Source organism: Lepidochelys olivacea, assembly GCF_965140295.1.
Source record: "Lepidochelys olivacea isolate rLepOli2 genome assembly, chromosome: 10".
Classification (NCBI taxonomy): Eukaryota; Metazoa; Chordata; order Testudines; family Cheloniidae; genus Lepidochelys; species Lepidochelys olivacea.
Genome location: NC_140420.1, coordinates 3,892,125 through 4,441,936, shown reverse-complemented (window position 1 = coordinate 4,441,936; position 549,812 = coordinate 3,892,125). Strand labels below are relative to the sequence as shown.

General features: G+C 47.3%; 14 protein-coding genes and 1 long non-coding RNA gene across 32 annotated transcripts; 9 read left to right on the top strand and 6 right to left on the bottom strand.

Annotated features, from left to right (window-relative positions):
* Positions 1–997: 997 nt before the first annotated feature.
* Positions 998–15,929, bottom strand: RPL3L (ribosomal protein L3 like). Of its 4 annotated transcripts, none has more exons than XM_084641073.1 (10): positions 15,032–15,929; positions 10,423–10,786; positions 9,627–9,795; positions 8,566–8,701; positions 6,369–6,555; positions 4,928–5,088; positions 4,408–4,509; positions 3,670–3,765; positions 2,910–3,029; positions 998–1,116 (listed from the first exon to the last, which is right to left on the bottom strand). In XM_084641073.1, the coding sequence occupies exons 1-10, from the start codon at positions 15,050–15,052 to the stop codon at positions 1,060–1,062; spliced, it is 1,413 nt and encodes a 470-aa protein (XP_084497199.1). In that variant the 5' UTR covers positions 15,053–15,929; the 3' UTR covers positions 998–1,059. The 4 variants fall into 4 exon arrangements, with proteins under 4 accessions (XP_084497199.1, XP_084497202.1, XP_084497200.1 ...); XM_084641076.1 differs by having other exon boundaries at positions 10,654–10,786; XM_084641074.1 differs by having other exon boundaries at positions 10,423–10,783.
* Positions 14,373–17,898, top strand: NDUFB10 (NADH:ubiquinone oxidoreductase subunit B10). Its single transcript, XM_084641078.1, has 4 exons — positions 14,373–14,612; positions 15,936–16,074; positions 16,615–16,754; positions 17,627–17,898. Exons 1-4 carry the CDS (start codon positions 14,465–14,467, stop codon positions 17,713–17,715), a joined length of 516 nt encoding a protein of 171 aa, XP_084497204.1. The 5' UTR covers positions 14,373–14,464; the 3' UTR covers positions 17,716–17,898.
* A 1,649-nt stretch (positions 17,899–19,547) lies between these two features.
* On the bottom strand, positions 19,548–23,938 carry RPS2 (ribosomal protein S2). The gene is made up of 7 exons (XM_084641077.1): positions 23,741–23,938; positions 23,222–23,311; positions 22,521–22,628; positions 21,366–21,539; positions 21,091–21,250; positions 20,388–20,479; positions 19,548–19,665 (listed from the first exon to the last, which is right to left on the bottom strand). The coding sequence occupies exons 1-7, from the start codon at positions 23,909–23,911 to the stop codon at positions 19,585–19,587; spliced, it is 876 nt and encodes a 291-aa protein (XP_084497203.1). The 5' UTR covers positions 23,912–23,938; the 3' UTR covers positions 19,548–19,584.
* Positions 23,939–25,079: 1,141 nt separating this feature from the next.
* Positions 25,080–29,995, top strand: LOC311527000. Of its 4 annotated transcripts, none has more exons than XR_014713217.1 (5): positions 25,080–25,181; positions 26,240–26,377; positions 26,651–26,757; positions 27,477–27,889; positions 28,833–29,995. It is a non-coding gene; the product is annotated as an uncharacterized lncRNA (long non-coding RNA). The 4 variants fall into 4 exon arrangements; XR_014713218.1 differs by having other exon boundaries at positions 27,432–27,889; XR_014713219.1 differs by having other exon boundaries at positions 27,418–27,889.
* A 2,764-nt stretch (positions 29,996–32,759) lies between these two features.
* On the top strand, positions 32,760–54,721 carry TBL3 (transducin beta like 3). Its single transcript, XM_084642054.1, has 22 exons — positions 32,760–32,906; positions 34,764–34,815; positions 34,928–35,023; positions 38,014–38,061; positions 40,215–40,356; positions 40,939–41,023; positions 41,673–41,843; positions 42,222–42,297; positions 42,425–42,521; positions 43,187–43,398; positions 44,768–44,909; positions 45,770–45,828; positions 46,684–46,787; positions 47,504–47,654; positions 48,488–48,718; positions 49,588–49,658; positions 50,824–50,980; positions 51,400–51,458; positions 51,987–52,090; positions 53,140–53,211; positions 53,869–54,027; positions 54,447–54,721. The coding sequence occupies exons 1-22, from the start codon at positions 32,860–32,862 to the stop codon at positions 54,533–54,535; spliced, it is 2,424 nt and encodes an 807-aa protein (XP_084498180.1). The 5' UTR covers positions 32,760–32,859; the 3' UTR covers positions 54,536–54,721.
* A 7,753-nt stretch (positions 54,722–62,474) lies between these two features.
* NOXO1 (NADPH oxidase organizer 1) lies at positions 62,475–73,961 on the bottom strand. Of its 2 annotated transcripts, none has more exons than XM_084640370.1 (8): positions 73,793–73,961; positions 69,665–69,745; positions 69,464–69,539; positions 68,795–68,975; positions 67,518–67,711; positions 66,900–67,013; positions 65,997–66,114; positions 62,475–65,009 (listed from the first exon to the last, which is right to left on the bottom strand). In XM_084640370.1, the coding sequence occupies exons 1-8, from the start codon at positions 73,871–73,873 to the stop codon at positions 64,256–64,258; spliced, it is 1,599 nt and encodes a 532-aa protein (XP_084496496.1). In that variant the 5' UTR covers positions 73,874–73,961; the 3' UTR covers positions 62,475–64,255. The 2 variants fall into 2 exon arrangements, with proteins under 2 accessions (XP_084496496.1, XP_084496497.1); XM_084640371.1 differs by lacking the exon at positions 73,793–73,961 and adding an exon at positions 70,199–70,313.
* A 23,033-nt stretch (positions 73,962–96,994) lies between these two features.
* LOC311526861 (FAD-linked sulfhydryl oxidase ALR-like) lies at positions 96,995–99,453 on the top strand (the record flags this gene model as incomplete). The annotated part of the gene is made up of 3 exons (XM_084640333.1): positions 96,995–97,003; positions 97,668–97,867; positions 99,274–99,453. The coding sequence occupies 3 exons, from the start codon at positions 96,995–96,997 to the stop codon at positions 99,434–99,436; spliced, it is 372 nt and encodes a 123-aa protein (XP_084496459.1). The 3' UTR covers positions 99,437–99,453.
* A 2,120-nt stretch (positions 99,454–101,573) lies between these two features.
* On the top strand, positions 101,574–106,059 carry GFER (growth factor, augmenter of liver regeneration; the record flags this gene model as incomplete). Its single annotated transcript, XM_084640759.1, has 3 exons — positions 101,574–101,786; positions 102,605–102,816; positions 105,025–106,059. The coding sequence occupies 3 exons, from the start codon at positions 101,574–101,576 to the stop codon at positions 105,185–105,187; spliced, it is 588 nt and encodes a 195-aa protein (XP_084496885.1). The 3' UTR covers positions 105,188–106,059.
* Positions 106,060–125,371: 19,312 nt separating this feature from the next.
* Positions 125,372–165,598, top strand: SYNGR3 (synaptogyrin 3). The gene is made up of 4 exons (XM_084641369.1): positions 125,372–125,711; positions 147,069–147,306; positions 157,515–157,657; positions 163,718–165,598. Exons 1-4 carry the CDS (start codon positions 125,613–125,615, stop codon positions 163,925–163,927), a joined length of 690 nt encoding a protein of 229 aa, XP_084497495.1. The 5' UTR covers positions 125,372–125,612; the 3' UTR covers positions 163,928–165,598.
* Positions 165,599–168,506: 2,908 nt separating this feature from the next.
* Positions 168,507–193,298, bottom strand: ZNF598 (zinc finger protein 598, E3 ubiquitin ligase). Its single transcript, XM_084641398.1, has 12 exons — positions 192,770–193,298; positions 186,601–186,713; positions 184,468–184,597; positions 182,041–182,252; positions 180,513–180,730; positions 179,830–179,947; positions 177,490–177,668; positions 176,555–176,636; positions 175,039–175,793; positions 173,587–173,722; positions 172,180–172,324; positions 168,507–171,998 (listed from the first exon to the last, which is right to left on the bottom strand). Exons 1-12 carry the CDS (start codon positions 192,953–192,955, stop codon positions 171,651–171,653), a joined length of 2,622 nt encoding a protein of 873 aa, XP_084497524.1. The 5' UTR covers positions 192,956–193,298; the 3' UTR covers positions 168,507–171,650.
* Positions 193,299–214,240: 20,942 nt separating this feature from the next.
* On the top strand, positions 214,241–217,906 carry NPW (neuropeptide W). 2 transcript variants are annotated; one of them, XM_084640505.1, is made up of 2 exons: positions 214,241–215,047; positions 217,605–217,906. In XM_084640505.1, the coding sequence occupies exon 1, from the start codon at positions 214,420–214,422 to the stop codon at positions 215,035–215,037; it is 618 nt and encodes a 205-aa protein (XP_084496631.1). In that variant the 5' UTR covers positions 214,241–214,419; the 3' UTR covers positions 215,038–215,047; positions 217,605–217,906. The 2 variants fall into 2 exon arrangements, with proteins under 2 accessions (XP_084496631.1, XP_084496630.1); XM_084640504.1 differs by having other exon boundaries at positions 214,241–215,033; positions 217,605–217,904.
* A 29,538-nt stretch (positions 217,907–247,444) lies between these two features.
* Positions 247,445–341,873, top strand: NHERF2 (NHERF family PDZ scaffold protein 2; the record flags this gene model as incomplete). Of its 2 annotated transcripts, none has more annotated exons than XM_084641395.1 (7): positions 247,445–248,173; positions 255,423–255,683; positions 328,026–328,205; positions 334,344–334,497; positions 337,123–337,166; positions 337,954–338,016; positions 341,715–341,873. In XM_084641395.1, exons 1-7 carry the CDS (start codon positions 247,964–247,966, stop codon positions 341,871–341,873), a joined length of 1,071 nt encoding a protein of 356 aa, XP_084497521.1. In that variant the 5' UTR covers positions 247,445–247,963. The 2 variants fall into 2 exon arrangements, with proteins under 2 accessions (XP_084497521.1, XP_084497520.1); XM_084641394.1 differs by having other exon boundaries at positions 247,448–248,173; positions 337,951–338,016.
* Positions 341,874–347,012: 5,139 nt separating this feature from the next.
* NTHL1 (nth like DNA glycosylase 1) lies at positions 347,013–360,637 on the bottom strand. Of its 2 annotated transcripts, none has more exons than XM_084641396.1 (6): positions 360,491–360,637; positions 358,642–358,892; positions 353,352–353,522; positions 352,436–352,595; positions 348,036–348,141; positions 347,013–347,149 (listed from the first exon to the last, which is right to left on the bottom strand). In XM_084641396.1, exons 1-6 carry the CDS (start codon positions 360,597–360,599, stop codon positions 347,026–347,028), a joined length of 921 nt encoding a protein of 306 aa, XP_084497522.1. In that variant the 5' UTR covers positions 360,600–360,637; the 3' UTR covers positions 347,013–347,025. The 2 variants fall into 2 exon arrangements, with proteins under 2 accessions (XP_084497522.1, XP_084497523.1); XM_084641397.1 differs by having other exon boundaries at positions 360,481–360,600.
* An 87-nt stretch (positions 360,638–360,724) lies between these two features.
* TSC2 (TSC complex subunit 2) lies at positions 360,725–404,749 on the top strand. Of its 8 annotated transcripts, none has more exons than XM_084640635.1 (41): positions 360,725–360,748; positions 362,269–362,433; positions 363,028–363,114; positions 364,222–364,332; positions 365,111–365,255; positions 365,954–366,071; positions 367,281–367,329; positions 367,942–368,067; positions 368,368–368,441; positions 368,821–368,947; positions 370,431–370,574; positions 370,938–371,075; positions 371,604–371,707; positions 372,519–372,600; positions 373,608–373,763; positions 374,114–374,230; positions 375,316–375,438; positions 375,802–375,908; positions 376,521–376,674; positions 378,167–378,289; positions 378,903–379,037; positions 379,716–379,905; positions 380,378–380,471; positions 380,817–380,919; positions 381,150–381,244; positions 383,427–383,555; positions 385,104–385,265; positions 387,021–387,173; positions 387,962–388,074; positions 388,817–389,014; positions 389,871–390,086; positions 393,996–394,153; positions 394,600–395,102; positions 395,990–396,065; positions 397,119–397,205; positions 397,740–397,926; positions 399,033–399,172; positions 400,560–400,638; positions 401,774–401,865; positions 402,122–402,220; positions 402,889–404,749. In XM_084640635.1, exons 2-41 carry the CDS (start codon positions 362,296–362,298, stop codon positions 403,057–403,059), a joined length of 5,403 nt encoding a protein of 1,800 aa, XP_084496761.1. In that variant the 5' UTR covers positions 360,725–360,748; positions 362,269–362,295; the 3' UTR covers positions 403,060–404,749. The 8 variants fall into 8 exon arrangements, with proteins under 8 accessions (XP_084496761.1, XP_084496759.1, XP_084496760.1 ...); XM_084640633.1 differs by having other exon boundaries at positions 385,101–385,265; XM_084640634.1 differs by having other exon boundaries at positions 383,424–383,555.
* A 931-nt stretch (positions 404,750–405,680) lies between these two features.
* On the bottom strand, positions 405,681–549,432 carry PKD1 (polycystin 1, transient receptor potential channel interacting). Its single transcript, XM_084641518.1, has 46 exons — positions 544,120–549,432; positions 488,915–488,986; positions 486,861–486,932; positions 484,828–484,997; positions 481,880–482,548; positions 480,886–481,069; positions 475,426–475,640; positions 472,836–472,951; positions 472,625–472,751; positions 470,075–470,349; positions 468,757–469,506; positions 466,445–466,576; positions 464,382–464,557; positions 463,392–463,525; positions 458,920–462,545; positions 457,731–457,877; positions 455,053–455,196; positions 453,514–453,793; positions 450,647–450,863; positions 448,734–448,893; positions 447,046–447,198; positions 444,642–444,786; positions 443,068–443,667; positions 441,685–441,841; positions 439,423–439,675; positions 438,411–438,606; positions 436,908–437,078; positions 435,985–436,128; positions 435,339–435,549; positions 434,062–434,188; positions 432,622–432,738; positions 431,932–431,981; positions 431,294–431,496; positions 429,322–429,427; positions 427,745–427,863; positions 426,145–426,347; positions 425,334–425,528; positions 422,866–423,005; positions 420,922–421,049; positions 419,525–419,699; positions 418,596–418,721; positions 417,989–418,163; positions 415,765–416,052; positions 413,905–414,039; positions 413,120–413,434; positions 405,681–412,419 (listed from the first exon to the last, which is right to left on the bottom strand). The coding sequence occupies exons 1-46, from the start codon at positions 544,386–544,388 to the stop codon at positions 411,778–411,780; spliced, it is 13,209 nt and encodes a 4,402-aa protein (XP_084497644.1). The 5' UTR covers positions 544,389–549,432; the 3' UTR covers positions 405,681–411,777.
* Positions 549,433–549,812: the final 380 nt, after the last annotated feature.

Sequence of the window (549,812 nt, the reverse complement as noted above, 5' to 3'; positions counted from 1 at the left end):
TTCACAGATCAGTGTAGCCAGAAGCAGACTGTGACTGATACTAGTGAATCAGTCACAGTAAAAATCCTCTCCAATACCTTGTCTGACCCTTCCATCCTTCTGCCCTAGGAATCTATGAAAGATGCAATCATCCTGCCCAAATGAGGCAGGGCAGAACCAGCCTTGCTGACATGCCCAGCTTTTCCAGGCCTTGTAGGATTCATCTGTGCCAGCTCTTCTTTTCCTCTCCTGAAACAGATGCCAGCCAACAGGCACTGAGGAGGAAGGGGAAGCCTGGTCAGCTGGGGTCTCACCTGGGAGTGAAAAAGCAAAGGCAGCATCTCAGTTGCAGATAAAATCCCCCAGCTGGTGCTCCCGGTAGAGCAGGAGTGCCTCTGACATGCTTCTTCTGCAGCTTGCAGGAGGATTCCTCCCACTCCTGGCTGTGCCCAGTATAGCAGGAAAGACGGGAGAACTTGGTGACCTGAGGGCAGGCTTTGGGCCCAAGCCTCCCTCCATGGAAGTCGATAGCAAAACTTTGATTGACTTTAAAAAGGGGCAGTTAGCTAATGAATCCCAGAGCAGGCTTATTATGCCCACTGTAAAGAGCCCTGCGTGGAGCTGCGCGGTCATCTCATTTCTGGGAACAGCCAGGGGAAAACGGCTTCTCCTTGCACTGCCAGCAAGGGTAGTGCACAACTGATGCCTTGTATCTCAGAGTGCCAATGGCCATTCCCTAGACAGCACGAAAGAATTAGAGGGCAGGATCTAGGGGTTGTCCCTGAGTCCCCAACAGACCCCTATACAGCTCAGCTAAGAAAAGGCATCTCCAGGGATCAGAGTCTCACTGGACCAGTTTCCCCCATGACTGTCTTCTCAGCAGCCCTGTGGATCTCAATACATGGGGAGAAGACTCTGGGATTGACTGATACCAAACTCCTCTTACACCAGACACTGAAAACAGGGACTAGTTTAAGCTCATTAATAACGGCACCAGAAGAAGACAGAACAGCTTAGGCCTGGTTTGAAGTCCCTTTATTGGAGGTGCCAGGTTACAGTGGCCATGTGTAATTCAATCCCCTACAATTCTTCCTGGGTTTCTGGCTTCTCCTTCACCAGCTGTTTCTTCTGAGGGCCCTAAAACACAAATGAACAGGTGAGAAGAAGAGATCCCATCACCACTAGCTGATGAGTTCAAGATCCACATTACAAGCCTTCCCCAAGTGTTACCTAGAAAGGCAGTAGGTGAGCTGGATGCTGTGGAATTTCTATTCAGATGTGACCACTTTTCACTGCACAAGGCTTGCAACACAAGCTTCATTTCTATTCTCTCGCTGCGAACTCTCAGCTCTCCTCCTGAACGGCAGCAGCTGTCTAGCTGTGGTCTCTAGAAACCCTCCTAACCCTGGAGGAATGGGGGTAATGAATTGCCTGTCCCTGGACTGGCAGTTTGCTTAGCTGGGCAGCATGGAAAACTTCAATGACTGGTTTGCTACTGAGCCCAGCAAGCTGGCCTGGGGTGATTGGGAAGATTGAGTGGTAAAGTAATCATATTGATTACATTATAGCATCATGACTGTGACCAGATAGATGAGGTTGTGTCAGGAGAATTTCCTATACAATTCTGTTTCAGGAGGTTGCATATGACAACTCCTTCTGAGCAGAATTTTGGAGTAGGGGTTTCTGGTTTGGGTTACCATCAAGAGGATAGATTCTCAGCTGAGACAATGGAGCTACACAGATTTACACCTGCTGAGGACGGGGTCCCAGCTCTTCTAGTTAACAAGAGAGGGAGAAAATGGTGGTCCGTGCTTTGTGGGGCTATTGTTTTGCTTCTGCCCAGCTAAATGTTACTGAATTAAATTAAAATGTGGGGAAGGTTCTGGGTGCTCAGCCCTCGACAGGTGAAGTTCAGCTGCTTCAAGATAATGGGTTTAATAGAGCAGTATTTCTGTGGCCACTTAGGACTTAATCAATGTCACCATGCTGCCACCCTGGCCACTCAGAGGTGACAGCAGGGACAGAACTCATATCTTCCTGCTCCATAAGCTCAGCCCCCTAGCACATGAGCAAAAGGAGAATCTCCAGGAGTGGTCAGTGTGGAAGCTGCAGCCCTGTCCATTAACCTCCAGCTATCCCGAGAGTGGTGTGAAGGGGTTTTATAGCCAGTCCTTCTTACCTGGAGAGAAGTTAAACATATGTGAAACTGACTAGTCTAATACTCAATCGGTCAGATCCAAACCTGGTGTAAATCAGCATCGCACTATTGAAGTCATGGAGCCATGCTAATGCACACTGGCTGAGGATCTGGTCCACTTAGTATCTAGTCAATTTCACTTTCAGATTTATCCCACAGCACAAGGCGGTGGCGGGGTAGGCTGCAAACACTATAAAGGAATGTTGGTCTGGTTTTTTGTTTATAAACCCGTTTCTGCTGAGATTTTTAAAATGTATATGATTTGGGTATTGAAAAGCTTATTTACACAAAATCCCAAATATGAGGCCAAATCCGACCTGACCTTTTTCCTTTAAAAACATTAAAAGTTTAAGGCAGTCCAATCAAATCAAAGAAATGTACAATTAGGAGTGAAAGACACCATATGTCCAACAAGATGCTACCAACTTAACGGCTTGTTGAATGCACTGTGAGTGCAAACTGGTTGACCATATGGTACATTATTTGCTGGCTTTGGCTAGCTTGTATGACTCTCTCAACCGTCATGTTCCCTCTTTAGCATTGTTTCTGGCAGCTGAACTGCCCTTTATGCAAGACAGTCCTGTTCATTGATTTGGTGGTCTTTATTTTCTGGGTCAGGTCCTCAGCTGGTGTTAATCGGTGTAGCCGCCTTTGAAATCGATTGAGCAAGGTTAATTCACACCAGCTGAGAACCTGGCCCTCTGATTGCAAAGCCAGCAGAGAATTAACTCACCATGAAAGCTCTCTTCTCTTGAGAAGTCTGGAAGCAGCCATGGCCAAACTTGGAAGTGGTATCAATGAACTTCAGTTCGATGGGTTCCAGAGCCCGACGGCTGCTGTGCACTAGAAGGGACTGGAGAGCAAAAGTCACAACACATTAGGCTTATATTTAACCAGAAAGATGAAAGCATGCTTTGATGTGGGTGGAGTTAAGACATTTCATGCATGTCCATTAGCCAATCACTCCAGCAACAGTGGTTTCCTCCGAGACACACCCCAAGTAGCTTTCAGAGTAGCAGCCGTGTTAGTCTGTATTCATGAAAAGAAAAGGAGTACTTGTGGCACCTTAGAGACTAACCAATTTATTTGAGCATAAGCTTTCATGAGCTACAGCTCACTTCATCGGATGCACCCGATGAAGTGAGCTGTAGCTCACGAAAGCTTATGCTCAAATAAATTGGTTAGTCTCTAAGGTGCCACAAGTACCCAGTGACTTTAAGTGCCCTTGCCTCTCAGTTCCCACTTGGAACTGAAATGAAGTAGCAGAGTGTGTCAGATTATTCAAGGACCGCTTCCAACAAATGGCAAAACAGTTCTTAAGGGAGACGAGACTGGCTGATCTGAAACTGGAAACACCATATCAGTGAGAATGGCCTGGCAACACACCTCTCTGGGAAATGGCCCCCTGGAAAATCACTACATGACTCACAAAATGAGGTCCTTCCTTACGCACAGCCTCTGCACTTACTTTCGAGGGGGGAAGAGGGGGTTACCTTTCTGAGAGTGAGCACCCGTTTCTTAGTGCCCATGACGCAGCCCTTCAGCATGATGAAATCATTGTTGACTGCACCGTAGTGAGGAAATCCACCCTGCAGGAAAAGACAGAGGACAAGATTGCAGCGGTGAGATGTGTGGCTAACAGATCTGCATCAGGAAGTGACATCTGCTATAGCAAAGCAGGGTATTTATTATTTAATTATTAATCATCCTTCTTATTAACTAACCATTAACATGCTTTGCGCTTATCGTACGCAGTGCAGCCCGTCGGTGAGGTCTACAAATACTATTACCCCCATTTTACACGGGGGCAAGCTGTCACAGAGGATAGAGCTGGGGCTGCAATCTTTTGTTCAAAACCATTTTTTTTAAATGGGAAATAGACTTTTTGTCCAAACTGACATTTCCAACTTGGATGAGATTTTTCTGGGTTTCTGCTGACAAACCAAAAGCCTGTAAGGCAAAAAATGCCAGCTGAAAACAATTGTTTGTTGTTGTTTTTTGGATGTGGAAAAGCAAAAATGTTGCAACTTTTGGTTACTAAAAAAAACAAAACAAAACAAGGAATTAAAATCAAAATTCGTGTGGCCAGAAAAAATATTTCCCAACCAGCTTTTCCCCAACAGAAACCTTAAGTGACTTGCCCCAGGCCATGTCTCTGGTCAGTGGCAGAGTCGGGAATGCAGAAGTCCCAGCTCCAGCCCCAACACTTCCTATTTCTTTAGCCCTTTTACCAGCGGTGTGATCGTCTTCTCGGTGACATCGTAGTTCGTCGCGGCGCTGTTCTTCACTATTTTGCCATCTTGTATGTGGACCCCACGGCCAATACGGTAAATCTGGGTGAGAGCCCAGGTTGAAATGGAGTTAATGGCTTTAGGACACAGTTACAAACAAAGTGTCACCAACCAAGCACAAAAAACAGAGATGCCAGGTGGGGATAAAACACATAGGCTCATCTCAGATGTCGTCAGCAGGCAATGGATAGAGTACATCCCTGCCCATGGGCATGGACCACTGTGTCTGGACAGCGCCTAGCACAATGGGGTCATGGTCAGTGACTCAGGCTCCCACGCGCTATGGTAATAAAAATAATCAACAATAATAACATCACCAAACAAAGCCTTAAATTCCCTCCTGCCCTGAAATTACATGCATGACAGAGAGATGGCTCAGTACAGGAGAGGAGAGGGAAGGGGGCTCGAAAGGAGGAGAAACTGCACTAGGCCCAAGGGAGGTGTCACATCGGTGTCATACCTTCTTGTTGAGCTCCGTGCGATGGTGGTAGCCCTTCTGGCCAGCCCGGGCAATGGAGTAGCCCACCCGGGCTGGATGCCAGGCTCCAATGCAGGCCACTTTGCGTAAGCCTTTGTGAGTTTTCCTTGGGAGCTTCTTGGCATGCCAGCGGCTGGTTACCCCTAGGGAAGCAGGACGGGATGATACTATAGGAGGAGCCAAGGGGGACAGGTGGTGGTGCTTCAGAGCCAGAAATCAGAGCGAGTGCCTGGGGGGTTTGTCTTACGTTGCATCTCAAGTTATGAGAAGACGGCGGGTCAGATTGAAGCAAACAGCCATTTTCAGAATCGGGGGCCCATGGACAGAACTGTACTCACTTCGCATTGAACTGACTGCACTACGGTGTGTCCCCCGCACATGTGAGCACACACACACTCTGGTTTGGTCAGCACTGAAATGACCTTTTGTCCTTATTTTGTTTACCTCAGATTTCGGCAGGCCAAGTGCCCTTAGGGCTCCCATGAGAACTAAGCCCATAACTAATGACAGGGCATTTTGAACCTGATAAACAGAACCAAATCTGCTAAAAAGAGAACAGACGTATGGGAACAAACCCAGCGGCTCTTTGGTGTCCCTCGTGAACTGAGGTGTGGGGCCTCTCTGTCTGGCTGCTGCTCAGCCGACATCTCGAGGACGACCACCTCTACTGGCACTAATTGTCCACCTCCCCCGTCGATCATCTCGGAGGATGAAATAAGGGAGTGAGAAATGAACCCCCATCTTGTCCTCCAGAAGAGGACCCCCAGGACATGGGGGGTTGCCGTGTACTGTCTGTGGGATGCTCGCACTACCACTGCCTCTGTTGTACCCACTCTGGGACTAGGCATTTCACCAACACTAAAAACAATGTTTTAAAGAAATGTACAGGCAAAATAAAGTGGAGTCTGTTCTCCTGTGGATGTCACACAAGGTGAAGCTTTATGCATCAATGTTAATTATTCACAATGATGCATAGATTCTTCACTGTGTTTAATTGTGAATTACTATTAATTCGATGAGGTCAAGAAGCCATGCCTTGACAATCACAGATTAGTAAATAATGACTATTAATAATAATATTAAGTCCTCAGCACTCCTATGGCTTTTTCATCCACAGATCTTGAAGCACTTGACATAGCTGTCAGTGTCACTATCTCCATTTTACAGATGGAGGAACTGAGGTGCAGAGAGGGCATGCAACTGGCTCAGGGCCACAGAGTGAGTTGGTCTGAAAACTGGGATTATAATTTAGGTCTCCCGACTCCCTGTCCCGTGCTTACTCCACTAGAAAATGGCCTCCCCCAAGAGCATCAAGGAGGCCTCACAGCACAATACCCACGCAATGTGTAAGCACCCCTCTGCCCATCCTCCTCAGAGGATCCATGCCAAGCCCCATGGCAAAGGACCCTCCCTCCCCCTGTACCTTTCATCCCGCGCCCCTTGGTCACCCCGATGACGTCGATCATTTCGTTCTGGCTGAAGACTGCGTGCACAGAGACCTGCTTCTCCAGCTTCTCGTGAGCCCAGTCCACCTTGTCGGCCACCGTCCCGCCATTCAGCTGAATCTCCATCACGTGGGCCTTCTTCTGACGCAGCGGGAGCAGCTTCATCTGCATTGGGCAGCAAAGGCCAAGAAATGACACCAGGCCTGTGGGTGTGAACTTGTTCCCAGGGGCAATATGTTCCCAGGGAGGAGACAGGGCCAGCTTGGACCCAAGCGGGCTGTTTGCAGTTCAGTCTGCCTGAGTCTAGCTAATCTGTCTACCCAGGTGTACGTAAAGCACCCACTCACTGTGCTGTCTCCCCAGCAGCGAAGCCCTAGATGTGGCATTTCAGGGTCTCTTATGCTTTTATTATATCTCAACAGGGCTGCAGACTCCTGGCTGGGGAGGGGGAGAAGAGCACTCACCGGGGGGGGTCCATTCGCCCTGGGAAAGAAAGAGGCAAGCAGGTGGCACCTGGCTTTACTCTCCTACCACCCCATCCAGCCAGCAGCATGAACAGGACTCCGAGGGAGCTGCCTCCAGCCCCTGCAGCGTGGGGACAAGTCAGCCTGAGAGAGAGGGATGGAACCGAGAGGGGGAGAATCCTAGAGGGTCCCCCACAAACTAAACCCTGATGGGGTAAAATAACCCGTCAAGCCATGAAGTGTCTGTTGTGTGAGTGAGACACACCCAGTGCGCACGCTCACTGAGCACACGCACGCGCACACACTCACTAAGCACGCGGTGTGGCTAGGAACAGAGCGAAGCCCACCCTTCCTGGGGCAGCCAGGCACAGACAAATGGAAACTGGGCTCTGCTAACTAGCATTCACTGTGGAGTGCTGCAGAGAATCCTCTGAGCCCAGGGGCTGGATGGATTTTAACGGGAGCCTATCTGTGGGAACTGTGGGCGTCGCTGAAGCTCACCAGCTGTGCAGCAGCAGCATGGATACAACCACAGGGCCAAACCCTCCAGCCCTTACTTATAGGGGCAGTCCTAGCAGCTCCAACGGGACTATTCAGAGGCAGACTGGGGACTAGCCCAGCGGCGTTTTGTGCTATTAGCCTGCATTTCCAGCTGATTACTCTGCACCATGGGCGGCCTCCCTCTCCCCAGCCTCAGCAGCACTTGCCAGCCCCGCCAATGCAGCTCAGACCGATGCAATCCCACAAACAGCCGTGCGACCAGCCCCAGGCTCCCCAAGACTATCCCCTCCTCACGGTGCTAGAAGGCAGCGCTGCAGCATCATCTTCCCTCCCAGCGACCTCACGCGGTGTCACATCCCACTTTTCAAAATCAGCTGGTAGTGATGGCTGCAGCCCAGCCTGTCCATGTCACATGGCCAGACACAACTTTAGAACTGCTGTGGCAAGCTGACAAGCCCAAACTAGCCCAAAGGGAGGCCTCTGTGCCCTCGGGCCGGCCCAGATCCTCCTGGGCTCTGCGGAGTTGAAAGCTCCCTAAGGATCCAAATTCAAATAGCCCCTGAATATCCAGTCGCTCTGGCACCTGGCAAGCCCTTCCCTGCAGCCAGGCTCACAGGTTATTTTTACCCCATCACCTGACACCAGTTGCTAATTTGAGATGAACTCATCAGTGGGCCTCTGACCCTTGCCGGGTGCCAGCGTTACACCGTTCACTGAGGGGCTTGGGAGCGATGCCTGCTCCCTCCCAACGAGCTTGCGAGTGCCTCTGGCACTTCCCACTGCGAGTCCTGTGGCTTCTCTGGGGTCCCATGCAGCAGCAAGAAGATGGAAAACCCCAGGCCCAAGCCTTCCACAGGAGTCGGGGTGTCAGTGCCAGGCTCCTGGGAGAATCCAAGTGTAGAGACTTCCATTGTGCCCATTGGATTCCCCCTTGCACTTTCAAATGGACAAGGTTGCTCTCTGGTAAGTGGCGGCAACGGTCAGCATGCACATCCCACATCTCCAGCACCCACTAACCTGCCTGCTACTCCAATCCCCGGACCAGTGACAAGAGGCCCCATCCCCCTCCCAGCCAACAAGACCCTCCATTCCCCTCCAGTGATGAGAAGTGCCCTGATTCCCACTTGCTAGTTGCTCTCAGCTTCCAAGCCCTCACCCCACTCAAACAGGCTACTGGGGTCAAGCCACACACTCTGTGTGAAGTGCTGACCTGAGTGTGGACGATGACTCGAATGATCTTGCAGTACTTCTTCATGGCCGCAAAATCCTTCTCTAGCTGTTTCTTCCCGTCCTTGTCCTGCCATTTTTTGCAGTACTTGGTGAAGGCCTTCTTCTTACTCTTGTGCCTAAGGACAGGAGCCTTTTAATTATGCTGGAGACTGGAATAATGAAGCACAGAATCTCAGAAACACAGTGCAACATGTGTGACAAGGTTGCTTAAGTGCTTAAGGCATGCTATTGGAAGCATCATGCATCCATGGCTCATTGCACCAAGCTGACGTGAACACATGAGACCATTAGAGGGAGCTCAGAGTAGGAAATGGTGAAAGGACATTAATGAACTGACAGCGCTTGTAATTCTGGCAGCTTTTTTTATAGAGACTCCAGTTGATGCCCACTGATTTGCTCACTTAGTGAAGTTAAAATACACCAGCAAAAATAGAGCTAAATAGAAATGAGACAAACCAGTCTCTCTAGTGAGGATCACGGACATTTTATGGGCCAGATTTGAAGGCATGTCTACACAACTATTAAAGCCATAAGTTTGCTCAATTACAAAGACTCAAGCGATCACTTTCCCCACTGCCGCTCCAAGATTTGGGGAGTCAAGCTCTACAATGGTGCGGAAGGGCCACAGGCTAGATTTTGCTTTAATTTACACCCCCGGAAACCTGGAATTACTCTATTGACTTCAATGGAGTTACTTTGGTGAACCAATTACAACGGTGAGCAGAATCTGGCCTCAGCTACGCGATGGATAATTAAATTGTGGAACTCCCTGCCACATCACCGAGACTAATAACTCAGTACTATTATTACACTAATCAGAAATTTGTGTGCACACATTTTTATTCACAGAAGCCAAAACGGTCATGTCGCACAACTGTGCACAATTAAACAGCTGCTGGATTTCACCCCAGAGGCGGCTGCAGATGGGTGAAGGATTCTAGTGTGGATACATTACGGGGAGCCTTTTGTGGCTAACATGGGGGTAGGGAAAGAGGACGCTGTTACAATTGCCAGGAAATCCATGCGCTGAGAGAGTCTTACCAGTTCTTGTAGAAGCGGCGTCTGCACTCATCGCTGAGGTGCTCAGCAAAAATGGTCCTGAAATTTCTCAGGCCCCTGGGGGTGTCTATGTATCCCACAAGCCCAACCACTACCAGAGGCGGGGTCTCCACTATTGTGACTGCTTCCACCTCTTCCCTCTTGGAAAGCTCTGAAATCAAAGGGTGTAACAGTGAATTCAATGTGAGTTGACTGCTCAGCGTCTCACAGGACAAGGTTCTTTCAGGGGAGCCAGGGGTGGCCAGTAATTCTCTTAATTAGATACCCAAGTTCATGGTGCTCAATGCACCTTCAACTACACTGTGTCCCAGCAGAGGGCAGCTGTCAATTGGTGTCTCCGTCTTTTATAAAAGCAAATTAGCTTAGAGCAGATGGGGATGCCAATTGCACAGAACTGGAGACCTACCTTTGTCTACTGCCCAGAAAGCAACACAACTTCCCCACCTAAACGCTGAGACCCCATGCAGAGTATAAGGGAAGTTATCCCTCCATGGGCCATTCACTGCTTGGCTTCTTTGCCAACAGGGAGCTAACTAATACCAGCTGTGCTGATGACCTTTGATATAACGTAGGAATTGCACTGAGAACGTCTAAACAGCTGCCAGATTATTTTTGGTCATTGGTGAACTGCCATTTCAAATCTAGGCTAGGTTAGAGAGGAAGGGCTCCATCACCCATTTCCAAACCCCAAGAGCTATCCATCCCAGCCGGCCATAAGTGACTTTTCCCTCTATTCTTTCCTGGACTCGAACTAGCTGATTCAATCAAAGCCTCTTACTCAGTCCTGGCCTGTGAACTTCTCGTAGGATGTGCGTCATGCCAGCTTTGTAGCCCAGAAAGGCTGTCAGGTGGACTGGCTTGCTGGGATCATCCTTGGGCCAGGTCTTCACCTTCCCTCGGTGACGCCGGCTTCTCTTATGAGGGAGGAAGCCCAAGTGGCCATGCCTGGGAGCTGAAAACTTGCGATGGGACTGGGGGAAGGCAAGAAACAAAAAGGATTCAGTTTTACCTTCAAACCCAGAAGGGTATGGGCCTGAGCCAATGCTGACTGAAGACAATGGGAATCCTTGGACTTCAGTTAGATCATCTCTATGTATATTACAGATTTCAGGACAGCAGCTTGTTACATCAGGGCCCATCTGCTATATGGTGTTTAGAAATAAAAAAGAATTATATGAATTACAAAGACCATTATGTATCTCGCCGATGGATGGATAATCTCAAAGTCTTCGCAGACCTGAGAGAGGAAATTCACAAATAATTTTTTCCTCCATTTCCAGTAACAGAGGAAAAGATCTCCCTAAAGGGACAGATTTTTAAGTTTATAAATGTAGTCCCCAGCCTTTGCGTCAAAGCATTCAAGTCTCCGTGAAAACTGCTGACGAGGATTTGCTAAATAAAACACCCAGACTATAACTGTCCTTCTTTCAGCTAAGAGATACACAATGTTTTCCAGTTTTGCCCCACTTTGGCGTTCATTATTATTCTTAATATGTGTCATAGCCACACATAGAGGGCCCGGTCAGGGTTTGTACAGCATTGTGTGCGGTGCTGCACAAACCCAGAGTGAAAGCGAGGCCCTGCCTTGATGTCCATACATTCTCATCCAGACAAGCAACAACCAATGGCAGGAACTAACAATTGGACAACATGGGGGAGGGTGGACGAAGGAAACCATAAGAAGAACATGCACATACACAGGCCAAATATGTACTTTGTAAAGCAAACTATGAGAATTAACTAGAAAAGTCACAATCATGAACTCAAGCTGTGCATAGCAACCACTACCCCTTTGGAGGAAGTTGGACAAATTCTTACAATAGCCGCATAAAGTTGAGGTTAAGGGAATCAGCCCAGCAGCAAAGGGGTAAATTTACATTCACTACACTACAACTCCCTCTTGTTTATTCAGTAATTCCAGTACCAGGTTTCCCTTTCCCCTAAGCTTATTCTCCAACCCAAAGTGGAACTGACTGTTGATTTCAAGCCAGTTTCAAATGTGCTGGTTTAATCTGCCGAATGAATATCTCAAGCCATTAAATGTTCTACCCTACAAGCTACAAGACATTAACATGGAACGTTACAGACCATGGGAAGTCTTCAGCACAGATCAGCAGCCCAACGAGGCAGTCACCAAATACCTCTACAGTCTAATACCTAAGATGTTTATCAGTCTGAAGACACAAATTTAGCTGCTGGCTTCATTCAACGCTATATTCATTTCATACTCAGCAAATCGGCCAGGGTCTGACTCTAACAACAGTTGATGTGGTAAAGGTCAATTGCCAGTGTCTTAATTTACCACAGAAACAAACCGAACATGAATGGAGGGAATTACAATTGCTACCTACAGCACAATATATGAAGACAAAATTCTGCCCTCATTTACACCTAGGCAACCCCATCACTCCCAACTAGATAACTACATTCCTAATTAACTACCTCCAGAGTTTTTTTTTTCTCATGCACGCCTGCCCTGCTGGCAACTCCCCAAGAGCAGGGGCCTAGGACTGGTATTCCCAAAGGGGATGTTATGATTGCTTTGTTACCCCAGGGCAGGGAAGATTCCCCTCCTCTCAGCAGTGTGATTTCCTGTACTTAGCAGCACTATATTTAGAACTATCACTAAAGGGCAGCCAACATATTCCGTGTATATACTGCTACATAAATTGGCCAAATCCTGAGCTCAGACCCCGATCCTGCAACAAGTTCCAGGCAGGTGGATCCCTGACCCCACGCAGAGCTCATCACAGGACTGGGGCTTTCAATTCATACTCAGTCCAAACTCATCCATTTCTCTAGGTACGGACAGAGTAAGAATCTCAGGGTCCCCTCCCCACCCACCAGTCCTGTATTGTCGTCTCCTGTGCTCTGTTCAGCCCAAACAATGAGGGCTTTCACACAGTCAAACAGATCGCCTGGGGAGAAGCATTTCCTGATATCTCTTTAGCCCTTTCACTGTGCAACGCTGACACAGTGTCTATTCAACAGCAGTAACATTTCTTTAAGTGATGATATTTCATTAGACCTATTCAGAGAGGACATAACAGGTGCGTAGGCCAGCATCTGGTGGTGTGCTTTAGCTCAAGTAACTAGCTGTGCAGTAAGAAAGAGGTTAAAATCTATCAGTAAAGTATAATTTAATAGCCCTTGTTTGTTTTTACTCATTTTAGTTACTTGGGATCTGCTTAATCCTTTACTTTAGGTCTTCCATAGTCTGCCTATCCGGAGGCTAATGGGATCTGACAGGATATGTAAGAGTTAATATTGTCACCCATCTCTATGAAAATCAAGACTGTTCTGATTTTCAAATATTTTTCCTGGACCCACAAACAGCAGCTCACAGAGGTCTCCAAAATATCCCATCTTTGAGCAGAAGTGGGGTGGGGAAGGGAGATGCAAATACAATCCCTTCTTTCTTGTAGGTCCATGTTGCACCATACAGTATCATGTTGTGCTGGTACTTGCACTAAATGAAGATTTTAAAAAGAGAGGCAAATTGGCTGTCTGATAGGATGCCACCCGGCCTATGTTGTTTTCTCTTTTTTTACTAGCTTGGCTGAGGTTTGCATTTGCACGAAAACCAGTTAAACCTCGACAGATGCCAGATCTTTTCATATCTCTACATTTAGTAATAAAAATAAAGCCCCTGTCTGTGGAGAAAAAGTGACGGGCGTCATCAGCGGATCGTTTTAATCCTTCCAAAAACAGCCCCATGTCTCACAAGTGAATGTTGCCACAATATCCAGCTAAAGCATCACTACAGGTAGCAGTGGGATTGCCCACTGTTAGTCTTCAAGGGCCTGATCCTGCCCCCTTTGAAATCTAAAGGAATTTTGTCCTCGACTTAAATGAGAGCACAAATCCTTCCCCCTCCCAAAAGCTCCAGAACCACTTAACCAGGGGCCTTTCATTTTTCTCTTTTCAAAAGCTGGCCGCGTCACAACACGCAGGGCTGCGTGTTCCCGTGTTTCTGAGGGCAGCAGGGCCCTCTGCCCGAGGGGATCCAGCAGTGCCCGGCGGGGGTTCCCACAAGAGGCGAGTCAGGGCTGCGGACTGGGAGTCAGGACGCCGGGGTCCCACTCCCGGCGCTCACCGCAAGCAAAGGCGGAAACAAGAGCCCAAGACCCCCAGCAGGCAGCGTCGGGGTTCCTGAGCTTTTCCCGGCCCCCGGCAGGGAGTCAGGGGGCTTGCGGAGTTTGTGCCAGGGGGACTCATCGGTGGTAGGGGTCCCAGAGGGCTCGTGCCGGGGGCAGGAGCCCTGGGGCCGATCCCCCGGGGTGGCACAGCTCTTTGCGAAGGGCGGTTCGAGGCTCCCCGGGGGCAGTCGCTTCGAGGCTGGGAAGGGGGTCCCAGGGGTACTGAGCCACTGTGGCCCGTTCCGGATCCCGCTCTCCTTGGGACTGAGGCGGCCCTTAGGAAGGAGCGAGGGGTGCATGGGGCGGGGACAGCATTGCTGGGGGAGGCTCTAATATAATCACATATCACGGTGCTACATGTTGACCCCCCCCCCCCGCCGGCGCGTGCTGCCCTGGCAGAGGCTCCCTCCCCGAGGCAACGACCGGAGGAACTACATATCTCAAGGGGCATCGGGGGGATGCGTAGCGCTGCGCATGCGCATTGGGCGCCCCCCCCCCCGCGTTTTCTGCCCTGGAAACGAGACTCTCTCTCCCGAAGCGCCGCGCGGCAGGACGCTACCCTGGTTACGCAGGCGTCTCCGTCACCTTTGACCTTTGCCCCCCCCTTCCAGCTTGTGTAGGGGGGTCGCCATCTTGTCCGGGCCGGCGGTGAAGGAGATTCCGGGCCGCTGCTGTGTCGCGATGCCGGATGACTGGGACCCGGAGGTGTACAAGGGGCCGCCGAGCCGCACCCCCGTCCCCGAGAAGCGGACGTCGCTGCCTAACCCGGTCACCATCATCCAGACCCTCTTCTACTACAGCGTCGACGCGCCGGTCACCTTCTTCCGAGGTAGCGGGCCGGGCCCCTGCCCTGCCCTGCCCCGCCGGGTGGATCGGGCCCCCCTGCAGCCAAGCGGGGGTGGGTGCAGGGGGGCCCTTCCCCCGCCCCTAGCCGTGCCCGGACGGCGCCCGCCTCTCCCGGCCCATCCCCGTGGAGCTAGGCCTAGCCCCGGGGCACGGCACGAACCTGCTTCGGGCTGCACGCTCGGGTCAGGGTTCACCCCGACCCCGAGCTGGGTCCCAGCCGCCTAGTAGGGGAGCCCCGGGCACCTCTCCCTGCCTGACAGCTGCTCGGCTTCATGGATAGGGTGACCAGACAGCAGCTGAAAAGGCGGGACAGAGGCTGGGGGTTATAGGCGCCTATATAAGAAAAAGTCCCCAAAAAACCAGGGCATCTGGTCACCCTATTCATGGACATCCCCAGCTGACCTGTTGCTGCCAGAGGGTCATGGGAGACCGTCCCCTCCGAGCTCCATCCCAGCCACGTGCAATCGCTTCATGATTCCCGCTTCATGAATCCCTGTTCCATGAATCCCTGTTCGGTTTGTTCCCCCTGGGGCACCCGGCACTGGCCGCTGTCAGAAGACAGGAGACTGGGCTAGATGGACCTTTGGTCTGGCTCTTAGGATCTGCCCCGGACAGGGCGTGGCACTCTGGGGATGTGTCCCACTCCCATCTGGCGGTACTGCCCAGTGCCAGGTTGCTTTCAGTGCCATGTGCTCTCTGGAGTCGTCCCCCCGCCACACTCCCCTTCAGGTTATGGCACTGATCCCTTATTGCTTTTTGATGGAGTCATTCATCAGTTCTGATAAAAGTGAAGAACGCTGGTTTCCCTTCCCTGGTTTGTTTTGAACTCCCTGGTAGAAAATATCAGGCTGATAACCCAGAGGGCAAGTGACCTGCCTGATTTTGTGACACTTAAGACATCGTAGTTAAGCGTTTACTGTATTTCCTTAGTGTTCCAGCTTAGCAGTCTCTCAGCAGAGTTAGTTCTGGAAAGTGATGGCAGATGGACATGCACCTGATATTATCAATCATTCCTGCCTAGTCAGTGGTACATAGGCTGTATAGAAAGTAACTCGAGATTTTGTTGCAGAACAGAATACATACTGCAAAATTCCTTTCATTTTTATTTTACAAGTCACCCAATACCTGTTAGGTTACTGAGACAATTTTTGTTGTGTGTCCTGTATGATTTCCATCCTAAACAAGAATTGTACCGTGTCCAGTAGTTGTTTTAGTTGGTTCTGTCCATCTCTTGTTTAGCAGGGTTTGAAGGAAATATTTGATTAGTACCTTGAAGGTGCATGAATGTGGTGGTTGACTCTTGCAGAATGGATTGAGCGCCAACATGCGAAGAAAAAATTTTATTACTATCATCGGAATTACCCCCGGGTGCCGGATCTAACGGAGTGCTTGGAGGATGACTACATATGCTTCTTTGAAGCTGAGGCACAGTGGCGGAGGGACATGTATGTATATCTACCGCATAGCTGTCGTGGCTTTGGAGCCTTATTCCATTGACGAAACCTACTGACGGGTCTCTTCGAGCACAAGATTTCTGTGCCTGATTCAGTCATAGCTTGTCATAGTAGATATTCCACACTGAGGTTTCCCCCAGCTCCTGCTCCACTTTAGGAAGCTTCTCTGTGGCTAGCAAAGCCAATAAGCTTCCTTAGAAGCTTATTTCAAATATTGGGCAGCTGCTGGTTTTCATCCATCCCTGATAGAGTTACAAGTATCTTTGCTGCAGCATGCCTGAGCTGGGCTCTGAGAGTAGAACCCAAAGATCACTACTGATTCTCCTTCTCTGATGCCACTACATACGGCATTGCTGCCAGGCTCCTGGGGCTTGATTTCGCTTAGTTCTGCTTCAAAAAAATTGTATCCCCTATTAAAGCAGCTAATAAAATAGCCTCTTGTTCTATCCAGAATGTAACTAATTACAGTATTCTCCAGCTGCAGGAAGTTATTGCCACTACCGCAGTTGCCCTGATCTCTCTCTCACACAGGAAAGTTGATCAGGAAATTGTGAAGATAATTCAGGAAAGGGTGGGAGCTTGCCAGCAGAGGGAAGGACAGAGCTTCGTTCAGAACTGTGCAAAGGAGATGGAGCAGTTTGCTCAGGTTGCTAAAGCCTATCAAGATAGATGTGAGTAAGGCCATTTAAGGCCTCAATTTATTTGAAAAATGTTCAGGTTTGACTGCGCCATGACTGGGGGGGGGGGGGGGCAGGAGAGGATGTCTACTATCCTAAACCTAACCTAAAGATTTGGAGACTGGTGCCCTCAGCTCGTGAAAGAGGGGCCCTAGAGCAACCCTCTTTGGTAAGTGCTCAGAAAGGAACTGTGGCTATGCTTTATTCAGAGCATGGGTGGGCAAACTATGGTGGCCTGCAGGATTGCCACCCCTGTGGCACCATGGGCCCTGTGCTGCTCCGGGAAGCGGCCAGTACCACATCTCTGCAGCCCCTGATGGGGGGCAGAGGGCTCCTCATGCTGCTGTTGCCTGTGGGTACCTCCCCCAAAGCTCCCATTGGCTGCCATTCCCTGTTCCTGGCCAGTACCTACAGGCAAGAGCAGTGCGTGGAGCCCTCTTCCCCCAGGGGATGCAGGGACGTGGTGCTGGCTGCTTCCCAGAGCAGTGCAGGGCCAGGGTCAGAGCAGGCAGGGAGCCTGCCCTGGCGCATACCACTGCCATCCTGGAGCTGCTCCAGGTAAGTGGGGCCAGATCCTGAACCCCTCCTCCCTGCCTGCACCCCAACCTCCTTCCCTGAGCCCCCTTGTACACCCTACACCCCTCCCTGCACACCACAGCCCAGCCCTACATTCATAGCCCTGCATGCAGTCTCCCCACCCAGATGTCGCCCTCAGGCCAAAAAGTTTGCCAACCCTTGGTTCAGAGGATGGAACTGTAACGAAGGGGGATGGATGGTATTTAAAACATTGTTAAAGTCTTCAGTGGGGCATCAAGCTAAAACACCTGCTTGAACACATCACAGCATTTCTTCTAATCTTGTTTTAGATGCTGATCTTGGTGGCCCTGGAACTGCCAGAAAATGTTTAATGAAGCAGAAACATAGAATGATTGCAGAAAGAAAAGCAAAAGATTAAGCTCAAATCTTCAATGTGTAGTATTTGAAGTTTAAGGTTTGAATACTGTATTATGTGACAGGTTTTGAGTGGTAGCTGTGTTACTCATTATATTATGTAAATCTTCTAATGTACCTGGATGCTGAGGCTTGTATGACTCAACTGTACAATAAAGAATTTGCAGAAAATATCTCTGCCAAATAACTAGGTTCAAGAGCCTATCATGCTGTCAGCCTTGCTAAGAGGTGAATGTATTAGCAGAACTATCAATGCCATTGTTGTAAAGAAATATGAGCAAAAACATTGGTAGGACTCAGCCTTGTACTGCAGAACACAGCAGCATTTCCTTCCCAATCAGTTATGCACACTACTAGGAAAAAGTGCTCTGGCCAGGAGCAGACTGCAAGCAAAATTGTTCATCTTTATAAACTAACCAGGAAGACTTCCCTGAGTTTGGCATGAAAGCTTGAACTGTTGAGATTATAACTCAGGGGGCCCCTTCATCATCAAATGTGTCAATAGATCAAGTTTTTCACATTAAGAGGTCATTTTAAACATTTAAGTCCATAAACCTGTCCTTTATTTTCCCCTTGGACTCTTTTAGAAAGACAACTCCTGATGCTTGAAAGCTGAGCACCTTTAGCCATGTTAACTGGTTTTGAGGGTTTTAACTTCTCCCAAGCAGATGACTTGGGAGTTTATTTTCCCCCTTGAACATATTAACTGGATAATGCATTGTTTGTCTTTCAGTAATAATGCTCTGTATAAAACTCAGCAATTGATGTATCAAAGTACATTTCTTTCTACCTTGAGATTTCCAGTTTGCTCTGAGAAAACACTGATTGGGGATGTATTTTCATTTCAAGTCTCTGAGGGTAATTACTGCAGTTGTCTCTTCAGATAAAGTTGCTTTTGACAGCTTTAGTGACCTAGCCCTATGAACCACTACTACTGTATTGAAGAATTATCCCATCCTTGAATGGTAGAAAATTCTTAGTTTGTCTTCCAAGTTCCAAGGGTGGTCCTGTGGTCTTGATAGTCTCTACAAATAATTCAAGTACTTACATGCTACTTTTGTCTAGAAGGGTACACACATTGCCACTTATCACCTCAAAGGGTGTTTTGTTTTTTTTTTGTAGTTTTACTAGTTCCTATGTATGGTCTACATTAGTCAGTCAGATTGACTTCATGAAAACTACCATCAGATCCCACAGAACAAATAAGTTTTATCTGATCTCATTTCTAGAGCAGAAGACCCCCATTAGTAGTAAGGAAGTTTCAGTCTGGGCCCACATCAGTGAGTAGTGGGTATCTTTACACTAACTCCCAACAACAGTATTGTTTTAGCCATAACCTCAAAGATCTTCTGGTTTCTTTCAGCATCACTTAAGTGGGAGTCTTCAGTGCTTTACTTGCATTTGATCTCTGCTTCCATTTCTTAAAAACAGTCTTCCTAAAAATTAACCATGGCTGTTTTCATTTCAGTAATCTTATTACATGCTGATCATTCAAACCACTTCATATTTTCTCTGAGGAAAAAAAAGTGTTTTCTCTGTCCCACCAGTTATTGTAAGTTGTTGAACAAGTAATGCTGTCTCTGAATTCATTTGTTTGGGCAAGTCAATCACGAAAACTTACTTTTTCAAGTAGCAAGTTTAAGAAGTCATTCAGATGTTTAGCAAATAAAGGATTAGTCAAAAGTAACTTTGGCTATTGCATCACATTTAGCATATGTTCAGCTGAACCTTTTACTGTACCCATACCTTTCACGGGCAGAGATTTCACTTAAACACAAATCCACACTGTCAGCTGACACTGCATCCCCCGGTCAATGGATTAAAAATCCACCAAACTCTTGTTCACTTTTCACTTTATTTTATACAAAAACCTTTAAGTAGTTGCCACAGCAGCTGCCTGGGTTCTCTGCACTGAGACTCTGGTGTGGGTCTTAGCCAGATGATCAGTGAATTCCTGCAAAAGAATAAGACATTTCACTGCCTTGAACCAAATGATGTTGCAGGCCTCACTGTAGAGCAGATTCATTTTAAACTAGAGACAGTTTTTACAAATTTAATTTTATCTTTCCCTGAACACTCCAAGCTCCTCCCCCCCCCAAATTATTCTCTAGCTAGCTTGGCATCCAGGAGATACCAATGACCAACTTGGAGAGCCCAGAGGAGAGCAACAAAAATTATAAAAAGGTTAAAAACTAAGGATATTTAACCTTGAAAATAAGACTGGGTGGGGCCTGATAAGTCTTCAGATGTATTATAGGCTTTTATAAAGAGGTCAGTGATGGCTATTTAGTCCTCTGAAGATAGGACAAGTAGTAATGGGCTTAATATGCATCAAGGAAAATTTAGTTTAGATACTAGGAAAAATGACTAATAAGGGTAGTTATGGACTGGAATCCCAATCACTGAAGGTTTAAGAACAGGTTAGACAAAACCTGTCAGGAATTGTTTAGGTGTACTTGGTTTAGATGTACCTGCCTCAGGACAGGGGCTGAACTCGATAACTTCTCAAAGTCTCTTCCAGGACTACATTTCTATGATTCTATATGAAACTACATCCTCACTTTATTAACTGCAATAGAAATCTTAAGGAATTCCATGCCTAATGAAGTCAGCCTTCAGGAGTTTGGCATGATGAACTCTTGAGATGAAGAACAAATGCACTGATTTAATTCTTACCTGATAAGGAGACTTGGTGAATACAGTCTCCTTCCAGAGGTCAGGGGTCAGATAACTGTAAGTCTTGGAGATCGCATCAAAGGTGGCTTTAGCTATTGAGAAAAGTCAGACATTGCACTTTGTGTTACACGGTACTAATGAGAGGCCCCAACAAGGCTGGGACTCCCTTGTGCAAGGCAAAATACAGACAGCAAAAGCCAGTGCCTGCCTCAGAGTTTAATGGTCCTCAATCTAAAAAACAATGTAGAGTTGGAAAAGGAACAGGGAGACCATATCACACGGTCCCTCTGCCGTGCATACTGAACTCATTTTATCTCTCTCTCCAATGACGACAATCACACTACTTCAGACAAGTGTAACTGAGCAGAGCTGAGAGAATTTTGAACAGAACACATAGGAGGATGACATCTTACCATTCAATGCCTCAAAGCCTTTATTACAAGACAGATCTAACTTCAGAATAAATTTTGCAAGGATCAATCCGCACTGTACAGTCTGGAAGTATACGGGGCTCAATTCCTAGTTTGATAAGGGCTTTTAATTGAACATTCGCTAAAATAAGTATTAAATAAAACAGGTAATTTAGTCATCCACTGGGAGTATATTATAAAGGCACCTAAAATGGCCAGAGGTACAGTATGATTTTAAGCCAGGCAGTTTAAACTATTAACAGATTGGACATCTGGCCCAAAACTTAACTTACCAAAGTTGCCCAGTGTAGCAGTACAACCCCTAGCTGAAGTATAGCAGTCATCAATTCCAGCCATCATCAGCAGTTTCTTTGGAACAGGGGCAGATACAATTCCTGTACCACGGGGTGCTGGGATCAGACGCACCAAAACAGAGCCACAACGACCAGTAACCTAAACAGAACAGTAGGTTACATTCAACTAACCCTATGAGAATATTTAAGCTTTGATAACTCCTTCATGCTTTGAAGTTCAGCACAGAGCTCTAGTGAAGCAAATTAGTCTTTACCTTGCAAGGTACAGTATGAGGCTTGCCAATCTTGTTACCCCAGTAGCCTCGTCGTACTGGTACAATGGATAGTTTAGCCAAGATGATTGCCCCACGAATAGCAGTGGCGACTTCTTTGGAGCATTTTACACCAAGGCCGACATGACCATTGTAGTCACCAATAGCTACAAAAGCCTAAAATTAAAAGAAAAGCTTTTTAGCTGTGTATACATGTTGCACTTACAAACCTCCTTTCAATAAGAACATACCCTATCACCCTTTTACCACCACAGACTACATCCCACACAGTTTTTGCCCCTTGGTTAAGGTAGAGTCCTTTATCTCCATCAGAATCTTGTGAATCTCCAGTCTTTCAAACTTGCTGTACACCTTTTGTGGCGGATTCTGCACTGCAACTCCAGAAGTGTAAAGAAGCTATTAAAGGCAGCAGATTTTTTCCATGGGGCAATACCCACAACTATGCCACCATCCTTGCAACTCCCCATACAGCAGGGGTGGCTGGAGCACTGCTACCTTCCATTTACTCAGTTACACACCACTCCAGCCACGTATAAATTACAGCAACTCCAATTACTCAAATTTGTACCAGGGGGCTTGTAGGCTGTTAAACCCACTTTTACCCCCAAACCCTGTTCCTAAGCCAAGAACAGGTCAGGATGAAGAGCGAATTGGGGATCTTGATTCATGAATACCCTCTGCAGCCACCTCCTGGCCAGGCTGCCTTTGAACCACTCAATGAAAAACTGGCCACACGGCATTCCCTCTTTTGGACCAAATACACTGTCTCCACAACACTCAGTTCCTGGTGAACCATACCACTATCATGCAATAAAAATGAACTGTGAATTTTCCAAAGAGCAATTTATAAGGCTACATTCAGAAGGATACAACTGGTATTCAATAAATAATGAACACAACAGTGCTTATGAGCTGACTTCTGTACATTTGGTAGGTGGGCTCAAACATTTATGATTTATCATCTTATAATTCCAATACCACCTAATGTTGTGAACACCAGTGAAAGTAACTGTAGATTCTTTACTATCCAACAACAACATATACCAGGAGAACGAGTATCAAATCAGCCAAAAGATGGAACAGTTTCCAATTCAATGAAACAATCTGCTTCCATTTTAATCAAGAGTAAAAAGGTACCTTGAACCTGGTACGTTGACCAGCACGAGTCTGTTTCTGGACAGGCATGATCTTCAGAACCTCATCCTTCAGGGAAGATACCAGAAAGAAGTCGATGATTTCTGATTCCTGCAGGAAGCAAAGTAACTTAGTCAATCACAGTTCAAAAGCTACCCATTACCTCATGACAGGCTTAAGACAGTATTGATAATTTCTGTGCTGTGTTGCAGGAAGCTTAACAGTTCTATGTACCAATATGGAGCGATAGTATTAACAAAATTTAGGTAAGATTTGAATAATCTGCTATAGAAAACAGGTTTTTAAACATTCAAACTACATCATATAATGCACAGTACAATCCAATGTACTTAAGTCAAAATAAATTTGACTTGCGATTTGAAACCTGTATTTTCCACTTTGATCACAACACAGCTGCTGCATTATATCAGACATCATACTACCTTTACAAAGCCTATTCCCAATAACTCAAAGGAAGGCAGGAGACTCAGTCCACTTGAGACAACTGCAGTCTTCTATCACAAGGGAGCAGATGAATCCCATCTACTGTCAACCACTTAAACCCTAAAGTGGGACAGATCTTTATAATCAGAACTTCCCAAATGGCTAATGCAATACCTGTTACATTTGCAAATCAAGTTATTTTATCATCTATAAGTGAGCACTCTAATTCTGAGATACCTACACAACTGATATAGGCTTACCTTGATTGGAAGGGAGAAAAGATAAATCTCTTCAAGAGACTTGATTTTCATATCCTTGACTAGGCGACCAAGTTTGGTGACAGGAATCCACTGTAAAAAAAAACACCCAATAAATGTCAGTGACAAGCCAGTGTGTTCTAAGCATACAAGAATTATGCTATGCCTCTTAGAGCTTTTAAGTTTTTATTTTTCCTCTAGCTTTATCAGTAACATGCATTTTTATCATTAAAGTGCAACATCAGTGGAAAAAATTGCTTTATTTAGAGCTTGAAAAAACCTTTTTAGAAAGCCAATCTATCATGCAGTAGCTATTTTCTATTAGCAATCACACAAGACTATCAAAGTATAACAGAGCTCCCAGTTATAACAATGCATTTGTCATTGATGTCCACATGTGAATATTAAAACATGTAAACATCACAAAACATTAAACATAGATACGTCTTAGAACTACAGACAGAAAGAGGGCCCAGTCTTTAAAGACTAAATAAAGATGGCAGAGTTGACAAAAAGACTTACTTCTTTGTCTTCAGCTTTGCCACGGGCCCCACGCCCTCTTCCACGACCCCTGCCACGACCCCGACCACGGCCTCGGAGACCACTGCCAAAGCCACCTCGGAAACCCCCTCTTGCAGCTCCTCCTGCAGGTCCCGCACCTCCTGCGGGAGCAGCACCGGCGTCGTCCGCCATTTGCTATACAAAAGAGATAAACACATATTTACTTGTACAACTGCTTAACTTACACGGATTCCCAAAGGCAGCATAGGCACCAGGCCCGTGCAATTCCCCAAACTAAAGTGATCTGGTCTAAGGTACAACATAGGGAGCATGCCCCCTTTTAGCATTTGCTCCAGTTACCGCACTATCCCTTATCCACTTCAAACTAGCTTTTCTAAATAGATTCTTATTCTTTTTCCACAGTCCCAAGGGAATTTGGCTCCCATTTCCATCACTCCACCAGCCATGCCATCCCCAAACAGGGCACAGCCTAGAAAGGTTTCACTAACCCAAGGTATGGTGGAAAGATACCCTCAGCGCTTTTTAGAGTAGAGCTTTCTCTACACTCTCCTCATATTGCACCAGCTGCTATCCCCGCTCTTCTCCTCAGGCCAGCCCTGGAGGCTGCACCCTGGGCTCCTGCAGTGGGGAAGCGGGGTGGGCTCTCCCTTTCACTGCAATACCGTCCCAACCCACCAGTTCCTCCGGGGCAGGGAGCAGGCCCCAAGCACCCCTGGCCCCTTCCCCGCGGGCCTCTCCCCGGCCGCCATCGAGGCCCGGCCTCTGACGGAGCGTAAACGGGTCAAACAGCCCCAGCCGGGGCAGGAAATAGGCCTGTGCCCGGGAGGCGGACCCCCGGCAGAGCCTCCGCAGCGGGGCCCCGTCCCGCCCGCCCAGCGCCCAGGCCCGATGGCAGCGGATCCCCGCCCCGGCGGCGCAGCCTTACGTGTTCTCTCAGACTAGAAGGCCGGCGCCTCGCGCAGCTGGCTATTTATAGCAAACGAGGTCCCGCGAGAACTTCCCTCGCCCAGACACTGGAGCGCCCCGCCCTCTAACTACAGAACGCCTGCGCCGCTTGCCGTGATTCGGGGCCGCGCCCCGCCCCAGAGTCCCGGCTCCACGCATGCGTGGGTGGCAGCGGTGGAGCCCCGGATCGAGCGTGACGTAGCCTCGCTGGGACAGTGTCCCCTGATTGGTGAACCGCTCTGGAGGCGAGCATGTGCAAAGCTGCCTGCCCCAGGCAGCTCCCAGCGAGCACGTGTTCCCCGTGCGGTGAGTGCCTGGTGCTTGGGGGGGGAGGGGCGCTTTTTAAATTTCCCGCCCGAGACCGTGATTGGCTGGCGGTTGCACACGCTGCTAAGAAAAGCTTTAAAAGGCAGCGGGCTGCTTCTGTCCCCTCCCGCTGGTGGGGGCCGCCGACGCCCGCGCTCTCCCAAACCCCCGGCAGCCGCCGGCTCGCTAGGTGAGGGGGGGGGGGGTCGGTTTGGGTGGTACTGGGGTGGGGGAGGATACAGCAGCCTGCGATTTGCCTGGCAGTTGCACCCGCGCTGGGGGGGGGGGCGGGATACGTGGGCTGGGGGGGTTTGTGTGGGGAGGGGTTACCAGAGGGGGACCCCCAGTGTGTGTGTGCGGGGGGGATATGGAGGCAGCATGAGGAGGAGGAGGAGGGGTCCTCCTGCCCCCCCTGGGGAATGTGACGAGGGAAAATTGGGGGAGGGTCTGAAATGGGGTGGGGGGGGCAAGAATCTTAGCCTAATGAAGGGTGGGGGGTGTCTGGTTAGACCGTGCAGAGCACTGGGGGGTTACATAGGGGCCCTGGCAGTGGGTGTGGGGGGGGGGGCTCTGGCAGGGGCCGTTGGGGGGTAGGGGTGCATCTGTGGCTACTAGCTGCTCCGTCATCTCCACCAAAGCTCTGAACTTCAGGCAGGCACACAAAGTAGCTCGTGTGGCTAGGCTCGGTCAGCCTGTGACTGAAGCGGGAGGGGGGACAGCGAACCTAGCCTCCTTCCTCCCCCCAGTGGGATACTGCAGTGCTGGCAGGGAAAGCCCCCTGAAATCCTTGTTGAGGGAGAGGGAGCAGATGTTGCATTCAAGTCACACTCCCCTATCCCGTGCCCCTTGCAGTGGGGGGGTGGGAGAGGCCGGATGCAAGCCCTATTGCCCTACCCAGAGTTCCTCGCAGGGTGGGTGGCAAGTTTGCGAACTGTCTGGCCCACCCACTTGACACAGCCTATCATGTTTCAGTTAAGCCATGCTTAGACGCCATTTTGAGGCTAAGCCAACAAAAGAGCAGTATGCGAACAACAAAATGGGCAAAATATGGAAACAAATACCAAAAGGTGTGGATAAAAGAAAAGGAGTTGGAAGATTAGATCAAGTCTGTGGTTGGTGATGACAGTAAAGCTGCATGCAAATTTTGTAAAATCCAGATTTGTGCACATCATGCAGACTTTCTGCAACATGCAGGGACTGACAAACCTAAAACAAATGCAACCCCATTTTCTTCTATGCACCTGTCAGAGACTGGATTTACAGAATCAAAGCCTTCAACCATGATGCACCAAGCGGATTTAAATCTGGCCTGCTACATTACCTGCCACTCAGAGATTAGTTCTGTGGATCACCTCTGGGAAGTTGTTGGATCAGCTTTCGAAAAAGGTAAATTTGCATCGCACAATATGCATGGGGTTAATAAACAGTGTTATTGCTTCCTGTATGTTCGCTGACCTCATCGGACATTGGTGAGTCTCAGTATTCGCTGGTTATAGATGAGAACACCACTATTGCCGTGGTAAAATAGCTTTGCATTGTAGTGCACTACTTCAGTTCCTCCTTCCACAAAATTGTCTACGTTTTTGGGATTAGTCAGCTTGGAAAGTGAAACGGCAGAAGCACTGATTCAGTTTCTTGACCGTGTTGGTCTGGTTTCAGCAGGTGGATTGGGATTGGAACTGATGGCTGTAGCATCATGATCGGGAAGAAAAAGTCTGTCTAGACACATCTTCTCCAAAGGAATGAGACTCTCCGTTTGATCAAAGGTATGTCACTCTATCCAGCTGTGTTCCAGTAAAGCTGTAGAAATGCTGCCAGCCAATCTAGAGTTTTTAATCTCTCATGCCTACAGCTGGTTTTATCACAGCTCTCTGATGTGGTGAATATGTGAAGATGTACCAACTGATTAGTCACGGTAACATGCCCTGAAGCTTGGTCAGCTATCTGACACTAGATGGCTCTCCATTCATGATTGATGTGAGCGTGAGTTAAAGTTGCATTTTGAACTGAGCAAAAATAAACAATAATGCTATGGTGCAGAACTTCTGCATCAGATGTATTGTGATCCTGTCAATAAACTGTATTTAGTTTCTAAAGCCAGTTCTGCAGGAATTTGCTAGAATCAATAAACTGTTCCAATTCAACGCTGGTTGTAATGCCTTCAGAATGCTGGACTGCCTCCATTCTTTCTTTTGTGCTCCTATAGCAAGAGTGTTTCTAGAAAGTGTCCCTTTATCTGATAGTGAACTCCTTGAAGTCAATTTGAGTAACCCAGCCAGCCACTTGCCACTGTGTGCTGTTAATTTTGGAGAACTGTTTACTGTTTTAGGAGATGCAAAACTTGACAAAGCTCTTGAAGCTGCTAAACAAGTACATTTGAGACTTCCAGAAAATATTAATCAGTGGGAATCTATGTCCATGTTTAGTTAATCTCTTTCAGGGAAAATGGCAACTAATGACATCTCCATGCTGAAAATTTTCAAAGGTGACTTGGGGGCCTTTGCACAGTATCAAGCCATCAACTTCCAGCAATGGAAGAGCACAGATGAGGACAATGCAGAGCAGTTCTGGGTGGAAGTATACAATTTTCAAGACCGTAGTGGTGAACAGTGCTTTAAAGAGCTAGCCCTGTTCGCACTTTCCCTACTCACCGTGCCTCTGAGTAATGCTGATGTGGAACAAGCGTTCACGTTGTTCACCTGAGAGAAGTCCAAGCACCGGATCAGGATGGGTTGCTGGACTCTGAGCAGTATACTGCACCTCCACTATCTGCTAAGAAGACTAGGGATTTGTTGAATGGATTTTGTCCCACACTGGGATATGATTCAATGTAGGAATGTACTACATTGAGGCAACAGACTGTGGAGGATGCAGAGAGCAAGGATGACTTTTTTTTAAGTACGTACACATGTATTCTTTTAATGTGTAACAACGTTGTATGCAGCAAAACTGAACTAAAAAATTGTGGCATTTGTACGAACACCCCCACTCTCCTCTCTCTGAAAGGAGCTGAGCTTGTTTTGAAAGGGGGTGGGCTTGTGGGGTGTAGTTTTTTTTCCCTTCCTTGTGAGACTTGGCAACACACTCCTGCAGGCGAGCTCAAGGGAGCAGATCTCAGTAAGAGCGAGGAATGGTGTGGAGCCTGGCAGCAGGCCAGATTAGCCCCACTGTCACCCCAGGTGCTGTGTTGTGTTGGGTGATGGAGCATTATCATGAGGGGTAGAGGGGTCCAGATAGTCCAGGCCTTCTATTGCATGTGGTGGGTACATGTCACAAGGACTACACCTCCCAGCATGCCATGCTCCACCCTTCCTTGGCTGTGGGCTGGTTTCCTCAGGGCATGCTGGGAGGTGTAGTTCTACTGGTGCCTTATGGGCTGAGGGCCCCCAGCATGCATAGGCTGCCAGGGACCTGCCCTTGCAGGGGATTCCACACTTCTTCCTGGGCTCTGCGTGGAGTCTTGCATTCTGGTGAGCTGGCTCAGTGCCTGCCCTCAAAGGCCTGAAAGGCTAATTCGTGCTAATGGGGGAAAGGGCCCTGGAGAGACAAACTGCCTTTGGGCTGTGGGAGGGCACAGGGTGCTCTCTGGCACTGTCTGAAAATCACCTCTGGCCTCTACAATGGCTCCTGGGGAGATAACTGTGCCTACAGCAACAGGAGCGTTAAGCTTATTGCCCACAGACCCAATGTGTGGGGAATAAAACCCATGTTCCTATAACTCAAGCCAATGGGAGACCTTGGGAGGTGGATCCTAGTAACCTGAGAGGAGAGGGATATATTGGGGTGGTAAGTCTGGTATAACTGGTATTTCTAAAAACAATACATTTGTTTTTTCTTCCAGCACACTATGGGAGTCTGAAGAGCCGTGGATTACACATGAACAATCATGAAAGGCCACTGAGCACCTCAGCAACATTCCACATCTGTATCCCTTTCTATAGGAATATACTAAATGCAGCTGCTCAGTTTATAAATGAGACTTTGAAGACCATCTCACTTAAACACTGATAGTCTTTAATGCTGAAAACATCTGAGTCTCCAGCCCTTACTCAGCAAAATAAGTTGACCAGTAATTAGTATGGCTGTTTGCATGAGTAGTCAAATGGTAGGGAGTAATGCTTACTGGGCTGCCTGGTGCTCTAAACACATGGCAAGACAGTCCCTGCCCAGAAAAGCATGCAAGCTAAATAGACAAGACAGTACAAAGGTAAAGTGACTTGCCCCAATCACACAGCAGGCTACTGACAGAGCTGATAATAGAAGCCAGGTGTCCTGGCTCCAATCCAATCCTTACCCACAGGGTCTGCCTCCTGTAGCAAAGCCTTATAAAACAAGAGCATATTGTGGTGGTATAGTACAAAGCCCAAAGGTATAAAACGCTCTTTTGGTATTGCATTGATAGGGCTATTCTATTTGTATTCCAGTAGTGCCTAGAGGCCTATAGTGAGACTGGATTGCTGTAGAAAGGTAATGGATTTCATGCTTTCAGGCAGGTCAGAGCGTCTATGCAGGGGTTCTTGTGACCTCTCGGGGTTGCAAGGCTGCTGGTCCCAAGCCCTCATTAAATTAAATTTCCTCTCCCCATTTTTCATTTATAAGCGGGGGGGGGGGGTCACACTCAGAGGCTTGGTGTGTGAAAGGGGTCACCAATGCTAAAAGTTTGGAAACTGTTGATCTACAGAATAAGAGGATGTTGTGCCCTGCTGTAATGAGTTTTATGATTTAATTTGAGGGAGCAGTTTAAAGGGCTTTTACTTCCATATGTACTACTCAGCAGTATGTGTGGCAGCAGGAATGCTTCCCTTTCCTCTATGGAGGAAAACCACTTAAATAGGATGGTTAGAGAAAGCGGTGGTCTGGTTACTGTCTGTGAGTACAATATGTCAGACTTACTAGAATGTCTTTCAGTGCTAAAAATACTGCTTCTAGGGGATGGTATAAATGGATGCAGCTGTCTGGTTTGCCTGTGTATTTCAATGTGTAATAAAATATTTGCGTACTAAAGTTTGGTTTCATTCACTATTCCAGAAAACAACTTGCTATTTGCAGTAAGAGCAGACCTATTGGACCCAGGCTGTTCCTTCCCCAAATTGTCACTTTTCAAAGCAGTCTTAAGAGTAGCCACTGTTTTCCTCTAACTTTTCCAAATGGTGTTTTAATCCTGGCTAGAGTATCTTTGTAATTGGTTTATCAAATGCTTCTTTACAACTAGGAAGCAAATGATCACTAGTCACAATTGTTTGACACTTAATCTGTGCTCTTGTAGAGCAATCATATTTTCAGATACCCAGTTGTACAAGTTTATTAATCTCATAATGAGATATAATCTGAACACAGTACAGAATGAACAGGTTTACACTAATTTGTCATTGAGCTACTTATTGTCCCAGAAGTTCTACGTATGCCCATGTGTGTAAGGATAAGGCCCTTGTCTGCAGCCATATTAAGAGCAGCAGTCATTATCTAAGAAACAGGAAGTTGCATCCTCACATTCCATCTAAATTACATTAAAACAATGTAATATCAGGTTGTTAAGAAGGAGATCCTGTCCTAATAGCACCCACTATCACCAGAAAAAGAAACCGATTTTAAGATAGCATTCTGTCTGGCAAGAAATCCTTTATCAAGAGTTGTGGTTGTGAAATCCTCATTTCTTTGTTTTATCTTTATGGTCCTCATTTCCCTCTTGTCTGTATGATCTCTGGTTCTTTGTTTGTTACATAATTTTGCTATGATTGGTTAGAGAATTTTATTACAGTATGTTAAGATTGGTTAGTAAAGTCATTGGTTAAGGTATAGCTAAGCAGGACTCAAGTTTCACTATATAAAGTGGGTCTAAAAGGAAGTTCTTTGGGAACCAACTCCAGGATACAGCCCCAAGAACAGAGCTGCCAGACTCCAACACTGCCACTGATACCGTGCAGAAACTGGAGTCCCCCAGATGGACCTGATCCTGACTGGCTATCAAGAAAAGTTCATCTGTCTTATTGGGTGTGGTGAGCACTGTATGTGCAGCATTTGCATTCTGTTTTTTGGTAATTGGTAAATAGGATATTACTGTGTGAGGCTCTTTCCACTGGGAAAAGACCCTGCAATCGCACAGTATGTAAGGTACTCCGAGTCCTAGGAACAGGGTAGGGGTGGGTGCCTAAATTAAGAGGGGTACACCTTGAGCCCCAGCAGCCGGATAAAGGTGGGGGCCCCTAGAGTGTGAGAGTAACAGAATTTTGGGCGGGTAACGTGTCTGCACCTTTTCCATGCTTGCCCAGTCTTGAGTGTATAAAATGCATTTTGCATGTGGCATACAGTGGCACATGAGTTACTCTCATTTGAAAACGTCTGCCTTTCTCCACCTCACTTGCTTATAACCAGAAGGGCTGTTGTGAACATTAAGGCCAAATGCAGGGTATGGTCTGCTACTAGGCCAGACAATCTGCAGGATAAAGGATGTAAGAGTGATTGCTGTCAGTGCCAGCTCCCCACCCCCCTTGTCTGAAAGTCTGGGCTGGGTGAAAAAGCTGGTTAAAACTTGCTTTTTTTGTAGGCTACAAGAGGCAGTGATACTTTACACTTTTTTTTTAATTGTTTTTAAAGTATAGCCAAGACGGTTAGCTTAGCCCCAGCATATCTTTCTAGTGGAGGGGGGATAAAACCTGGTGTACTGGCCACATCCCAGTTTAGGTAACTATAGTTTTTCCAGACACACATACTAAGTAAAGGAGGACTTGTGGCACCTTAGAGACTAACAAATTTATTTGAGCATAAGCTTTCGTGAGCTACAGCTCACTTCATCGGATGCATACTGTGGAAAATACAGGGGGGAGATTTGTATACATAAAGAACATGAAACAATGGGTGTTACCATACACGCTGTAACGAGAGTGATCACTTAAGGTGAGCTATATTACCTGGGGGCGGAACCTTTTGTAGTGACAATCAAGGTGGGCCATTTCCAGCAGTTGACAAGAATGTGTGGGGAACAGCGGTGGGTGGGGGAATAAACATGGGGAAATAGTTTTACTTTGTGTAATGACCCATCCGCTCCCAGTCTCTATTCAAGCCTAAGTTAATTGTATCCAGTAGTGGCACTAGCTGTAAGCAGCCAAAGTAATAGCTTAGGGCCCCAGTCAGTTCAAGGGGGCCCTGATTTCATGTTACCTTCACACATCTGTTTGGGGGGCAGGGATAGCTCAGTGGTTTGAGCACTGGCCTGCTAAACCCAGGGTTGTGAGTTCAATCCTTGAGGGGGCCATTTAGGGATCTGGGGCAAAAATTGGGGATTGGCCCTGCTTTGAGCAGGGGGTTGGACTAGATGACCTCCTGAGGTCCCTTCCGACCCTGATAGTCGATGAATGTGGACTCTTGAACCCGTGTGTGGGCATGGGGGGCGTCTAGGGGGTGGGAACAATGCAGTCGGGTTTTTTGGGAGCGGGGAACGCTCCCGCAGGGGCCCCGGTGGGGTAGCGCTGGCATCTGCGGCCCGCTGGGAGCCCGTGCTGAACTGGAGCCTGATTTCCCCCTTCTCCCTCCTGCCCTACGCTGGGCTGGGGCGCTGCTGCGGGCGGCCTCGCTCCCCCCCAGAGGTGGCTGCACGGCCCAGCCGGGTGAAGACACCCCCCCCGAACACGCCGGTCCCCCTGTCTCAGCCCCCGGGGCGATCTGCCCGCACTCAACAGGGGCGGGGGGGGGGCGAGCGCCCAGCCCCTAGTTCCGCGGGCTCCCCGGGCGGGGGGGTTGAATGGGTGACGTCACGAGGGAGCGCCGGAAGTGATGCTTTCGCCCTTGGCAACCTGAGAGCGCCGGAACCACGCGTGCTCCCTGGGGGCGGGGCGGCGAGAGTCCGAGCCGCTGAGGGGCCCGGCGGGAGCATGGCGGCCACCCGCCCCGGCAGCGCGCCCGTGCGCTTCAAATCCAAGTGAGCGGAGGGGACGGCGGGAGCCCCAGGGAGCAAAGGGGCCGCCAGAGGGGAGGGGGGAGCCCCAGGGAGCAAAGGGGCCGGCGGGGGAGGGGAGCTGAGAGCCCCAGAGAGGAAGGGGGAGGGGGGGCTGAGATCCCTAGGGAGGAAGGGGGGGGCTGAGAGCCCCAGGGAGAAAAGGGGCCGGCGGGGGAGGGGGTGGCTGAGATCCCCAGGGAGGAAGGGGGAGGGGGTGGCTGAGATCCCCAGGGAGGAAGGGGGAGGCGGTGGCTGAGAGCCCCAGAGAGGAAGGGGGAGGGGGGGGCTGAGATCCCTAGGGAGGAAGGGAGGGGGCTGAGATCCCCAGGGAGAAAAGGGGCCGGCGGGGGAGGGGGTGGCTGAGATCCCCAAGGAGGAAGGGGGAGGGGGTGGCTGAGATCCCCAGGGAGGAAGGGGGAGGGGGTGTCTGAGAGCCCCAGGGAGAAAAGGGGCCGGCGGGGGAGGGGAGCTGAGATCCCCAGGGAGGAAGGGGGAGGGGGTGGCTGAGATCCCTAGGGAGAAAAGGGGCTGGCGGGGGAGGGGGAGCTGAGATCCCCAGGGAGCAAAGGAGCCTGGACGGGAGCTGAGAGCCCCAGGGAGGAAGACAGGGGTCCCAGGGAGCAAAAAGGGCCTGTGGGGTCCCTTGTGTCTCAGAGATCCGAAAGCCTTTTGGGGGTGGTGTGGGGGAGCCATTCTCCGTCTGTGCTGCCGCCAATGGGGAGGGGCACGTTCGTGCCATCACCGTGGGGGTGCCATGGTGGGAGCCCTGGTGTAGCTGTGGCGGGAAGGGGTGCTGTGGCACAGGGGTGTCCGCCAGGAAGGCGGCTGGGAGGGTGCCAGGCCAGTGGCTGTCTCTGTGCTGTTGTGCAGATGGGGCAAGCCTGGGATTCTGTCACACAGACGTAATATCGAGTTTGTCAGATACCATTTGTTTTCCCCTCACCAGGCTATGACCCACAATTGTCTCATGGCTCTTCTCCCTTCCTTCCAAAGTGCCGCCACTTAGTAATTGTTATTTAATAACACCCACAGAACACGTTGGGAGTGAGGGTTCTACCTCTGGCATATTGGTCTCATCTCCTTAAGAGAAAGCTGGTAGATTTAATATAGAATGATTCTGTACTGTAGAGAACTGTCAGATTTGTCAAACCCACTTTAGTCAGGATCTTATCCTCTGTTACATTCTATAGGTTTTTAACAGTGCTTATTATCTTCACTGCTAGGGAGCAGATTTTGTGCACAGGCTACTGTTTTACAGCAGTACAACATTCTGATTCTGCTACATTAGAATCAGAGTTTTTGTTCCAGATCACCTAAACGTAACATGATGCACATTGAATCACTGGTGGTTACAGTGCTGTCTCGGTGGCGCATGTTTGCTGTGTCAGCCTCTGATGCTTTTAGTGCAATAACGCAGCTCTATTAGAAACTGTGAACTTTCACTAGTCCCTGTACAAAACAATAAAATTCTGGGAAATCCAGCATAGTTTGTTGTTGGACTCGCTTGTCTTCACAAACTTGAAGCAGGAATTCATAAAGGAAAAGATGTTACAGGAATAGACTTGAGCAGTTACACAGAAGTATTTTACTGTAATTTATGTTGCTGGTACATGACTCAGATAATCCATTTCTTTCTATACATAGCACATGTTGGTCTTTTTTTATTTTCTGATATTTATTTAGCTACAATTTTTCTAGCAGGTTTAATTCTGGTAAGACGTATACATATAGTGTTCCTGCATATGAATAATCACTTCAAAGTGCTTTTAATGAAAATGGTGTAAACAAATCAGTCTATTTTAACTGTTCCTCTATTTCTGTTTCTTTTTATCCTTTCAGCTATGCTGTGTCTAGGAAAATTGAGCCTTTCTACAAAGGAGGGAAAGTTCAGGTAATGCCAAACCCCAAATTCTTTTACTGAAATCTTGGGGGAGGAAAGTAAACAATGATACATATATTAACTCTCTTTTTGGTGCCATAAACTTTTTTGTTTTTTTTTCTAGATCAGCCGAGATGGAAAACATGTGTTTTGCCCCTGTGGGACAAAACTAAATATAATGGACATTGCAACAGGAGCACTTGTTCATAGCATCGAACAGGTGAGATGATGCAAAATCAAACTAACTTAAGTTTTCTAGATTAACTTTTATCTACTAACGTGATGTATTTAATTCAGTATTTTCAAATGACTTTCAAAGGGTGTTTTACCTTTATTACTGGGGCATTCATCTAAAGGCATTGAGAAGAAAGTTTGAGTATTGAAGAATGAGAAATGTATCTAAATCCAGACAGATACATTATTTATTTGCTATGTTCCTGACTACAATGAGATTTGAAAACATTTTCAAAGTTTAGTTCTTGCTAGGAAGTGGCTAATACAGTTTCATGTCTCAGTATAAAAGAGGGCCTTTTTCAGTGGTGCAAAGAAGCAGTTCTGAGTTTCCATGAACAAGCACTGTCTGAAGATGGAATGAAAGGAAATGTTTTTTTTTCCCAGTACTTTTGTACACACAGGTTTTTCTTCTTGAATGGACCACTTTCCTACCCATCCAAGTGGGGTCTGTGCAGTCATGGTCCACTATATAAATCCCCGGTACACCTTGAAAACTGCGTGCAGTTCCGATCACTCCATCTCAAAAAAGATATATTGGAATTGGAAAAGGTGCAGAGAAGGACAACAAAAATGATCATGGGGATGGAACAGCTTCCGTATGAGGAGAGATGAAAAAGACTGGGACTTTTCAGCTTAGAAAAGAGATGACTAAGGGTGGGATATGATAGAGGTCCATAAAATCACGACTGTATGAAGTGAATAAGGAAGTGTTATTTACTCCTGCACATAACACAAGAACCAGGGGTTACTGGGTAAAATTAATAGGCCAGCAGGTTTAAAACAAACAAAAGAGAGTACTTCTTCATGGAACTCACAGTCAACCTGTGGAACTCGTTGTCAGGGGATGCAGTGAAGGCCAAAAGTATAACTGAGTTAAAAAAGAATTAGATCAGCTCATGGAGGATAGTTCCCTCAATGGCTGTTAGCCAAGATGGTCAAGGATGCAACCACATGCTCCAGGTGTCCTTAAACCTCCCACTGGCAGAAGCTGGGACTGGACGACAGGATAGATCACTCAAAACTGTCCTGTTCTGTTCATTCCCTCTGATGCGCTGGCACTGGCCGCTCTGAGGCCAGGACACTGGGCTAGACGCACCATTGGTCTGACCCAGCATGGTGGTTCTTATGTACTTGTTATTTATCATGGGAAATTAGATTTAGTCTCAAATTCCAGACCCCGGTAGTGAGATGTGCTTGCGGACATGCATCCTGGTGGGCTGAAGCAATATAGTTAGCATGGGAGCCTTCTGGTCAGAGTAGGAAACTTGCCTGTGAACAGTCTCTCTGGAAATGACAGGTTTCAGAGTAGCAGCCGTGTTAGTCTGTATTCGCAAAAAGAATACAATACCCACCTGCAGAAGTAAAGAAACAGATTGATAGAGCCAGAAGAGTTCCCAGAAGTTACCTACTACAGGACAGGCCTAACAAAGAAAATAACAGAACGCCACTAGCCGTCACCTTCAGCCCCCAACTAAAACCCCTCCAACGCATTATTAAGGATCTACAACCTATCCTAAAGGATGACCCAACACTCTCACAAATCTTGGGAGACAGGCCAGTCCTTGCCTACAGACAGCCCCGCAACCTGAAGCAAATACTCACCAACAACCACATACCACACAACAGAACCACTAACCCAGGAACTTATCCTTGCAACAAAGCCCGTTGCCAACTGTGCCCACATATCTATTCAGGGGACACCATCACAGGGCCTAATAACATCAGCCACACTATCAGAGGCTCGTTCACCTGCACATCCACCAATGTGATATATGCCATCATGTGCCAGCAATGCCCCTCTGCCATGTACATTGGTCAAACTGGACAGTCTCTACGTAAAAGAATAAATGGACACAAATCAGATGTCAAGAATTGTAACATTCATAAACCAGTCGGAGAACACTTCAATCTCTCTGGTCACGCGATCACAGACATGAAGGTCGCTATCTTAAAACAAAAAAACTTCAAATCCAGACTCCAGCGAGAAACTGCTGAATTGGAATTCATTTGCAAATTGGATACTATTAATTTAGGCTTAAATAGAGACTTGGAGTGGCTAAGTCATTATGCAAGGTAGCCTGTTTCCTCTTGTTTTTTCCTACCCCCCCCCCCCCAGATGTTCTGGTTTAACTTGGATTTTAACTTGAAGAGTGGTCAGTTTGGATGAGCTATTACCAGCAGGAGAGTGAGTTTGTGTGTGTATGGGGGTGGGGGGGATGTGAGAACCTGGATTTATGCAGGAAATAGCCCAGCTTGATTGTCATGCACATTGTGTAAAGAGTTGTCACTTTGGATGGGCTATCACCAGCAGGAGAGTGAATTTGTGTGGGGGGGTGGAGGGTGAGAAAACCTGGATTTGTGCTGGAAATCACTTTAGATAAGCTATTACCAGCAGGACAGTGGGGTGGGAATAGGTATTGTTTCATATTCTCTGTGTATATATAAAGCCTGCTGCAGTTTCCACGATATGCATCTGAGGAAGTGAGCTGTAGCTCACGAAAGCTTATGCTCTAATAAATTGGTTAGTCTCTAAGGTGCCACAAGTCCTCCTTTTCTCTCTGGAAATGATTCACCTTTGGATTGCCACTGAAATGAAGAGTCTGCACTTGACAGTGACATGAGCTAAATGAAAGCTAGAAGCAGCTTCCTGGGAATCTCACTCACACACTTCACCCTGTTTCTGTCCCTGTGCCCCACCTCAGCAGGTTGGAACTCTCAGTCCGGGAAAGAAGTGTAGCATTGTGGGAACCAGGATTTCTTAGCCCGGTACAATGTACCCAGTCCTGTTAGTCTTACTTGTTCATGGGTATTCTGCAGTTTCCTCGGCAGGAGATTCTGTGATGAAGCGCACACTCAGTGAGCGCAAGAAGCAATGTAGCATGAGTAGGCAATGTAAAACCTGTAAAGAGAATAGGGCAACATGGCATTTAAAAATATTGCACAGATGATTTAACTGCCTCTTTCTTCCATTTATAGGATGATCAGGAGGACATTACATCATTTGTTCTTAGCCCTGATGATGAGGTATATGACAAGTTACACTTGGTTCCTTATTTTCCATTCCACTTTAATAGGTCCCGTAAATAATCATGTCAGCAACGCTCGCAAAGGGCGATGGTCCAAATGGGGTCTGTTTGGACTCTCCCATCTTTAATTTCTGACAGGATTTTCTAATACATTTTGTGCAGTCTGAATTGCTACTTCCAACAAACTTGCATCCTGTATAAATTAAAGGGAATTATTATTTAATAATTATGTTACAATAGTGCCCAGAGGTCACAATCTGGATTGAAACTTTATTGTGACAAGCTCCGAGCAAACACATATAGGGAAATGGTCCCTGTCTCAAAAATCTTATAATCTAAGAAGACAAAAAACATAGAGGGAAAGGGATACAATCAAATATATTCAATTTGTGCATGTGCATAGATTGTACTGGCTGCTATTTTAATTTACTCTATGAGCTAACTCTAGACCCATTCTTGCAAATATGCGTGTGCTTAAGCGTTTGCAGGATTGGAGCCTATGGTATTAATTTTGATGGAATATTATGACCCAAAGAGCCAAAGATGTTAATGTGACCCAGTCACTGTCCAACACTGAACAGTTTTAAACAAAGTTTGGGGTTTCGTAAACAGAGACATCAGTCTGCTTAGTACACTGGCAAACACTGCTTGTTTGTTTGTTTGTTTTTTAACCTTTTACTAAAGATGCAGAAAAGAAAGAAAAACCGCAAAAGCATGTAAAATGTTAAGGCTTTCTTTCTAACAACTTCCACATTTTAAAGGTGGTAACAACTGTCCTTTTTGGGGAAAAGAGAAGGTAGTTGAAATGGACTGGAGCTATTGTAGTTGCTGTTTGTTCCCTAGAAGACAAAACAAGGCAAACACAAGAGGGAAGAGAAAAGAATAGTAGAGAGAGAAAATGCAGCCTCTGTCTCTGGTGTTGACTTTCACTTGCAGCCTCACTGCTGGAGAAACATAGGCATGGCACATGGTCTCATCGGCCACTCCCAAGACCTGGCAAACTTGTACCAGCATCAGGCTGTTTAGGGCATTGCTTTTAACTTACAGCAATGTTGCAAAATGTATAGTCTTGCCTGGCTAATCCAGATGCTTGTCAGACAGAAGACAAAAAGAAAGAAGTAAGAAAAAGGAGAAGGAAGGTGGGAAAGAAAAAGAACACACAGTGGGGAGGAAGGTGACAGCAAGAACCAAAACTCTGGGATCCCAACAAGATTTAGCCAGAGCCAGCAGAGATGATGTCATCTGGGTCCTTCTCTCTGGCCTGGCCTGGCCTGGTCTGGTCAGGTCAGGACATCTCTCAGGATCAGGATGACAAAGGCCCAACGGTGTCATGGTGGATCCCAGGGTCCCAGAAGATGGTGGGAGCAGCAGCCATGCTGGTGTAGCTAGCTTCTTCTGTTTCGCCTCTCTCCCAGCCAGCAACTGTTGTTAGCTTGACTTTTATTTTCCCCAAAAGTCTTTTCTTTTGAGGACCCCAAAGGGAGCGATTGGTGGAATAGTCCATTCCCTCATTCTTTTATTTGGCCTAATTTCTGACACACCAATTTTGATCTGTCAATTTCTGGTTCCTTCTCTAGTTTATCAGGCATAATTTTAACACAGTCATTGAGTTATATGAATAGGCCTTTTTGTTTGTCCTAATTGGTTCTGTATCCCTTTTGCATCTTTTCCCCATCACCATTTATTGTTCTAGGTTATTGTGATATTTTATGAACTTATTCACATCTCACAATTACAGTAAATTTGTAGGCCCAATTATTACAACAGGCCTTTATTAGCTGTTTGTTATTATCTGTAGTGCCTGCTTCTGAAAGACTAGCAGTTACTTCTAAACTTACAATTCCCACCCCCCTATATATATATATTAAGTATCTGTTTGTTGCACTACAGCATTGCGTTTCTGTCCGGTGCATTGTGATGTACTTACATTTTTATGTTATTTATAAGGCTTCCAGGCTTTTGCTATAAAAAAAAGAAAATGCTGGTAAATATATTAGTTTCAGAATTAGCTTCTTTTGGTAACTGAAATTTCCTACTGTTGTCTGTCTCTAGGTTTTCTAAATTGCGCTGTGAACATAACGCAGAATGTGAATGTACTGGCTAACTTAATCTCTGTATTTTTATCTTTTTCCTGCTGTGTGTTTCTGTTAGATTCTTGTGACGGGAAGCCGGGCGTTGCTGTTAAAGCAGTGGGAATGGCGAGAGAACAAGTGTAGACGTACATGGAAAGCAATGCACACAGCACCAGTGGCTGCCATGGTCTTTGACCCCACTTCCACTTTGCTGGCCACAGGTACAGTCTGACTTCAGTGTCGCATGATGTGGGAGTCTGTTTTTGTGATGAAATGGTCTTAACTTCTGTGATGTTAGACAGTGACAGTGTTTGAATGGGAGCCTCTCAAGGCTTTCCTGTTATTGCAATAAGAAGGTTGTTTTTATGTAAAAATATATTATTAATTGAAAATTCTACAAATTGTCACATGCACCGAGAGAGAAGCTTGTCTAGTGGTCTGAGCACAGATCTGGAAAGCTCTGAAACTCGCTCGTGGGACAGGGAGTGGGTGCGGCGGGGTTGGGCAAGTCCTTTTTAACTTTTCTGTGTCTCAGGGTCCTCATCTCTGAGTAAGGACAGTAACAGTACCTGTCTATTGTGAGGACCAGTGAGTAGATACTTACAAAGCCCTCTGAAAATGCAAAGTGCTATAATCTGTGCAACCTCCCTGGTAGCTGTTTTGACTAACTGTTCTCTCTCTCTCTCTCTCATTTTGCCTCTTCTGCTTTTGTAATCTGTGAAACTGATACAACTGCTAGCGTCCCAGCCCTGCTGTTTTACCCATTTCTGTTGTTAATTCCTTCATGTCCTTTCTTCTTGTAGGTGGCTGTGACAGTACCATTAAAATCTGGGATGTAGTCAAACAGTACTGCACGCATAACCTGAAAGGATCTTCGGGGGTTGTACAGTAAGGAGAAAATCTTCTTAGCCTCCCTTTTCCATTAGGGAAACTAGCAGAGACAGTTTTCCACCCAGATGTTCTGTCTGAAATAAGGAGCAGCAGCTTGGGGATCTGGGTTTGTGACCCCAATTCTGTTAGCAGATCTTGCTGTACAATTGCAATCACTGCCAATCCTTTTGGCCCCATCCCCGTCTGATCATTAGTATTATCCTGAGATGACTGAGTAAGAAGAGCATTCTGGGTAAGGGGAATGCAAATGACTTGTACTGAGCGGGTCCAAAACTTGTTTTCAGTTTCCGATTTTTGATCTGCTAACGGAGGGACCAGGGCTACAACTGGCTGTTGCTTTGGCAGGAAAAGATAGGGAGGGAGATGATATGGTTAAGGAATTCTGTGAACTCAAGTTGAGACACCCACAATTGACAATTTATGGACTCTTTAGAGCATTTCCGAGGGCAAAGACCTATGGTAAATTTTTCCAGTGGGCAGACTGGATAAACGAGATTCCACAAAGGAGGGCAGTAATTTAACTCCAGTTTAGGTAATGTGAATGGTCTGTTATAGATGCTAGACATTTATGTTATTGCCGTATCAGAGACGATGCTGGTTGATTTGTGCCTGCATTGTGTTAATCTCTCTCTCCCTCCCTCGCTAGCATCGTCGAGTTCCATCCCGATATCTCCCGCTTGCAGCTCTTCTCCTCCTCAATAGACTATAAAATCCAGATCTGGGACCTGAAATCCAGCAAGTGTATTGCCTCTCTCGACGGCCACTACAGTGCTGTCACCTCTCTGGCTTTTGCTGCAGATAAGGACACACTCATCAGGTAGACTTGTTATGAGCTTATCAGATCTCCATTTAGATTCCCCCTCCCTAAGAAACATATGGCATTCTCTTGCTGCCCGTGGGGTTTGCTATCGAGGGAAGGAAGGGGTGACAGTACAGCACATTGAGGCTCAGGTGGGGCTCCGAGAGAGAGAGGTTGAGGGTCTGGGTTTCACCTAATCATGCTCTGTGCCTCAGTGTCCCCATATGTAAATTGGAGTTAATACTGAACTGCCTCACAGGGTTGTGTGTGGCTTTGTTCATCCCGCACCTGACTTAGAGAGGGGTTGACTAGCCATAGCTCCACGTCTGACTTTGCTTTGACAGTCTTGGCTGGAAGGTGCTGATAGTGAATTTTTCTTTACAACCTTTATTGCAGCTCTGGTCGTGATAAAATCTGTATGGTATGGGACTTGAAAACAAGAGAAGCCAAGAGGACTGTCCCTATATATGAGGTGAGATTACTTCCCCAGTGGTATTTGACTTCTAGTCAGGAGAAAAGGGACCTGCTCATGATTCCAAGTGGTTACTCAGGCTGTTAAATTAGACTTACCTTTTACTGCACCTCATTGTTTGTCGCAGAGCGTGGAGGCTGCAGTTTTGTTACCCGAGGATGGAGATTTCTCACACTTGGGTGTGAAGAAACGAGGGCTTCACTTTCTCACAGCTGGCAGCAAAGGTGAGTGAGCCCTTTGGAATTTCTTGTCTTGTCGCTGCCAGACTCCGGGGTGTAAGAAGGAGTAAATTACACTCTGTGGCCAGCCATTGTCAGGGCTCGGCATTCTTCCCATTGTCTTGTATCTGTTGAAAGCCAGGTCCAGTTCAGTGAACCTGTTCTGGCCCTCTTGGGATATTTAAGGCAGCACTTTCTCTCCCTCCCCGTTTCTGCTAAGCTTTTACAGTCCCAGATACCACGGTGATGAGTGGGGGATGAACGCCTGCTCAGATTTCATAGTCTAGATTTAATTTAGAAAACACCTTCTGTTTTAGGCATCATGTTTACATGAGAAAATTGCACTGGTTTAAATGAAATCGAGTTTTAAACCAGTGCAAACCCCTCTGTGGACACTTCAGTTTGAGTGGCTTATTTTGGTTTATCTTAAACCTGTTCCTAATCAATTTTAGCTAACCTGAGATAAGTCTGGCTTAGACCAAAGTCAGAGTGTCCAGGCAGCCTTTCACGGAACTAAATCAGTTTAAAAATCACACAGTTACTTAAACCAGCACAGCTGTCTCCTGTAGACAAGGCTGGAGTTTGAACGGACACACCTCGGAGGACTTTTCTGAGTATACTGTGCAGGTATTGTAATGCCACTTACAGGCAGTGTACATCCCATGCATTAGGGGTTCTGCACATCTGGGATGCGGCCACAGCTGCCTGCATGTACACCCAGCCCGTGCCGTACCAACGTGTGGACGCCAAGGAGAAAGAAGAGGGCAGCGCACACAGTCTGACACAGTGCATGCTGGTGCCGGGGAAAAATGAGATCGCAACTGTGACTGCAGAGCATAATATCATCTTCTACGATGCCCAGACACTTCAGCTCAGGAAGCAGGTACCATGTACCAAACCTCAGTGCCTCTTCTCTTCCCCCACCATGCCTTGGGACAACTCCATGTTCAATGACAACATTTTGTCTAATGGTTCCATCTTCCCCAGCTGTTGCTACATATAAAACGATGGGGTCTAAATTAGCTGTTACCACTCAAGAAAGAGATCTTGAAGTCATTGTGGATAGTTCTCCGAAAACATCCACTCAATGTGCAGCGGCAGTCAAAAAAGCGAACAGAATGTTGGGAATAAGAAAGGGATAGATAATAAGACAGAAAATATCATATTGCCTCTATATAAATTCATGCTACGCCCACATCTTGAATACTGCGTTCAGATGCAGTCACCCCATCTCAAAAAAGATATATTGGAACTGGAAAAGGTTCAGAAAAGGGCAACAAAAATGATTAGGGGTATGGAACAGCTTCTGTATGAGGAGAGATTAATAATACTGGGACTTTTCAGCTTGGAAAAGAGATGACTAAGGGGAGATATGATAGAGGTCTGTAAAATCATGACTGGTGTAGAGAAAGTAAATAAGGAAATGTTATTTACTCCTTCTCCTAACGCAAGAACTAAGGGGCACCAAATGAAATTAATAGGCAGCAGATTTAAAACAAACAAAAGGAAGTATTTTTTCACACAACGCACAGTCAACCTGTGGAACTCCTTGCCAGAGGATGTTGTGAAGGCCAAGACTATAACAGGGTTCAAAAAAGAACTAGATACGTTCATGGAGTATAGGTCAACCAATGGCTATTAGGCAGGATGGGCAGGGATGGTGTCCCTAGCCTCTGTTTGCCAGAAGCTGAGAATGGGCGATGGGATGGATCACTTGATGATTACCTGTTCTATTCATTCCCTCTGAGACACCCAGCACTGGTCACTGTCGGAAGACAGGATACTGGGCTAGATGAACCTTTGGTCTGACCCAGTGTGGCCGTTCTTATGTTCTTACCCTTTTCTCCTTGGTACTCAGATCTATTTCCAATGCGCAGAGCACAGGTTCATTGATAAGGTTTCTTTGGGAGAGCTTTGCATTGTACTGATTTGGGGCCCATGCAGTATGAACCAAAGACCTGGCATCAGGAGTTATAGGTTGTTCTTTGCAGGGATTTCTTCTTAAACAAATGAAACAGAGATGAAAGGGCAGTGAGGGACAGACCATCGAGGAATGTGCCACATCCTTAAATGTCTATGTATTTAAATGGAGGCTGTGCTGTGTCAGATTGTTTTTAAGCATGGCATCAAATGAAAAACCCCCAGGCATGCACATGAATGCAGTGCTGCCAGCCACCATAGCTGTCATTTGGGTCTTCTCTCGCCAGCTCATTCCTTGTCTGTTAAGCTGTCTCTTGTTTCGTTGCCCTCAGTTTGCAGGTTACAACGAGGAGGTTCTGGATGTGCGGTTCCTTGGCCCTGCTGACTCTCACATTGTTGTGGCTACCAACAGCCCTCAGCTGAAAGTGTTTGAGCTGGCAACGTCGCACTGCCAGATCCTGTATGGCCACACAGGTATGCAGGGACCTAGAGACTTATCAGCTCTGCAATGGGCAGGGAGGAACTGTGTGAGTCGCCCCTGGCTCAGGCTTCTCTCCTCCCAAGACTCATCTGTGTGAAGGCTGCAGTGCCCTCTAGTTCTCCAGAGCAGGGTGGAGGCATCCGCTCTGCAGGCGGTGTGTGTGGAAGCTCCCATGCTTTCCCTGTTTTGCATAAAAAGAAGCCTTTATTCTCCAGGGCTGTTGGTTTAGCATCTTTCGCCAGCACTGAAATCTTCTTAAATTCTAGATAGCGTGTGTGGGGGCGAAGACCGACTCTGAGTGGTAGTGACTGCAAGCGTCTAATCAAATCACACCAGGTCCTCAAAATTAGCCAAGTACTTACTAGCAAACAGCAGAGCCCACAGTGTAGGTGTGTTTTTAAGTCCCACAGAGCTTCCCCTCACCCCTACTGGGTGGTGGACTCTGCATTATTTCATGCATTTCTGTTGTCTAAATACAATATTTTGTTGCTGCCCCTCATGCGTGGGAGGTGCTCCCTGTAACCATCCACAAAACTCATTATCCTTCAAAACCCTTCTTAAAACTCCCCTTTTTTTTCATAGCCATCACAGCAATGTGGCAGTGGTTAGCCCAGTGGTGCTGAGACCACTGCTGAGTATGCTGACCAGTATTCCCATTGTTTCCTTGCGCTGCCCCATCTGTCTGCCTCTATCTGTTATCTCTTGTTTTATATTTGGCCCTGCTCTGAAGAACTGCGAATTAATCTTTTTATTCTGTTTGAAATAGACCTACGACAATAGGGTTCTGGCCCACAACTAGGGCTCCTAGGCGCTACAAATAATTAACAGTAATTGCTGCCGTCTTTCCTTTCAGAAACAGTTCTTGCCCTGGATGTCTTCAGAAAGGGGTTGATGTTTTCTAGCTGTGCTAAGGTAATATAATATTTCCTTCCCTGGATGCTTAGGATGGCCCATTGCTTACAGTGATCTTTATTGTTGTGGGCAGTTTTCTGCTCATTGTCCTTGATTTTGGAAAGGGCTTTTGTCCTTTCCATGATGGAAACTTCTGTCCACCTCTCCTTTGAAATAGGATTTATAAAGAGCTTGGATATCTATCTCCTTATTCCTATCGTTTTTTTAATATTGTCCTTAGAAAAATATGGGTTGGTTTTAGTATACTGTCCCAGCAGGAAATCCCAGTTGTTTGATCTTCCTAGGATCTTCAGTATTTGTGCTGCTGTTAGTAAGCGTTTCTCTCCAGCATGTGAGCTCAGAGCTATTCATTGCTGCAAAAGTGGCTGGGAGCAGTGTGTAGCATAGATGATCAGAGGTAAGGAGGCAAGGGGCAGGCTGTCTCAACATGCTCAGAAATGAAGTAACTAACGTAAATTTTAGCTTACCATTAAAATTAACTTCAATTTGTCTCGTTTAGTTTGCAGAAACGGAGATTTAGGTTGGATTAGGATAGTTTTCTAACTCTGAGAATAGCTGAGCACTGGAAAAGGATAATAGGGAGGTTGTGGAATCCCCTTCAAAGATTTTTAAACACAGGAGAGTGAATTTAAGTAATCTCTTAAGTCCTACATTTCTATGGCTCTATGAATATTGCTTGGACTGTAAGCTGGAGTCCCTCATTATGGTTGTCTGGTTGTGCCCTGAGGTGGTGGTGATGAAATGACTGCAGACAGATCTTTTTTTATTATTTTTTTTTTAATACCAAGCACGCTGGCTATTAATACTACTCTGTTCACTTGTCAGAGTAACTGTTTTCCTCCTTTCCTGTTTCAGGACAGAAGCCTCCGGGTTTGGCGGATGGGTAAAGCCGGCGAGGTGGTCTGCATGGCCGAAGGATTAGGTCACGCCCATGGAGTGGGTGCTCTCTCTTGCTCAAGGTAACGGAGGCATCGTTCTTCCTACATGTGGTCTGTGTTCACAATGAAGAAACCACAGCCTGTGTAAACTAAGGCTGCTGCCTCTGCAGTGGCCCAGGCCAGTCAGGGTGAAGGTGTTGACTTGTAACGTGATAAGATTGGAAGAGAGGCTTTTTTGGTCCACCCTGTTGCCCCACCAACCCCAGCTCTTATGTTTGCTCTTCTCCTCTTTGTCCACCTTGCTCAAGTTTGTCTAGAAGAACAAAAAGCTGCAAGAGCCTTTGTCTGTCTAGCTCCTGGATTACGTTATGGTCAATTAGAGGGGTAAGGGTTTGGGACAGAGGAGAAATACTGAGATAAGAGAACTTGCTGGGAAATCTTGCTTGTTTATAAACTTGTTTCCTTTCTTCACATTTGTGTCTTTTTGCAGCCCAATTTCTGTATTCAAAAGGTGCAATTCAGTAAGTGAGATTTGGCCCAGAGGAGTAATGATGCCTGTGGCGAATAGCTGAACTGCGGGGGACTGTTGTAAGGGTTGAAATGAAATGAAATAAAATGAAGCTTTGGAAAACATTAAAACACTGAGCTGTTTGAAATCCCAGCTGAGTGCATAGGATGGCGCTAGAGAAAGAAAAGCCATTTTCTCTGTGCAGGTGAAGCAATTGTTTTGCTTTATTGCATTTGACATTTTTCCTTTTCCTATTTCCCCCCTTGCCCCCCCCAACTCCCGCTTCCAGAATGAAAGAGAGCTTTGTAGTCACCACCAGCCAAGACTGTACGATCAAAGTCTGGAATCTCCCAGAGTCCCTCACTGCCAAAGCAAAAGCAGGCTTGGTCTCCAGCCCTGAAATCCTTCATGCCCACGTGACGGAGAGGGGTCATGACAAGGTAAAAGCTCAGCGGACTTGAGAAGGTTCTTTTTCTGTGAAAGCTCAGCGAGGCAGTTCTTGTGTTCTGTGCTTTGAGTGCCTTTGGCCGCAAGGTTCAGTACTTCGTAAAACATATGTTTATGGATTCCAGGCAGTAACGTGACTGATGAAATAACTTCCACTGACATCAGACAAGGAAAATCAGTGATTTATTTGTAAAGTGGAGGCTAGGGAAATCCCCCCGAAGCCATTTGTTCCTTTCACTAAAAAAAAAATTTCCCAAAGTGGTTTGAGCATTGGCCTGCTAAACCCAGGGTTGTGAGTTCAATCCTTGAGGGGGCCATTTAGGGATCTGGGGCAAAAATTGGGGATTGTGCCTGCTTTGAGCAGGGTGTTGGACTAGATGACCTCCTAAGGTCCCTTCCAAACCTGATAGTCTATGTATTTTTCTCCCCTCTTTGTCTGTGGCTTTCATTCAGATGTTTTAGTTCTCCTCTAGGAATCTCAGATCAGGACAAGAAACATGTGTGTCTGAGACTGATGGAGTTAGTGGGACTTGGCTTGGGGGCACCAACATATAAGCATAGAACAGCTGCACAAAAGGAAAGATTTCGTGTGCTGGGGAGATCACATCATGGAAAAATGTTGTATTTAGTTTCTAGTTGAGCTGTAACAGATCTTCTCAGGTGTGTTAGCTGTAAAACAGGTAAAGTCCCAGGAACAATGAATCTTGAGGTCTCAGAATTTGTATCTCTCTCACTCCTCTGTTCTCAGCCCTGGGCTAACCAGGTGTTTGGTTAGTGCTGGCAAAAGAATTTCACTGCTTTGTTCCTTCTGTGTGACTTTGTCTAGGATATAAATAGTGTGGCGGTTTCTCCAAATGACAAACTGATTGCCACTGGCTCACAGGACAGGACGGCCAAGCTGTGGTCCTGTCCTGATTGCTCTCTGATGGGCATCTTCTCAGGACACACGCGTGGGATCTGGTGCGTGCAGTTTTCTCCTGTGGATCAAGTCTTGGCCACCTCCTCAGCAGATGGCACTGTGAAGCTGTGGGGTATTCATGACTTCAGCTGTCTGAAGGTAATGAAAATTCATACTCCTGGGTCGTCTAGACAAACACTGAATGTGGCAGAGATTCATCAGGGCTGCTCCAGACAGACATGGCTTGGCCAGACTAGCAGAAGTGTAATATCACTCCCATGATGAGGGAAAAGCTGTTCAGGCCTGGGTTTGTTCTCCAGGCCATCAAGATCTGAGGCCTGCACAGGCAGCAAGCCCCTTAGCAGTACTCTTGAGTAACCTGCTTCCTTCCCTGGCCAACCCAGGAGCAGTGCAGGCTGGATTGATGTGACGCAGCCAGGACCTTGGAGGAAATGGGCATAGAACAGAGTAACTTGACTCTTGGTCTTCAATGGAGAAACATCTCTCGAGTCCGTCAGTCTGTCTCATTATTAGAAGGAGGGGGATGACGCTACATTGCACTCATCTTATTGCATGCTCCTACTTTTAGATAACTTAGCAGTCCGAGTGCTGTGATCCCATGTGGCTCTTCCCCAGTGGTGTGATCTCCCATCTTAATGTTTGCTTGACACAATAAGAAGGTGAATCAACTTTTCAGCAGCTGCCTGATCCAGTTAATGTAAATGTCTCACTGATGACACCATGTGGGATTTATCCTTGGATTGCATGTTCAAGCAGTTACACTAAGCGTCTATAAAGTAGTACTGGGATGCGTCTTTTCTTCCGTCATATCTCTCCCACCCTGCAGCAAAACACAGGTTCCGGGGATATGGTCTGCCTGCTTGGAACTTCTTTATCTAGAATCTGGGTACAGATTTTGTTCTTGTGAAAGAAGAGCGCCATTCCAAACTGCCTCCTAGCCCCAAACAGTGAGGCAAGGTTTGCCCTGTGACCTGGCTGTCTAATCTTCTGTTTGTTTTCCACCCCAGACTTTTGAAGGTCATGACGCCTCTGTGCTGAAGATAGTTTTCGTGAGCCATGGGACACAGCTGCTTAGTAGGTATGACCTTTCTCTGGGAGCCTAAGGGAAGCTAGGCCAGTGCAGCGAACTGGCAAACAGAGGCTTGAGCAGGAGGTTGAGTTGTTGATTTGATGATCCCCTTTCCCGAGGAGAGAGGTGTGCTTGGCAGGTGGGATTCTGACGAGAGAGGGAACCACATTCAGCTCTGGAGGAAGCAGGTGAAGCTCCCATTGAGGTCAGTGGGAGTTGGGCCTGCTTACACTGACACTGGGATTTGGTTCTTAAACCAGCAGCCAGAAGAGTCAGCACCAGCCACCTTGACTGTAGCCCTTTCCCAGAAGTGAACTGTAAGTTCACCTTGCTGACGAGAAAATGCTGGATTTCTGCTCAGCTTTCCTGAAGTGCTAGTTCTTCCCCTATTTGTCCTCCAGTCTAGCACCCGTGCTGCTGTGTTCCCATAATCTCCGCTGAACTATCTGGGACATGAGATATATCCAATATGAGGGCAGCTCTGGAGGGGCATTTCATCTATTGTAGCTGGCATGAGCAGCAGAGGAAGGGTTAATCAGCCAAAGGGAAACGAATGCAGAACCCTCAAGGAAAGGATTTTCTGCCTTTACTGGTTATAAACAGAAATAAAACCTGAATGAATGATCTTTGCACTGTCCAAGCAGAGAAATGGAAAAAAACAATGAACTACATACACAGCAAGACGTAAATTGGGGTTTAAAGCTCTTAGTTCAGAGAAGAAGAATGGTTCAGTGGCTAAAGTGCTAGCCTGGGTCTTGGGAGACACTGGTTCATTTCCCATATCTGCTACCAACTTCCTGTCCCTGGCAAGTCACTTACTCTCTCTGCTCCTCAGTTCCCTGTCTGTACAATGGGGATAACAGCACTGCCCTGCCTCCCAGGGTGCAGGGGGAGGTTACATACATTCGGATTCTGAGTGCCTCAGATACTGCCATGATCGGTCGGGGCTACGTGAATAGCCAGGATAGAAAGAATACCCTAAGGGGATGTTCATAGCATCATTTGGTTTAGTTTGAAATGATTTTTAACCTGACACGGTCCCTTGATGGTTTGAGAGTGTCATTTTTACCAAGCCCTCACTTCTGACAGGATGCAGTAGAGCAAGAATAGGACTGTCCAGTGCCGATTTAAGTCCAGGGGTTTACGTTTGGTTTCTCTTTCTCCTTTCCAAAAGCGGTTCCGATGGGCTCTTGAAACTTTGGACAATTAAAACAAATGAGTGTGTGAAAACGTTAGACGCTCACGAAGATAAAGTGTGGGGTCTCCACTGTAACAAACAGGATGACCTGGTCGTGACAGCATCCAGCGATTCCTGTGTCATCCTGTGGAAGGTATCGTACATGGTCCTCCTTCAATTTGCTTTAAGAAAAGAATTGAGGGAGTGTGGTCTAGTGGTCAGAATCCAGGACTGGGAGCCAGGCTGCCTGAGTTCTGCTTTCCTCATCCTCCCCATCTGTAAAATGGGAATAGGCAGATACTGATTTCGGCCAGGCTCCAGATCAGCACTGGCTACTTCTCTCTAAAAGCAGGGACAGGAAATGGCCCTGAGCAGCCTGCAAGCAACGAGAGGCATAATGGGAGCACAAGTGATGGCTTGGAAGGGGCCGAGTCCATGGTGCTATAAATAATTTGGGGAGCAGCTAGATTCAGCATTTGACACCCCACATAAAGATCTTGCTAAAGAGGATAAAGAGGAAATCAAACTCTGTTTAAGCAAGACTGACAGCGGCTGTGTTGTGATCTGTTAAAGGATGTCACTGAAATTGAGCTGGAAGAGGAGCAAGCTAAGCAAGAGGAGCAGATTATGAAGTGAGTAACCCTGAGCAATACTAGGGATAGTATATTGTCTCTTTTATCATGTGCCATCCCCATGAAACTGCACTTAAAGCCTTCCCATTCCTTCTTATTCATAAAGCAAAGCCATTGTTTATCTGGCTGTCTGCCCCATAATCTCTCTTAGTCTCTTCATCCGCTGCTGTAGGTTATCTTGGCTTCCCATAAAGTCTTTATATAATAACTATTAACTTGGAAGTCAGTGAACTTCAGGGTTCTGTACTGCTGAGATAAGCCAAGTCAGACCATTGAAACTTACTCATCATTCATTTTCTCCTGTGTCAGCCAGCACAGAATAGCTCAGGAAACCTTTTAACATAATGCCAGGATAATTATCGACACAATGATGACACTGAGGTTTTCACTGGGAAGCCTACTTTTATTAACTTCTTGGCATTAAATCTCTACGCATTGTTACCATTGAATTTGCTGCATTTTGTATAACATTTTGTTCTCTCAAGCAAATGAACCTCTGACAACCTCTTCTTCCTGATTGCATTACAGAGATCAAGAGCTTTCCAACCTGCTCCATGAGAAGAAATACCTGAAAGCTTTAGGGCTGGCAATCTCTTTGGATCGGCCACACACGGTGCTGACAGTGATCAAGGGTAGGTATCCACTGTCAGTCAAGGTTCTTTCTGGTGTCTTCCAAATCATCCCCTTCTGTCAAGTAAAAGAGACAGAAACCCAGAGTCCAGGAGCCTCCCACTTCTATTTTCCCCTTTTCTTGTCATCTCTGTTTTCTGATTTGAAATTACCAATGCCCCACTGCATTGTGCCCAACAGCAAGTGTTTCCTCTGATCTCACAGCACAAGCACATCTCAGGAAAGGTCAGAGCATGACCGATGTTAAACACAGCACTGAACAGACCTCAATGGCTCCTGTAAGCATCATGCACAGTGACTGATTGTCCAGGAGCAGTGGGCCTTGCATTAGCAGACAGGGCAGCTTTCATCCCTAAAGCCAACAGCCTGAAACCAGAATCTTTATTGAGCTTAATTGTTACTTTGCAGTATTCGTCTGCATTTTAAACGAGCACCTAGCTCATGGCAGTTCTCCACAAGCAGCTCTTCACAGCGCTGAGGGTCAGGTTGCTGATTTGGTTTTCCTGGAGATCAAATTCAGGTTTAGAGTTTGGCAGAGAAACTAGGCCTAGCTTTCATGTTTTTTCATTGGTGATGAGGAATTGGGCTGATCCAGGGTACTGACATAGTACAGTATCCTAAACGTTCTCTGAGCGTACGCAAAAAATGGTTAAAAGAACACAGGAGATCTGGGGCAGAGGCAGAGATAGCATCCAATTTTCTAGAGCAGCATTCAATTGCCTTAACCATGTGATCATGTAATTAAAGACTGTATCATAATGCGTCCGCACGAGGGGCCAGAATTAAGGTTTCACGGGCAATACTGGTATTTCCTAACTTTGGAGCGTTTGAATTTGCAACCTTCATAATCTTATTTTGTGTGTAGGTAAGTTCCTAGGCGCACACCTGTTTTCACAACAGCACACCTTAGGATATAGTGTTGCACACTCATTAAATATCCCAAATTGTTGGAAACTTCCTGCTTCCAAAGCTTGGCTTCTTATTTTAAATCTTTTTATTTTCTAGAAATTAATCTTATCATTATTTCCTGTCTCTTCACTTTCCCCTTTAGTTATCCTTAAGGAAACCAATGGGAAAGAGAACTTAGAAAAGAACATCCTTAGACTGCGGAAGGATCAGAAAGGTTGGTTGAGCTATTGTTCATGTGACTAAAAGAGTATTTAGATTAGAAGCCTGTTTTCTGTACTGAAACTAGGACTAGAATCTCCCTTATCTTCACTCTTCACCACTGACCTCCCACCCTCACCAAGCGCAGCTGCTGCTATCAGTAAGGGTGCCAGTGGTGACGTAGGCCTGAGCCTGCTCCAGGCTGGTCTGTGGCCACAGACCGCAGCCATGCAATGATCCTTTGCACATTGGTAGCATTTTCCATCCGGGTGTGTCAAAGCATCACAACGCCCCTAGGAGGCAGCTATGTTCTGTTAGCCCTGTTTTACAGATGGGGAAATGGCGGCACGTAGGAGAATAAGTAACTTGCCCAAGTTGGGTCAGGAGCAGAGTTAGGAATTTAGAACCCGGAGACTTGCATCCCTGTCACCGTCTCTGTTCACAAGGCCACTTCCATATGTTACTGATTAGTTGTTCTCAGTCAACCTGTGTCACGGTCAATCCAGTGAGGGACTTGATATACAGTTACTACTGGCCCCCAAGCTTGTCACTCGGTCATGCCAGGTCAGCCGGGTATGAAAAGAACAGATCCCTCCTGAACTGGCATCTCTTGTGGGGTGATGTTGCCCTTGAGCTGGTGCGTGTGAACTGCTTTTCTGGCTTTTCTCTGTAGAGTCAGTGTTGAAGTTTTTGGTGACCTGGAACACAAACTCTCGAAACTGCCACGAGGCTCAGGCTGTCCTTGAAATCCTCCTAAAGCATGAAGCGCCGGATTGTCTCCTGCAGTATGAGGGGATTAAAACTGCTGTGGAATCCCTTCTGCCTTACACCGGTGAGTGACAGAAGAGCCCGCATCTCGGCTCCATTAAAACAGTGGCACAGTTGTCTCCGTGGCTCACCCATCCAGAGGTGCTCCCGTGGCAACTCCCCCCGCACCAGCACGCGGCGCCTGATCCTGGCCATGCCTAGAGCCAGGTGTCTGAGCTGTGCCTTGGGCACAGAGCGTGTAGACAACAGCACACGCAGTATTGCCAGCTGTATTGGGCCGTGCTCTGCGGAATGCACTGTTGCTTCCTGGCATCTTATTACCAGCACTGAAGCACAATTTTTCAAAGCCTGTGAAGATGATACACACTTGGCAGCCTCTCCTTTCCCCCTTAGCCTCAGTCAGGGCAGAAAAGAGAATTCTCCCTGATTTTCCTTGTACTTAACCCTTTCTGTTTAGCAATAATTTTTCTTTCCTCTTTGCAGAGCGCCATTTCCAGAGACTAGGCCGCTTAGTACAAGCCTCCATGTTCATCGATTTCATGTGGCAAAATATGAGACTAGCAGATGTGTGAAAGTGGGAAGAGGACATGAGTCTGGGACCATTTATACGCTGCTTGCCGTATACTGAGGGGAATGACTGGCGAGCCAAGGGCACGCACACTGACTGAAGTGCCGGATGCTAACATTAGTTGGCTCTCCCAGCCCATGTTGCAGTTTGAGTATTTTTATAATAAATATTTCAAGTTCGATTTTATAAATGAGCGAGTCCAGTCTCGACTTGCTGTCTCCTCAGTACCGTAGATAAGGAGGGGAGAGGCTGCCTGCCCGAGTCGGACTCCTGCTGTGTCTGTTCTAGAGCAAAGATCCTCTTATTGTTAGCACTGCGCTCTGTTGGGAGACCATCCCAACCCCCCAATTTCTGTCTTTGCACCAGCCTGTATCTCTGCTCCTGCTCCTCCTCTGTATTGAGCTCCAGTGAAATATCCCTCGCTTGTGGTGAGCTTGCTAAGACTTCAGCTCACTTCTGGCTGTGTAGGTTGGGTGTTGGTGCACACAGCCCTTTCTTTAGGGTAACCTGGGGCATGGAGGGGGTGGGCATTACCGGCTTTCCATTCTACCTGAGAAAAAGACAGACAAATGCAAGCAATGTTTCCTGAGAAAAAGACAGACAAATGCAAGCAATGATTCAGTAGACGTGCGTTACTGATGCTGTTTGAAGGGTCATAGGAGCACACAGGAAACGGGTAAAGTCCTAAATCTCATTGTTACTGAGCTGCTTGCTAATCTACATCTGCGCAATTGCAGCCCAGCACATCTGCACCTCTGTGCACTCTGGCACCCTAAACAAAGTTTGCACATCGCTGTGTTTGTTTTATCTTTGTTGCATGGACATTAACAGCAGAATACCAGGATGAAAAGGAGTGGGATCTTACTGAATGCAGACTTCACCTGGGTTTGCTATTTCCAGCACTTCAGCAATTGCTTCAGTACCAACAACTGTTTTGTCTTCATTCTGAGCTCGATAAACTTTGGTGCCAGTATTGATTGCCATTTTAAATAGCACAGAATGTTGTAATACTGTGCACTCGGTACCTGCCATCGGAGGATAGAGAGGTGCTTTTAGTGACTGTTAATTAAGCCTTGTACCATCTGAAGTAGGGCAGTGTGACAGCTTGACAAGCTGCTAAACTGAGGGTCAGAGGTGAAGGTGACTCGCCCAAGGCTACGTAGAAAATCAGTTGGAAATTATCTGAATCTCCTGCTCTCTAACCCACTCCATGTCGTTGTGCTGATCAGTTTTACTGTGCCAAGAACTTTTTTGTGTGAATGTGTTTTCAAGCACTCATTTCAGGGTCTGAATAGGTTTGAAAATCCTCTCTACAGAAACCTGATTGTGGGGGAAGTCTGCTGATTACTGCCAAATTCCAGCAGAAAATTATCAATGATTTTTCATAGTATATTAAGGCCAACTCAAGAGGCCTGAGTTCCCTCCCCAGCTCTGACACTTAGCGTCTTTGGGCCTCTGTTTCCTCAGTCTGTAAAACGGGGATAATGACATTCAGCCAGCCTGTTTCAAGTGTTTTGAGAACTTTGGGGTCAAAGTGCTGCATGCAGTCTGGATATGCAGCGCAAATGGGATAAATACGGCAGAAATCAAATGGGAACTCTTGCGTTAAAACTCTCCCTCTTCTGTGACTGTCCTGTCTAAGGCCTTGCCTACACTACGAAATGAGGTCGAATTTATAGAAGTCGGTTTTGTAGAAAGCGTTTTTATATAGTCGATTGTGTGTGTCCCCACACAAATGCTCTAAGCGCATGTAGTCGGCGGAGTATGTCCCCAGTACCGAGGCAACCATGGACTTCCGGAGCATTGCACTGTCTGTAGCTATCCCACAGTTCCCGCAGTTTCTACTGCCCATTGGAATTCTGGGTAGAAATCCCAGTGCCTGATGGTGCTAAAACATTGTCGCGGGTGGTTCTGGGTACATATCGTCAGGCCCCCCTTCCCTCCCTCCGTGAAAGCAAGGGCCTTTTTTCTTGAGTTATCTGTGCAGACGCCATACCACGGCAAGCATGGAGCCCGCTCAGCTAACCATCACCGTATGTCTCCTGGCTGCTGGCAGACATGGTACTGCATTGCTACACAGCAACAGTTTATTGCCTTTTGGCAGCAGTCAGTGCAGTATGACTGGTAGCCGTCGTCGACGTAGTCCAGGGTGCTCTTTTAACCGACCTCAGTGAGGTCGGGGCACCTGGGCAAACATGGGAGTGACTCAGCCAGGTCATTTCCCTTTTAAGTTTAGTCTCATGGCGATTCAGTCCTACCGGCAGTGCAGCCAGCAGAAGACAATGGCCAGCAGTCATACTGCACCGTCTTCTGCCGAGCACCCAGGAGATGATGACAGCTAGAGGTCGTACTGCACAGTCTGCTGCCAGCAAGATGTATAAAGATAGATGAAGTGGATCAAAACAAGAAATAGACCAGATTTGTTTTGTATTCATTTTCTTCTCCCTCCCTCCATGAAATCAACGGCCTGCTAAACCCAGTTTTGAGTTCTATCCTTGAAAGGGCCATTCTGTTTCTCGCAAAGCCGCCCCCTTTGTTGATTTTAATTCCCTGTAAGCCAACCCTGTAAACCATGTTGTCAGTTGCCCCTCCCTCCGCCAGAGCAATGGCAAACAATCGTTTCGTGCCCTTTTCCTTGGATTGCCCGAGCAGGAGCAGATGCCGTAGCATGGCAAGCATGGAGCCCGTTCAGCTCACCGCAGCAGTTATGACCATTGTAAACACCTCGCGCGTTATCATGCGGTGTATGCAGAACCAGCACCTGAAAAACCAGGCGAGGAGGCAACGGCAGCGCGGTGATCAGGACATGAACACACTTTTCTTTAAAACCACGTTCCCCCACGATTTGGAGATCATGGTGTTAATGGGGCCGGCTAATGCCATGGAAAAATGGTGTGCTGTGTGCTCTCCCCAAGCTCGTCCTCCTCATCTGCAAAATCGTCAGCCATGACGGAGAGTATCCCATCCTCGGAGTCCATGGACAGGGGTGGGGTGGTGGTTGCGGCCCCCCCTAGAATTGCATGCAGCTCAGCGTAGAAGCGGCATGTCTGGGGCTCTGTCCCGGAGTGTCCGTTTGATTCTTTGGCTGGTACGCTTGTCTGAGCTCCTTAACTTTCACACGGCACTGTGTTGCGTCCCTGCTGTAGCCTCTGTCCCTCATGGCCTCTGAGATTTTTTTGAAATGTTTTGGCATTTCGTCTTTTGGAACGTAGTTCTGAAAGCACGGATTCCTCTCCCCATACAGCGATCAGATCCCGTTCGGTCCCTGCTGGAGCTCTTTTTCGATTCTGGGACTGTATCGTCACCTGCGCTGATGAGCTCGCCTGGCCAAACAGGAAATGAGATTGAAAAATTCCCGGGGCTTTTCCTGTATGCCTGGCCAGTGCATCCGAGTTCAGAGTGCTGTCCAGAGCAGTCACAATGGTGCACTGTGGGATAGCTCCCGGAGGCCAATACCTTCGAATTGGGTCCACACTAACCCTAATTCAAAACGGCGATGTCAATTTCAGCGCTAATCCCCTCCTTGGGGAAGAGTACAGAAATTGGTTTTAAGAGCCCTTTGTTTCGAAAAAATGGCTTCATTGTGTGGATGGGTGCAGGGTTAATTTGGATTTAATGCTGCTAAAGCCGACATAAGCTCATAGTGCAGACCAGGCCTAATTGTCCTGTCCAGAAATGGAATTGGGAACCAGGTTTAGCTAGTACTCCACCATCACCAGCTACCCCAGTGCAGCAACCAGCAGAAATGAGCATGTAACAACCAGAAGAACTGCAAGCCCATTTTTCCCTTGATCAAATACATTTCCATAAGAGCAGATCCCACAAACAGAGCTGTTGGCAGCTCACAACCACAAAACCTTTCCGTGGAGACTCTAATCTTTTACTTCACATCTTAAGCTCCAAATGACAACAGATGGAAAACATGCCTTTGGTGGCCCTGATTAATCCACTGGGGACTGGAGCCTTGTTAACTTGAAAGGGTCTGTTTGTGTCTGGTTTCAAAGGCTGCAATGCATCTGTAACTCTGGGAGATTGCTGGGTGCCTGATGGAACAGCTGCTTGGCTTAGGCTACTTGGCTTAGATTCTGCCCAGATCCTGGGGCTGGTTGCATGATCACAAAACTGAAAGAAAAGAGTCTCTGGGGTGGTAACTCCCTGAATAGGTATAATCTGTGCTGTTTACCGGGTAAAAGCATGCATGTGCCTAAAGCGGTTTGCTGAATCAGGGCCTTAAAACTTAGTTTGATACATGGCACTGGTCTTTCTCCAGTAACAAAGATGTTAGGGCTAATTACTGCAGTTCTCTTTAAGGCTACTTCTCCAATCGTTCACTCACCTTGTTGTGCCAGCATGTTGGCTATATTGCTTTTAGCTGCTCTGACAGCTGGTGACGACGGGCGTATATAGAGAGGGAGGGATAATATTACACCTGAATGATCTTGCTCTTTTCAGTTTCTTACAGCCCTGCAATGTTGTTCTACCCTAGTTTGTTTGCATTTAATAAGCCCAGGGCTGTTTGAAAATGCAAATGACATTTTGAAAAGAGATCTACAGATCAAAAATCATTGGTAAAACGAGGAGCTGTTGGAGGAAAGCTCCCTGCCTCTACAGGAGTATTTTCATCAGAACCTTGGTCTTCAGAACTGTGCTGAGTGAACCAGTACTGCTGCTCACCGCTTATTGTATAGCTTTCTACATCTTTAAAGTGTTTTGCAAGATAATTAATTGGGAGGAAAGGCATGCCTGATGGGTCCTGGCTTCTGCAGAACACAGGCTCCAGATCCTGAAACTCTGCCATGAAACGCTGGACACCAGTTTCACCCTTGGAGACTTTACTCTCCACTTCTAACAGTTCCCAGGAGCAAATCAGCAGCAGAGTCTCCCTCAGGTACTTAGAATCTGCTGTATCTCTAATACATCGATCTGCTGCTCTGGCAACAATCATAATACGAACTCGGTGCTCACCTGCAGGAGAAAACAACTGGGCTGAAAGGAGGCGAGTCCCCCGTTTAACCAGTGTCTCAGCTACTGCAAAGCGCTCATCACTAGCACTTAAATCTAAGCACCGTGTCATCTATAATGTAACCTGCCCCAAGAGGCCCTTTAGTCTGAGTTACTGTGCTTTAACCCCCATCTCTCCTTGTAAGTGCCCTCTGCTGGCCGCTGCCTGCCTCTGTTGCCCAGCTACAACTTCACGGCAGGCATGTGTTAGGCCAGAGTGTGTGGGCAAAGTATGGCCCGCGGGCCCGTCCTGCCCGGCCCTTGAGCTCCCGGCCGGGGAGCCTAGTCCCCGGCCCCTCCCTCGCTATCCCCCCTACCCCGCAGCCTCAGCGTACTGCGCCACCAACACGGGAGGGGGCTGCACTGTGGGGGCAGGGGAGAGCAGGGAGGGAGGCTCACCAGCAGCCACAGGGGAGCAGGCAGGCGGCGCGGGTGGCAGGAGCGCGGCGAACGCGGGCGGAGGACTCGGGAGGAGCAGGGGTGGCCGCGCAGCCGGCCGGAGAGAAGCGGTGCTTTGAAGGGGAAACCGCCGCGTCTCTCTGGCTGCCCCTGCTCCTCCGCCCATGTTCACAGGGCCGCATTCTGAAAGGGGCTTTAGGGGGAGGGGGGGTTCCTGGGGGGCCTGTCAGGGGGCGGGGGGTGGATAGGGAGCAGGGCAGTCAGGGAGCAGGGGGGGTTGGATGGGGGTGAGGTCCCAGGGGGGCGGTTAAGGGCAGGGGGTCCCAGGAGGGGGTGATTAGGGGACAAGGAGTGGGACAACGTCCCCACCCCGTGTTACGGCCTGCCAGCCAGGGTCCTTTGCCTGTTTTAACGTAACCATGGCACATCCCAGTTTGTGCCCCTTCCGTTCTTTGGACGCCTCTGCAGATTTTGAGCTGAAATGGATCGCTGAGCAGAGACTCTCCGCACAGGGACTGGCTTAAACGCTGTTGGAATTCTGCAGGCAGCCGTGAGCCCTCTTCTCTCTCCAGATTACTGAAGCCTTTGGCTGTCGCTTACTGCTCTTTATTCAGAGGTTGGAGTAGCCGCTTGTCACGTAACATATTCTGAAAAGCTCAATATATTGGGTTGGCAACTCGCTAGTTTTTAGTTTGTGAAACGGGGAGAACAACTGCAAAATAGATGTCTTGTAAACCCCTTCCAACCCTCCCCTTCGACCCCATTATCCAACACCCCTTGCCCCCCCCCCCAGCCTCTTAAGCATATATTCTCAGTGCCATGCAGCTACGATGGTGCATTAAAAGGGCCTGTCAGCCTCTCTTTCCTACATATACATTTGACTTGACCAGGATGCCAACATCATGTTCCCACGCACTGCCAGACGAAGGGAAAATACATATTTGGAAGATATAAATATATTTACAACTCAGAGGAAAAGCTTGGCTTCATCTGTGTCCTCATGCTGCACTGAGCCAGCAACCTGCACCCCGGCAGCATACCTTGGGCAGCTCATCTCTCCGTGACACTGATGCATCTGGCTTGAGCTGTACAGAGCCCGCACGGGGATAGTTACTCAGCACGTCCTGGGATGGGCCGACTTGCGGAGCCGGTCAGTGTTAAGGAGAGCTCTGGACTGGCTTGCCGCTCCAACCGCACAGTCACGGAATTTACAGGCTTGGGACATTCCCGCTCCTCGGACTTTTGCAATGGACAGCACCACCCATAAGATAGGTCACTCCTATTAGTATGAGGCTGCTTGTTGGGATTAGAAGATAAAGGTTTGGGGGCAGGCCTTGGAGTGCAGTAGGGCTCTTCTGAGGAGTGTTTCCCGCCCTCACCCAGCATGGGTGCCACGGGCTTATTTCATTCTTTGTATTCGAGTAGCGAGATGAGAATTTCAGCAGTGTGGACAGAGAGGGGGACTGGCTCGTGGAACCATTAGAGAAGCAGCAGTAGTGAGATCTGGAGACAGCCTAGATGTGTGGGGCTAGAGGGAGGTAGAGTCAAGGATGACACCTAGGTTTGGGGGTCTGGGAGGATGGGTGGAAATGCCAGCAGTGATGGGGAAAAGAAGGAGTGAGGGATTGAGACCAATTCTGTTTTGGCCATGCTGAGTTGCAATTGATGGCATGAGATGCAACAGGAGAGGTCAGAGAGACAGGCTGACCTGTGGGATTGGACAAGCGACAGCTCAGGCGTGCAGAGGCAGAGCTGAAAATCACTATGCAGAGAGAGCAGCTGCAGCCATGCGTAAGCAGATGCGATCCCTAGAGAGCAGAGAGGGAGGAAGTTGCTTCTTAATGGCTTTTAATTTCTCTGCACACAGACATTGGCACCGTGTCCGCATCTTTCTCCCTGTGAGATGGAAACAGGAATTCCTCAAGTGGCTGACAGGTTTCAGAGTAGCAGCCGTGTTAGTCTGTATCAGCAAAAACAACGCGGAGTCCTTGTGGCACCTTAGAGACTAACAAATTTCTTCGGGCATAAGCTTTTGTGGGCTAAAACCCACTTCACGAGAGCTTATGCCCAAATACATTTGTTAGTCTCTAAAGGGCCACAAGGACTCCTTGTTCTTTCAAGTGGCTGAGAAGCTTTAATGTGTCATTGCAGGAGGAGCAGGTTAAAGCTACTAATTCCCCTAATAAGCGATTTCAACTTTTAATCTTCAAAAGGAGAAGCTGCAGCGCGAACAGTATGCTCAAAGGGTGCACTTGTGCTGAGATGTCCCGAGTTTATAGGGACAGTCCTGATATTCAGGACCTTGTCTTATATAGATGCCTTGTACTCCCCCATCCCCTGTCCAGATTATTCACACTTGCTATCTGGTCACCCCAGCTGAGGTGCAGTAAGTGATTCAAGAGGGGCAGTGACTGCCGAGTGGATAGGAGGCTTAGAGGTTTAAAAATAAACAGAAAGTGCCTCCCATGTTAGTCAGGAAGGAAGCAAAGCCTAAGAAAACAAACTGAGAACTGCCCCAGGGCAGCCATGAGACAATTACAATGCTGCAGCCTTGTAGGGATGCCAAATGAGTAGTCACAAGACTCTTGAGGAAGGACCGTTAAAGAAATCACAGTCCATCCTAGGGCAGACATTTGGCTGTTACCCAAGGTTGTGGCCATGTGCTGAAACCTTTCTTTGCACAGGCAAACTGAATTCAGGCACTTTGCAACCTTAATGTTCTTTTCAAGTAGTTTTTGTCTGTAATTCTGTGTTCCTAGATGACTGATTTCCTGCACATCCCCAGGGAGCTCTGACAATCCACAGCAGCTGAGGATCTGGCCCAGGTTCCTAGGCTGTACCCATCACCCTCCAAACTCATTACCTGCCAAATTTTAATTCCTAAAACGAACAGATCCTTGAAATGTAAAATAAACCAAGTACTGTGTCCGAGTTCTAAGAAACAGAGAGGTTCTATCATATGTTTAATCCAAACCAAGCCATAAATACATGTAATTTAGAACAATAAATACCTTGCAAGCTGAACAAAACAGCTTGGTTCATTGTGATCTCACAGGCATGTCTCAGAAAGTCAGAATAGCAGATTTATGGAAGGGTAATTAAATTACTGCTCGGGGGTGGGATAGCTTAAAGCGCCTTTGAATTAAAAATAGGTTTTCCCATGAGCATCTTCAGGAGTGAGTTTACAGGTGGGAATGGTTGTGTAAAGGGTGAATTTAAGCTAATATTAGAGAATCTTCATTGACAGTCAACACTTAGCTCAGAAGGGGGAAAATTCACACCAAAGACCTGATCCAAATAATTACGGTCATTCACATAGATAAGTGAGATCATGGGACTTACGCGCCCAAGCCCGTACAGACCCGCCTTGGAAGGATAAAGCCAGCCATCCAAGCTGCCTAACAGCTTGACTTTTCAGTTCTGGTGGCCAATCTGCAGATCCAGTGTGATTCACCAAAACGGTTTGACAAATAGCATTGAATTCATTCATGGTTCAACAACATTCCAAACTGCTCGCAGGTCAATTTGGGGACAGAGCAGAGGACTGGACAGTTTGAATAAATGATTCCTATGAATTATTCACTTGGCTCTACCGAAATAAGCGAAAGAAAGTCTGGGTCAGAGAACTCCCTCTCCTCCCAACAAATGTGATTGTTTACAAGGGTGGGGACTGAATCGCCTAACGTTGCAGTGGACCCTAAGAGAATACATGTGCTGAAGTGTGAGAGATGTGGTTACAATGTGTAAAGCAAACTGATCCCAGCCTGCACTGATTTAACACTGCACTTAAGTACAAGTCTTTCAGAGGAAGGCTGGTCTGGTGGTTTGGGTGCTGGCCTCGCACTTACAAGATCAGGGTTCAATTTCCTACTCTGATTTTCTGTGTAACCTTGAGCAAGTCACTTAGCCTCTGGGCCTCAGTTCCCTTCATGCCCCAATAATGGGGTAAAGCAATCCTTAGGCAGATGGCTGGGATTAATTTAACTCTAAAGTTTAACCTCTTAACCAGTTAGTGGGCCAAAGCCTCAGCTGGTGTAAACAACTCTACTGAAGTCAGTGGAATGACCCCATTTATGCCAGTTGCGGATCTGGTGCAGTATCTGCAGCAGAGACAATTCTGCGGCATTCCAGCCTCCAGTTCTTCCTGTGTGAACAGCGAGTCCAGTGTATTAGAGCAAACCAGCCAGTCAAGCAACCATGCAAGAGCAGCTTCCAACCAGGAGTTAAAGGCTGAGTCCATCCTCTCAGTCAGCTGAGCCAGGATAATGTCAGGAATTTCAGCTACTGCAGTCTCCACCCTCCAGCTCAGGGCGATAACGGAGTCTCATCGGAGACACACATGGTCTAGAGCATCAGTCGGTTTTGCACACGTCTCCCCTCCAGGGTGGAGGTGAGGGGAGGGTTGCAGGCTTGGCCTGGGTGCAGCCCTTTGCACAGCTCTCTTGGTCACAGTGCTGCATTTCTGGAGGATTTCCTGGACCGCGGGTCGCACGGGCACCTTGGGGATGCTGGCAGCAGAGTCTGGGCTGTGAAGGAAAGAATCTGAGTCGCTTGGAGACTCCTCCTCAAAGCCTGAATCATTCCTATCCTTGCTGGTGAGGTGAGGAGCTTTGCTGCCTCGACTGGCCGAGGCTTGACCTAGGCTCGCTTGCAGGAGGCCAGCCCCAGCCTGCTTGACTCCAGGCAGAGACCCTGATGAGCCTGCCTTCCAATCCCGGTTGAAGCCGTGTTCGCTCCCGCTCCCAGAACTAACAGACAGGCTGTCTAGCTCACACGTGAGGTTGGAGCTGGCTGTGCTCTCTGCCGCAGGCAGCGGGCCGCTCAGAGATCTCGATCTCATTCTGCTCGGAGGATCCCTGCCCTTTATGGGCCTCTCATGCACTGAGCGAGTCGGGGGCTCGTCCCCTGCCTGTGTCTTGCGCTGGGGGAGGGAACTCCAGTTGGAGAGGCTGGCGGCCTGCAGCATGTTAGGGGTGGACACACAGAGGCCAGTGTTCACCATTGTTTGGAACTTGCTGTGCGGGTTCTTATAGGGCTGGAGGAACATGGAGGGGATGTAGCCAGTGCGCTCATTGTACCTGAGGGAAAAGCAGGGGAAGGCAATACTTAAGGATAAGGGCAACTTCACGTGTGATCCAACCATGCCGGGGAGATCAGAGTCCCTAAGGGCACTCCCATCCCAGGGAAATGCAGGCGGGGGGTGCTAGGTACCAGCCACCTATGCCAGACCTGGGAGATAGGGACAGAACTTGGGGTGGGGCTGGGCAAAGGGAAGACAAGGAGCGAGCTCAGAACTGGTGACACCAAAGCCAAGGGAGACAAGGTTGGTGTTGGTCCTGCTTTGAGCAGGGGATTGGACTAGGTGACCTCCTGAGGTCTCTTCCAACCTTCATCTTCTATGATTCGATGACAGATGAGACCCATGGGACGTGTAGAATGGTGTGCTCAAATAGAGCCTTTGGGGTTGAATCCATCCCAAGGGAGCGGGGCCCTGCAAGCTGCCCTGACGGGATCCATGCCAGCTTTCAGTGGACAAGCACAGAGGGGTCACTGGGGTGCTGCCAGGGTAACCGTATCCATGCCCGCATAGAGATTCTGCAGCTAGGATAGCGGTGTACTGGGGTCGGTGGCTGCCATCCCAGCCCATAGGCATGAATTCCATGCCAGTCTCCGACTGCTTCCCCACACACAGTCCGTTCACTCAGGGTTTTGTGGGGGAGAGATGGATTTCGCCCTGGAAGTTTCACTGAGGATTCTTAATTCCTCCCAAGCAGCACTGGACAGGCTCCCCAGCACAGGACTAGCCGTCCCCAAGTGCAGTCCTTCAGTCCCTGGACCCCCGCCCCCTTCAAGGGAGTCCAGCCCATTCCTGTGTATTAGACAGAAAGACAGGGGAAAGATCCCTGCCTGGGTGAGAGAGTTCTCTAAAACAGTCTGGGTCACTGCCAAAGGCTGAGAGGTCCCTGCACACCCTCCCCAGGGCTGGGAATGAGTGAGCCGCTGCTAACGGGCTCTCTCATGGAGCGCTGACTCAGAAGGGGGATGGGGGAAGAGAACCTCCTTACCAGATCAGCCACCAGCCATTGTCAGATTTCTCCAGCACCTCCACAACTACCCCGACATTCAGAGAGAGCTCATCAGCCTTCTGAGATTCGTAGGCCCGCACGGCGTAATACAGAGTCCCTGGAAGAAAGAGGAAGGGGTCATTTCTGCTTTGCAGGTAAGAGAGCGCCCTGGATAGAGTGTAGGAACACCACTCTGGACTGCCTGCCATCTGGGCAGCAGAACTTACAAGCCTTAGGGGATCATTCACCCCAGGTGGAGGGACCAGCCCAATGTCTAGGCGTCACTTTAGACTGGCCCTCTGGACAAGGGTGAATTTACGCATTAGAAAAATCGAGCCTCACAAAGCCCCTCTGCAGTGGGTAAGGATTACGGAGATGGAGGAACCAAGGCCTAGGGCTAAAAGACACTATGTCAACTCCAAATCTAGTCAGTCTTCAGGAAGTTAAAGTGGGTTCCAAGTGCTGCCCCTGGCCCCAAGTCCCATTACCAGCTGGGTGTCCGGAAAAATGACCAACTGACCCACAGGGTAATTGTCGTCGTCAAAAGCACAAAGGAAACAAATTGGGGAAAATTGTCATCCGCAGGGCTGTTTGTAATGACAACAGGTAAACGTGTTCAGATGAGTGTGAGCTTTAAATAGACATCCCTGTAAGGGACTTGCCTGAGGTCACACAACAAGTCAGTGGCAGGGCTGGGCACTGGAACCCAGGTCTCCCAGGTCCCAGTCCTGGGTGTTAACCACCAGTTCGTGTCTCCTCTCTGTGACGTGTTTGTTTTTCATTCTGAGCTGAAACATGTATTTTTTTGCAGGACCTACTTTTAGGGGAGAAATGTCAGTGTAGTGACATGCAGCCCCAAGTGATGGAAAGCTCAGAGCCACAGCAAGGGATAAACAGACTCACCCTCCTCATCCAGTTCTCTGGCATTTGGACTCTCCTCCCCAGTTACTCTCTCCTCCAGATACGGAGCTGGGAACCAGGCTATTTGCTGATCCTTGTTCTCCACCAGCCACCACCCTGCAGCAAACAGCAGGAGGGAGCATGTAATGCAGGAGCACGTTTAATAACACAATACATTGCACTTGGACACTGCTGTCAAAGTGCTTCTCAGCCATTCATTATTGAAGCTTGCAGCCCCTCTGTTAATTATTATAGAGGAGATGGCAACCACCCCATATTAAATGGCCTAACACTTGCCATTGTTTTTATAAATGGGGCAGCCCTGGGAGTCAGGATCTTGGAGCCCCCAACTCATGCTCTCTCCCAAGGTTAGGAATAGAACCTAGGAGTCCTGACACTTGCACTCCTTGTTCCACCAACCAGAAAATCCTACTTCACTTGTTCTTTTCTTCTTGATAAAATATTTACAGTCCTAAACAAGGTAAGTTATACCATCCAGTATACACACCCCATATTACAAAACAAAACACAAACACACATTTTTGTCAGGCCACAAGCCAGTCTAAAAATCTCTAGAATTCACATCCAAAACCAGAAAATAACCAACCATACAAGACATACCGGTCATGTCCTTGATTAACACTTCGACAATTTCCTTCTTGGCAACTTTGAAGGGTCTGTTCTTTGTGTCTTTGGTTTCATAGGCTTCAATGCAGCTGTAGCTCTGGGAGACCACCGGCTGAGTAACAGAGGGGTTCTGCTGCTTGGGCTGGTCTTTCTTTCCATCTCCCATTTCTGAGGGCATAATTATAATGCTGGAAAGTAAAGTGTGACATTGGTTTGTTCTGCAGCCAGGAGAGAGACTGCATTTAGGATCAATTTCAGGAACATCCTTTGGGTGCAATTTACCCCTATGCAGAAAGCCAGGACAACAGGTAGGCATCATTTAAATCCATAGGATCTCAAAGCACTCAGCAAACATTCCCAAACATAGCTCTCCTCTCACATGAGTTCTTATGGCCATTTCACAGGTGGGATACTGGGGCACAGAGAGTTTGAGAGAGGTGCTCAAACTCACTCAGTGAAACAGTCGTAGAGTTGGGAATAAACCTCGAAAGGGCCCTGGTTCCCATACTCCGTCCCTTACCACTGGCCCACACTCCTAGCAGTATCTGCATTTCCACTTTGCAGGGGTTTGTAATGACCCTTCTGAATTGCAAGAGTCAGAGCATGGTGCACACAGGTTGTTAGCCTGCCTGTTTGCTTTCTGTCTGTCTGCAAAAGTGTAATTAACTTGCTCCATCCATTTTGCATTAAGCAAGACATCAAAACCCTGAAATTCACTGTTTCTGAGCGTGCTTTGATCTAGAATGAAAACTGCCTCATTTTTAATATGTTCATTATTATTGTTTTGCTGTTTGCCAATTGAAAACCATGATTTCAAATGAGCTAGCTCTCTAGATTTGAAAAGCAGTTGCTAATACAGAATCTCAGGCAGGGAAGCAGATCATAGATTGCTGAGAGACATTATTACTAAGGAAAATATTGGCTGATTTTTATTTCTGCTCTGCTGCACAAATAGACCGGTGGTCTGAGTGAAACCAGCAATATCTAGAAAATGCAAAGTTTTGCATCCTGAAAAAAGTAAGAATGGAAAAAGGGATCAAGGTGCAAGGAGAACAGGGGGAAGCATTATGGAAAACTTATCAGTGTTTTTATCATTCAATGTCACTTCAGTCCTCCTGCATTACTAATTAATTCAGAGTGGATCACAAAATGGAAAACGTTCTCCAGGAAAAAAAAAATAATTTTTTCTCCACGTTTTGTATTGAAATTTCCCTTCCCCCTGTTTATGAAACAGAAATGTGAAAAGCCGGGGAAGTGTAATCCATCAGTACCTGTTTTCTGGAAAGGAAGGATCTAGGTCTTGGGTTTGAGCTTTGAAAAACTGGATCACATCTTCGCTCTGGGAGACCTTAGCATCCGCTTTCAGCAGCTCCTGGGAGTAAGTCTCCAGCAGTTTCAATCTCTCCATTGACCTGCTCAAATTCCTGCTCTTTCTCTGCATCAATTTTGCATCTTTGAAGTGATAGAAGCAAAACACTGTTAGCAAGTGACTATAACGTGCTACTGCTTTGTACACAGTACCTTCTGCCAACACATTGCTAATTCCCATCCCAGTATGAGACTTCATATATAGAACCAGGATCAATTACTGTAAATATTGTTGCGTCTCTCCTCACCATTTTCAATAGCTTTTGCCTTGGAGTTAGTGCTATTTTGTATCAAGCCTTACATTTGCCCTTGATCATGCATGAAGGTTGCACTGTATCATGTTGCAAAGGGCTTGGATCAATATTTAAACTGGAAAGTTAATTACCAAATGTGTTCCTTTTTTAAGCCAACAATAGGCCAGATTCTGCACTGGTGTAAATCAGCACCAGCTGCAGCTCTGACCCAGTGACTGACCTCTAGTCCCCTTGCCACATCAGGGTCTTCCCTCCAACCCCTCCAGTCATTTTTGTTGGTCTTCCCTTCCCTCTCACCTGTTTATCAAATCCCCTTACCTTTAAACTTTGGAATGCTCCGGTCAGATTTCTTCAGTAAACCACCTTCTATGGGGAATTTTCTCTTCAATACTTTCTGAGTGACCCCAGAGAGCAAGAAAGGAAAGAAAGAGAATGAGCAATGGCATTCCCACCTGCCAATAAAGGCAGCAACAAAATAACACCAGTATGGAAATCATTTCCAGGGATTTGTTAACTTACATGAAATTTCTTAAACTCTTCAAAAGTCCTATAGATGAGAATGTTGTTTCGGTCTGACCAGGACACAGCCATCATGTACTTCTGAAAAAGGGAATAAAACAGGCTTTGATCACCCTAGCTGCGGTTTGAGATTCCCAGACTGGGGGTGCACCAAGCTCTTGCTGGGGGTCCGCAGAGACAAGAGTGCTGGCTTCCAGCTGTTAAGGCACATTTAAAATAAAATAAAATAATAATAATTTTAAAAAGCTAAATCCTTTCCTAGAGTTACTTTTCCCTGTAAGGAATCACTGAAGGAGCTAGAGGTAATGTACAGGATCACAGATGGAAAGGCAGGGAAGCCAAGAGGCAGCCATTCTATTAAGATGTGGCTCTGAAAAAGTTAGATTCTTCCTGTCCCAGCTGATAACTTTTTGATCCCACTATTGGCAAGCAGAAGAGCTAACATGACCCTCTAGTTGTAAAATAAAAAGCTCTAAAGTTTCCTAATTTGCAGTGGTCAATATATTTCCAGGAAAGAGACTCAGATCAAAGTACCTTCTGCTTTTTGCACTGCATCAAGCCAACAGCTTTCACGTCAACAGGGTACCGGCAACAGTTCATCTCTCCTACAGGCAGATGCTGCTCTCACTGTACACTGGCTCAAGCTCTGCAGAGTCTGCTATGGCACCTGCCTTCTGCAGACTAAATATTTAGGAGCAGGAGGGAGGGGCCCTGGCTGCTCCAGCCAATCAGATTTAAGCTAAACAACCAATTTTTGTTTCCTGATCCACCCAGAAATTTACGAGGTCCAGAAATTCCAAGATCTGCCAATTTCGACATGCCTCTCAACTGACAGCACTGTAGGCTGCTCCCTTGAGAAGCAAGTACGACTGGCTGCCAGTCTTGGAGCGCGAAGTCACAAATGTTGGGGGGAAGCTTCCTTTATGTTGTCTGGCTCTTTGCTTTTGAGCAGAGCAAAGGAAAGCGAGGCATCCCTGGGCGTTGGGTAGAGTTTGTGTGCCTGGGCGACAAATACAGGGATTCTTTGGGATAGACCAAACTAATTGTAGAATTTGAACATGCCGCCAATGAAAGTTGCTGGGGGCCGGGGAGAGGCAGCAGTGTAAAATGTGCTTGCTCGCACTGTGTGGGCCACTCCCTTCCACTGCAATGGATGCATAATACCATATTCAGCTCACTAACGCAGCAGGTGCACTTAGCCGCAGAGGGCTATGGAGTGTTAATGCCACGTTTGGGTATAGTTTGCAGTGTTGTTGTAGCCATGTTGGTCCTAGGATGTGGGAGAGACAAAGTGGGTCAGGTAAGATCGGTTACTGGCCCAACGTCGGTGGGTGAAAGCGACAAACTTTCAAGGCACTCTCTGTGTAGTTGAAAGCGTGTCTCTTTCACGCACAGAAGTTGGTCCAGTAAAAGATATTCACTCACCCACCTTGTCTTTCTTGTGGTGATAGCACAGGCAAGAGGCTGGGCAACCTTCCTAAACACAAACCCCCATGCCAGGGTGTCTCAGGCTTGACCTAGGGGTGATGGGGTAGCTGAGGCTCCACGCCTGGTCAGTTATGGGAGCTCCCAGAAGCCATGCCACCTTGTGCTGCAAGGCACGCCCCCAGATTCCTTTAGCTAACCAGGGCTGAGCTAGGCTAGTATTTGGCTGGGGCGGCCTTCAAGGAAAACCCAGGCACTCCAGGAACTAGCACTGAAGATTCAGCAGGTGAGGTTCTTCCCTCAGTCACTGTTGAACCAATGCCCTAGTCAGGCATTAGGAGGCACTGTGCTGCTAAAGGTGCTGTCTTTGGGCTAAGCTGGAATACTGAGGGCCTGACTAAAGAGCCCCGGAGGTGCTTTTTACCAGGAAAGAGATCTTCACCCCAAAGCCCTGGCCAAATTCCAGTGTGGTAGAGTCTGTTTCCCCTGCATTTTCAGTTGAATCAGTTGTTCACATCCTATCCTACACTGTGTAGATTTGCTATTACATCTGCTCTGTTCCACCTTAGAGTGCGTTGCGACCTTTCCAGACCACAGATATCGTAATGGTTAAGTATTTCCCATGTGTTACTCAGCCTCTAGCTGTGACTGCATTCTGCATGAGCTCTAGCCGGGCTCTAGTCCCTGGTAAACGAGACGGACAAACCTGGAACTCAAGCTGTGCCTCTTTCTTTGAGTCTGAAGTGTAGAGTTAATTTCTTGAATAGATTCCTCCAGAAGAACTGTGTTCCATAGATCATGACAATAATAAACCCTGATAAACCTGGGTAGCATCCCCAGCTCCTGCTCTTTGGTGATTATTAATGTTGTAACTAGCCCTATTTCTAGCATGATGTGTCTGTAGCAGAAATGGAGGTGGATATGTCACCCGCAGGGTCTATCTGGCTAGCACAGCCTACCAGCTAGGGCAAGAGAGAGGAGGCTTTTCTAACAGCTTATACTTAAGGGTCATTAAGAGACAATGTCACAGCAAGTAGCCTTAATGGCTCCTTGGGGAGCACCCAAACCTGTTTGCACCAGAGGAATCAGCCGGAGTCCCACAGCGTATGTCTACGCTGCACACTAAGTGCAGGCTCGGTGCAGACTCAGGTTCGAGCCCAAGCTCCCATTCCCTCCACACAGAAATGAGTCTGACTCAGACCAATAACCCCTCTTGACTTGGGCCCGTGGACCCTTGGAGGCAGGCGAGTCAGAGCCCGATCCTCCTGTGATGCGCATCAGAGCCCAGGCATGCTGCAGCGTAGACACAGCTCAAGTCCGGGTTGCCAGACTCGGGTCTGGAGAGTCTGCCAGTGCTACCCCACAATCCCCTGGGGCTGTGATTCCCATCCCTTCAATTCGAAAACCTGCCACTTGCTTCCCAGACTCTCAGGAGGATCTGGGCTCGCTGGGCTCATGTGAGCTGGTCCCGCTCTGCTCCTGACTTACGAGGAACCCCTAGCACGAAGCTTGCAATGAGCATCAGATTAGATGAGACTGAATGTGGGCTAGTATTTGGCTGAGGCAGCCTTCAATTGTTTTAAAATTCTCTCTCTCTAATGCTTTATTCCAACTGCTAAATAAAAACACCTGCTTTCAAGGCAGCTGCTGGTTGCTATCACTGAGCTCAGGTGCCCAAAAGGAGGAAATGTAGGGGGCCTGAGCACAGTCGGATGGAGTTGCAGGGTGACGAGCAGTTGCTGTACACAGGGGAGCGTCCCCAGCTCCTGGGCTGATGCTGGAAGAATGTTGAGACCCCACCAGGGGCCAAGAATGGGCAAGAGGCCAAACACCGGAGGAGGTGCCCTCAGAGAGACCAGAATGGGGACAGAGGTGCAGTTAGCCCCGTAGTCACGACAGCCATGAGGGGCACAGTCACTTCCCAGCAGGACGGTGATGTAATCACCTGTTCAGCAAGCTGCAGCACCAGCTCCCCTCAGAGGCCACCCAACAGGAAAGGGGAAGGACTTTCAGTCTCCGCCAACCTGGGGCTGGAGCCGAGCTTGTGAGTCAGAGGTGAAAAGCCCCATAACTCACTCCCTACCCCCTCAGAAACCCATCATCCTGCAGGGAAGAGGTTTCGGGATGGACTCTGCATTGTCTGAGGCACTTGAAGGGCAGAGTGGGACAACAGGAATCAGAGCAGCAGATCTGTTCTTACAAGAGATGACCTATGTCCCAGCTGCCTCTGCAGCCCCTAGGCAATTACAGGTCTGAAGCCTGGCCTTGCAGGATTTACTTAGCCCTAAACTGCCTCAGGCTAGGAATTGGCAAACCTCTTTCTTTTACCTTTTCTGATCCGATGTCCGGCAAATACAATTTGGCTCGTTCTGCATGTCAGAGCGACGTCTGGGGGCTGAGGTGCTTCCCTGCCCTCCTTCCCCATTTCCCAGTTCCCTGGAATTTCCTAAACCCCAGTCACAGAGACGATGGATTTTCTTCTGTGGCAAGAACCCTGCTGACACAGGACTGCCTGGATTGATGTGTTTGGGCCAAGTCCTCCCTTGCCACGGGTACACCTTGACCCGGTGGAACCAGTGCTGTTCCGGTATGGAAATGGCAGGGCAGGCAGGCCGTAGCCGCATGCACCGGGGGCATTGCCTCATGGGGTGTCCCTGTGGCCCAATGCAGGGGCTGCAGGGTAGGAGGGCCGGGATGTTTTACCTCCAGCTGGCTGGATCTCCATTCTCCCTCTTGGAGGTACTGGAGTGACGTCCACTGAGGAGCTACACTACCATGCCTCATCCCCTTCCTCTGTGAAGAGCCCCAGGCTGCATCCTTTCCCCCAGGGCTGCACGCCTGGATTGGGCCTGTGGTTTCCCTGCAGGCGGACATGCAGCCTCATAGCTGAGACTGGCCATGAGCCGGCTGCCCCACCCCCTCAGGCTGTTCTGTGCGTGCAGGCAGCTGGAGGGAAGGGACAGAGTGCAGGGCTTGGCTCAGGCTGCTGTCTGCCTCCCTGCTGTACTGAGCCAGCAGCCCTCCCTTCAAAGGGGGTGGCTGCTGCAGCTGCCCCGGCTGGCTTAGCATCTGAGAGCTCTGCCTGCACCTGGGCCCCTCCTGACAGGTATGCAGGGACAGAAAGGGGATGGGGCACGGAGCCACTGTCAGGTGCTTGCCTCAGGCTGCCAGCACCTCCCTTTGCACAGAAACCCCAGCGTCAGTCTGGCGCTCACAGGCTGCCATGTCCGAGGAGTTAACAATGCGGCCATGATGTGCCTGACCCAAGGGCGCTCAGTGCGCAGGATTCCACAGAGGCCAGGGTACCCAGGGCAGGGTAGACAACTACAGGAGAATAACATGGGGAAGCGGGGGGAATCTGGCGATATGAAGAACAGAGGACATTGTATTCCACCTCCCTGTCACACTCATCCCATTCATCTTCCGTTCCCCCATTCCAGGCTCTTCCATCCTCCCCAGACACCTCGCAGTATAAGATCCCACAGACTTGAACAATGAGAGAGCCCTGGTAGGCCCACACGATGCGGGGAGGGTGGGAGGGAGGGTGGGGAGTGTTGGCCCCACCTAGTTTTAAAGGTCCCCAGCAATGAAGTTGCCACCCCTTCCGTTGAGGAGTGTAGTCCACATACCCCATAGATCTCTCTGCTAGCAGATTTCCCTTTGCTCATTTTCACACACATACCCCTCAAAGAGCCCCAAACAAAGCCAGTTTGAGAGTATGTGCCAGGAAGCCATGTGTCCCACCCCCCAGCGGTGGCGTTCTGAGCCTTGCTGATGCGAAGGACAACAGCTGTACCTCTTTGTATTACAGTCGCACCTCAAGGCCTCAACCAAAGTCAGGGCCCCTTTGTGCAAACACATGGCAATTCCCTGCCCCAAAGAGGTCACAGTCTAGAGAGACAAAACAGACAATTGGATGGAGGCAGGGCTATTATTCCCATTGTACACAAGGGAAACTGAGGCAGAGATTCAGAGATGTGCCCAAGGTCATACAGGTAGTCTGTGTCAGAGCCAGCTATAAAGCCCATATCCCCTGACTCCCAGTCTGCTGCTTTAGTTCCCACTTCATTTTACCACTAGCCTGCCTCTCCATCATTTGTGAAATGTCCCCAGCAGGTGAACTTGAAGGGCCTGATTCTCCTCTCCCAGTGGTGTAAATCAGGAATAACCCGTTGATGTCAGTGACATTACACCAATGTACAAAGCAGAGTAACTGGGAGGAGAATCTAGCTCAGATCTTTAGCACCACATAAGAGCACGAACTGGAGTCTCAGAACAAAGATGCACAAGGATATCCGGGGCCAGATTCTCAATCTAGGTAAATCAGCATAGTTCCATAGAAGTCAGTTTCTAACAGTAACCCACAATGAGCCTCTTACAGCTACACAACCACTGAAACCTAGGGGGTATTGTTTAGCATGTGTTTAGCATGTGTTTGATTCAGGTCCAAGCTGTTTAGTAATCTGTACTATTCTGGGGAGTCCTCAGGGTACACACGAGAGTGGCTTGCTCCTGGGTTACTCTGACCTGCTTCAAGCTTCCCAGAAAAAACACCCCCCCAAAAAAACCACAAATGAGAAATTCTCAAGTCAGCCTCAAGATGCCACAGAGGCACAATCCACTTCCAGGCGAGAACAGCATCAGTACCTACCCTGGGCAGAGCAGGGGTGGGGCAGCTAACACCTGGAATGCTGTCTGCCTGAAAGCTTAATTCCCTGCCCGCAACATCTTCTGAATCAAACCCTGCCCTTTGCAGCTCTTGGAAGTCATTTGTGAAAAGACACGACATATCAGCGCCCTTAATGAAAAACCCAGCTGCCTGAAGGCTGATTGCAAGAGAACAAAGGAAAAGTTTTAGACACCTGTTAACGACAAAGACAAGCCCTAACTTAAAAAGGAAAAAAAAAAGAAAGAAAAAAGGCTTGGAGCTGACTAAAAGTACATTGTTTACAAGGGCCAAGGCTAAGAAATATGACCTTTCATGTCGGCTGGGATGAGAGGTTTTGCTAGCATCTGGCAGGGAACTTTAGGAACGTGTTTGGTTTCCTCTAACTCCATCAGCTGTGGCATGGAATAGTTAATTTCTCAGTGGTTGTTTGAATCCCACTCAAATGCTTCCAGCATTCTGAGTGCACACGTATCTTGTGCAGTGCTTTTCTCACATGAGAGTCACTCTCATCCTCCAGACACAGCTGAATTTCAATGATGCTAGGCACACTTTGTAAGGTCCTTCAGGATCCTTCCAGATAAAGGACACTCAAATAGTGCTGGGATGGTTATTGTGTGTCAATTACTCACCTAACTAATCCTATGTCACTGGGTCAAATCTGACCAACACTGAACTCTTTGTGATAGCTGTTTGATAGTGTGTGTAATAAACAGGTGATCTCAGCTCAGTTCCTCATGGATGGATGTCCATAGCAAGCTCGCCCTCAAGCTGCTTCTCTACTAGGTGAAAAAGCATTGCAAGAAACCAGTTTAGAATGGGGAGGGGTGCCCCAGTTCTCATTTCAGAGTAACAGCCGTGTTAGTCTGTATTCGCAAAAAGAAAAGGAGTACTTGTGGCACCTTAGAGACTAACCAATTTATTTGCGCATAAGCTTTCGTGAGCTACAGCTCACTTCATCGGATGCATACCGTGGAAAGTGTAGAAGATCTTCTTATATACACACAAAGCAATGAAAAAATACCTCCCCCCACCCCACTCTCCTGCTGGTAATAGCTTATCTAAAGTGATCACTCTCCTTACAATGTGTATGATAATCAAGGTGGGCCATTTCCAGCACAAATCCAGGGTTTAACAAGAACATCTGGGGGGGGGGGGGTTAGGAAAAAACAAGGGCAAATAGGTTACCTTGCATAATGACTTAGCCACTCCCAGTCTCTATTCAAGCCTAAGTTAATTGTATCCAATTTGCAAATGAATTCCAATTCAACAGTTTCTCGCTGGAGTCTGGATTTGAAGGTTTTTTGTTGTAATATCGCAATTTTCATGTCTGTAATCGTGTGACCAGAGAGATTGAAGTGTTCTCCGACTGGTTTATGAATGTTATAATTCTTGACATCTGATTTGTGTCCATTTATTCTTTTACGTAGAGACTGTCCAGTTTGACCAATGTACATGGCAGAGGGGCATTGCTGGCACATGATGGCATATATCACATTGGTGGATGTGCAGGTGAACGAGCCTCTGATAGTGTCGCTGATGTTATTAGGCCCTGTGATGGTGTCCCCAGAATAGATATGTGGGCACAGTTGGCAACGGGCTCTGTTGCAAGGATAGGTTCCTGGGTTAGTGGTTCTGTTGTGTGGTATGTGGTTGCTGGTGAGTATTTGCTTCAGGTTGGGGGGCTGTCTGTAGGCAAGGACTGGCCTGTCTCCCAAGATTTGTGAGAGCGTTGGGTTATCCTTCAGGATAGCTTGTAGATCCTTAATAATGCGTTGGAGGGGTTTTAGTTGGGGGCTGAAGGTGACGACTAGTGGCGTTCTGTTATTTTCTTTGTTAGGCCAGTCCTGTAGTAGGTGACTTCTGGGAACTCTTCTGGCTCTATCAATCTGTTTCTTCACTTCCGCAGGTGGGTATTGTAGTTGTAAGAATGCTTGATAGAGATCTTGTAGGTGTTTGTCTCTGTCTGAGGGGTTGGAGAAAATGCAGTTGTATCGCAGAGCTTGGCTGTAGACGATGGATCGTGTGGTGTGGTCAGGGTGAAAGCTGGAGGCATGTAGGTAGGAATAGCGGTCAGTAGGTTTCCGGTATAGGGTGGTGTTTATGTGATCATCGTTTATTAGCACTGTAGTGTCCAGGAAGTGGATCTCTTGTGTGGACTGGACCAGGCTGAGGTTGATGGTGGGATGGAAATTGTTGAAATCATGGTGGAATTCCTCAAGGGCTTCTTTTCCATGGGTCCAGATGATGAAGATGTCATCAATATAGCGCAAGTAGACTAGGGGCGTTAGGGGACGAGAGCTGAGGAAGCGTTGTTATAAGTCAGCCATAAAAATTTTGGCATACTGTGGGGCCATGCGGGTACCCATAGCAGTGCCGCTGATCTGAAGGTATACATTGTCCCCAAATGTAAAACAGTTATGGGTAAGGACAAAGTCACAAAGTTCAGCCACCAGGTTAGCCGTGACATTATCGGGGATAGTGTTCTTGACGGCTTGTAGTCCATCTTTGTGTGGAATGTTGGTGTCGAGGGCTTCTACATCCATAGTGGCCAGGATGGTGTTATCAGGAAGATCACCGATGGACTGTAGTTTCCTTAGGAAGTCAGTGGTGTCTCAAAGGTAGCTGGGAGTGTTGGTAGTGTAGGGCCTGAGGAGCGAGTCTACGTAGCCAGACAATCCTGCTGTCAGGGTGCCAATGCCTGAGATGATGGGGTGCCTGGGATTTCCAGGTTTATGGATCTTGGGTAGTAGATAGAATATCCCAGGTCGGGGTTCCAGGGGTGTGTCTGTGCGGATTTGATCTTATGCTTTTTCAGGGAGTTTCTTGAGCAAATGCTGTAGTTTCTTTTGGTAACTCTCAGTGGGATCAGAGGGTAATGGCTTGTAGAAAGTGGTGTTGGAGAGCTGCTGAGCAGCCTCTTGTTCATATTCCGACCTATTCATGATGACAACAGCCCCCCAACCTGAAGCAAATACTCACCAGCAACCACATACCACACAACAGAACCACTAACCCAGGAACCTATCCTTGCAACAAAGCCCGTTGCCAACTGTGCCCACATATCTATTCAGGGGACACCATCACAGAGCCTAATAACATCAGCGACACTATCAGAGGCTCGTTCACCTGCACATCCACCAATGTGATATATGCCATCATGTGCCAGCAATGCCCCTCTGCCATGTACATTGGTCAAACTGGACGGTCTCTCCGTAAAAGAATAAATGGACACAAATCAAATGTCAAGAATTATAACATTCATAAACCAGTCGGAGAACACTTCAACCTCCCTGGTCACGCGATTACAGACATGAAAGTTGCGATATTACAACAACAAAAAACTTAAAATCCAGACTCCAGCGAGAAACTGTTGAATTGGAATTCATTTGCAAATTGGATACAATTAACTTAGGCTTGAATAGAGACTGGGAGTGGCTAAGTCATTATGCAAGGTAACTTATTTCCCCTTGTTTTTTCCTATCGCCCCCCCCTCCTCAGACGTTCTTGTTAAACCCTGGATTTGTGCTGGAAATGGCCCACCTTGATTATCATACACATTGTAAGGAGAGTGATCACTTTAGATAAGCTATTACCAGCAGGAGAGTGGGGTGGGGGGAGGTATTTTTTCATGCTTTGTGTGTGTATAAAAAGATCTTCTACACTTTCCACGGTATGCATCCGATGAAGGGAGCTGTAGCTCACGAAAGCTTATGCTCAAATAAATTGGTTAGTCTCTAAGGTGCCACAAGTACTCCTTTCCAGTTCTCATTGGCTATCCCCTTAGTTCCCCTCATTCTCATTCACATCTAGCTCAATGAGTTACCATGGCAATTTAAGGTTATTATAGAATCCCCAAAAATGTTACTTTTTTACTACCTTGTGGTGTTAAGTGGCACATTGCAGCATATTTTCCAATCTATTGCTGCATAGTTTCCAGAGCATCAGCACTTAACACATTTTTTACTGTAAGCTTACACTTTACTGGTACAGGGTTATCTCTTGGTCAACTCGTCATGCCAATCTGTTTTAGGCCTTAGGCGTTCTATGACCAACCTACACATCTTACCGACCTAAAGCCTGTACATCTTGCGTTAAGCCTTATCTTACTTATACATCTAACGCATTTTTACCAATACATGCTTCTCAATCCCATACCCCATAATACTATCCCACATATTCCTGCAGTTTAAATCTATTCATTAGACACTGATTACATATGGGATAACCATACCAATAGATAACACAATTACATGATTATATAAGGAGATTAGCTACAATATTTTCAGTATAACAGAGCAGGGGAAGCTCTTGGTATCCATTCACAGAGAAGACCTCTTGTGGAGTAGGGGTGCTTCATGAAAGTTTGGTTCCTGTGAAGCCAGCCAGCTCTGCAACAGACTGAACTTTGGGGGCGGGGGGACCTACTTTATTATATAGGAGAGATAGTAGTTAAGTGTAGGATCTAGTTTGCCTTTTGTGGTTTTGTTTTGTATTGTAACCATTTGTTTCCATCACTATCATTTGTAGTAGAATCTCTATCGTTTCTTACAGAAGCCTACTTTTGTTTTATGATAAGTGCCCACCAGTGCTGCATGTTACACAGAGACAGTGATTTAAGGTAAAACTAGTAAACTAGGGGCACCCTGCTCCTTTGGGGGCAGAGGATCTGGGATTTCTGTGAGCAGCCAGTGTCAGGGGCTAGATGTCACAGAGGAAACCTCCAAAGGGGATTCAGGGACTGGGGTGCCCCTATCAATAACCTGCAAGGCAAAGACAGGGCTGGCATAGTCCAGAGGCAAGTGTATGAGTGGCTGGCGGGCGGGCGGTGTGAGGGAGCTCACCCCCAGCCACCCTAGGCAAGTCTACCTCTTACTGGAGTCAGGGGATAGATAAGAAGGTGATTCTCAGTCCTGGGTACTCCAACACCCATCACAGTAACCACTAAAACATGTTGATTTGCAGCTAAATAGAGCCTTTGTTGTAAATTTGATGTTTCTTTTTGCTAATCAGGACAAATACATCTATAAATATTTAAGCAACCATATAGTTTAACTTGCATTTAGTCTGATTCTTATTTTTGATGTTAAAAATGGTGAATGATGCATTTCTTATTGGCTTTTTTCCTTGTGTTTGTGTCCAGTTCCATTTGGATGGAAATTAAAATTCCATTAAAATGCATAAAAACAGCATTTAGTATTTTTTTATTAAATAAAACTACCTGAAAAGTGTTGGAGATATAAATAAAAAAGTTTACCAAACTGTGTTTTACATTTAAAACTAGCTGATCTAATAAACAAAGGAAATGTTACATGTAGTTAATGAATTGAACTGGTTGTTTCTGGTCACCATTGTCTTTCAAGATTTTAGGACTAGTAGATCTCACCCTCTCACCGCTAATTTTTATTCTTAGACTGGAAGAAGAAAACAAGCTTTCCTGCTTTTTCAGCTTCTAATCAGTGTCTCAGCTTTGAATGAACTAGTCATGAAAACAGTTGAATAAACCGCTGTTGCAGAAGAAGGTGCTACTGCCAAAAGCTGGTTTAGCACTTCAACAAACTGACTTCCACTGGTTAGGTGGTTTGACTTTCCTTAAAACCTGGCAGCAAACATGTACTGCTAACATTATTTTATGTATATAATTGAAAATTTGAACAAATGTAGTGAGTTTAGGCCTTAACATAGGTGGTTGGTTTCAAATTTAAATAGATTTTTTTAAAATTAAACCTGTATTTATTTTAAATTTTAAAAAATGTATATTAAAAATCTGATTTTTTTTAATGATAGATATTTATCCTCCCTGTCCACACAACTCTCCCCTTAGTGAGAGGCTGTGAGAAAAAACAAACCATATGCGACTGATGTCCTTAATGTACTCTTGGAAGGTGCTCAGAGGAGGGTGGTATAAGAACCCATCTAGAACATAAGAATGGCCATACTGGGTCAGACCAAAAGGTCCATCCAGCCTAGTATCCCGTCTACCGACGGTGGCCAATGCCAGGTGCCCCTGAGGAAGTGAACCTAACAGGTAATGATCAGTGATCTCTCTCCTGCCATCCATCTCCACCCTCTGACAACAGAGGCTAGGGACACCATTCCTTACCCATCCCGGCTAATAGCCATTAATGGACTTAACCTCCATGAATTCATCCAGTTCTCTTTTAAACCCCGTTATAGTCCTACCCTTCACAACCTCCTAAGGTAAGGAATTCCACAGGTTGACTGCACGCTAAGTGAAGAAGAACTTCCTTTTATTTGTTTTAAACCTGCTGCCCATTAATTTCATTTGGTGGCCCCTAGTTCTTATATTATGGGAACAAATAAATAACTTTTCCTTGTTCACTTTGTCCACATCACTCGTGATTTTATAGACCTCTATCATATCCCCCCTTATCTCCTCTTTTCCAAGCTGAAAAGTCCTAGCCTCTTTAATCTCTCCTCTTATGGGACCCGTTCCAAACCCCTAATCGTTTTAGTTGCCCTTTTCTGAACCTTTTCTAATGCTAGTATATCTTTTTTGAGATGAGGGGACCACATCTGTACACAGTATTCAAGATGTGGGCGTACCATGGATTTATATAAGGGCAATAAGATATTCTCCATCTTAGTCTCTATCCCTTTTTAAATGATTCCTAACATCCCATTTGATATTTTGACTGCCGCTGCACACTGCGTGGACATCTTCAGAGAACTATCCACGATGACTCCAAGATCTTTCTCCTGATTAGTTGTAGCTAAATTAGTCATATTGTATGGATAGTTGGGGTTATTTTCCCAATGTGCATTACTTTACATTTATCCACATTAAATTTCATTTGCCATTTTGTTGCCCAATCACTTAGTTTTGTGAGATCTTTTTGAAGTTCTTCACAGCCTGCTTTGGTCTTAACTATCTTGAGCAGCTTAGTATCATCTGCAAACTTTGCCACCTCACTGTTTACCCCTTTCTCCAGATCATTTATGAATAAGTTGAATAGGATTGGTCCAGGACTGACCCTTGGGGAACACCACTAGTCACCCCTCTCCATTCTGAAAATTTACCATTTATTCCTACCCTTTGTTCCCTGTCTTTTAACCAGTTCTCAATCCATGAAAGGATCTTCCCTCTTATCCCACGGCAACTTAATTTACATAAGAGCATGTGGTGAGGGACCTTGTCAAAGGCTTTCTGGAAATCTAAGTATACTATGTCCACTGGATCCCCCTTGTCCACATGTTTGTTGCCCCTTCAAAGAACTCTAAGAGATCAGTAAGACATGATCTCCCTTTACAGAAACCATGTTGACTTTTGCGCAACAATTTATGTTCTTCTATGTGTCTGACAAGTTTATTCTTTACTATTGTTTCAACTAATTTTTCCGTTACTGACGTTAGACTTACCGTCTGTAATTGCCAGGATCACCTCTAGAGCCCTTCTTAAATATTGGCGTTATATTAGCTATCTTCCAGTCATTGGGTACAGTAGCTGATTTAAAGGACAGGTTACAAACCATAGTTAATAGTTCTGCAATTTCACATTGGAGTTCTTTCAGAACTCTTGGGTGAATGCCATCTGGTCCCGGTGACTTGTTCCTGTTAAGTTTCTCAATTAATTCCAAAACCTTCTCTAGTGACACTCCAATCTGTGACAATTCCTCAGATTTGTCACCTACAAAAGATGACTCAGGTTTGGGAATCTCCCTAACATCCTCAGCCGTGAAGACTGAAGCAAAGAATTCATTTAGTTTCTCCGTGATGACTTTATCATCGTTAAGTGCTCTTTTGTATCTTGATCGTCCAGGTTGTTTAGCAGGCTTCATGCTTCTGCTGTACAAACATTTTGTTTAATGACAGGTTTCAGAGTAACAGCCGTGTTAGTCTGTATTCGCAAAAAGAAAAGGAGGACTTGTGGCACCTTAGAGACTAACCAATTTATTAGAGCATAAGCTTTCGTGAGCTACAGCTCACTTCCTCAGATGCATATCGTGGAAGCCTGCTGCAGTTTCCACGATATGCATCTGAGGAAGTGAGCTGTAGCTCACGAAAGCTTATGCTCTAATAAATTGGTTAGTCTCTAAGGTGCCACAAGTCCTCCTTTTCTTTTTGCAAACATTTTGTTATTACCTTTATAAATATAAATGTAACCCTTCTGCCCATCAGAGCTGGCAGCAACAAGGGCTGGGTTCAGTATCTAGGGGTTCCATTCCAATAACACAATGCAAAACCGGCTCGAGCCCGCACCCAGTGACCTGGGACAAATATATACCACCCCCGCTGGGCGCCTCCAAGAGGCAATACTTCCCCTCTTGCAAGCACAGAGTCTGAGCGTAGCAAAATCCTTTTAATAGGAGAGAGAAACAATGTGGCATTATGTTGGGGGAAACAACACCAACAGGATTCATAACACAACCAATGAGCAAAAAAACCCACCCCAAGCAAACTGGGGCATGTCCTTTCCCTTTGGTTCTTGAGTCCAGCAACCCAAAGTCACCCAAAGTCCCAAAAGTCCAACAACCCAAAAGTCTCTGTCCCTGGTCAGTGCAGCACCAAAGTTTGAAAGTTTATCTGCAGAGTTTTACCTCCCAACCTGGGTGGAGATGGGGGGGGGGGTTAAGGGGCACCTTATGTGGTCCAAAACCGATTGCCCCAACCTCTCCATGGGGCTCCGCTCCACCAGCCATCCCACGAATCGCTCTGCTCTGCCAGCCGCCCCATGAGCTGCTCCAGCCACCCCACAAACTGCTCTGCTCCACCAGCCGTCCCATGAGTCGCTCCAGCCATCCCGTGAACTGCTCTGCTCTGCCAGCCGTCCCACAAACTGCTCCGCAATATATCTTCAGGCTCCCCCACTACTTAACACAACACTCAGTGATTTCAGCTCTTAGTAAGTTTAGCTCTTTTGTGATTTCAGCTTGTAGTAGGGGAGCTTCAGTGCTGGTGCACCATTGGCCCAAAGTGAATTCAGCTCAGCAGCCTGTAACTAAATTCCTAATGGAATCAAAATTAGCTCAGATATTCCACAGTGGAGAGAGGAGGAAGTGCAATTAGCATGTAAGGCCCTCACCAGGGGCCCCATACCACCGGGTATTAATACCTGTCCTCAGCCTCTCTCAATTCACTGAGTTTTGGAACCCATGTCCCTCGCCTAGCAAGTGCTACTTAGTTGATGACAAGTCCCTCCATCATAACAAAAGGCCAAGTACAGTTCCACTGTCCTTGATTCACATAATCAGGATAACAACAATTTATTCTTCCTGCCCCAATAACAAAGAAACTGGGGATCCCACAGCAGCCAAAGTGACCATTTGGGCAGCTATGGGCTCATGCTAGGCACGGTGGGTGTGCCTACACAAAGGAGATCAGCCCCTGAAGTTCTTTTCCACAACTTGCCACAACTCACTACCAGATGTCAGGGTGGAGCTCATTCTGACTGTTTACATAAATGTACCTATACCTTTACCTATATAAATTCTCCCTCTCTCAGTTCTCATCTATAAATGGGGAGAATATCTGGCCCCTCCCTGGAAAGGTAATGTGAGGGGTCAATAATGTTTAAGTGCTTTGAGATCTTTGGATGAAAGTCACGCTCCAGACTGAAATATTAGGGGAGGGAACTCAGAGATTCAAGAGGATCAGGGAGACATGTCTTTCCATCTGCCCCCCAGAAGCCCCAGCTGAATGGGGTGAAAGTACAGAACAATGCAAAGGTGACACAGCTAACTGGTTTGTATTTCCTTTTATGTTCCCTGGTTTCAGAAGCTAAATCCAGTGGGGAGGGAGATCCTTTGTGACTTCTTGTGAAATCAACATACCTAGGTGCTAAAACTGATTAACAAGTATCTTTTGCAACAGGCTCATCATCCCTTTGGGAGCAGCCCACAAATTTTACTTTTCTTTGTCCATTTGTCAGAGGTTATGCAAGGGGCAGGGGACACATTTAGGAACACAATTTCCAGCTAAGATGGTGAGGAAAGTTGCTCCATTGCAGGCGAAAGTTTCCTGCTTTGTTCTAAGAAAAGGAGATCAAAGATCACACTTCGAAGGATTTGACAGGATGTCCGCGCAGGACATGTTTGTGTTGGGGCTGGAGTGGAAGACAGTGTTCAGGATGGTTCTCTGGGTCTCAAGGGTGCATGGCTGTAGTTTCTAAAACAGCTTCTCAGGCAACAAAACAAACCTTCATGATGCTATATGCTGCTTGTCTCTCCACCCCAGAAGCAGCTATATTTCAGCAGTGCTGCACAGTACATACTTTCTGGAGCACCTTGAAATCCTTTAAGAGGAAAGGGAACAGGAGTGAGGTTTGAATGGTGTGAATTGAATGAGGCAAGGATCCCATAATGAATAAGACAGGGTCCCAAGTCTCAGTGCATTCCTTTGTACCAAATTCTATTTGCAGTTACCTTAGTGTAAACGTGTAGTAACTCTGAATTCCTGCCAGCGTAACTCAAGCCTTGTCTTCACAAGGTAAGAAGGTATGTTCTGACCTCATGTTAACTAACACTGGTAAAATCCTGCTATGGACAAGGCAGTTGTAGTTTTCACATATAAACCGGCCTAGCCTCCTCCCTAGTAAAAAGAAAAGGAGTACTTGTGGCACCTTAGAGACTAACCAATTCATTTGAGCATCAATTTGTAGCTCACGGAAGCTTATGCTCAAATAAATTGGTTAGTCTCTAAGGTGCCACAAGTCCTCCTTTTCTTTTTGTGAATACAGACTAACACGGCTGCTACTCTGAAACCTGTCATTATGCAAGGCTCCTCCCTAGTGTTCACCTTGACTTGTTGGCACATGTGAAAACTACAAGCTGCTTTGTCTTCACTAGGATTTTACCTGGTATTGGCTTGCTGTAGTTATACACCCCTTTACTTCCTAGTGAAGGAGAAGTCCTTTTTGTTCCATTTTCCCCCTCCATAAAATTGAGAGGACAATACTTACCCACCTCTTGGGGGAGCTGTGAGGGTTAATTCATTAGTGTTTGTCTTGCACCTTGAGATCCTTGGAGGGAAGGTTTCACAGAAGTAAACACTTTGATAGGTAATGTATGTAATCATCTGTTCTACTGTTAAATGAACAATGTTTGAACACACAAACTGCCCTTCCCCATGGGAAGTGCAAAGGCACAAAACTAAAGAAAAACTTTTATCAAAACTTTCCCAAAGCTCAAAAAGGTGCAAATTTTCAATTAAAGGATCAAGCCAGTTCTTACTGGAGCCAAACTGGTTCCCTCCAGCCCTAATCACTGAATTCAAGCTTTCCTCTTAGCCGCACTGGTTTTATCATAAAGGACAAAAAATGCTCACTAAACTCAGGGAGAAGTTGCATAAAGATGGGGAGATGCAGGAAATATTTTGACTAAAGGAACCTCTGGTTGTAACTTTCCCATCTGATTTCATAGAGCTACTTTAAGAAAAGTCACAGCATTTGTGATCAACAAGCAGCTGGCTGAGCACAAACTAATAATTACAAGCCAGGTTTAAAGCTTATATGGGAGCATCCACACACAAATTACACTGGTTTAACTAAGCCAATTTAAAGTAAAGGGGTGCAACTTGTGTGTGCAGATAAGCCCTTCATCGGGAGGCGACAAACTGGTGTTTGTGCCTTAGCTGGCCAGTGAACAAATCTGAAAGGAGACTAATGGGTGTTCTATACAACAGACAGTTCATGAGGGTCACAAGTAGAAAGGCATGTATGGGCATCGGGTCAGTGTTGTGGCAGATGTCCTCTTGTCGGGCGAGGGCTCTGTTAAGTTATGTGATAACAAAGCCTTCCTCCCCCCCACACAGAGCTAAGCTTCTTCCTTATGTTAATTTACAGAATTTTACTGTGTTAATTTTTCCACCAATGATTCATTTGTATGTCAATACACAGGGTTTTTTCCCCTGGTGCAATAACTTTTGCTCTATTTCCTTGCTGGTAATAACTCCACAAGCATCTCTATGACAAATTCATAAGGATGGTTTACTAGTGCTTTGTAGATGATTCACTAGTTTTGTGGACATTTCCTCTAGAACTGAACAGACCATGACAACTTCTATAGATGTATTATTGTGTCATTCTAAACAATGTAATAACTCCCTGCTGGAGACCTGTATCAAAAAGATTTTAGAAACCCTAGAGATCTTGGGTAACATTTTCAAAAGTGCCTAACTGACTTAGGCTGTAAGTCAACAGGACTTGCACTCCTAAGTCACCTACGTGTTTTCAAAATGTGTATTCTATTTGGATGCCACATTTTCTGCTGGGGTAAATGGGTAATGCGCCACTGAAGTCAATTCATGCCAGTAGAGTCTGGCCCAACAGATTTGCAGAGTATTACATTTCTGTAGAACCCGATTAAATGCTCCAGGACTGCTGCTTTTTTAGGAAGCATGGAAATGCCTTTCAGGACCCTTGTATCCGGTGCGTCACAGGATCTGGAGCCAGAGATGTCAGCTAACTGCCCTCAGGACTTCTGCACCAAAACACACACCACTCTTCCACTGGAGAGCCTCCATTCAGTCACTCAGCAATAGGATTAATGCCCTGTCTTGTAGCCTGAAGCCAGACTCATTTGCACTTATATACCCTGTTCCCTCTGAAAACATCCTTTGGCTTTTCATAGCACCTTCCACTCGAGGAGCTAAAAACACTCTGTGGTGAGCTATGCGGGGCAGGGACTCCCTTTGTTCTGGGTTTGTACAGCACCTAGCACAATGGGGTCCTGGGCCATGATGAGGGCTCCTAGGTGTGATGCTGGCAGAATGGGCCATGTGAGAGTGTATTCAGGTAATTTCACTTGTGCATTAGTATAGATCAAAGCGATTCGTATTTGGGGTGTTTAAACATCATAAAACTAATGGGATGTTAAATACATTTTAAAAAAAAAAAAGCATGTATCTGTGTCCTGTCGTAATGTAATTAGAAACATTTACATTGCAAACACCACTTAACTAAGGTTTCAGAGTAACAGCCGTGTTAGTCTGTATTCGCAAAAAGAAAAGGAGTACTTGTGGCACCTTAGAGACTAACCAATTTATTTGAGCATGAGCTTTCGTGAGCTGTAGCTCACTTCATCGGATGCATACCCTGGAAACTTAACTAAATCACTCATCAGATATCAAAGAAGCCTTGTGGAACCCAAATGAAGGACTTTTATCAGAAAAGTGCTAATTCCAAACCAAATGGCCATTGTGCATGATGACCTGAGGTCAGAGACTCACAGTGCATTCCTCCCTCACCGACATCAAAGAAAAAGCCCAGGGGGGAAGAGAGACTGTCAGCTTGTCTTCTGTGAGAAGAAGATACAAGAATGGATCAAAAGAAAGATCCTTCACCTCTGAACTGTTTGAACTCTTACAGGGAAGTAAGTGTACAGATGCAAAGCGGAGAACGCCAGAGACAATCTGGGTATTCAGAAAAGACTTGTGGGAAACTGGCAGTTTATTTCATCCCTGCCACTATTTGGAATTGCAAACTGTGGCTCACCTTTACATTGATTTTACCTTTCACCTCTCATTCTTTTTCTTAGCTAATGAGTCTTTAGTTAGTTACTATAGAATTGGCTGTCAGCGTTGTCCCTGGTGTAAGATCTGAGTACATGACTGGTCTCTTGGGACTGGAAGCAACCTGACGTGGTGTGATTTGGGGGTTTAAGTGATCTTTTATCACAAAGTCCTGTTTGTCTGGGTGGCAAGATAGACTGGTTTCAGAGTAACAGCCGTGTTAGTCTGTATTCGCAAAAAGAAAAGGAGTACTTGTGGCACCTTAGAGACTAACCAATTTATTTGAGCATAAGCTTTCGTAAGCTACAGCTCACTTCATCGGATGCATACTGTGGAGAGTCTAAGGGGACTGTCTGTAACTCCCTGGTAAGACTGGGATAGTGATCCATGAGTTCACACTTGTTACTGGCATGGTGAAATCTAATGATAGAACATACCACCAAGGTGTGGTGTCTGCTTTTGTTTTCTGACAGTCTGCCCTGAGGTCGGCACTCACAGTTATGAGCCAGACAGCATGACACTAGGCAATATAGTCATACAAATAGCAATTATTTAATTAAGTCTCATCACAGCCGTGAGTATTATTACCGCTGTTTCACTCAGAATTACAGGCAGTTAGGAAGAGAGGCGCCTATTCAACAGAATTCACCATGCCCCGTCTTTTAGATATAAATTAGATTTTAAAAAGATGCACTGTTGGCAAGTCCCCAGCATTTCAAAGTTACAGGCCTTCACTAAACCCAGCTGCTCTAAATTACAGGGTCAGGTAACACTCTGATGCGGGGGAAGGGGGACAAAAATGCAGAAACGAGAGCCCTCTGGTTATTGCCTCCAAGAAATATGTTTCCGAAGCAATTTTCTCCACGCTGTTTGCAGCAGTGTCGGTCATGTCCCCAGTTACTGAGAGCTCCTGAAATCAAAGCCCTGAGATTTGAGAGGGTGGTGTATGAACTCATGCTCTAGGTGCATCTATTGGACGCTCGTTAAACTGCAGCGCTGGTTGAGAAACAAAGACTAAAGCAACCAAAGTTCCGCTGGCCTCAGTGTAAAAACTAACCAATTTATTTGAGCATGAGCTTTCGTGAGCTACAGCTCACTTCATCGGATGCATACCGTGGAAACTGCAGCAGACTTTATATACACACAGAGAATATGAAACAATACCTCCTCCCACCCCACTGTCCTGCTGGTAATAGCTTATCTAAAGTGATCATCAGGTTGGGCCATTTCCAGCACAAATCCAGGTTTTTTGGATGTGAGAAAACCTGGATTTGTGCTGGAAATGGCCCACCTTGATTATCATGCACATTGTAGGGAGAATGGTCACTTTGGATGAGCTATTACCAGCAGGATAGTGAGTTTGTGTGTGTGGTTTTTGGGAGGGGGGTGAGAGAACCTGGATTTGTGCAGGAAATGGCCCAACTTGATTATCATGCACATTGTGTAAAGAGTGGTCACTTTGGATGGGCTATCACCAGCAGGAGAGTGAATTTGTGTGGGAGGGTGGAGGGTGAGAAAACCTGGATTTGTGCTGGAAATGGCCCAACCTGATGATCACTTTAGATAAGCTATTACCAGCAGGACAGTGGGGTGGGAGGAGGTATTGTTTCATATTCTCTGTGTGTATATAAAGTCTGCTGCAGTTTCCACGGTATGCATCCGATGAAGTGAGCTGTGGCTCACGAAAGCTCATGCTCAAATAAATTGGTTAGTCTCTAAGGTGCCACAAGTACTCCTTTTCTTTTTGCGAATACAGACTAACACGGCTGTTACTCTGAAACGTAAAAACTGTGATGGGCTACCGACTGCTTAACAGATTCCAAGGCCAGAAGGGACCACTGTGATCATCTAGTCTGACCTGCTGCACAGCCCCAGCCAGAGAGCTGCCCCGAAATCATTCCTAAACAGATCGTTTAGACAAACACGCAATTGTGATTTAAAATTTGTCAGTGATGAAGAATCCACCCAGACTCTTGGGAAACTGCTTAATGATTAATTACTGGACTGTTAAAAGTTTACGCATTATTTCCAGTCTGAATTTGCCTAGCTTCAACTTCAAGTCATTGGATCACATCATACTTTTCTCTGCTCACGTGAAGAGCCCATTATATTTGTTCCCCATGTAGGTACTTATAGCCTCTACTCAAGCCACCCCCAACTTTCTCTTTATTCAGCTAAATACTTACACTCAAGGAGCTCATTCACAATAAGGCAGGTTTTCTAATCTTGTCACCCTTCTCCAAACCCTCTCCAATTTATCAACACCCTTCTTGAATTGTGGGCACCAGACTTGGACACCGTATTTTAACAGTGGTCATACTAGCACCAAATACAAAAGTAAAATAATCTGTCTGCTCCCCCTTGAGATTCCCGTTTATGCATCAAAGGATGGCATAACCCCTTTTGGCTGCAGCATCCCACTGGGAGATCATGTTCAGCTGATTATCCACCACATACACACACCAAATCCTTTTCAGAGCCACTGCTTCCCAGGATAGATTCCCCCATCCTGTAAGTATGGCCTATGTTCTTTGTTCCTAGATAGATACATTTAGTCATATTAAAATACGTACTGCTTGCTTGCACCCAGTTTACCAAGTGATCCTGATCACTCTGTATCAATGACCTGTCCTCCTCCACCTCCTCATTATTACCACTCTTCCAATTTTTGTGTCATCTGCAAACTTAATCATCACTGCTTGTCCCAAAGTCCTGATCAGGATTCGACACCGTGTTCAATCCAGAAGCCTTATTTAATATTTTTTAAAAGGTGACATGGAACAATTCGCTGCCTTGGAGGGAGCTGAGAGATGCCGTGCTTGGTTGGAAGGTCAGATTGCATTCCAGTGGCAAAACCCCCAGCTGGCTGCAGTACAGAAAATCATGGCTAAAAAAGATCTGAAAAGCGACTTGTAAAGAAGTGCCTTTCTAATGGGTTACCAAGTAAAACACCAAAATCAGCAGATAGGCCCAAAAGGGAGTGAACGAAATGGAGAGAAACAAAGGGGGGAGGAATGGAGTGAAATAATGTTTTATAAGTCATTCTATGACAAGATATTAATATTCATTATTAGTTCTATTTTAATATTCAGTCATTTTATTGTTGTTAATAAATAACTAACATCATTCCTTTGCATTTCTAGAACTCATTTCATTCAGAGTCCGTGAACAGCTTTACTTAATCCTCCCATCACCCTGTGTGAGGTAGCCCAGTATTATCATCATCTCTGTTCAGTAAGTGGGAAACTGAAGGCAAAATTCTGTCCTGACCTACACCCCGGAGAACCCACTTAAGTCCATGGGACAAAAGGGGGTTGTAAATGAAGGCAGAATTTGGCTCATAAAGTTTAACTGACTTGCCCAAGGTCACACAATGAGTCAATAGCAGAGGTGGGAGTGGAACCCAGAAGTCCTGATGCCTAATCCACTGCTCTATCCACTAGACCACATTCCTTCCCTTACAGGAAAAAAATCAAAAGTTTACATTTTTATTTTTTGATTGAAGTAAAACAGCTCCTTTTCCCCTGAAGGTAAGGTGGGTCTCCTGGCTCTCTTGGAGCTGTGAAGGCCTCTTCACTTCCCCCTTTGCATTCCTGGCTACTTTCTCTGTCCCACATTGCACAGACCAGTCAGCACATACTGTTCTTTTGCCAAGCAGAAGGAGGCATTCAGGAGCAGAATGAAGCACTTGCCCCCACCCCCCAGTGGAGAGTTTTGCTACAGCCTCTTCTCCTCCATGCCCGTCTGTCTAATGCAGCCCGGTTTTGTTTTTAAAACAGTCAGTCATATTTATATGTCCCCCACTCCTGTTAAATATATATATATATATATATATATAAAATCCAAGACCAGGAAGTAGAGAGATGATCATATTGGATATTAACTATGCACTACTGAGATCACTTTGGCCTCTAGGCATCCTCTCCCCGTGTTTAACTACTGTAATAGTGTTCTGGGAAAGTCCCCTCTGGCCATCCTTCTTTCAGTAAGTGTAACACCCTACTCCTGGGACCAAAAACAAAAAACAAACAACCAAACAAATCCACCCACAGCAGCTAAATTTAACCAGGAAAGATAGTAACATGTATATTTCCTCATTGGTGTCAAATACATTTTCCCACAAAACTTCACCCACAGAAAGGGGGGGGGGGATGGGTAAAGACCCCTTTAAACAAAATCAGGCCTAGAGCATATTAAGCCTAGAGCCTCCAAAGCCTTCTGAGGGCGGCCCATTGCCTACTGCAAATGTTACTTTGCACAGTGCTAACTATCTAGTATCAGAGGAGAACACTTTACCAGGGAACTTTATTTTGTACAGCAGCTTTCAGACAAGTTGCCCTTCCCTCAATACTTTGCAGAGTTCATAATGCAGTAGAATTAACCCTACCAGCAGAAGGCCATTTAGAAGCATGGGCATGGGGGTGGGGAGAGAAAAATATTCTCAGCGGAGATAAGAAATGAGCTGGAAGAAGGACAAGATGGAGAAGTACAGGAAGGCTGTTTCCAGATGGTGGGGGTGGGGGCAGAGAAGACTCATGCCCAGGGCAATAGAGGAGGCTTGTGCCAGACAAGTAGAAGGTGGAGAGGAAAAGGGGGCAAGGACCCACCCCAGAATGCTGTTATGTAGCTTCCTACAGTGATATTCCTCTGAGGTCAGCTACAGATGCTCTTATACAAGACACAGAGGCTGCAGCAATAAGCGTTGTCGAGACGATCATCAATAACTAAAACGCCAGGGGGTTTACAAACAAGGAGGGCCCTTCTCAGAGGACGCCACAGAGAATATTCCGCTTGCGAGGCAGGTACCCCAGCTGGAGTGAAATACCATTTCTGCAGCAATCACAATAAAATGCAGCACTTCACCCCAAGTCAGATCAGAGGTTCTGTCTGGAGACGAGGGACCTGTAAGCAACCTGTGACAACCCTCATCTCAGGAGTCAGGCCTCTGTTTCCCCAGTTGGATGAGGCCCCTTTCTCAGGTCATTACACACACATCCTTGCAAGGGGTTAAAGACACTTACACTGCCCTCCAGTGGCTGACGTTGGAAGTATGGATCTCATGTTTGAAATGGTCTTCACCATTTGAAATGGGCTCATCCAACCCTGGATAAGAGAAACCTATCAGTGAGTCTTCTCATTGGCTTCAATGGGCTTTGGATCAGGCCCCCAGAGAGGGTGAATGGCTCTGTACTGCCTGACTTGTACTGAGAGACTCCGCAGACAGACTTTGTTTCTTCACCTGGTATTTATTGTTGTTTCAGCTGTCTTAAAATGGGAAGAGCGGGGATTTCGCTCGTCAGGAAGAACAGGGTTTGTAAAATTCCCTTGGGTCTTCGAACCAAACCTCCTGGAGGTGTGCAGAACTTTCCTCCACTCAGTCCAGCTAGTGTGTCTTTACCTACTCCCACACACGTTAGTGCTGGGATCACAGTTAGACTTTGGGCAGATCAACGCACACACTAATTGGTCCTGTCTTGCATTAATGGTTTTTCTGGTGTCCAGCCTACCTGTGTCCACTCTTTGCTGATGTCAGGAAGGGCGGTTAGGTGATGGGATACCTGGACTGAATAGTTCTACAGCATATTGTGCTCCATCGTCCATTAGCATTTCTGTAAGACTAGCTAAAAGTTTCCTGCGGGGAAACCAAACATATCTGCTCACCAAGAAGGGAAGAGTGTATTTAGTGGTTAGAGCAGGGGACTGCAAGTCAGGACATCTGGGTTGTAGTCCCGGCTCTACCGCTTACTCACTGTGAGGATGAGTCATTTCAGCTGTGCCTCAGTTTTCCTACTGGTAAAATGGGGAAACACTTCCCTACTTTTCTGTGGTCAAGGGTTGCATGGGCTAGCTAATTAATTATTTATACAACACACAACATGGGCTAGCTAACTATCTATACAACACACTTCCCATAATTACGCTGGTTCTACAGATGTGGCTACAGAGGGGTGAAGTGACTCCCCAGAGGTCATCGAGTGAGTTAGCGACAGAGCCAGGAATAGATTAGGAGAGACAAAGCTGTATCCACCCAAACAGCTCCTTCCATCTCCCACATGACTCACCTGCTCATAGCAAAATGTAACCACCAGTCCCAAGGAGACATTGTGATGTCACACGATGCTGTCATCATATTCTACCGTGGGCTGCCACAGCATCCATAGCTAAGGGCTAAGGACTGTGTAGGAGCCACATCAAGTCTATACAATCAACTCCCGCCCTCTCCATCAGTCCATCATTGTACTGATCCAGTAACATTGTACTGATCCAGCCCTAGGGCAGGAGCCAAGGAGATCGTTCTGGACAGGCCCAGTACAGCTTATAAACAAATTTAGTGTACTGTTTCCTTTGACTGCAGGATGTGAAGGGGGAAGACAGATACTTATTTCACCCTCTAAATAGCAGCATCAGAAAGTCTCATTTTGTGGCCTCAGTTTAAAAACCCTCTTTCATGGCACCACCACAGCAGACCAAGCCTTTAGCAAAGGCCAAGCCCAGGAAAAAGAGCCACCTAATGCTGGTGTTTTACTGGAAAAAGAACAAGCAAGAGAATAAAAGGCCCTCTCCTCCCTTGGAGCATTCCGCATCTTCACCTTCTCCTAGTCCCACTGAGCCCACTGCCTCCAGCAGCAGCACCCAGCCCAACGTGTCTGGTGGATCTAAGCTGACAGCACCCCGCAAGAAGAAAGGCAGCCCAGCTTCATCCCGCTGGCCTGCCCTGGAGAACAGAGCTCTGTCTGACCTCCTGGGGGGAGCCCCATTTGTTGTGGCTAAGAATAGGTTCAAGAGGAAAGACTGCCCAGTCTGCCAAGACTCCATGGGCAAGAGGAAGAGGGATTCGGGTTCAGCAGCCAGGGTAAGGACAATTGGACGGGGCAGGTCTGGGCAGGACTGAGTAAGGGGTTGGGGAATTTTCTTCTCATCGCATAGGGATGGTTGAAGGGGGATCAGAAATGGTCCCTGAGGAATAACTGATGGAAGGGAGATCATTTCCCCGACAGGAATGGGTGGGGGAGGTCAGCCTCCCAAGGAAGGGATAACGGGGATGCCGGGGGGAAAGTTGGGATTAGCCCAAACAAGTGGCTGGTGGGGATTACGGGTGGGTGGCAATGGAGGACAGGAATTGGAGGCTGGGCCTCACATGGGAGGAAGGTAGGCGTTGCAGATCCAGAGAGAAAATGCCATGCTTCTTTAGATGTTCCACGTCTGTAATATTCAAAAGAGGCCGCTTCCACGAGAGCCAGTGCTAATGTGGGAAGCATGAACTACCTATATAGAAATTGCATATCTAGAAGTCACACCCCGCTAACCTCAAGAATGGCTGATGACCGATGCAAATCCTTCTGAGAGTGGGTATGACCTCCAAACCCCTCCCCACCAAATGGCCACTCACCTTTTTCTTTACTTCCCACCCCCATTCTCTTCACTTTCTTCCTCCATTCCTGGGACATTTCACATTTGTCCTCAAAACCTGCCAGATTAATTTCACCTTATTTGAAGACCCTTACAGGGACTCTTAGCTTTATAGATGACCCAGCTAAGGCTGAGCTACAAACCCTGTGATTGTTAACCATCCTTGTACATACAGTTTGCAGGCTCCACATTCGCTCCTGGTCAACTTTTCCTCCTCTCCTCTGGGGAGAAAAATTCTTGTGTTTCAGTTCAAACCCTCCAAACAAACTCATCTAGCCAATGCATTTAAATGAGGCTTCTAGGTACTGGAAGTATTTTGTTTGTCTTCAGAGTCCCCATTAAGAGTTTTGGAATGTTAGGAAATGTCTACAGTACAGCAGCACAGGTCCAATGCTGCAGCTGTCCCTCTGTAGCACTGTAGTGCAGATGCTTCCTACACTGATGGAAGGGGTTTTTCCATCAATGTAGGTAATCTACCCCCGGGGAGGCAATAGGTAGGTCAATGGAAAAATTCTTCCATCATCCTAGCTGCACCTACAGCAGGGCTGAGGTCAACCTAATTATGTCACAAGGTGTGTGATTTTTTTCCACAGCCCTGAGCAACATAGCTAGGTTGACCTAAGATTTAGGTATAGACCAGGCCTGTGGCTCTCTCATAAATCCATATTGTTTGGGAGTTTAAATGTCCTTGTTTGTTCCCTTGAATATGGTGCTATATTAGGGGTTCTCAAACTTTTGTATTGGTGACCCCTTTCACACAGCAAGCCTCTGAGTGTGACCCCCCCATATAAATTTAAAACATTTTTTATATTTCACACTATTATAAATGCTGGAAGTGAAGCAGGGTTTGGGGGTGGAGGCTTACAGCTCAGGACCCCCAGTAATAACCTTGCAACCCCTTGAGGGGTCACAACCCCCAATTTGAGAACCCCTGTGCTAGACTGAACAAGCTGATTTAAATGCAAGCTGAGTGAAAAGGGCTGTTCTATCACAATCTTAATGTGCTTGCTAATCCTTTGGCTTTCCTGATCCCAGGTTAAAAAGAAAGTGCAACCATCAAACTGTCCACTCAATACAGAAGAACTGGGGCGAAACACATGGGCTTTCCTTCATACCATGGCAGCATATTACCCAGATCATCCCAGCAACACCCAGCAACATGAGATGGCTCAGTTTATTGACTTACTGAGCAAGTTTTATCCTTGTGTAAAGTGTGCAAAAAATCTAAGGAAAAGGTGAGTCCTTGTGGAATAAGGTCTAGTCTGCTCACAAACATGCACCTGTTTAACTAATGCTAGACTTTAACTGCATATTTTTATTTAAGTTTAGCTTAAACCTGTTTTTTGCACTGCTTTATATTTAAATTGGTTTAAAAAAAATTATACCTTACATGAAACTAGTGCAACCCTGCATATAGACAAGCATCAAGACAATTTACATGCAGGAAGCTAGCTTCAGGCACTGGTCTCTGTTAATGCGGGATGTAAATCAACCTGTTTCCCAGGGGTGCAGATGCCTTTTCACTATCCCCAAATGATATATTCTGTGTTTAAATGCATCATAAGACATATCACAAGAAGCACACAACTCCTGAGACAACACAGGCTCTGTGGTGGGGAATTCTGTTGCTCACAGGAGTGAACAGACCTGAGCGGATTCTTCCAGCAATGGTGTTTTCAGTGCTTTTGAATGGGTTCCAGTTTATCACAATCTGTGAGAACCTGTTACAGACACTGTGGATACAGTCAGCTTGTGTCATGCTGGGGAAAACAATGACTTTCAGCTTCCAAAAACAACCTCTACCTAGCAAGTAAAATAATCAATTCCACAAGCTTAACGAGCAGAAAGCAGGTAAACATTTGAGCAAGGCTGGTATATATTCCCTCCTCTAGAGGGCAGTGTTACACCTACTGTAAACTGGAGCCTATTCTTACACACAATGGGAATTGTATTATATTATTATTTTATTGTTGTTATGATTACGATAGCACTCAAAAATGTGCTACGTGTTCTCTAAGTATAGCTATGAAGGCCTAGTCCTTGCCAGTCAAGTGTACGAAACCAACAAGGAGAGGGCGGGGGTTTGTATTGGAGACATAGAGACTGATTTTCTAAAAACAAATTACAAGGAGCCCGTAATACACAACATCAGCTAAATGTTATTAAATCTGCCAACAGGTTTTCTCCTGTAAGGAGCTGATCAATGGGAATATTTTAAAGTATTAGTGAGCCCCGAGAATGTGATGGTTTATGTGGAGACAAAGCAGTTTGGACAGGGGCATCCAAACTTTGTCTAGCTTGGGGAGCATCAATAACTTGCCAGGAGCCTAAAGGGCTATAAAACAGAACAGACTGCAGACACCTCATCATTAATGAGAGTTATCAGTTATTAAGATATGGCCTATAGAAGATACAAGAATCTGCATGGTGTGTTTCACCCTGATGAGTTGAGGTTGCTCAGAGCAAGACAGATCATGGGACCTATATTTTCTGTAAGAACAATTTCTGTATTGAAGATGGGGGTGGCCTCTGGCCACCTCTATAAATTCTGCAAGCACTTTAGCGACTCCTTGTTTGGAAAGTAAAATCAGTGATTTTGGACTAGAGTAAGTAGTGTTTTGATTCTTTTCCACCTCTGCAGCTTAAGCATAAAAAAGCCAGACACCAGCAGCAGGAAGAAGCTATCCCAGTGGATGTGCCTGCTTCATAATGATGTGAACAAGATGTTGGGCAAACCCAAGTATGACTGCTCCCAGATGGATGAACGCTGGCGAGATGGCTGGAAGGATGGTTCTTGTGTCTAGTTTATGGAGATGCCGTTGGAAATAAGACTGATGTTATTATGATTTAAATACAATAAGAATTGAACCTGGTGCAATATAATTAAAGACAATACAAGTAAACATATGTGTACATATGTCCTAAATGTCTTTATTTTCTCAAGAAGCTTCCTATTTTCACCTGCAACTCAGAGAGCTCATTCCCCAACTGAATTCTCGGGGGACGAACCCAATTTTAAGTGATTATGTAGCTGCTAAGACTAGGACTTTAGGCCAGTCATGGGAACACATTCACAAGTCATGACAGAAATTGTGACAAGTTTTATCAGATCAAGCCTTTAAATAGTCCATAAGTCCACTAACGTCAACATGTTAATAAACATTTACAGGAGCATGACCTTAAATTGTGTTTTCCATCTTTTTGTTTCCTTTGCTCAGAGACGCCAGCATCTCAGACCAATTAACTGGGACTGAAATAATGAAATCACCTTTAGCCTCAATCAAGTTTCTGAGAACATGGGGGATTGTAACATTTTTGTTTAAAAACGGGGCTCTCCCTGCTAACTACAAACATGGATTTACATGGTTATCCTGTATTGTACATGCTCAAACAGTTTTATTTTCTAAACCAAGCAAAGGCACAAAGCTTCAGTGAACATCTCATCCAAACCAAATTTCAAACTTCAGCCATTTTGGGTAGCCCTGTCTAAACCTTGGATAACCAGAATTTTGTAAGTGGTTTTTAACCTATGGCAAGAAATGGATGCAAAGATTTTATTCAAAATCAGCCTTTACTGCTCAGATTCTCACTACAGACAAATCTGTATAGACTCTTGCAGATTCTTTTATCCTGTTAAAAATCAGGATGTCTAGGGGCTATATTCAAAGCGCATAGAACAATGGTTCTCAAACTTTTTTTTATCCATGGACCACTTGAAAATTGCTGGGGGTCTCAGCAGACCATCTAATGATCTTTCCAAATGTTGTTTGTATGTTAGCTAACTATTGTAAAGTGCTTTGGATAAGAGCACAATATAAAAAAAAGTAATAATAATTTAAAAAATTGTTCCACAAATAAAAGCACACAGCTCATATTTTAACATCAGTAGTCTTACCTTTCTAATGCAATGGATGTGCCCTCTCCCCCACACCGCAGCAGCCCGAGCCTTGCTCGGAAGGACAGCAACCACAGGGCTGAGGTTGGGAAGGAGGGCTGTTTCTCCCGGGCAGCCACAGCCCTGGAGCTAGGGAAAGTCACCTCTTTCTCTGGCCGCCACAGCCCTGCATGTCCCAGATTTGCCCCACTCCCTCTTTTCACACCACTACCCTCTCCCACCTACCCCTTATCCCCCCCACAAGGCCACCATCTCACCTTACATGTGCATCTTCTCCAGGGTCCAGGCACCTAATTAGTGGAGCCACACTTCCACTAATTAGGTGAGTGGCCCTTCATTCGCTTGTGTGCGGCCACCCAGGCCCACACCTTAGAGGGAACTGTCTGTGGACCACCTGAATGGAGCTCGCAGACCACTGGTAGTCTGCGGACCACAGTTTGAGAACCTCTGCCATAGAAGACTATGGGAATCTTTCCATTGATTTCAACAAGCTTCCAATTAGGTTTTATAGATTTAATAAATTCCACTTAAATGGTGGGAGAAGCCTACTCTGTGTACCAACTAATTCCAAAAGTGAGTGCTCACATGGCTATGCCAGCCCTTGGTGCATGTTAGTGAATGTTTCTATTTTTTCATTTTTCCTGTCTGTTAAATTGGGAGGGGCATGGAATGGGCATCTGGGCATCCAGATGCTGGTGCTTAGCTTTAAATGCATGAGCAGCCCCACAAGTTCAACAGGTCAAGTATGTGTGTGAAGGATCGGGGCTCTAGACTCCTCTGGCTTCAGTTTTCGTGGTCATTTCTAGTTTTCACTCTCTGTAGCAGCTGCTCTAGGGTGGGCCAAGCCCAGGGAAAGGGGGCACAGAGAGCTGGGGTTTTACCACAGGAGGGGAAACCCCCAAGAGAAAGTTTTCCTTTTCCGTTTCCTTCGCCTCTTCCTCCCTTTCATCCCTCACTCAAGAGGCATCTCTCCCGCAGGCCAGGCCGCCTCCCCGGCCCTAGGCTAACAGTTGCAGCGGGGCGGGAAGAAGGCCACCCGGCCCAACATGCATTGCGGTTCCAAGATGGCGGCGCCCAGTGAGCGCAGAGGAAACCCGGCTTCTGACCCGGCCGCCGGCCCCGGCTCTTTCCCTTTCCCCCTGCCCGGGCCGCCGGGCGCCGGGGCGGAGGAACAGCCCAGGAAGAAGCCGTGCCGGGCCTGCACAGATTTCAGGAGCTGGATCCGGGAGCAACGGAAGCAGACGGCCTCGCAGAGCGGGGTGAGGGGGCGGCCGGGAGCGCGGGAGGGGCTGTGAGGAGAGATGAGCCCCAGCGATCCCCAGTCCCCTGCCGCCACGAGGGGGAGAATGGTTCCCTTCACGAGTTCCCCACCCCCTGTAATGTGCCCCCTGGGAATGACCCCTCTCCAGAATCCCCCTCTCCCTACAGTGTTTGGCAGGGGAGTACGAATGAGCCCCCTTTCCCCCCCGCCCCTCACTCAGTGATGGAGGGGGGCATATGAGCGAGACATGCTTCCCCAGGACTCCCCTTACAGGATAGTGGGAATGAGAATCTCCACCCTGCCCACACAGCCTTTCACAGGCTATGGGTGGAATAAGACACCCTCTCAGCGCTCCCTTTCATAGGCAGTGGTTAATGAGGGAATATGAATGAGACACCACCACCCCCCAAACAAAAAACAAACAAAGCAAACTTTCCTTCACTGGCAATGGTTAACAGGAGAGTACAAATGACCCCCCCCCCCCCGCTCAAACTCCCCTTCACAGGCTATGGTTGACAGGGGGTAGGAATGAGGCACTCCCCACCCAGAACCTCCCCTTCACAGGGCATGGTTGATGGACAGAAGGTGTATGAGACAATAGGCAAGTTATTTAACCTCTCTGAACCTCATCAACAAAAAGGGGAGTAATCATATTTGTCCACCTCATTTAAGGAGGTTTAGTTAGCTAATACCTGTATGGTCCTTGAATTGAAGGTGCGCTAGAAACACAAAGCATATGGGGTTAGTGTAAGGTATGTTAATTTTTTATCCCGAGTACTAATGTGCACATATAACCCTCTTGTTTCTCTGACCCAGGAAGCATATGTTGAAGAGGAGAAGGAGAAGCCTCCAGATTGTCCTCTAGACAGAGAAGAACTTGGGAGAAACACATGGTCTTTCCTTCACACTATGGCAGCATATTACCCAGATCACCCAAGCAATTCCCAGCAGCAAGATATGACACAGTTCATTAACTTATTTTCCAAGTTTTTCCCTTGTGAAGAATGTGCAGAAGATCTGAGGGAAAGGTGAGTCTTTTAAAAAAAATATATCTACAGGTAAGGGATCAACCTAAAGTGTTGGACTCTAATGGTCTGGTTTGCAGATCAACTTTTCCAGTAGTTGGTGGCTTTATGGATATTCTGTATTGTATATTGTTTTGCCAAAATGTAGTTTTATGATTGAATTAATCATAAATAAGGACACAGGACATACACATTCAGAGGACAAACACTCTGCTGTCAGACAGCACAATAGCTCCAAGAACTAGTGAAAGAAGTTTTGTTTGTTTGCTGGTTTGAATCTGGCTCATAATGGTCACACTGGGTCAGACCAAAGGTCCATCTAGCCCAGTATCCTGTCTTCCAACAGTGGCCAATGCCAGGTGCCCCAGAGGGAATGAACAGAACAGGTTATCATCAAGTGATCTATTCCCTGTCACTCATTACCAGCTCACTACCCAAACTGTGCTCACTATACAAAATGTTCTTCTGAACCGCAAAGGACAGCCACATTGCCAGGTCAATATTAGGTTGGATCTTACCCAAAATACCACACTGCCAACCAATCCTTTAGTGTCTAAAACTAAAGGTTTATTATAAAGAAAAAAGAGAGAACGAGAAAAGTTGTTAAATGGTAAAGCGCTTAGGTACATACATAAGACTACAAAGTCCATCTATCAAGTTCTTAGCAGTGTTGGTGAGTTCACTGGCTTGAAAGTCCCTCTGGAACATGTCCACAGCTTGGATGGGTTATTCAGTCCTTTGTTCAAAGCTTTGTTTGTGGAAAAGTTACTCCAGACGTAAGAAGCAGGAATGAAGACAAAATAGAGAAGATGCAGCTACTCTTCATATTCTTTTGCCATGTGGCTTGTACTTTTTGTCCCAAACACAAAATTCACAGCACATGGCATGGAAAAGCCTTTGAGTTCTCTGTCCACAGGCATGCCCCTACATATCTTGCTGACTCATAAGGTGTATCCCCAGGCTCCTTTCCATGGCTTCATTGTCCTGCTGATGACAGACTAGGCAATGCTGATGCCAATCTGTCTGGGAGTGTCACCCAGAAACAGCACAAGTTTTGAAATACAGATATACCATACATATCTATAACTCACAATAAAAAGGTGATACAAACCTATAAATAAGATTATCTTACTTGGCCAATCATAACATTTTAACAGATACCTTACATGTCATATCTGGTCAGATTCCTTGCAATTTTATAATATTGGTATTAACCTTATTATAAAGTGTTCCACATATTCCATACGGTGTCACGCAAAGCTAAGAATCTCTGATATCAAATCAATATCCTAACCTAGCAGGAAAAGTGAACTGCATGAAGAAGTTTATAGAAGTGTTTGCGTACTTCTTTCAAAAGGGAACTAAAGATTCAATACAGAACTTCATATTTATTACGTTGAGATGAGAAATCCTTGTCTTTCACCAGAGCAAAGAGATCTTAAAAAGCTACTCCAGTAATGATATTTTTACTGCTTTGCAGGGGGTACCAATTTATCACGATTAGCAGCTGCATAATGCAGATCTGTGGTTGCTAGCCAGCCTGTGTCACATTGGGGAAATAGAATCAATGATTTTGAGCTTCCAAAAACAGCTTTGCCTCAGTGACTGAAAGAATCAGCTTACGCTAGCGCAGGCTGCAGAAGGAATGGCTGAATACAATCCATGAGGAGGGCTGATATATATTCTGTCTGCTAGAGGGCGGAGCTCCATCTTCTGTACACCCAAGCCAATTCGTTATCCACAAATGGAATTATCTAGTGCAAAAAAAAAAGAGCAGCTTTGTATTTGAGAGCTCGATAATGACTAAAACACCTTGATGGAGCCCAACATAGAAAAGATGTTCATTATTATTTTCTTAATTTGCCAAGAGATTCTCTCAAATCAAATTATTTATGAGCCTGAACACTTTTTGCCATGGATAAACTGTTTGGATTGCCATCTAATATTTTCCCAACCAAGGATGTGACTGTTAAGGAGCTTCAGGAGTGCACCTAACTCACATGCATCCAAGTCAATTACAGACTTTAATGTGGAGGTGCAGCCTGCAATGAATACAGATCTCAATATGCTGGCCTTTATGGTCTCTGTGAGACATCTCAAAATAGAGGATGAGGGAGGCTCTGACCATCTGTGGGCCACACAACTGCTTTGGAGTGTGAAATCAGTGCCTATAAAGTAGTAAACAGCATTTGATTCCTCTTCCCTCTGCAGATTACGCACAAATCAGCCTGATGCCAGCAGCAGGAATAATTTATCCCAGTGGCTGTGCCTGCTTCATAATGACGTCAACAGGAAGTTGGGGAAGTCTGAATTTGACTGCTCCCGAGTGGATGAACGCTGGCGAGATGGTTGGAAAGATGGTTCCTGTGATTAATCTATAGAGACTCTACAGGAAATCAGACCAATTCTAATATAATAATCATCCCTGATGTGAACTCAGTACAAGGAGATGCAGCTAAATAGTTTGTATGTTTGGGTGACATGACTTGTGGAAATAAATGTGTCTCCTGCTCTAAAAGGCAACTCAGAGATCTTATCCCAACTAATATATGGTCATGTAGCTGCTGGGACTGGCACCATACATGTGCCACAGGAACTGCCGGAACCTTGCAAAACTCTGTCATTGTGACAATTCACAGTAAGGAAAAGTCTCTCAATTTCTATAGTTCTAGGGGCACCTTGTGACTGCTGTTCCTTTCACTTTTTACATACTCCTAGGCTCCTCTTCTACATTTTTGTTTATCTGCAAACATTACCTTCAAGTTTTAGGCAGTGCCTTTCTTCCTCTATGTCACTTCAGCCTGTTCTGCTGGTCTTACAACTGGCAGCACCACTACAAATCCATAAATCTGCTCCATTCTGTGCCTACCATGTCGTCCTTGATCTCTTCTTCCAAAGTCTATGAGCTGTTGTCTGTTAATGCTATTTAACCATTAATTCACCTTGCTGAAAGGCCTCAAGGCAGAGAGATTTTATTTAAACATTAAAAATCATGGAATCCAGGTCTCTCATTCCAGCCATGATAAATATCCTCATTTTGTATGTTCCTTTGTCTAATCTTCCAAGAGGGCATTGCAGGAAGAAAAAAGAAAGAAGCACAAAAACCCCAAGTAGAACGAATGGCACGAAGTCAGTAGCTGAATTTTAAACACTGTGATTTGATTGCTAATTGTTTGGGCTCATTGGGAGCATGATGTAAGAATTCCCACGGAACCACCTGCTTTTAAAGTATATATTTATTTTTAATCTCTGCTGTGAACTTTTGTTGTTTGTAGAAGTGGTTGCAATGATGTGTGTGTGTATGTTATCTGGTTGTAATGAAGCCAATTCAGATGAGTTTTACATATAAGAGTGGTAAAATACTGCCTGTGTTCTGAAATCCTTGATAGATAATAACAGACTGGACTGGTCTGTATGCTCCTAAGGTGAAATTCTGCCTTGGGCAGGCCCTCTGCTCTAAAGTTCTATGTCTTGTTAGACAGTCTTAAATAATATCTAGGGCTCTAGGCCCTGGATTGTGGACTTAAAGTGGTGCATGGTGTGAAATTCACCCCTAGTAACTGGTCAAGTTCCATAATGTGTATTGGGCCTCTAGGTCTGCACTATTGCATCAGTATATTCTTGAGTGGGGTGTGTGAGAGAATATTTCAGATGATAGTTTAAAATACTTAAGTTGCTTTGCTGGGCTTTGCCTATGTAGACAAATATAAATTGTTAGAATTAGTGCAAGATAGTATGAAATCTTTAATATCTTTTTTCCCTAAATTTATAAGGATTTCTGGGTACCAAATGGTCACGTGACATTCTGTGACATGTGACAGTATCTTCTGGGTCTCTTTTCTGCTGATGCTTTAAAATTGTTTGAGGGTTTTTGGTGAGCACTTCAAATCCAGACTCCAGCGAGAAACTGCTGAATTGGAATTCATTTGCAAATTGGATACTATTAATTTAGGCTTAAATAGAGACTGGGAGTGGCTAAGTCATTATGCAAGGTAGCCTGTTTCCTCTTGTTTTTTCCTACCCCCCCCCCTCCCCAGATGTTCTGGTTTAACTTCGATTTAAACTTGGAGAGTGGTCAGTTTGGATGAGCTATTACCAGCAGGAGAGTGAGTTTGTGTGTGTATGGGGGTGGGGGGGATGTGAGAAAACCTGGATTTGTGCAGGAAATAGCCCAACTTGATTATCATGCACATTGTGTAAAGAGTTGTCACTTTGGATGGGCTATCACCAGCAGGAGAGTGAATTTGTGTGGGGGGGTGGAGGGTGAGAAAACCTGGATTTGTGCTGGAAATGGCCCACCTGATGATCACTTTAGATAAGCTATTACCAGCAGGACAGTGGGGTGGGAGGAGGTATTGTTTCATATTCTCTGTGTATATATAAAGTCTGCTGCAGTTTCCACGGCATGCATCCGATGAAGTGAGCTGTAGCTCACGAAAGCTCATGCTCAAATAAATTGGTTAGTCTCTAAGGTGCCACAAGTACTCCTTTTCTTTCATCCTAAGTGTGTCGTCTTATGAGCTACTTCAACATAAGCAGTGATTTATGGAAGTAGATTGGGGGTGGCATGGAAATTGTAATGGGTGGTGTCTCTGTAAGTGAAGGGCGCTAATACCTTCTATTAGCAAACATCTGATTCCAAGACTATGGTACCAAGGGCTCCTTGGAGGACAGTAAACAATCAAAGCTTTGAGTGCGTTCAGATGATTTGACCCTCTATTACCCTTTCAAGCCAGACCTGTTAAAACAATACCATACTGTGTTTTTATCCAAGTTAGTTGCATTCAGCAGGCAGTGTATTTTATCTCACTGTCTGCAATATTGATCCTATGTGTAACCTTTCACGCTAATTAAACTGAAGCTTGATTTCCTATCATTTTTATGATTTAACTGAATTGGGACTTCAGGACATGATTCAGGTTATTAAAAAAAGCTCATTAAAAGTATCTCGGTGTACGTTTAGCTTCTTGGAACTAATACATTCCAAATATCTCAACCTCCGAATCCTATATTTGCAATAGTGTGAAATTCATACCTGTGCAGAGGATCAGCACAAGGCCTATGCACCACTAACATCCCTCTGCAGACCTCAAAACAGTGCTTAAATCAATATCCTCAGTTGACATCTGCCTATTGCATATGCTCATCAGCAAATTCTGGCTACTTGTTTGTTAATAGGGCAGATCGTAACTGCGCTGAGTGGTTAGCTGGTAACGATAGCAAAAGTTAGTGTTCTCTTTTATGTTTACACTCTACAGGATTGCTTTGGTTTGTCATGTATTTTTCAGGCCTAATTTCATATCTGTGGTTTTGCTTCGTGGTGTTTTTTCCTCATTATAGGTCACATCTAACATTTTGATCTTATTTGTGCAATTTCTTTAGGATGTTTGTAGTCATGTAGGGAGGGAAAAAGCATGAGTTTTTAATTTTAATGCATATGATGCATGTAGTTCTAAGAATCAGTATTTCTATCTATTTCCTATTGATATCAAAATAGGACAAATTATTTCACCTCTGATTTCTCCACTCCATGGAGCTTTATGAAGAGAACAGATCTCCTGGCTTGCGTTTGTATCACCATCTGATAAACAGTAAGTGGAATTGAACACACTCCACAGGGTTATTGGAAGGCATCATTAATGTCAGTAAAGTGCTGTGATTCCCTTCAGTGAAAGGGGCCATAGACATGAAGTTATTCTGTAGGCAAGGTTCTTGCCTGTCAATTTTTGCCCTAATTTGGCTAACAGTGGAGTACCTGTTACTCTCATTGAGTCAGTGGGAGACAAATTGTGGATTCAACACACCCTTTCAGGATCAGACCTGTAACTGCACCACAGAACAACTGAAGTGTGGCAGAACTCAAGCAGACAGGTGTCCAGAGTTTTCATCCATAGTGGCTAGTAGCCAGTGTAAAGGGGATAGTCATGTTAACTACATTCAAGCTAGGCTTAGGAGAGGCAAGTGCTCCTTAATGATCACCTGGGACATAATTCCAACACTGCTCCTGTTATACCAATAAAATAAAAACCAGCAGGATCTTAAAGGGGAAAAGGCAAAATGCCACATTTATTTTGAATACAGAAAGAATCCTAGTAAGCAGTTAGTTATAGCTATAACATTCCATTCAATTTCATATTTATTCACACATTCATTCATACACACAGGTTCTGCAAGGTTGTTATAGTTACCAGCCTTAGAGTTGCTCATGTCAAGCCACTGGCCAGGTGGCCTGGACATGAGGAGGGAGCAGGGCCTTGTCAGATGCACATCTGATGCTCCTGGAAGTTGGTTTGCAGAATCAGACCCCAGAGTTCTCACTTTCTAGAGTCCATTTTTATAGGAATTTCTTCCTAGGTGAGTCTATGGGAATTGCTTCATCATGCTGTTGCTGAATCAATCAGCAGATGGCACATTCCTGACGGCTCCGTGCTGCCAGATGTTATCTTGTTCTTTGGTTCTCCCATTCTTAAGGGTGTTGGGTGGATTCCAGTCTGCCCTCCGGGGGTCCTCTAGTTATTTCCACTTGATGCCTTCTTCAGCCGATGGACACTGGATTCTTAGGCTGGCACCTCCCTGATCATTCAGTTATTATCCACACCAAGCATCCATCCACATACATCCTCCATCTCTATTTTAATCACAATTGTTAACAAAGCAAGATGAATACAACAAAAGGGCGGGGAGTCTCTGGGTGCTGTTTCTGTTACAGAGTATTGCTTTGAGTCTTTGTGTGAGTAGTTGTTGTTACAAAGAATTGCTTTGAGAACAGACTCTGTCTTACAATGTACTAACACAATTAGCAGCTTGCAAGTTTCACACAGAGGGACAGAAACAGTACTAAAAAACTAAGAGACCTCTTAATTAGTAATACCCTGGAATTTAAACTATAGGGAATCAAACTCATTTGTGATTTTAATACAGAACTTCTTTAATATGATCCAACACTCCTTGCAGCATTTAGCATCACAAAACATGCAGCTCTCACTAGCCAGTTTGCATTCACAATGGTGGTGGGGCTTGCAGAACAGAGATCAGGGAGCAACAAGGGAATCATCTGACTTCCGAATAAGGCAGCTCTGCCTCCCATTGCTGGTAAGTAATCTGTGGGGATGACGACTGAAGCTTTGGGAGGGACAATGTCTAAGATTTTCCCAAGGATTAACTGTTTCTGTGCAGCATATTGGGTGTAAATATTCTCCTTTACAACTAGAGCCCTGGGGATAGTTCTACCCATTACTTTTTTTTTAACCCTTTAAATCTGTGTCAGCAAATATAAGGAATCTACTCTTCCCTGCTGCAAGTTCATGATACCCATCTTGTGCTGATTGCTGCAGACAGGGACTATGCTCTATGCTTTTTTTTTTTTTTTAAGTGCTGGTTTCCTAGCCCTACAAGCCTCTTTTGCCTACAGCACAGGGGATGGCAATGCAAGCTCCCCCTCCATTGTGCATTGATGGGGAGGGTCTGCTTGTAGGAATGAAAGCACAAGCTCTGTCTCCATGGATATCCAATACCCAGCACTTCTGTGGAGACTGCCAGCAAGGTAGTTGTGATGTGGGCAGTATCCACTGGGAATGAAAACACTGACTCGTTCATGTCTATCACCAAGCAGCTAACAGGTTTAGAGCTGTTGCTTACTACTAACCTAGGTCAAATCTGAACCAATGCTCATACTCTATTACTAATCCCTTGAGCCATCAACTTCATTTATAGGACTCCTCTTAAAGTTTCCAGTAACAAAGATAACCAATAGCAGCATCAGTATTTTATCTGCCTAGCTTTGAAACTGTTCTCCCTGCCTCGGGCATGTGACAATCTGCCGAGCACACCTTGGTCTATCAGTGCTTAGTGAATCAGAAGCTTCTACAGCACCAAGAGTTGTAATGGAGTCCTCGTGGGTACGCTGCATGAAAGACTTCTCCAGTGGAAAACCCTGCAACCTGAGTAGCAGTGATCAGATCAGGGCCCAGTAGGCGGGACTCCTGGGTTCTGTTCCTGATGCCTACTGCCTCGCTGTGTGCCCTATGCTGAAAGGTGCTCTGTCAGTGCGAAGTGTTATTTCTGTGCATTGTGCTGACACAGGTGTTTGCTTTTCCTTGATGTTACAAAAAAGAAAGGAGGACTTGTGGCACCTTAGCGACTAACCAAAAGTCCTCCTTTTCTTTTTGTGGATACAGACTAACACGGCTGCTACTCTGAAACTTGATGTTACAGCAATCCATCCATGTAAAAGCTCTGCTGGGCCAAGTTTTCTTCTCATGCGTGAAACACCATCACGCTTGCCCCTAAAGCACTGCCCACCCCAACCCCCTTTAGGATCTCAGCTACACTGTGATGTTGAAGTTTGTATCAGTTCTGCAGAAGTGTTCTTTTGCATTTCAACCAAGTAGCCACTGGAGGGCAACAGAGCATATGTTTCCTTAACTTCCCCATTTCTTTCTCATGCTTTTAGATCACAGCAGAAACTGTCCAAGCCACCCCTGCTACTAGTTCCCTTTCTGTGGATGGTGGGAGGGAATTTCTCATTTGTTACTCTTCAAGCCAATGGCATGTTGATTTTAACTCTGGTTCTGTGGTTACCGGTCACATGCACTGCTCCTTTCATGGTTCCCTTTTAGGGAGAGAAGTGAGAGAGGGGGAACTCCCCTGCCTGTCGCTGAAATCTGCACTCAGCACCATAGGCAAACACCCACCAGCATCCAGAGAGTATGTCCAGCATGCCTTCTACCTGGTGTTCCTAGTAGTTAGTCCCTAAATGCTCCCAGGCATATGGCAAATAAGGGAATAGAAACGCCACTTTAAAAGCATTTGCCTTATCTGCTCGTTTTATAACCATTTTCTCAGCTAAAGGATTTTTCTGAGGCTTATGTATTTTCTGCTGCTGTGCAAATGGTGCTAGATTCTGTAAAGACAAGAATAGTATTAGTTCTTAGCATCCGTTCTCAAACCGCTTTACTCTTGGGGAAGCTGAGGTAGAGAGTGGTGAGGTGACTTGCCCAGGGTCACTCAACAGGCTATTGGCAGAGCTAGGAATGGACCTCAGGTCTCTTGAGTCCTAGTCCAGTACTTTAGCAACTATGCCACACTACCTAGACAATCCCTGCCTCAAGGAACTTAGACTAAAATGTTGGCATTAAAGGTCCCTACCTTGTGTGTTGTCAGCTCCTCCCACCCATGGGGGAAGGGCTGCCCTGCTTCTTCTTCCCTCCCTTTGGTGGCCTGCTGCAGAAGAGCAGCTTTAAGTTATGGTCTGCTTCACAGAGCCTTCACGCAGTTGCAGAGGCTGCAGAGGAGATCAATTGAATCAGCATGTTTCCTGGCCCTCTTGCTTCCTCTCCAACAGGTGCCACCTACCTTTTCCTGAAGGCAGCCTAGCCCAGGGCTGAACTGGGCCCCTGTGCTGCAACCAGGAACAATAGGAGTCATTGATCAATTCACTGTTTTGCTATCTCTGCACCAGCGAACAGTACTGAGGCCTCAACAAGAACAAGGAAGTTCATTATTTTAAATATATATTTATATTGCAGTAGCACCTAGAGACCTCAAACAAGCCAGGCCAGACTGCTGAGTGCTGTACAAACAGAAAATGATCGTCCCTGGCCTTAAGAGCTGGTGGGTGAGATGGTGGGAACAAACATAATAGGATGTGTACCATTCTTAGCCAGGAGCAGTGATCACAACTCGCTTTGTGTGGCAGAAACTCTGAGTTTGCATGGGTCCAAGAGACAGAGAGCAAATGGCAATGTTAAATTAACCCCCCCGCCTTTAAAAAACAAGTCAGACGTTCCACCCAGCTCCCTTCAGAGTGTTTCTCTCTTTTGTTAAAGCACTGAGCTGTATTTTCTAAAACTCAAGCACTGGACCGTTACAGTGAGCACTTCCCCCTTTGACTCTTAACTAGTTTTAGACAGGACCCAGCTTTTCTCTGCCTTTGTCATTTACAGCTGGTGTGAAACGCTACCAGTGGTGTAAATAAGTGGAGAATTGTGACTGGGTGTGGTTTACACTCACTTTGGACAAGTTTAAATGACAATACAGGGTGCAAAGTAGTGGAGAAGGCTGGCCTTGAGGGTAAGGAAAAGGGCTGGGACTGAGGAGATCTTGCTTCAATTCCTAGCACTGTCAGACTCCCTGTGTGACTTTGGGTAAGTCAGTCTCAAATAAATTGGTTAGTCTCTAAGGTGCCACAAGTACTCCTTTTCTTTTTGCGAATACAGACTGACACGGCTGCTACTCTGAAACCTGTCATTATGCAAGGCACTGCATTTAGCCGTATGGAGTAGAAATCTATCAACTGCATGAAAAAACTTGTACAGATACAGACAGACATCATCTTCCTTTCCAAATGCAAACAGATGGACATTGTACCAGAAGGACTGAAGGTAAAAAATCCATTACAATCTACATACCACACAGACTATGCTGACAGCTTGTGTCACACGCTCTCAAAGAAACTGCGGAATCACCTGATCAACATCCTATACAGCAAACAGGAAAAGATTAAGAATGAGCTCTCAAAAATGGATACTCTCATAAAAAACCAACCTTCCACACAAACTTCCTCTTGGCTGGATTTTACTAAAACTAGACAAGCCATTTACAACACACACTTTGCTTCTCTACAAAAGAAAAAGGACACTAAACTTTCTAAACTACTACATGCTACAAGGGGCCACAGCAATGGTTCCCTCAACCCACCCAGCAATATTGTTAACCTATCCAACTATACTCTCAGCCCAGCAGAAGCAGCTGTCTTATCTCGGGGCCGCTCCTTCTGCCCCTCCACCCCCACGAACATGATACAGTTCCGTGGTGACCTAGAATCCTATTTTCGACGTCTCTGACTCAAGGAATATTTCCAAAATACCTCTGAATAACATACTAATCCACAGAGGCCTCCCTACCAACATTACAAAAGAAGGATTCTAGATGGACTCCTCCTGAAGGTCGAAACAGCAGACTGGACTTCTACATAGACTGCTTCCGCCGACATGCACGGGCTGAAATTGTGGAAAAGCAGCATCACTTGCCCCATAACCTCAGCCGTGCAGAACACAATACCATCCACAGCCTCAGAAACAACTCTGACATCATAATCAAAAAGGCTGACAAAGGAGGTGCTGTTATCATGAATAGGTCGGAATATGAACAAGAGGCTGCTCGACAGCTCCCCAACACCACTTTCTACAAGCCATTACCCTCTGATCCCACTGAGAGTTACCAAAAGAAACTACAGCATTTGCTCAAGAAACTTCCTGAAAAAGCACAAGATCAAATCCGCACAGACACACCCCTGGAACCCCGACCTGGGATATTCTATCTACTACCCAAGATCCATAAACCTGGAAATCCTGGGCGCCCCATCATCTCAGGCATTGGCACCCTGACAGCAGGATTGTCTGGCTATGTAGACTCCCTCCTCAGGCCCTACGCTACCAGCACTCCCAGCTACCTTCGAGACACCACTGACTTCCTAAGGAAATTACAATCCATCGGTGATCTTCCTGATAACACCATCTTGGCCACTATGGATGTAGAAGCCCTCTACACCAACATTCCCCCGACGTTCTGGTTAAACTTGGATTTATGCTGGAAATGGCCCACCTTGATTATCATGCACATTGTAAGGAGATTGGTCAGTTTGGATGAGCTATTGCCAGCAGGAGAGTGAGTTTGTGGGGGGGGAGGAGGGGTGAGAAAACCTGGATTTGTGCTGGAAATGGCCCAACTTGATGATCACTTTAGATAAGCTATTACCAGCAGGAGAGTGGGGTGGGATGAGGTATTGTTTCATGGTCTCTGTGTATATAATGTCTTCTGCAGTTTCCACGGTATGCGTCCGATGAAGTGAGCTGTAGCTCACGAAAGCTCATGCTCAAATAAATTGGTTAGTCTCCAAGGTGCCACAAGTCCTCCTTTTCTTCTCTGGCCTTAGTTCTCCATCTGTAATGCAGGAAAAATTCCACACACACACGCACCCCCCTCCCCCCCCGGGCCTTTGTCTGCCTTTCCTGTTTAGATTATAAGCTTTTTGGGAGAGGGACTGTGATTCTCTCAGCGCATGTACAGCATCTAGCGCATTTGGGTCCTGAACTTAGTATGTGCTACTGTAATACAGGTAGGCCCCACAAGTTTTTGTCAAGCTGGAATTTTCCTTTGAACTCCAGGGATTCCTTTAGTATTCACAGTGCATGATCATTTAAAACACAAAAAGCCATTCCCCATTTTCAAAATGTAACTGCAGATCCCATCCTCATCACCCATTTCTAGGTTTTTGAGACCTCGCCTGACAGCTCTTGTATTCTCAGGCAACAGAGAAATACAAAACCAAACGAGCTGCAAGTGTTCCTCTTGCAAGGGTTCCTAATGGTTCACTGTAGCTCAGATGAGAGCTGTAGTAGCTACACATGTCAGATCACTGCTCAGGCTACCATGAATCTGCCCCTTGTCTTTGTAGCTGTCCATCTCTGTTCTCATTCCCCTCCCTGCTTCGCTGGAGTACTGAGCAGATAGCAGGTGACTAGTGCAAAAAGCAACTCTTTGGTCTGGCTCGCCACAGAATGTGACTTGCTGCCCTAGATCTAATGGAGTGTATGGAGTTCAGCTAGGAATCCTCTTTCCCTTTCATCCGATTCATCGTGAAGTATCGGAGCTCTTTCTTGACCTACCAACATTCAGCCCTGGCCTCATGCCAGGGTAGATTAAAGGTTTGGAAAATCCGATATTTGGAACCCCCTCAAAACCGTGTTGTGCTCTGAAACCTTTAGTGAAGGAACACTCACTGTGTTCACTGGATTGGATTGGACTGCACTGCACTCCCACAACTCCCCCCCCCCCCCCGGTCACTAGAAAATCCTCTGGCTTTTTTGTGGCCAGTCTTGGGGTTTTGTGAACCCATCTGTCTAGTGCAAATACCATCTTAGGGATGCAGAATGTAACTAACCAAGATTCCCCTGGCAGTTTCCGTTAGAGAAGTTACTCTCCACTTCCCCTCCTTTTACAAAAATATCATCTTGTGTTTTCTGCTTATTAAATGGCTGCTGAATTCCACCTCAGAGGTGGCTGCATTTCAGCAGTGGATGAGTGATTATATAAATAGCCTTAAGGTAACTTTGGGATGCTCCAGAATGGAAGACACTATATAGCTCTGGAACAACAGCATGCTCAGGTATTGTCAGTGGAAGAATCCATTAGCTCTGATACGGTGCATCATGGATTCCCACGCACTCCCTGAAAAGATTTCCATTAGCTCTTTTCTATCTTCCCAGAGGCTAATTGTATGAGGCAATTTTGTTCAGACGCTGGTGGGTGCCAAGCAAAGCATTTCAGAGCAGCGTGATCATAAACAACAACATGTTTATGTTTGCTAAAGGGCAAAGCATTGCAATTGCATGTGCCAGTCCAGTAATAAACAGAGAACATGCTCCTATCACCATTCCCATCTGCTTGAACAGACCAGGTCAAATTCAGCCTGATGTAGTTTAGCTGAAGACAATGGACTTTACACCATGGATGAAATCTGGCCCTTTGGCTTGCAGGGGCCAAGCATCTGAAAAGTGCTTACTCTTAACTTATTCTGAGTGCCGATCTGAATCGGTTTCACTGTAAATTCACTAGCAACATTGCCATCAGGGCTGAAGAGCTTAAAAACGACCTACCGATGTGAAAGTTTCAATGAACCAGATGTGGCCATAGATTGGGTTACTCTTGAGTAAGAGCAGGGACAGAGGAAAAAAAATCCTCCAGTGCAACTCTGGTGCAGGGAAGAAGTCAAGGACCTTAATGTATTTGGTTACATTGGCTTATGTTGCCTGCCGCCATACTTCATATGGGCCTGATCCTGTGCCCAGTGAAATCAGTGCTAAAGCTGGTCTTTAGAGATGATGCCCTTTACGCTACCTGTGCAAGCCACTCTACAGCTGTGTCTACACTAGCACTTTTGTTGGTGAAGCTTTTGTCAGCCAAGGGTGTGAAAAAACAGTCCCCTGACTGACACAAGTTTTCCGGACAAAAGTGCTAGTGTGAACAGAGCTATGTCGGCAGGAGAGACTCTCCTGCTGACATCGCTTACGTCACTCACTGCGGGGGGGGGGGGTGGTTAATTCTGCCGGCAGGAGAGCTCTCTCCTGCCGTCAAAGAGCGGCCACATGGGAGACTTCACAGCTGCATGGCAGCAGCAGTACAGCTGTGCCACTGTAAGGTCCGTAGTGTAGACATAGCCTAAAAAGCGGCATGAGAGGAGATCAGGGCCTGACATGAAAGTCAATGGGAGTTTGGTTATTGACTTCAATGGGAGCAAGATCCCACACTCCAGGAGCTCAGTGGATTATATTAATATACAGGAGAATTTCAGTGTGGAAGCTGTGCTAATGCCCAAGGCCCCATGACAGGGATATCTGAACATCTCCAGGTGTTGGTGTCAGCCAACAAGAGCCAGATGACTTCTGGGGTACAGCAGGAGGGATCAAGTGAGTTTAAACCAAGTCCCACAATTCCTCTTGATGGTATCTCATCATCTGCCACAAGATTTTTCCAGAATGCATAGAGCCTAAACGCAGCACTTGGTACCCTGGGATGCCTACTCAGCGTGCAGCTCACGTCTATCAAACAGTGCTGCCTAATGTGAATACTGCTTCAAAAGCAAAGTATCTTAACCCACTGACCAGCGTATGCACAGCAGTGTGAATGGACACAATCACTGTAGGATCGTTTATATCCCTATACTGCAACTTCTGCATGTAGACAAGACCCGAGTGGTGAAGGGGAAGATGCCCTTCTCAGGCTACATCTAGACTGGACGCTATGGTGGCACGCCTGCAGCGCGGCAGCTATGCCACTGTAGCCCTTCAGTGGGGACCCGTATACAGCGATGGGAGGGGTTCTCCGGTCACTGGAGTAAATCCACCTCTGAGAGGTGGTAGCGAGGTCAAGGAAAGAATTTCGGTCAATCTCGTACTGTCTACGCGGGGACTTAGGTCAGCTTAACTACGTCACCCAGGGGTGTGGCTTTTTCACAGCCCTGAGCAATGTAACAGAGTTGATTAATTTTCTAGTGTAGACCAGCCCCTCAGGTTTCAGAGAAAGAGCCGTGTTAGTCTGTCTTTGCAAAAAGAAAAGGAGTACTTGTGGCACCTCAGTGACACAAGAGTAACTACTTCACTGAAAGCTGTGTAAGAATAGCTAGGAGCAGAATTCACCCCAATGGACATGAGCACATATATGGAGCCCATCAATAAAAAAACAAACAACTGCAATTCTTTATTGATATAAGAATAAATGTTGGATAACTATGGACTGACAAGAACAAGTGTATACAAGCCCCCAGACACAGCAGTCAGTAGGGGTTTGGGAGGCCTGCAGTAATTACATAATTATATACATGCAGCCTTCTGAATTTCTTTTACTCATTTCTTAGAGGGTTTTAGATTCACAGCACCAGGCTCTTTAGAACAATTGGTCTCCTTTATACTCATATCAGGCCTAATAATAAACTTTACGATGTCTTTTCCTCTCTAAAAGAATTTTATCTCAGTGCAAGACAGTTGTTGTTGAGGGTTTTTATCCCATGCTCTACGTTTAGTTTACTGCAGCCATGAAAATCTGCATCAGGCCAACTGAAAGATTAGTTAGTCAAGTCTCTGGGTTAATGTTGACATTTCCTTCCCATATCTTGCTTTCAAAGCAGTGACTCCAGGTGCTGGGCTCATGCCCAAAAATGAATTAGGTCTTAGAGCACTATGGATGTGCAGACTGTTAATGCTCCAATCATAAAACTCAAGAGGTCATCTAGTCCAGCCTCCTGCACTCATAGCAGGACTAAGTATTATCTAGGCCATCCCTGAAATGTGATTTTAAGAGCAGGTTAGACAAACCTCCAATGATGGAGATTCCACAACCTTCCTGGGCAATTTATTCCAGTGCCTTACCACCCTGACAGTTAGGAAGCTTTTCTTAATGTCCAACCTAAACCGCCCTTGCTGCAATTTAAGTCCATTGCTTCTTGTCCTATCCTCAGAGGTTAAGGAGGAGAACAATTTTTCTCCCTCCTCCTCCTTGTAAACAACCTTTTATGTACTTGAAAACTGATATGTCCCCTCTCAGTCTTCTCTTGATTAAACAAACCCAGTTTTTTCAATCTTCCCTCATAGATCATGTTTTCTAAACTTTTAATCATTTTTGTTGCTTGCCTCTGGACTTTCTCCAGTTTGTTCACATCTTTCCTTAAATGTGACGCCCAGAACTGGACACAATGCTCCAGCTGAGGCCATATCAGCGCAGAGTAGAGGGGAAGAATTACTTCTCGTGTCTTGTTTACAACACGCCTGCTAATACATCCCAGAATGATGTTTACTTTTTTGCAACAGTGTTACACTGTTGACTCATATTTAGCTTGTGATCCACTATGACCCCCAGATCCCTTTCCACAGTAGGCAGTCTTCCTAGGCAGTCATTTCATCTCTATCGGGGGGTGGGGGGAGACCTGCCTCATCTCCCACCACAATGTATTCAGGGTTACCAACTCTCATGATTTTATCACGAGTCTTGCCATATTTGGTGTTTTTTCTTAAAGCTCCAGCTCCTGGAGTCATGTGATTAGGTAAGAGTCTCACCTGTTATCTTTTAGGAGAGGTACATTATTAGGCGCCTTGTATCTGTAGATAACTAAGTGATGAAAATGTGGTCAGTCTGCAAGGATCTACTGTTGATAACCCTACATAGAAGCGGTGCAGTGGGCTGTGGCTTCTATAGCCTCTGACTGTGCAAATGATCTGTGCCCCTTCTCTGGGGGGAGGGAATTCTATCTGCACAGTGTAAGCACGTATCACAGGGCTTTTGTGGATTATTTACCTGGTACAGTGTGGTTCAAAAGAAGCCATACTGGTCTGTCATGAAGGAACACAGGACCTGTCATGCTGGGGCAGAACAGTGATCTAGCCAGTCTGCTACCCTGTCTGCAACAGAGACTTATCCTGCGTGCGTCAGAGGCAAATAGACCCCGTCCAGTTGTGCAATATTACAACATAGGGAAGGGGCTGGATTTTTTCATGACTTTTTAGACATGCCCCCAGCTTACCTGTTGTTGGCTGGCCGTGTATACCCTGATACTGCTTTTTCAACAACGTGAAATTAAATGGGATTAGAAGTACAGTTTACAATGGGTAGCGGTTCTGCATTATGAGCATAAAACCAGCAGGGAAGGAAAGCTAAAGCTGCTTCATCGTAAACTATTGCACAGGCTGTTTGGACTCAGCAGAAGTTAGACAGATGAGACTTGAGAGAAAAGCGACAAGCCTCAGATCTGGGATCTCTCTGAGGAACTTAATTTATGTGCTTTGGTCATGCTCCAAAGACTCCAGACTTAATTTGGTCTGGACATTTATTTGTCCTGAAATTATCATCATTTGTATTACAGTAGTGCCTAGAGGATCCTGCCAAAATGATGGCCCCATTGTGTTGGGCACAGTACAAATACATAGTAAGAGACCATTCCTGACCCAAAACACTTCTAATCTAAATAGACAAGACAGAGTGTGGAGGGGAAATGCGGTACAGAGGTGAAATTACTTGCCCAAGGTTACACAGAGCCAGGAATAGTGACCATGTCTCCTGACTCACAGTCCAGTACTCTATTCACTGGACCAAGCTGCCTCTCTGCATGATGAATCCTGCCACATTTTAGTATCATCCATTGTTCTGAAACTGAGAAAGTATCTGTCCACAGCCTTGTCTTATGCAAAGAGGTTATTGGTGTGTAAGTGGAACACTGATCATACAGCAATCGTTAGAACAGGGACTGCCAAGGTGAAGATGCATTCTTAGAAAGATTAATTTATACTATACAGGTACAACGTTAACTATCAGGGCACAGTGTCATTTGGGGGAATTTCTTGGGCCATATTAAAAGCCACTCTAGTATTGATCTTACCCATTCATGACCACTTGCATCACTACACTGAGGGTAGGGGATCATAAGTGCACATTCATAAACAAAGAGCCATATTGTGTGAACATATAAGTTGATAACAAATGTAAAACAGCAAAATCATGAACAGTTACATCACCAGAAAGCAACCTCCAGGCAGAAATCTCAATCTTCCAGCACACATTCCGATATTGCAAACATAGCTCCCTAGTCTAGCTCTAAACAAAAACTGCAACCTTCCCTCTGACCTTCATCCATGAATAGGCCTCTTAAACCGTCAACCCAGCACTAAATGCAAATATAATCCTATTCACCATTCTTTAATTAATGGTGAATTAAATGCATTGATTTTCACTTCCTCAGTGGAGAGTGTGAAAACTTAGAAAGTATGTGATCTCTGGTACCGATAAAGGAATGGGTACTTTGCACAGTGTACAAAAAAGGGTAGCTTGCTGCAACATACACACACTCATAAACACGTGTACAATATATCAGATAAACACATTGTCACAGGATAGACTCACTCCTGAGTTGCCTCCTCATGGATGCATCTGGGGAAATCAGCTCTCATCTGGTCTGGCACCCGCTTCCGTCATTCGCTCAGGACTCAGCCCTCCAGCTAAGTCATTATACAGTTGTCCCCCCGCCACACACACACACCCCCCTCCAGGGTACCAAAGTCTCTCTGGACTAGCTGTCTGATTGGCGTCTCCCACAATCCTGTGCCACTTCTCAGTGACTGGTACCAGGTTCCAGCCCTGGGACCTTAAAATCAGCAGTCAATGTCTGCAAAATCTCTAACCTTGCTGCTCTTTCCCTGGGCTGCTTCCTAGTCCACCTCCCACAGATTTTCTTCTCCACCTTTCTGGGTAAACCATTCCCACAGGGCCAGGAACCAAAGGCTTCTGTCCCCACTCCTGGTTTCCTTCTTTTCCCTCTCTAAGCCCAGAGAATGACTATCAGCTTCTACACTGCAGCCCCTTTCTTCTTCAAACTTCCTGGCTTTAGACCTTAGCCAACTTCTCCCCCAGAGGGGCTTTATCAGCCATTAGTAATTTTCAATTAAGTCCGCCTCTCCACCAGGTGCAGCCAATAAAGGTAATTGGTCCTAGCTGCACCAACTTAACCCCTTCATGGTTGGTGTGGAGTGAACAGCCTGGCAAACATATACATACAACTCACCCCATAAAAACGTGTACAATACATCACAAACACAGAACACATCCCATAAACACATGTGTACAATAGACCATATAAACACACAAAACATCCCATAAACACAGAGGGTATGTCTACACTGCAGTTAGACACCTGCGGCCAGCCTGTGCCAGCTGACTCAGGCTTTTGGGGCTCAGGCTAAGGGGCTGTTTAAATTGCAGTGTAGATGTTCTGGCTTGGGCCGTAGCCTGAGTTCTGGGACCCTCCTACCTCGCAGTGTCCTGAGCCCAAACATCTACAACACAATTAAACAGCCCCTTAGTCCCAGCCCTGTGAGCCCAAGTCAGGTGGCACAGGCCAGCCACGAGATTTTGATTGCAGTGTAGACGTACCCATCCATACAACCTCAACTATTTTTAAAAAGGCAACCCGTTCTACATTTGACCCCTAAAGGTCACCATTGGGTGCAGAGGAAGGTTGTGACTTTGGTTTGCAGTTGGATTGAGCAGTGGTGTCGGGAGTGTCGGGATTGCGAGCTGGGAGGAGCATGTAGCATTATCTGAGATTTCTGCTTGGCGTTTATTTGCTGATGCCTTAACTGTTCATTCCTCTGTTCTGAGTGCTGGTGTGGATGGTATCAGCTATAGGCCAGCAACCTTCATCCGTCACGCAGCGTGTGGATTTTTGATTGTGAATTTCCTTGTTTTCTCATTGCACATCGTAAGTTCTGTGGTGACCGACAGGAGCAAAGGGAGAAAGGCGGGGTAACGATAATACTGCCACGTTTCTGCATAACTAGCAGTGTGCGCAGTGTAGCTTGCCACCTGCCTGGCTGTTATCCACCACGGTCACTACAGTGCTGCACACAGCCTTAACTATGGAACTGCTGACGCACCTCCACAATCTCACACTGTCCCACCCGGTGCTCAGGCTCGAACCCTCAGATGGTTTTTACTCTGAGTGTTTTTACTTCTAGTGCACAATTATTAGGTACACGTTCTGATTGACTGATGAGTCACCACCTCTCCGGTGTCAATTAAAAGGTATAATTAGGTCTGTCTTCATCTTTGACTCTGTGCGTGTGTTAAATGTGTTATTGGTTACGCACATCAAACAATAAAGGGTTTTATTTTACAAATAGCACCAGTGTGTGGGAGTGGTGGGGTGAGGCAGAGAGGAAAAACTTTGGCTTTTCAATGGTACATTGTAGGCAGGTATGCTACAGTAAGAATTATACTGAGACTCACCAGTTCAGCTCACACTGGGCTCAGTCCTGTAAAGTGCTGAGTGTCCTCAATTCCCACTCAAGTCAGTTGCAATTTTTGACCAGGACCAATCTGGTTGGTGTCCTAGAAACAAAAGGCTCCAGAGTACCCAACAAATCTTCCTGAGCTGTCTTCTTCCAGCCTTTGAGCCTTTGCCACTTGCTCTGGATCTTTGCTTTTACTTCTTGAGGTCTCTATGGCCCAAATCTTTTCTTCTGTGAAGTCAATGGGAGTTTGCTCATGACTCCAAATGAAGCAGGATCACACGCTACACACATTAATATCTCTGGATTTGTTGTTTGGGGATGGGGATTTTCAAAAGCACTCAAGTGATTTAGGAGCACAAATCCCATGGAAAGCCTTGTGCTCCTAAGTCAGTTGGGCCCCTTTGAACTTTGGGCCCCCCATGGTGACACTGAAAATAAATATTCTGCCAGTCTGCAGTTCTGACACCTTTAGACACCTCGTTGAATATTCTGCACCAGTACAGTGAGCCATGCAGCTGAAGCAAAGGTGCTAGGTGCTAGCCCAGCATTCCCTTAATAGCCATTTATTTTTTACACAGTAAAATGTGATTTCCACTGTGCTGGAACAAAAGGCTGAGTCCTACCCTTCACGCTGGGTGTCAGAAATAGATCTAGAGAGACGATGACTCACCTGTAATCGAGAAAAAGTGAATGGCATCAGAGTGAGATTTAAAAGGTAAATCTTTCTGACTCCATCTGCCAGAAGGAGGGTATCGACCAACCCAAAGGCCCAGGCTGGTTTGGCGGGGAGAGCATAGAGCATGGGTAACGCTTTGCACTATTATAGCATTTGTGCACAAGGATCTCAAAGGGTATCACACATACATGCATGACGTGAGGTTAGGTCAGTAATATTATCCACATTTCTCTGACGGGGAGATTGAGGTGCAGAGAGGTGATGTGGATTGCCCAGGATCAGAAGATGAGTCAGGAACAGAACCCAAGAACTCCTGATCATATGCCTATTCAGGTCAAAAGGGCAGGTGGATTCCTCTCTGTTACTTTTCCTGCTGCTTCTGGCCTGAGCCAAGGGATGATGTCAGAGTTATCATGGCATCAGTATCTATGGAACTGAAATCATCATCCTTGTGTAAGAAAAACTAAATAAGGACATGATCCTGCCGGGGGCGGGGAACTCCCTTTGGAATCAATGGGGTTTTCCCTCCACAGGACCTGTGCCTGATTTCTTTTTCTTCTTCATCCTTTAGTGCAGGGGGAGGGGAGAGAGGGGAGGAATAGCAGGGGGAAGGGGAAGAGACGTCTCCAGTCTAACAGAATCTGTGGCTGGCAAAGGCAGTTTCTCATTTCCTGCAGGAGGAAAACACAAGCTACAGCCCAACTGCCCCTCACTTCCTATTTTTAGGCTAAATAACAGGTACATAGCAGTTTAGTGACTAGAACCCAACCCTCCAGTGTGGAGGAGGGGGTTCCACTGACCCAAGAGCCAGTAAATGCACCTGCAAATGCACCCATCTTAAGCTATCAGTCACACTAGTCCATGCCTGACCCTGTGACCCTTTTCTGCTTTGCATCCGCTCCCCTTAGATATAAACCCAGGGTCCCAGCCACTTTTGTTGGAGCCTTTCACCACTTGGGATGGGTGGGAGGATGGGGAATGCCCCCTCCCAGCGTGGGCTCCGTCATTGCTCCTCACACACATCTTTCCTTCTTTCCAGCTCACCAACAACTGCACTGGGGTGTCTGTTGGTGGCTCTGGGGGAGGCGCTTATCTCTGAGCTGCTTGAGAGGGCAGAAAACTGAAGCTTGGTTTGCTGGGCTTCTGCTATAACTGCAGTTTTGCATGTGTGGGCCACTGTGGAAAGAGGGTGAGAAGGTGGGGTAGCTTTCAAGAAATCAGGAAGCACATTTGCAGAGGAATGGGGGTGGGTAGGGGGTGGTGCTGCTTTTCCCACCTGCATTGCTGCCCTATTTTGCCCTGTGCACCTCCTGGATTACCCTCTTCAAGGCAGTAGCCCCACTGCAACAAGGGGAGGCAGAAAAACAGCAGGCCATTTGCAGGGCATGCAGCCTGAAGCACCCAGTTAGCAAAACAGAAATCCATGCAAAGAGCAGAGCTGGAGATTGTGCAGTAACAAATCCGGGTGCAATGACGAAGAGAAGGATGCACCTGTATGTCCACCCAGCCTCCCCCCGTCCGCCCTCCATGGTACCTCCCACTCTCTAACCCACAGACGAAACCAGACGAGCCCATGCGGCGCGGAAGAGGGGTCGGTGGCAGAGAGGCAGGCTCTGGCTGCACCAGCCGCGGGGCAGGGTCTGTGCGCGAGACACGGGCAGCCGGGCAGGCGGTGGCGCGAGCCCCCCCCCCCCCCCACTCCCTGCTCGCACGCGCCGGCTGGGTCTCTGCTGCACAAGCCAGGAGCCGGGGCGGCAAGGCTCAAGCAAGCAGCCCAGCGCCTGGGGAAGATGGAAGGAGCCTCCTTCGGAGCCGGCCGGGCTGGGGGGGCCGTTGACCCTGTGGATTTCCTCAAGCAGCCTCAGACCATTCTCAGGATAGTGTCCTGGGTAAGGCAGAGCCTCGTCATTTTAAATGGGCGTGTATTTATTTTTCCCTGTGGAGACATTGCTCCCTTGCACCCTCCTTTTCTCTGGCACCCTTCCAGCCTGGCAAGATGGTAAGGCAAAGGGGGCTGCTGGAGTATTAGTAATACCTTGCATGCGTGGCTTTGTTTTGGCTTTTAATTTTTGGTGGCCGAGGTTGTTTGCTTTATTTTGCTAAGGAAGAGGGAGAGGAAATGGGGACTGCGATCAGGAAGGGTGCCAGGGGGAAACGGCTGACCATTTTTTCTCACCAGTTTGTGCTGTGTTTCCTCCCGAAACCCCCATCGAAATAAGAGGAGCAATAGTCACAAATGCTGGGTTTTGTATTATTATTACAGTATTTGCGGAGTGGAAAGATCACTTCTGTTTACCCACGGAAGTGGAAGTCTCTGCCTCCTCTCTGTAAAAAGGAGGGTATTTTTTAGGGCTTTATTTTGCAGCTGTAGATGGGTCATTTTTCATGGTCTCTGTCTTTTCTGATGCTTAAACAAATGGTAGGATGATGAGGAAAATCCTGTAGAAATCGTTGGTCAGAAGACATTTTTCTTCTATACTTCATGATCTAGCCCTACCTAGATCCCTTTGCTAATGCAAAATGATATAATGGTTTGCTGGCTGGCTATTTTTTGTTTTAAATTCCTATTGCCTTGCTGAAAGCACCAGACTGAATATGTTTTCAGGACACCTGCTTTAGAGTGGCTTTGATCTTTGGTGTTCCATGGGCAGCAATATGGAAAGTACGGAAAGAGCTTTGCTTAAATTGATTACGCCAGGAGGTACAAGGGTTAAGGCTGACACTCCACCCATAACTTGCCTCATTTTGCTTAGGTTTTATGTGCTGAGACCTGCAAGCCTGTGCTGATGGCCCTTTGGTGAATTCGGAGCCTCAGGCCGTCTCCTAAAAGACCTTAACCAAAAGCCCACATCACAAAAAGCACCTCTAATGTGGTCCCATTGATGGGAGCCTCAGTAGAGAGGCCAGGGGTTGAGATGGCGGTGGACCCCGTTTTCCAATTTAGAGGCAGAGAGGGTCCTTTTAGGTTCAGGATGAGGTACAGTGGTGTATGGGGGAAGCTTGCACTGCTGTTGCCCTCGCTCTACCTGTTCTGTGGATTGAGGCCTTCAGTGTCCAGAGCAGTCAGTGTGTCATCTTTCCATAAGCACATAAGTAAAACCATTCAAGTGACACGCTTAAGGGCTTTGCTGGGTCAGAGCCGTAACCCATTCTCCCGTACTTTGAGAAAGCATCTGAATGGAGAATGCTGCGTGGACGAAAATGGAGGCCGGTTGCCGGCACGAAACGTCAAGGCAGGTTGTAGATCGGTTCTTTTGTACATGATTGACATGGTGCGTGGCAGTGACATCTTCATAGATGCTTACGATGCATCACCTGGATCCAGCATGGAAGACTTGGGTACTGCAGTTGGGACACAGGAACAGAACACAGAATACGGCATTAAAAAACAGCTCAGAAAAAGTTCCCGCACATGTTCAGTGACTGATTGATCACATAGGAATCTTTGGGAAATTTTAAACCACAAGGGATCTGTCCCAAAGTGAGAAGGAAGGGCCTGAAACTGCCAGCACTTACACGTCAGATTAATTCTAAGCATGTGAGTCACCGCACTTACTTTGAATCTATTCATGTGCTTAAATTTAAGCGCAAGCATAAGTTGTTTTTAGGGTCAAGGGCCTGATCCAAAGCCCATTGAAGTCAAAGGGCATCTTTCAGCTCACTCCAGTGGGCTTTGGATGAAGCTCCAAACACCTGCATGAGTTCATTGAAAAATGCTGCAGGCCACGTTTTCCAAACATAGGCCCTGATTCTGCAAGCTGATCTTTGCAGGGAGCCCTACACAGATCAGCTTGCAGGCTTGGGGCCATTGCTGGTACACATTTGGGTCTTGCTCATAGTGGCCACCTGAAGTGTGCTTCAATCAAATCAGCTTGAATTGGCTTAAAGCCGTGTTTCAGACAACAAGACTCCTGTGTAGATGGACAAATTTCCTTGTGGCCTCGCATGTCCTGATGAGTTAGCCTGGTGCATTTGTTGGGTCTGTTTTCCTCCTGAACGCCAGTCCACTTGTGTGTGGGCAGCCATCAAATCCCATAACATTATTGCATCCTGCAGCCTCAAGAAAGCACATTCACTGTACCTTACATTTTTAAAACATTGTTTGCAGACTTTGTAAGCCCATGCGGTGTGTGAAGGGTACATTCAGAAGACAAAAAGCAGTTTTTGCCTGCAAGATCGTTTCAGCAGTTTTTGCTGCAGTCATACCCCAGATTGCTGGATTTGGGGTATGAAATGCAGCTATCTTGGCATAGAATATTATTTTGATTGTTTATTATTTCCACTGCAGTAGCACTTAGGACCCCCAATAATGGACCAGGATCCTGGGGTTTGCGAGGTGCTGTACAAACCCAGTGCAAAAAGACTGTCCTTGCCCCCAAAGGACTTGTAATCTAAGTAGGAGGAAGAGCAGAGTTTATCTGTTGTTTACTAGGAGTGATTCCTTCTCTTTATACCCCTTAAAGCACGTGTTCCTGTATATTTTTAAGCATGCAGTTAAAGTAATTGGACCACTCCTCCATGATTCAATCCCTTCCAACTGCCCAACCCAATCTCCTCCAGTGTGAAATTGCCCTGACACCAAAGGGTTGGCTACCAGATGCAGTATGGGTTGTTGGATATTTTTGGGTGGGGGCACAGAGGGGAACAGGAGAGTCATTTTACTGTTCATCCAATGTTCGAGCCCAGTTGTGCTTGCTTCTCTCATCAGAGTAGTTTAATTGAAGTCAGTGGAAGCCTTCTTGGGTGCAGCAGAGCAATACAAGACCTACGCATTATGCATCGGGGTTGAGATGGCGGTGATCCTCCACCATTGAAATCAATGGGAGTTTCATTGTTGGTGTCACTGGGAGCAGGCAGGGCCTAACTCCTTCAGTGGGATTCTGGCAGCACAGAGTTATACAAGGGCTGCAGGATTGATCCCTTTGACATTTGGGGGCCTTATTGATGACTATTGACCAGCTCAGAAATCCCCAGTGAAGTTTACGGTTCCAGATAGAATGAAAATGATTTCTTTAAATATACTATAGCATTAATTTCTGAAGAACAAAAAGGTCCTGCCATATGCAGAACTTTCTGAGGATCATATCTGGAAAGCCCCATGAAACTGTTCCTCTTTTGTCTCTTCACTCATGGCTGATACAGCTTGTGAGTCAAGATATGATAACACTTGTTTTTTATGGAGTGAAATGAACTTGGTAGTAAACAGTAGTTCATGCGGTCGCCAGCTCCTTTCTTTTACATCTGTCCTATTATTAATATATACATTTTTAAATTGTTGTATAGTGGAAAACGGGACACTTTCAATTTAATGTAGACATACATTTATGTTTGATGTTTAAACTAAGTTTTAACAAACCTACTCTGAATAGAAAGATTTTGACAAATTCTCTTGAATCTTAGGAATGGGTTTTTCCCCCCTGCTAAGGCTGGAAATACCCAAACACTAGTGCAAGTGTAGGCTTGGAAGGATTCGATTGTTGTCAGTAAACGTTGATAAACATTGATTGCACTGTGCGCACACAAACCAGTGAAAAAATATTTCCATCAGTAATAATCGAAATGTACAGACCGGCAAAGTAAGAAAAATGCTGCTTGAGAACTTCTTAGAATTAAACTCGATAAGTTTATGGAGGAGATGGTATGATGGGATAACATGATTTTGGTAATTAATCGATCTTTAAATATTCATGGTAAATAGGCCTAATGGCCTGTGATGGGATGTTAGATGGGGTGGGATCTGAGTTACTACAGAAAATTCTTTCCTGGGTATCTGGCTGGTGAATCTTGCCCATATGCTCAGGGTTTAGCTGATCGCCATATTTGGGGTCGGGAAGGAATTTTCCTCCAGGGCAGATTGGAAGAGGCCCTGGAGGTTTTTCACCTTCCTCTGTAGCATGGGGCACAGGTCACTTGCTGGAGGATTCTCTGCTCCTTGAAGTCTTTAAACCACGATTTGAGGACTTCAATAGCTCAGACATAGGTGAGAGGTTTTTTGCAGGAGTGGGTGGGTGAGATTCTGTGGCCTGCGTTGTGCAGGAGGTCGGACTAGATGATCATAATGGTCCCTTCTGACCTTAGTATCTATGAATCTATGAATTTGATTTAAGGCAGTTTACTTCATGTATTTTGACATATGATACTGGCAGTTTGTGTTTTGATGGTTATAAAGCTTTAACTCTCTAAATGTCAGTGTCTTCTGTCCTTAAATAATCACTCTGACCCCACCCCATTCTTTGATTCTGCATAATTTCCTGCAACTGTGAAAATTTAAATAGATAAAAATCTACAAAAAGGCTTGAAAATAAACATCAATATTATCCACTGAAATGATAAAAAAATCAAATTCTGCCTTATCTAAGCACGTGTGAACCAGAAAACAAAACTAATTATAAGTGGAAAATGAAGCCGATTGGCCTCTGTGAGACGGGACAACAGAAATAGTGTAAAGGGGGAAAAGAAAATATAATTTTTGAAATTCTTTAATTATTTATAACCTCAGGTCCTGATCCGGCTGCACAGGACCATAGAATGACTGGCTCCCCAGGGTGCTTTGAACGACCATGCTTGCATGGAACCACATAGGCTTCACTTGGGCTCCAGGGCCTGCCAGAGTGGATCTCAATGCAGGAGCAGGGCCTGTGTTGATTAGTAACATAGATAAGGAATTGGATATTTAAAAAAAAATATTTGGGGGCCAGATGCTCATCTGGTGTGAATCATAGAGATATCGGGCTGGAAGGGACCGCGGGAGGTCATCAAGTCCAGCCCCCTGCGTTGAGGAAGTCCCAAGTAAACCTAGACCATCCCTGACAGTGTTTGTCCAACCTGTGTTTAAAAACTGCTAATGATGGGGGTTCCACAGCAATGCACCATCCACCTCTTTGGAGCTTGTTGATTTAAACCAGGGGAGGATCTACCCTGTGACTTTCATATTGACAGCTACCCTTAAATAGTTGGTCCCATTTGTTTTTATTTTCTTAATAAAAGTTAATTTCTAGTTTATGCTGTCGGGTTCAATATAGAAAGCCTTTCCTTTGCAGTGAATTTGCTTGTTTTGGGTTTTTTTTGCAACCCTCTCTACCCTGTTGACAGTGAAACCTGTCATAAGCAACCAGACAGGGGACAGGCCAAAATCAGTTGCTTAACAGAGGTGGAGTAGCATTATAACCGTCTCTATAGTTTCTGAAAAGTGCCTTTGGGTGGCCTTTTCTGACAGTAGGTTGCCTACGCCCGATTATAGCAGACCCTCCCTACTCAGCACAGCAGTTAAGCATGTGCCTAAGTGCTTTGCTGACCTGTGGCCCTAATGAAGAGATCTCTCTACTGGTTTTGCTGTATTAAGGAAAGCAGATGATGCTTTGAATGACAGAAGTTGCTGTCTTTCCCTTCATTCTTAGCTCAAGTTTGTTTTGTTTTGCCAAGGAGAAAGAGGCCAGAGCTGGCTTCTATTTGTGCTCCTGGTACAAGATGTGTCTAGTAGGAAAAAAACCCCATGCCTGGTAGTAGAACAGATGGGCAGCAAAACAAGGAGAATACAGTGCCAGCGTTATTCTTGCCACTGTACTTAAGCGATCTGCTGGGATGTGCTGTCCACATCCTCCCTTCCTAGGGAGTATCACGCAGCCAGAAATGCGGCTTAGGGTGAGCTGCGGGAGGCCAGGAGTGGAAGGTTCGTCATTTTGACTGGGTGGTGGTTTGTTTTTTGCAACATTTGGAAACAAAATTGTTCTAAGTGATTCGGGCTGGAGCTTGCAAACCTTTACTCACCTGAGTAAATCTTGGTAATTCAAAGAGTGCTACTGAAGCTGAACAGATTGGACTGATCACTTGGGGTCATTATCATCATGGCAGATCCCACAAAGATCCTTGCAGATGGTGCGCCACCAGAGCAGCCTCTAGCTAGATCCTTAAGGTGGTCTGGCCGGGCACCTCCTATGAGAGAGCAACAACAGAGGAGAGCCTGGCCCAATTCAGCAAGCTGTTAAATTGCTCCCATTGTCTCCTAGGACACCACTGACTCACAAGGCTCCTTACTTTTTAAATCAAAGACGGTGGGGGAGGGTAAGGATGGTCTTGTGCTTATGATATTCTACTGCAACTCAGAAGTTCTGGGTTCTGTTTCCAGCAGTCCTAGTTTACAGCAGCTGAGCATTTAGCCCCATATTTATGCTAAGTGTTATTAGTGGAATATTAACCTCTGGATTTTTTCTGGTCTTCGTGACTGTTTGGGTAGGACCTCTGGTTTTTCTGTATTAATTCTGTACTTCCTTGTTATGTAGATTACGTGTGGAACTTTACATAATTTAAATATAACTTCTTGGTAATTGAATTATACAGAAGTGCCCTTGTGTCTTAGCTTAAACTGTTACTAAATTCTCTTTTTCCTGTCAGCACTAGTTGGAAATGCAGTCTGCTTGACATGTGCTCAGATTGCGTTACTAGATTAGGAACTTTGAATGGACAGTCAGTTTTTGCCAACATCGTTGCCATATAACAAAACATAAATTTAGCAAGAATTGGTCACGTGTTCATCAATGTGCACCGTTCATGAGCTGATTAGCCGGTTAGACATGCCCTTAAACATATTGCAGTCAGCATCGGCTAACAGCCTCTTCTGTGCCAGGGTCTGGAGTCAAATCTTTGCTTTGTAGTCTTAACCATAGACCCTCTTGAAAGATCTTGCAGCGCATAAAATATCTCTGAGGCTCCACATCCTGCCTGTAAATGCTCCTGAGCCATTCTGGGGTGGGAACTTCCCTAGAAATGGCAACAATAAAGAGGAATAGGAGAGTAACAGGGGGCCTGATCCTCCAAGGGTCTGGGTTCAGGGCACTCAGCACCTAACCAAGAGTGAAATCACCTCTGTGCAGCATGCCAGCACAATGCACCACTTAAGACCAGGGTTTAAGTGGAACTGAAATGGTGCATAGGCCAGGGCCAGGGCCATTGTATTGGCCCTCTGCAAGGGGTGAATTTTATTCTGAAATGCCCAGCACTTTGCAGGATCGGACCCATTAGATAACTGTGCTGTGTCATCCCTACCAAAGGCCCAGTGTTGCTGGGTATCTCCTATCAGGTGTTGTCCGAACGTGATCGAGGGTGCTCAGCACCCTACAAGAAGGGCTCAGCTCCTTCCTGGGTCAGGTCTTCTGCAAGGGAAGAGTCTGAGGATAAGACTGGAAAAAACCCCACTCCAAGCTCAAGAATCACAGACACGTTTTCTGTTATTATTGTTATGATTATAATTTATTATTTGTGTTACGGCCGCGCCTGGGCGCCCTAATCATGGACCAGCATTAGGCGCTGTACAAACAGAGAACAAAGAGAGAGTCCCTGCCCCAAAGAGCTTCCAATCTAAATGTAAGGCAAGAAGCAGCTGGTGGAGCGAGACAGACTGATAGGGAGCACAAGGAAACAATGAGCCAGCACTGGTCAGCATGATGTGCAGTGATTTAGCACATCAGTGACCCAACCATATTTCTCTGCAAGATTTACACACAAAATCAGTGGTGGGAATGTGCCCAAAATGCGCAGTCTACTCACCTTGGCCTCTGTGGTAGTGTTCACATAACTGAGCCAGCAACTGAGAGGTGGTTTTCTTAATGAAATATTCTAGGCCTTTCTAGTATAATCTGGACTAGTTCTTTTTTGAAATCTCAACAAATGCATGAAGATAGCCCCACACTCACCGCTCCTGAAGGACAGATGGTGCACATTTTGATCTTCGTACCAGAGCCTTGATACTATGGGGATGGGAACCTTAGCAATGAATATATCAGTTAATAATAGCAAACATACCAGGTCTAAACCCTGCCTTTACATGCGTGCCTAGGGCTCACAAGGACATTGGTGGGTGGAACACGTGTCTTTGTAGACAGAATTTAGCTTTACATTTAATCCCTGCAGACAAATTTTGTTTCTCTCCACTAATATAATATAATCTGGGCCTCACCCGGCAGCCCTGAGACAGGCAGAATTCTCAGGATCAGGCCCTATATATACAAACCAGGAATGTCCTAAATGCATGGTTGTCCATGCATGATCATCCCCTCCCAGGAGAGGAGGCTGCTGAGGTGGTGGAGGGAAAGAGTCTTTTGCGGCGCGTTCCCCAGACTATTCCATTGGGAGCTCCTGGGTTGGCCCCAGCCCCACAGGATGAACATGGCCCGAAACCCTGCAGCTCCTTGGGGATTCTGCTCCCTGAGGCTCCCTGCCTCCTTCTAGCTCCCAGGAGGGAAGGAAGGAACTGCACCTGCCAGCACTTTCCCACCAGCGTTTGCCCCACTGGGAGGAGTCATTGCCATCTGGGGTAGACATGCACATGCTAGCTCCGATCAAACTAACAAATAGCAGCCTGGCCGCGTCAGCTCAGGCTAGCTGCCCGAGTGCGTACGTCAGACAGCACTGCGCTCAGGTGGCGGGCTCAAGCCACCTCCTGCATGGCCATGCTGCTATTTTAGGTCACTAGCTCAATCACTGCTAGTGCAGGTATTTCTACCCAAGTTGCCTTCCAGCTGCTATGGAGACACATCCTGTGCGCAAGTCCCACTCTGCAGGGAAAGGCCACGGGGAAATTAGCTGGCATTAGCTTCTACACAGAACTGGGGAGGGCGGATGGTCCAGGTGTCCCTGTCTGCTGCCTAGTCCAGCCCCTCCCGGCACCTCTCCACGGAGCCTGGAACAGGGAGGGGATGGTGCTGCAGAGGCGGATGGCCTTCTCACGTGGGGTGGGCATAGCCAAGCATGGTGGTTGCCCTCCGTGCATGGATCTTGGAAGGATAAGTGGGCTCCAGAACAGGAGTGGGTAGCCAGCTACAGTATATGGGCCAGATTCTGGTGCCATCCCTGGCCCCTCTGGGCCACTGTAGTGGCCTGCAGGGGTTAGAACTGTGCTGGAAGCGGCTGGGGAAGGCTTCCCCGCCCCTGCCATATGCTCTATGCTCTTCCCCTCCTCCCCACAAGTCCTGGCCCAGGAGACATGCTGAGACTGGGTCTGTGTTGGGAGAGGAAGGAGGAGTCTCCACAGCACACCTCGCAGTGGATATTCTGGGCTGCGCCAGCCATGGGAAGATCTTCGGAGGCTGTTACTAACTGGAGTATTCCCAAGGCACCTCTGATTTAGCTCGGGGCCCTTCCAGTCCCCAGAGCTGCCCACAGTACTCAGGGTGCAAAACTGACTTAAAGTCACCGGGTCACCTTTGCCCCCTCTCCTCCTGGTCTCTTCCTCAACCTGCGTCATTGATGCTTGCAAGAAATGCTGATGGCAAAGCTAACTGTACTGAGCCCTTTTCCTCCGCAGATCTCAAAGGGCATTAGAAAGATGCTAGGCATCTTTATCACCCGTTTTACAGATGGGGAAACTGAGGCACAGAGCACAGCAGTGACTTGACTGAGGTCACGTAGCAGGTCAGTGACAGAGCTGGGAGTAGAACCCTGGGGTCCTTGTTCCTACTCTGGTGCCATAGCCCCCAGCTGGAATAAAAAGTTCCTGAGAACTGAATAAAAGCTAAAGTAAGGACGTCGGGCTCAGCTGCAACCTGAGTATCGATTGTTCCTGGCTCAGAGAACACAGCGATCCTTGGGCATGGTGGGGTGATGGAGGCGCTGCATCTTCCTCCCACTCCATCCTGAACTTGATTGATTGTGAGTAGAGATGGTGTTGCATGCCAGGACAGGGTACGGAGGTCAGCACAAGGCTTATGTCTCTTAAATCCACTTAGTCCCAGGCTAGAGGGCTGGAGCCTTGGACTGGCTCTCTGCACCGGGGTGAGTTTCACCCAGTGGGGTGTGAGATCAGCAATGTTGGTGTGTCCCTGTACTTAGCTGCAGTGGGGCCAGTTCGAGGTGGAATGTCTATCTTAACTCTGAATTTCCTCGCTGTTAATGTGTCACAACACTGACTTTACTGCAGTTTTTTTGAGTGTTCAAGGTCATTTATCAAAGATTTAAAAACGAGTTTGCACAATCAGCTCCCCACATAAGAGAGAGTTACAATGCAACACCCTCTGGTACCTGTCATCTTTGGTACCTGTCACCCCAGACAGCATAGGATGCCGCAGTAGTGAAAGCATCATCACCCCCTGAGATGACTGATGTTCTTAGTTTCCACCTTTGAGCATCTCTGGATTTTCCTGGTAACTGGTTGGACTCAAATTGTGAAGCTCTTAACCACAAACATTTATAATGTCTGAGACTTTACCCACCGTTGACACCTCTGGGGTGGGACGTGCAAAGTATCTAAGAATCCCTAGCAGCACTACACAACAGGAAGTGGAGAATAACCGTGCTTCACTAAAACTACAGAGAAAATTTTGGGTTGCAGAGTATTATGCAGCTTGGAACCAGGCAGGGACATGAAGGCTAACAACCCTACTCTAAAGGCTTGGCCTCCCTCGGAGAAAAGGTGCCAACGTGGTGAAATCCTAGGGTAGATGAGGCAATTGTAGATTTCCAGCTTCGTGTCTCACCCAAGGGATGGCACCTCTATCACCAAGTGCTCCTGGGCCATTGGTTTGGTTCCGACCCAGAGAGAAGAACGCCACCTGTGGAATCAGCAACCACCTTCCACAGCTCTCGGCATTTCTCCTACAATTCTGCCACCCGGCTTCTGACTCAGCCCCCTTCTGCTTCGTGTGTGAGAGCCGGCAGGATTGGGGCACGAGGTCTGGAGCCAATCTGCAGCCGGTGACCGCCTGCACAGGTGGCGAGGTGAACATGAGCTAACGGGGGCTGCCAAACAGCTTCTCAACCTCCACAGTCAGCCAAAGCGAGTGTGACTTCACTGAGTCTCCTGTCAGGGCAGTCCTTTAACAATCTGCCCTCTCAGCTGGATGCCTGCCAGGCTTGGCCAGTCACCTCTGCCTCCCCTCCAGTGCTGGGAGGGGTACAGGCAGATCTCTGGTGTTTCTTGCTAACCTGGGGCCAGCACGTACCCTGTTAGGAGCTGCACTCTGTCAAGCTCCCCTGGAGTTATTAAGGGTTGCCCAGTTACTGCACAGCACAGGATACGACCGTAGGGTCAAGCGGCGTGAGCAGCTGTCTGTGGGAAGGGGCCCTGTGTAGAACGGCTCGTGGGGCAGGAAAGGAAAACGTGAGTTTGGGCCGGGAAATGTCCGAAATGCGCAGCTGGGTTGTGAGGCATTGGCACTGTGAATGCTAATGAAACCTCTGAACGGCTGCCAGCCCCAGCCTTGCGCTCTCTGATACCCAGATTTCCCCAGGGGAGCTGTCCAGATCCAGCATCCTCTGTTACCCCAACGCTTCCATGCCCACTGCCCAGGCCCAGCATCCCCTGGTGCCGCTGCCAAGATTCCCACCACACTCCCCGTGACGTATGTGCAGTGACTTTACATCGGGGTACCGGGCAACCAGCCCTCATTACACAGCTAAGTGTCTGTGGCATTAGTGCAGCCTGAGTTGTATTAGCCACGTGCACACAGGCGGACTCTGTACAGCTTAATGGGTGCCATGGCTAGTGTGTTTGCTTTATGAATTATTACCCCTCGTCCTCTTCCCCCTGTGGGTGCGCCACTCACACTCCTCTGAAGTTTGTGTCTCATGGGACAAGAACAGGGAAGAAAAATCTCCTGGCTCCCATCCCCTGCCATTCACGTGGAGCACAGTTGAATACTGGGAAATAAACAAATGGGGTCTGCAATCAGATCTGCGCTAGGCAGGACTCCACCTCTGCCTGTTGTGACTAATACTGAATGTCAGGAGTCAAGGGTGAGCGACCTGAGCACAAGACTGGAAGCCAGGAGCTCCTGGGCTCGAATCTCACTTCTGTGACCAGTGCCACTGTAGCCTTGGGTAAGTAATTTAACCTCAGGAAAAATCTGCACAGTGGCGCTACGGGACAGAGTTCACCCCTGTGCAGAGGCCATAGGCTGCGTACTGGCTCACTGACAGCAGACTTTGTCCCCCTCTGTTTCCATTTCCCCATCTGGAAACTGGGGATAATACCGAACCAGCTAAGGGCCTGAGGGCCAAAGAATGTGTGTAAAAGCACATGGAGGATGCAAAAACCCTGTAGAAGAACGGGTGTGCTGGATACATGCTAATTCACCCAGCAGACACATCCATGGGCTAAGTATCCCAGTGTTCTTTTCACCTTGGCTATTGGCAGCTGAAGGGTGCACTGGCTGCATGGCCATTTGGGATATGGAAGCTCTCTGTGCTGTGGGCAGGGCCTCACCCAAGATGATGGGTATTATATTAATTAGGGTAGCTATGATTTGTGCCAGACACAAGCAGGGTGCTTGGCACTGCCCAATAAACCAAAGGAAAGACAGTCCGTGCCCTCAGGAGTTTACAGTCATGGACAGCAGGATGCACTCTGAAAGCCAGAAGTGGGGAGAATTTAGGCCACCATTTTTCCAAAATGACTAGTGATTTCGGGTACCCAACCAGAAAGTGCTGAGCATCCATTCTCTGGAAACCAGGGCCTTTATGGTGTCTCAAATCTCAGACTTTTTATTTTTTCTCTGCATGTTCGTGATAATTCTCTGATGATCACTGTGGGCAAAGCTGCTGTTGGATTGAGCGGCTTGGGAAAGGCCGTTGTTTTTTTGGGGATTTTCCTTTGTTTATTTATTTTTAATCATGTGATGGTGGTGGGGTTTTTTCAAAAACTTTTTCAACCAGGAGCTGGAAAATGAAAAAAATTTTGATTTTCTAAAATGATTTTTTTTGATAAAACGTTTTACCAAACCCCGAACTGTTTTACCTCGAATTTCAGTGTACATTTTCAACCCGAATGAAGTTTTTCTGTGAAGAATTTTGGTTTTGGTTGAAAAAAAAAAATGGTTTTGATGAGAACATTTCAGCCAGCTCTGCTTTTGGAGCATAGCTTTCAGACGCATACACTTGAATTTGTTTTTTTAGCCATATGAGAGGAAACTGCACGTACAAGGCACTGTCCGCATTCCCTAGCATGAAATTAGTAACACCCAGGAGCGGCTTGGATTCCTGGGCAATTGCTGACTGAGCTGGCGTGCAGGGAATGTCACTCATGATGCCTGAAACACTGATGCAGCCTCCCCATCCTTCCCTGCTGGTGCTCAGTGCACATCCCTGCACAAGGTAACCCTGAAGATACGCAGTCACTTAAGGAATCTTGACATAGATAGGAAGAAAGGAGCTGAATGGATGATGTTGGAGAGTAGCCTCATCTGTGCCTGATTGTCTCCATAAACCATCCATCCATGTGACTAGCACGGAGGGCAGCAGCGAGACCGCCGGCGATTGGCTGAGTAGGTGCTGGTCGCAGATGTTAGGGCTGGTGCTTGCTCATCTGCTTTAACACAGGCAGCCTGTTCTTCCGTACGTTGGATTTTGCAGAGGTTGCCAGCCCTGGAAGGTGAAGTCCTGCAAAATGGGTGCTGCCCGGCCAGCAAAGTGCAGACTCAGCCGTGACTTGGAGAAAGCCCTTCAAAATGGTGGTGGTGGGGGGTGTGCTTGGACTCTGTGGCCCTGTTAGTTCTCGGCCTTCTCTCGTGGCCAGTAGTGTGCAGGGACTGTGGCAGGGATGAACTCCCTGAGGAGATTACAATCTAGGCCATGAATCCTGAACCCCTCTCACCTTTGCAGGCAGAACAGGCCCTGGGGCAGCAGATGGTGTGGAGGGAAGCTTGCCTTGCCTCTGTCCTTGCTGTCCATGGTTTGTAGGAAAATGAAGGCCTCCAGTCTTCTAGGCCATCAATCCAGCCCCTTTCACCAGTGCTAAACCCAAGGGGCATGGCACAGAATGGTACCCAGTGTCTTTTTTCTCTGTTCAGCACCCTGCTCACTGATGGCACTGGATATAAATCCTAAATGATAACAACGTGCTCATCGGCCACGCCTGGCCAACATGGATGCCAATTGCTGCTACTCGGGCAGGAGGTTTCAGTGGCACTGGTATTCTGGGTACTGGCCTGAGGCCCACCAAAGCCACGCCATCCGGGCCATCTGAAGGATGGTAGCAGCTGCAAGCAGCATTCAGTCAGCTCGCTCCTTCTGGTTGCTTGCAAGTCACTCCTGAGCGTCTCTGCTCATGAAGCTGGGGCTCGTGGCAGAGCTCTGGATTCGCAGTGGGGGTGTGGGACTGAACGTCAGCTCCAAGGCGCCAAGGCCCAGAGGCCCCATGACCAGGCACCCTTGGTGGAAAGTGAGTGGGTTTGAGAGCACAGCACAACCCCTTTCCCCCAGAACTTGGCCATGCCTCCAGCCCCTCCACTCCGCGTGCCCCAGCTTTGCAGCCAGATGTGGCAAGCGTGTTGGTGGGAGGGCGCCGGTGAGGGCTCTCCCAGGGGGATTGTGCTGTCTCACAGCCCCGTCATCCTTGGGGAGCCTCAGGGAGTGAATTTAGTACTTGTAAGTGGAGAGGCAATATGGTCTAGTGAATAGGACTCCGCACTGGGGGTCAGGAGGGCTGGGTTCCATTCCTGACTCTCTCACTGGATTGCTGGGTGGTCTTGGGCATTTCCCCTCTCGCCTCTTATCTGTGAGACTGTCAGCTGTCCCGGCTAGTGATTGACTCTTACTGCCTGAATATACAACATCTACCCCAGGGAGGGCCTGAATTCATTTGGGGCCTGCCTGCTCCACCACAGATTTCCAAGTGTACAAATCACATAGGCCCAGATCCTCAAAGGTATTTAGGCACATAACTGCCACTGATTTCAGTGGGACTTTGAGGATCTGAGCCTAAGTCTCTCTCCCATCTGTACCATGGGGATAATAATACCTCCCTCCTGGGGTGGGGGCGGGGGCATGAGGATAAATATGTTAAAAGTTGTGAGGTGCTCAGATATTCCAGTAGATAGAGATGTGCCAGCATAGCACAAATAATAATAATCACAAAGGTGAGGTGCTAATCAGCTGTCCTCTGCAGGCAAGCTCATGAGGAATTCAAGCTGTAATTAGGAGGCCACGTTGGTAAGAACTCATTAACCACATGATGAAAGTAGCCCTGAATTGTTAGTATTATCTTATTTTGGGGGGACAGTGTGGTGAAAACTGTTATATTTTAAAAAAAACAAACAGATCTCCTCCCCAGCGTTATTGGCCACATCCTGAGATGACTGAAACTGGAAGGGTTTTAAAAATGGAATTTACTTCTTTTGGATCCCTTTCCCCTTGGACAGTGATACGTTCATCATCAGTCAACGTCCCTTTGGTGTACAGTGAGATATTCAGACCCATTCTCATGCGCTATCCTAATGGTGCAATGTCTGAGTCACAAAGGCTGCAGGGGAGGTTTATTTGTTTAAAAAAAACCGGACACATTGCTACTGGAATTTAAAGTAAATCGGTGAATTTTTAAAAATGATCTTGGGCAAAATTTCCAGAAGCACCTAAGTGACTTAGAAACCTACATCTTCAGAAGTGACTTAGGTACTTAGCAGCATAAGCCTTGGGCTCCCAAGTCACTTGGCACGTCTGAAAATTTTACCCGTTAGCTTCTAAGATTCCAGTCCAGTGCCCATTGGGAATCTTTCTGTTGATGCTGGATCAGCCCTATAGCTGCATGTTGGGTTGGATTTGACCAGAGGCCCTTTTAAAGTCCAGCATGCTCAGTTGCAATGCAATAGCTGCATGTTTCAAGTGCTGGAGGGAGTCCTCATTTCACTGCTCACGTACCAGGGCTGTGGCTCTAAAAGTTCATGACAGCTTGCTTACAGAGTTGTGCACTGGGCATATTATACGCTGAGCTGGCATGTCTCATTTTAAGCAGACAATTCGTAAAATACTAAAACTCCAGGAGCTATGATTAGACAGTTAATAGCACGAAGGAGAAATCCAGGTTGTTATTCCTGGAAGGACTAAGTAAGACAGTAAAGTGAAATGCTAGGCACACAGCGCTATCCGCTGATCTGCCAGCAAAATAATCCTGTGAAATCAGATGTTCTCATTTATTCATGCTGTCCAGGCTAACATTATTTTTGTCAGGGCCTGTTTTTTAAATGCTGCTGGTATTTCCGAAGGCAAACAACAACTTTACATTATTTATGAACAGATTTTTACAACTGCTGGGATTACAGCTGTTGCCAATGTGGAGCGAGAATTATGATTGCTGGGGATTTTCTTTCAACGCAGCATATTTCTGTTTTGCGTGGTGGTGTTCCCATCGCGCTGTGACAACCCAGTGCTCCACAAAGGAGATTGCTATCTGGGCAGTATGTGCAAGCAAAAGCGAATGAGGCAGGATTCAATAGTCTTTAAGGCTGATGCTCAGAGTCAAGGTAGGGCCACGGTTGGCGCGTGGAGCAGTGGAGATTGATTGAGCAGGATCTGATCATCTCACACATGACGGAGAATAGAAGAGAACAAGGAGGGGCAAGGAGGACTCGCTGGTTTATAGCCCAAGCCAAAACTGCAGGCCCAGACACCCCCGGGTTTTGAGGGGTTGAGAATCTGCATGTGAATTATGCAGCTGGCTGTTATCTATTTTTTCATACAACGCACAGTCATCCTATGAAACTCCTTGCCAGAGGATGGTATGAAGGCCAAAACTATAACAGGGTTCAAAAAAGAACTAGATAAGTTCATGGCAGATAGGTCCATCAATGGCTATTAGCCAGGATGGGCAGGGATGGTGTCCCTAGCCTCTGTTTGCCAGAAGCTGGAAATGAGCGACAGGGAATGGATCACTTGATGATTACCTGTTCTGTTCATTCCCTCTGGGGCACCTGGCATTGGCCTCTGTTGGAAGACAGGATACTTGGTTAGATGAACCATTAGTCTGACCCAGTATGGCTGTTTTTATGATCTGTGCTGTGGGTTGAACCAAACATCCCAAATGTGCTGAGGATTGAGACCCAGATCCAAAGTTCACAATCCCACCTCTGATTTTAACTCTTGCCTTCCCAGGAGGATGTGATTTGAGGAAGCTGAATCATTGTTTGGGCGCACAGGGGATCTGAATAGCAGCATGTGCTCTCAGCTTCCACTCTTGGTGATTCCTTACCCCCAGCCAGCTGGGGACCAGCCACCGGAGAACTTGGTCTCATCGGTAGATCAGGCCCAAGAAAACAGGAGCCCTGGGGCGAGTAATGGGGAGGCAGGGTTGACAGTGGTGTGAGGAGTCTTATTCACTCAGGGGGCCGGAGCAGGAGCTGGGAGGGAGATGGAGCGCATGTTGGGGTGGAGCATTGTGAGAGAAGCTAAAGAACAAGGGTTCACACCACATTTCCCTGTCGCCACAGAGTTTATGGAGGAGTGTGAGAGATGGACTTTCAGAGCTGGCAGAAGCACAAGGAGGAAGCTTTGTGCCTGGGTTGTTAGGGGGATGATAACTCAGTCACCTCTCTGCAAGGCCCCTGATGTGCTTTGGCCTGAGCCCTCAGTTATTCACCTGCCTATCGAAAGCATCAGCTCTTTGGCCTATTGTTGCTGGGGCTTATAGAGAGTTCTGACCAGCCTCACAGGGGCCACCAGGTCATCTGAAAAGCAGGCAGCCAGGAACCTGCATGTCCATCTCCTGTAGGTGTCACAAGGTATGGAAAGCATCTCATCCAGACAGATGGATAGAGGCTGTGAAGGCAGGTCCTGTAGGTTCAGGGCTGGATTGTCCAGGAATGGGACTGCTCGCATTCCTGGGTACCAAAATCTCACAAGGCTTCATTGTGTCACAGCACTGAGGCATGATGCGATGGCCTTTACCCTCAGCATCATGGCTACATTTTCAGAAAGCATCATCACGCTGCACCGCCGCTTCGTGACACAGTTGCCAGGACATAAATGACATGACGTCCCCTTGGGACACCCTGGGGAGCGGCACACGCTTGAGGCAAACAGGCCATGGCTGCTGTGTGTGTCCTGAATTTAAAGCATGGGTGGTTAAATGAACCTGCCACCATTGATTGAGCTCTGAGATTAATTAATTAAATTAAAAATCAAAACCAAGCTCCCAGCCCCGTTTCCACAGCGGGGAAGCTGGGGTTCTGATCCATTTGGAGCAAGGGGAATGGGATGGTCCAGTGCATTCTTCACATACTCTACTAGCCTGCATGTCCAGGGCTTGAGCCTTTGTTCATGGACGTCAGGGGCAAAGCGCCCATGAAAGTTCAGGGCACTGCTGTATGTGTGAATAGTGCTCTGTCTCAGGAGACGATTTTTGCTGGCACTAGCCATTGTTTATTTCAACTTGCACCTTCTTTAGGAAGAAATCCACTAACGTTATCACGTCACTCCCCTGCACAGGCTGCTGGGATGGCTCCAGACCCACCTCTCTGCTGTCACCTCCAGTTTGGGGGAGATTATGGAGACCTTCTGAGACCTGCCCGCTAACGAGACGCTCGCATTTGTGACGAGCTTCTGAAAGAACAAGCCCTGTCCCAGTTTAAAGCACATCCAGGAAAGGGTCCTCTTGTGAGGTGGGTGGGAATGGTGTCTAGAGCTGACTAAGGAAAGGTCCACTGGCCATTGCTCAGGTGAAATGACACTTACCAAGAGTTAGCTGCCCCTTTGAGTATTGTATATGTGACTTTACCGCACTGTATTTAAAACACAGACACTGGGGTTCTCTAGGCAGTTGGCTCATAAGTAAAGGCCTGATTTTGTTCACATTTTCCCCCCGTTTTGCTCTGCTGGAACTGCATTGTCTGCAGCGGAGTTAGACCTGATCTCCACTGGCACAATCCTGAGAAAGGACTGCTGGCTTCGGCCTGACTTTAGGACCCGATCCTGTAACCTTGACTCAAATCGCGAGGCTCGTCTTGTTTGCCCAGAAACTTGAAAATTGGGATTATAATTATTGGGGTGGAAAATGGTCAGAGGGGGAGGGGTTGGGGGGGTTGTCTTCTGTTGCTGGGTTTTCAAATGGCATCACATGCGCCTAGAACATATGGGTGGGTAACAATGTGAGTATTTCCCCAATAAATGGAGATAAGCTATCCTTCCTCACCTTAGTAGCCCCATTGACTCCTGAGAATATTCGCTGCAGGACTGGACCCTTATTAATTTCTTCTAGCCTGCTGCACAGACTACCAAGTGTATGTGTCCAAGGGGTTGTGGGTCAGTGGGACAGAACCGAATGTTGCCGTAGAACAATGTCATACAACAGCAAACCAACCAACCAATCACGTAACAGATGTTAGTCCTGTCACTTAGTCCACCAGCGCTGAGCACGGTGTAAGATCCTGGACAGAACAGAATAGGATTTGTGGTAGGCGGGTTGATTTGTTGGAGAAGGACAGCTATTTGAAACCTGCTCCGAGGTTTGGAGTGTCAGATCAGTCATGGGGGAGCTGGGTTAGGGGCCAGAGTGCAGGTGAATCGGTCAAGGGGACACGATATTATCATGACCATGGTTGTGGTCATTCTCTCTGTCTCAACTACTTTATAATGTGTCATTGCTACCAGAAAGGCCACGAGGCCTCCAGGCCAACAGCTTCAGCATCACTAGTTGCTTTCTTAGAAGCTAGGGAATTTGAGCCACAACATACCAGGAGCCCTGGAGTTGCCTTTGCTCTCAAGTTAAGCTCTGTCTCTGCCTCCTGCTGCATCCTTATGAGCCAGCGGGGCACTGAAACAGACAAGGATCCTGCGCATTGGCAGTGACGAGACAAGATTAGACATTAACAGCTTGAACGAAGGGCACTGGCAGGCCTTGCTTTGCTCCCCACTGGCAGCACTGAAATCGAAACCACAGTGCAGCGCTGTCTAGGCAAAGACAGGCGAGGCTTTGAAGTGCCTTGTAATGGAGTTGGCCTCATGGATACCCCTTGTCACTTTGGTTTCGTGCTGTGTAACCCTAACATGCAGCAGGTAGCAGTCACCAGGGGTGTCCACACACACTTAGGCCACGATGCTTTCCTGCCTGCCAGGACAAGGAATGTGGCCTGGAATCTGCAGGGATTCCGGGCATCTGCACAGGGACAGGGGTTTCTGCACTACTCTCCCCGGCCCCAGTTGTCTTCTGGGATGGGAGCGTGACTCCTGGAGGAGCCACTGATTATCTGGCAGTACCTGCCTCCCGCTGTTCTGGGTGGAAGGTGTGGAGCCAGAAAATGCAGAAGCGAATGCAACAATGAGCAGTACTGATGTCAGTGGGGAAGAATGCAGGAAGCCGGCAGGTTCAAAGTGAGTCATGCCTGGTAGAGTAGCCAACTCTGGCTCCATCCCCGGACCCTATCCAGCCGCGTTCTACCCCATCTTGCAGAGACCCAACCCTTGAGCCCGTTGAATTAAATTCATCCCATGCAGAAGGGCCGCACGAGGCCTGTGCACTGAGTGTGAGACTTAAGTGGTGCATAGGCCTCTTTGCTGGTTCTATTCCCCCTTATGTGCACTATCCCCATACAAGAAATCAGCTGTGTCCTTGAGAGCCCTGCAGTGACCCTAGTGTGTCTGCTGGGAAGGGGAAGGGCAGTTACTTGACCACTCCCTGTTGGACAGCAGGAGAAATGGCTTTTTTAAAGTAATTCCTCAGTGAAGGTCATTGCAAAGGAGTTTGATCCTGGTAGATCCGAGCAGAGCAGGAGGCACCATGCAAGCTCTCCCCTCCACCCAGAAGCTCTGCTGTCCCACTTCAGTCCTGATCTGCCACACCCCTAATATCCTGTTCCAGGGCCCTTCCCAAGCAGCACCTGCCAATCCCCCGGCAGCTTTGCAAACCATTAGGGACCAGAGGGAGGCCAGCAAACCGGTCTCACTTTTGTCCTTCAGCTGGTTGCAAGCCAGGTCTCCAGATACAGATTTATCCCCATGCGGTCTCCATTCCCAGCAGTGCTTAGCATCACATTGACCGGTCCTTCACTTAGGGCATGACCATGACTCTCCTTCCTGGCACCCGCTGAACTTCCCTTGGGCTTTCCCTGTCTGCTCCTCTCTCATCTTCTCCATGCGCCTTTAGGCTTTTTCGGGAGCAATGTGTTTGGCAATTCAATTATTCTCTGTAACTTCATTTCTCTCCAGTCCCTAGTGACTCAGGGCAGTTTATTGAGCGCAGTCTGACAGCTGAGAGTGATGCAGGCAAAAAGGCCGGGCTTGGACCTGGGTGATCTGTTCTCCCTCTGCCTGGTGTGGATCGAGAAGAGCGTCCCCTAAAATGCTTTGCAAACCAACTTACTGCAAAGCAAAGACGAAATCGCTATTATGGAGGAAGCCCATTGGTTTTAAACCACCAACCAGCGAAGTGTAGGGATCCCTCTAATGAGTGTCACGTTGCCATGGAATCAAATGGAAGACTGAGTCCAATTATCTTGCTGTGAGAAAACAGAGTTCAGTGTAAACAGCTGCCAGCTGTGCTTTCCCCTTCCCAGGTCTTCTCCATCGTGGTGTTCGGCTCCATCGTCAATGAGGGCTACGTCAACGAGGGCAAGGATGCAGAACTCAGGTGCGTGTTCAGAAAGAACGAGGATGCCTGCAACTACAGCATCGCCATCGGCATCATTGCCTTCTTCGCCTGCATCTTCTTCTTTGTCATCGACCTCTACTTCCAGCAGATCAGCAGCGTGAAGGACCGGAAACGGGTTGTCCTGCTGGACCTGGGGTTTTCAGGTATGCCATCAGGTGGGCTGCGTGGGCAGTGGAGGTTGCCCAGGGCTGGATTAAGGCAATCCGAGGCACTGGGCACACCAAGATATAGAGGCCCCCCTTTGCTCTGCCCCTCAATTGAAGTGGCAAGGGCAGCAGTATGGGGTCCCATTTTCTCCCTCCGGCTGTGACAACAGGACCCCCTACCCTCTGAAGCAATAAAGGTGACAGCAAGAGGGTCCCTGTAATTAGCTCAGCAGTCAAGGTCTGTCTGCTTGGGTGGATGGGCCACGCTCACTGCATTCTGCCCCTGCCATTCACAGCCCTCTGCTAGGTGGAATTGGAGCAATGGATCTAGGAGTTAATTCTCTTTCGAGACACATTGGGAAGTTCACTCCTTTCAGAGCTATTGTTTCAGGCTCTCTGCAGACTCAGGCAGATGTCTCTGGGTCAGTTACCCCGGGTCATGCTTTCAAGCTTTCCCCCCCACAACCTTGAGGGATAGAGACTTACTTTTTTTAAAATACAAACTGAGATTCTGATATAATCACCTGACTCCAGGAGCAGGGGCTGTGGTGTTTATTGAAGCTGGGTCCTTTGCTGGAAAAAACTTACGGTGCCAGACCTTTCTCCCATAATCAAAGGCAAAAGTCCCAATGACCTAAATGGGAGCAGGACCAGGCCCATGAGCTGTAGGTGGTAGCTGGATCCATTGAGCCAGCGGAAGCATCCTAAGCTCAGCCCATCTGGAAGCTGCATTTGGCCTGAGGTTCTGGATTTCCAACCCTCACGTTTTTAAAAGTCTGAGGGTGATTTTTCCAGCACCAGGGAGCTTGCAACTGTCTGATCCCAAATGAAAGCACCTGTCAGTGCATCGTCACATCACCATCAGTGTCTGTTGTTAAGAATGAAAAGTGCCAGGTAGAACACTCCAGAGAGGTGTGGGAGGAAATATTCTGTACTCATGGTAGCTGGAAATATACCATAAAGACTCTATTTCTATTACATCAGAAAGCTAGTGTACCATGTTTAGAGAGGCTGAGAGTTACAATGCCTCCTAAGAGATTTAGATGCCTAGGGTCCATTCATTTGAGTGGGAATTGAGCATCCAGATAAATACCTTAGGCTACTTTGAAAATCTCAGTGTCAAGGGCTAACCCTTCACCATCTTGTATGGTCATTTACTCTGTGCAAGGTGTGTGTAAAATGCTGTCCTGATTCAAGGCCTCATTCTTCCCTCACTTACACGGTCTCCTTAGGTGTAACTCCAGTGACTTCTTTAGTAACCTGTGTAATCGCTGAGTTTCTACCGCTGCTGGGTCCGATCCCGCAGCCCTGCATGCACAATTCCCATTGATTTCCAAGGGAGTCACTCAGATAGGCCTGGCAGAATTTGATTTTTAATGTCTTATCATTTCAACAAGTAATACTGATGTTTATTTTTATGCATTTCTTTCCCTTTGTAATCGATTGAAATGTTCAGTTTGAGAAAATTACGGGGGGGGGGGGACGACAATTATTTAATGACGATAGATGTTGAGGTTCAAAAAGCTAAAGCTTTGTCCCTGTTAAAACACACATGACACGTCAGATGATACAAAAGTAAATACTCTGAACGCCGGCTTTAATCAGTTCTCAAGCAGCATTTTTGTGACTTGGCCTGTCTGTACATTTTGATTATTATTGATGGAAATGTTGTTTTGGTGGTTTGTGTGTTTACAGTGAAACTGATGTTCACCCACGTAATTACCGATAAAAATCGTATCCTTCCAAGCCTACTTCTGGGGGAAAGCCGCAGGGTTGGTTCTAAGTCTTTACACTGGTGTTCGTTTGTTGCAATCCAATGCACAGGGATCATGTGAAAAGACATTGTGCTAGGAAGCAGCTGAAGGCTTGGGGATGTAGCTCCGTAGATGTCAGTGGGTTAAATTACCCCATTTGGCCCTTTTGTGTTTTCTGGGTATGGATTGCAAAGAGCTTAACTTTTCCTAGGGAGAGATCTCACCCCCACCCCCCATGAACTCTTACAGTGAAAAATAAGCCACTTTGTGCCTCCTAAACAAGCCCCTTAAATGCAGGTCATGCGGACATAGGGTTTGCGAGGGACACAGCGTCAAGTAACAGTGAGAGATTTGAAACCATCCAGCAGCACCAGCGTGCTTTGCCCTGGTTGGTGGCTGCTTTTATTGTGTGCAAACAGTAATAATCACCGTGGCTGGTGAGCATCAGGCCATCTGAGCGCCCAGAACGTTGACAAGAAGTGGGAGTCCAGAGGCAGAATGTGGAACAGCAGTCATCGGGCTAAGGTTGGATCTCACTTACATGGGTGTGAATCTGGAGTCACTCCCCTAAAGCCAGCGGAGAAGCTGCTCTGGGTTTAGCTGACGAAAGTGCGAGCACAGGGTCCAGTGTAGATTAAAGAATTCCATGGTGAGAGCTTGGGTCTTCAGTCCCGTCCTAGGCAAAACTTCAGCTGAACTTCCCCAAACTAGAGCTACTGTGTCAAGCCTATTAAGCAAGAGTAGTTGTGAGATCAGTGGCGCGTGGAGCTTAGTGAGATCCTAGAAATCAGAGATAGCTCAGACCTGTTACACAGTCTACACCATCCTCTTGAGGGCCAGGGCAGGAACGTCCCCTGTAGTGCTTTGTCCAAGGTATTTCTAAATGACCTAAATCAGAGGTTTCCAAAAGCTTGTTCATGGATCACTGGTGGTGCTCAGAGAATTTGCTGGTGGTCTGTGCAGAACTGTCAGTCTCTTGGTTTTCAGCTGCTAAATCACATTAAAGGAAACCCAGGAATACATTTATCTGGTATGATTTTTCCTTGTAAGGAGCTGTTGTCATCACTACAGGCATGTTTTTCAGTCAAAAATGGTAGGTGAAGTGATCCATGAGGCCACCAGTGGGAAGGGAGGTGAGGTGATCACTGGGGGGGGGGGGGGGGAGGGGTCCGCAAGATCACCATTGGGAGACTCTGTGAACCATGAAGCGACCAATAAGAGACAAGGTGACCCAACAGGTGACCGGTGGGAAGTGAGGTGATCCATGAGGTCACCAGTGTGGGGGCAAGTGATTCATGAGATCACCAAGGGGAGGGGAGTTGTCCATGAGATGATTAAAGTGGGGTCACCTCATGAAAAAAAGTTTGTGACGTTCTATCCTACGTGATGGGGATTTAACCTCCTTTCTTGGGAGACTCTTCCATGATCTTACATGGCAGATCTGCAAACCCTGTGAGGGCCCTAGAACTAGAAGTATAAGATGATGCAGGAAAGTGTATTCATTTGTACCTATCTTAGGCGTTTTTCTATTGTGCCCATCATCATCTTGGTCCCTAGGCACCGTAAACAATGGGGTCTCCTATTCATTATCAGTAAGGCTACATTTATGTCATGGAATCTGTGACTTCCACTGACCTCCATGACATTTTCTGCCCTGGGGCTAGAGCTCCCAGCCTGCCCCGCCCTTGCAGCTTCCAGCCCCTAACCTGTGGGGGAGACTCCACAGCTGCCCAGCTGCAGCAAGGACTCCCCACAGTTGCCCAGCTGCAGCCATGGCGAGTGGCTGGGGAACTCTGCAGCTACCAGCTGCCTGGGGAGATGACCCTGCAGCAGCCCAGCCCCATGCACCGCGTCCGTGGGGGACCCGGGAGCCCCAGCAGTAGTGGGTGCTGAACCTACCTACCCTTTTTGTCAGGGATATTTTTAGTGATAGTCAGGGACAGGTCACAGGCTGCTGTGAATTTTTATTTATTTCCTGTGACCTGTCCGTGACTTTCACTAAAAATATCTGTGACAAAAACTTTGCCTTAATTATCTGTTATATAGGACTAGAACCAAACTACAAAAGCCACAATGGGGCTGTGTTCTTAAAGAGGCTTGAACTCCACTTCCACTGGTGTGCCCATGTGCAAACACCTGGACATGGCCTTTGCAAGGAAAGACAGAAACCCTGTGCAGCTGACAACTTTGACACATGCAAAACAGCATTGTCAATGGGTTTGATTGCCCAGCTGCCCCCGTGCTAGGGTGGGCGTGATTATTGGTGATTCTTGAAAAATTTGGCTCCAGCTATTTACCATGTTTGTATATTCTCTGGTTCCGCTCTTCTAAAATGATTGCTGGCCAAAACATTTTTTTTAAAACATGTAGTACTGCACCCAGACACCCCACTCCCGCCCCCAGACACTCCCAGGTACACGGCAGGCAGTTGCTTTCATAACCAGCATCTGTACAAACAGGTCTCGCACAGCAGAGACTGAAAAAAGTGCTTCATTGCACTGGAGTTTGCAGCCTCTGTCGTCCCACAGATAAAGACTGTCATAGCCACTTGTGCTCTAACAAGCCTTGGGCATCAAACCTGCCAGTGGCGGCCAGTGAGCTGAGCTGAGCGACACACCGTGGCAGCTCTAATATTCAGTTACATTTTTTTAAAAATCTCCAGATTAATCTGTCACAGTCCAGGGCAGCTGCACCTGTATTTCCCCTCGGTGGCCCAGCCAGGACACCCACTTCCCAACTGTTGCTTTTCTGGGTGGAGACCTGCATCTCTCTCACCCTTCTGACCAGGGTATTCCCAGGCTTCACAGATCCCTGCCTTCACTGTGCATTTCCCAGCACAGCCAGGTAGCCCAGAGACACCTGCTGGCTTTCTTTTCAGAGAAAGGGTAAACAGGTGTAATTGCTACAGTGATAAGGTATCACACGGCCCTTCCTGTGCACGCCTGCTTTATTCTTAAGCTTTATAGAGAAACCATACTGAAAACAATAGAAGAACCTACGTGCCTGCTAATAGGCTTATCAGAGTTAGCTCTGCCCCCTAGCATGGATTCTGGCAGGCTCAATCCATCCCATCCCATCCCACCCCACCCAAAGGATTGGAGCGCTGTGTGGAGCAGGGGTCCTGTCCAGGAAGGAGGCCCTGAGGCAGGAGGCCCTGAGGCTCTCTCTCCTTCCTTTGTCTGTTGGGCCCTGGAGAATCCAGTTTGAACTAATCTGCGCACCTCTCCAGGGGTGGGGGTGGCTTCAGCAGGTTACTAGCAGAGGAAGTACATTAGCGTGGCCCCTCCTCACTTGCAAAGGTGCATACTGTGTCACAATAACACGTGCACAATTGGATTTTTTAATCCAATGAACCCCACAGATGTTAAAACTAATTCAGTAAGGATTAACATCATTCATAAAGTTCATCCAGGATGTGGAAAGAAATTGTCTGTGTGTCACGTAGTCCCCTGGAGACTTTACAGCCTGCCCCCTCTGGTACCTGGACTTTCATTTTTTCCTGCCTTATGAGGATGGGTTTCTTGTTTCCCTTTGGATGGTTGCTGCTGCTGCTTTGCCCTATTCTTTCTTTGTATAACCAAAGAACAATGCAAAGGTTAGATTCCAAACAATGAAAATGCATCTGGGAAGTAACAAGAATACAAAGACAAGGAGTAGATGTGTAGATACTTGGATGGAATGTTTTTGCGTCCAAGTATGCCATTTTGTCAACATCAAAAAGTTTCATGAAGATGTATCAATTTCAGTGAAAGTTTCTCAGGGCCAGGATGAACCTTCTGGGAGGTGAGAGAGAGAGAGAGCGCGCGCGCGCGCACCCGATCTTTGTGATCTGAAAACGGGCCTTTTGACACCGTTGCACTTACGGACAACCTTCCAAAGGTTTGGTTTCCATTCCAGTGCGGAACAAAACAGAGTTGTCGTCCTCTGGCCAGCTCTAGTTAGGAGGCACGTCCTCAGCTCCATTTTGTCAATGGAGCTACACCGATGTACACCAGATGAGACTCTAGCCGTGTGTGTGTGCGCGCATACATATATGGTTGTAGACAGACACAATATAATTGCCCCTGCGACTCAAAAGGAATGACAGTTTACCGTCTATGGTGGTTGGAAGGAAGGGTTAGTAGCCAGGAAAGAGTTAACCCAGGAGGTTTCTCACACTGGGATGAAGACTGGACATTCAGTCTATGGTAGACCTGGAATGCTTGTCCCAGCTTGGGGCTGTTTTGGTATTCACCACCCATTGTACCCTGGAAAGTCCTGGCTCTGTGGAATGAGCGTGAATACAGGCTAGTTCTCAGAGGGTACGATACACTGCAATAAAAGAGTCGCGCACAGCCGCAGCTAGCCCCGGTCAGCTGAATTGGTCTCCTGGGGCTCAAGCTGCAGGGCTCTAAAGTTGCCATGTAGCTGTTTGGGGTCAGGCAGTAGCCTGGGCTCAGGGCCCTCGCTCCTCATGGGGGGTCTCAGAGCCCAAGCTGCAATGCCTACACAGCCATTTTGAGACCTGTAGTGCAAGCCTGGGGGCCCAAGCTGGGAGGCTCGGTGCTGCGGGCAGTGCAGACTTACCGAGCGTCCCCGGTTTTTAGGCAGAAAGGTTGTTATTGGAAAGGGACAGAGAATTTTGACACCCGACTCCCTCTGCCAGGTTGATGGAATACTGTAGTGTGGCACAAGCAGAAGAGACACTGAAGCTGTATAGTTCAGCATTTGCTGCTTTCTCTTCCATCTGCTCTTACAGCTGCTCCCTTAGAAGTGAGCTTGTTTAAAACCAAGCTGTAATTATGGCGGTAACACCTCTTCCCTGGTGTTTGCACTCTGATGTCTGCAATTCCCAAAACTATAATTATCCACGGACTTTTACAGTTCATCTTAGCACCTTCCTTTTCTTCATCATGCTGTGGTCCACAGTGGCTACTTTGGCCTGCTTACAGGCCGGCGGGGGGGGGGGGGGGCAGAACCAGCCCTGTCAGACACTAGCAACAGGGGAATGCCTGGCCCCTGTCTGTGTGCCCACCCCCCCAAGTTTCAGTCCCGATCCCCTCCCAGCAGCTCCAGCAGCAGAGCTTTTTGGGGGGAAATTTCAAACTTGATTTCTGACTAATCCTGTGGCTCAGTCAAGTGTCTGTCTAATTCCTAGCTGTGTTCCAGGACTGCGTTTGCCCTTGGGGAAGATTGTCCCGTCAGCTCTGCTTTGGAGGTGCTTGCAATGGCTGGGGCTAGTGAGCTAGGCCAGGCAGGACTGGGGAAACAAAACTCATTCTAGGGACAAGAGCCCACATCCCTCAACTCCAAAGGGATGGTGATGCCAGATGGAAGATCTTCATGCCCGGGCCCCTAGAGCCTGCCCCAGCCAGCATGCTCCTTGCTGCAGAGCTCAGCTCCCTCTGGAAGGGGGAAATGGACACAGCACAGATGGAGCCTGCAGTCAGGGGCCTTTGGGCCCAGCTCTCTCCTCTAACCCAGACATCCCCAGCTGATATCCCAGGCTGGCCCTCCAGGGGAAACTGACCTATCGGACCCATGTGGCTCCCATGCAGGAGAGAGAGCTAGAGCTGCGGGGGAGTCAGTCCGTTGCTCCTTCCTTGAGAAAGCCAGAAGGGGCCAATGTCGGGGAGGAGAGACGACATGCCTGGTCTCTGATGGCAGGGAGATTGCTCTGGAAATATTTCCAGTGGCTAGCCATCTCCGAGCTCCGTTCCCCCGGCCCACCTCGGAGCCAGATCGTGGGGGCAAACTCCAAGAGGGACATAAATGAGTAAAATAAAATCAGCACTTCTTCCCCGCTCGTCTCACAGTGCGCGGCGTGGCGGATCAGCGTGGGATGGAGCAGGTCATGGACCTGTGCCAATTCCTCGGGGTGTGCGCACACACACAAAAAGGGAATTTGTCCTCCGGAGGGGAGGAGGGCCTGCTGGGGGAGCAAATCATGAATATATACTGAAAACGAACAAGGAATGCCAGAGCATAGCCTCTTCCCAGCAGAGCACTGGGAAACACTTCACACGTCCACAGCTGCCATGGACATGCTCTTGCTTGGTCTCCCTTCTCGCCCTCCCTGGGGAGACGGGAAAGTGGGATGGGGATTTCCTGCCACTCCAAAGAGAATGGGAAGGCAGGCCCCAGCAATGCCCTAATGTCCGTGTTACTGTTCCCAGCTTCTGCAGTGGCCTCCCAGGCCTTGCCACCACCTCCTCCCCACAGCAGCTATCCAGGGTTCCCAGTGGATATTTGGGGGGTGGGGAAGTGATTATTGTTGGGGTCCCTGAGAGTGATAAATGGATCCTGCTGATTGGTGCGCAGTCTCTGTTGTTCAACCAACAGCCATGTCAAACCAGTGAAACTGACTCCAGTACCTCCGGGCAGGCCTCCAGGTGATGGGGTAAGAGTGTCAACCCTTATTCCCTGCCCCCCCCCCCCCACCAGGTCAGAGCACAGGACCTTGAAACCTCATTCAGCTCCTTGCTGCGCTCTCCAGACGGAACCCCTGGGTGGGTGTCACTGTCTCTCCTCTCCACTTACGGAGTCGATCCAGTAGCTACAATCTCCAATCGGATTAGCTTTCGAAGAATCAAAAGTTCAATCCTCAGGAGTACTGACAGCCTGGCGGAGAAGGCCTGTCTCATGCATTGAGAATGGCTGGGTAGCCCCATGGCCATCAATACATAGATTCAGCAAGATATACATGTTGGTCATCCTATCTTGGCCAATGCCGTTGTTCTGGCAGAAGTCTTCTCCAAGCCTCAATGTCCAGGGGATGAGGGAGGAGATACAATAGACCTTGTTTTCATTGTCCATATTTCAAGGATGATCCTGCTTCTCCCCGTGGAGGCACTGCTGTGAAACCCCCATTGGAACAGATGTGTGGCCCTTAGCATGATGAAGAATAGGAAAAATGTGTCTGTGTTTACCTGGTAATGTCTTTTCTTTGCTAAATACGGTCCACAGACCTTCCTCACTCTGGAGACCAACAAATCATACAGAACCCGGGGGAAGTTGACGTCCAAAGAGTTGGCTTTGTTTGGTTAGGGGGTGTTTTCCATGCTCTGCAGTCGGAGAAATTGTTGTGCTGTTTCTTCAATGTATAATTAACACAATTGCAGGAACTGAAAGACTTGGATGTGTGGACACAAATCTCGGTGCCAAGAAAAACACTGTTTTGTGTTGTACTGAAGAGCCTCTAGCAAAGTAAAACAGGAACAAAACAAGCTTCGTTTCTCTCCCCGCAGTCACATAGAGACTTGGCAGCTACCTTACCCCACAGGTTTATCGTCCGTATCCTTATGGTGACTTGCTACCTTCCTTTTTAAGGGTCAAGATTTCTCAGACTCCGGCCTGACAGCACTGCAGCCCAATTCCCAGTGTTTGCGTTCCCATCATACTCCCAACACTTGGAAGTTGTCAGTTGGTGTTGGGATAGGGTGCCCAGGGGAAGGGGTGGTAACTGCCATGGACAGTCAGGGTTTCACCTGAAAGCACAAATGCCTGAACACAGATTCCCTCTGCTGAAGGGAGGGACAGTGGTGTTTGCTTTCCCCGCCAAGGCCTTACTACCAGCGACGGATGCTGTCAAGTGACTGGACGGGAGGGATCTGCAGTCTCAGCCAGCCTTGGATTCCAGTAGGAAATCTTCACCAGCTTTGTCTTCCCTGTCTGTCAGGCTAGGAAACGATAGCCCGTTTATGTGAGAGCAGTGGAGAGAGCCTGAGGCCTCTTGCATGGGCAGATTGTGGAATCGGTTCACAAGAAGAACAGTTCATTTTCCTGCTTTTGCTTGTTCCTTATGCAACACACAGAACCATGGCCCTGATCAAGGGTAAGGGCACTGACCTCACTGACCTGGCCACATTCCACCTTAAGGAATTACAGTCTGCCTTTTCCTGCTGCCATTTCCATTGGGTACAGATAGCTGTTAAAACAGCTGCCACTTTCTACCCAGCAGTGGCTGCATTAGGTAGGTGGGTGAAGCCATCTCGGAGTATGGTAGGAACATGAGCTTAACAGCCCAAGGCTGCAGTCCTTAATGGTGTGACTAGACCCACTGAGTGCAACAGGACTGCTTGCCTGGGTAGGGATTTCTGAGCTCTGGCTCTAAAAATCGGTTTAAAATTCTTTGAGGGCCTTTGGAATGAAAGTTGCTACAGATACACCTACCAGCATTGGCCAAGATTGTCAGAAGGAACTGGTGTTTCTTGGTGCCACTGTCCTTGGGGGTCCAACTGGAAATCTAACTAGTTTTCAGGTGAAGCTCAGTAAGTTTATGCAAGGGATGATAGGAGGGGGTTGTCTGCAGTAGCAGGGGATTGGCCTCCATGGAGCCAGTCCTATGTGCTGGCTTCCCGGGGACCCCTGAAAAAGGGGGCCTGGTTTTCGGAAAGTCTGTGATTCTCTCTGGTGTGCAGCAGAAATACCAGGTGGCTGTGGCCCCCACTAACAGCCTTCCTTCTCTTTCAGGTTTGTGGTCCTTCCTGTGGTTCGTAGCTTTCTGCTTCCTGGCCAACCAATGGCAGCATACACCAGACAGCAAAGGGGCGTCTCAAGCAGCAGATGCTGCCCGGGCAGCCATCGCCTTCTCATTCTTCTCCATCTTCTCCTGGGTGAGTTTAGGTTCCAGATGCTCAGCCGATCACAGATGTGTGGGTGGGAGGATATCATGGCCTACAGGAAATAGCTAGGTGGGACAAGGGACTGCAGCACAATGCCCGCTGCCTTAGATTAATCCGAGGCACATGGTTACCAGGGCCGTGCTATTCCTCATCCTTGGTGATGTGAATTCAGTGATGGGTCCTGCACCCAGTGGAATGAAGGGCAGGACTCCCATAAGCCTCAGTGGACATGGATCTGTGCCCTCAGCCACCGAGTGCTGAGATCTTAATGATTTACGGAGTTAAGAGAGTGTCTCTTATTTCATTCAGGGACGTGTCACCGTGCAGGGAGTTCATGAGCACAGAGGGAAATCCTGGCTCCGATTCTCTTTCATAGCAGAGCTTCAGTAGGGAAAAATCTTTAGAAATGTTTTTATAGCTAAAAGAACAATTTGGGGCCAACAAAACACATTGTCCAGAGAGCAGTTGGAATCACTCTCAGGGACCGATTAGATGCCCATGTATGAGTTATGGTTTGGGGACCCCAAAATCAGTCCTGCCACAGCGCAGGAGGAGAAAGTGGTAGGATCACTAGAAACCTCACCACGATGCAGTGGGATACCCCAGATATCTCACCAGGACTGCACTCACCCTGTCATCACTGTCACAGTTATCACATTGATCTTTTTCTTCATTACTGGGAATTTCAGCGCCCTGATGAATCAAGAGGCTGCAATGACTGTGGGAAAGGCCAGGCTTCTAGTTCTCCGGGGCGGGGGGGGCGTAGTTGAAGTTATAGTGGAGACTGGCAGGGTTTTTACCAGGTTCCGAGCAGGTGGGGGAAGACACCGGCACCGTGTCCGCAGTATCTCCTGCCATAGGAGCTGAGCAGATGGAGAAGTAGGTGTCTCAGTTTTCCTAGTATAGACAAGTGCTAAGTCTGTGCCTGTCCTGCCCTCTCTGTTCTGTGAGGTGGGAGCTCTGGTAGCCATCATCCCCCAAGGTCTAAGAGCTGACTGTGCCACTCACACACCAGCTTTCCAAGCGTGGTGCTGGGCCTCAGCTGTTAGACTCCAGTGAATGTAACCGGGGTACGTACAGCTCCATGATCCTACCGGGGGGTGAATGAACAAAGAGTTTGCAGCAGAAAGGGCCTAAGAGTGAGAGACAGCAAAGGTCAGGAGGTAAAAGAAACAGGGAAATGAAATCTGATCTGAGCACAACTGAGCAGCAGAAAGAGGAATTAGGAAATGTGATTTGGGGAACCGGGGTTCTGCCAGACAAAGATGGTTTGCAGTAAAGTAGTAATTGCAGTTCAGCTATAGTCAAACCGCTGAGGAGTAAGGCTGAAACTTGTGGGTACTTGGCTGGATAACTCCCTTTGGTCTGGGGAATTCCAGACTTCCCCCAGCCTCCCAAGGCCCCAGTCCTGTGGAGTGCTGAGCACCCGCACCTGCCACTGGAACTAGCAAGCAAGCCAGTAAAATCCATTATTTCAGTATCTATAGTTAGAGCTCGGTGAGTGATTTGATTTCAAGGAATAAATCCTCAAACCCTCAGAAATATTTCCCTGCTACTAGCCTGTCCTGCTGAGTGCCAGAGAGGTGCTGCCTCCCAGAAGCCTCCTCTGGCAGGAAAGTTGTCTTTGAGCTCTCCATGTTGACCTAACTCTGGTCTCATTGCAGCAGTGGGAGGCTTTGTCACTGATCATTGACTTACGGGGGAGCAGAGCAAGACCAGTGCTGAGTACTTCGGGAAATCCTTCCCTAAACTAGCATGTGCGCCCTCCCCTCCAGAAGGAGATAGTCTTCATTTTCTGCCAATTAGTGACTCAGGCTACCTCCAGGCCCCTGGTTTGATTTGTCAGCTCTTCCCTGCTAACACCAGGGGCGAGAGAAATGAAAGTAAAGCAAAGCGTGCTTCCTTTAACCAGAAAGGAAGGCAATAAGTGAAGTGAAAGGAACGAAACACACAGTATGAAAAACCAGTGCGAGCCCAGATACAGCAAGCCCTGCTCTGCATTGTGCCTCAGAGAATAACAGTCCCCTGGAAAGAACGGATATCCTCAGAGCAGCAAATTGAGACAGCCTGGCAAACGTAGGAAGGACGAGTAGAATGAATCACCCAAGATAGAATTGGTCCAGGATGCCTGGACTCTTGCAAAGAGCGCCAGGTGGTTTTTCAGTCACCACCCAAATGCACCTCAGTTTTACACCTTCCTCTGCAAGCCAGTCAGCAGCACCCACAGCAATGTGCGACCCTAACCCAAGTACTGCCCAGGCCTAACATGGCTTAGCTTGCAAGATCTGACGAGATCACAGCCCAAATAGCAAGAACGAGCTGCTTTGCTTGTCTCCTTTGTGGGGGACGGGTGGGAGTTGTCTATCCATGCGACGCTCCTCTGGTACCTGGGAGCCACGTAGACTTGCAGCAGAATTTTACCCAGAAGATGTGCGAGATATGACAGCAAAGCTGATAACTGCCTGAGTTAGATAGGCACCACATACAGAAAGCTAATCTCAGACCCAGGCCTTCAGATGCCCTCTTGGAGTTCACACCTCCAGCTGGTAACACAACCAGACCGGGCATGGCCATCCAGCTGAAGTGATCTGTCAGACAATACTCTGTGTGCTTACTAAAGAGCTTGGGGTTGTGTGCAGGAGAGAGTCTGCTCCCCCATGCTTCCTGTCATTGCCCACATAAGCCTTATGCGGCGTCGTGAGCATGTTACCCTGTAAGATCTGCAGTAATGCCATCATCCTGCACTATAGGAACTGGATCATCTCACGCAAAGGATAGTCTGGGCTTCTCCAGCATTGGGCCTGGCCCCAGTTCACTCACCAGTTTAGCTGCTCCCTGGCTCTATAATTATCCCAATAAATCTTTTTTCATCTCAGCTTCCCTGTAGCCCCACTTAATTCACGGGCTCTGATCTCTTTATTGCTACACTCTGCATTTAATGTAGCAGTCCACAAAGATGCATTGGGAGAGATGCGCTCTCCATCTTATTGGCCACCAGGCAACTTCCCTCCTTGCCCAGATCACCACCACTCAGCCTGGCTGTTGCTTTTGATGTGTCTGATGGATGGGGGCTGACCCAGATGGGCTTTTGCATGGATTAGGTTAGTTCCATTTATGCCCAAAGACAGGCAGACTTTTGGGCAGCTGCTTTGCTAAAAATGGTGCAGTCTCTTGCCCAAATACCCCCCACAATGTACAGACCCATTCATGGCAACCCACTCATTTCTGCTAGGGCCTCCCAACAATAATAGCTTTGGGGCGCTCCCTAACTGGGGCTAGAATAGCATCAGTGACTCAAAGGGGAAGGGCTGTATATCTCTGTGACAGGGTTTGACTCACCACCGCTGGCACCTCCCGCCAGTCACTCTAGGAATTAGCTCTCAACGGCTGCGGAGTGTCTTCAACACATGGTGTCGGGCCCATCATTTGCTCTACTGCCCTGGGACCCGCGTTGCTCCCTGCTCAGCAGTGTCCTCTTCAGGACAGTCCTTGTCTGCTTCAGGACACGACCCTCCAGCAATGCCCACTGCGTCAGTCTTACCCCCTTCCGGGGGCGTTGTTAACAGCAGTCCTTCTGTCTGCACCTGCCTCGGTGGTCAACCGCAAGTAGTCTAGCTTCTTCTCTCAGGGGCCAGTTGCAGTCTGTCTCGGCCTCCCTCCTCAATGGCCAGGTGCAGTGGAAAGCAGGGGGACCCAGGCCCGCCCACTACTCTGGGCCCCAACCCAGAGACCTTCTAGTGGCAGCCTCCCTCTACCCTTCTTCTCTCCCTCTTGTGTACTCAGTTTCCCTGGGCCACTTCCCCTGTGGCCCTGTGCACCTTCCTGACCCTTTGCAGCAGGGCCGCAGCCTGGCAGGTAATTGGCCGGAGCCTCTATCTGCTCCCCCAGACCTGCCCAGCACTGTTCTGGCTAAGGTCCTACTCCTTTCATCAGGAGCCAGTCCTTCTCCCTTGGAGATCAGGGAGTGACTGCCTTCTCCCTACCTGGGCAGCCTTTATATAGGACCTAGTCTGGTCCTGATTGGCTGCCCCTTTCCCTACCCTGATTGGCTCTCCCCAGGCCTTCACTGATTGGCTGCTGGTCCGCGCAGCCTCTCTGGCCTGGTTCAGCCCTTTTTCTCAGGGGGTGGGGCTCTGCCCCACCACAATCCCCATTACCAATCCACCAACCAGCCAGGCTTCCTCCAGCTGTTCAGTTTGGGACACAAACAATCCGCTCTCCAGTCCATACCCCAAGCCTTTTGGACAGTTTTGCAGTAAAGCATAGGTCCTAGGAGCACCCGTTGCGCTCAGGGCTGGGGATTCTCCATAGTTCTCAGCGGGAGCTGCTGGGTGCTGAGTGCTTCTGGGTCTCTGGTTCTGTGTGCACAGGCCCAGTGTGTCGCTGCACTGGCCCTGTGCCTCAAGAGCAATCCGGTGAGTTCATACCAAAGCCAGCTATGTGGTTCCCTGTAAACTCCTTTCCCAAGATGAATGAAGCCTTTCACAGAAGCACTGGGAAAATTTTGCTCCCAGGTGCACATGGCTGGGGTCCTTCCTGCCAGTTCCGTATTCTCGCCCTGGGCGGGTACCATCCTGATGTCAGTGGGGGGGATCAGAGTGAAGACTATGACAACAGCACAGATCTGCGACCAGGATTTTGACAGCCTGTTCATGAAACTGGCTGATAATGTTGCTGAGTTTTGTGCAATTACCTAGGGGTTGAGTCACAATTTTGAAGTGGTTGGACTTCTTTGCCACTGGCTTTTTTCCCCCCAGTCAGTGCAGAGCTGTTCTGACACTGAGCCTGCTGCTGTTGCTAATAAACCCTTGTGCTTTACATAATCAATGCACAGAAAATAAACAGATATTACATGGGCACTGGTAGTATATCAAAGTGAGACATGGCAGAGACAGATGCAGCGACTCGCAGCTTCCGCAGGCAGTTTTCCGCAGGCCTGTCATGTGTAAACTAATTGAATTGTTAATGAACCAGCCTGATCTAAAAGCAGGTGTGTCATTCCAGCAGCGCCGCTGTTCACATCTCCCACGGTCTATGACCTGAATATCTGTAACCTCAAAAAAGGGGTCAAGGAGTCTCTGCAGAATTGACCTACTTGCTGGATTTATGAGGCTACCCAGATTTGACTCAATACAATGACCTGAATTTTGCCGGTGGTTACAGCAACGCCAGTCCAAGAGCAAGCGGCCCTCTGAGTTGAGAGGACAATAAAACGAGTCTCTAAAGCCAGGCGGTTCCTGGGTAGAGGGCACGGTTCCCTCTGGCCCTTTTCTCACCTGACTGGAGTTTAAGCCCTGGGGACATGCGTGCGCGCACGCGCAATAATATAAAGGTTTGCTGACCAGAGACCACCGGAAACCCAGGTGTGCTCCGGGCGGTGGTCCTGGTGCCTGAATCGCTGGGACTCATCTCTCACCGTCAGTGCTGAGCCGGAGCCCCTGCCTGGTGCTGTGGGGCACTGTGTGGCTTTTCTCAGTCTCGGAGGGCCTTGTACTGCCCCCATACCTGACTGGCCAGCCAGGGGTGGGAACATCACCCAACACTTCCTGGCTCTGGAGAGCTGGTTCCATTGACCCCAGGCAGCGAGACCTGTCAGCCCCAAACAGACTCTGGCTTTTACCTGGCGGTGTGTGGAAACACGTCCTTTAGCCTCATGTTAGTTATTGCAGTTGAACTGTTGGTTACCACGCAAGGGGCAGGCTCCAGCAATGTAGGCTGTAGCCCTGCTCGGCAGTAGGGGCTCTGCACACACTCACCTAGGGGTGGTGGCCCCTGGCCTGTAGCAATCACAGTCGAAGGCCTGACACACACAGAGGCTCGGGAAGGGGAACAAGTCATAGAGTCCCTGGCGGCAGCAGGAAGGACGTGGCCTTTGGACGTAGGCATGGAAGGATGGGGCTGACGGTACCACACATAGGGGGCTGGATGGGAGAAGGCACGCAGGCCTCCGTGTAAGGTGATGAACAGGCAGAGAAGGGTGGAAACATCTGTCTAGGAACACCGTGTCATGAACTGCTGATGTCTTCACTAACTCTCCGATCCTCATTAAAGGTTGCCCTGACGCTGATGGCCATGCAGAGGTACCACCTGGGGACTGACATGTCTCTCTTTGCCACGGATCAGTTTGCCACTGACCCCAATACAGGATACCCAGGATACCCTACCGGCGGTGGCACCGAAAGCACGGAAACCTATCAGAGCCCACCCTTTACTGAGACCATAGACACCAGTCCAAAAGGTTACCAGGTGCCAACTTACTAAAGGACGGAGGGCTCAACACAGTCATGTCAGAATAGACAAAGTCTCCCCATGGTGCCGTACAATTAACTGGTTGATTGCAAGTGTATTTAGTACCATTTCCTTAATGTGGCCAGTCAGTGCTGGGTAACGTACTATTACCTAGTTGTGCAGCGAATTCTGTACAGTAGTGTTGGTTCTTGTCTTACACCTAAGGGTTTTTTTTATACAAGCAGTGTTCCCTCTAAGTTACTCTGAAACCCTCTAAGTTTGAAACAGAAGGAAGGTTGCTACTACACAAAATACACGAGGCAACCACAAAAACAACACCACAATTCTCTTTGACTTGTTTGAATGCCAAACATTAGCACTGAATTTTGCTGAGTGCCTGGGAAAGTAGACAATAACGCTCCTGTTAGAAAACACAGCAGCTGATGAGTTGATGGTTATCTCGTTCTTCCAGAGCTAACACAGAATTGTTCTCATTTTGATGAACCCGGGGTTTCTCAGACAGCTCCCGTTCATTCTCGCCTCATACCTTCCCACTGCAAGAAGCCACTACAGAGCTTCCTTGTGCTGCATAGAAACTAGAGTTTATGGACAGTGCCAAATTTAAAAAGAAAAAAGAATCATCTCGGTGTTGTTTCTAATTTGTATATATTTACTGTACAAAAAAAATGAACAGATGTTGCAAACTTTAGCTTAGGATTCAGGCATCAACTGCTTTTGCTTTTTTTAAAAAAAATGTTGAATAACCAAATCTCTTACCTGCTTCAACATTGTATCTGTTTAGGGAATTAAAAACGACTGTTCTCAGCTTGGTTTGGAACACAATTCTGCAACTGATTGTCTGCTAATTGGAAAGACCACTTATTGATGGGAAATACAGGATGTCACAGTGCAGCGTCAATGTAAAGTTTGTCATACTAAACAGTTTGCAAATTTACAATGGGTTGCTACCAGTGACACTGAACAGTTATTTACTCTATCATTTAAAGTTTCCGACACAAGTCGTGTGGGTGTGTTAAAACACAGTGACTCAACTTGAAATCTAATCAAATGGAAAGCCTGGCTTTATTTTGATACTGGCAAGTGCCACCATCTGCCATTAACAGAAGCAAATAAACTCAGGTGTGAATATATTGTTACATTGCAGCCACTAAAAATATAGAACCCATTCAGATGTTATAAGGCAAGACTGAAAAGCCATTCAGGTGGGTAGCGTGAGCAGTAAATGAGGAGTAAACCAGGACCCATATCTTCAATTAATGTGAGAGAATTAAAAAAGTGAGTTCATATAAAATGTAAGGGGGAAAATGCCTGAATTTTAGTTATCATTTGCAAAATGATGGGCTTATTAGAATCAAATGAATGTAAACCATACAAAATCCAGTAGATAGTCTATCCCAGTAATACTCTGTCCCAGCTCACAGTCCCCGGTTATCCAGCTGATCAATGGTGGGAGGTTTGTGGCATTTTCTTTCTGAGGACAAACTTCAAGGATAGTAGACACATCTGGATGAGTTAAATGTTGGCAATCCTACTGCCATGATGGGAGCTTTGCTCTGTATTTAAGATCATCCATTGCTAATCTGGATCAATTTTATTTGGTTAATTTTTTTTTTTAACAAGAGCCAGTTCAAAAGTATACGCAAAAAGAAAAGGAGGACTTGTGGCACCTTAGAGACTAACCAATTTATTAGAGCATAAGCTTTCGTGAGCTACAGCTCACTTCCTCAGATGCATATCGTGGAAACTGCAGCAGGCTTTATATATACACAGAGAATATGAAACAATACCTATTCCCACCCCACTGTCCTGCTGGAAAGCCTGCTGCAGTTTCCACGATATGCATCTGAGGAAGTGAGCTGTAGCTCACGAAAGCTTATGCTCTAATAAATTGGTTAGTCTCTAAGGTGCCACAAGTCCTCCTTTTCTTTTTGCGAATACAGACTAACACGGCTGCTACTTCAAAAGTATATTTCTTGTTTGCAAAATTTGTTAATGAGGCAGTTGAAAGGTCTAATGACTTCTGACCTCGTGATGAGCAAGTAGTTAAAATGACTTTCCCCCACTTTTCTTGTAGTAAAAAAACATTTTTGTCATCGTTAATTCGGCTCATTTCAACAGCTATTTAAATTGCAAATAAATACGATAATTAACAGTGAGACACAGTCATAAGCAGTTTCTGTCACTGAGAAAACGGAGTTACTTGAACTCCTGACTGTTCAGAAAGGATTAAAATATGCATTTCCAGTGAAAGTTACTTTTACTGCACCTGAAAGACACAAGCTTAGCTGCCAGTGTCTAGAATATTAAAGCGGAGCAGGATTTTCACATTACAGTGACCAAACTAAAAACTTCTCCCTGGTTAATTTCAGTCATTTTTGGCGCTGCTTTGAGATGAACTTGCACCCAAGCTGACGTTCCAAACGCCTGAGAATTTTTGCATCACTCAATCCCATGGCCAAGGGGTTCCTGTCCCAGACAGGAAAGGAGCTGGACAAGCCGCAGGCTGCTGCTCTTCTTTAGCCAGGCGCCTCCTGCTGGCCTGAAGCAGGGAGATGCAACAGGCAAATGCATTAGGGGAGATTGCAGTTGACAGGAACGCACTGAGAAACCCTCCCATTAAGAAGACAAAGAACCTCTGAATCCCAGCGCATTATACACCTACGTTAATTATATGACTATTGTGATTCTCTCCCAAATCAGTCTTGCAGGAGAAAAAAAATCAAATTATTTTCATACGGGGTATAGTAGAGCTGTAGCAGTATTTTCCTTAGAGGGAACACTGAAAATTTAGCAGCACAAAACACGTGTGTTTATATTTTAGCAAAATTATAATCCGTTTAAATGTTTCCTTAAATTGATTGTACATGTGAGATGTTTGTTCAGTACATTGTATTTTTTCTAACTATATACCTGTTCCAGAGTTTCCTTGTAACTGTAAAGAACTGAGTTCTGTCTGACTGCTGGAACTGTCCTGATCAGTGGTGTAAATGCGCTAACTATTACAATATGAATGTAAGCACCTGAGGCCTACATTGCATTTTCTCATTTTTTCCTCCCCAAACGGAGCACTCAGTGGGTTTCCGCCGAGGTCTGGACAAGAGTACAGTCAGTGCAAAAAAATATAGCCCCGCACAGACACACCAATAATGACTGGCCTTGGGGGCAGCAACCCGAAAGTATTGCTTGAGGAACACAGGAAAGACAATGTGGCTGTGATTCGACACCTGCAGGCGTTAACTTCACAATCAAAGGGCACCTTGCTCTCCTTAGGGCCGCATTTCGTTTGCCAATCTTCGCTCAAATAGTCACTATGTTTAATGACACTTGTAATGTGACCCCCCCTTAGGAAACTGGCTGCTCTTCCAGGTTTGGGGAGGTGGATTAAGCACCAGGGAAATTTTAGTGGTGGCAGGGAAGCCCTGCAGATTGCTACTGGCTTAGAATCAGAGGCGTACAAAGCTGTAACCGACTCAGTCAGTGCAAGGTGAGACTACAGCAGCACTTGCTCAGCTGAAGGAAGTCCTGCCCTGCTCTCTGCAGCTGAAACCCTTCCGTCTCCCAATTACTCCACTCCCTGCTGCATTGGTGCTTAAGAGAATAAAAGCAAGTGCCATGCTCCAGCCTCCATGGACTCAAAGCTGATCTGCCTTTAGTGTTGGGAAAGCCGTGTGGAAGCATGGGTAGTCACTGCACACTTGCTGCCCTATCTAGGCCACAGTGATGAATTACACACAGCCCCATGAGGCTGTTTTATACAGTCACGTCAGAGAAGTGTAATTAATGTTGTATTGAAATGCGCAAGTCACACCTGCCTTGGAAACAGTATTTTCAAAACTTTTAACAAAAGAAATGTTCTGGCTTGTTTGCCAGTGTGGTGAACTTCCTGTTTAAACTATTTTACTGGGTAGTAGCATAGATCATGAGCTGTTAAAGAAACTTCTGAATTAACAAATAGGCTTAAAGGTAGCATAAGACATCTGACCTCACTGCAGCCGGTAATGAGACATGCCTACCCCTTGCATTAAATTTTGTTTCTAAGCAGTTTGCAAGATTCCAAGGCGTTCCCTGTAGCCATTTTAAGTGTTAATAATGCTGTTTATTAACTGTTGTTACATGTCAGTGAATTGTGAAGTAGACTAGTGTACGCAGATACAGATGTCATTAAATAGATTCTTATGGACTATGGTTAGCAAATTACTAGATGTCAGTATAGTAATTGTAGTACGTGAATTGGGGGTTCACATATTACTTATTCAGATCACCCCTTTCTCTTCCCTGTTTTTCTGTTGTAAATTCACTGTGGTTCAGTAGATATTAGCTGCTTTTCTTGTAACGATCCAGACCAAATCTTATAAGCATGCCAGGATTTTGCTGTGAATTTGAGCGTCATGCCAGGCGCTCTCCATATGCTGTTTTTACAGGCTGTTTAAATATATACTGCATCGTGTTCCCTAGAGATCTCCAAAAGCCCAGTAGATAATTTACCATACAGAGGGCCAGTTTATGCTGCTCTCAGGCTAGTCTGCTGAAAGCTTCTTCATTAGTGTTAGCATGAAGTTTGGGTGTAAAAAGAATAGTGTGTTTTTTAAAAAAAAAAAACAAACAAACAAACAAGTCACATATGCCTTGCTGGAGAGTTGTTCTATAGAAATAGCCTTGATACAGAATGCCTTGGTGCAGTAACAGAGAGACATTTCAACACCAAGGTTAACAAGCAAACAGCGTGCTTTTGCGTAAGCGTCATTGTTGTTTTTGCATGTTCAATATTGTAGGGTCAAAAGAACAGCTGTATATTGGCAATGTCTCACTAAGGAAAAAGTATCATTTCCTACCTTTTCATTATTCCCCGTGAGTAAAGAGGACATGATAAACTGAGGTTTAGTAGAAAAGTTTGGTTTTTTTCTGTCCATAACAAAATGTCTTTAAAATAGTGTACAGCGTTTGGTCCCTGGCCTAGTACTCTCATCACCACCACAGAGTTAAGTTTTGTTTTTTGCACAGATGCTTTGAAGTAGGCCAGTTTCCTGGCCTGTAAAGTGCCCATAGTACTTACCCTACTTCACAGCTATGGTGAAGATCAGTTCATGTTAATACTTGGCACTTACTATTCTAGCGTGTACCTTTCTTCTTTTTCCTCAGGTCTGCATTCCCGTAATTCACACTCCCTCTTCTCTCCCACCACAAGTCAAAAAGTTAGGGTATGTTTCAGTTCTACAAGCTGCAGGTGTGGTCCAGGCTAACTCTAAAGACATCATTTATCACTGAGTCATTCCCATGGAATCAGTATTTCTTTTATATAGAACTACCACAAACTCACTTTTTGGCCTTTTTTCTAGTGTGTGTGTGTGTGTGTGTGTGTGTGAGTGAGTGTGTGAGTGGCCTATTAGCCCATTTCCATTATACATTTATTCACGGTACTTTAACAAACAGTGCTTCTTGGGGCCATTCATGTAAAAAAACGAACAAACAAAACCCACCTCACAACTGAGGCTTAAACGATGGCCTTTTCATGCATCAACTTGAAGCCCAAATTTAGCTGCCTGTATTTTGTTGCAATATGCATTTAAACCTCAGATTCTTTAATAGTTTTTAATATCAAACTGATACCAAATGTGGTTTGCGAATTTAATTTTTCCAGATACCTCTTTACAAGCAGACCGTTTCAAAGAGTTGCAGTTGTCAATAACCCTACGTGCATTGTAGTAGAAAGTGGACTATGTATGGAAGTAAATAAAAATGTTTACAATTTTTGTATCGATCTTTGGAAAGAACAGTCGGTGACTGTGTATTGTCAGTGTCCGTGTACCAACTGCAACTTATTTTCAATAAAGATTTAAAAATCAATAGAAGTGGCCTGAAAACTCCAGTAATACTTTCTTTAATTATGTGAGCACATGGAACAATGAACCGACATCAGGCTAGAGAAATGGGTCACTTCAAGTTCTCAATCCCCTAGGTGGGGGCTACGTAACTGTTTGATAACACAGAAGAAACTAACTGAAAATAAAGGGAAGACATAAGATGTTCTTTCAAAGAATATGCATTTCATCACCTCTGAACTTTACAAACCAAATTAAGTGACAAGGGGAAAGCAGTTTACATCATGGGTCAATTGCTTATAAAAGTGTTATGAGCAGCCAGCAGATAAGCATGTAAGTGCTTCATAGTAAAAAGTACTTTTTAATGGTGGCAGCATGACAAACGTAAAAATACCAATCTCTATTGCAATGGAGATTTAAAATTTAGGAACAATAATTTGAAAACATTAACCCTTGCTATGTATACATGCATCATATACACCATCATGCAACAAGATACACCCCTTAGAAAATCATTTTTCTTCTCCATTTCAGAGGATATAGCCTGGCCCTATGAATAATGGTACAAGATCAGGTATTCAAAAATATCCTGAGTTCTATGAAAACAAAAACCCACAGATAGTGCAGTCTGGCATCAAGCAAAATCAATAATAAAAGAGAAGGCAAAGATAATTAATTTCTGTAGCCAAGACTAATGCTTCAACAGCTCAAACTCAGTTTCATCAAAGTGCTGCTTAAATAAATGCACTATCTTGTCGCTCAAAAATTAATTTTAATTTCTATTCCTATGTGTTAAAAATTAAACATGGTCTGCCATGATTGGTGTGTATCGGACACTAAGAAGCTACAGCTATGAAAGTGCACCGCAGGAAAGCTGCTTGGAACTCCCTCAAGTTAAAGCTGCTGCTGGAGGAATTGCTTCAGATGATAATCAGCCCCTCTCCCCAGCCCCTCCGGTTGGGATTTATAAATGCCAAGTGGTCGGAGCAAAGCTCCTCCAGACTGTTGTCACCAAGGGAGTCCAAGGAAGTAAAACACTCCTACAATTCTTAACAGCTTATCCTCTTCAGTGCAGACCACTGTAAAGAGATACATGCACTTAAAGGCACTGCAGAACAACAGAACGGTCAGCGACCAGCAGCATTTCGTGTTCCAATATGCCGTTTGTTTTGCATTAACACATCCAAGAAATCAAACATGGCAGCTGTTAAATAAAATTATGGTGAAGAAAATGCCCTTTGAAGAGAATAAACCTTTGAACACTACTACATGCAGTACTACAAAATAAGTTTCTTTAAAGAACACGATTACATAGAAAGTCAGAGGCAACTTCAAATCCCAGGTTCAACTACTCACAGAGAAAGATCAGTCCAATTCAAGTAGCAGTATTTCAGCTTTCAGCCAGGAATATTCCTTGCTATATAAACAGCCAGGTGTTTACAGCAACATTTTAATGGTCTTATTCACCAGTGTAGCAGCTTCCATCTCTCTCCCGAACTCTGCACCAATTACCTCCCTCACTCTTTGTAGCCACAAAGACAGAATATTAGCTGTAACCAGAATAGCAAGGAAAACACTGCAGAGCTGTTTCCACCAATAACAATGATATAGTTCCACCCTTTAACTGTAGTGTCTTGCAAGGTGGAAGGTGGCCACTCGCCTGACGAACCTGCAGTGTTAGCCTGTTTCCAATCAGGTGTTTAGGAAGCTAACATTTTGGGTGTTAACTAGATACAGGTTTAGTCCAGTGATCCCGTTACACAGCTCTTTTAGGCAGGGCTGCACTGAACCTCCCAATGCTAACCTGTGTAAGACTACTCAACTGGCCCTCACAGTTGGCCGCACTACACTGTCAAACCTCGTTCCGAAAAAGTGCACGTTTAAGATTGAGACTGTTTTATTGGTCTTTGTGAAAGCTAACTGATGATTCTGCTGATTGCTTGTAAGGAAGGGAATTCTTCATCCTCAATATGCAAAGCTTTGTGGGAGGCTATGTCCTGCTGAGTCAGCACTTGCTGACATGTCGGGCAGATGCAGCAGTACAGGTCAGAAGCAGAGTCCATTTGCCAGACATTCTTTTTGTTCTTCTTGGGTTTGTTTGAGCCTTGTTTCTCCTTAATTCTGAAGTCATTGTGAGCAGAAAGCAGTTCTTGTTGCTTAGCTGCGTCTGGCAACAACACCAATAACTCATTAAAGATTTTCGTGAAGTTCTCTCCAAGAAGCTCTCGGCAGCTTTGGTAATACTCTGCCGCAGAAATTAGCCCCTTTAGTTAAAAGAGAATCACGACAATTAGCAATGAAAAGAAAGAGTATACTGACCAAGGGTGAAATTCATCCCTCGGTACCTCTAACCACTCAACCTCACTGTTCATTTGTTGCCTCAATGCTCAATGAGCTGACAACCAAGTAGGACTTCAAATATTTCTAAGGGTTTCCACTACTTACCTGTCTGAACTGTCCAGAATGAGTTTTAAATTTATTGAATCTAGACTCATCGCTTTGAAGAAATTCCTTTATAGACTGTATTAACTGAATGTTCCTTTGCTGAAAATTTTCAGGTATCAAGTAAGATCCTCGACAGGGTTTTGGCCTGCATTTGGAAAGAAAGTGAATTAACACCTCATGCAATGGCAAGCGACTGAAAAATGTCTTAGATTTGTTACAATGGCCCTTGCCAATCTCTCACCAAGGGGTATGCTACCGCTTCACCCAATTATACACGGAACTCCCACTGGCAACATGCACCCATGCCATGGAGATGGGTGCATGTTGCCAATGCTCCCAGTTCTTCCTAGATGGGGAGAACACGTAAAATGCAAGTTTAATCTAGTCTTGATCCAAACTCGCCTGATCTGAAACATGCTTCATACAGTGTGTTAATTAACTGGGACCAAAGGGGAGTTATTTACAACAAGAGATGTCTGCATGAGGATGACTGTTATCTCATGGTAGCAATTTTAATGGAAAACAAAAAACCCCTGCCCCTTCTCCCATCCCACTGTAGACATGGCCAAAGAGACCAACCTTGGAAAGGATCAGAACCAAGAGTGGCATTTAGAATACTTTGTAAATTTCCCCCAAAAGCAAGTTCCCACATGCAGACAAATATTTCTTTCTAGTAGGTGAGTCATAGTGATCTATTACAAGGCTGCAGTATACCGCAGCTACTAGAGTGGAGGCAAATTCAAGACTGTGCTTATTGCTCCAGCAGTAAGGATTCTGATATGCCAGTACGGAAGCAGAATGGGAAAAGGTTTCTGAGCTACTGTCAGAACCCAACCCACTGCCCAAGTTACTTAAACAGCCTGGTGGCATCAGCTGGAACCTCCACAAATCCCAGATAATTAAAAACCCACCTTCAAATTCAGCTTGGTGTTTACAACCTATGGGTGTGGGTGTCTTCTGCAAGGAACTTTCATATGTTTGTGCAACACTAGAAGTGAACAGCTTTTTCTGACAGCAAGTCATGCTTCCCTTGGTGAGATGGAGTCACTATGCAAAGGTTTTAAGGATTTCTCGCTGTAGGTTTAGGAAAATATGAGGGAGTCTGAGCTGGTCCCCCGCCCCAAAACATACATGTTGCATCTGTTTGGACTTGCTCAGATTCAGACCTATCTACCAAAATGTAACTGACACCTACGTCTCTACACATCACCAGGAATCTGACTTACAGACCCTACAACAGAGATCTGAATCAGGCCCTTACTTTTGTATACTGCTGGCCTCTTAAACCTCACCTGTTCAGGCTAATTGCCCCAAAGCAGCATGCAATATTAAGAACCCCTACATGAGAGGAACTGAAACACAGATTGTGTGTACACTAATGTGAATTCTCGAAGCGCTTTTACTTACTCGTTCAGAGATGTAGTGACAGGATCAGAGACATTGGTGGATGGAATAACAGTAAAACCTGGAGGTGGTTTACTAACAGGCACTGACAGCCCCGGAGGCGGAGGGGGACTCTTTAATAGCCCCACAGAGTTAAAGCCTAGATTAAAATAGCACAGAATGGGGAGGAAGTTAGTGCACTGTCTATGCTACGCAGCCAATCATCTCTCAGATACACTCCTTCCCTTCCCTCAAAAGTCTGCAGACATGATACATTACCATTTATAAGATCCAAACAGCTAAACAGGTACCAATGTATCTGAAGACAATTCAAACTAAGGGATTAATCTGCTGTTTTACAGGCCACTGATCCTAGTCCGACCAAGAGATGCTACGAACTGACTGTTCTTCTGACACAAAGTTAAAGCCCTAACTATTGATTTACTGCTTCCAACAGAAAGTGAAGTGCAAACACGCACTGGTGGAAAACACACGTTTACATAATGGAACAAATGGCAAGGTCACAGCTTTACTCCACCTGAACCACACAACCGACATTTTCCAGCAGGCTGCCATCTGGCGTTACACGTAACCGAGAGCTCTACTACCAAGGCTTGGGGCATTGCCACCTTCAGGAGATGCAACTGCCCTGTGCTGCATTGGGTGTAGGAGAGACACTGAACTACCGCAATCTGAAATAGTGGCTACCAGCTCTCAACCTCTCCGTGATATTTTCCTCCGAAGTGCAGATTCTTCCCTGCCATTTAGGTCATTCTTTTGCTCTGGGAGAGCTCTCAGCATGAGTTTTCCACTAGGAAGGCAGCAGGTCTGGGTTTATGAGTGAACTGCCCTATCTATTCGCTATGCACACAGACTACATTAAACTACACAATTCTAGGGGCTTGATTCACTATTGTGTTACTTCAGTTACACCCATCATAGCACCACTAAAAGCCAGGGCATTACATCCATGTAAAGCTAGAGTAACTGACGGATCAAGCCTATGTGTATTTATTATTTGTACTATGATCGTGCTGCTAGCTACTGTCCACACGTAGTAGAAAGACAAACTGTCCCTCCACAAAGGAGCTTCTAAACTAGCCCTTGGAATACCCAAGCGCACAGGTCCACCTGGTATTACTCATTAGACAAGCAGGAGTGTTCGGAGGCTGGCTGCTTATCTACAAGTTACCCTAAATGCCAGACAGAACACAGCAGCTCTGCTGTTGAATGAGGCAGGTATTTCCCAACATTTCAATGGAATTTTAACAGGACAGGGCCACAGGGGAGGAGTTCAAGCGGCTCAATGCGGTTTGCTGGGCTAAAACGTTTCTACTTTACTCTCTAGCCCTGCGAGCTACTGTTCCCATTTTAAGAGTAATTTTGGCTACCCATGGAAGCCACTCCTCTCTCTTGCACGTTTCACCTAGCCCATTTATTTGACCTAGTCAGAATGGGACTTTTTGCAGGGGTTACCTGGTGGTGGTATTCTAGATGGTCCCGAGCTCCCGAGTGCTGGGAAGTCTTCCTGAGATAAAGTCACTGGAGGCTTTTTAAGGCCAGGCGGCTCTTTGGATGCATTACAGATTGCTACTGATTTTTCCAAGTGACCGTTCATGACAGCTGCGGATCTGTCGGAGAGGTGGAGATTTGCAGGGGCACTTGGAGTCTGCTCAGCTTCTGCCAGTTTTTCCAAAGCCGATGCAGGAAGCAAAGTCTCCTCTGGCAGCTGGGGGGATGATGCTCTTTGCTTCTCAACTCCCATCTTCTTTTTCTTGCTCACTTTAGTAAAAGTCTGCGAGGTGGAAGCTGCCAGCAAGGAGGATACATCAAACATTGTCGGTGTATTTCTGATCTCCTGGGTCGTCAGGCCACTGCCACTGTCTTCGTCATCTGACAGGGAGAGTTTACTGCTCTTCCTGCTTCCTTTATTGCTGTTCGAGGGTGCTGGTTTTTTGGCCAGATGGTTTGAACTGGAGCTGAGGGAAGTGACAGCTTTAACCGCGCTTTTATTGGAATTGTTGCTCCATGCAGATGTGATGTTAGACACTGTTCTAGCATTAGGCCTCATTTTGGACACCAGAGCCGGAAAGTCCTCCTCTTGAAAGGCTGTTTTCTTGGCAGAAACTGTGTATGTTAAAGACACCCCAGAAGCGATGGTGGGTGCTGCAGAGGAGGAAAGGCTTGGGAAGTCTTCTTCCTTCAGCTTCACTGATGCTGGCTGAGCAGAGCTGCGGGAAGGAAAAACACTGTGTACAGCAGTCACAAGGTCAGCACAGAGGAGGCACAAATCCACTGGGCAGAAAGAGCTCAACATCTAACTGCAGTTTTCCCTCAAAAATACTATCATTTAGCGGAGGTGTTGAGACTCACAGGTAATTGTGGGTAAAATTAAAATGCATGTGTGCTTACAAATAGGTCATGGGTTACAAAAGCCCTCCCATGAGATGTCACACTGCAAGTCTAGTGAGACTTCAGGAGCACATTGTCTGGGTCTGGACTTGGACACTGCCTTAGAAGGCTTGCATTCCAGACCGGTACACAGCAGAAGCAACCACAGGCTTTAGAGTGGCACTCCAGTAGCCACCAACTTTGAGACGGTCATCCGGTAGCCCCTTTAAGGACCACCACTGGCTTCAGAGGAAGACACACATCCATGCTCCCACAGTACTTGCTGGCTATCTGCTGGAGATAAACTGCAGGGTTAGAAAAGAGTAGTGGTCCAAGAGGATGGGATATGGAATGATTAGAAACTTATATGAAGCAACCTTTAGATCAAGCAAGACATGGGAAGTGATAGCCTACACCTCGTCAAGCAGTCCCAGGGAGGCCACATGGGAGGTTTGCGTAGCCAGAATTTAGGGGAAGGGGGAGTAATTTCTCAGAAATAATTTAACTTCAAATTACCTGTAGAACTATTATCTGCCAAACTCGGAACCCAAGTGAGCTTATAAATCAGACTTCACTTTGCTACGATCTTGCACAAACTTACCGTTGCAGAGGCCCTGCTGCTGAGCCAATCGCTGGAAAGTCATCTTGGCTTAAAGCACCATTAGCAGCTGCTTCTTTTGGAACTTTGACAAAAAGACCAAAGAAATGCTCTTAACTAAAATTCATTCATTTCTGCCTGGAAACTATCAACGAGCATCAGGACACCATAACTAATTCCGGTTTTGGTACTTTATGCCACTCTTGACTGTGATATTCTAATTCAGAAAAATGGACGTGCATTTTAAACTAATGTAAAAATGCACTTTTCCATTCTGATAACTACATTTGCTACTGTTTCCCCATGTCCTGGGTTTAATTTGCAGCATATTAACTATAGTCAAGAAGAGTGACACTAAGCCACTGGTTTACGTATGACAGGTTTGATTCTTGACTCCAGATATAATCCGAATAAATAGAGATGTTAATGCCATATGAGTCTTCAATGTATTTTATGATACTGTAACAGGAATGTTTCGCACTTAGGTTACAGAATGACATTAAAACACCAATACTTAGTATATAATATTTAAAGCCTCACTTGAAAAAGCACAACATGGCAGGCCTTAGCTTTCCGATTCTAGCAATTTTACACCAATATTGGAAATTAATTTCTTCACACTAAGGGAGACATCCAACTTAGAAAGGAGCGCAATCTAAACCTACCAGTGTCTGTACGCCAAATCAGGATGTTGTACACACTTTGATTTGATTATTTTGGTTGTTCGAGTATTTCTGCCCAGATCCATTTTAAATATGAACACACTGCCAGAATCCCAAAGGAAGGAATGACACTCAGATATGTTTCAAGGCAGACTAGCTGGGTTGGTCTCTTTAATGGCCAAAATCAGTTCTTTGCCATGAATTCCATAACCATTCACACCTTTGCCCATGCCTGTTGGAATTCTCTACAGCCATCAGAACCCGCACACAACTAACCTGTGGCTTCATTTGAAGGCTTTGGCACTCGCTTAGTGTTGGACACTTCTGGATCCCTCAATTCTTCTTTTTTACCTCGACTGCCATCCTCTTTATCCTCTACCTGTTTCTTTTCTTCTTGCCGTTTTGCTGCTACTGATGCCCTGACTGCTGCTGCAATATCTCGGTCTTCTTCTTCTCTATAAGACAGGACAAGTTTTTTAGGTCTAACAGAAAGGACTAATGGGCTTTTAAGCACCTTTGTCTCTCACTCCAACTTCCACACCTTTAAATTTCATATTCAAACTACTTTATGTCAACTGCCTTATGCTGCCACCTGCTGGGAAAGGTTGCAAGTGAAACTCAACTTAATTCATATCATCACATCCAGGTTCAGGCTCTGGTGAAACAGGCAACATTCATTCACCAGACTTTTAAATTCCACATATGGTGATAACCAATATCTAAGTACAGCATGAACCAGGATGAGAATATCAGAGATGCATGGGAACACTAGTTTCTCCCATTCATTTTCAAGGTACGAAAACCTCATTTGTATGTCCAAGTAACTCAGTGTAATATGACAGGTTTCAGAGTAACAGCCGTGTTAGTCTGTATTCGCAAAAAGAGAAGGAGTACTTGTGGCACCTTAGAGACTAACCAATTTATTTGAGCATGAGCTTTCGTGAGCTAAAGCTACAGCTCACGAAAGCTCATGCTCAAATAAATTGATTAGTCTCTAAGGTGCCAAAAGTACTCCTTCTCTTTTTTCAGTGTAATATGGTTCATCATGAACTTCCAACACATGCAAGATCCACATGCGACACACCAACATATATGGTGCCTGGAGATGGATTTTCCCAATGAAGTTACCAGTAACAAACGCACCACTGACTGCCCAGCAAGAAAGAAAAATAGACATACAGTAGGTATAAAGCTCTTAGATACTGTGTGGATGAAAGGAGACGAAGTGAAATTTAATTTCAATACTTAACCCTCTTCTTTTTCCAAAGCACAGGCCAACCAGAGACCTGTTAGTTCAATAAAAAAAGCACGATCCTTAGAACAGGAACTTAATGACTGCCCAAACCTAAAAGGTCCGCTAAGCCTGCAAAGGCATGTCAGTTACTTCAGAAAATCCTACTCAAAAAAGTCAGGAATGAAAATAATTATCTTAAATCAGAAAATCCTCAGTTATACTAACCCACATGTTGGAGAGTTCAGGATAACAACTTTAAGATTACAATGCCCATCTACTTTGGCAAGTGCAGAGTCAAAACTTCATGTAAAATACTTTTGTTTAATTGTGTGCGTGGTGCCCAGACTTCTAATGAAAACTAGTCACATCCCTATCTAAGGAGTTGGTACTGTAGTTTCCTCATTTTCCTCACTTTCCTCCTGCCCTCCCACCAAAATACCATCATAGAGGTGGGACTGGAAAAGGGACCTCAGTAGGTCATCTTGTCCAATCCCCTGTACTCAAGGCAAGACTAAGTAATAACTAGATCATTCCTGACAGGTGTTTAATGACAGATTAGACAAAGTCCTCTCCTGATGGAGGTTGTTCCAGTGCTTATCTACCCTGACAGTTAGGACATTTTTCCTAATGTCCAAACTAAACCTCCCTTGTTGCAATTTAAGCCCCTTGCTACTTGTCCTATCCTCACAGGTTAAGGAGAAGAATTTTTCACCCTCCTCCTTGTAACAACCTTTTACGTACTTGAAAACTGAACTGTTATGTCCCCTCTCTGTCTTCTCTTCTCCAGACTAAACAAACCCAATTTTTTCCCATCTTCCCTCATATGTCATGTTTTCTAGACCTTTAATCATTTTTGTTACTCTTCTCTGGACTTTCTCCAATTTGTCCACATCTTTCCTGAAATGTGGCATCCGGAATTGGACACAATACTCCAGCTGAGGCCTTTTTAGTGCAGAGTAGAGCAGAAGAATTACTTCTCGTGTCTTGCTTACAACACTCCAGAATGATGTTCACTTTTTTTTCCAACAGCGTTACTCTGTTGACTCATATTTAGCTTGTGATCCACTATGACCCAGAGATCCCTTTCCGCTGTACTCCTTCCTAGGCAGTCATTTCCCATTTTGTATTGTGCAAATGTTTGTTCCTTCTTAAGTGGAGCACTTTGCATTTGTCCTATTGAGTTTCATCCTATTTACTTCAGACCATTTCTCCAGTTTGTCCAGCTCATTTTGAATTTTAATCCTATCCTCCAAAGGACTTGCAACCACTCCCAGCTTGGTATCGTCCACAAACTTTATCACTCTTTACAAGTTTATATCATTTAAGAAATAAGAAAATATTTCACCTCTGCAGTAAGTTCTACAGCACACGGGGTTACTCACCTCTTGTATCTCCAGCTCCCTCTTCTGTTTTGCTGCCCTCCTCGGAGTCCCGATTTACCTGGTCGTCCTTGCCTGTTATATCTGTCAACTTCTTCATAGTCCTCTCCACCCACAACACCTGACCAGGAGACATGTCCAATCATTCGCTCAGTTGTTTTTCTAATCTAGGAATGTAACACCATCGCTCCATAGATGATTGAAAGATACTAAAATATATTAGTACAAAAGGACCTTTCCTGACTCTCAATCAGCAACCACTGATTTTATAAAACCAGCTAGCCTTTACCATTATTGCATTAAAATGCATTAGCAGTATATGGATTCCATATATTATGGGACTGTGATTCAAGTTTAGGACAAATTTCATCTTGATGTGCAGAGATTTCTATGTACAGCTTCCAATAACATAAAAAATATCCATGTATTGCCCCACTCTTAGTACCAGATGCACCCCTGGGAGTACCATGGTTGTCACTCCCTTCATTCATATTACTTGTATCCCAAGCAATTCTAAGGTAGATCAGAAAGTCAGTTGTGAAAATAATACCCCTATTTTGAAATGGGATGTAATCAGTTTGCAGTCCACAAATGGCCAACTTGCACACCGAGTTTCTGAAAATGTTCAAAGCCTTAAGAAAATAAGAAGGTATTTCTGGCAACTTAGTCTTTCCAGTCTGACATACCCTCATTCCTCCGTTGGTGCCTGGGAGCATAGTTGAACTGAAGATCAATCTGTCGGTTCTGTCTGGCCTCAGCCCTGTTTTTGCTGTGGCAGGCTGTTTTGTGTGCTTTGTAATCTATTTCTGTACGGAAAGCATGAGTGAACTGTTCTGTACTGCACTGTCCCTCTTCACAAAGGAAGTGCTTTTCACGGAAGTGTTCGCGAAGGTATTCGTAATCACTGGGAAGAGGGCAGACATTGATTGGTTAGTTCAGCAATGCAGTCAACTTAAAAAAATTGTTCATTCTTTAAAAACACTTTGAGTGTTGTCACTCCATTTTGCAAACTCTAGAACAGCGACCTTCTGCACGCACTTCTCTGTGTGTCAAGACACAGAACAGTTTAATGCATGTTTCAGAGAAGTTTAACCAAATTCACTGCACGATGCCTCACTGACCATGTCACATTAGCCCTGAACAAAATCTCCTCCATAAAAGGAACTTTTATTCAGACCTACTTTTCACCAAATAAATCTTAGACCATTGGCTATTATGGGCTTATGTAGCAGAGCTGCAGAAACTTTCACAGAACTGCACTCCAGAGTCTAATTTTTGTTTTTAACCTTGAACTGTGAAGAAACCTTAAAAGCATGAACTGGATATAAATGGATGAAGGGCTGTCTGAATCTGCAGACAGTCTGAAGCAAGATCTCATACATGTGAACTGTCCCACCCATTGTAGTGCTTTAATATGGAGCCCTAAAGATGACAGTTTAAATGTCAACATTTAAATTATTTGTAGTGAAATAATCATCAGCAACATCCATCTGATGTGTTTGTCCAATAATCCTAAACCATCCATTGTGTCTTCCTAAGTCTCAAAGGCTAGTTTCCCAAATATGGCTCAATTACCTGCCAAACCCCCAGGCTTCCCCCATGAGAATTAAGTACCAGCAAATTCACTTAGAAACTGAAAGTGAGGGAGCAGTAATAAATACATTGATTTTAAACACAAAGAGAGAGACCAGCTGCTGCACTGATTAAATATTTCTTTACAAACCTCCCTTCCTTTATTAAACGTAAATGTAGCCATAGTGGCTCAGCATTCCAGTCTGCCACTGAGGACTGCTGCTGAGTTCAGAGGGATTGCCTCTTGCCACAGCATTTAAGGCCAATTCGCTGCACAGCACAGGGTCTGATCAGGATCTCTCATTCATATATACAGTTTTATACAACTTTTAAAGCTCAATGGCTCCGTTTGCACTGATATAGCGCTAAGCAATACATACATCCCATTTTCAGTAAAGCATGTCTCTGTTGGCTTCAGAAGAGTCAACCAGCCAAACAGAAGAAAAGGTGGGTCTGTGAGTCCCAGGGTTCCATCCTCAATACAAATTCTAACAAAGATCAAAAGCAATCTGCTCACTCTTGCATTGGGTGCCTTTGGACAACCTACTCTCAGAGACTGAAAGCAGATGCAATCACCTTTCCATCAAGATTTAAATCTTTTAATTAAATTAAAAGAAACTCAAGTCAGCCACTCTCACAAACCTGTAATATTCCTGAGCACCATCTGAATCACAAAAGTGGCAGAAATAGTGATCTCGTCTCAAGTGTTTCAATAACTCGTCGTTGTCTAAATAACGCTCATCACAAAATTTACAAAGGGGATGCCCACGATGAGATGTGTCGTCTGGGTCCCCATGTATTCGATGTCGAGCGAGGTCTTTGCGAGAATACCACTTACGTTCATGTGTAAAGATCTTAAAGAAAGAATTACCTCATGTCAACAGAGAACTACGCAGTTTACTGATGGAGTAAATCAGGTTCTACCAATCTTGATGTCATGGGCCAACGTTACTAGTCAAAGCAATTTCCCACTTTCAGGCTATGAACAATCTGTGATTAAATGGTTCCGTGAATGGGCGTAAGAATTCAAGTCCCTCTCCAACTTAAATCTCATTTACATTTCACTCACCTGGAACAATGAAAACAGACCAGTCCACTTTTCTCCTAGTACATTTTGTTTCATGTGCTAACAATGTAGCACAGTTTGGGTTACAAACTCTGTAGGAAAAGTCTTTAAATCTAAACCATCTTCTGAAAACACTTAATATTCTGCTTACCAAAGATTGGGCAAATGTAAATGAAATGAGTCAGCTGTTATGCATTTGGTAACAGTCCTCGTACAGCTACTGGGTGCCATGCTTATATACAAACATTGGCTCAGTCCACAACTGCTGCACAACTAGCCAATATCTTGTCACTACTGGCATGGAATTTGTTTCTCTAGGAAGAGAGCTTATAAAACTGAGGCTACCAACAAAATACACATATATACAAAAGACATTAGGCATTGATTTGATGTAACTGTTTGAAAGCGAACCAAAAAATTAACATTGCCAAATACTCTCCAAAAACTGGTGGTAGATATTCAATATATATCTTGTCTAGACCAAGGGTATTAAAGTCATCTTGGGCAGGGATTACTTTGGCTTCATTAACATCAACAGACTGAGCAGCTTTAATTCTCAATGGAACTAGGACCTTCTTTTCCATGGGCATTGTCCATATTTAGTTCTCCAGAATAAAAACGTTTATGAAGTGTTCGGAAAGCGTAAAGCACTGTGCAAGTGCTAGATACTATTACTGCTCTGGTTTCTTATCAATAACTAACTACAGACCCATTCTTTCTATCCACTGTCTACTTAAGTGCCCGCGTCCAGCCTGGTATTTCTTATTCAATATCTGTGAAAGTAAAAAACGTAATCACAAAATTGTGCGTGACGAGTAACAAATATATTTTCTTCATGCTCTGAAGGAATTCCTTCCCTCATTAACCAGTGCTGACAAGTATCATTCACGTTGGAGGTTAGAGGTTACAAGTGTTCTTTCAGCAGCAGCTGGTGATTTTAGCTGAATCACTTCGGCGAGAGCACTGCTCTCTACTCTGAAAGCTCAAATTTAATCTTTCGGATGGTATAAAGTATTAACTGTCTAGCTCTACACAGACTCAGACTTTAAGACCAGAAGGGACCATTATGATCATCTCCATTATGATAATCTAATCTGACCTCCTGCACATCGCAGGCCACATAACAATGGCCATTAAAAACAGAACCCATGTAAGAAAAAAGATGGCAATATGCAGTTTTAAGGCCCACTGTATAGTGACCTGTCAAGGTTACAGGCAACTCAGCTTTCCAGTGGAATCTAGTGTGGCAAAACAGGTGTTATAACAGTCAGCGATTGCATTGTGTGTAAGCAAGTTACGTACAGCTGTTTCATCCCATGTCACCACCACTTTATAGCAAGATACAAGATATCTGCCTCTGTACAGCCACACAGGATAATGAAATGCAATTCTATTCCTTTTAACTTGCTCAGGTGATTTCTCATCATATACATGAACTCACTGCAAGTTCTAAATACTTCTGAGTTGGTTTTGCTCTTGAGGAGGACTCTGAGGTCCTATGATGCACCTTGTTCTCTGAATTGGCTCTGAACTTTTTTAGAATTAGTTTTTGGTTGGGTTTTTTAAAAACAATATAAAAAAAAAAAGAGAGGTTCTACAGAAAGCAGATCTCCATAGTCAGACTTTCTGATGAGACTGCAAGCAGGAAATTAGACCCATGCCATTAATCCACACCTGGGGTGGAGCTAACGTCATAAGGTTTTTTGAGATGGCTGGGCTATAAAGATATATATATTTAAAATAGAATCCAGACAGAAAGCCTTAGATTTCCTTAATTAACCAATTTATGACAAGTGGTGGTTATAAAATGCTGCAAGTCACTCAAACAGACTTGGGAAGGTGGAAGAAACTTCTACTGGGTCATTGATTCCATTTCTCCACCGTGTCCTTTTTTCCGTTCTGCCTCTCCCTCTCCAGCAAGTCTCCTACAAACTTAGTTTACACAGATTCCCATGCAATGAAGTCTCTTTTTCCCTGCCGTAAAGCACATTTTTATGGCTCACCTTCAGGTGTTTAACACATAGTTTACAACAGAAGAGCTCATGCTGTTTTCTCATGTGCTGTTCCAAGTCCACAATGGTGCTGAAGGGCCGCACATCTGGACACAGAGGGCATTCATGCTGCAGTAGCTTCCTAAAGGACAAAGATATTCAAGGAAGGTTTATCAAGGTTATTTCAAATCCTATCCCAAAAAACCTACACTTCAGCAAATGTTACAGTGAAAAGAAAAGTGTTTTATCTTTTTTAAGCTGTCACAGCAATTTGTAACTCACGGAGGTTGGATTATGCTCATTCCAAAATACCCTCGATCATTCCAGGAGCAAAACTGAAGTAAACTACATGGAAGCTGGAATATCAGGAGGGGGAGCAATACAGCTACCGATTGAAAAGTGATACAATACTAGAGTGCACGGCCTATGAGCAGACTGTAATGTGTTGGAGAATTCTAACACAAGGGTGTGTTCTCAACTTCCTCCAAAGGTAATGGTAAAAAGTTTGCAGTTTAATTTGTGATTTGTTAAAATCCAACCAAGTTAAATCTTTTTGACAGGCGATAACCTCATGCAATATTGTATCTACATTATATAGCTGAAAAGTGACCTCATTTGCAGCTAATTCCATATGAGTGTAAGGGGGGGAAAAAGAAGAGCCCTGATCCTGAAAGAGGAAACAAGTAAAGCACCATTCTACAAGGTGACAGCAGAAGCAGAAACACAGTCCGCTATTAGGGAACAGTTTAATGGGTTTAGCTCCTGACTGTCATTCTGCAGCTATTCATGGCATTCAGAAACCTCAGCACAAATCACTGGGTTTGGCTTTCAAAAAATGTGACATTTCTAAACAGACACATCATTACAAAATGCAACTGCTCAGAGCAAATGTAATTTATTAATCAGAATGTATTTCCTACTTACCCTGCAGTCATTTACTAATAATAAGAGGCAACAAACAACATGTTTCTGGGAACACTTAGTACAGTAGAACCATATCTCACTTATCTGAAAACTCCTCACACAGTTAGTCTAGCAAAATCCCACAACATACTTCCATTTTCCATTTTAAGTCAGAAGGCCACCAAACCCACTATCCAATCCAGCAAACGCCAAGCCGTAAGAGAATACCAATGCACTTACAGAGTCCCATCCTTGGACCAAACAAGGCTGAATGCATTGCACTAGTCTCCAAGAAAAGGCATTGGCTGCATTTACTCCTCAGCCCTATGCCCTTCCATGTCCCGTCTCCCGTCACTTATCTTTCCATTTAGCTGATCCCCATCCTAAATGAATCCACACAAAAAACCCAAACAAACATTGAACTAACACGACATTTGCTGCCATTCCATTGTTCATTCTGCTTGTGTTACACTCCTTTCCCCCCACCAGTGTCTGTATTGTCTAATTAGCTCTTCAAGACAGGGACTTACAATCTATTTACTACTCCACGTGAGGCACTATACAAACACAATGAGGCCCCATTCTTGGTTGGTTCTTAAACACTATGAAAAAACATGATTAATAAATCAGGTGATGATATTGTTCTTACTAACAGAGACAGCACTAATATAAGGAGTAGAGGTCACTCAGCATCTTGCTCACGGCCGCAGGTGGGAAAGACGGAAAAGTGACTTTTAATGACAAATCAGATATTAAGCTGCTGAAGACCTAGGATTTCAGACTTAAGGAGGTGTCCGTTTTGCAGCCCCAGGTCTCTTGGACACTTCCAGGCACACACGTTCAATTTTCTCCATTCTTCAGCATGGTACAAAATACACACATTGCAATAAAATTTCCACAAGCTGAGTCTGCACTGTTTTACCTAAGAGCAGCATGCATTTCCTGTTGCATACTGGAGGACAAGATATTATTTTAGAGATCTCATATTAAAGTCACAGGCTACCTTCTGTACAGACTTGCCTGGGACCCTTTTTCTAATCTGTCTACCCTCATCTTTCTGAACAAACTCAATATACCCAGAAATCAACTGAAGATGCCAGGGTTGTTAGGCTAAGGCAAAACCACAGCTATAATCAAGGTCATCTCCTAGGTGTTCTTCCTGTAGCAAAGCCCACTGCTCAAGGGAAAAAGGAAGGGAAAATATGATAATGCTAGGAAGATGAACAGAATGCTATGTTTTACCTATACAGTGCAAAAACTTTTCCATCAGCAAAATAGATGTCATATTTCTTCTCATGCTGCAGCTGGTTAATTGGTATTGTTGAAAAAGATGCAAGCTTCCTTCCAAAGACCACCTACAGACAACAAACAGGAAAGATTAGAGAAAGCACATACGAAGTTGTATGTTATTTTGGTCTACAGTCGATCACCATTATAACCTAAACTTGTTACGAATACTTGTAAGTGTGTATTGAATCCCAGACATACTGAACACTTGTTTCCCACCCCACTCCGCATATGCTGCTGGGAGATAATATAGTGAACTTTTATGATATAAGCGATCAGTGACATAAGGCAGAGTCTCGTCAAGGAAACAAGCTAACAAGAGTCAATAAGAAAAAAAAATGCAAAAAAGATTTTTTTAAAGGATTAGTAAATTCAGATGCATCCTATGTAAGTATTGTTTACAAATAAACCAGCAGCCCAATAAAAAGGAAACATAATTCTCTTCCCTAATAAACAGCCAGCCAAGAAACAGAGAAACACAAAGGAATCACACCAATAACGCAACAGTCAGAATCACCTGCACCAATTCAGACAAGTTACAGTAGATCTCTAGTTGTTTTTCAGTTGACACTAGGACTGCTATTGTTCATGAAATACCTCACAATAGCAGGTCTGAGGTACTGTGTGCCCGTGTAGTATGATCATTATGAGTCTACTGGCTTCTTCCAAAGTAATTTAATTTAACCAAAACAGTCTTCCCCATGACACATCCCTAAATGTGCATGAGACTCAAACAAGTATGGCCTGTTTTCTTACACCGTTACACACACTACACTGTCGTTCATCTTTAAACCTACTTTCATCCACCCCAAACACTATGCTGATTCTGTGACCATTACTTTTGCCACTTCCGTCTGCATTAGTGTGTCACCAGAGAAGATTTAGTCATACTGACGTTCCCAGCTGCCTTTCTTGATCACACACAAACACTGTGCTACTACCAGACCTAGTCTACGAAGCAACCCAGCTGGAGTGCCCATAGCTCCACTCTTTTTAGTCAGGGACTTACTTTTCGGCACAGCTTATTTGCAACAGCCTATCCTGATTTTTCCCCCCCACACAACAGTACGACAGGGGGGCTAAAAGGGAAGTCTGTCGCCACTGAAAAACCAAGAGGATATCTGGAGCAACTATAAAAGAGAAAGGATGGCCAAATGCTTAGGACACTAGCCTATGATTTGGGAGACCCTGGTTCAATACCTTGCTCCACCAGAAACTTCCTGTGTGACCCTGGGCTAGTCACTTAGCTTCCTTATGCCTTAGTACTACCTCACAGGGGTATTGTGAGGCTAAATACACTAAAAATTGTGAAGTGCTTTGAGAGCTACTGATTAAATGTGTTATATAAGAGCCAAGTATTATTACAATAAAAGGATTGTTTGAAATAATTCAAACGGGTGAAAGATGGCATAAGGAACAAAAGCTGAACCCACAAAATATAGCAATTACTATGAATAATTACTACAAAACTGAATAGCTGCAAAAGTTAATGTCCTGTCCACACGGCTAAGATCAGCTGGTTTCAGCAAAGAGAGAAATTTTTCAGTTTGCTTCTCCCTTGGACAGCGGCCATAATAAGCAGCTGCAGCATGAAACTAGATGCTTAGGGGTAATAAGTCTACAACTCTAGGGTCTATCCCTGCGAGCATGCTTAAATTACAGCAGAGGCTCTTTCCTTGCCAAGCAATTCAACCTAAGCTACAGATGCACTATGTTTGAACACACTGGTACTCGACATCACATTCAGCCTCAGACAGCGTGAAGAGGACCAACAGAAAGCGTACCACCACATCAGACAGGTAGGCACACAAGTCTTAGCCAGCCGGAGTGGTTCCAGTCTGTATGCAACTGTAGATGGAAGGAACGCAGGCCATTGGAACAGCAAACCCCCTTTTATAACCTTGCCCTCAAAATGTTTGAGAACAGGGAGGGATGGGGCAGGAGAATGCTCCACCATCCAAGCTGCACTGCCAGCGCATCCTCGGAGTGGGAATATGTAAAGCAGTGGTTCCCAAACTAGGGGCACCGCTTGTTCAGGGAAAGCCCCTGGCGGGCTGGGCTGGTTTGTTTACCTGGCGCATCCACAGGTTCAGCCGATCGCAGATCCCAGTGGCCGCAGTTCACCATTCTCAGCTAATGGGAGCTGCGGGAAGCGGTGCGGCCCGAGGGACATGCTGGCCACCCTTCCCGCAGCCCCCATTGGCCCGGAGCAGTGAACTGTGGCCAGTGGGAGCCACGACTAGTCAAACCTGCGGATGCAGCAGGTAAACAAACCGCCCCGGACCACCAGGGGCTTTCCCTGAACAAGCGACGCCCCTAGTCTGGGAACCGCTGATGTAAAGGCTACTCACAGAACTTACTTTTATCCCAGGCCTTGAAGCAGACCCAGAGGATTATTCACATGTGCAGAAACCACCACAGACTGAGACAAAGCTTTTATCCATTTTCTAAAATACTTTCCCCAGCAACATTACCTTCAACTCCCTCTAAGCTTCTTTGTAGGAGACTCATCTTTCCACTACCACCTTCATTTAAATGTTATGTTCTGAGATCAGACAGTTTAACGTCAAATAATCATTTCTCTTGCACTGCTGTTAGTTTAACTTCACGTTCCATAGCTGTGATCATCACTAAGTGAATGTGGAATGTCTACATTTATTCACTCTCCTGCTTCATGTACTTCAGCTTTATTCTCATTCCACCATGTGGATAAGACCACATGCACTTGACTCATTACATATTTACCAAGCTGCATTTCCTCACCCAGGTTGCCCTCCATGGGGATTAAAACAAGATCTTCAACCATCAGAGTACAACAAGACAAAGACAGAGCTGCAGAAGATGTATGTAGTCTGGATAAAAATCATATCAATATCCCTAACTAGGATTTTAAATAAAGTGGCATTCTATACTACTGTTAACAAATTTATGTAGTAGTGAGGAAAAACAAACAAATAATGGACTTCTGGCTTCCACAAAGTCTGGGTCTCTTATGCACATTGATAAAAGATCTTCACATTGCTAAAATGATTAGAGGAATTGAAAAGCAGCCAATGAAGTTTATTTGGGAGGAGCTCTTCATTTGGCAAGGAAAAAACAACTGTTCATACTTCATTTCCTAGCACCTACAATTCATTTTTATAATACCATTTCAATCATTCAATTTGGGTGTTAATTCTTATTCCTTAAATAGCTCAGATCTCTCCCCATGTCAGTGCTGCACAAATAACAAAAAACATTTTGAAGGCTGACAATTTTTAAATGTGAATTTAACATTCTTGAAAAACAGCTTGCAGCTCTGGAAAGTGAAGTCTTACTTATAGAACAGGAAGCACTAGTGCAAGCTTCTCCATGCTGCCATCAAGGTGCCTCAACTCTGACCCAGAGAACCTCCCTTTCAGGATAAGAAGGCTGTTGACTTGTTTACTGAGACTGCCAATGAAAAGTGGTAATTATTGTGTTCTTAGTGACCTGAACATTTTTCTTTGGGAACTGGACTGAGATCCTTCAAACTCATTCCACATCAATCACCAGCCATCAGAGGGTCACTACCAACCACTGCATCCGATGAAGTGAGCTGTAGCTCACAAAAGCTTATGCTCAAATAAATTTGTTAGTCTCTAAGGTGCCACAAGTACTCCTTTTCTTTTTACTACCAACCCTGGCTGTATTCAAACTTCCAACCTACAGAAGAACGGCTGATTAGTTCCCCGGCACTTCCAGTCCCCCAAGATTATATTCTTAATATTATGCAAAGAGAAATGCCTGCAGATATTGACACTCTGAGAAAAGTAGATGGAAAATACACTAAATCTAACATCAAGCGAGGACAGGTAATAGAATAATGGAGTAAATAGGAGTGAAAATATGAACTGCAGACAGGAAGGGCAATCCAGTGGCTGGAAACGGATTTAAGTCTGCAAAAATGGAGAACTAGAAAAGCAGTGAGGAACCATGACAGCAAAGAATGTAGCATGCACAAGTGGCAAGTAGTTTCTACCATGGGAGAAGATCAGCCTCTTCAGAACCAACTACCTTGGAAGTTCAGTTGTTCAGTATGGTTCCAATATCTTTTATCTCCACAACTACATACTAGGATGATGTCTGGACAAGTCAAAATTTTGTTGAGAAGAGAGGCAGAAATTCAGAAGAGGTCTGTTGAGCAGCAGAAAGCTAACACACAGAGGCTGCTCCAAAGTCACCCTGCATAAATTCACGGGTCAGAAAACCCAACACATTTCATTGTCTCAGTGTGTACCTTGGAAGTAATAATAATAAAAGGATATTGCACATGCTGAAGCATTATCTATATTGCCTTTTGCACTGACCCAGAAATCATCTCATCCTCTCTGAAGAATGCAAGTGGGAGAAAACTTTCTTATGTTTCAAAAATAAGTTTGTTTGCCACCTTGCTACATTCTTGCTTCTCTTCCAAGCTCCAAAGAGACATTCCAGACAATGCAATTAGATAACTGGATCCAGCTGACTTGCTCTCGTGCACTGCAGTAGGAGTTTGCAATACTGATTTATAAAAAAGGAGTAAATTTCAACATATAAAAGCACACTAAAGTTCAGATAAGGTTTTCCCTTTTTTAAAGAAAGTACTGCAGAATCCTCCTACTTGAAAGAGCTGTAAAAGTAAATACGGTCACTATCACGATGTTTTGTAATGCAGGACTTGCGCAAGTCCAGAGAGAGCACGTAAAACACCTTCCCACAAGCTTAAAATCAGAGCAAGAATCCAGCAAGGTGACAGGCAGAGTTATTGGTGTCTCCTTAATACTAACACTAGGGAACAAGGACAGGTGTACGTCAATATTTAAAATAAAAATCAAAGAAGAGAAATAATCTCTTAATACCTTCTCTGCTTTTCAATACCCTTCTCTTTGCACCTGAACAGTAGCTGCATCATTAGGGGCAGAGCTCAACGCCAGGCAATATACCTAGCAGTGAAGCTAGAAAGCTTTTCTATGTGAAAGAAATATAAAGAATATCTCTCTAACTACAGATCTGATTTAGCCATAAACTATTTTGGATCCATCATCCCCATAGTCTGACCTTCAGCACAAATTTGTTCAGCATTTTAGTGGCCCACAGAAGTAGAACCCATTTCCAGAACAGCTGTGTGACCATATGGGAATGCATAGTGAATGCATATCTTTTCTATTAAAGTTTACTTTAACAAGCTGACAGAGTAGTAAACTTTATGGTCAGGGTTTCTACAACTCCATGAGTCCCAACACACTAATTCCCAAATTGGTATTTTTGTTAGTGAGACAGAAGGAGAAACCTCCCTTCCTCAAGCTAAACCGGCTTTTGTACTATTGGCTGTGCGTATCTTGGTCTCTAGGGTGTTACCAGACAAACAGGGTGGATCTGGGTCCCCACCCTCTCTATATAAGGCAGACTTTGCTCTTTATTACATTAATTAGCGTTTACAGTGGTGACAGCTTCACACACCAATTAGAACAGACAGATGGTCTCTGGAATGATAAATAATACTTAGCCCTTCTCCATGGGAACATGTTCCCATATTTAGCAAGGCAGGATTCTCCATCCTAGACCAGCGGCACAGAACCCATGGCAATTCAGAGGGAGGCAGGATGTCCTCGCGAGTACCCCGTTGACTGTGCAGAGCTGTGCACCGGACAGCCCAGAGGGATTTCCAAGACGGCCCCAGCGCTGAGGTGTCTCTGATCGGGGGCGCGGAATCTGAAGGCCCCCCAAAGGGGGAGTCCCATACTCCAGACCCGCCCCCGGCTGCTCACTTAAAGCAGCGGCTTGACCACGCGATGGCATGACACCGTCTACACGGCCCCAACACGTGGTTAAACCACAGCAGCGACTTGAGGTGCAGCTCCTTCAGCGTCCCTGCCCACAGCCCGACGGGCCCGGCCGGAGACGAGTGTACACGTGGGGAAAAAATCACACCCTGCCCCGCGGCTTGCACCAGGGGACCCAGCCAGGGCCGCCTTCCCCCTTCTCCTCGGGGCTACTCCACCCACCCACCGCCCCCCATCCTCTCGCCCGGCCCGGCCCGGCCGCCTCCTCCTCCTCTCCCCGGCTCCCCGCGGCCGGCCGCGCCCCGGCAGGCCCCCCTCCAGAGCGCTCCCCCCGGCCTCACCTGGCCCAGCTCCTCCCGGCACACCGCGCAGTACCGCACCCCGCACAGCGCCCGCATCCGCACCGAGCAGCGGTAGCAGATCGGGTGGTCGCAGCGGCCCAGCGCCACCACCTCCAGCTCCCCACAGCACAGCACGCAGAGCCCGTCCGGGGGACCCGCCGGGCACGGGGACGGGGAGGCGGCCATGGCGCCCCGCACACGCCGCGGCCTAGGCCCCGCTCAGCCTAGCAACCGGCCCGGAGCACAGAGATCCCGCCGGCCTAGAGCGCCGCTCCAAACCGAACGGCTGGCACTCCTCCAACCATAGAGAGCCGGGGTGCCCGCCCAGAGCGCGGTCCGCCGCCTTTCCCACCGCACTGCTGCCAGCGCGGGCCTCGCCTAACCATAGAGTCCCCGTGGAGAGTACCAGCTCCAACCCTTTCGCGGCCAAGGAGATCGGGCTAGAGCGTCGCCGCTCCTTAATCTCGCTGCCCAATACTCCTCCAGCAGTCTGACAAGAGAGACGCAGCCTAGAACGCCTCCCCCCATCCCGGCGTCTCTCTACCCATCAGTCTCTGTAACCATAGAGAATGACTATAGAGTACCTCCGCGGTCAGTGCCCCCTCTAGCCGTGGCTGACTGACCTCCACTAAACTGGAGTCCTCCCCATGGGGACATTTCAGCCCAATCCTTGTGGGCTTCAGGGCTGGAATCAAATATTTACCATCAAGAGGTGCAAACCCACCGTCACTATGACAACCACCCCGGGGAAGGGACCCCTCGTCTTGGTGATCCAGCCTGAGGGCTTGGGAGTGGCCGAACGGCACCAGGAGACCCCACAGGTGGCCTGTACCTTTTTGGTCCCTGGCCTCGGGGTTTGTGAGGCAACAGCCACACGCAGGGCCTTGTGCCGTCTGGGGTTGGGGCCTAAAAACCAGCCTCAGCCTTTCTCACTTGGGAGCCTGGGCACTCACCTTGCCCCCCACCTACAATGGGCTAGTGAAATGCTTGGGGTTTTCTCCTCAGATGAACCCCCTGCCCTCCCATACCCCACCCAGCCTTGAGGATTCTCTCTGCCTTTGTAAAAAAGAGAAAATATTGACATCAAATACATTTAATGAGAAAAGTGACCAGTCGCCTATGTAAAATGAATTCAGGCAATACTTCCAAAGGGGAGTATTCACTCTGTGCCCTTCCTGGACTCTCCATCCTTGCCCCCTTATTCTATCCAATGCAGTTTTCACGGGTTGGCATCCACCCCAGCACTACCAAAAATCCAGAGATGTTCCAAGGCAGCCCTGTAGAGCTGAGGAAACCCCAGAAATGCTGTATCTCAAGCTTTTGGTGAGGATAGATATGGCACTCAGTCTATGACACAATGATATTTTTCACAACCTGTGGTGATGGTTTTGGAAGCATCCTCACCACGTTGCAGCGTGATGACCAGTTAACATAGCATGATTATGTTTTGAAACAAGTTTTGATCCTATTGTGTTGTGAAAGATCAAGACGGCAACTTGACGGACATGTTTAGCCCACAATGGACAAGATCAGCAATCCTGCCTCTCAATCTGATAGAATACTGAATACGAATCCTGACTAGCATATATAATCTACTGCAGTGGTTCTCAACATGGGGGAACACAGAAGTCTTCCAGGGGTACATCAACTCATCTAGATATTTGCCTAGTTTTACATCAGACTACATAAAAAGCACTAGCGAAGTCAGAACAAACTAAAATTTCATGTAAACAATTACTGCTTATACTGCTCCATATACTATACAATGAAATGTAAGTACAATATTTAGTTTCCAGTTGATTTATTTTATACTTATATGGTAAAAATTATAAAGTCAGCAATTTTTCAGTAATAATGTGCTGTGACACTTTTGTATTTTTATGTCTGATTTTGGAAGCAAGTAGTTTTTAAGTGAGATGAAACTTGGAGTACGCAAATCAGACTCCTGAAAAGGGTACAGTAGTCCAGAAAAATTGAGAACCACTGATCTACAGGATGTCCATACTTTGAATTTAAAATATATATATAGAAAAGATGTTACTTACAATAGTGCCAAATGTTACAGATCCTAAGAACTATGTAGTGTGAAAAGCCACTAAGAGATTGTGTAAATACATGCTACAAAGAGTGACACAGAATCAGAACATTTGATGAAGGTCAGGTTTTGTTTTAAGGCTTCGGTAGGTAAGCTAGTGATGTGAGCCAGAATTAACCATCAGTGTGTCTGTTTCTTTAATGGGGAAATTTGTGGTTGTGTTCCTCACACTGGGGGCTGATCATATGTTTTAAAGGCCTATGTTGCACATATGGGCCTCAATGAGATGAGAACTGCCCCACCTCTAACAGAAGAGGGTCCTCTAGTAATACAGAGAATGGATTTAACGTGGATTGAGCAGCTGTGTTAATCTGAAAATAAAAAATCTTCTTGGGAGTTTGTATAAAGTGAGAGATACTAGTATATTTTTTCAGTCTTTCAGGATCCCCCCTTTTTTCTCCCCAGTCCCCTTCAGATGACCCATCTTGGGCATCATCAGATGAGACATCAAGCTCACTTGGGATAAAGGATATTACCAGAGATCTGCTTCCCCACCTCACTTGACATACAGGTGCCTAAATCCCATTAACCCAAGGATTGCCATCTCTCCTGGCATCGGCAAGATGGTCCCAATTTTCATGGGATCCCTCCTGCACCTGTAATCACCGGACAATTCAAAAATGTTTCAAGGCCCCGTGATGATGCAATGAAGCATTCAATGTTGTCCGCTGTGGCTGTGCACAGTAATGTATTGCCATGTGAAAATATGACATCACAATATTAAAAAATGAATATTGTTACATTGAGATGGGATGTCACAGCATGACTATTTGGGCAAATACAGATAAGATATTGTTCCCCACTGGGACTGGGTTATGTACTTGCAAGAACTGGAGAACAGACCTTTTCCTTGGAAGAAGATTTTCTACAGAGGTGAAAGAAGCAAGGGGGGCAGAAATGTATTAAGTTAATGTATTAAATATTTTCAGAAATTTAATGCTATGTAGGCCTTGATAGGCATCATTCTGCAGCACATAGTGCCTACTTGGAACTTCATGGCAGAAGCAGCAGCAGGGATAGAACTCAGATCCTCCTGCTCCAAAAAGCACAGGGCTCAGACACTTGAGCTAAAGGAAAATCTACACATACTGTCCTTCTTCAGTTCAACCGTGATAGCATTTAATAATATCTTTGTGGGGAAAAAGTATAAATTAGTTAAGTCTTTTGACCATCAGAAAAACTAAGTATTTTGGCAACTCAGGCCGTTAGATAGATCAGGTAACCTTTAACTTCTCTTTGAAGATGCTTAAAGAGTCCCATTTATGGCACTTCAGAATTAGGAGTAGATAATATCCGCCTTTTTGGTAATCAGCATTAAAGTGTGCAGGGGCTGGGGGAGATAATGAGGAACGGCTGAGGATATTGACTGTAATGACTCCATGAAATTTCCCCCCTAAATTAATGATACTGTTGAAAATGTTTTCATGTCAAAACTGCATCCTACCAGTTTTGGAGAGCAATTAGCATGAAATGAGATGGAGGCTGCTGACAGTAATGGGCTGCCTTAAGTGTCACTCATCTGTGAAATTACGCAAGTACCCCAGTGATACGGCCAAGTGTGGGATAATAAATATACCTTCGTAATTAGGCTTTAAAATGATGTTACTCATCATAATGATCATTGTGACAAAGCAGTTGGGCAGAACCGCTAGTCATACTTTTCAGCTCTTGTCTCAAAGGTTTCACTTTATGTCAGTAGGAACTGATGCCTGTTGCAGTCATCTAGAACTGTTGGGCCATGTCTGTGCTATGGGCACAACAGCAGCACAGGTATGACACTGCAGTTATGCTGCAGTAGACCTGTAGTGTAGATGCTTTCTGCAGCGAAGGAAGGGGTTTTTCCATCAACGTAGGTAATCCACCTTTCTGAGCGGCAGTAGATAGAACATTTCTTTCATCAACCTAGCCATGCCTACACCAGGGCTAGGTTGGCATAACTAGCGCCCTCGGGAGTGCGAATTTTTCACACCCCTGAGTGCTGTAGTTGTGTCTTTCTAACTTTTAAGTGAAACCAGGCCTTTGAATGCTGGCTCTGGAGAGTCCAGGGCCTGATCCTACAGACCTTACTCATATAAAGTATACCTTACCCCTGTGAGTAGTCTCTTTTAGGTGTTCTACAGAGCAGTCTGCTTAGGGAAATAAGCTGCCATTTACCAGTATGTTGTGTTACATAATCAGGGCACCTTGCAGGCAACATTTTCCGCCAACAGATCAATTGTGACATGTTCTGCTTCTCTGCTAATCTTTAGAATGATCAAGGCCTGAAGGGGGAGCTGTTTAAGGGCTTAATGTTCTCAGATTTAACCAAGCCATTGAATGTAGAGAACACCTACAAGATCTCTATCAAGTGTTCTTACAACTAAAATACCCACCTGCTGAAGTGAAGAAACAGATTGACAGAGCCAGAAGAGTACCCAGAAGTCACCTACTACAGGACAGGCCCAACAAAGAAAATAACAGAACGCCACCAGCCATCACCTTCAGCCCCCAACTAAAACCTCTCCAACGCATCATCAAGGATCTACAACCTATCCTGAAGGATGACCCATCACTCTCACAGATCTTGGGAGATGGGCCAGTCCTTGCTTACAGACAGCCCCCCAACCTGAAGCAAATACTCACCAGCAACCACACACCACACAACAAAAACACTAACCCAGGAACCTATCCTTGCAACAAAGCCCATTGCCAATTGTGTCCATGTATCTATTCAGGGTACACCATCATAGGGCCTAATCACTTCTGCCACACTATCATTCACCTGCACATCTACCAATGTGATATATGCCATCATGTGCCAGTAATGCCCCTCTGCCATGTACCTTGGCCAAACTGGACAGTCTCTACGTAAAAGAATAAATGGACACAAATCAGACATCAAGAATTATAACATTCAAAAACCAGTCGGAGAACACTTCAATCTCTCTGGTCCCTCGATTACAGACCTAAAAGTGGCAATTCTTCAACAAAAAAGACTTCAAAAACAGACTCCAACAAGAGACTGCTGAATTGGAATTAATTTGCAAACTGGATACAATTAACTTAGGCTTGAATAAAGACTGGGAGTGGATGTGTCATTACACAAAGTAAAAGTATTTCCCCATGTTTCTCCACCCCCACCCCCACCCCCACCCCCACCCCGTTCCTCACACGGTCTTGTCAACTGCTGGAAATGGCCCACCTTGATTATCACTACAAAAGGTCTCCCCAGCCCCCCGCTCTCCTGCTGGTAATAGCTCACCTTACCTGATCACTCTTGTTACAGTGTGTATGGTAACACCCATTGTTTCATGTTCTCTGTGTACATAAAATCTCCCCACTGTATTTTCCACTGCATGCATCCGATGAAGTGAGCTGTAGCTCACGAAATCTTATGCTCAAATAAATTTGTTAGTCTCTAAGGTACCACAAGTCCTCCTGTTCTTTTTTCTTTTTTTGCTCATCAGATCAGATTTCCCAAGCTCACCTAGCTCTGGAGTTTTATGAGTGAAGCCAAGGAGTTGATCTTGAAGGAAGGGCAAGTAAAATTAGGGCGCCTTCAATGCAGCCTGAAGGCCAAATGCAACCATCCTCTACCTATAACCATAAGGTGGACAGCAAACATGATGGACTGCAGTGGCCCAGTTCCCTTCCTGCAATATATGAATAATCCTCCTTTAAGGGAGAAGAATCAGATCCCAGGGCTTTATTGCTCATCCAACAAAGAGGCCTGATCTTCCTCTCACATACACTGATGTAAATCAGGTGTGAATCCCTTGAAGTTAATAGAGTTAATACTGGCATTTGACTTGAAGGTGAATCAGGCCCTTTGTAATCATCCATGCGTAGATGCAACAGAGAGAGAGAGAGAGAGAGAGAGAGAACAAGAGAGAGCAGGTTTGCTGCATGCTATGCTTTTTATTTTCAATTGTATGTACACATATATGCCAAATAAGTCCAGTCTCCAGACTTCTGGCAAGTTGCCAAAGGAGTCTTCAGTGAAACAAAGTTCGGACCCCGCTCAATTTCTTTGGCTAATGCAGTTATCTCCCTGTTACGCTGCTTGACAGAAGATCTGAGCAGCCCTCTATGCTTGATGTACTACAGACTATTGCTCCAAACATGCATATCGTAAGTGTGACTTCCATAGCTGTATGCCATATGTTGAAGACGTATAAACATAGATTTGTCTAGGTTCCATATTAGTCAATTACTAATAATAATCACGATGAGCTAATTATTGTTCTATTGAAGTCCCTGTGACAGGTTCGGTCACAGAGACCTCCTTAGCACTGTCACCTGAGGTGCTGAAACTAGCTCTGAGCACATTTTCTTTGCCAGCTTGGGACCCCTGAATGCTGTCTTATTGAGCCAGACACACTGGCCTGCAGCAACACAGACCCAGGGTCTGAACCACGCCCCCAAAGCTGCAGACTTAACTGAAAACAGCTCAGCAAGTACTCCTGTCTCCAGGACCCAGACACCCAGCTCCCAGTGGGGTCCAAACCCCAAATAAGTCCACTTTTCTCTGTATAAAGCTTTTACAGGGTAAACTCATAAATTGTCTGCCCTTTATAACACTGATAGAGAGATATGCACAGCTGTTTGATCCCCAGAAGTATTAGTTACTTACTCTGGGTTAATTAATAAGCAAAAGTGATTTTATTAAGTATAAAAAGTAGGATTTAAGTGGTTTCAAGTAATAACAGACAGAACAAAGTAAGTTACCAAGCAAAATAAACAAAACATGTAAGTCTAAGCCTAATACATTAAGAAACTGAATACAGGTAAACCTCACCCTTAGAGATGTTCCAATAAGCTTCTTTCACAGACGAGACTTCTTCCTAGTCTGGGCCCAATCCTTTCCCCTGGTACAGTCCTTGTTAGTTCCAGCTCAGGTGGTAACTAGGGGATTTCTCATGACTGGCAGCCCACTTTGTTCTGTTCCACCCCCTATTATATCTTTAGCACAAGACAGGAATCCTTTGTCTCTCTCTGTGTTCCCACCCCTCCTTCTAAATGGAAAAGCACCAGGTTAAAGATGGATTCCAGTATCATGTGACATGTTCACAGGTCCTGTGAGCCCCCCTCCATTCTTCCAGAACAGGCCCGCAGGTATGCAGTGGAGGCTTGCAGTTAAACAGAGCCATCTACGGTCAATTGTCCTAGTTAATGGGAGTCATCAAGATTCCAAGTCACCATTAATGGCCCACACTTTGCATAATTACAATAGGACTTTAGAGTTGTACTTCATATTTCTAGTTTTAGATCCAAGAATGATACATACATACAAAGAGGATGAACACACTCAGTAGGTTATAAGCTTTGTAATGATACCTTACAAGAGACCTTTTGCATAAAGCATGTTCCAGTTACATTATAGTCACACTCATAAGCATATTCCCATAAACATATGGAGTGCAACATCACATCCCCTATCCAGAGCAAGATGGAAAATGAAATTGCAGGTAGCCGATATTTAAAGTTCTCTCTGAAGCCTACTTCAGAGTTGTTATGATTATGAAAAAGTGTATTGCTACAATATGTGAGTCCTGGTTTAGATTTATTTCTTTCACAGTGTAAAAGCAAAGAGGTGTTTATAATGTCCTCTCAGTGGATTGACTCACTCTTCACTGATAACCTAAAGAAGTCATTCTTACTCCCCTACTAATTATAAATGGAATCTGGATGTTAGCACTCAACGTGAACCAACGCCATGAAGAAATACGTTATGCATATTTAATTATACTCAATGTGCAGTGCAAATAATTCAGCTGGTATTTAGTTTTATGCTTTGGCTAACAGGAAATATATGCCTCCAAAGATAAAGAGCTGATACTAATGCTGCTGCCGGTTAATTTCCATGTTTATTAGCTGAACACTACATAATGTCAGAGGAAAAGGACACTTCTTGAAAATGCTTTAATCAGCAATGTTCTCTGAAATAATTAATAACTGTGCAGATGAACATAACAAATCCATTGCGTTTAGAAGAGCAACGGATCAAATATTTATAATTTAGCACCAAAATATTGTCAAAGTGCAAATTTAAAGGCTACGTCTTGGGTCAAGTTCATTTCTATAGCTTGAAATAGATACAGTACGTGTGCAATGGGTATATTTCGTGAATAAGCTCTCAGGACCTTGATTTAAAGTCACATGAAATATGGTACCTCTGACAGCACACCTCCTATTAGTAGCACGATGAGGAGCTGTTCAATATGGTCCCCACTGCGGTCAAGGCTGCCACACCAGGACGGGACAGCGGAGTCTGTGGTGGGAAGACTGGGGCTTAACATCAATCACCAAACAGTTCCTCATCACACATCCTACTGCTCGCCCACCCGACTTCAACTTGCCACGTCATCAGTGGGCCCTTCGTAACCGACTCCGGACTCTGTGCAGCCAATCAGCACCGTTGGGGTCTTCAGGACAATCCAAGCTGCAGCTGCAGCGCGGCAAACAATGATACACGTTGTTGAGGAGTGTGGGTGGGGCCCGAGAGCTCCACTTGTCCACTAAGAACGCTATGCCTTGGCTCAGCGAATATGCAAATGCTTAAGTAAATAGGGAATAAGAGCCAGAGATGATTTTGTGTAAGTTTTCTGTTAACAGCGATCATTCTTTCAGTGTTTCCCTTGCCATTGTTATTGTTTAATCGGTGGGTTTAGTGGTATAGTGAACTGGCCCTTAGTGTGTTAGCGGTAAAGAGTCTGTAGTTATGCCACCTCTGGCTGTAATCTCATCAGATCTCACAGCTAAACCTTGGGCAGCAGTTGGATAGGAGTCCTGCAAAGAAAACTCAACAATATTCAAGGAACAGTTGGTGTTCAGTAAGTGTTGCTCCTCCCTTTGAGTCAATACTGAACAGCTCCTCATGGTGGTGCTATGGGTGCTGCCAGAGGTACCATATTTCAAGTGAGACTTTAAATCAAGGTCCTGGTCACATGGCACTTTTTGCAAGAGTTGAATTTGTGTTCCAGGTTGTTGGCAAGGTCCTTAGATCAAGCCACTGAGATTCTGTAGTGAGATACCAAATGTTTTTCTCAAAACATGATGGAGTTTTTATAGAAGTTGATGGCACTAACTTTTGTGAACAGACCAAAACTGAAGCGAGCCCTTCATGTGGGCGTTGGGAGTGTAAGCAAAGTCTGCAGAGTGATCCGTGCTGTGAAGGAGAGTTGCCTTATGTGGAATTTGCAAATGTATATCTTTAGCAACAGCTTGTTGGAGGATGAGAGAGCATGATAAGAGCAGGTAATGGGGGGAAAATATACATACATAGGAACACAAAGGAACAGTGGCAGAGAAAGCTTTCTAGGTGTCAAGGAGTCAATATGCGAGTTCCCAGACAGAATCCAACCTTTGGAGAGAGCTCTGCTTTCAAAGGATATTAAGTGAGCTAACTTAAGCAGGCAAAAGCAAGACAATTCAGTGTCAAGAGCTCCCTCACTGCCTTGTGTCTGAATATCCATAGGATCTACGGCATGCATCCGATGAAGTGAGCTGTAGCTCACGAAAGCTCATGCTCAAATAAATTGGTTAGTCTCTAAGGTGCCACAAGTACTCCTTTTCTTTTTGCGAATACAGACTAACACGGCTGTTACTCTGAAATAGGATCTAAGGAAAGCAGACAGATAATGGGCAGCCATTCCGGGGCACTCTGTGTTTCGTTCAGCAAAGAATGGCAGCCTTAGTAATAACAGATGTGAAACAGATCTATAACTCAACCTTAACTGTGTGTGTCATTACAACCAGGTCCAGCATAGTACTTAACATATAATACTTTTCATCTGTATATTTCTAAGTGCTTTCTTTATAAATGGAGATAAACATTTTATCCCTATTTTACACAAAGGAATACTGAGGCCCAGGGAAGTAGTGTCTGAGGTCACATAACAAGTCGCTCATAAACCTGGGAATAAAACACAGCTCTTCTGGCTCCTCATCTGGTCCACCAGACCATGCTGCCTCTGAATGGGCTTGATTTTGTCCATTTCCATTAGATTTTCCAGACTTCATTGTCTCCACAAATGACTTTTGCTAAATGTCACTAGAAATTATATGCATCAAAGGGAGGAGATGACCCTGGTTCCTGCTACTATGACACAGTTGGGTGTACTGATTTCCATTTTTAAATGGTTGTTACCATGTAGGACTGCTAGCATGCCTTCCATTTGAGGATCTCAAAGGGTTTTACAAATATAGGCCCCAATCTGTCATTCAGTTCAATGCAGCAGACCCTGTGCTATACAAAACATGATCCACCGGTGCAGATCCAGTTACACGACTGTGGCCTTAGAGCCAGGGATTCAGTCCTCAGTTATCTTTCTTGACACTACTGAAGTTAATTAAGTTGCATGCACAGAGCTCAGCATAGGATTTGACCTCAACTATTTAAGCCTTGCAGCTAAATAAGCAAGTAGTTCAATGCCATGTGGGCTTAAGGTAAGGGCTCTTAGAGCAGTCAAAGCCTAGGATTTGCTTCTCAGCTGTGTCCTTCATTACAGAAAACAAGCATCATGTCAGAGCCATATTTACTCTGCACTCCATACAGGTAGGTGTTAACTCACTTTCATTATTATTATAAATTGTTTCCAGGAGAAAGGTTGAATCATGGAACAGAGGGGGCTGAAAAGTTTGCTTGCATTAGAGATATCCACCTGACGTCATCTTCTACTTCTGCTCTTTCACCTGCATTTTTTATCTTTGTCTTTGTTGTTCTGTTTTGTTTCTCTAGGACAAAAAATCAGTACCTCAGAGTCTCATGATGTTTGCATCACGGTTCTGTGGCATTGAGTCGCCACGTCGGCATCACACTATGATGACATTGCATCAGCCCCTGAGATATTTAAGGACACCCTTAATCATATATTGGCTGCTGCTGTCGAAGACAGGATGTTGGACTAAATGGATCGCAGGTCTGATCTAGTATGACAATTTGTATGTGCCCACAAGTAGTCCCTTTGCAGTCAGGTAAGTTAAGTTGGGATTACTTATGTGAGTAAGGTTTACAAGTTCATGCCCTTAGTTTGTAAGATGCAGGACTGCCCCATTAAAGTTGGGACAGGTAGTGTGACCTGTTAGTGTGGTCTGATGGTTAGAGCCTAAGACTGAGTCTTGACCTGGGCTCAGTTTCTATCTCCAATGACTGATTCATTTTGTTGCTGCTCTGTGCCTCAGTTTTCTCATCTGCAAAATGGGGATAATTAAACTTACTCACATGGGTGTAGTGTGGCAGAATTACTGTCTGTTAAGTGCTTTGAAATCTTCAGATGAAGGGTGGTTTAAGCATGTACATTCTTAGTATTGCCACGTGCTATGGTGTGAGATCAGCTCCAGAGTTTCTGAACAAGCAAACAGGTTCATTTGGCTTTGAATAGCAGGCTATATAAAACCATGCAAAGGTCCTATGAGACTGTTTTTTTTTTTAACTTAGTGCTAATGGATCTATTGTTTCACGTAAAGGTTTCCAGTGCTTTTGCTATATTGCGTGTGACATTTATAACACTCTTTGTTCCATTAGAAGAGTAATTTGGGAGGGTTTATTATCCTTTGGAGACTCTGCAGCTTGCTACTCAACTTTCATGCTCACGGACCCTGGAGGAAAAATCTCTCAAAGCAGTGTCTGACTTTTCTGTAAAGCTAGTGATGAGTTAGACCATGTGTTAAGAGTTTAATGATTAACCTAATGTACTTTAATAAGAGGAATTAAAACATCATGAGACACCTATTATTTCTCCCTCTTTCTCTCTCGAGACAACAAAATACATAGGAGACTTTACAATGAAATCAAGGGGCTCCTTGCCTCAAAGTTTGAAATCATAATTTGTTTGTATCAGCTATAGCTCTTTTATTTCAGAGGAACAAGGAAATAGCATTTAATCAGCATGTTCTGAATCATTGATGAAAGGAACCACTGAGTAATCTGAGTTTATTACACTAGGACACATGCTAGATGCGAGAAAATGGCAAATGTTGTTATACCTAGGACTACCTATCTAAGACACCTGTCACCTTGGTACCTAAGGGATTGGGTTAGCCAGTTTGGGTTCCAATCACTAAGAAGTGGCTCATATGTATCCATTAACAAAATGCACTCATTCTGATTCACCAAGAAAACTTACATGTGGGATGTGCGTAGGAATGTACCAGAGTTGGGTGGTTAATGATCATGATTCCGAAGCACTTCGCAAACCACATATATAGGAGTAATGTTTTCTACCACTAAAAAATACAATCACTCGTGAGGTGAAAAAACGTGGCAGTTGTTTAAATCTAGGGGAGGAAGTGAAAAACACCATCTCCAAACAAAACTTTCAGGAGGGAAGTAGCGTTTAGAGAGGCAGAATGTTCCTATTTTGGCCAGCATGCTTACCAATGCTACTATTGTGAAAAGGGCCAGGGGAGCTTTTATGTCCAGTCATTCATATCCTGAGCTGCATATCTCATATGAAGACAGCTCCACCCAATACTATGCTTGAAACTGACTCAGAAACGATACCTGCTGAATCACTACCATGTCCTGCAGCATCTGGGGTTTCACATCTCTTCCATCTACATACTAATCAGGTCTGACACATCTTCTCTTGTGAGGTCTGAAGAGGTCACGCCTCCAGGGCTGTAGAGCTTCAGGATGAGTGTGCTGCCAGCACATGGGGGGCAGGGTGGGGGTGATGGCAAACAGAGAGTTAATTTAGGTTTCAGAGTAGCAGCCGTGTTAGTCTGTATTTGCAAAAAGAAAAGGAGGACTTGTGGCACCTTAGAGACTAACCAATTTATTTGAGCATAAGCTTTCATGAGCTACAGCTCACTTCATCGGATGCATTCAGTGGAACATACAGAAGATGTTTGTTTTTTGTAGTGTATTTTCCACTGAATGCATCCGATGAAGTGAGCTGTAGCTCACAAAAGCTTATGCTCAAATAAATTGGTTAGTCTCTAAGGTGCCACAAGTACTCCTTTTCTTTTTAGAGAGTTAATTTAGAAATTAAACAAGGACTGTCTTCTAGTCTGTGTTTATACAGTGCCTAGCACCATGGAGTTGGGGTTCTTAGTTGCTGCCTGAGTACAAATAATAATAATAGTTAATAATAAATAATGGGAAGTGTAGCAGCATGGTTACCCACGCCAGCCCTGACAGGGCTGAGGCCAGCCCGGGGAGAGGGCTGGGGCTTTGGGGAAAAGCCCAGCCGGATTAAGGGAGCAGCCGCAGCTGTGGCCAGCTCAATCAGGCCCAGCTGGCCCCTATAAGAGGCTGTGAGCCAGGAACCTACTCACTCTGCCTCTGCCTGTAGAGGGAGAAGGGCCTGGCTGTAAGGGGCTGAGTGGGACACCCAGATTGCAGCAGGGCTGGGGAAGGGCTAGAGGAGCTGGGAGCTCCAGCCTGGAAAGCCTCAGGCTGTGGGCCTGACTACAGGCCGAATAGGTGCAGGGTTGCAGAGGGGCAGCCCATGGTAGGTGGAGGCAGCATGTCCAAAACCCCTGCATATACACAGCAGTCTGCCCCTGATACAAGGGGCTAAGTGGGGACTGGTAGTAGCCCAGACTGAGGTGAGGTGGGGTTAGAGGGTGGGGGTTCCCCTAGGTGGGGAGACCCAGAACCTGAGGGTGTGGGGGTGCTGCCAGGGGGGCAGCACCCCAGAGAAAGGGGCACTGGGTCCTGGGAGGGACATGGAGGCTGGCAGTAAAGCAGATCACCAGTCTGCAGAGGGTGATCTGGGGCTGGATGAGCTAATTCCCAACGACTACCAGCAGAAGGTGCCGCAGGGGTGAGTCTGAACCTTTACAGGAATCCATTCTTTTTCAATCTCATTTTTTCATTACAAGCAGTCATTAGTGACTGCTATCTCTGTGGATTTTTTGTTCACCTATTCTTAAAAGCCACCATTCTGTAGTACTGTGGAAGTAACAGAACATGGGATTCAATCAATAAAAATATTTAGTAAAGGCAAGTGCAAAGTACTACACTTAGGAAGGAAAAATCAAATGTACAACTACAAAATGGGGAATAATTGGCCAGGTGGTAGTACTGCTGAAAAGGATCTGGGAGTTATAGTATATCACAACTTGAACCTAAGTCAACAATGTGATGCAGTGTCAAAAGAACCTAATATAATTTTGGGGGTGCATTAACAGGAGTGTTGTATGTATGACACCGCAGTAATTGTCCCATTCCTCTCTGTACTGATGAGGCCTCAGCTCTAGTACTGGGTCCAGTTCTGGGTGCCCCACTTTAAGAAAGTTATAGACAAATTGGAGAGAGTCCAGAGGAGAGCACCACAAATGATCAAAGGTTTAGGAAACTTGACCTATGAGGAAAGTTTAAAAAAACAGGGCATGTTAATGTTGAGAAAAGAAGACCAATGGGGACCTGATAATGGTCTTCAAATATATGGAAGGGCTGTTATCAAGAGGACAGTGATCAATTGTTTTCCATGTCCACTGAAAGCAGAACAAGGAATAATGGTCTTAATCTGCAGCAAAGGAGATTTAGGTTAGATACTAAGAACAACTTTCTAACTATAAGAATAGTGAAGCACTGGACTAGGCTTCCAAGGGAGTTTGTGGAATCCCCATTGTTGTAGGTTTTTAAGAACAGGTTGGGCAAACAGATGTCAGGGATGGTCTAGGTTTACTCAGTCCTGCCTCAACACAAGGGGCTCAACTAGATGACCTCTCGAGGTCCCTTCCAGTCTGACACCTCTATGATTCTGTTATAAAAGTGTATGCGCACACGTAAACATTTAGAGTTGTGGGAAGCAATTAACCCTTGTAACATACACGAACTAGTGTTAATTTGTTAGTTTCCTTGCCTGGAAAATGTGGATAATAGCTAACAAGTTTCAGAGTAGCAGCCATGTTAGTCTGTATCCACAAAAAGAACAGGAGTAGTTGTGGCACCTTGGAGACTCACCAATTTATTTGAGCATAAGCTTTTGTGGGCTACAGCCCACTTCATTGGATGCATAGAATGGAACATAGTAAGAAAATAGATACAGATAAGTTGGAAGTTGCCATACAAACTGTGAGAGGCTAATTAGTTAAGATGAGCTATTATCAGCAGGAGAAAATAGCTAACAAGGCTGTTGTGAGACTTGCAAAGTGCTTTGCGATCCTTGGGTGTTAAGTGCTAGATAAGGGCAAAGTATTATCATGTTAGGACTGCTTAAAAAATATGTTCCTCATAAGAATACATAAGGTCCTTCATCCAAGACATTTGCATCTCCATCACCACATTATACTCCCAGGAAGAGCTGCAGTGGAGCCCAAATGGTAGAAATCACCAGAACGCTTCATCACCAGACAGCAAAAACCAAAGTGCCAAGTATGAAATGAGCATTAATAACCAAACCATAATAGCAAGCTCATCCCTGCAGTCAGGCTGGGCTCTCTGGTTGCTTTTCTTTCATGCCTGGCTGAGTTGTGAACCTTCCCAGTAAATACCAGAGTCATTATAATAAAAATGGGAAGAAAGTTATCTTTAAACTATAGTGGTTTATTTTCCAAACGCCTCTTTCAGATTCATTTAGACCAGGAGTGGGCAAACTTTTTGTCCCAATGGCCACATGTGGGTATGGAAATTGTATGGCAGACCATGAATGCTCACGAAATTGGGGTTGGGGTCCAGAAGTGTGTGAGGGCTCTGGCTGGAGGTGTGGGCTCTAGGGTGGGGCTGGGGATGAGGGGTTTGGAGTGTAGGAGGGTGCTCCATGCTGGGACCAAGGGGTTCAGAGGGCAGGAGGGGGATCAGGGCTGGAGCAGGGGGTTAGGGCCCAGGAGGGGGTCAGGTGCAGGCTCCAGGCGGCACTTACTTCAAGCAGCTCCCAGAAGCAGTAGCATGTCTGACCTCCAGCTCCTACACGGAGGCACAGCCAGGTGGCTCTGCATGCTGCCCCGTCTGCAGGTGCAGCCCCCACAGCTCCCATTGGCCGCAGTTACCAGCTAATGGAAGTTGGGGGGGTGGTGCTTGGGGCACAGGCAGCTTGCGGAGCCCCCTGGCTGCCCCTATGTGTGGGAGCCAGAGCAGGGACATGCTGCTGCTTGGAACTATGCAGAGCTGCAGCACATGTGGAGTGCCCCTGACTCCACTCCCCAGCAGGAGCTTGCCGGCTGGATAAAATCTGCTGGCGGGCTGGATGTGGCCTGCGTGGTGTAGTTTGCCCACCCCTGATTTAGACTGTTGTCAAGAAGAGCCACAATTCCTGAAGCGTGCAGACATGGGTATGTTGAGAAGACAAAGTTAATACAACATGCACATTAAATCTGATCTCTCTGATAGAGCTGGAGTGATAGAATTTATTTCCATGCAGAATTAAAAGGAAAGCACCTCAATCTATTTCTGTATAACAGTTGTAGGGCCTAATACTGCTCATTTTCACCCATGTAAATTCAGAATAACTCCCACAAAGTCAATAGAGTTAAGCTGGATTTACACCAAAATAGTGGAGCAAAATTTGGCCTGTTTGCATTGTTGGTATCTGTGTTAATGTAGTCAGTTGTATTTGTATATTTAGGTCTTTTGAAAAGCACTCAATGTTGGATTAACTCTGCTCCCACTGAAGTCAAAAGGAGAGGGGGGGGGTTTATCAGTGGGAGCAGAATTGGGCCAACATTGAGTTATTGTGTAAATCCTACCCTACATCTTTCAAAGTTGAACAGGAAGGTGAAATCTGAGCCCCATTAAAGTCAATGGAAAAACTTCAATTGACTTTAATGGGGCTCAGATTTCACCCAATGGCTTTTTACCTGCCAAGGAGGATCTGAGTATTGTGCTTATCAGGTATTGACATGAGGAACACCCAAAAAACAGATCAGAGTGTTATTCATGGCTTTGTTTAGATATTTATGATTTTGTCAGCTATTGCAGGGGAAGTACAGAAACTCGAACTCGGGTCTTAGATTGCAAGACCAGAAGGGACCTTTGAGATTATCTGGTCTGACCTCCTGTGTATAACACAGGCTATAGAACTTCCCCAAAATAATTCTAGAGCAGGTCTTCTAGAACAATATCCAATCTTGATTTAAAAATTGCCAGTGATGGAGAATACACCATGGTTCGTGGTAAATTGTTCCGATGATTAATTACCCTTACTTAAAAATGTATGCCTTATTTCCAGTCTGAATTTGTCAACCTGCAGCTTCCAGCCTTTGGATTGTGTTATACCTTTTTCTGCTAGATTGATGAGCCCATTATCAAATATTTGTTCCCCATGTAGGTAGACTGTAAAAAGAAAAGGAGGACTTGTGACACCTTAGAGGCTAACAAGTTTATTTGAGCATACGCTTTCGTGAGCTACAGCTCACTTCAGCGGATGCACTATCTGCTGAAGTGAGCTGTAGCTCACGAAAGCGTATGCTCAAATAAACTTGTTAGCCTCTAAGGTGTCACAAGTCCTCCTTTTCTTTTTGCGAATACAGACTAACACAGCTGCTACTTTGAAACCTATATAGACTGTAATCATGTCACTCCTTAACCTCCTCTTTGTTAGACTGCAGGAGTTCAATCTATTGAGCTTATCACTAAAGGCATGTTTTCTAATGCTTTAATCATTCTCGCAACTCTTCTCTGAACCTTCGCCAGTTTATCAATATCCTTCTTGTACTGTCAACACTAGAACTGGACAGTAGCAGTCACACCAGTGCCAAATACAGAGGTAAAATAACCTCTCTACTCCTACTTGAGATTCCCCAGTTTATGCCTCCAAGGGTTGTATTAACTCTCTGGGGCACAGCAATTCACTTGGAGCTCATTTTCAGCTGATTATCCACCCCCTGATCTTTTTCAGTCTCTGCTTCCCAGGATAGAGTCCCCCATCCTGTCAGTATGACCTACATTGATTTTTCTGAGATGTATACATTTACATTAGAGAAACAAGGTTGGTGAGGAAATATCTTTTACTGGGCCAACTTCTGTTGGTGAAGGAAACAAGCTTACACAGAGCTCTTCAGGCCATTTCAGTTCTGTGATCAAAAGCTTGTCTATCACCAACAGAAGTGAAACGAGATTTTATGGGCATGACAAACTATACAAATGCTGCCAAAGTGTATGATCTATAGGAATAGGGTTATACACTGTATCATCTGGTGATTAGGCCATTAGCCCAGGACTGGGATACCCAGGTTCAAGTCCTTACTCTGGCCCGTGTGACCTTGGGCAAATAATTTAGCCTCTCTGTGCCTCAGTTACCTAGCTGTAAAATAGGGATAGCAACGCTCCTTTACCTGACAGGAGTGCTGTGAGGATAAATACATTAAAGATTGTGAAGCACTTTGAGACTTTCTGATGGTATTTCTGGTGATAGGTGGTATTAACCTGTGTCCATTTACCATTATAAAACAACATAAACTGCCAACCCCCCGCTAGACTGGAGGTTGGGGCAAAGTTAGAAATGAGCTTCCGACTTTTCCAATTGCGAATGATTTTCTAGCCTGAGGTTTTTCAGAGTCCATGCAGCTATAGCAGGGAGAAGGAAGCATAATGACTTATTTATTGGATGAAATAGAATTGATAATGCATGTCCGATTGTGAGCCAGTATTTGGTGATCAGAGCTGGATGAGGCGTGATTGTCTGTGTACAGTACTGATGTCATTCATTTAATGGCTCTGTTAAAAAATGAAAGCTGTGGAGCCATTCATAACTTTCAAAGGGCTAAAAATCCAGAAATAGCACCTTCATCAGTGACCACCGGTAAAGACTAAGGCCCAGATTCATCCTGAGTGCAATTCCACTGGCTTCCAGGAAGTTACACCAGGAATGGACTTGGCTCTCAGAATCTGATTCATTAAAAACAGATTCATCTTATGCACACGTAATTTTTGTGTGCTCTGATCAGGAAAAGATCAGCATTCCCTTCCCAGGAACACTTTGTCACTGACTCGTAACCTTTGCAGAACACAAGAGTTTTGGAATAGGAGAAGGCATGCCGGTCCTCTTACAGTTCACTAAAAAAAAAAAAGAGGAGTACTTGTGGCACCTTAGAGACTAACCAGTTCACTGTGTCTCACTCCCACTTCTTGTTTTTTCACCAAATCCCTCACCCTCCTTCTCCAGACCACAGCCTGGCTGTCTCTAATGTTGCCAAAGTAACAATCCTTTCCTGGAGCTTAGAGAAAATTCCAAAAAGAACAACCTCCAACAAGAGAAGCAGTCACTAAAGTGAAATCTGTTTCCTGCTCTGATGCAAATGCATCAGTACTCATGTAAGGACTGGTAAATCCTGTCTGAATAAACGGTGCACAACAGTGTCAGATACGTGGCTGCATAAGGAACAGGCATCCTTGGATCAAATTCACAGCAGTAATCGTGTATCTGCCTTTGCACTGTTGCTGGTAAAAAGCGACATGCCCACAGTGGAATGGACAGCACTGAATCAGAGTGCCTCAAGACAAGTGTCTGCAACTGTCTGGTCACCTTTGGGATGGAAAGTGACAAACAGGCTAAATAGCACTGGCAGATAATGGAGACTCTCCTTTAGATTAAAGGCTAGAAGCCAGTGTTTTTGGAGCAGAGGCTGCATGTTTGCAGCGTAGCTGGGTACTGTGATGTCTGTGCACATGGCTACACATTCCTTTTTATAATAAAAACATAGCAGGCAAAATATACAGGAATGAAATATTGTTTTGTATGACAAAAGATAGGTCTGAATTTTCTTCCAAGTAGCTGCTCACACAACAGAAAATATGAAGTGAGAGGCCTAGGCCAGATCCTCAGGCAGGGGATATCCGTGTAGCTCCATTGAGGAGCTACACCAATTTACATCAGCTGAGGCTCTGACCCCTGGGCCAGCCTCAAGGAAAATGGTGCCCTGGACCATCTTTGGCATCCCTTAAGTACTACTCCCGTAGCAGTGGATGGCTGCTCAGCAGGCAGAGCAGCAGCAGCAACAGGTGTCTGGCTCCTACCCTCACCCCCCAGGTGGGCACAGCCCTTCTGCAGCCTCTTGATCACAGTGGCCCATCCCTGATCACGGCTCCCTGGGCGGTCGCCCGTGTCACCCACCTATAAGGCCAGGCCTGCCTGACCCAGAGTTCTAGAGGAGCTAAATGATGACTGGGCACTGTGCCCTCCCTTCCAACTCTCCGTTCATATAGCTAAGGAGAGAGCAGCATACATGCATGTCACTGAGTGTACCATAGTGACCGTGCCCTCAGCCTTTGAAGGTGACAGTGAGGTTTTGTGTTGTCGGGCTCAGTGCACAGCAGCTGGTTAAGAAATGGCACTGGTGAGTGGAAAGGGTCAGGTCTGCCTGTCTTTTCTGGGTCAGGAGGATGGTAACAAGGGACTTAAATCGCAGAAAGCATGGTTTAGGTTGGACTTGTGGAAAAAAAACTTCCTAACTGTCAGGGTGGCTAATCCCTGGAATAAATTGCCTAGGGAGGCTGTGGAATCTCTGTCATTGGATTAGGAGACTTCTCGAGATCCCTTCCAGTCCTACGATGCTATGATGTGGAAAGAGTGCAAACTAATAGACTTTCCAAACTAAACGAATGCTAGGCTCTTCCCCCGCCCCATGAAGAAATGGGAAATCAGAAGTTATAACTTAGTCAGCTAGCTGCTCAGATAGGGAGACAGGCAGTTTTTCTCAATTGTTTTAAGATGCGATCTAAAATGATGGATGGATAGATGTGCTATGCTGTGATCATCCATCTATCTAGTCTGGGACTGTCCTGCACCAAAGCAATGCTATGCATCCAAAGTCAGTAAGTATTTTGGGCGTCCTTGAGCTAGGATATTTGCTAATGAATTGCAGGAGACATGATGGGAGTCTAGGTTTTGCATTATTAATCATTAATAATGTATTAGCCCTTTATGGACACAAGCGGGCTTTGTACTGCAAGGACAAACGAACTGCACTGATCGGGGTGTGTGTGTGTGGGGGGGTCATCCTTGTATAATTACAAGTCAACATCCTTCCTGCAAAAGAGAGATGAAATTGCTGCTTGTTATCTACGCCAGCTAGATCAAAGCCCAGTTAGCCCCGGGCTCAGGACTAATTCTGCTGAAAATCACGGCAATTTAGCCCTGCTTTGGGCTCCTATTTACTGTGAGTCACGGACTCCCTACGTTTCGTGTGTGTGCAGTGCTCCTTCGTGGGCATTTATGGGGCGGCTAGGGTTTGATTTCTCGCCCCTTCCCTCCTGCTGCCCTAAACCAGCTGGGCTGCCGTCACCTAGCCGGCAGCCCCCCGGTGGGCTCCTGGGCGTTGGGGGAGGAGGGTTGGATGGGGGGCAGGTGCGGGGAGCCAGCAGGAGGGTTGACGGGCTGAAGATGCGAGTCAATTTCAAGGCGGATACCTTGGGGGGGGGCGGGGACTCTGGCGTGGCTGCGCCGCCCCCTCGGTGGCTATATACAAGCGGGGAAGAGAGACCCCCCCAAGCTTCAGAGCCTCCCAAATCCCAGCCACTCTTCCAAGGGGAACTCGCTTCACTCCCCGGCCCCTGCCGCTCGGCAGGCATCGGCCAGCTCCCGCCTGGAGCCAGCGGACCCCTCATCCCCCATTTAGTTAGTTACGAGATTTTTCTTCGCTCCCCCTCGAGCAGCCGACGCCCGGCGAAGTTTGCTCTGCTCTCGCCATGAATTTAAGGCACGCGTCTGGGGGCGCGTGGAAAACCCTGGGCTTGCTGGGGCTGATGCTGCTGGTCGATCCGGTAGGAGCCTGGTACAAACACGTGGCCAGTCCCCGCTACCACACGGTGGGCCGAGCTTCGGGGCTGCTGATGGGGATCAGACGCTCCCCGTACCTGTGGCGCCGGGACTTGGGGGATGAGCGAGGAGAGAGCCCGGGCTCGCCCCCCACCTCGGTAAACAGGGCGCCCAGGTGGCTGCAGAGCCGCAGGCAAGACCTCAGAGCAGCCGGGCCGCTGACCCAGGCATCCGGGGCGGCCGCCCCCCGCCCCGCCAGAGGCGAGCTCCGTGGGAGGGAACCCGCGGCGCTCAGGCGGCTGGGCGTGCAGGACTTAACAGCCCGGCGAACAGTCGCTCAGCAGCGGGCCCCGCTGCAGGCAGGTGCCGGCCCCCTGCCCCAGCGAGTCCGGGCGCTGCCAGCCCGGTGTCCTCCCGGCTGCCGGCAGGGTCCCTGGAGCAGAGGAGGTGCCCGGGAGAAGAGGCCAACGCTCCTGGAGAGGGCGGTGAAGAAGCAGCAGCAGCAGCAGCCGCAGGGCAGCGAGGAGGGGATCCGGGACTTAAGGTAAATCTCGCCCAGTAAGTATGAGACTTGGAAAGGAAACCAATCTCGCTACTTAATGGGGGGAAGGGGGAGGAAAAGAACAAGCCCTCCCGTGGCTGCAGGGTCCCTGGAGCTGGGCTTCCCAGGGTGGCCATGCTTTGAACTAGGGGCTCGGTTGGGTGACCAGCACTTTACCTTTTTTACCTCCCTTTGTTAACGCCATGATGGGACGAACGGGTTCCCAGCGGGTCCCCACTGCCGGGCGTTCAGCAGAGCCCTTCTTGCCCCAGCAAACGGGGGAGTTTATTGACCCACCCGCACAACAGCCGGACCCGGGTCGGTGTCCCTAGTATGTCCCCTGATCAATTTCCGTTCCCCTGCTTGCGAGCTCAGCCGTGCTCTGAGGGCCTGATCCAAAGCCCCTGGAAGTCCTTTGCTCTGATTTCAGTGGGCTTGGGATCGGGTCCTTGAAGGGGATTGTTTTATTCCAAACGGTTTAAAGCGGTGACTTGGTGAGATTTTTCTGACCAAGCAGCTGCAGTTCCGCTGTTTGCTGTAAATGCACCTGAGAAGGAACATCAGCGCGTTTCCTGAACCCAGTATTGATCGGTAAAGGCTTTGGAGGTGCCAGGAAATTCTGAAACGAGCGAGTCAACCGGAGACTAATGTGAATATTTTTGTCTCTCAGTTCTGAGCTGAACAGTGGAATTTTCTTGGAAGCCTCTTGGTAGGTGGCTGCTTGCTTCTGGCTTGCACCTTCCTCTTGTTTGGTGGCTAGGGAGGGATATACTGGAGTATTTGGAAGGAAGCATACAAAGAATTTAGTTGTAGACACAGATTTCTACGCTGCGCGGAGAACGCAGGATTATTGAATGATCTATTATCAGGGTGTTTGGCAGCAAGAAAGGAAGGGCCAGTTCAGGTGCTTCACAGCACTTACTGTGAAGTACTCCTGCGGGATGAAAGACGTGGGACAGGCTCGGTGCAGCTGTACGGCCAGGCTCGGTGTGTATAGGAAAAGCACCAAAAAAGCCGCAGTCGAGACTTGTCCCATTCTTTCTCAAGGCTCAGGAGCTTAAATTGAACTCAAGAGGTCGTGGTTTTGGTACAACTTGATGCTTCACTTAAGTTAATGCCAAAAGCCAAAGCCCGTCTATCTGCTGTTGCTGAAATGTTTGACTTTATGCACAGAAGTTGCAGTCAAACAGTAAAGTAAAATAAGGTGGTTATACAAACAGGGGATGTGGATTCCGTGACCTAAAAAGCCTTTTCCATCTCCAGCTAATGTGTTCCTTTTGCAATTGACCTTACACTTATGATCATGGATGTTATTTAACCAAGTTCATGAGGATCTTTGTTACCCTTTGCATGACACAATATATGCTGTGGATGTAGGTTTCTGAACTTTAGCTTGGCTGCTTGACCTGGCAACATCTGGTTCATAATGTTGTTTCTCTCACCACTTACATATTTACATTTGAAAAGTTTTGTGCTTCATTTTAAAAGCCTAGAAATCAATTAAATACATTCTGCAATACAGGCTCAGCCTATTGCAAGTATGCATCTCCTCACTGATTCTCAAAGAGCAGCAGTCCCACCCCATTTGAATGACCAACCCCTCAGCTAGTGTAAAACAGAGTAGCTCCATGGACTTAAAAGGAGCCACAGCCATTTACACTAGCTGAGGATGCGGATCTAAATTTCAACTCTCCAGTCATTCCCTCCCCTTAAAGCCCAGCTTTGTTGCTTTGGTATTACTATAGTCCAAGTTAAATCAATCTATCTGCATGGGCTGGGGGGTTGCTTTCAAATATTAAATACCTTTTCCTCACATTTACGGTGGGATCTAACTCTGTCTTCCCTGAAGACTCCCTCTGAAGTCAGTGAGAGTTTGGTGGGTGCAGAATTTGTTCCTGAAGTGCTTTGCCAATTGCCTTCCACCCTTCCCTAAAAATAATTTGGGGAGCCCTATTTTATTATCCGCCAGGTTTGATTAAGAAGTTTAAAGGTACAAGCCTGAAAAGTACAAACAGAGGTCACTTCAACCTTTAACTATACCTATGCTATCCCATTAATTTCACTGTAATTGGCTTGGGTGTAACTGAGGGCAGAATTTACATGTGTGTATTAAGGTTGTAATTCTGCTGCTTCTCTGAGTGTGTGTCAGCGGGAAGGTGAGATTTGTGTGTGTATATATTACAGATCAGTCCAAGCCACAATCAAGGGGGTCAAATTTAGACCACCCTGATATTTGGGAGTGTTTTGGATCTGGGGTTTTGGTTTGTATACATGATGATTTATAACAGAAGCAAGCAAGTCTGTAATAAATGTAAGTCAAATTCTGGTCCCGTTTAAATCCATAGTTGAACTTCCATTGATGCTGATATTTTGCCTATATAAACTGCCATTCCTTAGAGGATCTCAAAGCACTTTACAAAGACTAAGTATCATTATCCCCATATTACAGTGGTGCAAACTGAGCTATGGTTAGGGGAAGTGATTTGCCCAGATCCACATATCTGAGCAACGGCACAACTGAGACATATCAGTTAAACCTAAGAAAAACACACAATTTCTTTTTCCCCCTTACAGTCTTTCTGAGTCCGAGATATAGCTCCAGATCTGCTGAGGTCACCCAACAGAGACATTGGAAGAGCAATGGTTGCCTGACTTGGAAACTGTTTCCTGCAGCGGACGGGGAAGATATTCAAAGCTGGTTCTCCTGATACTCTGATTTCTATGAAAACATATAGACAATTGCCATTTAAAAAAAATCTCTTTGGTTTTATACCAACTGTGCAAACACAGTGAGTGATAAATTCCTGTTGTTTTCAAGTTGACCTAGTGCTATAACCATGGAGAAAAAGAGAAGATATTTATTTTTCTTTATTTTTTAGATCTCTGTAATAGCTTCTTAGCAATATCACAATATGTACTGTTTGCTTTCTAGGAACCTGCACTCATTAAAATTAGAATGAACCAAAGGAAACGTTTGCTTCTTTGTGTTACACGTTTTTATCAAGACCTGAACTGGGACAGAATTGGGAGAGATAATTCAGTAGTTTGATTTCTCCCAGATTTTTCTGATGTGATGTTTCAACTCTTTGGAATATTTTCCTCCACATCTTTACTGTGAATATATTTTATTACCCATTATATATTTACTATCATGCTAAGAATAAGTATATAGAAATCTTTACTGGACTGGGTGGAGCAAAGACACTAAGTTCCTACTTCTTTAATGTTTATTTTTGGGCTTGGACCTTGATTTATTTAAACCAGAGATGAACTGAGCTGAGGTTTTGGGATCTAGATGAAGCTGGGGTTGGGGGTTTTGGGGCTCAAGACTAAATGAGGGTCATGTTCTGGGTTTGCATTCAAAGGTGTTGAAATCTCATCCGTTGTTCTTGGCAGATTTTGATCCCGAATCATAGATGTTAGCACTGAAAGGGATCTCACGGGGTCACAGAGTCCATCTCATTGTGCTGAGGCAGGATTAATACATATCTAGACCATCCCTGACAGATGTTTGTGTAGTCTGTTCTTAAAAACCTCCAGTGACGAAGATGTCATAGACTCCCTTGATAAGCTGTTTTCGGGAGACTCCCACTAGTTTGGGCTAAACGCTTGTGAGACTGACTCATGGCTGCTGGTGCTGGGGGTGCTCCCGACCCCCTGGCTTGAAGTGGTTTCCATCACATACAGGGTTCAGTTTGGTTCAATGGCTCTCAGCACCCCCTCTATACTCATTGTTCCAGCACCCCTGGACTGACTGTTCCTTCCAGGTTTCTGCATCAGAACTTATAGCTGGGAAAATAATCTCTTCCCAGTTTTGAACCTGTTCCAGGACTGTAGATTTGGGTTTGGATTGGGAATCCAGGTTCTCAAAAGATTAGTATTAAAGGTTCCAATTTTGGCCCTGGCCTAGATCAAACTCCAAGCAATCACATTCTCATCCCATGGAAAAGGAGGATGGCTCCTTTGTCTGCTAGAAGAAATAGAATGTTGTGTGCTCAGTTGCTGAGCCCAAAGCACTTTACAACAAGTGATTAACACAGGCGAGTCTCTCCATACCTCAGGAAGGTAGGTGGTATTATCTATTTCTTTGACAGATGGGGAAACTGAGGCTCAGAGGCAGAGTGACTTGCCCAAGGTCACAGTGAATTAGTAGGAGAAATGTGACCACAACCAGGAGTTCTGACTCCCCACCCCCACCCACGTTTCTCTAACCACCAGACCTCAGAGTGTCTGAGGAGAGATGGCTGTGATGGATTGCCCTCAGAGGTCCTCAATCTCGCTTTCTGTGACCATCTTGAAAATGATTTTGCCTAATATATGACTTTGTTTTGTCTTCATGAAATAGCAGCTAAACCAGGGGTTCTCAGACTAGGGGTTGGGACCCCTCGGGGTCACAAGATTATTACAAGAACTCATGAACCCCAAGTCAGTGAACATGTTCAAAGATGTGGTTGTAAGTAACTTACCCAAGAGCATACGGTAAGTCAGGAGCAGAGGCAAAAATAAAACCCAGATTTCTTGACTCCAATGCCTACGCTTTAGGAACAGGTGCTTGACCTTAAATTCTTGTTTGGAAACATTCACCTCCCAGTCTGAGCCCTGGGTGTAAATGGAAGAATGACTGCCCATGACCTGCACAGTTGCAAATGTCACATTCCCTACAGCTACAAGATGGGGCTGCCTCCCAGGTGGCCATGAGTATTAGCAATAACCTAACAGACATTTGAACAGTCACCCATTATACCCCCATGTTACTGAGAGCTCCTTAAACCAAGGCACTGAGATCCACTCCGTCGCTATGAGCCTTACTGATCACGGCTGTATTGCACGGAGTGCGTCCACATACTGTGCTCACGAATCTCCTGGAGTCATGCGCTGAGAGAAAGGTCCTTGGCTGTTCCAAAAGCCTCGAGGGACCGTCCCAAGGACTCTACAATCTCCATCTTTGGTGGGCAGGGGCAGGAAAATTCTCAGCCACCTGAGCAAAGGGCCTGAAAACACTCAACAGGAACTTGCTGCATACTTTCAAAGTAGCAGCCGTGTTAGTCTGTATCCACAAAAAGAAAAAGAGGACTTGTGGCACCTTAGAGACGAACCAGTTTATTTGAGCATAAGCTTCCGTGAGCTACAGCTCACTTCATCGGATGCATACTGGGGCAGCTCCCAGGAAGCATCCAGCAGGTCCCTCTAGGAGCCAGAGGCAATGACCTGTACTGTGTGCTAAGGTGAGGGGAGGAGAGTCCTCCTCACAGGTGCCAGTTGCACCCAGGGTCTGCAGTAGCTTTTGCACCCCTACTCCCTGGGGCCAGGCAGCAGTAGGTGGTTCGCACAATGGTAAATCCCCCAGTTCCAATACTCCTTGAACCCTCCCCGTGGGCTGGAGACCCCATAGCACGCAGCACAACCTCTCATACTCTGCCCATGCAGCAGGACCACAGTGACCCCACTGCACCCCAGGATCTGCACTCCAGCAGGGGGAGGGTACTGGATTTCCCCCTAAGTGCAGAGATCAGAATCCTGCTGTGTAAATGGTGCATGGCCGAGTGTCCCTGATCACTCCTGGTTTGCAGCGGGGGTGGTGTTGGCCAATTCCCTCCCTGCAGCCATATGGCAGCTGCTTCTGCCACCTTTCTGTGTGAAATCCACATCTTCACAGCTGAGGCCGAGCCACAATAGGCGCCTGCGGTAGTAAGTACAGCAGCTGCCACCTCCTTGACGTGGTTCCCTGAATGAAAAGGATCTTTGCTGGTCTGAAGCTTATGTAACGTGACTGTGACACGACCTCACCATGATCCCGTGAACTCCTAAATGCCAGCTGCCAAAGGGTTTGCCATCATAGAACAACTCCTCCTATCAGGCCTGACAAACTCACTGCACCTAACACATTGCTGTCATCGTATTTATTTATAAAGAATGTCAGGTGAGGTATCAAATAAAAGCTGATATTGTACTGGTTATCATAAGCATGGTGAGATGTATGTACAGGTGTTATGCAAGAAGTTGTGTGTACATACTAAAAATATGTTTAATTACTATGTAACCAGGCAGGGTTGATAAGCAATTTTTTCCCAGATAAAGGAATGTTGATTTACCTGTCAGCTTAGGTCCCTGATTGTTGTTTGCAGTGGAATATTCTTCCGGGGCTTGGGAAGTGGAGGGCACCAAAGGTTACCTGCTGGGCAAAGTAAAGGCTGGCAGAGCTTTGGAGGCCATTGTTTGAATGGTTAACTGATGGGGAGCATCAGGGAAGTGACACACAGTGGAGCCCAGATAGGTCTCTCTTTTGCTTAGGCAGAGGGGTAACAAGATGACCCATAGTTCTGGATTCCCTGAGAAAGTGTCAGATTCCTCTAAGTCACTATGGGCAATTCCTGAGCTCTAGACACGATGGTGTCTTGGGCAGAGCAGACTAGGAGCTAATCATTCCTACAAGGGGAAGCTATTTTCCAGTAGAGTCTCATTACTGATCCCTTTAAGTTTTGAACAATCAAAACAGCTTATTAAGGAAGGCTGGTCTTGTGGTTACAGCCCTAGGCTAGGATGCTGAAAATGTGGGTCCAATTCACACCCCTTCTCCAACCTCCCTGTGTGATTGGGGGCAAGTCATTCAGGTCCCAATCCTCTGCTGTCCTCAGAATCATAGATGTGGAGGCCTGGAAGAGACCTTGAGATGTCATAAAGTCCACTCCCCTGCACTGAGGCAGCACCAAGTAAACCTAGACCATCCCTGACAGGTGTTTGCTAACCTGTTCTTAGAAGCCTTCAATGATGGGGATTTCACAACCTCCCCTGGAAGCCTATTTCAGAGCTTAACTACCTTTAAAGTTAGAAAGTTTTTCCTAATGTCTAACCTAAATCTTACATGTTAAGCCCCTTACTTCTTGTCCTATCTTCAGTGGACATGGAGAACAACTGATCACTGTCCTCTATATAACAACCCTTAACTTATTTGAAGACTGTTGTCAGGTCCCCACCCCCTCTGTCCACTTTTCCTCACTGGTCAGGTTTTCTAAACCTTTGATCACTTCTGTTGCTCTCCTCTGGACTCTCTGGTTTGTCCACATCTTTCCCAATGTGTGGGGTGAGAAAGCAGAAAGAGTGAAGGAATTGCTTGCAGGAGACTTGAATCCTGGATGCAGGCTTGCTAAATGGGCTAACCAGAGATACCTGGCACAGAGAGGGACCCTCAAACAGCTGGTTCCTTGTAAGAGAGCCAAAGGAGGGCTTTGAGCAGGCTGACCGTGGGAAGTCAGCTTTGAGTAGGCTAGCTACAAGCTGAGCCACAGGGTGGACCACCCCCTAAGAACATCTAAAAGGGACTCTCTGTGGGAACTCTTTGCTTGCCCAGGCTCTCAGGTAAGAACCATGCCCTGGGGTAGATTTTTTGGGATTTGAGTTATTTGTCTGAAGAAACCCAGACTTTGGTGAGGGTGTTGATTGGATGAGTTGTGTGTGGTGTTTGTGGAAGAGGGAGCATGAAGGTACCTGGGCTACCAGAGTGCACATGGGGGTGGCCAACTCATTACATGTGGACTTTGGGAAAAGTCCTTAAGCACCTGCTTAACTTTATGCACAGGAGTAGTTGCACTGAAGTCCTTGGAATTGTGTGTGTGTGTAACCTTAACTCCATGTTTAAGTGTTTTGCTGGACCAGGCCTTTAATCTCTCCGTGCCTCAGTTTCCCATCTAGAACATGGAGATAATGCTCCCTTACCTTGCCTGGGCACTGTGAGGATACCTAGATAAATAATAATACACCAGCTCATTGCATGTCCGTGCATGGTCACAGCCAATGTATGCCCCCAAATCTTGGCCCTCTCCTTGTGCAGTGAAAGGGAGTCCTGTGAAACCAGAAGTCAAAGACTGACCTGAGCCCAAAGCCAAGCATGCCTTAGCTCTGGGGATGTTTGAAACTCAAATTCAGACCTGAATTATGTAAATAATACCTAGAACAACCCCTGTTGCAGTTGGAATTACAGACCGGGAAGGGGAGCATATGTAATCCTAGTTTATGCCACTAGGAGTGCTCTAGCCTTCTGCATGTGCAGGAGCAGAGTTTGAGTCTATGGAGTGTCTCTTGCAGCAGCTCTGAGGTGGTGGTTGGTGATGGTGGCCTCCCGCTGCCCCTTGCAAGCAGGCATTGTCAGCCATGGCCACCACAAGCTGCTGAGTCCTCAGCCTGACCCTATAACCTCCTCCCTGATGTTGTGGGAAACCGAGTCCAGGTGGCCTGGGAAAGTCTGGAAACTTCGTCAATAAATCTTCTGCTGGCCCAGGGTTGAACTTCAGGTGTATAGAGAAACACAACAGCAGTGAATTCAATGTGTTTTTTTTCTCCTGTAGTAAACTTCCTGCTTTTCAACAATGCTCAGCTGACAAGTAAAGCTGGCACCAGCAGAAAGGGATGGGGGGAAGTTGGCTTATCCTTGCGGAAGACATGCGTGAACGTGTGTAGCAGCTGCTGCAGCACAAGCCCTTGGATGCCCAGCTGTCTATGTTATGTGATAGACCTAGGCCACTTGGGTACAGCACAGTAGTCCTTATTGGGATCCAGGAAGTGCTGCTAAAGGATCCCCCCCAGCCTAAGGGGGAGATCCACAGGACCTGGAAAACCAAAAAATTACAGGGGACAACTAATGAACAACAGGGACAGGATCGGAAATAGGCCCCGCAGTCGCAGGAGACTCTGTCGGCCAACCTCCTCACCCTGGTTTTATAGATGGCCGCTTTAGCCAGGGCCAGGAGGAGGTTGACCAGGAGGTCCCGCGACTTAGTGGGGCCACGGACAGGGAGTGCGTAGATAAGGAGGTGAGGGGGAAAATGCAACCAAATACAGCAGAGTAGTCCTATTGGGAATCCAAGACGTGGGCGGGCAGAGCTCGTCCACTACAAAAGGATCCCCCCCCAGCCTAAGGGGGAGATCCACAGGGCCTGGAGAACCAACTGATTACAGGGGACAACTAATGAAAAACAGGGACGGGAGTGCGGTCAAAGGGTCAAACGAAGGGAACCGGACGGGGACACCGAGCAGAGAACCCCGGACAGCGCCCACCGCTCCGCAAAGGCGTCAAGGGAGTCGGTGGACGCCGCCCAGAGGAACTCCGCTCGGAGACGGGAAAGGACAGAGGATCGGAAATAGGCCCCGCAGTCGCAGGAGACTCCATCGGCCAACCTCCTCACCCTGGTTTTATAGATGGCCGCTTTAGCCAGGGCCAGGAGGAGGTTGACCAGGAGGTCCCGCGACTTAGTGGGGCCACGGACAGGGAGTGCGTAGATAAGGAGGTGAGGGGGAAAATGCAACCAAATACAGCAGAGTAGTCCTATTGGGGATCCAGGACGTGGGCGGGCAGAGCTCGTCCACTACAAAAGGATCCCCCCACAGCCTAAGGGGGAGATCCACAGGGCCTGGAGAACCAACTAATTACGGGGGACAACTAATGAAAAACAGGGACGGGAGTGCGGTCAAAGGGTCAAACGAAGGGAACCGGACGGGGACACCGAGCAGAGAACCCCGGACAGCGCCCACCGCTCCTCAAAGGCGTCAAGGGAGTCGGTGGACGCCGCCCAGAGGAACTCCGCTCGGAGACGTGAACGGACAGAGGATCGGAAATAGGCCCCGCAGTCGCAGGAGACTCCATCGGCCAACCTCCTCACCCTGGTTTTATAGATGGCCGCTTTAGCCAGGGCCAGGAGGAGGTTGACCAGGAGGTCCCGCGACTTAGTGGGGCCACGGACAGGGAGTGCGTAGATAAGGAGGTGAGGGGGAAAATGCAACCAAATACAGCAGAGTAGTCCTATTGGGAATCCAGGACGTGGGCGGGCAGAGCTCGTCCACTACAAAAGGATCCCCCCACAGCCTAAGGGGGAGATCCACAGGGCCTGGAGAACCAACTAATTACGGGGGACAACTAATGAAAAACAGGGACGGGAGTGCGGTCAAAGGGTCAAACGAAGGGAACCGGACGGGGACACCGAGCAGAGAACCCCGGACAGCGCCCACCGCTCCGCAAAGGCGTCAAGGGAGTCGGTGGACGCCGCCCAGAGGAACTCCGCTCGGAGACGTGAACGGACAGAGGATCGGAAATAGGCCCCGCAGTCGCAGGAGACTCCATCGGCCAACCTCCTCACCCTGGTTTTATAGATGGCCGCTTTAGCCAGGGCCAGGAGGAGGTTGACCAGGAGGTCCCGCGACTTAGTGGGGCCACGGACAGGGAGTGCGTAGATAAGGAGGTGAGGGGGAAAATGCAACCAAATACAGCAGAGTAGTCCTATTGGGAATCCAGGACGTGGGCGGGCAGAGCTCGTCCACTACAAAAGGATCCCCCCACAGCCTAAGGGGGAGATCCACAGGGCCTGGAGAACCAACTAATTACGGGGGACAACTAATGAAAAACAGGGACGGGAGTGCGGTCAAAGGGTCAAACGAAGGGAACCGGACGGGGACACCGAGCAGAGAACCCCGGACAGCGCCCACCGCTCCGCAAAGGCGTCAAGGGAGTCGGTGGACGCCGCCCAGAGGAACTCCGCTCGGAGGCGTGAACGGACAGAGGATCGGAAATAGGCCCCGCAGTCGCAGGAGACTCCATCGGCCAACCTCCTCACCCTGGTTTTATAGATGGCCGCTTTAGCCAGGGCCAGGAGGAGGTTGACCAGGAGGTCCCGCGACTTAGTGGGGCCACGGACAGGGAGTGCGTAGATAAGGAGGTGAGGGGGAAAATGCAACCAAATACAGCAGAGTAGTCCTATTGGGAATCCAGGACGTGGGCGGGCAGAGCTCGTCCACTACAAAAGGATCCCCCCACAGCCTAAGGGGGAGATCCACAGGGCCTGGAGAACCAACTGATTACAGGGGACAACTAATGAAAAACAGGGACGGGAGTGCGGTCAAAGGGTCAAACGAAGGGAACCGGACGGGGACACCGAGCAGAGAACCCCGGACAGCGCCCACCGCTCCGCAAAGGCGTCAAGGGAGTCGGTGGACGCCGCCCAGAGGAACTCCGCTCGGAGGCGTGAATGGACAGAGGATCGGAAATAGGCCCCGCAGTCGCAGGAGACTCCATCGGCCAACCTCCTCACCCTGGTTTTATAGATGGCCGCTTTAGCCAGGGCCAGGAGGAGGTTGACCAGGAGGTCCCGCGACTTAGTGGGGCCACGGACAGGGAGTGCGTAGATAAGGAGGTGAGGGGGAAAATGCAACCAAATACAGCAGAGTAGTCCTATTGGGAATCCAGGACGTGGGCGGGCAGAGCTCGTCCACTACAAAAGGATCCCCCCACAGCCTAAGGGGGAGATCCACAGGGCCTGGAGAACCAACTGATTACAGGGGACAACTAATGAAAAACAGGGACGGGAGTGCGGTCAAAGGGTCAAACGAAGGGAACCGGACGGGGACACCGAGCAGAGAACCCCGGACAGCGCCCACCGCTCCGCAAAGGCGTCAAGGGAGTCGGTGGACGCCGCCCAGAGGAACTCCGCTCGGAGGCGTGAATGGACAGAGGATCGGAAATAGGCCCCGCAGTCGCAGGAGACTCCATCGGCCAACCTCCTCACCCTGGTTTTATAGATGGCCGCTTTAGCCAGGGCCAGGAGGAGGTTGACCAGGAGGTCCCGCGACTTAGTGGGGCCACGGACAGGGAGTGCGTAGATAAGGAGGTGAGGGGGAAAATGCAACCAAATACAGCAGAGTAGTCCTATTGGGAATCCAGGACGTGGGCGGGCAGAGCTCGTCCACTACAAAAGGATCCCCCCACAGCCTAAGGGGGAGATCCACAGGGCCTGGAGAACCAACTGATTACAGGGGACAACTAATGAAAAACAGGGACGGGAGTGCGGTCAAAGGGTCAAACGAAGGGAACCGGACGGGGACACCGAGCAGAGAACCCCGGACAGCGCCCACCGCTCCGCAAAGGCGTCAAGGGAGTCGGTGGACGCCGCCCAGAGGAACTCCGCTCGGAGGCGTGAATGGACAGAGGATCGGAAATAGGCCCCGCAGTCGCAGGAGACTCCATCGGCCAACCTCCTCACCCTGGTTTTATAGATGGCCGCTTTAGCCAGGGCCAGGAGGAGGTTGACCAGGAGGTCCCGCGACTTAGTGGGGCCACGGACAGGGAGTGCGTAGATAAGGAGGTGAGGGGGAAAATGCAACCAAATACAGCAGAGTAGTCCTATTGGGAATCCAGGACGTGGGCGGGCAGAGCTCGTCCACTACAAAAGGATCCCCCCCCAGCCTAAGGGGGAGATCCACAGGGCCTGGAGAACCAACTAATTACGGGGGACAACTAATGAAAAACAGGGACGGGAGTGCGGTCAAAGGGTCAAACGAAGGGAACCGGACGGGGACACCGAGCAGAGAACCCCGGACAGCGCCCACCGCTCCTCAAAGGCGTCAAGGGAGTCGGTGGACGCCGCCCAGAGGAACTCCGCTCGGAGGCGTGAACGGACAGAGGAGCGGAAATAGGCCCCGCAGTCGCAGGAGACTCCATCGGCCAACCTCCTCACCCTGGTTTTATAGATGGCCGCTTTAGCCAGGGCCAGGAGGAGGTTGACCAGGAGGTCCCGCGACTTAGTGGGGCCACGGACAGGGAGTGCGTAGATAAGGAGGTGAGGGGGAAAATGCAACCAAATACAGCAGAGTAGTCGATGGCAGATGTACTGGCCCCTGGATTAACAATTTTCTGTTCCCTGACTGACCAGAGCAGGGGCTGCTCCAGGCTAATGAGAACACCTGATTCCAATTAACCTGCAAAGAGTCAGGTGAGGCCATTAAGCTAATGTGACCACCTGACTCTAATTAAGACCCCTCTGATAATATAAAAGGGCTCACTCCAGTCAGACAGAGAGAGAGTGTGTGTGAGCCAGTCAGTGTTGAGGAAGTGTGGCAGGTTAATGAAGACACCCTAAAGTCATTGGTAAGGGAGCCCTAGGGTAAGGAGAAGTAGGAGAGCTGTGGGGAAGTAGCCCAGGGAAATGTAGCAACTCTGGCAGTAAAAGGTTGGCTGCCAACAGCTGCTACCATTAGGGTCCCTTGAGCTGCACTGATCTGCATCAGACAAGAGCAAGATGTTTGGAACAGGCAGGTAAAACCTTCCCAGAATGAAAAGGAGTATTTGTGGCACCTTAGAGACTAACCAATTTATTTGAGCATGAGCTTTCGTGAGCTACAGCTCACTTCATCACTGTAGCTCACGAAAGCTCATGCTCAAATAAATTGGTTAGTCTCTAAGGTGCCACAAGTACTCCTTTTCTTTTTGCGAATACAGACTAACACAGCTGTTACTCTGAAACCTTCCCAGAATGTTTCCCCCATGCTTTCCCCAGGAATATTGCATAGAAAGCCAGGGTAGCAAGGGGGTGCCTAATGGCTGTTGAGGATTTTGTGATGTGAGCACTTACCTACGGGAAATTGAACAGAGGTCACCAAATTAATTTTACAAATCCAACTTCACTACTAATCTGAAGTTTTTTCTCCCCAATTTTCAAATCTGCAAAGTTTCTAGAGTCTGTGTGCATTTGATACTGTGTCACAATGACTAAAAGTAATCTGTTAGGCTGCAGGCTTTCAGAGGACTGGAGTTTGTACCTGCTAACAATGTCAATCAGTGCCTGGAGTGGCCATAGAGGCAAATTACCATCCTTGATGGAGTTAAGTGATAAAATGAGGTGCAAAATGTACAGGTCAGCTTCATATGGGAGAACACACAAAGAGGCTGCTGAAAGGCTATGTGATTAGAGGAGGAATTGGAGTGTTGTATTCCAGTGTGTGTGTGAAGGAAACACTTGTATACCCACCAATTACCAGGGCAGAAATAGCAGAAGGGCTTCTTAAGTTATAAACTTGTAAAATGATTCTTTCTACTGTTGTTCAGAGGCATAAGCTGATCACCAGCCTGGGAACACAAAGGAATTTCCCCCTCGATCTAGTCTCGCACAATTACAGGAATTTGGGGAAGGGGTTATGTATTCCTTTGTCATATCAGCATTAGCACTGTTGAAACAAACCAGATGGACCATCAGTCTTTTCGGATATAGCCAGGTTTACGAAAAAGCAGATGGGATTTTAACATATGTTAGGTGCTCTCTGGGCTTGGAGATGAAAGCAGAGCAGGGTGCACCCAGATGTGACACGGGGGGACAATGCCTGGATTCAGCCAAAAGCATCATCACAAAGCAAAGCTTCCAGAAGGGGACTTCTTCATAGTGTAGTGGCTTCTAGGTAGCATGCTGGGCGTCTTCAAGCGTGTGCTCAGAACTGAAGATGCTCTTAGTCTCTAAGGTGCCACAAGTCCTCTTCTTTTTGCGGATACAGACTAACACAGCTGCTACTCTGAAACCTGTCAGATACCATGGTAATGAACATGGCTTAAATTATATCCTTTCCTCCCACTCCTTTTGTCTGCCTTGTCTACTTAGATTGCATGCTCTTCTGGGGAGGCACTGTGTGCTTCTGTGTTTGTACAGTGCCTAGCACAATGGGACCCCAGACTTGTTTGGTCCCTGGGTATCCATAGGCTCTATGACCCAGATCCTCATGTGGAAGTTAGGAGCCTAAATACATGGAAGCCTAAGTACATTTGAGGATGTGGGGCTCGGTCATAGGCTGGATGGCCCTTTAAGGGGCGTTGGGCTCAGCCTTACCTATGACATAGCAGGTTTCAGAGTAACAGCCGTGTTAGTCTGTATTCGCAAAAAGAAAAGGAGGACTTGTGGCACCTTAGAGACTAATCCATTTATTTGAGCATGAGCTTTCGTGAGCTACAGCTCATATAAACTGGTTAGTCTCTAAGGTGCCACAAGTCCTCCTTTTCTTTCTATGACATAGCAGTTAACCTCCAGCTGGTCTGGGCTCAGTTGCAACTAGCAATCTCAGCTGTAGACCAGTCAGGGAGAACCAGGCTTAAATTCAGCCAGAGCTGTCAAAAGTGGAGCTCTGGTAAATATTTTCAAATCCACCCTGAGCCCTGGTGTGCCCCATGGGGCCCTGGGAAATACTCTGAGAAATTAAGCCCTGGGGAGAACTAAATAGAGAGGGGAGAGAATGCAGTGAGAAGACCCAGGAGAGGCATTCCTGTGCTCTGGGAAGGCCCTGGTGAAGGCAGGCTGAAGAGAGTCACAAGCATGGAGTTAGTCACTTGTGGTGGGCCCTAAAGAGGGGCAAGACCCAGTGAGGCTACCCTGTGGTTTGGTGTTTGTGGGGAGTAATGAGGAGCCAGGGAGAGGATGTACTAACTGGCTCCTGGGAACCAGCACGAGTTGCTGGGGGGGTAGCAAGTGGCCTAGGGAAGCAGCAGCATGTCTGAAGAAGCCAACAGCTGCTGAGCACAGGGTACCTGGGCTGGAACCCAGAGCAGAGGTGCGGGGGGAGGGGGGGGGATCTGCTACCAGCACTACAGAAGGGGTGTAAAAGCCCCAACATAAGCCCAGGAAGGAACTGATAACTGAGCTCAGAGGATGGGTTGAGGAGCAGGCAGGAGAATGTCTTGTTGGGATGTTCGGAGTCTTAGTTGGACTTGTTACCCCAGAAGGGGTCTGGACTTAGCTGGAGGGCTGAGTTGTGGAAGAAAACAGGCCAAAACAAGACCAGAGAGAGTTGGCCAACTGGGGGTGCTAGTGGTGAAGACCCCTGCAATGTCATGACCTGACTCTCGGGGGTGCTACAGCAGCGAGGGGCACTGCTTACATGCTACCAAAACAAACATGATTAATAATAGACAGCGGGATCGAAAGTCACTGACTTCTGTTATTTGTATTGCTGACGGCCAACAACTTTCAAGACTACCAATTACCTGTGGGAAAGCCCTACAAAATAAGGGTAGGACACTGTCCCTATCAGATGGACTGTGGAGCGTTGAGGGATTCAGGGAAACTTTTATATCTAGCACAAATCAAGTGCAAACACCTGTAAACTCAGTGAAAAGGCAACCAGAACCTCCAGGGAAAGGAAACCTGTGAAAGGTGTAGAGTGCCATCTCGTGGCCAGACTTGGGAATGCTATCAGAGAATGGAGTGTTTTCGTCAAGGCTCCTTCCTGTGAGTGGGAGCCCTCTTCACTGTTTGAGGTCATACCCCACGAGGGAGTTACCTAAGAAACATGTAAATCGGTTATACCACAGAATCGGAAACACTGGAATGATGGCCAGGTTTGGCCTTTTATTCCCTGTTTTTGGAGGGCATATTTTGGTATAAACTGGAGATAACAAGAGCACAGCCAGGTCGTCTTCAAAGCTTAGCCAAATCAGCTGTAATGGTTATTTGCAATTTGGTCTGTCCATGGGCTGTCCCCACCCTAGGTTGGTGGAATTTTACCCCAGATGTTACAAGCCCCCCAGAGAACAGTGTTCACCCGAACATCTTGCGGCGTTCTGGCTACGTGTCCGAAAAGGGTAAGACACCGTCTGCAGACAATCCCAGTAGTCTGCAGAGTGGCGTGACTGTAAACATCTGCATTACAAATGAAGTCATTCCACTTTGTGCCCAATATATGGCATTGGCATTTTGTGTGGAAAGCCTCCAGCTTTGCCCAGTCTGAGCAGCCCAGTGTCCACGTTCCACAACCGTACAGCAGCACAGAGAGGATACAGCTTGACTAGATCCTGAACTTGGTGGTCACGCCGAGATGTTGATTCCATGTCCGTTGTTAATGACCCATGGCAGATGCTGTGATGCCAATCTGGTGAAGAACCTGTGTGTGAGAGCTGGAGGAACTGGTGAGTATAGAACCCAACCAGCAAAAGCTGGAGACTGCTTCAACAGATTCATTATTCAGAGATTGGAGTCGTGGGACCTAGGACCTGATCCTAGGTTTTGCAGCCAGGTGAATGGGTTAAAAAACACGAGATGGGCATCTGGAGGTGATGCCTTTAACATGGTTATCTATTCTAGTTTGTCTGTTTATAGATGGCAGTTGGCAGAGTGGGTGGATGATTCCTGCCTTAATGGGTGTTAGACTCTTATTACACTGCCTGGATTTGGTTCTCCATTGCCTTGCACCAGAGGGGTTCACAGGAATGAAAATTTGGCTGGTTTTTGGAGGGGCACTTTCTGTGCCCCCTGGTGCGGCCAGAGGAGCTGGCTGTCCCTCCCCAACACACATACTGGGGCTGGAGGAGCTCGCTCTCCCTGCTCCGGCCCCAGAGGAGTTCTGTACTCCCACTGATTTGGGGGAGGGGCTGTTTGGCAGCTTGCTCTCCCTTGTGCATACCCCTGCCTTGTGTGGTGCTTTACCCTGGTGCAAAGTGGGAAGCAAATATCATTCTGATCAGGTACATAACGCAGGGCAGCAGTGGGTCAGGGCCCTTGTCTATTTTGTGAATGCACCCACCACTAGACCATGAAGGCTCTGCTCTTTGAGAATTGCTGTGAATTCTGTCCAAAGTAGGACCAAATGCCTCTGACTTTCCTTTGCCATAGCCCCCAGTCTGCATGCTGCCTGGCTCCTCTCTGCTATTGACAGAAGACCTCTGTGAAGAGATGAGATTTTGTCTGTCTAGCCACATAATACACCTAAAGGCTTACGATAGCACCCATCAGCAGCATCGTATTTAAGCATCATGGCCCAGATCCTTAAAGGTACTTGGGTGCCCAGCTCCCATTGATTTCAATCAGAGTTAGGTGCCTAAATACCTTTGGAGATCTGGGCCCATGTCCTGAACCTGGCAAGCCCAGACGACATCCTGATCTTTGGGGACATGGATGTGCTTGTTGCCCCTTGGTCTTTTAGCTCCACTGGCTGGCACAAAGGTAGGCAGGAATTTCATGTATTTCTGAGGCTGCAGGTGACAGACATCACAGTTTGTGGAGGGCCAGTTAGGGCCAATTAGAACCTGCCTTGGTATTTATATCTTTCTCCTGGCAAGGCAGAGCATTCACTTCATTGTGTGTGTCTGATCTGGGAGGTTTCCTGTTTGGTGCAGCTGGGTGTATCAGAAGCTAAAAAATGCTAGATTGATTCCCTTGTTCCTGTAACTTGGCAATTGGCCTCACTTTGGGCTAGAGATGGTTGCCAAACATGGATTGGAGCTCTGAGTTTGAACTGGTCTCAGAACTTCGAGACAGTTCCGTGGCAGAGCTGGGTTCTGAGGTGGGGTGGGTGTGTTCACATGCAGGGTTTTGGCTCCGCCCCTTTTTGAGGCATGAAGTTTGGATCTGGATTCAGAGCCTGGATCTGAGATTGTGGTCTGAGCCCATCCCTGACACGGCTGCTCCGTGGCAAGGTTTGATCCTGCACCTGTGTATCCTATTTTGCGGCTGTCGGCTGCAGGGGATGGAACGCGACTGAGTTTAGCGAGGGTTTCCTGGAGTTTATTGAGGTTCACACAGTTTATTTGCCCGATCCATTCGCCAGCAGATACGCTTTGTTTGTTCTGTTCCAAAGGCCACATAAAGCCCCATGAGTGCTCAGGGCTGAGCCAGGAAGCTGGCCCACCCTGATCCCAGGCTGAACCTGGGGCCGAGCAGTTTCCTTTTCCCAGTCTCCCTGCCCCCTCGCAACGGAGAGCAACCTCCACCCACAGGGCAGCCTGGTACTCAGAGCACTGGAGACCCTTTGCGTCAGCGATGGGCAGGGCCCCGGGATAAGAATCAAAAAGCTTTCAGAGAAGCCTGCCCGAGTTCCTGAAGGGGCCCTGTGTCTACACGCAAACAATGTCTGCAGGGCCCTTAAAGTACAGTTGGAGGAAGAAAACTCCCCAAGGAATTTCCTTTTCTCTGACTCTGCCCAAACATTGCCCAGACCAATTCCTTACCCAACAGCGTGTTGCATCTTGCCTGGGTGTCTCACTGGGATGCTGGGCCTTTTCCGTGTAGCCTAGGGTGGGAGTGATCTGCAGGCATTTTGGGTGAAATGCCTTGGTGAGTCCCAGTGACAACGTGACCCGCACAGAACTCCCTCTAACTGTTCTGCTAATCTGGCTCCTTATCAGCAACCTCCAACCATGGATCTTGAATCTTCCTCTCACCCTGAGTGCTGGATCTGCTAATGTAACATTAGGGCACGGTTGAGGAACATAGGCAGGCATCAGTGGGTGCAGGCAGAACTGCTGTGCTGTGTTGGTCTGATGCTAACCAGTCTCCGGGGCTGACAATGCCCTAGTCCTAAATTCACTTAGGGGAATTAAGAGACAATTGAGAGTTCTCCTGGTGCTTTGTGTCTCCTACCTGCTATCTCAGCAGTGCCACTTCGCCCTATTTCCAAATTGGCCAGGCCACTGATAAGATAACAGCAGTTTAGACTCAGCAGTGCTGTGCAAACAGGCAAATGAAGCCCTACAATACAGGATATATTCCACTAGCGGGAGTTAATCTGTGCATTTAACCAGAATGCTGCAAAAGCCACCTGTCTGCCAGGCCTTGAGAGGGTGAGGAGCCCCGGTGGGCCAGCCTCTATTCCACCTTAGTGCCGAGGCCCGCCGGGGATATCAGTTGGCGGCTCCTTCACGGGGCCGTGAGCACGGGCATGTATTTGGCGCGGTTCACCTCCATTCCGGACACCTGCCCCTTTTGCGGCGTGAGGGAAACCCTGGCGCACGTCTATCTGGAGTGCACCAGGTTGCAGCCCCTATTCCGGCTCCTCACCAATCTTTTGTTACGGTTTTGGTTGCACTTTTCTCCTCACCTTCTCATCTACGCACTCCCTGTCCGTGGCCCCACTAAGTCGCGGGACCTCCTGGTCAACCTCCTCCTGGCCCTGGCTAAAGTGGCCATCTATAAAACCAGGGTGAGGAGGTTGGCCGATGGAGTCTCCTGCGACTGCGGGGCCTATTTCCGCTCCTCTGTCCGTTCACGCCTCCGAGCGGAGTTCCTCTGGGCGGCGTCCACCAACTCCCTTGACGCCTTTGAGGAGCGGTGGGCGCTGTCCGGGGTTCTCTGCTCGGTGTCCCCATCTGGCTCCCTTCGTTTGACCCTTTGACCGCACTCCCGTCCCTGTTTTTCATTAGTTGTCCCCCGTAATTAGATGGTTCTCCAGGCCCTGTGGATCTCCCCCTTAGGCTGGGGGGGGAATCCTTTTGTAGTGGACGAGCTTTGCCCGCCCACGTCCTGGATTCCCAATAGGACCAGACTCCTGCACCCCCCTGCTCTGGGTCTGTCACAGTGCCTATATAAGAGCCCCAAATATCAGGACTGTCCCTATAAAATTGGGACATCTGGTCACCCTAGTTGAGGGTATGTTCCTGGGGAGGTGAAGAGGGATGAAAGGGTGTTCTCAGAGCCGATGCCTTGACTGACCGGGTTACATTGTCCCCTCTATATGACAGCTCAGTGTTGCTGCGGGGCTTCCGCTATGGAACTGTACGTTTAATTAATTGTTAGGCCATTTAGTGCTCTCTGAATAAGCATCTGTTATGCTTTAAATCTAAAGAAATGTAACCTAAGGGCAAGATTCTCAAAAGTGCTCAACTCCCCTTGAGAGCTATGGGGAATTCCCAAAGTGGGGAAATTCCCAGCCTCCCCCTTGAGAGCAATGGGAGTTGCTGGTGTCTAAAGGACTTCTGAGCAACTTGGGAAATCTGTCTGTCTGCCTGCATGGGAACTGTTGGACACTGAGCTGCTTTGAAACGCGGGTGCTCTGATAGGTTTCCCTAGGCTCTTATGAGGGCTGAGAACTCTGGAGTGAAGTCTTGGGGGTGACAGGAAGGATGGGGCTTGGGTTGACCATTTTAATTTGAGACAAGGAAGGTGAAGCAATCCCTCTTATTGGCCCACCTTCTGTTGGTGGAAGTGCTCTCAAAGCCCAGAGCCCTTCTTCAGGTCTCTGTTTTACACAGTGTTGGTTTTGGCATATTTTTAGATATTGCCTCCTCCCTCCCCCAAAATAACAGGAACCCAGTCTCTATTTTTGCTGCAGTTGGTGGGGATGGCTAGAAAAGCTGCAGAGAAACTGCAGCCTTGCATTCAGGAAATCTCTACCAACTCTCTAGGCAATAGTGTCCTCCTCTCACGCGCTCGTTGCGCGAGGTACACGGCTAGATTTGATTTCAGAATTGCATCTGCAGCCTATTTCCTCAATTCAGCTTTTAACGGCAAACAGAGAGTGCCTCTGACTGCTGCAGCCTTGCAGAAAACAGGCTCTTGCTCTTTTGGAAGCTTGCTCAATTGCCGCTGTGCTGCCCTCCTGCATATGGAAGAATTGCAGCTGAGCCCTAGCAGAGGCTTTGATGCCCTCGTGTAGAAAAGCACTCGCCGGAGCTGTCCGCACTGAGATGGTTTTCCACTGGAGCAGAATATTTTTTCCACAAGGACAGACCCTGTGATATTTATTTTTGCTGGTTGTTTCACAAAAGCAAATGTGCTCCCGTCCATGCCCTTGCTCAAATATTGTAAAGGCTGTTCAGAGGCACTCCTGTCTGGTTAAGAATCATGGGCCTGATTCTGATGACACAAGCACTGTGTTAGGGTCTGGAATTGGAGCCAGTCAGAAACCTGCTCTGTTAAGTTTTTTGTTGACAAATGCAATTTTGTTGAAATTGAAATGACTCACAGGACTGTGTTGACTTTGACAAAACTTGACAGGAAAAAGTCAGACCATTTTGGTTGGAATATCATTTTGATTAGTTTTGTTTTGACTTTAATATTTTAAATATTAACCTAAACATTGTATTCTATCAACACAGAAAAGTCCCAATAAAATGATAGCCAAAATGTTTTGATGGTCTCAAATGGAATTATTTGGGAATTTGTTTCCTGGGAAAGCTTGTTCAAGATTGGAACAAAAAGCCAGCATTTCAAATTCCCCCTTCTCCCCACCCCATGTTGGAATTGTCAGCAGAATTTCCAGCTCCTAACCAGTGGGATTAGTAAAGCAAACAATGCTGTTTTGGAGACTGTCTCCCTTTGTATTGACAGTACACAAGGCTGTCTTTGTATATTGCATTTACTGCTGTGTTTGAAACCAGCTCACCTGTCATTCCCACCTCCCCGGCCTTTGTGTTTGTGCCACTGTAAATAAACCGGCTCTGCTTCAGGAAGCGACCAGCTCTGCCCTCTGTTTCACCAACCCAAAATGAGCCCCTTTGAACCCATCAGCCATTGGCACTCCAAGGCTCCAGCAGGATGTTCTTTGTATTTAGGGCCACGTTGTGTTTTCCACTTATTCACCCCAAAGTGAAGGACACTACTTGTGTAGTGAGGGGATCATAATCAAATCATTTCCCTCACAATTGTCACATCAGTCTGTCCTCTACCTTCCCAGTTCATATTCTGCCCATTTGGGAATGGATCCCAGTGCTCTTTGGGGATTTTAACTGAGTATTGTCAGTTGGTGAAAGTCCCAAACTTACCCGGATGGGGAAGCTCTATAGAACTGTTCAGCAAAATGAGAACTAGGATCCCTACAGACTATTTGAACGATGTCTGGGCATACTAATCTCTCTGCCTCAATCCTATAGGTTGGTTTAAATAGCCCACAGAAAGGATAGCCTCTATAGATTTCTATAAAGTTTGAGTTGATTCTGTAGAACCCTGTTTTCACATCCATTCAGTTCTATAGGACCTTCCCAGAGGTAAAGGCAGAAAGCTTTACAGAACTTGTGTAACAGTCTGAATGAAACTGAAGGGCTGTGAAAATAATTGGTGGCGTTCTGCTCTCTGGCATATCAGCAGAAGCCCATTCAAGTCCACAAGGTTCCATCTTCTGTTACGTTTTCCGTCTGGTTTTTTTTTTTCCCTTGCCAGAGCAGAAGCTGCTGTAGTGAAATCCACAAGTAAGCGAGAGCCCGAACCTGCTCAGGAGGATCTGGCCCAGGGAGCACGCTTGTGGGAGAGCAAGGTAGACTTATTCAAAGCCGGCTTTGCACTCCCCTGCTCCTGGGTTGGCTGCTCCAATTTACTCCAGACATGAGGGGCTGAGAGGACAGCTGGAAGCCCCAGTGCTGCTCCATTACCCTGGCCATACTTCCCCCGGCTGCTGGCATAGGGAGCAACATTGGCACGGTCTCAGTGCCCCTGGAGGGTCTCTGTGCACTGGGGGATCCACCAAGGCTGGCTATGGTGGCACAAGAGCTGCCTCACTTTGGCAGGGCAGAATCTGGCCTCTGATGTTCGTGGACAGGCTTTAACCCCCTTCACCAATGTACAACTGCATCTCTGCTCCCAGTGGCTGCTTTCTGATGTCCCCAGGGCGCTATGGTCTGAATTCACCCCGACAAGCACCTGCCAGCTATGGGTTTCACAGGCAAAGAGAAAATCCAGGCCAAAGAGAGACTGAGAAGGATCCAAGATGAGTTGGGCTGATCCCTGTTATCTGCTGCTTCCACCTTCAACCCCTCCTGAGTCTCTTGTATTTATTTCTGCCATTTCTTTATTCAGACCAATACATTCCCTAGGCTTCATGCGGCTCCCGCCTGCTGGACTGGGAGCAGGGCCTCTGGGCTGTTTCTTTTCCTTACAAGAGAGGCAACCGCTCTTGTAAAGATCGACATGAATGAATGTCGACTTTCTTGTTGGGTGACAGCCGGCTGCCCTCCCTGCAGGAATTGCGCCGGAGTGTTCCGGCACTGGGACTTCCTGCAGAGGGGAGTGCGGCTGGTATTTCCACAGACGTGTTGACCTGGGTGTTTTTTTGTTTGTTTGTTTTTCATTGTTGCCCTGGGGATTAATTCTCTCAGCACTGGCTGCCCAGTTTCTGATCTGGGGCCTAGCTTCTGCTCTCAGCTATACCAATTTAGGCTCCAATTCAGCAAAACGTGTGCTGAACTTCAAGCACCTGCTGAAATGGATCCAAATTCTGCTCTCGCTTTCACTGTGTGTCTGACTTGCCAGGATCAAAGTGTAGTAATCATTTCTAGCATCCGTGGCAGACATGGGAATGGAATCCAGGAGTCCTGGCTCTAACCACTCAATACTGATACTCCCTTAGTAGCTTGCTTAGTAGTTTTCCTTGCCTCTCTTCCTTGGGCTTCTTTGGTGTTACTCTTGAGCTTTCTCTCCTTTTTCATCTCTTCCCCATTCCGGACCAGTTCCTAAGTGAGGCAAACCATCCCTGAAATCAATGGGAGTTTTGCCTAAGAACTGAGTGGAAATTATGGGCTCAGTTTTGCATCCCTTATTCACATGGAGTAGCAACGAGGCAAGAAGTCATATTATGTTTAATGGGATTACTTGCACAAGTGCTACTCTGAGTGAGTATGGGTCACTGCACTTTGAGAGGCAGTATGATCCTTGCTGAACTAGGACACAGGAGCCCTGGTCCTGCCTTGGCTGTTGGGAGACCTGATGCAAGTCACTGCACCTGTGCCTCAGTTTCTCCAACTGTAAAACAGGACCGTGATACAGGCCTCCTTTGCAAAGTGCTCTGAGATCTATGGCTGAAGAGCTGTTATAAGGAGTTCAGGATCTGGTCCCACACCAGGTTTTGGGCCCAGCAGATGGCAGTGTGTAGTAACTTTTCCCTGCTACATCTACACAATATGCAGCCCAGCAAGACACAGACCCTTTGGCCCAAGGACAACAGAAGACAAGGGGGATGAAAACATGGCCCGCTTTTATTCTAAAAATCACCCTGATGGCCGGGAATCAAGCTGTTAGAGGGTTTATCCCTGCTTAGCCTTAGGCCTCCTGCTCAAACCTTCTCAGGAGTTTAGGCCTTTTTCCAGGTCTGGGCCTTTTTGTGTGACCAGCAATAACAAACAAATGATAACAGCATTAAGCCAGCTTCAGTCCTCCCTCAAACTCCAGCCTCTCAAATCACCAGCCCCTATCAAAGGGACAGTAGTCCTACCTCCCAGGCTCCCTGCTTGGCTTCTAGACAGAGAAACTTTTCCAAAGTGCACAGCCCCATCTGCCGAGGTGAAGAAGCCAGACCTAGCTCTGCTTTAACTGCACCTGCGTCAGCTCAGAGCCATCCCAGAGGGGACTGTAGCAGGACTTCACCCTACAAGGCTGTCTGGCCCCAAATCTTCCTGCTCCAGGGACCAATGGCACATGGCTGCTGCTGGGGCCCCTCTTGTGGGCACCCTTCCCCTTGCAGCTCAGCATGCTGGAGGTTTGTGCAGACTTCAGCACACAGGGAGCCACAGCTAGGGCCTCAGTCCATGTCACGGAGTGTGATACTGGATAGAGATGACTCAGCTGGCAAGCAACCAAGTCCAAAATACTTCCCTCAGTTGCACCTGGCCACCTTGTTGACTTCAGTGGGACTGAGAGGAGAACTTGCTGCCTGGACACTGACAGAGGAGTACAATGAATAAGAGAATTCAGATATTCGGGGGAGGGGGGGGGAAAATAAATGTTGGGTACAACACTGATCCTTCCTCGCACACCCCAAACTTCCAGTGAGCTCCGTGGTTAGGGGCTGGGCCTCCTGGCTTCTCTTCCCAACTCTGCTGCTGGGACTTAACTGCCTCCCGGTCTTTTGGCTGTAGTGGTACTGAACCTTTCCTTCTGGAGTGCATGAGAGGCAGGCCGTGGGGTTGTGGCAAGGACTGAGTGAGAGGAGCTTGCCCTGAGAGCCCTCTTTGGGCTCCTTGGAGTATAAAATGGATGGGCTAGGGCAGCCATTCCTGCAGTCACTTGGGCCCAGATCCTGAAAGACATTTAGCTCCTAGCTTCCACTGAAATCCACGGGAATTAGCTGCCTGAACACCTCTTGAGGATTTGGAGTATTTTGGCCTCCTTGCCAGGCTGCTGATTCCAGCGGAGCTAATGGGATTCTGCACAACAAGTGAAAGGAAGAGCCATGTTTCCGATCATTCACCTGGGGCTGTGATTTCTCTCCATGGATCTGGGCTCGACGGGTAGGGTGGGGGACAGGAGTAGGTTGGTTGGTTGGTTGGTTGTTCCAGCGACTGTTAGAGGGAGGGGAAAAAAAGGGGGGGGACAGGAAGCTGGAAAAGTGAAATGCAGGATTCTTCCTGCTGCGCATGGCTCACTTTCACATGCGCCTTTCAAAAAGATAATGCCCAGATCCACTGACATTTGATAGGAATGATTCTCCACTTGCCTGCACATTTATGGAGCACATCTCGTGAGGGTGAGGCTGTAAAATGGGCATGGAGGTGGCAGCATCCACCAACCAATGCCCAAATGACCAACTCTTTGGGTCTCACAGGGTCTGATTTTTCACGTGTGTACAAAATGCACCACTGATTTATATGCCCACTTACCTTGATGGTACCTGGACAATAGGGAGCTTGCACAGGCCCATACCCAGGCTGTGTGCACAATCATGGCAACTGTATGTGCAAATTAGGTACAGAAACACGTTTTACATTTGCACACCTGTCCTTTAGATTAGAACACAAGGCCTGCAAAGTTTGCATCCTGTGTGTTCCACAGTTGACCCCAAACAAAACTCTCTCTGGGTCAGTAGGGAGCCACTCCATAGACTAAGAACCTGCAATCCATTGACTGTTGTGGGGAGTTTGTCATGCAGCCAGGCTGACAGGGATGGGCCCTTTTAGGAATCCCCCCTGGCTGAATTGTGCTGGAACTGTTGCAGCTGTATGAGCTACAGGTTGGAACAGGAGACGTTTACCTGTGAAATGAGGTAAGAATCTCTACCTCCCTCACCAAGATGCTACAGGCTTAATTCATTAACTTTACAAAGCATCTTGTGATGTTTGGGAGTCGCAGAGTAATTCTTCCTGAGGCTGTTTCTTGCATTCGCTCACCCTGAGCTGAAAGATTCGGCGTCTGTGCTTCCCTCCCTGACTTTGATTGTATTCGTCAGTCCCACATAATTCCCAGGGTAGGCAGACAGGCTGGCTGTAATCAATATGCCCTAACGTTTTTGGAATCTACGGAACAATGAGCAAACCCACTAGGAGTCTGGCATTGGCTCAGGGAGGAAATCGGGTCAAACAAAACTTCACATAATCTCTGACTTAGGGGGAAAAACTGAGGCATGAACTTAACTGGCCTTCAGTAAGAAGCCTGTCTCGACTATCTTTGGAAATTTCCATACCCAGGTGCCCCTCCCCTCTGTGTAAGTAGAATTGTATGGGAAAAATTATTGGAGACAGGGAGACTAAAAATTGCCTCCCAGGTAAGTTTCTCTTCACACCACAGGTCTGCAAATAGTGTGTGTTCTAGCTCAGCAGAGTGTTTCCACTCCAAAGATGTACCTGAAGATTAAGTGAGAGAGTGCATGGTGGATTACAAATACTAGAGCAAGTGCTCCCTGTGTAACTGAAGGACAAAGGATCATCTCCCATGCCTGCTCGGAGTGCTGGGTTTGTTTTGGCTGCAGTTTCTTCGCAGTGAGAGATTTCCATCCTAACTTCCAAAGCAGGTCTCCTGATGCAGCGTGGATGAATGCAATAACTGTATCAAGTGTGAAGTTACTAGGAATCCAGAGTGATGACTCTGCTTAACAAACCACCTGTAGGGTGTGCAAGGGCAGTTGAGGGGGTACTGCTTCTGTGTTTGTACAGCACCTAACACAATAAGGCCCAAACCACGATGCCACTGTAATAAAAAGATTGAGCAGGTTTGCACCTGCTTAGCTTGTGAAACAGAAGGTGCAGCCTGTCTAAATCCGCGCCACACTTTAAAAATATATAATGCACATGCCTAACCCTTCTTCTACGGGTTATTCTACCTCTATAAATCTAACCCAGAACATGTTTACAGCTTAATATTGCCTCCTATGCAGCTTGCGAAGAAAAGAGACTGTGTGCATTTTATGAGCTCTCTTCTCATTGCACAGGTTCCTCCTGCCGCAGAAATAAATCAATGGCCTGTCTCCACATGCTGAAATCCCCCTGAGGCTTTTGCATTCTCAAAGTTGTCTTAATCAGGTCAGCCACAGCCTGAGTTAGGGTAAAAAGAGAGACATGATTAAACATTGCTCCCAGGCTCCTCCTAAATCTGACAGCTGAGCTGAGTGGGGTTAAAAGCTTTAATACTCCTAGATAACAGTAGCAAGAGGGTCATCCATGTTACTCTGACCAAGGTTGTACAAGTGGGTTCAAGAACATGAAGCAGTGACTCTTCTTAGAACCCGAGGACAGTGTGCATGATTTCCTCTAGGCTGGCCCACTGCCCTAGAGGTGTACCATCCGGGACCACGACAGCCACCAGCGCTAGGGGTACCGAAGCCAAGAACACCTCTTGATCTTTCCATCAGATGTCAACCGCGACTCCAGCGCATTGTCCATCAACACCTGAAAACAGGACAGGAAAACATGGAACTAGCTGGGAAATGTAAAATGGACAAACGTTGGCCAGAGCAAAATTACAATGGAGGGCATGGTGACCTGTGCATGGGGGAACACCAGCACCCTGTTCTCAGGAATCCCCATTCAACCACTGCTGAGATGCAGTTTGGTGTTTAACGAGGGTGAGTCATGTTTACACACGCAGGGGTGGAGGTGATGCCCAGCTTTGGGGTTGGGAAGGAATTGAATTGAAGGGCATAGTGGCACTTTGGACCTTTTGATTTCTGTGAGCATCAGCCCCTCCTGCCTCTGTCTGCATTTCCTACCCCCAAGCAAAAAACTAATACTGCTTAGCATCTGTAGAATACTCTTCACCCATCGATAGTAACCCTTACCTGCTTTCCCCGTGCTCTATTTAAAGAGGGGGCTACTCAGAGATTCAGTGATTTGCCCAATATCAGAGCAAATCTCGGGAGAGCAAGATCTTAGGCCTCTTGATTCCCATTGGACCTCTTCGGGGGAAGATGGACACAAGGCGGTTGAGCAAGAACTTTTATTTCTACTAGTGTAAGTATAAAAAGAAGGCAAAGGATAGTGCATGCATTATCAGCTTTTCTTCAGGCAACCTTCTGTTTTAAGAGACCATCCTTAACTACTCTCAAATACATATTCCTACTCTACCTTTTTTAGAAAACCGCTAAGCCACTGATTTTTGCTGGTCCCTGGAGCAGTAGTTTAAGGCAGGCTATGCTGTATATTCTGTAGGAATCCCTGAGCATTACACATAGACTAGAATCATCATAGAATCATAGACTATCAGGGGTGGAAGGGACCTCAGGAGGTCATCTAGTCCAACCCCCTGCTCAAAGCAGGGCCAATCCCCAATTTTTGCCCCAGATCCCTAAATGGCCCCCTCAAAGATTGAGCTCACAACCCTGGGTTTAGCAGGCCAATACTCAAAGCACTGAGCTATCCCTCCCCTCATGAGGAAGCCTGTCCAGCAATTTGAGTATCTTCAAGTGTCAGGCTTTTCATCCTGGATGTACAGTGCATTAATTATGCAATATTCTAAAACCCAATGCAAACAGAGTTTAGCACATGAGTAAAAGTCTATGTAAGTGCTTAATGAATTGTAATAAATGAATTATAAATCAACCTATTTGCTTTGAAGCAGATGTCAAATAAAACTAGCTCCAAATTCTGCTAAGCCAAAAAGCATAAATCTACTGCAAAGTTCCCCCTTCTCCTCCCCTCAAATGAGACTTAAATATTTACCCAAATCAAAGAACATAGAAATTAAAATGCAAAACTCCAGCTGTTCAATAGCTATTGAGTTCTAATTGTGGCTCTGTTATATTCAGTTCACTGAAGGCAGCAATTTCAGTAGGTTCTTGGGGGGCGGGGGGGGTTGTGTGGAGGTGGGGCGGGGGGAATGTAAAATGGGATTGAAATCCAGCTACTATCCCGAAGCACATTGCAAGATTTTCTTGAGCCTGAGGGCATTACTTTCTCTACAGTGTTAAGATGGTCATTGATGCAAGAATGATTTCAGGCTTTTTCCAGCTCCATTATAGAAACATGAACCTTTCCCACCAATCACAGCACAGGATGCACCAACAGGCGATACACCTGTATTCCAGACAGATGTTCCTTGCAGGCTGAAGAATCCTCCCCTGCAGATTAGCGTTTAACAGGGCAGAAGAAAAGGGCCACTCAGGGAACAGGTGAGCACTGGGGACATTCCAAAATGCAAGGAGGGAGTGATAGGCCCCAATCTAGCAAGGTATTTAAGCAGATGCTTAACTTCAAGCATATGAAGTCAGTGGAACTATGCAGTTAGGTACACGAATAAATAGTTGACTGAAACGGGGGCTCTTAGCCAAGTCCTCAATTCACAAGAAATTCTTCCTCCCTATGCTACCTGCACCCAGCCTGTACCAGCAGCAGCAGCCAGTAAAATGCGATCTGCAAGAAGGTGCCTTGCATTATGGGTTATGTCGGCCCTGATCTAGAAACACTACAAAAAGGGAGTGGCACAGAAACAGGGCTGGGTCCTACAAGTGTACTCATGGGAGTATTCCCTACTCGTGCGAGTAGTGAGCAGGGATGGCTAACGTGAGCAGGGTTTGCAGGATGGGGCTCCCATATAGCTGTTAAGGTTACGTATCAGCAGCTGTTTTTCAGAACCTGTGGCTCAGGTATTGGTCAGGTTGTTCGATGACAGCACATCCTCACTTCAGAGAGAGGCTCAGGGAAGTCCTCAGGTAACACAGCAAATAAAGTAATCCTAAAGTTTCCAAGTAGCAGCCGTGTTAGTCTGATTCGCAAAAAGAAAAGGAGGACTTGTAGCACTTTAGAGATAAATTGGTTAGTCTCTAAGGTGCCACAAGTACTCCTTTTCTTTTTTCTAAAGTTTCCAGACTCTCTCTGGCCTGCTTTCACATCATCCCAAAGCTTTGTGCAAACAGGCAGAGATCGATTCTTCTGCAGAGCAGCAGCTAACTACAGAGCAGCAAGGTCTGATGACAGCTGGCATATCGCCAGAGGTCTGAGGCACTTCACAGGTTAAAATTCTCACCACAAGGACACCACAAATAGAGCGATGATGGGCTGATCACAGAGCTTGGGAACTGAAATCAGCTGCACTTGTTTCCTTTCAGGCTGATGGCATCAGGGAACCTCAATTTAAGGAAATTATGTGCCTACCATAGACTTGATCAGAACAATATTCATTGCCACATTATTTCCTCTTACAGTTACAGCAAGATCTCAAGTTAGATATGAGATCTGGACTGGCAGTCTTAATATAGAATAATAATGTAATCTATTCCTAGATAGACACTTTCCTCACATCTATGCACCTCTTTATCTTTCTACTGCTAGGCCCCTCATTACTGTAGTATCTGTTCCTGTTCCTCAAAGGCATTTGGGCTATTACTTGCACTAAAATCAATGGGAGTTAGGAGCCTAAATACCTTTGAGGAACTGGGTCTGAATGCCTATGAAGAAATCTGTCCTATCTCAGTGATAGACAAATAAATAGGTCCTGGGAAAGAGATGCTCGAGTATAAGACCAGAAAGAACCTTCAGCTGCACCTGCTTTCAAGCCTTGGACTTGTTCAGCACCATCTCATGAAACAGAACATGCCAGCCTCCCAGTCCCACAGGATCTTTTAAGTAAGCTACAGTCACTGGCCCTTTTCCATGTGTGAAGCTGAGTGCAGAGACCAGCCATTTGGGGATAAGATGCTGTTGCATCTCATGGGGGTCAAACACCAGCCTTAGCTTGGAATGGACTGGGGAGGTCTCTCCTGGGGAAGACCAGGCGGAGTTCCTTGTTGGCTGTTTTTAAGACCTGATCCAACAACTCCCACTAAAGTCCTATGGGAAATCTCCCTACAAGTCCATTATTTTAGTTACTTATTCACCACCAGTTCTGGGACTCATGCTTTCTGGCCTTGGCTACCCCTATCCTCCCATTCTTTGTACAGACAGCTCACTGGACCATTCTTGCCCTTATGTCTGATTTCATCTCTGAGCTCTGGAATCGCATTGAAACCAGCTGGCTTCCCTCTTGGATAGGTTTAACTGGCTCTGGATGGCACTTTGACACCTGGCGACAGGCACTTGGCAAAGGGCTGGAATGAAATAAAGACTAGTTTTGATCACGCCCTTCACAAAGTGGTTTTCACCAAGCCTCAGTGAGTAGCTGGGCCCCTGGCGTGACCGGCAAAGAACTCACTAGGTTTTGGAAAGAGCGTGACCCAGCTAGACCTCCCTGCACCCCTATTTTACACAGTGCCACCCAGAGGATTCAGGGTGCCTGGGCAAAGCAATACTATTGTATGCATCCGATGAAGTGAGCTGTAGCTCACGAAAGCTCATGCTCAAATAAATTGGTGAGTCTCTAAGGTGCCACAAGTCCTCCTTTTCTTTTTATTGTATTCTGTGGGGCCCTGGGGCAAATTGCCCCACTTCCCCCCCGCTCCGCCGGGCGGCCCTGATTTTACATCACCCAGGCAGGGCCCTACCAGCGGTGTTCCGGTGCCCCCCTCCCTGATGTCCCACACTATGATTTGGGGGGGGGCGGAGGGGACTAACACCAATTTACAGAGACCACAAAGAGCATGAGACAGACAGGACAGCTTTCCCCCGCCCAGAGGTCTATGCTGGGTTGTGGCTGGATTATTTTTTTGGTGGGGAGCCTACATGACCCCCCCCCCCCCACACACACACTCCCACCCCCCTCCCCACTCACTCCCACCCCAGCCAGCTCTGGAAGGTTCCGGGTTGCATCAGGGGGAGGTGCAATGATCGCATCTGGCCTCCGAGCTCTTCCCCCGGCTGTAATGTCACTCGGAGCCGTAGGCAGCGGGGAGGAGGCGCTGCAGCCCCAGTAACAGCGGCGGGGTCCGGAGCAGTCAGAGCCGCGGGCGGCGGCAGCAGCAGCTCCGGTCGGGCAGCCGAGGCGGGGCGCACGGGGGGCCGGTGCAGGGGGACCCCAGAGGCGGGCGGAGGACGCAGCATGGCCCCGCTCGGCGGCGGCAGCCCCAGCCCCAGCCCGGCCGCCGCCTCCGCTCCTCGCCGCCGGGCTCCTGCCTCCGCGCTTCTCCGCGCGTAAGGGGCCCGGACTCGCCAGGTGCCCCGGCCGGAGAGAGGCGCAGGCAGGGAGCGCGCCGGCCGCCCCGCACCGCCCCGCCCCGGGGCTGCGGCCACTCGTTGATCCCGCCGGGATCGCGCTGCCCTCGGCCCTGCGCCTCCAGCGGCCGCGCTGCGGGCGCGGCGCCCGGGCACCGACCTTGCCCCCGGGGAGCTGCCCCGGCGCGCGGCTGGAAGGGCCCCAGCCATGGCCAAGGACCAGCTGAAGCCCCGGCTCTGCCACATGATCAAGGGGGAGAGCGGCTACGGCTTCCACCTGCACGGCGAGAAGGGCAAGAGCGGCCAGTTCATCCGCAAAGTGGAGCCCGGCTCCCCGGCCGAGGCGGCGGCGCTGCGGGCTGGGGACCGGGTGGTGGAGGTGAACGGAGTCAACGTGGAGAAGGAGACGCACCACCAGGTGTGCAGGGCTGCCGGGGGGGGGCTCCCGCCATGGGTCGGTCCGCCCGTCTGTGGGTGGGTGCGTGGGCAGGGGGGTGCCCGTGGGCAGTCTGTCTGTCCATCTGTGGGTGAGTGCCGGGGCAGGGGGGTTCCCTGTGGATGCTCTGTCTGTGGGTGAGTGCCGGGGCAGGGGGGTTCCCTGTGGATGCTCTGTCTGTGGGTGGGTGCTGGGAAAGGGGGGTTCCCGTGGACGGTCTGTCTGTGGGTGGGTGCGTGGGCAGGGGGGTGCCCGTGGGCAGTCTGTCTGTCCATCTGTGGGTGAGTGCTGGGGCAGGGGGGTTCCCTGTGGATGCTCTGTCTGTGGGTGGGTGCTGGGGAAAGGGGGGTTCCCGTGGACGGTCTGTCTGTGGGTGGGTGCGTGGGCAGGGGGGTGCCCGTGGGCAGTCTGTCTGTCCATCTGTGGGTGAGTGCCGGGGCAGGGGGGTTCCCTGTGGATGCTCTGTCTGTGGGTGGGTGCTGGGAAAAGGGGGTTCCCGTGGACGGTCTGTCTGTGGGTGGGTGCGTGGGCAGGGGGGTGCCCGTGGGCAGTCTGTCTGTCCATCTGTGGGTGAGTGCCGGGGCAGGGGGGTTCCCTGTGGATGCTCTGTCTGTGGGTGGGTGCTGGGGAAAGGGGGTTCCTTTGGACGGTCTGTCTGTGGGTGGGTGCGTGGGCAGGGGGGTGCCCGTGGGCGGTCTGTCCGTCCGTCTGTGGGTGGGTGCTGGGGCAGGGGGGTTCCCTGTGGATGCTCTGTCTGTGGGTGGGTGCTGGGAAAGGGGGGTTCCCGTGGACGGTCCGTCTGTGGGTGGGTGCGTGGGCAGGGGGGTGCCCGTGGGCAGTCTGTCTGTCCATCTGTGGGTGAGTGCCGGGGCAGGGGGGTTCCCTGTGGATGCTCTGTCTGTGGGTGGGTGCTGGGGAAAGGGGGTTCCTTTGGACGGTCTGTCTGTGGGTGGGTGCGTGGGCAGGGGGGTGCCCGTGGGCAGTCTGTCTGTCCATCTGTGGGTGAGTGCCGGGGCAGGGGGGTTCCCTGTGGATGCTCTGTCTGTGGGTGGGTGCTGGGGAAAGGGGGTTCCTTTGGACGGTCTGTCCGTCTGTGGGTGGGTGCGTGGGCAGGGGGGGTTCCCTGTGGACGGTCTGTTTGTCCGTGGGAATTGGGGATGGTCTGTTTGTCCATGGGTGGGTGCTGGGGTAGTGGGCTGCACGTGGACAGATGGTCTGTCTGTGGGTGCTGGGGCAGGGTCTAACTCATATTGGATTCCTCTGACTGCCTGACTCCAGAGCTGGAATAAGTGGTACTGCCAGGTGACAGTTAATCTGGGGCTGAGCAGTCCAGATGTTTGCAGTGGGTTTCAGCTGGAGGTTGGGAGTGGGGAAGCCAGAGTGACATGGAAAGTTTTGGTTAATAATCCTTAGCACCTGCTTTTCATCTGCTGTGTCTGTGTCGCCTGCTGGTGGAATGAGGTGCCCTGATGTTGGGTCATTAACTTGTTTCCTGTAATTCCTACGGTTCACATGCCCCCTGCTGCCCCCACTCTTCATGTATTTCTATTCAGAGAGGTTAAAGTCAGGAAAGTTCTATCAAGTCACATCTAACCCACCCCCTGCCAGTGCAGGGTTGTTCCCTACAATATATTTCCTAGTGCTGTGTCCAGTCTAGCAACAAGGCTTTTTTATTTAGCTGTAAAACGCAGAGCCGTACACTAGCAGCTTTGAATTGGGCCGCCCATGTGTTGTTTTTCTTCTGGAGATCTGTCAGTGTCCGTTTTGGGCACTAAAACTTATTTATGATAAGGCTCTGAGTCGTTTTCCCATTCTCTGCTGGATTTCCCAGGCAAGTTTCCAAGTGAAGCTAGCGTGATGGAAAGAGGGTCTCTCTTTGGGTGATGGTTCCTGTACCACAGGGTGGATAGAGTAATTCACACGGAGATAAGCAGTTTATTGGGGGTAAGATCCCTGTTGGGACAGGGACCAGAACTCTAACCCTGCTGAGACTTTCCTTGACCCTTCAAATGGAGCACGGAGCCTGCTACATATGCCTGAAACCTCCTTATTTTACCCTGCTCCCTCGGCTCCTTGGAAGATGTCTGCAGGAATGTGCTAAAGTTGGGGGGAGGGGGTCGGAGAAGCTAGGAGGGTGATCGTCTCTCTGAATGTTTGTTTAAAAGCTTCCCTTTGCCAAATGACCAGCAGTAGATAGTGCAGTAAAATATGTTCTCACACAGTTCTCTACCCAGCAACGTTATCGTACCATGCTGAGGCAAGTAAGTTTCAGCAACGGCAGTGTGTTATAGCGTGGTTGATCTTGTCTGTATGGACGACATCTAACTGTGCAATAATCATGTTACGTCCCTGCCAAGACCAGGCAAGGTTGGAAAGAGCAAAGTGTGTTATGACATGGGCAGGGCATTGCTGTGACATAGTCAGCCGTTGAGTTGTAGGTGAACAGATTCCAGCAGAAAGTAGCTTCTGAGGATAGGACAAGACGCAATAGACGTAAACTGCAGCAAGGGTGGTTTAGGTTGGACATTAGGAAAAACTTCCTGTCAGGGTAGATGAGCAGTGGAATAAACTATCCAGGGATGTTGTGGAATCTCCTTCATTGGAGGTTTTTAAGAGGAGGTTAGAAAAGCCCCTGTCGGGGTGGTCTAGATAATACTGAGTCCTGCCTTGGGTGCAGGGGACTGAACTAGAAGACCTCTCAAGGTCCTTTCCCGAACTACGATTCTGTGATTTTGAGCATGGTACTGGGAATCGGGTGACCTGGGTTCTATTTTCTAACTCTGCCACTGACTCCCTTTTTGACCATGGGCAAGCCACTTCTCCTTGCTGTGCTTCCGTTCTGCCCTGTGCAGTCAGTAATGCTTACTGACCTGTGTAAAGTGCCTTGGCATCTACTGTTGCAAAGACTATGCAAATATTCACCATAATTATTATTATCACATAATTTATACTTGCACTCACTACAATGTACTTTGGAAAAATAATGGCCAGAAACAAGCAGCTTCTAGCCTGAATTGGAGATCCCTTTGCGTTTCAATAGCACGGTGCTTTCGAGTCCCATTGGGGCAGCTGTTTTGCCTATCTGCATAGTAGTTTTCAGGGCACTGCAGGGTTGAATATTTTAGTAGCTTAGAGCATATGGCAGGCGCCTCCTGTAATAATTTCTACGTGCCGCGTGGTGATCTGTCGTCTGCATGCTTCATGGAACCATCAGCACTTTGGAAGTAATGGGTCTCAGTTTTTAGTTGCCAACAGTGGGTCCTAAAGATGTGGAATGACTGACTGATTTGCTGAGAGATACAGAGCCATCCCCAGTCGTGGTACAAGTGTGGTAACGCCATTAAAGTGCTATGTAACTGAGACCCAGCCGGGATGTGGCTCTTATTGTTTGGTGTCGTTAATTAAGTCAGTGCTGTGGACCTGAGAACCCTCTGCAAAAGTTAACACTTGCCCCTCCAGTTATATCTGGAATGGAGTCAGGGTATATCTATTACTCTGTTCGAATTGCTGGGTGGATGAGGGTGTTCTTATTACATACGGAGCTGTGTTTTGCTCCAGGAAATTGTCAAGACTTCGTATACTAAAATCTGATGTGATGATGAAAGCTGATTCAACATTGCTGAGGCATCAATTTCATGTATGAAATGTGTGGGCTTTTTGCTTGCGTAGGCCAAGTGAAGCTAGAGACATTTCATCCTCTCCATATTTTCTTCTAAGCAAGACATAATGAACCTCTGGAACTCGCTGCTACAGGGTATTACTAACACAGATAGCGTAGTATGTTCCAAGAAGGATTCAACATTTGTATGAACCGAGTTAGCATCTGCAGTCACATTAGCTGGGATGGCGTTACAAAGGGCTGGGCTGCCAATCCTCATGCTTCAAAACAATATGCTGGTAATATTCTGGTGGTCAGGAGAAAACTTTCTCCATGACAAATTGCTGAAAAGCTATGTACATTGTGAGAGTGTTACACCATATGTATCGGACATTGGCTTCTGTTGATGACAGGATATTGGATTTGGTGAACGGTTGGTCTGATCCTGCTTGGCTTTTCCTGTTCTCTTAGGGATGTCAGCCTTGGAGCTAATAACAGGTTTACGCCTACATCTGAAACAGTCAGTAGCAAAGAGCCTTTTGCACGTTGTTCTTGTACTCACTTCCATTTATGCTTTTTAGGGTAGCAATTAGGAAGGGTTGGGTGAATAGGTTACCATTTTATCCATCTCTATTACTCTGACTGATGGGGCTATTAAATAAAGGCAAACTTGCCTCGTCCAGATACGAGACACTGCAGAGAGTGACATGACTTACTTAGTGCACAGTGGTTTCACTGGCAGGGACAAGCAGCTGTGTCTGCAGTCTATACATTTCTCATCGGGCTGTTTTCCATCTGTGGATGTGGGTTCTGTGACCTGGCCTGGGGTTTGCTAAGTAATTGAGCAGTGGGGCTGTTTGTCACTTGTAACCTTGGTGATTGTAATATGTCCTGTACCCTGGTCAGGACAACTGAAGCTGCAGGCCATAGCTCGGTTAAACATTAATTGGTAGCAAATCTGTAGGTAGAAGGCAATTTGGGTGAAAATGATCATGAAATGATACATGTCCTGATTCTAAGGGAAGGAAGGAGCGAGAGCAGCAGAATAAGGACAGGTTTCAGAATAGCAGCCGTGTTAGTCTGTATTCGCAAAAAGAAAAGGAGGACTTGTGGCACCTTAGAGACTAACCAATTTATTTGCGCATAAGCTTTCGTGAACTACAGCTCAATATATATATTGTGTATATAATGTCTTCTGCAGTTTCCACAGTATGCATCTGATGAAGTGAGCTGTACCTCACGAAAGCTTATGCACAAATGAATTGGTTAGTCTCTAAGGTGCTACAAGTCCTCCTTTTCTTTTTGAGAATAAGGACAGTGGAGTTCAAAACAGCAGACTTTGACAAGCTCCCGAGAACTGGTTGGTAATGTTCCGTGGGAAGAAAACCTCAGGGGAAGAAGGAGTTCAGGAGAGCCGTCAGTTTCTCAGGGAGAGTCTATTGAAGACACAACTGCAAACTATCCCAATGAGAAGGAAGTATAGGAAGAGGTCAGTATGGCTCCGTCGGGAGCTCTGGAACTCAAAAAGGAATCCTACAAAAAGTGGAAACATGGACAACTTGCTAAGGAGGAGTACACAAGAATAGCACAAGCAGGTAGGGACAAAATCAGGAACGCCTATCAAGGGACATAAAAGGCAATAAGAAGAAGTTTTTTATACACATTAGAGCAAGAGAAAGACAAAGAAAAGTGGAGGATCTCTACTTAGTTGGGAAAGAGAGCTAATAAGTAATGACATAAAGAAAGCTAAGGTGTTTAAGGCCTGTTTTGGTTCAGTCTTCACTAAAAAGGCTAATGGTGACCAGATACGCAAGGTAAGTAATGTTAACCACAAAGGGGAAGGAATGCAAGCCAAAATAGGGAAAGAACAGGTTAAAAAATGTAGATAAGTTAGATGTATTCAAGTCAGCAGAGGGCTGGATGAAATTCATCTTGGTTACTTAAAGAACTAGCTGAAGCAATCTCAGAACCATTAGCAATTATCTTTGAGAAATCATGGAACACGGATGAGGTCCCAGAGGAGTGGAGAAGGGCAAACATAGCACCTATCTTTAAAAAAGGGAACAAGGAGGACCCAGGGAATTATAAACCAATCATCTTAACTTCGAAACCTGGAAAGAAACTGGAACAAATTATTAAAAAAATCAATTTGGAAGCCCCTGGAGGATAACGGGATTATATGGAATAGCCAGCATGGGTTTGTCAAGAACAAAATGCCAGACCAGGGTTACTGGCCTGGTGGATAGGAGGGAGGCAGTATACATGATATATCTTGATTTTTAGCAATGCTTTTGACATGGTCCCACATACTGTTCTCATAAACAAACTAGGGAAATGTGGGAGGGCATAACTAGTGGGGTCCTGCAGGGGTCGGTCCTGGGTCCGGTACTAGTCAGTATTTTCATAATGACTTGGATAATGGAGTGGAGAGAGTGCTTATAAAATGTGCCAATGACACCGAGCTGTGAGGGATTGCACGCACTTGAGAGGACGGGATTAGAACTCAAAATGACCTTGACAAAGGGGAGAACTGGTCTGAATTCAACAAGATGAAACTCAATAAAGATAGGGGCAAATTGCTTTACTTAGGAAGGACAAATCAAATGCACAACCACAAAATGGGGAATAACTGGCTAGGTGTTTGTATTGTTGAAAAGGATCAGGGGGTTATAAGCATCTGGAGCCTGGACTGCTTCGCTCCAGCTGGAGGGCAAGTTTCCCAGCAATATCCTTCACCCTCCTGCCCTAAACAGAAGACCCCGTAGAAGGGCGAGTGATGTTCAGTCTGTAAGAGTCTGTCCGCTGAGATCACCCACAAAGGAACCATCTGATAGCTGTTCGGATGGCTTTGTCAGGTGGAATCTTGTCTGCTCCTATCTGTGAACTTATCTGGCCCTGTCACCATAGTACTTGAGCACTTCACAAGCATCAATGTATTTATCCTTCGCCCTGAGGAGGGCAGAGCTGTTATCCCCATTTTACAGGTGGCAGAGCTGAGGCACAGAGAGACTCACCCAAGGTCACACACGGAGGCTGTGGTAGAGCCTGGAGTAGAAACTAGGTCTCGAGCAGCCCATGCCCACCTCTAGCCTGTCCTTCCTATCACTAGCTTGGCTGGGTAGCACCAGCTCCTTTCATCATGTCCCTCAGTTTAAAGACCAAAACACAGCCAACCCCCCTTTTCCGCCCCTCCCCCCAAGCCTTCTCCTGTCAGCAATTCATTCCCTACTGACCTGAGCTGGATTCTGAGCAGGGACGAAGAGGGTGACGGACCCCAGATCCCATTCTTAACCCCTTCAGCTGGCCTTTGCTTTCCTCAGCTCTGCTGTCTGGTAGCACAAAGCCAGGATGAAGGCATGGAATCAGATCATTTCTTTCATAAATGTGTGTGTGTGTGTGTGTGGGGAGAATCAAATATTTCAGCACCATGGGGAATATGAGAGAGAGAGAGGGGTAGGGGTGTGTGTGTGTGTTATTTATCTGTTCCTAGGAAAGATCCTGGTTACAAGATTGCTGAGACCCCATCCTTGCGGAGTGGCTGCATCAGGGAGAGCGGCCTGGGGGTTGTGGATCTTGTCATTTGGTTTGCAGTTGCCTGGCTAAATCTCTCTTGCCCTTTCTGTTCCCTTCCAGGTGGTGCAGCGCATCAAAGCGGTGGAGTCTGAGACCCGCCTGCTGGTGGTGGACAAGGAGACGGACGAGTACCTGAGCAGCCTGCGGCTGACGGGCACCGAGGAGATGGTGCGCGCCGGGATCCCGGTGACCTCCAACACGTCGCCAGCCAAATCCCCCGGCAGCGACAACGGAGACTTTTGGAAACCGCAGCTAGAGCTGAGCGGCGGGAGCCTCAGGAGTCACTCGTCGCACAGCTTCCCCTCGGAGAGCGGGAAGAAGGTAAGTGGACAGCGATAAATAGCCCGGGGGGAGGCTCTAGCGGGACGGCGCCGGTCCAACCGGTGCTTCTGCAGACGGCTTCCGAGTCCCCCGCTGTTTTCTTGCAGCCTTGTGTTCTTCTGGCCTCTACCCAGCTACCTCCAGATGCACATCAAGTTGTGCTTAGCAGCCCGTGTGCCAGGGGAAGTGGCTGCCTGGGATACCCCTTGCGCCCAGGGCAGCCACATTCCTGTAGCCGGGCTTTGTGCTGTCTCCTTTCTCCGAACAGTGGAGGATCTCTGCTAAAACCTGGGGAATGCTGCTTGAAGCTACGTTACCTCCTGCTGGGTAGTCTGATCCCAGGAGTCGTGGAGGAGCACAGGCAGCTGTGTGAGGAGGGTGGAAGGGAGCTTGCAGCGAGATTTCCCCTGTAGGGTTAGCTGCGTTTGGAGGGTTGATTACCCAACGAACCATGGCCTTCTGCTGTGCTCTGCCCTCTTTTTCCCAACTTCTCTGCTACCTCCTCTGCCCTGCAGACCACAGCGGAAAATGTAGGGACCCTGGACATGTAATGAAGCCGTGAGGCCTCTGAATGAGTTTGTCCCTCTCCTTGTATTTCCACGCGGGGGGAGGGGAGGGAACCGTGGGGGCTATTGTGATCCTGTTTCTGTTTAAACAGGGAGGAAATTAGCCTCTTTACAAGCTGCACAGTTCTTGCCTCGTTCGATCTTCAGCAAAGTTTCTTTTATTAACTCTGTGAAGAGGGAAAGCATTCAAGGTGGAAAATGTGTGGTTTCCAGGGCTGCGGTCTTTCATGGAGACAGTACGGGCTTGCACTCCCTGAGAGGCGGGAGGGATTCATGTCCAGGCTGCCCTTGCTCATGGGGGATGTTGATAGGCTTGCACAGGGATGTTTGCATGTCACTGAGCTGATTGTTTTATGACCCATCCAGGGGCTGTAATTCCCCCAGGATTTCTAATTGCAAACAGCTTTGTCCTGTTCCCCTTGGCAGCAGAAAGGCCAAGATTGGAATGGATCACAGAGCGTGAATGCTCCGATTTTAGGTGTGGTCTCTCTAGGCCAGCCTGGAGGTTCACTGGGGCAGCGGGTGTGTAATGCTTGTCCTGTGGCTGAGCGGCAGGTTTCGCTTTCCAGGGCCTTTCTGATCAGCCCTCAAGTCGGCGTAAGTTTTTTTTTTTTGAAAAGTAATAAAAACAAATTAAAATGTCTCTATTTGTTGGCGCAAGAGCCTTGTGCCGTGGTTCCCTCTAGGAGAGAGGGAAGCAGCAGCTCAGATTCTCCTTTCTCCTTTGCCAGGGTAACATACTTTCCCTGCTCCTAGTATAAAGACATGGTGACCTGCCTTGCATCCTTTGATACAGAGCCCTGTAGACTCTCTTGCAGAGGCTTTGTGAGCTGCCTCGGCTCTGTTATGGGACTCACCTTTCTTTTCCTTGGGAGACCAGAGGCAACGTGGTTTTACTTTCAAATGATTGGATAGCAATAATCTCTAGCTCTTATCTAGCACTTTTCATCCATAGATCTCCAAGCGCTTTCCAAAGGAGGTCAGCAGCATTATCCCTAACATCCTGAGCTGGTCACTGAGGAGGAGCGGGTCTGTGAGACGTAGAGGGTCAGTTGTCAGGGTAGCCAGGCAGTCTAAGGTGGTGTGATAGGTCACAGCACAGGATAAGCTTCTCTAGCCCACCCTGGCATATACCCTTTTTTTTTTTTTTACTGTGTTCCTCTGGCCTCTGTTATCCAGGAGGTCAGACTAGATCAGTGGTGAAATGTTACAGGGGGTTCTTGGGGGGAAAAAATTCCCTAATGGCAGGCAGATCTGTCCCTAGGGACCGCGGGCAGCACAGGGCCAGCAGCCCAGAGCCCCTGGACTTCCAAGAGCTAAGCAGATCGAAGCAAGCATACCTATCACACTGTGGAGACTTAAACTTCAAGACTCCTTATAAGAACTGGAAAGGGAGGTGGATATTTTTTGCTGTTTATAAAATGAAATCGGCAGCTAGTGTTGTTTTTTTAAATTATGATGATGAACAAGTTTAAGCTTTGTTGTAATGTGCATTATTTGCCTGGACTGCTCAAGACTTGAACGCTTGTGTAGGATGAACTCTTTGAGTTGGCTTCTTAAATCCCTTCGTGCTGTTTCACATCTGATACTCCTTGATGAAACATAGGAGCCTTGTCTTATAACAGGCTTATTCAAAGTGATACAAGCTACGAAAGTGAGCTCTTGGAAGAGTGTTGCCGTTTTCATCATGTAATAAAAATACATTAATAATAAACAGTGTGTAATAAGCATGTCATAAAAACAAATTTTATATTTCCAAGATCACTGCTTTTATAATTTGTACTCTGGTAAAGGAGAAGATCCCTGGAAATATTCATTCTTAGGAGGGGGTTTGTGAGACTTGACATTTTAGTGAAAGGGGTTCACAGGTTGTTAAAATTTGGGAACCACTGGACTAGATGATTCCAGCCTTGGAATCTACAAATCGGTTCAAAAAGTGGGGGTTCTCCAGAGACCTGAGCAGAGAAAGGGGTGGGGGAGGAGAAACTTGTCAAATAATTTATTTTTAAAAGTTGTGAAAGAGTGTCCAAGAAATGGTTCCAAGCAGTTCTAGTTTGGCCTTCTCTAGACTTTGCTTTGGTTCTCCCGGGCCAAGCACAGTAATAGAGTGGGCCCAGAATAGAAGCAAAACTGAACAGCTCGATGGTGCGTGAAGCCAAGTGAGGTGGCTTTGCCTTCAGACCACATAGGTTGCTTTGCTGGATTAGGGCTCCTGTTTCCCAAAGTCCATGCCACGTGCCTGGTGGCGTGGTGTGTGCCTCACTGCCCACTATTGGATGGAGCATGTCAGGGCTGCTCTGGTATTTGGGGTTCCCGTTAACGGGTCAGGCAGCAGGAAGGGGTTTGTGAATCAGCCGTAGGTCACGAATTCTGTTCCCTGGGTTGCCTGCTGATGCCTGTGGCTGCGGGTATGTACTTGTGGCTTGAGGCAGATTGCTAGTCTCCAGAAGCCAAGAGAACTGACCTTGGTTAATGCTGAGGATGAATTGACGCATGTAATGGCTCCAATTAAATGTTTTCTCTCTCACCTTTGCCCCCTCTCCGGGTGGCCCTTTGAAGAATGAGCACGCGGGCCCCCCGCCCAAAGTCGTTTATCAGCACTGCGTCTATCGGGGACACTGTTGGGGGGTGGGGTCAGGGGTGAGCAGAACAGCACAAATTAGGTCCCGCTCCTTGTTTATGAAGGGGAACAGCTCGAGAGAGTGTGGAACCAAAACAACCCGGCCTAGAGAGACTGAAGGTTGGGGCCTCTTGCTGGGTGCAGCGAGGGGAGTCGATAAATACTTTGGACAAAGCAGAGTGGAGCTCTGACATGTGACCAAAGAGAATGAGCCTGGAGCAAAGCAGAGGAGTGACTTCCCAGGCTCCCTGCTCCTAGCTCGACCTCCTGGAAAGTGAAACCTCTTTCCCGTCTCCCATTGTTTGGGAAACATCAGCTCCAATTCCCCCCCCCCCCCCGCACTGAAACCCATTGTGTGCTGAAAAGACCATGGCCTGGGTGGGGCAGGGAACTGTGGGAAGGGAGCCGAGTGCTCACGGGACACTGGGGTGTGCTGTTTGCCCAGCCTGGCACAGCAAGTCCTGTTGTGAATGCCCATCAGCTGTCTTGCTGCCCCGGTGGAGGCTCCTGATCCTATTTTGAGCTCCTCTAATCACATTGATCTGCCATCCTCTCCTTGGGATCACCACGGAGGCTGCAGGTGGTTTCGGCATCACTTCTTCACACAACACTTCGCACTTGACAGCAGCTTCAAAGCACTTTTACAGCCGGTAACTAGCAGCCTGGGGACGGGGAGTGAGTGTCGTTCTCCTCACTTGATGGAGGGGGAAAATGGCGGGATGGGGAAATAGCTATTCGTGGGGAGAGGACTGTTACTGAAGGGGCCAAAGGTCATATAGCAATTGCTCAGTACTGGGATTAGAACTCGGGACCTTGAATCCCATGTTCAGGCCACTAAATTGCACTGCTTCATATGCTTGCTGGTGGTATTCTAGGGAAGATTAGATTTGGCCCATCCGGCTGGCAATCAGCTTTTCAGGAATCTGCCTTGGGACCTCAGGCACCCCCCACTGAAAACACCATGCCCCTGCAGAAAGGTCCTGGAGCTCCCAGGGGAGTTTCCGTTCATGATCAGTGTGGCTGCAGGACTCTAGGGAATACAAGCCTTGTCCCATTGTACTGGAATCGCTCTATGGGAGGCACGGTTGCCTGTCAATGCGTGATCAGGTATCGTTACTGGATCCCCCCCCTCCCCCCCGTGCCAGAGCTTTGGGAAGCTGGGTAGATACAGTGTTGATTCAGTGTCTGCCTGAAACTACCCCCCCCCACACACACTCCCTTGGGGCTGTGTGTCAGGTTACTCCATAACTGATGGTGTGCACAGTCATGCGACGCAAGCACACGGACTTGTCCTTCTCAGTGGCTCTGTTCCCCCGGCCAGTTCCCGTCATGGGAGCCAGAGAGATTAGATAAGAACCCAGCTTTCCGAAGAGCTCAGGGATCTCCTCCATCATCATCCACTTATGCAGAGCAGGCGTGGGGAGTTGTGCCATGGCGTGATGTACATGGATGCAGTGGAGATTGTAACCCCTGGGGGATTGCATGGGCAGGCTGTTCACGTTGGGAGCTATTGCTTTTTCACACAGCAGCAGCCTTATGTTGGAAGAACACACCATCCTCTCGCCTCCAAGACCCACCCCCAACGACTGTCATTTGAAAGTGTATCCCCAACAGATCAACTTCCCCAGGACTGTTCCCCTTGAAATAACCACGTCCTGGTGCTGAATAATTCAACGTTTATTACAATCACCCTGGCTGCCATGAGACAGCCGATCGGCAGGGCTGTGTGCCAGAAGGTTATGTCATTGACTAGAGTGAGCACTGCCATGCCATGCCCTGGGAAGAAACGCGGAGCCACATAAACGGGATGGCGTTGTTGCAGGATGCTATTTTCGGCAGGCCGCCCCGGTGGTTTGTTCTCTCTCACAATCCGATACGGTGCGATTCCTTTGAACTAGAGTAGCGTCCTTCATACGACATCTCCACAGACAGTTTCTGGGGAGAATCGAGCCGAGTGCATGGGGGAAAGACACATAATGGGGAGAGCATTAGGGGCTGATGGGACAGAAATTAAAGCAGAACCCCGTCCCTACTCGTTCCACGTGAAAGAACGGCCAGAGTGCAGCAGAACGATCCAAGAATAGGAGATGGACACATTCCAGTAATAACTCACCCCCTGGACACCAACACCCCCAGGTCAGCCACCTCTTTGATGGGGGGAACCTTGTGCTCTGGAGCCAGTGTCTGGGATGTCCCGGACTGGCATGTCTGTGTTTGGGAGGTCTGTCTCTTCTAACTGCTGCTGGGAATTTTTTATCCTCCAGTAAAGCTGAGTTTAAGTTTTGTTTTTTAAAGGTCCGGGTCTCCCTGTGGAGCAGTGTGGGGGGTCCAAGCCCCGATTCTCTGTGCTGCAGGGGGTAATAGATTCATTGACTGTAAGGTCAAGAGGCACCATTAGATCAGTCCTACCGTATGTATAACACAAGCCAATGAGTTTTACCCAGTTACCTCTGCGCTGAGCCTAATAACTTATGTTTGACTCACGCAAATCTTCAAGGATGCAGAACCTGTGAGGAAAATGGGGAATTTCAGTCCAGATCTACTCTGCAGATCTCAAAGGAGAACTTACCCCACTAAGTCAGGGATGGTGTCATGTGGCAACAACCAATATGGACTCCTCTCCCCATATGATGGCCCAGACAGCAGTAACAATTTAGTAACAGTGAGGATCCTTAATCCTTAGTGAGTCTCTGCCATCAAACACCCCTGCATCTCCCAGGGCTCAGCCATTATCCCGAGTTATCATTAGAGCAATTAGGATGGGATTCAGCTCTGTTCCATTTCCATTGTGGCCAGCTGCGGAAAGAAGAAAGTGTGGATGGAGACATGTCATTGAGTACCATCATTTTCAGATGTCAGCTCCTCTCCCCAGCATGGTAGTAACATCTTGTGTTTGTGGAGCACCTTGGGTCTCAAAATACTGTGTGAACTGTATACCTACATATGTATACCATAGATAAGCGATCACCTCTGGCGTACTGGAGCTCTCACCGGTAAACAGAGGGGAGATTTTGGCAGAGATGCACAAGGACAAACACGTCCTTTAAGGATCTTAAGGAGTTGACCTAAAGGAGCTGAGAATACCTTGGGTTTTCAGGTCTTCTCCAAAGGTCCTCAACTTCCTTGCCCGGGAAGGAATAGGGCTGGAGCTAAACTGGCAGTTTCAAGGAATGTAGGTGTTTAAAACCAGCTACTTAAATCACTAAGCTATCTCCTCTGGCATCACCCTTCGCCTGTACGGCTGTGAGGTGTTATGGGGACTCTGACTTTTTACTGTTGCTTGCTTTGAAGTCAGTGGTTGCTTTGCTTAGCTGGAGCGGGGTGTGTGTGCCTGTGTGCTGTTTGCCTGGTTTTCAAGAAATTTCTCCCCAGGAGGTAAAGTTAACATAAGTTTTAACTGATACATTGTGGCTCGCCCCATAAATTACAACTTGGTCTCTTGGCTGAAGGAACCATATAATTTGTGAGCGCATGTGTATATTTGGACCTTTTACTGCAATCTGTGTTTGGAGGGATACAGAAGAAAATTTGCCATTTGCAACTTGGAAGAGGAAAGGACACAGCTACTGAAAGACGCTGTTGTTTAGAACTCCGATCAATGGGACTCTGAGTTTCTCCGTTGTGTTTGGACTGTCTTGCAGTTCTACCTTGATCAAGTCATGTAACCTCTCTGCTTCCATTTCTCCCCTGGCAAAACGTGGTTATTAATGTTGGCCTGCCTCACAGGGGGGCCATGAGACTTAAGTCGATGCTTTAGTGCTTTGAGATCCCCTGCTGGAAGGGTCCTAGAAATGCAAAGTATTGATAGAAAGTGGAGCTCCTCTGGAGAAATGTTCATTCTTTCCAAGTTCAGTTAGTCCTTGCTTTTGAATAGACTGGGTGACCCATGTGCTGTCTAAGTTGAATATCTCAGCATTTAGTGGGGCTCAGATCAGCCAGGACGCTTGAGCTTACGACTCCTAGATCTGTGGGGCTGCAGGCGGATGCATTAGGGGAGGGTCCTCATCTCTGCAGTTTGGTCCTAAAACAGCATATAAGCCCAGCTTGTCGCTAGGTTTGTGCTGAGGGCCACACATGGAGCGTGTGACCTCAGCAGGAGCTGTTAGTGTGTATTTAACGTCGATCACCCTGTAGGAAAAATAGATCAGTGGGGAATAAGATGCTAACAAAATGCCCAAATCCAATGTGTGTAAAAGGCCGGATTGTTGTTTTATGTCACAGCATTTGCTCAGGGCTGTACTAAATGAGATTGCACGGCTCTGGCCCGGCTGCTGCTCAGCGGTGTGAGTGACTTTCAAAATGCGCATGTCGCTGAAGTATGAAGAAATGTTCAATAGCGTGAGAAACCTGAGCCTGTGCCCTTTGAGATCACAAATCCAGGTGTGCACAACTGCAGCTGGACACGTCGCTTTGACACCAGACTGCTCCCTGGGGGAATCTTAAGAGGCCAACCTGATCCCTGGTGTAGCGGCACTGAAGTCATTGGGGTTACACCAGAGGCTAACTACGCCCAGTAGATTCAAAACTAGCTGTTAGAACCAGCTGGATATTTGACTTTCTGCAAGAGCTCCCCTGTGTGAAGTTGCCTTTTAGTCTTTCTGTTGTGGGGGCTGGGCCAAGGCCTGACACAGAGTGACGTTCTGAGACCAAATCTCATGCGCAGGCCACGAGAGCTGCGGCAGGAGAGTGGAATGTTGAACCAGATGTGGATGGGCTCTAACGCGAAGCCGTGCTCCCGAAGGAGCAGAGCAGGGGTTCTGCTTTATTGCAGTGCAGGTTTCATGGTGCACACAGGCAGTGCCTGTGTAAAGACACACATCTGGAACATGTGACCTGCAACTTCGCTGCTTTATGTCTTGCTTTTCTTGCCACTTTCCTGCAATGAAACCCTTGGAGAGTGGGAATGGTTCGGGCCAAACCCCAGGACCCATTCACCGTTCGGGTCAGAGCCGCTGCTGGGCCACTGACCCCCAAACTATGACCTACAGCTGGAGCTGAAAGTGGCAGAGGACTGCCATACCCTAGCTCTGTTGAAAGCAAGGCAAATCTCTCATTGACTCGAGGTTTGACTCTTAGTGCACTGAACTGAAAAGTGACGTCAAGGACAAAACCTGAAAGCAAGAAAGCAGAGTGGCAGCAGGTGCTAGACTGACAGCCTGGAGACTGAAGGCATCTTGTGTCCAGAAACCAAGCTTTCCCCACGGTGCCTCCAGCCAGTGTTTCCATCCTTGCACTGAAAGGACCAATGCGAGGGGACAGGAGATATTTCGGTCTCCGTGGCCCATCCTACCCTTGCATCTCTGCAGAGACTGCCTCCAAGGAGCAGGGGCGGGTGAGCCGCGTGTCTTGTTGCCGCTGTAAACACCTGTCCGTGAACAACTGGGTCAGGAGTGGGGCATCTTGGCTGTGCCGGTGTTTGTGGAGGAAGCCTAGCGCTGCCTCTGCTAAGATAGCGCCCGCTCTGGGTACACCTACACGGCAATCAGTAGGTGGGATTGCAACACATGTAGACATCCCCGAGCTTGGATCTAGCCAAATGAAAGCTAGCTCGAGTCTCCATCGCAGGGAAGCTGCAGCAGCATGGGCCGTGGATGCTTGAGTACGTACCAAACGTCCTGCGAGGGCCTTCGCGGCCTTCAGTGCTGCTGTTACTCACCTAGCTAGATCAGAGTTAGCGCAGGTATGTCTGCACCTGCTCCAATTCCTGGTGTGCAGGTGGAGGTGTTCCGTTTAGCTGAGTGGCCAGTCCAGTCCGGACCTCCTCTAAGGAAACCATCCCAAAGGCTGTGTTTGCATAGCGCCTGCTTTCTTGGGTAAATGCATTGGCCATTTTATTACTTAGACTAAATACGCGAGTACAAAAAGGATCAATCTGCATTCAGGATTTTGTGGCTGCTAAACGTCTGTTCTTAAACGTTTGCTTTTTTGCTTTTTATCATTGCAGCCAGGTGCCCCCCTCGCCCCAATCTCTGCTCTGTATTATCGTCTTTTATCACTTTTTAAAAAACAAAGACGTGTCTTGTCTGGTAACTCACGTGGCAAGTCTTGAGTTATAACAGCCATGCGCAACCCTGCAAAATGCAATGTTTTAATGCGTAGGAATTAACATCTGATTCTTAATTTAAACCCTGCTTCCCGGGGCCTCTACAAGAATGTTATGAGGGCAGTGTTGCCTACTAGTTAGTGAAAGAAACTGGCCTCCTCATATTTCTATTCCCAGCGCTGTCAGTGGCTCACTGTGTAACCTCGAACAAGTCCTTTAGCTTCACTGTGCCTTAGTTTACCTGTTAGTATGATGGGGATAATTGTTGCTGTTTATATTGCTGTAGAGGCCCCAGATGAGATCAGAGCCCCATTGTGCTAGACATGGTAGAAACTCCTAGCAAGAGATGAGATTACAGTCTAAATAGATAAGACTGCCAAAAGGTGGTAGGGGAAACTGAGGCACAGATAGCTGAAGTGTCACAGCAGGTCAGCGGCAGAGCCAGGAACAGAACCCAGGTGTCCTGACTCCCAGATGAGCATCTTGTCCTCTACATCACATTGTCTCTTGTGCCCTTACCTGCCTCAGAAGGGTGCTGTGAGGCCAAACAAATTGATGATTGTAATGCACGTTGGGACCCTTGATTGGACGGTGTTTGAAGAGTATTTGTATTTTTGTTTTGGTGCTGCCTGAGAACTCCATTTTAAAGAAGATCTTGTGCTTGTGAGTGTCAGGGGGTGGCTCTCTGATCCTGCCAGGTGGAGACGAGCAGTTTGCTGACATGAGTGAAGAGTGTGGGGTTATTGCCATCCTAGGAACGTGACTTTACCGAGGCTCCTTTATTCTGATGAGCAAGCTGACCCTGGGCCCAGCTTACCAGGCCATTCTGGAAAATTAAGGGCAGTATGAAGAACTGGTTAATGTTCTTTGGCCACCAGGGGAAAAATCCTGCACTGAGTTCAGTGGGGCGACTTCACCCTCTGTTTGTGCTTCTTGCAGGGATGGGAAATTGATGGGAGTTGGGGGAAATTAGAGGCCAACAGGGATAAACTTGCCTCAACCTAGTTTGTAATTGGCTTGATTTTCCCCCTCCGCTCATCCAGCCTAAGCAGCACTCCAGTTTCCAAGTCTGCCTGCAAGCATGTTGTTTTGAACATCCAACACCTTCCGTGGTCTTGCTGCGTTTTCTAGGGGTTTGAACAGAAAGCAGCTGGGAGCGGCAGGCATGTCGCCTTGCTCAGATGGCAGCATTTCCACCTCCGCCAGTCAGGCCCCAAGCTGCACAGAACCATGAAAAGCGCGGGTGAGACACACGAGGCTGTCAGTAAGGAGGTTTCTCTGGTGGATTTCTTGACTGGCCCTTAGTGTGCCGGCCATGCGTGATGGGACAGTGGCTCTTAAACCTTCTATGTGCTGGAGATGTAATAAAAACCCATGAAAAGTTCAGTGCCAGGGTACCAACTTGATGCATTCTTTGCTAAAGAGGCACTGGTTTAGAATGTGCAAGCTTTTTGTGCTGCTAGCAAGAGTTTATCAGTAACTGCAGGTGTAGATACAATATTTACATCAAGTCCCTAAATATTTATTGTTGTTTGGGTCAGGAATGAGAATTTTTTTCCTGTTGCAAATAAACCTCCAAGGCTGGCAATATCTTCTCTTGTGCGAATTCTCCCCGAGTACTGAAAGAATATTGAGCAACGATGAATGTTTTAAAAGGATTTTGCCAGCTTAGTTGAGGTCCAAAGTTTAGGGTTTATAGGATAGCCAGAAAGATTTAACGACACCTCGTATGAGCAGAAATGTCTGCAGTAATTATGTTATGAAATCACATTAAAAGAAATACATGGTTTTTAAATTAAAATATGCCCTGATCTCCTAAAGCATCAGTTTTAGTGTGCAGAGTGAAACTGGCTAGCAATCAGTGTGAACATGAATCTCAATTCACGGACCAAGTGGGGTGAACTGCAAAGCTAAAGAAACGGCCTAAGCACTTAGCCTGAAAGTCTTTGGGGCAGGGATTGTCTTTTTGTTCTCTTTGCTTAGTGCCGAGCACAATGGGATCCTGCCCCACGACAGAGCTCCTTGGCGCTACAGTAATAGAAATAACAAATAGCGAAAGGTAAATTCGATTTTTTTAAAAATCACGTCCGTGTTGACTGTTTCAGGTGTTGCCACAGCCCAGGTAAAGAAGCGTTACACTGGATATTGTTTTTATGCAAAATCTCGACAGTGCCCCTTTAAGATCCGCTGTTGTTTTTTTTTGCAGTTTTGCTCGTGAACATTGCACGGTAGTCGTAGCTTTTCTTCTGTTATGGTTTCCTTGAGGCTGGAGCTTAATCATAACCTTGGCATTGAGCAGCGGAAGAGACTTGATGGGAGGATTAAATACATTTCCCTGCTTGGTGTTCTATATATTTTCTCTCCTTCTGCCAGTGTCTTTGCCGGTGGCAACGCTAATCAGCATTTTGCTGCCTCAGCACAGATCAACTGGTGGTAGCATCAGTGAACGTTGCAAGTGCATAGGACTCCCGCAGCCTCTCCTGTCTACACGAGCACTTCCTCCTCTGTTGCCTTGGTGGATCTGCACTGATGCTAAGACAGTGAGGGGAGATTTCCCAACATAGTCTATTGCAGCAGGCCCATGTGCGTTTGTAACGCATGGTGAGTGTATGTTATGGATCCCGCTCTGTGCTCCACAGACGATGAGCGGCTGTTACAGCTTGCTGCTTGGGAGTTCAGCTCTTTAGCTCAAGCTGTAGCCACTTGTGCTTTTAGCTCTGGAAATCCCCAGTCCAGGCTCTGCAGTTGGCCAAGATAGGCAGTCACGTAAATGGGGCCTCGTCTGGAATTTGAACTGCTCCAGGTCTTAGATGCTTGGGACAAACTTCCTCAGTCCAGAGGAAGTATGTAACGCACAAGTTAGCATGTCTTACGTGTTCCGTCCTAGTGCTCCATCCACGGGAGGGTCTGGTCCCGCTCTTGGCTGCAGCTGCAAAAGGCTTGTGCTTTTGTAGAAGCCTGGTTCAGTCCTTGGTGTTGGCTGAAATGGGAGCTGTTTGGGGTTTAGCTAACTTCTTGTACGTCTGAGTAAGTGCATGCCTGAAAAGAAAAGAGCTTTCTGATGACCTCCATCATGTATACCTGTGTATATATAGTCTAACCACTGGAGCACAAACACACTCCACCCTGGCTTAAAAAAAAATCCTTTACAAACCTGTTTCCGCTAATTCTTGGCTCCCTGCTCCGCTGAGCTGCATTAGAAATGTCCAGGGCAGGTCACCAGCAGGGCAGCCGTAGGAAGCTTAAATTGCAGCTGCCTGCCATACCTGGCTTAGCAGAGATGTACGGGATTTCAGGTTCCAGCACTAATTAGCCCCTTTGTAACCTTCATGGAAAAAAACAAAAAAAATTGTTGACCTCCATTGCACGGCTTGTGAGCAAAAAGAGCCAGAGGGAGGAGATTTCAGGACAAATGAGCATCTGTGCTTCTCTGAAATGACAAAGTTATAATTGAGGAGCCAACGCAGAGAGAATGAGCTGTTTCTAACTGAGTGAAGGCGGCCCCTATTCCAAGAGTGTTGCTAATGAGCATCAAAGCCTGCTCGCTGCAGTATGTGTGTCTGCAAAGCCAAATTTTCCATTTAGATTATTGCTGCTTTTTAAAATCTAGCCCAAGAAATAGATTATATGTTTTGGGTGGCTGTAACTGTACCGTGTGTAAGACCCTGTATTTACCCCACTCCAGTAACTTGCTTGGATAAGCAAGCAACCTACTTTGCTAAATCGCCCAGGGGCTGTATTACCCTGTTCCAATCCATTTCTGAAGTGGGGGGTTGTGAAACTGACCTGAGCGGGTTTGCTGTAGGGACAGACAGCCTGCAGGCTATGCGATGAAAAGGGCTGGGGGATAGAGAGAGAAACACTGCAAACCTTGCAAGTTCTTGACTTTGCTGCATTACTGATTTGAAACTTTGGTCTCCGGGATAACCTGAGAAGGGTTCTGATCTGAAGCCCAGGGAAGTCGATGCAATGACTCCAGTTGACTTCAGTGAGCTTTGGACCAAGCCTGAGATGCTGCATCCTCGGGACAGAAGGTCAACATACACACCTGCACACGCACCCTACATGGTAAAAGCAAAAGAATCCCACAGCACTGGGACATACGGGGAATGTGGGCATTGTCACCGTTCCCCATGGTACTAACAGCACCTGAGATTATAGATCTGAGAAAACCTTAAATGTCTTTTTTCCTATCAAAGCCCATTGGAAAATTCCCTGTCTTGACAAAGCTCGAGCCGATAGCCTTCAAATGACTGAACAGTTCTTTTTTCCTCTCTGCTTTTCCCTGATCTGGATCTTGCAGGCATTTTGATCGATCTGATCAATACCCGCAGCATCTATTTCTAAAGTAATTGATTTTTCAGATCATCTGTGCTTTTGACAACGCAGACACTGGATGCTCTTTTAGAAGTAGAGCAAGGTGCATAACAGACACATAATAAGAGCCAGTCCCTGCTCTAAGGAGCTTACAGTCTAAACAGACAAGTGGTGGGAGAAAGGGAGGAGCATTATTTTACTAATGCACAGAAGATTCACTGACTTGCCCAAGGTCACACAGGGAGTCTGTGGCAGAGCCAGGATTTGAACCCAGACCTCCAGAGTGCCAGCCCAGTGCTTTATCACCATAAAACAATTTGGTTTTAAAATCTCAATGTGTTAGCAGTGTTTCGGATCATGCCACTATCCTGTCCATATCCACCTTCTGGGAGTTGGGTTCTTGAATGCACCGATATTTAAAAACAGCCCGACCTTTTGTACTTCACCCTTTAAGGCCGTGGGAAACGGATGTGAACTGGCATCCCAAAGTACTTTGGTTCACCTCCTTGGGAAATCTATGCATTCATGTGAGGGTGCCCTTATCTGGCCCAGGGATTCATGCGAGACAAATGCAGTTTTGATGGCTGATGCGTGGGGCTTTGTGGCATCTTGAGGGCTGTCTGGAAGAAAGTCTTGCTGGGGAATATTGGCTGTCGGCTATTTTTGACTTGGGGTGTTGGCAGGAAGCCCCTCCTCAGGAGGAAGGTATCCACCCCGTGGCAGCGACTTCCTCTGCGGCGATATTTTTAGTGAAAGACAAAGCAAGTGGAAATGAGCTGGAGGTAGGAGCTAGATTAGCATCAGGATGGATTGTACGGCTGCCAGGGTGCCTTTTGTTCCCGGGGACACAAACTTCTCTGACCAGAGGAAGTCCTGATCCCACAGATGGGTGGATGCCGCTGCCGCATCTCAGACCCTCGAGCAGAAGACTCGAGGGCCGTCTTCATGGCAAAGAGTCTGGAAAGCTGACGCTCAAATGTCTTCTTGAACTGTCTTCGGAGTTGGCCTCCGCCTGTTGAGGCCTTGAGGACACCGGGGTAGGGGCTAGGGGTGGACAGTCATGTCTCTTATTAAGTCTGAGTATGACAGATACAAGTTCCAAGTAGTGTTTGCAGAGGGACCATCTGCCTGCTTGGCACTGCTCAGCAGAGCGCGGGATAAGGACACACGACCTGTGTGACACGTAACCGAATCTCTCCAGGCCTCAGTTCTGGGATGACGACACTCACTCTTGTCTGGCTTGTGTGTTCAGGGCTGTGAGCTCTGCAGGGCAGGGCCTGTCTTTTACTGTGTGCCTGTGAAATGCCCAGCACGATGGGGCCTGGGCTGGTTGGGTCTCCTGAGGCCTGACAGGGGCCTCCAGGGCTACGCAATCAAATATTCTGTATCTGGGCGGGGGGCATCCTAAGGTGCAGCCAGGTGAAGTGACCGGTCCCGAGTCCCACAGGAAATACGGACCGGAACCCAGGTCCCCTTGCTCCCAGCCCATGCCTCAGTCACACTAAGCCCTGACCTCCTTGTCTGGCTTTTACTCTGGTCTTCGTGGCATTATGACTCAGCACCTAAAATTTAGGCCAGCCTCAGTGATGTAGCTCAGGGCTGTGAAAATTTAAAAAAAAAAAAAAAAGAGAGAGAAATGAAAAATTGTTGCTGTGAAGGATTCTTCCCTCTTCCTAGCTCCTGCCTCTCGGGGAGGTGGATTTACTCCGTCGTCGACACTGTGATGCTACAACAGCACAGGTGCAGCCCCTGGCTGCATGCCTGCAGTGTCGCCGTTCCCAGTCGTGGCCTCCGGATTTGGTCAGCTGAAGTAGGGCAGACAATAGGGAGCAGGCGCAGGGCAGGGCTGCCTGCCTTTCGCTGGCAGACCGTTGTTTAAAGGCTCAGTGGAAGAGGTGGGAACGATTCAGTCCTGTCATGGCTGAAATGTTTCTTCAGTCGGAAAAACACACTGCAGGTTGCTCAGATGAAGCCGCAGAAATTGCTTTTTAAACAAAGGCCAATTTAATACTGCTGCTTGGAATGGATCTAGCCCCTTTCACCAGGGACACTTAAAAGGCTTTTAAAGTATGAGCTTGTGAACCAATCCCCACAGCTCCTCTCTGATGTCAAAGTTCTCCCCATTTTACAGAGGGGAAACCGAGGCACAGCGGGGGTAAGTGACTTGCCTGAGGTCACAGAATGAATCGGGATTAGCACCCAGGAGTCCTGACTCACAGACCCTTTCCCAGACTTGACAGCGCTGCCTACAGTAAGAAGCTAACAGGAAGACTCTGCAGTCTAATGTTTATCTGTAGTCGAAGGTCTTTGTTAGGGCAACGTGAACAGCAAGCCGGTTTTGTACTTCTACTGGTCGTATCAAATTCTGAGCCAGCGAAACTCCCTTTTGCAATTGCCTACGTAACAAATTCTTCATTAAGAAAAGTTTTCCCTCAATGTGACTTTTTAAAAATGTTACCATCGTGTTAAAAGGTTTGAAAATCAGTTTCTCAGCCAATCCCATGACCACCTACGGGACGCTTTTGTTGGCTGGTTGGAAGAAAAGCAGTGCTATGCTGCTTATAAAACACAACTCCCTTTAGTAAGAGACCTAGTTACAAGCTGGATCCTTTTCAACTAGTTCATGTTTCCATTGGCTAGTGAGAATATTAAATGGTTTTAAACCAATTAAAGGTATTTTGGCCAAATCTAGATTTCATGCATATTCGCTTACCATGTGGAAAGCCCTTTGAGGCGGCTTTGGTTCTAATCCTTTACACCTGACTGTTATGACGGTCTGACAAGCAGTTTTACATTATGCAAGTACTTACGTTCTATACGATGTTATATGCCAGTGAGTCTTCCAAAGAAGCCCTGTACTTTTGGGGACTTCGCCCCACGGTGGAGTGAACTTGAGAAGCAGCACAAAAGTCATTTAAGAGCTCTGATTGCCTGCCCAGAGGTTTAACGGTACAAGAGGTCCTGTTGCTGCTCTTAAAGTCCCAGATGAGCATGGAAACCTTTGAAAATCAGTTGGGTCACAATTTTGCACTGAAATTTATTTGCGACCGAAAATGGCTTTTCCAACAAAGCCAACAAATTTGTGAAAAATTCCCAGTTTTGTTGCCAGGGTTGTGTTTTCAGTGCAGAGCCCCGAGCGGAACGTTTGTTGCGGGGTTGCCAACTGAAAAACGAAATTGTTCGGTTTGGGGGTTTTTTTTGGTGGAATTTTCAGTTTTCTGTCTTGTGATGAAAACCCCACTTTTTTTTTGGTGGGAGGGAGGGAGTCTGTCATTTCCTGGGCCATGCTCACCCCTACTGTAGCCCTGTGGGGTGGGATTTTCCAACGTGCTTAGGGGAATAAGGTGTTCAATTTCATCGAAAGTCAGTGGGAGTTGAGTGCCTAACACCCTTGGGTGTTTTAATGGAGTTACACCAAGGTTGATTTTTGTCTCGTTCTTTTTAGAAACGATTCTGTCCATAACTCATGTTCGTTCTTCTGTTCCCCTTTTCCTTGTTTATTTTTAGTAGTAGCATTTACATCCAAGCAGGATCTCCGCCATTGTGGTGTTTTGTTTGTGGCATGGCATTTTCTGTCTTTAAAGTACTTTTCAGATATTATTTACTTAGCACTCCAGAGTGCTCCAAACACCCTACCGCCGGGCATTGTGCGTGCCCTGGCGGCTCCTCCCGCCACGCTCTCCTTTGCCTGGCTCTGGACTGTCAGTGACTGTAGTGACTGCTCTAGCATGCCATGCTGCTGCACCATGATGCGTGGCCGCTAAGCTTGCACATTTAGTGTGTCCTGACATAAGAGGGCAAACCCTACCGTGCGGGATCACACTCTGAGCCGGAGATCTGGAGCACATGCTGTCCGGTAGGCAGCGGCATGGGGAGCACAATCTGGGCAGTGGAAGCAGCAGGAGCCAGCGAGCAGACGGTCAGCAGCCTGGTAGCAGTCCCAGGCTAGCCCCTGGGAGAAAGGAGTGGGCAGGGCTGGGAAAGTGAGACAGAGCGTCGAGGGGAGCTGAACAGGTGGAGTGGGGAGCTGGGGGCAGGGGAGGGGATTTTGTGGTTTTTTTGTTTTTTTCTTTTGTGGTGGAATTAAAAAAACAACCCTTACAAAATAGTAACGTGTGTGTTTATGCGGGCTGTATCTGTGTCATGCTGGGTCCCCCCAAAAAGGACAAAATGCAGCTGGTGGGTCCCCTTGGTAAAACGTTTGGGAACCACTGCTCTCCAGTCCTGTAATCCAAAGCACTTACCAGCTAAACGGGCAGCGTGCCTGCAAAAGACTAGGGGAAAGGCTGCAATGTGGGATCTCAGAGTCAAGCTGGGCTGTTTCTGACTCTCCTACCATCACCAGGAATAAAGATTCTGCAGCCCAGATGCTGTCACCAGTCATCCCTGTGCATCCCCATTACCTTTATTGAGCGTGCACAGGAATAACAAGGGGCAGAATTTGCTGCTGCTATTGTTTGTAGTAGAGTAATACTTAGAGGCCCCATCTGTGAGCAAGGCTCCATTGTGCTAGATGCTGTACATTCGCTAACAGGAGACCATTCTCCTTGCCCCTAAGGACTTTCAGTCTAACTAGACAAGGATGGGAGAGAAAATGAAGGGGAAGTGATTTGCCCAAGTTGCACTGCGGCTCAGTGGCAAAGCTGGAAGTAGCATCCAAGTCTTCAGATTCACTGTCCAGTGCCCTGTACTCTAGACCACACAGTTGGTTTTGCCCTCCAGTCATCATTCTGTTAATGGGTGGGTTGGAATAGAATCCCACTCCATCTCCCAGAGCTGGGTTGGTCCTTGCATGGCTCAGAGGGACGAAAAAAGAAGTCCAAAGCAGATCTGGTGCTGAACAGACAGACACAGGGAAGATCTTTGCGTAAGAAGGTGCTATTTTTATATAGTCCTTTTCCAGAGTAGAAATGTGTGGAATGAATTTAAAAATCTATATTTTTACTTTAAAGTAAATATTCCAGAATTGCAGAGGGCACAGCGGCGTTCCAGCCACCAGAGAGGCATGCACAAGGAGATTCCAAGAGTGTTGTACATAATCCATAAGACATTGTCTACGTACTGGTTACAATGTAACGGGTATATTAGTGATGGTTGATAGCAATGTCAACATTTCAGTGAGGTAGCCAAGTACTTTTAATCCCTACCATACACAAAGGGAGAGTAAGGCAAAAGGGTGAAGTGATTTACCCAACACGGCGGAGTAAGCCAGTGTATCGAGGGTTAGAACTCAGCCGTTTTGGCTCCCGGTCCTGTGCTCGTTAGTTACTGTGATCTAACCAGCAGACTTGAGTCTCAATTGATTGCAGGTTGGGATGAAAGAGAGGAGGTGAAACTCATAAGAAGTAATGATTGTCTTTAAATCCAGATATCCCTAATAAATAAGAGGAGGAAAACAGCAAGAAAGCGTAACAGGCCAACAGGATTATTTCTAGGGAGAATATTTCTAAGGCAGGATTCAAGTCACCATCTGATTTCATGACAGCTTTCGCATGAACCTCTGTAGCATTTTATTTACACTGCTGGATCAATTTATACTAAATTGTAACTAGACTTGGCGAATTTTGTTGACCCTATGTCCGTTTTCCCTCAGAAGCCTTATAAGTGTTTGTTCAAGTTAAAACAATGTACACTGTGGCTTATTTTAAGCCAAATTCCTTTTGTTCTCCATTTCTCTTAAACTGAAACCTCTGGCAAAGTCCTTTTGCATAAGAAAAAGGTACAGAAATGAACATTTTCCCCGAGGTTCAGTGCTTCTTTAATTCTGTACCGTGGCTGTCTATCTCGGTTCTTACACAGACACCCATTCCTGTATTATCAGAATGCTTATATAGAGCGTAACAGATCCCCCTATTTCTTGTCAAGAGAAAGATGAGCCAGTTTTGTGAGGGACCGCAGATGTAGGCCCATCAAGAGAAATTTGGGGCCCCAGGGCATCTTGTTCACTGGAGCCCCACCCCATCACATTTCACCCCAGTTACTGATATTTTGGCTCCCCTCCCCCGAGTTTGAGGCTCTGCTACAATTATCCCTCCCTTCCCCCCATCTCATCAGCAGCTGCAAGTGATATTTACAGATCCCACCGCAAAGTCCTTCCAAACCTTATGCAAAAACCTTATGCCGAGTCAGGTGGATCATATGGCAAAGCATGGGATAATGTGGTGCTGGGGCTTTATTCTGTAGTTTCAAATCGTACTTTACTCTTCTAGATCTCCAAGCTCTTTGCAAATTAATATTTGTAAACCGCTTGCTTGGGAGTCAACATTAGCAACACCCATTTTGCAGCTGGGAAAAGAGGCACAAAGAGGAAATGACTCGCCGAAGATAATACAGTGAATCCAGGGCAGAACCTAGACTTGAACCCAGGACTCCTAGCTCCCAGTCCCTGCTCTCACGTCTGCATTTTGCTGCCAGCGGTAAATCCTATTAAGTGAGGGTCATTGAAATGAACAGGCCTCAAAGGAATAACCATATCTAAAGCTGTAGAGTTATATGATTAAACCTTCTGAAATACTTACTAGGAGTAAGCCCGTTGATTTCCGTAGCAGCACAAAAGGCCAGAGGCAACAGGAAGAGGCTAGGCTGGTGAAGTGTGTACCTGTGACCATCACGTTTGCTGCTCTGTCATGCAGCTTGGGGGCTGTGACTTTCCGAGCCATCCTCATCGGGGATGGCTGTTTTTGTTGCTACTGTCAGGGTGACAGGAAATGTCACTCTTTGGAGTGGTGAACGTGCTGCATTCTAGGCAGGTCGACTCTGCAGAGTCCACCAATGGACCCAGAACAGTAGCAGTGCCAAATTCATGGGAGAGGTGTTGCTTTCTGGGTGTTGCTTACAGCCTGCCAGCTGCAGTAACTCTGACGCTGTCTGCTGCGGGCCTGCGTCAGAGGCGGTTCCAGGTCACGCTGTCCGAGCTTTGGTGCCCCTCCTTACAGCATATGCTGTGAATCCCTCCTCCTCTCCCTCCCCCGGTCCAGTGCTCCTTGCAGATCCTCTCCTTTTCTCCAAGCCCAAACAGTTACTGCCTTGTTCTCTTTCCACAGACCATGTTCAGGACAGTGACTCTTTCCTGGTGTAAGCAGCTGTATTTCCAGCTGTGGCTCACACCCGGCTTGACAGCCGCAGTGTATTTAGCCCATGAGCCTGTCGGTGGACATGGTGATTGTTTTATGCAGATAATGACAAAAGTGCATCCCACAGTAAGTCAGTTCACACAGGCCCTGTATCTTGTTTGTGATCACCAGGCTTTAATTAAGCATGGAGCCCTAATTAATTGTAGTCAGGGTGGATAGTTCACTTTGCCTGGAGAACAACGAAGCTGCTGCTTATGTTATAGTCTCTAGGCCTGGTGTGAAGCCCACTGAAGACCATGGAATTCCAACTGATCTCACTGGGCCTGGGATCAGACCCAGTGTGGGTTGTGCAGCTTACCATTAGCTGCATAAACAAACCCAAACCGCAGATAAGTAATTAGCCTTCGCTTGTGGTTACTAGTAACTGCAGCATAATGACCATTAACTGGAGCACTGGTGTGTTGAGTTGTCCAAGGTCTAAATTCACCAAGACCTGATCACAATGGGACCAGCTTTCTTCTCAGGTCCCACCTGGACAGCATGTACTCCAGATCTCCAGCTCAAAGTGTGATCCCGCATGGTAGTGTTTGCCCTCTTACGTCATGACACACTAAATGTGTGAGCTTAGCGGCTGTGCATCATGGGGCCAGGCCATGCCTGGCTGTCTAGGGAGGCATAGCCTCCCCTAACCAGCCGTCCATACAATTTCCAAAACCTGATGCAGCCCTCAGGCCAAAAAGTTTGTCCACTCCTGGTGTAGCTCCTTGGAAGTGGCTGGTTTCCATTGCCACAATAGTTCTCTTTACCCAAGTGGACCATTAAGTGTAGTTCTCTTTTTAAGGCACTGGACTTAAAGCAGATGGAAATCCCCTAGTATTTAAACCAACTGGAAAGAATGGGCCAGCTTCATACCTGGGGTAGGTGGATGCAGCTCTGAGGATGTTGCACTTGACTACACCAGGTATGAATTTGCCCCAGTATTTTAGGAGTATATAACCAGCCTGGTAAATGGAGCACTTAGAAATGAGCCTACCCCTGGCCTTTTAGGGTGTTGACACTTGAAGTTATTCTTATTTGCTTATGTGCTAAAGATGTGTCTAAGCAGGCCAAGTCTGGCATGGATTGGAACTTGGGGGTGTTTGGATCTGAGTTCAGACCCACCTCCCATATTTTAAAGTTCTCCACTGTATAGAAGTCTCTCCCAAGTGCATCCACCCTATACATTTGCTTTGGGTTACAATTTTCAAATGGGTCTAAGGGATTTAGGCGTCCATATCACATTGGAAGCCAGTGAGAGTTAGATGCTGAACTTCTTTAGGCTCTTTTGAAAATTGCAGCGCTAGACGTTTTACCACATGTCTAAGTGCATTACTCAATGTAAAGGCTTTTTAAAATAAAATATCAAAAGCCCCTGGCACCAGTTGGCTCTGCTGAGGCTGTGCAGAGCCCCCCATTCTTCTCCAGAGAGCTGCACCTTCCTGCCAAGGTAAATACTGACCGGAACGTGTTTTCATCAGGTTACTGATATTTCTACCGCCTGAAAGTGATCAGCTGCATTCTGCAGATTGCTCAGCTCTGTTCATTTTGTCACTTTCCTCTGTTCTAAAGCTGTGAGTTAAAACAAGCAAACACACAAAGGCACTGGGTAAAAAAGAGAAGGAAAACACATTTAGATCACCCATCATTTTTCCCATTGCTCTGTCGATTTAGTTGTCTGTGCATCAAGCTGTCATTTGAAAGGGGATTAATGCACATTTTGTCATGCACCCTGTTTGCACATGGTCAACATCCTATTGTCTGAATGCCATGGCAGACGTAAAAAGCAAACAAGATATTAGGTTGCATTAGCAGCAGGGGAGGATATAAACAGAGCAGATCCTGTTGTTGGAAGAGGGGGATAATGGCCACAAGAGTGAGGATGAAGTTAAAGCCAGTGCAGGTGTGGAGCTTAATGGAGCGTTAGTGGGGCAACTCCGAGGGCGTGTGTGAGGGAGAATCCTGGAGGAAGAAGCAGTGCGAATGCTGGGCCACTGGGCTGTGTGGCAGTTTTGGGTACAGTTGCTGTGTAAGGCAAGGCACCTGTTAGGGCCCCTCTGGGGTGCTGTGTGCAGGGAGATCCTTGCCAGGTGGAGAGGGCAGTGCTGGGCAATGAGATACCAGCTGGTTTGGACAATCCTACAGATTAGGAAAGGTGAAGAGTGTTGGGCCTTTGTAGCTTCATTTGGAAACAGGAGGCAGGAAGGCTTCCGGGTGTCAGCATCATCATCTAAAAGCCAGGAAACTAGGACAGGTCTCAGAAATGCTGTATTTCTTGCAAAGGGTGCCGAGATCCCGGAGGAGTGTAACTGGAGCAGAGGGCGTACAGGACCTCGAGGGGAACAAGGATACAGGCAACGGAACAAACAGAGATTAAGATGAACCACAAAAGGGGCCAATGAACTGGTCTGCGAGGCCTTTCCTGTTCCGAAACATGTTCCGTTGGGCGCTTTCAGTCTGTCCGTAGACTCCATAAAAGTAGATTTGTTTTTTTTCACATGAGATGGCCCAGGCCGGGGAGTGCGGCGTTGGAAGGGTGGGTGGTCCGATGCTTGGAGATCTGGGCTCCATGCCAGGCTGCGTCACTGGCCTTTGGCGAGCCACGTAGGGCAGAATATTAGCCTTGGGCCTCTAAGGTTGGACACCTCAATAAGGGGCCTGTTTTTCCCTGAGGTATTTAAGTCAAGAGGGGAAGTGGGTGGTCAGCAATTCCTCAGACCATCCACAGGCCTAATCTGAAGGCCGTAACGTTAGGGATCCATTTTTTAAACTGTTGGCTTTTACTTTTCTGTGGCCCTCTGTAAAATAGGGACTAGAATACCTACCTCCCTAGAGCGTCGACACGCTGGGAGAAAGATGGCCTTGTGATTAAGGAGCTGCCCAAAGACTCAGGAAATCTGGCTTCAATTCCCAGCCCTGCTACAGCTTTCCTATGCGATCCTGGTCAAGTCACTTATAGTAAAATTTTCAAAAGTGCCTAAGTCACTGAGGTGCCTAAGTTTAATGAAAAGACAATGGGGTTTAGGTACCCAGCCCCAGATCGTCAAAGGTATTCAGGTGCCTAATCCCATTGCTTTCAGGGCTGAAAGCTTCCTTCAGTGTCAGTGACTGTTCTGACTGAACGGGGAGTAGAAAGCTCCAGAGGCTCATACCTAGGGAGAAGTAGTGCATCATCGCCCCGAGTGCTGCACCCAAGAGTATCCACGGCTGGATGCTGCTACCACAGACTGGACTGTCTTGTAGACAGCACCCATGTGCTGGATCCGGGGAGCTCGTATGGAAGGAACACAACCCGCTTTACTAACTTGAGACCTTGTTTGTGTTGCTGTGTTCAGCACTTCCCTTAAAGTGGCTTATAAAAAGGCTGGAAGTGTTGTCTAGTGCTTAGAGCGAGGGATATGGCACCCGGACTCCTGGGTTCTAGTCTGAACATAGGCTGCTTGCCGGCGTGGTGAGGCTCTGTCCCTGTGTGTGCGATCGTGGCAGGAAGGGCGGCGGAAACGTTTGGGGTTAATAGTTTGGTTTTGACTACAAAATAGAAAATCCTCATGTAGAGGCAGACTGCTTGGGGGGGGTGACGGTGACAGGCAAAGCAGAATAAACTCCTGGAACTGTAGCCAGCAGGTGTGACCCATTGGCCTGAATAGCCGGTGCACAGGGGGTTCGCTGGATGCTGCTGAAATCCAGAGAAAGCAATCGCAGTCGTCCCCTCTGCTGCTGTGATGGATGCCAGGGTTTCAGCCAGTCAGGAGGGTGATGCTCATGCATTAGGCCCATAGGGCAGCCTTCGGATACCCTGCACAGCTCAGGGTGGATGCCCTGGCTCCATCCCCGGTGGCTTCTATCCTCAAATGCCTGCATCCCCCCCTGACGGCCTGGCTTCCTGATGGCAAGAGGCCAGCCCCTGCGTCTCCTCCTCCTCGTGCCCAGTGGGCTGCCTGCTCCCTCTGACGCACAGGCACCGAGAGCTCATCCTGCCTACCAGCTGTTGCTGGGCAGAGCGTGGCAGCAAGGGAATCAGTCCCAGGCTCCTACAGGAAAACAGCCCCCTCAGTGACTGGTGTGCAAAGCCAGCAAGTTCTGGTGTCTACAAACACACAGCCTGTGGGACCAGAGGTAAAAACCAATGTGATCACCTGATGGCGTCTGGCCAGTGCGATTTGGCGTGAAAGTCCCAGGGTTTGGTATGTTGGTGAAACATACAAGGAGGAATTGTGCTCTGTTGGCCCTGGGTAGCCTGGCACATGGCTCCCCAGCGTTCAGCCAGGGCAGGGCTTGCTGCCGAATGCTGGACATGACTCCGTGTAGGGGCAAGTATGTATGTTGGCGCACATGTGGTTGCCTTGCAGTGCTCTGCCATCCTGTGTAAAACGGGCCTGCATTGTTACAGCAGGGAACATCCCTGCCTCATGCAGGCTGCAGCTGCCTTTATACTGCCTGCAGGGGAGCATCCTGGGACGGGTTTGTTGTCTGATTGCTGCAGATTCTTTGGAAAGACCTGTTTTATGTAACAAGACCGTCACATGGATCCAACACCTTGGCACTTCCCAGACCGCAGGCTCGATCCTGCAACCATTACTCACACACGGAGTCTCATGGGAACTCCATACCTAATGGGATTACTTGCAGGGGGAAGAGTCACCAGTGCGGATGCAGGACTGAACCCCTGCCATATTCACTGATCTCTGTAGCCCCCATTGGGATGGCATCTTGGCCATGACATGCAGCACCACTGAAACGCACCTGCCTCTGGGGTGATGGGGGATCAGGCTACACAACAGAGAGAGGCAAAATTTTTGGCGACAACTTGCACGGCAAACTCCTGCTCTTGGAGACAGCACTGTAGAATCTATATAAGTCCATGCAGTTCTTTGATGTTTAAAGTCTCATCTGAAAGATCCAGACACAGTCACCCCCACCCAGGTTCGAACCCAGGCTTTGAGGGAATCGGCACGTTTTATGCCCAACACTTCAGAGCACTGAGCTGTCCACTCTGACACAGACACACTGGGCTTCTTCCCCTTCTCAAATAGGCATCTTGGGCCCAGAGACCAGAGTGGGGCTGGTTCAGCGGGGGAGAGATGTCAGGGCAGAAATGGTTCCAAAAAGACTCCCTTCACCTGCCCGACCACTTGCCTGTCAGCTAGTCTCTGGAGAGCTGTCCTAACAAATCCAATAGGCATTAGTAAATCAGAGATACTGAGGGGAAAACACTCATGTCTGTCCATTGAGTGGCTTGAACAGTGCAACAGGCCGGGTGGCTTGATTTAAATCAAGGCCGTTGAAATCAGCTATTTAAATCACCAAGTGGAAAGCTGCGATTTAAATGATCGCTTTTAATCAACTTTTCCATTTGTGCTTCAGTTACTTTCTAGAGAAAGATGCATTCTCATTGGTTGATAAAATCACTAAAACGTGTTGATTTACAACTAAACAGATCCTTTACGTGAGATTTGGTACATCTCTTCACTACCTAGGAGTGTACACTGTAATTTTATACATTTATTCAAGCAATTATATATCTTAATATTTTCAGATTTTTCTTTATTATGTGAGAAAATGGTGAGTGAGATACTGCTTATTTACTAGCTACTTAACTTTTTGCTCGTGATTTGTATCCGGCTGCATTAGGATGCAAACTGGAATTGAATTCAACACAAAACCACATATAACATTTATTTTTATTAACCAGAACGAGCCCTTAATACAGCACATGCTTTGTTGTACCATATTTATAAAGCTTGGCCTCAGAAGTGAGATGTTTCCCCCCCAATTCTTTCTTTATATTGAAAAGCCACCTTTAACTTAAAAGTTTTTGCTAGAGGCTTATGGATTCAACATATAGATATACTTGTTATAATGTAAATAACAAAATAAATCTGATTTAAATCAACAAAACAATTTTTTTTACCCCCTCACTCCCGCGGCCAAAAAAAAAAAATTGATTTGTATCTACCCTGGAGCTGGGTGTTGTCCTTCTGCCATTAAATCCCCTCAATGCAGCTTGGCACTAGCTTTGCCCGGCTTCTCCTCGGCACAAACAGATCCTTCTCTGAATGAGCTGCCTGGCTGGCAAGATCCTTCACTGTCCAGAACAGAAATTCCTTACATTCCTCTCCAAAGTCCGAGCCCACCCATTCTTTGGCACAGAGGCTAGAACTTGGAAATGTGTTCTTGCTCATGTAGGCAGCACCCACTGGCCATCCTGTTAGAGCTTCCGTTCACATTCACTGGCACGGGGGCGTGAACGTGGTCTCTCCACGCTGTCCCGCGGCTGTCCTTTCCTCCCTTAGTTCCCCGAGGGAGGAGCAAGCAGGCAGCACCTTTATACGTTATTTTTTTTTTGGCAGATTGCACTGGAAAAGTTGTATCTTTTAAAGAAAACACCTACGTGCCTTTCTCTGTCCCTCCCGTCCTCTCCCTCCTCTGGGCCAGCTGCATGCTGGTGCTTCAGGCTAAAGAGCTGCGCTGAGAGGTACGCTGCAGAATCAAGGAATGCGTGGTGGGTTGCAGGGATGTGGTGAGCATGCGATTCGTTCAGCCTCAGATTGAATGAAGTAAAATGCCAAAAAATAATAAAATTCTTGGGGTCTGTTGAAGGAGAAATTCCCCAGTTGGGGAGTTCCCAAAAGGTTCTGTGGAAAAACCTCAGGCCTTGATATCACTGTCTGGGGTTCCTGCGTCACTTGGATCAACCTGCAGCTGATAACACAGGCCTCGTGCTGAGCTAATGCATGCTGCTCTGGAGAAGAATGTCACGGGCAGACTTGTTAATCCACAGTGCTGTGTGTTAACTCTCTCTCCTTTGTTATCCCAAGGGAGAGACTTTATCTGGATGGGATGACAAATCTATGACACCTCCCAAGCTCTCTGAGCTGCTCCATTTCTCCCCTGTGAGCAATAAACAAATACTGAAGAAATACACCTGTATGCACAAGGCATCATTAACTGGTGGAACTCATTGCTACTGTATATCAGTGAGGCTAAGAGCTTAGCAGGATTCAGAAAAATTCAGAGAATGAGAACACCCCTAGTTACTATGGATAGGACTTACATTTCTAATAGGTTATTTTATCCAGAGAGGCAGGTTATTAGATATGGTCTGCTGGGGGGGTTCTTGCACCTTCCGTAGACGTGTCTGGTGCTGGCCAGCATCAGGAGCAAGGTGCTGACTCCAGGTAGCTGGACTATGGGCCTGATCCAGTCCAGGAAATTCTGTATTTTTCAAGGTGCATCATGGTGCCAGTTAGGTTCCTGATGCCATCTTGGTTGGCACCCAGCAGAGAGATCAACAACTGAATGTGTAAGAGACTGAACTTCCCTTGGATCCTGCTGTCTGTTCCTCCAGGCTGGGGCTGAGGCACTTGGATAGGGATTGTGGCGGGGGGGAAGCTTGCACTGCTGCTGTTCATGCTTTTCCCGCTGCATGGCTAACCAGAGGACTTGAGCCTCCAGAGCTCTCTATCTAGCACCTGTGAACCAGCACTAAATTTCTGGGGAGAGAGTAACTGCTGCTCCCGACTGGAGAAGTCTGTAACTTGTTTAGTCCTGGAGAAAGATAGTCACAAGTACATGACTTTCTATTGCAGTAACCAGACCTGCAACATTGGGGATCTGAGAGGAGCCCCATCCAGGTGTCGGAGACTCAATGGCAAGTTTGTTTTTCAGATACATTCCAGCAGCTGATGGAGGGACCCTTTATTCCTCTGAGCTGGTTATGGGTTCCATGAAAGATGGCGTACAATGTGCCTTGCGCCAATTAATATGCTTTGTAGCCTGAAGAGGAGTAGGGAGGTGGAGGAGTGGCAGACCGTGTCTAAACACAAACATGGTATCACTTCAGCTGGACTGGTAGACATACAGGAGTACAGTGTCCCTAGTGGGCATGCCGTCATCCCAGTGTACAGGTGCTTATGCTGGCAAAGCTATTCCTGTACAGGAAGAGGAATATGCTGTACTGCTATAAGGCACCATAACGGGGTTCACTCATCACTGGGGCACCTCCTCCTGTCTGGGACTGGAGATCAGCTCTCACCCAGCCTGGTGCCCTTTTCTATCGGATGAGTGCATCGTGGTGTGTGTGCGTGAGAGAGAGAAAGTGTGTGTGTGTCTCTCTCTCTCTCTGGGATTTGGGGTGCTCCCTCTTCCTGACTCAGCCCTCTAGCCAGGTTGCTATTTAGTCCTCCCCTTCTGGGGTCTCAAAGTCCCACTGGACAAGCTGTCTGGATATCATAGAATCATAGAATATCAGGGTTGGAAGGGACCCCAGAAGGTCATCTAGTCCAACCCCCTGCTCGAAGCAGGACCAATTCCCAGTTAAATCATCCCAGCCAGGGCTTTGTCAAGCCTGACCTTAAAAACCTCTAAGGAAGGAGATTCTACCACCTCCCTAGGTAACGCATTCCAGTGTTTCACCACCCTCTTAGTGAAAAAGTTTTTCCTAATATCCAATCTAAACCTCCCCCACTGCAACTTGAGACCATTACTCCTCGTTCTGTCATCTGCTACCATTGAGAACAGTCTAGAGCCATCCTCTTTGGAACCCCCTTTCAGGTAGTTGAAAGCAGCTATCAAATCCCCCCTCATTCTTCTCTTCTGCAGGCTAAACAATACCAGCTCCCTCAGCCTCTCCTCGTAAGTCATGTGTTCCAGTCCCCTAATCATTTTTGTTGCCCTTCGCTGGACTCTCTCCAATTTATCCACATCCTTCTTGAAGTGTGGGGCCCAAAACTGGACACAGTACTCCAGATGAGGCCTCACCAATGTCGAATAGAGGGGAACGATCATGTCCCTCGATCTGCTCGCTATGCCCCTACTTATACATCCCAAAATGCCATTGGCCTTCTTGGCAACAAGGGCACACTGCTGACTCATATCCAGCTTCTCGTCCACTGTCACCCCTAGGTCCTTTTCCGCAGAACTGCTGCCTAGCCATTCGGTCCCTAGTCTGTAGCTGTGCATTGGGTTCTTCCATCCGAAGTGCAGGACACTGCACTTATCCTTGTTGAACCTCATCAGATTTCTTTTGGCCCAATCCTCCAATTTGTCTAGGTCCTTCTGTATCCTATCCCTCCCCTCCAGCGTATCTACCACTCCTCCCAGTTTAGTATCATCCGCAAATTTGCTGAGAGTGCAATCCACACCATCCTCCAGATCATTTATGAAGATATTGAACAAAACCGGCCCCAGGACCGACCCTTGGGGCACTCCACTTGATACCGGCTGCCAACTAGACATGGAGCCATTGATCACTACCCGTTGAGCCCGACAATCTAGCCAGCTTTCTACCCACCTTATAGTGCATTCATCCAGCCCATACTTCCTTAACTTGCTGACAAGAGTACTGTGGGAGACTGTGTCAAAAGCTTTGCTAAAGTCAAGAAACAATACATCCACTCCTTTCCCTTCATCCACAGAACCAGTAATCTCATCATAAAAGGCGATTAGATTAGTCAGGCATGACCTTCCCTTGGTGAATCCATGCTGGCTGTTCCTGATCACTTTCCTCTCATGCAAGTGCTTCAGGATTGATTCTTTGAGGACCTGCTCCATGATTTTTCCAGGGACTGAGGTGAGGCTGACTGGCCTGTAGTTCCCAGGATCCTCCTTCTTCCCTTTTTTAAAGATTGGCACTACATTAGCCTTTTTCCAGTCATCTGGGACTTCCCCCGTTCGCCACGAGTTTTCAAAGATAATGGCCAATGGCTCTGCAATCACAGCCGCCAATTCCTTCAGCACTCTCGGATGCAATTCGTCCGGCCCCATGGACTTGTGCACGTCCAGCTTTTCTAAATAGTCCCTAACCACCTCTATCTCCACAGAGGGCTGGCCATCTCTTCCCCATTTTGTGATGCCCAGCGCAGCAGTCTGGGAGCTGACCTTGTTAGTGAAAACAGAGGCAAAAAAAGCATTGAGTACATTAGCTTTTTCCACATCCTCTGTCACTAGGTTGCCTCCCTCATTCAGTAAGGGGCCCACACATTCCTTGGCTTTTTTCTTGTTGCCAACATACCTGAAGAAACCCTTCTTGTTACTCTTGACATCTCTGGCTAGCTGCAGCTCCAGGTGCGATTTGGCCCTCCTGATATCATTCCTACATGCCCGAGCAATATTTTTATACTCTTCCCTGGTCATATGTCCAACCTTCCACTTCTTGTAAGCTTCTTTTTTATGTTTAAGATCCGCTAGGATTTCACCGTTAAGCCAAGCTGGTCGCCTGCCATATTTACTATTCTTTCGACTCATTGGGATGGTTTGTCCCTGTAACCTCAACAGGGATTCCTTGAAATACAGCCAGCTCTCCTGGACTCCTTTCCCCTTCAAGTTAGTCCCCCAGGGGATCCTGGCCATCCGTTCCCTGAGGGAGTCGAAGTCTGCTTTCCTGAAGTCCAGGGTCCGTATCCTGCTGCTTACCTTTCTTCCCTGCGTCAGGATCCTGAACTCAACCAACTCATGGTCACTGCCTCCCAGATTCCCATCCACTTTTGCTTCCCCCACTAATTCTACCCGGTTTGTGTCCTATCAGACAGTCCTCTGGTCCACTTCCAGAGCCACTTTCCCAGTGACTGGTAGGGGAACCTGGGCCCACTGACGACTTGGGGCTCCTTCCTACCTCACTTCTCTAGCACCTTGTCCATCTCTGGGTTTACCAGCCTGGGCTTCTTTTGCTCCCAGAGGCTCCTTCAACCCTCTCAGATTCTCGCCGGACTCTGTAGTCCAGGACAGGCTCTCTGTAGAACCCCTCTTTATCCCTCCCCAACTCCCTTCTCTCCCAAGTGATTGCAGAGTTCCTGCCTGCCACCCCCTCTTGCTCTCAACTTCCTGGCTTTACACAAGCCAGCCCGCCCCTGCCCCTCTGGGCTTCATCTTCAGATCTCCATCCCTGGCTCTCCTCCATGGGCAGCCTGTAAGGTAAATTGGCCCTTTTTAACCATCGCACCCCATGGACACCCCATCGCAGGCACCTTTATATCTGTATAACTGTGCACGAACTAGGGGTTGTGCCGGGTTCTGCCACAGACCGACATAGTTATGCTGTGTAGCCCAGGCCTGGGTGAACAGGAAGGAGCCATTGTTTTCCCCGCCAGCGGGGCAATGTTGTTACACTTGGCCTATGTCTGCACTACAGACTTGTGTTGGCGGAGCCGGGTCAGTCTGGGGTGTGAAGAGGCGTGATCCCTGCCTGACACAGCTGCGCCGGCAAAGCCCCGAGGGCCGATGCAGTTGTACTAGCTACACTGCACTTTCACTGGCGTCGCTTGTTGTTCTCCTGGGGGGAGGCTTTGCTGGGGTAGCGGCCATCACCCCAGCCGTGCTGTGCCGGTACGGTGCCCCAGTCTTCCTCCACCGCCGCGCAAAGAGCCTCTCGTGTCGACAGAGCCGGACTCAAGCTCTCCCTCTGCAAGCTCGACACACCTCGCTTTGTAAGAGCCTGAGGTTTGAATCCCCCCTCCCCATCTGTTGAAAGCAAGAACCAGTCTTGTTGTCAGTTCAGGCAGCCTCTACACGGGTGGTGGTCGAGGTCAGGCAGCCATGAAGAAGCCCAAGAGCGTTTCTCAGTGGCAGGGGGTGCCTGGTTATTTGGTGCATTTTTTTCCCCCTTTGCACGCTTCTAAAACATCAAGCATTGGACAATGGCAGAGGCAGAACCCAGGCCCTGATTATCTGACCTGGTGCATCAAATCCTGTATTGTACGTGTCATTCTTTCCTTCCAACCTTCTGTTTTCAAGCTGCACCCCTCAAAACCAGCTGTCTGCATTCTCCTGGATACCAACCTGCATCCTTTTCACCGTATGCCTTGCTGCTGTTAACCACCTAACGTGCCCTGTTTTATGGGGTAAAACTGCTGATGCTGAGCAGACTTTTTGGTCCATTAAAAAGACCAAACCGGTTTTCTCACCCCTTTGCTAGCGAATCTGTTGCCAAGAGCTGAAACCTTAGACCATAATGACTGTTTTCAGAATCTTTGAATGTGATTGGAAAGAAGCTGGCTCTCTTACCAAGGTCCTGCCTTACCCGTCTCAAGATGGGTTAGGTCCGAAAACAGAATTTCTGCAGCAAAGGAGGGGCAAATTTTCTGTTTCTTCTGTTTTGCAGCAGTTCTAAAATGGAGAATACCACACCCCTACCCCTGCAGGGACCTTCCACAAGGGCTGGAGAGCCTGACTCTAGGATGGGATGCTTATTTTGTCAGGGATTTAGTCATGTTGTCTTTGCTACGTGCTGTTGTTGCAGCTTGATAAACTGGGTGGAGACGGCTGGCGTCAGGCCTTTGCAGAACACACGCCCTTGCAGGCAGAGGACGAATGCTGGCACAGGGGATCTCCTTGCCGCCTCTTGATAAAATGGTGCACTCAGGAGTCCGAGTTTTGTGCGCTTGGCTTTGCAGTTATTCCTGCCAGCTCTGTGCCCGAGGGTCCATCTCCGTACCCCTTAGGGTCCACTGCTGATACCCCATAGAAAGTTCAACTTGATGTTTACTTTTAGGGAGCTACTGCATCAGAATTTCTTTGAATACCACTGGTATTTAAAGGACAGTAAAAATAAAGTGTGTGCACACACATGCATGCCCTTTGTTTGCCTGGGATTACTAAAATTGACAATCTCTGGTGTGGTTTGTTTACTTGCTGCCCTTCACTCTTGGTCAGTTAATCCAGCCTGGTCAGTTCCACCTTCTGTTTATAGTAGTCAGTTTCCTTTTATGGTTGGGGCACTAACCCAGTGCTGTTTTGTTTCGACTTTCCCAATTTAAATCCTTTAAAGAAAACAAACCTATTCTCCTTGGAATAATTTTTTAATGGAAATTTTTCTTTTCTCTTTTCCTGCACCTATGCCATCTCAGAAGGAGTCCTAACTCAGAGTCACAGTTCCATGTGTGTTCCCCTGGATCCACAATGCAGGGTAAATAGTTCCCTGAACCCCTTTCTGGGGAGCTGCATTGTCCCCTGTGCATTGAGCAAGCTTTGCTGACTGGCATGTGGAGGTGCAGAGGTAGGGCTCTGCCTACCTATTTGCAAGGACAGTATCAGACATGCAGCCTCTGTTTTGCCCTTCCTCTGCCCCCCCACCCCATAGGGCCAGGGCGGAGTCCTATGCAGTCCTATCTCGCACTGTGAATGGGCAAGTTCTCCTGTTGGGATGTAAGTGACACAATCCACACAGAGGAGACACCCCAAATTCCAAATCAGAGCAGCTGATCCGGCTCAGTTTGTTCATGTAATGCTGTTCCATGGCAGAATTCCCTGGTCAGTCAGAGATCTCTCCTACAGGACTCTGCCCTCCTGCCGGGGTGAGCACTGATCCTGGCTTTGACTTACTCAATGAGAGGGGCCTTTGTGCCTGGGGATTCTTATAACTCTAAGGAAGGGGCTGGCATGCACTCCAGAGGGATTTAGGAAAGGTGGAAAATCCAGGCTTATTCCTCTGTAATCCTCCTCCTCCTAAGACGTCAGCAGCTGATAAATCTGAAGTTTGAACCCTCAGTTTTTGGCAGCATGTTGCTTAAAGACAAAATATTGGGAAACTTTTTGTAGGAAAATGAAAAGATAAAACCTCCTTTGGATTCTCCCTTCTTATCATGGTGTCTGCAGAGAGTGGCAGGCATGGGGTTTTGCAGAGTGAAGAAAAGCCCTAGGCCACATTCTGATCTCTGTGACACTCATGGAATTCCGTTGACCGCAGTGGGGTTACTCTTGGGTTAAACCAGCGTAGCTGGGATCAGCATCTGGTCCCTGCCCGAGGAGCTTGCAAGAGTCAATGCACTTGATTGTCTAGCCTCCTGCCCCTTCTGCAGCCATTTAGACCAGTGCACAGAGAGTATTTAATGCTTCTGCATCGGGGTGGGAGCATTTTATACCCACGTTGGAGGGACTGCACATGGTGCAGCGCTCTGGACATTCAGCTCCCCTGCTTCCCCTGGCAGAACGGAGGCTACTAGCGAGAGTTAAAGCCGAGCATTTCCAGCAGGAGACTGGCAGCAGCCGTTCTCAGTGCTCTGAACCCATTAGTTCTCCCAGTCTCCATATCCTTCCTGCTTTTGCTTTCCCCTACCTAGCAGTTCCCCAGGGTAACAACTTCTCCATTGTGCCCGAGGCCCTGGCTGGGGCACTGTGGAGATCTAATGTTCATGGTCTGATTTTTTTCAAGTGTGCTCAGCACCTGACACTCCCATTGACCAGCCCTGGCCGTGCAGGATGCCCAGCACTTCAGACGAGCCGGCCATTAGCACTCCTAGGTTTCTTTCAAATGACAGTGTTGATGGTAGCCTGGGACACTCCCCATTCCAACTTCTGCTGCTGGATCTATTTCTAGTTATCTCTAGAGTCCAGTACCCTCCCTATCTCCAGCTGATTGGGTCAGTACTAGCGAATCTGCTCCCAATACACAGGATTATGTGCGAAGAGCTCCTCATGCGTGAACCCATACTGCCATGTGGAGTCCTTGAGAATAAGGGCCACCAATACAGATCCCTTTTCAGGATCGGGTGCCTGGTTTATAAAATGATGGTGCTGATGTGTCGTACTTGAGTATCACGGCTTATGACATACACTCTCGGAGGGACACCTTGAAGACAGAAGACACTGTGTTACTCCTTCTTTGAGAGAACTATTCTAGAAAGAACATAAAGATTCTTGTCCCAGTTCCAAACTCTTCTTCTCTCTCTCACTTTTCCCAGCTCTGCTGTCTTGCACTTTCCCCCCCGTGGGTCAAACCACATCTCTCTTCCCTCCTGTGCCCAAGTCCTCCTCTCACCAGGGACCCTCTGTCTGGGAACCCTCCTCCCTCCCAGCCTGTTATCGGGACCTCCACGCTCTAGAAAGCAAGAAGCATTTTGAGCCTTCTTGTCCTTGGCACGTTTTCTGCTGTTGAGAGTTGGTAACAATTTGTCGGCTCTCTGTGCAGGCTGGAGAAGGCAGCGAGAAGGGAGTGTTACCCGATAGGGGCCATGTGCTGCTCTCCAGCACGTTGTTAAATATGCCTGTCAAAGTTATGGTCTTATCACCTCATAAAGCAATCACTGAGTCTCGCAGCTGTCTCAGTCTCATTGCACTGACCTTCTGTGATACTTGGGCCCCCAGGCTCTATTGCCCTGGGTTGGTAATCTCCTCGAAACAGACCTTCTGGTGAAGCTGTCTATCTGTGATTCCCAAATGCTTTGTATCCTCTTTGTAAGCCTGTTCTTGCTCTTAGCGATAACTGCGTGGAGCTGTGCGGAGAAGGTTGGCTCTCTTACACAACCACGTCAGGACTTGCTGTACGGTTAGTGCTGCAAGATAACCCGTAAAGGAGATGTGCTGCGTGTAGAGAACTTGTAAACATGGTCCTGTAAACAGGTGCCTTTCCCAACCTGTTGTACAAAGTCCACCTCCTGTGTAGTCTAAACTCTCATCCTCTTCCTGAGGCTTGTCTTTACTAGCAAAGAAATTGGCAATGACATGGAATTTAGCTCAAATTTTCTCCCCAGGTTTAGCTGCTTCTAGGGCTCCTCCCTAGGATTGCTCAGCCCACACCCTAGATCTTGTCTCCCTAGAGAACCACTCCCACCATCCCCAGTGAGTCAGCAGAACACACTTAACCCTTTGCCATTAGGATCAACATGTGCTAACAGGATAGGGGCCAGCAAATGCCGCTACCCTATTGCAAGGCTATAGGCACAGCACCTTGAATTAGATTAGCATTCTGCCACCAGAGTGTGGGAGGGGACTTTTTGAGATATAATTAATTGCGAAGTTTGGGGAAAGCATCAACCTAAGACTGTAACTCATTTGTGTGTCTATGTTTACCTACTTTAACCTTGTAAATAACTCTCATTTCTTTTTCCTAGTTAATAAATCCTTAGCTAGTTTGTTATAGGATTGGCTACATGCCTTGTCTTTGGTGAGAGAGCTAGGGTGCAATTGACATGGGGTAAGCGACTGGTCCTTTGGGACAGGGAGTAACTGTTGTGTTGAATATTGTTGTGATTTTTGGTGTAAGGGACCATCAGTCATAAAGGCAAGTGTATCGAGGTGGCAAGATAAAGCGGAGTATCCAAGGGGACTGTCTGTGACTCCATGACAAGGCAGGTGTAGTGCTTGAGGAGTTCACACCTGACACTTGGTTGGTGAAATCTAAGTATAGAACTCCTAAGAAGTTTGTGCCCTGGTTCTTAACAGTCTGCGCTGAGGCTGGTACTCCCGCTCATGAGCCACTCCAGACAGCTTGACAAAGACAAAAACACTTCCCTGCCTCACAGGGTGTTGTGAGGACAGCTGCAGTAACAATGTGCTCAGAGACGAAGTGAGCTGTAGCTCGTGAAAGCTTATGCTCAAATAAATTGGTTAGTCTCTAAGGTGCCACTAGTCCTCCTTTTCTTTTTGCGAATACAGACTAGCACGGCTGCTTCTCTGAAACATAACTATGCTAGAGAGCGCTGTGTATGTTGGCTGTGAATTAGGTGGTTGATATAGTTTCTCATGTGTTCTCGCTAAGCGTGGGCTTTATGTGCGAGGTTGATTCATCCCAGTTTGTTAACAAAGCGAATTTAGTGCTGGTGACTGGTGCCTCAGTTTATCCACAGAAGAAAGATGGATGAAAGGAGGGATGTGGGGCCCAGATGACTCAGTGCTGGGTGCCCTAGAAATACTATGGTGACGAAGCATTATTCTTTCCAAAGCCCTTGGCAGGTGTTCCTCCTGCAGGATGTCATATGAGGATCTGCAGCTATACTGGCTGCCCAGTGATTCTGGGTGGGGATTTGTGGCTGGCCTGGATTCACACACCTCTGATGCTGCTTGGAATGACATTGACATGCGGCTTAGAAACTCTCAGAGCTCAAAGGGTCCGCTTTTCTTCTATTACTTTTGGCATACACTGGAAAACGGATATCCCCAGTTACCCTTGAGTCAGTGGCCGTCAGCGAGATCTGATTCTCATCGGCTGTTAGAGCTGCTGAAAGGTGGCTGGGTTGTGTCTGGCTGGCCATCGCAGAGACGCTGTTGCTCTCCGTACAGCACATGCTGCTTCTGCGCTGCCCCACCAGCATGCCTCCACGCTGCCCTAGAGAGACTCCCTCTCAAAGTAAATAGATCGTGGGATTTCTATTGCACAGCGATACCTGGCCTCCCTGCTGAGATTACCCGTTGTGCTGGTATGTCCAAGGATAGGACTGAGACCCACCAACTTCCTGTCGTGAGCCGCTTGGGCTGGATTGGAACCAGTGACCTAGCAGCAAAAGGCTTTGTATGCTGTTACCAAGCCCCAGAGCCACCCAGTCAGTCCCCATCTGTCTCTGGCTGGGTGGCTCTGGGGCTTGGTCACTGCATACTATCACTAAGGCTGCGTGTGGTTGCAGCACCAAAGCGAAAAGTTTGTTGCGGGGCGGTACCTCCAAGACCATCTCTAGACAGTAGCGATCTCTCTCCTTCACAGCTGACGCACACGCAGCCCCAGCCGAGGTTTAAAGCTCAGTTACTGAAAATAACCGAATTACAACATCTGGTGTGAATGGCCTCTTTCTGTCTTGGCTTTAAGTCACCGTTAGTGCCTTCGCAGGGAGATTTCGATTACTCACTGGAATCAGTTTTCTAGCTCTGAACTTGTTTATAACATTCTTTTGCTCCCGTTGTGCTTCCCCTTGGCAGACAAGTGCAACAGAGAGCGTCTGAGTGGTGTCTTTTTGTTGGGGCTGGAACACTCATCTCAGTGTTTGTGTGTATCAGATCCTGCTGCTTGTTTAGTGCAGGAGACCCGTAGGTGGCAGCTCTAGGGACTGCTTCTGGGCTTTGTTCAACCCAGACACAAGGACCATTGTAGGGTTCAGCAGTGATGTTGGGTTTGTTCCAGCCTTGAACCATGGACAGTCTTAATTGAATCATTCACTTGGTGTTGGACGATGGGAGGGGTTGTAGTCTAATGACTGGGAGACAGGCCTCCTGGGTTGTGTTCCTTGCTCTGTCACTGATTCTTTGTGGGGTAAGACAATTAGCCTCTCTGTGCCTCAGTTTACCCATCTATAAAACAGAGATGTTATTTCACAAGGGGGTTCAGGCGGACTCGCTGTCAACTCATAAATCATGATGCTCCGAGTGTGAAATAGTATTACTCCCTTACATAGGGGAAATAGAATTATTTGATCAAGAGGCTTTGGATCAATGCTTTAAAATATGTAACTTATTCAGATATTTAACCACTTCTAAGCTTTGCTTCAAGCATGAAACATTTTTTCCATCATATGTTGTGGGAGGTTGGGGGAAAAGCTGAATCCTTCAAGCGCGCACCCTTCAGGAGTGTGGTGACCAAGGGCAGGAAGGTGGGATCCAGGACTCCAACCTAGAATTGAATAACATGTTCTGTTGGCACATAATATGCTCTACAAAACCGTAGTACTCTGCATCTTCCTGGGACGTTCCTGACTCTTGAGTAGACTGGCTTCCAAGTGACCTAGTAGCTTGTCAGGGCATCAATATGCCACAGTGTGAAGGTCTGAGAGTCCCATTGGGAAGTGGGACCTTCTCCTTTCCAGGCATAAAAGCCCCATTTCTAGCTCTGCAAGGACATCTACCTACGCTCAGGAAGCTTATGGAAGGGCTGTGAATTGAACCCAGCTCTTCCGAGTCCCTAACCACTGGACCATCCTCCTTCTTCGAGGATCCATCTGTCTAAATTTCCTACCAAGCCCTTGACCATGGTATGTAGCCACCTCACATCCTTCTTTATACACTGCTTGCATGTGTAAGCCACATCTGTCTTGCAAGGGAAAACCCAATCACACAGAGACTGTAAGGCTCCAGCACACTCATCCCATCCACACTCCCGTGTACAAAACCCCATGATTTATGTTGCACACTCACCTCTACTCCCTTCCACCTCTCTCAATTCAGAGTCACTCCTCTTGAAGCCAATAGAGTTTGTTCATATATATGGAGTTCAGTTTTACGTTGTTGTATCTGGGAGCAGAATCTGCCCACATGGGAGATTTTCCTGAGAGCCATATCCTAGCCTTCCTCTGTGAGGAGAAGGTGTTACTCAACCTGAGCAAGGATGGCAGAGTCAGGCCCCAGACTATTTTAAGGACTGCTTCAAAAATGACTTATCCAGTAAAAAAATAAAATAAAGAGACAAAAAAGAATTTTATCCTTTTAAAAAAAAATTTTTTTTTTAGTGCTCTTTCGCAAAGTCAGCAGGAGCAATTTAAATAATTGAAGCAATTTGAATAACGGAAGCAATTGAAATCATTTTAAAACAAACTCCACATTCCAGATTGGCAGCCTGCGTGGGCAGGTTAGGCGCAGTGCAATTTGAAATGTCTAAGAGACTAAATTTTGAAAAGCAGGGAGGTGGGTGGGTTAAGCTGTAATGGGGATGCTGACGGACCCTCAGCTTCCGCAGGGCAACTGAGTGCCACTAAGGGTCTGTCTACACCGCAGTGAAAGCCCAGGGTTAGCAGAACTTGAGTTAGCAGACCCTGGGTTTGTTAACTTAGGGCCTGAGCATCTACACTCCTTTGTAAGGTTAGGAATTGTTGAACCCTGGAGTCCCAACCTGGGACTCCAGGGTCGACACTGCATTATGCGGGTCTGAATCCAACCACCTCCATCCCAGACTTCCTAAATGTGACTGCTGTAGCCCTTTGTTCGTGGTGCAGTGTGGGAGCTGAGCCCTGGGTTAGCATAATTTGTGTGTAGTGTGACAGGGTCAGGCCAGAAGGCTACAGGAGAGTGAAAGAAGGCAGATTTATTAGCCCCGGGTTAAGTAGGTCCCTTTTCCTTGGGTAAGGTATCAGGGAAGGTTCCAGAACAATCAGAAACTTTCTGGAAACAATTAAGGCAGACAGGCTGATTAGAACACCTGCAGCCAATCAAGAAGCTGCTAGAATCAATTAAGGCAGGCTAATCAGGGCACCTGGGTTTAAAAAGGAGCTCACTTCAGTTTGTGGTGTGCGTGCGAGGAGCTGGGAGCAAGAGGCACGAGGAGCTGAGAGTGAGAATGCGGACTATTGGAGGACTGAGGTGTACAAGCATTATCAGACACCAGGAGGAAGGTCCTGTGGTGAGGATAAAGAAGGGGTTGGGAGGAGGCCATGGGGAAGTAGCCCAGGGAGTTGTCGCTGTCGCCCAGCTGTTCCAGGAGCCACTGTAGACAGCTGCAACCCACAGGGCCCTGGGCTGGAACCCGGAGTAGAGGGCGGGCCCGGGTTCCCTCCATCCCCCCAACTCCCTACTTGATACTGGAGGAGTTGAACCGGACTGTGGGTTCCACCAGAGGGGAAGGTCTCTGGCCTGTTCCCCGATCCACTAGGGGACCAGCAGAGACTGCGGGGATTGTTCTTCTTCCTTTCCCCAGGCTGGACAGTGATGAGGCTAACCGAGTAAACGGCAGATCTAAGGCCCAACTGCGGGCTGCTGTGAACCCCTGAGGCGAGAAAAGCCACAATAAGCGCAGGACCCACCGAGGCAGAGGAGGAACTTTGTCACAGTAGACAGAAGGAGGGCTAGGCTTGAGCGTGAGCGTGAACCCTGGTCTTACATTGCAGTTTAGACATTCCATTCCCAGCATGCGTCATAGGGTGAGTCCCATGGGACGCTTTGAGAAGAGAAACCATTTGGGGGGTGGCGGCGGGGGATTGTGGATTTTAAATAAACTTTTTGTTTTTAATTGAGAACATAGTTTGGAGCTTACAGTGGAAATAGGTTTACTCTTTGACACTTGGTACAGTCCAGTCAAAGCAACAAGCCGCAGATGGAATGCTGCACAGCCAAGCTTGGCAGTCTGTTCGGATGATGTTTCCGTATCCCAGGGTCTTCAGGATGGTTCAGAATAAAAAATGAGGTTGTTTCCTTCTAGAGTCCTTGGAAAACTGAAATCCGTATTTCTGTGTGGGTTGCCTGCTTTTTCCAAAAATCCGTTTCTCCTCCAATCAGCGAAGAAGGTGGTTTGCTGGAGCCCTTGTCAATTTGTTTGCCCTCGTTGTTTGATCAAATCTGACTGTGTCTAGGTCTGTAATTTCCAGGCTGCATGCTCCCTTATATTCCACAATAAACTGTGTGTGTGTGTGTGTGTTAGTGAGCTTTTGTGGTGGTCCCTAAAGCACAATGAGGTGTAAGGCTAATTAGGAACAAATGTTAATGCCCTCCCTTGTTTGATATGATAATGCCTAGCTGTCCAACGTATAACCAGACTCCAATCCGACACATCTACAGCCTCTTCAATCCTTTGCATGCCCTGGCCAGTTTGCTTCTGAAGCTGAAGTGAACAAAACACCGGAGCATATACTGCAGGGACCGATCCTGCATTGATTGTGGAGCAGACAAAAGTGTATTTATTTGTATTACAGAAGTGCTTTGAGTCCCCAACTGAGATCAGGGCCCCATTGAGCACTGTAAACACACATAGTAAGAGACACTCCCTGCCCCAAAGACCTTAAAGTCTAAATAGACCAGATGGACGTAGGGCGGGAGGGGAAACTGAGGCACAGCGAGGTGAAATGACTTGCCCAAGGTCGCAGGGCAGGGCAGTGGCAGAGCTGGGTGACCCCAGTACATCATTTTCCACTACAACGTTCTCTTATATTGTTCATCCTGCTGTACTCCAGGCAGCATAGCTGATGTCATTGGGCCAGATGTTGATTTTTGTTACAATAGTATAAATAGCTCTGTTAATTTCAGTGAAATTTCACAAAAAGAAAAGGAGGACTTGTGGCACCTCAGAGACTAACCAATTTATTTGAGCATGAGCTTTCGTGAGCTACAGCTCACTTCATCGGATGCATACCGTGGAAACTGCAGAAGACATTATATACACACAGAGACCATGAAACAATACCTCCCCCCACCCCACTGTCCTGCTGGTAATAGCTTATCTAAAGTGATCATCAAGTTGGGCCATTTCCAGCACAAATCCAGGTTTTCTCACTCTCCGCCCCCCCCCCCCCCCAACTCACTCTCCTGCTGGTAATAGCCCATCCAAAGTGACCACTCTCTTCACAATGTGTATGATAATCAAGGTGGGCCATTTCCAGCACAAATCCAGGTTTTCTCACCCCCCCACCCCCATACACACACAAACTCACTCTCCTGCTGGTAATAGCTCATCCAAAGTGACCACTCTCCCTACAATGTGCATGATAATCAAGGTGGGCCATTTCCAGCACAAATCCAGGTTTTCTCACCCCCCCACCCCCATACACACACAAACTCACTCTCCTGCTGGTAATAGCTCATCCAAAGTGACCACTCTCCAAGTTTAAATCCAAGTTTAACCAGAACGTCTGGGGTGGGGGGGGGGGGTAGGAAAAAACAAGGGGAAATAGGCTACCTTGCATAATGACTTAGCCACTCCAAGTCTCTATTTAAGCCTAAATTAATAGTATCCAATTTGCAAATGAATTCCAATTCAGCAGTTTCTCGCTGGAGTCTGGATTTGAAGTTTTTTTGTTGTAAGATAGCAACCTTCATGTCTGTGATTGCGTGACCAGAGAGATTGAAGTGTTCTCCAACTGGTTTATGAATGTTATAATTCTTGACATCTGATTTGTGTCCATTTATTCTTTTACGTAGAGACTGTCCAGTTTGACCAATGTACATGGCAGAGGGGCATTGCTGGCACATGATGGCATATATCACATTGGTGGATGTGCAGGTGAACGAGCCTCTGATAGTGTGGCTGATGTTATTAGGCCCTGTGATGGTGTCCCCTGAATAGATATGTGGGCACAGTTGGCAACGGGCTTTGTTGCAAGGATAGGTTCCTGAGTTAGTGGTTCTGTTGTGTGGTATGTGGTTGTTGGTGAGTATTTGCTTCAGGTTGCGGGGCTGTCTGTAGGCAAGGACTGGCCTGTCTCCCAAGATTTGTGAGAGTGTTGGGTCATCCTTCAGGATAGGTTGTAGATCCTTAATAATGCGTTGGAGGGGTTTTAGTTGGGGGCTGAAGGTGACGGCTAGTGGCGTTCTGTTATTTTCTTTGTTAGGCCAGTCCTGTAGTAGGTGACTTCTGGGAACTCTTCGGGCTCTATCAATCTGTTTCTTCACTTCCGCAGGTGGGTATTGTAGTTGTAAGAAAGCTTGACAGAGATCTTGTAGGTGTTTGTCTCTGTCTGAGGGGTTGGAGAAAATGCGATTGTATCGCAGAGCTTGGCTGTAGACGATGGATCGTGTGGTGTGGTCAGGTGAAAGCTGGAGGCATGTAGGTAGGAATAGCGGTCAGTAGGTTTCCGGTATAGGGTGGTGTTTATGTGACCATTGTTTATTAGCACTGTAGTGTCCAGGAAGTGGATCTCTTGTGTGGACTGGACCAGGCTGAGGTTGGTGGTGGGATGGAAATTGTTGAAATCATGGTGGAATTCCTCAAGGGCTTCTTTTCCTTGGGTCCAGATGATGAAGATGTCATCAATATAGCGCAAGTAGAGTAGGGGCATTAGGGGACGAGAGCTGAGGAAGCGTTGTTCTAAATCAGCCATAAAAATGTTGGCATACTGTGGGGCCATGCGGGTACCCATAGCAGTGCCGCTGATCTGAAGGTATACATTGTCCCCAAATGTAAAATAGTTATGGGTAAGGACAAAGTCACAAAGTTCAGCCACCAGGTTAGCCGTGACATTATCGGGGATAGTATTCTTGACGGCTTGTAGTCCATCTTTGTGTGGAATGTTGGTGTCGAGGGCTTCTACATCCATAGTGGCCAGGATGGTGTTATCAGGAAGATCACCGATGGATTGAAGTTTCCTCAGGAAGTCAGTGATGTCTCGAAGGTAGCTGGGAGTGCTGGAGTAAGTGAGAGGAGAATTTGCCTCTTGCGTGCTGAGCAAATGGAGATGGGAGGTGCATTGTCCGTTTCTATTCTGGTCAGCTTGGAGAAGCAAAGTGTGTCTTGATAACCTGCATTTTTTTTCTGCTACTTCCATGATTAAGGCTGACCAGTTGAAAAGGTGACTAACGGCATTTCCAGCCGTTCAGAGTGGCCATGCTCTCTGTTTGCAGGTCTGTCGCTGACGAGTCGTGCATATAATTATGGTGAATCAGAACACTGGTTTAGCTGCCACAGCTTCTTTCCTCAGAACTACCTTGTGGACCGATTCTCAGGTGTGTGTGCAAAATATGTGGGAATTCCTCAGGCAAACCCCATATTTGCGAATGGAATGTGGTATACAACTCTACCGCTGAGATACAGGAAGGATCAGAGCCCAGCTCACGCTCTCAGAGCTGTGTCAGCTCTTTAGACCTACCAGTAGGAAACAGAAGTAAAAACTTCCTTTGGTCACCCAGTGAGCAGAGGTGACCAAACACATACGATGGAGTAGATCTGGTGCATAAAGATGCCATTTTATGTAGTCACTTTTCTGAGTAGAATAGCACTTTAAGACCGTCCCTAATGATTCACTCATCTTTGCCATAATTTTTCCTCTAGGTCATGACGCATGTGATAAACACAGAGGGAACAAATCTAAAATGTCATCCCTCATTATTGGCAAGTGAAAAACGGAGCATAATACTCCTTCCTTCTGTTTTGTTGTATGTTTTGCTGCAACATTAAACGTAGATCGTAGCCAAGAGTGGCTCAGGGAGGTCAGTCAGCTCTCTGGCCTTTCACCTCTAGGTCACTGACTCAAATCCAGTTCAAGCTGATAGTGACTGAAGATTGTTACCCTTGGATGATTGTTTGCTGGTCTGTGTGTAGTGAAGTTTGGTGGTCTCAGGTTAACTCCCAGGGGAGAGCTGCCTACGTGGCCAAAAGCTCAAACAAAAGTGGCATTCATTGGCCCCCTTGTTGCCTGGCTTAGCAGAGAGGCTCTCAAGGGCTGAACAGGCCAAAACAAATGAAATAATTTCTCATTCCTAGAGACGATTCCCTGCACGTCAGCATTTCGGGCAGAGTGAGGAAACTCATCCCCGTGCTACCCATGCTTTGTAGATGGAGGATTTCTGCCTCCAAAGCAGTCTGTCTAGCAGCTTTCACCATCACACTGTACTGACTGAGCTACAGACGCTGGAGTAACTAGAAACGTTGGGTTTGAGTCAAAAGTAAGAACAACCCCCGCCCCGCAACTCGAGCTGAGCTGCAGGGACCTTTACGTTTGCAACACATTCTGGCTTTGTCCTCCAGAGGGCCGAGCGCTCTGGCCCCAGCCCAGCAAAACTTGTAAGCACGTGCTTAACTTTAAGCAGGACTGAATCCTATGTTCGTTTCCTTTTAGAGGGAAGGTTCTGTGATCTGGGTCAGCATAAATCGCCACCCCAAAACACACAGATCTTTATCCTCTGGCATCCAGAACAGATACTGATTTTAAATGATCTGACGTGTTTACTGTCACAGTTTAGGGCAACTTCACCTGTATTTCCCCATTGTGGTCAACAACTGCACCCACTCCCGGCTTCTGGCTTCCCAGCCATTGCCATTCTGGGTGGAGACCCTCAACTGTCTCCCTTCTGACTGGGGTATTCCCAGGCTGCACAGATCCTTGCCTTCACTGTGCATTTCCCAGCACAGCCAGGTTGCCCAAGCCCAAGCTGGCTTTCTCTTCAGAGACTCATAACTGGGTGATTGTCAACAGTTATCAGGTACCACATGGCACGTCCTATGCAAGCCTGCTTTAGCCTTAAGGTAAAAAGCACAAGAACATAAGAACGGCCATACTGGGTCAGACCAAAGGTCCGTCACAGAGAAAATCTATTAAAAACGATAGAAGAACCTACATGCCTCCTGCCAATAAGCTTATCAGTGATAACTCCACCTCCTAACACGGATTCTGGGAGGCTCAGTCCTTCCAACCCCACCATAAGAATTGGAGCGCACCGTGAACTATTTTCAGGATCAGGAAGGAGGCCCTTAGCTAGTTTAAAACCAGACTATTTATCCAAAAACCCTTTCTTTGTCTCTTGGGCCCTGGGGAAACCAGTCTGAACCAGTGTATGCACCTCTCCGGAGGGGTGGTTTCTCTGGAGATGTTACAACCTGGGTAAATTTGTCTAATCACTCCCTGCTGTTCTCCTATTTACCCTGCCCATGGAGTACGTGCAATTTCACAATAACACGTACACAACTGCATTTTTAACACAGTAGGGCCCCAAAGATCTTAACCTAATTCAATACATAGGGCCCTACCAAATTCACCCTACCAAATTCATGGTCCATTTTGGTCAACTTCACAGTCATTTTAAGTAGTACATTTTATGATTTCAGCTATTTAAATCTGAAATTTCACAGTGTGGTAATGCCAGGGGTCCTGACCCAAAAAGGAGTCGTGGGGGGGGTCACAAGGTTATTACAGGGGGCGTTACAGTACTGCTATCCTTACTTCTGTTCTGGTGCTGGCAGTGGGCGCCTGGCCAGCAGCCACCGCTCTCCGGCTACCCAGCTCTGAAGGCAGCGCAGAAAGAAGGGTGGCAATACCGCGACCCGCCTAAAATAACCTTGTGACCCCCCGTAACCCCCTTTTGAATCAGGACTCCCATTTTGAGAAACGATGGTCTCCACTGTGAAATCTGTATAGTACAGGGTAAAAGCACACAAAAGCCCACATTTCACAGGGGAAGACCAGATTTCACGGTCTGTGATGCGTTTTTCAAAGATGTGAATTTGGCAGGGCCCTATCAATGAAGTTTAACTGAATTCAATCAAGTTTATTCAGGATCTTGCAGGAAAAGGTCAGATTCTAATTAAAAATCTGAAGTGTTCTCTACTTCTTTTTTTAAACGCTGTCAGCTAGAGACATTTAGGATGACCTGAGGAGTCTGTGTGGCCTCAGGTTCTGTTGTGGTAGGATATTGGTGGTTTAGCAGCCATGTGTCTTTTTGGTTGGTTTTTTTTAAGCTCGTCCTTTTTTTTATGTGGCTGGTAATTACTGTGTGTGAGGGGACGTTTGAGCTTTGCTTCTGGAGGTTATGAAGCAGTAATAAAAATCGTTGGTACTGATTAGATGCTATGAGGAAGCCACGTATAAAAGCAGGAGTCAGTCAAACTGTCAGACTTCCATTGAAAGGATTAAACTCGGTTATTTTTTTAAAATGCTTTTGTCTGAGTTAAAATACCTTCTCGTCTAACGGGTAGGCCATGGTCACACAAGTGACTATGTAAATGTGGAAGCATATCATTTGGTATTTGGAGTCTCAGCTAAACAGTATTCTGAGCAAGGATTTACAACGGAGTCGAGACGGATCTGGGAGACTGAGCAGGATTCTTTCCTGGCTTACACATCAGCGCCGGCCTCATTAGCTAACTTGTATTTCAGAATCTCCTATTCCTGCGGCTGGCACGTGAGCCAGAAAGGACCTGCTTGACTCTGAGAGCCCGGGGCTGGCATGCAGACAGAATATTTGTAATCAGAGCAGATTAGCTCTGGAGTCAGTGGGAGAAGACAGACATGGAATCCAAAGATGTCCATTTTCGAGTCGCCTGTCAGAGTAGAGCTAGGTCTTAAACAAATGGAAGATTGTCCAAACGCCTCTGAATGTGATTCACCCAGCGCTGGGTGACTGCCATACACTCAGTGGCAGGGACTCTCCCAAGAGCAGCCCCTCTCTGTAGGCATCCAGGACTTTCAATTGATCTGCTCCTTAAAGAACTGCCAGCCTTTCTTTGTGCTACTCAGCTTGCCTGGTCCGTCCATGCAGGCTGAGCAAAGTCACACAGACATGCTTTTTGTGAGGAAAATGCCAACCAAACTTTTACCCCGCCCTAATATCTGCAAAGGTTCAAGTCAGTCGCAAGTTGCAGTCAAAGGCTCGGGTAGCACTGCTCCGAGGACTGCATCCCAAAAGCCAATACAGTGGTGGGACTTCTTCTTTTTAAATATGCTGATTGGCATGGCTCTGAAAATCCAGCAGCTCTGTGCACAGGACACCGGAAACGTGAGGCTCATCCCCGGGGCACTGCAGTAGGAAGCAGAATTTGTTGAAAAGCCTGAATGAGGTGGCACATCTGAGAAGCCCATAGAACACAGATCAAAGTCTCTCCCAGCTCGGCAGAGACAACTCACCCTTGCGGCTGTAGGATGCTATTGTAAAGGTGACTCTAGTCCCAGCGTCCCAAGTGTGGTGAGTTTGAGTGCTCCTCTCTTCTAAGGGCATGATACCCCGCAGCTGAATGTCTATGCGGCAATTGCATAGCCCTGCAGTCTGAGCTCCAGGCAGCTGCCCGCGCGTGTGTTTGATTACAGTGTAGACTTGCCCTAAATGATTGTGGGGCCTATCTTAGCTCCAGTGGTCCCTGGCCTATACAATATGATTGTGATGCTCGTGTGATGGTCCAAGAGGCAAGAGACCAAAAGGGAGAGGGTGTGGATTAGAGCAGGGGTTTTCAACCCCCCCCTTCTTTTCCCCCTCTTCATTTGCAGACCCCCTAAAATTTCGAACGGCAGTGCGGACTCCTTAGGAAATCTGAGACGGAGTCTGCGGACCCCTGTTCTATGGTAACGACAAGCTTTCACGGATCCCTTAGACAGAGTCACCAGAGGTTGAAAACCATTGCACTAGAGCATAGGGGAAAGAATAATGGAGAGAAAGGAGAGTCATGGTGACAGGGGGAAAAGGATGGTGGCTTTGCTTTACATTAGAAAGCAGTAAAATCTATTTCTCTCTTCCAAGCAGTAAATTCAGCCTGGCTCTATTAAAAACATACGGTTGAATGAAATAGTGGCAAGGAAGCTTGCAGCAGCTCTCTCCTGCCTGGGCGCCCCGCGAGGATTTCAACCCATCTGTGTATTAAAAATAAACAAAAACCCCTTCCCCAATCTCCTCCTCTTCCTCCCAGCTCCTTCGTGATTGCTTGGAAACTGACACCAGGCAGAACGAGCCAGCTCTATCCAGGCCGATGCGGGAGCGGCTCTGAATCCAGTGTTTGTGAAACCTCGGTGCAGCTCTGTGAGTGAAAGGGGAACATCTGGTTATGTTTCCATGGGACTGAGGCCCCATTAGCCAAGATTTCTGTGTTTTATTTATAGCTTTTCACCAGCACCAACATCTGGATTTTAAGTGATATTAAATTCTAGCCATGCGATTAAGTTGGATCGCAACGGTGCTGTCGCTAGGGAGCTTGCCAGCGAAGATGGTGTTCTTTAAATGGGGGAAGAACCCCTGGAGCCTTTCCCAGCTGTATCCCGGAAGGTGCCAGAGCATCTTAATCTCCGTAGAAAACAATACGCCATTGTACTAAGGTTTTGGAACCATTTTTGATATCTCCTGCATTCTTCTCCTGAAGATCTCAAAGCACTCTGCAAACAATGAACGAATCTTCCCAGCCCAGCTGGGTGTTGAGGCAGTGTCAAGATCCTGATGTTACAGAGGCATTAATCTCTCATTGCCTCTAAAGGACTAGCGCTGGGTGATCCAGTGAGTCATCGGGACAGCCAGCAGGAGAGTCCAGGAATCATGGCTGCCAGTCCTCGACTCTCATCACTAGACCATGCTGCCTTCTTAAAATAAACAGGCAAGTCTGAGATCTGGTTAGGGTTCTCGGAGGGAAAGGATCGAATAGGGTGAACAGGATAATAAGGGTCTCCAGGGAAGGATCAGTTTAACCCACCCCTTTCTGCTGTGCCTACGCTTGAGTGTAGATGGGCGTGAGTCGTTTAGCCACTCTCATGATGCAGTGGTTTCAAGGCCAGTGACAGCTGGAGTTCCATCTATGCTCGCGCTCCTGCCCTGTCTGCACTGATGCGAGTGTAACAGCAGGAGACGTCCCTAAAAAGTTCCAGTGCAGCCGAAGTCTCAGCATCCACCTGTGGGCTATAGAAGTCCTGGCTGGGTTTCGAGAGCCGTTGAGACTCACCAGCCAAGTAAGCCTCGTGATTGTGCCTAACTCAGACCAGGAGCAGCAGAAGCTTCCTTAAAAGTGTGTGTGTTTGGGGGGCGGCACCAGCTCCCGAACCGTGGCCTGGCCCTGCCCCTTCCCTCTGAGACCCTAGCCTCGCGCTGCCCCTTCTCCCCGAGCCCCTGCCCTGGCACCATCTCTTCCCCCAAGGCCCCGCCCCCACTCACTCCTCTCCGTCCCCACCCGCCCATCACTCGCCCTAATGGCCCGTAAACAGTGAGGGGGACATGGCCCCCGGCCCCCCCATTCCAGCACCCATGACTCAGACCCTACAGACTTGCCAAATAGGGGCTTCTTCCATTAGACGCAATCGTGGGTTACTGAGCCCTCTGTGTCCTGGCAGGATGACCTATTACAATGAACCCCTTCATGGTGCTATTTTAATGGGAAAATGTGAGCTGTTCTCTTACAGAGGGAGAGCAAGAGAGAATGTGACCCAGCCCTGCTGCAATAGGCGGCAGATTGCTGGCACTAATATGAATGAAGACAATAATCTCCACTCATTTCTATGGCAGGAGCCCAACTTCTCTCTGGTTCTTACAATGAATGCGGCGGCAGGCAGCAATAACAAATTTAGCAACGGGCTGCCGTCCGGATTACTGCTCTCTTCTCTTGAGTCCTGCGTTGTGTTACTTTGCACAATAGAAGATGGCAGGAGGATGCCCTGGCTGAACTGAATGGGGGTCGGTTAGTTCTAGTGGGATTGCAGCCCGGGGTCGTGTTCTTGTGACAGTTTATTTTAGCCCCGACCTTTGCCCATCGCAGCTCTTCCTGCCGGCGTTTAATCTGAATGGATCCCAGTCTTTGTAAGCACTTAATTCTTAAGGATCCACTAGCAGAATTTCGCCCTGAGTGTTTTGGCTGTTGGGTGTGTGTGACTTGTGTTGGCAGTTGGCAGGCAGAAGTCTTCTGTTTCCTGTGCGAGAGGTTGGAGCAGGGGATTGAAGCGTGTGTGTATGGAAGGGTGTCATTGATGGATTTTATTCCTGCACTACCAGGGACCTCTTCCCTTCCCTGTGTCTTCGTTCTTTGATTTGTAAAATGTGGTGGCACTGGCCGTGAGGATTGATTACAATGATCCCCAGGCGCAGAGCATGATGGGCCAACGCTTGGACCCAGGTTGATCACTGATGAGCCCTTGTAGGTCTTGCCCTCCTGCCATGTAGCTCATACCACACGGAACCATCCCTCATCGCTCCCCTGTCCACCAGGGCAAAGACCCGTCCCCCTTGGAGCATAGTTTCAGGCCATGCTGGGGGCGCAGTTTCCCTGACTGGCCTCCCCACATTCTGTCTCCCAGCTGGGCAGAACCAGAGTGGTTCTGCTGTATCTGGAGCCAGGCTTGGGGAGGATAGGGGCAGCAGGAGATCAGAGGCAGAATTTACCCCTGGAGAAGACCAGTGTGTACTTATAAATGAGAGTGAGAAAATGGGTTTGTTGTGAGAGATGAGATGCAATTTATTTATTCTCCTGGGGTGTTATCTCAGTAATGTGGGGAAGGAAAAAAGACTCTCAGGAGTTTAGACCCCACATGTCCTCTTTGTGTGGACACAAACAACATTGCCGCATGCGCAAATATTGCAATTGTGAATTTCCATGAAAGCAGCAGCGTAAACACCAACAGTGCTGGGCTAACACAGGATCACAGAAGATTGATGCACTCAGACCCTGGGGATGAGCATATTGTAAATGCGACAAATCAATTTAAAAAAAAAAAGAAAAAAAAAGGTACCATGTAGCTTACTCTAAGCAATCCTGTCCAGCTTCCCTGTGAAAGCCGAAGCAAGGAAAAGAGCAGACTGTAAGCTCTGTGGAGCAGGGCCCATGGCTACCATTCCCAACGTCAATTTAGGGGATTTTGCCACTGCTCCTATTGCAGCTTTGATAACTGCAACCTGGGTCAGTGCATGTGTTTGTACAGCACCTTGCGCTAGGACTGTGGTCCTGATTGGGGTCTCTGGAGGCTACGGTAATATAAATGTGAAATGATGATCAATTGCATAAGGTTTATTCTACGTTTTTTCCTTGTGGTCTAATCGCAGTGATTGTTAACACGGCAGAGGTTACTAAAATAGGATTGTGAGCACGTCTGTTTCCTCGCTAGAGGCTGGTGATTGGGATCACTCTGACACGCTAGGAGGTTTTGGTGCTTTCTCCTTCTTTGTCGCACGGTTTGAAGTCTGTGTGTGTCTGACTTTTGTTCACTGAGTGGAGCCTTCACGGAGCCATTTTCCGACCAGAGGCACTGGAGCTGACTTAAAAGAAAATATGTTACCCATGTAAATTAGCCAAGTATGCTCTTGACTGCATTTTCTCCAGCTCTGTCTAAGCCAAGGCGGAAAAGCTTGACATGTCGCAGGGCGCTTTGAAGCTTGGAATCCTTCCAAAAACTGCATAATTCCTAATGGGAGTGATTAGGCCCTATTTAGCTGTGCAAAGTAAATAGCAAAACCCACTTAACTGCAGCATGAAGAGAACGCTGGGCTGGATTTTGCTCTGGGAAAGAGCACGGCCCACTCCGGCTGATGCTGGAGCACCCTTGTTTGTCTTCTGGATGATGGGTCAAGGCTGAGATGATTGAAATTGAAAGAGCCAAGTTAAATATCACACAGGTCTTCTTTTTTTAAAAAAAATTCCTTAGTTCGGCAATTTACCAACCTTCCTTATCTAATTAACCTAAAACATCTTTGAGATTCAAAGTGAGAGAATATTAAAAATCTGATTCCCCCTAAGGACCATTGGTGCTGTTGATTTTGTTGATTTATTTTGCATTTTGTTCTGCTGAGAAAATGAAAACTTTGTAAAGAACTGGCTGATGGGCAGCTGTGTACGCCACTGTCCTGCACTGGATGGAATCAGAACTGTGATGCCGGACACCCTCTGCTGTTAATAGTTTGAGGAGATTCTCCCTTCGTGCAAGTGGTAGGGGCTTGTTGTTTTGGGGAGCAGGCCGATCTGGGTTCTGTCCCGGTTACTGCTGTGAATATCCAGCTGGCCACACTGTGCGGCACGGTGGCAACCAGGAAGTCTGAGACTGCCCCAGGTCTGTTGCAGTATTCGAAGCTGAAATGTGAGCGCAGCCCATGAGGAGGTGCGGTTCCCTGTGCTGTAAACGTTCTGTGCGTAGGATGTGGCTTGAGAGCCCGAAGGGTTGTGAAGCTGGCACCTTTCACCAGTGCTGAATGTGCTTTTAAAATGAGATCTTAAAGATTAAAATAAAAAAAATCCAAGCCTCCCCCGCCTCTCCTCTGTGTTCTTGTGCGACCAGTAACTTCCCAAGCTCCACTGCCCTGGGCCTTTCTGAGATTAGAACTGAGGCTAAAACAATCAAATTTCCTAGCAATGCCGTTGAAAAAGAGAGGGGAACCTCGGGGAGAGGATATAATTGGATTGCGGGAGCCCCAGAACTTGATTAGAGGGTCCCTGTCAATATAAGTTGGTCTCTACAAAGAGCTAAACTGGCCTCTCAGACAGCCATGATCTCTCCACCAGAGTAACTAATAAGAAAAGGAGGACTTGTGGCACCTTAGAGACTAACCAATTTATTTGAGCATAAGTTTTTGTGAGCTACAGCTCACTTCATCAGATGCATACTGTGGAAAGGATGCATCCGATGAAGTGAGCTGTAGCTCACGAAAGCTTATGCTCAAATAAATTGGTTAGTCTCTAAGGTGCCACAGGTACTCCTTTTCTTTTTGCGAATACAGACTAACATGGCTGTTACTCTGAAAAGAGTAACTAATGGTACCTGTGACCGGATGCCTGGAATGAGCTGTGTCTTTTGAGAAGCAGATAAAAAACTGTCCTTGTTTAAGAGGGCTTCTCTCAGCCGGTGCCATTGTTTAAATGGCCTTGTTCAATTCTTTTGGCTCACCCACTGTACCCTCTAGCCTAAGGCTGGTGCATTCTGAGCCTGACCCAAAAAGCCTGCTGAAGTCAATGGATCAGAACCTCTGTGCTGAAATGCAAAAGTTGCCTTGACAGTGCAAAAACCAAACCTTCACTGGCTCATTGTGAACTACGTATGTCACCAGGGGTGTCTTTGTATGTTACTGAGGCTGATTGTTTCAGGACCAGGTTAAATAAACTTCCATTTGGTTGTGTTATAGATGCATCTCAGTGCCTTGTGCTAAGCAGTGTGTTGAACTTAGGTGAAACTAGTAAACTGGGCTGCACTGATTCCATGGAGGCAATAGATGGCTGAAGGGTACCTTGTGGGTGTTCAAAGGACGAGGACCTGGGCACTCGAATGTAACGAAGTGGGGTGTGTAAATTGCTAACCTGCAGCGGGAAAGAGCAGGGCTTGCAGAACCTGGAGTGCTTATGTTGCTAGTATTCAGCAGTTGGGGAGTTTCTCCTGGTGGGCACAGCCAAGGCGCCCTCCTGCTGTGAGCAAGTGGTGGTGATTCATCCCAGGCACCTCGGGTAACCCTGAAAAGTGTCAGACCCAGGTATGACCTAGTAGTCCCCTGATATGCTTCAAATGCGATTCAACTATGTTTGATTCATGCAACAGCCCTGGATGGTTTGAATCGTGTTTCTGAACGAGTTCCACCCCAACTGTACTGCAAGAGCAAGCCGTGTTCCAAGTGGTGTGCCCCCAACATGGTAGATGTCATAGTGTAAATGGGACTTAAGTGAGTCAGTTCCTCTCTAGACCAGATGACCTGCATATCCCTGTTCAGTTCTCCTTCTCCTTTGGAGAGTCCTGGAGGAACTCGGTTTCCTCATTCAGACCCCAGCGTTTTACCAACTGTCCCGGCTCCCGTCACAGATCTCCTTTGTCATCTTCCAGCTCTGATCTCATCCTGCCCTCAGCCAGGTGCACAAGGCGATGGATACTAAAATAAATCTCGTACACTCACAGCTAATCTTAGTGCATGACAAATTAAACCTCCCCTAGCACCATTGTTGGCCTCAACTCTGACCTGAAGAGGTCATTTCAGAAAGGCTGAATGTAGATGACTGACCACTTACCTCTTCCCCTGCTTGCGTACAGAATGTCCTGTTTTCTATCTCTGGAAATTTTTCAGCGTGTGAAGTTTCAGAACAAAACAAGGTGGAGTCGAAATAGAAAACTATAAAACATTAGATAAAGGGATGCTGCCTGGTGGCTTAGGCCCAAAATGCAGGGTGTGGTTCTGTGTGGTTCTTTAATCTGCCTCTAGATGGTTGGGAACTCAGACACACAAGCCCTGAAGGGGAACCAGAAAGTGAAACTGACTAAACTAGTCTTGTACTCCAAGCTATGCAAAGTGCACAAAATAAAGCAAAAACTCCATGAAAAGTAATGTGTATTTAGATCTGTATATCCTTGCAGTTTAAATAATCTAAATTGTGGTGTGTAACACATGGAAGGAATATTTTTAATATATGATTTTAACTTGGGAAGTATTCCCTTTTAACTCCCTATTCAAAAAGGTCTACATTCAGCAAAGCACATAAGCAAGTGCCTAATGTTAAGCACGTGAGTAATCCCATTAACTTCACCTTCCAAAGTGAACTTAAGAATGGCTATATTGGGTCAGACCATCTAGCCTAGTATCCTGTCTTGGACATTGACCAATGCCAAGTGCCCCAGAGGGAATGAACAGAACAGGGAATCATCAAGTGATCCACCCCCTGTCGCCCATTCCCAGCTTCTGGCAAACAGAGGCTAGGGACACCATCCCTGCCCATCCAGGCTAATAGTCATTGATGGACTGATCCTCCATGAACTTATCTAGGCTTGGCTGCAGTTCAACACTGGTTCCCAGAATATAGAGGCAGAAAGTGAACTTCCACTTGGGGAAGCAGCAAAGACTAAAATCTCAGCTGAGGTTTATTTGGTGCTTTTGAGAATTGATTCTGTTTGCACAGAGCCTGACACCTGACTAGTTAGTTGTACGGAAACCGCTCGTTAATCATGGCATGTGATGTTTATGATGCTGATTCCATGGTGGAATGTGCTGTTGGGGATTTTAGTTGCAAAATGGGAATGAAGGAGCCGAAGTCGCAGCAGGGAGCCCTATAAATCTGGCAAAGGGAACAGCGTTAAGGGCCCAGAAACGAGCCAAAATATGCCTGGAGCAGGACTGACTGAAATCAGTAGCAATAGTATTGCCAACTACAAAGTCTTGTGGAGTGCGTCTCCCACAATCATGAGACTTCGTGAGAGTTGTGATTAAAATTGTGAGAGGCGCTGTACAAACCCAGAACAAACCGATGCTCCGTGCCCCAAAGAGCTTACAATCTAAGCATAAGGCAAGAGACCACCGTGTGATCCAGAGAGGCCGACCGGGGAGTACAAGGAAACAATGAGACAATACTAATCGGCATGGTAGGCAGTCATCTTTGCACACCAGCTGCCTAACCGCTGTCAGATTTTTTTTGTAGGCTTCATGATAAAAATTAACACGCAGTGAGAATCCAAAGCTCTCGTGTGACTTTGAAAATCTCAGAGCAGGAGAGTGCGAGTGTGCGTGTGTGTGTGTGCGTGAACACACATAATTAATGCTTCTATTAGTGGACTATGGAGCACCATTTATTTGTATTCCACTTTAGAGACCCTAGTGATCAACAGTTGCCTTTGGACACTTAGAGTTAGAATGTTGCTTAAATAATATATGCATTTTGGCAGAATGCCAGCAGGCTCGGCTTGCTCTGTTAGACACGTACATAAAGATAAGCGTGTGTGTGTAACTGGCTTTTATGTTTTCAAAGAATATGAAAGAGACAGTGAGTATGTATTGGGGAGAGGGAGGAGAGGTGGATACACTGGGGGCTAGGGATAGGATACAGAGGGACCTAGACAAATTGGAGGATTGGGCCAAAAGAAATCTGATGAGGTTCAATAAGGATAAGTGCAGGGTCCTGCACTTAGGACAGAAGAATCCCATGCACTGCTACAGGCTGGGGACCGAGCGGCTAAGCGGCAGTTCTGTGGAAAAGGACCTAGGGGTGACAGTGGACAAGAAGCTGGATATGAGTCAGCAGTGTGCCCTTGTTGCCAAGAAGGCCGATGGCATTTTGGGCTGTATAAGTAGGGGCATTGCCAGCAGATGGAGGGACGTGATCGTTCCCCTCTATTCGACACTGGTGAGGCCTCATCTGGAGTACTGTGTCCAGTTTTGGGCCCCACACTACAAGAAGGATGTGGAAAAATTGGAAAGAGTCCAGCGGAGGGCAACCATAATGATTAGGGGACTGGAACACATAAGTTATGAGGAGAGGCTGAGGGAACTGGGATTGTTTAGTCTACGGAAGAGAAGAATGAGGGGGGATTTGATAGCTGCTTTCAACTACCTGAAAGGGGGTTCCAAAGAGGATGGCTCTAGACTGTTCTCAGTGGTAGCAGATGACAGAACAAGGAGTAATGGTCTCAAGTTGCAGTGGGGGAGATTTAGGTTGGATATTAGGGAAAACTTTTTCACTAGGAGGGTGGTGAAACACTGGAATGCGTTACCTAGGGAGGTGGTGGAATCTCCTTCCTTAGAAGTTTTTAAGGTCAGGCTTGACAAAGCCCTGGCTCGGATGATTTAGTTGGTGTTGGTCCTGCTTTGAGCAGGGGGTTGGACTAGATGACCTTCTGAGGTCCCTTCCAACCCTGATATTCTATGATTCTATGAGAGCATAATAGAAAACCAGTAATGAAACGCTGTGCTTAGTGCAGATCACTTTTGTACCATTGTAAGTCTGTTCCTTGTGTTCCTAGGGGGACCAGATAAAATACCGTCCTCCTAGAGAGAGTCTTCGGCCCAGATTTTTAAAGGTATTTAGGTGTTGCTGCGCTTAGTGTTGCAACACCCCCGTCTCAGTTTCAGAAGTGATTTATGCACTTGGGAGCCTAAATCCCATTTACTGTCAATGGGATTTTGGATCCCAAGTGCCTAAATTCCTTTTAAAACTGAGACATAGGCTCCTAAATGGGTTAGGCGTTGCAACGCTGAGCACAGCAACTTCTGTCAAAATCTGGGCCTTAGTGCTTTTCTAAAGACGAAGCTTCTCTTGTGAGCTAGGAACTAGTATTGTTCTCAGTACACAAATGGGGAAACAGAGGCATAGGTCACAGGGGAAATAAATACCAGAGCTGACAGTAGAAACTGAGGCTTTGATTCACCAAAACACTGGTGCCCTTAAATCTAACACTGTTCAGCAAAATATGTCAACGTGTGCCTGCGTCCCATTGACAAGGGGACGTAAGCATGCGTTGGAAGTTAAGCATGTGCTTCAGTGCTTAATGAATTGGGATCAAAGTCCTGACACCCATTGTTCTAACCATTAGCGAATACATGCATTCATAGATATTTTTTTTAAGCCAGAAGGACTATTATGATCATATGGTCTGACCTCCTGTATAACACAGGGCAGACAATCTCACTTGGTAATTTGTGCATCAAGCCCATATCACATGGTTGAATTAGAGCATATTTTTTTACAAAGAGATATATGGTCTTGATTTAAAGTGACGGAGAATCTGCCACAACCTTTGACAAGTTTCAGGGGGTAGATGTGTTAGTCTGTATCCACAAAAACAACAAGGAGTCTGGTGGCACCTTAAAGACTAACAGATTTATTTGAGCATAAGCTTTCGTGGGTAAAAACCTCACTTCTTCAGATTCATGGAGTGAAAGTTACAGATGCAGACATAAATATACTGGCACATGAAGAGAAGGGAGTTACCTCACAAGTGGAGAACCAGTGTTGACAGGGCCAATTCAGTCTGGGTGGATGTGGTCCACTCCCAACAAACAGATGAGGAGGTGTCAATTCCAGGAGAGGCAAAGCTGCTTCTGTAAGGAGCCAGCCACTCCCAGTCCCTATTCAAGCCCAAATTTATGGTGTTAAATTTGCAAATGAATTTTAGTTTTGCTGTTTCTCTTTGAAGTCTGTTTCTGAGGTATTTTTGTTCAAGTATCGCTACTTTCAAATCTGTTATAGGATGTCCAGGAAGATGGAAGTGTTCTCCCTCTGGCTTTTGTGTTTTACCGTTCCTGCTGTCTGATTTGTGTCCATTTATTCTTTTACGTAGGGACTGTCTGGTTTGGCCAAGGTACATGGCAGAGGGGCATTGCTGGCGCATGATGGCGTAGATCACATTGGTAGATGTGCAGGTGAACGATTCCCTGATGACATGGCTAATGTGATTAGGTCCTATGATGGTGTCACTAGAGTAGATATGGGGACAGAGTAGGCAACGAGGTTTGCTACAGGGATTGGTTCCTGGGTTAGTGTTTCTGTTGTGTGGTGTGGTGTGTAGTTGCTGGGGAGTATTTGCTTCAGGCTGGGGGGCTGTCTGTAAGTGAGGACTGGCCTGTCCCCCAAGGTCTGTGGGAGTCAGGGTCTGAAAAAGTGAGGTTTTTACCCACAGAAGCTTATGCTCAAATAAATCTGTTAGTCTTTAAGGTGCTACCGGACTCTTTGACAAGTCGTTTCAATGATTAACTGCTCTCCCTGTTAACAGGGCTCTTCCTCCCTGTATAATAATAATCTCCTCTCCTAGATCTTATTCCTAGGATAATTCTGCATTCACTTAAAAGACCTGCGACTGTGTCCTTCGCTGAAAGCAGTGGTCTGGGGGGAAGACTGGGATCAGTAACAAAGCATATGTAATACAGTGGATCAGGTCTTTGGGAGTTTATTCTGGACTTTGTGGATAGGCAGGCAGTGGGAACACAATCAATATAGCTGATAATTATGTATCTCATTACTGAGTCTGTGTTTTGATTTTAGGCGCTCCCCTTAAGGTGGGACAACAGGTGCTAAGAGAAATCTCCCGATTTTTACTTTTTTAATTTTTACACCTTCCATGGCTATTGAAACTCCAGGTTTTTTTTTTTTTTTTTTTTTTTTTTACACTATGCTTTAAGGAGAAAGGATTTGAAATTTTTTACTCTTTCTTTTTTAAAGTCATGAAAAGAAAACCCCAGGCATGTACCTTCTACATGAAAGAGACCAGCTTTTTCCTGAGCCCAGGCCCTATGCATCCTTTAGGGTCATTTAGAAGCCTCAGAGCTCTGACATTATTCAATCCGTTGAATCATTTCCTGTTTTCTGCAGGTTTTGAAGAATGCTGCGGGGCAGGCTGGAAACATTTGCAGATATGGGTGAACTTAGTGCTCTGAGGCCATGGGAAAAATCCTGGGTTGCTAAGTTTGTGAAGAAAGATGAGCCATGTGTGGGTGTTTGTATCAGACTATGTATAATTGTTAAGGTTAGAGACATTTATTATGGTGGTTTTTTGCTGATCAGGTAATTAAATTGTTCCAGAAGTCCAATAGTTACAGCACTGTTTTGTCAATAGTATAGAGCTAGTGTCTTAGGTATCAGTGGATTTTAGAGTTATAATGTTTTCCTGTTTAAATGAACTCAGATTCATACATTGAAACAGCTGACAAAGGCAGAACCTTTTGAATCTCTCCTGGTCAACTACATGTCATAACTTTGCCTAAATTAGTTTATTGCCGGGTTCATGATCAGAGCCAAATGTTAACCACCAGAAATAATAGCTTCTGTTTGTAATAGAACAGGGGCAATAAAGGAGCCACTATCTCATAGTTGGAGATCTCAGTGAAACAATTGTCTTTGTTTCACAAGGTCATAGGGGAAGGTCATATAAGATTTAGCACTTTATGCCCTCGCTCTCAAAGTGCTTAACAAAAGGGGGTGAGTATCCTCATCTCTGTTTTACTGGTAGGGAAGTGGAAGTGCAGAGAGACAATGTGACATGCCCAGAGAGCCCATAGCAGAGCTGGGTCTACAGCCTACATCTCTTGACTCCTCGGCTGCTGATGTATCCACAGGATCCAAGCTAGATACTTAGGCTACTCCTACAGTTCGGACGTGGATTGGTTCAAGCTTCATAGCACGGTAGAGTAGCAAAAGCTGAGTGGGAGAGGGCAGTGGCGTCCTACCAGGCTCTAATGAAGAGTCTTCTCAGTAGCCGTGTCTACACTGGGTCTCAACAGCAAAAAATTCTCCACTGTGAGTACCGCTGGCGCCTCTCCTCTGGCGCTAGCAATGGGAGCCCTACTGTAACCAAGACTGCATGGACGTTGGGGTTCTTAATGCTGCCTCACTTAGCCCCATTCAGAATAGGGCCAAATCTTGGTATTCGAAATCTCAGCAGCTGCGGAAGCCTTGCCTACACTATGGCCCTACTGGTGCTCACCCCAGTGGTGCTGCAAGGGGGAGGAATTCCCAGTGCAGGCAAAGCCCCAAAAAGCCAGATTCTGCAAGCCTTCCTCATGCGAGCAAGTGCAGCCCGGTGGTAGAGCGAACTTCACACACCCCTACACAAAGTCAGAAGTGCTAATGATTGAGTCACCAACGTGAAAAACGGGAGTACTGCAGAGGGGAATTGGGCTAAGTGATCGGAGGGAGAGACTTGTCAGTTTTCTTAAACAGACCGAGGGTGAAACTGGCAGGAGCCTTAGTGAATTAGGAGCCTAAGTCTCACTGTGAGTCTCCCCAGGCCCAGCTCATCAAGGGGATATAGATGCCTAAATCCCTTTGGCAGTTTTGGACCCGAGCTACTTTTGCAAATGGAACGTAGTCTCCTAAGCCATTTCGGTGCTTGTGAAAGTGTCACCCCAAGTCTAGACAACAGTGTGTGTCTCTGTCTGGGAGGTGAATCTCCCTCCTTTACAGCCTGCCGGGAACCCGGCGCCCCCGGGAGCAGACGGGGGCTGCGATGCATGTAGCCGAGTGGTAGTTACTGAAGCTTCTGTGATCCCTGCTGCAGCCTCCTCATTTTAACCTCTCAAAGTGGTTAAAATAAAACTGTGAATATTTAGCTCCAGCTTGCAGCTGGTCTCTGCAGCCCACAAAACCAAACAGGCCCCGTCCAGCTGACCAGCCGGCCGCTCGGGTTTTTAAGCCCTTTGTGGAGTGTGTGGCGTTTCACCGCGCATTCACTCTGTGCCGAGTCTGGGATCTCTTGGCTGCTTTCTGACCGGTCCTCCAGCAATGTCAGCCTTTTATTCACTTGTTCTTCCTGGAGGCCAGGCCTCAGGTGATCCTCGTGCCTTCGGGCCTTAAAAATCTATGGGTGAAATCCTCACCTGTCGTTGAAGTCCATGGCAAAACCCCATTGACTTCAGTGGGGCTGGATTTCACCCTTGCAATCTAATGTGCCCGTGACATGTGTGCTGGAACCAGAGTTAGCTTTCCTACGCAGTGAGAGCGCACCTCCCCTGTGAACCGCGAGCAGCTGCGGGAGAGATGCTGCAGTCTGCACGGTCTGTGGCCCTGTCAGTGAGAGAGCTGTAGGTGCAGGGAGATTGTTTCCCAGCCGTGCCAGAGACAGGAGAAGGGACTGAGACATGGGAGTAGGGCTGCATTTGGGTGCAGGAGGTTAGAACCTGCCTTGTGCAAAGGGCCGTGGTGGGATTTGTGCCCCAAGGTGTCCTGGCAGCCTGGTTCTGAATTCCCCAGGGAGTTCACGTAAAATGACAGTGCCCTACTTCCGTCCCACTCGCCTTCAAAATAGGGCTTAGACAGCACATGCAGACGGTCTGCAGGCCCTCTGCTGCGGGACGGATGTCGCCTGTCAGAGTGGGAGTTCTGACACCCCCACCCGCACGCTGCAGCATGCTCCCTACCCCCTCTCCATGCTTTGTGCTGGTCCTGCTCTCCTAGCCAAGAACAGGTGGGGCCGGGCGGACCACGCAGGCCCCTTGGGAGGCATTTAGCGCCGTCCCTTACAGAACCCATAAGAGCTGAAATGCCACTGTCGGTGTTGAGTGGTTTGACGGGAGCCCAGAATCCGAGCTGGCGGTTCCAGCGAGCAAGGAGAGGGCTTCCTCTCCTGGCCCTGCACCCTTTGCCCACCCACCTAGGGTTATCCGCAGTCTAGACTTCAGAGTAGCGGGGAGTTTGTGTGCATGGTTCCTTGGACTCACTGGCCCATAGACTTTAAGCTACTGGCAGTGCTTAGTTTGTAACGAAAGAGGTGCTGGAGCTGAGCAATGTTTTACATTCATAAGTGATGCAGCAAGACCAGAGGTGCCAGGACCATGGACTGCCAAGCCCAGAGGTGCCAGGACTCAGCCCTGGCACCAATTAAGCACTGGCTCCTGGGCTGTCCTCCTTCAATGTTTGGAAAGTGCCTAGCATGTTGTGAGCACTACTACAAATCGGTGAGTAGTACCAACTCTGGGCTAGATCCTCAGCTTGCCTCAGTCGGGGCAGGGCCGGCTCCTCAGCTGGTCTGCATCCGTGTAGCCCCTGCTCAGGATCTGGCTGTGCGAGTCCAGGGCAAAGATTCTCAGCTCTTCTAGGGCTAATAGCTCAGTGAAAAGCCCAGCTGAGACGCAGCAGTGCAGCCGGCTGAGTGTTGGAGCCAGTTGCCGCTGAAGGCAGCTTCGTCTCTGTTTAAAAGAAAAACAAACCGCCCACGGATTGTCCTTTGTTTTTTGCTATTTTGTGTTTTCAGCCGCATTGTTTTCCAGCTTGCCCGGGCAGGGTAATTAAACCAGCTGCAGCACAAGGGATATCTCCGGGAAGCCAAGCTTGGTGCTGCGGAGAAGAGGGGGAGAGAGCTGACTGTCCCTGGGCTGCATTCCCTGGGCGGGTTCCAGCCCCGTCAGAACCCAGTGCGAAGCCCAGAGCCTGGGCTGGCTGTTGCTAAAAGACAACAAACGGGCATTGACTGGAGCATGTCGTTGTCCTCTCGGGGGAGACTTGAACACGTCCGCTGCAGAACCTTTCTCATGTTCCCCAGGCCGAAACTCATGGGGTGCTTTAAAGGAGGATCTGGGAGTCCTCTCTGATGGGCAGGGGGCTTGGTGGGTTTTGTTTTTAGATGTCAGACAGGCCAGGAACTTCATTTCTATGAGTTTTGCTTAGTTCAAAGCTGAAAAAGGAACTTACTGCTTAAAAAAATGAAGCCATGTCATGTCACTTCCCTGCCCACAACAGCCTCAGGCTCAGTAAAGATACAGCGTTAAAGGATAGGGCATGAAATGAATTAATCCAGTTTGTATTTCTAACTGCCCAGGCAATTGTTAGGAATGCCAGACGAGTGTGAGAGTGTGTGTGTGTGTAACAAATTGTTTTGAATGAACATCAGTTTATTGCTTTATAAAAGCCAGTAATCCAGCGTGTTTAGTCTTCAGTCCACAGTCCTTCCCCGTTTACGTGCGGGTATGTAAATGTAATGTCTGTTAAATTTTTCATGCATAACTTGTGTTCAAGCAGGGTCTGCAAACAGAGCAGAGGTTGAACACAATACCTGACTAAAGCTGTCCCACTAGTGGACAGTACTAGTGGACAGTACAAGTGACATGTTGTCTTTCCAGAGAACAAAAATAGGGCCCTGTAAGGTTATCCTGCCAGATTAGGTCCCATTCACAAATTATTCAGGAAGGCTTCCCTGGTGCTCTATAGGAGTAAAATATTTTGTATACCCGTGTGTACTTGCTCAGGGTCATGGTGACCACCAGATTCAGGGTCAGGAATACAGTTCAAACAAGATCTCACAGACACTGTCCTTTTGCATTTCTAATGAAAATGGACTCTAGGATTTCAGAGCTTTTTTAAAAAAATTCTCAAACCCGCCTTACTAATTTGGCCCCTCTAAGATATATTTATAAAGCAGAATGGGTTATAGTCACCTGCTACTTCCCATTGTCTTGCTCTGATGTATCACAGTGGAGCAGAGCAATATGAATAATGGATTTTTTGGGTCACTGGCAATTCTGAAAAATCAGAAAAAAATTCATTTTGAGTCAAACAGAAAACACAACTTTTAGATTTTTTGGGGGGACATCACAAAGTTAGATCAGTTGTGTGTGTGTGTGTTTGTTTGTTTGTTTGACCTGAAACAAAACATATTGTTTCAATTTCAAGCACTCTTAATGTTTTAAATAAAATTAAAGGAAATTTGGAAATGAAAAGCTGTTTAAAATAAAACCATTAATTGAAACGTTTCAAGTTTTTTCAGAACTGTTAAAGGTTTTTTCCAGCCAAAACAATTCCTCAAAATCAACATGAATTTGCTAAATGTTTTGGTGTTGTGGAATCTGAATTTTTTTTGCTGAAAAAAGTTTTGGTCAAAAAATGTCACCTAGCTCTAAGAAGCATTCTTTGCTTGATATTCAGGTCCAAAAACTAAAAGACAGGCAAACACAAACATCTTAAGAAGTGGTGATATGCAGCTGTTCTTTCACAAAAATGATTGTGCAAAGTTAAGTCCTGATTCAGCAAAGCACCTAAGCATGTGAGTATTAGTATTTGTTTGTATTTTGGTGGGGCCTGGAGACCCTAGATGCATTGTGATAGGCCCTATATAAACACATACAAAGCAGTTCCTATTCAGAATAGCTCACTGTCCCACTGACTTCAGAGGGCTTTGGATCAGACCCGTATTATTTTCCGGAGGAAAAATCCCTTCTTTAAAAGGATAACAGAGAAGAGGTTAGAATCCCGTTAGTAAATTCACAGCTTCCTCATTCCACTAAGGGATGTGCAGCCTTTTATCGTTATAGAATCTTCTTGAGTAATTGGATTGTTTACATGATGTTTTTCCTGTCATCGAACCCTGGGGTGTTATCAAGAGGTAATTATTGTCTTGACAAGGGAGCCAGGAAATGGGAGAACACTTGAAAATTGATTGGTCTCTTCACTGCCTTTCATATTCTCCATTCAAGATCTGTAGGAGCGCCGTATTAACTTGAGCCAGCCAAACAGGATTGGGCCAAATGTTAGATTCCCTGTGAAAATGAATTGGTTTCACGAACCCTAATGTGAACAGAAATGTGTGCTCATAAATGTGGCTGAAAACACTTTGTCAACTATGTTTCCCTGAAACATTACGAGCACTGAGTCCGGGAGTGTGGAAGAACTAGAAAACGAATTGGATTACATGATTACTAATATAAATTATAGAATTATTTTAGCTTAACAGATGGAGAAACTGAGGCAAAGGATCCGGGTGAATTGCCCCAGGGCACATTGTGAAGTGGTGGCAGAGAACTCCTGACTTTCTAGCCCCCCCCCCCCCCCCTTGTGCTGGCTGCTCCAGGTGATAGCGCTGCCCTTAAAAGGACTTTTATCTTGATAGTGACCCTTTAACATGCTCCCTCAGTTTGCAGCAATTATTTTTACTTTGTGCAGTTTGAAAGTGCCATGGAACAAAGTGACCCGCCGTAAGCATGGAATTCTCCTCCGCTCCGTTGTTGTCATTTTTTAGTCTGAAAAACAATCTACTGAGCGTACTAATCTGCGATGGCTCTGCCCTGAAGTTGCCCTTGACGCTAGCCTTGCCGCGCTCTGCAGACATCCAGCATGGAGCGCAAGGCGGGCTGCTATCGAGGCATAGGCTATAGATCATCTGGCAAATGGAATTATCACTCCCCTGTCATCGCACGCGGCTGCTTCGTTCTCGGTTCAGGGAGGGCCGCTGCGGTACTGGTCCCCTGTGCCTCTGTGGGGAGTTTTGGCAGCGTTTTGCTGCCTGTTATTCCACTGCCTATATCTGGAGATGTTTCTGATGTGATTAAGAGGTTAGGGGAAAAGGCGACTGAAGACATTTATGGTGCTTTTAATTTCACATAAGCCTGACAGGATGGGAGCAGGGAGGGATTCTGGCTTCTGATCGCTTGGGGAGCAGCCCTTATCTCTCAGATAAGGGACAGCGGTGACAATGCAAACCAGGGAGGAAAATACAGCTTCACCCTCTGGTTTACATTGGGCGCTAAGGGGCTGCTAGCAAACAGGAGTGACCAGGGGTTGACCTTCCGTTTGAGTCCATCCCTAGACACAAGCAAAGGCTTCTTGTTACAAACTCCTTTAGGTAAAGATGTTCTGTTATTTCACCTTTCCTTTCAAGCAGTCCCATGAGTAACAACTATCCACCTCCATTACAGCCATCCCTTGTCACTGATGTGGTGACCATCCGATGAAGTGAGCTGTAGCTCACGAAAGCTTATGCTCAAATAAATTGGTTAGTCTCTAAGTTGCCACAAGTCCGCCTTTTCTTTTTGCGAATACAGACTAACACGGCTGCTACTCTGAAACCTTTTATTCTTTTGTACAACATCTTAATGAGCTCCTGGGGGTCATATTCCATCTCTGACTGATTAAGTCTCAGTTCAGAGCTGATTGAAAACTTTCCCCAACACAATACTATTTTTGGACAGAAGATGCCCTTTTTGTGGAAAAATGTTAATTGTGGGGAAAAAAAAAAGGGTGTCAGCAGCTCTAATGTTCCTGTAGCTGTTGTCGTGCTTAAGTTGTGTAGCAGCTGGGTTTACCTAGGGTCATTTTCCTTACCTGCAAATGGTGATAATGCTTAGCTACCTCTGGGGGGAATTGTCAGACTGAATTAGCTAATAATAATGGGGAGCGTTCATCGAGCACTTTTCATCCCTAGGTCTCAAAGTGCTTTACAAAGGGAGGTCGTTGTCATGATACAGATTGGGGAAACTGAGGCACAGAGTGCTAAAATGGTGTGCCCAAGGTCACCCAGCAGGCCAGTGGCAGAGGCGGGAATAGAAAGCAGGTCTCCTGAATTCTGCTTTAGGACACACTGCTAGTGTTTGGAAGATGCTTAGATCTGAAGGGTGGGTTCCGGATGGTATCTGTAATGTTGCACAGGAAGCAGCCAATATTAAAAAAAAATGTTTATTTTATAATGATCCAAACACCGTAATGACGCTAGTGTAATCTGCAGGGTATCGGCTCAGTTCACTCCTGTACAGAGGGCCAGCACCAGACCTATGCACCCCTGGGGACCCATGTAAAGACCTCGACATAGAAGACTGTGTCTATGCCTAGTGCTTGCCCCCAGAATTGCACCCTACCCTGGGCAGTCTGCAGCTTTCTACCCAGCACCGGCATTGTTTTGCCGACAGTTAATCTGCTGCTTGTGCTCTGCTATCGGGCGTCAATACCAAGGACTGCAAAGTAATTCATGCAAAGGTGCTTGAGTCTCCGGCTCGCCTTCTGACTGCAGCTAAATATCATCGTTCGAAAGGAGGCTGTCCCCTTGTGTGTGCAGATCACAATCCAATACCGGCACTAAAGACAAAGCCGTCTGTTGTTGGGGAACGGGTCACTTGGGGGATTTGGAATGGCATGCCAGGCTGCTGGGTAACTTCAGACCAACATTGGTGACCTGCATGAAAAAAATTAGTGGCTTTAGTCCAGCCCCTTACAGACTGATTGTCCGCATTGTAGTTGGTACTCGCATAGGTGCTGGAACTAAGGGTGCTGGGGGGGGCTGCTGCACCCCCTGGCTTGACGTGGTTTCCATCATATCCAGGGTTTACAGTTTGATTCAATGGCTCTCAGCAGCCACACAGTACACATTGCTTGAGCACCCCGGGTACTAGTGGATCTCCGCTTCTGGGCAGCCCCGCAGGAGTGCCAAGCATTGAATGGGCCAGAGAGATGGGGATGAATTTGACTGCACCTGCTCGTCTCAACAGGGAAGCTCAGTTGGTTTCTAAATCTACAAATTAGATCTTCATTGCGTTTTTCCTCCGAAAAACAGCTTTTTGACTAAAACAAAAAATTTCCACAGAAAATTTCCATTTGGGTTGAAACTTTGATTTTTCATAAAGAAACAAAACTCACAATACTTTACCAAAGCTGGATTTAAAAAAAAAATTTTTAAGGAAAACTAGAAAATTATTAGCAAAAAAAAACTTTTGTTTTTTTTGTTTTCAATCAAAAATCAAAAATCATCCACAGGAAACTTCTGCAATTTTTGGAGCAGCTCTAATCTATATACACCACCGCTCCATTGCTAATGAATGAAAGAGAACAGTCACTGGTTTTGCAGACCCTGCGAAACCCCAATATTTCCTGCTCCCCCCCCCTGCTGGTTTTGAATAGTTTCTGAGCAGAGCCATGTGAGCCCAGTTATTGCAATAAAGCAATTTCTTTCAGGGCTCACGTGAATGAGGGAAAGTGCTAAACATACCACGTGCTCCTGACATTTTAATCTGTTGCCTACAGCAAGCTTTTATATAGTCAGCGTTTACATTCCACGGCCTTATAATCGCTTCATGGGACCCCAGGGGACAAACCGACATGTTTCTTCGAGCTGCACTGGCGAGACAGGCTCCCAAATTAATTTTACACCAAAATAAACAGAAGAAACCCTAGGATAGAGGATAGAACAGCGGGTGAGCAGCGCTCCGTGGTCAATCCAGACTAAGCGCAGTGAAAAATAGCTGGTGAAAATGTCATGGACTCGCTGATGTTGGTGGCAAGTAGAAACCATTACAGTGACCGCTAACACTGTCTGCTGTTGGTTAGAGCAGTCCTTTCCATCCAAGCCTGCCTGGCAGATGGCTTGACTGTGAGTCAATGGCAGAACTGGGAAGAGACCCCAGGAGTCCTGATGTGCCGTCCTGTGCTTGAGTTCCTCCCCTGAATAAATAAGCTCCATCGTCCCCACACGTGCGTCCCAACGCAGCAGGTGGGCTGGGATACAGCACCCAGCATTTAGACATTTCTCCAAGCTCTGCATCCCTCTTGGATCTGCCCAGCTGGCCGGAAAGTATGGGTGAGGATGGGCATTTCAAGAGCTTCCTGATCCCAGCCAGTCTAGCGATGCTGCAGGAACAGGCTTTGCAGCGAGCGAGGGGCATGGAAACAGCTGCAAAAATTAGCAAGAGATGGGAGACCCTTCAGAACCTTCCTAATGAGTTTTTTTTTGGGGGTGGGGGGATGGGATGGGGTTTGCTGTTCAACCCCAAATGCTTTGCTTCTCGCCGACTGAGGGGGCAGCAGATAGGGAGCTGCCATGATGAGCGACGTCCCCATCTATGCCCAGTTGTTCCCTAAGCCTCTGCTTAGCAGCTGGGGGAAAGGGCTGGCTGATCAGTGGTGGGAGTCACGCTGCAGGCAGAGTGGTGGGGCTGTTACCCCTTTGAACATGGCCACTGTGTGAGGAAGCTAGGGAAGGGCCCCATGCTTCGTACCGCAGCTGCGTGTGGCTCTGCACCAGGTTCATGGGCCGTTTCATGGGAGTCGCACGCTCTGATTTCCATCTCATCAGAGGAGACGAGTCAAGGGCTCCAGAGCATGCTCAGCCCTGCCAAGGACGAGCCGAGCCAGCTCCACCGATTGCTAACAAGGGCAGTGACATGTCTCAGCTGGCCCTCGGCCTAGCCCCACATTCACCCCCCGCTCCTCCACAGACCCAGGCTTCTCTCGCTTTTAGCATGGACTTCACAGGCCCAGACTCAGCAGGCGAGCCAACATACATGGGCCCCTGGCAGGTTGAGATGGGCGGGGGCCGGAATTCAGCCCTGCTGGAAGCCAAGGGGACCTGGTTTCATGGAGTGGCTCGCCGGGACCACGGGAGTGCAATGACTCTCCTCGGGCTGGCAGACGCATCACCAGCACTGAGTTAGAACCTCCCTAGTCCTTTATCGTTTGTGGAAAACCCTTTTCCTCCGTGTTCTTGTGGGAGACACGGCTAGAGTCCGGGAAAACCACAGTGTCTCCTGAAGGCTGGACAGAGGGGTTCAGAAAGCCCCTTTGTGCAGTAATTCAAGCCGCGGTACCCAGACCCCTCTCTCTCTCTTTATCTGAGCATAGGTTGCTTTACTCCTAAAAGATCACACTACAGGTGTCTGGACACATTAGTTGTACCGGACGCGAAAGTGACTGGGCAATAATAGTCTGGTGTCTCTACCCCTCTGCCAAAACCAAGGATCTCTAAGTGTTTACACGTGTTAATAAGTGAAGTTCCACAACTCCTCTGAGCTAAGGAAATATAATCTGCCTCTTATCGATGGAGAAACTGGGGCTTGGTATGGGAAGTGTTGGGTCTGAGGCTGCAAAGCCAGGAATAAAGTCCAGGCCCTCTGTGCGTTAGCCCCAAGACTTCCTTCTTCTTAGTCCTCACAGAAGCTAGTTGGCGTTCCTCCCTGTCCAGGGTTCTGCACATGCTTCTATCAGCAGACAGGTTTCCGTAGTGCCAGACGCAAAGGCAGCACGTTCAATGTCATCGCCGTCGTCCGGTTTCATTGCACGCAGACCTCGCTCTTTTGGAAGGTCTTGTTCAGTTTCTTAATCATGACTCAGTAAGAAGAGACTTGCACAAATCCCTACAAAGCAACACCAGCAAGTTCTCCATGTCTTTTTCCAAGACCATCCCAGAAATGTATGGACCATATCAGGGGCCCCATTAAGGTCCATAGCATGCCCTTTATCCACATGTCCTGACAACTTAGGGCACTTTTTGCAAGAGTGAGTGTGCTGATCGAATTGCAGTATGGACAATGCCATTCTACCTCCCTAAGTTCTGCCTGCAGTCTTCATTGTATAAAGGGCAATTATTCCATGGCCAGACGCCGAACCCATTGCACAGAATTCCTGTACAGTCTCCATGGCGCATCCCAGTGAGGGGGAGAGTGATCCTATGAGACAGCATGTGACTGGCTGTTAGGTTCTTCAGGATCCTTGCGAGTGAAAGGAGCTCGGTAAAGGGAAGATATTATTATAGCCATGTGCAGGGGCTGCTGACGTCAGCAGGATCAAGGGCACTATCCTCCCTTAAATTAATAAGTAAGGTTAATGCATTGTCTCCTAAATCCTGTGTTCTTCAAACAGGCTTTTGTTTCTCTGTTTCCTTTTCTGCTGGGACGGGAGCGTCAGACTCCTGTGTTTAGAGGGGGGAGTCCAAATTAATGGGTGTATTTTATTTGAGCAGTTTGTGATTCAGGAAATGCATTTTTCTTTCTTGTATCAGAATGGAGTCGGACAATTGGCTTTTTAAAATAGACTCAATTAGAGGAAATACATATGTTAACGTGTCCCTGTGTAGCTGGGAGAGGAGGGGGTCAGTATCTCAGATAGGCCGCTTCTTTGTTGGTTTTGTTTCTAATTGTTACATCTGCTTTTTTTTTTTTTTTTTAAAAAAAAGCAGCAAATATAACGCTGTGTCTTTCATTCTCTTTCACCAGGATGTCAATGGACCAACACAGGAGCTGCATCCGCGTCTCTGTCACCTTAAGAAAGGCCCCAGTGGCTACGGGTTCAACCTCCACAGTGAAAAGTCCAAACCTGGGCAGTTCATCCGCTCGGTAGATCCCGATTCACCGGCCTCTAAAGCAGGCCTCCGACCCCAGGACAAGCTTGTCGAGGTAGGGGCTTGACGGCTCCTGGCAGGCAGACGGGTGGTGGGCTGGAAGGAACGTTGCAGGGAGGGAATCCTTGTTCTCTCCCAAAGATGTTGGTCATCATAACCCAAGCAAACGGTGCTGAGGTCTGGATCCTCAAAGGTATTTGGGGGCTGAATTCCCATTGATCTCAATGGAAGCCAGGCGCTTGACCACCTTTGAGGTCGTGTTGGGTTGAGAGCAGTGAGCAGGGCTTCAGTGGGTTCATGGGAAAGATTCCTGGGCTCCTGCTTTGTGAATGCTGCCTGGTGCACTTTGCCAAAGAGGCAGGTTGGCAGGAAAGGAACTAATCAGCTTCCAATTTTTATGAACCGTAACCACCATTAACATGCTGCCCTTCCTAGGGCCTCCCACGTGGGGATCTCAGAGCATAGTGCCTACATCAGTGAATTAATCCTCCGAGGCAGATCAGTGGTTCCCCTATTGTACAGATGGGGACCACAGAGAAGGTAAGTGGCTTGCCCAGTGTGTCACATGGAGTCTGTAGCAGAGCTGGGAACTGACCTCGGATCTCTTGAGGCTTAGTCCAGTGACTGACCCCCCAGAAGGCCATCATTCCACTTCCTCTTCTGTGTTACAAAACCCCAGCAAACCTTCCCATGGCAGAGAAAGTGAAGGAGTCTCTCTGGGACAATGAATTTCTCCTTTCAAGCATCCAGCAGCAGCTGGCTGGCTGTTGTAGGTGCCACTGCAGAGAGTGGTTTTGCAATCCTACAATGATGCTTCACTCTTTCAGCCAGTGCAGCTGTCTGGCTGCTCCATCTCCTTGGAGGGAATCAGTCTCGCTTCCCTGGATTAAGCTCTGCAGTTGATTAAATGCAGCCAGTCTTAATCACTGGTCTGAATTCTAAAGAACAGTGCTAATTGCCCTGGTTAGCTAGAGCCGCCTTCTGCCCATTGTATCAGAGGGTAGCTGTGTTAGTCTGGATCTGTAAAACTGGGAAAGAGTCCCGTGGCACCTTATAGACTAACAGCCATATTGGAGCATAAGCTTTCGGGGGTGAATACCCACTTCATCAGATGCATCTATTGCATATTCACCCACGAAAGCTTATGCTCCAATATGTCTGTTAGTCTGTAAGGTGCCACAGGACTCTTTGCCTCTTCTGCCCATTGGTGAGGAGTGGAATGCTTTAAGTGGCCTTCAGAGAGCCAGCTGCTGCCACAGGGCTTTCTTCATCCAGCCGCTGTGCTTTTCTCAGCTGTGCCGTTTGGGCACTAACCCGCTTTGGGATCTCCAAACTTGCGTGCCCCTTTTACACAAAGATTGGGGATGAGCTGTAAAGTCCAGATCTAAACTTCCCTAGTTTGAGGGAAGTGTGTGTCTGGATCCAGGGATTTGGCTTGAGCCCAGACATCAGCAGGAAACAAGCCCAGTCTTTGGTAGCATCTCCCTGCCAGACACCGGAGTAATGTGGAGCGAAGCTCAGGACATTTGCTGCTTCTTCTGCAATGTCAGCCGCTGGGCTGCCCCATGATGCACCTGTGATCCTTTTAAATAACATCTTACACAGCCTCTTCCATCCCCAGAAGACCCAGCACATTTTGCAGATGATGGACAGAATTCTCTCTGCTTTGCACTAGGGGTCTCTTGCAAGTTCCAGGCAGTAGCTTCCACTGACCTGTGTGAAGTGGCATCAGCCAAATGTAGCTAGAGAAGCCGTGCCAGAAATATAGGAGAATTTTTGACCTATGAGTAGCAATCGCTTTACCTGTCACTAAAATGAAGCCACCTCTGGAGTGGTGTATGGCAGCTGTTTAACAGCACACAACATTGCTACCACACCACAGTTTAGGACAGGAAATGAAGCCTAATGTAACCAGTTAAAACTGTAGTAACAAACTATGCAAATAGACTTTAAAACATGAAATTGTGGATTGTGGTGGGTTAGTACAAAAATCATCCTTTAAAGGAATTTGCTCTTCACTTAATTGTGAACAATAGAAATATTTAAAATGGCAGAACCACCTTCCCTTAAATGTAATTGCTTTAATTTAATTAATGTAATTTTTACTACTCTATAAGAATGACCATTAAAAGCTCTGCATGCTCTTGACAATATTTTTAAATTACACTAATAAATAAACAGAGCTGTCCATTAATCCAAGATCAAATTCTCCAGCAGCAACTTATTTTGTCATTATTTAAAATTTATATCATGGTAGCACCTAGAGACCATCCAAGTCAGAGCCCCATAGCTTGGTGCTGTACAAACCTACAGTAAATTCCAGTCTCTGTCCCAAAGAGGTAGTTTAAACCCTTCCCCTGGGATCCCACACCACCACTACTCAGCCCTAGCAACCACCTTCCAGGCTAGGGGTCAAAGATGGGTCTTGCACATGCTCTGAAGGTTAGCAAACTCAGACTATTACTTACCAATAGTGGAAGTGTGTTCCAAAGGCCCGGCAGGGTGAGTGGGGAGGAGTGTGCACTGAGATACAGCAAAGCACTTTGCCTGGCTTTAAAACCATTAATAATCCCATCGACCTCAATGGGGACTACTTGTGCACTTCGTTAGGCACGTGCTGACCGGCTTTGCTGAATTGGGGCCTGCCTGCAGTCTGTCTCCATGAAAGGAATGTATTAATTGGTGCTGGGGTGTGTGAGTGTCTCAGATTATCTTGATTTTTGGAGAGAGACAGTCGTGCTCTAAATACCGCTTGAACACGAATGCCTGGTTGCAGTGAACCCTGCCTGCGTCTTGCCCTGACACCAGGTGTTCGTCAAGGGCTGAGCACTCACTTTCCTGGCACCTGAATGTTTAAAGCATAAAGCCGTGCATATGTCTGGGAGGGGGAGCACTAGTGGAGGGGGGGCACTTTATGGCCGAGCATTATGTCACTGCGTGGCATCTTATTATTTATTTATCCGTCCCTGGCGCAGCTCCCGACACGCACAAAGAGGCAAGAGGCGACCTGGAGCCTCCAGAAACCTGATCCATGCACTGGCTCTTTGGGCTTAAATAAATATTTGATGCTAAACAGCTCCCCTGTGCTGAGGCGAGCCAGGGATTGTGGGTAAAGAGCTGCCCCCTGCCTGGGAAGGCAGAGCCTGCAGGGAGCTGGGTTTCAAACCACACCTCCACATCAGCCTCCCCGCTCCACGGGAATCCGGGAATCTCTTAGCTGGCCCAGACGTTTGTTTAATCGGGGGTGAGCGCCAGGTAGGGTGACCAGACAGCAAGTGTGAAAAATCAGGACAGAGGGTGGGAGGCAAAAGGAGCCTGTATAAGAAAAAGACCCAAAAATTGGGACTGTCCCTATAAAAGTGGGACATCTGGTCACCCTAGCGCCAGGCAGTAACTGATGTGAACTGAAAAATCTCACCAAAGCCTCATAGGGGTGGGGTAGCCAGGGTTAATAAAGCCAGGAGCTCCCTGATCCGAGCCCTGGGCGATCCAAGATGCTCCCATTCCCAGCCTTAGCCACCCTTGGGCCCCCATGCCAGCCGTGCCCCGAGACCTGAATTCACAGACGGGCAAGCTGCTTAGCTTCTGCGGCAAGAGTTATGGAGAGAAGGTAGCCCCCCTTGCTAGGGGATGGAGAGGAGGCAGAGAGCCTAGGTGTGCATTAGGGTTAGCTGCAGCTGTGGCTGGCCCTGGTACCAGTGGGCCAGGACACTGGCCCTGGTTTAGTAGAGATGGGCCCTGAATTCACCCCTCTGAGCCAAACCCTCCCAAATGTAGGGATGAGGTTGAGCTTCCCAGCCGGCCCCCATCTCTAGATTTGTGGAACTAACTAGACCCCTGCTGTTTTCTAGGTGTTTCTCTCTCTCTCCCCAGCCCCTAAGTGGGGTCTCCACCCATTCGCTAGACAGGGTCCCCTCATGATGTGATGCTAAATGGTGATGCACCAAGAGTTCGGGTGTCCATGTGGCAATATAACGGCCTTTCGGGGAAAACAAGTTTTACCCAGACATATATATCATGACCTGTCTAGTCTGGTATCCTGATTCTTGCAGTCACCAATACCTGAATGTTTAGGGTAAGGTGAAACCCCACTCAAAGGTACTTAGCCGCCCAGGAGTGAATCTGGAGTTAGATCTTGCTCAGGTCTCCTTGGGTCCACTCCAGGCTCTGCTACTGACTTGGTGTATAATGCTGGGCAAGTCGCTTCACAACTCTTTGCTTCAGTTTCCTGTTTATAGCTGGGGGAAGGTAATACTGACCTGCATTAGGTCGGGGGTGGAAGACAAAATATGTTAATATTTGTAAAGTGCTTTGAAATCCTTGTATGAAAGGCACTGCAGGAGAGTAAACTGCAGTGCTGTGATGATGTGGGGCTGAAAAAGTGATTCAGTGGGTCAGAAAGGAAGCAGCCGATGCCCTGAAACATGACATTTAAGTTATCCTGTCCTACATGCGTAATAAAGATATAATTGATTTTAAAATTATCCAGGCCTTTTAACAGAAACACCGTCACAGGAGCTAACGACCTTTTTGCAGGGAACGATATCTCAGCGCTTTAGCTCACTCAACGCTCATTGTGATATTAGAGTAGCTAGATGTTTTTAGCGGGCTGGATAATTTCATTACCGACTGTCGTCGTAGTACACGTTTCCAGTGAGATGATCGACTATATCTGTTGTGCTACTGTTAGGACTAAATCAACACATCTGGTTTGAAATCTACTGAGCCTTCTTTTTAAGATGCAAAGCGCAAATCTGATGAGGAATTGGCGGTTTGAGGTTTTGTAACCAAATGAAAAGAATGCGATTAAAAATTAGTGCTCAAAGTGGTTCACTGAGCGGACCCAATGGAGACGGCTGTATCTAGAAACAATGAGTGGCTCGGCAGCACCCGGATCTTGTCACTCAGGACGCAGAGTGTACTCACTCAACACCAGGAATAATGTTTCGCGGTTACAATTGTTCCTCCTGTGTTGCATGGAATAATGAAGAGAATAATTATCTCCGTCCTTTACAGGCACCAATTAGCATCCAACAAAGGGCAGCAATTAATCACTGCATCCAGTATTCGGAGAGAGATGCACCGCTCTGTTTAGCCAGGGCAGACATGCGAGCAAGTAGGCAATCCTTTTCTCCAGTGTGAGGGTTTTGTCACACTTTTTAAAGATGGCCACGTGGCATTGCCTCATGAGTGGGAGACCTGCAGTAAAGTCCTGACTGCAGCCATCCCAGCTGTGGAGACCTGGTCTTGTGGAGAGAAAGGACCAACCAGTGGCTTGGACTGGGAAGGGGAAGATACTATTGGGATCAGTTGGGCTGTGATATAGTCTTCCAAGGAGAGAAGTATTGGGGGCTTAGGCCCTTTAGAAGCACACTAGGCAAACCATTGGAGAGTATGCTGGAGGGGACTGCAATGGCCAGTGGGGGTAGATTAGGTGTGGCCTAATGGACTTTGTCCCCCCTGACACCAGTGATAGAAGTAGAAGAATTTTAAAAGCCCCTTGAAAGCTGCCCAGCTGGTAGGAGACTTGAGTTCAGTATCAGACACACCTGCTCCCATGACCAGTGGAACATGCACATTCAGGACATGGGAAAAAGGCAGAGGTGACCTGGGAGTTGATGGGACCTAAAGGAAGATGCTCTTGCAGGGATCTTTCGGTGGCCATCCGAATGAAAGTTCACCAAGCTCTTCTCTGGGTACAGTTCTATCTAACTTGCCTGTGCGTTCAAGGCAAAACCTACGACGAGCTTGGTAGGACATGGTGGCTAGCATGAAAGGAAGAAGAGTCTTTAGCTCTTGTGTCCCCCTATCTTCAAACCCAGAAGTGGGGAGCATCCCCTCTTGTTGAGGGCTAGCGGAGCCAATTGTGGGTTTGAGGGCCAGGAACTGGAGAACCAGCATCATTCCTAGGGGAAAAAATTACCTTTGAGGCTGTTAATTTAGCTGGGAAAATGCACGTGTGGAGTTATTCCAGCTGGTGAGGTGAGGTTCCTGATGTGGTCGTGTGCAGCACCACGCATTTTACAAAGAGATGCTCGCCTTTTGCACTGAGGCTGGTACGTAAGCTAAATGCTGCTCCCCAACAGTGCTTAGGAGATAAACCTCTAAAGTTGCTGGTGCCCTAAGGATGGTGCTTTTTGCGTCGGTGTGTGACCTACCCAGAAGCATTCACGCCCCTGTTGTCCCTTTGCAGGTGAACGGGATAAATGTGGAAGGCATGAAACACTCCGAGGTTGTGTCAAACATCAAGTCCAAGGAGAATGAAGCCAAGCTCCTAGTGGTGGATCCCGAAACAGATGAATACTTCAAGAAACTGGGGATAATCCCCACGGAGGAGCACATAAAAGGTGAGACCATCCTTACTCCCAGGTGATTGTACCCTGCTCTCCACAGTTATGAGCTTGGGGTCGGACTTTCAAAAGTGATTTAGAACCACAGGTCCCAGTGACTTCCTCTGTCAGTCTAGGTGCTGACTAACTTCTGCTAGTTACCTGAGCCTCTATGAGGTTTTTATAAATAGAAATAACAATACTTTCCAGGCAATCCAAACATTTATATATTTTTAAACAATTCATAATTAACCCATGGAACTCCCTGCCACAAGATCTTAGGTAGGATTCAGAAGAGAATCAGACATTGATATGAATAATAAGCATGTCATGTATAACTAGTTAGGGTAAATGTTTCGAAGAGACATCAATCCTCATACTTCAGGACATAAGATGAACACTAACTGTCTGAGGTTAGGAAGAAACTTCTACTAATAGCAGATTATTATTACACAATTTCAGGCATTTCTTTCAGTTTCCTCTGAAGCATTTGGCATTGTCAGAAGCAGGCTATCAAACTAGATGACCCATTGGTCTGATCCAGTGATGACCGTTCCTAAGTCCCAAAGACAACATGTCCCATATATGAGGGAGGGGCAAGGAAGTCTGGAAAGGGACTCAGAATAGAGCCTGCAAGTTATTCCACTGTTGTCCTGGGGTGTATTTTCTCTAACTTAAAATGTCTGGATTTGGACACCAGAGGAAAAAATGTAAAGATCCTTTAACTTCTCGTAGCCTTTAGGAAGCATGTGCATGTATGCATATGTACAGACACACAGAGCAAGTGCCATGTGTACGTGAAGGAAGACATTTCACAGGACAGCAATAGCTCTGATAATTGGTGCAATAAATATTATCCTTGCTGTTGGGAACTAGCAGAGAAAGCTGCCTGTCTACTATCTGACCTGTGGAGCTGCAGACTCCTGTGCTGGGAGAGATCTCTGCATTCCACCAAACACATATTTCCCTCCTTGCTGGCTCGCTGAATGGGGAGCTCTGTTTTTCAACACAGCTGTTTCTTATCTAAACTGAATTCTAGCTCAGGCAATCACTTTGCCCTTTCAAGTATTCAGTGGAGAGAGCTGTCCAAAAAACCAGGTCAAACAATTCTAAGATCCACCCGGGGGAAAGTCGTGTCAGATGCTCAGAATTCAAAATGGGAACAAACAGGAGATGATGCGAGAAGGACTCTGCTGTTGGCACAAATGATAATAAAGCCCTTGTTTGCTGCTTGAGGAGGTGGAACCAGAGTTACTGAGATACGCATCATGTTCAGTTACCTCTTCAAGCAGCGTGTCCCAGCATCAAAACTCAGACTGCAACACTCGACTGTTTTGTCACCTTTTCTTTGCAGATCTCATGATCACTAGGAATCGGGCCGGTATAGCTGCGAATATAGGGACAGATTGAGTTTAAAAACACCCAACAATGCAATCTGGGTTTTTGTACCACCCTAGATCTCAAATTAGGATGGTTGTTTCAAATCACCCTGGCTTTCGCTGGGTCACTACTTGTGCAGACTTTGCCGGGCTATTGTTTTCGGCTGTGCCAGTGGCTGAATCCTGAAAGCTGGGCTGGTAGATCTTTAGGACAGTCCTGAAATACTTTTGGCATTGGCACGATGTCACGACAGACATGGTGATGCAGCGCCTTGCTATTAGAAGTGGCCCCTTTGGATTTTCATGGTTTGGAAATTGCCCCGAATTTACCCCTGGCACATCGGCATTGAGCACTGTTAGCTCCTGCTTTACTGGATTTTGTGTGCACCTAATTATTAATATTTATTACGATAGCCTCCAGAAGTCCCCATGGGGACCACGGTCTTGTTGTGCCGGGTGTTGCACAACCACACACAAAACGCAGTCCTTGCCCAAGAAACTGACAGCCTACACAGAAGGATTACCTATTTAATACGGGCTGTTCTGTGATGGGCACATCTGTACTGTCTGTTGATTGCATCTCATCTGTTCCAAGCTTCCTTCCTAACAGGGATGCGAAATTGTTGACTGGCAACTCATCTAAGTTGTTGCCCTTCGTTAATAGTGCACGATAATTGGAGGGCAGTGAAAGATGTTACAAAAATGCAAAATGACTCCAAAACCAGGTCCGTTCCCCCCCACCCCCCCACCTACCCACAGGTACTCATTTTATTGTGAAATTGACAAGGTGACAATTGCAGCAAAGAATATTGCTTGGGCATGTAAGTATTCTAAGTCCAGGACAGTCTGGTTTTTTTTTAGCAAAAATGGCTTTGTGTTGTGTTTGATTCAGAAAAGAAGCGACTTCATCCCCAAAGGATCCACGAAGTGACTTTTTGTTGTTTTTTGTTTTTTTGGTGGGGGGTGAAATCAAATGAAATGGGGCAGGGGGGATTAAAAAGAAGCTGGGTCACAGAAGAGAAACCCAAGGGAATGAATAGGTTTTTGTAGGGGCTCATAAACAGCCTGGGTGCAGTCTATGACTCCAGGAGGACGTACATGCCTCACTTCATATGGCCAGCAGAGAGTGCTCCACTCCATTAACCCTGGAAATGGGAAAGGCGTGTGAGTTCCCAGGGTGGGTATGCTAGAGGAAGCTCTGTCTGACACATGTCAGTCTCAGGTTAAATGTATTTACCAGGGTTTTACTTTGCTTGGTCTGTAGGTGGAATTCCTCAGCCTATTTCTAATGGGTCTGCACAAACCCAGGTGAGTGTCTGTCCTTGGCATCCTATTCTTATTAATCAGATAGACTCCAATTGCTGGAAAAAGCCTAGCAGAGATCTAGCTATTTTGAGAGCCAAATCTGTCCAAGGAGCAATGTCAACATCCCAGTTCACCTTGTTTTGGGACGACATGTGACCTTGTCATCAGAGTGGGGAGCTGGAGTCAGGACTCCTGGGCTCTCATCCCAGCTTTGCCTCTGACTCACCTTGTAATCTGGAGCAAGGTGACTGCCTCAGTTTGCCCAGCTATAAAGTTGGGATGACCACTGCCTCAGGGAGGGTTCTGAGGCTTATTTAGCTTAATTAACATATATTGAATTTGATTACTTCCCTCTGCAGCTTTTAATTCAAAGTTGGCCTCTCTGCTCTTTAATTTCCTGCTCCTGCAACATGCAGAGAACAGGAGTCGTTGCTAAATGAGAGTGGAGACACAGGGCAAACTCTGCTCTGGGGTAAGTGGATGGAGCTCCATCAACGACGATGAATTGTAACTGGACCCTGCCTCCACCAGGTCTGTGCTGGAGGAGAGCGCCTATATAATTTGCTAGTAAACACTTGCGTTTTTTTGTCACTTGAATTTACAGGTCCCTCTCTCCCCCCACCCCCCTTCAGTCTTTGTTTTGCAGCCAGCCATGTGTTTGGTGTTATTCTCCACTTGGCAGAATTGGCTCTGATCTGATCTCATGAGGCTGTAAACGCCACATAGTGTTTTTCATCTCACTTTATGCGTGTATCTGCAATGTACATATTAACATTTCCATTCCCAGCAGCTGAACGGCGGATCCATGTCTTCATCCCATAGCGATCTACAAAGTCCTGAGAAGGAATCAGAGGTAAAAATACATTTTTACAAATGTTCTTTTTTCATATTCTATAAACATGCATATTAAATTACCCTTTCAGTCTTAGGTTCAGAGTTGGGTATAATTGTATTGTACCTTTCTAAACTCACCCAGCAGTTAGACAACAAGATTTCTTCTTCATTGCCTGCCCAAAACTAACATGTAGTGTTCTTGTGAGCTGTTAAACAGCTTCCAGCCCAGAGGTGGGTGCATTTCTATGATGGGTGAGCAATCTCTATAGTTTCTGAAGTAGTTCTAGGATCCCATGGGATGAAAGATGTTGGGAAAATGCAATATGATGATGTTGCAAAAAATGTTAATGCAGGGAAAATAATCCACTGAAAACTAGCAAATGAAAAAACCCCAAACCCACGACTAAAACATGTAATTACATTTTTTTTGGGGGGGGGGGGGGGAGAAACTAAAAACCATGATGACTTGTTCTTGCTTTAAGCTGTGCAGAAGCTAAAATGTGCAGGGTTTGATTAAATGGAGTTTAAAAGGACTACTGAGAGGCTCAAATTACTTGGATTGCTTCTGTCTCTTGTGAGTGAACCACTGACTCCATGTGCTGGAGTCCAAACTGTGCATTCTTTCCACTCTTTGTCAGGGGTACAGGAAAGCTTCCTGGTTTCATGTGGCCTCTGCCAGAGGCAGCAGATGTCCCATATTAATACAGACAACAAGTTTTGCAAGGATTCTGATGCACCGTTGTGCTGCTTATTTGTTTACTTAGTTAGGCCCCCATCCTGTAAAGACTTAACCCCTTTGTGTACTGTGAAGTCAGTAAGCTAGGCATGGTGTGTAAAGTTAAGCATGAGTGGCTTGGAGGAGGAGGGCTTTACTGCACAGCATTATTTGGACTTCTCAGCCTGTTTATTCCAGTTAAGGACACACAGAAACCAGCAGTTTTAGGAAGCACAATGCAGAACCAAGACTTTCTATAACCTAAATGTCACAAGTCACGCTTTAGCCTAAATGATTTAGCACCCAAAAGGGAAATAAATGGGTTAGAGGTAAACTTGGGTCTAAAACAAGGGACAGGTGAGAAGTAGAGTAATAACTGAGGGAGACAATTGGTTACCTCATTAAAAGGGTTCACTGGTACCGTTGCATTAGCCTGGTATAAGGTTTAAGTGAAATGTATACATTCAGCTAATTTTATGCCTCAAATATAATCATATTAAATACAGTTGCATGGAAGGATTTTACAATATCTAATAGGTATAGACATGTTTCATTAATTAAAAAATTGAATACAAATTTCAGGATTATTTTTTTAAATTAAACTGTTCTCTACCTACTGAAAAGCTAGACTTTTTGTAGTATTGTGCTAAGGCCTGAGAATCAGAATTGGACACTGAAATTGATCACTCTTTCATTGTTCAAAGTTGAATGAAAGATTAAAAGCAAACACATGGCTTAAAAGAGAGAAAAGATTAGATTTATAACACTTCTAATTTTACTAATTTAGCATGTGGTTAGTAAAAGAAGTAAGTGATTTCTAAAGTTTTGAGTTGTGTCCTTTAACTTTCATTCTTGTCATGCCTTGGAATTGTTCACTAAAAATAAAGAAATGCATCAGCCAAAAGCCCCGATTTGGAAAAGTGACTTGACTCTGGATGTCTCTGATTTTTGTGCCCAACTAGAAACATCCTAAAGAGCCTAAAATTTCAGAAAATACTGAGCACCCACCCTCTGAAATCAGGTCCCTTGAAGGTGTCATATATTGCATGTCTAAAAATGTAGGCACCCAAAATAAATCACTTTTTAAAAAACCATGAACAAAGTGTTCTAAAGTTAGGCATCTGAATTCATAGTTAGGTGCTTAATAAAAGTGACCTGATTTTCAGAGATTGAAGCAGTGGAAGAATTGGTGATCTGTACCCCTGAAATCTGGCCATTTTCATTCAGGTGCCTAACTTAGACACCTCAGTTTGAAAAAAGTGGCCATGGCCGTTTTGGGGGTAAACGCTGGAAGTGTCGGTTGGAGTTTCAGCTGCATGGTGTCAGTGAGAGTGGTGCAGACAAATGGCTCTAAAAACTTCCCTTAAACTTGAAGGGCATGTCTCTCCATTTTATTGCACCTGGTGAAATCGCTTCCAGCAGTGCAAAGTGAGTATAAAATCCTACTATTCAGATTGGGTGGCATTTTATACTTTTTCCTGGTGTAAATGACCACACAAGGCAATGAAGAATCAGGCCTTTAGCCCAGTTTTCTACCTAAGAACTTCATGATTTTATGACGGGGCTGAAAATGCGAATGTCTTTCCAACTTTTGAGCTTCACTTTGTAGCTCTTTCCTGAATGCAGGTTCTCTCACAAAAACCTGCTCAATGCAAATGCAATTCCTGAAGCAGTAAGCTTTAAATTAAGCTCCATATTCAGCCTGTCTATGATACGAACATTCTAACTAAAGAAGTCATAGCAGAAAAGATACTTCCTTGTGCTCCAATGCTCTGCCAGTGCAAGTTAATGGACTGAGTCCCAATTAAATAATCTTTGTTCTTAGCATGAAGAGGGTAGTGCAGTAATGCAATTTAAGGCCTGCAGTAAAATGTCTCTTCAGAAGACTAATAGATACTTAGCTGAAAGCACTTCATCCTGCGTATTAATTGTTCCCTAGGGATCTGAAGTCCCATCTTTTGCCCATTACAGAAATAAGAGGGCTGTAACGAACTTACAGGCCATTGGGGTTTTGCTCAGAGGGTTTATTGAGGGGGGGAAGCTATGAATCAAGTTTCATACAAGACGCATTGGAACCATCTCTCCTAAATATCCCACTGAACTGGGAAAAAGAATGTTGGATTGTTCTGCTTTTTATTGGGCAGCTCCCAATGTGCTATTCTCATTACATGTGGGCAGAGCTCAGTCGCCTGTAAGCAAATATTTGCATTGTAACAGCTGGTGGCTTTGCAATGCAGTGCTAGGTGTGGCCTTTTTAAAGCCATCCAGCTGAAAAAAACCCAGCTAGGGTTCTCAGCCACTCTGAACACCACAGCTATAGCTAACCAAGACCGTAATGTAACTGAACCAGGAACTCAGTTGTGGTCCTCAGTGAAACATGGTGTGCAGTGCCCTATTGTAACGAGCAAGTTTGTGCTTCCACAGAGCTCGCTGTTATTCCATCTTGCTTCCTCTTAGGCAAGCTTTTACTGTCACTAGGGGCTTAATTTTGTGTTTCCAAATGTGGTTCCGTCTCACCTTTGGCAATGGAACCGCATGTTTGTGCTTCGGCTTTTCCAGTTCCAGTAACAGCAGCAACACGTTCTTCAGGGCATATTCTCCCCTCCAATATTGTAATTAAATCTCTGGCCACAAAGACACCCGGGTCGCCACTTAAACCACAAACCTGACAAACTCGATGGTCTGCTCCACAAAACACAGGCTTCTTATCATATGCCCTTAAGGAGAATCTGCCCTAGTTCTCTGTAAGGTTTTATGTAGATGAGGTGTTAGAAGGCAAGATAATCACAGGCATAGGCCTGATGTGCCATCCAGCGGGAGATGTAATCGGACACACATACACCCACCCCAGTCAGCCCATTGTATTCTTGCAGAGGGCACTGTTGCACCCAAGCATGCCCATTTCCACGGACACAGCTACACCACCCAGCATATTACACCACAATACACCAGAACAGTAACAGGAAAGCTTTTTATGTCTTATGTCTTCTTCCTCTTTGCAGGAGGGAGAGTCTGAGAAGAAGGACCCATTCGAGGAAAGTGGCCTGAACCTGAGCCCGACTGCGGCAGAGGCTAAAGAGAAAGCGCGCGCCAAGCGGGTGAACAAAAGGGCTCCACAGATGGACTGGAACAAGAAACGGGAGATTTTCAGCAACTTCTGAGCCCGGACAGCAGCTCTTCCCCTTCTCCCCATCCTCCAAACTGAACATCTCCAACGCGCCCCAGCCCCATTTCTGGCTGTTGACCCAAGACGCTTTGTGCTGTGCTCTTCATTGGTCGCTTTTTGCAAGGCAAATTTTTAAAAAGTGTCTTTTATGGACAAGTGATTCCAGTAGAAATGTGACCAAAGCTCCTCCCAGCATTCACCTGGCTGCCTGCAGTTCCCACATTGCTGCTGAGGGAACACTGGAAAGATTTCACTTTTGCTTCTTACCTGCTTTATTTTGGTTTTTACTATTTTGAGGCCTCCCCCGCAGAATCCCAAGAGGGATATTATGCATTCCTGTTTAAAAGGCTCACACCGAGGGCTCCCAAACTGCACACTCTCGTTTGTTTCAATTCAAAATATTCTAGTTTGTTTAAAAAAAAATGGAAAAAATCCCACTCGAGCTACAATGTTCAATATTCTCATGGTGGGAGATTGGTGAGTGGCTATACATTTCTCTCTTGTTGGCTTCTTTATTGATTTAGAAGGGTTGGTGGGGTTTTTTGTTTGTTTTTGGTGTAAAAAAGAAAATTTCCCATCTGTTTCTCGTTAATGCTGGAACCGCTCTCCCCCGGGATCCCTTTAACCAGTGCAATAAAAGCCCTTTTCTCAGCAAACCTTTTCCCTTCTGTGCTCCACCCCCGCCTGCCCTCAAAACAAACTCTGGGTGTTGAGAAAATGGTAGGACTTAAAAAGAAAAAACCCCACAATACCCAACAACCCAAGCCTCAGATGTGCATAATAAAATGCAGAAATGGCAGGAGAGGAGGGGAATAAGCTGCCCCCTGCCCCTGACAATAAAGGAATGTCTGTGTTTCCTGTTAGCACATCCACACGCAAGGATTTCTGTCCCCAATCTCTATTGGAAGCCCTGTGAGAACAAACTTAATGAGACACTGGAAACATGGCTCTTCAGGCGGACTTCAAAGAAGCACAAGTGAGTGTCTCATCAGCTGGGAACGGAAATCCTTGAAGACCCTGCTTTGGGAGGCACTCATGAAAACAGGGCTTCAAGCAGGAGCAATCCAGCGGCCGCTCTTCCATTCACATGCTGGCTTCAGAACCAAGCCACAAACCGAAACTGCTTTGCTATTTCTGACTCAGGTTTTAAACCTCTCCCATTTTCCTGCTGATCTCTCACCAGCTGCATTGCCAACCTGGAAGAATAACAAGCAAGCTCTCTCTGTTGTCTTATGTTGGGCTGGGCTGGGCCCGTTGTAGCAATGTGATCTGGCATGTGGATTGTCTTATGGGAAGATGGAATACTATCTGCTGGTCCACACCGTATTATCCTAACTTTTAAACAGGCAGCAGGGTTGGCGGGGCAGACAACTGCTTTGGCTTTAGGCCCCTCTTTGAAAACACCCTGCTCTCAATGTTAAAATGTACCATTAAAGCTATCTTACATAGCCAGGACTAAACTAGCATAAAATCTTCACTACTTACCTCGGGCTTCAAATGAGGGACACTAACGAAGAGTAAATTAAATGTGTACTAATGGCTTCCAGGCAGGAGTTGTACTGGGCTGGATCAGTGCCGTAGAGAGCGGGACGATTCCCGTTGCCTTCTTCCCAAAAGCTAACAAAACAGCCTTTTTGGCTGACGTGTATTTTGTAACAATGGCAAAAATAGTATTAAAAAAGCAGGTGGAGTGGGGACTGGGCGGGGCAGACAGTTTAGGTAAATGACCACTCCCCCCCCCCCAACTAATGACACACTAGGGCAAGAACGTAAGATTTGCAATAGTATTTACGATAAAGCACATGGTTCAGTTTTTTGGCCCCAGGTTGCCCTCAGACTCTGTATAATGGACAAGTGGCCTTTGACTTCGTGCACTATGGTCTTGTTAAGGTTCTGTGTATATTTCATAATACTGAGCTACAAAAGGTGCCTTATAACATTTACTGTTCCTGTCAGTAGATGGATGTATCGCAGCACTGTGGGGAAGGAGGGGACGGGCCGGACGCTGTAGCAACTGCCCAGGGGGTCTTTGGCTTCTTTGCAGGGACCAGTGAAGTACAAAGCTGTGACCATACTGAAGACAGGGCTTTTGGCTGGGCTTTCTTTTAGGGAGGATATACAGTGTTAGTGGGGCAAATGGATGCAAATAGGATCTTGGAAAGAAATCTCTGCTGGTGTTTGGCTGTAAACCCTGGGACTGACACCAGGTGGGAGAGAGTTAGTAAGAAGTTTAGAGCTTTTTTTCCCTACAGGAGTCTCATCTTGGCCTCTTACCTTGTGTGTTTCAAAAGACAATTTGATGGCGGAGGGAGACGGGGGGGCTGCTTGCTGTTAGCCACAACAAACAGTTGCTACTCTGAGAAGTCAGTAACACAAGAATCCTTACGCTCATGACATGCAGATTGCTTTCAATCCCTGCACTTCCAACCAAGCCAGAGACAGTATGTGCGTCTGCTAGGGGCAAAAGCTCCCCAGTTACATTGCAAGGTAGATGTTAAAATACAGCATAGCAAACAAGGAGGTCATTCTCTAAAAGCCTGTAAATACCATATTACTTGCATAAGACAGAACCAATGTAGTTGAGGGAAAAATAGCATGGTTGTGTTTTCTTTTTAATGCTGATCAAAAGAAATCAGGTATGCAAATATGTACCAAGAAGATTTTAAAATTATCGCTGCATAGGCCATGGAAACAGCTCATGGTTAAGCACTTATCGCTATTTCTGACATCTAGTAGCTCTGTAATAATAATTATTCAGTTTCTGTACATTTAACTTGAAAAACCAATACAAGTATAAAGCTGTTGTTATCTGCATTGTAAAGACAATGTATACTGTAATGTCAATAATAAACTTTGTTTTGCCATGTACAGCTTAAAAGGGTAATTAGTCTGTTCTTCATTTCAGTCTTAGTGTTGTAAAGAGCTTCAGAAAGGAAGCACAAGAGTGTGTGTTATTAAATTCCATTCCCTTCACTGGCTGGTTAGAAGAGTGGGCCAAACAACCTCTGCAGTTCTGCAATGGGTTAATAATTGTCGCTTTGAATGGTGACTTGCAACAGAGGAAAATTGTTGGTGCCCTTTTTAGCTTCTTGGAGGTATAAGGGGGCCTGAAAGGTTTGATTTTGGTTTACTACTTTCTGAAATTTAAGAATGTCTAGTACTGGCTTCATTTCATGACTCTGAAATCCATATTTCTCAACACTTAATTGGAAAAAGCTGGGTACAGGGAATCTTTAGCACAAAGAACTTTTTGCCCAAGTGTTGGGGATAAAGAGGCATAATCTAAACATTTTAAAAGTTTATAAAAAAAAATCACTTCTCTCAATCAGCTCTCTTCCTTGGTGTTTCTGATGTTATACACCCGCTACTTCTCCAGCTTTAAGTAGGCCTCACTGTAGATCAGACTTCAGTTTCTGATGTGGAATGGGGGCAGGGAAAGAGCATAACTTTGCAGGCATCCATTAAACATTAGAAAGAAGCCAAAAAAAGAAAAGGAAAAAGCACATGCTGGATGTCCCTCTCTGGATGTCCCCACCTTTAATACAGAGACAAACTCCCAACCTGCAGTTCTTACACCTGAGCCAAAGAGCCTGGCTCGGTCAGGACCGAGCACCGCAGATGTGATGTGTAGGCTGCGTGGGTGACAGCTCTGGAATAAAGATTACGCAGTATTATGCAAACAAAATGAAGCAGCCCTTCCACTCCAGCCCATTGCTGATTTAGCCCCTGTGCTAGGCAAAGTTTGCGTGATGCTTGTGCAAGAACAAGCTGTTGGAATCTTAACCATTTCAGTAGCAAAGTTTCCCCCAGCTTGGGCTCAGCTCCTCAAAGGCAACTAAATCTCTCTGACGCTCTGGACTTCAATGCAGGGCTGCTTGGAAGCACACTAGAGTCCCATGGGGGAATTCCTGCAGTATTTAGGGGGATTTTCTGTTTCCTTCCCCAACCCCCAGCTGTGATAAAGTTGGCTGAGGTGTTCTCCTGTTTCCATTTCAGTTGGCCCCCAGTTCTTTATGGGTTAAATCTGGACACAGGAAGGATCAGTCAAAACAATATTTATCATCTGATTAAGCCAAACCACCACAGCTGCTACAGGAATGGGTGGTTCTGTGACAGATTCCCCCCACACCCAAAATTCAAATAGCTGACCACTCCAAATTTCAAACCCATTTGACAAACCCCTTTGCAATCCAGCACCCTTTGAAAGGCAGACCCAGCACCAGGATCAGAAATAGAGGTATGTTTACATCCCCATTGTGGCAGGTGTCAAAGGAAAGCATTTATGCATGTGCTTAAATCCTGCAGACTTCAGTAAGGTTGAAACACATGCTTGAAGTGCTGTCCTGAATCAGGGCCCAAGCTCAAAACAGTTCCCACAGGGAGAGTGTGTTCAGAGCAGGGCAGCATTGCAGAAGCTGAACTTAAGAACGGCCCTGCTGGCCGTTCTCTGCATCACTCTCGATGCTTCCCTGGTTCTTGGCTACCAGCAAAGCCCCAATTTCCTGGTCTGGGTGGCTGGGCTCATCTTTATGAAGCCCGAATTGTACCTTTTTAATGTAATATTCCGCCCCATGGAGGGCTGCTTCCCTGCTGCCTGGTCTGCCCCATACTCCCATCCCTGCCTCCAGCTGGCCCTTGCCCTGCTCAGTCGCTATGCCTTGCAGCTGGGTTGGGGAATGAGGCCACCACGGTTTCCTCCTGCACTGTAGAGATGTCAGTAAAACCTTAATAAAAAAACCCACCTTTCTTAAACCAGTTTGTGCCCAATCAGCTTGAGGCAGGGACTCCGGCCATGGCCGGGCACCGAGCTGGCGGAGGTCTCCTTCCAGCTCCATCAGACACTGCAGCGTGTAGCATTTCCCCATTCCCACTGTCCCTGCGCAGTGTTTGTGTTAGATGCCCCACACCCAGGGACTGCCTGCAGAGCGGACTCAGCGGGACGGCTGCATTTCAGAGAGCTTTTCCTCCTCAGAGATCTGCTATTGCTGGGTAGCTGCTGATTCCCATCCCATCTCTCCGCAGCACGAGGTCTCCTCTCCCCCATCCCCTCCTTGCTCCAGGCCCAATGCAGTCTTACTGGGGCTCAGAGTCCAGCGGCTTCACAACCCCGGTGCAGATCTGTTGCTCTAGGAGGAGCAGCCATTCCCTCAGCATCTCTTTGCAGCCGGGCAGACGTCCCTGTTGAGGCACTCTTTGCAGCGAGGGTTCACAGGCAGGCAGATCTGCTGGCCGAAGCCCACGAGAAGCCAGTTTATCTCACTCCAGAGATCCCTACAGACCCAGAAGGGAGAGGAGTTTTGTAAATGCTGCTGCTGGGCAGGACTGAAGACAGGCTTCTACCTGAGCTCACAATATGGCTGCTGGCTGTGCGATACACTGGCACCGAAACCCCACTGCACCCGTGGCCGGGCCTTACACATTCCAGAGGCCACCGCACACAGAGTGGAGCGCTGGTTTGGAGCACTTGGTGGAGTTTCCTTCCTGTTCAGCGCCTGTTATAAGTCTCTGATACACAGAGAAACTAATTGATCATTTAAGATATCGGCCAGAGTTCATCCCTGGTGAACGAGATCAGCAGACAGATCACCCCGATTAGACGGTGCAGTGGCCTCCCAAGGGAAGCAATGGCCTTGGGCTGTGTTAAACTAAACTGGACAGTAGAGAATGCGCGATAGGGCACAAGTCCAGCAGCACAGACTAGGGGTGACTAAAGTCTCAGCCATCTCGGACGTCTGTGAACCGTCTAAACAACTGAACGAGTGATGCTCCCCGGGAAAACAAGAAATAACTTGCGGTTATAAGTCCCAGGCCTATGTGCTGCAATGCCAGGCTTCCTTTCCTGCTGCGGCCGTGACAAGGGGAGGGGACAGGCTCACTGAAAATGCCATGGGGCAGGGTAGGAAACAGCTCCGCAGGGTTCTGCGCACTGGATGCGGTAGCTGCTTGTTGCCATAAACCACAGCAACGAACAAAAGATGCTGCAGGCTGGTACTGGGGAAAGGAGTGCAGGTGGAGGTTTCCTGTGAAGATTACGACAAGGAGGAGGAAGGAGGGGACTGTCGGGTGGGTGTGTGTGTGTTTGTGTGTGTGAGAGGATTTCAGAGCCAAGCAGCAGCTGAAAAACAGCCCAGATCCCCCGTTGCTTGAGGCACCTCACCTGGGCAGCCAGTCCTCCAGCGCCGCTCTGGTCTCCTCAGGGGTTTTAGTTTCCTTCTTCACCCATTTCAATCTGTTAGAAATCCTGTGCACATGGGTGTCCACACCTGGGGAGCAGAGAGGTTGGAGTCAGGAGGGAACACCTGGGTCAGGAGGAAGCAGGGTCTAAGGAGTTAAAGAAGCAGTCCACTCAGGACCCATAGCAGATGCACCAGGCTGTATTGGGAGGTTCTTCCATCTGAGGGCAGATGCCAAGTGGGTTTTTGCTGTCCAAAAGTAGGGCCCTAGGAGGCAGGGTACCATAGCTGGAGGAAGTGTGTGTGTGGGTGTGTCATAAATCGACACAAAGAAGGAACAGCAAGGTCTTGCCAATGGTGAAAGTGTGAAACAATCTCCCCCTCCTCCCAGTCTGCCATTCAGAAGTGCCAAGATTTGGGGCTTGAGTTGGCTTGTAGCTTTTTCCTTAGTTTTATGTATCCCCAGCCCTAAGCTGAACCCTTTGCAAACAGGCAGGTTGTCAGTCCTGAGGTTTTAGCCTTTGAAGATACGTGGCAACCTCCAACCTCCGCACCCGAGATGGCAAGGAGTGTGTGAGCTGGTCTCACTGATGCCACCACGCTCTTGTAGAGTGCTTTTCATCCACAGAGCTCAGCATGCTTTCCATGGGAAAGGGGGCGGTGTCATGCCCACCCGGTGGCTGTGGAAACTGAGGGGAAGTGACTTGCCCACGGTCACACAGCTGGGCAGCAGCAGAGGTGAGAGCGACTCTCGGGCCACTGCCCTATTCACTGGACCGGATGCCTCTCTCAAGGACCCTGGACCGGAGTTCTCAGATTAATGCAAGGTAAGACTTTGCCTTTTCCTCTGAATTTTCTGCCAGTCCGAGAAACCCCTAACACTGCCCAGCTAGTCCATGTCCCCAGTGTCTTGCCCGTGTGTTGGGGCTACTTGCTGGCATATTTCAGAGCAATTATTTTTGGCACTTCCCTATGAGAACATGGATTAAACCAAGACTTGCTTGGAGTTATGACTAATGTCTTGGGGGTGGGGGAGGCAGAGTTATTCATTCTCCTGTTCTGGTAGCTACCAGGCTAATCTCAGATTGTTAATCAGAAATGCAGGAGCAGATGACAGAGCATGGACAAGAAGGAAAAAGAGCTCCTTCCATTCCCAGCTCATTCCATCAACGCTACACAGCCAGGAGGACGCGGGTTGTACAACAGAGGTCACAGAAATGGCCCAGGTGGGTGACGTATTTGTCAGCTTGCTAGCAGCAGGAGGGCACTTCGTTTATCGTAATTGGTCTGGCTCCATAGCAGTGTTTTCTGTGTGTATTGTACCCGTAAGGGCTGAATGAACAGAATGCTGACTCCCCAGAGGAAGAATGGGTTTGCTCATTGTGATTTCTGTTTGTTCGTTCAGTAAACCCTCACAGTCGCACTCCGGTCATCCACAGCGCTTGGAGCTTTCGGTGTGTTCAAACCCCCCGGCCCCAAAAACCCAACACCTACAAAAGCCAGTCCTCACCACGTCACCAAATGAAAATCTCCCGCTCTTCCCCCAAATTCTCCACCCCTCCCACTTCCCTCAACACAGAACAGCTTGCAAGGGGCCCTGAAGGTCAAAAGATTCAGGTGCTCTCAGACCAAAGGATGGGCAGTGAATTTCAGAGTCACACCTGGAGAATGGCCTGTGGCCTCCTCTCATCTCACAGGAGCTCTGGTGTCTACATGGATAGCAGGCATGGCAGCATCACCCAGGGACACAGCTGATCTTTCAGACAGAAAGCCCTAACCGGTCTGGAAGCTGGGTCAAAACCAGCAGCATTAGCAGCATTCTGAAACCGAGGCAGCCAGCACATGTCCTACATAGCCCCCAAAGGTCAGGATTGTTACAATATTTGTATTTCAGTGATTAAGTAGCCAATAATTACGGAGTTAATTAAACAATGCTCAGGTGTTTTAAGATGTACTTTGTCCCAGTAATTAAGTTACTGGTACTTTATTCTTTAAGTACGCAGCAAGGGAAAATGTGCCAGAGGAGGATTTCCAAATACAGGACCCTCGAGGTATGGAGCCGAAAGAAGTGCACCGATTTACCAAAGCACCAAGCTCCCACATGTTCCCACTGATCCACTGGGAGTCCCTGCAGCAATGCTGATCTACCAGGGTTAGCAGCACTCAGGGCTGAGGGTTACTGTAAGACCCAAGCCCTGCCAAGCCACAGAACAGCGTAGAAGCATTATGGCCAGACAGGGTGTCAGGAAAGGATGCGAGCCAGCTCAGAATGGCTCAGAACCAGGCTGAGCAGAAAGTCAAAGCCCTTTCCAGCTGCAACCATGACATCTGCACTGCCAATGGATTAATATGGGAAGGCTAGAAAACAGCAGCCGCCAAGCCCCAAAGGCCACTGCCGGGACTTTGGCCATTTTAGTTATATCTTGAAGGATGATAAATCGGGGGGAGGGGGCAGGGGTGTGTGCGCGCGTGCATTCACATAATCGAAAAGACTTCTCTTCACTGAGAGCCTGATCCTAGAAGTCCCTTTGACTTCAGTGAGGGAGTTCTCTGCATCAGGGGTTTGCTAGGTGGGTCTCAGCATCAAGTGGGGTTACCTCTCTGCAGGGATCACGATGATTAAGTCATGAGATGTCGCTGATCATCTCAAGAACTTTACGAGGATGCTATAGAGAGGAGGCTCCTCTCTAGACATATGGCCCAAAAGTGGTGGGACGTGGCTTTGAAGGAAGCCATGATTTTCCCAGGGCGACATCGCTCTGAGCAGACTGGGGCCACAGGCTGCCCACTGTGAGAAAGCCAACCCATTTGACTTACAGTTTGTTTCACCATAAACAGTTTTCTTTGTGGCGGTGTGATCTAGCAGGGCACAGGACTGGGGGCCAGGACTTCTGGGTTCTCTTCCTGCAGTGGCCTCAGCTGACATTAGGCAAGCTGCAAACGCTGCCCCTTCGTTTCCCCAGGAAATGCATTTAATAATGGTACACAAAGAGTTTGGAAGGCTCAGGGAATGTTTGAAAAGTGCTTTGAGAATTTCAGATGAAAGGCTCCAAGCACAAAAGTAGACTATTGTTAGATCAGCCGTGACAGACTGGTCCTTCTGTTGCTAATTGAACAAAACCCAGGAAATGGCTGTAAACAGGAAGAGTATAGCTTTGCCTCCTAAATCAAAACACTGCATACAATTCCTTGGAAAGCTATCAGAGCTCCCTCTGGACTCTCCTCCCCAACAGCGGATTAACTGTTCAGCAGGAACAACAGACTCAAAAGCTTGTCAGTCTAGTGCAAGAACCACGCTTGGTAAAGCCGAGTTTCAAGACACAGTTGTGGCCTGTGTTGAACTTGGTATTGAATTTTCACTCCGAGCAGGCGTCATTCATCAGGTGGTAGCATTACCAGGTTTCCCATGACTCTCTCTGATTAAGCACCAAACACACTTGGAATATTAATCTGTCCCCACAGACCTTGATGCATACCTGGAGCTCCGTCTTAGCCTAACAGAAAAGCTAATATGGCAGTGCCACCTGCTGGCCCTGATGAGCTAAATCAAAATCCTGCCTTACCCAAATTACGTTCCTTTAAAATGAAGGGGTACAATCGCTACCAGAACCTCACTCCAATCCAACCGAGCCGCTGAGGCCCATTCCCACTATAAATCCAAGAAGGCTTCAAATGATCAGCTGAAGACGTCGAAACAGGACCTGAATACAGTGCTATCTAGGCCTCCAACTTTATAAAGTTTCCAGTACCAGAAACAGGGCAGAGAAACAAAGACACTGATTGCCACAAACCTCTTGGCTGACAATTCCACAAGGAAACTTGTGGCTAGGAATTAAAATTAATTCCAATTCAACCTAAAACAGCCAGTTTCAAACAAAATCCTCCCAGGGACTGTCCGCAACTAAGCTCTTTCTAAGTATAGTTGCAAAATTCAGACTACCTCGGTCCTTTCTCCAGCTGGCCCTAAAAGACCATTTCTGAAGTGAGATTTGTTTAAACAAAAAATATGTTGTTATTTAACAGAGGCATCGTGGAATTACATCTCCGTTGCTTTGCGCTTTTCATCAGGGGACCTTAAAGTGTGATACAGGTCACCACACATCGCTAGTTATTATTAATTAAGCAATGCCTTTATTCTTAATCAGCACACGTAGGAGGTAGCAATTAGACCCATTTTGCAAATAAGTAAATCCAGGCAGAATAAGCGACTAGCCCAAGTGACTTCACCAGCCTTAGAATCCTTCAGGTATAGAGATCTATGGTTGAAAAGCTCCCTATAAGAGCAAGGTATTATGATGTTACAAGCAATGGATTAGGAAAGATAAGGATTGGGAAACGTGGGTGGATCACGGGAGAGCAGCGCCCTACACACTGCAAAACATACCGATCCCAGTCACGTTGTTCCAGGCAATGTCCATGAGCAAGTGGGCCATCTTGGGCCCAACTCCCGGCAGGTTCATCAGCTCCGCAATGGTACTGGGGACGTCACTCCCATATTGCTGCTTCAGGATTGCGGTCGTCTGTTTTATGTACTTCACCTTGTTCTGGGAAACCAAAGCAAACTAAGTTCCCATCCAAGAAATGCAGAGGAGGAACATGGACTAGACAACAGAACTATTTCCTTCATTTGAGGGAACTGACATGAGTTTGTGGAGGAAAATACAAACCATGTCCTAGATTTATCCAATATAGCAAGAAGCTGTAATGTGATCACCTCGAACCATGCCTGGGATGATGCCAACAAGTGCACTCTTGTCCTGGATACAGATTGCTAAAACTGGGATAAAATACGGCTTCCATATTACAGCGGATCAGGATGGAGTCTCTCATAAGCAGGACATGATACATGATTGCCTGCAGCAAGGAGGAAGAAATGAGGGTCTATGGTGGGGGTGAAAAAAAAGGAAATACACGCAAAGGGAGAAAGGATAGAATTCTCGCTAGCAGGTGAGTGGAAGAGGTGAGAGTAGCAAAGGAGAGTAAGAGAGGTAGGGAGCATGAATGGAACAACAAGGGGCACTGCTTTGGAAGAAGTCAAGATAAATAAATAGGCAACGACAGACTGAGGACAAGTCACTTGAAGCAGAGGTGGTTCCCAGTTGCCATCACAGGTCATTTGGATAATTTTTATGGAAGAAGGGGGTGAAGCTTGCAAAGGCTGATCCAACCACCCCGATCCGACTCATCTCTTTGTGCCTCGGATATTCCTGAGGCAGCTCCAACAGTTTGGGGACCAAGGGCATTATTCGACTTCTGCTTAGACACGCGGCCATCCACGACCACTATGGTCCGGCACTCACCTTCCAGAATCCCACTGGGTAAATGAGCTGCCCCAGAGTCACGTCATCTGTCTGCAGAATGTTGTCCACCGTGAGACCATGCTCCCGCAGGCGCGACATGGCTGCTGAGGTCACCTGATCTTTGGTCTGGCTGGACAGCATCAGCGACAGCAGAACCTGATAGCGCATCACCTAGAGGGTGAGATGGGAGATGGAGTGTCAGAGACCACTGGACTAGTCAGGGCTGGGATCCTGAAAGTTCTGGGTCTGGGGTCTGCAAGCCAGTGGGGTGCAGCAACACACACAAGTGACGTGCTTATCAATCTGTACCACGTGGGCCTCACCTCAGCTCTTACCTTATTACTTAAATAAAAGAGATTGCAGCCGAGAAGAGTCAGAAATTGCATCGACTTCCGTCTCCCCAAAACCCCTAACGTTTTCCTCTGAGGTAATCACTCCTTACAGAAGAGCAACAGTGAGTTATTATAATAACTCGCTGGAGTTCATGTCCATGGAATTGGCATCTCCGCAAGCTTAACAGTTGAAAGATAGAGCTGGGATGTTCAGAAATGCCTAGGTGATTTAGGAGCACATGCCCTTGACTTTCCATTGGATTTGTGCTTCTAAGTCACACCCACCTGACTCCTATTGGATTTCAATGGGATTTGGATGTCTGATTCCCACAGGCCTCTTTGAAAGTCCCAGACTAAGGGCTTGTCTCCGGGTTAGTGCAGGGCCAGCCAGGGCGTGGATCTACAGTGCGCCAGCTTGCCACGCAGTAACGTCCCACATGGGCACTGCAGTGAAAGTCACTCACATGGGACATTCTAGTCCAGCAAACTAGTGCACTGCAGGGTCACATGCTGACTTACCACACAATAACTCACCATGTAGACAAGCCCTTAGAAATTAAAATCAAATATGTAATGAGACATTGAATTGCTGGACTACTCTGGACAGAGCATTTCATTGAGATGAATTTGTTTCTCCAGACTCAGGCCTCATAACACTATCCAGCACATGGCATGGTCACCAGAAATACCCTCGTTGGCTGAATTCTGATCTCACACCAGCGTCAGTCTGGAGGCACTTCACTGAAGTGAGTGAAGTTGCTCTGGTGTAATGGAGCAGAATGTGATGTGGTGTCTTTAATTCCTACTTTACCACTGAGCTAGAATTTCCTCCCCTCTGTGACTCTCCACTGCAGACCCCGTCTCCCAGCTAGGCACCTGGTGCTGGGGGCTAGCGTAGCTGACTAAGATGATTGCAGAACATTTGGGCTACAATTCCAGCTTCAGACTCCTCAACCCCCTAAAAACAGCCCTTGAAAGTTCTGGCCAGCAGCCGGAAAAGCCCAGGGTTATTGTGCTAGGGGTTATTACAATGCCTAGGTTTATCTTGGAAGGAATAAGTCTATTCCCTTAGGGAAAAGAGTTATTTCCCAGTGAGGACTTGCGGTTCTCTTTAACCCCAGAGTATCACTTTGTGCTGGTTGATGTATCTTTACGGTGTCACACGCTGTCTCAGACTAAAGCAGAAGCTAACCATTTTCACTAGGGACTTCAGACTAGAACATGACCCCAGTCCTGGGGCCAGAGATTACAAGAAGAGCAATATGTCAAATAAATCTACCCAGTTGCATCTTCAATATTGTCCCTTTGGAGCCCTGTGGGCTTCTCAAGTATATGTTGCCGAGCTGTTATGCAGAGATCACCAGAGTCAGCCTGCCCTTTATCTAAATGTTTTCACACAAACAATGCCATTTGATAGAGTCTCCCTGCAGCCTCCCATCACAATATTGCACCAGGGTTTGTTTTTTGTACTGTTGCAGATGTGTGCAGATGCTCCCTTTGGAGGACTGCGTCATTCTGGGCCTCTGAGTCTGTGCCAGGGACTTGGGGAAGCACAGCACCATTCTCAGCACGCCCGCGTTTTTAAACAAATGTTTTCTTAATGGTGAACGAAGGGGGAGAAATACTAGATGTGTGTCCTTTTTTGCTTCTTTATAGTGCATAAAAGCAGCCTGGAAAGTTTCCTTCTGCTCCCCCCGCAATTCTGCTTTGTTCTTTGTGTTAAAGATTTAAGTCTTGTCTGCTCTTTAGATCCTGCAAAACTCTGTGGCTGAAACTCTGTGGCTGACGAGAGAACTGGCAGGATTACATCATCAGATAAGCCATCTAAGAAAAAAGCATAACCGAGAAGGGATTTGCACACAGACTGTTTAAAACTCTATTACTATCTATTTAACTCAAATATCTAGACACGGACCCTAAAGTTCCTTTGGCAGAGGGCCAACACCTTTGCCTCTTCAGTTACAGGCCGAGAGCTCTCCCAAACCACATGTCCAGACTCAAACACAAAGGGCACGGCAAGTCTATTATTGTAAGACCTTGCGCGCTCTAGGTACAAACTCACGCTCCTTTAGTTAAACCAGTACAAGGCTCCTGTGTGGCTGTGCGTAACTGGGTGGTTTGTCCCTTTATGGGCGATGGGGAAATGGGGCCAGCCAGCCCTGTTCTGAGGCAGAGCCCCTTTAAGAAAAAGGGGTTGGGCCTGGGAAAGGGGATAATCAGACCCAGCTGGAAAGCCCCCCCCCCCCAACTTCCTATAAAGGCTGAAAGAGCTCAGCTGAGGAGAAACTGCAGCAAGCTGTTTGGCCTGCAGCAGGAGGAAGAGACCCAAGGAGAAAAGCCTCTGGGCCCCTGCAGACAGTTTTGGGCAGGGGAACAGCTTGGTTTTGTGTTACTCTGCAAGTTTAGTATTGCCATAATAAACTGTGCCCGGAAGGAAGGGCCTGGACAGAATCTGGGTGAGGCATTTAATCCTTCCTGGGCTGAGGGGAGAGGGCAACAGCCTATAATCCGCTTAGGCCTTTTCTACCCGAGACAGTGGCACCAGTGAAATCAGTTTTTAAACATATTAAAATAGCTGCAAACTCCTGTGTGGATGCTCTTAATTGGTTGGAGGGCTCATTTCAGTTTCTTAAAGCTGTCTCTTATGAACTTCAGCTAACCCAAAATAAGAGCATCCAACCAGCCTTTGCACTGGTCTAACTGAAGTCATTTTAGAACTTACATTAAACTAGGGCACCGGTGTGTGGAGACCTGCAGGCTGCCTTTATCCAACAGAGAAGAGCAAAAAGGGACAAGCAACTTCCTTCCCTCCCCGTCCTTGCAAGTCGCCTTTACCGGAGATGCCCCATTGCAGTTCCCTGCTAGAAACCAGTGTAACAACCAGAAATTATGTTGAGAGAATCCCATTAGTAATGCTCACATTGATTTATTTTGGGAAGAGGTGGGTTTCCCAGCTCCTCTTAATGCTGGTTCCCCTCTCTGGAGACTGTTGAGACTAATCAGCTAGATGAGACTTATCCATGGCTCCCAAAGGGATTTCTGGAGCTGCCTTTATGAGCCACCAGCCTACACCAATTGGCAGGGACCACCAGAATATTTTTCCATTGCTTCTGCTCAAAACCAGACATCACCTTGCTCCCTGGCTCACAAACCTTAAGCTTCCCATCAGCAAGTGTCTCCATTTAAGATGGAATTAAAAAAAGAATCACGTCACTAATAAAAACCACATATGTGGCATACGTCACTCTTCATTAAGAACATAAGAACTGCCATGTTGAGTCGGACCATGATCCGTTTTGCCCAGTATCCTGTCTCTAAGAGTGGCCTGTACCAGAGCTTCAGGTGGAGTGTACAGAACAGAGCAGTTATACAGCGATCCACTTGTCTTCCACTCCCAGCTTCTGGCAGTCAGAGGGTTAGAGTTGCCCCAAGTGTAGGTTTAAGTCCCTTCCCATCTTGGCCAATATCCATTGATTGACCTATCCTCCATGAAATTATCCAGTTCTTTTTTCACCCCTGACTGTCCCCCTCCCAGTGTTTGTGGACTGCAGACTAGAAGTTACTTGCACCAGGGACCGGTTTTTAGCTATCTAAAGCATCTAGCATGTTGGTGGTGGTGGCACCCCTGTCTCCTATTCTCTGCCTTTGGCACACCACGGTTCAGTCTCCTGAGGGCTGACATGCTTCAGTCTAACCCAAATTAAGGGGTCAGTATGGGGTAACGGGGGGAAATTAATTAGCAGAGCTATGTAGGAGGTCAGGTGAGATGATCTAATGGTCCCTTCTGGCCTTAAACTCTACAAAATTAAGAAACCTGGTTCAAGTTTTGAGTGAAAAATGAACCTCCAGATCTGGAGGACTGTTTTGCACAGCTCTGCTGGCCACTCCACTTCTCTCCCTATGTTGGAGCTGCTGCCTGAGTGGAGAACAGCGGGGGAAATTCACACTGTTGTTCCATAGCATGTCTCCAGAGCCTGGCACTGAAGGGAGCTCCTTCACCACACTTTGCACTTTCCACACTTTCCTCTGGTGTGTCTTTTCCCCCCATAGGGTTCCTAACACTTAACATATTATTAGAGAATGAACAAGGGCAGATGCTCGTGGAGGCAGAATGAGCAAGAGGTGAGGGCAAGTCTCCCTCCCCCAGTTCTCATCTTCTGACTTGCTAAATACTTAGCTCTGTGTGATGGGGCTGACTGCATTGGCCTTTGTTGGATGTGGCTTCCAAGTACGTGGTTGTAGGATACAATTATCTCACTGTGCGTCTACGTGCTCTCCTACCACGCAGCAGTAGGGGATACGAGGTTTGTTTGTGTGCAGGGCTGAGAGGAGCAAAACGAACGGCATGGATCCCCAGCTGAACTCTGTGTCGCTGGCCCCACAGTAAAACAGCGTCCACCCCTTATCTTACAGTGACCTGCCATTAGCTCTCATTGGGCCTCCAGACCAAAGGATTAAGTCTCCGTCGCAAAAGTCGGAGCACAGCAACCCTTCATCATACTGGTTTCCACCAGGGAAGCGTCTCTTTAGTTGTAACACTCAAGATCAAAGCAGAGGCATCAAGATCAGGGCTGATGAAAGGGACGGTCAAGTTCAGGGAATGGGATGACTGACCACCCCATGGAACAGCCCTTCTTCGTCCTTCATGCCCAGCAAGGAACTGCCAAGGAGAACTCATCATTCATCTGGCAAGATAAACCACTCACTGAGTGACCAGAGGAATTTACACCATTTCTCATGGCCTAGAGTTCTCATACCTTTCAAACTTATTTTCCACGGCAGAAATATCTAGACACACACATCCCTGGGCAAATCACAGAACCTCTGTAAAACTAGGGTAGGGTACCTGCCCTCCAGTATGAAGGAGTGTGAGATCTATTGGAGCTGGAGAAAGTTGCACAGTATCGTCTGTTGCTCAGCTAACGCTCTCAGGTTGAGCGGTGAGCTGCGTGCTTTACCTCTGGAGGTGCGCTGGTGTCAAAACACTTCTCCGCCCCCATCTGATCCACTGGAGCATCCTTATTCCGTCTCATTTCCCGGATATTATCCAGCTGCTGCTTCCAGTTCCCTGGCTCCCATTTCAGTCTCTTGGAGTCAGTTTCCTCCTTCTCAGCAATGCCTCCTTCCAAAGAGTCATAGAGAACGCTGACTTTCTTCCCCTTCCTGCTGCTCTTTGATGGGATGGCTGCCGTGCTGTGAGCCCGATTTCCTGAAAGAGGGGAAAAACGTGACTTTCAGACCACAGCCTTTGGAATAAGGGGGGCCAAGTTTCTCCCTACACCAATACAGCGGAGCCATGCAGCCTAAAGTCGGGCTAAGGTTCCACCACGCCCTGCTTGTCCCGCAAGCCCTCCCATCTGGAACACAACCATGTCCACAACATACAAGTAAGGCAAGTTCTCCAGTGTAGACTTATGTATAAGAACTTATTGGAAAACGGCCCCTTTCACATGTAACAGCGCGCACACAGCATGACATGCTATCACGTCTCTGGCCTCTGCACAGGGCTGGACCACGCGCAAAGGGCTGCCTTCTGAGCCGCGGCAGCGCTTATCTCCGGTGCCTGCCAGTGCAGGGCTACGCTGGAGCCGGCTTGCCTCCTGGGTCATGCCAGGGGCAGAGTCCGTTTAATGGCCCCTTCTGTGGGGTCTCCGACAGCCCTCCCGGCTGGGGATGGGCTTGGTGACCCGATGGGGCTGTTCCACCGGTAACCTCTGTGAGCAGGAACTCAGAGTTGGATTAGCTGGGCCAACGCTCTCACAACAGCGACTGCACAGGGCCCGGGAGTAGGTGGGTGCAGGCAGCAGCTCCAGCAGGGGAGCCACCCCTTAAAGTTCACATCCCCTCATAGCCAGTCACCCCCCACATCAGATCCTCTTCCAAACCCACATCCTAGCCCCCCCTAGTGCACCCCACTTTCATCTCCCAGCCCCACCTCCAGTTCTTCCATCCCGTCCCCAGGTCCACTCCCCTTCCCTCTCCATGCACCCCACTTTCATCTCCCAGCTCCTCCCTCTCCATGCACCCCCACTTGCTTCTTCCAGCCCCTCCCCATCTCCCCCAGCCCTGCCTCCTCCATGCACCCCCACTTTCATCTCCCAGCCCCTCCCTCTCCATGCACCCCACTTTCATCTCCCAGCCCTTCCCTCTCCATGCACCCCACTTTCATCTCCCAGCCCCTCCCTCTCCATGCACCCCCACTTTCATCTCCCAGCCCCTCCCCATCTCTCCCAGCCCTGCCTCCTCCATGCACCCCCACTTTCATCTCCCAGCCCCTCCCTCTCCATGCACCCCACTTTCATCTCCCAGCCCTTCCCTCTCCATGCACCCCACTTTCATCTCCCAGCCCCTCCCTCTCCATGCACCCCACTTTCATCTCCCAGCCCTTCCCTCTCCATGCACCCCTTTCATCTCCCAGCCCTTCCCTCTCCATGCACCCCACTTTCATCTCCCAGCCCCTCCCTCTCCATGCACCCCACTTTCATCTCCCAGCCCTTCCCTCTCCATGCACCCCACTTTCATCTCCCAGCCCCTCCCTCTCCATGCACCCCACTTTCATCTCCCAGCCCTTCCCTCTCCATGCACCCCACTTTCATCTCCCAGCCCCTCCCTCTCCATGCACCCCACTTTCATCTCCCAGCCCTTCCCTCTCCATGCACCCCACTTTCATCTCCCAGCCCTTCCCTCTCCATGCACCCCCACTTCCAGCTCCCCCCGAGCCCCAGTTCATGCTGGGGGAGCCCCCCCCCCCCCGCTCGGGGGCTGCCGCGGAGGGGGGGGCAGCCCTGGGCTCTGACCTTCTCGTACCTATTGCTGCTGCTGCCGCCTCCCCCCGGGCCCTGCTCAGCTGCCTGGTCACCATCCTCCCGCCGCCGCCGCCCGCAGACAGCAGGGGACTCGGGGCTGCCGCGCACATGGCTCCGCTGGACTACAAGCCCCAGCATGCCGCGCGGCAGTCACGTGCCCCGCCTTACCCGGAAGGGGCGGGGCGGGGCGGGTCCTTCCGGCCGGAGTGGGCGGGGAGCTGTGAGCGGGGTGAGGGGGCCGGGCCTGCTGGCCGGAGGGGTGAGTGTCCCCGGGGCCCGGCAGCGGGGAGCTGTCTGGAGGGTACTGCCCGGGGAGCGGGGGGGGGGGCTGGGTGACATGGAGGGGCCCCCCCGCCGAGGGGCCGGGTAGGGGCCAGTTGGGGGGGCTGCGTGGGGGGTATTGCCTGTGGGGCTGGGGGAGGGTACCCCCTTGGGGAGATGGGGCTTGGGGGTTATGTGGGGTCGCCCCCCCCCCGTTGGGCTGGGGATTTGGGGGGCTCCTATGAGGGCTTGGTGCACTGGGTGGTTATAAAGAGGGTGTCCCCTGGGAAGCTGGGGTAGGGGGATGGGGTTTGTTATGAGAGCGCCCCCCTGCCCCCCACTCACCGTGAGCAGCTGGAATGTGGGTATTTGGGGGTCACAGAGGGCCCACCCCTGGAGGCTGTGAGGTTTATCGGGGGCATCCATGGTGGGGGAAATTGTACAAGGACCCCCTATAAGTAGCTGGGATATTAGGGATTGAAGGGCGTTATACAGTGGTCTTCCCATGAGAGCTGGGCTATATGGGTACTAGGGAGTGGATGTGGAGAGGACAATTCTGGTGGCGATAGGATGGGGGACTATGTGGGAGAGGGGTTATGGAAGGGGCCTGTCCCTCTAGGGAGCTGGGATATGTGTGGGAGGTGGGAGCGGGAACTGTACAGGGAACCACACCTAGATATGTGAGAGATTGGGGCTGGGAGAGACTTATAAAGGGATCATGCACAAAATACATATGGTGGATGTTGGGGATTAACTTGTTCCCAGTACTCATGGGACAGCAGGCCCATTGTGGAGTTGGGACCCTCTTTCTCACATAAAGGAGGCATATGTGATGAAGAGTATATTTATTTAGCACTTGCCATATTTCTGTAGCAGCTACTGATGCTGTACCTGGTCTAATGGGAGCCTGTTTTGTGGTGGTGTGGGAGAAATGGCTTCTGAGGACCTTCACTGTTTTTGGTTGAGATTGACACACCTACTCCTTGTACCCCTCTAGCCACCCCACTGTAGCTGGTGTGATGCAATATTTAATTAGTTTCACACTTTTGCCATCACTTTTCCTTTTTTCATTTGTTGCTACTTTCAAAATTTGCTCCGAGATGAAATTTACTGTACAAGGTTTTTAGCCTGGGAGCAAAACACCTTATGAGTTCCTATAAAATAAAACAACTGTACAGTTCGAAATTGACGTGTGCTGGTCAGGCATTTGGTGCTGCTTTATTGCACATACAGCCCTCTGGGAAAGTGCTGCCACAGACGGGGACGTCCCCTAGCTAGCTCGAGGACATGTTCAGCAAAGGTTACAGTGGCACAAGCATCCCACAACCTGGCAGCATCGCCCCTGCCAGTGTCTCTTCCCTGATCTGAAGGGAGTTCACTCCTTGGCCTGTTTGCAAAGACTTGCGAGAGTAGAGCTGTGTGTAAATATCCCATTGAAAAGTGAGATGGATTCCAGTGTTGCCTGGTTCTTAGGTTCTGTCTACAGCTCTCTATATAGTAACTGTTCTATGCATGCAGGGGCCTCTTGGTGTTTTCTTGTCAACAATGGCGAAGCAGCAAAGCAAGGATCCTGGGTTAAAGGAGAAGTTTAAGAGCCTCTTAGGTCTGGGACCATCCCGGGCTAGTTCCAAATCATCAGAGGGCAAGCAAACAGAGTTTATCATCACTGCAGAAATACTCAAGGTAAATTGTTATAGGGTTTGAGGACTGAGTTTAGAGTATGAGCTGAGATGAATGGGCGATGAGCACAAAAATGGAGGGGGTGTGACTTGGTGGTTAAAGCTGGAGACAGGGAAACGGGACCCCTGAGTCCTATTTCCAGCTTTGCCACTGACTCCGTTTGTGACCTAGGGCAATTCACTTATCCTACTTGTCTCTCAGGTCAATCATAGATAAAATGGGGATAAGGTTAAGTACCTCATAGTATTACCAAGTCTTAATTAGTTGACATATCTGGGTAGTTTGAGATGCCTGGCTGAAAGGCTCTGTGTCAGTGTAAAGTGCTATTATATTAGGCTAAATTAGAGCACACTTTCCATTTCTCCCTCATCCTGTCATCATTCTACATGAGCTTTAACCTGCTGATGTTGGTTACAGCTTCATTTAAGTGCATCTCTGTGGGGGTGACTAATGGTTAGGCTCTAAAAACAATTTTTAGACAATGTGGAGCTAATTTGATAATGATCCAAGTGGTCATTTTGAGAGCTGGAGAGGGATGTTTCTGATGAAGAAAGGCAGAGCCTGGGTTATCTTAATAATTTCCATTCTTCTTTTCAGGAATTAAGTGTAGAGTGTGGATTAAATAACCGGATACGAGCGATCAGTCAAATCTGTGAAGTAGCAAAAACCAAAAAATTTGAAGAGGTATGTTTGCTGTCAGGTGTAGGGTAAATGTTAGGAGGATTGAGATAAGCTTTAAGCAACAGCCTTTGACTTCTCTTGTAACAAGACACTTAAGTAATTTGGCCTACCTTTAACATTGTTATAATTGTTGTAATCCAGAAAGTTATATCTTGCATTTTTATTGTTCTGTACAAACCTATAAGAAATCAATGATCCTTGCCCCAAAGACCATTGGGACAATTTAACAAGTGTAGTGGAGCATTCTCCATCACTGGCAATTATTAAATCAAAATTAGATCTTTTTCTAAAAGACATGCTGTAGTTCAACGCAGAATTATTTCAAAGAACTTCTATGGCCTGTATTATGCAGAAGGTTAGATGAGTTGATTACAGTGGTCCCTTCTGGCCTTAGAATCTATGAATCTGTATTCGTCTGATTTGGACAGTGGAAACATAAACTGTACAACAAAGAGCTCACACTCCAAAGCAAAGCAGAGAGAGCATCATTGAAAGGCTTTCCAGGACAAGTAGCTTTAAGAGGTGCTTAAAACGAGACACCAAAGTTATTATACCTGTTGTAGGGTAGTGGGATGCTGCTCTTGACTTAACCTTATTAGTAGCTGTTACAGTCCTGCAGGGAAGTGTCCGCTAGTTCCCTCTGACCTAGAGTTGCTCTACGAACAAACAGGCACTGAAATAACTTTAAATCAGCTTTAATTCACACTCTTAATTATTTCTGTGCAAGTCTCTGTGTTAGATGCTCTTTATATCAGATTGTCATGTTGGTTAAACTCAAAACAAAAGCATCCACACAGAGACTTGCATGGAAATAGCTAATGGTATGAATGAAGTCAGTCCAGTCATTTTGTTTATGTGTACGCCAACTTTCACTGGGCAGATGTGGCGCACAATTTCCACTCTGGCCATAGGAGAGGTGTGTGGAAGTAGCACTCAGGGAAGAGGGCATTAGGAAGCTACGAGGCATGAATCTTGTTAACTTTCCCCAGCATGACTTGCCCCAATTCAAGAAGTGACCTTGTCGTAGGGGGAAGACCCCAGAACAAGCTTAACCCTGCTAACCATAGCTATCTAATAAATGGTGCTGTTGCTTTCTATGTCCACTTACAGCATGCGGTGGAAGCAATATGGAAAGTGGTAGCTGATATGCTTCAGCCAGAGCTACCAGCAGAAGCCAGACATGCTGTGCTTCACCTGCTGAAGGCCATCATTCAAGGACAGGTAAAGGCTCCCCCTTCCAAATAAGGCTTGCACAGAGCAAGATGAATAGCACTGGCTGGCTGGCTGCCTCCTGCCATTTAAATTCTTCTCATTCTCTATCTTAGTCCAGCTCAGTGAACAGGAAGAGCTTAGCATTCAGTTTGATTAATTCTCTTGGCTCTCAGTTTAACCTTTTTTCTCTTTTAATTGGGGAGGCATTTTGTACTCCTGAAAAAGGGAGTGTTTGCAGTGGCTGAATTCAATCACAGTGCAGCAGGCACAGTATAATCTTTGCCTAGACAGCTGTGTCAAGCACGTTAATCCTGACCTGCAGCATCCCTGCTATGGCAGGTACGCTGGTCATCGAGGCAAATTCTGTACATGAGCCTTTTTCTTCAGTCTGATCAAGTCAGGCTCTATGAAATCCTCAAGCTATTACAGCATCCCACTGAGCAGTGCTGTCTGTAGCATTTCCTTTTCAAGTCCTGGAATTCGTGGTCTGGCTGTTGCGACGTGGGCCACTTTCTGCATCTCTGGGGTTCTGGGCCTGATGAACGTTGGAAAAGCTGTCTGGGGTTAGCAGTGACAGCTTGATAAATGTCTCTAAGAGGCTAAGGAGAACTGACTGCATTCGCAGCAGACCATGGGAAGATTTTCAGTAGACACTCACACAGCCCAAGGGGGGAAAAGGTTGCTTTTAAAGTGTGATAACTTTCTGATAGTTTCCTAATCGTGGTCTGTAATAAGTCTAGTTTTCAGTTTCTATTGTATCTCACACTATAATTCTTTCTCCTTTCAGGGTGAGAGACTAGGGATCCTCAGAGCACATTTCTTTCAGGTTATCAAGGATTATCCTTCTAATGAAGATTTGCATGAACGGCTTGCAGTGTTCAAGGCTCTCACGGATAATGGAAGATCCATTACTCACCTGGAGGAAGAATTGGGTGAGTGCTGCATACAAATGCCGAGGGTTGCTGTTGTCTTCAGATTCTGGCATAGGATTGTCCGAAAGCTGCAATGCCGTTGTTTTAAAATCATGCTGAAAAAAGCTTCATGATGCTGGTTTTACCTCTTTAAAATAAAATTCCATGACTTTTCTATAAGGCATAAAAATTATGTACTATTCTACATTATTGTGTAAAGTTGTAGGGTACAAATTCTCCCATGCCAGTGTGATAAACAGTTTTATAGTAGTGACAAACCTGTGGATGTTCTGCATCTGTGAGTTTGGGGAGTTTTCTTAATTTTAAACTGTTGCTTGTTTATTTTTGGAGGGTTTTCTGTTGTTGCCGTCTTGTGGCAAACTTAATACAACCCATCTGAAGTTGTTTTACATCTGTAATGTGGTTTGGTCCAGGCAAATTTAGCAAATTCATAAAAATGTGAATTCAATGCATTTGGCAGTTTATAGCCAGATAGGCAAGTCAGTTGTAAGTAGCAGCTAAGAAAGAGTGTGATAGATCAAATAGCAGCCTTGGTCAATCGACCCTCACTCTTTATTATTGCCTTCTAGGGAGCAGTTTGTGTAGCTGGAAATACATCAAAGGACAGATCTCTTTTTCAGCAAGTAGGGCCAGAAGGGAATTTGCAGCATTTTTGGATTGAAACCATGTTGTAACACCACCACTTCCTTCTCCTTTAGCTGAGTTTGTCCTGCAGTGGATGAATGTCGGGTTGTCCTCAGAATTCCTTCTAGTTCTAGTGAACCTGGTCAAGTTCAACAGCTGTTACCTGGAAGATTATGTTGCTGATATGGTCCAGTAAGGTTAAACTACTAACACTTATTGTTTCTAAATTGCTGTGCAGAGTTTGTGGATAAATTCAGTGGTCTAAATTTTCAACAGACCTCCAGGGGTATCTGTTTGCGTGTGCAAATCTGGGTTTTGTGCACACAGATTGACCAGTTGGGTGACAAATGACCCAGCTAGCCTCGGAAAGTGTGCTTTGAGGGAGGGAAAGGGTATCTGTTGAAATAGTATTGGTGTGGCTGTGGTCAGAAAAGTGATTAAAAATGGCACCCAGGTGTTTTTATTTCAGAACACAGGTGGTTGTCAGAGCTGACTTTTCTGGCAAATGTATTCTTTTGCTGCTATTAGCTGTTTTGGCTCTGAAGAGTTATGGGAGAATGATCCTGTTTCTGGCTTATGTGCCTGTCACCAGAATAGTTCAATAGATTCCAATTGCAGGGCCAATTTCTGCCCAGAATTATACCTTTGTAACTGCACTGAAGGTGGGGTGGGGTGGGGTGGGTGTATGTGAAGGTAGAACTTGGCTGGCTTAGTCGTCATAGCTCAGTGATGCTTAAACCTGGAAGAACCCATCTCACTTTTCCAAACCCAGAACTGAAGATGCAGGGGTGACACTTTAGAAACCTGTTTGTGTAAATCAACCAAATTGATATGAAAGCAATGAAACACAAATATGGAGTCTCTTGATGTCATGTTTACTTACCTTTCAGAGTAGAACTCTCCTTCACAGACCAGATTGTCAAAAGAGCTCAGCTCCCAGCCACTCCCAAAACCTGATTCTTCTTGTTGGTACTGAGCACTTTTGAAGATCTGTCCATGAGAACTTAAACAGTATAATGCAATACACCAGCTCTTATGATATTCTGATCTATAAACCTGGGTTAAATTACATAGTGCTCAATCCCCTACTTTGTATAGGAGATTAACTTGACCATATTCTCTTCACTAGATTTATATACTCGGGACTCTGGTACCCAGCTGTATTTAATGAATAGTAATGGTAGTGCGATGTAGTTTAAGTGCAGCTGCAAACTAGCTATTCAGAAAAGGGCTGGTGACACTAAGCATGCTCCCAGAAGTATTATCAACTGAGCCACAGTCAGGAAAGTAACAGGGCAAACTTCTACACTAACCTAATTGTGTTAATTTTGGCCAATTTTTTTTGGTCATTTGTTAAATTTGATTAAAATAAACATATTTAACTACGTTTTCCTCCAACAGTATGATCTGCCTACTGTGCATTCAGACATCATCATCGGTTGACATAGAGGTCAGTAATTGGAGCCTCTTCTAATATCGATTACATTCTATAGAACTGATCCATTACAGATCAGGCCACTTTTGAATAGCTAGGCCAAAACTCTCTAGGGTTCCCAGGGATTTTCTTCCTTCAGGGAAAGCTGCTGTAGCAAAGTGTGGAGCTTACTATATTGTTGTATGTTGGGTGGAGAGAGGCATGATGACTTAGGTGTCTGAGCTTAGAGGTGGGAACCAGGATATCATGAGTCGCAGTCCCAACTGGGCAAGTCACTTATCCCTCTCTTACTCCAGTTTCACCCCTTGTGAAGTGAGGACAGTAAAATATTGTGAGGATTAACTAACTCTATAAAGCACTTTGGGGTCGTGTAAAGAACTGTACAGCTACTAAGTTATTAATTCAGTCATAAAACATTGGGACAAAGGAACCCGGATGATCTTGCTCAGGGATTTCCTTCACTATTTAACCATCCTTGTCATGGTTTGGTTTACATCCTGAACTGATGTATCCCTATTGACTTCTGAGGAGTTTTGTGGCCGTAAGTCAAGACAGTTTAACCTGCTGTATTTCAATGCCATGTCAAGGGAGAAGTGAGTAACCATTGTGCTTTTCACCCCCACAAAGGTCTCCCTGCAGGTCCTAGATGCTGTGGTTTGCTACAACTGCCTGCCCTCGGAGAGCCTCCCGGTATTTATCATCACCTTGTGCCGCACCATCAATGTTAAGGAGCTTTGTGAGCCATGCTGGAAGGTCAGAATTCTTTTGTTTCCCTGGGCATGAGTTCATGTACCATGCACAGTTCTGTCTCATTAAAGCTATGTTGTTCTGAATATTAGTATGTTAAAAATCTAGACTCCAGTTACCTTTATTATGATTATAATAGTTCTTTGAGAGGAGATCAGAGCATATACCACACTTCTCTAGTTTATTAAATGCTGCACTATCCATTATTAAATTGCGTATGTAACCTCTCTTGACTGACTGGACCCTGAAGCTGTATAATGACCTACTGAAACCTTCTCTGAAAATTCTCTGATACTTGCTTTTTAGCTTATGCGCAATCTCTTGGGAACCCATTTGGGGCACAGTGCTATATACAACATGTGCCGCATCATGGAAGACAGGTATGGAATGTCATGCTATTAAATTCTTTTTTAAGAAAAAGCTCAGTGTTGCTTTGACTGAAATAAATGACGTACTGATTCTAATGGGAACAGGAGCAGACCCAAAATTTCATGTGTGGTATAGCGGTTAGAAATTGTGACTGCTTTGTGATTTTGGACAAGTTAATTAACCTTTCTATACCTATGTTTCCCCATTAGTAAAATGAGAACAGTGCCTAAATGGTTAGTCTTCATGGTTTTAAGTCCTTTAAGATGCTCTGATTTAGAAGTACTAAGTATTGTTCGTTTCCCTTTGCATGAGTCTTGTACTCTAAAACTAAACCTTCTGCTATAGTGTGATCTAAGAAAATCTTGGCTTACCTTCTGCACCCTGTCTTAGAGCTTACATGATGGATGCAGCATTACTGAGAGGAGCAGTGTTCTTTGTCGGAATGGCTTTGTGGGGTGCACACAGACTGTATTCTCTCAAGAATTCACCTACGTCAGTGCTGCCCTCATTCCTCAAGGTAAAGTGGTACTTGGGAGGAACTTTTGTATTGTGATCGTGCCTAGGAGCCTCAGTCGTGGACCAGCATCACATTTTGCTAGGTGCTGTGCAAACTCAGAACAACAAGACAGTTTCTGCCCCTAAAGAACTTCCAATCTAATTATAAGACAAAAGCCAACAGTTGGATAGAGACAGATGGGGGAACACATGAAACAAGGAGGCAATAGCTAGTTCAAGCTTAAACTGATACTTCATTTGGGAATATTTTACTGATCCACATAGCAAATTCTTGAATTTTTCATAGTTCTGTAGAAGGGACCATTAAAACATCAAGCTGACTTTATTTAACACAGGCCATTAATTTCACGCAGTTACCCCATAACGTGGGTTAGACCTAAAGCATTTCAGTCCTCAGCAGAGTGAACTGTTCTGTGCACCGGCAGAGGGCTGGAGACACTGAGGTACCACGAAAAACATTTTAGACATTTTAGACAGCGAAAAAAATCCTGTCCCTGCTTCAAGTAGATTCCAGTCTACAGCATACAAATGCAGGGAGAGGGGACAAAGTCAGCATGAATGAAAAGTGAAGTGTGGCACTTTTTTTTTTTAATTAGTGCCAGGATTTTTTAAATGGAGAGACACCCTGAGGGGAGGATTAAGATTTATGAGCTTGTTGGCAGAAGTGCCTGTTAATGGAAACTGCAGCTATTTGAGAAAAGGCTGAAGTGTTCGACCGGCTGGGTGTTAGTGATGGAAGCTGTACTGTGATCACTTCTCCTCTACCAGGGCACTTATTAAACCCTTGGTGCGATATTAAATTGGGAGTAGCCTGCCACCTTTCATGCCCTCTTCTGTACTTTGGGAGGTGGCAAGGACATTTTTGTAATGGATTTTAGCCACAACAAAGGGAATGGCGTTAAAGTTCCCTTATTGGCTAGCCATGCTGTATGTTTGATCTGTAGATTATGCTTTAGGCAAGAGAGAGTCCCTGAAACAATATTAGAAGTTTCATATAATGGGCTTGGTTTGAGTGACCAGATTGAGTGGTCTCATTACAAAATCCTACTGTGTCTTCAGCGTTTGGGGACCTTTCAGCCAAACTGCGAGAGCTGGTATCACTTTCTCCAGCCGCATATTCCTGTGGAACCAAGTGTGCATTTTAACATCTGAGTTGCACCTGTTGGGAATACATTATTGTGCTTATAAAATGGCCATCTTTGATCGGCTTTTGCAGCTGTAGCCACAGACTTCAGGCTTGTCTATCCTTGAAACGCTACAGTGGCCATGCTGCAGCAGTGTCACTGTAGCACTTCAGTGTAGACATTTACTACAGCGACAGAAGGGGTTCTCCTGTCACCGTAGTTAAACCACCTCCCGAAGAGGCAGTAGGTAGGTTGATGGAAGGATTGAGCCCTTCAAACTTCTTAATATGTAGGATGTTGATCAACTTCAGTTTAAGAAGGTTACAGATCATTAACTGACCTGAGAAACTTGTGTTCCAGGCCATGACTTGTCCCAATGCAGTTGTATCATATGAAATAGTCCTGTCCATAACCAGATTAATCAAGAAGTATGGGAAGGAGCTGCAGGCTGTCACTTGGGATATTCTTCTGGATATCGTTGAGCGATTACTCCAGCAGCTACAGGTAGGTATTGAGCCAAATCTTGATATATGTTATAAAAATGTCTTGTAGGAAGTATTTTGGTTTATAAAATGGTCTTATTTTTTAATACTGAAAAGCACTCTACAGCTTCTGCTTTTGATGGGGGATAGCATGTACCCTGCCACAGCCTATAGACTTGGTGTCTGACGCTGGGGCTCCCCCGTCAGTGGAAGCTGTGCTTGTCATGGAGATGGTGAGGTATTTGGTGTTGAAAGGGAAGAGGACTGAGTGTGGGTCTGGCCTAACTTCTGACTCTAGTACTTCTCAGCCAGCGCTCTTATTTCAATTGTGACATACTTTGTAATGAAAAAGAAACCATTTAGAGCGGCCTTGTCTGTGTTTCAGAGTATAGAGAACCAGGATTTGAAGTCCATTGTACATGCTCTGTTGACTACTGTAGAAGAACTCTGTGACCAGAATGAATTCCATGGGTCTGAGGAGAGATACTTTGAACTGGTGGAGAGATGTGCTGATCAGAGACCTGTAAGACCTTCTCCCCCATCTCAAGTCAATATGGCCTGCTGTGGTTTTTTTCCCCTTTTAAACCTCCTGGAAATGTTTCTCCATACTACAGTAGTGTCTAGAAGCCCCATCCAAAATCTGGGGTCCATTTTGGGGGACATGGTATGAACGCATAACAAGGAACAGTCCCTGTCCCAAAGAGCACAAGAGACCCACAGGAAACATTCAATATTCCTATTTTACTGAGGTACAGGGATAGTAAGTGGTTTGCCCAAAGTCACACAGGAAGTCTGGCAGGGCCAGGAATTGAACCCAGAACTCCAGAGTCCCAATCTGAGTGCCCCCAAGACCATCCTTCCTCTTATTGTTCACGTCAGTATTAAATTTTTATCCCATACAACCAAGGGCGGCGGGAGTCATAAAATAGCACACATTATAAAGCCACAGTGAAGACTTCACAGCCCCTTGAAACCTGTTCTTGGAGGGAGGGGAAAGGAGATGCATGCACAGTATGTAAGCACGGGACCATTCTTACATTTTCTTTTAAAGGAATCTTCTCTACTAAACTTAATAACGTACAAAGCTCAGTCTATTCACCCTGCCAAGGATGGCTGGATTCATAACCTGAAGGTGTTAATGGAGAGGTTCTTCAGGTAGGAAACTGCAGCTTTAAAAAGAAAAGGTTGTTTCAATGTGTGTGCAGCCTGTTTAATGAACTGTCTGTGTTAAAACAATCTAACTCTCTGGATCTCTTTAATGTTAGTAATGGCTGCTGAAATATGGGGGTGATTCCAGAATGGAGGATTTGCTTTTTGTCCAATCAACAGAACAAAAACGTCCCACTAAGGCTTATCATCCTTCTTTTAAGAAAGTGGAGGGTGGCCATTGGCTGCTTCACTTCTCTAATTACATCTGTCCTGTGCTCCATTGAGTGGCACTCGTCCTTGGTATCAGAACTACAACCCTACCTCTTAATTATCAGTAATGCTTTTGATTTAACAGTGTCCGGTAGTATGGGGTTCTGCAATGGTAGTTTCCCAGAACATGCTTTTGTATTGTAGAACGATTCCCTGATATAGCAATCCAGAGCTTTTGGCTCCTTTTAATAAATTAGGATAAAGACCACTTCATCCCTGTGTACGTGGTTCTAAAGTTGTGGCACAGAGTCTCTCTCCCATTCACACATGCTCTCCCTGGTTGACTCTAAGTTTTGGCGATGGATACGGCTGCCAATGTGCTACAACAGGAGCTCTTTTTTTTGTAGACAGCCTCCAGTTTTTTCTTGATGGTAGCACCTTGTCTGCTTGGTGTTGCAACTTCATATGCAGAGAACATTCGCTGAAAGTTCACGTGGCCTTTGATTGTAACGTTTTTAACCGAGAAAAAAGGGAGTTTGTCACAACATGCTCTCTGTCCTCCCCTTAAACTCTTTTGTCCATTTTGGGTTTGTTTTTTCCCTTTTAGGAACGAGTGTCGTAGTGCAGTTCGGATTAAAGTTCTGGATGTCTTGTCTTTTGTCCTGAGCATTAACAGACAGTTTTATGAGGTTTGTATTTTATTGATATTTAGTTGCGGTGTTTGCATTTGAGATCTGGAACGGGTGGTAGAAATGTTTTAATGATGCTTAATCGTGTTAGTTCTTCAGGCCTAGTTTCTGCAATTCTGAAGAGTCAGTCCAACGGTTCTGAAAATGTAGGACACTGTAATTAGGTTTCTTTGCAATGTGACTGGAAGGACTTGCCTATTAAATGTGGTCCATAGCTGCGTTTTTTAAGTCTGTTATCGGTTTGGTGTATATATAATGGGAGTTGATATTAGCAGGTCTATTTTGACAATGTGCATTTTTAATTTTCACCTTGTGCATCTTGTGAATACCTTCTTTCCCTATCCTAAGGTTTTCCAGAGAGGTTGTCAATTCCATTCATTTTACTAAAAAAAAACAAAACTTTTTTTTTTTAGTGTTGGGGATGGGAGATTTAATCTGGTTTGGATAGAGACAAAGTTTAGTTTGTACCAATATGAGGTCAAGATATTATCTGACATGAGTGGATTGACTCTATTCAGTTCTGTCTTAATTGAAATCCAAGACGGTAGGCGCTGTGACAGAGCAGAGACCATTGATTTGCTTGTTAACTCAAAGGAATGTCTGCTCAGTGTGTCTGATGCAAGGAATGTGGAAGAGGCACTGCTCAGATTCCTCCAAGTTCTGTTAAACTGGCTACCGCCTCTTTGTTTCCTGCCTCTCTGAAAAACAAGGCCTGTGAATCCCATGTGAATAAGGTCTGTTAAAGTTGAGCTACAACGCCTTTGTAGATCGATAGAGACCTAAGCTGCTGAGTCCAAGTTCAACAATAGTCTAAATGTTTGGAGAGATGACCTAGAAAGATATTTAAATAGGCTGGAGGAAGAAATCCAGCAGACTAAACAACGAGCTAATGAAGACTAAAGCGAGTATGACCTCGTGATTCTTTGATCATGGATATACATTTTGTGTTAACTCGCTAATAAGAGTGAGCTGGGAGACATTTTGCTGAACAGCCTGTCCTATTACAGGAGGAGCTGATTAACGTAGTGGTGATCTCACAGCTGGCACATATTCCAGAGGATAAAGACCATCAAGTCCGGAAACTGGCCACTCAGCTATTGGTGGACCTGGCCGAGGGCTGCAACACGCATCACTTTAACAGCTTGCTTGATATCATAGAAAAGGTGAGGCTTCGCTTGCTCAGTAGTGAGACTTCCAATAACTTCGTCTCCATCTCTTATCCAATCCCTTTACTGGAGAACAAGGAAGGTGAACAGTTAATTATATATATGATCCAGGGGGATGCTGTGTAGGACTCCTGGATTTTGGAGGAAGTCAGAGCTCTAACGAAAAGCATAAAGGTGCTTTGGAACCAGCTCTGCTAATGCACATCCAAGCTAATCTACAACATTAGGAGACTTTCAGTGGGACCATTTATTTTGTGCCTTTCTGACCTATTGGCATGGAATTAAGTTGGTGTCTCATTGTGCCCGATGTGGGTTTTAAAGGGCATTTCTCCTTCTGTTTTTAAAAGGTGGCTGCACGTTCTCTTTGGGCTCCTGTTGATCTGGAGGAGCGAGACTTTCTATCTCATTCTGCTGCTTTAGAGGATGTGAAGACAGCTGTTCTAGGCCTCCTGGTAATTCTTCAGGTAACACTGTGGAGCATTTAAAAATCCCTCCCTTAAAACAGTGTTCTCTAGGGCTTTGTTTACTGGCCAGTCAATTCCCAATAACAAATTCTTTCTCTTCTGTAACTTCATAGACTAGTTCACTTGTCCCACTCTTTAAACTAACAGAATAGAGGATATTTTAGCCATGGTTGGGTTAGTTCTATTCTTGACTCGGTACCTTGCATATGGTGAATTAAATATTAAATCTTTATCTACTAACAGCCAGTGTGTCATAAATGTGAATGCTTTGGTGATACGTTCCTAGGGTCTAGCTAGAAAGGAGCCAGAACTGGATTCTCAAATCTGAATCTTTTTGAATCCTAAACCCAAAGAAATTCAGGTCCCCAGATCCAAACCCACACCTGTGACTTTTTGGGGTCTGGATTAGATAAAAAATGAGAAGAGTTCTAATGTGACTGAAATTTCTCAGCAGAAATCTCACTAATTCAGTTGCTATCTTGGGCAAAAACTACCCAGATTTCTTGTATTGCCAGAGACTCACCGTTCAAGATGGTGGAAATTCCACAAGAACAACTTAAGTGACTTTAGCCTGTCAGGATCCAAACACCACTTTCTCAGGCCGTCTCAAAGCCTGCCCTGCCCTTTGTTTGTTGACGTTACTAGCAGCGTCAGTGGGGTATAGCGTTATACCTCCAAGTAACGTCTTTCTTGGGTAATTCATAAATTAAAGGTCAAACTTGCCACTCTAACAGTTTTCATAGAAATGTCAGTGTTCATAATGCGCACGTGCTGCATTCACTTAAGAGTAGGAAGATGGATCTGTTTGGGGATTGTGTGTATGTGTGATCCCCAGGATCCTCTGAGGCAGGCCGTGGCGGCTTCTTCCTGTGCCCCAGTGGAGGGCTAACTCTTCAACCTATTCTGCCCATTGCTCCGGAGTCTGCACAAAGGGTCTGTACAGAGCCATCTGTTCGTGTTGGCCTCAGGAACAACTCACAGTTGCCTTTCTTTGTACGTTTGATGCCGATTGACCAAAGATGGGCTAATCTGTTAACAAGTAAACCTTCAGTTTGTGTCTTGACTGTTGTTCTGTGCCTCCGTAGACGAAGCTGTACAGCTTGCCTGCCAGCCATGCCACTCGGGTGTATGAGATGCTTATTAATCACATCGAACTCCACTATAAGTACGTTTACCGCCTCCCGATTGCTAGCAGCATCAGATTGCAGGTATGGATAGTCTCTCTCCTAACACTATGGTAGAAGGAGGGGCTGAACTAATGCTGTAGTTGGGTAGAAGATGGGGAGTTTGTAGGAATTTTATTACTGTGTACTCTGCAGCATACCTCTGTAGCTGTAGAACAACCAGTGCAGGAGTAAAATGTTAGTTAGCTGATGGCACTGTGTATAATAAATTCCATAGCAGTTGAGTTCAGAGGGTGGGAGCCCCTACAGAATCAGCCCCAATGCAGAGCAAATCATCTTGCTGGCCAGGAACAACAGCAGATTGGGTGGTGAGAAGCTGGGGGAATATTCCATCAGCAGAGGTTTTGAGTCATTCCAGAATGCAGTGAGAAATCTTCTCTCTTGCAGGCATTTGACTTTCTGCTGATGCTTCGAGCAGACTCCCTCCACCGCCTTGGCCTTACCAACAAGGATGGAGCAGTGAGATTTAGCCCCTACTGCCTCTGTGACTTGGTGTATGTTTCTCATTGCATTGTAGTACCTTTGAAACTGTGACATTCTCATGTGTGTATTAATAGTCTGTCACGACCTCTGTACAACTCTTCTCAATCTCCCAAATTCTGATCAGCAGTTATCAGACCACATTCATAGTTATGGCTTGTGGGGGGTGTTCCTCTAGTAAATAACTTCGGAACCAGTCCTGCAAATCCTTGGCATGCAGAGCTCTCAGGAGCCTCAGAGTTCTGTGTATTGGAGGCTTGGGATTTACGTAGCTACTCTGCAAAAGTTTACAAATCTGTTGTTTGCAATTTCCTGCCAGGAGACTGAGAAATCTGGTTTTACATTAAGATGTGGTACAGTGATTTGTAGAAATGTTGCTATTCAAGCTGCACAGCCTAGTTTGGTAGTAACTGACTCTTTAACTTAACCCTCTTAACAGAGGTATCTCTGAAAAGGAACTTGGAGAAGCAGCCTTTGTTGTAGATAATAAAGTGATGCATGTTTCTGACTAGTTGGCTTGGTCACTTCCCTGAAATCTGTTGCTTTGCATATGCATTTCTCATCTTGCTTTTGTGTCTGGTAATGGCTACTGAAACACTGACCTGGTTTGTATTTCCATGGCGTAGAGAACCAGAGAAGAGGGTGTCTGAGAAAAAGCCTGCTGGGACCCTCTCCCCTCCATCAGGAAGCCCCAATGTTTCTTCCCAGAATGCCACTCTTCGGATGGGCTACTTGCCCTACTCACTGCTCTTCCGAGTCCTCCTGCAGTGTTTGAAGCAAGTACGTTGATGAACTCAGTCTGCAGTGGAGTTTTGCACATAAATTTGCATGTTTAAAACTCAAGCGTTTGGAATGTTAATGCTGAAATGTTCTGGAATGTCAGCTTTTTATTTCCTTTATGCCCAAAAAACTCCCACTGAATTTTTCTTTAAATGGATATTTCTTGTGGAAGATCATAACACTCATTACACTAAGAAGCAGGAATAGAGCTTTTAACTCATCCACTTGTGGTGGCTGATTAAACTGCATATGTAGTGCTGAGCCTAATCTGTTTACTCAAGGCTTTAAAAATTGTCTGATGGGATGCTTTTTTGAAAATACATAAAACAAAACCATGCATGAATCTTATCTCAAAAGTATAATCTTTGAGACTTACCCACCATTTCACAATATAGCCAATTAATACACTGTTGTGCTTTATTTTTCTTAAAAGATAATTAATTATATTTAAACCTAAAATGTGACCGATCTGTGTTTTAAAATGATCTAGCAATCAATGTTATCCAGGTTGCCCAACACCAGCTGAGGGTATCTAAATAGCTTCTTGAAATCCAGAACTTTCCATCCAAAAATTTGTGTGTGATCCTACAACTCTTCAGCCACCAGGAGGAGCACAAGTAAAACTCTTCCTAAACCAAGCAGACCAACACTGGATTCTGCTTCACAGGAAATAAGGGTGATTTTTTTTTTTCATTTAACAGAGGCAAAAAGCCAGTAGGAAAAATGTCACCCTGCTTCTCAAAGAGGATTTAAAACTAATAATAAAACCCCCCAAAATTAGAAGTGCAACTTGAGTTGACAAACTGTTGGCATTTTAGAAAAGGAGTACTTGTGGCACCTTAGAGACTAACCAATTTATTTGAGCGTAAGCTTTCGTGAGCTACTGCTCATCATTGCATCCGATGAAGTGAGCTGTAGCTCACGAAAGCTTATGGTCAAATAAATTGGCTAGTCTCTAAGGTGCCACAAGTACTCCTTTTCTTTTTGTGAATACAGACTAACACGGCTGTTACTCTGAAACCTGTTGACCATTAGATATTTGAGTATGGAAAGGAAATAATGAAGTGCATTAATGTTGGCTCTGGACAGCATATTATTCATTTTTTTGGGGCCAGGAGTTGTCTTGAACTCTGGAATCACTTTTTTGTTTTGGTGGGTGGAGGAAACATGTAGAAAAGGCCTGGGTCGGACTCTTTCTGCTTGTTTTCACCGTCTACTTGGAGATCCGTCCATTTTATGGCATCAAAATGTCTATGCTACATCTGAGCTAGAGGATGCAGTTGGGTGAAACCCTGGAAGCAGCCCATGCGTCAAATAAAAGCAGCATCTTTGCTAACTAACAAAGCTGGAGAAACAAGGATCACAGCAATAAATAACAAATCATTGTTTGAAGTGTGTTGGGCTTTATTTTCAAATTTAACATATAAATCATGCAAAGTTTCCCATAGAAAGTTATTTTCTTCCTTACTAAACTCTCTCCCCTTCTTTCCAGGAGACAGACTGGAAGGTGTTGAAACTGGTTCTCAACAAGTTACCGGAGTCTCTCCGCTACAAAGTGCTATTTTTAACCTCCCCTTGCAACCTTGACCAGCTGTGCTCTGCACTCTGCTCCATGGTAATAAACAGTGTGTCCTCCTGGGGTCTAGACACCACAACTTCACTTCTGATAGAAATGTGTTTGCTTTAAGGCTTCCTTATTTTATACCCTTTATTTTTGGGATTAATCTGTACCTCCTCCCCCCCTCACCAACAACGTGACCCCTTTCCTTTAGCTTAAAACTTTGTGTTAAGGATAATTAAATTCCTTTAGATATTTAACTGTCCATATGCTTCAATTGCTAAAGAGTATAGTTATAAAAATGTATCCATAAATTGAGTGAGTTTTGAGGACACTTGAGCCTAAACCTAAACAAACTGACCTGCATGTAAGGCTTTGGGGTTCTAGGTGTATATAATGGTCTCCTGCAAATCCATTCCCCCACATTAAAACTCTGTGCAAGGTTAGCTAAGGGATTTATTTCATAGTTTTACTGTGAAGATTATGCTCCAAGTACAGCATCCAGATCCTAGTATGTATATGATTGAGCTCTGGGACCTGGAAGCTAATATTGTTTCATAATGGGACGCTGTACTGCTCTTGTACTATGAAAATGTACTATGCCCAAGAAGACCTGAATTAAAAGGCACGTGAAACGCAAAGTACTCAAGCCCAGTGTGTAACTGATTAGCTTACAGACAAAAAGACAACTGAGAGGTTACGTGGCACTCCAGATGGGTTCTCCCGCAATGACATGCACCTGGCTGTCGTTCCAGTGTTGACTGCATTGATATCTTACCATAATTACCTGGACAAAGCTAAACAGGTACTGTCAATGGGATGGGCTGTGGGAAGTGAAGTCTGAGTCTGTCTCCAATGTGCTTTCTAATGTGAGCCTATTTCAGACTTGGAGACTAAATGTACAGTTGCCCTGTAAGCATTTGCACGGGACATGTAAAGAGGCAGTTCTGCCAGAAAACAACATACCCACAGTAAGTAAAAGTAATGTAGGGTGACTGTAACTGAGAGAAGTTAGTAAAACTCTATTCACATTGTGAGCTTTGTGCATTTAATAGCACTTTGTATAGTCAGTTTTATTGTTGCCATCCCCTGCATAGTCATTCTGTTCTTTCTCCCTGTCTGAAAGACCCTGATAACCATCAGAAGGGAGCAGAAAAGCCTTAAATATTTTGTCCCTTTTTATTCTGTCAGAAACTGTTATCTTAAAATGGATTATTTCAAAAACTTCAAGATGACAAATGTTTTGTCTAAGATTTAGAGCCAAACACCTGTGACTTTTTTTTTTTTCTCTTGAGATAGTAGTCTTTAATTGCTAGTGCATTTTTGGTAAAAATTCTTGTAGCTGTTGGCCCTAGCAATGCAGTTACCAACACACAACTATCATTTTAGTATGTAGAAATGCTAGAGATTTGTTGTAGGTTAGTGGCAGATGGAGCCTGTTCTTATTTTATTATACTGAGCGTATTCTGTTCTGTTCTTCTAGCGTGAAATGGTTTATTGCCTGGAACATGGCTTAATTTATCGCTGTGCAAACCAGTGCGTTGTAGCTTTATCCGTGTGCAGCGTTGAGATGCCTGACATCATCATAAAGGCACTGCCAGTCTTGATAGTCAAGTTAACCCACATTTCTGCTACAGCAAACATGGCGATACCTCTCTTAGAATTTCTTTCAAGTAAGTTGCAGTGGGAATTGTGTTTTACCTGTGTTCTTCAGTGGCTGTGAAAAGGCTAACTGTATTATTTAGCATGAGTATCATCATCTTGGTTTACTTTAAGGTCAGATACAACTTGTTCTAGAGTTCACTGTATTTCTGGTAACAGTGCTGCAACTGCCATAAAATCTGAACATCTAGTCTCCTCTTGCTCATGTAACCCAGCTGCTCAGCCTAATGCACGTGTGCACTGAGAAAAAAGAAACATGCTTTACATATAAAAACATTGGAGAACTGGAAAATCTGGGGTCATCTTTCCCTCCTTGTAACTTACTCCTTGCACAATAATATTAAGAGAATGTAATGTCACATTAGCTTTCCTGTTGGCACCAAGTGGTTTAGAAAACGTTGCATGCTTCAGCTCAATCCTGAGTCAGTAACAAAGTGCTCTCATCGAGACTTCACAAATGATTTTCTTATTGACCTGTTTCAGCTCTAGCCAGGCTGCCTCACCTCTATAGGAACTTTGCAGCTGAGCAGTATGCTAGCGTGTTTGCCATCTCTCTGCCATATACAAATCCCTCCAAGTAAGTTTACGCATCTTTTTTGTTGTTGTTGTTTTTCTCTCCTTTTCCCTATTTGTAAATTGGGGAAAATGAGACTGACTTACCTTTGTAAAGTGCTTTAAGATCTACAGAGGAAACATATAATTGTGTGTGATACCTTTATATATGGTCTTGTTGCTGAGGGAGGGCCATATTTAGCTTCAAGACAAATAGTGCATGTTGCTAATTGCACTCTAGGTTCCTTTCCCCCTTCAACTTACAGTAGTATTCTCTTCCACATCTCTGTAATATTAGAATTGAACTGCATCTCTTCTGAAAATGTGTTCAGATTGCACAACTAAACTATTGAAATCTTCCCCTGTTCAGGTTTAACCAGTACATCGTGTGCCTGGCACACCATGTGATCGCTATGTGGTTCATCCGATGTCGCCTGCCCTTCCGGAAAGACTTTGTTCCCTACATTACAAAGGTAACAGCTAATGCTGGATCTTACAATACAAAGGGTGCTCTGAGAACTGCAATCTGTGGGTATTATTGATGTCAATTTACAGAGATTCTATTTTACATCAAAATAACTCACCTGTACTTATTAATACATTAGAATTTCAAAATCAAATGTAGCTCCTGAGAATTGGCTCATGGCATGTGGGCTGCAAATACCAATGGTTTGAACCATTATCTGTGTGTCCAAATTGGCAGGGCTTGCGGTCAAACGTCCTCCTCTCATTTGATGACACCCCTGAGAAGGACAGTTTCAGGGCTCGCAGTACAAGTCTGAACGAGAGGCCGAAAAGGTAAATTGTATTCCGTTCCATTTGGGGCTATGGGTAGCTCTTCATTAGGAGCTGTTTAAATGCCAAATGCTTTCCTGTGTTTTGTGGAGAGAACTGTCTGTGTCCTTAAAGATTCTGTGTAATCTTTCTGATAACCGGAATGTTCTGTATTAAGACACAGTCTGAGTTGTTGTTAAACCTGAAGTCAGAACGAGCGGGTGGCTAATGGTATGTATTTGTACTAAGACATGACTGGTTGCCCGCATCCACTTCTGCAGAATGTAAGCTTACATTCTAAAAATAATACTGTCAGCTGAATGTGAACCAACATAGTGCTGGCTATAAAAATAGTGAGAGGGATGCATGCTCTGTTCATCTCCGTGGCTTGTTAATTCTGCATCTTAATGATAGTTTAACAGTGGATGCTTAAATGATTTCATTGCAGATCATTTTAATAGCAATGAGTACAAGCTGGAGCAGTTGGGTGGATTATGAAAGCCACCACTTTATTTTTGCCCAGTCTAAACTCTGGTAGATCCAGAATCTGACCTATTGCTGCTCTATAATTCTGTGAAGAAGAGAGTTCTGGATCTCTGATCCCTTCTGAAAGGAAAGAAAACTAGAATGACAAACCAGTCTGTCCTGGAAAGTTTCTATATGGCAGCAGAGTCTAGATTTCAGTTTCATAAGAGGAGAGGAGGTAGTGTCCACTTTTTAAAATCTGTGTAATTAACAAGCAACTCACTGTAAAGTATCTTCACAAACCGATCCCACTAGGAAGGAGTGTTTTGAAATCAGTACTTCAATTCAGGTAGAACCCTGAAGTCCATTCAAGTATTAATGTTGTTGGAAGCAGTCATTGATATTTTGAAGTACCATCTGCAGAGAGGAAAGGGAAGATATAGTTTGGAATTCACTCAATGTTTTGCAAAGGTGGCTTATCCAGTGGACTCCTCTTTGAGTTGATTCACTGAACTTGCTTCAGCGTTTCTCTACAGTGAGGCCATAGTAACATTGAAATCTCTAAGGAAAGTGCCTGTCCTTTAAATTGCAAGGTATAATAAGGATCTTGTAAAAAAGAAACACCATCCTCACCTTAATGCCATAGCTGTAAACCCTGTCTTGTGTTTGCAAGTTAATATTCTCTAATCCTTCATCTCCTTGATTCTTTTTTAAAATTTGGAATAGACACCTTTTCCAATCTGTCTTTTTCCCAAAACCTACTTAATTTCATTGGGTTGGAATACTACTAATTCTGAAAGGCTGTTGCTCTTGTTAACATAATTGGATCCGCGTGGCTAGTTCTGCAAAATTCTCTTAGGGGATGCAAACTGTAATTGGATAGTAACATGGACTCCTCTGCAAACCCTTGTTTATGGAAGAAGTCCCAGTCAATGATGCTGTTTCTCTGAGTAAGGGTTTTCAGGATCAGGTCCATGGGTCTGACTTCATTGAGGACAAATTAGAAAGCTTAGTTCGTGTCTAGTGTCCCAGAGCCTTTTGGGAAAAGAACCTTATTCCTCATGCTTGTAATTACACACAAGCAAGGCAGGAGAAACTATTACTGGTTAGTCAAGGCACCTGGGTTCTGTTTCTAGCTTAATCATTGGCTCACTTTCAGACCTTGGGCAAGTCTCTTAACCTCTCTGCCTCAGTTTCCAGAGAGATAAAACAAAGACCCTTGCCTGTCTCAAATGGATATTTTGAGGCTTACTGTTTGAAAAGCACTTTGAGATCTCAGGATAAAGTCTCTATACAAGTCTTATTTAACGGTGATAATAATGCAGGAGAGCCCCTGGTTAGAGTAACAAAATGGGAAGTTGAAACAAGCCCAGCTCTTCAGACTGGAGAAACCTTGATACCAAATCTGAGTGAAAACCTATTTTCTCTTCCTCAGTGCAGCGTAGTATTCCAACTATCATTTACATCAGTTTTTGTTCGTACTAATTTCATTTGTTTGTAGTGTTTGTTAAAATCTTGTTTTCAAAAGTGATTTTTATGCTTTCAGCTCTGCCTGGTTTTATGTTTTAATTTTTCCTTTTTGACATTTTTTTGTTTTTGTTTTACATCACCCTCTGGGATTCCCCAATATTGACCCTGTGACCTGTGACCTTTCAACCTCCATCCCTACAATGATTTCTTCCCTTCCTGTGACCTGTGCAATTACACCTCTTTCGGGGTTTGGTGCTTCTTCACCTAGTAGTTTAAGAATAGCCAAAAATGCAAGGCAAGGCTTGAATAACTCTCCTCCAGTGAAAGAGCTGAAAGAACCCTCTGCAGTTGATGCCTTCCGATCCCGCAGCATCAGTGTGTCAGAACATGTGGTCTGCAGGTAGTGGCACCTTAAAGGGGGAGAATCCAAGAGCGAATCTGCACTTGGAAACTTTGCTGCAAGGGTGGGTGGGGTCAGGGTGGGCTTGCATGTGGGATGCTTGCATGACCTTCAGAAAATAGAAATCGGGTCCTGTCTACAAAATATGCTTTGGAAAAGCTTCACGGAGGTCCTGTGGTTTACCGATGCCGGTTGTGGTGGCGTTACATTGCCCTGTGCTTCGATTTAGTGGTGCTCTGTTCATGAAAGCTTCTTTTATTGCAGAGTAAAGATTAAGGATAAAAAGGTTGCATTCTGTGCAGGTTTGAGTCTTTGTTAAACGGCTTTTAAATTACAGCCTTCCAAAGGCAACTTGAAGCACGAATGTCACAGTTTTCTGCTAGGATTGTGTGCAAACTTTCCCTGCAAGGCGGAGAGAATGGTTCATATGATTATTGCTGGGAAAAAGGCACACAGAAGTCTGTTGATATAAAGCAACTCACCATCAATGCATTAATTTATCTAAGATAAATTACAAGATATTGTATCTAAGGGGCAAAACAGTGAAGGGCAGGCCTTACAAAACGGTTAATGTTTTCATGACCAAAGAAAATAGTTTGGTCGTTGACTCTTGATTTGGCCATATCACATCTTTTTAAAATTGTAAATCCTTTTCTCCTGTTTCTGAATTTGTCCCTTGAATATTAAATTGCTGGCTACGAATATGATGGCTAGAAGTTTCTTTATCTGAAAATGAATGTTATTAGGCTACAGGAAATAAGCATCGTACTGTCACTGGAATTGCATTGCAAATATTTTCTGTTTTTGATAACATGTTTTGGGGGGAGGGACGTAGAAGTAACTATTGTGAAAAATGCATCTGACGCTTCAAAATCTAATGTCCCTCTATTTATATTTAAATTATAGGTAACAAAATATTTAAATAATTAGTATCTAATAATACCAAAGAAGTTGCTGCATAATATAAACCCAGCTGAGATGCAGCCAAATCTTTTTGCAAATGACTGTTAGAGGTATTCCTTATAACAAGTTCTGTAACACAGCCTGCTATTGCAATTGTTTCAAAATTGCATTGCTTAAAATACAATTACTTGAAGACATAATTGCTTTATATCAATGTACTAATTGTGTGCAAAGTTCAATTTTTTTTGCCACTGGTTTAGCTAGATTTTACATAACTCTGAATTTTATTTCTGCAATTTAAAATCAATATATGTAACGCTACTGTTTGCCTTGCTGTTCTGCACCACATCCCTCCTAAAGCTGACCCTGCTCAAATTGCACAAATGTCAGCCATACTTCCATTTTTTTCTTAAGAGGAGCTGCCAGTTCTGGGGTGACATAGCTGTCATCTTCAATGACTATATAATATTGGTGATTTGAGAATGATTCTGAGGAGCCCTGGGTTTGATATGTGTGGACATAGTCAAACCTATTGTGGCATGTGCATGTATTGCAGATTGCTCCGTGGCTTAGTGCTGATCAGATGACATACTGTCTCTGTTTTGCAGTGTAACTTGACACACTCTAAACTCCATCTCTCAGTAGGATACAGACATCCATCACTAGTTCAAGCCTGGGCTCTGCAGATGAGAATTCGATGGCTCAGGCTGATGACAACTTAAAAAACCTCCACTTGGAACTCACAGAGACCTGTCTGGATATGATGGCCCGATACGTCTTTTCAAATTTCACTGCGGTGCCCAAGAGGTGGGAGTTAGTTACTTGTTATGGAATTAGCTATTCTTTGGCCTAAAGGTACGTCTCGCTTCATCAGCAGGAAATTGCTGGATCAAATTTCAGGTTCTTATGAGCACAGCAAGTCTCATATGCTTAACCCATCCCCTCTGGCTAAAACCTTCATTTGTTATACCAATAAATTAAAAACCAGCAGGATCTTATTAAAGGGGAAAAGGCAAAATACCACATTTATTGTGAATACAGAAAGAATCATAGTAAGGAGTTAGTTATAGTTATAACATTCCATTCAATCTCATATTTATTCACACATTCATTCATACACACACACACACAGCGGTTCTGCAAGGTTGTTATCATAGTTACCAGCCTTAGAGTTGCTCATGCCAAGCCACTGGCCAGGTGGCCTGGACATGAGGAGGGAGCAGGGCCTTTTCAGATGCTCATCTGATGCTCCTGGAAGTTGGTTTGCAGAATCGGACCCCCCAAAGTTCTCACTTTCTAAAGTCCATTTTTATAGGAGTTTCTTCTTATGCCAGTCTATGGGAATTGCTTCATCATGCTGTTGCTGACAGATAGCACATTCCTGACAGCTCCGTGCTGCCAGATGTTATCTTGTTTTTTGGTTCTCCCATTCTTGAGGCTGTTGTGTGGATTCCAGTCTGCCCACCGGGGGTCCTCTGGTTATTTCCACTTGACACCTTCTTCAGCCGATGGACACTGGATTCTTAGGCTGGCACCTCCCTGATCATTCAGTTATTATCCACACTAAGCATCCATCCACATACATCCTCTATCTCTGTTTTAATCACAATTGTTAATACAACAAAAGGGCGGAGAGTCTCTGGGTGCTGTTTCTGTTGTTACAGAGTATTGCTTTGAGTCTCTCTCTGTGTGAATTGCTTTGAGAACAGACTCTGTCTTAGAATGTGCTAACGCAATTAGCAGCTTGCAAGTTTCACACACACAGGGAGAGAAACAGTACCAAAAACCAAGAGACCTCTTAATTAGTAATACATTGGAATTTAAACTATGGGGAATCAAACTCATTTGTGATTTTAATACAGAACTTCTTTAATATGATCCAACACATTGACTTAGCATGAAGTTTGGCAACACAAAACTGCCCTAGCGCCGTGGATCAAATCCTGTCAGGACTGCCTCAGCATTGAGCCTTTCCAGAGTAGATACATTGAAAACTGTTCAGTCTTTTTGCATGAAACCTTTAACAACCTTTCTGCTCTGTGTGGTTTTTGAAGACACCTAAAGCACTTTTCCTATGAGCAGAGGCTTGCTTCCAGTACGTGGGCTAAATTTCACCCTCCTCACCTCCCACAATGTAATGCAGTTTGCCAGATGACTATATTCCTTCCCATCAGAGACTGTGTGTCTGTGTGTGTTGTGTTTGGGGATCCTTCAGGATGAAAGGTGCTGCACAAATTGGAAACACTGAAGTTTTAGTCTAATTTGGTATCCTGGAAGGAGTTGTGCAGCAGGGATCAGCTGCATCGAGGCCAGGAATAAATTTGCAATGCTGTCTAGAAGCCAGAGAAGTAACTGATATTGGAGGCAGCGTGTCCTTCATCCTGATGGAGAATTTTTATGCTTTACCAGTTTTACCTTGGTGCAGCTTGCAAGAAATGTCATCATATAAATGCAGAAAGAGCAGGAATTTTTTCAACCCCAATGCAGAAAATAACTTCCCGGCTGAATCGCTGGTGTTGGGCGACATATGTGAGTTGTATTCACTCCAGACTGTATTTCTAGGTCTCCTGTGGGAGAGTTCCTCTTGGCTGGGGGAAGGACGAAGACGTGGCTGGTTGGTAACAAGCTAGTGACTATCACGACAAGTGTTGGAACAGGGACACGGTCATTGTTGGGCCTTGACTCTGGAGAGCTCCAGAGCAGTACAGAGTCAAGGTAAACGTCACTCTGATTTTAACATTCTTTTCCCTAATGAAGCCAGTTAAAAACCATTGTGTTAGAACTGATTTGAAGGTACTGTTTTGTAAATAAAAGGAATGATCACATTTGTTTGTCTGGTATGAATTATAACCCACTGTGTTACTAGTTTCAGAGTAGCAGCCGTGTTAGTCTGTATTCACAAAAAGAAAAGGAGGACTTGTGGCACCTTAGAGACAAACAAATTTATCTGAGCATAAGCTTTCGTGAGCTACAGCTCACTTCATCCCCACTCTGAACTCTAGGGTAAGATGTGGGGACCTGCATGAAAACCCCCTAAGCTTATTTTTACCAGCTTAGGTTAAAACTTCCCCAAGGTACAAACTATTTTACCTTTTGCCCTTGGACTTCATTGCTGCCACCACCAAGCGTCTAACAAATATATAACCGGGAAAGAGCCCGCTTGGAAACGTCTTTCCCCCCAAAATCCTCCTCAAACCCTACACCCCCTTTCCTGGGGAAGGGTTGATAAAAATCCTCACCAATTTGCATAGGTGAACACAGACCCAAACCCTGGGATCTTAAGAACAGTGAAAAAGCAATCAGGTTCTTAGAAGAAGAATTTTAATTGAAGAAAAAGTAAAAGAATCACCTCTGTAACATCAGGATTGTAAATACTTTATAGGGTAATCAGATTCAAAACATAGAGTGTCCCTCTAGGCAAAACTTTAAGTTACAAAAAGACACAAAAACAGGAATATACATTACTAGTTATCCTTCTTTTTCCCCTCCCTCCCCTGCCTTAGTTCAGACCCTGTTTTGCAAGTGAGACAAACTAAAGAAGCTCCAGCAAAGCTGGAATCTCAAGCTGGCCAGCAGGTGTGCAGAGGATCTCGCAACAGAGTCAGGTCAATGTCTGGTAAGCAGTCTCTGCACGTTTCTGTCCTTGGAGACTTGCAACCATTATTGGGCAAGTCTGATCTGTGTGTCCAGTCTCAGACCTAAACTTAGGCCATGTAAAAAGAAAAGAGTGGTCTGATCACAGGACCCCGTACTTAGTATAAAGAACTAGAATGAGTAGAAGCAATGAATGCTGGCTTCCTGAATGGTTGATTTCTGCCTGCTGGTCTTAGCGGTTGTTTGTATGGTGAAACCTGCAGTAAAGCCATCTCTAGTAGCCAATCCCCCTGGCTTAAGAGTCCAATGTATACTTCTGCCAGGTTTTCAGCACAATTTACAGTTCATTCATGTGAGATATAGGGATCAAAGATGCTATCAAAGTGCACAGAACTATTGGGTCAGGAAGGAATTTTCCTCCAGGGCAGATTGGAGGAGGCCCTGAGAGTTTTTCGCCTTCCTCTGCAGCGTGGGGCACGGGTCACTTGCTGGAGGATTCTCTTCACCTTGAAGTCTTTAAACCATGATTTGAGGACTTCAATAGCTCAGACATAGGTGAGAGGTTTATTGCAGGAGTGGGTGGGTGAGATTCTGTGACCTGCATTGTGCAGGAGGTCAGACTAGATGATCCTAATGGTCCCTTCTGACCTTAATGTCTATGAGTCTATTTATTACCTGTTTTCTTGGCACTGAGTCCGGTTGTCTCTCTGAACTGAGCTCCTGGGTTCCTCCTTTCTTACCCTCCATGTCTTTTGTTTTGCCAGGTGGTCATGCCTTACGTGTTGGTGCTTTAGACAGCTCAGCCCCCCAGGGGTTACGGAGTCCTGCTGGTTCTGCACCTCGAACAGAGAAGGCCACTCCTGGTGGCCATGCTCCTCTGCAGAAAGAAAAAACAAACCTGGCTGCATATGTCCCACTGCTGACACAGGGCTGGGCAGAAGTATTAGTCCGGAGGCCCACAGGTACTCCTTAACCAGCTGCACAAAGGGGCTTCTGAGCTGTGGCTTACTAAGAAATTGGGATCATATAGAAAAAATATCCATGTCATTAAATGTAAATGGAATTCTTCCATGCTGCTTAACCTCTCTGTTCTTAATGTTTAATTTGTCAGCCAGGTCTTTGGAAATTGCACCTTTTAATGATGCAAAGTTTTAAGACGCTCCCATGAGAAGATTAAAATCCTTATGTAAACTAAATCCTGCTGCACTGATCCGTATGGGCATTGTGTTGGCACTCAATTATCTATTCATTACGGTACTGCCATTTCTGAGCGCCGCTGCTTTCCTTCTTACACATCTAATTTCCAAAGTGTGAACAAGGCCCATTGCTGGGGTAATAACTTAGTGCATGACTGCTGTTTGTGAAGGAGTAGCAATGGTGTTGAGGGTATGAAGGTTAAAAAACCAGGGTAATCCCAAAATTCCTGGACATCAATACATTCCAGAAGCCACGTGAAAGCAAGACTTGCATATTTCAGCTTGAAGCTCTCTTGTGAGAGAATCATTTAAAATTGCCTTCTATGATTAATTAAAATACTCCAGCAGTTGAAAACCTTTAGGGAGCCGGCTTTGAGCTAAAACATCAGGACTAAAGAGTTTTGGGGAGGAGAGAAGCATGCGGCACTGGGGACTGATTCTCCTTTAAAATGTGAAATTAACCAAATCAGCAGCTAACTGTCAAGAAAACCCTAGAACTACTCAGCCTAACTTTTATCTGCAAGTCCCAGGGCTGTTGATGATGCTGAGTTCGGCAATTTGAACTTTCTGTCTCCAAAAGGAGAGAATATCTAACTTTCCTGACCGTTCCCCTCCCTTCCAGGTAACACAAGCTGGTTAATGAGCCTGGAGAACCCGCTCAGCCCCTTTTCGTCAGATATAAACAACATGCCGCTGCAGGAGCTATCCAACGCGCTTATGGCTGCAGAGCGATTTAAGGAGCACAGAGAGACAGCTTTGTACAAGTCCCTCTCAGTCCCTTCCTCCAGCTTGGTCACCGGGACATCCAAACCATCTCTTCTGCAGCGTTCCAATACAGGTGAGAGATGAATGTAGCATGTCCCAGAGAGCCGGCACTCGCTTGTATAAAACGTGGTGAGACTGCAGCAGTCTTCAACTGTGAGTTGCTGCAAATCTAGTAGTTCAAGGTAGAAAATAAGGTCATGATCGGGAGGGCTTAGCTCTCCTCGTGAGCTTAGTATTCAGTAAAGTAAGCCGTTCCTGATCTCCCATGGCATATTAGAAGTGAGGTAATCCCTTTCCTTAGGCACCCCTTATTCCTAAAAGGGAGCTATTTTGTAGTGGTCTCAAGCTAAATGTGTCCTGACTGAAATTGACCAGAGCCTATTTTTTGGTCTACTGCTTGTTTTAAGGTTGAGCCAAAGCTTGTCCGTGTGTCTGGATGGATCTTCTCCAGCATTCATGTTTTTCTTTACCTCTTGCATAGATTTTTTTCCATTGGGCAGTGGTTACTAAGATAATGGCCTACTACAAACCCTCCCTCTGAGGAGCCATTGCTGCTCTTTTTCTCAAGTGTCTTCAGGATGATGTGGCAGAGCGCACATCACGTTAATAGCCGGGGTGTTTGCCTCTGCGATGACTTCTGTCTTGAGTCCTGAGTGTTTTATTCATTTGACTTTCGGGCGGTAGGCTTTTTAAACATCCACTTCTCTGCACCAAGGAGGCTTTGGGCCTGCTTTACACTGCTGCTAGCTCTGGTACAGCTCCCCGGGTGTTACTAATATCAGGATTCCTAACGTCGACTGACTGCTGGCATTTCAAGCTAACCCTGTTCAGAGCAAATCTAATGGGCGTGCTGCTTAGAACTCTGAGACTGACCCACTGTTAGCAGCAGACAAGACTGTATGGTGGCGTCAGCCATAGTGCAGGTTGTCTGGGAGCCCAGTAAAAGTGCCTATTTCCGGGTTCAGCTTCGCTATTAAACCTTGCCTATGCAGGATCTGATTTTATTCCTTCAAAACATGTGCATGCAAAAACCCAGGCAGTTAAAACTGGAAGGCAAAATTGAATGGTGAATTTTTTATATTTTTTTAAACACTCCTCCGCTCCAGCAGGCTCTTTGATTTGTATGAACTCCTGCAAGTTCTGGTGTATAGACAAATGCTGCCTGATCAGTTTGGAAAAGCTAAAAGCAGCCAACTTGAGACCCGCTTGTTGACTGCCACTCACACAGAGTTTTGAATGTGCAGTGAATTGTTTCAGCCATATTCATGTTCAGCTGATGTCTTACTACAAACTTACCATAATCAATTGGCACAAAGACCTATATTTAAGAAGTGTTGAGATTGTAATGCCCATGTATATATTCTTTTTAAAGAGGCTAAATCTCTCCCTGTGTGAACCTTTATCCATATCCTGCTGTTTAAATTCTCCTAAATACTTAAATGACACCTGCAAAATAACTGGCTGTCTGGGCTCATTTCTTGCTTGTGCTGGGACTCTGGTAAAGTTGACCCCTCTTGTAGATTTAAAATAACAAATCAGAAATTCCGTTTCTCCCAGAGAACAATTTCTGAGTCTGATTGTTTGAATATGTTTATGCCTCTTTATTTGTGTCAATGAGACCCTCGACCCTTAAGTTTTTTCCCTTTTTACATCTAGTGAGACTTTTCCAGCTTGTTCTTCGCTTTTATTTTATTTTTTAAATAGGCTCCTGGTTACATTAAACTCTGTGCTTTTTAATTTTTTCATATAGTCTCTCCTTCCTTTTGATGTAGCTGCTCACTTGATTTCCCTTTGCAGTGGCTTCTTTCTCTTCCATGTACCAGTCCAGTTGTCAAGGAAAGTTGCACAGGAGCATATCCTGGGCAGGTATATATATCTCTTTAAGGAAAAAAAATTTTGCCATAGAAGAACACCTCTGATTCATAGAAACTGTCTCCCTCATACCTCATCACCCTGCCATGTTTCCTGTTTGTCCCTGCTGGTCTCATTACCTTCGACGAATGGGATCTTGACTAGCATGAAGAAGTCCAAGCCAGATACGACATTTGCAAGCATGAGTAACTTTAATGCAACCCTTTTTTGGGTGGAGTGAGGTCATAGCTCATGAGATTTAGACTATAGAGTGACATCATAAAAGATCTGAGTTTCCTAACTTTGAAGTTAGATCTTGTAATTCTGTTTATTAATTCAGAAGCTTCCCCCTTCTAGGAATAGCTCCTGCAATGCTGCATATATAACTCTAGACAAGTGAAATCCCAGTGCTTCTCATTGCCCTGAGTAGTCAACCAAAACTGGCCGTGGGAAAAGAATCTGAAAAGAGAAGCTGGTTAGAAAGTTTAAGTTTGAAACGACAGTATAATTGCTGGTTACAAGGTTTTTTTAAAAACAAAAACCAAAATCTATTTCAAGGAGAAATATATAACAAATTGTAGCTTTCTGTAAATTCAGTAGCTGTGTAAAATCTTCCTCTTGCTTTGGGGCTATAATCTATTTCCTAAATATATCAGATCTGTAGATGGTAATCAAAATGGATACCTCTAAACACAGCAGTTGCATTGCATTTGGTCTGCAGTGCTTAATTAGGTGAATTAAATGCCACCTTCCTTCAGTGGAAAATCCTATGTGGAATAGCTGGTTATTCATAACTGTGGATTACTGTATTGGCACAATGCTATTAAAGTGACACACAGATGTTGCAGTACATTACTCTCCTATGGTCCTCTGCTTTGCTCATATTATCCTACTTCCCCTTACAGTGCAATTACTGAACATTCAAATTATTTAAAAACACCAGCAAAATTGGCAGTAATGTTAGAACTAGGGAAGTCAAAACCCCAGAGTATGTGCAGGTGTGTTCTGGCTTGGACAGCTAACCAGATCAGCACGTTTTTAGAAAGTATGTGTGTGCAATGCTAATTCTTAATTGCTTCTTGAAATAACTTTGGTCCTGCGAGCTGAAATCAATCTAGGAAAAGCTGCTTTAGTGACTTTTTTTTTTGCTGATTTTTTGTGTGTGCGCGCGTGTGCTAAAAAATTTTTTTTTTTATTTTACTTTGGAAAACAAATCTTAGCCTTCCAGATTGGTCTTCCAATTCTGTGTGTACGTAATGGGAAGCCTCCTGTACTTCAGCCTTTTCCTCAGGACAAAAAAAACAAGGCAAACAGAAGTCTTCAGTCAAACGCATTCCTGTGTTCAGGGTTACTGTGTCTTACAGTAGACACTTGGTTACCCCTTCCACTAACCTCTTCGCCATACACAGCGCTTACACGGAGCTTTCTTTCAGTCTGGTCTGTTTAATTAGCTATTTGTCTGATTGGAAACCACATGCAGACTTTCCAATATTGCTGCAATACATGCATTAATGATGTCCTCCTGTCCTTTAATAAAGCATAGGCTATACTGGTTAACTTCTACTGAAGCATACTGAGAAAACTGTCAAAATGCAAGTAAATGACTTCTAATGAATTTTCTTGTCTCCTCCTCCGTTTAAGGCACGAGAGCATTTGTTATATACAAGGCTTATTCTTTTCCACAGTTGCATAGAACTTATGTTTTCGTTGCCTGTTTAATAACAAACTTTAATGCTAGTCTTGCACTTCCTTACATCTCTCTAGTTACTGTCTGTCCTGATACCTGAGTATTAATATGCGCAAGGATCCATTTTCTCCACTATCTTTCCATTATGTGTCCATTAGTAACAGTTTGGCAGCACTGCGCTTAGTGTGACAAAGCAGTTGTACAACCCTTTGGTATGAGGGTAAGTCGACCAATTATTCTGTGTGAAGGGGAGACCTCTAGCAAGTCTGGTGTGCCATTAAAGTCCACACTCTGTGATCAAAGATATATGTTATACCACACATTGAATATGGCCTTCCACTAAAATCCTAGTAGGGAAAAGGCTGGTACTTCAGAGGAAAGGATGGGGCCCCATCGTTCCACTCCTCTCTACATGCCTCAGTTACTCTGTTTGTGTCTTGGTAGAATCAGCGGTAGTTCTGGAAGAGGGGAGCCAATTGGAAGTGGATTTAAAAGAAACTGATTCCCTGGCATCTCAAGAGTTTGAAGACTTTAAGGCTGTGTGCTCTGAGCAAGCCCTGGCTGAGGAGAAGTTCAGCAAACCACACAAGGCTTACAGCAGGGTAAGGCTGTCATGCAGCCGGCTGAATACCAGTCAAATAACTTTTCTGTCTCAAGCCAGAGAAGGAGCTTTAATATACACTGCAGATTTGTATGTGTTCTCCATTTGCACTTTTTATTGTTTTAACTATAGCAAAAGGCTTTGAACTTGGGTAGATTGCACATGCAGTTATGCTTGTGGGCTCAGATGGTCAATCTAAGGCCTTGCTGGCCATTTGCGCACACAGGAGAAATGGTAACTGCATGCATATGGGCTCAGGGCTTAGGCTTCTGTCCTTCTGGTAATTAAGCCATATCTGCCTATATTGAAGCAGTAATACTTTAGTATAGTGTATTTAGTGGTGGCAATGTCTCCCTGTCCACTGGTGTCTTTCCCATTCGTGTTCTCTTGCGGGTTTTGTCAAGGTGCTACTCAGAAAAACAGCTTTTCTTTGACTTTTTCTTTAAGTCCTCTTCAACATCTAGTCAAGAAGAGAAATCTCTGAAATCCGACGAACTGGTGGCCGGCGGAATTCCTATCAGCAGGGTCATCCCTTCGGAGGATGGCAGGACTCTGGAAGAGCTCTCCTTCCAGCCTTCCCAGCCACTCAGCAAATCCAGCTCTTCCCCTGAGCTTCAGACGCTGCAGGAAGTCCTCAAAGACACAAACACTAAAGAAGCAACTGGAAGGCTGAGCACAGAACTGAAATCGAAATCTCAGTCTGGGAACCTTGAAGGAGAAGGGGCCAATAGCTGGCTGAGCAAAGGGGATGACGCTGGACTAACGGGTACAGCCAGACTGGATTGCAGCGTCCCTTCTTCCTCTCCCCGCTCACCCAGCGGCCACCGTCCTAGAGGGTACACCATCTCGGATTCAGCCCCTTCGAGGAGGGGCAAAAGGATAGAGAGAGATGCCTTCAAGAGCCGGACAGCAGCCTCCAATGCCGAGAAGGTACCTGGAATAAACCCAAGGTGGGTAGCTAGCTGCGGGGGGTGCCTAAAAAGCGCTTATGGTGTTTCCAGATATAAACTTCATTTTAACTCGTGTCTTAGAACTAAGATTTTTTTAGAGGTTTAGCTAAATTTGTTTAAATGCAACACATGAGGTTTTCTGGATCTTACAAAACCTAAAACTGAACAGACAGGAGGTGTAACTTCCTATAATTTAATCCATGTTTTAGCACCTGTAACCTGAATTTTGGGCAAAAAGAAATGTGGCAAACATCTCAACAATTTCTAAACCTTTTTTTTTTGGTTTCTAAAAACAATTAATTTGGATTAACAATCCTCCCCATTTGAAATCAAAACACACGTGCAATTTGAATGCAGAAGAGCTAGAAAGCAATTTAACTATAAACCAGTGAACCAGAGCAGTCTCTCCGTCCGAGATGAGTGAAATGCAAAATGGTACACCGCATGAAGAGTGGGGGGAAAAGTAAATTAGATTGGTTGTTTGAGCCTAGTAGTATCCCAGAGCTCTAATTTGAAGATCTTAACCTTGCTGGTAGTATATTAATTTGTGAAATATTTAGAGGAGTCCAGAGCCTAAGAGAATTCATTAATCTTCTAGATCCAAAATAAAACAATGGCCGTGAGATAGGATTTGATTTCCACTCCTTTGTGTTTCATAAAGATCCAGTGCCCTTGCTGGTGTAGGGAAGTCATGCTGCTGCCATTATTGAGCTATTTGATTTTATGGTACAGCGTGTGCATATTCAGAAACTGTAGGCGGAGGAAATACCTGCCGTGCCATCAAAGGAGGGATTCTGCACTGTGAGCAGCTGATCTCAGACCTCTCGTAAAGCGCAGATAGACGGGGGCTTTCTTGTAGGGTAACGGGATTTAATTTCTCTCTTTAGCTTTGTGTTTTTACAGTTATACCACTCCCCGTTCTTTGGAGATGAATCCAACAAGCCCCTTTTGTTGCCAAATGAGGTAGGCAATGTTTTAAGTATGAACACTTGGAATGATTGCTTTAATCACACTCGCTTTTAAAAATCTAAATATATACTAATTAACGAATTAAGAGGCTGGATAGTGGCAGTTATGGGTGGTCCCTTAATGGCCCGGCTGCTGGAGATGTAAAATCTTGGGTATCCCTGATGAACTGATGACCCTTGTTTGTAATTGTGGATTGTGATTTCCCTCCCCTCCCTATTTCTCACAATGCTTATGTACTGCTGTGATGAGATGGCTCAGTTCCCACTCCTAGAGCCAACAGCAACCAATTTGCTTGCCAAGCAGTACACTTGGTCTCCAAGGGCAGGGTTTTTGCTCCCTTGTACTAGCTTCCAAACAAGTAGGTGTGTTGTTGCTTTGGTGGTAACAGCACCGGGTGAAATTGGGCAATGTGTGTTGGAGAAGGTGGCTAAACAATTGGTGGTGACCAATATGACAGACTGGGACTGGCCAAGGGGAGTTATCCGTCTCAGAAATAGATCAGAATAAAACCAGTGTTCTGTGGGGAAGTACAACTCTGTGGAGATGGCACAAAGCGTAGAGAACGTACTAGTAAAATATGAGTTTGGGTTGTCATTTCCTTGGTCCAAGTAGCAAACTAGCTCACCCATTATTTGTCCATCTCCCCGCTGAAGTACTGTTCTGTGTGACAGTATTATCCAGAAAAGTGTTTTCTACAGCTGACCCTGCAGTGAGTTCTCTATGCTTAGAGTTAAACACGGTATAAGAAGAGTCTATCAGTTTTCATGGCTGGTGCTTCAGATACATTCAGTTGTCAGGAGATTAAATTAATATGAAACATAAAAAACAGAAAAGGGAATAATATACCCTATTAAACACTTTATTTGTATCAGTCAGACGCTAATATTATATGTGCCTTTCTGTGGTAAATACCTTAAGTTTATGAAGTTTATCAAGGAATTATGTGGAGATCAGGAATCTCTCACTACATATGCTCTCAAGGTCTATGGTGTGGCTGCTTATCAGTGCCATTCAAAGAAATGACCAGTGAACATGTTTTAATTGTAGACATTTGAAAGTTCGGTGCAGCTCCTAGATCAAATTCCTTCCTATGATACCCACAAGATTGCCGTGCTTTATGTAGGAGAAGGACAGGTGAGTTCTTACACGTAGTAAAGTATAACTTTCACTAGAGGCCAAGCAGCTTCCCTTGAACTGCAGTAATTTCTACCCATTTTAAAGTAGCTTCTTTTTGTGGTGTGGGTTCCCAGTTTATTCGGAGAGTGCCCAAGCGATAGCAAAACGCCTTAAGGCCTGAGCTTTCTCCTTTGTACTTGTTCATAGTGCTGTACAAGCACCGACTGTGCAACTTTACAGTAGCTGGGCTTATATTTCACTTAGTCCACTGTATCTTCTGCTAACCCCATTTCCGAGTGACTCTTCGTGACATTGGCATTTCTTCCATGTGGCCAGCTCTAGAAGCTTTGATGGCTTTAGGCAAATATTCTGCTAGCCCAGCCCAGACTCAGTGAACACTTTTGTCACCCACCTGTTCTGCCTGTACAGAGTCTGCCCTTGTGCTCTGCTTGCCAGTCGTGGAATCAGTTCACAGCACGTGTAAGGAGGTGAATACATTTTAACAGTAAGTACTTGAACCTCCCATACGAGACACTCAATTTTTTTCTCTAGAGCAACAATGAGATCGCTATTCTGTCGAATGAACATGGCTCCTACAGATACACGGAGTTTCTGACTGGCTTAGGGAAGCTCATTGAACTCAAAGATTGTCAGCCTGATAAAATTTACCTTGGTGGTCTGGACGTGTGTGGGGAGGACGGTCAGTTTACCTACTGCTGGCACGATGACATTATGCAAGGTAGGGCATCCCAATTAAAGGGTTACACTTCTTGGGGGACAGGAATGATGCCTTAATGCACAAGTCAGCGGGTCTGTACACCTTTAAACTTTACCCTGTGGTGCCAAATTGCTTCTGTTTTTGGGGTGTGGTAAAGAGAGGGATTTCCTACTAGCTTCCTGAGTCTGTCTGGGTTCCTTTTCCATGTTGTTTAATATGTTTAATCTTCTGCACTGATGGCTTGGGAGAGGTTGACACACACAAAATCTCGCTTTTTACTCTGAACATACAGACCATATGAGACATGGTTTTATGTCTGTCCTTGTGTCAAATCAGTCTTGTTTTATGGGCCACTAGAGTACCAGAAACCAGATGATGTATTATAGCAGCCATCTGCTACCATCGAAACCATGCCAGATGTTTCTTTAAAGAACAATATTTAAAGCTGAGTGCTGTTGTCAACCTTAATCTCATGACTGGGTGTTACCACAGCATCACACGCAATCAGCAGTGAAAAGAAATACATTTAAAAGTCTAAGGTACTTGATTCTTTCTGTACATAGCAGATTCTCCTCATCTATGCTGCTGTGGCCCTACAGAAATTGCTGTAAAGGACTTTTTCCTTAAATCTCTCTTGGATGTTGGGACGTGTGCGCTCATAAATGTAGGGTAACAGGGAATACATCTGAGAAGGCGAACTCGTATGGGTCAGATTGGCCATTTTGGCCCCGATATAACTGGGAGCAGACTGAGGACTGCTCCCAAGTTGCACCAGCTTCAGAAGTCCCATAGGGTCTTCTCCACGGCCTCAAAATTGTCTGCAGCTCTGTGCACTCTGACATGTCCCCCGGGCAGTGCAAAGCAGCTAGAATGGGGCTGGCCGATCGTGTTCAGCTCTTACAAATCAGGACAGATTTGTCAAAGTAGCACAACATGAAAGTTCAGCTGTCAGTTTGACTTTCAGACAAATGCCATACACAGAACATTGCCGCTATAGGATCATAGATACCCTATCAATCTGTCTGTTCCAGCATCGCCTGCAGTAAAGTTATTAGTTGCATCTTCCATTTTCTATCCCAGTTTATTTTTGTTTGCTTGATTTTTTTTTCCCCCCCTCCTTCCCCCAGCCATTTTTCACATTGCGACTTTGATGCCCACGAAGGATTTGGATAAATATCGCTGCGACAAGAAGAGGCACCTTGGGAATGACTTTGTTTCCATAGTTTATAATGATTCTGGTGAAGACTTTAAATTGGGAACGATAAAGGTACAAGAATTTACACTTGGGTCTGCTTATAAATAGAACCCTACCAAATTCTCAGTCCATTTTGGTCAATTTCACACAAATTTCAGCTATTTAAATCTGAAATTTCACAGTGTTGTAATTGGAGAGTGGCGGCTGCTGGCCGGGAGCCCAGCTCTGAAGGCAGAGCCGCCGCCGCCAGCAGCAGCACAGAAGTCAGGATGTCCGGGGATGGGATCGCCACCCTGACTTCTGCCCTGCTGCCTGCAGAGCTGGGCCCTCGGTCAGCCGCCATCACTCTGCAGCTGCCCAGCTCTGAAGGCAGCAGTGTAGAAGTCAGGGTGGCTTGGTCTGGTGTTGCCACCCTTACTTCTGTGCCTTCAGAGCTGGGCACCTGGCCACTAGCTGCCGCTCTCCTGCCGCCCAGCTCTGACGGCAGCGCAGAAGGAAGGGTGGCCATACTGTGACCCCCCACCAAAATAACCTTGTGAACCCCCCCGCAACTCCCTTTTGGGTCAGGACCCCCTATTTGAGAAACACTGGTTTCCGCCATGAAATCTGTATAGTCTAGGGTAAAAGCACACAGAAGACCGATTTCATGGGGGGAGACCAGATTTCACGGTCCGTGACATGTTTTTCATGGCCGTGAATTTGGAGGGGCCCTACTCATTACACATCTGTTGGGCTGATGCAGCTCACTGGAAAGCATCCAAAGATGAACAGGACTTTCCACTTGCATGTCAGCAATGGGTTCTTTGTAAAATTGTTAATCTTTGTGTGTTATCTAAAGCTGTGGCTCCAGTTCAGATATTTCTTTGGTGGGGGGCAAATTCCAGTCCTGGTCGGTCTCTCCTCCCCGCCCCACAGGAACCCTGGTTCTCCTTCAGCAGGGAGTTTCCCCTCTCTGTGCCGCCAGGAGTCAAGTTCTTGGCAGACTCCCGTCTGTTCCGCCGTACAGGAACAGACGACCCATGCACCAGGTCACAGCGCCACTTCCTGAAATTTGGCTCTGCTGCCCCTCTGTCTGCATGGAGGGGCACCCAGGTCATAGTTTAGTGGCATTGCAACCACACAGCCAAGTGACGCTCCAGACCACTCCACCAATAGCCGTATTGATTTAGTACAGGACCCCAGCTTAAAAGTGGTCGGACCCTGGGCTGCAGTGCTCCGTGGCCTGTGGAACTTTTAGCGAGTGCAAATGCCTGGGGTGGGGGGAATGCTTCCCCTCCCCCAGCCTCCTAACTGGCGCCAGTGGTCTAAAGACTGTTTGGTTATGAATTGGGACTTTTTACCTTGCTGTATTCAGACTGCATCAGTGGATTGCATCTGTAGATGTCAAATGGTTTCCAGTAAAATATGCCTGTAAGTGTTAGTTATGCTTCTGTGTTACAATATTTTGTTTCCTCCCTAGGGCCAGTTCAACTTTGTGCATGTTATAATCACACCGCTTGACTATGACTGTAACCTGGTGACGTTACAGTGTCGGAAAGGTAGGGTTAGTTCTCGAAGAATGTTTCTACTGGTTCGCACGACAACTTCCTTAACTTCATTGGAATGTTTGTACAAGTCTCCAGGTGGTAAAACTTCAGAATCGTAGAACTGTAGGACTGGAAGAGACCTCAATATAGGTCATCTAATCCAGTCCCCCGCCCTGAGGCAGGACTAAGTATTCTGAGCCAGTCCTCTTCTGTAACAGCATATCCCATATTGCCAGTTTACCTAGCTTAGGTAGACCCTTCCTGAACTGTGATTTGTACTCTCAGTAAAAGCTTTTTGGCTCCCTTTAGAGGAGCCCATTAGGGGAAATTCTCCAAAATTGTGTCACCACCTAGTATTTGGTGATGCATCCAATCAGTAATTCTTCCCCACTGGACCATAAGACTATCTTCTAGTTACGGGGATGCATGGCGTCCCAGCCAGTGAATGGAATGCCTCCATTTTGGCTTATGCTCTGCACACCGGTATAGTGACACCATTTTTTGGCAGGTTGGAGGAAGAAATCCTGGTGGCTCGTCCCCCTTCAACTTCTTTCCCAGCAGTGCAGTGAGTGACCCTTGAGAGCTGGAGCTGAGCAATGCTCTTTTGAACATCAGTTGGAGGGGGTCACAGCTGTTTCAGGGCTTACTCCCTTGTTTAGGGCTGCGTGTGGGTCTTTTGCAGCCTTACTAGATCCCACATGGATCCCGAGCATGTATAAACAAGAGGCCAACCATACACCCCACGCCCCTCCCACAATGCACTTCTCTAATGAAACCCCTTCCAGTCTGAGAAACAGCTATGAATATTCTGCCCCGCCTCTGTGTTTTGGGGGAATAATGGATTGTGACTAGGGTTCCTGGGAAAGGCCTTCTGTGTGGAGCAGTCACAGCTTGGAAGGCCCAGAGTATTGCACCCCTGTGCCGTGAGCAGTGTTACAGTAGAAGCTATAATGCTTTATGGAGACCTTTCTTTCAAGGCAATTGATTGGAGAGTAAAATGTATTCCCATTTCTCACTGTCTTGACTCTAATACTGGAAATCCTCATGAAGTTGAATGTATCACGTCACAGTACATATAATTACTGGCTAGTTCTGGTTTTTCACCTCTTAAAGTGACCATCTTTGAATCTTTTCCATTTTAACATAGACATGGAAGGGCTGGTGGACACGAGTGTTGCTAAAATTGTCTCGGATAAGAACCTGCCATTTGTAGCCCGCCAGATGGCCCTGCATGCCAACGTGAGTACTGTCTGGGCTTTCTTTAAGGACTGTTGCCTCTGCTAGGATCACGCTCTGCCACCCCAGGGAAATTAATGCAACTAGGCCAAGAAATTAAACTCTGAGAGCTCTTTTAGTTGAATAACCAGTCGAGTCAGATTTAGCATCTGAACTTCACAGACTGAGTTAACTTCAGTGACTAATTATGTTGTGTAAACAATGTATTACTCTTGTTGTCATGGGAGCTGTGTTTAAAACTTCTTTTCCCTTGAATCAGATGGCTTCCCAGGTTCACCATAGCAGATCGAATCCTACAGATACTTACCCATCAAAATGGATAGCGAGGCTACGTCATATCAAGAGGCTCAGGCACCGGGTAATTCAAGTCTGTTTTTCCTTCCCTGACACATTGCACATCTGGAATGCTTAGCACAAGCAAGCACAATCATAAATATCTGGAGAAAACAAGAATGAACTGTCAAAGGCCTGTGAATAAGTTAAAGGGATGTCTGCCTTGAATGCTTCAGGCCTTGTCTATGCTACAGGGAAAAGTGCTACGCAATTTGAGTTACGTGAATAACATAACTCAAGTCGACATAGCTTAGATCTACTTACTGCAGGGTCCACACTACGCAATGTCGACGGGAGACGCTCTCCCGTCAACTCCCCTTACTCTTCTCGATCCGATGGAGTACAGGAGTCAAGGGGAGTCTGATCTGCAGTCAATTTAGCGGGTCTTCACTCGATCCACTAAATCAACCGCCAATGCATCGATCGCCCCACAGAAGTGTAGACAAGTCCTCAGACTAACCAAACTCTAGTGAGAATGATGTGTGGGAAATAGGGTTTGAAGCTACAGACAGCTAAAAAGCCCTCCATTTCCATTGGCTACAGTGGGAGTTGAGGACACCAGGTCCTGCAGGGTTGTGCGTGATATGCAGTGTTCAGATCCAAGTGGCAATTGGGAGAGCTGTACCTACTAACATGCCGAGGGGGAATTGTGGGGATATCCTGCTGACCTGTTCCTCCGTGATGGTCTTTCAGATCCGAGAGGAAACGCAGTACCAGACACCTGGCTTCCCCCTGATGCAAATGCACCCTTCTGCTCTTACTAAACCCCCTCCCCAAGTACCACAGGACCCAGCATCAACCTATGAAACTGGGCAGAGAAAGCGGCTGATCTCCTCAGTGGATGACTTCACAGAATTTGTGTAAATCCCCATGTGATCAGTGTCTGCCCTCTGGCATGCGGCGGTGGGAGGAAGAGGGGAGTGAACACTCTTGACCCTGCACACTAATTCAGCACTGCCACAGGGAGACAACTGGGACTTGGAAACCCAGTGTGGCTATGTTACCTTGGTGTGAACTAGTTACTGGACTGCCATGTGACTCGGATAGACATCATCGTCTTGACTTTGAGTCGCCCACCATCATGAAATAAGAAGGATTTTCTACCCTAGTTGGAGAATCCCAGAGTGCACCAAGCTTATACATTTGGTCTTTATTTGGCTAGAGACATTAAGTGAAGTTTAAAGGTATCCATCTCTGCTAGCAGCTTTCGTACAAAATTTAAGCATTTCCCTAAGCAGGAGCAGGCAAAACAGCAAGTCAGGATACTTGTTCTGCACTCATCACTTGGTGGGACAATGGAGAAGCAAATGGTGTTTTGACCCAACCAAATGAAAGCTTCAGTCACAGTCTCTGGACAGTTGAGATCTCCATTTCCTCTACATGGGTGGAAAAGCTCTATTAGCATTCATGAGAGTTGCATGCACTTTCAGACTAGTTCTTAACACCAGCTCTAATTATAGGAATGTCCACTAGCTTCACAAGTTACCCGTAAAAACTGCAGCTGCTTTTATTTCCAATGAGCTCTCCTTGCTTGAGGACATCTGCATGAGTTTCCCACTCCAGTGAAATTGTTCTCTCATACCTTAACAATATAAGTAGGGAGATGTCTGCAGGTCAGTGGAGGGGGAGAATGGTAATCAAAACTGGTATGGAAATCGCTGACCATGAATAAACTGGCTTGTAATGAAGACTCCGTTAAACCCAGGATTCCAAAGACAATTTGGGCCAGTTTTAGAAATTATGAGCAAAGGATTTAGCTAGAGGCCCAGACTTGCTCCTGGTGCAGTCAGTGGCAAAGCTTCCATTGACTCCAAGGGTGGCAGGATGGTCCCCAAGAATGTGGCCAGGATGCTGGGAAGTAACTTGACCCCTTTGTGCATATTCACATACTCTGCTGAAAGGCAATCTTCAGAGAGGTGAGTGGATCTAAGTAGGTAGCCCAATGTGTGACCAGGGTGCACTTGACTGGTCTTAAACCTGTTCTATAATGTGGCCTTGCCAGAAATCTTCCCTCAAATGCAAAATTTTCTCTTCCCTTTTAAATGACCGGTGGCTCTGGTTGGTGGCAGCATCGCCATATTGGACTTGTCATATGGTGACAGTCCCACCTTTGGAAGCCAGCAGTTTGGATTGTTTGTAAGGGGTCCTTTTAATGCAGATGTGTGCCAGGCCTTTCAGAAGTAGCATGTCTTGTGGTGAAAGATAACGGGACACTACACTACGATAATGGGAGAAGTTATGTAAGCTGGAACGTACTGTGACTACTTTATTGTGGCTTTTGTCACTTCTCAGTGACTGCTGTCCTCATCAAAATGAGTGATGAGCTCTTAATTTGCTAAACAAGATGGTAAACTCAGTGACTGGATAACAGCAGTTTTTAGTGACTGGGTAACTTCTGAGTAATTTGAATGGAATCCAAGGCAAAGCAATCGAAAGCTGGAATTCTTTGGGAGACTTTTTTTTGGAGGGAAAGGGGACTGTCCAGTAACTCATGTGTATGTCCTATTTTGAGTGTTTATAAATTGTAATTGAAATAAAAGTATTTGTATGGTTACTGATATGGGCAATCTCTCGTGTTGCGTATCGGAATCGCTCCGGATGAATCTGCTCCATCATTTGGCAATAAGGCCATTTCCCACTGACCTGTTTCTTCTCTCTGACCTGTGAAAGGTGTCTGGTACTAGAACCCCACTTGTCCAAAGAACAGGTACTGTATGGGCGGCAGCAGCAGGACAAACTCCCACCCTACCTTGCCAGTTAGCCTCAACCCTGATTGGGAAGGATGGCTAGGCATAAGCATAGATTAGTTCTCATGGCCCATTCAGTCCTTGGCCTCTCAAGACTGTCTTTAACGAGGCCAGTGGTGAAGTGTAGACCCGTGTCTGAGCAGCACTGAACTGAGAACCTATGGACTCCGTTCCCAGAAGCACCACTTTGTAAAGTGTTTGGGTGCTGCTACCTGGGGCAGAAGTAAGATGCTGACTCCCCTCCTGTGAATTTTTCAGATCTTAAAGTACGTAATGGTATGTAACCACCTGCTGCAGCTGCAGGAATGCTGGTGTTTCCCGGTGACATATATGGAGCCTCATGTGACCTATGTTGAGTCCATGCGTCAGATACGTGTTCAGCCACAAGGAAGTGAGTCTCTTTTACGTGGAGCAAATTCTGTATTCATTTTAAAGTAGAACATCTATCAAAGATCTCAAAGCTCCTTAATGAAGTAACATTGATTAATTACCCCGCTATCAATTTGTTATCAATAATCAAAACCGGATATTTTTCAGAGGTTTGAATTTACTCAGTATTTGAAGTTGTCAAGTTGGACTAGCTCTGAAGCTAATAGCTTTCAGACCTTTCTGTTGTACTTGTGGCACAGTACCTCCTAGATGCATCCTTCAGACAGTGGTGTATATGGATTGCTAACAGGCAAAGAGGATGTTGTGGCAGCTTCCAACAAAAGCATAGCAGACATTTACTTAGCAGTCAATGGTTTTTATTTGACATTGTCATTTTGAAGAAACATTTCCCACAGTTACAAAATAGGCTATTTTGTTTGCAAATGTAACATTGACCAGAAGGCAATATTTTGATGCATTGGTCCTGATCATCCATTGCTACAAAAGCATTATATAGATTTCCCACCCCCCCCCCAAACCCCACCCCTTAACTAGCTGATAGGGTTCTGTATTAAGCAGCTTGATACTATTGCATCATTGTGAGACTTAAGGCAATAAATAAGAAACCATCTCTTGGTGACTATAAACACAAAATATACATTCAAGAGTATTTATTAGTTAGGGATGCAAGTCAAATGTATTGCTGTTGACAAGGAGTATAATCTCATGACTAATAGTTCTGGCTGCTGCTAAGCTCAGATTTCATATACTTGCTACCTCACCTGTGACACTTCAAGGAACCCCATGTGTGTGTCTAAAAGCTCCATACAAACAAGTGCTCCTATGAGAACTATGATAGCTTCAAAGCTGTATGACTGAAGTGTCTGGCTTTTCTGAAACACCTGTGTGGGCTCTAGAGCTGCTCCACCTACTGGGATCCAAGAAAAGTAGCAGGACAGTTGTCCTAACCCATCTTTGCTCTTCTACAGTTAGAAGAAGCACTGGTAAGACTCATTCACACTACCATACACACGCGCACACAGCTAGCTGGATAAGAAACTCATTCACTTTAAGGCCTAACTTAAGAAAAACCTGGCTCTTCACATTGGGAGCATCCTAACTTTAACCTTTACTGCCACCTATGAGCTTACTAAAGGCTGTGCAAACCGCTTTGGCTTTCAGTTCGCCATCATCTCTTGTTAACTTGTCCCTGTGTTAACTGTGTTCAGTCAACTTCCTCTAACACCGCCTATTCAAGGCTTTTGTGGGAGAGGGGAGTCTAAATACACTATCTACTGTAGCCAAACTAAAGCTGACAACAAGCGTCTCATTTTTGCCCTTTAACTCTTAAAGGTTCTATTAGACTTTCAGAGCCCTTGGCAATTAACTGATACATTCAGCCGTAGTACCTAGTCCCTGCAGATACCATTTAGCTCTTGGAAATTCCAGTTGATTGAGAGGCCTCTTACCTCAGAGAGATATTAACCATCCTCCAATACTATGTTTTTAATGGCTGTCATCTCTACAGCCTGTCCTAGATGAGACCACGTGTTTAGTGGCGCTGTAAAAGTGGAGTCTTTGGCTGGCCAGTTAATTCTGTTCCCTGCATAGGGGTCAGATCCCTAATCGGAACAACTAGAGCAATGCTGTCTAGTGTAGTGGGCAATTGTTTTAATCCATGTGGGAAGCTGTTAGCAGTCCTGGTGTCATATGAGCATGGATATTTATAATCAGAGAGGATCATTTTATTGTGTTCTCATCTGGCCTGGCCTCATATGGTGGTCTGCACTCATAAACATTCTTACAATGTGGGAGGGAGACCCTGTGGTAATGATATTTTTTTCCCTGAGCTGCACTCCAAACCATCCATCCTCCACGTCCTATCTTCCCAAATGGAAAAGGGGACGCTAATTAGTTTGCTAAGCTGGCAGAGGAAGCTTGCAGATAGGGGGTGCTAGTGGCCATGGGAATGCTGGGGTGCAACAAACTTGGGAGGGTATCATGTTCACTGCAGCATTGGGTGGGGGGAAGTGTCTGTCTTCATTGTAGAAAAGACCTAAGTGTGGGAAAAAGTTCCTAGAGCTGGGATAGGAAGGATATTCAAATAGTGAAATTCCCACTAATATAAAACTAGACCTTACCTTATGTAAGGATCCTAGGGGCACTTGTCTGTCTTGTGCTTGCTTTTCCCTCATCTGGACATAGTGGTGCTAATTCCCTTATTTGTTAATCATCAAAACTCATCTGATTTCTAGAACCGTTTCTCCTTTTGAGGCTAACCTTCCCCAGATCTAGACACTTCTTACATCAGAAGGTGTGCTGAATGTAGAAAATGGAATTTAATCACAAAGAATCCGTTCTGAGATGCCCTATTATCCCGTTACCACTTGTTCTAAAGAAAGCTATAGCAGGCATGTTGGAATGTTTGTTCATTTTAAAAGGCAGCAGATACTTGAAAATCCTTCCTTAATACAGTAATACTGGTAGAAGTTAGCCTTTACCTCCAGTCCTTTCACACCACTTAATTCTCAAACCTTTTCTCCAAGAACCTCCAAGACTCCCTTGAAAGAGTCATCAATTAAAGGCAGAAGAGGGACCATTAGACTTAGGCTGACTGCGTTACACAGGCCAGAGGATTTCATCCAGTTACCTCTGTACTGAGCCCAAAGCATTGGTTCTGTCTCACAGCCTCCCCGTCCCTGCAGTGAGGTGAACAAGTAATACCTATGGTACCGCTAGGGAAAAGGCCTCCTGGAAATTGTGACTTTGCGCAAGGTCACACAGCACATACTGTAGGCCTAGAAGGGCTGAGTCCTGGTTACTGTCAGTTAAATCACACACCCCTTCCCTTCTAATTTGATAGAGGGGCCTGTCTGCTTCATTTTTTTCCCAAGCATGGGGAAAATCAAGTGATTGTCCAGATGGCACTAAGGCACTTCTGTGTTTATATGATACACCTCTCCTCTAATGCTGCTTTGTCTCCAAAGTCGGGCATTGGGAATCTAGCAGAGACTCTGTGGTGAGTACTTAAACGGTGGCCATGCTGCTTGTAAAAAGTAGAGGGAACTGGGGTTGTTAAAAAGCCATGGTTAAATAGTCTGAATGTGCCTCTCCTCCCCCTCCCCCCCGACTCAAAAAAAAAAAGTCCAAGGGCAGATGGATTGCAGTAATAGGAATATTAAACCATTTTTGTCTAGAACATAGAAGGGTTAATTGCTGTAAACTCAATAGCAAAACCTGCCCCTGGCTCTGGGTTCAGTTCTTGTAGCTGAACTATCCTGGAACAGTAGTGGTGGTGATTTTGTTGGCACTGTTTTCCTTACTGACTGTAGTACCTGCAGCTAAGGGATGGGTACCATTAACGTCCACCTGCCGTTTTCCAACTCTTGTCCTCCCACTCCAGATGCCACTTCCAAAATTCCAAACACTTAATGTTTGCCCCAACCACAGCTGTTCCATCACCTATGTGAAGAGTGCCTGTGGTTCCTGCTTCCATTTCCTTCCATCTGTACTCTACTTACCCCCGGCTTTCTGTTCTTTCATGCCCTTCCTATCACCACCCAGCCACCTTGCCGTTGTAAAGAGAACTTTCTTTGTACATCACGCTAATCCCTCCCCCACGCCCTCTGCAACATCTTGTCTAATTCTGTCCTCCGCACAACTAGTACAAAAGTACAATAACTTCCATGGATGTAAACCCGATGGCCAAGAAACCCCACGCGTGCTGCTCAAGTCTCCACAGAGAGGGAAGCAGGTGGGGAGTGCAGCACAAGGAAAATCAAGCTGGATACAATCTGGGGATTGCTGGAATACAACGCTGTGTGCAAACCATCTCATGCACACAGCAGGAGAAAGGCATCAGGAGCTGGAGAGTGAGAACAAGCAGCAAAAAGGTCAGAACTAACTCCAATGGAAGTGTCTTTGGGGAAACCCTATCTCTAGCCTTTATAAAGTTACTTAGCTAGAAAGGAGCACAGACTTTTCCGCTTAGGGCGCTCTCCTCCTCTGGATTAGATAGTTGCAATGCTTGGAAAGGAGAGCTCTGTTACAAGCCAAGTGTCTTCCAAGAGCAGAAGCAATGGAGGCTAGATGGAGTCTAACAGGAGATGCTGTACCATGAACAATGGCCCCTGCAAACATTGGCCTTTGGTTTCGAAGAGCTCCATAGAACAATGTTACCTTTCAAAAGCACTGAGCAAGCCAGAGTGGGGAACAACACAGTGCATCGCGAAAGATCCCGCTGTCACTCTCGGCTCCATGGGTTGGGACTGCCGTAGCGCCAGCCCGGCCCACACCTCATCTGGCACAAGAGCACGCACGCCACACGCACTCTGTCACCTAATACTTTATATACAATGGACATTCCCAGAAAGAAGCACTTAATACATCCTTTAAATAACTCTGACAACAGTGTTCTGTCTCCTATCTACATGTGTCAAACATGGTACCGATGCTATGAAAATATAGCAAATATATACATTTCAAAACCCCGTATAAATTACTTACAATATACATAACGCGGAATGACAAGGGTGAGGTGAACACGGGCTGGCCAGGGGGTTTCCACGGGCACTAGCTGCCAGGGAGGTTTTGCTATTGGTAGCACCACTTACCATAGTGGGAAATAATTTACATAGGCTGTGGCTGCCCAGAATAGGTGCATTTGATTGATTGTTACCCACACCAATTGTCTAAAAGGGAGTGCTGGACAAGTACCTGCCATGGCATATCAAGCGTAGCACAGCTGTAGCTCGATATACTGTGGATTACAGCGAAGTCGGGAGTGGAAGCAGGTTGGAGTAGGAGCGGATACATCTTCCTGTCCCAGACAGAAGCAAATTAAGAACCATCTGCCCCTGTCTCTCACCACCTGCCTCTGCTGGCAGGTGGCTTATTCCCTGCGTCACCTAGTGCGTTAATTTTTTTAATGCATTTGTTGTTCCTCTTTGGAAGCTCCTAAGAGTGCTGGTGAGTAGGTTTGAGTGTCATTGGCTGGCACCCAGCCCCTGAGGCAGGGCTGCTGCTGGGGATGGTTCACTGGGGAAGTGCGTTCACATTACCGTTTGCTCATTTCCGTTTATGATTTTTTTTTACACAAAAATACTGCTTTCGTGATATATTATTCCATTCTTGTTAAAAAGGTCGCATGTGTCATTGTTAGCCAAGGAAAGCATTGTTAAAGTGCTCGGCAGTACATACAAAAAAGTAAACCAAAAAAAAAAATTACATATGTCAATACATTCCTTCAACTATAAAAACCAAGCAACCAACGCACCATACTTACCCATTCAATCCACTGGCTGGGGGAAGATCAGTAGCTAAAGGGGAGCTGGGCCGGAATGGAGCCAGCATGCCGGCAGCCCCCTCTTTTAAGTGACCAATTAAAAGACCCCCCCCCCCCCCCAGGTCTCCAGTACCTTTTTGGTTGAGCTGTCACTAATTGCCATGTCCTAAGACTGGCTGATCATTGGAAGTGGTGGCTTAATGTGGATTTCATGGTCATTCATATTTTTTAAATATTGAATTTCTTTAAATACAAATAATAGTACCAAATGCTGGAGGATAACACTAGCCAATACTGAAAACTAACTGATCTGGGTGCAGATACTGTCACTCTATATTCATGCCAATACAAATATTGAATTAAATATTCCCCTGAAACCTGTCGTTTTCCTCCACAGTGTGACTAGTCTGTGAATCCAAAAGTCTGTTAAACCTTAACTACTCGCAATTTCAGTTCCTCTCTTCCCGTTTTGGCGCAGCCAGCTGAGCACGGGAAATCCGTCTTGAGTTGCTCCTTGCACCATTCACTTTACTTCGCAGCAGTTCTTGATAAAACAACTTAACAATAACAGGCCTCTGCTTTTGGAATCTGTTCATTTTGTTTGAAGCTAGGGTCACTTAAAAAGAGAGACACTTCTTTTTAATATTGCCCTGATTAATGTTGCTTGCCCTCTTGCTGCCAACGCTAAATATTAGGTGAGACCCCTGCGGCTTCTCTCATCTGGCCTTCTTGGTGAAGCTGAGTCTCTTAGGTTGTCCTGGACTGAAGGGCCAAACAGTCTCCAACGACACCAAAAAGCTGTGAAACCATCGCTAAAGTAAACAGGAAACTGAGGCACCTTGGTAATAGAAGCTGCCAGTATGTACAACACACAGTGGCTGTGTCCATCTTCATTAGGCACTTGGGAGGCTCAAGGCAACACCTGTGTTCTTAGCCGCGTATCCCGAAGCGGCAGTGATGCTGCTAGCATCTAAGCTGGCCAAGAGCCCGGGAGGGCACAGTGGCTCCCCAGTCCTTGGTGTGGCGTGAGTGCGTCAGCTTTCCACGCCGGTTCCCTGCAACTTCCGTTTCTGACTCCGAGTTGCGGTGGAACCTTCCCGGGCCACGTTATGAGGCTCTCTCTGCCTTCCCAGGGGAGGGACAGTGAGGTATTTTCCCAGAGACGCTGCACATGGTCTCCAGTTACTTGATGCTGGGGTGGACCTTGTTCTTTGCCCGCAGTGGCTTTTTCTTCCTGACCACTGGCGCCGTGGTGGCATACGTCTTGTGCGGGGAGAGCAGAGAAGAAGCCATGCTGAGGCCCCTACTGGCCCGGACTATCCGGCTGGGCGCACAGCCCGTGCTGCTCTGTAGGGCACCCAGGGCGCTGGTGGGATGGGAGGGCAACAGAGGGTCTCCGGGAGGATGCAGGTCGGCGTCGGAAAAGTTCTCAGGATAAAGTCCCTGTCTCCCCTGATCTGTGCTCCCCAGGTGGTACCGACTCAGCAGGTCCTCAGTCATCTGGATGTACTTCGTCCTGGTCCTCCTGCTCTGCGAGTCCTCCAGCTGCTGCTCCATGCGGTAGACGTCCTCCGTCACCTGGTTCACTCGGTCAAACTGGGCCAGCAGCATCTCGAAGAGGGAGAGGAGCCGCTGGACATCAGCATCCACCTCTGAGCTCTCTCTGGTGCTCAGCACCAGGCTGAGCCCGTCCAGCTGGCTCGAAGAGGTGGAGGCCCTGGAGCTGTCAGAGGCTGCGCTGGGGGTGGGACCCCGGAAGGATTTGTCACTGGAGGACCGGGATGGTAATGGCTCCATCCCTTCGAACCTCACCTTGTGCCGAAACTGGAAGGGAAGCGAGAGCGAAAGAGGGTTAGTGCAGAAAACAGGCACTCGTGAACCCTTGCCTGTCGCCCCAGGGTGGGAGCACCCCCTGCAGGCGCCTGCTCCAGGCCAGCAGGCAGGATGGGGGTGAGCTCTTCACGTCAGCCTTGAATGACTGTCTCCAACTGCAGAGTGCTCCCCACTTGGCCTGGCCGGATGGTGGGGTGACCTGAATGAGAAGAGGGGCGGGGTTTATATACCCACCAGCCTGATTAGAAACCAACTGAACTGTGGGGGTGGCACAACATGGACATGCGGGGGACAATGCTGGGGGCAGTCTCTGCTTCTGCCAGCCAGGACACGAGCATTGCCACCAGTCCTCTACCTGGGACACCAGCTATTGTTACCAGTCCTTCCGCCTCCTGCCAGTGATGGCCCCTGTGACCCATACTGCTGTGAGCAGTGGCCTGTCACCGTTTGCCCCCACCCTGCTGCACAACTGCAATGGGGGAAACAATCAGAGTGTTTGTGTCACTGGCCCCCATGGCCCTGTGACTGCAAAGGCCAGCCGAAACACTGCAAAACCATGCATCCCATGTGGCCCACAAGGGACCGGGGCTCCTGGCTGGCCGTGACCCACCAGCCAGGAGCACTGGGCCTCCCCCTGGCTAGCACACTGCACAGAGGTGGAGGGTGGAGCCCTATGGGACTGTGCACCTACTTCCTTGACTTTGCTGAAGCCCATCCAGAGCTTCAGCCTGCGGACGAAGAGCTCCACCATCTCATAGTCCTGGGGCTCGAAGGCCGGGCGGTACAGCTCGAAATTCATCTCCCGGTAGCGGTGGACAAGCACCGCGGCAAACAGCCTCAGCACGATCCACATCTCCAGCACGATGTAGCTGGCACAGAACAGGTAGTACAGCCCCGAGGGCTCGGGCAGGCAGAGCCGGAGGTTCACGCTGCCGCGGACCACAGCCAAGAGGAGCAGGAGGCTGCTGCTGAAGCTGCGGAAGGATTCCGAGCAGGAGGAGAAAAGCTGCGAAGGAAACGCAGGGGTTGCAATGACAGGCCGTTGTCTCAATGGCCGAGTGGCCATACCCCGCCTTCGAGACTGCCTTTCGGTCCCAGACCTCTGAGCGCCTTGCAAAGGCAGGCAAGCAGCAGCATCCCCAGCTACACCACAGGGGCTTAGGAGGCGGGAGCCCTGCTCCATCTATCAGCTACAACATTGATGGGCTGCCCCTGTGCCCCCTGCCAATGGGGCCTCAAGGAGTTCTTGGAGTTCCATCCCCATGGTCGCCTCAGCCACTGATGACTCTACTGCAGGCCAGGAAGGGGCCAACTGCAGTTTGGCCCCCTCAGCTGAGCCTCACTCACCAGAATGCTCTGGCTTGGATCAGAGCTGAGGTCTCTCTAATGAACCCTTCCCTTTGTAGCTAATCAAGTCTCCTCTCCCTCAGCAACGCCCAGCTTAGGGTGTGTCTTGACTGTATAATAAACATTTACCAGGAAGCCAAGCTGGGTATAAGCAAGGATGAGCAGCGCGAAGGCCAGCCCGGCAGCAGCCAGCTCCTTCGTGGACTTCTGCAGGGTTTTGCCGAACACAGACCATTGCCGGACAAAGCGCAGCTGTTGGGCAGCCTGAGACCAAAGAAGAGAAGCCAGGTTTATACCCGCGGGGATCAAGGAATCTGCTGCATGTGTTTCTGGGGTAGCGTTCCACCCTGGGGCACTGTTGCAAAGAAACAGACACTCCCTGCCCGGTGTTCTGGGTCCACTTGCACTGCTGGCATGTGGTTGATGAAGGTCCAAGTACCCTCAGCCTGTTTTCGACCCCCGCCGTTAAAACATCTGCACTGGCTAAAGCAGCCCTCGGATGGGGGGTTCGAACTCATTTAAATAAACACAGCAAACTTCAGAAGAAGAAGCGTGTGCTGCTCCTGCTGGCCGCCTGGGCAGCCATTGCGCTCTGCTAGTCTGTTGCCACGTTGGTTCCCCCCCCCAAACTGTGTACGGGTGAAGTTTTTATCAGTCAAACGGACCTGAGAGCCTAAAGCTGCCTGCATGGCCCTGCGCTTTAGACTAGAGACATGCGACCTGCGCTGTCTCTCCCCTGTGTGAATGCTGGGGGTGTGAACTAAAAGGTATCTAGTTCGTGTTAATGCTTAGTAATGTGTCGCTTAGCCTCGTGCATCCAGGCTCTGGTTAAGGGGTGGGAGGGGAGGACGTTTCAGAATCGAGGGTCCCTTGCAGAGAACGTCCTGTCAGCAGCCCTGCCTGTTTATAATAAGGGAGTTCTAGTTTGAGTGCTACTTCCTCATCTCAACCGTAGCAGCATGGTCTAGGGCAGGGGGAGGCTTCAAAGGATAAAACCAACCCCATGTGTGGCTCTCTGCTGGAGCACAGACCAGTATAATGGCCAGGCTGCTGGTGTGTAGAAACTACTGGCCCGGCATGCTGGCCTGCATTATTGTCGCATTGTGTGGGTGTGCTCCCCCACCCCCATTGTCTCTTGTCTGACCCTGTAAGGTCTAAGGGGTAGGGAGTATCTTTGTTCTATTTTTACAGCACCTAGCGCACATTTCTGGAGGTATGGTTAGCGTCACCAGCCCTTTTCTGAACAGCTAGTTTGCAGTTGCACTTAAGCTACATCTCATGACCATTACTATTCATTAAATACAGCTGGGTACCAGGGTGCCACATACATAAATCTGGTGAAGAGAACATGGTCAAGTTCATCTCCTATACAAACTGAGCACTATGTAATTTAACCCAGGTTTATAGACCAGAATATTATAAGAGTTGGTGTATTGCATTATACTGTCTAAGGGCTCATGGACAGATCTGCTAAAGTGCCCAGTACCAACAAGTGGAATCAGGTTTTGGGAGGGGCTGGGAGCTGAGCTCTTTTGACAATCTGGCCTGCGAAGCAGAGGTCTCCTTTGAGAAGTGAGCGAACCTGACTCCACGTTTGTGTTTCACTGATTCCATATCAGTTTGGTTGGTTTACACAAATGGGGATCTGATGGTCACCCTTGCATCTTCAAGGCTGGGTTTCGGAAAGCGAGATGGCTGCCGTTCCTCAGCTGTACCGCAGTATCTAGAATCATACGACTGGAAGGGACCTCAAGAGGTATCTAAGTATCTAATACTAAGTGTTATCTAGACCATCCCTGACAGGTGTTTGTGTAACCTGTCCTACTCTTAATAAAGGAGAGACAAGGATCTAATTACTACTCATGCTCTGGATCTAACGCTGCACAGGAAAGGAGACTTGGGACAGGCATAGCTGACTCAAATGTTGCCCCATCTGCATGACGTGCATTTTAGACCTTGCACTACCTCACAGCAGGCCCACTGCCATACCTTCACAGTCAGCAGGAAGAGAAGGGAGGCAGCCAGGCTGTTGAAGACTGAGTTGAGGAAGGCCACCTGGTGAAAGCTGGTGAAGCCCTTGCGGTTCTTCAGATAGTTTGCCCACTGCTGGTCAGCAATGGTGGCTTGGCTTAAGTGCACCACCACGGTGCAGGTGGTCAGAAGGATGAGCAGCCATTGGCTGTAGCTCCCAAATACGGTGAAGTAGGCCCTGCCTTCCTTCTTGATGAAGAGGGACTCGGAGACCACAAAATAGACCACAAACACCATGAGGAAGACCTGTAATGTAGGGGAGGAGGAAGAGTTCATCCAGAAAGAGGTGTTCAGAGTGGGGCAATGCTGATCACCCAGGGCCTCAATTACAGAACTGCAGTGCTGGCCCCTTGGAGCAGTGGCAGGGCCATTGTCCCGTGATGGCAGAATGGGGTCCATACTACTGGCCTTTAACTCCCATGATGATGATATGGCTGCAACCCTGCCACCGAAACTTTGGGCCAAACCAGTCCCTGGTGTAACTCTGCTGACTTGCTGGTGATAGGTGAGCACTGGAGAGTGAGGCAAGGCTCTCCCTTTCTCTGGCGCCTGAGGGGCCAAGGGTACTGTCACTAGAGCGCTCCCAGCCGAGAGAGCTAACTTAGGACTCACTTTCGAGCAGCGGTGCGCTAAGTTCTTGTTAGACCCTCATGGCCTGCCCAACCTGGGGTGGATCAAAGCACAAGGCTCCATGACTCTCTCCCAGTCCCCTAGGGCAAACTGCCCGGCTGGAGGCTCCTGGGAGGTTGGGGTTTTGTCTGTCAAAGGGCCTGACCATGCCACAGCCCTAAGGTGCCTCCCATCGGTACATAGGCCTCATCTGTTAGCAATCGCCCATAAGAAGAGAGGATGAAACGTGTTTGGATTCTGCCTGAGGGGGAATTTTTCCCTCTCCCACCCAAAGAACACTCCTCCAAAAGGGACGTATTCAGTGACTGTATCCCTTGTACTAGAAGTGGTGATGGGCGTGCAGGCTTTGGGCCCAGCAATGGGGGTGGGAAACCATCATAGAATATCAGGGTTGGAAGGGACCTCAGGAGGTCATCTAGTCCAACCCCCTGCTCAAAGCAGGACCGATCCCCAATTAAATCATCCCAGCCAGGGCTTTGTCAAGCCTGACCTTAAAAACCTCTAAGGAAGGAGATTCCACCACCTCCCTAGGTAACGCATTCCAGTGTTTCACCACCCTCCTAGTGAAAAAGTTTTTCCTAATATCCAACCTAAATCTCCCCCACTGCAACTTGAGACCATTACTCCTTGTCCTGTCAACAGCTACCACTGAGAATAGTCTAGAGCCATCCTCTTTGGAACCCCCTTTCAGGAAGCAGCAATCAAATCTCCCCTCATTCTTCTCTTCCGCAGACTAAAGAATCCCAGTTCCCTCAGCCTCTCCTCGTAAGTCATGTGTTCCAGTCCCCTAATCATTTTTGTTGCCCTCCGCTGGACTCTTTCCAATTTTTCCACATCCTTCTTGTAGTGTGGGGCCCAAAACTGGACACAGTACTCCAGATGAGGCCTCACCAATGTCAAATATAGGGGAACGATCACGTCCCTCGATCTGCTGGCAATGCCCCTACTTATACATCCCAAAATGCCATTGGCCTTCTTGGCAACAAGGGCACACTGTTGACTCATATCCAGCTTCTCATCCACTGTCACCCCTAGGTCCTTCTCTGCAGAACTGCTGCCTAGCCGCTCAGTCCCTAGTCTGTAGCGGTGCATGGGATTCTTCCGTCCTAAGTGCAGGACTCTGCACTTGTCCTTGTTGGACCTCATCAGATTTCTTTTGGCCCAATCCTCCAAGTCAGCCAGGTGACTCTGAGCCATGGGAGCAGGAGGCAACTATTCTCCTGAGCCAAAAGCACAACCTAAGGGGGTCCCCGACGGCCCTTCCACAGCACAACTGTGAAGCGCGTCTGGGAAACAGGGTCATAGCAGCAAGCAGAGCAGGGCCGAGTAACTCCCTCCGATAGCCAGATCCCAGTGATGTCCATCCACTGCGCTAAGGTTGCGACTGCGAGCAGGGCTGCCAAGGAGGGACAATGGTACCAGGACCCTGAGCGCAGGGGCCCCGCAAAAGCCTGTAACTGGGCTGAAATGGGGGCAGGCCTAGCGAATGTGATGGGAGCCCCAAATTTCTCTCCACAGGCCTGACTGAGAGGAGCAAGGTTGCTGAACTGACCATCATGACAAGCTGCAGCGTGACTCCCCCACTGAGACGCAGCAGGGGGAAGGGCCCAACTGCGATGGCAGCCACTGCTCGCCCCGCCATGGGGAACTCCAGGCGCAGGGTGACGGCGGCATGCAGGTCCACGCTGGGGTTGTACTGCGTCAGCTCCACAAAGACCGCTCTGCTCCTGTGGGGACAGAGAAGCGGGCAACAGTGTCCGTCATGTCAGGTTACACCATTTTATAGGGGCGAGAGCTGCCAGAGCAGCTCAGGGTCTGTCTGAGGCAGCACCCGCCCTGCAGCTGGTGCGAGGAAGGCCAGGTGTGCATCTCCGGGTGCACCGTGAGTGGATATGCCGCCCACCAAGGAACCACAGAGGGGAATGCATCCTGCCTGCCTTGGTTGGACACCGCCTGACCGCAAAACCAAGGTGAGGGAAGATAAAGGGGGTCCTCTGGCTGAATAATGCTCCCCTCCCCCCGCTGAAAAAAACACTTCTAGGCTTGGCAGACACCACCTCAACTACCTGCACTGAAAAATTCAGATTAGGATTCGGGACTGTTCCCAGGTTACAGCCAAACTCAGGGCTTCCCCCTCTGCTGCCTTGCCAGCTGCTTACAGGTTGTTGATCCAGTTGTTTTGTTGAAGATAGTCCACTTGCGCTCTGCTCTCTTCCAGCGTGGCTCCTAGCTCCTGGATGTAACCTCCGCTGTCATACATGGAGACGTAGCCCCAGTACCAGACTCTGAAAAAGAAGAGGAGCCATTGGTTGCATTTTGGGGGTGGGGATTTGCTGACCGGGCCTCATAACTCACGCAAAGCCAGGAGGAGTTGTATTGTTTTACTTTCCATGCAAACGGAGGATTTGAACTGACGTACGGTAAGCGTCTTATTTAGTGCATCTAGGGCGTATGAGAAATTACAAACAAAAACTGTACCAACTTAAATGGCCCAAAACAGGCCGTAGCCCACCCACACCCCCCTCCAAACCCATCTTGAAACACACCTCCCAGAAATGATCCAGAGCCAAAAAAATGCTAGAACCGAAGCTAAATGAGCATAGACCCAGTTTTTATACCTGTTTCCTGAACCCCTCTAATCAGCAATAACAGGAAGCTACTACCAATATGCAAATTTTTCCTTGCTGAGGTTTTAAATTGCTCTGTAACCCACTCCTGCTCTTAAACAGCAGTTTTGAAATATCAGTACCCCCAGCACGTGCCCCCACTGCATTGGCAAAGTACCTCACGGTGGCACTCGTTTGCACACACAGAGCTCCACTCTATCTTCCATGCAGTGTGTGTGCCACAAAATTACAAATGGGGCTGCATGACTCGTGCCAATCAAACTGCTACGGAACAAAACCAGCTGGCTGGTGATCAGAACAGCACTAGGCCTTCCGTATTGTTCATTCGGTTGGCTCTCGGGGGCAGCAGTTGGCTGACTTGACATGACAGTTGGAAACGGAGTGGCTGTAAGAGCCCAATGCTGTGATTGGATTTTGCGGCCAGAACAGGAAATGTACGTGTGGAATGCGCAGCTTCATACCCTGCTAGGTCAGGCGGCGAGTAGGACCACGGCTGTGTCAAATTTACAGATACCCTCTTCCAGCCAACAGCATAATCGGCAGTATTAAAGCCGTTAGACTCATACGTGCATTTCTTCGCAGCGACAGATGCATCCGTCCCACTAAAGAAATCATGGATGGTATCCGTGCATTCTGCTGAAAAGAGGCCAGTATCATGTTAGCTTGGCGGTGACGAGACATGAGACTGCCTGTGCTGGGGTGTTTGCACCTATCGGAAGGGGTTCAGGTACCTTGGAAGGGGTAGTTAATCTAGTGGACTGCATCTGGGGGAGGCTGGATAGACAAGTGCTAATGGAAGGGGAAGCTCAGCTGAGCAGCTGTAGCCTGCGCTGGTACAAAGCTAGCAAGCTGAGACCAGAAGGGGTTGTTGGGGAAGGAGGCTGCAGTCACTCCCTGGCAGCTGGGAGCTTGAGTTGGACCCCAGGAGTGGGCCACAACACCAAGAAAGAGAAGGGAAGTAAGAAGGAGCAGAGGGCAATAGCAATGAGGTTTGGAAATAAGCAGACCATCGTTGCTGGATAGCAGGTCCCTGTGCTGGAACCCAGAGTACTCGGCAGGCCCGGGCTCCCCTGCCAACCACTGGGGAAGTGGCACAGACCAGAAATTACAGAATACTGCCGGGTGGATTGTCCAGTGGGACTTAGCGACCCTGGAAGGGGAAAACTACATAGAGACTTGGCTGGAGGGCTGTCACAAAGAGAGAGCACCCTAAGTTCTGGAATGGGAGATGGGCCACGGGGTGAGCGAGTGATGGAAGGGGGCGCTGTTCCAGCTGAGAGCTGTTCCCCAGACCCAGCCATGAGGGGGCACCACAGCAGTGAGTAGGGAAACCCGTTACATGGCCATATGAACATCCCAGTGCAGAAAGCTATTCCTCTACATTGTGTCCCTCCCCCTGCTTCAGTTAAACCCTCCATTCCAGTTCCCCCTTCCCTGGCCAGACCTAGAGAAGGGAGCAAGTCCATATCATTTATTTATAAATGCAAAATCCGTAACTGAGCTACTGGGCTGAGCACAGGAGAACGTGAGTCATGTGGCTCAGACTTTGCTCCTCAGCTCACCCCGTCCTGATGGCCGACCACCCTTGCTTGTTGCATCCTGTCTGAAATTGGGCAGGGCCCGGGTCTTTGGCTTTTGTACAGTACCTGGCACATGCTCTTGGGCGTAAGGATAACCAGGAACCAACCTGCAGCCTCGCTGGCCAAACTTCTGCAGAGAACAGTGGTGTGCAAGCTGGCTACTGTGGGGCTAGAAAACTAGAGCTGGCTCTCAGCTTTGTCCCTCCCTGTCGCATTGATCTGAATCTCTTCTGTGAGGCGCCATTGCTCCCAAACCAGGGATGCTGGCAGCCACGCACCTTCCTGCAGGCGGACCTGACGCAGCCGTGGCACTCCCAACATGGTGCTGTAACTCTCTTGCCCCGACTGGTTATTGTAGAGAGAGGGCAACAAGACCTGTGACATCCACGCCCAAAACTCATCGGATCTGTGCACACAGGGAGGAGAAGAGAGGAAGGTTAATCCGGTCAATACAGAAGAAAGTGTCTCCACTCAGCCCAGCCCCACGCCCAGCTCTGGTCCTGAGGAGTTCTCTACGCCAAGGGGATGATCTGAAAGCTTGTATCCTGCCACTGGGGGGAGACTGAGCTTTGGAAAGGTGACCTCCACTGCTATTCAGTGGCCCACCAGCTCAGCCAGAGGCAGGCTTTATCCTCCAGACTATTATCCTATACCCTGAAAGATCACACAGTATAGATGTTTGGGACGCAAAAACCCTACAAGGTAAAACTAGTCCCCTGCTTCAGCATATTCTTACAGAAGATGGAGCTGAGAGAGACCATCAGAACATCTGATCTAGTTCCAGGCCAATGCACAATTGTTCTCCAGTGTTATACTAGAGTGATTTTATCCAGCCTCACTTCAAATGAGCGAAGAAATGAGGATTCTATCACTTCCTTTGGGAAACTAACCCACAGCCAAAGTGATCTGGCCATTAGATCAAATTTTTACTTTTGTTCTGCTGCATCCCATTGCCCTTTCTCCGTGTCGCTCTAACCTCACAAAATAAGTGTCCCACAGAAATCTTTTGAGCCTGATTCTCATTTACATTAAAGCCACTTCACAGCATTCTTGTGGGGTAAAGAGGCCTTCAGTGGGGTGTAGCCATACATATGCTCCCATGGCACAGCCCCTTTCCACTGCCAGTGCAAAGTAAACGTGAGCCAGGTCCCTCTGTAACTAGGAGCTGAGTCCGCTCTCATTTGACACCACTTTTAATCCCATGTAATTGTGCTGATGTCCGTGGGATGACTCCTGACTTCTATCAGTGTGACTCAGATGTAACATGGATTCCTGCTCTCACTTTGCCAAGTCTCATTTGTCTGTAGAACAATCAAGAGGGCTGACACAAGGACAGAACTAATTCCAGGAAAGCAGCTCTGGGGCCGTTCTGGTCAACAGGGATGACGACATCCTGAAAACTCCACCAGGAAATTGTCCTCTTGCTACAAGCCTCAAAGAATGGTAGGGTTTAGTATTTATAGAATAGATGATTATTTTTGGTTTTCATAAGCCTCTTTATTGCTAAACCTTCTCTAAAGCTGCGGTTTTTAAAGGTCGTCTCAGTCTGTCCTGATGCTGCAACTCTGAATTCATTGCTCAGATATCAGAAAGAGAAGTATAAACTGATTCTCTCTCCCCCCCCCCGCCCCAATTTCCAACAGTGGAGCTCAGTCCTTTAGAAACATTAATGAATTAAAGTTCACAGAACCCCTATCCTCATTTTACAGATAGGGAAATGGAGGCATCAAGCAATGAAAGGACGTGCCCCCCAGGGAGGGTGTGATGGAGGCAGAACTAAAACACAGATCTCCTCCTGAATTCCTGCACTGGGTGTTGGTCACAAAACCATCCCAAGGTGAATTTCTAAAATTAACATCTGGCAACTCAGACACGTACATTATAACCTCAGCACTGAGGATCTGGTACACCCCTGGGTGCCTAATGATGGGAGAAGGAACCCGAGCAATACAGTTAGTGAATGTCAGTCTCTCCTGTCTTCTGACACCATGAGACTGGACTCACTGGTGACTGTCCCATTCAAATGGGAGTGGCGAGGGCTGTAGTGACCACAGACTATTCGGCATTTGTGTGTGTGTAATTTGTGACCGGTAAAGAAACGCATCTTCTCACTGACTTCCAGCGCAAAGCCCCACAGTGTTCAGCCTGAGGCTGCCTGGCCCGGAGGATGGAACAACCGACATGGCTTGATGCTCCGAGCCCCACTCGGGCTTCACAATTACCTCTTGACGCGGAGGAATTCCTCACCACCGAGCTGCTGCTTGAGGGAGCTTTGCAAGAGGAAGGCCCTGCCGTTGCGGGAGGCGTCGCCATAGTTGGTGAGCAATGTCACCAGCAAGAACAACATATAGATGAGGAAGCTCTGGCAAGCAGAAAACAGAGACATGCGGTCAGAGGACTGCTTTCAGCCTAGGGCACGGTGCCTACCTTGGTGGGAGCAGGGCAGCTGAGTACATGAAGCAAGCTGTCCTGCGCCCCAAGGGCTGGATCCTGCTCTCCTTGGATGTCAGGGCAAGACCCCCACTGGGAGCAGAAGCAGGCCCCAACATACTGGTTTGGTGTTTTCCCATATGGGAGCTGCTGTTAAATGAAATCCAGACCCAGCCCATGGCCTTGTAACAATTTTTTTTTTTCCCCAAACCAGCCAGCCCAACTCCACATGTTCAAGTCAATACAGATTACACAACATCCCGGCCCGCTCGGTGCTGGCAGCGCTGCTTATGTAACAGCTTCCCATTTAGTGGGGCTTTTGTTCTTGAAAGGGATAGCGCCCAGTTCAACACAGCACAGCTTTTAAACCCCGGGAGTGTTACTAACACCAGCTGGGAGTATTAACAGTGAAAGATCTTTAAAGTGATGGAAGCTCCTTTTCACAGCCAGTTGGCTGTCTGCATTTCACTGGGCTTGGATAACGCAAGTGGCCTGTTCCGTTTTCTTGTGCCCCAGGCCGGAGCTGTTGTGTTTCCAGCACTGCAAGGGAATGCTTTGACCCCAAAACCAACTGATTTCACAGGGAGGAAATAGTTCCATTCCTCTTAGCTTTGGAACCCTACCACCTCGCTCAGACATAACGCTTTTCATCCACAGATTTCAGAGTGCTCTAGAAAGGTGGTCAGGATCATCACTCCCTTGTGCAAATGGGGAAACTGAGGGACAGAGCTGGGAAGGGACTTGCTCGAGGTCACTCACCCGGCCCTTGTATAAGCCACGCAGGCAGGCTCAGTTAGTTTCCTTGCTTTGTTCTCCTAACCTGATACAAGGTTCGTCACAGGAGTGTCCTTTAGGTCCGTGGTTCCTAACCCTTTCAGGGCAGTACTATTGCAGTGGTGCTCACGGGCTAGGCTGGGCTGCTTGCAGTCACAAAGATGGTGTTTAGAGCAGCCCATGTTCCATGGCAGGTTACTGCCGGCACACCCTGATGCCAGGAGGGCCCAGGCCACACCCTGGGGCCAAGCTCAGAGTCTCAGTAAGGTAGAAAGTGGGGAGGAGTCTATGGATTCCAAAGTCAGGAGGGACCATAGTAATGGGCTAGTCTGACTTCTTCAATAACACAGGTCAGAGAACTGCCCCCCTGCTATCATTCCTAGAGCAGATCGTTTAGAAAAACATCCCATCTTGATTTCAGAATTGTCACTGATGGAGAATCCACCATGACCCGTGGTACATTGTTCCAATGGTAAATTCCCCTCACTTGTTAAAACTTGACACCTTATTTCTTGTCTTTGTCTAGCTTCAACTTACAGCCACTTGATTGTGCTAAACCTTTCTCTGCTAGATGGAAGAGCCCATTATTAAATATTTGTTCCCCATCTAGGTACTTAGACTGTAATCAAGTCACCCTTAAACATCTCTTTGTTAGACTCAAGGAGCTCAATCTATTTAGCTTATCACAATAAGGCAGGTTTTCTAATCTTGTTTAAGCATTCTCATGGCCATTCTCTGAACCCTCTCCAATTTATCAACATCCTTCTTGAACTGTGGACACAAGAACTGGACACAGTAGTCCAGCAACAGTTGCACCCAGTCCAAATACAGAGGTAAAATGACCTCTCTACTTCTACTTGATATTCCCCTGTTTATGCTTCCCATGATTGCATTAGCCCTTTTGGACACCTTCAGTTGATTATCCACCCCACCCCCAAATCTTTTTTAGAGTCTCCACTTCCCAGGATAGAATCCCACATCCTGTATATTCTTTGTTCCGAGATACAGTTACATTTAGTCTATTAAAATGCATATTGTTTGCGTGCACCCAATTTACCAAGTGATCCAGATTTCTCTGTATCAGTGACCTGTCCTCTTCATTATTTACCACTCCCCCAATTTTTGTGTCACCTGCAAACTTTATCAGATATGATTTTAGGTTTTCTTCCAGGTAATTGATAAAAATGTTAAATAGCGAAGAGCCAAGAACCGATCCCTGCAGGAGCCCACTGGAAACGCACCTGCATGATGATGGTTCCCCATTTACAATTACATTTTGAGACGTATCTGTGAGCCAGTTTTTAATTCAGTTAATACATGCCACGGTCATTTTATATCATTCTAGTTTTTTATCAAAGTGTTGTGCAGTACCAAGTCAAACGCCCTACAGAAATCAAAGTCTATTATGTCAACGCTATTACCTTTATCAACCAAACTTGTCATCTCGTCAAAAAAAGATATCCAGGTAGTTTGCCAGGTGCTTTACCTTTAGCATCTTGTGAAGCAGTTTGACCTTCCTGGCCTCCTCCTTGGCCTGGAAAAGGGCAAATCCCTGAGGAGGTCGGACTTTGTTGATCTTCTCGGAAACGTGCTCGACAAATGGATACTCCACCAGTGTGTCGTCTTCCTCCGGGTACAGGCGCTTTGCAACCAGTGCGAAATAAAGGGCTTCCAGCAGAACCTGTGACTCAGGAAATCAATGTGCTTTAAGACACCTGTATAGCAACCTCACCAGCACAAGGCCATGTTGGGAAAGTCCTCACCGTTCCCAACATGGATTCAAGCTTGAATAGAGGAGCCGGCCTCGACTTGGATCCATGCGGCTTCATGGCTGCCGACCATGGGTCTGTGCTAACAAATTTCTCCTCTCTGAGGTAGAGCCTGTCTGGCTGTTGGCATCTGAGGTTTATTCTCCATTTGCCCCATGGAATTGTGCCGGGGGTGGGGAAGAAGATCCATATTTTCCTAAAGCCAGATGCTGTACAGCCTGATACACAACAGCGATAGAGGCTCCAGCTTTACACCTCTATAATTTCCACAGATGCTTCCTTGCCGCAGGCAGAGAGATTGAACCATTTCATGGCCTGCCGAGGGCATCTCGGTGCCAGTTCAATCAGGGCTGATCCCCTTTCAGAAATCTGCGGTAACTTACAGAGGGGAGTGATCGATAAGGAGATAGAGAGAGAAGCAGGACCCTATGCAGCCTAGACTGGTGGGGACAGAAAATCATGAGACATTAAGCAATTTCAGTGACCTGGAGAAGAAATTACACACACGCTTTCCACACCCATCCTTACCTTCAGAGGTTCCCAGACCAAGAAGGATGCCAGGAAGCTGAATATCCCTGAGATGAGCCACATGAGGGCAACACTGGAGGTGAAGCCCACTCCGATCCACACGGAGACCCCAATGGAGGTGGCAAAGAGGAGGAGGCTCATGGCGTGAGCTAGGTATGAGTACCAGTGTGGCAGCAGGCGCTTCCTGAACGTGTGGTCCACAACTGCAGGGAGCAAAGCAGGGGCCTGAAATCCCACAACGGCACTGCCAGCAACCGGCAGGGCCAAGCAACCGCCAGCCCCACCAGAGACCTAAGCCATTGTGGGGAGCCCTCAGAAACCTGGGTGTTCTTTAGAAGGATAATCCACATTTCTGTGGCTCCACCACGTTGAATCGACCATATACATAGCTCGCTGCTGAAATGCATCCATCCCTGAAGTGAAGGGCAGTAGCTACCCGTCTGCAAACTGCACCGTGTGTACCTGGGGAAGGGCAGCCATTCTGACCCAGACACTGGCCCTCACTTACAAAGGCCCAGGGGATCTTTAATGCCCAGCCAGAGCCTTGGCTTAAGGTGTCACTCGAAAGACCCAATCCAAGAAGATTGTTCCGTTCACCCGGGAAGGACAAGGGTGACCCTGTGAGGCTTTGAACCTGCATGTCACCAGGAGTTGACTCTCCTAACCGGCTGCTTCTGCCTCTAACCCACCCTGTCCAGGAGGGGCTGCTTAGACAGAGAGATGCTTTCATCCAACCATGTGACTAAGCTGTACAAATCAGATACTACAGTAGTTCAGGCAAAACCAATGGATGGATTTTAATAGGCCCCAGAGCCCCAGCTCTGTGTTTAGTTTTCTGCACTGAGAAGAGAAGCTGTAGTGCAAGAAATTCCTGGGGGGTGTCTGAAAGCAGGACAGCTCGTGCTAAGAAAGCCACTGCTCTAAGGTCCTTACCAGGACTCTTAAGTGGAGAAGCTAAGAACCTATCACCACCCATGACCTGTCTCCATCCGTTCAGCTTTTCACCTCCTGGCCATGGGAGAGGCTTGTCTGTAGGGAGACGGTGTGAACTCTTTGTTTGCCCATGTTATACGTCACCGCATGAAGTCTCCTTTCCTTCTCCCTCTCTCTTGTTTAACTGGTTTGAGTTTTCATTTGAGTTCTAACTCCCTTTCCCCTGTGCTGACATCAGGACCCTCCCCTACCTTCAGGTCTAATTAGTTCACTGCCGTAATGTGCTTCTGAAATCAATCCCCCTGTGGGAGTGGGGAGTGGTGGCTTTGTTTTTGCACATGGTAGGTAAATGCCTTTGAGCATGAAATGCCGAGTTAAGGCTTTTCCAGAAGGGGTTTTTATGATGATTTTAATGAGAGCACAGGGAACAAAGGGAAATGGATCCTGAAATGGTAAGGAATAGAGAGCTGGAGAATTGTATGCAACGAGCATGCCCCCTTCTGAACCTGGCTCGTAAAGGGGCGCACATCATGGCTGTCTGTGTTTATCTGCCTATCCACCCCTTATCGCCATAACATCTGAGCTCCTTTCTTCGCCCTAGCTTGTTTCAGGGAGCATGTCCTTTGCGCTGGGCACTGACATCAGAGAAGGCCTTGCCCCCCAGTACCTGTCCATGTAGACTTGGCAGATCTGCTCACTTCCCTGGCAGGGGCTACCATGTTCTGCCCTTTCTCATTCAGCCGCTGCAGCATGATGGTCTCTGTCTTCTCCCCAAACACGCTGGATCTGCCAGGGCAAATCAACCTTATTAGCATGGGGCTTAAACCCGGGTTTGCTTTGCAAGAGGCACTCCATCAGACACACGGGCTTTGCGGTAAGCGAACCGGTGGCAGCCTGATTCGGAGGGCCCCAGAGAGAGGATTCTGAGCCCAAGCAATGTGACATTTAATCTAGCACCAGCCGCAGGCAACTCCTTGGCTAATTAGCAGCTTTTCTTCTTTTAAAGGTGCGTGCTTCTTGAGAGAGCCAGTCCTCCCTGCTACTAGCCTGCTCCATAGGGATCACTAACATCATGCCCTGCAATCACGGGCAAGATAAAACTACTTCCTTCCCCAAGTGACGGCAGCATCAGTCAGTGGGATTTGCTAACTTCCCGCTGGGCCACCTGGTTTGATTCATCACCTGCAGAGAAGGGACGGCAGGAGTGCAAGGCTGCTCAGGTTTCTGCTGATGACTTTCGGAAATTGCTCTTCCAGCAGCCTTCCCACGGTGCCCCAACGCAGATCCCTGCGCAGACGGTTCAGACTGATGGCCTCTTTGTTTTATATCTTATAGGGGCATAGCGAGGCAGAGAGACCCTGATATTTTCCTGTCTTTGCTGGCACTGTTTAAACTGGGCTATAAACCCAGACAGCGGGAGATCGCAGCTCAGCCCAGCGTTGTCCATGTGGAGCTGCTCTCGAGCGGAGCTGACCTGCATCAGCGGCACTCGCTGAGCAGGTCAAAGGAAACCGCGACAGAGACGCTTCTGCGGCCTCTGGAGGCTCCTTTACCAAGGTGCTCGCCGGCAGCGAGGTGGAATCTAGAGTGAAACAGTCACCTGGCGCCCAGCGTTTGGGGCTAACAGGAGGTACGTGAGTGGGGAAGAGCTCTGCCTGCCTGGTTGATACGGCTCCAGGTGTTTGCTTTGTGAATGCAGCTGCCAGCCAGGACCAAAAGACCAGATTCAGCAAAGCTGGTGCAGCACAAAACAACTCCCCCCGCCCGGGGCACTGGAACAGGGCGGGCCAAGGGGCCATGGCCCTCCCAAGTTTGAAAGTGGATGGGCCTGGTCTGTCCACTTTATGCCAGAGGCCCAGTCCCCGTTCCCCTACACGGCCCTTACCCTGGCCCTCCGAGGCCCTGGCCACATCGGAAGCTGGAGCCAGGTTGGGGTAGGAGCCACATGAGGGCAGCAGGCCTCAGGAGCAGGGGTCAGGGGCTGTTCTTGGGTTCCTCCCAAGGTTGAGGGCAGGTGGAGGGGCCTGGGCTTCCCAGCCCGGCTCTGGCTTCTGGGGGGTAGGGCCTCGGGAGGAAGAGGAGGGGCAGGGGTGGGGCCAAGGAGGGGGCAGAGCCTCATGGCCCCCCTCTTTTAGGCAGAATCAGTTGTCCCTGTTCCCCACACTCCTGGCGGGAGGGCAGGGGCCCAGGGAGCACTCACTCACCACACCTTGTTTAAGCACTTTTTTCTCCCTGCATACTTACAGGCCTGAGATCAAGTCCGTTTCGGCTCTGGCATACTGCCCTGTATCCTGGGGGTGGGAAATGCCACTAGCTCCATCGGCTAGGATCTGCCGGATCAGATCTTCATCTGAGAGAGACAGACAGCAGGGCAGGAAAGTTAGCACCCCAACTGCTAACCAGCTCCCTCATCCCTCTCCCTGTTAACAGGGCTGCTAGCATCGGCGCTGTCTTCCCCTTTGCCCACTGGGTGCTTGACCCCCCACCCCAATTCTGGGCCCACCTTTGCCCCACCCCATTTACCGCCTTCCTCCAAGTCCCCACCCCTGACCCACCTCTTCTCTGCCTCCTTCCCTGAGCGCGCTGCGTCCCCACTCCTCCCTCCCTCCCAGAAAGTCCTAAGTGCCACCAAACAGTTGTTAGGCGGCGGGGGGAAGCACTGGGAGGGAGGGGGAGGAGCAGGGATGCAGTGCGCTTGGGAGAGGAGGAAGCGGGGGAGCTTGGCTGCCGGTGGGTGCGGAGCACCTGCTAATTTTTCCCCGTGGGTGCTCCAGCCCCAGAGCACCCATGGAGTCGGTGCCTATGGCTGCTAGTTCTGTTCATAGCACCTCTCAGTGGAATGGGAGAGGGCTTCAGGCCAGTTTCCACATAGGTGAGGGTATCGGGGTCCCCTCCTGCACAGCCTCCTCCTCCTATGGCTCCCCACCATCACTCCTGCACCCAGTGTGAACCTGCTTGGGCACCCTGGTTGGGATGGATGCACGAATTGGGGAGCACCCTCTTTTAGGGTCACTTCAGGGGCTCACGGATGAGGATGCTGGTGCTCCATGACCAATGAGGATGCACAGGTCATTGGGGAATTCAGACACCCTGGGTGTGTGAGTCTCCCCTTGCTCCCAGGGATTTGCCAGCAGGGTAATGCCATGGGTTCAATGGACTCGCCCCCTGGGCGTGAGAGCAGCACCAGGTTCAAGCAGCCCCTGGGCCCCGAGTCCAACCGACCTGCATTCCGTGGGTGCCCATGCTGCAATAGCCCGGATGATGGGCCAGGCGGTGACAGCAAACGGGTCTGCATCTGCAGCTCAGCTGCCCCGGGCCAGCGCAGGATAGCTCTCTGTCGCCCATCTCCTAGGGCGTTAGCTCCTCTGCTTTTACAGGCCCCATATTAAAGCGCTCTGAGGCAAATGCAAACCTGATCCTGGGGGATTTTTTTCAGTTAAAGTGCAGCTCCTCTGCTAAGATGAGAGCTGGCTGCTGGCACAGGACAGTGTGGGGAGGGGCGCAGTGCAAGCCAGGGTAGGAACAGGTCATGCTCAGACACAGGGGAGCAGTGGGATGGCTGAGGGCCACAGTGCCTCCTTCCCATGCCCTGAGTGCTGTGGACAGCCTGCTCCGAGCAAGATTTGCAGCCCGACTTGCTGCAGTCCCGAGTCCTTGACCCACTCTGGTCGCGTTTGGATTCGGACTCCCAACATGCAGAGAAATGGGTCAATTGATCACTTGGGCTGAACCAAATGACCTTTTGCTCAGCCAGGGAGCCGTGGTGCCAGCCCTGAGGAGCCATCGCAGGGTTCCCTGGCCGAAGGAGGCAGCGATAACCCTGCTGCCCTGAGCACAACTCTTCAGTCGCCATCGGCACTAGGTGGGCCGAATCCAGACGCCTTCGCTCAGGCCAATCGCCTGTCTGAGTCAAGGGACGGAGCCCAGGACTTTTATCTTAGCACCGTCCCCTTTCACCGTGGTCAAGGGCAGGGGTTGTGAAGGCTGGTGTATTGGCCCCAGGAAACGGGAGGTGTCACTGACTTTAGGACCAGAAATAAAGAGGGGTTTTGAGGCACAAAACGCACCCTACTCCGTCTCTGTGTCCAGGCATAATTGCCCAGGGTGGCAAGTGCTAGGCAGGAGGGAAGCGCGTAGGCCAAATGCCCCTCCCTAGCAGCGCTACTGGAGCCAAGCAGGCCCCGCCAGTGCTGCATCACGCTGCTCTCATCCCTACCGGAGGCAGAGAAGTATTTGGTCTGCCCTGGGTGCAGGCCAAGCGACAAGCTGTCCTCCTCAGCCGGCAGGGGCACCTCGAGCCCCAGATGGCGGCTGGCCCGTCCCCGCTTCAGCTTCTGGATGGTGTTGCCCATGATGGAGGGGTCGCTGAGGAGATCTGGCCAGTTGAGCAGGGCCTCGCTGGAGTGCCACCGAATCAGACTGCGGGACGGAAGGCAGAGCAGGAGGGTCCCAGGTAGGCAGCGGGAGAGAGAGCGCTGTGTATTAATAGCCGGGATAATGGTCTCCAGCGAGATTTGTATCAGAAGCCAGCGTCCTGCCTTCCAGTCACGTTCATTTATTGCGATTGCTAATCAATACATGCAAGCAGGGCAGAACCCCTGTCCCTGGGAGAAATCAAAAGGCAGCCTAGTGTAGCAATAAAGCTGGCAGACGCGCCTCACCTCTGAGCCGCAAAAAATGACCAACTACAATAAAACTGAGCCTTTTGCCCACTGACGTTAATCAGGGCTTGATGTCTCAGGCTCCCCAACCCACAATTTACTGTCTTCCCTGAAAAGGTGTCTGTGTGCGCGTGCTCCGAGGCCCTACAAATGCAGTCTCCCTGCCGGTTTTCATCCCCAGCAGCTCGCTCACCTCTTTGAATCGTCTAGGAACAAATCGGTTTTGGTTTGCTCGGAAAAGGCCTGTGGGGAAGGAGCAGAATAAGTTTCAGTCACCAATCGCTGGCTGGGTTCTGGTTAAAATCACAGCTGATCAACACAGCAGGGGTGGGGCTCTCCAGGGGGGGTCAGGCAGGGGAAGTGGCCCCGGGGAGGGGCCAGCCTCGCAGTCTGGGCACAGGACTGGGAGCCAGGCACTCACACACTGGCCCTGATTTTGACTCGCTCTATGGCTTTAGGCAATTCACAGCACCTCTCAGCCTCCATTTCCCACTGTAGAAGGCGAGGGTGCACCGGGGTGTTGGGCCGATCAGGGTGTTAACGTGTATGGGGCAGAAAGTGCTGGATGTATGCTGAGTATCATTAAGTGCCTTGGAACTGGCCTGGGGGCCGGAGGGGGCGTGAGCGCATGCTGATCCCACTCTACATGGCTTCCACCCTCCCTGACTCATCAGGTACTCAGCCAGGGGCAGGACCCTGTGCCAGCTCCACTCTTCCCGGGACCACGCTGCATTAAACCATGGGCCAGGGATTGACACCGCTCCACAGCCACACGCAGGGACAGAAGAAGGCTGAACGGCGCCCAGAGGGGCTGGGGGAAGCACAAAGAACTGCCTGCTTTGTGCCGCCTTTAGGCAGGAGAGGCCTCCCGTCACCTGCTTACCTCGGCCCGGATCCCGGGGAAGGTGAGGAAGGAGCTCTCCAGGAGGGAGGAGTCCAGGTAATTATCGATCTCCAAAGACTGCTGGTCCGAGTGGGTCAGGGTGTGGCTGATGGACGCCTGCACAAGAGGCAGGGAGGGGAGGGTGAGGCCATTGTTCTGGCTAAGAACTAGGTCTCGCTTGTATAATCAATTTATGGCCCCACCGCTGCCCCTCTAGGTCCGACACCACCTACATTGGCACTCCAGGCCGCAGCACCCCCCTTCCGCTGCCCCATCCATTAGATCAGCGAGCAGACGCTCTTGACCTGCCTTATGTGTTACACCAGCAAATAAATGGCTTGGTAGCACAACAGGGCACGTGACCCCATGGGCACCCTGAAGCAGGCAACCATGGCCTGCCTGGCAACAGTGAGGGCAAAACTAGGGCAGCGCTCCAAACCCACGTGGGTTTTTCGAATACCTCCCAGGGGGCAGCTCTCACCGGCCAAGGCTTTACACGTCAAATGACACCAATTGCCTGGTTGCCTGCCTGGTGCCCCTCAGTCTCCCCTAGCCAAGGGCGTCCCAGCACAGGAACGGCTCGCAATCTCCTGCTGAGCCTGTGTGCTCTTAAGGAAATTAGGAAGGGAATGTCGCTTATCAACCACATAATGGCTGGTTGTGGTACTTAATGGGGCTGCCTAATTGTGTCTAGCCAGTCCCTATAGCCCCAGATCATCCTCTTGTGGCTGCATAACCACCGTACTGCCCAGACAGCGGGACCTTCACCTACAGTGGTACTTCATTAGATCTCCAATGTATCCATCACCAAAGCATCTGGTAGCTAGCTGGGAGTTGGTGAGAGCCATATTACAACACAAGTATGGATACAGAATCCACAGAAGGAAAAGAGGACCATAGGCACTGTCAGACTGAATCAGACCCGAGGGCCATGGAGGCCAGCGTCCTGTCTCCAATAATGGTCAGTACCAGAGGCTTCAAAGGAAAATATAAGAACACTGCAGTGGGATAATTTGCCCCCTACATTAGATCTCATCCTGATCACTAATAGTCAGAAATTGGCTAAGGAGGTTTAATGTCCCCTCCAGACTCAGTTAGCCTTGACTACTGTCACTGCTCTCACTACTAACTGTTATAACTAGTATTAACTATTATAAGTCTTGCTATCCATATAAATGTCCAATGTTGAATCATGCTAATTCCTTGGCCTTAGTGAATTCCTGTGGCAGAGAGTTTCAAAGCTGCTCTTTGTACGTGCACAGAATGCTTCTATAGCATCGCTATGGGCCAGATTCTGTGCCTCTTACTCATGTCCATGCTGTTACTCCTGAAGTAAGATGCAACACAATAGGAGTAAGGATGACAGACACTGGCCCTCTGTAAGCAAATCTGTTGTCGTAAAGCACCCCTTGAAAGTCAATGATTTTTCTTCCCTGTTACCTTGCTACGAGCCATCCTGAAGAGGAATAAAATGACCAGGTACACTGGATAGACCACAACACTAGACACCAAACCAACAGCCACAGTGTCAACGCTAAGTGGGATCAGGTTGGAAACAGCCACGTTACTGGAAAAGGTCAGGAAAAGAAGGAGAGAGATGTCAGAACCAACATCGCCTGTGTCGCCACCTGAACTAGGGAGCCAGTGTTTGGAAGGGAAAGTCATTTTTAACGGGACACTGTCGAGAAGACATTGCTGGCTCCCCTGGGAGTTTTGGGTGTGCAAGAAGTGCAGAATAGAGCCCTGGCTTAGACTCAGATCCTCACAGGTATTTAGGTTCTAACTTCTGTTGAAATCAACAGGATTTGATTTGAAATGGACGGTACCTCACATGTATCAAAGGTACCTGCCTAAATTGGAGGATCTGCAGCAGAAAGCCTTTCGTATGGCGTTATTAGTACCAAAGTGAAGGGCTATTGTGGTCTGGCAAAATTCTGATTATGTAGCAAATGACTGCAGCTGCTGCTGACCTCCTCTGCCTCTTGATTTTTGTTCAACGCTGAGAGTTTCCCTTTAATGGCAATTGTTCTGTTCAACTTGTCCCAGCTCTGTCCCTCTCTCTCTCGGGCTCATTTCAGAGGCTTTGTCACTTTGCTTTTTACCAGGATATAAAGCGCCTCCCAAGTCTCGAACCACAGAATAAATCAGGGTTGGGCGATTGGAAAAATTACACCCAGGAGCTGTGTGTCTCTCCTGCTTTCTGCCACGCACGGCACTTGTGTCTAGAGCAAGCGGGACATCTTCATGGCTGCTGCTGCTTAGCCCCCTTCACAAGTGTCAGGAGGGAGAGTATTGGCAAGGTCTGAAATACTGCTCTACAGGCAAAGATAAGAGGGGTGGTGGCGGCAGGGTATGTTTCAAGGTGGTAAGGTGGAGCCAAAGAGAGAAAGGGACAGCAAAATCTATCCATCCAGTCTCTTCTATGACGCCCATCCTGAGGGTATCTGAGGGTGGGAACAATTCACAGATTCTTGTGGTAGGGAGGTTTGGGGAGCTCTTTTTCCTTTACGCTGGTGGAAATGGAGGACATTAGGGAGGTGATAGATCAACGGCCAGGGGCTTCACAGGATGGATCATGGTCCATGTGCCACACAGCCACGTGACTGCACAGGTCATTACCAGGCAGGACAGCCAGCTGCCTCTGGCAGGACCAGGGCACAGGCTTGGTTAGGTGATCCCGAGAGACCAGGAGCAGCGCGGTAGGATGTGCAGCCTACCTGAGACTGACGTCTCCCACCACGCCGTACCACACGGCATTGGCGCAGAGGAAGAGGAAGATGAGGGCGGAGCAGCAGGTGGCTCTCTGCACCCGAGTGAAGCGGCTGCGTGGGGGCCGGTCCCACATGGAAAGCCAGATGTGCTTCTCGAAGAAACCCCGCTGCAGCTCAGCCACGAAGATCCGAGGGAAGCTCCTCAATTCCGTCTCGCCTGAATGCCGGGAAAAGAGAGCCAGGGTCAGGCTGAGATGAGCAGGTGAGAGCCACACACTGCAGAGGGGGCCGTTCTGTGCCCTAGATCTACCAGCCCCCACAGCTGGAGCTCACAGGGGCCTGTGCTAGCCGGGACCCATCCCTCAGAGCTGGCGCTCACGGGGGCCTCCCGCTCTGCCATGTACGCTCTGGCAGTGGAGAAGACTGAGCCAGAGCAGGTAAAAGACAGAAAGAAGCCAGCAGAGCACCTCTGATCTGGAGCCAGCATGAGGGCGTTGACAGGGGAACCCATGGTGGTGTCCGTACAGTCACTCTTTTGGCATTCCCTACAAAATAACAAGTCCCAAAGTCCCAGGAGCTGCCCTGCCCTCCTCCTCCTAGCCCATGAACACTGACTGCTCCAGGCCCCATGTCCCAGCAGCCAAGCACTCACTGGCGGCATAGACCTCCTTCTCCACCATGCCGTCATTCTCCTCGCTCTCCACGGACAGCCAGTCATTCACCAGGAAGAAGTCGCTCTTGCTGGTCTGCAGGTCTCGGACTATGACGTGCTGCAGGTACCAAGAAGGGCTGAGCCCTAAAAGCAGGGAAACAGAGAGACCATGTCTCTGCCAGAGCGCAGGGCTTGCCATGCAGTATCAATAGCTACACAGCCCCGTGGACGAGATCAGGAGAGTAAGAACAGTCAGTTGCTTCTCAATCACACTCCTCATCCCTACAGGGACTGGGTGGCACGCAGGGGCTATGGTATGGAGCACTCTGGAAGGGTGCACACTTCAACCTCAAAGCACTTTACAGATGTAGGTAAATAGAATATAGCCCTAATCTGCAGTAGCCGAGGCACCAAGGACATCTGTGAAAATCAGGCCATGCATTTTGAGGCCTGCACGTAGATGTACACACCTAATTCCAGGCAACCCCCTTGGAAAACGTCCGCTTACTTGTCTATTGTTGGGCACTCAACACTGGAGTCCTTTTACAAACGTAGCTTTGAGACTTTCCCAAGGAAACGCAGTGACAGAGCTGGGGCTAGTGCTCCAGTCCCCTGGCTGCCAGCCCCATGCCCTGACCACTGGACAATGATGTCTCTCTGCAGTGTGGTGTGTGCTAAGGCAGGGAACGTTCTTAGTTACCCGCCACAGTTCATCAGCTTCCCAGCACAATCCCCTGTGCAAGAATAGCTGCTCATGCAGGATTTCTGGGGGTAGCCAAGAGTGGCACAGGCAGAAACCTTGCAAGAACATCGAATACCACGGGTCGGATTCAGATCTCAAACCAGTTTACACCAGTGTAAATCACCAACCCAATGGTGATCGTCACAGCTGTTCAAACCTGGCACACCTGCCCAGGCCTCACCTTTATTGTCATGCCAGATGTGGATTTTCCAGATGCTGCCCAGGCTCCGCTCCGTCGCAATCTGAAAAACATCAAGGCTGTTGCGGTGGAAAGCGTTCTCCCCATCCAGATGCCTGTGACCGCTTTTATTATCCATGCCATACAGGGTGATCCCCACGTGGGCGGTGGTACCTGGCAGGAGTTAACAGGAAGACTCAGTTCGGCAGATCCCATCCAGTGCAGAATTCTCTCCCCCAAACCCATGACCAAATGAAATGGCCCTTTTGAGAGGCCACCCGGAGACCTGTAAGAAATTAATATGCTTGTATCCAAGGCTGCTGCTTGGCCTCCCCACACCCAGAGATAGGGTTACACACAGCTTGGAAGAGTCGGCTGGTGAGATCGGATTGATACATGGGCTTTAGTATGTTTCCTTCTGAGATGGGATGTGATCTAATGTTCTTTAACTTGCTGACATCCTGGTGGGAGGAGATGTTTGTTCTGGATGTTCCTTCCATGGAGTGGCTGAAAGGCTTGTTTTCTTTGACTGCTCCCCGGGACCAGCTGCCAGACACTCCTTGTTTCACCTGGGCCACCTAAATGTCCCCTGCTCGCCTATCAGGATCCAGACATGGTTACAGGGCATAGGCCTGCTCCCAGGGAAGCCACTGGAGCCAATGAGAGCAGCTCTCTGACAGTGACACCGTGGCATTCCGTGCAGACGCTCAATCAACGCTCCCAGATTATATCCGCTTGCGTTTCAAAGTCCAAAGATGATATTTCTAGCGGTTGTGGCTGCTATCCCAGCCCAACATGTTAAAGCCCAGCTTTCTGCCTCCTTCCTCCTTGCTGCTAAGAGAGACTCAGGGACCAGAACGAAGTGATTAATTGTGCTGGCAATGCATATAATAAAGCAGGAGAGAATCCAACTCTCTGTCTTATGGCAGTGCTGGCCCCAAAGGGCCAGCTGGGAGTAAAACTCAACGCTCTCCCTGAAATGATCGGGAATCACGAGAGACACCTCAACAAAATGAGAGGAGGAGAAATCGTGCCTAATCCTGGGAGACGGGAGCAAGAGGGTATCATGTTGCGGAGCCATCGCCCCTGATCAGGAACAGCCACGGCTGGCAAATGGACATGGGCTCAAACCCCAAGCCCAGTATGAAGACCCATCCTGTGTGGATCATCTTTATATTTGACACTTACCTGAGGGCTCTGTTTTCTATTTATGCAGCGGCATCTCATCTTGCCAGCAAAGTCTCATTGAATTGGCCTGAACTGAAAACGTCTCAAAGACATACGTGGGCGCTTTCAGCAGAATTGCAAGAAGGAGCTGGACCATGGCAGAATAACTCAACCCCTTCCAGATCCTCAAGGGCCACCCTCCCTCACTGCTCTGGAGAACCCTAGGAAAGTTCTGTGCCATGCAGGGGGATTTGCTGTGATGCGGTGCCTAGACGTCTCAAGGGACTAGTATGGAGGCTAACCCACAGTCAGCCGTTCCAGAGTGACGCTGTTACTGACCTGATCCTCGGCCCCAGCCGGTTTTCACCAGGATCTCATATTTATACATCCCGTTCTTCCCGCAGAATGGAATCACCCCCACTCGGTTAATGTCAATCAGGTCCAGTTTGTGCACAATCAGCATGGCCACAGAGTATGTCACAAAGCAGACGGCACAGGTCAGCAAAACGATGTAGTTGAGACCTGGGCCAGGAGCCTAAGCAAAATGAAAGATACTGAAAGATGCTTTTCCCTCCCCAAACTCCTCACTTCACAGCCTCACACTCACTGCCTCGCTGATTGCAATAACAATAATTAACAAATATCTTCATCTTACATAGTGACGTCCATCCTGCAGGCTCCCTAACTGGAGTACAGACTATGCATATGCATATCAATCACTTTGCTCACTGCTGAAATGCATCCACCTCTGGAGTGGAATTCAGCAGCTGTACGGGGCTTCATGCAGCAAAGTACTGAGTGCCTGAAGCTCCCCTTGACGTCACTTACAGAGCTACAGAGAAGACTGAACTTCATCAGGAGGCACAGAGCACCTGGCAGGAGCAGCCTCTAAAAGTATAAAACAAAACTATGCAACAGCTTTGGGCAGGAAGGGAAGAACTCCGTATCCAACTGAAACAGTGGCAAAAACGATAAGGTAAGCAAAATGCAACCAGAATTTGGCCAGGACACTGGGGCTTAACCACCCTCCACTCAGTAAAAGTGCTATTGGCTTTTTAATGACTATAACTGGTCAGGATCAATGTGCGTGTCTCTCTGAAACAAGGTACCTCCAACAACAAAGTTCCCAAGGGGACTATGCGGGGGCAACCCAGAGAGAGGGACACCACTAGCCTCCGTCTTGCTTGTTGGTCTCCCATCCAAGCACAGATCAGTCATGACTCTACTTAGCTCGTGAGATGTGTTGAGAGCAGCCATTGTTTTTTCAAGCGGGCACATTCAAAAGCCAGCGAGCTGCTAATTTATCCCATGTGCAGGAAAGCTCCAGTGTCTGGTGTTTGTTTTTACTCACAGGAAATATGAATTGGACGGAGTTTGGGGGAACAAACAGGCTGGCTCCAAAGGCTGTCAGGTGTTGGGTTAAGCACACAGCCTGATTCGGGCTGGTCTCCTCCAATGGGATGATGCCTTCCGTCTTCCACCTCATCTCCTGCTCACTGAAGTACTGGCACAAGGAGGTGTACAGACTCAGGGTCACCTCCACCGGCGACCAGCTGAAATGGTTTGTGATGTTGAAGTAATAGTCCTTGGTGGTGTCGTCAGAGCTAAAAAGAGAAGAGCAAGCATGGGGCTGCTTTATCCGCCAGCCTCTGACTGAGCTGCAAATCCCTCTCCTGAGCCGATCTATGGCACACAAGTGTCTTTCCATACAAACAGCCCCGCTGCATGGAGAGCAATGTACTCCATACCAACTTCTGTGCAAAGTGACATAGGAAAAAGGATCCTACTAATGGTGAGTAACTTACAGAGTCCTTTTGCTGTGGGGAAACCCATGGGCTCCCCAAGGCTTTGTTATTTATTATTTGTACATCTATTAGTCATGGACGAGGAGCCTGGTGTGGTAGGTGCACTAATTATATGGCACGTTCTCCTCTTTTGCAAAAGCGAACCGGTGGTTAGACTTGCACAGCTACCCCACCACCCCTTAACTGCGTTACCCTGACCCATGAGACGCTTCCTGGGAAAGGATTGTTCGTTAAGACTATGAATCCCTCTTTGAGAATCTTGTGACCAAAAGCCCTGGAAGCCATGCTAAATTAGACAACAGTGGCTCTACCCTGGCCCCACCTATTCCCAGTCCACCAACTTGCTTCTTGGGTAACACCTAGGAGTGGTTCGTAAATAATGGGAGGTGTAAACATTTATTGCTGTGGGGAAAAAAAGAAAAGAAATATTTCAACTACTGAAGTTATATTGATGATTAATGCAATAAAAAAGAAAGGTGGGATCCCAAAATCTAACAGTACAATAATACTACTAAACATTTATATAGAATTTTGCATATTCAAAGTGCCATGCAGACCAGAACTATGTGGGCAGGTAGGTGAGTGAGTATCAATATCCCCATTTTACAGATGGGGAAAATGAGGAACAGAGGCCAAAGGTGATTTGCGGAAGGCCACACAGTAAGCCAAGAGTCAGTATTAGAACTCAGGACCACCCAGTGCCTAGCTCACTCCTCCAGACCCTAAGTTTTGTGGCACTGTACAAGTAGGTGATCTGTGCTGAACCATTAATGCATCTGTAACAGGGCAGTCTGTTCCTTTCAAGGACCGTTCCAATGCACCAGCATTCTGGGATGTGTAGTTCTCTGAATCACATGTCAAAACTGGGAGCAAGCTCTGCTGGGAAACGGGGGCAGGTGACAGTCAAGTGACTGCAGTATATAAGGCAAGCCTCTTGCTTACTCAGGAGAGAGGTTCAAGGGAGAGGGCTGGTGTGTGAGCGGCCCCATAATAGCCGTCCAGGGACAGGCAGACCTGGAGCAGCCGCCAGGATGGGCTAAGGGCAAGGAGCCTGGCTGGGGCCTAGGAACAGAATCCAGACGGGGCTACGAGGTGAATGGAGCATGAGAAGGAAGAGGCCTGGGCAGCACATTAGCCGTGTGGGGTTGAGGTCTAGGTTGGCACCTGTGCTCAAGTAGGTGTTCCCTGAAAGGGAGGGGAGGAAGCAAGCCCCTTACTCAGCTTGCATCATCCCGGGTGAAGGAGCCATTGAGTTCTGGGGAATGAGCCCCCTGCTGTGGTGACCCCCCACAGAGGGAGGTGGTGCAGACCCCTTGCCTCAGTAGGGTGAATAAATTGAGCCTGGAGAAGGGGTGCTGAAGGCCGGCTTGGAGCTGGGGCGGGGCCGGGGGGGGGGGGGTTTGAAGGAAGAAAAGGTTACTGGGAAAGGAGCTGCAGAGCTGGGAGGCTGGAGGCTGTTCCGCTGAGTGGGGAGAAGTTGGGCAGGTGCTCAATGGAGGGCTGGGCCCTAGTAAAGAACCTGGGTGGGAGGGTCATAGTAACTACACTGGGACTCTGTCTGGGATGCTGCTTTCCCTGGAAGGAGAAGCCTCCTCCGTTTGGCCAGAAGGGGAAAAGCACCAAACTGTCCTACCAGTAGAGGGACGCGTATGCTGGCAGGAACCAGACTTCGACCGAGGGGAGACGGAGGCAGCAGATGTGCCTGACGCCAGAATGGGTAAGCTGCCCCCAAAAGCTTATGGTCTAAAGCCACGAGTGAGAGCCAGGGCTAGGGGTTACAAGGCGGGAGTGGGGGGGAGTTCTCTTACATGGGGGAAATGAAGAAAGTGTAGCCCTTGTGGTCCCGTTTCTCCACAGCCTCCAGCCCGATCTTCTTGGCCGCGCTGCAGTTGTGCTCGCTGGGTGCAGGCGAGGGAGAGAGGTAGGCTGCGATGAACGGCTCCAGCTCGCTCGAGATGTAACGATCTGGGCAGCAAGGGGAAGAGAGGGAACGGAAAGCACTTTACAGACACCCAGCCTGGCTTTACGTGCACAGGCCCCGATCCTGCTGTCTTCAGCAGGTGCCTTGTTTGAGTGAGGACTGCTAGATTGGACCTGTGATGTTTACGCAGAAGCGACTGCGACATGCCACTGCTCCTGGTACCACGTTCGCGTGTCAGCAGCCCGCACAGGTCTGGGCGGAAGGATCCATCCTGAGAGGTGCTGAGCACCTGCCGCTAAGGGTTTACCTGCCTTCCGTTCCCATTGCCCCCAGCAGGGAGGGAGGCTGCTCCGCAGTGTGGGACTGGGCCTTTGGTGCTGAGGGACAAATGCTCAGTCCCGCTGTAACTTAACATGTCACTAGCGCCAGAGGTAACCCACGGACCATTCTCGCCGCGCAGCTCAGTTCGCATTTGTGCACCATTAGCTCCAGCCCTCCAAGGGGGAAATGCTCCACGGGGGTCTGACCCCGTGTCCGAGAAGTCAGCGGGAGCCGGCCCGGCCCGGCCCGGCCTGACAGTCCTCCTGGAAGAGGAGAGTGGCACCATGTGTGCAGGGCGAGAGCAGCCAGACAAAGGCAGCGTCTCCTGCAACGCCTGACATGCCCTAGTCAAACCTGGGGGTAGGTTCTGCCAGGTTGTCGCAAGGGCGCAGGGGTGAGAGTGAGGAACTTCCTCCACTACTTGTTGTGCAGCTTGCGGAAGGGCTGGGTGGAACGGCAGCTCCAGAGGAATGCCGGCCGGCTCCCTAATTAGGCATCACCCTGCCCCTCTGCAGCAGGGAATGGGAATCCTAAGCATGATCCTCTAGTGGCTGGAAGTCCACAGAGACTATAATATACCAGTACTAGTGCAGCTAGACTCTGAGCATTTGGAAAGCATCTACCCTGCACAACGTGACTGGAACACACAGACTAAGCTCTGAGGCTGCTATATGCCAACAGGATTCTCCTTGGGCTCCAGTGGTTCAGGCCTGTGTTCCTGGAGAGCAAAGGATTTGAGCTCTAGTCCCACTGGGGCAGTGACTCCCGTATGGCTGTGACTTGCGGTGCAGCTCTCAGTTCTGATCCCTTGCTGCACCGTGCTCACTTGTTGTGCTCGACTTATCCCAGCCTTGTAAGATCTCGTTTAGCATGCAGGCCCCAGGTCCTGTGCTCTCTCAGCCCTTTAGATGAAAAGCATATTGAACAGCAGAAAAAGTGCAGTACCTACCATTTAAGACTCTGTAGGTGAGCTGGAAATGCAAGCCTGCTTCTCTGTTGTTGTTTTCTGTCGTAACAACTAGGTTCACCGAAGTCTTTTCCTGGATGATTGCAGAGCCAGCTGAGATGTTTGTCATGCCATTGTTCAGTACCATCACAGTGATGGCCTTTTCTGCATCCAGACTCCCAATGGGAATCTGGGTCCCATTGTTGGTTTGAAACTCCATGGAGGCCACCTCTGTGGACACAGTGTAGTTGCTAATGTAGCCAAAGGGGAAGGGGTTGGAGTCCACCCGGAACATGACTTGGATCACGTCGGTCAGGTCGGAGAAGGTGGTGTTGAAGGCCTGGGGGATGGAGAACTGGCAGTCCAACGTGTTCTCATAGCAGAGCAAGTTGAGGGGATCAGACCGTTTGCCTTTTGCCACGATTTCTCCTCCCACCAGTTCAAGGGGCTCCTCATTCAGCACCCGGGACTTCATGAGGATGCGCATCAGGCTGGAGGACAGGCTGTAGGCTTTGGAAGCTACCAGCACATGGTGGGGATCGTTGCACAATTCCTGGAGTTTTGACTCCTGTGGAACTGTGTTGACAAGGTGTATTAAGTCCCCTGTAAGGAGAGAGATAAAACAGCAAACGGAAAAGCAGTGAGTACCACAGTCTAGGCAACATTCAACTCCTTCCCACAACCATCAGGAAAGCTCCTTTCTTACTGGCTTTCTACTGGACTACAGCATTGTGACACACGGCCTTCCGCAGTGAAAGCTCGACATCGTCCATAGCTACACATACAGCACTCTACCGCATCGCTGGGTTTTCTCTACCCTATGGTGTGGTTAAGATCTCAAGTTACAAGATCCTAATGAGGGCTTTCTCTTCCTTCTGCAAAAGGGCTGAGAGAAAAGTGGAAAGAGGGAAATAGACACATAGAACCAATACAACAAACCTCTGGAATTATAAAGAGTAATGCCATTACAAACACAGCCCACTGCAAGCATGCAAATAAAGGGCCTTTCTTTAAAGGTAATCTGAATGTGATGTCATCTGCCAAGGCCAATGAAGTTTCCATAAGCACATCTGCCAAGGATGAAGCCCAGCTTGATGCCGTGCATGGCAGCCCACACATCTGGAAGCTGCCTCTGTTATCCTCAAGCTTCCTATGAAAGGGCTGTTCCCTAGAGAATCAACTGCTTCATTAATTCAGGGGCTGTTAGTTTCAAATGCCCCAGCAGGGAACAGGCAGCAGCAGGATGACAGTGGGAAAATCAGACAGATGATAAATTACAGGTGGGGCCAACCTATGGATTCAGATTTCCCCCAAAGCCTGGAGGTGGGGGTGCTATTCAAATGGAGGGCTTGGCACTGGCCCACCTCTGTGATAAACACCAGCTGTAGCCAGCCTTTGCTCAGGACACCTCCCAGCCGGAAGAAGGCCTAAGATATCTCTCCCAGCTTTTCTAGCCTGGTCCTTCCCTGATCATCTTTTAACATCTACCTTCCCCCCTCCCCCACGCAGTGACGTCCGTGCCCTGAACTCCTCCTAGAGAACGTCCCCCCTGTTGCTTGGGGCCCCCCAGAACTGACCCGTAATGTTGAGGATGTTGTCTGCGATGGCTGTCGGTGTCATGATGCCCTGAGTGGTTTCACCCTGGAGGATGGCCATCATGCTTTCCAGCTTGCTCAAGGTCCCAGTCACACATGATCTGCAAAGAAGCTCCTTGCTCGCCACCTGCCATTAGAAATGCAGGCTAATCCAGCAGAAATCAATTCCGTATCAAAGGCCGTAGCAGCTGTGCATGGTACTTACTGGGTTCAGTCCTACAAAGTACTGAGCGCTCTGGCTCTGAGACTACTTGCATGCGTCTAGTTCAGCCTGTGCTTAGGAGCTCTGCTGGATTGGGACCGTACATCTATAATATTTCTCTTCAGATTGTACTTTATCTGCAACCAAGCCCATTTCCCCCCCCCCCAATCATCTACTTACCCCTCTCGCTGGATACCATAATCTACCTACCTACTGGACGTCTAGAGTTCCCTACACTGTTGTAACAAGGTAACTCACACTGCAATAATAGCCTGCCTAGAGGTACCAACACAAGGCAGAGCACCTGGTTCTGACACCAGGAGTGAATGTGTCTCTTGTTGTTGCTTCTTTCAAGTTGTTACCTCAGGGTTGAATTTTACTCCTGTTGACGTCAACCAGAGGCGGTTGGGTTTTTTCCATTGTCTTCAATGGGAGCAGGATTTGGCTCTAACTGAATCCATCTCCAACATTCAAACACGTCCTAGAGCTGTGGGAGGGGTTTCACCACCCAGTTTTGATGACCATCCCTACCATCCACTCCCAGATGTGTCTGAGAAACAGAACGTTCTACATTTTAAGCATAGGCTTGAGTCTGCAGCACACTCGGCAGGCTCGATGGGAATAATCTATGAAACACATGGAAGTGGTTACCACCACCCAGCTCCTCTTCTTTTTGTCATCAGAGGATTCACCACAGATGTCAGAACAGCTTGCAGCACGAAGGGGTGTGAAAGCCCCCACGGCTTGTATTTGTACATTGTTACTATACAGTACCATTTACAGAGATATAAGAGGACCTCTCTCTACCCTGGGGATCTTACTATCTAAATAGACAGCAGCAGCATGTAAGATGAAAACAGGTTACACAGAGCAGAGGAAGAAAGAGAGAGAACAGCAAAAAGGAGTCCTGGGAGAACTGCCCCAGGGAGACTGTTACCCAAGGAGCAGAGCTGACATGAGAGATTTTCCAGTCAGAAAATGTGGTTTTTGTCAAAACAGAAACTCTCTGTGGGGAAAAATGTCAATTTTAACATTTTTTTCCCTCCCCAATAGGGAGAATAGAAACAAGCAGGTTTATTTTGAGCCAACATTTCTAAAACCAGACAAAAAAGTTACTTGAAAATGATGCTTTTTGTTTCTATTTTTCCAATTTCAAATTTTTTGTTCTCTGCCTTTTTTTTTTTTTTTGGGTTGCTATTTCGGTTTTTTGTTCTGGCTCGGAGCCAAAACTAATCTGGGAATGTCAGACCTGACCCTGGGACAAAAATTCCATTCCCTGACCAGTGCCACTACAGTCCGATCAGGTGCTGGGTTGCAGGCTCAGGAGAAGAGGTCGAGTGTGTCTGGTGTTAGTAAAATCCAGCAGAGGAAAGTGATGTCTGGGGCCAGAGTTCAGGGCAGGGCCAGAGGCAGAAAAGAAAGCAGTGAGTTTGGCGAGAAGGATCCCAGGATAAGCTGTTTGAAGCAAAGGGGATCGTGGGACAAGAATTTTGTGAGTGATGCTCAGCAGTGGTATGTTTGATTCATGTCAGGCCGTATTCCCAATGAGCGAGCTTGCAGAGCTATTTATGGGTATGAGGGAGGTGCTCAGAATTTACGGTGATGGGCAAGCAAAGCCTCACAGCCCCTTCGAGAGGTAGGGGAGGAGGAGTAGCCGGCTGATTGACTGGCCAGCCAAAGCCAAGCCCATTAAATAGCTGGGCTTATTCGTTTGATGCCCAGCTGATGAAATATAAAAAGCCACTCCTGAATCCAACAGGGAGCAGCCCCAGCACGGGGAAGCAGGGCCCATTGGCTAGGCTGCCACAATGTGGAATGCAATACTTCAAATGATGACAGGCTCAGAGCCTCCTGCTGCCAAGCAACGGTGCTAGGGCTGTTTCCAGAGGACAGGTACAAATTTTTTGGTAACATCTGCAGCAGATGAGAGCACATATTCATCTCTCGCTGCCTTTCTAGAATGACAGATGAGAAAAGGGTGATGGTGATAATACTTGTACTTAAAGAGGGATGGATAGACACACACACGCCCTACAGATGTCACCAACAAATTATAACTGTCCTCTGTATATGATCAATGTGTGTGTATGTGTGCGAAGCTGAAACAGAACAAGGAATGGCCAGAGCTACCCTTTCTTTCCATCACTCAGCGTCAGAGCAGAATGAGGCCGGAGGGTCCCATACCATGCATTGAGCCAGGGCAGCGGAGATCTGCTGGATATCGTCCACAGTGTTCACATTCAGGGAGATGAGGGTCTCGGTGATGTTCCTCCTCGTCCAGGTGCGAAGATCTTGTTCGTTCCTGGTCTCGGCTTCTGAGCGCATCAAGTGCTCGTGCTTAGGGGAAACAAAAGCCGCGGGGTTTATCACAATCTTGCAGAACGGGGGCTTTAGCACTCAACCACAAATTTCCATTGCAGCCTTTAATGACTTTCCAGCTGGGAGTCTCTGATATCTGGGTTCTCGGCAGAGCTGCTGCTGGATACAATTTGAAAGTTAAAAAGCCTCTGCGTTCTGCTGCCAGTGGAAAATATAACTGGAAGCAGGACAGGAAACAGAGTCTCAGTAGCACAGGGTAAGAGGCACTCTTGCAGTGCCTGCGAAAGAGTCTTCTTCTCTGCAGCTTCTGCCAGCTATGAGAACATTCTTGTCTCTCTCCAACTGGTCACTTTTCAGAGCTGCTGTGTGATCATATCAGATCTCTTCTCTCTTGCCTGTGCTGTGGTTCGGTAGGCCCAGCTTTCAACAGAGCGTTCCAGTCTAATTCTGTGATTCAAATAAGCACTTTAATAGGACACCCCTGTTCCGCAGGCTTAAACTGGTATCCAGCTGCATACAACTGGCGTTTACACAACAAAGCACAAAGCGGGGCACCCAGGTGGAAATCCGGAGGCTCTGTGTAAGTGGCCATGTTTTGAAAATTGGGCTCCCCAACTGCACAGTGACTCTTTACAGCATTTTAGGGATACACAATTTTATGCTATGGACAATCCAGGTGGGTTAGATTGGCACAGGCATCTGTGCCCACTGTACTGCCATGGAATAGTCCATGGCTGGAGGTCAGGGCCTGTTCCCCATTCACCTAGTGGTCTGGGATTGCTGAGGAAGCCGTGTGCTCAGTCCTTCAGGGATGGGGAAGGGGGAGCCCTGTGGTGACACCCTGAGGGACCAACACTGATAGGCTTCCAAGGATGGGACGAGACTCATCTGCGGCACGAAAGAGGGATCCACAAAAGAGTATGGGAACTGGGCACCTGCTAGGACTGGGCCCTGAATGAGAGATGAGTGACAATGAACAAAGGGGCTGTGGGGGTAGCCTGGGAAGATGATGTTAAGAGAGAAAAGTCACGAGTTGTACTTTGTGGCCACGTGTCGGGCACCTGTGGAAGACCCTTTGTGCAGGTGCAGAGCTGTTCTGCTGACTCATCCTGGCAGCTGGGTCAGGCAGGTCTCAGTGGCACCCACACAGGTGTATGAAAGGCTAGCGGGAGAGGGAGAGCCTAGCAGCAGCCAGCCCAAGGAGAGCTCAGGATGAGGTTTCTGTGGGTAAGCGCAGTGTTTAAACTTGGGGTAGAAGACAGTGAGGGAAGGCTGACTGAACCCGGAGGAGGAAAGTCGGCTACGGGGGTGGGCGCAGGCTACATTTCCCTCTCCTGGGCCTACTTTGGCGGCCCCCGCTCTCACGCACATGTCACGTGACGGGGACACACTCAGATCTCCAGCACCCCACCGCAGGTCTCCAACATCTACTAATTTACTTGGGAGACCGGGTGAAACCGCCAGTTCACCTCAGGCCCAAGGTGAGCTCATGGACTGGACAAGGAGTGGCCAGCCAACCACAGCTGGCGGCAGGGCAGACAGCGTTACTTTACCTCATTTAAGATGGTGATGAGGGCCAGGGAGTACTCGATGACGTGCTGCGGGTCCCCCTGCTTCACCAAGCCCTGCAGCACAGTGTCAGTCTGATTGTAGAGCCAGTGAGAGAGGCTGTGGACTCCGGCCGCGGGGGCTGGCAGGGTGATGGTCATGGAGCTGGAAGAAGAAGAGGCAGTCGGTTTGTAAAGAGCTGACTGTCGAATGGAACCAAGGGCAATGGGCGTACTCCCCGCCCCGGCCTTCCCCTGGTAGCTCCTAGAGAGAGGCCTTTGAGCGTCACCGACTTCTGCTCGGACCCCAGGCTTGGACCAGCTCTTCTCAGACCCCAGTCCCACCGGAGAGGGAGGCCTGTTTCTGAATAGTTGAGATAAGGGGCCAAATTCCTCCCTCATGTAACGCCACGTAACCACTGGATTGGCACAAGGGAAGTGTTTGACCCTGGGAGTAAGATCTGGGTTCAGTTTTAGGGAGTTTAAGAAGCACCCAAGAACTGTCTTCAGTCCACTTCTGCCTTTGGCTTAGTCCTCTGGGCTCTAAGGGATACTCGTGAGCTGGATTCTTAAACCCTTAGATTGTAGAGGAGTCAATCCTCTAGGATCCAGGGGGCCCTCGTAGCTTGGATTTAGTCCCCTGGGGCCCAAGGTGCATGGGGTTAATGCACTGGGGTGGCTTGTGTTTATTCACTACTGAATGAAAGATGAGATGGTCAGAAATCAGCCCATGCTGGGACCTGCCCCAGCGATCCCCAGATCCAAACACAGGAGTGCGCCCCCTTGAGCTAAACGCCCCCTTGAGCTAAACGCAGCTCTGCCCCTGCTTGTCAGCAGTGGGACACCAGGTTATTCCAAGCACCAGCTCCCTGCTGGTTCCAACTTTCTTTAAAGGGTTCTGGCTGCGAAGGAGGGGCAGGATGCAGAGCGCGCTCGCAGCACAAGCAGGGAGATCTCCAAGATAAATGGGCCAGGTATCATTTATTCATTTGGCTTTCCCTGTAAACCATTAATTATAATGCAGCCATTTGTTATGGGTATGAAAGGAACATTAAATTCTTCTCCCACCCAACTGAAATGCGAGTCAGTCACAGCCTCTTTGTCTGATGCATTGCCCATGAACAATGTTGCTTGTAAAAAATAGATAGATGGATCTCCCAGAAAATGACACCATGCCTCAGAAGGGAAGCATGGCTGTGAATCAAGATGAAGGGCCTGGCCACGGGAATAGTAACTCAGGTGAGGGGAAATGTGTGTGCAGGGGGCTTTTTGATCTTTCTTAACAAGGCAGCTTTCATCAAGCTTTACTGGTCTAGCGGCCACGTCTATTAGGTGAGAGGTAAAACTTAAGACGTACCCGAAGAGGTCTTTAAAAGATTTCCAAATGGTGCTTGTGTTTGATTAAAATGAATAAGGAGAGGAAGTGCGTGGGAAACACACACACTATCGACAGATGGTTAAAAATAGAATGAATTTTTGTGTGTATCTATCAGAGAATTTAGTGCTTGTGAGGACCTGAAGGAAGTGTGAAATCCTTCCTCTACCTACAGACCAGGCATGACAGAGGCAGCTGGAATGCAAGTTCCCATCCCGCTATGCCTTAACTCAGTCCTTGAGAGACCACCTGTAAGGACTGGAGCTCAGTCTCTGTGGCCCAATATTTCACTAATGCTGTGTCTGCCAGCAGTGCTGGGGGGTTTTCTGAGGTGGGCACGGTTGCAGTAGGAATCCAGCTTACAAAGGATCCATAGCCCTCGAACAGACATGCCCACTGCACAGCTGTTAAGCCACACTGTTATCCAGCCAAGGGCACAGGTCTGTGATTAGGGCTTCCTGGATTTTGTGCCCAGTTCGGCCCCACTTCACCATGTGGGGCTGTGGGCTTGTTGCTTCCCCTGTCTGTAATAGGAGCACCTTACCAGTTGAGGGCCACAGACGTAGCTCCCAGCTGATCCTGCACGAGCACGGAAACATACACAAGGAATCTGTTTGCACTGAAGCCGGGTGGGAGGAAGGCACTGTGCTCAGAGCGGCTGCCTTTGTACATGCCAAACTCCTCACATTGCCCCACTTTGCAGCGAGTGGCCAGGAGGATGTACACCAAGGGGGCCTCTTCGTCCTCCGTGTCTCTCCAGCCTGCAAGCCAAGCACACCGGGCAGTGTCAATGGGATCCGAGCGCACCTACCAAGCCAGGCCTGTAGCTGCAGCCATTGTCTTAACCACTAGGGATCAGGCTTTTAAATCCATCATTAACAGGGGCCCGTGCCCCTCTTCTCCTCTCTGCTACTCTTATCCCTTGATTGGCATAATACTGTGCAGAGTTACATTGCTGACTCCCCCTGCCTTTTTACCCTCATCACTAGGGCCCTACCAAATTCATGGTCATGAAAAATGCATCACGGATCGTGAAATCTGGTCTCCCTGCATGAAATCTGGTCTTTTGTGTGCTTTTACCCTAGACTATACCGGTTTCACGGGGGAGACCAGCGTTTCTCAAATTGGGGGTCCTGACTCAAAAGGGAGTTGCCGGGGGGGTGTCACAAGGTTATTTTAGGGGGGTCACAGTATTGCCATCCTTCCTTCTGCACTGCCTTCAGAGCTGGGTGGCTGGAGAGCGGTGGCTGCTGGCCAGGCACCCGGCTCGGAAGGCGGGGCCCCACCTTCTGACCAGCAGAAGTCAGGGTGGCGATACCGCAACCCCCCCCCCACGATAACCTTGCGCCACCCCCCCACCCCCCCAAACTCCTTTTTGGGTCAGGGCCCCTACAGTTACAACACCCTGAAATTTCAGATTTAAATAGCTGAAATCATGAAATTTGCAATTTTAAAAATCCGATGATTCTGAAATTGACCAAAATGGACCATGAATTTGGTACGGTCGTACTCATCACCCCATCCACAGTGAGTGCCCCTCTGCTGAGATACAAAGCTCTGATCTGAATTTCTCTCAAGTTTAGGGGTTTTCTGATGTGGATTTTGGGCCCTAGAACATTTGGTCATAGAGTTTAAGGCCAGAAGGGACCACTGGACCATCTGGACTGATTTCCTGTATATCACAGGCCATCAACCCCTAGCCAGCACTCACGGCGTAAACCCAACCACTGAAATGAGACCAAAGTATCACAGCCCACAGGAGACTAGACTAGTATGTGCCACGGGCAGAGGATAGGCAAGACCAAGGTTCACCAAGGCCCCTGCAATAGCAGGGATGATATACCCAGATAATCCTGGCACGCGACCCGCGTCCACACACTGCAGAGACAGGCAAAATTCCCCAAGGTCCCTGCCAGTCTGACCTGGGGGAAAAGTCTTTCCTCGCCACACCTATGGTAATCAGTTAGACCCTGAGCATGTGAGCAAGAACCAGACAGCCAAGCCCCTGAGAGAGAGGATGCTTGGTGCCACCTCAGAGTTCTGGCCAAGCCACCCCATGGCCCAGCTTTGGCTGTGGCCAGCCTTGATGCTTCAGAGGAAGAAGATCAACAAAAAATCCCAAAACAACCTAGAATACCTTGGGGGGTAAAATATCCTTTCCTGTCCCCCTAGAGGTGGCCAGTTGAAACCCTGAAGCATGAGCTTTTAACCATTCAGGAGACCTAAAGAAATCAACACGCCACCATGGGAATAGCCACATGCTCCCCATAACTCAAGAGCAATAGCAAAACCAGGACGATTCTGTTGTACTGCAGAGGCTGAATACAGCACATATCCAAGGTCCCAGACTAGATATAATGTCCTAGACAAAAGCCCTGTAAAAGCTGCTATTAACCTGAGACCTCAGTGCAGGCATGTTATAATCCAACAGAGTATGGCCCACCAGCTTTGGGAATGAATGGTTTATTACACTGGATATAGCCCACTGATCTGCATTTTGTATCCAGCACTTTGTCCCTGCTTAACAAATATTACTACTAATAGTCGCAAACCCCATAATGCCAAAGGTACAAAGTTTTCATGATTAGTGCTGGCAGATCAAAATATACCAGACGTTAAAATCACATCATTCTGATTACCCTCTTGCTTTCCCCACTGATTTAAGCTGCAATGTGATCACCATCACAAGAATGACTAGCACTAGAAACCAATTTGCCCTACCATCGGAAACATAGAATCCCAGCATTCATGTACAATAAAGCCTGAATCTCTAATACTAATCATGAGGCGGAGAGTTTCAGAGACACTTACTTGCTGGCCCACAGCAATATGTTACAGGGACCAGTCAGCTTTTTGCATCATTGGGCTAGATATTTTTGTCTCTGACTGCGTCAGAAATAGCTTGCAGGAAAGGAAACTATATTTGTGTAGGGAAAGCAGAAAGAAATCATTCAGGCCACATTTTCAGAGTGGCCTCTAAGTGGTGTCCAGTTTCTGAGTTGTTTGAATGTGGGTATGTAATTTTGGGCACTCACTTTTTTCCCTATGCCCAAAACCCAGGTTTATACACACAATCCACTCGCACTGACTGTCTTAATAGGCATTCGGCCACTTGATTTAGATGTGGAAAATCTTGCATAAATGAGTTTTAGAATGTGCATGCCTGGGGTACAAAAATTGAGCGGGGCCTGCAGTCTGGTACTTGCAAACCTAAGGGTCTGCTTATGAAAAATCTGACCTATCCACAGGTCCCTTTAGGAATAGAACTGGAGCTGAGAGTAAAGAGCGAGAATTCTGTGGGACCAAGGAATACATGCATCTGGACAACTCACTTGGTGTGTGAAACATACTCACCGATGAACAGTAGAGATGCCAGGCTAATCTCTGGCACTGTCACGACCATGCTCTCACCTGCACACTCAAAGTGAACCTTTGCCATCAGTGCCCTGACTTCTCCGTTCGGAGAGAGCTGACACAATCCTCCAATCGGGGGCCGGTTCGGGAGCAGGTCAATGGAGGCGTAACCTTCCTCCCCAGTTGTGAGGTCAGTGATGTGAAGGGTAAAGGTGTATCCTTCCCCATCCTTTAAAGCCCCTGGCCGTAAGACCAGGTTCATTCCGGTGTTGCCAGTAGAAGTGGTGGTTTTGTCCAAGATGAGAGATTTGTTTTTAAAGCTATGCGCTGCCCATCTCTACAGAGACGAAGGGAGAAAGACGGGAGAAATTCTGGTTTAATCTGAAGTCATGTCCCTAAAATGTTTTCAAACTGAGTCTATAGGGGAAAAAATAGAATCTAGGGGCAAAGGCTGCCAATTTTGCAGTTGATAATTCAGCTTTGTTCTCATGTGCTGAAGCAACAAGAACTGGAAAGCTTCCAAACTGTCTGGTGGGAATATTTCCACTGAGAGATCCACTTTCGTCTCTGGGATTACATCATCCACTGACAAAATATTTCATAATACAGAACACAAAACACAGGAAATCAAATTAAACAGTGGTGGAATCTCCATGGGATAACATTGCTTTTACAGGCTGCAAGTTGAATGTTACTGTCAATGGTACAAACGTACAACTGTGACAACGAGACACACCGAGACGGGCAGCCGGAAAACACCGTGCAGGAAACCGCTCAGCTCACTGGGGATACAGAGCAGCGTTTCCAGTGGGACTTTCACTTACAAAGCCTGTTTCATCCAACAGCATATAGCCCAGCACGCGGATGGGAGGGGAATGTGGCTGGAGGTGAAGAAAACAGACTGAGTGATCTATGTTTCAACTCCCTGAGCCAGAATAACTCAGACAGGCCACACAGCAGAGAGATGAAAACACTTTAAAATCTCAATCAAAAGGAACGTGAAATGTGCAGGTGGTGCATGAGCCCAGGTTGGCGGTGCTGTGGCAGGGGCATCCTGGTTTGAATGGCCCTGGGGTAGCGTTGAGCCATTCTGATGGAGGGAGGCCACATTTCCCCAACTCCCGGGGCCGTTACTGAGAAGAGCTCGGCACTGGGACACGATTCGCACAGCCTGGGGAAGACCCGTATGGGCACGGCTAGGGGAAGGCCCACTTGGTGGAGCTGCTGCTGACAGAACCTGAGCGGCTCAGTTCGAATGGCAGCTGCAGCAAGCTTGTGGGCTCAACAGCGGCAAGGCCTTGCATGACGTGGGGGGCTCTGTGATGGGGTCAGTGCCCCTCCCCGAGGTTCACTGCAAACAGAACCTGCTCTAAGAAGCTGACGCGTCACCCCCTTGGAGGTCAGTCTTCTTGCCGATTCACTGGGGACTGCAGTGGACGAAGGGGCCACACTGAGCAAAGCCTCAGAGCCCTGCTGCTCCGTTTCTCTTTGGGAGTTCACGGCGATGGTGTTATTTTTTACTTAATTCTACCCCTCCCGCCCCCGAAAACGAAATGGATCGGTTTTTGCCTCCAACAGCAACAGCTTCCCCTTTACCCCAAGCTTGGAGTCGTTCTGGCAGTTCCTGCAGGTGCCCTCCAGATAGACATAGGAGCTCTTGCTGACTTCGTAGACAGACTGGGCTTTGCAGGAAACACATTCTAGGGACACAATGGGGACCCTTCCATTCTTGATCAACACCTACGAGGAGGGAGGAAGAGCAAGAGAACAGCTCAGGAGATGCCCATTCCATGCCTGATGCAACCAGGACACATAGAAAAGCCAAAGGGGATATTGCTATCAACTTCTAACTAGTTTGCAAACGTCCTTGTCCCCAGTTCTCTGCACTGGAGTTCACATCATTTCAGCATGACATGTATTTAGGGTAAAATTCACCCCTATGCAGAGGGACCAGCACGGGGCCTGTGCATGGCTTAAGTTCACTTAAGGATTCCCAAAGGGTTTTAGTGGGACAAGCCATGAATAAGCCACACAGGGATTTCACCTTTAGGGCCTAGATACTACGCTGCTGGGATCTCTGGAACTTCCCTACATTGATCCAGTCTAGACTAGGTGATTTTGTTTTGCCTTATTTTTTAAAATGGGTTGCTTTGGAAGTTTCTGTGTATTGTCCTGGGTAGGATGCCAAGATGGCTCTTGTGGTTTTACTAACATCTGTTGCTAAACTGAGGCATCCTTCAAAAAAAAAAAAAATCCCTCTGACCCCACTTAAGACTAACCTGTGCTCTGTAGAGAAGACATCTAACTCGGAGAGGGAAGGTCTATTTGGATCTGAGATCAAACATCTGGCATGCATCTGGCCCTGGAAACTTCTGCAACTCGCATTGATTTTCTTTGGGCCAAATCTTTGGCCCTTCGTCTGCAGCTGCAGCAAGCCCTGAGCCAGTGAAATTGGCTGTGAAAAGGGGGAGGCAGGACTTGCTTGCCACAGAGCCCTGAACAATGAGGGTTGTCTGTCCTCCAATATACAGAGGGTGCGGGGCAGGCCCCAGATCTGTGCCTGCCTAGGCCCCTGGGCATTCTTCCCAATGGAAGGGGAATGCGGTGGGCCCTGGTCCTGCAGCAGCATCTTCCTCCCTTGTTCCTGCTGAGATCCTCAGCGCTCAGCCTGGGCCTTTGTGCTGGGTCTCAGGATCTGGCCCTGGGCCTGCATGGCTCTGTTCAGTGCATTCTTTATGTCACTACTTCGTATACACTGTCAGCATCCTAAATACATTTTTAAATGCCCTTGAAAGACATGAGAGATGATAAAAGAAGCTAGAACAGTAGCTCCTACTGACTATCAAATGCATTTTGCTCTGCAGTGCAGGACAGCCAGCTTTTCCACAGGACGGTGTGTGGTCCCAGACGTTCCTCTCAACTTCACCGCCTACACCTGGTTACCTCTAACATGCCTCTCTGACAAAGCGCTGTACGGGATAAGAACTTTAGCATCCCCGTTCCCTCAGAGCCCCTGCCTAGTGGAGTATTATCTCTGTACTTCTCCTAAACGCCTTTAATCCCTTACCAAGCAGCACTGTATGGAGTTTGCCTGGGCCCTAGCATAATAAATATTCTGCATGTAAAGAGAGGCAGTAATGAAGACATTGTTTAATATGGCAGGCTGTTAAAAGAGGAGAAGTGTTCCACCAAGTTAAGGGGAAGAGCATTGAAGCTTCCCTCATTCCTCCAGCCATTGCAAATTTCCTATGACACTGGATTCATTGTTTTGCGCTCATGCATGGAAAGCTGATAGTACGGAATGTCCTTGAAAAACTATCAATTTAATTTTTTTTTCTTTATCCTCCGGCTTTGGTTTAAAAATCCAGGCAGTAAGAGTTTCCACTTTCAGACTAACTACATCTCTTAATTGCCAAACGCACCATGATGAATGTTTCTGACATAAGCCATAAGTGCTGTCGGACTGCAAATGCGCTCTGTGTTCGGTTTAATCTGACATAAACAACATGCCCTGAAAAAAACTTCCTTTTCTTTTTTAAAAAGGAAAAAAGGGTAGGAACGATTGACAGCAAAAGCAAGTACCAGCCCTCCGAAAGCTCGCCCTTCCGGTGCCAATTTGGAAAGGGCACGGTACTGTTAAGTGGAAGTAGGGCTGGGGCACGACATTGCTGGGCACATTGCTGGATCAGTTCTTAACCCCGTGGGCTGCAGTATTCTCGTATTCTCCGAAGGCAGATCAGCCACTGCAAATTCAGAATCTGATCTGCTGTGAACTGGAACCATGTATGATCAGGTTATTAACATGGCGCATGCAGACAAAGACAGAGAGAGACAGCGTGATCTTAATAAAAGGCCTGCAGGAAGAAACACAACAAAACACATTACCATTGTCAGCAGATATGCTGCCCCCTGGAAAATTAAAGTGTGTCCATCACTGAGTATATGGTATATGCCCCCACGAGGGCCATGGACAATGAGAGCTTTAGGACTCTCGAGGGATCAAAGGCAAATCTGTCCTTCAATCTCTTTCTGCTTCCTCCCCAATTAATGCAGACAGCAGCAAGCTCTACAGTCCCTTGTTACATTTGTTACTGTCCTGCAAAGTGGGGTCAGGAGAGGAGCAGGACTCGGGACGTACCTACGACTGTGGGTATCCCAAAAGTCAGCCAGCCATACACCTTTCTGGAGTTTTGCTTGGAAAGGGGAGTGTGACCCTGCGCCTTGTCCTGGTGCCCAGGAGCGGACATAAGCACAGTGAGGACAGAGATACGTACGGTTTGATTCGTAGACTCGGGATTCAGACCCATCTTCCAGACACTGAGGTCGAACGTATATTCCACATCTGCTTCTAGTATGGCCTTGGAAATGGTGATGACCCCTCCTGTGGCACTGAAGTGCAGAGAGCACCCTGCAGGCGAGCTCTGCTTGCGAGGAGAAAAGATCATTCAAACCCTCCTTTGCACTGATGCACGTTGCATGAGTCCATAGCCAATACGTTCAGTTTCAGACACCATCGGTTCTTGCTATAAATTACCCATTTCAACCCCCTTGTTTGTGGCTGGGGAGGGAGGGTGGGGTACCATTAAGCACACTGTATTTTCCATCAGGTTAGTAAACAACTCTTGGAACACGCCTATATTTTGGCTGGCCTCCACATTTTTAAAAAAATTAATTCTGTATTAAATATCTTGTAAATATGCTAACAGAAGGCAGACAAATGAAAGTGCTTACATTTACACAAAGTCTGATGCACAAACCTCCAATTGATTTCATTTAGAATGTGGAAACGACCGAAAAAAAGGTCTTTCAATAAACAAGACAGTCTGATGTCAACAAGACAATATTAATTGAGAGAGTTTGCCATGAGACTCTGAAGGGAGATCCTTTCTTATTGGTGGCCAAGACTGGTTTGATGTGTCGACCAGAGAGGAACAGTGTCCTGTACCCAACTGTTATTTGGGCTTATCCTTCAAAAGCTTCATTTGGCTCCTGCTGAACTTGAAGGTTCTTAAATGACTCTACGGGGAGCAGGATTAGAACACAAGCCTGCTAGACTGTAAATTGGTACCCGTTGTTGTGATGCCTTCGGAAGATTAAAGCAGCAGCAACACCAGAACGGTTAACCAGAGCCAGGTGCAATGGCAGATGAAGGGAGAGCTCCTTGGCTCACTGCAAATGCTCAGGACGGGGCACAGGAATACCGTATAGGCACGATAAGCCATCACAAGGAATCCTGCAACTGATCTTGTGCCATTTTCCTGAGCTGGGTACTATGCCATCCCCACTTCCCTCGTGACCCTACTGAGAGTCCGTTACAAACTCTTCCCTCTATGCCTTCCCAACCCAGACACAAAAATGTGTTGAGTGTGCGCACAGCGCCTAGCACAATGGAGCCCTGATCCTTGGTTGGGGTCTCTAGGTGCTACTAATTATCACCGTCTTTTTCAGTGCAGATTCTCTTACCTTGGAGCAAGATGTGCAGGACCACCGGTAAAGCAGTGGCGTCTGTTCACCATCGTCCAGGTTAGGGTCATAGGATTTCTCACCGTCCAGGATTAAGTCCCGCGTGTTGGACCACACACGGTAAGATCCCCCGTTGATGATTGGGACCAGCTTACTCGGCGTCACAGTCACATTGGCAAAAATGCTCTTGGACAGTGGGGTGTCTCCAAAGGAGACAAAGAAGACAAAGCAATAGTTCCCTACTTCCAGGGCCAGCTTGGGTATGACCAGCTGGGGTCTGCTCAGGTCAACGCTCAGCAGGTGGACCCTGTCGGTGTCATCGAAGTGCAGGCAGCTGGGTGCTCTGTAAATCTCCCACAGATACTCGGTCTGGTACTTGACACAGCCACGGAGGTCAATCTGTGCCTCCAGGTAGTTCCTCTGGGATCGTTTCATGGCTACTTGTGGCGGCAGGACTAGCTCCACTTCCGGCTCCTCGCACTCCAGGACTCTGACGGTGACTGTGAGATGGGCTGTCATGAAACTGACAAGGTTGGTGGCGTTCACCTCCACCTGGTAATCTCCGGCCTTCAGGTAGGAGTAGTTGGCAGCTGCCACCTCTGTGATTTGAGCTGGGGAACCATCGCCAAAGTTCCACCAGAAAACAACTTGCCATGCGCTGGGCTGCACGGAAGCTTCAAACAACACCGTCCTGTTCACAAAGGACAACGCTGGCTTAAGGGAGACTTGAACGATTGGGTCTTGCACTTGGATCACTCTGGTGATGTTCAAACTCCCTAGGTCATTGAAAGCACTGAGATGAATTTCTAGCAGCCCTGGAGCCACTGGAGTGTAGGAGACACTTCTGCCTGCCAAGCTGACCAGGGCACGGCCGTGCTCTTTCTGCAAGGAGAACTGCCAGGAGTACAACACCCGTGAGCCACTCCCAACCTGGGCGGTGAAGGTCTTTTTTGTTCCTGTTGGGATACCCTGCTCGCAGCAGTTCACAAGCCTTAGGTCATGGATGGCTTCCAGTACTGAGATAAGCACCTGTGCGCATGCCTTGCTGACTTGGTTCTGCACCATCACCACCACGAGGTAGTCACCGCTCTCAGGGAACTCATGGGTGAACCTAGATCCATTAAGCACCACAGAGTAGCCCCCACTTATGTTCACCAAATAGCTCACGGAGGAACCAGAGAACATGCTGATCACAAAAGAAATCTGTTCCCCAGGCTCCACAACCTTCTTGCTCACAAAAAGCTCCAGCCCTTCAATCCTGTCCTGCACTGTGATATTCTTGCTGGCCACAGCCCAGCTGACGTCATTGGATACATTCAGATGGACAGAGAAAAAGCCTGCCTTAGGGAATGTCACCGCCACAGTCTGTCCAGTCTGCAAGCCTTTTGGCAGCTCCCACAGCCATGTCACGTTGGTCCCCTTTTCGAGTTCACCGCTGAAGGTTACCACAGAGCCTGATGGGACGTAGCTGCAGTCCACCTCTGCAGTCCCAATCCTCAACCCCACTATGGGTTCCTGTATAAAGATGTAAACCAATGCATTAGTGGAACTAATCTTGTTTTCAGCTGTGACCGTGATCGCTGTAGCTCCAGGTCTTTGGAAAGAGTGTATGATGAAGGGTACAATGGTTTCTCTCCTGTTACTATCTTCCAGGTGCCAAATATATGTTAGGCAAGTGCCCGTGGTTACGCCGGTGCTTATGTTAACAGAGGCGTTTACGGCAGCCGGGTTGGGGAAGGCAGAAGGTTTTAAAAGGCCGATGCTTTCAATGAACTCCACTGTCCTGTTAACAGCTGTGCTTCCCAGCATGTTAGTGGCTTTCAGATGGATCGTGTAGTTCCCAGCCTCCAGGATGCTCAAGGAGAAGATCTTCCCACTGAATGTCTGCACAGGGGTGCTGTCCTTCAAGGCCATCCAGCTGTAAGAGATGTTTGTCCCATCTCTCACCGCTGCCTGCAGATGAAGAGTTTTGTTGGTTGGGAAATAGGCATCCTCCACGAGGTCGCTGCTGGCGATTTGCAGTCCTTCGATCTGTTGCAAGACGTAGACGAAGATGCTGTCCTGCAGGGAGCTGATCTCGTTCTCCGCTGTCACAATGACGTTAAAAGTCCCCACGGACCGGAATGTGTAGGAAATGGTGTAGGAGCCTTGGATGGGTGTGCACCTATCGCACAGGATCCAGGAGTATCGGCTAGCGTTGCCGGCTAGGAGAGTGGCTACAAAGCTCACTGACCCATTCAGTGGCACCATAGTCCTGCTGGCATTGATGGTAAGCCCCTGGAGTCGCCTCTTCACGGTGAGGTTGAGCCTGGTCTCATTGAGGCTCACATCATTCCAGCCAGTCAAGCTGATAGTGTAGTTGCCAGTATTGTTGTAAGAGTGGGTGACGATCGGTCCAAGCTGGTTACAGCCATCCCCCATGTCCCAGCGGTAGCTCACTTTGGTCCCATTCCCACTGGCGGAGAACAGATAGATCTGGTTGAGCTCCAAAACCCTTGTCCCGTTGTATTCAATCTTCGCTACCCCAACTGGTTCTTGGACTTCCACAAAAGCCGTGTCATTGTTGAACGAGACATTGTTGGAGACGGTCACTGTGACCAGGTAGACCCCTGTGCTCTTGTAAGTGTAACTCACTTCAGTCCCTCCGGACCTAGCGGAATCATTGGTCCCAAAGTCCCAGTGGTATCTGTACTGGTACAGAGGCATGGCACTGACCTGGAAGTTGCTCTCTTTGCCAAGCCGCACAAACTGCTTGGGGGGTCGGAGCGTGACATTGGCAATCTCCGGCTCCACACAGACGATGGTGAAGTAATGCGCCTTGTTAACACTGCTTGAGAGAACCAGGGAGAGAGCGAAGACTCCGCTGTGGGTGAAGTTGTGTGTCACCACGGGGTCCCCATAAACAGTGACGTTGGATGAGCCATCTCCAAAGGTCCAGTCGAAAATGTAGTTTTCGGAGTTCCCCGAGACGTACGCGGTGAACTGCACGTTGGGGTGTTCCAGGATGCAAGAGGAAGGCTCTATTTTGAGGACCTCCAGGACGAATACCCTGACAGGCACAGTTTGCGAAACAGAGTTCACAGGATTCACAGCTGTCACGTTAATAGTGCAACAGTTGACATCCTTTTCATACCTATGTTCGACTGCTGGCACTGTGCTCATCAGTATGGTCCCGTCCCCCATGTCAAATATCCAGGTGATATTGTCTCCTGTCTCCACTGAAGCATTTATTGATATTGAGATGCCTTGCTCTGCCACCTCGTCGGATGAAACTCTCAACCCAGTGATCTCTTCAAAAACGCGGTAACGCTGGTGTGTCTCGACGCTGCTAATCGTGTTGTTGGCGGTTAGGCTGACGTTGTACACCCCTCTGGTCTGATAGCTGTGAGTCGCTCTAGGTTGGCTCTCCAACAGCAGCGAGGAGCCATCCCCAAAGTCCCAGGTGTACCAGACTCCATAGGGGGATGGCAGCGGATAGGCTTCGAAGGTGACAGGCCGGCCTACGACCAGGACATCTGCATCTGCTTCTACAGTCAAGTCAGTCAGGTAAGTGTGGATGTGAACCGGGATCTGGTAGGTGAGGTTCTCAAAACTGTTTGACACTAGAACAACCAGGGTATATTCTCCTGCAGATGAAGAGAACAGAACACGGGCAGTCATGTTGGAGGGGTCCATGCAACCACCACAGGCCTTAACGGCCACAGGGGAAAGGTTAAAAACATTCCTGGTAGACACTGCTCTGCTTCTGCACCACACACACACACACTTTATTTCTCTTTTTTTTCTCATTGCCTCTAAGGGTGCATGGAATGGGATGGGCATGTGTGGCTAGCCTGCCTATATAAGAAGCCAGCCTGGCATTTCTGAAGGCTGATTCTTTTCCTGTTCATCCACATAATAGTGGATGGACAGGGCAGCGGCCATGCATGCTGCTTCTGCCTGTGCCTCACCCCTGACCCAAACCCGGGACGTGAGGGAAGTTCAGTCTCCACGGGCCAGTCTGCTATTGGCCTCTCTCCTGAGACTGCCAAAAAAGAAATCTGCTTGTGCCAATGAGGGTAGTTTCTATGATGTGAACACACATCCAGTGAGATTATTGGATGGTGACACTTTCTGCTCACTTCCAGTCTGGCTAGATTTGAACCAGCGATCCAGAGGAGAAATTAAGCTGTGAACAGGTTCTCACAGTCAGAGATGATGTCTGATCATCCAGTCCCACCGCCTGTCTTCATCAGCACCTTCCTTGACGCTCATTCTGCCAGGGCTTCATCTGTTGTTTATTACTGCCAGTCACCAGCAGCACCAACAGTGGAGGGAGATTAATCAAGAAAGAGCCTAATGATACACGCAGGCCTCTGAATCATTCTCTAGTGTGGAAGTGCTAGGACTTTCTGAAGCTCTTGATCCCTGTAACCCCAGTGCAATAAAACTGCATGAGCCCTTTTTGCCCAGGATACGCAAACAGAGCTTACCTGGTACTTGATAGGTGTAGGATACGTTGTGCTCAATCACAACCTGATGGATGCTGGGATCAGGAATGAGGAAAGACTCATTATATGGGGGTTTAAACTGGTACATTTCATGACCACCATCTCCAAAATCCCACCTGAGGAGAGGAAAGCAGATCAGACATGCAGGCCATGAGCTGGTCGTTCCATAGTGAAACGGAAGCTGCTTTTGGAGCATCTTAGGATCCCGCCTGGAATCCCGTAAGCACCCCCAGTGCCATTCCCAGTGTTCTGTTACAGTCACAACACTGTGGTTACCAAGGGAGCTACCGCAAAGGGTGCTGCTGAGTCTCACAAGGCGAGCTGTTCTAATTCCATCGCAGTGCCTTGGTGACGGGAGTATGGTGGCAGTTAGAGAAAGGGAAGGAGTCACTTCTAAACAGCCAAATAGCAAGTGTTGCGGAAGAAAGGCATTATGGGACTGACCTCCAGAAACAGTGAGCACCTACTACCCCGGCTGAACCCAGTGGGGATGCTGGGATACTAAGCCCCTCTGAAAATCAGTCTCTGTGTAAATACCAGATTTTGTTGTTCTGGTACCACTGTGTTTAGATTTCTTTACCAAGATTACTCAGTCCTGCTCCAGTTAACCACCACTCGGCTCCTGTTCCAAAAACCTGGCATTACAAATACCAGCATGCCCTTCCCTGGTGCCAAAACATATCCCATAGGAGAGGAGAGACACTGCACAGGGAGTTCTGTGATGATTCTCTTCTGAGCAGGTGAGGAACGAAGACAGAGCCAAACAAAGGATCACCTAGCAAAGGTCTTACTCAGGGAATTCAATAGGAATTTGCCTTGAATGAGCGCTGAGGAAAGAAGAAGCCAGACCCTGCGAATTAGGCCTAATACCCATTTGAAATCAATTGGCCCTCAGGTGAGAATCAGCCACGGCAAAGCCCCTGAGCTGTGCACGGTGAGACCCTAAGTTTGGGCAACTTGCAGAGGACTCACAAGAAGGCAGCGTCCACAGCTGAGTCGATCTGTACTCTGGCGGTAAGCTCCACGGTCGTGTTCTGAGGGAGGACCAGTGGGATCTCGGACACGGTCAGGTCCTTCATCCTATGCATCTTCTCCACCGTGACGTTGTAATCAACTGTGACATTGCTGACATGATTGGACGCGGTGAGCTGTTAGGGACGGGCAGGACAAATGGAAGAGCTCTGAGGTCACCTCACCACGCTCCCCACTCCTGGGAGTATAGCACCAAGGAGGGATCTGGGTTTCACTGTGCTAAAGGGACACTGGGATGTGGTGTCTCCCCAAACGGGCCCTGAGAGAGCTGAATTAGGCCAAGTGGGCCCAATCAGCCAATTAAGTGGCAAACAGGGGAGAGATTTAGGTGAGGAGGAGGCCACTAATTGGAAGCAAGTTCATCTGTGAGGGAACAGGCGGGGTTTACATAAAGCCAAGGGATTAGCAACAGGGGGAAGGCTTTGGGGGGAAGGGAGGTGTGGTTGGGACTATAAAGGGAAGTCTACAGTTACTTCCTGGGAGAAGGGAATTTGGGAGAGAGAACCAGAAAGGTAGGAAAGACTCAGGGGAAAAGCAGCAAGGGGTGGGAGAGGCCAGACCTTGGCTGCTGAGGAGAAGGCCCCTGAGCCGGAACCCAGAGCAGAGGGCGGGCCTGGGTTCCCCGGCCAGCCCCTGAGGGAGTGGCACCATGGGGCAGTGAGTGGGCAGACTGCCTGAGACAGCTGGCGTGAACAGAGACTTAGAAAGACTTTGATACCCTAGAAGGGGGAAACGCATATAGTGACCTGGTTGGAAAGCCAAGTCACGAAGAACAAGCACCCAGTCGCAGAGACTGAGTGCAGTAGGGCATGCAGCAAGCAGCAGAAGGGGACCCCAGACCTGGAAGGAGCTAATCCCCAGAGCAGCCAGGAGGAGGCGCTCCTAGTGGTGAGTGCCCCCGTGACAGGCTCCAATAAACCAGAGAGAGTCCAGAGGAAAACACTGAAAGGGACTGGGGAGAGGGAAAGGACAGGGCCAGTGCCACTCAGGGGAGAGCTGGCAAATAAGTGTGAATGAGGCAGGGAGAGTAACAAAAGGAAAGGGAGGCAGAAAGCCAGGGTAATAGGCTGTCGGAACTGGAAGGCACCATGACCCCCAAGTCACAAACCAGTGGATAATCTCCCCTGTGAAGCTGTCATGGCTTCACTCCTAGGTCTGTTCAAGGTGGAACTGGCGTCTGGAGTCAGGGAGAGGAATCTCCGCCCTGGTGCCCTGGACCTCAACAAGTGCACAAGACCCAGGAGACTCTTCCAGCCCTGAATTTACCAGTCGTTCATTCGCTGACTCTGTCTGAGCCTTGTCGCTAACAAGCTGCCTCCAGCCATCATAGCCACTGATGGAGAAGCAGCAGCTTCCTTACGGGCAGGTGAGTAGCTCATGACAGAGGGTGCAGGACGCAATGTGAAAAGTGCGGCTTCAGCACTTCTAGTGAGACAAGGCAGGGATGGAGGAGAGCGGAGGGCCTGGGGCAAAGCTGGGTGGAGGGCTGAGAAGAAAGAGAGGAACAATCAGAAAAGGGGACCAAGATGAACTGTGAAAACTGAGAGAGAGGCACAAAGCAACACGGGAGGAGAACGGACAGGAGGGGAGGAAGGAAATGGGCAGAGGAGAGACCTGGAGATAATCAGGACAAAGGAAGAGAAAAGGAGAAGGCGGGGAAGCAATGAGCAGAAGAGGGGGAATGAAGAATGAAGGAGAGGGGAGAGGGAGGGGGAAGAGACGAGAGAGCAGTGGAGTGGAGAACACAAGAGGAAGCTCTCACCATCTTTCTTTGCAAGAGAAGCACAGAGCAAAACTAAAGACTAAGCAGCTTTGCAAGCGCAGCGAAAACCTCTTCAGGCAGCTGCAGTGCACAGCCTGCGTTACCCACTGGCTTGCGGCTCGGGCAGGGCGTTGGCAGAAATCTCTGCCTATGTGTCAGACTGCTGCTTTTCCTTTTCAGCTGGTGGAACCCAATGGACAAGCAGACCTGAAATGGTGCCGCGGGAGAGGCCTTGGCTTACCGAGAGCTTGTACACAGCTGGGCTTTGGTAGATAACGTTGAAGACGACGTTGTAAAAAGTGAAAGATGGCTTGTCGTCTACCGTCCATCTGAAAGTCACATCTGACCCGGCCTCCATCACAGGGACATAGCTCTGAAAGGTACGAGGACACTTTACGCTAGACCAGGGGGGTCGCAACCTTTTTCTTTCTGAGCTCCCCTCAGCATGCTCTAAAAACTCCGCGGCCGCCCTGTGCCATAGCAATTCTTTTCCTGCTTCTCCAGGAGATTGAAAGCCAGAGCTGGCGTTAGGGGGTAGCAAGCAGGGCAACTGCCCTGGGCCTCACGAAGGTAAGTTGCTCAGGCTTCAGCCCCACACTGTGGGGCTCAGGCTTGAGCTTTCTGCCCTGGGCCCCAGCGCATCTAAAGCCGACCCTGTTTCCTGGGTTATTTTGAGGGACCCCCCTGAAACCTGCCATGGTCCCCCAGGGGGCTGCAGGCCCCTGGTTGAGAACCTCTGCACTAGGGCATGAGAAGCCTGCACAGCACGTCCCAGCTGAACTGGAGATGGAAAAGATTCGATCTTACAGGCTAGCTCAAGATTCACTGACAGCTGCTGCTAGGACAAGAAACGGTTTCTGCATCCTTTAGACTCTGCCTTTTAGTTACTGTATTTTGGGGGATTCCGTTTTTAGTCTGAATGGAAAGTAAATAGGAGGTTTTAACTTTGAGTCCCTTTTGCTCTTTCATAGTCCAAGCTAATCTCCCCTCCTCAGGTGGTCAGATATCTTTCTCTCTCCAGCTTCTGGTCGGCACTGGGGGAGCCTGAAGTCTTGTTTATTGCCGCTAGTTCAAACAAATGTACAAGTGTCCAAATAGAGAAGTGAGAGAGAGGCGGAGAAACTCGGAGACTCTCAGCTGCGGGGATAACAACAACACTGTAACTATTGTTGGGTTTCCTTTCAAGGTAATTTCAAAGTAGCCTTTCCTAAAATTAGTCTTATGCCTGGGACTTTCAAAGGGGTTTCAGGAGGGATGTACCCTAATCCCACTAAAAGTCAGTGGGAGTTGAGGGGCTAAATTCTGCTGAAATCCCGGCCTACAGCTCCTTAGGTAAGCATGGCTCTTACAACACATACAGTAAGCAGACCAGGGCCTTGCCCCAAAGAATTCACAGTCTAAACTATTTTGCTGTCGACTCTTCCCCTCTGCTATCATGCCTTAAAAAAGAAAAGAGTCCCACTTAATGGGATGTTCTAGAAAACCTGGTTTTCCAGATAATAGTAATGAGCACTTTTCAAACAATAGACTGCAGCGCAATTTGCAGAGGTGGGTGAGCATCTTTAGCCTCCTTGTACAGATGGGGAAATTCAGGCAGTGAGAGACTGATGCTTCACTGAGCTAGTCAATGGCACAGGTGGGACCAGAACCCAGGTCTCCTGACCAGCCCTCTTCCCTGGAGATCTGTTCACAAGACCATGCTTCCTTCCTGCCACCCTTTGGCTGCTTCGCTGCACTGAACCCGTGACCCTTTTCACTAGGAAATACCTGACCCAAAGCCTAAACAGATCCAGTTGCACTTGGCAGGCCGGGGTTGGATTCCTGCTCCTCTATATCATGTCTCATTAGCACAATCAGACTTCTTAACCCAACAGCTGCAGAGACCAGCTGGTGAAGGTGAGACTGAAAGGCACTGCAGGCGTGCATATTTTCTGCCATTACGCAGCCAAAGATTAAAACAGAGCATTGGACAGATCCAATGGGTAGTTACCAAACAGCCTCTGAGCGGGGTTTAACTTTGCAGTGGGGAAAGAGAAGTGGAGCAAAGGACTGAAGACACCAGGATAATTACAAGACTTTGGTGGACAAAGAAAGTATGTAGAGCTCCAGCTGGCAGGTGGACAGTATTTGTGATAGCAAATCAGAACTTCAAAAGAAAGTCAAAGGAACATGAACCCTGACCTTCCACAATGCACCCGGTCACTTGGGCAATTTATGGGAGCAAGGAAAGAAACGCGGAGCTAACATTCTCCTATCACGGTAACATTCTCCTACCCTAATGCTGGGGTATTTAAGGTTGACATCAGGATGTGTACTGCTAAGTTATACACCCAATTCAGGGGCATCTGCATCTTCCCCAGTGAGGAGTGGGGTTGGCAGTTTGCCAGGGGATCAAAGGCCCTATCTGACATGCATAAAATGGGGCAGATCGCATGGAGGTGTAGCTGTGATTCACCTTGTTTACATCTGGGCTGTTTCCCAAACCCAAAGCATTCACATTAAAGGCTGCAATGAAAACATTATTAATACTTTAACAATAGTGCAATGACTCACCACCCGGGTGTTTAGCAAGACTCTGGTTTCTGGGTCAGGGGTCGCTCTGAGTCCTCTAATGGGCTCCTCCACCTTCACCTTGACAGTGATGTTCTGGGAGCTCACCGAGTTTTCCACCATGAGCAGCATGGTGCCCACGCTCTCCCCACCGCCACTCAGCTTGACCACTGAGAACCAGGTGTCGTTGGTGTCCCTGGTGCAGTCTGCTGTCAGGGGAACAATGGCTGGCGGGCATGCCCCTTCGAAGGGGAAGGTCCTGTTCTCGCCAAGCCAGCTTGCTGTCGCATTCACCCCTGAGGATATCTTCACCACCAGCGAAGAGTGGTTAGTTGGCACATAGACTTTGCCACTGTGAGGAGGTGGGTAAATGACACGGAGACCTGACACCGGAGAAGTGACCCAGAAACTGCAAGACAAGTTGGCACTGAAGACTCCATTGTCTACCGTGGCTTTAACGGTGTAGAGGCCGTGACGCTCCAGCCCGGGATTGTGTTGACTGATAAGTGGCGTTACCTGTTCTGTGGCATAGAGAACCCTGAGAGAGCACACGGTGTCATTCTTCCAGATTGCACCGGTGAGGTTGGCAGACAGGCTGGGCACCCAGTCAGAAGAATTTGTGCTTAAGTAGTTTATTCTGTAAGGTGATATTATACTTGGCCGGCACTGGAGGAACAAGCCTGGCGCTGCATCATGCTGGATGCTGAAGACATCCTTAGGCCTGACAAAGGTGTCTTCACCTTTAAACATCACCTGTGAAAGGGTAGAGATTATTTAGATTCCATGGCTTAAATTCTCAGCAGGCATCACCATCCCCATTACCAGTCCCGAATTTGGACGGGTGAGAAAGTTTACCATTGGATTTACAGCCAGGATAAAGACCACAGCAAATCCAATAGCTCAGGGAGCTTTCTTAAAATGCTATCCTCTTTGCTGATATGAATTGGATGTGCTGTAAACTGAGATAAACAGCAGTTTTAGTCTACAGTTCACCCTTCTTTTTAAATGCAATGAGCCTGGTCCTGTTAAAATCTTGCTCAAAACTTTGAAAACTGACCCTTCCATCCACTTTATTGTTGCAACAAATTACTGGGGGAGTGGTTAGAGGAAGGAAGTGGGAGTCACAGCTCCTGGGTTCTATTCCAGATTCTGCCACTTACCTGTTGTGTGATCATGAATAAATCACTTCACGTCTCTGTGCCTCAGTTTCCCCATCTGTAAAATGGGGATAGCACCTGCCACACAGGTTGGACCCAGAGTTCAGTACCCAAGGAAAAGAGCCCTGTCCACACATTGGTTATACCAGTTAATTTGCACTTACCAGATACTGAGCAGAGGTGTTAGCTGGTATAGTGAAGAGAAACTCTTTGAGGAGTTCATAGCTGAGCTGGCTTTCATTGTGCCAAGAAAGGGAGTTGGTACTATTGGTGATGGAATCATTGGCACATTCCACTGGGCTGCAGCAACTGCTTAGCGACAAACATGTGTTAGTCAAGTGACACCACTGGAAACCAGCAGGGCATTCAAGTAGTGTCCAGTTCCCAATATCCTGAGAAGTGCGTAATGGATATGTAGCGTTTTTTTCCTCCTTGTAACCTGGAAGGTGGGAGGAAAGAACAAATCTGATAGCTCAGGCACATACTTGTGTAGAATTAAATTAAGAATAAAATCCCCAAACACTCCAAATTCAAGGCTTTCTCACATTTTTCCATGAATTTGAAAAGTGAAAAATCTCAGTCAACTGCATGTGCTCTTTGGGCCAAAAATTGACCATGTTAGTGGAAAATTTCATTAAGATTGCACAGTTCAGAGGGAAATAATGGTCCCTTTTCCAATTTTAGAACTATTTCCAAGCAAAAGCAGACCCATTCTTTTAAGCAGAGCTGGCTTTGACGTTGAAAATGCATTGTTAGTTTTCACAAGTTAGCACTTAGACGTCAGAATATCAATTTTCCAATGTCAAAATATTTTTTTTCACAACTGTGGACTGTGTGACTGCATCAAACCCTCTTGTGGGAAAATTCATTCCCACAAAAATTGTGACTTTGGCACAGTTGCACTGAGACTCATGGAAAAGGCCTGTTAGACCATATTGTTCATCCCTCTTCAACCAAAATTATAAGTATGCCGTATTGTCGTGTTTCACAGTCAGGAAGAAATTTTCTCCCATTAACTTTTGGGACTAGATGGAGCACAATCCATCACAGTGTGACATTTTCTGCATTCTCAAGTAGAAAGAAATAATGCAGACAGAAGGTGAATTCATTTCCATCCAAGATCTGGTTAGTCTTCATACTTCATGACATGCGACAATTCCTTAAGGAAGCCTTTGGAATCTATTATAAGAAATATCATCCTACAGCTTCAGCCTTGGACCAGATGCAGACCTGGTGAAAGTCAGGGCAACTTCGGTGCAGTTTCCATAGTTACTGTATGAACTGGCTCTGCGGAATTCGCAGCATCTCTTTTCATGCCAGCAGCCACAGAGTAATTCCCCTACAAACTGCCCCAGCATTAAAGCACCTGGGCGCTACAGAGGAGTCTTGTCCAAAGAGTGCTGGCCATTTGTGAGGCAGACACAAGGAGAATGCGCAGAAAGGGGATTTGCACAGCACTCTAGGCCTTTCCCAATGCTGTTGTGTGTTTTGGTCTGGGAATCAGCTTTGTTTCCCTCTGGAGCTTACAAGAAGTGGTGCATTCTGAATAATCCAGTGAGCCACCTGGATATTAAAGAGGAAAGCAAATGGGCTTGTGCCACACCTGTTCCGGGGGTAGGTCCCGAAAGCTGCAGACTGTATGCTAATGACGTAATGCCCTGACTTATATAGTTGATGAATAGCCATTATCTCTTTTGCATAAATCCCCTTTTCTGTTCACCATCCAAAGATACTTCCTCTGTGACTCCTTCTCCACCACAAATCCTTCCTTGTTTTTCCCCACCTATCCCCTTCCTCTGACTGGTTCCATCTTCCCCATCGCTGTCCTGGTTCCACTCCCCCCTTGACTCCCCAGCTTCTCCTCACCTCTCCTCAAGTTTCCCCCTGCCCCTCCCAACATACACACTAACGCTAGACTCTCGGAGAAGAATATTCCCCACACAACCAGCCCATAGCCATAGAGTGTGTCTGTCTCTCCCTCACATTGCCCACTGCTCTATCCCTAGCTCTGTGTCATGTGGGTTGGGGGCTATCCTGGAGGCAGGATCTCTATGGTTAGAGTCCTGGAGGACTCCTGGGGGGTCTCCATAATTGAGAGCTTCAGTCCTCCAGGGATCTAACCATTGAGGCATGGTCTAGAGTGCCTCCTCTCATTCAATAGCGGGAGCCTCCCTTCCAGGACAGGAGGCTTGAGAGCTCTGGGGGCTTGGCCCATTTTTTGCTGCTCTGTGGTTTGGAGAGAAGGCCGGAGTGGCTCCATTGGTTGTTGAGTGAGGAGTGGGGAGGTTTCTCACTTAATGTCTACTTCAGAAACTCAGGTCCTAACCACCATGGGACCAGAGAGCGAGTGATGCCACCGGCATCCCAAAAGCAAAGAGGTGGGAAGTCGTAGCCATGGTGAGGGGAAGGGTCTTTGTTCTGTCAGTTTAATGCCAATGTCCAACACAGATTTTGCGGAACAGGCAACTGTGTTAAAGATTCAACCCTCCAATTGAAGGGCGAGAGCTCACAATACACATGCACTGAGATGCCCCCAGGACATCCCCCAGCAAAACCAGGGAAAATGAGACCTCACCTGAGACTTCTCAAGATTAAAAAAAATAACCATAAAGCCTCTCTCAGGCCTCCTTTCAAAAGAAGAGGAAAGGCCACAAACCCAGTGTGGGTCACCTTTAAAAGAACTTGGAGTCAGGGAAAGAGAGGAGATGTTGTACCTTCTCTGTGTGCTGGTCTGTGCACCTGAAACCTCACATGAATAGATCGCTGCAGTTCTTGAGTCACAAACTCAAGGGCTGTTAAAAATGCTTCCTGCTGAAACTCCAAACTGGGGAACACCATCATCTGGAAAACAAAACCCAAGGCCTTCACCTTGCTGCACTGTTCACGGAGCTCCCTCCATGGGGCTAGGATGTGAGCCCTTCTTACCTCCACAGTGTCCAATGGAGCCGGCAGCGATGCTTCTCTTGTCACGTATCTCACAGACCCGGGGGTGTCAAACGCAGGGTCACCCACGTAAAAGTTTTCGGCGTTCAAGAGAATTCCTGTTTTCAAGGGAAGCATTAGGCAAAGCCAGTGAGAGCCAGCAAGGCCTGTGTTTGTGCCTCGGCCCCGCTCGCACTAGATCACATCACGGATCGGAACGGTAACACCCATCACAGGGGGAATTACAAAATGGGTTTTGGACCAGTTCAAATCACATGATTCTCAGTTCTGGGGGAGAAGCAGCTGCGATTATGATTCAGTTACCTTTCTTTCCACGCTGTGGTTTTGATTCCCTTCCCAGCCTGTGTAATTAATGTTTGCACCGTTCCCAGCGCGATGACAGAGCCGCGCAACAATCAGCAGCTTCGGCTTCTGGGAATCCTGCAAACTCTGTCCATCTTCCTTCACACAGGATTCACGCCGCAAGGTTTGCGTTGAATTATTGGATATAAATACTGCCCCCAAAACGCCATGTAAAACTCAACTAAAGCCACCTGGTTTCCATCAAAATAACCTCACCTAGCTCAGGCTTGCTCATAACCAGGGCAGGCATTGAGGTACTGTATCAGTGAGCAGTCCCCCCATCTCTTTACTTTACACTTTATCTGAGTCCCCTCCCATCTTTATTCTCTTTCTTATTCCCAACATCCCCCTCTGTCTTCCACTCCCTCTCCCTGGGGTGAGGAATTTGTCTTCTAGCCAGTCTGCTTCTTACACCACCACCCCCATCGCACAGGCGGGAGGATGTCCTATGCTGCAGGAGGGTGGGGTCTTCTGCTAAGATGTCTTCTTCCCGCAGTGGACTCTCCGCTCAGAGTCACCCTGAAAGGTGGCACCTTAGGCGGCCAGGTGCCCAGCCTATGCCTGCAGCCAATGCACATTCCAGCTTTGGCATGGGGGGCACACCCAAAGCTTGTCCCTCACTCCCCAACATGTTCACGAACTTCAGGGAACCTGACCGTGGCTCTCCAAATGGAGGAACCATTTGCAGCTCTAGCAGACGGGTTGTACGGCGGGTGCAGGAAAGGAAGGCAGCCTCACTGCAGTGCCCACAAAGCTGGAGGCTCCAGGCGAGACAGGAGCTGAACCAGCCCTGAAGGCCCTGTGAGCTCAGAGAAGGTAACCCTGTGCATCCTGGCATTACTTTCCATCCCAGGCTGGGGTACAGATATACCACTGTCAGGGATGGGACAGAGGGTCCTCTGTGCTAGCAGATTTTTGGGATATTTCTAGATTAGGAAAGGAGGTTGAGGTTAGCTAACTCTGACTTTTTCCTAGTGTAGATGCAGCTTACCACCTTTTTAACTTCAATTTAGCTGGTCAAAGCTGACCCAGAAGCGTAGCTAATCCTCACTTAATCTCCACCTCTTTTCCTTATTCAGCTAACCCCTTAGGGTACGTCTACACTGCACAAAAAGCCTGCAGCAGCAAGTCTCAGAGTCAACTGACTCGGGCTGGGGCTGCGGGGTTCAAAATAGCAGTATAGACATAGGGGTTTGGGCTGGAGCCTGGGCTCTGAGGCCCTGCGAGCAGGGAGGGTCTCAAAGCCCGGGCTGCAGCTTGAGCCCAATTGTCTACACTGCTATTTTTAGCCCCGCAGCCTGAGTCCCGTGAGCCCGAGTCAGTTGACCCTGGCTCTGAGACGTGCTGCCGTGGTTCTTTTATTGCCATTTATGTGCAAACTGAAAGAAATATCCAATAAAATCATAGGAAATGCCTGTGTAAAATGCGCCCCCCCCCCTTGCCAGGCTGAGTCAGTTGGGGTGCTGCACAAGCAGTTAACATAGAAAAAGAACAAAGAATGAAAAAGACCATGGTACAGCCATGTTTTGTTCTGTCTTCCTCCCTAACTTCCCAGCAGTGAGAGGGAGTTTGTTGTGACATATGGGGACTAAACACTTCAAGAACCACTGCCTGAGAGCATGTTTCTCCAAGATATATTTTGTGTGTTTTATTAAGAATATGAGGCCATGTCTTTGGGCGATAACTTAGTATGTGCGTATTTTTAGAGAACATTTTAGACATTCGGGAAGGGTTAGCAGGCTGGGCTGCAGCTCCATCAATGTGCAAGTTTCCTGCTTCAAAACCCACAACAGAAACACCAATTTATGGCAAGTCAGTTGGCTATTCTCCTAGGGCTGCTAGTCGTGTCTGAATTACAAATTAATGAGTTGTCCTACTTACTAGGTCAGACTTGAAGTGAGCAATGACCTATTCTATGCACTCAGGCCTGGTATCTGTGCTTCCAAACTAGTGCACACTCAAATATTGTAGGTGGCAATAAAATAGGGCATTTGGTCCATTCTGCCCTCCTTCTGGGGACTCTACAGAACATGCTTTTATTTCCAGAGCATTTGTCAGAGGCTTGGAAATTCCCAACTTCCATCTAACAAAGATGACGATTAACCAGAAAAACAATGAGGCCCTTCCCTTTGGACTGACCGATGCCAGTAGTTGATGATAAATACATCCACCTCCAACCAGGACCCAGGTGTGGAAGGCCTGCTGAGAGCAGGGCAGCGGGAGAGCCCACCTTTTGGCTTGTACTCGCACACGTAGCTGTGCTTGGCCATGCACAGGTCGGTGTTACACTGGCCCGTCGGGCCCATCCGGACACAGTGGTCAGCGTTTGATGGATGGGGCTCTCCTGGCAGCCAGTTCTGACAGCTCTCCAGATTAAATCCTTCACCCCTCTGCTGAGCTCCAGCACTTGCAAAATCATTGAATCCAATCCAGACGTCAAGGCCCCTTCAAAACAATGCAAAAGAATGCCAGATTTTTCAGGAAATCACAAGTATTGAAAGGATTTGGGACAGACTTCATCCAGGGTTCTCAATGAAAATAATCATAACAACAACAGCTTCCATCCATGTGTCAGTCAATATTCAAAGAGCCCTTTAAATTACTAAATTATTGCGATACTCATTCTACTTCAAGGACCTGATCCTTGAAAGACAGTCTCCTAAGTATCAAACCATATTATGACCTGCTAATGAGTTAAAGCCATAGTCATAACTGCATTTAATTCATAAGGCAAGCTGCCGCATAAGGAGCTCAGATGCCATGGCGATGGGTGTGCTACCAGAGTCTGTCATATAATAATATAACAAAGCTGGGACCATGTAGAAACTTCACATGTGTCATTGAGCTGCACTAGGAACCTCCTGATGATGTCCAGAATAGAACGTGGGTTCTGTAGATAAAGGAGAATTTCCGTTATCTGTCAGCATCTTTTATAAACCTCGTGTTTCACCTATAGGAACTTCTCATTAAGAAAAGCTACTCCAGTATTCTCCATTAACACTAGAGTTGAGAATAGCATTGGTGCAGAGTTTAACACCATACTATGATAAATCCTGGCCCACGACTGGGGTTCCTCCGCACTACCAAAATATGTAATGATATATAGATTATGCATCATTGACGACTGAAACATAGCAATGTCTGGGGTAGAATACAAGAGCAGAGCAAAGCAATTTAGGATATGGAAGTGAAGAAGAATGTCCCATACAATGGAAACTGCCAGGATAATTTTAGGTCAATGGAATATAACTGCCCAATTTGGAATTTTGGCTGACTACCAGAGTTGGCTCTTGTGGAAAATCCTGTAGGATCTCCAGTGGTCGAAGGCACCCAGGAACTTCCACTTTACATCTCACCCAAAAGATAGTGCTCGTATGCTAAGGCATTTGTTCCATACTAACTCACAACAGAAAGCATCGCTCGTCGCCCCTTCCCTGCACCACCGTACCATCACCTCGAAGGTAGCCCCTCCAAATTGCATCCCTCACGGCTTCACTTTTGAAATCTGAGATGCTCACAAGGAAGTGCTTTGGAAAGAGCAGCCTAAGCAGATAATTGGTGTCTCTCCACCGCCAAGTCTGCCCCAGATGCCATGATTAAGGCTCCGTGTTTGTCACGGAGGTCGCGGTCGAGTAGCGGCCCTGGGGACAGCCACACTGGCCGCTGCTGGAGTGGCTCTGCAGCAGTCCCGGGGGCGGTGGGAGCAGCCACAGCTCAGTGGCTGGCCCCAGAGCTTCCCCTCATGGTGGCCAGAAGAGCCGCTGGCCCCCTGGGACTTCCCTCCCCCTCCCAAGCTGTGGCTGGATCGGCAGCAGGCCTCCGGGACTCCCCCTGCAGGGGGTGCTGTGGACTTGCCCCCCACAGTGTCCCGCTCACAGCGCCCCTCCCCCCATAAGATTCAATCAAGGGTCGTTATGGTCTAAGTCATGGACAGGTCATGGGCTGTGATTTTTTGTTTCTTGCCTGTGACCTGTCCATGACTTTTTCTAAAAATACCCATGATTAAATCATAGCCTTAGACATGATTAATGAGGTCATACTGAAAAACGACGATGAACATAATTGTTCTGTGAATCAGTAATTTTTATCACGAATCAGATTAAAAAACAAAGAATTGCTGTGCTTTGTTCCTGAAACACTGGAAGGGATTAAGGAGAGCGGGATGGGAAACAGCCTATTTGCTGTCATCAGTAAAATCCAATAGTTTTTTTCCTTTTCTAATTCCAGCTATGATCTAACTGCAGGTCATCAAAAAAAAAAAAAAAAAAAGAATGAAACAAACCAAGATTGGCTGGATTGTTCCCTTGCACCCTCCCTGGCTGGTAGGTCCAGTATCTCTAAATGAGGGTAAGTTTTCTCATTTGAAGTAGGAGCTGGATTGCACTTTCCTTATTACAGCAGTAGCATTTCTTGAGAACTAATGACCTGTCTTGGATCACCGGAGGGAGAGGAAAAGTTCCAGCATTTTGGAAGGGGAGAGTGCTTCATCCCGCACTGGTTGTAGGTGTTGGGGGTAAACTGGTTCACAGGGCCCTGGTTCTTGGTGGGGAGAACTGGTTCAGAGTGCACAGGCTCTGGGAAAGATCATCAAATGATGGTAGAGAGGAAGAGAAGAGAGTGACCGTAACTGCCATGCGGGCTAATGGGAAACAGATTTTTGCTTCTGTCATTTTCCCACAAGAAACCCTGGAAGTCACGCGTTCCAAAAAAACATAGCTTATACTTCATTTCTCTTTTATCGCCAGGGAAATCACATCCTGGAACCAGCTCATTCATGTTTATCTGAACAGATTAATAAATAAATAAATTAAGTAAAGAGAATAAGGGAGCCGGAGTGGAGAACAATGAGCTGCGGCAGCTGGGAAACAGCTTGGTCGGCTTGCTCCTTTCTAGATCCCATGATTTCATCGCCACTGCAGTCCATCAAAAGCCCTGCACGCAATGCGAAATAAATCAGTGCTCTGAGTGACCAGCTCCTAACCCTTCGGAAAGGATGGGCTCCTCTGACTTGGCCTTGCCGGGCGCACATGTTTGTAATCTCGGGATCAATCCCAGTGTGAAGGGAGCGAGACAAGAAAACAAGTTCAAGAGAAAGGCCGTTGGGCCCAGGACAGGCCTGTTCAAAGACTACATCACATGCAGCTGCTCCAATCTCGTGTGCTTTCTGGGACGTGTTTATTAAGAAGCCCCTGCCAACATCTGCATCTGCATGGAGCTGTCAGGCCCCTGGGAAGGTCTGAGCGCTTCCCCTTTAAGATGGCTGGTTGCAGAAAGGGCATTTGTGGGGTGGATTTCGTCAAAGGCTGACACGTTCCACGCTGCCTGTTTAGAAACCGCTGGCTGTGAGGTGGAACAGATGCTTTCAGAGCCCAGCACTTGGGGAAGTGGGCTGCTCTGTCTCAAAAGGGATAAGGGTCTCCAGCTGAGGCTGACACCAAGTGACTGGGCATGAGACTCAGCTGAGAGAGGCCAGGCTTACAGCACCACCTTTTCCTTTCTGTAGCGCCTAGCTCCTGTCACCAGGACCCCTGACGCAGCTTGCCAAACTGGACATGCAGAGCCCTGCTGCCGTGCCTGGGGTGGAGGGCAGTGCCAAAGGTAGGGGAGCTGGGAAATTTTAGCTAGAAACATAGTGCAAGCTTGGATCCTCACTAAAAGGACCCGAGTTCTCAAATGCCCATGGAATGCAGACAGGGTCTGGGGGTTACAAGGTCTCTTTCAAACAATTCATGTGCAATAAACCGGAATAAAATGCTTCTCTAGCGGGATTTAATTCCTGACAAACTCAGTCGTCATTCCAGGGTCACAGCCAGGGATGCTGCGGTACAGCTGTGCTCATTCCACTACCTTCCTTCTATTCAGTCAGTGACTCCCTTCCACCTTCACCCAGACATACACGTCCAGGGACCTCGGCATTCTCCTCATTGGATGCAGTAACCCTGATGCAGCTATATTCTGCCATCCCCAGACACCAAGCATACATGACCTGGGAGGCTGGGTTTCTGATGAATGGTTGCAGTAACCCTGACATATTGCACTGCTTCTCCCATCTTTAGATACTGCCCATCTTTAAAAAAGGGAAGAAGGAGAATCTGGGGAACTACAGACCGGTTAGCTTCACCTCAGTCCCTGGAAAAATCATGGAGCAGGTCCTCAAGGAATCCATTTTGAAGCACTTGGAGGAGAGGAAGGTGATCAGGAACAGTCAACATGGATTCACCAAGGCAAGTCATGCCTGACCAACCTGATTGCCTTCTATGATGCGATAACTGGCTCTGTGGATATGTGGAAAGTGGTGGATGTGATATATCTTGACTTTAGCAAACCTTTTGATACGGTCTCCCACAGTATTCTTGCCAGCAAGTTAAAAAAGTATGGATTGGATGAATGGACTATAAGATGGATAGAAAGCTGGCTAGATCGTCAGACTCAACGGGTAGTGATCAATGGCTTGATGTCTAGTTGGCAGCCGGTATCAAGCGGAGTGCCCCAGGGGTCGGTCCTGGGGCCGGTTTTATTCAACATCTTCATTAATGATCCAGAGGATGGCGTGGATTGCACCCTCAGCAAGTTCACAGATGACACTAAGCTGGGGGAAGAGGTAGATAAGCAGGAGGATAGGGATAGGGTCCATAGTGACCTAGACAAATTGGAGGATTGGGCCAAAAGAAATCTGATGAGGTTCAACAAGGACAAGTGCAGAGTCCTGCACTTAGGACGGAAGAATCCCATGCACCGCTACAGACTGGGGACTGACTGGCTAAGCGGCCATTCTGCAGAAAAGGACCTGGGGATTACAGTGGACGAGAAGCTGGATATGAGTCAGCAGTGTGCCCTCGTTGCCAAGAAGGCCAACGGCATATTGGGCTGTATTAGTTGGAGCTTTGCCAGCAGATCGAGGGTAGTGATTATTCCCCTCTATTCGGCACTGGTGAGGCCACACCTGGAGTGTTGTGTCCAGTTTTGGTCCCCCCACTACAGAAGGGATGTGGACAAATTGGAGAGAGTCCAGTGGAGGGGAAAGAAAATGATTAGGGGGTGGGGCATGTGACTTACGAGGAGAGGCTGAAGGAACTGGGGTTATTTAGTCTGCAGAATAGAAGAGTGAGGGGGGATTTGATAGCAGCCTTCGACTACCTGAAGGGGGGATCCAAAGAGGATGGAGCTCGGCTGTTCTCAGTGGTGGCAGATGACAGAACAAGGAGCAATGGTCTCAAGTTGCAGTGGGGAAGGTCTAGGTTGGCTATTAGGAAACACTATTTCACTAGGAGGGTGATGAAGCACTGGAATGGGTTACCTAGGGAGGTGGTGGAATTTCCGTCCTTAGATGTTTTTAAGGTCAGGCTTGACAAAGCCCTGGCTGGGATGATTTAGTTGGGGTTGGTCCTGCTTTGAGCAGGGGGTTGGACTAGATGACCTCCTGAGGTCCCTTCCAACCCTGATCTTCTATGATTCCCGGATCTTCTCTTACTCCAGGGAGTAAGGATGTGGAGCTAATCAGCAGAGCCAGCTATGCCCAGCCAACAGGTAAATTCACATTGGGGTCATAACACCCCTTTCTTTGTCTGCTGCCGATCCCTGCAGAGCACAGTTGCCCCTTGGACTGTGGGGTGCCATGAAAATGGCGTGAAGATGCACCAGGCGCCGACCCTGCCCATAGCAAATCCCAGCCGTTACTGCACTCACTAACCTGGTGACATGAGAGACCAAGAAACTCTTAATTTCAGGACTGCTCACAAAAGCCAGCTCTCCATCACCATGGACCTGGCAGTGCTGTTGGGCCTCCAGCCACTGGGCCTTCTCTACCACCAGTTGGTAGCAGTGATTGTTGCCAGGGAAGACCAGGCCATCTGACGGGCACATTGGGTGAATCACTGCATGAAAAAAAAGAAAAAGCCCCTGAGGTGGACACATGTTGGAAGGTGGATGCCCGACCCACCAGCGAGACCCCACAATGCAAGTGTGAGATATCAGCTTAGCACGTGTGACCATGTTCCCCTCTAGTGGCTGGCCTACATAGAGGATAAGGAACCTGCTAGAAGTACCAGCCCTTTGTCTTACTCCCTTAGCTCCAGCAACAGGGGCTTGTGCATTTGGTGCTGAGAGATGTGGGTTCTTACCCCATGGGTGGGCCGTAGTGAGTGGAGGTTGTTACATAATCTGGGGCATGTGAAAACATGACTAAGGCAGGAGGAATTTAGAGACAAGTGAATAAAGAGGAGGTAGGGAAGGATATGAGAAGTGACGAAAAGAAGCTTGAGGTGCTCAGATACTATAGTGTAGGTGGGCATGTCCGCACAAGGGTTCTCCAAGGCACACCTAGTGAGATTGACCAGATGACTAAAAAGGTGCTGGGGGAGTGGAAGAAACCCTGGGTACTGAGAATGCCTGCTCTATTTGGACAGAGTGGGCCTGGTTCTCCAGTGCCCTGTGTCTTGTGCACTCCTTTCCACCAGTGCAACGTGGGTGCAAAATGCCGCCAGAACATCTTACTCCAATTGGCAGTGAGGTATAAGTGCAAAAGATGCAGGGCAACGGTCACGGGGGCCCTTCACTCCCGGTGCTGGCAGGGCCTTGAAAGGAAGGAATTTTTGGAGGAACCAGTTCTCAGTGTAATTCTTCCCTCCACCCAGTCCAGCCCAACCCAGCTTCAGCAGGCACCTCATCAGCCAAACTCGACTCACCTTTGCCTGGCTCTTCATTCTCTGCAGTAATACTATACACAGCTGCTAGGCCAGTGCCGCCCCTATTCCTGATCTGTAGGTCCAGGCTTTCGTTCGTCCTGACCAGGGTAGGACACTGCAGGTCTATCAGCTCTGGGGGAGCCACCACCTCGACGTCTGTCTGCACAGAGGTGACCCTGGCGCCCACGGAGAGGGTGACGGTGACGTTGTAATGCCCGGGCAAGGCATACTGATGGAGCACTGCATTTTCGGTAGTGTTGAGAAGCCCGGATCGGTCCCCGAAGTCCCACTGTAAAGTGCTGGCAGCAACTGGAATACTGACGTTGAAGGCCACCATGTGGTGAAGGCCATGGGGGCGGCGGGGACCTGTGAAAGAGGCGTGCAGCCGTGCTGGGAAGACAGAGCGGACGAAGGAAGGGCCGCCGCAGGACCACCTAGCAGAGTCCTCAGTGCAAAACGGCAAACAACCGGAGGAAGAATTTGGTTCAAGGACCTCACCGCACAGACACTGCTCCTGGTCGCCGAAGCCGCCGTATTCCTGGGCGTCAGCATAGCAGAGGGCACTGCAGGTCTCCTCGCTGAGGTTTGCGGAAAGAACGGACGAGAAGAGGATGACTGAATCGGCTGCCCCTGTGGTGTTGTCCGTCAAGCATGCTATGTAAGGCGCTCCTAGAGGGGAAAGAACAGAGAAGCCTGTTGAAAACCAACCACGCTAGGCCATAACTCATTAGAACCCTCAGTTAGACACCACACCTCTGCAAATGGACTTCCCCCAGGCCGTGAGCTGCAGGAAGACTACACAGCAGAGGGTTTCTATTCTGAGCATTTCCTGTTGCAGTCTTGCTTGGGAACCCTTTAATCCATCCGTGGCGTTTGCCAATCCCTTTGTAGCGGTGACGACAAGAATATCCAGCCATCAGCACAGATTTATGGAGCAGCAAGGCACAGTAAATAAAGAGTACCGTAGAGAACGTTCCACTCCCACAGAGTACGAAGCTGATCTGATCCTGAGTCCCTGCTTAGGAGTGAGTGCGGCTAGCACATGGGAGGTGGGTTCTCTTCCTAGTTCTGCCACCAATTCTCTGCAGGGCCTGGTGTCATTCACTTAACTTCACTGGTATCTGAGCAATAAGCCCACACCCAAACCCAGCCAAGCAGAGGTGCGTGCATACAGGCACCCCAATGGGGTAGTATATGGGTAAAGCTTCTGATTCCCTAGCCCATGCCAGACTTGTGCTGTGGATAAGCAGAGGATATCACCCTACAGGCACATGGGTACACACACACACCAAACACAGACACACGCATCAGATCCCACTCCCAGGGCAGTAACTTATTTACTTGTGTTCCCCAACTCTTGACCTGCCCAAGTGGGGTGGGGGTTTTTCCCTGCCACAGACACACACTGATTTTGCAGCGTACACAGCCTCAGCCCAGCTGGGATTTCCTTGCCTCGCGTCCAATTCTGCCCACGCAACTGAGGCATGTTTACTGGTCTGTTTCTGACTGTTGCTACAACATAGCTCCCAAAACATCTCAACACTGCTGTCCTCGTGTCGGTTTCCCATAACGATCCCATCTGCCTGCCCTGGTCTCGCTGAAACCCCAGTACAGTCGTTGAGCCAGGCTACCTATTAAGAAATGCATGGGAAAAGACTCTTGTTATGATTATAGATGCTTGGAAAGTACCTTTTTTAAAAATACCAGCCCAATTACATCCCAGGGGCCACATGTGATCAGCAATAACCATTAATAACTGCCAGTATTTCCCAAAGAGAGACAAGGTGACTTTATTGGCCCAAATTCTGTTGGTGAGAGAAACAAGCTTTCCAGGCACCCAGAGCTCTGCTATTACCTCACCCACCTTGTCTCTCCAATATCCTGAGACCAACACAGCTACAACTACAAGGGTATTTCCCAAACCCATTCTGTTCTATACAAGTTCTTCTTCTGCCCTCTTCACCCCCGAATCTGAGCACCTGCCAGTCCTGGCTCCTTATGGTAGGAAGTTCCACTATGCCTGAGGAGCAGAGGTGTTGGCTATAGAATCATAAGACTGGAAGGGACCTCGAGAGGTCATCTAGTCCGGTCCCTACACTCATGGCAGGACTTCTTCTTTGGGACACCTTAGAGGACAGTTTATTGTCCAGATTAAGGCCTTAATTCAGCAGAGCGCTTACGCAGTTGCTTACGCAGTCCATTCTTACTCAGCATGTGCTGACGTCTCATTGACTTCAAAGGGATTTCAACTCGTTAAGCACGTGCTTACTTGCTTTGATGAATTGGGGCCTAAGGAAAAAGAACACAGAGGCCACCATCTGGTAGTTGCTTTGGTGGCCTGTGGGTAATGAGTTTACTGGTCTCAGCCCTATTCTCAGTGAATGGGGACTCAGTTAATAAAGTCACCAGCATGGCAAGCACTGATCTCTGATCTGCGCAGAGAAGCGGAGATAAAAAGAAAGGTGAAATGCAGTGCATATCTAGGCAAAAAACGTCTTGTGTATACAGTGCTGGGGAAAGGCACTGGCTGCTGGGAGAATGAAGCCCTCTCTTTGTCCACACCACAGGTGTGGCATGGGCAACCGGAGCACAAGATTCCCCCTCACTGCTGCACCAATGTTCCTCTAAGGTAGCTTGGAGGAACCTCCTCTAGGGGTGAAAAGATAGCAGCTTCCTGGCCCATCCAATCCTTAGCCTCTCTGCTGAGACAGACAACAGAGGAGCTCCATTACTGATATGGATTCCAGTCTACCAGGACCTTATCTGAGGTTCACCAAGGAGCCATCAGATGAGAATGACTTGCCCCTGCTACGGAGTGGGCTAGATGAGAACCAGCTGAGATGACTCGAGGGATGGAAGAGTCCTTAGAGGAGTGTCAGTCTCTTTGATCTCAATTTTTCCACTAGATTTACCTTTACCATAAATCATAGCCCATCCCCCTTCCTTACCACAAGTAACATTGGTGAATGAAACATTGAAAAGAGGAAGGTTTGCCACTTCCGGAGGCTGGGCGCATTTAGTATCCAACAGCCGACTAACGTTAACTTTTCTTTCTTCCACCCAGCGGGGGAGCCAGGAAAGTTTGCAGTCACAAAGAAATGGATTCAGACTTAAGTTTCTGGAACAGACAGAGTAGAGAAAGATTATGCATTAACTTGACAATGGGAACCACCCAATAAGTGTTAATTACACCATCATAAAAATCCCCCTGTTCCCATCTGCACCACTCCAAGGAAACGTCTCATAAGACTCGCTAGGGGAGTTAATGAATAGAGAATCAAGCAATAATTAACATGATTTTTCTAAAGGCTAGAATTAGGCAAGTACTGCAAGCACTTTCTTCTCACAATACAAATAATTGTTGCAATTAGAAGTAAATTACAGCCATAATCCTATATTCAAAATAGTCTGCCATCTAACATCAGTTGGTTGCAGCACCAACCTCTGTAGCTAAGGGAGATTTTTTACAGTGTCATTAAAAAACATCTACGAGAATCAAATTGATCTATCAAAAAAGAAATGCAAACCCAGTGGCAGTTTTGTCACGTGGCGGTTTAATGAAAAGATGGAATCGTTAACTGCAGGTGTGTTTGGCCGGAATTACAGCCTTTGGCAGTCAGCGGCAAAAAGGGCAGAGGTGGGACAATGTTTGCACAACCAACGGTAGTCATGCTGCCCGCAGCGTTTGAACCCAGTTCTCCTGCATTGAAAGCACAAGCCTCTATTGCTTGAGCTAAAGAATTAAATCCCCTGGCTGGTACCTGTAGCAAATGTACTGATCTCTCAACCTGCGGCACGGCCACTGGAAGAAGACAAAGACCAACATGCTCCTAGTGAGGGTTTTATGTATGTAAAAGCTAGCTAGTCATGCCGCTGTTCTTTAATCTCGCTCCAGCTATTATGGCAGCAGGTCTTGCGGGCCCCAGTCCCACTGCAGGACTCTTCTAGACAGCATTACTATTACTGTCAACAATGGTCCTAATGCTCTGTAGGAGGGAAGCTGCAGAACTGGAAGTGATTCTTGCTCATTTGCACGTTCCTCTTGAAGAGTACACTGGGAAAAGGTGCATGGGAGTTCTACTCTTCTTGTCTGTTTCAATTATTTCAAGTGAGGGAGGCTGTAACTGTGTCAGTTTCACCTTTGGAGTTTATTCCTTTCAGGTAAACATTTTCGAAAGCATTTTCAAAAGGTGCCTAAACGGCAGTTCCCTGAGTCCCAGGTCAGTGCCCCTGCCCCACAGTAGGAAGTCAAGCAGAGATTTAGCCTTGCCACTCCCGGAGTCATGCGCTCTGAAAATGCTAAAGTGAGTAAAACACTTGTGCTCTTGCAAACTCCCTGAGGGCTCGTCTACCCTGCCCCCGGGGAGGGCGGGGGTGAGAACAGCGCTGCCCACCAAAGTGCTGCCGTGTAACTTCCCCACGTGGATGCTGCAGGTGCAAACGAAAAGGTTCCTAGTTGGTGTTAACATCGTCCTCTTGAAACACAACCACATTCACGTGAACTAGGAACCTTTTCGTTAGCGCCCCAGCATCCACACGGGGGAGTTACAGCATCCACATGGGGGAGCAGCGCTTCAGTGCGCACAGCTGTTCACAACTTCCCAGACCGAACTGCGGGGCAGTGTAGACGTAGCCTCAGGGTACGTCTACACCACAACTGTGGCGGTCAGTCTGACGGACATACCGAGCTAGCTTTGAACTAGCTACCTTGAATAATGAGAGCAGTGAAGCCATAACGGTATGGGGTGTAGGACCCTGGGTATGTGTTCAAGCAGCTAACCCATGCTGCTGTCGCTTCACTGCTATTCATCCTGGAGCTAGGTAAATCAAAGCTTCCTCGAGTACGTCTACACGCAGACACACCTCTGATTGCAGCGTAGACAGACCCTAAGTGAGCTGAGACTCAGCAGGAGCCGGGGAAGGGAATTCTGAAAACAAGAGCCATATTCAGAGAGCTGAAGATTAAGGAACAAGAACTTACATGTAACTTAAATTAAATAAATTATCAAATATTCCATCTTCTAACGTAGAAATCATGTTGTGGCTTATATCTCTGTAACACAGGGAAAATGGGAAAGAAAAGTTTAATAAGCATTCATAATTATAAAAATAATTTTCTGCCATTCTTACAGGGTGAAAATCCAACCCTGAGCTTCGGATAGCTGGGGCCCCGGCTCTAGGACTTTTCATTTCAAAGGGCACGCTACATACAAAGGTACAGTCATTAATGGCCAAGTACTAAGTCCTCCCTTCAACCCACCTTCTCTTTCTGGTTCTAGGAGCCAACAGAGCCTCAGGAGTGAAGAAGTCAGTCAACCAGATGTTAAAAGGTGTTGGCCCTTACGGGCCCTAGGCAGCACATCTGTTAAGGGGACGTGGCCTCTTTAAGGCTGAGTTTTTGGGAGAGGCAGTCTATAGCTGGAGCACAGGTCTCAGTCAGGTCATGTGACTTCAGCAGGGGAACCAGACCTGCTATAAAAGAGGCAACCAGCTGCCAGTAGGAGAGAGCTCGGAGTTGGGGTATGGTTGTTGGAGGCAGGGGCGGGGAAGGCTCTGCTTCCCGTGTACGGTAGCTGTGCAAGGGGCTTTGGAGGGAGTGCGGGGAGAGGCCTGAGGCAGGGCTGCCCACACAGGCTCTGAAGCAGCCCACAGGAAATAGGGATGCAGATGGGTGAAATTGGAAGCAATGCACTAGTGAGAACCTTGGGGCTGGAGCCTGAGGGAAAGGGAGTGACAAGGGCCCCCTCCCCTTCCAACACACACACACTCCCACACCCTTTGCTGGTCCTGAGACAGGGGTGCAGGGCTGCTAGCCGCAGTTCCTAAGAGGGGAGCTGTGTGAGCCTTGCACCAAGGGCTGAAGGACTCGCTGAGCCTGTGATGGGGCTAAAGTGCTACTGAGTCCAGAGGGGGCTGTGAGCCAGGGCTTGTTTTGGCTCTTTCTGGAGGCCTTTAGCTTTTCAGTGGAGCACTAGGAGGGCCTGTGGAGGATCCCTGGGCAAGAGGGGAAACCGAGGCACAGAGCATCAGTTGATGGGACAAGGCAAGCTGACCATCTTGTCCTAGGCCTTTCTTTGGTCCAATGAGACCTCTCTGTTTCCTTATCGTGGGTCTATTTCTTGTTATTTTTCTATGCGGACTTTGTGCAGCTGAAAGGAGCTGGCTTGGCATCCTAGAGACTGAAGCCTGTCTTCACCCAAAGACCAGGTTCGGCACAGGCCTCACCAGCTCATCTCAGCTATGCTCTGGGAGGAACCCCACTTCTAGGAGCAAAAGGGGAGCTCCTATTCCATGGGCTGCTCCACCCTGGTCTTTCTCCTGGGGCTGCCAAATTGGCTTTTTTGGACCTACCTCCTAGCAGGGACTGGACTGAGAGACACCAGCGCTTTCTCTTTTGCCAGTGAAAAGCCACCAGCTCATAACAACTCTGTTACTTTTGACCTAAGCAGCATTCAAACCAGGGAGCTCGCTAACAAGCCACAGTTGTCTCCCTCGCCACGCGGTCTTCGTGACATCAGTGGATAGGACAACTTGGAAGAAGAAGGCAGCTGGACTTTTCAGAACAGTCTAAGGGCACTAGGTGCCCAAGACCAAGAAATTCAGCGGGATTTGGGCACCAAGTTCTAAAACGCTTTACCAACATGCTGAGATACCACTATCCCCAGGGCTAGTCCTTTATTATGTCCCCATTTACAATACTTGACCATTCTACCATCGATGAGCCTGGTCATTGGGTTGAATCAAATTGTATCCGAACTCTTGAATGCCAGGAGAGTTCATCAGTAATTCACTAGATCATAAGTTAAATGCACTGTGCAAATATTCTGTACTGGACAAATTAGGCTTGCATCAAACAGCCAAAAAGGGGCTTTTGATGCATCTGAGCCCTGGGCATAGGGGATATAGGGCCAGGAAGATCAGAGCAAGTGTTATGGAACAAGGGTAGCTTGCCAGACACCAAAAGGGATTTTTACATAATTGCTCAAATATGCCTTAAATTTGCCATAAGACTACAAAGGGGTAACATGTACTCACAGTTCTTCCAGGGAAGTCAGATGTTCAAAAGCCTGAACATCTAAAATGGTGATCTTGTTATTGGAAAGATCCCTAGAGAAAGAGAACAGTGCAATGCAGCTTATTATCATGCAAATTCATTGTGTCTGTCTTCCACCATCAAGGCTTAGAAAAGACAGTCTCCAAACTCCATCCAGATTCCAGACAGAAAGTAAGTTCTTGGTGTATTAAAACGGAACAATCCTCCCAGCCAAAAATAACACCTTTCCCAGCTATAAAGCATCCGCTGCTCCAAGCTTTGCATTATGTGTCGATATGAATTAGGCCTATCACTACACAGAAAAATACCCCCATAACATTTTTAAAGTAAAATAATTACAGGCATGACAAATTTATTACTAATTCTGAGGCACCAGTTTGAAACCCAAGTCTAAAATATGCCTCATAAAGAAATTACTTTAAGGAATAATTTTGACAAAGTAGTTATTGAGTTAGACATAGAATTTTCTGTGGAACCTTCATGTAGTGGTGCCGGTGCCAAAGAACGGATAACTAATGACAGGAGTGACGCATTCAACTTCAGTACAAACGTCTTTTTTCTTTTTTAATGACTGCAGAACTTAGAAGAGGAGAAATAAGAAAATATTTTTTGTTAAAGTAAATTCAGGGGCCGTACTATAAACTCTATGAACTCTATGAACTCTATATAAAGGAACACTGGGGAAATAACCATTTTAAACCCTTCCCTGTCTTACTAATAACCTGCACCTTATTCAAACTGGAACTGTTTCCACCCTCCCATTCACTTTATACTATTTATACTGTTCAATTTATGTCCTTTGTTTCACTGTCCTACCTAAGTGACATTTAAAAGTAAATAAACTAGTCAGTTTCCATTTCAGTTCCTGATGAGTCTCATTTCTTACACCCTCACCCAGTGCTGCTAGGGAACTGCACCAGCAAGAAAAAGGTTAAGCAAAAAAAAGAAGAGAATCTTTGCAATTACGCTCTAAAAAATTAGCAAAAAACCCCTTACTCTCTCCTGCCATCTATCTCCACCCCCTGACAATTTACTATTTATATTAGGTTTTGCAACACAGGACAAAACCTAAATTGGGAGCCTAAAATACTTGACTGTGGCCCTTTAATATACTAATATAATACCAATAACATAGATAGCTGTCTAACAGTAAATACAATGGTTCTCCTAGCTGTTTGAATGCAGAACCAGCTACACCAGCAGGTTGAAAAGGGGATTGGAATAGGCACAATGGGCTGATCCTTTCAGGTGTCATGCACTTCCCTGACAGGTCTAGGCAGTTCTCCTAAGTTCTCCTCAGTTCCAGAGGTGACAGATAAAGAATAAAAATCAGAGCCTCTTTTTTTATATGCTGAATTCTTTCCTAGAGTATTCCTTGCAATTTCCCTTTGCTGCCTCATCTCCGATTTCATTCGGCAAGGTCTAATCCTCGGGATGGATCATTCACCTGACACCTAAATTCGGTCTATATTTTTTTAACCAAACACACAAGGTAAATCACAATCCAAAATTCAACAATCCTCTCAAATAGCTATTACCAGCAGGAGAGTGAGTTTGTGTGTGTGTGGGGGGGGGGGGGGGTGGAGGGTGAGAAAACCTGGATTTGTGCTGGAAATGGCCCAACTTGATGATCACTTTAGATAAGCTATTACCAGCAGGACAGTGGGGTGGGAGGAGGTATTGTTTCATGATCTCTGTGTGAATATAAAGTATGCTGCAGTTTCCACGGTATGCATCCGATGAAGTGAGCTGTAGCTCACGAAAGCTCATGCTCAAATAAATTGGTTAGTCTCTAAGGTGCCACAAGTCCTCCTTTTCTTTTTGCGAATACAGACTAACACGGCTGTTACTCTGAAACCTGTCAAATAGCAAACAGACAACTGTTCTGGAACCACAGGAATGTGGGGTTGTTGGGAGATTAGTGACGGGAATGCCTAACAGGGAAGGGGCATTTATTTGGGGAGTTACAGTATCTTTACCTGGACTTTCTCTGGGGGATTTTTCCTCCAAGCTAACAGCACGTTTAGAAGAAATTTCCAGCAGCCCTCTGAAGGGAACATGAGTGCTGCAAAATGACAATTAAGAAATGCACAAAGGCAGAAGCCAACAGAGATGTTTGTCAAATCAATATGCATTTCCTTTGCTCAGCCTAGCCAGATAATAGCAGAAAATGAAGCATCCTTTGCTAAACTTTCACAAAGATGCATGAGCTGCACTCTGTGTAGGAGGTGTTTAACTTCCAGACATCAGAGTTACTTCCAAAACCATTTACGACTCCTACTCACAAGGCAAAAAAGATGAGAGTTTTGGAATTGGATCCCAGCTGCTCCAGTCAAGACAGGTTTAAGCCCTTCCCCATGGAGATGCTGTCTCATTTCTCTAGTTTATTTTCTTGGGTCTCTGCTTTGCACCTCTATCCCCACACGACCTATAATTATTGCACCACAATCTGATTCATTGAGGACAGGTAGAGATAGTTACAAGGGGGCTTTTGCATCGCTTGGGAATAAATTTAGTCTATCCTTTCGAAAAAGTTTTACAAAACCTGATCGAAAAAGATAGCTTCATGAAGTTGAAAAAAATGAAAATAGGACTTTTGGGTGGATTTAAACCTTCTCCCTTCAGTGCTGGAGGCCTTGTACTGCCAATCTCAAATGTTCAAAAACTGCGAGTCAGGCCCCTGCAAAAATTGAAAGATTGATTTAAATATGATGCCATTTAAAAATATATATTTTTGGTTTCATTTGCCTCCTGGCTTTTGAGTCTTTAGGGGTCAAGTGTTCTTGCTTTTCTCCATAACTAAGAGAGCTGAAAACGTTTAAAATGAAAGCAGAGGTTCTCACATAATCACATGACTCCAGAGTCTGGAGCTTTAAGAAAAAACATCTAACAACATGATACGTGCAATAAAACACAGACTTTGACAACCCAGACCCAGCTGTGTTGTGCTACTGTGGCAGAGAAAATGTGGAACTGACTATAAACAAAATGATGCTAAGATGAGCACAGCTCACCCATTCACCGAACTTGCCATTATGCAGGGAGGGTGAAATTCATCCTTGTGCAGCCAGCCAGCCCTATGGGCTAAGTGGGACTTAAGCGGCATATAGGCCTTGTGACGATCCCTCTGAACTGAAATTAATGTTACCAATAAAATTTGGGGTAACTCTTTTTTTTTGCATTCTGTGACAAGCTTCAATAATGAGTAAAATACTACCACCACCACCACCAAAAAATCAACCAATTCAACAACCGCAAAACAAAACAAAAAACAGCATCAGTGGTGGAAAGTGACTTACATTTTTGAAACTGTTTTGCTTGTAGGACCCTAAAGCGCCCCTCCCCTCCCCGACCCCTTGTAACACAGGGATGGATGATATTTTTTAAATACAGGATTGTTATCTTGACCGTGTTCCTTAAACATGCTTTCAAAATACATTCCTCTCCTGGGCCCCTAGCACTCAAATGGTTAAATGTCTTCAGCTTCTCCTGAAACCACGTGAGGCTGGTTAGCTAGAGATTGGCCGCCTGCCACTTCAATCACTTTCACCAGAATAGTCCTAGACTATTTAGTTGATTTCCCTTTGGCCTCTAGCCAAAACCATTGCTAGTATTGGATATCCCTCTGACCTCCACCTATCTACTTGCTGCTACTGGACCCCAGGTAACCTACAGGAGAAAACAGCCAAGCTCTAAAGGATTTCTGTGCATAAACACTACATACCTTCAGTGAAAGGATGGGCTTGACGGCAAGCCAAGTCTTTAGCAAGAACCGTGTACCTTCTATGAGGGGTGCGCATACAGTGGGTAATTAATTTCCTTGCAATAACAAGGAGACAGCTAGAGTACTTCTTTTTCAGTTCTCTCCTTTCAGATGTCTGGAAATGTCCCGTTTATGCTGTCAGACAGGACCTCAGGTGCAGGGCAGAGGGAGATCGTGTTTCAGCCCTGACAGCTCCCACACGTTGTTCCCCAAAACTACAAACTGACATGTTGCCGTACAGTCGCGCCTTCAGAGTCAATGACTGGCCATTCAGAGGGCTGCCTGGGCCGCATCATGCAGAGAGGCAATGGCCTTGCCCGGCCTTGTCAGATTTGTGGATAACGTCATTGTCAAGGTGGGGGTTGCAGGTGGCATATGATACTTGCTGACATTCCTGTTCTCCCCTAATGTACCTGACAGATTTAGCTGGCTTCCTCTCTACTGTGCCCCAAACCTTACTATACTCCTGGCTTCCCCTCCATTATCCCCCACACCCTAGTGTCAGCTCAGGGCTCCTTTGGTGTTCCTCACACACAGTTCATTGCTTCAGGCTCTTTCAGGCCTCTGACAGGCCCCTGAGGGGAAGTGATTCACTCTGGGAAAGCAACGTGGCTCCTGCCCATCCATCTTCCAATGCTATTTCAGTGCTGAGGCCCTCCACCTCCTCTGTGAACGTTAATTAACGGAGCCCCTACAGACACCTCCCCTCCCCCAGGTAGTTGAGTATCATTCTCCTTGTTTGTCAAAGAGTAAACCTAGAGCACACAGTGATTCCGTGGCCAGCCCAAGGAATACAGCCGAAGAGCCCTGGCTCCCCAGGATTATTAAGATTCACTCTTGCCCTGGACCAAGACTGGAAATGATGATTCCTCCTGGCCTGCCCCATGAAAGGGCAGGGAGTCCAAAGAAGCTTCTCTCCACAGTCCATTGGGCACCTGGGCCAGTTCCAGACAAACTGCCCAGCATAAGCAACCATGCACAGCGTAACGCTGTGCTGGATTACAGCTCTGCCACCTCATAGTCCTTGATTATACCTCTCACATTGCAGCACGGGCAACAGATCCAAGCATCTTTGACTCCAGAACCCCAGGCTTTTACCACCTGAGTTAAAAGATAGCTGCTTTAGCGAGCTCTGCCAGTAAGGCTTTTATCCTCCCTGTAGTCCTACCACTAGAGGGCATCACAATCCACGTACAAGCCAAAACATTATTCCCTCACGGGCTGCTGGTCATCCCATGGCTTCTCTGAGCCAACAATAGATTAAAATAATCTCCCTGACTTTAAGCAGCACCAGATCTCTTCTGTGCAAGGCCTGTGACAGCAGCGAGGTTCCTGGTGAAGGTGATAATGGGTGAAGGAAGAATGGAGAGATTACCCGCAGCCCCACCTGCACAAGGAGGTCACTCTCTGCCAGCTGCACTTCCGAAGGACTGATTGTCTTTTCCCACTGTTTCCTCTGCAACATGTATGGAAAATAATCTGATGCCTTACCGGCATGGGAAGGGCTGCTTCTTAACCAAACAAGGTTACAGCATAAAAAGAAACTTCCCAGGAAAGAAACTACCGACCAATAAAACCCCACACTAAGGCTGCAGGACGGGACCAAAACGCAGCAGTCCGGTGCCACAAACGGCCATGGCTACATTTTCCCATCTCCTTGCCAGGACCGAGGAAATTCGGAACAAGTTCAAAGCCAAGCTAAAGCCAGCAAGAGAACAAGGCTCCTCAGTGAGATTTAACCAGCATGCAGGCTGTCACGTGCCCTAATTAAAAAAAAAAAGAGTATTAGCTCAATTGTCTCAGGGGTGACAGGAGGGCTCAGGGGTTGAACATCCTCAGTTTCCCTGTCTGTGAAATGGGGATCATGATACTGCCTGGGGAGGCTGTGCAGATCAATGCCTTTGTCTTTGTGGAATGCTCTGTGAGCCTTGGTTGGAAGGCACAGTAAAAGAGCAGGTTTCAGAGTAGCAGCCGAGTTAGTCTGTATTCACAAAAAGAAAAGGAGGACTTGGGGCACCTTAGAGACTAACCAATTTGTTTGAGCATGAGCTTTCGTGAGCTACAGCTCACTTCATCGGAATGAAAAAGGAATGAATCCGATGAAGTGAGCTGTAGCTCACGAAAGCTTATGCTCAAATAAATTGGTTAGTCTCTAAGGTGCCACAAGTCCTCCTTTTCTTTTTAGTAAAAGAGCAGTTATTACTATGAAGGAATAAAAACTGAGCTGGAAATACTACACCACAAGAGATCTCTTCACAACTCCCCAAATGACCAGGAAGCTCAGAGATGCTTCAGTCAATAAACATATGTAGTTAAGCAAATTTTATCAAAATTGCCAAAAGCCCACTGGAGTTGGATTCAAACGGGACAAAGATGTAGAGAGGAAAGATGGTCTGGTGGTTAGGACATTAGCCTGGAACTTGGGAGAACTGTCTTTGGTTCCCTGCTCTACCACAGGCTCCCTGTGTGACCATGGGAAGTCACTCAGTCTTTCTGTGCCTCGGTTTCCCACTTGTACAATGGGGATTACTGCTCAGGCAGACGGTGAGTATCAAAACATTAATGATTGTAAGGTGCTAATACTCCAGGGATGGGGACCAGTTACACACTTAAGAGAGATAGTTGGTCCCTTTATCTGAACCCCACCTTTGCTATCTACTACCCCTTGAGCAGACCAAGAAGGAAACCAGCAGCAGCAGCATCTGGTGCCTGGTGGCTGCTTTGTTCATTCATAAAGTTTAGACAGGAGGAGGGTTTGCAGCGGTCAAACTGTTCAATTTACATTGGCCAACTAATGCTCTGCAGGGCTGGGGCAGCCATTGTGTTTATTCCTGCAGCATTCTGGGGGAAAGACTTTTTCAATGTGTTTTTTTTTTCCTCTTCCCTAGTCCAAAGAACACATAATGTTAAACAGAGTATAGCCTGCTCCTCACTGCCAAGACTGATGTCATACTCCCATTATGTCATTCGCGGGCCCATCCCGCCTTCCTTTCATGAAGCAGAAGAGGAGGGAAGAGAGGGGCAGGAAAAAAAAGAAAAAAGAGCTACGCTGGATCACTCCTTTCTCAGCCCTTTTGGTGCATGGAGTCCAGCCAGAACAGTAATGGGAAAAGCATCCACAGCCACAGAGAACTGTCTGCACAGATAGAGGCTTGTGTGCAGGCTGACGGAGGGCTACAGTGATTCATTAATAAAGGAGCTTCGAGTTTATAAGCTACAAAAATAAAAGCCACTGGGCCAGGGAAGAAAACAAACCCCGAGAGAAAGTGGGGGAAAGGAGTTTCTCTGCCCTTCTGAAGCAGGATGGAGCACACGACTCTGAGCAGGGGACAGGGTCTGGAGAGACTCAAAAGCAGAAGCAGCCACGGTCATGCCTTGTTTGTTTCATTAAAAGAACCACCAGCAAGTCAGGACTCTGAGAGTCCATTAAAGCCCCGTCAGTATTAGGGGAAAGTGAGGGAAATTCATCCTTGCGTGGCTGCTGCTAAGAGTCCCTCAGTGCCAGTGTGGGGTTGAACTCCGAGCCACCAGGGGCGCATGAGCTCGTAAACTTGAAGAAGGGAAAAGGCTATCAGATCTTCCCAGGCAGGACACGGCTGGTCCCTGCAGGACACACTAGGGCTTTGGGGTAAGAGGAGCATATCCCTGGCTAAGTGCCAGTTCAAGGGACCAAGTAGGTGCACCCAGATTCAACAGCTGGGCTCTCTGTCCTTCAGGAGAGACTAGGGTTTCCTTAAAAAGAAAAGGAGTACTTGTGGCACCTTAGAGACTAACCAATTTATTTGAGCATGAGCTTCGTGAGCTACAGCTCACTTCATCGGATGCATACCGTGGAAACTGCAGAAGACATTATATACACAGAGACCATGAAACAATACCTCCTCCCACCCCACGCTCCTGCTGGTAATAGCTTATCTAAAGTGATCATCAAGTTGGGCCATTTCCAGCACAAATCCAGGTTTTCTCACCCTCCGCCCCCACCCCCCCACACAAACTCACTCTCCTGCTGGTAATAGCCCATCCAAAGTGATCACTCTCCTTACAATGTGTATGATAATCAAGGTGGGCCATTTCCAGCACAAATCCAGGTTTTCTCACCCCCCCACCCCCTCCAAAAAGTCTCTGTGTATATAATGTCTTCTGCAGTTTCCACAGAATGCATCCGATGAAGTGAGCTGTAGCTCACGAAAGCTCATGCTCAAATAAATTGGTTAGTCTCTAAGGTGCCACAAGTCCTCCTTTTCTTTTTGCGAATACAGACTAACACGGCTGTTACTCTGAAACCTAGGGTTTCCTTGCAGACCTGGAGGGTAGGGCGTGCCTCACTCTCCACGACTGCATCCCCTTCCCAGAAAGTCTCCCCTCCTTTCATGTAATTCCCAAATGAACAATTGAAGATGCATTTCCTAATGTCCCCACAATGGGGCTCCCGCTCCTCCTGCCCTGTGTTCTTGAGGAACACCCCCTGCCCCAGACACATACACACTGCCCCACTCCCAGCCCCCACGTTACACGCACACAAGCAAAAAAACCCCATTGCATGCCTCAGCCCAAAGAAACACGTCTCATCTCAGCAAGGCCTGGGTGGGACAGCCCATGTGAGTGAGATCACAACTCCAGAGTCAACAGAGCCTGGAAAATCACAGAGAGAGGAAAGGGTGTTTACACACACACACCCCAACACGGGTGGGAAAGGCATGACTAAGAAACAGTGTGGTGAGGTGCTTGTACTAACTGTAGCTCATTCACAGGGTGCAAATAAGTCCAGGTCCTGCTGTGAATCGGGGGAACCACATTGAAGTTAAACTGGAAACTGTGCAGGTGTATCTGACAGGAGAGTTGGGCCCCAGGATGTCTGCATTTCCTCCCTTTTGAGTGTTTAAAATTGTAACCTTAACGTTCCATTCACGGAAGGTTTATTTAAAATGTAACTTCCCTACTTAATAGAGGGGAGGGAGGAGAATCAACCAACAACTTCTGCTTATTCCCCCAAGTTGCTTCTTCAGAACCCCGAGGGCACTCAGCACCTTGCAAGACTCAGCTCTCCTTAACAAAGTCTCACAGAGTGGTAAACTGAGGCACTGACAAGTTAAGTGATTTGTTCAAGGTGCTGCAGCACATCACTGACAGAGGGGAATAGAACTTTGGGGTCCTGACTCCCTGTCCTCTGCTCTTATCATCAGCTCACACTCCCTCCCAAAAGTGAGATTGCACAATTGTGGGATACACAATAATGGAGCGCCCCCCAGGGGACAAGTTGCATGGGAGGAGGGGAGCAGGAGAACAGAAATGCAAAACTGTCTGAAATGCCCCCTTTTAAAATACAGACACACAGAGCAGCTGACCAAGTAGGACTGCTATCTAAGGGTGTCTATACAGCAGGCATGCTGCAGTAGGTGTTAACATGGCAAATGCAGTAGATGGGAAGAAAATGCAGGCCAGTGCCCCACTGTAGAAAGCGTGTGTCCTGGTGCTGCCTCACTTTCATAATAGCCTTCCCAGAAAATAGAGCTTCTGGAGGGAAAAAAAACCTAGGTGTTTTTTGCACACTTGAGCCAGGAAAATGTGTTTTTTAGCTGACTTGATTCTTTTTTGGCTTGCGCCTCTCCTAAGTTGCAGAAAGGAAGCAACGGGGCTTGTGTGCAGCAGGGTGGTTCCAGATTTATGCCGCAAAGGCTTTGAAATTTTAAAAAATGCATCTCGTTACAAGTCCGGAGCTGGGCCCTGGGGAAGTGACACTTATGGACTCATGCTATAGATAGGAATGTCCCAGCTTCCAGTTTGGAAACGAATATTCTCTCCACAGTGCTGCTGCATGGCTGTCTCTCGGCATCGTAGCAAGCTTGGGGGATAGGGGTAGGACATGGTGCCTTTCTCCACGGGATCGCTGGTTTCAGTCCGACTCAGGTGGGCACTGGCTAAGGCTGGGCTTCCAAAGGAGGTTAATAGATTAAGATGCCCAAATCCCATTTCACTTCAGAGAGCTGAAGCGGAACTTATGCATAGGCCCTGTGCTGGTCCTCTGCACACTTCACCCTTTCTGTCCCAAACTGTTGTATAGGGTTGTTGTGGGCTGCGCATTCCACCCCAGAGGTGGCTGCATTTCAGTACAGGGAAATCCCAGTGATTCCATTACAGGTATCATTTTCTAAAGCATGTTTGGGTCTGTAGGGATTAAATGTACTAGACAGAGCGCCGTGCAGAGACAGGAAAAGAGACATATATTGAGACTTGGGGCTGGACCAGGGCAACTGCTGAGCGTGAGCAAGGCCCCTGCCTCCTGGGATCAACAATCCTGTGAGACCAGGGCCATCTTCCATCCAAGGCAGCCACTGTACAATGCCAATTTAATTTGAAAAACCAAACAGGTTTGTTCATTTTTATTTCAAAATCCAAGTCACGAATGTTTAGCTCTCAGAAAGGGTGCTGACCAAGAAAATCTATTTTCACAAATGTTCCCCTACAAACTTTTCCACAACAAAATCGCAGTTCCTAGGCTGAAAATTCAAGGCAAGGACACAGCAATGTTGTGTATGCTTTGTACTCAGACAGCACCGCTCACGAAAGGACTGCAAAGAACTTGACGTACACCCCTGCAAGGTAGCTGTTATAACCGTAGGGAACAAAGAATGGGTTTTGGTTGAGGCGCTGCGCTGGGACGCATGAGATCTGGATTCAATTCCCTGCTCCGCCACAGACTCACTGTGTGACCTTGGGCCTGTTGCTGGGCCTCATTTCCCTCTCTGTAAAACCGGGATAATACTACATTCTTTCTTCCACTCTTTGTCCGTCCTATCTATTTAGACTGTGAGCTCTCTGGAGCAGGGACCATCTATTACTCTCTATTTACACAGCATCTAGTGCAATGGGTGAGCTGGATTTGTAAGGCATGCTAGCAGCCTTCCTGTTACTGAGGCGTGGATCCTTTAAGACCTGGCTGGGAAGGGTCATGTGACTGCCTGTGGGGACTATATAAAGCAACACTCAGCTGAGACTGGAAGAAGCTAGGGTAGAGGTAAGATCTAAGAGGAGGTGTGCTTCTCAGCAGCTGGCTAAGTGGTCGAGGGACAGAGCTTGTGAGTGACTTAGTCATAGGAAGTCAAGGTCTGAGGTGGGGCTGGGGTAAAGGCCTACCTCAAGCAGGGCAGGGAGTAGCCCTGATGGAATAACATTGTGGACAGGTGAGGTTGGAGTAAGGACATTGGGGCTGAAGCCTGGGGTAGAGAGATGGACTGGGCCCTCCAACACCTTCAGTTGCCCCTCCTGGAGAAGGCAATGGACAACCCTAACCAAAGCTGAAGGGTTGGTTGAAGCTTCCCTAGGGAGAGGGCTGCAAAGACACATGCGCTAAGGGGGAAAAGCTGTCAGCAGAACCCTGTACCAAGGGCTGGAGGGTCTTTCTGAGCCTGGGAAGGGTTATTAGGGCCTATTTGTTTTTGGAGCTGTTGTCCCTTTCCTATGCTGGCGAGGGGAGAATTTAAAGATTGGATTAAAGGGTCAAAAACACCTAGAAGCCTGTGACAGAGCATTGAAGGTAGGGAAACTAAGGCAGCAGATGACCTGATTCTGGAAAGGGCAACTAGTTATAGACCCTCTAAGTGCTACTATTATACAACTAATTAGTCATTTCCCGGATAGCCAAAGAGAGACACGGAGAAGCAAAGCATCCAAGATCACAGAGCAACGCACAGGCAGGGCTAGGGATGGAAGCCAGCAGTCCTAACTCGCAAGCCTCTGGGCTTGCCACCCCTCGCCCACCCTCACTTTGCAGTGTGACAGGATGTTGGTGTGTGGCCAGGCATGTTCCGATGAGTTCTCCCCAGCGTAAACCTCGGATTTTATTCTTTGAGTATCTGGCAAAGGCAAGCTAGTGGCACTGCTGTAATTCCAGGTGGGATCTGTCTGAAGTCTATCTGCGATTTAAATAGCGGTTATGAACATCACTCTGGCCAGAGAACACTTCTCAGACTTTCCCAAATATGGTTATGAGAGCAATCGGGGATGAAGCCACTCGGACAAAGGGAACGTGTTACCTCATGGAGCGATGTCATTTTTGGCAGGGCTGATTCACTCACTCGTGTGCGAGGGCATCGTTCAATACCTCCTCCTCCCAAATTGGGAGGGGGGGGTGATTTTTCACACCATGCCCTCCCAGGAACTGGAAAGATGCTTTGGGACCTGCAGCGCAGTTCATTTTCCAAGTTATTTTTAGATTATCATTTCGTTCATCTTCTTGTTCCCAACATTTAACAATGAAGCCAAATACAACAGGACACTAATGACTCACTGAGCGCCTCCTACGTCCACGAAGGTCATTGAGAGTTTTGCTGTTGACTTTTGGTCCCAAATTTGGAACTTTCCCTGTTTAAAAATGTATTTTTCACAACTTTTAAGATCATTTCCTAATTGTTCAGCCAATCATGTGACCTGATTGGTCATCCAGACATTCTCAAACAATATGACCCCACTGTTGCTTCTCCAGGGCTTGTTCTCTCTTGGGAGCTCTAACCAGGTGACTCTCGTTAGCATGAAACTGAGCTTATGCCTAATTCGTCACATGCATGCAGACACATTCCTGTGACAGGATGAACTCCCAGCCCAACCCCTCCCTGGAAAATCATGTTTTAAAACCCAAACAGACAAGGCCTTATAGTTTGGAAATCCAACCACCCAAATATTTAAAACTGTGTTAACAGTCACAGTTAGAGCTGCATATATACCTTGCACTAGCCATTTAGGAGCTATGCAGGTGGGCTGCTAAGAAAAATGTATCTAAGCTTTCTTTGGTGGAAAGCGAAGCATCCCCAATGCGTGGCCCTCAGACTTAGCAAGGGGAATGTGCAGCCAGGTTGGCTGAAGCAGTAACATCTAGATTCCAAAAACGAGCAGGGCTCCCGGAGAGAAATAATGTGAAATTTTGTAGTATTTTCCCCAGCACCAGAAGCACTGATACACATAACGAATGAGCGGCAGAGACAAGGCTTTTAAGATGCAAGAAGCTTCAGAGAATATTTAAATAATATAAAAAGGACCTCAGTTCACTTAAATGGAAGGAGCTAGCTCCAGAAAATGGAGATAAATCCTGGTAAATCTTCTCAAAGAGAACGCATCAAGTTGGCAAACATTCCCACATGATATGAAGTAAATATTTGCATAGCTTGTTACTGTAGAAACCTCTTAGGACATCCACGTTTTGTTTCACCAGGGGAACACTAAGATACTTTAGATATTAACATGCAACAATGAGACCTTTGAACCACGTAATTCTGCTATACCACTGGTTCTGCTATATCATTGATTTGAGTAGCTGGTACGTGCTCAGCTGAAATGCAACGGTGGGTTTTTTAGTTTAATAGCAGATTTTTAAATCAATAATGTCCAACTGACTTTGTGGCTGAGCTAAAATGGAAAGGCTGCTAGAAAGGTGTGTGACTGGAAAGTACCCAGGTCATAACCAATCAGAGGGCATCTCTGGCATATAATCTGACACTAACCATACTTAAAAGGGAGGAAAACTGTAGCCCCAAAGCAGCAAGGTTATTCCTTTCAGGGGAGCTCATGAAGGACTGAGAAGTTAATAGTAACCTTAGTTCTCAGCAAACTGATCTGCTAACAACAGGCAAAGTTGGGCATCCCTGGTTCAAATTTTTTGTAAGGAGGATGCAGGGGAAGAATCTACTCAAAATATGGTTACACCTGCACTAGAGACAACGGACCTAATTCTCATTTACACTAAGACCACTCCGTACCACTCTAGCTGTGTCAACAGGCCCGAAGTGGGTGTAAATATAATGTACTCCCACATTAAGACCCCTTTACACCAGAGTGGTCTAAAGTGGCCTGACTATTAATGAGAACCAGACCTAATGTAATCACTTTGTGGCAACTTATTCATGAGCTGTTCTGCAAACCATGGATCACATGGAGAACGTGAGATCTGCTCCAAAATTCCCAAACCACAAGTGCCTGCCACTTGGGATCAAGATGAATCCTCATTATCTGTGCTTATATTAGTGCTTTATGTTCTCTTTACAAGAGTCACAAGAACCTAAGCAGGGCCAACTTTCTGTTCATCAGCGGACAGACATGATATTGGCATAGTAGCCAAATAACTACAACAAATTAGCAACCCCATCTCAAACTACCCCTTTAAAGCTTCCTCGCATGGTTTCCCATAAAATTTTGTTTAGTTAAGAGCAAATTCCACCAGGCAATCAAATATTGCAGACCCCTAGGGTATTGCTTAAGACAGGTTTCATTGTATTTATTTTAAGCGTGTCTGGCATGCAGACTTTATTGCTGGACCTTTTATCAACATTATTCTCTTCTGATTTAAAAGGCTCTCCTGTTCAGGTCTCTTGTCAATGCCATGTAGCTTAAAACTTGGACAGTAACCTAAAACTCATGGAGGTAGTGGAAAGGCTAGGACGGGTAATAGAGATGTCGTGCCATCTATCTTCAGGTCATTGGTTCATTTATGGCCCCAGGCCACTCGTGACCAAGAATAACTTTTGGAACTGTCTTGCAGTCCATTTTGTGCTCGACAAGTGCACAGCTATTTGCAGTTTTGTCCCGTTGAACGTCAGCCCTGCAAATATACAGGGCAGAAGACTTCAGGGCTGTCAGACCGATATTAAATCCATCTAAAAGCAGGATAACATAAACGGGGCACACGCCGAGCAAACAGTGATGTTGAGAATAAACACAGAGCCCGCCCCCAACTGTGTTGACTGAACAAATCCAAAGCCACGCTACAGCAAGAGAAAAGCGACTGCGTGTTCAGGTCACTAGAATAGGCCAAACCATGGGCTGCTGTGAAGTCCAGCTTTTGTTTTCCTTGCAGCCGTAGTGTTATGTCTACTCTTTGTGGTCGAATAAATGACAGACGGGGCCTCCAGATGTTCTAAAACACCCCGACCTTCCCAGTACATTAGCCAGTCGGGCGGATAAGCTAGGAACCCTTTCCCTTTTCCTTGGCAATCTGCTTTCTTCACTAACAAGGAGCAAAGAGGATGATTCATCCACTTTTAAGGCCAGAAGGGACAACTGAGATCATTGAGTCTGTTATCTTATATAACACAGACCATAGGACTTTCATCAATTAATTCCGGCTTCAAAGCCAATAGCTGCAGTTGATCTAGAGCAGGCGTGGCCAACCTGACCCTGAGAAGGAGTCAGAATTTACCAATGTACATTGCCAAAGAGCCACAATAATATGTCAGCAGCTCCCCATTTGCTCCCCACCTCCCGCGCCTCCCAGTCAGCTGTTTCGTGGCGTGCAGGAGGCTCTGGGAGGGAGAGGGGGAGGAGCGAAGGCATGGCAGGCTCAGGGGTGGGGGCGGGAAGGGGTGGAATGGGGGCAGGGCCTGTGGCAGAGCCAGGGGTTGGGCAGTGAGCGCCCCCCGGCACATTGGAAAGTTGGCGCCTGTAGCCCCAGCCCCGGAGTCGGGGCCTAGACAAGGAGCCGCAGATTAACTTCTGAAGAGCCGCGTGTGGCTCCGGAGCCCCAGGTTGGCCAGCCCTGGTCTAGAGCATAGCTTCTAGAAAAAACATCCAGTCTTGACTTAAAGTGACAGTGAATCCACCACAACCCTGGGTTAAGTTGTTCCAATAGTTAATTATCCTCACTGTTAAAAAAACCCCTGTGCCTTATTTCTCTAGCTTGAAACTCCAGCCATTAGCTCATGTTATACCTTAGTCTGCTAGATTGAAGAGCCCTCTCTTATAAGATTATTGCGCCTCATGTAGGTTCTTATAGGCTGTGGTCAAGTCACCCCTTAACTTTCTCTTTAATGAGATGGAGCTCCTGGAGCTTATCACTATCAGGCAGGTTTTCTAATCCTTTAATCATTCTCATGGCTCTTCTCTGAACCCTCTCCAATTTATCAACATCCTTCTTAACTTGGGGACACACCAGAACCAGACATAGTGTTCCTGGAGTGGTCACCCCAGTGCCAAATACAGAGATAATATAACCTACTCAGAATCCCCCAGTTTATGGCTCCAAGGATCACACTGGCCCCTTTGGGCACAGCATTGCACTGGGAACTCATGTTCAGCTCATTTTCCACTATGACCCCTAAGTCTTTTTCAGACTCGCTGCTTCCCAGGACAGAGTCCCCCATCCTGAAAGTATGGCCTACACTCTTTGTTCCTACATGTCTGACTCTACATTGAACTGTATTAAAACACACTGTTTGCTTGCGCCCATGATACCAAGCAATCCAGATCACTCTATATGTCTTCATCATTATTCACCACTCCCCGCAATCTTTGTGTTATCTGCAAATTTCATCAGTAATTATTTTGTTTTCTTCCAGGTCACTGATACAAAATGTTACATAGCATAGGGCCAAGAACCAATCCCTGCAAGACCTCACTGCAAACCCCACCCTCTCCAGGATTCCCCATTTACAATTACATTTTGAGGCATAGCATTAGCCAGTTTTCAGCCCATTTAATATGTGCTGTATTGATTCTGTATTGTTCTAGTTTCTGAATCTAGTTGTGTGGTACTAAGTCAAAGTTTTACATCAACACTATTACCATTATCAACCAAACTTGTCTTCTCATATACAGACACACATCTACAAGAAATCAAGTCAGTCTGACAAGATTTATTTTCCATAAATCCATGCTGATTGGCATTAATTATATTACCTTTCTTTACTTCTTTATTAACTCTGAGTTCTGTATCGGCCATTCCATTATTTTGCACAGGAGCAATGTCGGGCTGACAGGCCTATAATTACCCAGCTCATCCCATTTACTTTTTTAAAATATTTGAACAACATTAGCTTTCTTCCAGTCCCCTGTACCTTCCCCAGTGTTTCAAGCGTTATTGAAAATCAACATTCATGGTCCAGCGCTTTTAAAATCTTGTATGTAAGTTATCTTGACCTGATGATTTGAAAATGTCTAACTTTAGTAGCTGTTGTTTAACATCTTCCTGCACTGCTGCTGGAATGGAAAATATATCATGATCATCATCATACGATATGAATACATCATCTGTCTTTTTCCCACATACAGAATAGAAATATTTATTGAACACGTCTGCTTTTACTGCATTATTATTGAGAATTCTACCATTTCCATCTAGTAATAGACCAATGCCATTGTTAGATTTCTTTGTTTCTAATGAACTGTAACTCCTCATTGTTCTTAAAGCTGCTGGCCATAAATTTATCCTTGTCTCCTTTTGCTTCCCTTATCAGTTTTCTACTATTCCTAGCTTCTAATTGATAATCATTGCTATGAACTTCCCCTTTTTTCCATGTTACATATAATTTATGTATTTGTAAATGCTTTCAGTTCCCCTCAAGCTGTTTTTTTAACAAGGGTAAATGACAAGGACAATGACAAGAACAGCTCTATATACTGGTCACACTGGTACTGAGCGGAAAGAACAAGGTGTCCCCATCACAAAACCAATCCCAACACCCTAAATGACCTTCTCCCCAAAGAGGTCAAGATGATGGAACTCCCTTATCACCCGTAGAGGTGGGGTCCTTTCAGGACAGGCTTGATGTAATAGAATCTGGCTCTGTTGTTGCATCTCTTCTGTCCATATGAAAAATATCACTCTCATCCGGTGCCTTTCATCAGTTATAATTTAGAAACACACAAGCAAACAGAAAAGGGCCCCTGGGAGCTGGGATCAGTAGCCAGTCAAGGTTTAAAACAATCCAAGCATGATCATCCAAAGTTGCAACCCAGCACCACCCAGGCAGTGAAGTCAATGCTTTCTTTATACGAAGTATTGAAATGACTTTTCCGATCTTGTAGCAGATGCAAATGCAGCTGTAGAAAAAGCACAAAATGCTCAATGCCCCGGAGAGCAAGAAATGGGGGGGGAGGAGGATTCCTACAGCATTAGCAGCTTTCTAGTGTAGCATTCATAACCCCATGTCAGTGCTCCATGGGGGCCAGGGCCAATGACAGCGATGGACTTCCCGGCAGCGGGTTTCGATACTGCACAGTACAGATACTATTGGAAAAGAAAATCACAGAAATGAAAGACGGAGTGAGCCGCTAAGTCATCTAGTCCATTCTCTTTCCCATGCAGGATTGTTCCCTACAATTCTCCAGGGCTTGGTCTAGCCCTGTTTAAAATGTCCCAATCTATGGGGTGTCCATTTCCTTTGGGGGAACAAACAGGCCATAATCTTCTTGAATTAAACTAAATCTTTTGTTCATTCCTTCCTGTTTTACCTCCTTCCAGACTATCCTAAACAACTCCTCTCCCTCCTTCGTCTTTACACACTTCAGGTACTTGTAGGCTGGCACCTTGCGCCCTGCTAGCCAAATTATTCATGGTTCTTTCAGCCATTCCTCATAAAATAATAACGTATAGCGTTGTGTAAAAGTCCAGTGATACAAACAACACTCCCAGCTAACAAAAGGCAGCAATATGGAATCTCGGTTAGGCCAACACATGTGTCGGTCCATGTGCTGGCAGAAGCCGATCTCAGAGCGTTTTGCGGCTCCAGCAGAGCCGGTGGGCTTTGTACATTTAAAAGGCACCGAGCGACATTCCCAGCACTGGTACAGCCCCACAGGGTCGTGTGTGCCTGTGTTTGTTTGTGATTTTGTGAATAGGGCTGTTTTAGCATGTTGAGTCCTCCCAATAGGGATGGTGTGTTGCAGCGGATTGGCTCTCTATTCCCCAAAGGAAACATCTGCACATTCCAGACACATTTTGTAACGGGAGTGAAACCCATCCTTGAAGTGAAATTTTACAGCCTCCACGGCACAAAATAACGATCCCTGGCAAGCAGCAGTGGAAAAGTAATGTTTAAAATATTATTACAGGGAAGCGGCTGCCAGAACCTCAAATTAATCATTAGAATGTGTCTTTGGAGCAGCTTGGTGCGTTATGTAACATTCATCCACCTCCAGTTTAGAAAACGGCTCCTCTGTCTCTCCCCCACACTTCTCGGTTCACTTTTTATATTTCCCACAAAGAGAGCCATGCGGGATTGGAAGCCCCTCAACAGGTTCCATGTGTCTCCCACTAAAACCGGCACACCGAGGCTTGGCCCAGAGGGAAAGTGCCCACCTCCAGAATGGGTTGCTTTCAGATGGCTTCAGTTAGCACTTAGGCAAATATTTCTTCCAGCTCCGTTATCTCTTTTTTAATTACAGAAAATCCCTGGGACAGACAGGGCCAAGGACTCAGCTTCTTATAATCACCTGGGAGAGGAACTGTTTTCACAGCTCACAACAGCGGAGCAAACCCTAAAAATGCTAGAGCCACTCTTTGGGCCACGTGATTTAGCCATTCACTCTGCGAGTGTCTGGACTGCTGTATGGTCACGGGGTGGGAAGCCTTTTGATTTTGATTCAGAGCTGTCTGCATCCCTAGGTATGTCTACACTGCAACAAAACACCCACAGCTGGCCTGTGTCAGCTAACTTGGGCTCATGGTGCTCAGGCTGTGAGGCTATAAAATTACAGCATAGACGCTAAGGCTCAAGCAGAAGCCTGGGCTCTGGGACTGTCCCACCATAGCAAAGGCCAGCTGACCTGCAGCATGGGGTGTTTGCTAAACGGTGGCTGGGATCCCAGTTCAGGATGAGGAAGTCTGGAATGTAGCCAGGCCCTAAGCTGCTCACCTTTCTATGTCACAGTCAGGATGGGCCGATAAGGTGAGCTGGCCTTCTAAGGGGCTGGACTTAGCCTTGCCTGTGCGAGGCTAGCCACCTCCACAGGGGATAGGAATGAGTATGAGGGCCATGTGACTGGCAACAGGTAACTAAGAACACACCTGCTGGGAGATATAAGGGCAGCCTGTGGGCATTTAGGAGAGACTCCAGGGAGAACAGACCTAGAGCGAGTGCTCCATTAAAGAGTAGGAAACCAGCCAGGAAAGGGCCAGTGAGAAGAGTAGGCTTAGCACACGGGAAGAGGTCGTGGGAAGGAAAGTCAGAGCAGTTGGAGTTATCAAGCGCAGAGCTCAGTGGCTTAGGTCCCAGGGCTGGTGGTCCATAGTAGAAGGTGGGTGTGGGTTCTCCCTGTGCTACCACCTTGTGAGGTACTGCAGCCACCCCTGTCAATGAGGGGAAGAAGAGACTGACTGGAGCCCAGGAGGGCTGGAAGCTGAGCCCAGGAGAAGGGCTACAGACTGCGGAGGAAGAGAACAGTCCCTGAGAAGAAGAGCTGTGCCTAGCAAACTCAGGGGTGGAAGATTTGGTGCTATGTTTCTTTTGGACTGTCCTTAACTCTGGAAAGAGGGGATTTTTGTGACTTGGCCAGAGAGCTAAGTCCCCTCAGTGACCTACCCACACCGGGAGCCAATGGATGACTGCCGTGAGTCACAACGGAAGCAGCACCAGGAGGGAAACTGAGGCAGTGGACAGACCAAGTGAGTCCCTGCTACAAGCTGGGTCTGTTTCACCCAGGTGCTTGCAGTCTATCAGTGCATGATGGGACCATTCTCCACAAAGGAGTTGGCCCATTGATCCTACAAGGACCTGGCCAACTGTCCCTGTGCTGCTTTCCAGCACCTGGAGGTCATACCGAACTTTGCAGTTCTTGATCTCTCATGACATTGCAATGAAATCTGCAGTCAGTCAATCCATGAGAGTGTCCGGTCGTTCTTATTTTCTCCTCCCGAAAAGCAAAGTGTCCCCAACGCACACAGTCAAATGCTACAAACCCCAAATGCTCCTTAGGTGGAACAAAACCTAATGCAAGTAGCAATGTTGCCTGGGCTGCTTTTTTTTTAAAAAAAAAAAACCAAAATACTGGGGCAGGGAGGGGGGAGAGGGCAGAAGCGCTAGGGTGATGCAGCTGCATCGATGCAGCACCTCTGACGGTGAGCGATTAACCCCATCGCACAGAGGTAACGGGAGCTACACACAGAGGGGAAGGCCGATGTTTTCAAAAGTGGCCTTCTTTTTCGAAATGTCCAGGGCCAGACTTTTCAGAACTCCAGATGAAGCCAACAGGAGCTCTGGGGGCTCAGCACATCGGAGCAGCAGATCCAAAGCGGCTCAAACCGAAAATGTTCACACTTGTAAATGTCCCTTTATTACCTCTGAGTTCAACTTTCCATCAGATACCTCTGGGCTTTCTCCCAAGCAGCCTCCTATGCTTGGGAGGAGCACCTTCATTTTAAAAAAACAGCCCATTCCCTTCTCCTCTAGGCGGTTGGTGCGCTGTCACTGCTACTTATCAAGCCATTTGGGATTCTGTCCGTGACTGCCTTGTTCTCGCTACCCATTTATTTGTTTTATCCACTAGTTGTTTCATCATATGTAAAGAGGGTCTCTTTGGGCAGGGATTATCTGTGTGTGTGTGTGTACAGTACCTGGCACAATGGGCCCTGCTTCACAATTAGAACCTTGATCTGGTACCAGAATAGAAATAATAAATTAATTTATTAAACAATAATAATTTTGGCCTAAGTGACTTATTCAAAATCACAGGACAAATGAAGACTGCAATCCAGGTCTCTTGTCTCCAAGGCTTGCTTTTGAACCAGGAGACCAGGTTATAAACAGTTTTTACAAAACTATTAGTGACAGTCCTTTTCTTTAATTCTGAAGTTCCAGTGTTCAGTGAGTGATATGAACTCCCCCTAGGTATTTTTAATCTGATTGTTTGGGCTGGAAGGTTCTTGGCTGAATGTATTTGGAATACGTCTGCTGAGGATCCTTAAATATCTTCCCTCTAAAAACAAAAACAATCCAAACCCAATAGAGATCTGCTGGTTCCAGGGACAGAATGACTTTACATGCTTCTGGCATTAATAATCTGGGGGGTTGGTTTACTTCCTCTTAGCACTAGAAGATCTTCTGTGACATAGTCAGAATGTTCTAGATCAAAAAAAAAATACCACTGTGCAGGAGGCTAGGTCCCACAGTGGGTACAAAGCAAAGGAAACTAGCAGTTCACTCAGCCCTCCAGTGGGGCATGAATTCGGAGGAGCTGCTGCGTCCTACAAAAGCATCTTGGACTCGAGCATGGGAAACCATAACCAATCTGTCCCTTATGCTGGAGCTCAGCAAGGATGGCCATCCATTGTTTTGAGGGACTCCACCCACCAATCCAGGCTGTTTTCACACAAAGGACCCACATAACCGACAATGACGGGGAAGGCAAATGCAGCAGGAAACACAGGGCATTTAGGGCAGAATTGTCAAATAGCAGTTGATGGCATTACCCCCAAGATCAATTTAGCCCCTTGTGCTCCGGGGTTACAGAGAGACTTTAGCAGTTCTTTGATGTGCAACAGGTCCGGATGGCCCTGCTAGCACATCTGCTGTGCAGCAGTGGGGGTCGTGAGATCCCGATGTTGCCGAAAGGGAGGATTTGAAGCTCAGGGGTTAAACAGGAGTTGCACATCTAACTCTCTGCCCATCACTTGAAAAGCTGAAAGTCCAGATAGGAGAGAGCCAAGATTTCAACAAGATCTGCTTGGGAAGAATAACGGGCCGCAGTTCTGCCAAATGTTAGCAGCTGATAAATCCACTGCTGTGCATTCAAGTAAGTATCTGGGGATGGGGTAAAAGGGGAAGGACAGGTGCCTGGGAAGGGCCCTGGCAGGACGGAGCAACAGAGCTATCCACCTCTCCTGAAAAGGTGCAGCTGGCCTCAGGATAAGCTGCCCACTGCTGCTCCACCCGATCCCTCCCTCCTGACTTAGAATGACCTCCACCTCTGGTGGGAGATGAGAATGATTCATGGCGCACTCAGCCAAAGGCTGCCTCGCCTCTGCTGGCTGTGAGGCAGCTTCTGTGCTGGTTTCTGACAACCCGTGAGAGCCTCAGCAACGGTGCTCGCTTCCTACTTCGCCCTGAACCAAGGGGCTGCAGGTGCAGTCCCAGGGGGAAAAGCCGGGTCTGGGTCCTGCTGAGAAAGAAAGAGCTGCCCTTCTTAGGGGCTTCTGAACCTAAACGGCCATGTTTTCTGACAGCCCCCAACACGTACAGCGGTTATAGATCCGCACGGTTAGGGCCTCGGGTATCATTTGCTACCCTGGCATGTACATGGCCCGCATGTATGCGGGCACCAGCTAATCTCAGATGAGCAGCATGTCTCCCCCATCGCCTCTGGCTCATCCGTTTCAAGCTGCCCCGGGGTGTCATGGGAGGAAGTCGTGGCTGCCTGACAGCCATTTGGTGGCCTAGGTGTAATGGGCTTCGGGGCCTCAGCCCTTCCTAGTAGACTGACACCCACATCACAAAACGGCCACCACTGCAGGCACAAACCAGCGCCTTCCCTGGCAGCCGCCTCAGTGGGGCCATGAAACCAGCGAGCCACGGAGCACAGACTCCGCTCTCACCCGGGGAGCTGATTCATGCAGGTCGGGGCGTCCCGAGGAATGAAGGCAGTGGGGGGCTGTCCCTGTCGATCCAGCACTGTTCACAAGCGTACCAAAACAACCCCAAACTAAACGCTCAGCAACTCCACCCGCCACCCAGTGACCATAGGGGGCCTGGCCCTGCAAAGGGCCGAGCAGTTATGATGCTGATTGCAATCAAGCCGCGTGCCCAGGAGCGGGAGCACAGCTCTGGCCCTGCACCAGCCATGTGAACGAAGAACTCTCTGGGGAGCAGCTGGTGCCTCCCCGTCCCCTACCCTTAGGCTTTGGGATGGGGGGGAATCTCTGTCCTGCTGCCCGCTCCAGCTTCTGAAAGGATAGGCAGTGAGGAGAATGACACTGTGGGAGGAGAGCAGAAATAGTGAAATATGGGAGTGAGGGAAAGACAGAGAGATGGAAATGTTGGATGGGGGGGTAAGAAAAGGATATGTTGGAGTCTTTCTTTGTCTCTGCTCCCCACTTTCTCTCCATCCCCATTTCTCTGTCTACCTCCCACATGCGCTGTCTTTTAGGCCAAGATCTGATCTCCTCGTTTGTGCTCTCTTGGTGCGGCAGGCCTGGGCTTTCTCAAACACACCAGCCGGCCTTTGCCTCACTATCCAGCTCCCCTCTGGCCAGGGGGGTAATGCAGGGGGGAGAGGGGACAGGAGCACAAAGCCATGCAGTAGAAGCTCATCTCAAGAAGCAGGCCTTGGCCTCTCCTGGGATTGGAGATCATGGTTAATGCTAAGCTTTTTCTCAGTCAACAGACACGAAAGCTGGGATAGAAACCCAAGATTTTCCTTAGAGCCTAAATCACCAAATTCCCAGGAGAAAGACAGCCAGGGGCAATTGGCTGTTCTCTCCCCCTGGTGGAAGTGCTCAGAAACTCAGCTGCCCCACCTGAGTGAGAAATACTCCACAGTGACTCTGTAAATCCTGCCCTTTGGGCGCTTTGCTCTAGAATCCTGTCACATTATTTATTCGGACGCCGTCATCCCGTTCGGAGCAAGGGGGCTCCAGGAATGAGGCTGGGAGCGAGACTAACCCTGTGGTGGTTACACTTACCCACCTCCCTCTCCTTCAAAGATGGGAGTACGCTTCTGCAAGCGGCCTTCCCTGGACCCCTTTCTGAAAGGGACACTGTTCCCCTAAATTAAATAAATCCTGAGCTGATTCTATTTTCAGTGAATCATAAAAAGGATAATTTCATTCCCCCAAGATTATAAATCCTGTTACGGATCTTCCAAGGGAACTTCCTAACGCGGGCTGTTTCTTTTCCCTCTCAGGACTGAAACCTGCAACCCCTTCTTTTTATCATCATAACATGGACTACACCTCCTAGGGGGGGAAAATGGTCTCACAGCTCCACTCATCTTTCTAATGATTTAATACCTGCAAGTGCTACGGGGATATATCCCTTTCTTGATCTTGTTAAAAGCTGTCATGCTAAACATCTACTGCACTAGATCACCCTACTGTGGATTTCTTTTTAAACACATCCAGTTTCTCCAGAGACTCGGTGGGTTGTTTTTGTTTTGTTTTGGTTTCTTGTGTCTTGGTTCTTTAAAGACTTTCTAAATGCCTGTCTGGGGGAGTCCAATGAGTCCTGGCACAGAGTCGCTAACGAGTAGCAAAGCTAAACAGGGTACGGCTGTTATTGCAGGGATCGTTTACTGCCAGCATAAATACAACAGACTGGACCATTCAATCTTCTACAGAGGGAAAATTGATGTTTCACATCCAGAATCTTTCCCCCACACTCCCTTTAAAAAAAAAAAGGATTCTTTATTTTTGGCAATCCTCCCCCCCCTCCCCCCCGGCCCCCCAGCTTTGGTCGGGCATTTGTTTTCTGATTTGTTAACCGTAGTAGCGAGAACACGTGCTGCTGTGAAGAGCGGGCAGGGGGACCCCGAGAGCAGAGCACATGATTTCTGCGTAGGTTCTACACAAATGGTGTCCACGGGGGTTGTTGTAAGACCTTAGCGACAGGAGGCTGTGGTTTAGTGAGACGGGCTGAAATTCTCCCCTGTGCTGAAGACAAGCATAAGGCCTACCCACCACTTAAATCCTACGTAAGACTTCAAAACGGGGCTTAAATGGGTCATCAGCCTTTGTTTGTGTTGGCTGTTTGCCAAAGGGTGAACCTCGCCTGGGGTACATTATGTATTTTTTCATTTAAATCCAAAAGGCTTTTTCTCTCCCAGATAAATATTTACAGGCAGGACAATTTGGGAGCTTCAGCTGCTGTCTGGACCCAAAATAAAAGTTCATCAGAACTGTTATTGTAGCTCAGAGGGCTAAATTCTGCCCTCCGGCATTCGCACGCAACCTTTCATTGAAGTCAACGAATGCAACAGCCCAACACACAACACTTCACCCAAAGCCACAGAGGAAACCGAGATGGCATCTAATCCAGATCCTTCACCAGGGCAGGTTTGCCCCCTGCAGTCGAGTTGGCAGAGTTTTGTCCACTCTAATTTTAAACGGATCAAGCAACGAGGCTTCCTCTCCCTCCTCCCTCGATCCCTTCCCTTGGGAGAAGAGTCCACAGTCTCTTAGAACATGCTATTAAAAATGTTTATAGATTTTCAGTGTCAGTCTTCCCCTTGCTCAAGCTGTACCCCATTTTCCTAGTTACAACTCCTGGGACAGCCCCAGGCAATTCTTGGTTTTCACCCACTTCTCTTACCCGCAGTTGTCATGCAGCAGAGCACGAGGATTAAGAAAGGATAAACAAACATTCGGAGAGCCAAAAAGACAGGTCCCACAGGAGGAGAGACATAGACCATCACTTTCTTTTTTTTTTTTTTGGTAAATCACACACGTTCCCTTTTACAGATTTTATTTAGTGTGACTTAAAGCTCTTTTCGTTTTTTCATTCTCTGCCAAGTAAAAAAAGAAAACTAGGAAAGGAATTCCTTCTCAACTGTGGTCAGTACCCAACTGGGGAATAACTGGTTGATGATTTTTTTTTTCAGCTTCACACTTCACTTCAGGCGCCCGTGATTATCTTGGGCTGCTTTTCCCTGTAAAGATTCTGAATAAAAATCTAACCTAGCAGACTGTATTCTTAATATACCAGGAAGAAAAACAAAGCAGGTTGTGCAAAAGGCCTTTGGTGACAAATGAAACGGGTTAGTAAATTTTGCCTGGTTTGAAACAGAAAGGAGAGTTTAAACCTGAGCATTTCCAAGTTCAAGAAAACGTAGAGCACCTCCAACCAAACCACGCAATGCAGCACGCTTTCCTGTAGCTTGTACCCCCTGGAGCTGTGTAGCACTCAGAAGGGACACCAGTCTGGATGATAGCAGTGTCATCTGCCTAAGCCCCAATGCCATAGAGTTTGCCAAGCTACCAAGCGTAGGCGGAGCATGGTGGGCAATGGAAACACGATGTCTAGTCCCTCCCCAGCCTCCCTGTTATTGCTTCAGATGGAGGTTGGGGGGGTTGGTTCTTTTTTGTTTGTAAATGCCCTTAGTGATCTTCTGACCTCGCAGCCATCTTGAAACCTCATCAAGAACCATCAAGTTCGTAAATCAGACCTTACATCAGCGCCGTATAGCAGGAAAGAACATCTACCCTGGATCTCACGGAGCATGGCGTCTGAGACGATGTCATCGTTTTACAAGATTTATGGCAGGTTCTCCATTAAGCTACATCTTTGGTTGTCTTAAGTTAACTCATCTTCCTGCCAAAGCTAAAAATTACTCAGCAGTGTAATCACAATTTCAGTCAGGACAGTGAAATAACAGATTTCCTTCCCATATAATAACAGCCATTTACGTTTCCATAGCGCCGCTCATCCTCAAAGACCCAAAAGACCATTGCAAACTTAATTTACTGAAGTACAAACTGTACTCAGAGATCATGTAACCCACAACTGAAATCCAGCTGGGGCTGGATAACAGTAGAGGACAACATGACATGAGAGTTTAGGACGGGAAGTGAAGAAGAATTGCTAATCTCATTGAGATTGACACAAGATGTCCCAAACCACTGTGCCTGGTCATGATTCCCGTACCTAATACCCAGTGGGCACTGCTCCTTTCTTCTCATGTGGTCCTAACCCCCAATTTCTCTGAAAACGAAGGGCAGGATTTTACCTAGGCTTTATCGGGTTCTCTCTGCGAACCTGATCGATGCAAGATGTTGTCTGAGGACTTGTCTACACATGAAGTTGTTTCTCATGAACACACATGAGGTTTTTCCATAATAGCTATTGCACTTTAAATTCGCTCCCTACCTTAATCTGTGTTAACCTTCAAGTGTAGACATGCCCTTAACATAGCAGATCATTGCACTCTATGAACCGAACCCTTGCTAAAGGAATGTCCAGCGTGAAAGCAATTTTCCACTACCAACGCATTTCTCTTGCAGAACACAGCGAAGGGCTTCCAAGCTTTAGCCTGACATACTTGCCCTCCTGTTACATCAGCACCACCCACTCGGATTCTGCCCAAGGCGCCACAGTTATACACAGTACGAAATCCAGCCAGGGCTTCTCTTTTTGAAAGGGTAAAGCCAACAACACTGTCCTGCCAAGAAAACTCCAAATGCTACCTGCAAGGCTGGCATAAATCTCCTCCCTAGTGAGCACACCCACAAAAGAAGCACCCACACTGTGGCTGCCTGCTGCTAGAGCAGGACTCCTATGAGCTGCCAGGAGGTTTGCAAAGCTCTTCTCTTGCGCCAGCCTCGCCCGTCGAGACACCCCCTTTCTAACATGTCTAGAAAGAGGGGAATCAGTGGGGGTTGGTTCTGCACTTAGGGACCCTCATAGCCAAGCAGGCTGCTCCGCTCCCATGCGCTGTGGGAGGCCTCGGAGAAGGGAGGAGCACGTGGCATGGAGTGGGAGGCACTCAACGGTTTACAGCAGGAATCTGCAAAGAGTGGAGGCAATTTGTTAGAAGCAAGACAGGGATTAGTCGCACATGCTCAGCACCTTGGGTTGTAAAGAGCGGGCGCTAACTGTGATGGCTAGTGCTCTCGTGGCTTGGATTAAAGCTGATCCTCCCATCTCAGACTGGGAAGCCGCTTTTCCCCAGGGGGGTGTGCGATACACTTCGTCTCCCTCTGCTGAGCTGGCTTGGACCACTCCCAGGTCAGCAAATCGTACACAATCAGTTTCCAGGAGGTAGCAGCCCCCATCTCTGGCTGAAATCAGGGAGTCAGTCGGCAGCTGGCAGGAACTGTCTCTAGGCATCCCAATGGATGTGATCTTTAGAAATGGGACGTGTGTGCAGGAACCTTCTGCTGTGAAATGTGGTGAAGCACCTGTGCCAGGAGAGACTGTCTGGCATTCATGGATGATTCATGGATTCCAAGGCTAGAACGGACCATTGCAATCACCTAGTCTGACCTCCTGCATCGCACGGGCCAGACACCTGTCCCACAATCATTCCTAGAGCCAAGCTTTTAGACAAACATCCAGTCTTGATTTAAACATCGCCAGTGATAGAGAAGCTACTGTGAGCCTGGATAAATTGTTCCAATTTAACCTGCGCGGACGCTTTGGAGAAAATGCAAACACACAAGTAATGGGTGAGCTGTTCCAGGCCCTGGAGCTGCAACCTTGGGCATTCTGCACAGAACGAAATGCGTGAATTCTCCTTCCTGGGCACCGTCTGCCCGGGCAGAAACACCAAAGCATTGAGGACGTCCCTCTTGGGAATGTCATCACTAGAAGAGCAACATAGCTCCTCTCCAGGAATGTCCAGGGGTGGGGACAGGGCTTGTCTACACTGGAAAGTTAATTCAGGTTAAGGTCAGGTGTGAATTTACCTGGGGAGGTGGTGGAATCTCCTTCCTTAAGAAGTTTTTAAGGTCAGGCTTGACAAAGCCCTGGCTGGGATGATTTAGTTGGGGATTGGTCCTGCTTTGAGCAGGGGGTTGGACTAGATGACCTCCTGAGGTCCCTTCCAACCCTGATATTCTATGATTCTATGAATTTAAAGCACACTAGCTATTCCAGAGTAAATCCAGGTTTGGCTAAGCCCTAACTCCCCATAGGTGTCTGTATGGAACAAACATCACGAGGTGCAACAAGCATCATGGGATGAAACTGGAGCAAGGCAAAACCAAGGCTGAAAGCTGGAGAATGTTACTAATGGAATGTGGAACAGTCTCAGCAAGGGAAGGGAATGTTTACAACCGGGCTGGACAAAGCACTCGCAATTATCCTCTATCTCTGTGGGTAGGCTGTACTGTCTGAGTCTGGCAGGCTCTGTTTGTGTGTCTGTTGCTGTCAAGGAATTCAGTATTCCATTATACTGAGAGAGAAAACATTAAGAAATTAATGTCACGATCATCAAATATTATGACTTTTGTGGCTGACTCCCAACTCCTACATTCAGTACAATGCGAGTAAATAACAATTAGTATCTGAGGCTATTTTTATTTTCCTGCTGTGCAGAAATGTAAGCCAGTAAAATAAAAGCCTTGAAAATAACTGACTAGACTGTCTAATTCAGTGTTTCTCAATGACCAGACCATGGACAAGCGCCGGTCCCTGAGATCTTCCTGACACAGTTTAGGAAGGCAGCAAGCCAGTCCCTGGTATCAAAAAGGTTCAGAGACACTGGTTTAATGGATTAAAATGCTACCCCTCCCTGGCCTACCTGGACTGCAGTAACTCTCAGCTTAGCAATGGCCAGTTCCATGAGCAGAGAATCAAGCTTTAACTCCAGACTTCCTGGCTTTTAGGGGTTTAAATTGGATCCCCCTAGGTGTTTGATGGCACTAGTTGACTGCTGACACACGGTGTGATGTGACTAATACCCATCATGTTATTTTTCACTCTCATTTGGCTTATTTTTGGTTCCCTCCCTCCGCTATGGCAGGAAGGAGAGGAGTGGAGCTGCAAAACAACAGCTGAATGATGTGCCCTGCACATTGCGGGATGTGTGTGTGGGGGGGGGGGGGGGGAAGCTGGGAAGGGACCCATCCAGATGCCGCGTCGCTGAGGTGGGACCCAGAGACAAGCCTGCTGCCTGGCCTGAGTCGCGCTGAGCCACAGCGTCTCCAAACATGGCATCTCCCCAGGAAAATTTAAAATGACATGGAAGGATAAAATTGAACAGCAGAAGGGAACTGATGAGCGCTAAGGGGTGGCTGCTGCCAGGGCAGAAATGACACCATGGCGTACCACAGGGCTGGATTTCACTGTCAGCAACACCAGCGTCCAGCTGGAGTAACTCCACTGATGCCAGTTGGTTTCAACCACATTCACAGTGGTGCTGCTGAGGACAGGATTTGGCACTGGATGGCCACGGGTCGGTTTTTTATTTTAAAGTTCTGGTCACTTTCCCACACTTAACGAAGTGGAATCTGGAGAAAGACAAACAGAGGAAGTGAGACAGATGGACCGAAAAAGAGACTGAGTTTCATGGAACGCCCTCTGGAACCGGCACTTTCCTTCAAAGTCTTTGGCACTCAAAAGCCTTTGAGCTGCAGACTGCGGCCATTTTCTAATTGATTTTAGAATCCTCTCGCTTTCTCTCCTTCCTCTTCATGCCAGAATGTGGCTTCGTCTTATTGCTAGAGACAAACTGAAGCGGGCATATCCCTGATGGCATGGAAAGGAATGGAAGAGACTTCCCGAGCACAGCAACCACAGAGTTGTTGCCAGGGGCTCCTCCCAGCGCAGACGCAATTCCAAGAGGATGTTGGAAACAGGCAACATATTCATTCTACCTGAGATCTGAAAAGGGAGTCAAAGCGCTGTGGCTTGCCCAATGCCTGCCAGTCAGCGGGCAGCCTGGGCAGCCACAATGTGATGGGAGGGGAGAGGAGACGGGGTAGCCACCCCGGCACCACAAAATGGTCTCACTTCAAAGGTTCTCTCTGATGCTTTTCAGATGCTGCACATTGCACAGGTGGAAAGGGCTGCTCCCAACTCCCATCGCTGGACACTGAGAGCACCCAGAGCATTAAAGGGCCAGGGCCAGCATAAGCAGTGCCCTCCGCACAAGATGCTGTGCAATCCCCCCCAGCACCATGTCACTCCTTGGCCCTCTGGCCCGACACTGCTCAAGTCTCCAGAAAGCAAAACAAGGAAAACTGCCAGTGATGAAACCTTTCACTTTGCTGTAATTACCAAACCGTTCCCACTGGAAAAGCTCCCCCAAACCCTCTGCTCCTAGCCCCCAGGGTTGGAAGCGCAGAGGAGGAAGTCTGAGCTCTCTCACACTTTGCATATATAATACAGCAAAACTTCTCCCTGCCAACTGGAGTCTGTAATCTCAGACAAATCCTCCCTACTCCAACATACTGTCAAAGTCATTTAAAACTCTTTCACTGATCCCCCCCATTAACCGTACTGTCTAATGAGAATCTGCCCAAGGAGCCCTGGTAACTTGCAGGGAGCAATTAGGGTTTGCCATTTCAAATTGGAAAAGACCAACAACACAGGCAATCAGTCTACGTCCATTAGACGGACACATCCAAAGCATTTGTTTAAGCAACAGATGGCAAGAGGACTTGGCATGAGAATTCCCCCAAGTGTACATAGCCATGAAGAGCCCAATTCTGCGTTCGTAACAGCGCAAATCAGGAGTAATTTCCCTGAAGACAATGGAGTTACAGTGACATAAAATGGCTATAAGGCAGATCAGAATCAGGCCCTACATCATTCGTTTCCACAATCTGCCATGGATGTCAGGAAATAAGGGTTTGTCTACATGGAGACACTCAGGAAAATTAATCCAGATTGACTTTTACAGCAGATTAATTAAACCACACTTTGGAAGTGAATTAAGCTAAATCAAATTAAGGCCACTTAAGTCTGAGTCAGAGCATCCACGCAGGGGTTTAGTGCCGTTTAACTAATCCACTTTAAATTCACACCTTTTGTTAATTCAGATTAATTTTCCTGAGTGTTCCTGTGTAGACAAGGCCTAAATATTAGTAACTATATCCCCATTTTACAGGTGGGAAAACTGAGGCAGAGAGAGGGTACAGTTACACCATGAGTTCCTAGGGGGCATCTATCCTTCATCTTTAGGTGCTCTGTAATAATTAAAATACACAATACAAAGAATAATATCCACAAAACATATACTGAACTTACAGGACACTGAGTTTCCTGGGAATGCCCATACACCCCAAATTTAACCAGCTCTCTCCCTTATTCCATCCCCTCCAAAAGAAAGACCATGTTTGGAATATGCCTAGAAAGGTAACAAACCCTGAATCTGGAGGACACTCTCTTTAAAGCAAAGATGGGCCAAAACCAGAACTTCAGATTGAAACATCTTCAGCTTTTGGGTATATCATTGGGGGATGGGGGGGGGGAGAATAGGGGAGGTTCATACTCAAAGCCCTGGATCCAAGTCCAGCTCCTTCCAGTTTTAGATTCAATCTGGCTCTGGTTTAGACAGTGCTGAAGTACCATGGGGATGTGATTTCACCCCAAGATAGCAGAAGTCTTACAAGATCCAGCAGATCACCTGAGAAATTCTGTGTGAATGGCCCTCAAGGTTTCAGCACCACTTACTCCAAACTCAGACATAGCACTGACTCGACCTCAGTCTTGAACGCTTAGGTCCAGCTTAAGCCGGAGCTGTAACTATATCTGGCTCAGAACAAGAGCTGACTGCCCCACCTTCACCCAACAGCGGATCACCACCAGAAAATGTACTCTGTGATGCTGGCTCATGATACTTGATGTTCTTGTTCCTTAAAGCTCCAGTTCTCAGAGTCTTGTGATTACATGAGAATCTCACCATTCTTTCTTTCTTTCTTTTTTTTTTTTTTAAAGTAAGTTTCTAGCCCTCCTGGTTGCAAAGAAAAGCCAGAAAACATGACCCAAGTGTAACCCAAAGACTCTGAAAATAGACAGCAAAAAAAAAATAACGCAACATCTTATTATTTTTAAAAACCTTATAATTTTTAAGCCAATGACATGATTTGGGGTATCCCAAGGGATGATGCACTCTTGTAAGTAAGCACCTCCTGCCCGCCAGATTAATTAAAACCAATTTGTCTGCTGCTGCTTTAGGTGTTGATGATGCCATCCACTGTTTCAGGAGAAACACAGAACCCTGATTTCAGGTCTTGGCAGGTAAAAGACCTTTACTTTTCCTCTTTGGCCATCAGCAACTGTATCTGAAGTGGGATGCGCCTGAGTGCAGGTCCAGCAAGTTTCCCAGCACTGGCCAAGGTCCAGCAACAAGAGATGTTTGCTCATCCCTATTAGATCATTCAAGCATCTCCTCCTCATCTCATCTCCACACCCCAGAGGAAGCCTGTTGCCTGGAGGAGGATCAGAAATTCTCCACTTATCAGGGCTATGGTTTGTCAGAATCGAAAAAGGGATCATGTTGCATCTCCTTTCCTATCTGACACTGGTGATCATTTGCCTTTTTGCTGTGCATTTGCACACACACACACACACACACACACACAGCACAACACAGCTCCCAAGGAGGGGGTTTGTAGCTATGGCGTTCAATGAATGATTAACTCTGATCTGCATATTAACCGTTGCTCTTCATTCCCTCCTGCCCTGCAGAATGCCGTGCCCCATTTCCGGGTGCTAAAATCTGATCTCCCTTTGGCGTTGCCAGCGGACTGGTCAGGTGCTGTGGACGTTTCTGGGTTTAAACTCGAAGCCCATTAAACTGCGGTAATCATTAATCCGGGACTTCTGCACAAGAAGTTAATGATGAAATGTCATGCCCTCGTGTCACACCAAGCTCTCTTAGATACAGCCTGTGTCCCAGAGTCCACCACAGAGAGGTTATCTCAGCATAAGAAAAATCTGCTAGGCCCCCATCTTTGGTGGGCAGACCCCTGCATAGCAGGATCAGGGCCTTATCATGAGCATATAAAAACTTCTGCAAGGCAACACTCCCCAAAGCACAGTTAAGTTCAACGGGTGATACTTATGATCTGCACCCAAAGGCTCAGTAAGGCTGTGGTGAGCGGGGTTTGAGTGGGGACATCAACTCAGGAGCTGCTGCTCCGCTCATGCACTGGGATGTCACTGCATATTGCATCTGGGCATGTACCGGAAACAGGCTAATGCACAAACTTCCATCTGTGTTCAGCAGACCCAGAATTGGTGGCCTAGCTTAATGTATTAATTACCTGCCAACACTAATCCTGCAGTTGATTTAATGGCTTTATCATACTACTCTGGAGAGATATTAGTGCATGTTCTGTCATTATATTTTGATTTAATAGGGAATTATAACATGTTAGCAGAACACTGCCCCATCCAGTCTAATAGCTTGTTTCACAGTGGATGCCGACGTGCCTTCGAGGAAGCCAAGCCTCACGTTGCAAGGAATAAGCTGATTTGGGAAGGTCATTTGTCTTCCTAAATTCATCTGTTCAGATAGCCATAGTGCCAAATGGTTGAGATTGGTTTCCCCTGAAGCAGTAGGTAGAGCCCTCAGACGGAGGTAGAAGAATGGGCCAAATGAACCAGTGTTCTGCTCTTGGTATGTCCCTGTAATTCATCACAATCCCTGCATCCCATGAGGATTGCTTTGACTATCAATCATGGACAATGGGGCAGAGTGGGGGTATCAAGGTGGCCTTATGGGTAAGACACTGAACCAGGCTTCTGGAGAGTTGGATTCAGTCCCAGGCTCTGACACAGATTCTCTGTGGGGCCTTGGGCAAGTAACTTAATCTCTCCGTTCTTTTGCAGACCAGCAATAACAGATCCTATTTCTCTCTCGTCTTGTCTATTTCCATTTTAAGGTCTTCAGGGCAGGGCCTGTCTCTTATGATGTTCATGGATGGCATCTATCACCATGGGGCCCCATTCTTGGCTGGGGCTCTAGATACTTCTGCGGTATAACTGATAACAATTCCCAGATTCTGCTCCTCTGGTTCTCCCAGACACATAAGCTGCAGCCTAATGTCTGCATTTAAAGTGAACCATTTTGTTTCTCCTCTCCTTCCTGAGTCAGTACAAGTGAATAGGCAGCACAGCTGATGACGTTCCATAAAGTCATTTGGCTGGCTTCTTGCTCATCGCCCAAAGACAGACAGTAGGGGTACCCTGGCCTGCTTGCCATTAACTGCTGCCAGGATAGTAATTCTTTAGATCCTTGGCTGGGTGATGCAGGATTAGAGGATCATAAATGATTCCATCATTCTTACAATGAGGATTATACAGCTTTATGAGCTGTTGCAGGAGGGAAATAACAGCCATATCCTGTCCAGCATTTGGGTCCACATGACTCCTGTAGATGTCAACACAGATGTCAAATGGAAGACACGAATGAGGATCTGGGACCTTTAGTACGTATGGCCAGTTCATCTGCTGGCACCAGCATGTGTCTCATAGGGATTCTGAGTGTCCCAATGCTTGGATATCGGCAGGCCTGCCGACAGCAATTTCCAGCCCCAGGGCCAGGGCCGTCCCTACGGGGGTGTGGGGCAGAAGTGATGAATCTCTCACTTCCGGGACCAACCACGCCGGCGAATCGCACCAGCCTATGGGGCCCCCCAAAGCGCAGGGCCCGGAGCGGTCACCCCAATTCGCCGTACCCTAGGGACAGCTCTGCCCATGTCAGAACAGTCAGCGGGCCACCTAGAAAGGTCCGCCTGACATTTGGACGGTGCTGCGCCCGCCCTGGCTGGCACCCAGCGAATTGCTGCCAGCTGCGTGGCTGGGTGCCCTCTTCTGGCACGGCCGTGGCTTCCACATGCCCACCCGTCTGCTTTCGCCGCCACGAGTACCACGCCTAGGAGCCCTGCAGCACCCCCTGGGCAATTTAAAAGGGCCCAGGGCTCCAGCTGGCTGCTACTGCAGCCGTGGTGGCGGCCAGGGGCCCCCGGGCCCTTTTAAATTGCCCAGGCCCCTGGGCAACTGCCCCCTTTGCCCCCCTCTTCGTCAGGCCTGGATATAGGCTCTTGCAGGACTGATGCCTTCATATTTCCCGGCATAAACTGATCCCTAGCTGGGCTTGGGAAAACCTTTCTCCCTCAGGGTGCAATATTGCACAAGTAGGTGCATTATGCAAAGCAAAGGGTTTTACGCTTTCTTCTGAAGTAACCAGCATTGACCACTGTCGGGGACAAGCGGAACACCTGTCTCTGGCCTGTGTGCGCTGGAGGTCAGAGCAGATGATCATAATGATCCTTTCTGGTCTTAAACTCTGTGGCAACTGTGGAACTGCTGGGCTGCTCTGACATGGCAATTCTCACGGCGTGGGTGGTGGTACGAGGTACGTGCTCAACCTTCTTTCCCAGCCATCCACATTCCCAGCCGTTTTATCTTGAGCCATAATCTCATTCGCAGGCTGCAACACCTCTGCCAGTCCTGGCTTTGCTATAGCCTACCAGTCCCTGAGCTGGGAAGAGGAAGGAATTTAAGAAGCTAAAAGAGCAACAGTGGGAATACTGAGTCGTAGCAACGTCTGCCAGAAGGGAGATTCTGACCCCTCCTGTCTGAGGTCTCGCGTCTCATCTGAGCAGTAAACTCACAGTCCCTGCCGTGGGCCTTTCTGAGCTAGCTTGATAAAGAAAACGGAAGAAAATGCTGCTGCAATGCAGTTCACATTTGAAAAGGCAAAAGAACCTCCACTCTGGAAGCCAGTGTCCCAGATGCTAAGGGAAGCTTCCGTTACCACCTTAAAGTGCATTTGATTCCCTAGGCAGAAGAGCGAGACGTTATCAAATGCCCAGGAAGAGTACTGAGAGCCCCTATCAGGGAGAGGAAAGTGGCATGCTCTCTAGAGGACAAGTTCCTCTCCTCCCGCTTTAATCAGCTATCGTTAAAAAGCAGCTCCCAGCAGGAATGTGACATTAAACGCAGCAGCTATTAAATCTTATAGCGTTTAAATATTGTAATACATTTGCTGTCAGGTGCACAAGCTGGTGAGCCACTTTAGGGCCTGCTCCTGAAAACACGCACAGGCCGATTATTTATGCTATGACAGCCCACGTGGGCCCTTCGTCTGTAAACGCCTGTCTCTTTGTTGTGATTTTGTACATGCACCGGGGCTGGAGTTTCCGGGTGCCCCCACAGTTCAAAGAATAATAGCTGCTGTCACAGCTCCAGCGTGCGAGGCCTTGGGCACACAGATGCTGTCTCAAAGAGCTCAGCATAGGCTCTTTGTGGGGAGCTCGGTGCTGCGTATAATCTACGCAGACAAGTAAAGGGTGGGGTGGGAAACAGCAGTGCAAAAAAACAGCCCCAGCTCAGTGGCAGAGCCAGGAACAGAACCCAGCTTTGTTGAAGTGCAAGCTGGTGCCTCAACCCACTGGTCAGCACTGCCTGCCTAGCCTGTTTCACTTCAGTCACATAATAGCTCCATTAAGGTCAGTGAAACTACTCAAGCAAGTGAATGCGTAAGGGCTTGCAAGACTGGGCCTCAGACTCTCTCAGATACAGTATCTGTGATGTGACAGGCTGAGAGTCTATGACTGTGTGTTCGCAAAAAGAAAAGGAGGACTAGTGGCACCTTAGAGACTAACCAATTTATTTGAGCGTAAGCTTTCATGAACTACAGCTCACTTCATTGTCACCTCAGCCCAGCTTTATTCACCACCACTACACAGAGAGCATGCCCCAAATCCATTGGGCTGCACTTTTGAAATTTCTCCAACTTTGGGGAATGTTATGGGGGTGTTGGTCCCTTTAAGGGAGATGATTGGCCTGGCCTGGTGGGGGACCAGCCCCACACCAGGACACTCTGGGGAATATAGTCCAAAAGGAGTGGTGGGCACCATGTGACTGTGGGCTGGAGCAGAAGGGCATTCTGGGAAGGAGTGCCGGGGAATATAAGGAGAAGCCAGCCCTACCAACAGAGTGAGCTAGCTACCTAGGTGGGGGTTATTCTCTGAAGTATTGTAAGAACAGGCCTGTGGGGTGGGGCTCACTATTAGGTCAGCTGGGGAAGCAACCCAAGCAGGGCATGCAAAAGAGGCTGAGAGAGAGGCAGACTACTAAGAAGGTAAACTGAGGCATAAAGTAGCCTACCCCAAGAGGCAGATGGCACACCAGAATGGAAACTGAAGCAGCAGATGTGCTAGATGGCTGAGGTAAGATCCCATTATGAAGGAATATACTAAAAACTCTTCCCCTCAGTACTCCTGGGTGGTGGGAAGTCCTAAACTTCCCACATCCCATTGACTTTGTTGGGGAATTACCTACAGGAAATAGAAGGGCACAAACCCCTAGTGTCCTAGTGAGCATTGCTGCTTTACAATTCAATGCTTCTGCTCTTCTCACCTCTCTTCCAGTAACCCCGGTCTACAACTCTCACAGGGTTATCTTCAGCTCAATCTCCCCACTCCCAGGCCTAGGGTTATAGCAATTCCTTTCTACAGCTTTGCTTGGGGAGGCCTGGTGCAATGGGATGCAGGAGAATGCGATGTTCTCTATCCCCAGCAGGTGATCTCCACCTATCTGACAAAGCTAGCAACAGAAGAGCCTCTTCTGGGGAGCAGATATTCCTGGCCTAAATCAAATCTGACTGTGAATTAGGGGGGTGAGGTGGAAGGGATGGGAGGGGTGATTAATTCAGAAATGCATTTGACCTACCTCATCCTGCCCCCAAACAACCTGGAGTTGTGTTAAAACTTGCTAAAGAAAAATCAATGTCTCTGGGCATGAGGGCTTGGTGAATTATTCTGCCCTGGGCAACTGTGCTTGGATGTCCGGTCATGTGCCACTGACCGGAATTACAGCATTATTTGCATCTAGAAAGATGCCAGGCATGAGTGTAAACTGGTGCAGTGGTGAGCTGGAGACGGTTCGCTAAAACCGGTTGTTAAATTTAGAAGCCCTTTTAGAACCGGTTGTCCCGCGAGGGAGAACCGGTTCTCAAAGGGCTTCTAAATTTAACCACCGGCCAAAAGTGGCACCTTAGGTGCCGATTCCGTGGGTGCTCCGGGGCTAGAGCACCCATGGGGAAAATTTGGTGGGTGCAGAGCACCCACTGGCAGCTCTCCACCCGGCCCCAGCTCATCTCACCTCCGCTTCGCCTCCTCCTCCCCTGAACACGCCGCCCAGCTCTGCTTCTTCGCCCCACCCCCAGCTTCCTGCGAATCAGCTGTTCAGCAGGAAGCCTGGGAGGGCTGAGAAGCAGGTGGCGGCTTCGCTCAGGCCCGCGGAGGCGGAGCGGAGGAGAGCTGGGGCAGGGGGGCGCGAGGAGGGCCGCTCATGCTGCAGCAGCTAACCCGGGGGGGTCGTGCAGGGGAACCGCTCCCCGGGGGGCGGGGGTGGGCCACAAGCCCCTCGTGGGGTGAGGAGGGAACTGGTTGTTAAGATTTTGGCAGTTCATCACTGCAGAGGTGGGAAGGCAGTGATGGGGTCCTGAATGAGTGTGCCCAAGACGAACTGGGATATGTGGTTTGGTCTCATGGGGCAAACCACAGTTGGACCAGGACTTAGTACGTGACAACACTATGCATTTCCACAGCACCTTTCAACTGAGGGCCACAAAGCATTCTACAAATAGGAATTCATAATCCTTGCCCTTTATACAGCACCCTGGCAGCTAAGCATGAATACGGTAAATAATCATTACAATAGCCCTGTGAGGCAGGTAAGCATCATCCTCATGAGGAAATGAGCACCAGAAAGGTCAAGTGACCTATGCAAGACCACACAGGAGGTTAGCGGCAGAGATGTAAACAAAACCATGGGGTCCTGAGTCCCACTCCTGCTCCAATCCATTTTTTCCAGCTTCATGTGACAAGGCTGCAAACTGTGAGATGTCTAAAATAATCCACGGGAAGAGGAAACGCAGCAGTTGGCTTGAGTGTCCCATTCTCGAGACAAGATGGCAAATTGGAGTTAACTCTTTGGACACTGCTGTCTGTGGGCCCGATTCTGTTCTCGGTGCAGTGTAAATCCAGAGCCACTATTGAAATTGATGGAGTTACTAGGTGTAATCCAACCAAGTGAGGAGGAACGAATTCTGCGGAGAATAGCAAAAACTGTAACTCCACTAGCAGATACTGGGACGGTGATATTAACATGTGGTGCCTAAGGAGACCGTGACCTTGCCTCCAGATTCAATCCTGAATCAATTTTAGGGTGGAGTGCGGGGGCCTGGACCTCTTGGAGGTGCCACTGTTTGAATGGAGGCCCTGACCATGAAGGTCTCGTAGCATCCTTTGTAAGAACAGGTCTGTCAGCTCTTGCCAAATCCAATGTGGGAATTGTGTTCTGCCTACCTAACAAACCTCTCCCGTTCTGTTTGAGTCACTTCCTTGGCATGCACCACGCTGCACCACAGAGGTGGCTGCATTTCTGTAGTGGGAGCAACAACAGTAAGTGAGCCTTGTAAATGTAAGGCCATTAATTACTATTTGTATGAACCCAGGCCACTTTTCACTCTCCTAAATAAACTATAGGAGGGGGTTAAAAAAAACCCACATTCTTAACATGAAATAGTGCAGCTCGCCTTGCGGCATGTAGTGTTGTACTTCCACTTTGTTGGCACTAGACTTTTAAAGAGGCTTGAGGCAAATTCTGCACTCACCCCAGGGTTGCCAGTCAGTATAGAATTCACTCCATAAAGGCCACTGATCTTGGTTTTCCTTCTGTAGGAGTAAACCAACGTTCCCACACTCTGATAGAAACCTTTGATCTGCACAGATTTAATTAATTACTTATGAATCTCTGGCCATTGTTACTCTGTTTGTCTCAGTGTGTCTCGACCTCCAGTCACTTCACGTAGTGGAATCGCTGAGAAGTGAGCCCAACTAATGGATTCACCAACTTGTTGCTTATGTAACAGGCCTTTTTTTTTAAAATAAAACCCACGGAGGTAGCAATAATGAGCCACCATCTAGAACAACTTTAACAGAGGGCTGGAAAGGGGCCAAGACCTTTCCAAATGGAAAGTATTCTCCTAGGGAATCACTGCATCAGATTTCAGACAAGCACTTCCCATTTTTAAATCTCCAATTTCCAGGAACCCATTCAAATGTGTGTTGGGGGGGGGGGGGGAATAATTTAAAAAAAATTGAAACTGTGTGATGGGCTGAAAGCATCTGGATGCAGAGACAGGTTTGCAAGACAGAAATAACTGAAAGAAGGTCGCAGTGTAGTTTTAAGGAATTGTTTGTGAAACAGGCATGACCACAGCACTGGCAAGACTGTCTACGTGCCACGCTTACAGTGCAAGTAATTGTGCAAAAATGTAAGTGCTTCAGGACAGGGACTACCTCTCTGCTGAGTTTATACAGTGTCTAGCCCAACGGTGCCCTGATCCCTTATCAAGGCCCCAAGGTATTACCCCAATACAAAATGTTAAATACACTTCATTGGGCTCAGAGAAGAGCCAGGAGAAAGAGTACAAAACCTGCCTTATAGTGATAGACTGAAGGAGCTCACTCCATTTAGCTTACCAAAGAGAAGGTTAAGGGGCGATGTGACCACAGTCTGTAAGTACTTACCTGGGGAACAAATATGTAATACTGGGCTCTTCAGTCTAGCAGAGAAAGGCGTAACATGATCCAAAGGCTGGAAATTGAATCTAGACACACTGAGATGAGAAATAAGGTGTAAATTTTGAATGGTGAGAGTAATCAATCACTGGAACAACTCACCAAGGGTCGTGGAGGATTCTCCATCACTGGCCATGTTTAAATCAAGAGTGGATGTTTTTTCTAAAAGAGCTACCCTAGGAATTATGTTGGGGCCGTTCGCTGGCCCGTGTTATGTAGGAGGTCAGACTAGAGGATCATAATGATCCCTTCTGGCCCTGGAAGCTATGAATTCCCATGTTCCAGCTGACCACCCTTTCTTCACTCCAATCCCTCCTTTTAAAAACTTGCCCCTCTTACAAAGCTTTCTGACCCTGTTCGTTGCTTGATGTAGCAAAGTAAGAATGAAATTCACCCCTGTGCAGAGGGCCAGCTGCAGAGCGAGGCACCAGCTAAGTCCTATCTTGAGGACTTAGGTGGAGCATAGGCCCTTGTGTACAGGGCTGACTTTGCCCTAGACCCAATGCTTCATAAGCTCTTATGGGGAGGGATCTATGCTTGTAGACCATGATTGGGGGTGGAGGGGCTGGCTGGCCAATTCCAGGTCATAAACCCACGCCGTGGGAGTGGATCTGGCTTGTCTGGGACTGTATAGTCTGTATTTGATGCAGTTTTAATTGTTCCCAATTGTAGTACTAGTCCTGCACCCCCTTAGAGTGAAAGAGGAAATGCTTCCCATAGACAGGGCTCCCCCCTGCGAGCCCTCGGAGCGCCCCTAGACCCCAGTGGCAGCCGTGCACTCAGAACTTGGATGCGGCCTGTGATGATGATTATCATTCCATGGACCCGCTTGGCACCAGCCAGAGAGCACGGCTCAGACGGTTCAGTCTGCTGGAAAACAGAAATGCAGCCTCCCTCTGCATGTGAAAACCATTAGGCAACAGCACAGAAGCAACTCATGAGGCAAAACCCGTGAACATTCCCCTATCAACCATACGTGCTGGAGGAACAGTCTGCGCCTGTCCCCACTGCCGGAGATGAGAGGAGGGGGAGGAAAGAGACACCAGCTTTGTGTCACATGCACAGGTGACAATTTTAAAAGCCGACGGGGGGAGTCGGCCACACCACTCTGGTTAATTTCAGAGAGAAGACAGGGCCAAAGGGGCTACACAACATCTTCCCTCCACGCACATCACAGTACCTTTGCCAGCGTCGATCGAACACTGGAAATGCATTACATGAGTGTGAGGAAGGGGAACATCTGTTTTACTTAAGCCATGCTGGGAAAGGCGAAACAGGATGCCACCCTTGACCACAACCAGCCCAAGCTATAAGACAAGGAGATGAACGGAGAAGTAAGAAACAGCCACTTAAATGTTCTTTCAAGTGCCACGAGCCTGCCAGATATAAATAAATAAAATGAACAATATCTGTCTTCAGATACTAGAGGGGCCCATGTGTTCCTTTCACTACAATAACTTCTGGTGTATCTCCATGGACCCAATGATCTTGTGTTCACAGCAGAGCACCCTTCAAATATCTAGACAGATAATGGACATTTAATTAGGGAACTGCCTGAAGAGATCTCTGAGCCATTAGTAATTATCTCTGAGAAGTCGTGGAGGATGGGAGAGAGACCTGAGGACTGAAAAAGGGCAAATATAGTGCCTATCTATAAAAACAGGGAATAAGGACAGCCCAGAAAATTACAGACCAGTCAGCTTACAATACCCGGAAAGATAATGCAGCAAATAATCAAACAATGTTTGTCAGCACTTAAACTGTAATAAGAAACAGTCAATATGGATTTGTCAAAACCAGCCTAATATCCTTCTTTGACAGAATAGCAACCTTGTGAATGGGGGGAAGCAGCAGATTTCGTATATCTTCACCATCTTGCATGACCGTCTCATAAACAAACTAGGGAAATATAGCCTAGACAAACCTACTATAAGGTGAGTGCACAACTAGTTGGAAAACCATACTCAGAGTAGTTGTCCATGGCTCACAACTGAGCTGGAAAGGCATATTGAGTGGGGTCTCGCAGGAATCTGTCCTGGGTCCAGTTCTATTCAATATCTTCATAAATTATTTGGATAATGGCATAGAGTGTATATTTATAAAGTTTGCAGACGATAACAAGCCAGAAAGGTTGCAAGTGCTTTGGAGGATAGGATTAAAATTCAGAATGATCTTGACAAACTGGAGAAATTATGTGAATTAAATAGGATGAAATTCAATATGGACAAATACAAAGTATTCCACTTAGGTGGGAACAATCAGTTGCACAAATACAAAACGGGGAAATAACTGCCTAGGACAGAGCCCTGCAGAAAATGACCTAGGGGTGTAGTGGATCACAAACTAAATATGCGTAAACAATGTAATATCATTGCAAAAAAAAAAGCAACCATCATTCTGGGATGTATTAACAGGAGTGTTGTAAGCAAGACATGAGAAGTAATTCTTCCACTCCACTCAACACTGATAAGGCCTCAACTGGAGTATTGTGTCCAGTTCTGGCTCCACACTTCAGGGAAGATGTGGACAAACTGGAGAAAGTCCAGAGGAAAGCAACAAAAATGATTAAAGGCCTAGAAAACATGACCTATGAGGAAAGATTGAAAAAATTGGATTTGTTTAGGCTGGAGAAGAGAAGACTGAGGGGGCACTTGATAACAGTTTTCAAGTACATAAAAGGTTGTTACAAGGAGGAGAAGGAGAAATTGTTCTCCTTAGCCTCTGAGGATAGGACAAGAAGTAACATGCTTAAATTGCAGCAAGAGAGATTTAGGTTAGACATCAGGAAAATCTTCCTACCTGTAAGCACTGGAACAATTACCTAGGGAGGTTGTGGAATTTCTGTCAATGAAGGGTTTTTAAGAACAGGTAGACAAACACCTGTCAGTCATAGAATATCAGGGTTGGAAGGGACCTCAGGAGGTCATCTAATCCAACCCCCTCCTCAAAGCAGGGCCAATCCCCAATTTTTGGCCCAGATCCCTAAATAGCCCCCTCAATGACTGAGCTCACAACCCTGGTTTAGCAGGCCAATGCTCAAACCACTGAGCTATCCCTCCCCCTTTAGTCAGTGACTATCTGGATAATACTTAATCCTGTCTCAGTGCAGAGGACTGGACTAGATGATTCTACAATGTACCTATCACCTTGGTCTCTAAATATACAACCCAGGTCCTCTTGCACCCCAAGTGAGAATTGTACTGCTACATCCAAGCATACTCCTGAAGGGACCTGTAAACAGGTGCTTTTACCAACCTGATCTAAAACTCCACATACTGTAGATTCAGAAAATCACTTCACTCCCTTCCTAAGGTGTGGCTTTTTGAACAAAGAAATTATCTACACAACATAAAAATTCAGCTCAGACCTTCCCAAACTTGGGTGCTTCTAGGGTTCCTCCTCTGAAACTGCTCAGCCCCCACTCTATATCCTCTCTTCCAAGAGCCACTCCCATCTCTTGGGGGGCTATGAGCCATTTACCTCAGCAGAACCTACTTAACCCATTCCTAGCAGGATCAACACCTGCTAACAGGATAGGGTGTTTCAGAAAAACAGACCGCTGGTTCTGGAGCCCAAAGAATTTTACAGACAACTAAAGGCCACTGTGGATGGTGCGCAGCATTTTCTGCCCCACCAAAACTGCAAGGCAAGCAGGTGCAAGTCACTGCATACAGAATTTGCTGTAAATGATGCTGTTAGCCTCTCAGTGGTCTGCAAGCCCCCCACCCTTCCCTTGAGGCAGCTGCAGTTGGGGAAGCTCTGAGCAACATGAAGCCATACTGGTCAGGTACAGGGAGAGCAAGGGATTGCAGTACATGGGTAGAGAGCTGTGTAACGCCCAAGGCTGGCACAGCAAAGCGGCTGCAAGTCCAAGCAGAATTTCATTAGTGATGTTTGCACGGGGAAACTTGCACGGGGAAACTTGCACAGAGCCCATTTTTCAAGATTCCTGGCTCTAGCCCATCCTGCCAACTCCTCACCGGAAACCCCAATTTCAAAGCAGAAGCAAGTTAGTCTTGTGCCTTAAAAATGACTATTACAGAGAAGGTGGTATCATCATTGGGCCAAATTCTGTCTATTGACTTCAGCAGGCCCCTGTAAGTGAGGACACAATCCAGTCCCCTGTGTCTTAGTTTTTTCTGTGTTTAGATTTCTTCTTTTTCCCACAACGCCGCAAAAAAGACACAAATCTAAGCCAGTGTGAGTCTGTGAAAGAGGCAAAGAATCCTGTGGCACCTTATAGACTAACAGACGTATTGGAGCATAAGCTTTCGTGGGTGAATACCCACTTCGTCAGATGCATGTAGTGGAAATTTCCAGAGGCAGGTATAAATATGCAAGCAAGAATCAGGCTAGGGATAATGAGGTTAGCTCAATCAGGAAGGATGAGGCCTTCTTCTAGCAGTTGAGGTGTGAACCCCAAAGGAGGAGAAACTGCTTTTGTAGTGTGAGTTTGGTCACACCTAATCTGTAGCTCTTTGCCCAAAGGGTAGAGGAGGTTGTGTCTTTGCATGAACACTTTTCAAATTATCCCAGTTCCGATACTCAAAACCTGAAAACTCCAACCAAGGAATGTGTTTGGTTCCATAGGTGCTGGAACTGGGGGTACGGCAGCACCCCCTGGCGTGAAGTGGTTTCCATCATATCCAGGGTTCACAGTTTGGTTCAATGGCTCCCAGCACCCGCCCTATACACATTGTCCCAGCGCCCTTGTTTGGTTCCCATTATAGCGTGTACCCTCAATACAAAAACATTACTCAAACGCTAGCAGGCTCTAGCCTAGAACACAGGTGTAGCGTTTGGGTTTTCTGTCCCAGTTGCCTAACAGTAACTGGAATGTAATCCAACAAGGAATGGTGACTTGAACACAATTTGAGATGGGTAAGATAGTTATGAGTTCCAGGCATGGGGTTTCGAAGCGTCTTCCATCATGAGCGGTTTGTTTGTTTTTTTCTGAATGGTCTTAGCTTGCAAAAGTCTGTTCAGCAGATTCTGTCATGTTATTGCCAAAGTCAGCCAGTCCAGTATCTCCCATCCCATGATGACACACGCTAACTTGCTTTTCTTAGGCTACTAAGTCTGTTCCTGTCCTGAATTCCATATTGTGCAGCCAGATGTTCCCTGCCCTTCCCGTTTTGGTAAACTTTGTTTAAATCATGCTTTTGGGATGGGAAAAACAAAGGCCAACTTCTATGATGCCTTTCAGCTTGAGAGATCCCATAGCTATTTACAAGTTATCTCCCCAGTCCTGCAACTGGCTCCATCCATGTGGGCCCCTGGCTCCCTCCACAGCCCATAGCTTCTGACGTGTCCCACCCCAGAGGAGGTTGCTACTGTTTTACTAGCACACACCGGTGCTATGCTGAAGTTGAGGACAGGAAGTGAAGAATACTGAATCGGTTGAAACCTGAGTGGGGATTTCAGGGAGGCGGCCTGTATAAACCAAATCGGTATTACAGCATGTTACCATGGTTACCATCCCTGCTCTTACCACACACAGTCCACACCTCCTTTTTCATCTCTGCCCAAAAATGGCACTGATACAAACCAGGGCACCGTCGCACCAGGCTGAGTACTGGAACAGAAGAGTGTTACCTAAAAAATTAAAACCATTCTGTGCCATACATGGGACTTTTCTGAGCTCTCTTGCTATCTAAGTACTGGCCAGGTCTGGTGCTACTTGGCTTCTGAGGTATGAGACCACAACTGATAGCAGTCTGTCTTTTCTGCTAACCTCCTCATTACAGGGTTAATAGTCTGATTGGGAGGAAATGTACCTATCTAGAAAATAATGTTTATTTCTATTTTAAAATCCATCAGCTGCATGTCTCTTAAAAATTGATTAATACAAAAACAAACAAAAAATTCTGGTTTCTAGTCATGGTTTCTGCAATTTTACCACAAGAAATGCTATCCGTGGCTATATTGGAAATTGCAAACACTGTTACTGATGACCATATTCTTTAAATCCATTTTTATGATTTTAACCTTTTTTGTTTGTTTTGTTACCCTTTACCACTCTGTCTTTGGTTTGCAGTGCATTGTGAAATATTTATACCTCGCATCTAGTCTTGCTGAAGCTAAACTGGAATTTATTATCAGTATCTTAGGGCTGGTCTATACTAGACAATTAGATCAACCTAGCTACAGCACTCAGTGGTCTGAAAAATCCACACCCCTGAGTGATGTAGTTAAGACAGCCTAAGGGGGTATGTCTACACGACAAAATTATGTCGACCTAAGTTACGTTGGCATACAGCTGCTGCAGTAATTAAATCGCTTTTGCACGTCCACACTACACTCGTCGTGTCGGCGGTGCACAGCCTCACCTGGAGCGCTTGTACCAACTGCACTGTCAGCATGGGCCATTTTGGGATGGCTTCTGAAAGCCAGTAACAGTCAATGTAAGCAACGCCGTGTCTACACGGACATTGCATTGACCTAACTACATCAACATTGACTCGACAGTGCTCGAGGAGGTGGAGTTACTAAGTCGGCGTAGTGGGATGATTATGTCAGTGGGAGCGAAATTTTAGTGTGGATGTTTCCATAGTTAGGGCGACGTAAGCTGCCTTGCGTCAACCTAACTCTGTAGTATAGACCAGGCCTAAGTCCCCATGTAGACAGTGCTAAGTTGATGTAAGAATTCTTCTGACAATCTAGCTACTGCTTCTTGAGGAGATGGATTACCTACACCAATGGGAGAAACTCTCCCCTTGGGGTAGGTAGCGTCTACACTGAAGCGTTACAGTTGCTGGGCCACGGTAGTCTTCCAAGTGTTTGCAAGCCCTTAGTAAAAAGAGCCCTGTAATATGAAAACCTAGCTAGCCTTCTCCTGAATGTGAACGTTGTTTACGAAGAGAAGGGTCTAATTCAAAAGTCTCATCCTCTTTGTGGACCAGCCACTAAAGGGGAATGTGACCTGCTCTGTACAAGCATGTTTTGCTAGGCAAGGGGAGGAGATGTTGGGGGTGGGGGAGGGGAGTCAATAGAACTGAGGTTGATCTGGCCCTCAGGTCTTTGAAGTTGACAGGAGCAAGTCCATAGATAGGTGATGGGGAAGCGGTGTTAAATAAGGATAATGCGTCCATAAAGAAGCAGGACAGGGCCTGGAGAAGTAGAAGAGGGACAACGCAGAAATGCAATATGGAAAACAATGTGGGGAAAATAATTCACATTGAGATAAAACAAGGAATGCCACTCGGCTACAAACAGGGAGCAAAGCATTAACAGGTGACTTTTTAAAAATTGCTTGATTCAAATGTAGGATTAAAACCAGCGAAGATTCCCATGGTGTGAGAGCAGAACGAAAGCAGCTGAACAAATCTTGCTTGCCTTACTCATGTGAGTAGACTACCAATGGGCTAACTTGCCTGAATAGTGGTTTGGGATCGGGCCCACACTGTCACTTCAAAATGCAAAAGCAAGAAGGAGCTGCGTTAAAGAGGAATAAGCTATACAATTAGTTCTAAAATGAAGGAAGTGACACAAGGAAAATGAATTGCAGAAGGAAGGAGAAAAACAGAATTAATGACCCAAAAGCAAAACCCCTTCTAAACACCACCTGGATTTCAGGATAACTCAGCCACATGAATTGTACAAAGATAAGGCATTCCCTCACACTCACCCTACAAAGTTACCTTGTCCCCATTATCCCTCCCAATAGAACGTTGGAAGGAATGATTAACTGGTCAAGAAATTATTTAGCACAATCATTTTAAAACAATGAACACAGAGCAAGTCCCACAGCTGGATTTATTTTAACAGTGTTAAAATTCTATTTCTTAACTCTTTAAATGTATAGGAGCAAAACACCATCAGGTACCTCCAAAGCCTCTTCCCAAACACTGATAAATGCTTAGGACCTGATCCTGCATTACTGAATTGCAGCAGAACTGGGTCTCTAGTGAGCTCTGTATTCACTCCACCCACTTGGGGTGTCTAGCTGTGGTTTCTTAGTTTGTCTCCTTAAATTATTGCTCTTGTTCACATTTGGTTGCACTGAATTACTAAGTGCAAATTCTTAAATGGTTGGGCTGGAGTCTAGGGAGGCAAGAGAACTTCTCTGTCGCTCCAGTTTCTACATGGCAGCTTGGCAAATTCTCTAAGCAAATACACAGAAACCGCTATAACGCCATCTCTCAGACGGACAGTGTTTCCCCCAAACAGTAGGTGGTGGTTGTTACGAAAATGCTCTACGCCAGCAGCAGACAAAAAGCCAAAGTTAGTCGTCAGAATAAAAAGCCAACAAACATTTAAGATACAGGGGTAATTTGTCTGAAACCTCTGGAAGGAGAGTAGCAAACTCTGTAGTCGACTGTAGGGCACTGCCTTAAACAAAGCCAACATTACAGTGCCACCTCACTAATAATATCTTAGCTCATTGGCGCCAATCATGCACTACATAATCCCTACCTTGTTCAATGTGTTACATGTGACATATTTTCCTTATGTACCTCATGCATTTTTTGTCCTTTCAATAGACTGAGTTCATTTTGATTTTAATTAATTTTATCCCTGCACCTCAACCTGTGTGCGCACGCTCACTCTCTCTCTCTCTCTCTCCCTTTCTTTTTCATTTAAAAAAAGTCTATCTCTGGAAAAAAAAGAAAACCAGAACCTCAAGTTTAGATGGAGATAAGGATGCTTATTTGAGTGAGATTCAGGTTCTTCATGACTGAAGTAGGGATGTTTTGGTTTTGTGGACCGGCTGCTTTTGTACAGAGAGCGTTTTGCTACTGCTGCTTTGTTTTAATTGGATTTCATTTTTCATTACCCGTTAAGCATGACTTGAATCTTGGATAGGAGTTTCTTATATTTATATGTTGAAATAGAAATAAACAAATTCCATTAATGACTGGGAGACCTACTGAAACTTACCAAGTCATACAAATAATTGATTTAGGAAACACAAAAAATATATGTTCCTGCATCTTAAAATACATTTATACTGCCAGGGTTTGCTTAGATTATTCATTAGGCAACATAAAAATAGGGACTGCTGACACATCCCCCTATAATAAGTAGTGTTAAATTAGTAATACAGGTCCCAATTCTGCAAAGATTTAACGGACGTCAGTAACTCGACATGCCTAAACCATCTCACTGAAGCTAATGGAACTACTGAAATGTACATGTCGGCAGGTTTGGGCCAATAATTTGTAAGAGCAACAGCGAGCCCTTACTGCAGCATTCTGATAGTGCTATCGCCCAAGAATTACTACTATTATGGATTACTGAAGGACAAATACATGCGTTTCTACTGAACATGTTTAGTCTTGAGAAAAGGAGATCTGATAACGGTCTTCAAATAGGTTGAGGGCTGTTTATAAAGAGGACAGTGAAAAATTCTTCTCCCTTTCCACTGAAAGTAGGACAAGAAGCGATGGGCTTAATTTGCAGCAAGGGAGATTTAGGTCAGACATTAGGAAAAACTTTCTAACTGTAAAGGTAGTGAAACTCTTAAATAATCTTCCAGCGGAGGTTGTGGAATCCCTGTCACTGGAGGCTTTTATGAACCAGTTGGACAAACGCTTGTCAGGGATGGCCTGGGTTTTCTTGGTCCTGCCTCAGTGCAGGGGGCTGGACTAGCTCCTTTCCAGACTGACATTTCTATGAACAAGATTCTAATCCCTCTGTTTAAAAAAAGAGTCACTAAGATACTCCAGAGGTGTCAGAAATAGTAAATATTCACAGGGGAAAGAAAAACTAGTCTCTGATCTCAGCTGAAATCTAAATCAGGATTATCTGTTTCACCAAAGATCTAATATCCTAAACAAAAAGTTTGCATAAATCCACAACCAATGGGAGAAGAACACTTTCAGATATTATCGGAATTCCTCTCAGTGGGGATGAACATACAAAACGGCCAGGGTTGCCCTTGAAAACTCTTGCTTTTAAAGTACCTTTTTACGTTAAGGACTGAAGACGATCAATTTGCACACAGCGTTTCCTCTTACGTTTGTTTAGACATTTAATATTAGATGCCTTCAAGTTATTTACCTTACAGGGTGACAAATTTTGATTTGATGTTGCTATTAAATGGAACAGGAGACTGCTTTCATCTAGGTATGCAGCCTATATTTCTGGCAGTATTTGTTTTCCTTGGTGATTCTTTGGATGTGGCATTTCTCCTGTATTCGTGGTAACCATTCCCTCAGTGTTTGCAATTTTGAATAAGAAAATGCCGTGTCTGCTATGCTGGCCAAAAGGTTTTTTCACGAGCATTCCTATCCTAGGCTCCGATTCTACACTTGCACACACGTAATCACATTGACTTCAGTGGACTGCTAATATGTGCCTAACTGCTCAATTGAGGACTTCATCACCAAGGTGTTATCGTTCCTTCAGGGTTCATAGTTGCTGAACTGTACTGCTTTCATGCAGGTTGATGCAGCTGCATTTTGTGTTTAAAAATTTATTTATACAACTTTTTTCTTATTACAAAATATCACTGCAAGCCATTACATGAGAATAGGTAGCAGAATATTTAAGACCAGCTGCCTTATCTGTCAATAAATGCAGCACATAATGGTTAGGTTGTAGAGTTTCCCTCCTATCTTGTGGGGTGAAAAGATGTGGGGCTAAATGCACCCCTGGAGTAACTCAACTCTTATAGATCTTATCATACAATTATGACACCTATAATTACATGTTCATGCTTTCTCCCCATTAGAAGATCAAATAGGGTAGCAATCTTTCTACACTGTATCTTCCTGTATTTCCTGTCCAAATTCTGCAGTGCATTCCCAGAGGAGGGGCACAACTTCACCACAACTTATACCAAGAGATCAAGTATTAAAAACACATACTTTGATCCCCAACAGAGCCTTTACTGTGCATCCTGAATGATCCATAGCCTGCCAAAGATCCCTTTGCAAATTCAGATATAGCTAAAATTTGTGAATTCCAAAGAAGATCACTCTTCTTGTGAACCATTCACGTTAATAGGGCTGTAAAACCAATAATTTCACATAAATTAAAATAGGACAAATCCTGCTGCTAATAACATTACCCTGAGGTATCAGTGTGCTTGCTCCAGTAGAATGGATAACACACTTTGAGTATTTAAGTTAGATGTCCAGTAGCTCTTGTATATATTAAGGGCCCATCCTAATTGTTGGGTGGTAACAGCACCCTGAACACTGCTGAACAATAATTAGCTGTCTTAAGCACTCACTCGTAAAATTAGTAATACCCATAAAGCTGCCACAATAACCCCAACTCGGTTTAGAAGGCTTGAACTGAAGTTCCAGTGACACTCTTGATCCTCATCACTGTCTTCAGAAGGCTTTTAAAGATCCTTATGGGAAGAGGCCAATTTTATACACCGCTTGTTTTGTCCAAAGCAAAATTAAATTTGCAGAGCCTCTGCCACAAATGTCTAACTCTGCCTATTGCGCAGCTCGCGCAACCAGTAAATAAATAAAAATGAATCTTGCCCAGTTGAGGGATTTCTGCAAAATTCACTTTCTGCTTTATTTTAAGAAATAAATGTAAAAACTTAGCAAGATGTACAACTTTGAGGAACATGTTTTTATGTTCTAGGGCCAGAGTATATTTCTACAATTTAAATCGCCCAGGAAAAGAAGCACTTAATAGTCTAATTTTGTTGTACGAAAAGACTTAAAACTCACCTCCACTTTGAGATGAAAAGCTGTCGTTCTCTCTGAAGCTACTCTAGGTCTGTCCCCCTGATCCACATTATAAAGTTTTCAAAGGTATTTGTGATGGATTTTTTTATTCTTAAAAAAGTACAAAGGTTTCCGAATACTGCACACTTCACAGGATTGCCAGTAGAATTATGCAAAACAATGGCCTTTTAAAACTTCACAGATTTAAAAATTATTGTTAAGCAACACTAACACTAAAGCTGACATTTACTTTATTGCAATATCAATAGGATGTGGATAAACTGAAACTTTCTTACTGCACAGGGAAATATCATTTAGGTGGCTGTTCCCTTTTCAACAAAACCTATGAAAGGATTTTGTTCCCTGAAGAACAGAAAAGTTATTCCCTAAAGTTTTATCTATGTAGGACAACTACTGATTTGAATTCACCCATTAAAAGAAAAAATAACAATTCCCACAGCTCCTCTTCAGCCTGTTAAATAAATCTGCTATTCTAACCTTTTTAACTCACCGAACCATTCTAGGGATCAGCCAGATTCTTTTTTAATACACTCGAGTTGGTCATTAACGTCATTGACTCTAAAGCCAGTTAGAAACATACTAATCACCTTGCTTTACAGCTATTTCTCTCTAGAAGTTTTGATCAAACATTTGAATTGTCTTTGTATCTGCCCCTGACGCAGCCAATGCTCGAACCGTGGCCACGGGATTCCATCTACAGATCGGGCCCTCACTCCGTAACATCCACTGTGGTTCTCTGAAACCCACTGCACGCCTCTCTGCCCCAGCCCAGAGCAAAAGGGAACAGCCTGTTCTTTTCCTCTAACATACCAGGGAACACCTTAAAAGCTTGGCATGACCATAACACTTTTATTCGGGATCCTGGTAGAAGCCTACGGGCCTGAGCTAGCAAAGATTTGCAAATTTTGCGCACCACTTAAAATGCAAAAAGTTGAGCACATGCAGGAGTCTTTGCAAGGATCTAAGCCTACAGTCGCAAGGCAGTTGCTTGATTCTGTCAACACTTATGAATGTAACTTTATGTATGTTCGCCCTGGTTGTGGGTGTCATCAGCAAAGTTACACATATAACATAGGACATGAGGGGGCCTCCTAGGTCATCAAATCCAGTATCCTGCTACTGCTGGCAGCCCTATTACTTACACACAAGTAACAGAATTCACATGAGCTGTCCCACTGAAGCCATTGTGTGAAGTTAGATGCAGGATTGGACCGCCTTCATTTACAGATGCTGAAGTTGTTTCCTTTTGATTCCTCCACCAGGCCACTGTATCATTCTTAGTTAAATCACATACTTCAGTAAGTACAGTTCTGCACACATTCCAATTCTTGCAAGGTCTAGTTCTAAGCAATCCTCCCTTGATTTTTCCATATTTGCCTCTGCTGTCATGCATATGATCTGTGTCCCAGCATAAACCACGGCAAGTTTTATTGCTACAAAACCCCCACTGCAAGACAAGGAAAACTACTGCTGGAAAGAAAGTTAACTAAAACCGCCAGAGCACCTCCAAATTGTTCAAGGTGAGATTTCAGGACCCAGCTCGCTTGGAAAGATCCCAGCCCCGCTGCGGGGGGGGGGGGGGGGGGGCTTTGCTAGCGGTCACAGGTTTAAAACAAAATTATTCCTCCGTGGAAGGAAATCTTACGCCTCCTGCAGTCTAGCTCTCAGCCCTGGCCTTCAGTGCCAGACTAGTGCCAACAAAAGGTCAGTGGTACCCTCGCATTTCTCGTCCTTTGACAACAACAAAGCAAGGCAGCCGCTGGCGCCTGCGGGGGACAGAGGAGGGGGAGAGCCGCCTTTCACCCCCCCACACCCCCCCCCAATGCCTGGGGGTGAATGCGGCTCCCCGAGCCTAGCCACGTCCCGGCAAGCACAGAGCCGAGCGGTGAGTGCGTTTCATGAGCAACCTGAGAGCCGCAGGCGGCTCGGCCCGGCTGGTGCATGGGTGGGTGACCCCCCACCCCAAGGACCCTCCCGGTCCCCGCGCGCCCTGGGCGCCCCCTACCCGTGCGCCCTGGGCGCAGCCGGACTTACAGAGCGGTGGCTGCCGGCGGGACGCCGACCCCCGGGCGCTGCTCCAGCCCCCGCGAGGAGCAGTTCACCAGGCAGGAGCCCGGGGCCCTGCCGCCGGCGCAGGTACAGCTGGGGCCGCAGGGCTGGCAGCTCTGGGCGGGGGGGGCCCCGGCCGCGGCCAGCCCCCCGCACAGCAGACAGCAGAGCAGGCACCAGCCGGAGACGGGGAGCCTGGCCGAGGGGACGCCATGTTTGCGCCGTGATCCAGTGTGTCCATTTCCAAAAGGCATCGCTCACTGCGGGCAGGGCATGGCCCCGGCCCGCCGATCCCCCCGGCCCGGACAGCCCCGGGCCCGGGACGCGCTGGGCTCAGCACCGGCCGGCCCGCTGCATGGCCCCTGCCTGGGCTCAGCGGCCCCGACGCAGCGCGCTCCTCCTGCCGGGGCTCGGGCTGCGCGCTGTGTCCTGCCCGCCGCTGCCGCGCTTGGCCTGGGACGCGGCTAGGGCTCCTCCTCCCGCCGCCCGGCCCGCCGCGCCAGCATCCTCCTCCGCCCTGACAGCTGGAGCCCAGCGCCCCGCGGCTCTGCCCGGGGCCTGCCGCCAGCTCCCCGCTCCGCCCTGGCGCTCCGCCCTCCGCCCGGCTGCGGGCAGGCAAGCCAGGCCCCTCGGCGGCCAGGGCTGCTCCGAGCCCCGGCGCAGCCCCCGCTGGCCCCTCTCCTGCGGCAGCTCAGCGCCAGCGCTCCACGGCTGCTGCACGCCCGGAAAGTTTCCTTCTCCTCTGCCAGGGGAGAGGGAAAGAGAGGGAGAGAGAAGCGGCTCTGCCCCGCGGTGCTGTGCCCCGCAGATCCTGTCTCGCCTGTGGGCTCCACAAACCCAGGCCTTCGCTGTAAGAACTAGACACGCACACTTCCCTGTCTCCCCTGAAAGGCAAGCAGGCCGGGAGCCAGAAGACCTGGAGCCTGCTCTCTTAGGATGTTGTGATGCAGCCCCTGCAGCCCATCACCTTGGCAGCCCAACGCTTACCATCCACCATAGATTGGCAAGAGCCAGGGGCCTAGAAGACTTCAGGGAATCTGTGGCCCTTCTCCCTTTTTCCTGGTGTAGATGCACTGGTCGGGTAGGTGGGTAGGGCTTGGGCTGGCTAAAAGCCCCAAACTTCCGTTTTTACCCTGAGCGCGCAACTGACTGGACCCACCCATGACCAGCTGTACACTCGGATTTGGAAGGCATTTGGCAGATGACTTCACGGAGATGATGTCCATTCTAAAGGGCACCGTCAGTCCTCTCATGCAAAACTCGCACTGACTTCAGCCGGGGTGCTAGGACAGCATGTGTCAGAGCTCTGCAACTCATTAGGCATTTCCAGCCTCCTCGTCTGGAAGCAGGGCTCAGGCTTTGCATGGAGGTGGTGAAATGGAAGGGCGTTCCCTTGCTCAACGCTCTGTCTGAAATGCCGATGACAAAATAATCCAGAGGTTTGAACACAATTTACGTGTTGCTGCTCATTAACGTAGCAGCTAGAAACAGTCGGGGACTGGCTGGCCCAGGGTATTAACAACTAAATAGACTTCTCAGCGCTGGGTCACTGGTTCAAATTCAGCCCAAGTCAGTTGGAACTGAGCCCGGTCAGCATCTGATGGCTGTACAATGACCTGTAGGACTCACGCCAGTTCCTAGCGGCACTCAGGGCCTCCATTTAAACAAACCAACCAACCCCGACACATAGTGCTAATTATCACCACGAAGGTGGTGGCTGCACAAAGCTGAGGAAACTGAACTATCGCCATATCTCTGAGGATCAGCTGGCCAGAAAAACGGTGAAGCACCTATTTGATAGCTCTCCAGGGCTGTCAACGCCAGCCCAATTCAAAGCATGTCCTTCTAGTGCCCTCATGTGATGTGAGGTTGTAGGCCTAACCTTTTGTATGGTGGTAAAACAAAGAGGAAGTCCTAGATGTCAGAGTCCGGCGGGATACGAGAAAGCCTGCGTAACGCAGAGAAGGAAACTCTTGCTACTGGAACAGCTCTTCTTGTTCTGTGCCAGAGCGCTCACTCTGGAAACTGGAATCCTTCGTCCCAGTCCAGCCCAGCAGGGATTTCTCGCTGTAAACATAGCAAATGTGTATGTTTGTTGTAGTCTCTGAGAGAGGTCAGCACATGGCACTAGCTCACAACCTGAGGAAGCCTGCCTGACCCAGGAAAAGAAAGAGGAGACTTAGCAAGTATCTGTGGTGTCTTCCACAGGGGCACAATGCTTCGGAACACAAGTAGCATGTGCAGGCTTGATGGGGCAGCAGGGAGGGCAGACAGCAGCCTCTGTGGGAAGTGCAGGAAGGGAACTGCAGAATCATGGACCTAGGGACCTTGGAGGTGGAGAGGTCTCATAGACTTTAAGGCCAGAAGGGACCATTGTGATCATCTTCTCTGACCTCCTGCACATTCCAGGCTGCAGAACCTCACTCACCCACTCCTGTAATAGGCCCCTAACCTCTGGTTGAGTTACTGACATCCTCAAATCTTGACTGAAAGACTTAAAAGTTACAGAGAATCCACCATTTACACTAGATCAAACCAGCAAGTGACCTGTGCCCCAAGATGAGAGGAAGGTGAAAAACTCCCAGGGTCTCGGCCAATCTGACCTGGGGAAAAATTCCTTCCCAACCCCAAATGGCAATCAGTTGGACCCTGAGCATGTCAGCCCGGGAGCCAGACACCTGGGAAAGAATTCTGTAGTAACTCAGAGCCCTCCCCATCTAGTGCCCCTTCTCCAACTGTTGGGGATATTCGCTAATAGCAGTTGTGGATGGGCCACATGCCATTGTAGACAGTCCCATCACATCATCCCCTCCATAAACTTATCAAGCTCAGTTTTGAAGCCAGTTAGGTCTTTTGCCCCCACTGCTCCCCTTGGACGGTGTGCAAGAACTTCACTCCTCTAATGGCTAGAAATCTTCATCTAATTTCAAGCCTAAACTTATTGATGGCCCAGCTCATATCCATTTGTTCTTCTGTCAACACTGGTGCTTAGCATAAATAACTCCTCTCCCTCCCTGGTATTTATTCCTCTGATGTATTTATAGAGAGCAGCCATATCTCCCCTCAGCCTCCATTTGTTTAGGCTAAACAAGCCAAGCTCCTTAAGTCTCCTCTCGTAAGATAGGTATATCATTCCTCTAATCATCCTAGTAGCCCTTCTACGCACCTGTTCCAGTTTGAATTAATCTTTCTTAAACATGGGAGACCAGAACTGCACAGAGTGTTCCAGATGAGGTCTAACCAGTGCCTTGTATAATGGGACTAACACTTCCCTAGCTCTGCTGGAAATGCCTCACCTGATGCATCCTAGGATTGTATTAGCCTTTTTCACAGCTGCATCACATTGGTGGCTCATAGTCATCCTATGATCAACCAATACACTCCGCTCTTTCTCCTCTGTTGCTTCCAATTGATACGTCCCAAGCATATAGCTAAAATTCTTGTTGTTAGTCCCTAAGTACATGACCTTGCACACTGTACTGTTAAATTTCATCCCACTTCTATTACTCCAGTTTTCAAGGTCCTCCAGAGCTTCTTTCCTGACATTCCAGTCCTCCTCCCTGTTGGCAATACCTCCCAACTTTGTGTCATCTGCAGATTTTATTAGCACACTCCCACTTTTTGTGCAAAGGTCATGGATGAAAATGTTAAATAAGATTGGTCCCAAGATTAATCCCTGAAGAACTCCACTAGTAACCTTCCTCCAGCCTGACAGTTCACCTTTCAGTATGACCTGTTGTAGTCTCCATTTTAACCAGTTCCTTATCCACCTTTCAGTTCTTATATTAAGCCACATTTTCTCCAATTTAAATAATAATTTTCCTTATGGAACAGTATCAAATGCCTTACTGAAATCCAGGTAGATTTGATCTACTGCATTTCCTTTGTCTAAAAACTCAATTATCTTCTTAAAGAAAGAGATCAGGTTGGTCTGGCATGATCTGCCTTATGTAAAACCATGTTGTATTTTACCTCTATGTTCTTAACTACTTTCTCTTTCAAAATTTGTCCCAAGACCTTTCCAACAATTGAGGTCAAACTAACGGGCCTGTAGTTTCCTGGATCACTTTTTTCCCCCTTTCTTAAATATAGGTATGACACTGTGCCCCATATTCTTCATAGAGATATTGTTATAGAATCATAGAATATCAGTGTTGGAAGGGACCTCAGGAGGTCATCTAGTCCAACCCCTTGCTCAAAGCAGGACCAATCCCCAACTAAATCATCCCAGCCAGGGCTTTGTCAAGCCTGACCTTAAAAACTTCTAAGGAAGGAGATTCCACCACCTCCCTAGGTAACGCATTCCAGTGTTTCACCACCCTCCTAGTGAAAACGTTTTTCCTAATATCCAACCTAAACCTCGCCCACTGCAACTTGAGACCATTACTCCTCGTTCTGTCATCTGCTACCACTGAGAACAGTCTAGATCCATCCTCTTTGGAACCCCCTTTCAGGTAGTTGAAAGCAGCTATCAAATCCCCCCTCATTCTTCTCTTCCGCAGACTAAACAATCCCAGTTCTCTCAGCCTCTCCTCGTAAGTCATGTGTTCCAGTCCCCTAATCATGATATGAATATGGCATAACTAAGATAAGTTTTATGCAAGATGGATCATGTGAGGTATCGTTGGAAAGATTTTGATGTACTGACTATGATTATCCTATTTGTATGCATGTATCATTTTTGTATCTGAAGTTGGGAATATTGTCTATGTACATATTGCAACTGTGTTTACACCTGGGGAAACGCCCCACCAGACAAAATGGAATGGATGGGCCATTAGGGGAACAATAGGACTTTGAAGATGCTAATCTCCCACCTTCCTGAGAAGCTTCCTGGGATGTTGCAAACAATCTTTGACTCCTGGCTGCTTTGACACTGCAGGGTCATGTGATCATATCTCCTGGTACTGGATTCCATCTTGGGCTACTAGTATTTTTCCACTAATAGGGGGTGGGGATCAAACTGGGACACAAAGGATTCCCGTCATATGTAAATCCTATTTAAGGTGGGGACGTAAATTAATCTTGGTTCATTCTTCACTGAATCCCCATCCAGGATGACTGCTGGAAACATCTAAGAAACAAAGATAAAAGGTGGGAGAAGAGCTGAGCCCAGGCTGGAAAAGGTGTCTGGCCTGTGAAGGAAATGCCTAAAACAACATTTAGAGTGAGAAATTACCACTTGTAACCAGTTTCTTTCGTGTTTTAAGCTTATATTGCGGTTTTTGTTTTATTTGCTGGGTAATCTGCTTTGATGTTTGCTATCCCTTATAATCACTTAGAATCTACCTTTTGTAGTTAATAAACCTGCTTTTGTTTATTCTAAAATCAGTTTGTGGAATTCAGAACTGTGGGGCAGAAAGCTGTGTATATCTTCCTCCACATCGAGAGAGGGGGCGAATTTCATGAGTTTACAGTGTACACTTCTCTGTGCAGTGCAACACGATACAATTTTGGGTTTACACTCCAGAGGGGGAGTGCACTTGAGTGCTGGGCAAGTCCCTACTGAGTCTTCCCCTGCAGAGCTGATCTCGGTGTCTGTGTCTTTCTGCTGCTGGGTGTGCCCCTACCTTGTGTGTGCTGGAGGAGACTTGAGAGCCTGGCTCAGCAGGGCAGTGTAAGGGAGCCAGGTGGGTGGTATAGGCAGGCTCAGTGGTACCCCAGTACATCAGTTGGCA

Bases quoted from the DNA above. Each gene is read 5' to 3' on its own strand.
- SYNGR3 (XM_084641369.1), top strand. From the start codon at position 125,613: ATGGAAGGAGCCTCCTTCGGAGCCGGCCGGGCTGGGGGGGCCGTTGAC. The intron at 125,712-147,068 runs GTAAGGCAGAGC...TCCCCTTCCCAG, and splicing joins TTCTCAGGATAGTGTCCTGG to GTCTTCTCCATCGTGGTGTT. The intron at 147,307-157,514 runs GTATGCCATCAG...CTTCTCTTTCAG, and splicing joins GCTGGACCTGGGGTTTTCAG to GTTTGTGGTCCTTCCTGTGG.
- RPL3L (XM_084641073.1), bottom strand. From the start codon at position 15,052: ATGACCCTCTGGCAGCAACAG. The intron at 9,796-10,422 runs GTAAGAGGCTTT...CTTTGATTTCAG, and splicing joins AGTTCACAGGCCAGGACTGA to AGCTTTCCAAGAGGGAAGAG. The intron at 4,510-4,927 runs GTATGACACCGA...GCTCTCACCCAG, and splicing joins GCACGGAGCTCAACAAGAAG to ATTTACCGTATTGGCCGTGG.
- PKD1 (XM_084641518.1), bottom strand. From the start codon at position 544,388: ATGCCTTTTGGAAATGGACACACTGGATCACGGCGCAAACATGGCGTC. The intron at 482,549-484,827 runs GTAAGGAAGGGG...TTTCCCCTCTAG, and splicing joins ATTCACCAATGTTACTTGTG to GAGCGCCTTACATAGCATGC. The intron at 438,607-439,422 runs GTGAGTAAAAAC...CATTTTGCTTAG, and splicing joins CCGTCCAATTCATATTTCCT to GCTCCTGGCCCAGGTCTCAA.
- NTHL1 (XM_084641396.1), bottom strand. From the start codon at position 360,599: ATGTGCGCGGCAGCCCCGAGTCCCCTGCTGTCTGCGGGCGGCGGCGGC. The intron at 352,596-353,351 runs GTGAGTGCCGGA...TTGGTTTCCCAG, and splicing joins ACCCAGTGGGATTCTGGAAG to AACAAGGTGAAGTACATAAA. The intron at 347,150-348,035 runs GTGAGGTGCCTC...CTGGGTCTGTAG, and splicing joins CTGGAGGACTGGCTGCCCAG to GGATCTCTGGAGTGAGATAA.
- NOXO1 (XM_084640370.1), bottom strand. From the start codon at position 73,873: ATGAGGCATGGTAGTGTAGCTCCTCAGTGGACGTCACTCCAGTACCTC. The intron at 69,746-73,792 runs GTAAAACATCCC...TCCCTTTTTCAG, and splicing joins GGAGATCCAGCCAGCTGGAG to AAGTACATGATGGCTGTGTC. The intron at 66,115-66,899 runs GTGAGTCTGTTT...TCTTTCTTCCAG, and splicing joins CAGAGAACTGGATGAGGAGG to GGACTCTGTATTACGCCGTG.
- TSC2 (XM_084640632.1), top strand. From the start codon at position 362,296: ATGGCGAAGCAGCAAAGCAAGGATCCTGGGTTAAAGGAGAAGTTTAAG. The intron at 374,231-375,315 runs GTAACACTGTGG...GTGCCTCCGTAG, and splicing joins GCCTCCTGGTAATTCTTCAG to ACGAAGCTGTACAGCTTGCC. The intron at 387,174-387,961 runs GTAAACGTCACT...CCCCTGCCTTAG, and splicing joins CAGAGCAGTACAGAGTCAAG to TTCAGACCCTGTTTTGCAAG.
- NDUFB10 (XM_084641078.1), top strand. From the start codon at position 14,465: ATGCCGGATGACTGGGACCCGGAGGTGTACAAGGGGCCGCCGAGCCGC. The intron at 16,075-16,614 runs GTATGTATATCT...TCTCTCACACAG, and splicing joins GCACAGTGGCGGAGGGACAT to GAAAGTTGATCAGGAAATTG. The intron at 16,755-17,626 runs GTGAGTAAGGCC...ATCTTGTTTTAG, and splicing joins TAAAGCCTATCAAGATAGAT to ATGCTGATCTTGGTGGCCCT.
- RPS2 (XM_084641077.1), bottom strand. From the start codon at position 23,911: ATGGCGGACGACGCCGGTGCTGCTCCCGCAGGAGGTGCGGGACCTGCA. The intron at 22,629-23,221 runs GTAAGCCTATAT...TGCTTCCTGCAG, and splicing joins TTTTCTCCCTTCCAATCAAG to GAATCAGAAATCATCGACTT. The intron at 21,251-21,365 runs GTAAAGACTAAT...TGTTCTGTTTAG, and splicing joins CTCATACTGTACCTTGCAAG to GTTACTGGTCGTTGTGGCTC.
- TBL3 (XM_084642054.1), top strand. From the start codon at position 32,860: ATGGCGGCCACCCGCCCCGGCAGCGCGCCCGTGCGCTTCAAATCCAA. The intron at 47,655-48,487 runs GTAAAAGCTCAG...GACTTTGTCTAG, and splicing joins CGGAGAGGGGTCATGACAAG to GATATAAATAGTGTGGCGGT. The intron at 49,659-50,823 runs GTATGACCTTTC...CCTTTCCAAAAG, and splicing joins GGGACACAGCTGCTTAGTAG to CGGTTCCGATGGGCTCTTGA.
- NPW (XM_084640504.1), top strand. From the start codon at position 214,420: ATGAATTTAAGGCACGCGTCTGGGGGCGCGTGGAAAACCCTGGGCTTG. The intron at 215,034-217,604 runs GTAAATCTCGCC...TCCCCCTTACAG, and splicing joins GAGGGGATCCGGGACTTAAG to TCTTTCTGAGTCCGAGATAT.
- ZNF598 (XM_084641398.1), bottom strand. From the start codon at position 192,955: ATGGCCGCCTCCCCGTCCCCGTGCCCGGCGGGTCCCCCGGACGGGCTC. The intron at 180,731-182,040 runs GTTTGTGAGAGT...CCCTCTTCCCAG, and splicing joins GGTGCTCAGGAATATTACAG to TGATTACGAATACCTTCGCG. The intron at 176,637-177,489 runs GTTAGTTGTGTG...TTTTTGTCAAAG, and splicing joins GCCTTCAAATGAAGCCACAG to TTCCAAAAGAAGCAGCTGCT.